The following is a 502583-nucleotide window of genomic DNA, read 5'->3' on the forward strand; positions in this document are numbered from 1 at the left end:
CCAATGATACTCCCTTGTCGCCATGAGAGTATGAATCGTCATTGCCAAGGGAGCATGAAACATTTTCATCAAGAAAGTATGAATCCTTGTCGTTAAGGGAACATGAATCCTTGTAGTTAAGGGAGCATGAATCCTTGTTGCTAAGGGAACATGAATCCTTGTCGCTAAGGGAACATGAATCCTTGTCGCTAAGGTAGCATGAATCCTTGTAGTTAAGGGAGCATGAATCCTTGTCACCAAGGTAGCATGAATCCTTGTCACCAAGGTAGCATAAATCCTTGTCGTTAAGTGCACATGAATCCTTGTCACCAAAGATGTGAAAATGTGAACAGAAATAAAATTGTGACAGATGCAGTCTGCAACTTCACCACTAGATGACACTAAATCTGACACACTGTTGATCATATAATATTATAATAATTAGTGTGATTCTTCACTGGATTAAATTGGTCATTTTCCTTTCATGTCTTTTCGTTTTATGTTTTTTCATTCATCTTGTCATGCCTAATGTTTATAATTTAATATCAATAAGAAAAACATGTAACCACTTTTTTTTTACATAATTTCTACAACCTCAATTCCAATGAAGTTGGGACATTGTGTAAAACGTAAATAAAAACAGAATACAATGATTTGCAAATCCTCTTCAACCAGTATTCAATTGAATACACCACAAAGACAAGATATGTAATGTTCAAACTGATAGACTTTTTTGTTTTTGTGCAAATATTTTCCTCATTTTGAAATGGATGCCTGCAACACATTTCAAAAAAGTTGGGACAGGCAACAAAAGACTGGGAAAGTTGATGAATGCTCAAAGACCACCTAATTGGAAACAAGTGAGTGTCATGATTGGGTATAAAAGGAGCATCCCCAAAAGGCTCAGCCATTCACAAGCAAAGATGGGGCGAGGATCACCACTTTGTGAACAACTGCATGAAAAAATAGTCTAACAGTTTAAAAACAATGTTTCTCAACGTTCAATTGCAAGGAATTCCATCATCTACAGTCCATAATATAATCAGAAGATTCAGCGAATCTGGAGAACTTTAATGCCCGTGACTTTTGATCCCTCAGGTGGCACTGCATTAAAAACCAAAATCATTGTGTAAAGGATCTTACTGCGTGGGCTCAGGAACACTTCAGAAAACCATTGGCAGTTAACACAGTTCGTCGCTACATCTACAAGTGCAAGTTAAAACTCTACCATGTAAAGTGTAAGCCATGCATCAGCAACATCCAGAAACACCACCGCCTTCTCTAGGCCCGAGCTCATTCGAAATGGACAGATGCAAAGTGGAAAAGACTGCTGTGGTCTGATGAGTCCACGTTTGAAATTGCTTTTGGAAATCATGGACGTCGTGTCCTCTGGACAAAAGAGGAAAACAGCCATCCAGCCATTTTAAACGTTCAGCAATTTCTAAGAAATTTAGTTTGCATTTAATCAGGTATTTATTTATTTGCTTCCTTTTTAAATTCAATTAGGCAAATTTGTAGCACATGAATGGAAAATAAAGACACATTGTGTGCAGTAAGTCATGCCTGGGAGCAGCACATACTGGTGCTGTGCTTCTCTGCATCTACAATACCACGGAACTACTTGGGTCCTGGATGGCAACCACCCAGGATCTCTCAGAATTAGGCATCTATCTATCAGAAGCCTCTGAAAAGACCAAGTCCAAAAACATAGTTATCACCTTAGGTTACCGGTCAGCATCTGCATCTCACAACCATACAGAGCACATCTGTATGGTATGATTATTCCAGTTACACTGACATAGAAAAACAAAAACAAAAAATTATTTCAAATGATCTAAGGACTGGGCTAGGCTGAGATAGACTCCAGCCCCCGCTGTGACCCTTGATGGGAAAAATAATAGAAAATTAATTCATTAATAAATAAGAACATTAATGAATAAGTAAAAATTCAATTAATTATCAGCAAATGAATGAACATAAAAACATTGAACACTTGTTGCCTCATATGTTTCAGATGAATAAAATTTCACAGATAAATGACATAAAAGTGGTGTATTATGTTAAAGAGAGTGTTGTCATTACGCATTACATTAAGTACTTTCTGTGTTAGGAAATGTTGGATTTCCATTAAAATAGCAATGCTAATCACTGTTTTTACAAAGGCACAATGACAGTCTGAGAGACAAGTCGGTCTGTGAATAGCCTGTCACAAACGTCAACACAAATATTTGAACAGTGAACCCAAGTCAACATATCTTAAAAGTGACAAAATTTATAGTTTGTTTTTGTTGTCATTTTTATGGCATTTGAACAAAATACAGTCCTGAAGAAGATAATTAAGGTTCCCTGCTATACTGTACTTTACAAGCTTTTACATTATTTAAATGCCAACATTACAGCAGTGCCCCAGAAAAGTAACTGAAAAATCAAACCGTTCACTCACAAGAATGGCAATGAAAATGTGGAAATAAAAAAAGTCTACCGTAATCAAATGCGGTGTTTGAAAATAATTTGAAAATACGGTCAAGATTATTTTTTGACTTTCAATTTTATATTTTTAATGAGTCGTTATATCAATTTTGACACAAACATAATATTTGCATTTGGTTTAATTACATTATTTAAGTGTTATAATTTATTTCAGGATAAAAAAAACAGTTGATCTTATTCTTACAAATGAGTATTACAATGTATGGCAGAAGATCAACAATATACATTTTTTTTGTACATTTTCTTTGGTTTGTTTAGCAATTATACTACTAATTTCAACATCACCCCCACTTAAGCCAGAATCTGTCTAAATTGGCCTACTCAGCTAAATCAAATAGCTGTTATCCCTGGATGAGGTGGGTATCTAAAGACATTTGTATTACATTTGCTACAAAAGGAAAAGGGAGAGTTGCCTCCTGGTGGGATACGGTGGCTTAGTTAAATGAAGCTTGCTACTTTGCTGAGTTTATTCATTATCCTAAAGCACAATGTCAGTCATTCATTAACAAATTAACAAAATGTGACAGCAAAAGATAAAAAATAAATAAATCTGTTTATCTTGTTTGTAATTTTGTCATAAATTTGTGCTCCTGTTATGAAAACTTTGCACATTTTGTGACAATATCACAAAGCAATAGATAAATGTATATTTCATGATGCACGACATGCTGTGAGATATGGTAGCAAAACAAATACATGAAATATGTTAGGCACATCTTTTTATTTAGGCTTTCCCCACATTTTAATCATCTTACCTTGTTATGTCTGTAATTAATTGTTGTCTGTCGATGTCATCCCTGTTTAAATTGTTGATTTGTAAGTGTATTTTTTTTTATAATTATTTTTCTTTAATGGACTATGTACAGCAATTTGGTCAGTGTGAGCAGTGTTTAAATGTGCTATACAAGTACATTTTACTTACTTACTAGCAGTGTTGCCACAGTTACTTTGAAAAGTTACTTTATACAGTTACTTCATTAGCACCTTTATGCAGTTACTTTATTACTTACTTTATACAGTTACTTCATTAGCACCTTTATGCAGTTACTTTATTACTTACTTTATACAGTTACTTCATTAGCAGCTTTATGCAGTTACTTTTTAATAGTTACTTTATTAGCAGCTGCTGACAACTTGCAACTAATAAGTAATGTAACTAATAAGTTAACTAGTAATCTAACTTGGTTACTCTTAAGATTGAGTAATCAGCAAAGTAATCCACAAAGTAACCAATACTTACTTTTCTGAGTACTCAGTCTTAAAAATAACCAAGTTAGATTACTAGTTACTTTATTAGTTACATTCAGCAGCTGCTGACAAGTTGTCCACAGCTGCTAATGAAGTAACTGTATAAAGTAACTGTAAAAAGTAACTAATAAAGTAACTTTTCAAAGTAACCGTGGCAACACTGCTTACCAGGCATCAACCAGAAATGGTTAAATACAGAAAAATGACTTTGAAGTCATAATGATGCTTTATTTCTTGAGCTCCCCGCCCCTGTTCCCCCCGCCCCCCAAAATATCCATCTCTGCTATAGTTACCCTGCACACTGATAGCAGGGTACTGTTACCACTGGTGTGCGTGTGTGTGTGTGTGGACACATTTACTTCAAACTTGGTGGGAATTTTATTTGGATAGATATCTAGAGGTGATTAGATTTTGGAGTGGTTTGGTGAAAGGTCAAAGAAAACATGATGAGAAATATGTTTTTTTGTGCATCTCAACAACCAGAAAACCTATATGGATGATCTAAAGCATACATTGATCAGCAAAATAGTTGTTATTGATTGGTATGAATGACTTCATAATGAAGTCATAGAGCATTAACAGCACCATGCAGTTTACATTTGTAGCTTTTTTAATTACTGTTTGTCAAGAAAATGACAACATATGGATATCAATGAAAACCTTATTCCAAAACAAAATGAGGCATGGAAGATACCAGGATCCCAAAATAAAGCCAACAAAAGTAATAAATAGTCTCTGAGCTTCTTTACTTCTCAACAATGTTGCTTCTTTAAGGGCTTCAGTTTTAAAATCCTTCACTGCAATTTGATAGCAGACTAATAGATTATTTAATTGATAAATCTTTGGCCCTATCAACTTTTGTTTAGCAATGGCAACAGGCATGGTCCCCCATGAGAAAATATGCATCAGCTGATGGAGTCATGGTATAAAGAAATGTGAAGCCAAACACATTTTTCCAAATTATTATTTCTAATGTCCGTTTTGTGTAACGTATCCCACTTCTGGATAAGTTGGCTGATTCACAACACAATGTTACCACCACGTAAACAAAGAAGCAGATTGGTCAAAACTACAAGAGGCTTTTAATTAACATCATAAAATATTTTAACAAGGGCACTATAGTTTTAGGGTATCTGTTCGACTAGTATTTACGCAAAACCTCATTCATAGTTTATTTGCAGGGTAATTTTCAGGATTCTCATATTGACCCTAAGAAGCCTATTGCCTTTGGAGTCAAAGGTCAAGGTCACTGGAGTATACTTTGTTAAACCCTATAAAACATCTAATAATGTCTTGGGGACATGGTGACGCCAATAACTACGAGTATTCTTTGCAAAAGTCTTTGGCAGAAAAAAATTGGTGTATGCATTACACATACTGACCCCAAGAAGACAAATGAGTTTGTGAGCACATTAACCTCTATTGTAACTGTGAACCCAAGAACCCCACTGATTTTACAGTGTCTTTCACTTATTGTGCCATTTGTACCTACTAAAAAGGTAAGTTGTCTCACTGTTCTGCACTTTTAAGATATGTATGTTTGCACGAGAGGTTTGTACCAGAAAAGAAACTGAAAAAAATCCAGCCATGTGATCATAAGAATTGCAATCAAAATACAAAAAAAAAAGAAGAAAGAAAAACAAATATGGCAATCAAACATGGTGTGGTTGAAATGTAACTAAACACAATAGGATTTTTTTTTCTTTTTTCCTTTTAATACATATGTTATCTCAATTACTTTTACAACTGTATGCTGTTAATTGTTCACTTTACTTAAGACATTTGACTTAAGAGTAGTTGGTTTCCATTACAGATTTAAGTAATATTTTCAGAATGTCGATATAAAAACAATATCGAATGGCAGTGTTTCCATTTAGTGATGGATTGTCACTGCTGGATTTGGTCCTCTTGTGATAACTGTTAACCCTCTGGGGTCTGAGGGCATTTTTTGGACAGTTCACTCGCCTGGCATAAATGTTTTATTATTGCTGTTAACAGCTCACCTTACATCCCACAATCAAATGTTATGTCTCTTTTTTTCAGGACAACCTGTACTTTCAGAATTTATATGGTATAGTGTTGTTTTACAAGTGTCATAAAGGATTACAATCAGAAATAAGAAAGGAAAAAAATAAAGCGGCAAAATAAATTTCACACACATTATTCAAAATACACAGCAAAGTATAATAAACAACTATTTTTACACTTTATAAAGGTAATTTGGAGTCGTACACAAAAGACTGTACAATATGAATGTTCTAACAATAAACACAAATGCACATTTTGAACAATATATCCAAAATGGTTTATGCGTTTTGTTTGCGAAGACTGATGTACACGTTCATATGTAGACTGCAGGGGTCCCAGAATAATCTTATTATGCAGTTGACCAATCCCAGGTACAGTTCTGTCAGATACCAATCCCATTGTTGTATGGCTGGGGTGCCTGGCTGCCTTTTGTTTCTGTCTTCTGTTCTGTCTTTTGTTTTTCCTTCCAGGTGGCATGCGTTCAGGACTGAGTGGCTGTGTGGCTGAGTTATCAGGACCTCACCCTGATCACCTGAAGCTTGTCATGTGCAGCTCGTCAGGACTCACAGCTGTGGTGCATCTTTATGGATTGGGGCATGGTTGCATTTAAGTCTGGAGTACACAGTGTGTATTTGCCAGAGACTCGACCTTGTGACCAGACGGGTGAGATCGTCGTCTAGAGAGCCATCTCATCATCATGGATGCAGAGACCGTACCAGGTTTGATGCCATGGTCTGTGAAAGAGGAGGGGGTGAGGTCTCACGCTCGTCAGCACACTTCCAAAGGTACTTTAGGTTTTGTGACTAACATGAGTACAGTCAGTAAATGTGGTGTCCCTCACACCTTATTATATTGAGCTGTTATGTTAGTCGTTTAATCAGCTTCCACTGCAGTGGAGAATTGAACTGGGTGTTCCATGCCTGCAGGGTGGGAAGCTGATTGGTGATTAAGCCAGGAAGTGTTTGCTGTTTATGTACATCTTTGAGTGGTCTCTCTGTGTGTGGAGTGGTGGACTCACATGATGGTTTCTTCTTTCACAGACTCGGTTGGTCGCGGCCACCTGGGGGGTGTCGGCGGGGTCCTTGGGTCCGAACTGTTCTGGCTCCGGACCGTTTGTGCTGCTGGGAGCGCACCGTTATTCCACCTCGCAGACCGCGCACTCATTCGTTGTTATTCTGCACATCACTGTTATGTTTATTAAATTCTATTATCCTTTGTACCGTGCTCTGCTTATTTTATACTGGGTCTTACTTCAAACGCTGGTCGGTCCTCCGCCCGCGTCCGACACAACACCCATATGTGGAAATACTGTTATTTGTGCCTTCTATAGAATGTGTATGCACTTTTTTTAAATGGCATCTTTTATTGCTCCTATTTCTTAGATGCCTTTTATTGAATTTGCACAATTTGAACTGTGGTTCCAATAGTGTTGAGGACTGAAGGGTAAATCCTGCTAAATATTAGAATTTCACTTTTGTTTTTTTTGTTTTTTGTTTTTTTATAATCCCCTATTACCTTAATGTTATCTCTTCCTCTGTCCGCATGTCGTGTCTCATGTATTTTAGAATGTCATGTCACTCTTTCTGTACATCGTGTGACTTGTAATTGCGGGGGAAAATGGTTCTGTTGCAGTTTTTCAGAAACATGGAAAAACCACTTCATGAGAGCTTAAAAACTAATTAGAGACTAATAATTTGCACAAATAAAAGGTCAGGGAAGTGTAAAAACTCCCCCATATGGGCGAATTATAGTTCAAAATACACGTTTTCTTTGAGCATATGATGAGTTCATTTTTTTTTAAATGGAGAAAAATGCAGTTGAAAATGAAGATTTAAAGGAAACCATTTTTGGAAATGCACAGACTTTCATCAATAAAATGAAAACAGTATGTTCAAATTCTTTCATATTTTGCACACTGATGGTCCCCTTGACAGCCAAGTTGGCCTCAACTAAAAATTTATGGTTTTGGAGATACTGGGTTTTGCATTTTCATTCACTACTTCAAATTGTGCAATTTGGAAGGTCATCAAAACTTGCCAACAATTGATCCAAATCTAATCCCATATACTATTAGAGTCATGAAGGGCACAATGAAATTTGTGATAATCTGTAATTTAATTAAAGGATTTTATGTTTATACCACACTAAAGTTTTCAGGATAAACTGGCTCTTCTGCTGTTGGGCACACGGACCACATACTCACTGTTAACAATGCAGAAGGACAAAAACCTTTATTTCAAATTGCTTCTGCGCAGTCCAATGTGGTCCAGAGGGCACTTGTTGTACTTTAAGGACTTTGCCACATTCATTTGAGGAGCAGCCCTCTCTCATTATTTAACAGACACACTAACCGATGGGGCCCAACAATACAGAACAGATCCCTTTATGTGCACAAGTGCTCAACATTTCAGCAACCGCTGCACGCCTTCCACCACTCCCTCTTCTTTTCAGATACCTGCACATAAGTAAAAGATGTGGAGGACACAAAAGATATCCTCAGCTTTCCTTTTCGGCCATTCTGTGAAACGGGCTGATTTGAAAGCTTTTATTTGTGCAAAGCCTCTCATTAACTTTGCTCATGCTGCCTCCCTCAGCTGGTCACTACTTAAGGACTGTGTGATGTAAAAAAAAAAAAAAAAGAAGCTACCAATTAGTCCCTCATCAGCTCCAATTAGGGGAGACAAAGCCTGAGTAAAGATAACGCAATGAGAGGGAGAGGTGGAAGGGCGTGTGCACGGCGGTGCATGTGCGGAGAATGAGACTAGGCAACGTAGTTTGCAATCTTTTAAGAACTTGTAGCCATTCAATGCGACCCTGCATGCAGGCACAAGCCCATTCTCCATCCAGGGTCCTCAGCAGGCCCTTTTCTCACAGACGAGTGTTGTTGTTCTGGGAAGACGGGCCCCCCAGGAGTCCCAGAAAGAGAATCATTCAATCCTCTCTCTACCTGTTTGCAGCATATAAAGCTATTCGAGCCGGGCCGATCTCTCATTATTGTCTCCTTCACTCTCAATACTTCCTTAAACTTAGACCCCCAGTAAGAGCAGGGCCCTTGTGGGGGCGGGTGTGTGTGTGTGTGAATGAGGGATGTTAAGGGGTGCCTTTACCCTCATTAGAATTGATTTTACACTGTCTTGCAATTATGACAGCGCAAACAAAGCACTTTCTCCCCATCGTAATCGTCACTGAATGGTAGATTTCTGGGGCGCTTCATTTGCTGCCCAAACGAAAGCATTAATTAATGAATTAAGTAGCTCTAATATTCTCCGTTCTGCCCTCCCTCTGTTTGTTTCCGACAGTTCTGGGTGGCCACCGCTAACAAAATTACCTCATTAATGCCTTTATTCCGGCGACACACTCATTAATTTGCTATTGAACATTTTCTTTGAAAGGGGCCCGAGTTTATGGTTCCCATTCAGTGGTGCATCTGTTTTTTGTGGGGAGTTCTAAATAATGAAGGGGGACGTGCAGGGGGATATAATTAGGAACAAGGGAGCACTTCACTGAATATTTGAAATCCTTTAAGGCTTGCCTTTGCATGTTGGTGATTAATTGCTTCCAGGGGGCGTTGGAGGAATACATTGCCAGGATTTCTTCTTGTTTTTTAAAATGTCTTTTTGCTAACCGTGCTGAAATTAACGGATTTTACTCATCCTGTAATTGAATGTAAATCATGACACTCGCTGTTTCCCTGAAATAACCCTGTAGTGTCTGATGCTGTACGGACGTTCATGCTGGTTATACAGTCGCAAATAGAGCTTTACCTAAACGGCTATTTGCGACCATATAACAGCATGAACGTTATTCCCATTCTAATTCAATTCCATCATTTGCACAGTTTATTTTTCTATAGGTAAATCGGTTGGTGAGACTTATCATCGAGCCTAGGCAGCGTCGCGCCAACACCGGTCAGGGCGCGGAGTAATCCATCAAACGTGAAAATCCATCAGATCCATCAAATGTGAGATGGTAATTCTGTATCAGAATCCACATCAATACTTTCGTATGGTAGCTTAAATTCACCCATTTCAGCGGTGGCGGTACACGACTTTCTCTTGCTCTCAGCTAACAGCGCTAACAGTTAGCAGCGTGCGCAACCGGTGTTCTGTCAAATTGTGCATCTCGTCGCATAAATCGACAGTTCTGCGTCCCGACAATGTTGCACATGCGTGCGCATTTGCACAGAGAACAGGAATGACATTTGACAGGACTGACATAAGAACACCGGTCAGGGCGCGGAGTAATATATCCAGTTATCATATACCTATAAATGATACGCCAATATGATTGGATAAAACACTGAAGACTAAATAGCAATACACCCTTTTCGCGGACGGGTAATATTTTTTATACCACCCGAGTAATCAGCCAATCTGGACAGCGGAGCGGCGCCACGACGAAGAGGCGCGGTCAGAGGAACTGTGAAATACTGGTGAGTCACTATTAATAATTTCTTACGTGTCCAACCTCGTAGGTTGATCGTTAAAATTAAATTCGCTAGTTCTAAAAGCCATCATAATTATTTATAGGAAAACGTTCTATTTTTTTTTTTTACTAAAGTTTGAACTTTGAGTGTTTACACAGGACAAGTGAGGAAATGTTAATGCCTGTTTGAGAAAAGTGTATAAAGTGTGTAGTGAGGGGTTTTACAGCCTTAAAACATCTATAATAATTGTAAAAAATAACGCTGACTACTTCGCGGATTTCGCCTATCGTGGGTTATTTTTAGAACGTAACTCCCGCGATAAACGAGGGACCACTGTATATGATAAAATCGTTATCAAGTTGTTCACCAAGGAATATGGCTTTTTACACCCTTCAGAAAACCATACAACATTTATCATTTATAGGTATATGATAAAATCGTTATCAAGTTGTTCACCAATGAATATGGCTTTTTACACCCTTCAGAAAACCATACAACATTTATCATTTATAGGTATATGATAAAATCGTTATCAAGTTGTTCACCAATGAACACGGCTTTTTACACCCTTCAGAAAACCATACAACATTTATCATTTATAGGTATATGATAAAATCGTTATCAAGTTGTTTTACCAATGAATGTGGATTTTTACACCCTTCAGAAAACCATACAACATTTATCATTTATAGGTATATGATAAAATCGTTATCAAGTTGTTCACCAAATGAACACGGCTTTTTACACCCTTTAGAAAACCATACATTTATCATTTATAGGTATATGATAAAATCGTGATCAAGTTGTTTTACCAATGAATATGGCTTTTTACACCCTTCAGAAAACCATACAACATTTATCATTTATAGGTATATGATAAAATCGTTATCAAGTTGTTTTACCAATGAATATGGCTTTTTACACCCTGAAGAAAACCATACAACATTTATCATTTATAGGTATATGATAAAATCGTTATCAAGTTGTTTTACCAATGAATATGGCTTTTTACACCCTTCAGAAAACCATACAACATTTATCATTTATAGGTATATGATAAAATCGTTATCAAGTTGTTTTACCAATGAATATGGCTTTTTACACCCTTCAGAAAACCATACAACATTTATCATTTATAGGTATATGATAAAATCGTTATCAAGTTGTTTTACCAATGAATATGGCTTTTTACACCCTGAAGAAAACCATACAACATTTATCATTTATAGGTATATGATAAAATCGTTATCAAGTTGTTTTACCAATGAATATGGCTTTTTACACCCTGAAGAAAACCATACACCCTGAGGCCGTTACCTTCTTTATTATACTGTCTGAAATCTCGCACGCTTAACCAATCAGATTCACAGAAAAAAAATGTAATTGGATCAGAATATAAATTACACAACATGTAAACATTGATTTCATTGTTTAATAAAGACTGCAGTGTGTAACACTGATCTAAGTAATTATTGCCATGTAGTGATAAACATCCAATATTAATAAGACTGTTGATACTGTAACTAAACCACGTGACCCTTAATTGGAGTAAGCAGGGATAGAAAATGAATTAATACATTTGTAACTACAGTTAAATCAATATTGAGTTGGACAGATATGCTGTCATATATATATATATATATATATATATATATATATATATATATATATATATATATATATATATATATATATATATATATATATAAACTGTATTTCATTGAGTGTGAATTTACCACCATATACTTTTCAAAGTTTGGTAGATTTGTCTTTACACGTCACACTCTGGGCCAAAAATAAAGTATCTTCAAAAATCTCTCTGAGAAACAATATTAAATTTCAAAATCCAATAACGTGCAGAAAATGAAGAATGGTCTCAGGTTAAACGGGGAATTCATGACAACAGTGTGGAACATTTTTTTTCCTCAATAAAAGCAGTGCAGGTGTGTATTTTTTTCGCAGTGAGACGAGAGTGCCACCTGGTGGACTTACATGGTACTGTAGGTCAACTGACAGACGACAGACACGTGGTTGAGGTGTGCCTAATAAAATGGCACTGAGTGGATGCGGGTGCGCGAGCTGCTGCCAATCAACCGACTGTACCTAATAAAGTGGACAAGGACAGTGCATTAAAAATTATGTTATAACGAAAGGGGGAATTAAGGGCGAGAAAGTTTAAAATAAATAAAAATAAAACTATGACAAAGAAACAATGTAGCTACTGCTGAAGAAAAAAAAATAGAAGAAGAAACTGTGATTAAGAGAAAAAATATGAACACAGGAGATGTTGAAAGTAGTTTTAATAAAAAAAAAAGATCTATACTAAGGGAAAAAAACAAACAGTTAAACTAAGGTGAAACAAAAAAGTTAACCACAAATAAATAAATACATAAATAAATCTGTGAAAAAGTAAAAAAGAAAAAAAAAGTGAACTACAAATACTGAATCAGTCAAGTCGCTCAAAAACAAAACAAAACAGAACTAAAACAAACAAACAAAATATAAAAACAAAAACAAACAAACCAAACCCAACAAAAAGAAAAACATTTTGGTGTTTCAGGCTGAACTCCACATTATTCTGACTTTGTTATTGTGTTTCTGGATATTATTTATTCCTGTGTTCCATCATCTTCTGGCCTCTGGGTTCCTGTTCCTGTTCCTCCTGTTTGGACTGATCACCTGTTATTAATTCTGGATGATCCTTTCACTAGATCAATTATAAAGAACTTTGGATTTAATTATCTCTGGTTTATTCTCTGTGTTGGAGTCACACCTTTGTAATGACCTTTACACTGAAGGTGAACCAAGTAACCAACCAACCAAATTACTAAAAAAAAAGAAAAAAAAAAAAGAAGTGTGAATAAGAAACAAAATGTAAACCACATGCAGTAAATCTAAAAAAAGCACCCAAAATTAAAAAGAAAACCTTTAGAAAAAAAGTGAACCACAGAAGGCAAACTAGCTGTTACACAGAAATGCTAAAAAAGAAAAAAAAGAAAAACAACAACAAAAAACAGCTGTGAATAAAGAAAAAAGTACCACAGATGGTGAATCTAAAAAAATACTCAGTAATAATAATGATAATAATCATAATCAGCTGTGATTAAGGAATAAAAGGGGGATGACAGTGAACCCAAAAAGTTTATAATTTGAAAAGATGCAACTAAGGGACAAAAACCGATCTATCTATCTATCTATCTATGGAAAAAGTGCAAATCACAGAGGGTCAACAAAAACAAGGCGAAAAGAAAAGAAAAGAAAAAAGACCCGGGGCCAAAGCATGATCCTCACTTCAGAGGCCTTGCAGCTGCTGTTCACTGTTATCCAGGTATGACATCATTTGAGGCCTCAGCATTTTGTGTAAAAGTGCAGCGACCACAGACAGATTACTGATGGCGATGGCAAGAAACAGAATACTGACACACTGTAAATGTTACTGCAGCTTTCAGCCACATGATTTCCAGCAATGAAGAAAAGAATGCTTGTTTGAAGTCTGGTAAATCTCTCTCCCCCTCCGTTCCCCAGTATACAGGCACTATCACTTGTGATAAAAAATTCAAAACACATGCAGAATTTAGGCATTTAAAAAAATCCAAAGCTGTTGCAGACTGCTCTTTAAAAAAAACAAAAAACAAAAAAAAAACTCTTATCAGATACTTTGAAATTAGCCATAAACTCCTAATAAATGGGACTCTGTTCAAATACATCTCCTCAGTCTAAAACACTTGGTGTTTGTTTTTGTTCACAACATACTGGTTAAAATTGTGTTCCATTCATCTTAAAGCATAATGGAACCCAATCAGAAACTCATTACAACATCAAATGCATTTCCAGATGTGGTATTTTATAAAAAGTCAAGTCTGGAGTCTGAGTAATGTCTTTGAGAAGTACTCCCTCTGGTGGACAATGAATCAAAGTATAATTGTTGAAGGTCATATGATTAGCGCACAGAGGGAACATCATCAAATTGTACTTATTCTGATTATGCTTTTTGAGATTCAGGAGCATGTTCTGTATGTTTCGACATCATTATGGTGTGACAGCCTCATGTGGTGTCCATCTATGGGTCAAAGTTTCTACGGCCACCAAACAAACCCATGGGGAGAGTTTTACAGCACTTTCTGAGCTGGGTACTGATTCACCGTCATTCACAGCACAGAACATTTTGGGACTCAGTATCTTTTATACACAGACACAGGAGCATCTGGGATTTGAACCCAGACTCTTACATTGAAGAATTACCCGTTACCTGTAATGAGGTTGGGGATGAATTGCACATGGTCTTGCACTACACCCTGTCATCTGTGGAAAGGGCCACACATTTAAAAAACATTGAACAATGCTGCCCTAATTTTGTCGCTCTAAATAATGAAATCCTTAATTTGAACTACATGTTGACATCAGAAGTTTCAATCATTAAAAAAAGCACCTACACTTTTTTTTTAAGGCTTTCAAAAAAATACTTCCGAATGAATTTTACTTTCCTTAAAATTTCTGGTAACCCGCTGACAGTTCCACTACTCTGATCATATTATTTTATTGAATTGTTGTCGTTGTTTGTGTATGAATCATATCACATCACAGTCCTGAATCATGATGACCTCATGTACTTTTTATTGTATTTCAATGCCTATGGCTTTTCTTTTAGTCCTTTTTTATTCTGTACTCTTTATTTTTACTTTTATCGGTTACATATTCAAATAAACCCAGCCAAACCTTTAATAATGTAATGTCTGTATTACTGCATAGATCTGATGACAAGCATAGTGGGAAGTATAGTGTGTGTGTGTGTGTGTGTGTGTGTGTGTGTGTGTGTGTGTGTGTGTGTGTGTGTGTGTAACTCAGCCACATGGGGTGTGCAGCCAGTACATTCTGAGTGCCGGTCCCAAGCCCGGATAAATGAGGAGGGTTGCGTCAGGAAGGGCATCCGGTGTAAAACAAGCCAACCCAACTATGCAGACTCAGAATCGAATTCCCATACTGGATCGGTTGCGGCCCGGGTTAACAATGTCCACCACTGGTGCTATTGTCCAACAGGGTGCCAGTGGAAATTGGGCTACTGCTGGGCGAAGATGATGACGAAGAAGAGGAGGAGAACGTTGCCACGAACAGCGGGAGAAGAAGAAAACTAGAAGGGTGGAAATGAGAGTGGGGACTTTGAATGTTGGTAGTATGACTGGTAAAGGGAGAGAGCTGGCTGATATGATGGAGAGGAGAAAGGTAGACATATTGTGTGTGCAAGAGACCAAGTGGAAGGGAAGTAAGAGCAGGAGCATCGGCGGTGGGTACAAGTTGTTGTACCATGGTGAGGACAGAAAGAGAAATGGTGTTGGGGTCATTTTAAAGGAAGAGTATGTTAAAAGTGTGTTGGAGGTTAAGCGAGTGTCTGACAGGGTGATGAGTGTGAAGTTGGAAATTGAAGGGGTAATGATGAATATCATCAGTGCATATGCCCCACAGGTAGGTTGTGAGATGAAGGAGAAAGAAGATTTCTGGAGTGTGTTAGATGAGGTGGTGGAGAGTGTGTCCAAGCATGAAAGAGTGGTGATAGGAGCAGACTTCAATGGGCATGTTGGTGAAGGGAACAGAGGTGATGAGGAAGTAATGGGTAGATATGGTATCAAGGATAGGAATGGGGAAGGACAGATGGTAGTTGATTTTGCAAAAAGGATGGAAATGGCTGTGGTGAATACCTAAGAAAAGGGAGGAGCACAGGGTAACATATAAGAGTGGAGGAAGGTGCACACAGGTGGACTACATTCTTTATAGGAGATGCAAGCTAAAAGAATCAGAATGTAAGGTGGTAGCAGGAGAGAGTGTCACTAGACAGCATAGGATGGTTGTTTGTAGGATGACTTTAGAGGTAAAGAAGAAGAAGAGAGTGAGAGCTCAACAAAGGATCAGATGGTGGAAGCTGAAGGAGGAAGACTGTTGTGTGAAATTTAGCGAGCAGGTGAGAGAAGCACTAGTTGGAGGGGAAGCAATTTTGGACAATTGGAAGAGTACTGCAGATGTGGTGAGGGAGACAGCTAGGGCAGTACTGGGTATGACATCTGGACAGTGGAAGGAAGACAAGGAGACTTGGTGGTGGAATGAAGAGGTCCAGGAAAGCATAAGGAGAAAGAGGTTGGCGAAAAGGTTTTGGGATAGTCGGAGAGATGAAGAAAGTCGACAGGAGTACAAGGAGATGCGGCGTAAGGCGAGAAGAGAAGTGGCAAAAGCAAAGGAAAAGGTATATTGCGAGCTGTACAAGAAGTTGAATAGTAAGGAAGGAGAAAAGGACTTGTACCGATTGGCCAGACAAAGGGACAGAGCTGGAAAGGATGTGCAGCAGGTTAGGGTGGTAAAAGATGCACATGGTAATGTGCTGACAAGTGAGGAGTGTGTGCTGAGAAGGTGGAGGGAATATTTCGAAGAGTCGATGAATAAAGAAAATGAGTGAGAGAAAGGCTGGATGATGTGGTGAGAGTAAATCAGGAAGTAAAAGAGATTAGCAAGGAAGAAGTGAGGGCTGCTATGAAGAGGATGAAGAGTGGAAAGGCAGTTGGTCCAGATGACATTCCAATGGAGGCATGGAAATGTCTAGGAGAGATGGCAGTAGAGTTTCTAACCAGATTGTTTAATAAAATCTTGGAAAGTGAGAGGATGCCTGAGGAGTGGAGACGAAGTGTGCTGGTTCCTATTTTCAAGAACAAGGGTGATGTGCAGAGCTGCAGTAACTACAGAGGCATAAAGCTGATCAGCCACAGCATGAAGTTATCGGAAAGAGTAGTAGAAGCTAGGCTTAGAAAACAGGTGAAGATCTGTGAGCAGCAATATGGTTTCATGCTGAGAAAGAGCTACAGATGCAATGTTTGCTCTGAGAATACTGTTGGAAAAGTACAGAGAAGGACAGAAAGAGTTACATTGTATGTTTGTGGACTTAGAAAAAGCTTACGATAGGGTGCCAAGAGAAGAGTTGTGGCATTGTATGAGGAAGTCTGGAGTTGCAGAGAAGTATGTTAGGGTAGTACAGGACATGTATAAGAATAGTGTGACAGCGGTGAGATGCGCAGTCGGAATGACAGACTCATTCAAGGTGGAGGTGGGATTACACCAAGGATCAGCTCTGAGTCCTTTCTTGTTTGCAGTGGTGATGGACAGGTTGACAGATGAGATCAGACAGGAGTCCCCATGGACTATGATGTTTGCAGATGATATTGTGATCTGTAGTGAGAGTAGAGAGCAAGTTGAGTCTAGTCTGGAGAAGTGGAGATATGCTTTGGAGAGAAGGGGAATGAAAGTCAGTAGAAACAAGACTGAGTACATGTGTGTGAATGAGAGGGAGCCCAGTGGAATAGTGCAGTTACAAGGAGTAGAAGTGGTGAAAGTAGATGAGTTTAAATATTTGGGATCAACTGTTCAAAGTAATGGAGAGTGTGGTAGAGAGGTGAAGAAGAGAGTGCAGGCAGGGTGGAGTGGGTGGAGAAAGGTGGCAGGAGTGATTTGTGACCGAAGAATATCAGCAAGAGTGAAGGGGAAAGTTTAGAGACAGTGGCACTAACAAAAAGACAGGAGGCAGAGCTGGAGGTGGCAGAGCTGAAGATGTTGAGATTCTCTTTGGGAGTGACGAGAATGGACAAGATTAGGAATGAACATATCAGAGGGACAGCTCAGGTGGGACGGTTTGGAGACAAAGTCAGAGAGGCGAGATTGAAATGGTTTGGACATGTGCAGAGGAGGGACCCAGGGTATATAGGGAGAAGGATGCTGAGGATGGAGCCACCAGGCAGGAGGAGAAGAAGGAGACCAAAGAGGAGGTTCATGGATGTGCTGAGAGAGGACATGCAGGTGGTTTGTGTGACAGAGGAAGATACAGAGGACAGGGTGAGATGGAAACGACTGATCTGCTGTGGCGACCCCTAACGGGAACAGCCGAAAGACAAAGAAGAAGAAGAAGTAGTGTGTGTGTGTGTTTTCAAAGGATTGAATGAATGAAATTAACAAAAAGTTTTATTGTACATCAAATTGTTGCTTAAAAAAATACCAGATTGTGTTTTATTTATTCATTTATTTTTACACACTTTTTACACATACACTTTGCATTGAACATTTACAGACAGGGTGGATTTTCACAAGTGTAAAATGTAGTCATCTTGACATTTTCAGGGATAATCGACTGTTTTTCATTACAGAGAAAATATTTAAAATATATTTTCTATATATTTTATTATTTTTCCTGTTACCACACAAGCGTCACAACTCAAACTGCACAGATGTTTAAATAAATATCCACAGAGGATTGACTGAAACAGAAATATACATCCTTGCAGTGCAGGTCCGGGGCTAACGGTGGGGGCAGTAGCCAGGCAGTTTATTGCTGTCATAACCAGGGGTGCACATAACTGGCACTCACCGTGTGTGTGTGCTAAGAATCATTGATGCACAGCAGACAGCACACAGAGGAAAACACTTTACTACAATCTGTCATTGCTTTCCTCCTATGAAGTGCTTCCCTTGTGCATCATTTATTTGTAGCATGCACGAGCACACCGAGTACCAGTTATGTGCATGTCTGGTCATAACCATACCTTTCCTTGTATTTGCTGTCATTCAAACATCTGCTATCATTACACTGATTTGCCACAGTTAATTTATTAAGCAATCACCAGAAGGTCATCTTTGCGAGTAAGCCTGTGAAAAACTGTCCTCATCAAGCTCCAGTGATGTGGCAACTGTGTTTGGATACAAACTAAAGTCTACACCTTGCAAATCCTTATTAAAAAATAAATTATATATATATATATATATATATATATATATATATATAGGTATTAATTAATGCAGCAGGTAAACACTGCAGTGATGCATCTTACAGTAAATAAAGAACAGGTATAATTTCTTAAAAAACTTATGTTTTGTTAATGATGTATCATTTATTTATTTATTGGAGAATTGTATTGTATTGTCTTGTATTGGAGAACAAGCAATAATGTATTGCCATAAAGTCACAGGAGAAAAACTGATGTTGAATGAAAAATAAACCATATACTTTTTTTTTTCTTTTTTAAGGAAGCAACAACAACAGATGTGCACCAACAGAACAAGACCATATTTTCTGGAGTATGTCATGTTTTATTTACCTACTAGTTACTAGTTTGGCAGGTCCAGTGGGACATGTTTATTATATATATATATATATATATATATATATATACACACACAAAACCACATGTTCCCTATTAATAATAATCATTATAATAAGTTTTTGTAGAGGGCTTTCTCAGGAATTCCAGCAAAAAACAAAATAAACGGCAATCATGAAAGAATAAATGGCAATAATAAAAAGCACATTACAACAATGCACAAAAATCCCAAATTAAAGAGCTGATAGAGCTGACAGGTGTGAGATACTCCAGAAAATACAGTCATTTATTTATTAATTTTTTTTTTGGGGGGGGGGGGGGGGGTCATTGCAGATCATACAAAAATAAACATCTGTCATTGGAAAGCATACAGTATTTTCTGTTTAAAAATTTAAACATTACAATCAACTCTCACACTTTCCAATCAGAAACGTTTCTGAATTTTGCTGGTTTCTTCTTTCGGTTCCTCCCTGTTCGAGTTTGACGTTCTTTGTAGTCCTCACCTGAGCCCATGTCCAAAATGTCCTGGCTGTCTCTCCAGTTGTCGGGGACCACAGAAATGTCCTCACCCGGAGAGTGAAGCGGTCTACCATACACCTTACTTTGCAGGTCAGCGATGTCATTACGTATGTCTGCCATCAGAAGAAGCAGGAAATCAAAGGAGCCGGGATGGCCCTAAAGACCAAGAAACAAGCACATATCACACACATGCATACACAATCAATGAAATATTTTTGTATGATTTGAACAATTATTTGTTAAAGCACAAGGCAACAATTATAAATTCGTTGTCAGAGCTCCTCACACCATGTACCGTGCATCCGGAAAGTATTCACAGCGCTTCATTTTTTTCCACATTTTGTTATGTTGCAGCTTTATTCCAAAATGGATGAAATTATTTTTTCCCTAAAATTCTCCACACAATACCCAATTATGACAATGTGAAAAAAGTTTTATTTATTTTTGCAAATTTATATATATATAATAATATAATTACATAATATTGAAAGGGTTAGAGTAATTTTTACTTCTGAATGTCAAATGCAAGGTCACTTTGATTGCTTATGATTGCTAAACAGAGCCAGATAGGGTCATAGATACTATTAGACATGACTCATAAGTACACTTTCAATATGTGCAGTGCAATGGCAGCATTTGACCTCATGTGACCTTGAAGTTCACAATCTGTGTCTTCCAAGCTGTGGTCAGTTTTAGTGGCTAAATGATGCTAAACTGGCCCGTGCTTGTGATTGGATGGCTAGGAAATTATACAGTAGTGTTCAGAATAATAGTAGTGCTATGTGACTAAAAAGATTAATCCAGGTTTTGAGTATATTTCTTATTGTCACATGGGAAACAAGGTACCAGTAGATTCAGTAGATTCTCACAAATCCAACAAGACCAAGCATTCATGATATGCACACTCTTAAGGCTATGAAATTGGGCTATTAGTAAAAAAAAGTAGAAAAGGGGGTGTTCACAATAATACAACCCCTGGCAAAAATTATGGAATCACCGGCCTTGGAGGATGTTCATTCATGTGTTTAATTTTGTAGAAAAAAAGCAGATCACAGACATGACACAAAACTAAAGTCATTTCAAATGGCAACTTTCTGGCTTTAAGAAACACTATAAGAAATCAGGAAAAAAAAATTGTGGCAGTCAGTAATGGTTAGTTTTTTAGACCAAGCAGAGGGAAAAAAATATGGACTCACTCAATTCTGAGGAAAAAATTATGGAATCACCCTGTAAATTTTCATTCCCAAAACTAACACCTGCATCAAATCAGATCTGCTAGTTAGTCTGCATCTAAAAAGGAGTGATCACACCTTGGAGAGCTGTTGCACCAAGTGGACTGACATGAATCATGGCTCCAACACGAGAGATGTCAATTGAAACAAAGGAGAGGATTATCAAACTCTTAAAAGAGGGTAAATCATCATGCAATGTTGCAAAAGATGAAGGTTGTTAAAGGCAAACATACTGGTAGACCAAGGAAGACATCAAAGCGTCAAGACAGAAAACTTACAGCAATATGTCTCAAAAATCGAAAATGCACAACAAAACAAAAATGAGGAACGAATGGGAGGAAACTGGAGTCAATGTGTGTGACCAAACTGTAAGAAACCGCCTAAAGGAAATGGGATTTACATACAGAAAAGCTAAACAAAAGCCATCATTAACACCTAAACAGAAAAAAACAAGGTTACAATGGGCTAAGGAAAAGCAATCGTGGACTGTGGATGACTGGATGAAAGTCATATTCAGTGATGAATCTCGAATCTGCATTGGGCAAGGTGATGATGCTGGAACTTTTGTTTGGTGCCTTTCCAATGAGATTTATAAAGATGACTGCCTGAAGAGAACATGTAAATTTCCACAGTCATTGATGATATGGGGCTGCATGTCAGGTAAAGGCACTTGGGAGATGGCTGTCATTACATCATCAATAAATGCACAAGTTTACGTTGATATTTTGGACACTTTTCTTATCCCATCAATTGAAAGGATGGGGATGATGAAATCATTTTTCAAGATGATAATGCATCTTGCCATAGAGCAAAAACTGTGAAAACATTCCTTGCAAAACATTCCTTGCAAAAAGACACATAGGGTCAATGCCATGGCCTGCAAATAGTCCGGATCTTAATCCAATTGAAAATCTTTGGTGGAAGTTGAAGAAAATAGTCCATGACAAGGCTCCAACCTGCAAAGCTGATCTGGCAACAGCAATCAGAGAAAGTTGGAGCCAGATCGATGAAGAGTACTGCTTGTCACTCATTAAGTCCATGCCTCAGAGACTGCAAGCTGTTATAAAAGCCAGAGGTGGTGCAACAAAATACTAGTGATGTGTTGGAGCGTTCTTTTGTTTTTCATGATTCCATAATTTTTCCTCAGAATTGAGTGATTCCATATTTCTTTCCCTCTGTTTGGTCTAAAAAAGTAACCGTTACTGACTGCCACAATTTTTTTTCCTGATTTCTTATAGTGTTTCTTAAATCCAGAAAGTTGCCATTTGAATGACTTTTGTGTCATGTCTGTGATCTGCTTTTTTTCTTCAAAATTAAACAACTGAATGAACATCCTCCGAGGCCGGTGATTCCATAATTTTTGCCAGGGGTTGTAGTAGCATCTGCTGTTGATGCTACAAACTCAAAACTATTATGTTCAAACTGCTTTTTTAGCAATCCTGTGAATCACTAAACTAGTATTTAGTTGTATAACCACAGTTTTTCATGATTGCTTCACATCTGCGAGGCATTAATTTTGTTAGTTTGGAACCAAGATTTTGCTGGTTTACTAGTGTGCTTGGGGTCATTGTCTTGTTGAAACACCCATTTCAAGGGCATGTCCTCTTCAGCATAAGGCAACATGACCTCTTCAAGTATTTTCACATATCCAAACTGATCCATGATACCTGGTATGCGATTATATAGGTCCAACACCATAGTAGGAGAAACATGCCCATATCATGATGCTTGCACCACCATGCTTCACTGTCTTCACTGTGAACTGTGGCTTGAATTCAGAGTTTGGGCATCATCTCAAAAACTGTCTGCGACCCTTGGACTCAAAAAGAACAATTTTACTCTCATCAGTCCACAAAATATTCCTCCATTTCTCTTTAGGCCAGTTGATGTGTTCTTTGGCAAATTGTAACCTCTTCTGCGCATGTCTTTTATTTAACAGAGGGACTTTGCGGGGGATTCTTGCAAATAAATTAGCTTCACACAGGCATCTTCTAACTGTCACAGCACTTACAGGTAACTCCAGACTGTCTTTGATCATCCTGGAGCTGATCAATGGGTGAACCTTTGCCATTCTGGTTATTCTTCTATCCATTTTGATGGTTGTTTTCCATTTTCTTCCACTTTTTTGTCCATTTTAAAGCATTGGAGATCATTGTAGATGAACAGCCTATAATTTTTTGCACCTGCGTATAAGTTTTCCCCTCTCCAATCAACTTTTTAATCAAACTACGCTGTTCTTCTGATCAATGTCTTGAACGTCCCATTTTCCTCAGGCTTTCAAAGAGAAAAGGATGTTCAACAGGTGCTAGCTTCATCCTTAAAAACAGGACACCTGATTCACACCTGTTTGTTCCACAAAATTGACAAACTCACTGACTGAATGCCACACTACTGTTATTGTGAACACCCCCTTTTCTACTTTTTTTTTTTACTAATAGCCCAGTTTCATAGCCTTAAGAGTGTGCATACGAGGTCTGTGAGAAAAGAAACGGACCTTTTTATTTTTTTCAAAAACTATATGGCTTTGAATCACGTGCGATTACATCAGCCAAGCTTGAACCCTCGTGCGCATGCGTGAGTTTTTTCACACCTGTCGGTTGCGTCATTCGCCTGTGGGCAGGCTTTGAGTGAGCACTGGTCCACCCCTCCCGTCGGAATTCCTTTGTCTGAAAACTTGCTGAGAGACTGGCGCTTTGCTTTATCAAAAGTTTTTCAGACACCTCTGTTGGAAGCCTTCCAGGACAAGTTTGAACATGCCCAGCTGTTAAACAATTTCTCGGATACTCACTCGACTGAAAGCCATCGAAAGCCGTCTAAATCTTATGAATGGTTATCAACACGGAGGCGTTTTCATATGGCGCGCGCGAATCCATCAGCACGTCTTTCATTACAAAATCTGCTTTAACAGTAGAATGTCCGGATAAACTGCTGATCCCGACCTCTTCTGAAACTTCTCTGTTCTCTCATGATGTCCTGGGTCAACAGAGGCTTAAATTTGGAAATTTTCAGCTCAAAACAGGCTGACGACGGCGGCTCGTGGCGCGGCGTGCCGTCCGGCTCCGTGGGCACTCAATCTCTCATCAGCCCTTAAAATTTTCACCGAAAACCATCTGAATTTCTCGAATGGTGTCCACTCGGATCTGCCTCACAGTTTCTGAAAAAATTTTGATAAAGCAAAGCGCCAGTCTCTCAGCAAGTTTTCAGACAAAGGAATTCCGACTGGAGGGGTGGACCAGTGCTCACTCAAAGCCTGCCCACAGGCGAATGACGCAACCGACAGGCATGAAAAAACTCACGAATGCGCACGAGGGTTCAAGCTTGGCTGATGCAATCGCACGTTATTCAAATCCATATAGTTTTTGAAAAAAATAAAAAGGTCCGTTTCTTTTCTCACAGACCTCGTATCATGAATGCTTTGTCTTGTTGGATTTGTGAGAATCTACTGAATCTACTGGTACCTTGTTTCCCATGTAACAATAAGAAATATACTCAAAACCTGGATTAATCTTTTTAGTCACATAGCACTACTATTATTCTGAACACTACTGTAAATGCATTTTCAAAATATACCATCAGATTTGTCCTTGAATAATCTTGTCGGTCCCAATCGAGGTTGTTTAAAGTTTGATTATTTATAGATAGTCCCATAGTTACTATTACCAGGAAGACTCGAGTTGGAAGTCATATGTGGGCTTTCACAACATACGGTCAGATTTGAGCCTGAATGACCTTGAACGTCAAAATCTAGGTGGCAGACATTGTACTTGATAGAGTGCCCCTATTTCATTTCACCTGTTTTGCATTAAATTAGTATTTCAGTGTTATGATTTTACCACAGCCATTCATCCTAATGCTTTTATCAATACAAAGAGTGAACTGGAAGGTTTCATGTTCACGGTGCTGCTTGAAAACATGCGGTATTGAAGTCATGTTGAACACGACCACATCACGCTCTCAGCTTTCAAAGCCGCCGCAGGAGAACAGACGGGAACCCAGCTGGCCAGTGGACTGTCTATAAGAAGACCGCATCAGCCTCTACGTCTCATCTGGGGACTTTATCTCCATTAGTGTTGTGGGAAATACTGGCTGTATAGCATTAAAAATATGGTTTACTGATGTTTTCCATATCCACGCTTTTTACTCACTGTTATTGCTGTTGTAATAAAATACAAGTGATATAGATCATCAGTCTTACTGGTGGTCCGGCCAGCCCAGGAGCTCCTCTCTCTCCCTGCCAAAACAAAACAAATATTAAGCTTAGATGAATTACAACTGAGAAAATAATAATCATGAGGGGAATTCATAATAATCTCATTGGGGAATCTTTTCACAGGAGCACAAGGACAAGAAAGAAACCAGATCAAGAGGATCATACGTCTAAGTCGATTACAATCATCTTGATTAATCATTTAATCATTTACATCAAGCAAAAATACCAAACGTTTATGACTTCTATGACTTCTATATTATGACTTCTTAAAATATGCATGTTCATATACTGATTTTCTATTTTCTTTTCTTTTTTGTTTTTGGTTTTAATCAATTATTTGTGACAAAACATTAATTTCTAAGTGCCACTTTGGGCTGATTTTCATCTTTCTGACATCTCAGCACCCAAACAACTCTAACTGTTAAAGTAACTTAGATTACCAAGCTACCGTAGCGCAACTTTCTGCACTACAGTAGCGCACGTACACATAATGACCCAACTACTATGGTTGTTAGCCGGCTCCAGGTCACACTGAGGCTGTGAGTGTTTGGGCAGATGGTTTGGATTTGTTACTCAGAGAGACAGATTACCATCACCGTCCAATCTATCCACACAAACATCACAGCTGTACTGACAGAACAACAACGCAGTGCGTCATTAGGGCAGATGTACGTAAGTCGTTCCATACGTGATCCCGAAGCTAAACAAACGCAGTGAAACGAGGTCCAAGAGAAAGGACAAGATCATCCATTTCATCTTTCATATCAACCGTCGGCGTGGCGAGAGTGAGTGGTCGTTATTGAGGAAACAGAACAGATCACATTTCAAAAACAATTAAATAAAACAGCTTCCACTGCGGCAATGAAAGGAACTGCTGTCTCAATGATAAAAACTGATGTAACAATTTGCATAGATTTTAGATGTTATTTCAACTTTCAACTAAGTTGATGCCACAAGACGTCTCTCGTTAAGTTGAAATAACTTTAGTTAAGCTGAAATAACTTTTTTTTAAAAATCGATGCAAATTGTTACATCACTTTTTCTCGTTGAGACAACAGTTAATTTGAGTGTAGCAACAGGATGCAAGGCAGCTTTTCTAAGCAAGTTTATTTTTTCATTTTCATTTTCATTTTTCTTTACCGTGAAACTAGAGTCTTTCCAGACTAATAACACTTTCACGTCAAAGTCTGCTGTATATCAGCTGTCAAAACGTCTTCAACTGGATGCAATCAACACAAACTGATTCTGACATCCGGCTAGATTAGAAAGCTGCTCAACTTCCTGTCAAAAAACCCACAGGTCAAGTGAGGATTACAATCAGAGACACAACGTTGGCTTTTATTTTCTGGCCACTGCCCAAAATAAGGCCATTGCACCTTTAAAACAGCTCATTTTACTTTATTTTCCCCTTTCTTCCTGAAAATAATAACTAGTCTATTGCATTATGACACTGTGTGACTGTAGATCCAAATGTAACAAAGCAAAAAACAACAACAACAACAAAAAATAAAACCACACACAAAAAAACAAAATAACCCTTTACCAACTGATTAAGGAAACACACACACACACACACACACACACACACACACACACACACATATATATATTGAATGCAAACCCTGCAGCTCCCTGAATGGCCCCACAAGGCTGGCACCAAAAGCAAGTCAAACGTATAGAGCCCCATGTTAAAATGTCCAACTTTACAGCAAAATAAATCATATTTACAACTTGGTGCAAAAAAGGTTGAAATTTTTTATGTAAGTCACTTGTTTGGGCCTTTACACATAGTACAAATAAGAACAAATCAGGGCAAATCACGGCGGAACAGCTTGCATGAGTGAACCACGAAAACATCGAGCCAATGGGCAGGCATGCACAATCCCACTGCGACAGTATCGTGCACGCAATGGTGTCGTGCATGAGCGTGCACGAAACCATTGCAGTGGGAACACAGTGTGAGGAGCTAGAGTATGTGTAACCACATCGTGCACCTGAGGTAAAAAAAATAATAAAATACATGCCACCCACGAGATTTGAACCTGCAATTTATAAAAGCTCTGATTGCCAGATGACAACTACCACTGTGCTATAATCACTGTCTCATAACAGGAGAGTGAAATGGCTAAAATCAACAAGAAGATAACCATATTTTTTAAAAAAGAGAAAAAAGTGCCATGATAACTGACCGAACGGCATTTATTACGGCCTGCCCGCATGTCTGGCCTGACATGCGTGTCCTGTCTGACAGATGTGACATTCTGCGTGTCCACGTGAACTGATGGTCTGTTTCAGCTGGGACAGCTTGTCAATGTGCACGCTCTCCAGCCCGTCGCAAAAGCGATATATGTTTTTATGTATTTCCACGTGAGGACAGCAGACACACACACGTGCGTCACGGTGGACAGCAAGGTCCTGTCCGTGTTCTGCAGCTGTGACGTCCAGGACCAGAGGTGTCAACAGCTGTTGGCAGCCAGCCATGCCCCCTGTCCATTCAGCGCACAGACCAAGGTGTCACTCTGTAATCAGATGAGAGGTGCCTCACCTGCAGGGGGAGCAAACCACACGCACGCCATGTGTTGGGGGAGTGGGGGGGAGGGGGACCCATGCACACCTGTTGTGGGAGGAGCCGACACTCTGGCACGGCATAAGTGTACTTGGCAACTTCATAGTCGTGGTGGCACTTAGACAAATTTAACATCCAGCACAAAAGTGAGCGTCTGTTGACTGTTTTTGTGCTAAGTGTGCGAATGGCCACATATTTTGTAAGTGCCATGCGAGCGGTGTTAGATGCTCGTGTGTGTGACCTGGAATTTGGCCGACAACTGCCGCAAGAGGGTTCGATGGGCTCTCATAGCACACATTCTGTCTTTCAGCTGCTGGTGTGTGCAAATAGCTGTAGCAACAGGTGTACGAGGCAGCTATGATTTTACACGCATTGCATACGAGTCCTGCTTCATACGCAATTCGACCACATTCGTACTATGTGTGAAGAGGCCCTTAACCTTTACTTTGCAGACCAAGCACTCAACAGAGACAAAACTATTCCATTTATTAATCTGATTAGCTAACCAATAATTTGCACCACTTCTTACCAAAATTGAAGCAAATGTTTGACCCCTGTACAAACAGAAATGGATCTTTCTACCCATTTTTGCTGTTTTTACCCCATAACATTCAGTCACAGATGGACCAAAGTATACCTTTTTGGAATCTCTGTGATCACAAAAATAATGTGGTATAGTTTTCAATATGATTGGGTCATCTTTTTATTTTGACCCCTGTGCAATTCTTCAATTGACCCCCTACCTGGCTGCCTATTGAAAATTCAAGTGAACACCCTGCCTTTTCAAAAGGGTAATGTCTAAGGTCCATTTTTGCGAAATTCGGTGCTTGCATCACCGTTTGAACTATTCCTCTGTAAATATTCTCTTATCTGCTGCACTGAATGGATCAAACATGGTGGAGGAGGTGAGTGTGAGTCAAGAATGAAGTAGGTCAGTTTTGGATAGAATTGAACAAATGTCAAGGCCACACAGAATCATACATCATGGTATCCCCAAATCACAATGAATTAAAAAAAATGAAATGAGTTTGGTCCCCATTAAGAACTTTTTTCTGCTGATAAACAACATATTTAAAAAAAAAAAAAAAAAAAACTTTTGTTGACTGCAGAATGATGTTTTAACAGACACATCCTGGCTGCTGAAACATGTTTGTGCAGTAATTCCATCCCAACCTTACACGACATCTCTGGTTTCTTTCCTTCTCAAGACGACATCTTCAATGAGTCAAGAATCAATTTCTGCTGCCAAGATCAATGATGTTCAAAGCAACTGCACTCCTGCTGCTGCCTGAGGGCGAATCTGCTTAAACACTGCTAGTGCAAAAGGCTAAAAGGTGTTCGGTGTTGTGCATTTGAAAGAGACGTTTCTTATATAAAAACACAGATGGGACAAAGTAGTGTCTGACCTCACCTTCAAGCCATCTTTTCCCGGAGCTCCAGGAGAGCCCTGTTAAATTGGAAAACAAATTGGGTTTCACATCAGTACATGGTTTGGTTTCATCTTGTCAGTTTCCTTCAAGTTTCCGAATAACATTTCCAAATCAGACTGTAAGACATGAAGGAGCATGTAGTTATCTGTATTCACTGAAAACCTAAAACATGATAAACAGAACTACAAGCATTCATCCAGAAATCTAACAATATATTTTAACAACAAGACTCACTATTATAACTTTTTCCTGACAGTATTCAAATACAGGATTCATAATAATCATCAAAATTTGCTTTTTTTTCTGGAAAAAGTTTGAGTTTTGAGATACATGGATCAAAAAATGCCACAAGATGCCAAAACACATTTTCCCAACATGCTGTTTAAAAGTCAAAGGTTGCCAAAGGAAAGTCAGTGAATTGCACCAAAAGCTCGCTGCCATCTGCACATGTCAGAATCATGGAGAGGAAGACATGCAAGAGACCTTCAATTTGGACTGAAAGTGCCCCCCAACCAAAAACAAAACAAAACAAAAAAAAGATGTAAAATGGAAAAAAGTGACAGACACAAATAACAACTACAGGTACTACAGTTATATCTTACAAACGTTTGCTGGATACCTGCTTGACACAAAAAAATCAAATCTGTTGTGCTCGTTGTAAATACGAAAGTTAACAGTAACAACATTTTATTTAGTTTGTCAAAGTGAGTCAGTGGAGAGACTAATGGTTTTCTTAAATAGTTTTATTAGATGTATTTTTTTTTGAGTTGTAAGTTGTACATTTGGAGCTCCAAGTTTCCAACATACGTATGTAGCATGAACTTTGATCACATGCCAGCTGGTGGCCCCCGAAACGTGAATCTGCTGCAAATCGTGAATTATCCACAAACAGTGAATTGCACAATGTGAATACTGACAAATATCTCGCAAATCGTGAATTTCTTCATGATCTGTCTTACGTTTCGCACATATTCATACACATGTTCACGATTCGTGGTCTTATGTTTTACATTCCACCAAGAACACGTTAGGGGAAATCCACATTTTGTGTCCAATCACAGTGCACCGTCGTCGTTTATAAATCGGCCGATTTTCACCCTCCGTCGAGACTCACAGCTTTCCCTCCCACAGCCCCGCTAACCACCAGGGATGATAATGATGATAATAGTAATGATAATATAAATAATAACAATTATATAGGTGAGCAGGGGTGGTGGCCAAGTGGTCAATGCGCTTGGTTTCAGTTCAGAAGGTTCTGGGTTCAAATCCCACCCCTGCCACATTTCTCCATGTAATGTGGAGTTGCGTCAGGAAGGGCATTCGGTGTAAAACCTGTGCCAATTCAACATGCAGATCCACCTTGGGTTTGCTGTGGCGACCCCGAGTGCAAACAAGGGAGCAGCCGAAGGGACTTACTTTACTACTATATAGGTGTACAGGTAATGTTGTGAGTGTGATTTTTTTTCTATAACATATATTAGCTCTACATGTAACAATCCATAGGCCTTTTTGACTGTAACTATGAATGATCTCCCAGCACATAACGTGGGGACTTTTAAATCGAGGCTAAAACCTATTTGTTTTCCTTGTTTTATCATTAGATTTATTGTGTTATTGTGTGTTTTTGTTCTTGTGCTCTTTTATGTTTTGTCTTTTTATTGTGTTTCCATTCCATTTATTGTGCTTATTCCATTTTTTCTCTGTTTTTTGTATTGTGTTGTGAGTGTGATTTTTTTTTCTATAACATATATTAGCTCTACATGTAACAATCCATAGGCCTTTTGACTGTAATTCTGAAAGATCTCCCGGCACATATAAGGCAGTTGGATAATGTGGAGACTTTTAAATCGAGACTGAAAATCTATTTATTTTCCTTGTTTTATCATTAGTTTTACTGTGTTATTATGTGTTTTTATTCTTGTGCTCTTTTATGTTTTGTCTTTTTATTGTGTTTCCATTCCATTTATTGTGTTTTATTGTGTTTATTCCATTTTTTCTCTGTTTTTTTGTATTGTGTTGTGAGTTGGCACAATAGAGAATATTAAATTTGAATTTTGAGCTAATGATAATGTTCAATTAAAAACCAAATGGACAGTTATATTATTTTAATACACAAGCATATCAATGGTTTGAGGCATTTATATTTATTAATTACGTATTGAGTGTGTCACTTACTAAGTTGTGATATTTATGAGGGAAATGTTTTCTATAAAGTGTACCCAAATGTAAAAATTTAACTATAAACAATAAGGAAATTGAGTTAGTATCAGAGAATAAATTTTTAGGTGTTATAATTGATAATAAACTTAGCTGGAAACCACATATAAATCATGTGAAATCAAAATTGTCAAAAATTATAGCCATTTTGTATAAAGCCAAAGACCTACTGCCGCAAGAAGGGTTACTTACTTTATATCATTCTCTGATGGTACCATATATGACATATTGTGTTGAGTCATGGGGAAACACAAATCAAATACCAATCCAATATTCCTTTTGCAAAAACGAGCCATACGAATCATCTGCAATAAACAATATCGTGAACCAACTCATTCTCTATTTGTGTCTTTAAATTTATAAAAATTCATAGATTTGGTCGATTACATTACAATTCAAACTTTATTTCGAGCGAAAAACCAAGCCTTACCGAGACATGTCCAGAGTCTGTTCCGATTGAGGGAATCCAGATATAGTTTAAGAGGTTGTGCAATTTTTATGAAACCACCAGTAAGAACAAATGTAAAGGGTTTTTGTGTGTCTGTGGTTGGGGTGAGGAAATGGAACAAATGTTCAACAGAGCTTAGAATGAGTAGTACCTTAGTAAGATTTAAGAAACTACTCAAAAAGAACATCATGTCTAAGTATCATAAAGAAGCAAATATAATTTGATTTATATGGAATGTTCAATTTATAAGTGGGACTTATTGTATATTTGAATGTGTGGGTATGTATATGCGTATGTAGATATATAGATAAGGGTAGGTGTATATGTATATGTATATAAGTGACTGTGTATATGTATGTATATATTTATGTTTGTAAAGTATATACGTATGTATATAGGTATATATGGCACAGCCCAAGCAGAGGGTCACCCCCAAAAGCCTGGTCTGCTTGAGGTTTCTTCCTTATAGGGAGTTTTTCCTCACCACAGTTGCCTAGTGCTCGCTCTGGGGGTTGGTAAGGTTAGTCCTTACTGGCGTAAAGTGCCTTGATTCGACTTTCTTGTGATCTGGTACTATATAAATATAATTATAAGTGAATAGTATATTGATGGTTATGTCTGTGTGTCGACATGTAGTAGTGAATTTGTATTTATGTAAATATGACTGATTAGAATTGTTGGACTTGTACTAGCAGGGGTGGGCGCTAATAAGCTTTGCTTCAGCCCACACCCTTTCGGACTCACTAGTTTTGTCTGTGTTTGTGGAATTGTTCATTTTTTTCTATTTGAATATTTTGTGTGCCGAATAAAAAACTTTGTCACTTTGTCACTTGTATTAGCTGTCATAATAACTAACTGACATTCACTGATAATGTTCAGTCAATAAACAGATAAACTAGAATTTTTTCTATTTGACTGTAAAAAAAAAAAAAAAAGAAGATGCACACTCTAGCCTGTTACCCAAGAATATATAGTTAATACACATTAATGCATTTCTGCTAAAATATATGGTCAATTCCTTCAAAGCCCAAGCTGGATTTTTTACAGTGTTCGATTTAACTGCTTAGAAATACTCATTGTATGAACATTTTAGTTGCTTCAAAGCATTACTAATTAGTTTTTAAAGAATATAAAATTCACATTAAACAAATATAATTCACATTTGAACATAAAAAATTATATTTTATTTAAAAAGTGATTATATATATATTTGTTAACAATATTTTTATCGAAGTTTCAATTGCATATAAAACATTATATTAAATGCACAAACATTTTCATTTTTATCCCCTCGAAACAGTCAGTCATTCATTCACACAGGTAAAGAAAGATAATAAAACCAAACAGACATCAAAAATAAAAATAAATAAATACAAGAATAAGACAAAATGGAGCAAAAATAAAATAAACAAAGACTAAATAAAATTAAATCAAAATATAAAAGGCAGGATCATTTTATAACCTATTGTTCAGTCAATGTTTTCTGTTTCATTTGTCAAGAATGACATAAATGATTCTCAAATCCGAGCAAACTCTTCCTGTTTACCTTTAACAATGTAGGTCAATCTCTCCAGTCCAAGACAAGTCATCAACTCCTTTTTCCACATTGCCATTGATGGTGGTTGTACATTTTTCCAATATAGTGCAATTACCTTCCTTGCATGGAGAAGTCCGAACTCAATCATCTTTGATTGCTTTTTTGTTTTGATGAAGTTCTTGGGGAATATTCCAAGTACACAAACTGTTGACGTCAAAGGTATGTTACACTTAACCATCCGTGATAAACATTTAACTACATTATCCCACAACACCAAAATCTTAGAGCATTCCCATAGGCCAACTTTTCGGTAGGTGACATATGTGATATGTCATGAAATGTTACATTTTCGTGACCATATGAGGTGACACGGGGGGGGGGGGGGGGGGCATTGGAGTTATGGTTAGGATTGAACATAGTGGCAAAAATGTGATGCATTTTGTGACGTATCATGAAAAAAGACAAAATGTGAGACTGGGCTGTCAGGACCTATACGGACGTAATCATTTTACCATGGGTTAGTGCTGATTAAACCAGAATTTGAAGAGGCTTTGAAGTAGTTTCCACCAGTCTGTACATAACATACACCTCAAATAAAACAGAAAAACTGAATATTGATACCTGAGAAGCTAGGACAAGCCAAATTTGTTTCTTGATCAGTGAGTTAAATAAATAAATCAATGATTTCTTTAGAATCAACTAATTATTTCATCTAGATGTCACTTTAAAAATTAAATGATATAATCTGTCCCACCAAACTTGATTAAGTGGCAAAAATCATATGCAATAAAAAAAGTAACAATTTGCTTTATCAACCACGTTTTGTAGGTCCAGTTGATATAACTAGATTAGAATCCAGTCAGGATTATATGGATGGAGAGCACTGACCTCACCAACATGTGTGATAAAACAGGGCACACAGCAAACATAAAGACCTGAGAATTAAAGCGCACATAGCCAAATCAAACAATATCTGCAAACACTGTTGAAAACCTCCTGGTTTGGCATCATGCAGCTCGTTTTATGATGAGATGTTAATCTGATTTATCAATAACCAGCCTATCTAAATACAACATCATAAAAAAACTCTAGAAATATGTCCACATCCTGCACATTCAGCACAGTGCATGGTGACAGGCAACGAGACTGGAAAAAAAAAAAAACCCATAGTAAGCCAAAGAAAACAGTCAGAGAGGTTCATTACTTTATCCCTCACTTATCCTTGCCATTATTGTGTTGTCTTATTTGCATAATTTTCACCTCATTGGAATGTGCGTACAATGATTATTGATGGCTTTCTGAAATTTTGCAAGATGTAATTCAAAGGAAACTTGGTCGCATTCCAGCTAATCTGCCTTCACAAAGACCAATCAATCACGGCCCTCCTGTGGCCTCTCACTAGACGGCTTTACTAAATTATCTGGATCATTTTGGCACAAAAGCCCAAACCTCATAAAAAGCTCAAACGTGTCAGACGCCCCCATTTATATTAATGCTTGAAAAGCCTGCGCTGTGAAATATGAGGAATATGAGACATTAAATACTACATAAAATGTTGCATAATGGCATATTTATTATCTGGAGTGAACACAGTCGAGCTGCAGTTTCGACGAGCAAATGATTAACACAGTTGTGGGAAAAAAAGTAAAAATCTATCAACTGACCATGGGTCCTCGAGGGCCACGTTTGATGTGGGACAAGTCAGGTGTGGGTCCAATGGGTCCCATCAAACCTCTGGGTCCAGGAGGGCCAGGCAGTCCCAAAAGTCCCGCGTGTCCTGGAGGGCCTGCTGGTCCTGGATCTCCTAAAACAAACCACAATTATACTGTATGTAAGATGTCGTTTTACCTCCTCCAGGATGTTATATGTTCATTGCCATTTGTCTGTCTGATCTACTGTCAGGCTCTTTGTTACTTGATTAGGAGTCCTTGAATGAGTCTCTAAAAGATCCATCAGTATCTCCATAAAAAACTGCTGCATATTCAGCTTTGAAATGTTGGATCCTGATAGTTACTGATGAGGACCAGTGTCCCCAGAGTATTGACATCTTTCTACATGGTAGTTTTGCAGTTATTCTTTTATATATTAGCTAAAATAGGAATGTTGGCACAGTTGGATGTCTAGGCTAGTTCAGACAGGCACATGTAAAATAGGATTTTTATTTACATGAGATTTATGAAACCTAGTTGGAAATTTCAGGAACTTGGTGGCTCTTGTTGATCTTGCTATGGTGGTTTGGGCCCACTTGTCCTCTTAAAGGGAAGAGTCAAGACAGAATAATCCAAAGTTGTTGAGAGTAGACAGTTTTGTCCTGATGGAACCGATCTTTTTCAAGATGGCAAGTGACAGTGGCTGAGCCAAGCGTCTCTATCACTTCTAGTATCTTTTGATCGTAAGTCAGAGTCCGCTCGATGTGGAGCCACCCGCTGTTGTGGAGGATTTTATTACAAATGCCTGGAAAAATATGGCTTGTTGCGTGGAGAAATGTGCTAACGGATCATCTAAGACGTCTCTGCGGCAATATTCACATTGAGTGAAATTCTTATCTTATGTATTGTTGAATGCTAACAGTGTTAGCACTTTCAGCAGCTGTCTGTAGCCTGATCTGTTGGGTCCCGTTAATGCACGATTACAGAGAAATAAGAAATAAGCGGCTCATAACTTTTAATGTCCACACGAAAGCAAACATTAGGAGAACCACCGCACAGTCCTCAAAAATATGATTTAATAAACACCCGAACTGAGGCTAGCCTGTTAGCTGGTGGTTTGGACACACACACACTGAGCCACTCACACTCCGCCACCTTTATGCATTAATGCATTCATTGTGAACCCTTTTGGTTACTTAGGTTAACTGAGATATCAATTTTAAATGAATAAATGGACTGCATTTATATCACGCTTTTCCATCTGCATCAGATGCTCAAAGCGCTTTACAGTAATGCCTCACATTCAACCCGATGTCAGGGTGCTGCCATACAAAGTACTCACTACACGTCCGGAGTTGTCCTGAAAAAAAATCTCCTTTTTGTACCAAAATAAAAACGTTTTCCATTTATTCAAGTCACAGTACTGACCTGGATCAGTGCTGATCAATGATAAGTGATCAAAAACTAAAAATGTCTGATATCAAAACAGATACTGATGGAGACATTTCATTCTTGAGCACTCGTTTGCTTTTCAATTCACATTCCCAGATAACAAACATCTAGAAACTTTGTTTTTGCTAGTGTTTCTTACAGTGGCAGCGCCAAGGGGGGGCTTGGGGGGGCTTAAGGCCCCCCCAATAATGAGCCAAGCTCCTCTTCAGCCCCCCAATAATTCTGGCAATAATGTGAATAGCGAGTGACATATTTATGGATCTCAACTGCAGTTTTGCGCTGAGAATGTCTCAATATTGTGTAACTGAGCAAAGTGATGAATGTGTGTGTTTGGTGATCCACCAATGCTGAATCACCCTTCACAAACAGAATTTTCAGTTTTGCAAATAAACATTTATTTGTAAAAACCCACACACAAGTGACAAATCAGAAACTTGTTTGTGGATCACAGAGCACGTGTACAAATCAAAGGATATTTGGAAATCACCCTCTGTGCATTTGGAAGTATTAATGAGACAAATTTAACTCCATACTCCAAAAATTTAAGTTTCCTAAATATTTATTACGGCCACTCTTAAAACTTCACTTATCTTTATAATTTTATTACTAGTAAATTTTACAATTGATTTAGATGAGATATACTTATTATCTCACAGGAATATATCACAATTATCTGGGAACTACGTTTTGAGCAGGAATTCATCAGACACGTCGGCCGCAGCCACGCACTAACACAGAATATACAGAAGCTGTATATCGTTGTTCGGCAATCATTCTAAGTGATGTGTGTGTGCATTGATACCACATTTTAGAGGAGCTTGGGTGACTAAAACACATACCTTGGTATTTATAAAGCAATTTACTATATATTGTTCATTTCGATGACTTTTACCACAGCCCCCCCAACAAAAATTTCCTGGTGCTGCCACTGGTTTTTTATTACCTGGAGGGCCAGGAAGGCCTGGAGGACCCGGTACGAACACAGGTGACGTCAAGATTTTCTCATTGGTTTTCTGCTCAGCTACATCAGCGCTGTTGGACAGCAGGGCCATCTTCAACAAGCAGTTATTAAAGAAGAAGAAGAAAACTGGTTGACAAATATTCATACTCAAAGAATGAGGTATCAGTTTCAGATCATGTTTCAGATCATATCTGGTATTCAAAGTGCTGCCTGCACAACCCTAAATTAATTTAACACAAATTCAGTTAACATTCTTTTTATATATATCGTATGGTCTGCACTGGCAAACAGGACAGGAAAATTACACACTTGATGGCTAAACTGAAGCAAATTTATGTTCACCTTTGATATCCTGTGCAAAAGATGAAAGCTGGTCATCCATCTGCAGCAGGTCTACAAGCTGTAAGCCAGACGCAGAGAGGGCCAGTACTGGGTAACCCTTCTGCATTATTCAGCACGACTGTGTAATTCCCTGCTTCCCATGTGAAAGGGGGAACAAAAACGTCTTTGATCTCTATATGACATAATGTAGAGTTGGAACTCTGAGGAATTAGTTCAAATAACTCTGTGCTGAACAGCTTGCAAATGAGAATTGCCAACAAGCACGTGCATGTACATGCATTGTTGTGGGTTGGAGGTGCCCACCTGCTCAGCAATACATAACTATTATGCAACACTACAATTTGTCACTTTGGGCACAGGTGACAAATTGTGTAACAGAAAGAAGGTGCTTGGCTGTGATTATGGATATTATTTTTTCTTAAACTGCAGCAGCATGTGGTGCAGTGCACACTATCGACATCCAGAACACACTGCTGAGCGTCAAACAAATTGTCAGCCAATTTACACACATATGTCAAAGTAATCAAGGAGTTACAGCAAAGGACTGCTTAGCCACGTTATTTTGTCATATTTCTTTTGGCTGCTCCAGTGTTTGCTCGAGGTCACAAAGGTGGATGTGGTGTGCATCCGCATGTTGATTTGGTGCAAGTTTTTGGCGCCAGATGCCCTTCATGCTGCATCTCAAGATATACGTGGAGAATGGGGCACGGAATCTGGGTGAAGCACTTGAACAACTATTAGGGATCAAATACTGAAAAATTAGATTATAATGTACAAAAAATACATTCTTCTGTTTTTTCTCAAATAGATACATAAATAGGTATAAAAAGCTGTGTTTTAGATGGAGATTATCCTACAAACAGACATTTAAAACCAGCAGAACAAAGAAAATTTTTTTTTTATTGTCGTTTCTGTTGGCTTTAACAGGACACTGTCAGAAACTGACACGGTTTCCATGGTGAAGGACAAATACAACAAAATTCACCACCTACTCAGATTTCAGTGGCGAGAAAGCAGATTTCTGATCTTAAATCACTGAGAAACCCAAAGCTTATATTTAATCCAACTGGACATTTTTCCTGAAAATGACAAGAAATTCCTGTTTTGGCAGTTAATCCTAGTGAAATCACTGCTTGCTCTATTTTAGTAACTGATATGTACGGTGAGAGAAATTATTTTGTTGAAGAGATAAACAGAATATTACAAAATCATTGTTGAATATCTTATCTTTGATCTTATGGCAATGCAGGAGGGAATTGGTTTTAGATGTAGAAAACGTACAGTGGTTGGCACATCTACCCTAAATGTTTGCTTCAATCACTACTAAGCTGCTAACGTAAGTGAACTGTGAAAATGCCAAATCGATAAACCGCAACATTTTATTATATGAATTTAGCTTTGGCTTAGTTTTATGGCTAAAACCTTGAAAAACAGACCTAAAGAGTTGAAATTTTAATATGCTGACACTGAGTCCCAAAAAGCTGTGAATAACTTATTAAACAAACAAAATTAAACAGTATCTTACATTCAACATACAATTTATTCACACTATAGAAAGGATTAAACAAATAATATTTTTAAGCAATAAAATTACAAACAGCAAATAAATATATTCAATTCCCTTCATCTGGTTTGGCCTCCAACTCTTCCGTCTCCTTCAGGTGATCCTTGCTAGCTTCACGCGATGTGTCGATTTCGCTTATTGGGTACAATCGCCAATAGCAACAAGCATGAAATGATTTTAGGATTTATGATTACACAAATGTCTTCGAGCAATAAACTTTATTTAAAAAAAAATGCTTGCTGACTTAAAGCAAATTCCTGGACGCTAATTCATCCCCTATTGGTTCACTAAATGGTAATCCGCTAACAAAAAGATAGCTTTGCTAATTAGCTGTTAGCTGAGCTGTGCAGACCACTGGAAATACTTTTTTTTTGCTCTTGCTTGCCTCTACTGGTGGTTGGTTCTCACTGCGGTATTGTATCACTTCCTGTTCCGGAGCACAGCGGTGTTTTTCTGTATCTGTTTAATCTGCGCAGTTAGATTGATCTAGTTACCTAGATAACGATTTGTTTCACAGTGTAATCTTCACGTGCCTTAACTAAAGCACTCCCTCTGCTGAATCACCTCTAAATTATTTACTTTGTGTGTTTTTAGGAATCCGCTAGCTTAGCGCAGCTACTAGCTCTTAGCCGGTTTAGCATGGCGGCTTCTCCTGTCTCTCCCGCACTTTTCTGCTCTGGGTGTGAAATGTTTAGTTATTCCTCGGCCTCCTTTAGCAGTAATGGTACTTGTAATAAGCAGTGGTGTCAAAAGTACACACATTTGTTACTTAAGTAGAAGTACAGATACTGCAGTTTAAAAACACTCTGGTAAAAGTTGAAGTATCAACTTGACCTCTTTACTCAAGTAAAAGTGAAAAAGCATGTGCTCCAAAACCTACTTAAAGTATAAAAGTATAAAGTAACCTTTAAAAAAAAAAAATGTAGATGCCACTATATGAATTGAAAGCTTAATTTAAAAACTGATTCGTTCTACATGTGGCCCAAGACCCCAAACCCAAAATTACCCCCAACACCACCTGCATGAAAATGTTTCAATTCTAGAAGCTGTGAAATGCAATCTGGGACTATTCCAGACAATAAACTGCAGTGAGTGCAGCATCCATTTAGCGAAGAAAAAAAAAATACAACTTTCCTTATTCAAATTCATTTCAGTAGTATTCTGCTCTTACAAGGATGCAGCAGTTTTCTAGTTTGGCAGATAGTTCTGGAGGAAATCACTGAAGAAAGTTAACACATTGAAAATATGTTTTGACCGAAACAAACTGTCATTAAATAAGACAGGGATGAAGTGGAGGTAGTCACTAGGTGTTCACAGGAAACACTTATTTATTTATGTATGTATGTATTTATTTATGTATGTTCATTGCTTTTATATTTTCTGTTGTGTTTCTATTCAGGTTCTTTTTGCCTCTCTCTAAAATTGTATATAATAATCATTAGATTATTAATATATAAACAAAAATAAATTTAAGAAATATTACAATTTGAAAACAAATGCACCCGAACGTGATGCTTAATGCTAACTTTTAACATTGAAAATGCCATAGACATGCTAACGCGTTAGCGTCGCTCCTGTTTTTAAGTTATAAAATACATCTATCAACTGTTTCAGAAGACCATAACAGGTCGGTTTAACATAGAAAAGGTAAATAATACTCACAGACGTATGCTCTTTAGGGTTTTAGCGGGGGGAAATTAAGCGGAAGAAAGAAAGAATAAACGAAGCAATAGGTCGAAGCATTGCTTCAATCTGCGAACCACTGCTTGGATTGGTTCACGGTTCAAAGCAAAGCCGCGCTGCAGAAAAGTTGATTACAGGCGCACATGACATGAAATATATATATATATAAACATTAAACTGAAGCCAAGAGTAACGAGGCTGTTTGTTTGATAAATGTAAGGAATAGAAAGTACAGATACTTGTGTGAAAATGTAATGAGTAGAAGTCAGAAGTAGGCAGAAAAATAAGTAAAGGAGTAAAGTATAGATACCTAAAAAGTGTACTTAAGTACAGTAACGAAGTATTTGTACTTCGTTACTTGACACCTCTGGTAATAAGTGTAGCTTATTCGTAGCTTTGGAGGCCAGGCTGGGCGAATTGGAGACTCGGCTCCGCACCGTGGAAAATTCTACAGCTAGCCAAGCCCCTGTAGTCGGTGCGGACCAAGGTAGCTTAGCCGCCGTTAGTTTCCCTCTGGCAGATCCCGAGCAGCCGGGAAAGCAGGCCGACTGGGTGAATGTGAGGAGGAAGCGTAGTCCTAAACAGAAGCCCCGTGTACACCGCCAACCCGTTCACATTTCTAACCGCGACACACCCGCCGAGGATCAAACGCTGGTTATTGGCGACTCTGTTTTGAGAAATGTGAAGTTAGCGACACCAGCAACCATAGTCAGTTGTCTTCCGGGGGCCAGAGCAGGCGACATTGAAGGAAATTTGAAACTGCTGGCTAAGGCTAAGCGTAAATTTGGTAAGATTGTAATTCACGTCGGCAGTAATGACACCCGGTTACGCCAATCGGAGGTCACTAAAATTAACATTGAATCGGTGTGTAACTTTGCAAAAACAATGTCGGACTCTGTAGTTTTCTCTGGGCCCCTCCCCAATCGGACCGGGAGTGACATGTTTAGCCGCATGTTCTCCCTGAATTGCTGGCTGTCTGAGTGGTATCCAAAAAATGAGGTGGGCTTCATAGATAATTGGCAAAGCTTCTGGGGAAAACCTGGTCTTGTTAGGAGAGACGGCATCCATCCCACTTTGGATGGAGCAGCTCTCATTTCTAGAAATCTGGCCAATTTTCTTAAATCCTCCAAACCGTGACTATCCAGGGTTGGGACCAGGAAGCAGAGTTGTAGTCTTACACACCTCTCTGCAGCTTCTCTCCCCCTGTCATCCCCTCATTACCCCATCCCCGTAGAGACAGTGCCTGCTCCCAGACCACCAATAACCAGCAAAAATCTATTTAAGCATAAAAATTCAAAAAGAAAAAATAATATAGCACCTTCAACTGCACCACAGACTAAAACAGTTAAATGTGGTCTATTAAACATTAGGTCTCTCTCTTCTAAGTCCCTGTTAGTAAATGATATAATAATTGATCAACATATTGATTTATTCTGCCTTACAGAAACCTGGTTACAGCAGGATGAATATGTTAGTTTAAATGAGTCAACACCCCCGGGTCACACTAACTGCCAGAACGCTCGTAGCACGGGCCGAGGCGGAGGATTAGCAGCAATCTTCCATTCCAGCTTATTAATTAATCAAAAACCCAGACAGAGCTTTAATTCATTTGAAAGCTTGACTCTTAGTCTTGTCCATCCAAATTGGAAGTCCCAAAAAACAGTTTTATTTGTTGTTATCTATCGTCCTCCTGGTTGTTACTGTGAGTTTCTCTGTGAATTTTCAGAACTTTTGTCTGACTTAGTGCTTAGCTCAGATAAGATAATTATAGTGGGCGATTTTAACATCCACACAGATGCTGAGAATGACAGCCTCAACACTGCATTTAATCTATTATTAGACTCAATTGGCTTTGCTCAAAATGTAAATGAGTCCACCCACCACTTTAATCATATCTTAGATCTTGTTCTGACTTATGGTATGGAAATTGAAGACTTAATAGTATTCCCTGAAAACTCCCTTCTGTCTGATCATTTCTTAATAACATTTACATTTACTCTGATGGACTACCCAGCAGTGGGGAATAAGTTTCATTACACTAGAAGTCTTTCAGAAAGCGCTGTAACTAGGTTTAAGGATATGATTCCTTCTTTATGTTCTCTAATGCCATATACCAACACAGTGCAGAGTAGCTACCTAAACTCTGTAAGTGAGATAGAGTATCTCGTCAATAGTTTTACATCCTCATTGAAGACAATTTTGGATGCTGTAGCTCCTCTGAAAAAGAGAGCTTTAAATCAGAAGTGCCTGACTCTGTGGTATAACTCACAAACTCGCAGCTTAAAGCAGATAACCCGTAAGTTTGAGAGGAAATCGCGTCTCACTAATTTAGAAGATCTTCACTTAGCCTGGAAAAAGAGTCTGTTGCTCTATAAAAAAAAGCCCTCCGTAAAGCTAGGACATCTTACTACTCATCACTAATTGAAGAAAATAAGAACAACCCCAGGTTTCTTTTCAGCACTGTAGCCAGGCTGACAAAGAGTCAGAGCTCTATTGAGCTGAGTATTCCTTTAACTTTAACTAGTAATGACTTCATGACTTTCTTTGCTAATAAAATTTTAACTATTAGAGAAAAAATTACTCATAACCATCCCAAAGACGTATCGTTATCTTTGGCTGCTTTCAGTGATGCCGGTAATCTTTCTCTCCGATTGTTCTGTCTGAGTTATTTTCATTAGTTACTTCATCCAAACCATCAACATGTCTATTAGACCCCATTCCTACCAGGCTGCTCAAGGAAGCCCTACCATTATTTAATGCTTCGATCTTAAATATGATCAATCTATCTTTATTAGTTGGCTATGTACCACAGGCTTTTAAGGTGGCAGTGATTAAACCATTACTTAAAAAGCCATCACTTGACCCAGCTATCTTAGCTAATTATAGGCCAATCTCCAACCTTCCTTTTCTCTCAAAAATTCTTGAAAGGGTAGTTGTAAAACAGCTAACTGATCATCTGCAGAGGAATGGTCTATTTGAAGAGTTTCAGTCAGGTTTTAGAATTCATCATAGTACAGAAACAGCATTAGTGAAGGTTACAAATGATCTTCTTATGGCCTCAGACAGTGGACTCATCTCTGTGCTTGTTCTGTTAGACCTCAGTGCTGCTTTTGATACTGTTGACCATAAAATTTTATTACAGAGATTAGAGCATGCCATAGGTATTAAAGGCACTGCACTGCGGTGGTTTGAATCATATTTATCTAATAGATTACAATTTGTTCATGTAAATGGGGAATCTTCTTCACAGACTAAGGTTAATTATGGAGTTCCACAAGGTTCTGTGCTAGGACCAATTTTATTCACTTTATACATGCTTCCCTTAGGCAGTATTATTAGACGGCATTGCTTAAATTTTCATTGTTACGCAGATGATACCTAGCTTTATCTATCCAACTGTTTGTTAACGTGTGCAGTCTGTTATTTTGTGAGGTTTACCTTCTGTTTCAGCTGTAAGATGGACGCCTTGATCTGGTAAAAGTCGTCACAGGTGGCTGAACACGTTCCAACATTCATGACATTGTCGGCTGTCTCAAAGAGGTGAACTGCTGGGAGTTGGGGAAAAAAAATGTTTCTGTCACACATATCACCAGAAAATTTTCCTTTGAGAAGACAGCAGTGAAAAGACAAAGCAATGATCATATCTGGTTGGTTTAAATACCATTGTTGTTTTCAGCTTTGATTTTAAGACTTCTGCAGAGTATACCGGCCTAATGTCGGCTCATAAATTGTTCCGCAGAAATGAAGCCTGAGAGGAAGAGGCTCTACAGCCCATCAACTTCTTCATCATGCTTGGAGCACTCAGCAGGCCAGCGTCCTGACACAGCAGGCCATGTGGCAGCACATATGGCTCAATAATTTCAACAGGATAAGGAGCAGCATATTCATGCAGTCTTTTATATGTGAGCAGAAGAACCTTAAAGTCTGCACTAATGTGAGAAGATGCTCGTCCTAACAACAATATATATATATATATATATATATATATATATATATATATATATATATATATATATATATATATATATATATATATACTCAACAAAAATATAAATGCAACACTTTTGGTTTTGCTCCCATTTTGTATGAGATGAACTCAAAGATCTAAAACGTTTTCCACATACACAATATCACCATTTCCCTCAAATATTGTTCACAAACCAGTCGAAATCTGTGATAGTGAGCACTTCTCCTTTGCTGAGATAATCCATCCCACCTCACAGGTGTGCCATATCAAGATGCTGATTAGACACCATGATTAGTGCACAGGTGTGCCTTACACTGCCCACAATAAAAGGCCACTCTGAAAGGTGCAGTTTTGTTTTATTGGGGGGGGGGGGGATACCAGTCAGTATCTGGTGTGACCACCATTTGCCTCATGCAGTGCAACACATCTCCTTCGCATCATCCGTGAAGAGAACACCTCTCCATGCCAAACGCCAGCGAATGTGAGCATTTGCCCACTCAAGTCGGTTACGACGACGAACTGGAGTCAGGTCGAGACCCCGATGAGGACGACGAGCATGCAGATGAGCTTCCCTGAGACGGTTTCTGACAGTTTGTGCAGAAATTCTTTGGTTATGCAAACCGATTGTTTCAGCAGCTGTCCGAGTGGCTGGTCTCAGATGATCTTGGAGGTGAACATGCTGGATGTGGAGGTCCTGGGCTGGTGTGGTTACACGTGGTCTGCGGTTGTGAGGCTGGTTGGATGTACTGCCAAATTCTCTGAAACGACTTTGGAGACGGCTTATGGTAGAGACATGAACATTCAATGCACGAGCAACAGCTCTGGTTGACATTCCTTCTGTCAGCATGCCAATTGCACGCTCCCTCAAATCTTGCGACATCTGTGGCATTGTGCTGTGTGACAAAACTGCACCTTTCAGAGTGGCCTTTTATTGTGGGCAGTCTAAGGCACCTGTGCACTAATCATGGTGTCTAATCAGGATCTTGGTATGGCACACCTGTGAGGTGGGATGGATTATCTCAGCAAAGGAGAAGTGCTCACTATCACAGATTTATACTGGTTTGTGAACAATATTTGAGAGAAATGGTGATATTGTGTATGTGGAAAAAGTTTTAGATCTTTGAGTTCATCTCATACAAAATGGGAGCAAAACCAAAAGTGTTGCGTTTATATTTTTGTTGAGTGTATATATATATATACACATACATACATACATACACACACACATACGAGGTCTGTCTGTAAAGTATCGTATCTTTTTATTTTTTTCAAAAACTATATGGATTTCATTCATGTTTTTACGTCAGACATGCTTGAACCCTCGTGCGCATGCGTGAGTTTTTCCACGCCTGTCGGTGACGTCATTCGCCTGTGAGCACGCCTTGTGGAAGGAGTGGTCCCGCCCCCTCGTCGGATTTTCATTGTCTGGAAATGGCGGAATGAAAAGGACTTTTTTTCCAGAAGCTGTTAGAGACTGGCACCTGGAAACCATTCGAAAAATTTATCTGGCTTTCAGTGAAAATTTTACGGGCTTCACAGAGAATAAGGACTTTAACTACAGGTTTAAGGACCCCTTTAAAGGACGGTCGGTGCGCCGCGCTGCGAGCTGCGACGACGCAGCACAAACCACTGGATCATTTCTAAGCTGATGGCTCTGTGGATACGAGACCGTCGTGTGCTCTTTCTCTGGTTATCACAAGACCTGGACATCAGCCATTTTCCAGCAGATTTCACTTTTAACAAGAGATTTTGTCATGGAAAGCCGCGCGGAGGCTTCGCGCGTCACGACTGATTCGCTGATGAAGCGAGACAAAGGAACACCTCCGTTTCGGCGTGTTAGAGGACAAGTTGGGACAGTATAAAAGAACTTGTGGAGAGCTGGACATGTCCCAACTTGTCCTCTGGCGAAAAGAAACGCCGTGATGAAGCCTCACAGGACATGTTCTGGCATGTCCAGCTCATGCACAATCACAATCGGATATTCACACGACTGGAAAGCAACCGGAATCCATCTGAAATCCACCTTTAAGTCGTCCTATGAGACCAACACCGAGGTGGTTTTGTCCCGCGTAATGAACGGCTCCTTGGCGCGTCCCTCGGCTTCTTTTTCCATGAAAAAAAACCTCCTCTAACGGTGGAATGTGGCGGACAAAGTGCTGATGTCCACATCTTCTGCCTTTTTGTGAAAGTCAGACGAGGTCCCGGATCAACAAAGCTTTCACGTTGGAAATGATCTGGTTGTTTGTACGGGATGTCAGCCTGTCCATCGGCGCTGGGAGCACGCTGCGCTCTCAGCAGTTGTGGGCTGTCCTTAAAGGGGCAGTAATACTCCTTAATCTGTTTAATCCCCATAAAATCATCCCTGAAAGCCATATTAATTTTTCAAACGGTGTCCACCTCGAGGTCTCTTACAGTTTCTGGAAAAAAATTGATGCAGCAAAGATCCAAATCGTTCAGACATTTATTCGCAATAAAAAATAGACGAGAGGGGTGGACCACACCTCACTCAAAGCCTGCTCACAGGCGAATGACGCAACCGACAGGCATGAAAAAAACTCACGCATGCGCACGAGGGTTCAAGCTTGTCTGACGCAATCACACGTGATTCAAATCCATATGGTTTTTGAAAAAAATAAGGTCGGATACTTTTCTAACAGACCTCGTATTTCGTATTGTTACATGGGAAACAAGGTACCAGTAGATTCAGTAGATTCTCACAAATCCAACAAGACCAAGCATTCATGATATGCACACTCTTAAGGCTATGAAATTGGGCTATTAGTAGAAAAAAGTAGAAAACGGGGTGTTCACAATAATAAGAGTGTGGCATTCAGTCAGTGAGTTCGTCAGTTTTGTGGAACAAACAGGTGTGAATCAGGTGTCCCCTATTTAAGGATGAAGCCAGCACCTGTTGAACATGCTTTTCTCTTTGAAAGCCTGAGGAAAATGGGATGTTCAAGACACTGTTCAGCAGAACAGCGTAGTTTGATTAAAGAGTTGATTTTAGAGGGGAAAACTTATACGCAGGTGCAAAAAAATTATAGGCTGTTCATCTACACTGATCTCCAATGCTTTAAAATGGACAAAAAAACAGAGACGTGTGGAAGAAAACGGAAAACAACCATCAAAATGGTTAGAAGAATAACCAGAATGGCAAAGGCTCACCCATTGATCAGCTCCAGGATGATCAAAGACAGTCTGGAGTTACCTGTAAGTGCTGTGACAGTTAGAAGACGCCTGTGTGAAGCTAATTTATGTGCAAGAATCCCCCGCAAAGTCCCTCTGTTAAATAAAAGACATGTGCAGAAGAGGTTACAATTTGCCAAAGAACACATCAACTTGGCTAAAGAGAAATGTAGGAATATTTTGTGGACTGATGAGAGTAAAATTGTTCTTTTTGGGTCCAAGGGCCGCAGACAGTTTGTGAGACGACCCCCAAACTCTGAATTCAAGCCACAGTTCAAAGTGAAGACAGTGTAGCATGGTGGTGCAAGCATCATCATATGGGCATGTTTCTTCTACTATGGTGTTGGGCCTATATATCGCATACCAGGTATCATGGATCAGTTTGGATATGTCAAAATACTTGAAGAGGTCATGTGCCTTATGCTGAAGAGGACATGCCCTTGAAATGGGTGTTTTAACAAGACGATGACCCCAAGCACACTAGTAAATGAGCAAAATCTTGGTTCCAAACCAACAAATTAATGCCTCGCAGATGTGAAGAAATCATGAAGAACTGTGGTTATACAACTAAATACTAGTTTAGTGATTCACAGGATTGCTAAAAAAAAAAGCAGTTTGAACATAATAGTTTTGAGTTTGTAGCGTCAACAGCAGATGCTACTATTATTGTGAACACCCCCTTTTCTACTTTCTTTTACTAATAGACCAATTTCATAGCCTTACGAGTGTGCATATCCTGAATGCTTGGTCTTGTTGGATTTGTGAGAATCTACTGAATCTACTGGTACCTTGTTTCCCATGTAACAATAAGAAATATACTCAAAACCTGGATTAATCTTTTTAGTCACATAGCACTACTATTATTCTGAACACTACTGTACATATACACACACACACACACACACATATACATATATATATATATACATATACATATATATATATATATATACACACACACACACACACACACACACACTTGAACATGGCAAGCCAGAGAATAGTATTTATAGAAAATTTGGTAAAAAAAAAAAAAAATACTTGCAATTTTGAACAGCTTACCATGAACCATAGCTGGAGTTCAGTCAGAAAACTCACATTTAAGCATATTTATTGCAACAGCAGAATATAGTTCGAGTTTGGCATCTAGGGTCTGACCTCATCACTCCCTGCAGATGCTTGCTTGTGATATTGCAGAATGATGATAAGATATACAAATTTCCCCCAGTCAGAGCCCACAGGGGGATGTTTGGGTGGACACAGGGCTGAGCAGCAGCAGTGACATTGATGCAGCAGCGGCAGCCTTTGACAGGCAGAAAGAGAACTGGGAAATTTACTTCTTAAACAGACTGCCCAAATTGGAGGGAGTGTTTAGTGGATATATATATATATAATTACTTCAGACGTATCACTAGAAGCCTAATTCCACGCATTGGTATACTGGGACAAAGGCCGGGTCAGCTCTGGGAACATGATCTGGTCCTGCTCATCCACCACCGGTGGCATGGTGGTGGTTAGCACTCTTGCCTCACAACAAAAAGCTCCTGCAATCGCATCCCGCCTAATTTCTGTGTGGAGTTTGCATGTTCTCTCTGTGTCTGGGTGGGTTTCCTCTGGGCTCTCTGGTTTCCTTCCACAATCAAAAACTCCTTTCCCTGCCCATCACCAAGTCAGCATACCTACAGTGCATCCAGAAAGTATTCACAGCACTTCACCTTTTACACATTTTATTATGTTAAAGCCTTATTCCAAAATGAAGTAAATTCATTTTTCCCCCTCAAAATTCTACTCACAACACCCCATAATGACAACAAAAATAAAAAACTAAGAAATCATACGTACGTAAGTATTCACACCCTTTGCTCAGTATTTTGTTGATGCACCTTTGGCAGCAATTGAAGAGTTCATATGCAAAACCCAGTATCTCCTAAACCATAAATTTTTAGTTGAGACCAACATGTACTTGGCTGTGAAGGGGACCATCAGTGTGCAAAATATGAAAGAATTTGAACAAACTGTTTTCATTTTATTGATGAAAGTCTGTGTATTTCCAAATATGGTTTCCTTTAAATCTCCATTTTCAACTGCATTTTTCTCCATTTAAAGAGAAGAACACTTACTGGGTTTTGCATCTGAACTCTTCAATTACAGCCTCAAAGTCTTCTTGAATATGATGTCACAAGCTTGGTGCACCTATCTTTGGGAAGTTTTGCCCATTCCTCTTTGCAGCACCTCTCAAGCTCCATCAGGTTGGATGGGGCTTATTTTCAGATCTCTCCAGAGATGTTCAATCAGATTCAGGTCTGGGCTCTGGCTGGGCCACTCAAGGACATTCACAGAGTTGCCCTGAAGCCACTCCTTTGATATCTTGGCTGTGTGCTTAAGGTCATTGTTCTGCCGAAAGATGAACCGTCGCCCCAGTCTGAGGTCAAGAGCGTTCTGGAGCAGGTTTTCATCCAGGATGTCTCTGTACATTGCTGCATTCATCTTTCCCTCAATCCTGACTAGTCTCCCAGTTCCTGCTGCTGAAAAACATCTCCCCAGCATGATGTTGCCACCACCATGATTCACTGTAGGGATGGTGCCTGGTTTCCTCCAAACATGACACCTGGCATTCACACCAAAGAGTTCAATCTTTGTCTCATCAGACCAGAGAATTTTGTTTCTCATGGCCTGAGAGTCCTTTAGGCACCTTTTGTCAAACTCCAGGTGGGCTGCCATGTGCCTTTTATGAAGGAATGGCGGCCACTCTACCATACAGGCCTGACTGGTGGATTGCTGCAGAGATGGTTGTTCTTTTGGAAGGTCGTCCTCTCTCCATAGATGAATACTGGAGCTCTGACAGAGTGGCTATGGGATCCAAGGATCTGCATTTTGATTTGGATCTGCTGTGGCAACCCCAAGTAAAAACAAGGCAGCAGCTGAAGGGACTCACTATTAACACCAGAGAATCTCTTTGGATCCTGGAAGGCAACCACCCAGGAAGACATCTGATCCAACCCCACCTGCTGAAAGTAACCATCTATCTGCTACCGCCAGGATAAATGTGGACATCCCCTTGGCCTTCTCCGGCTGCTGGGGTCCTCAACAATGATTCACCTGAATGCCAGATCATGCCCAAAGAAATGCAACACACGATGTTCCCTCACAACCAAAGTGATATTCCTCATGTTAGTCTCATGAGGTAACAAAGGATCTCTTGGCACCAAATGACACAAAGTATTGCTATTCTGCTCCTCCGGTGAGTGCGTGTTGGTCAGCGCTTTGGGGACATAGTCAGCCAAAATGATCTTTATTTAGAAACCTAATAAAATATTAAAGTTTATGGAATAATCTTTCAGCTTTGGAGAAAGAGAGGGAGGAGTAGGTAAAACAGGCTCCCCTGCACATATGCATATATTTCATAGCTGAGAGAAAGTGTCTGGACAGGCTTTTTTTGTTTCCTTCTATAACGTGCTGCAAACCAGCGGGACACGAAGCAGGAGCGTGTCTACAAGTCCCTTCATTTCTCACTCTCCAGTTTCTCCTCCACGGTTTAGTAATGGCAGATAAACTCATGAGAGGAAGCAACAAATCTCCAGCTCCTGACTGCTTCACTGGCAAAGCTTCTGTTGTTTTTTTTAATCTCCAAAACCATTTGTGATGTTGTCTTCATACACACCCAGCAAATCCAGAAAGTCCAGGAGTCACCGGTGGGTGGGTCACTTTAGGGGGTCAGTTATTTGAGAGACAGAACCATTCTGACAAGCGTAAGGAGCTGAAATTTAATGACTACCAGCTGGATCATTCTGCAAACCAAATAATGTGTGGTCGCATCCACATCGCACTCACACGTGAACCTGAAAAAAGAAAACGTCTGAGTAAGAGCGCTATCCTCACCTCTCTCCCCCATGGTGCATGTTTTGCCATCCTTTTCCAGGAAATATCCTTTCTCACACTCACACCTGTAGCTCCCTGCAGAATTGATGCAGATCTGAGAGCAAACGCTTGCATTTTTGTCTGCACATTCGTCAATGTCTTCATTGTTGAAGAGGCAGAAAGAGAAATAGACAAATATTTTAGAAAAAAGCAAAAAGTTTTAACACTAGACAAAAGTAAGTGTAGTCCCTTTTTATTTTTTTTAATCAGTTAAGTTGCGCGTGAAAAAGATCGTCTTTGACATCACTGTTATTTTGTTTCTTAGTATGCAAATCAATGATTCACAGTAGCCAATAATAACAAAATTAGCCTTTTCTGGAAACATTTTAGAATTTTGACCACGTGGTCAGTGCCAACATCATGGAGGTGAAGAAACATAGTAAACCTTCAGCTGTGACTGAAAGTCCAAAAACAAAAAAAAAAACAAAAAGAAAAAAACAAAGGAAATTTAACTCTCAAGTCCCCGAGTGGGCTCATTTATGACCCTGGGCACTATTTTTCTAATTTTAATTGGAAAAATGTTTCCTACCATGAATTTGTCAGTCTATTTGTCCTGCATTTATCGCAAGTATCGGCTGATCCAAATTTATGTGAGGTCACTTATGACCCCGGGAAGATCTATGAGGTTTTTGACATTATACCTTCAGATGGTATTGTAATTTGCCAACTCTAATCATTATATTTTAGTGTTTTGCAGGGAAGCCAACAGACCTAGAATAGCAAGATTTACAGCCGCACAAGTATCAAGACTGATTCTTGATGCTCAGAGTGAGGATGAAAAGGACGATGGACAAATATTTCAGAGAGTGAAATAAATATGACAAACCCTAAAACAATCATAGAACTAAAAAAAGACTACAGAAAACAATAAAAAAAAAAAACTCTCATACTTAGATATAGAGTTGAGCATTATAGATAGTTTAGTACAGCTGTTTTCGACAAATGGGATGATTTTAACTTTCATATTGTAAAATTTCCTTGCATGAGTAGTAACATACCGAGTAAACCTACATACGGTGTTTACACCTCTCAATTAGTCAGAATTGGTCACATCTGTGATAATTACCAAAGTTTTTCCACTAGATAACATAAACTTAATAGTAGATTAGTTAAACAAGGGTTTCTGTATAACAAATTGGTTCTTCAGTTCAAAAGATTTTCTAATAGACATCAAGAAATAATATCTAAGTTTGGGGTTCCCATTAAAAAACATGTAGACGATGGAATTTCTTCTACCTAGGTTAGCTAACCATAACCTAACAAATAGGGTAAACCTTAGATAAAACCTATAACATATTATATCTGAGCCTTTGTTTATAGAGTTATGCTGCTACAATTATAGCTTAGCCTATTAGCTATTAATTATCTAATAGGCTGTCTCACCCTCATTCACCATATATATATATATATATATATGCTAGTTTAATGTTTAACACTTTAAGTGGTTACTGGGATGATCAGCTGTAATTACATGTGTTCCCACACGAGGGCGAAGCTACTGAATACTATGTTAAAAATATAGCAGAAGAAGAAGAAAGAGCAAGATGTGTAACACTAGCAGCTGCAGGTTTGGTGAATAAACGACCGCCGTTTTTCTCTTTTCTGCAAATATATGTACTTATGTCTCCATATACATTTCTACACACTTTCTTGTTCCCCCCTTTTTAATATTATTATATTTAAGTAAATATTGGAGGAGTGGGGTACAATTAGTTATACCTAACAGCTAACGTTAGCTTATCTAGCCGGCCTTAGCAACGTTCATCGTAGCTTACAAAATAGTTGGTTCCTTTGTGTTTGATAACAATCTTCTCCTGTGATGTCTTATCCTTCTTATGTCTTATTACTTATATTATATATTATACCTTTTTCTTGAGCTGCTTGGGTTGGTAGGGAGAGTTCCCATGGGATAAAAAAGCTTTTTAACCTACCATCCCTGGTTCTCAAGACCAGGCACCTAAGTGGCTCTACTCTACTCTTTTCTACTCTCCTATTTTCCTTTTCCTTTTTAGATATACCTTTGTATACTGGCATAGTTCCACCTTAGAACTGGAATATAATATATAAGATATACCTTACTGAATTTTCATTTATATAGAACTATTCCAATATAAAGTCAATGGGGTCATAAATAACCCCACTCAGTCATATTAGTTGCTAAAATAGTTTGGTCGCTTGAGGGTTAAGCAGAAGAAGAAACAAAGTGGTGCACCCAGCTATTAAACAAAGGCCACCAGAGATCCATATCAGCAAGAACCTAATATACAAACTGGACATACTAACATGAAAGTTTTGCTGATCGTCTGCTGGACATGCATTTATTTTTTTTCCCTAGGTGAAAATCAGAAATCCTGAGTTCTCAATGTTCATTAAACACATCCTCAACTTCAAACCTTCATGTTGTCTCGCCTGCAAGATCTTGCAGCACAAACTCTCTACATTATGCCACATTCCACGTTGCGACTGGGAATGACATCACACCTGAGCTAATTGGCAAAATTGGCTGCAATTTTGCAAGATAGAACATAGATAAAAGATACTTTATAATAACTCGATTTCAACACCAACTACATGATATGAATTTTGTGGAAAAATCAAAAGAGACTGCACCATTAACCAGATGATTTGGAATATTTGTTTCCAACTTATTCCATAAAATTCAATACAGAAAAAAAAATTTAAGGCTTTTTCTTTTCTTTCTTTGCTTTTTCTATGCACCTGAAGTGCATAACCTAAATGTCCTTTTTCTAATTATACTGCACATGCACTGCTCTCTCACCTTAACATTATGGACAAAGTGAACCAACAGTGATGTCTCACCTAGACAGTAGGGCTTTTCTCGGTTCCTGTGGCGCTCACGATCATATCGGTAACCAGGGTAACAGGTGCACACCACCCGACCAAAATGATCTGTACACTGTTGCTCACAGGGGGCGCCAGCACATACGTCATAATCTACAGAAATATGCAATGATTTATGAGGAATTTCAACAATGGAAAGGTAAGAACACATGAGCAGAATGTCATATTAGCTCAAATGACTCTCAGTCCAGATTGTCACAGGTTATTAGTCTCTGAATTAGGCTAAAACAAGAGAAAAACATGCAAAGCAGAGACCTTATGGGACATAATGATATGAGTCCAAATGTATTTTTACCTAATAGACATCCACACAGTTAGGCAACATTTACGTACCTTCAGGAATGCACTGGCCCAGCACAAACTTAAAACCCTTGCAGCATTTCTTTCTGCAAAATATCAAATAACCACATAAGACATGCAAATATACAAATCATCCAAAATTCTGCATGATGTTAGATGTGTGCTGTTAAAAAGAAGCTACAGTATTTATTTTCATCAGTGATTTGGTCTGTTTTAGCAATCGCTGCTTTTAATGTGAGAAACATCTCCACATAAGTGTGGCCAGACTCCATGCGCGCACACACACACACAAACACAGGAGTGATTGCAGGTTTCACTGCTGCCTCTGGTTTGTTGTGACATGTTTTAGTTCATGGCAACCTGCTTTTCAGTAACAGATTTGGGGGGTAGGGGGGCCCACTGGTTTTCTTTTTCTTCTTGAAAAGAAATCTTCTGGTCCCTTTTGGTGAAGTTTAGTATTGACCCTCTGGGACGATACTAAACTTCACCGTTAAAAGGGGTTTGTATCCATCATGGTTTTAGTGAACACATACAGGTCATCCAAGGGGTATTTCCAAGCTCCAATCTCCAGTGGTGAAAAATGAAGCAAATATGGAAGTGTCAAAACCTGCAATTCCTTGAAAGGCCACTTGAGGTTCACTCCAAAACAGAATTAACCCCTGTAGGACTCAATGTTGAAATATCCAGCAGAAATGAACAGATTTACAACCTGATGCTTATGGCTGACATCAAGAATTCGTACCAAGGTCGAGAAAAGGCCGTCCCAAAGGACAGCACGGAGGCTCTGATCGTGGCAGCACAAGAACAACCCCTATTACAGCCGACAAGACCTAAGTTGCAAGCTATGCAAATATGACAGCTATCCAAAGACAGTCCAGCACATAGTAGCAGGACAGCGTGTAGTGAGAGATACAATCAATTGTTGGGAAGCATGTACAGAATCAGAGAAGTTTTATTGCCATATGAATGAACAAGTTCACAACATAAGGAAATTGCTGCGGTACTTGGTGTTAACATAAAAAAGGTACGTCAGTGACGCATATGGATTAGCTGTCTCCAAGTGCCGATGGGGGACACTGCTGAAGGTGGCTGAGAAAGACAGGGAAAAGGTCCTGTGGGACTTCAAATTCCAGACAGACAATCAATTGCTAGCCAACCAACCAAACGTAGTGGTGATTGAAAAGGGAAAGAAGACCGCAGTTGTGATCGATGTGGCAATCCCAGCTGACAGCAATATCAGAAAGAAGGAGCACAAGAAAATCAAGGAGGACCAAGGGCTGAAGGACCAACTGGAGCAGATGTGGAAGGTAAAGTCCAAAGTGGTCCCAGTTGTAACAGTTGAACTAGGAGCTATAACCCCCAAATGGAAGAGTGGCTCCAGGAGATTCCAGGCACAACATCAGAGGTTTCTGTCCATAAGAGTACAGTCCAAGGAACAGCTAAGATTCTGTGCAAAACCCTCAAACTCCCAGGGCTCTGGTAGAGGACCTGAACTGATGTTTGTTTATATATATATATATATATATATATATATATATATATATATATGTTTGAGTGCAGCACGTGTGGTGACTGAATCAGCACGTTTTAACTCTGTCATCGATGTTATGTCTCCAGTTGACTTGTCTGGTGTTGTTTCTGTGTGACATTGTCCCTGTGATTAGAAGGGCACTCAGAGGGTTACTAGTCACTGAGTGGATCCGCACTCAAAACTGCACAGAGCTTGGTCAAGTAATCACTGGGGCCAACATCCTGTATGCCAGTGTATTTACTGAATGACTCCTCCCAGGTCTTTTTACTGATTTCTATTAAAGTTGGTATAATGAATTAACTCTGTCCCCACAGTTGTAAAGACTTAATTTTAGCAAATGACGAGGTATTTGATTTTCAACCAAATGTGGTTAGTGAATTCCAGAACTGCCCTGGCATTGTCAGCTAGAGGTCAATTTTTTGTATGATGGTCATGGACAATGGGGTCAAATGTCAGATTTTGGTTTTCCTTTACTGTCTTCATTCCCATGGCCATGGGTAATGTAACTTCAAATCAGAAAAACTTGTAACAGTACTCACAAATAACAAATCAATTTGTGAAAATAACCTGAGTGAGCCAAACAAGAATGAGAATGCAAACAAACTCCCGGAAAACTGCATACATATGTGGGATATTATTTCAGCATCATGCTTTAAAATCATCATTCCATGAAAATTAGGTAAAGAATCATAATAATAAACCAAACTGTACATTCTGTAATCACATAAATAAGTCAAAAACCAAGGTGGTATTTGTTGATAGTGCAGAATAAAAACACAATTAAAGGATAGTTGTAACATTTTCCAAGATAATTTCATTTGAGATAATTTGTCATTTTTAAAAACATTTTATTTCTAAGTCAGTTCAGCAATGTCTGTGATTTTTGGCTATAGTATAAGTAAAAATGAACTGAAGAATGTCCCTTTGCTAACCTTTAATATTGAAAACAAGGAGAAGATGAAGTGGCACCAAGAGCCAAGATGGCAGTGAAATGACCCAGTGACAAGTTAAAACAACAGAGTCTGGGTCATTAAAGGTCAAGGCATTATGTAGATGAAATAAGCCATAGTAAGGCTGACAGAGGTCAACTGATAATAGCCTACATAAAATATTATGCTGTTTAGATTGAATTTATCCATCAATATCCAATTAGAGAGCACTCAAAACTGCACAAATGCCCCAAATTCCTGCAGCCCGTTGTTTATTTATATGAAACAGAGTTGAAGTACAGATGGGAGCGCGGTTTCACCAAAGTACAAAAATAAATTCATAAAAAAAGTGATTAAAATTTTAAAAGCTACAGTATGCAGGGGTGATTAATTTACTACAATAGTTGCAACAGCTGTATGATTTACCTGCAATAATTGGATAAAATGTGTTTTCATAAGCTTAGAATGAGCCCTTCATATCTACATGGGAGTGCGCCCCTCATGGAAGAAGCCATGTTACACTGCCATATTGATACAGTTGCCCAGAAAGGGGCCATATAGTTCTGACCATTTGCATTTTGCAGTGTGCCTTGATTACTGAGGACAAAAGAAGAGGAATCAGTGGTTGTTCCCCGATACACTGTCTAGTGGTTGGTAGTGGAAGCTAACACATTTGCGAATCTTCATTTTTGTGAAATTTAAGACCATACACAGTTTACGACCAGAGAACAGAAAAAAGCATGGATCTCCATCACCAAAGAAACAAAAACAAATCGTGACTGATGATGGCATAACGCAATCTATACCACTAAATCCTATACACTGTACCTTTAATCTAATCTACTAATTCTAATTAATCTAATTTAATCTAATCTAATTTAATCTAATCTGCAACCAAAAACATTAATTCATTTTCTATACCCACTTAATCCAATCAAGGGCCACAGGGGGTTGGAGTCTATCCCAGCAGTCAAAAGGTGTGAGGTGGAGTACACCAGTCTGTTGCAGGGCCACATATAGATGGAGAAACACCTTACACCCCCCAAAAAAGAGCTCACCCAAATTTCTCTTTCTCGGATATCGAGAGTTCCAATGAACTACCACCAAAATGACTTGCATTTTATAGCTGTGATGGAAAGTGCTCAAAGCATTACTTTGTCATTATTAGTTTGGCCAAAGCAGATGGTCACCCCACTGAGTCTGCTCTGCTTAAGATTTCTTCCAATTAAACACACACACACACACACAGTTGAATACTAGGGGAGCTACGACCACTACCTTTGCACCCCCCTCCAGGACCAACCCAAACCAACCGTTTTAGGTTCGTTAGATGACCCCAAAACACATTCAGGATGTTCCCAAAAAATACAAACTGGCCTCAAGCCAGTTATCCAAGATGGCATCCAAGCTGGCTGCCAAAATTTTTATTTTTTTTTTTTTGGGCTATCTTATTATTTAAACAAGTGTCCTTGAAATAATGCATATTGCTGAAAAAACACATTTCGGTGGCCATTTTGGATCTTAAACCCATGAATTAATTTAGTTTAGGTAAAAATGAGTTTGCTGTGACTTGCAATGGTGTTCCCATTGAATCTCTGTGACATTTAAGTTGTTTATATGTTGTTTAAAGGTGTTTTAGTGAAAACCCCTATTTTGGTGGCCATCTTGGATAACTGGCTTGAGGCCAGTTTTTATTTTTGGGAACATCCTGATTGTGTTTTGGGGTCATCTAAGAAACCTAAAAAGTTGGATTGGTTTAGGCCTGGGTGTGTGTGTGCAAAAGTAGTGGTCGTAGCATCCCTAGTAGAAGGACTTTTTCCTTAACACTGTTGAAAATGTCCGGAAATTATTTCACATCTTTATCTTTACTTCATAATGAAATTAATTCAAGATCAGACTAGCATCTTGTGTCGTGGCAGACATATTGTGTTTCTGTTTCTGTTTGAAAAACTGATGGTATTATTTTCTATCTTGATAAAGATAATGACTTCAGAGGTAGGGATAGGATAAAGAAAAAAAATAATAACTCCAGGTGAACTCTTCACAGCTATCAAGGTCCGTGACACAAAATGGCTGGACACAAATGCAAAGCTCAGACACAGATGAGTCACATTTAAAAGGTTTTACTTAGAGGTGTAAAACTCGAGCTTCAGAAAGTAAAAACTCTCCCATGTGTTGCTTCTACCTGTGCACTTAAAACAGGTGATCTCAATAATTAGCTCATCCACCTGCCTGAAGAGCTGAACTAATTACAATCAGCTGGTTTATTAGGAAGATGGAACAAATATGTGGCTGGACTTTTACTTTCTGAAGCCGGCGTTTTACCCCTCTGGTTTTACTAAAGGTACTGACAGGGTTCAGTACACAATAAATCAGCAATGGCACCAGAAATATTAGGTTAAAGCGTGGGCCAGAAAACAGGCAGGCAGTTCAAAAACACAGCAGGGCAATCAAGACAAAAACCCTCAAGAAACGCACTGGAAGCAAAGGCAGTGAGTCACAACAATATGGTGTGGAAAAAGGGAACAAGGTGAGGCTTAAATACAGAGAGGTAATGAGCAGAAGATGAGGAACAGGTGTGAGGGAAAGATCCAGGGTGTGGGTGTGGAAAGACAGAGGGAAACACCCACCAGCAAGCACCAAGTGACAGACAAGAGAAAGCGGTGAAGCAAAAACCCAAGCATAAAAAAAAAATAATAACAGAAAAATATCACACAAGACATTATAATCCCAATCCTGACAACAACATCTGGACTGGGACTAACAAATTCATTCAAGTTTCCTGAGCTCTTCTGCAGGGGTGCCCAGGTTCGGTCCTCGAGATCTACCTTCCTGACACTCTTAGTCAATAAAGGATACCATCCTACATAATACTCTTGAATATGAAAGAAACTACATTTTTGACAGTTATGAATTTTTTAAAATTCGTTCAATGTTAAAGATAGGGATTTTTTCTGATATTCCAAGATTTTTCCTGACTTTACCCTTTGACCTATGACCTTGAAGATTGAATCAGTTCTTGCCTATCAGGATATGAATCTTCAGTAAAAATTTCATGACAATATGTGAAAAATTGTGGGCTCAAGGATGTTAACAAACAGACAAACGGACTGATAAACAGATAAACAAACAGGGATGATAACATAACCTCCTCCAACTTTGTTCCTGTACGTTAAAATAACTGGTTCCTGAATGAAATACAAGCAAACTGTCCCCTTTTTTGAATAACAACAACAATAACAATATTTTATTGATATTATTCATTTATGTTGCATTTTTATTATATTCATCTCTCATTATACCTCATTGTTCAAAGAGCAAAAACAGCTTGAATCCAAATGAAAAATGATCTCCACAGAGCGTAGATTTGAGAGCATGATGTAAAAGCTGGAAAATTCTATTCTGCATGCAAAACAATGCCCTGCTAAGTGATAACGCTCAGATGTTGTGCATGGGGCTTAAAAAAATTGCAATGAATTAATAAATACTAGGTATATCTGTTTTATCTTGCTTCAGATTTTAAATAAATGTGGTTTCAGTCAACAGAATCAGAGTTTGAGCCCTGCATTTTTGAGAAAACTGAGATTATCATGGACATCCTGATTGTTTTGCCACCTGCACTTTTTTTTATTTAACCTCTGTGTTATTTCACATTGGCCTCTGATCCAGGTCGTTTTACAGGCACCCCGTAAATCTGGGATCAGATTAGTCTGACCTCATTTACTAGGAGTCACCCGTAAGCACTCTAATTACCCTCTAAACACAGGACCTCCCCTGAACAAACACAGCGGACTCGCCTGGTCGCCTTTCGTCCTGCAAGAAAACATGCTAACTCAGAGTGACACGTGTATGCTAATGTAGCCGCTCTAATGTGGACCTGTAGAGCATGTGAACATTCACGTAGAGCCTTGTTGTCACCGCATTTTTGAGAGAAAATTATTAAACATGTCAGAAAACACACACACAGCATGCACAGCACGAGTGCATTTGCTTCAGGATCACAGGTTAGCACTGATGCTAACCACTCATGCACTTAATCTGGCTCGGTGCCACTTGTACACATGCTGATAATCGACCACATTAGACTGAAACAGCACATATTCAAACTTTCAACTAAAGTTCACAGAGTCTGGTAGTTCGTGATTCATTTCCTGTTTACTCTCATGCACGGTAGAACATGCAGGGGGCCCGGTTTGAGTCCATGTGTGAATAAAATAACTGCAACAGCATTTATTTGGACCAAACTTGTTGGAATGCTTGCGTGTCATCCAAGGTCAAAGAGATTTCTCTCTCTCTGTGTGTCTGTCTTTCTTTTTTTGTGAAGAAAAAAGTTCACAGGCCAAGATAAAAAAAATTTAAAAAGCCCAATTCCTGTTGTGTCTGTTGATTTGCGGACCTTCATGCTGGTTATATGGTCACAAATTGAGCTTTAAAAAGGAGTTTTAAGGAGTGAAACTGCTATTTGTGACTGTATAACAGCATGAACATCCACAAATCATCAGACACAACAGGATTATCCCCTAATTGGGCTTTTTAATTTTTTTTTATCTTGGCCTGTGAACTTTTTTCTTCACAAAAAAAAGAAAGAGAGACACATAAGAGCATGAACATCCACAAATCATCAGACACAAGGGGGTTATTCCCATTCTAATCCAATTCCGTTGTTTGCACAGTTTATTTTTCTGTAGGTAATTCGGTCGGCGAGGCTTACCGTGAGGCAGCATTGTGCCAACAGCGGTCAGGGCGCGGCGTAATCCATCAAATGTGAAAATCCATCAAATGTGAAATGATAATTCTGTGTCAGAATCCACATCAATACTTTCGTATGGTAGCTTAAATTCACCCATTTGGGTGGCGGCGTCAGTACGCGACTTTCTCTCACTCTCAGCTAACAGCGCCATTATGACATCTGCGTAGCAGTAAGCGCAGCCGGTGTTCTGTTGAATTGTGTGTTGCTTCGCATAAATCGACAGTTCTGCATCCCGACAATATTGCGCATGCGTCCGCATGTACAGTTGCACGGAGGGCTGACCTGTTGACAGGAATTACATCTCATCAGAACACCAGTCAAGGTGCGGAGTAATACATCCAAATGTGAAACGGTTGAATATTTTGCCACTGTTACCCCGATATTATACGGTCTGAAATCTCACACGATTAACCAATCAGATTTGCGGAAAAAATGGAATTGGATTAGAATGCTTAATATATAGCAGATATTTAGAATAGTGACCTGGTATTCTACCTACAGAGTCAGAGTAGCAGGACCGGAAGATTTTACCAGGAGATCTTATTTTTAAACATAATAATTCCATTTTAAATTGCTACTGTTGTTGTGTCCTTCATGTACCCAACAGCCCCCATGCTATCTATAACTTTTAAGATAAGCTCTAACCTTCACTGCTAAGATATGAAGCCATGCACAGAAGTGCTAAATTGTGCAGTTCCTTGAATGGCTGCTTGAGGCTGGTTAGAAAAGTGAACCAACCACCAGAGATGTCCAGGTTTAACTGCCCAACTTTACAACAGAAATACACGTTTACAGCCGGGTACAAAACATGGGTTTGGACTCTATAGCTAGTTTACCTGTTCGTGTCATGACAACCATATGGGAGCTGATTTATTTATTTATTTAAATAAAAACCTTATCAGTTGAAGTTATTTTAAGCTTTAACGTTGTGAATAATTAAAAAGGCAAGGTCGCTTTGACAGCTACTGTGACTGTGAGCCATGTTCAGGGTTCCGCTAGCAGATGCTGCCGCTAGCTGCTATGCACTCGAATGTGATTGTCCTTTCTGAAAATTTTACTCCAAATATCTAAGCTAATATGGCTTGCTGTGTGATTAATTTTACTAACTGACCATCTAAGATGTCTGTGCTCTTTCGCTGTGTGAAATTTTAGTATTATTTAATTTGTATATTAGCACTGTTAGCACAAATTACCAGCTATCAACAACTTGAAGTTATCACCACTGTCACTCTATGGTTACTGCGGTAACAAGCCACTAATAATTTTTAATAATGTACCTAAGTAAGCCATTATGAAAACCGCTACCCATTCCACAAAAAGTATGGGTTAACACACACCCACACTTACTCGCCTGTTAGGTTTAGCTTGTTTTGTAACACCAAGAAGTTTGTTCAGACTTCATTCAGCACGTTCATGGGAAAATAATTTTTTCACTGTTTGGATTCAGCCAAACAAATGCTTACTTAAATAAAGTGGTCAACACGCTGGCTGACTTTCTCTGCTGTTGATGCCAGTCATCTTTTCCCATTTTTCTGCTGGATTGTCTTGTGCAATAACTCTGATGTTTTGCCAGTTGCTGTGCACCCTTGGCAGAATTGACTTGTTTTTGGAGTGGTTGCTCAAGACCTCCTTTAAGCAAACAGTTTGTAGAACACCTGATTGCAGCTTGTTTATTTACTCAGTTTAATTCAAACAGTCGGTCACCCGTAGATTGTTGTGTTTTCAACACAACTGTTGCACTACATTAAAATGGATGGATTTAGTTGGGTTCACCTGCCAGGGCTTGTTAGCACCGTGTTGATTTGTACACATGGGAGGGAGTAAAGTGCTCATTCTTCAGCCACTGACATGAGACACCTGGTTGTCATCATCTGCCGTAGACATGTTCAATTTCAGTTTTCACACCCAAGATTGTAAAAATATGCATATTGGGTTTTTTTTTCCTAGTCTTTACAATGCTTAAGAATTCATAACAATTGATTTCTAATGCAAAATATCACTTTTACAGCCAGTTTTCTTTGGACACGTCAGACAAAAGATTCATTTACATCAATCATTTAGAAATACAAACACTATGGTACTATGTGCACATATGTCTGGAGTAGGAAGTTCTCAAAGACGTGTTAAGAGAAGGATACCTGTGAGGGAAGCCACCAAGACCTCCATGACAACACTGAAGCCTTCCATATTTTATTCTTCTTGACTGAAATACTGCCGTTTGTTTGGGAACCCAAATTGTGAAATCACCGAAGACTCTGATTGCATTATTTGAGAATATGAGTGAAGAACCAGAGTGTTTAGGTTTGTGATTGTCCTGGATAAGATCCAGGCTTTTAAGGACTTCCTGGACTCGGCCGCCAGTTGTGTATCTGTATGTGGTGAAAGTGTTAAAATTGTAGAGCCATTTACTTATCTTGGCCTGACCTTCATGTCTCTGAGTCCTAGGAGTTTGAAATACTGATGGCCATGTCAGATCCTGTGAGGAGCATCAGAGGCTGCTGAAGCCTATAAAGCCAGAAGAGGGCCTGTATGTTGACCTTTAAATTACTTTCAAGCGGTGGGGAAGGATCATATTTCTGGCTGGGTGGCTGCCATCCAGGACCCAGGGTAGTTTTATCATGTGGTGACTGACCAGCTCTAGCTGTAGTAGGTTAGCATGAGCTCCGGGTGTAGGGTTGGGGACCCCTGGTGCACATTATACTTAAATACAAAAAGGGCACATATTCATATTTTTGTGAAGAAATACTGTGTGAGTGACAGAAAAGTTTAGAGTTTAAAGCAGAACCAGCTCTGGTTCTAAATGATTCCCGCTTTGCTCCTGGTATTTCAAGAGCTGGCCTTATGACATCACAAAGACCAACACATACAGTGGGGTAAAAAAGTATTTAGTCCACCCCTGATTGTGCAAGTTCTCCTACTTAGAAAGATGAAAGAGGTCTGTAATTTTCATCATAGGTACACTTCAACTATGAGAGACAAAATGACAAAAAAAAAAAAAAAAAAAAAAAAATCCCAGGAAATCACATTGTAGGATTTTTAAAGCATTTATTTGTAAATTATGGTAGAAAATAAGTATTTGGTCAATAACAAAAGTTCAACTCAATACTTTGTAACATAATCTTTGTTGGCAATGACAGAGGTCAAACATTTCCTGTAAGTCTTCACCAAGTTTGCACACACTGTAGTTGGTATTTTGGCCCATTCCTCCATGCAGATCTCCTCTAGAACAGTGATGTTTTGGGGCTGTCGCTGGGCAACATGGACTTTCAACTCCCTCCACAAATTTTCTATGGAGTTGAGGTCTGGAGACTGGCTCGGCCACTCCAGGACCTTGAAATGCTTTTGACAGAGCCACTCCTTCATTGCCTGAGCGATGTGTTTGGGGTCATTGTCATGCTGGAAGACCCAGCCACGTTGCATCTTCAATGCTCTCACTGATGGAAGGAGGTTTTGGCTTAAAATCTCATGATACATGGCCACGTTCATTCTTCCCTTAACACAGATCAGTCGTCCTGTCGACTTTGCAGAAAAACAGCCCCAAAGCATGATGTTTCCACCCCCATTCTTCACAGTAGATATGGTGTTCTTGGGATGCAACTCAGCATTCTTCTTCCTCCAAACACGATGAGCAAACTTCTGTGGCAAACTTCAGACGGGCCTGGACACATACTGGCTTAAGCAGGCGGACATGCCTGGCACTGCAGGATTTGAGTCCCTCTCTGCGTAGTGTGAGCCTTTGTTACTTTGGTCCCAGCTCTCTGCAGGTCATTCATCGGGTCCCTCCGTGTAGTTCTTGGATTTTTGTTCACTGTTGTCATGATCATTTGACTGTTTGAGGCTGTGGATAGGTGTCTCTTATACAGATAACGAGTTCCAACAGATGCCATTAATACAGGTAACAGGTAGAGGACAGAAGAGCTTCTTAAAGAAGTTAGAGGTCTGTGAGAGTCAGAAATCTTGCTTGTTCGTGGGTGACCAAATATTTATTTTCCACCACAATTTACAAATAAATTCTTTAAAAATCCTACAATGTGATTTCCTGGATTTTTTTTTTTTTTTCAAATTTTGTCTCTCATAGTTGAAGTGTACCTATGATGAAAATTACAGACCTCTCTCATCTTTCTAAGTAGAAAACCTTGCACAATCAGGGGCTGACTAAATACTTTTTGGCCCCACTGTATGCTTCACAATCATAGACCCAAGCTGGAAACCGCTCTTCTGTTGGTTAGTGTTAGCGTAGGTAATAATGGCGCTCTTGGAACACCTTCACAGTTCCTTTCAAACCATTATGGATTCCAAAAGCTTGTATGAAATTAAACAAACCAAATCCACTCCTATCAACACATCTACTTCTGAATGAAAATCTAAAGGGATTTTTTTTTTTTTAAATCCACTTTGGAAGAGAAACTCTACACACACATTTTTTTAAAAAAAATGTAAGCGATTTTCCCCTTCTTCCTGAGTCAGGAATTCTTGATGTCATTTGTGTGTAATCCTGAAAAAAGTCCAAACATAACAAACAAACTGAGTTTTTGTATGAGTTCAGTCAGAACTTCACTGGGTGATTGGAATCCAGTGTTTCACTCATCAGCCACGGAACATGTGCCTCACACAGTATTTTTAAAGCATTTGACTTAATGTGCCAGTGCGCTTTGCAAAATACTTTGTTAGTCACGTGTGTGTGTGTGTGTGTGTGTGTGTGTGTGTGTGTGTGTGTGTGTGTGTGTGTGTGTGTGTGTGTGTGTGTGTGTGTTGTGTGTTGTTAATATGTACATTTATACACAGAAATCTCCACAATTCTAGTCACCTCCATTATTCTATGCTAAGTGTTTACTATGGATTAAGTTATTTACAACCCCAAATCAGAAAAAGTTGGGACAGTATAGAAAATGCATATTAAAAAAAACAAAACGGTGACACATTTATTTTGACTTCTATTTCACTGCAGACAACACGATATTTCATATTTTGTCTGGTCAGCTTTAATGTATTAATATACATCCATTTCTGTTTTTAATGCTTGCAACACATTTTAAAATGCAATTTAGGGCTACTCATAAGATTTAACAAAATTAAAAAAGCCTTAAAAAAGTCATTTATGTTGGCTTAAATGTATCAGATTTGATTAACTTAATTATTGTGAGTGTGCAGTACTCAAATTCATTTAAATAACTGGATAATAGTAAATTGTTCATTTTGATTTAGCAGTACTCAAATAAACTTAAAAAACTAGAATATAGTAACTTGTTTATTTTGAGTTTGCAGTACTGAAATAAATTCTCTTTTTGCTCATTCTGTTGTGTGGGCCGCTGAAGAGGAGGTACTGCTGGCCCACCACCACAAGATGGCGCCCTGCTTGAAGTGCGGGCTTCAAGGACGAGAGGGCGTCGGCTTTGCTGGAGGTGACAGCTGTCATCAATCAACACAAGCTGTCACCCATCACCACCACTACAAAGACCGGACTGCAACTCCACCTCCTTGCCGAGAAATCAACTACCATTCAGGTAATTTCTCTGCTGACTGACACGTTGTGTAACAATCTAATCTCATTTGCAGCCGTTGTCCTGTGGTTGTTCCCTTATCTGGGATTTTGGCGTTTGGTGTGACTGCGACGACTGCGCCTCACACTCCAAACAGATAAGTGGTTAATCAGGAACTGCACGAGTGTGTAATTTGGAGGTGGAGGTTCTCCCTCCTAACTGTGTACAGATCGTGGACCACTGAGTGTGTGAACTCACACTCATCTGGACTGTCTCTGTTCTCTGCCAGCAGTACCGGGTCTGACTGCTGAAGACAGCGGCCACCTGGGGCGCAGGGCTTGGCGGCTCCGGTGTTCTTCAGCTCCGTTGGTGTTGGAAGCTGTGTGGGAATCCGGCTCTTCTCTCTCCAGGCGTCTTCTATCGTCGAGCCTGCCCACACGTCACCTGGTGTATGATTGACAGTCCACCATATTGTTATTGTCTGTACATTGTTGTGCGATTCACAACATTAAATTGTTACATTTTGGCTTATCCATTGTCCGTTCATTAACGTCCCCTGTTGTGGGTCCGTGTCACGCCACTTTCACAACAGGATTTCTTGGCCAGCGTCATGGATCCCGAGGGGCGTCAACCATCGCTTGAACAGCCAATGGGAGAGCGAGGTGCACAGGCAGGAGGCGTGTTGGGTGAGCTGCAGCACATCTTAACCGCCTTTGCCGCTCGGTTGGACTTAGTTACCGAGCAGAGCAGTGTTCTCAATCGCAGGATAGAGGCTCTCACCGCACAGGTGGAGGCGCATGATCAGGGCGCTGCTGCAGCACCTCCTCCTGCTGACTGTGTGCCAGAAACAGACATTCCGCTGGTCGTTCAACGACCCCCCCCACCTTCCCCTGAAGCATACATAAGCCCTCCGGAGCCGTACGGAGGCTGTGTGGAGACGTGCGCGGACTTCTTGATGCAGTGCTTGCTCGTCTTTTCACAGCGTCCCGTCATGTACGCGTCAGACGCCAGCCGGGTGGCTTACGTTATAAACTTGCTTCGAGGAGATGCACGCGCCTGGGCTACGGCGCTTTGGGAGCAGAATTCACGGCTCCTAACGGTTTATACTGAGTTTGTGAGGGAGTTCCGACAGGTGTTCGACCACCCTCATAGAGGCGAGACCGCTTCAAGTGTGCTGCTGTCGATAAGACAGGGGTGTCGGAGCGCAGCAAAGTATGCAGTCGACTTCTGCATCGCGGCAGCGCGAGCCGGCTGGAATGCTGTTGCGCTCCGCGCCGCCTTTGTAAACGGACTGTCTCTGGTCCTCAAGGAGCACCTGGTGGCGAAGGACGAGCCGCGGGATTTAGATGGGCTTATCGACCTGGTTATACGGTTAGACAACCGATTAACAGAACACCGACGGGAGCGAGACGAAGGGCGTGGTCAGGCACAAGCCGTCCCTCTTCCTCCCGGGTCTGAAAGGGAGCCGACTTCCCCACGCTCCACTGCCAGGGCTCTCCACGTGACAACAGCTCCCCCTGCTGACGTTGCTATGGAAACGAGCAGGGCCAAAAAACGATCAGATCAGAGACAAAGGAGGCTGATCCGTGGAGAGTGTTTTCTCTGCAGCTCTACTGAGCACACACAGAGAGAATGCCCCAAACGATCAAAACAGCAGTACTCGTCCTTAGAGACTGGGCTAAGGGTGGGTCACAATACCCACGCGGGGAGACCCCGTAAATCTGCACGAATCCCAGTCACGATCCTGAGCGAGGATTTAACCCTTCACGCCCCAGCACTGGTGGACACGGGGTCGGAGGGAAATCTGCTGGATAGCAGATGGGCAAAGGAGGTTGGGCTCCCTCTAGTGGCCTTACCGTCACCATTGTCAGTGCGGGCACTAGATGGCACCCTTCTTCCACTAATCACACACCAGACTCAGCCAGTGACATTGGTGGTGTCTGGGAATCACAGGGAGGAGATTGTGTTTTATGTAACACCTTCTACCTCCCGAGTGATATTGGGTTTTCCATGGGTGTTAAAACACAATCCCCGGATTGATTGGCCGTCTGGGGTTGTGGTTCAGTGGAGCGAAACCTGCCACCGGGAGTGTTTAGGATCCTCGGTTCCACCCGGTGTGACAGCTAAGGAGGAGGTTTTAGTCCCCCCCAATCTGGCGGTGGTGCCAGCCGAGTACCACGACCTCGCTGACGTCTTCAGCAAGGATCTGGCACTCACGCTGCCCCCGCACCGTCCGTACGATTGTGCCATTGATTTGATACCGGGCGCTGAGTACCCGTCCAGCAGGCTGTACAACCTCTCACGTCCGGAACGCGAATCAATGGAGACCTACATCCGGGACTCGTTAGCTGCCGGGTTGATCTGGAACTCCACCTCCCCGATGGGTGCTGGTTTCTTTTTTGTGGGCAAGAAGGATGGCGGACTCCGTCCATGCATTGATTACAGAGGGCTGAACGAGATCACGGTCCGTAATCGATACCCGTTACCTCTGTTGGATTCAGTGTTCACGCCCCTGCATGGAGCCCAAATTTTCACGAAATTGGATCTTAGGAATGCTTATCACCTGGTTCGGATCCGGGAGGGAGACGAGTGGAAGACGGCATTTAACACCCAGTTAGGTCACTTTCAGTACCTGGTCATGCCGTTCGGCCTCACCAATGCGCCCGCGACGTTCCAAGCATTGGTTAATGACGTCTTGCGGGACTTCCTGCATCGGTTTGTCTTCGTATATCTAGACGATATACTCATTTTTTTCTCCGGATGCTGAGACCCATGTTAAGCATGTACGTCAGGTCCTACAGCGGTTGTTGGAGAACCGGCTGTTTGTGAAGGGCGAGAAGTGTGAGTTCCACCACACTTCTTTGTCCTTCTTGGGGTTCATAATCTCCTCCAACTCCGTCGCCCCTGATCCGGCCAAGGTTGCGGCGGTGAGAGATTGGCCCCAACCAACGAACCGTAGGAAACTACAACAGTTCCTCGGTTTTGCAAATTTCTACCGGAGGTTCATCAAGGGCTACAGTCAGGTAGTTAGCCCCCTGACAGCCCTGACCTCCACAAAAGTCCCCTTCACCTGGTCGGATCGGTGCGAAGCCGCGTTTAGGGAGTTGAAACGCTGGTTCTCAACTGCACCAGTTCTGGTGCAGCCCGATCCCAAGCGCCAGTTTGTTGTTGAAGTGGATGCCTCTGACTCAGGGATAGGAGCCGTGCTATCCCAGAGCGGGGAGTCCGACAAGGTTCTCCATCCATGTGCCTACTTTTCCCGCAGGTTGACCCCAGCTGAACGGAACTATGACGTCGGCAATCGGGAACGTCTTGCGGTGAAGGAGGCTCTTGAAGAGTGGAGACACCTGTTGGAGGGAGCATCGGTACCATTTACAGTTTTCACGGACCATCGGAACCTGGAGTACATCCGGACCACGAAGCGTCTGAACCCCAGGCAAGCCCGCTGGTCGCTGTTCTTCGGGCGTTTTGACTTCCGGATCACCTACCGCCCCGGGACAAAGAACCAACGATTTGATGCCCTGTCCCGGGTGCACGAAGAGGAGGTCAAGACTGAGCTGTCAAACCCCCCTGACACCATCATCCCCGAGTCCACTGTCGTGGCCTCCCTTACCTGGGACGTGGAGAAGACCGTCCGGGAGGCCCTGACACGGAGCCCGGACCCGGGGACCGGTCCGAAGAACAAACTGTACGTCCCACCAGAGGCCAGGGCTGTGGTCCTTGACTTCTGTCACGGTTCCAAGCTCTCCTGTCACCCAGGGGTGCGAAGAACCGTGGCAGTGGTCCGGCAGCGCTTCTGGTGGGCGTCTATGGAAGCCGACGTCCGGGAGTTTGTCCAGGCCTGCACCACCTGCGCCAGGGGCAAAGCTGACCATCATAAGGCCCAAGGCCTCCTCCAGCCTCTGCCAGTGCCTCGTCGCCCCTGGTCTCATATCGGCCTGGACTTTGTCATGGGCCTCCCGCCGTCCCAGGGAAACACCACCATCCTAACGATAGTGGACCGGTTTTCCAAGGCGGCCCACTTCGTGGCCCTCCCGAAGCTCCCGACGGCCCAGGAAACTGCAGACCTCCTGGTCCACCACGTCGTGCGTCTGCATGGGATTCCATCAGACATTGTCTCGGATCATGGTCCTCAGTTCTCCTCCCAGGTCTGGAGGAGTTTCTGTGGGGAACTGGGCGCCACCGTCAGTCTCTCGTCTGGGTACCACCCCCAGACGAACGGGCAGGCAGAGCGGACAAACCAGGAACTGGAGCAGGCCCTCCGTTGTGTGACCTCCGCGCACCCGACGGCCTGGAGTGACCATCTGGCCTGGATCGAGTACGCTCATAACAGCCAAGTCTCGTCTGCCACCGGCCTCTCCCCATTTGAAGTGTGTTTGGGGTACCAGCCCCCATTGTTCCCGCTAGTGGAGGGAGAGGTTGGGGTGCCCTCGGTCCAGGCCCATCTGAGAAGGTGCCGTCGGGTGTGTCGTACCGCCCGCTCTGCCCTGCTCAAAGCCCGGACGAGGGCCAAGAACCATGCAGACCGCCGGCGTGCCCCGGCCCCTGTGTACCAGCCTGGGCAGGAGGTTTGGCTTTCCACAAAGGACATTCCCCTGCAAGTGGAATCCCAAAAGTTGAAGGACAGATACATCGGACCTTTCCCTATCCTCAAGGTCCTCAGTCCAGCCGCAGTGAAGCTGAAGCTGCCAGCTTCACTGCGGATACACCCGGTTTTCCATGTGTCCCACATCAAACCTCACCACGTGTCACCCCTCTGTGCCCCCGGACCGGCGCCGCCTCCTGCCCGGATCATCGACGGGGAGCCGGCTTGGACCGTGCGCCGGCTCCTGGACGTCCGTCGGAAGGGCCGGGGGTTCCACTATTTGGTGGACTGGGAGGGGTATGGACCCGAAGAATGCTCCTGGGTGAAGAGGAGCTTCATCCTGGACCCGGCCCTCCTGGCCGACTTTTACCGGCGGCACCCGGACAAGCCTGGTCGGGCGCCAGGAGGCGCCCGTTGAGGGGGGGGTCCTGTTGTGTGGGCCGCTGAAGAGGAGGTACTGCTGGCCCACCACCACAAGATGGCGCCCTGCTTGAAGTGCGGGCTTCAAGCACGAGGGGGCGTCGGCTTTGCTGGAGGTGACAGCTGTCATCAATCAACACAAGCTGTCACCCATCACCACCACTACAAAGACCGGACTGCAACTCCACCTCCTTGCCGAGAAATCAACTACCATTCAGGTAATTTCTCTGCTGACTGACACGTTGTGTAACAATCTAATCTCATTTGCAGCCGTTGTCCTGTGGTTGTTCCCTTATCTGGGATTTTGGTGTGACTGCGACGACTGCGCCTCACACTCCAAACAGATAAGTGGTTAATCAGGAGCTGCACAAGTGTGTAATTTGGAGGTGGAGGTTCTCCCTCCTAACTGTGTACAGATCGTGGACCACTGAGTGTGTGAACTCACACTCATCTGGACTGTCTCTGTTCTCTGCCAGCAGTACCGGGTCTGACTGCTGAAGACAGCGGCCACCTGGGGCGCAGGGCTTGGCGGCTCCGGTGTTCTTCAGCTCCGTTGGTGTTGGAAGCTGTGTGGGAATCCGGCTCTTCTCTCTCCAGGCGTCTTCTATCGTCGAGCCTGCCCACACGTCACCTGGTGTATGATTGACAGTCCACCATATTGTTATTGTCTGTACATTGTTGTGCGATTCACAACATTAAATTGTTACTTTTTGGCTTATCCATTGTCCGTTCATTAACGCCCCCTGTTGTGGGTCCGTGTCACGCCACTTTCACAACACATTCATCATATTCAAATCAACTTAATTTTCTTGAAGCAACAGCGTAAGCTACAGCTAACCGCTAACTTTTAGTATTGACTCCAGTATGCTGTCAGCTACTGACAAGCCAGTTTTGCTTTTAAGCGCCACTAACACTTCTGAGTAAAAACAAAGGCGATCACAAACCCAACACAAACAACAAGTCAGAGCTTCTGTCTTTGAGCGCTCTGCCCACTGCTGTACGAGTCATTTACTTTCAACATGGAACAGTACTGACGTGTCACAGAAGACATTAATAGCAAATCGGTTTTGACTTATGGTTTTGATTTATAAACCAAACTAATTCCAGACAGTTTATCAACAATGAGTGAAAAACAGTTTGGAGAGAGCACTGGTAGTCCAAACACGGGCTCACCATGGACGTGTACAGGCAGGAATGCTCAAAATAAATGAGGCAGATCTGTGCATGTCTGAAAGAACGCCCCAAAGGACACTGGGTAGGAAAACATTTTTTTTTCTAATTTGGCTTCAATGGAATACATCAAGTAAAGCATGTCTTCCAATCTCAAAGTACTACTTACTTATTTAAAATGAGTGTTCACAACAGGTTGATGAAAACTGAGTTTGGTTAACTTAACACACTTAATTAAGTTGTATGTTAGCATTTACAATGCAGTCAGGACTGCATGCAGTCCTGACTGCATTGTTTTCCCAATTTTAAAAAACAAATGCATGGAGAATTTTGAAATGAAAAATGCAACAATGATGATCCCGTAGTGTTGCACACATATGTGTTTGCAGGAAGAACAGGAAAAAATAGCATCCAAAATCTAACAAGCTCTTCTATTGCCCGGGATGTACCTATGTTGTAAATATGAAATGTAGTGTTTTAAGCTATGTAAGTTCTTTTGGGTTCTTTCTTTTTCACTTGAGGTCACCATAGCAGATCAGATATTGATGTGCATGTTGATTTGACACACGTTTTACTCTGGATGCCTTTCCTAACACAAGTCCACATTACATAGAGAATGGGCAGGGGTGGTCTTACAAGAATGTATACATACCGACAGCTTAAATATCCAAAACTGCAGCTGATAAAAGGTTAGTCCTCATACTGCTCCCCAAAAGTAGTCAGTAATATTTTTCACTCTCTCAGACTCAGACGTAAGCACACATTGTCCTCACCGCTGATTTAGGGGGAGCTTGTACAACCTCCCAGTTCCAACTTTTTTTTTTTTGGTTTACAGTATCGTACACTGTTTAAAAACACAAGTCTGACATGTCAAAATGAGCCTATTTCCATAAGCGCCTGTGGTTGTCATGAAGAAGGAGAAATAAATTTATTGCATATTATGAGACAGTAACATCTGTCAAGGCTGGATCCAAAAAAATACCCCACCAAAAGAGTCAAAGTTTATAGGAACATGTTTTAAAAAGTACACAGAGTATGTCTTCAGAATGCTTGGATACCTTTGTGTTTTCCAAACCTCAAGAATGAAAAAAAAAAGGCCCATTGAAAGGCCATTTATTCTGCTAAAAATACTCCACTCAGGAAAGGAAGAAATCAGACATCAGGGATTTTTGAACGGCATAAATTTCTCCATATTGGCAGACGTTTAGCAGCCTCGTCGCCCCTGGTCTCATATCGGCCTGGACTTTGTCATGGGCCTCCCGCCGTCCCAGGGAAACACCACCATCCTAACGATAGTGGACCGGTTTTCCAAGACGGCCCACTTCGTGGCCCTCCCGAAGCTCCCGACGGCCCAGGAAACTGCAGACCTCCTGGTCCACCACGTCGTGCGTCTGCATGGGATTCCATCAGACATTGTCTCGGATCATGGTCCTCAGTTCTCCTCCCAGGTCTGGAGGAGTTTCTGTGGGGAACTGGGGGCCACCGTCAGTCTCTCGTCTGGGTACCACCCCCAGACGAACGGGCAGGCAGAGCGGACAAACCAGGAACTGGAGCAGGCCCTCCGTTGTGTGACCTCCGCGCACCCGACGGCCTGGAGTGACCATCTGGCCTGGATCGAGTACGCTCATAACAGCCAAGTCTCGTCTGCCACCGGCCTCTCCCCATTTGAAGTGTGTTTGGGGTACCAGCCCCCATTGTTCCCGCTAGTGGAGGGAGAGGTTGGGGTGCCCTCGGTCCAGGCCCATCTGAGAAGGGGCCGTCGGGTGTGTCGTACCGCCCGCTCTGCCCTGCTCAAAGCCCGGACGAGGGCCAAGAACCATGCAGACCGCCGGCGTGCCCCGGCCCCTGTGTACCAGCCTGGGCAGGAGGTTTGGCTTTCCACAAAGGACATTCCCCTGCAAGTGGAATCCCAAAAGTTGAAGGACAGATACATCGGACCTTTCCCTATCCTCAAGGTCCTCAGTCCAGCCGCAGTGAAGCTGAAGCTGCCAGCTTCACTGCGGATACACCCGGTTTTCCATGTGTCCCACATCAAACCTCACCACGTGTCACCCCTCTGTGCCCCCGGACCGGCGCCGCCTCCTGCCCGGATCATCGACGGGGAGCCGGCTTGGACCGTGCGCCGGCTCCTGGACGTCCGTCGGAAGGGCCGGGGGTTCCACTATTTGGTGGACTGGGAGGGGTATGGACCCGAAGAATGCTCCTGGGTGAAGAGGAGCTTCATCCTGGACCCGGCCCTCCTGGCCGACTTTTACCGGCGGCACCCGGACAAGCCTGGTCGGGCGCCAGGAGGCGCCCGTTGAGGGGGGGGTCCTGTTGTGTGGGCCGCTGAAGAGGAGGTACTGCTGGCCCACCACCACAAGATGGCGCCCTGCTTGAAGTGCGGGCTTCAAGCACGAGGGGGCGTCGGCTTTGCTGGAGGTGACAGCTGTCATCAATCAACACAAGCTGTCACCCATCACCACCACTACAAAGACCGGACTGCAACTCCACCTCCTTGCCGAGAAATCAACTACCATTCAGGTAATTTCTCTGCTGACTGACACGTTGTGTAACAATCTAATCTCATTTGCAGCCGTTGTCCTGTGGTTGTTCCCTTATCTGGGATTTTGGTGTGACTGCGACGACTGCGCCTCACACTCCAAACAGATAAGTGGTTAATCAGGAGCTGCACAAGTGTGTAATTTGGAGGTGGAGGTTCTCCCTCCTAACTGTGTACAGATCGTGGACCACTGAGTGTGTGAACTCACACTCATCTGGACTGTCTCTGTTCTCTGCCAGCAGTACCGGGTCTGACTGCTGAAGACAGCGGCCACCTGGGGCGCAGGGCTTGGCGGCTCCGGTGTTCTTCAGCTCCGTTGGTGTTGGAAGCTGTGTGGGAATCCGGCTCTTCTCTCTCCAGGCGTCTTCTATCGTCGAGCCTGCCCACACGTCACCTGGTGTATGATTGACAGTCCACCATATTGTTATTGTCTGTACGTTGTTGTGCGATTCACAACATTAAATTGTTACTTTTTGGCTTATCCATTGTCCGTTCATTAACGCCCCCTGTTGTGGGTCCGTGTCACGCCACTTTCACAACACATTCATCATATTCAAATCAACTTAATTTTCTTGAAGCAACAGCGTAAGCTACAGCTAACCGCTAACTTTTAGTATTGACTCCAGTATGCTGTCAGCTACTGACAAGCCAGTTTTGCTTTTAAGCGCCACTAACACTTCTGAGTAAAAACAAAGGCGATCACAAACCCAACACAAACAACAAGTCAGAGCTTCTGTCTTTGAGCGCTCTGCCCACTGCTGTACGAGTCATTTACTTTCAACATGGAACAGTACTGACGTGTCACAGAAGACATTAATAGCAAATCGGTTTTGACTTATGGTTTTGATTTATAAACCAAACTAATTCCAGACAGTTTATCAACAATGAGTGAAAAACAGTTTGGAGAGAGCACTGGTAGTCCAAACACGGGCTCACCATGGACGTGTACAGGCAGGAATGCTCAAAATAAATGAGGCAGATCTGTGCATGTCTGAAAGAACGCCCCAAAGGACACTGGGTAGGAAAACATTTTTTTTTCTAATTTGGCTTCAATGGAATACATCAAGTAAAGCATGTCTTCCAATCTCAAAGTACTACTTACTTATTTAAAATGAGTGTTCACAACAGGTTGATGAAAACTGAGTTTGGTTAACTTAACACACTTAATTAAGTTGTATGTTAGCATTTACAATGCAGTCAGGACTGCATGCAGTCCTGACTGCATTGTTTTCCCAATTTTAAAAAACAAATGCATGGAGAATTTTGAAATGAAAAATGCAACAATGATGATCCCGTAGTGTTGCACACATATGTGTTTGCAGGAAGAACAGGAAAAAATAGCATCCAAAATCTAACAAGCTCTTCTATTGCCCGGGATGTACCTATGTTGTAAATATGAAATGTAGTGTTTTAAGCTATGTAAGTTCTTTTGGGTTCTTTCTTTTTCACTTGAGGTCACCATAGCAGATCAGATATTGATGTGCATGTTGATTTGACACACGTTTTACTCTGGATGCCTTTCCTAACACAAGTCCACATTACATAGAGAATGGGCAGGGGTGGTCTTACAAGAATGTATACATACCGACAGCTTAAATATCCAAAACTGCAGCTGATAAAAGGTTAGTCCTCATACTGCTCCCCAAAAGTAGTCAGTAATATTTTTCACTCTCTCAGACTCAGACGTAAGCACACATTGTCCTCACCGCTGATTTAGGGGGAGCTTGTACAACCTCCCAGTTCCAACTTTTTTTTTTTTGGTTTACAGTATCGTACACTGTTTAAAAACACAAGTCTGACATGTCAAAATGAGCCTATTTCCATAAGCGCCTGTGGTTGTCATGAAGAAGGAGAAATAAATTTATTGCATATTATGAGACAGTAACATCTGTCAAGGCTGGATCCAAAAAAATACCCCACCAAAAGAGTCAAAGTTTATAGGAACATGTTTTAAAAAGTACACAGAGTATGTCTTCAGAATGCTTGGATACCTTTGTGTTTTCCAAACCTCAAGAATGAAAAAAAAAAGGCCCATTGAAAGGCCATTTATTCTGCTAAAAATACTCCACTCAGGAAAGGAAGAAATCAGACATCAGGGATTTTTGAACGGCATAAATTTCTCCATATTGGCAGACGTTTAGCAGTAACAATCCTCCAAATCTTTTAGATGTGTTGCAGCTCGTGTTGTTTAAAGCTACAGTGTGTAAGATTCACGGGTGTTTATTTGCAGATTCACAACATCTGTTCATTTATGTATAATTATTGTGAACAACAAATGTGTTGTTATAAATTTAGAATGAATCCTTCATATCTACGTGAAAGGGGGCTGCTTCATGGAGACCGCCATGTTGCACCACCATGTTGATACAGTAACCCAAAAGGGACATCTGCCTTTTGCATTTTGCAAGATTTTGCAAGACTAAAAAAAATGAAGAAGAATCAGTGGTTGTTCCCCTATATGCTGTCTACCGGTTGCTAGTGCAGTCTAAGGCCCCTTCACACATAGTGCAAAGTTTGGATGAAGTGCACACATAGTGCGCATGATGCAGGAATCGTGTGCAAACTGTGTAATGTCGTCCCTGCCGCCAACTCCTCGTACACCTGTTGCTACAACTATTTGTGCACACAAGCTCCTGAAAGACAAAGTGTGCGCTGTGCGAACCCATCGCACCCTCTCGCAGCAGGTGCCGGCCATATTCCAGGTGACATACACCAACACCTAACGCCGCTCGCATGGCACTTAGAAAATGTGTGGCCAGTCGCACTCTTGGCATGACAACAGACTGAAGACAATCACTGTCATACTGCTGTGAAATTTGTCTACGTTCCCCATGAGTGTGACTTTGCAAACACACACACTGACACGTGGGTGTGTGCGCTCCACCCGCAGGAGGCGTGGCTTCCGACAGAAGCAGCTGTAGTGAACTGTCATTCTGGACGTTCCAGCTGGACAACACCTACCGTGTTTGGGCAGACATGGACAAACAACTGTCCACTTTGCGGCGTGTGTGTCTGATTGCTGTATTTACGTGGACATTAATAAAAACATACATCACCGTGGTGGCGACAAGCTGCAGCAAGCGAGTGCGCACACGGAGTGGACACTGACAGCCTGCCAGGTTGAAACCGACCATCAAATCAGAACACGCAGTAGGGGATCTGACCGTCACATCACCCATGTGAGCTCTGTTCCACATGATGCGGTGTCTGTGCTGCAACACATTTTTTATTTATTTATTTATTTATACCACATAAGCAGCACAGTGTGGTTCCACACGTACCGGCTGGTTTTTACTTTTTTATTTATACCACATAAGTAGTGCCATGTGCTACACCTGGCACTGTTCCTGCTCGAAAGACACTGGCGCGTGCACGAACTCTTGCACCGGGTTTGTGCATGCCTGCCCATCAGCGGAATGTTTTGTATGCTAATTTAGAACTGTTTCACTCTGTTTCGCTGTTTTCGTCCAAATGCCGTCTAAATTTTGCACTGTGTGAAGGGGCCCTAACACTTTTACCAAGCCTTGTTTTTGTGAAATAGAGAATCATACATATTGCTTATCACAAGAGAATGCAAGCAAGCAGTCGCCAAAGGAGTGAAAACCTGAAGGGAAACAAAATTGTGACCAACAATAGCCTAATGCAATCTGTAACCTCACCACTAGATGACATACTATACACACCCTATAGCTTTAATTACTTGTGCCTCACTTATGATACATTATGTTGCAGTATTCATTCATTCATTCATTCATTCATTCATCTTCTACTGCTTAATCCAGTTATGGGTCGCGGGGGGCTGGAGCCTATCCCAGCAGTCATAGGGCGTGAGGCAGGGTACACCCAGGACAGGATGCCAGTCTGTCACAGGGCCACAAACAGACAAACAAACACAGACCCACCCACACACACACCTATGGACAATTTAAAGCGTCCAATCCACGTATCCCGCATGTCTTTGGATGTGGGAGGAAATTGGAGCACCCGGAGGAAAGCCACGCAAACACGGGGAGAACATGCAAACTCCACACAGAAAGGCCACGGGAATTGAACCCACAACCTTCTCACTGTGAGGCAACAGTGCTAACCACTAAGTCACCGTGCATGTTGCAGTATTATTCCACTTAATTTCAAGTGATTGTTTGTCAATGCCATACAACAAGTAACAAGTTGATCTAAAAAAAGTTTGACTTTTTAAAAAAATAAATTATTAATACTTCTCAGATGAAGTCGTACCATTATAGACAAGAGTTGAAGTACTTAAATCCTAGAGCACGTAGCAGTACTATTTAGAAAGAAAGGCTACATTTCACACACCCACTGAAGGTTCCAACAACAATTCAGTTGTTGAATTCAGCAGATCTGTCGTAAGCAGTAAAAGAAACAAACGTTACTGGCACAAGGCGTGCAGAGCACAAATAAATTGTCTGTAGCGTTTTTGTTACGAGATCACGCCAGATGGGAGATCTGATAGCTTGCTGAAAAATGTGCAAAACCAACTGCTTTGTTAATAGTACCCACAATTATGAAGACAGTAATGGGTAAAGCAATCTGATATTTGATCCTAATGACCGTGACCCAAATGATTGATTTCTGTGTGACCTAACCAAGGCAACTCAGGAATCCACCCAAAGTGTGCCACATTTGGTCCAAATCCAGTTGAAAATCAAATTTTTTGACCATTACCAAAATTCTATAATCATAATTCTGGGGTCAACTGTCATTGACAAACCAAGTTTGATAGAAATCAGCAAAAGGACCTGGGAGGAGTCTGCCAATAAACACACCGGCAGATGCTGGGTAATTCTGGAGCCCATGCCCATATGTTTGCCACTAAGCACAAATCAGAGAGAAAAATTGAAAATGTGACATATGACCCTACTGACATGGACCCCATTGATTGGCCTTTGGTAAATTTGATCTCACCTGGGCAGTTCTAGAACCCACTCACCAAATTTGGTGGACAACGTAGTGAAAAATCTAAATAATGATATTTGATTCCATTAACACTGACCTTTGCCAAAACAAAGGGCTGACTTTCAGTTATCTAGTTTTGTGGAAATCAGGCAGTATTGTGGAGGAGTAGGCAACCAAACAAATGGAAAAAACACTGCTCAAATTAGTATGTTTTAATAAAACAACACAAATATAAAAAGCAGTGCTACAAAGTCTTTAAATGTTTTGTGTAATGGGACAGTGATAGAAATATTACATTTACAAAGATACAAAAACAGACAAAAAGAGCAAACCATTACAATGACAAAACCTAAATGAATTTGAAAATATCTGAAACAATTTTTTTCTATTGAACAATTACTAGTCTTTGGCAAAAAGCCTTGGCCTGTACGCTGTGAGTGAACGAAGAGACAAAGCAACTCAGTTGCACACCCAAGCATAAAAATGTGATGAACGAGTCCATCCCCTCCAGATTTTTAACACAATACCTCAAAAACAGTAAATACTATCATCATGTAATTCTCCAAATTAAAATGGCATATAATGAGGATCAACTGATTAAAATGTGGTTAACATTAATGCAGAAAATCAAAAGAAAAAGCAGGTTTGTTTGGCTAATTTAAGATACAATGTACCCGTAACATTCCCTGGACATGTCTGGGCTTATTCCTGGGAATAATCTTAATGATAATTATGCATGTTTCTCAGTTCATTTCCAAAGCCTAGATCTGGAGGCCACTGCTGCTTGTTTAGAAAGTGAAATTAAAGGTCTGATACATACAAAATATTAATAGCAGCCTGGTGTACATATAAAAACAAACAACCTACAACAACTGAGTGTGTTACACTTTCCTGAACAACACCGTCATTTAGGATGCATGCATTTTTTATAGAAATCAGATAAGCTGCATGGCTCACTGACCCCACTTCTAATTAGATCTGGATCTGGTGGAATTTTATTTTTGTATTTGAGTAAGTGGTGTTGTATAGGCCGGAGGTTCACAAACCAATTAGTGCATGTCATGCTCAACTTTGGTATCATGAAAAATCTGAATAATTATTTTAAATTCATTCAACTGTTAATAAGAGTCTACACCAGACCTGGGCAAACTGCGGCCCGGGGGCCACATGCGGCCCTTTGCATGTCTCTGTTCGGCCCTCATGAGGTCTGTCATTATTATTACATATATTAAAAATGTCAAGCTTGTGTGTTGCAAATCATTAGAGAGGCTTATTTAGGTATATTTAAATATTTACATATTATTACAAGAATTAAAAATTACCCATAAAAGCTATTAAATAGGTAATTGTAAAATTTGTAATGGAGACAGCCGAGTTATCGATGGTGTGGCCCTCGGACATAATTCAGGTTCCCTATGTGGCCCCTTGTAAAAATTAATTGCCCACCCCTGGTCTACACAATAGGAAAAAAAAACTTTACAAAGACCCTGAGCTTTAGTTTCCACCTTCATGAGAGTTACTGCAGCAGTTAAAAGTTAAAGGCATTCTGCATTAGCACTGAACCTGAAATGAAAAATGAAGCTGTTAATTTAGTTTTTTTGCTCCTGTGTTTTCTCAATGAGAATTACATGTTTTTCTTTTCTTTCCTGTAAGAAATCTGTCTGTGTTTCACTTTTAACACTGTTTTGCTGTCTAAATCTTGTCATTTAGAATGTGCACTGCTTTTTCAGTCATGTGTGCACCTCTGTGGTTACTCTACAGCATCCCAGAGGAACAGTGACGTCATTTTTGCCTTTGTGCACCACCATACTAGAGCTGAAACAAAGGAATGAAAATGTGCTTTAATTCAACGTGTTAAACAATATCTCAAAAATGAAGTGAGGAATTTTAACCAAATTTTGTACATTAGTTAAACCCCACCCAAGGACAAACTCATTCGCTGTTCAGATTCAGGGACCAAAGGTCAAGGTCACAGTACAAAGTTTCACGAGTGACCATATTCATGGTCACTCACTCGCCAGTACTAAACTGGCCTGCCTGCAGTCCAGACCTGTCGCCCATTGAAAATGTGTGGCGCATTATGAAGCGCAAAATACGACAACAGAGACCCCGGACTGTTGAACAGCTGAAGTCGTACATCAAGCAAGAATGGGAAAGAATTCCACCTACAAAGCTTTAACAATTAGTGTCCTCAGTTCCCAAATGCTTATTGAGTGTTGTTAGAAGGAAAGGTGATGTAACACAGCGGTAAACATACCACTGTCCCAGCTTTTTTGAAACGTGTTGCAGGCATCCATTTCAAAATGAGCAAATATTTGCACAAAAACAATAAAGTTTATCAGTCTGAACATTAAATATCTTGTCTTTGAGGTGTATTCAATTGAATACAGGTTGAAGAGGATTTGCAAATCATTGTATTCAAATTTTATTTACATTTTACACAATGTCCCAACTTCATTGGAATTGGGGTTGTGGTTAGGGTACAACTCAGGGTGAAACAGCTCATATGAGCGAACCACGTAACACTGCACTGATGGGCAGGCGTGCACGATCCCGGTGCGGCGGTTTGTGCACACAACGGTGTCTTTCAAGCAGGAACACAGTGGGTGTGTTTCATGGGACGAGGTGCACCACATCGCACCGCTGATGTAGAATAAATAAAAAATAAAAACCAGCTGGAAGTGTGGAAGTGTAGAACCACATCGCGCTGCTGCTATGGAAAAAAAATACATACCACCCACAGGATTTGTACCTGCACTTTACTGATTGCCAGCCCAAAACTTTACCACTGAGCTACCATCATTGGCCTATAAATGGTGTGGGAAAATATTTGAAATCATCAAAGAGATGGGCGTATTAAAATAAATAAATAAATAAAACCACACACCATAAAAAACACAGCATTTTATATTGAATCCCTCTAATCAAGTATGATCCGTCTGTTCCTCTGTAGATGACTCATGGTCACAGACATACAGTCATGAAATGACATGGATGAGAAGCATTGCGCTCTTATCATGTCCACATCTGCTGGCGGCGTCCACCCAGCCCCATGCGGGTGTCCTGCTCGACACACGTGTCTTGTGGATGGCGAGCCGCAGGACAGACACCGCATCATGTGGAACAGAGCTCACGTGGGTGACATGACAGTCAGATCGCCTGCTGTGTGTTATGATCTGATGGTCCATTTCAACCTGGTGGCAGCCTGTCAATGTGTGCATCGTGCATGCACTCGCTCACTGCAAATAAATGGTAAATGGACTGCATTTATATAGCGCTTTTCCATCTGCATCAGACGCTCAAAGCGCTTTACAATTATGTGAGGCATAATTGTAAAGCGCTGCCATACAAGGCGCTCACTACACACCGGGAGCAATAGGGGATTAAAGGCCTTGCCCAAGGGCCCTTAGTGATTTTCCAGTCAGGCTGGGATGTGAACCCATGATCTTCTGGACTCAAGCCCAACACCTTAACCACTAGACCATCACCTCCCCCAAGCCTGTCCACTGCAGCCTGTCGCCCCAGTGATATATGTTTTTATTTATGTCCACCGTGAGGACAGCAAGCGGACACACACACGTCACAGTGGGCGGTTGTTAGTCCATGTCTGTCCACACACAGTACGTGTTGTCCAGCCATGATGTCCAGATCCACAGCTCCCCACAGCTAGTCCTGTTGGCAGCCACACCTCCTTTCAGTTTAGCGCACACACCAACTCACTGTGTCTGTTTGCAAAGCCACACTTGTGGGGCACTTAGACAAATTTCACATCCAGCCAGACAGCGATCGTCTGCTGACTGTTGTTGTGTTAATAGCGCTTCCGGCCACACATTTTCTAATTGCCATGCGAGCGGTGTTAGATGTGCATGTGTGTCACCTGGATTTTGACCGATACCTGCCGCGAGAGGGATCGATGGGCTCGTACAGCGCACATTCTGTCTTTCAGCCGCTGGTGTGCGCAAATATTTGTAGCGACAGGTGTACGAGGCGTTGGAGGCAGCTACAATTTTACACATTTTGGATACGATTCCTGCTTCATGCACACTTAATGCGCAATTCAACCAAATTCACACCATGTGTGAAGGATCCCTTACAATTAGGCATGTAGGAAGTCATATGTGCTCTTATAATATACAACTTCTAACTTGACTTTGAGTACCTTGAGCATATTCAAGGTCAGATCCAGGCTGCTGCAATGAAACAAAAGATGCTTTCCCCACTGATACAGCATCCCTATGGCAGCGGGATTTGCACTCTGTGTGTGTGTGCGTGTCTTACATCTATCACTGAGGAATGCTCCTAAACACTAACATGTCCTCCCCTCTTCTCTCCATGATAACTTGCACTGTACTGCATCTTCATCAAAGTTTGTCAAAGATTCTTCCTAAAAGGGAACATCACCCGTTCACTTTAAGTGTTTACAAAACTCTATCCCGTCTAAAATAACTTATAAAAGATATGCTGCTTACGTCCTTTTTAAATGTTCACTCCCCTTACACAGATGAATGCAAGCAATGCCAGAAGCAAGACAATCTCACAGTCTGTACTCTAGAACTCATGACAGGAGTTTAGTCCTGACGCCAGGCTCACATGAAATTAAGGGGTAGGGAGGCGAAGCTTCCAATTTGTAAATAAAACCCTACCAAGAGACATTTTGCCAGAAACACTGCCTTACAGCCTCGTCTACACTGTAAACCCAAACAAGTTAGCAGAACTCAAAAATACTGAGGCAATCAATTGCCATAAAATTTTTGAGTTCATAAACCTAAAAGTCAATTGTTCCCAGAACTAAAACGTTTCAGTTATATGCTACTTGTACCTCATGAATACAATTAAATTAAAGTGTTCATTAAGAAAAGTAAGACCCTTCAGATGCTCTCTTGTTTTTCACTCACCACAGCAGATCTGAGGTGGATCTGCATGTTGAATTGGCACAAGTTTTACACCGGATGCCCTTCCTGACACAACTCCACATTACATGGAGACATGTGGCAGGGGCGGGGTTTGAACTGGGAACCTTCTGCACCAAAACAAAGCATAGTGACCACTTGGGCACCACTCCTACTAAAGTGTTCATTAAGTCAACTCAACTATTTGGTCACACTTTACTTGAAGGTATCGTCATAATAGTGACATGACACTGCCATAACTGTTACATGGCACGGTCATGAATGTGTCATAAATATTATATCAATGTCATAAACATTTATGACTGCTGTCATTAAGTGTCATTCGGTTTTTATAATGACAAATTTACATTTTTTGGCTTGTCTTGATTATAACAACTTGACTTTAATAAAAGTGACATGACCAGAAGATATCTTTGGCCTTTTTGGTCTTCGGCTGTATGGAAACTTGTCAACTTGACATTACACAAACTGAATAACACTTCATGACAGCAGTCATAAACATTTATGACATTGACATAATGTTTATGACACCTTCATGACTGTGTCATGTAACATTTGTGACTGTGTCATGTCTCTATTATGACGATACCTTCAAGTAAAGTGCTAAATATTTTTGTATGTAATTACTGAATTCTTTTAAGTTGTGCTTAAGTTATGCTTTGACATTTTGCTTATTTAATATACGATTAGTTCAAGTCATTCAAAAATTCTGAGCTTAATTTACTCAAAAAGCAAGACCATATTACACAAACTTGAAATATTTAAGTAAATAGAATGTTGTCTTAAAATTTTAAGTTTACACGACTTAATCTTTTTAATTAATTTCAACATTTGGGTTTACAAAGGAACAACTACACTGTAAATGCTAACATACAAATGAATTAAGTATGATAAGTGAACCAAACTCAGTTTTCATCAACTTGTTATGAACACTCATTTTAAATAAGTAAGTAATACTTTGAGACTGGAAGACCTGCTTTACTTGATGTTTCCCATTGAAGACAATTTAGAAAAAAATAATTTTTCATATCCAGTGTCCTTTGGGGCATTCTTTCAGACATGTGCAGATCTGCCTCACTTACTTTGCGCATTCCCGCCCACACACATCCATGGTGAGCCCGTGTTTGGACCAACCTGTTTTTCACTCATTGATGATAAACTGTCTGGAATTAGTTTGGTTTATAAATCAAAACCACAAGTCAAAACTGCTTTGCTTTTAATGTCCTATGTGACACGCCAGTACTGTTCCATGTTGAAAGTAAAGGACTTGTCCTTACAGCAGTGGGCAGAGCGCTCAAAGACAGAAGCTGTGACTCATTGTTTGTGTTGGATTTGTGATCGCCTTTGTTTTTCCTCAGAAGTGTCAGCGGTGCTTAGACGCAAAAATGGCTTGTGTAGCTGACAGTGTACCAGAGTCAATACTAAAAATTAGCGGTTAGCTGTAGCTTCAAGAAAATTAAATTGACCTGAATATGAAGGATGAACAAAACTAAAGAGAATTACGCTGTCATTTGTGTACTGGATGCTCACAGTAAATAAGTTACTGTAATCTAATTTATTTGACTACTGTAAACTTAAAATAAACAAGTTACTATAATCTAAGTTTTTAAGTTTGAGTACTGCAAACTCAAAATGAATAAGTTAATATAATTTATTTAAGTTCATTTGAGTACAGAGAACTAACAAAAAATGAGTTAATCAAATCTAATGTATCTAAGTTAACATAAATTACTTTTTTAAGGCAATGACTTTGCATATTTTTTAAGTAAAGTCAACTTATTATATTTTACAGTGTAAGGCCTTGTCCACACAAAAAATGGATACAGTCTTTATTTTGTCATTTTCAAAAAGTGTTCCGTAAAACAACACCATTTTAAGAAATACCTGCCTACACACAAAACCACTGAAAGCACTGCAGTATATATGCTAGGCCTGTATGTGGTGCTGTAACATTCTTACAGAAAGAAGAAGATGAAGCTGTGGAGCAAACACATACAAAGTCGAACTTCTGCTTCGAGTCACACTGAATTATAAATCAACTAGGCTACAAGAAAATCTTGACTGGGAATGGTGTCATTCCAAATATGTCAATATAATAGAATTGTGTATTGGATGTACATACAAAAACGCAAAGGCAGCGTTTTGTGATTTATCCACTCTGGGACTTGTTTTCAAAAAGTAGTGTTTTCAGGCTCTGAAAATGCCAGCTCAGTGTGGACAAAATGACAATACAAAACCTTTGAAGATACATCTAAACTCGTCTCTGTGTGGATGGGCCCTAAAAAACTCTACATGAACCCATCAGACTTCATTAGACCCACAAAAGGCAAAGATCCAGTGTCGAAATTAAGAATTTAATACACATCTGTGGGTTACATTCTTTTAAAAATGTGAGTTTTAGCAAATACCTCTTCCTCATGTGTGGCATGCTTCTTAAAATTTGACAGGTTCTCATTGAGGCTCCTACAGTCAATGAAAAAGTCTAAGACCAAGCTAACATTGGCGCTAGCTTAACTAGCTAATGATGGTAATTCCAATGAGCGACTAACGTTAATGTTAACAGTAGAATTTGGGTATGAGGCAGCATTGTTGTCTCTTGACGTATCACCTCAGGTGAACTTGCCTTCTTCATCAACCCATGTGTTTTAAAGTGCATTCTGCAAATTATGCATCATGTGTCTCACTTCCAGATCTGCTGCATAATTCACATCACAACCAAACACAGCAGAATGAAAGAAGCTTGTTGGCAGAGGTGGAAAACGCTGGCTTCAATGAGTAACAGTCCGACCACGTATTGCTTCTACCTGCCCCTAAAACAGGTGATTTCACTGATTTTCTGACCGACCTGCCTGAATCAGCTGGTTTAGTGTGTGTCTGGTGTTCTACCTCTGCTGGTTGGTCATGACACCAATAGCATTAGATGTGTATTGAAAAATGAGGATTGCTGGTCCAACTGAATAGGGTGCTTCAATTGACAACACTCAAATAAATTAGGTTGATACAAATGACTAATTTAATTTGGCAAACATAATTCATTTGAGTACTATCCATACATCTGTTCTGTAAACACGCTTATCGTGGTTAAGGGTCATAAGTGCAGAGAGGAGGGGCTGATAGATATATCATATTTAACAGAGTATAAGTTGCTTTTTTTTATAGTTTTTTTGAGAGAACCTGCGACTTATACTCTGGTGTGACTTATACATCGAAGACTCAAACATTTGGGGGTGATGGCTGAGTGGTTAAAGCATTGGGCTTGAGACCAGAGGATCCTCGGTTCAAATCCCAGTTTGACCGCAAAACTACTAAGGGCCCTTGGGCAATGTTCTTAATCCCCTAGTTGCTCCTGATGTGTAGAGAGCGCCTTGCATGGCAGCACCCTCACATCGGGGTGAATATGAGGCATTATTTGTAAAGCACTTTGAGCGTCTGATGCAGATGGAAAAGCGCTATATAAATGCAGTCCATTTACCATTTACACATTTTTTATGTAGTAGTAGTAATAGCAATACTGACTATAGGGCTTTGTCAGGAATCAATGCACTAAACAAAATAAAGCCCAACAATAAACTAACAAATGGCAAGTACACTAAAACAGTGCACACAATTCCAAATTAAAGGGCTGATAATACAGAAAAAAGTGTGACTTTTTCTTTTTATATATTGAGTACTGTGCAGAGTACTCAAACAGAGTGCGGCTCCATCCAGAGGTGAGAGTGGTTATCTTCTTCTGCAAGCATCCCATCATGCAAACCAGCATGGATTCCCAAGAGTTCCTGTATATTTGTACTGTCAATTGTGTAGGTAGCATGGCCCAAGAAGTGGGTCACCCCTTTGAGTCTGGTCTGCTTGAGGTTTCTTCCTCAAATCATCAAAGGGAGTTTTTCCTTACCACTGTTGACTGTGTGTTTGCTCTAGGGGTTGGTAAGGTTAGACCTTACTTGTGTGAAGCACCTTGAGGCAGCTTTGTTGTGATTTTGTGCTATATAAATTAAATAAACTGAATTGAAATTGTGCAAAATTTTTCGGCATCCTAGAGTTATTATAGAAGTAGGGTTTGATGCCTCTCCCCCACCCCCTTTTTTATTGGCATGTCAACATGAATTCAGTTCCAACAAAAGAGAAGATGTGAGATACATTTATTATTCCACAATAATAATGATAATAATAATAATAATAATAATAATAATAGTAATAATAAGAATAAGAATAATAAGAATAATAATTGTAAGTGTACTGGCCAGTAGAATACCACGCAAACACAGTTGCAAATGATCATACAATATTAAAGTGATTGTAAAACACAATTACTCACACTTTAAGCCATGTTATCCTTAAAATAGTTTTGAAGTCCTGTGACTTATACACTGCTGCAACTGATATGCCAAAATAATCACACATAAATAGAACCCAATTATCACATCGATTATTACTGAAGTTGAAATTCATCACACATTTCATATATTTATGAATATTTATCAGGTTTTCATAGTTTGTAATGATTTTATGATGCATCAAACATGCCTAAAACCTTTGCACAATGCTATATATATGGGTGTTACTTTTATGAGATATGGTGAACAGATGTCAAATGCGCACACGCACACACACACACACTTTGTACTTACATTTAAATATAATTTTTCTTTCAATGTAAGGTAATGGTGTGTATGTACTATGTGTATCCAAATGTTTAACAAAACATTTTGCTAAATATTTATATCATTATTTTGTTCAATATTTATATAAATATTTTAGTTGGTGCTACGTTTAGCTAAATAAACCTTTCGGTAAATGTTTAATTATATATTTAACTAAACATAGCAGATACGTAAATGTTTCCCTCAATATTGAACAAAATGATTATCTAAATATTTAATAAAGTTGTTTGCCAAATACATAGATGTACATATAATCAAGATTTTTCTAAACTCAAGTACAGTAGTCAGCAACAATTTTCTCACATTTCAGTTTTGATTATGGAAGTTTACAGTTTTTCAATGAAAATACTATGAAAAAAGCTCACTGAAAACACGGAAACTGGAGCCTTTATGGCTAAATGTGGAAAAAGTGAGTGCTTAATTTCTACATGTGTTACTTTTCCAGCAGCATGCCATAGATTGCTTCATATAATAATGACTTAATTGGACAGAGAATGAAAAATGTGGCAGCTGACCCCCTCTGCGTGCTCAGACCGGGCTCTCAGATTTGTGCGAGCGACACCAAATAGGAAATGTGAAGAATGATGTCTTTGATGAGCCATTATGTTCCCGGTTCAGAGATCTGGGCTGATGATGGATTATGGGACACATTCCTACATGAGCATAAGGTCACTCCGACATGTCTGATAGTTTGTTTAAGCAGAGCTTCAGGGGGTGAAACTTGTTTTCCTGTTATCCGAGTTGACTTATATCACCATGCTGAGGGACCATCTCTTTAAATCATATTCATCATTCGGGATTGTTATGACTTTTAGGAGCAGCATTGTCTCATTCAACATCTACTTTTTTTTTCCCACCGAACAGCTGTTGGGAAATATTTTGGACTTATTCCACACTCTTCACTCAGACAGCTTATTTAGTTTATTGTGATGTATTTTGGTCTTTTAAAATGGAAAACAGCAACAGTTTACCATGTTGATGTTGCTAAAAATAATCCTGAACTGGTTTGTGGTTCAAACCAAATGTTAACATGCTTTTTGGGGAACTTGGTGTTAACTGGGGAGCTGTCCAATTAAAATGACATAAACTGTTTTTTTTTTACCACCATTGTTTTATTTTTCTTTAACCTTCTTTGTTTGTAGCTCTGATTGCATATATATATATATATATATACATACATATATTGATTTTTATTGTTGCCTCTTTAATGGACTTGGTATATTACTGGATGGTGTCCTTGAGTGCTGATAAAGGTGCCTTCAAATAAAATGTTATATATATATATCTATCTATATATATATATATATATATATATATATATATATATGTTTTTGGCGCTATATACATGTGCTCTGATGTCAGTGTTTATCTCCATAGAAACTACCCAAACAATCTTTCATACAAACTGTTTAAAGGGACATTACAGTGTTGTGGTGGAAATTACGGCAATAGTGTGGGACAACTACATTTTGTTTAAAAAAAATCACAACAGTTGTATGACATTGAATACCCCAATTATGTTTTGATTATTTTACTGATATTTTAAAACATTAGAAAAAATGTTTTTTTACCATTCATTTTTATCATTGAAGATCAAAAGTCTGGGTGTGGGACAAGCACAAAATGGCAATATTTGCATATAATGATGCTGAAAAAAGGTGAAAAAGTCATCATAGACTACTAGAACAAATTTCTTAAAACACTTTCATTGTAAAGATAACTATAAAAGTGTGAAATTTCCCCTTTTTTCTGTTTTTCATACAATATGATCAAAGGACATAATAAGTGCCCATAGTCTAAGAATCACCCATACACTGCGACAGTGTTCACATTAAATCATATTTCTTCAATTCTGCTGTTTTGTCCAAATTGTGAACATGTTAATTCTGGGTTTGGGGTCACATGCATACCGAAAATATCCAGATATGAATCTGCTGTCTGGGATGTTAGAGGATGGACAGACTGACTGTCAGGTCTGCAGCAACCTCACAGGCTTTTATGTTGAAATACAGGCTCTTATTGTGGAAGTGCAACATATACTGTACAGGCTTGTTGTTTTTAAAAATGACTGATTTCTCAAAAAATATTGGTCTGATCACCTTGTTGTTTTCACAAACTGAATCCTCATGAAAAAAAAAAATACATAAGTATGCTAAAGGACAAAAGTCACCTTTTTCTGGATTTCAATTGATGCTCTGGATACCAAAACACACAGAGGCCACTTGCCTTTTATTATATGGTATATAAAGATTTCATAGAACATTGGTGGAGTAGAAGGCCTTGGGTTACAGAATAGATTTATTAATATAATAGCTCTCAGTGATTTCCATATTATTTGTACTTTAGAGAAAGAGACAAAAAGGCATTTGCAAAACCGAAAAGTCTGTTAAGTTGTGATTCAGGTTGACAACCTTGTGATATAACTGGGGTCAAAATGCATATAACACTGCCATCAACTGGCACCCGGTTATATCACACGGTTGTCGACCTGATTGTTTTTACTAATCAGTATAAGCGGATGCTCAGTTTACCCATGATTCCTTTGGGCATCTATGTGTTAATGTTCAAATATTCAGAATTAGTGCATTATTTTAAAATTAACAGATATGTGTTATATTTTCACTTTGTACATTTTAAGAGTTGACATTAAGGTAGTTATTCTATCTGGATTAATTTGATTTATAAATCAAAACCATAAGTCAAACCTGCTTTCCTTTTCAAGACATTTACCTCTCGGCTGGACCACTGTATGGTAAGGTAAATGACGCTTCCCTACAGCAGTGAGCAGGGCGCACAAAGACAGAAGTGCTGATTCATTGACTGTGTTTGGGTTTGTGAAGGCCTTTGATTCTATCAGAAGCGTTAGCGGTGTTTAGACTCACAATCGGCTTGTTAGTAGCTGAGAGTGTACTGAAGACAATACTGAAAGTTATCGGTTAGCTGTAGCTTCCAATAAATTTATTGGTGGTTTATCAGTTTAGTGTTATAAAAGATAACTTTTCAGTTAGCTGATTAGTGGTTATCAAAGCTAACTTTTTGGTTAGCTGTGCCCACCACCAGTTACCACCCAACCCTGTAGTCAGGTTGTTTGTGTAATTTCACTGGATTGGAATTTTATGGAAATTAGTTAAACTTTCTGGGGGGGATGCATGTAATATCCAATCAGAAAATGGATGTTTCCATTGTCCCTGAAGCCACCATGGAGGTCATCTTGGATTCATAAAATTGGCATCTGAAAATGGGAGATCTGTAATATCGCGATGTCTTGATGGTCTACAGCCAAGGAATACAGTCCCATTATTACAAAAGTGAGCAAAGTCAAATTTACGGCTTCCAATACATGTGACTTTGCCCACATGTTTTTTTTTTTTAACTAACGTAAGATTGTTGCCATCACAGCTTTCCAGAAACTGGAATAAACCATTTTCTGACTGGTTATTGTATGCACTTTTCAAATTTCCATGAAATTCCAATGAAAGCTCATGCCTGAACATACTGAATCTCACTGCTGGTGATTATTTGCAGAATACATTCTTGACATTTTGCTAAATGCCGAGAAAGAGAATTCTGCATACAATTGCTCAAAGAGCCAAATCCTCTGAATCTAACTGCATAAACATTCACTTTGAATGACACACGTCTCTGACTGAACTAACTGTAGCTTATAGGCTGTGCCAAAATACGTATACCAAAAAGGACCTGAAACATGACAACGAAACAAACCATGAGTGCATTTTTCCTATTGAAAGCTGGGAGACAGAACACACAGGCTCTGATGAGGGATTATTCTAAGGTGCATTAAATGTAATGTGAAAAGCAGATTTTAAAAGAATAGAAAAAGAGAGGAGCAGGTACAGTCAATCCCCACCTCTGTCTGTTTTTTGGAATTGAGTAGCGTCCTACTGTGTTTGAACCGTATGGTAAAATATTATCAGGCAGTTCTACAGTCAATGGAAAAGCTTGACTTGCTTTGACACTTTTCTACGTCTCCTGTCTCACTGTTACATAATATGTAAAAGATGCAAGTAAAATATGACAGTAAATATGTCAGTGAAGGTTCAGTGGAATGACCCGATGCGGGACGTTTACAGGAAGAAGCGACGGCATTTGGATCAGCTCAGGGCATGTGAAGCATCTGAAAATAAAAAAAAAGTTTTTTTTCTGCACTGCTGAGGAGGAGTGTGCACACCAACAAAATGCTAACAAAGCAAACGTTATGCATGCCACACATCAGTTATGTGATTCAGCTGTGTTCTGCTCGTTTCCTTTGCAACATAGGTAAGTACACACAACAAATCAAAGCACTGCAACTATTTCATGGAACCTGTTCTCGCCTCAGAAGAGCTAAAAGCAAAAGGTTATTAATGTGCAACACACTGGATCTGGTTCCTACTTTAGATTTCCAGAAATGACTTATGTGGATGTGAGAAGCAATTGGCCGAAATGTTTTAAAATTCAAATAAATGAAAGCAATTGACTTTAATTTATTGAGTTTATATAGCACCAAATCACAACAAAGCTGCCTCAGGTAGCTTCACACAAGTAAGGTCTAACCGTACCAACCCCTAGAGCAAACACACAGGTGACAGTGGTAACAGTAAACTCCCTCTGATGATTTGAGGAAGAAACCTCAAGCAGACCAGACTCAAAAGGGTGACCCACTGCTTGGGCCATGCTACAAAAAAGTTTACAATACAGAACACAACACAACAACAACTAATGAGAGTTTATGCAGACTTTGGTGCCCATGGGCATGAAGACATTAAGGGCTACAGCAAAACTGACATTTGACCCTCTTGACTTTGACCTTAACCCAAATGTCTCTACAATTCTGAAATCCACTTAAGTGTGTTGCCACATTTGGTCCAAACTGACTTGAAAATCAAAATTCTTGACCCTAATCTGCCAAAATAAATTATATATGTATCAGGGTCACCCTTCATTGGCATACAAAATTTGGTAGAACTGAGCAGAAGAACCTGAGAGGAGTCAGTCAACAAACAGTCAGACAGCTGTGACTTTGACCTCAATGAATGACCTTTGACCAATTTGATTTTGCTGAGAAATTCAGGAACAGACCTCCATATGCGGGTCACCTTTGTTGCAAAACAAAGTGAAAACTTTAATTTTTGACCTTTATCCCCAGTGACCATGACCCCAATGATTGACCTTGGCAAATGTGACCTAGCTAGACAATTCTAGAACAGACCTGCACATACTGTATGTGTCATGTTTGGGCCATATTGCAGTGAAAAAAACTCACTCCAATTGTCTTGACTGCAAAGTTGACCTGGCTTGGACAAATCCAGAACCCACTTCTATATACAATATGTACCAAATTTGGCAGAAATTGAGTGAAAAGCCTAAATTTGAACCTTTATCTCCAATAACCTTGTCCTTGTTATTTCACCTCTGGCAAATTTGACCTTGTGGGGGAATTCTAGAACAGACCCATTTCCCATGTTTGGTGCAAACTGTGCTGGAAATAGATAAATAAATAAATCAAATTTTAACCTGAGACTCCAATGGCCTTGTCCCCATGGCTGTCCATTGGCAAATTTGACCTTGCATGGGCAATTCCAGAACCCACATCCATATTCATACTACAGTGCCCCCCAAAAGTATTGGAACACTTGGTATTTCACACATTTTAAGTTGTTTATGCCATTTCAAATACAAAAAAAGAAAAGAAAAGAAAAGAAAAAAATTCTAAAATGATCTGATTAAATTCAAACTGAAAGCATATCTCTACAACTGGATATAAAATAATAAAAAATATAGCTCAGATGATGGGTTGCATAAGTAATGGAACGCTTTGGTATAATTCCTGTAAATAATCAGTTTAATCACCAGTTTTCAAGTCATGGAATGGCTATGTGACCATTTCCAAGTTACTGAATATGTCTTGGACTTCATTTACATTAGTTATGAAGTGACTGTGCAAGAAGGAGAACAGTGAGGAAAGCCACCAAGATACCCAGACAACCCAGAAGAAGTTACAGGCTTCTGTGGCTGTGATTGGAGAAATTGTGCACAGTGCATGTTTTGCATTTTATATCACCAGTTATACAGCTTCATGATGAAGTGCTGTAGAGGAGGATTTTCTTAAAAAGAACCTGAAAGTTCAGCTACAATTTGACAGAACGTATCTGAGATGCAAGCGTATATGTTTCGCTGAAATTTTTATTTTTTTAATATATTTTTTCTTTTAATTTGAAATGACATAAACAAATTAAAATGTGTGAAATACCATGTATTCCAATACTTTTGGAGGGCACTGTATGTTTGGTTTTAACCCCAATTATTGGCATTTCGTAAATTTAATCTTGCCTGGGCAATTCCAGAGCCCATCTCCATGTTTGTGACAGGTTTGCTGGACATAAAAGTGAAAAATCCAAATTTTGATTTTGATTTGACCTTGCATTTTACAAAAATTAAGTATTTAAGGATGATTTCAGACTCACCTTTCATCCACCTGGTGGGAAAAGAATGTGGGAAGAGCAGTGGAACACACAAACTGATTGACAAACGTTTCTCATATTACAGCATAATGCTTCCAGTTCAGATCCTGATTCAGCTGACATCTCCAGGAGTTCACAAAAGCATGGAAATAGATCAGGTGTCAGGTATAGTTTCTCCATGAGGCTTGAGCGATGAAGCAGGATTATCACATTAGCTTTGTAAGTGCTGAGTAAACCTTCAGAGCTCCTTAAATTCAAAATGCTCACTGAAATAAAAAGGGTCATTCTCAGGGTAGTCATAATCCGGCTTTGAAATCTAATCTCTCATCAGCAGCATAAACTGTGGTTTGGAGGAAAAAACTATTCAAGAAAAAGCATGTAATTGGTGTTCAACTGATCCAAAAATTGTGAATAATGTATGATTAAAAGAACAAGTCCCATCTTATCATTTTAATCAAAGCCTACTTTGTTTTTCCAAGTCAAAAGCAGCCACAATCTTCAGTAAAACTATAGTAAAATATAATATTATAAAAATCTGCTGTTTTCAGCAGTTCTTTCCTCTGAAATACTAGCAATACAGCCAGTTTTCCTTCAAACACACAATATACTGTATTTTCTGGAGTAGTTTTTTACCTCCGCAAAGGAAGTTATGTTTTCGGTCGCGTTTGTCTGTTTGTCAGCAGGATAACTCAAAAAGCTTTGAAAGGATTTTGATGACATTTTGTGGAGTGGTTGGAAATGACAAGAGGAACAAGTGATTAAATTTTAGTGGTGATCCGGATCACGATCCGGATCCAGGAATTTTTTAAAGGATTCTAGTTTCTAAATCCACAAAAACAAGGCAGAAAGGCTTGAAAAAAAATTAGGGTGTAACATAGTCAAATGTTCTATCAAACAACAAAGTTTGGTGATGATCGGATCCGGATTCTGGATCTGGTGATCCAGAATATGCAAAAATATAGGGAAAATAGAAAATGTGTCAGTGTGAGGTGACAAATGAAGCTAGAGATGCACAACTAACACCAAATTGTAGCTGAATCTGTACTGATTCAGTAAGGTGTCATCAGATTTGATGTAGCTGCAAATGTTATGGAGCTACATCCAGAAGAAAATCGCCATTACCGAAAAATCGTTTTTATACAATAACTTTTGAACTAATAAAGACATAAAAGTGATTCCAAGTTCTAGTGGTATGTTTTCATGGTCAAGGATGTCAAATATAAAGGAAAGAAAAGTGTATATATCATAGTTTTGGTTGTAACACTGAATTGTTGAATAGATCACTGTGCCAAGGAGGGAATCTCTTTAGGGTCAGTGACCCTATGGCCTTGTTTAGAGAAGTGTTTCATAAATGTTAAAAAAAAAACAAAAAATCATATATTTGCAGTTTAGTTGAATAATAAATTGAATTTTGTCTCATTTGTTTTTGTCTATAAGCACATGCAATATCAATATCAGTGCTCAGATGACAGTAGCTTCTGGGAAAGGTGCAAGTTGCAATAAACTGTGATGCCAAGCGCTAAGGATACATGCTATCCAGTCACAACACATGAAACTTTTTTTTACTACTGAGCAAACATAATTGTTAGACTTTTTTAGGTTCAATGATTCCACGGCATGTAGATGTTATGGCATCAGTGACCCCATGGCCTTGGCGGAGGTTTGCACTCTCTGAGTGCTTCTAGTTTGTTCTTATTTTTACTAGTGTGGGAGACCGTGTGATTCATATACTGGAAAACCATGTGTCTGTTCTGAATAATAATAACAACAACAACATTTTTTATAGGGAATTCCCAAGAATCAAAGCACTAACCAAACAAAATTCATATAATAAAATAATAAATGGCACTAATAAAAGTATATGACAACAGTGCACAAAAATTCCAAATTATAGCGCTAATAAAAATACAGAAGAAAGGTGCGACTTATACTCAGGAAGATGGCAAATATATGTTTAAATGTTTTAGCGCTTATATGCAAAGGTATGTTGGCTTAAAATGTTAATGTTTAAATAAATGAATCAAATTTGTGACCAATTTCCACTTTAGAAATACAAAATCTCTGTTATACAAATAAACACATAATTTAATCAAATAATTTTACTGTTGAATATTGAGACATACACCTACAATACTGGCCAGAATTATTGATACACCTAAATTAGAAGAACAGAATTATAAATATTTTCAGAAATAAATGTAAATCAATCAATCCTAATTACCATGCACATATGTGCACTAAAAAATCTTACAGTCTGATGACCTCATCAACTCACCATGGGATACTGCGGCATAAGTATCAAGTGTCTACCATGTCTTCTTAATGAGATATGTTCACAAGCATAATCACTTCATCTTCATTATTACACAAAAATGTAATTAACTCATCTCCTACTCACTGGAGACAGATGGTATAAGTATAAAGTGTTTTCCATACGTTGTTAATTACTATATATATATATATATATATATATATATATATATACACACAAGGTCTATTAGAAAAGTATCCGACCTTATTATTTTTTTTCAAAAACCATATGGATTTGAATCACGTGTGATTGCGTCAGACAAGCTTGAACCCTCGTGCGCATGCGTGAGTTTTTCCACGCATGTCGGTTGTGTCATTCGCCTGTGAGCAGGCTTTGAGTGAGGAGTGGTCCAGCCCACTCGGCGGATTTTCATTGTCAGGAAATGACGGAATGATTTGGGCTTTTTTTTCCATCAGAATTTTTTCAGAAACTGTTAGAGACTGGCAGCTGGAAACCATTTGAAAAATTTATCTGGCTTTCGGTGAAAATTTTACAGGCTTCACAGAGAATAAGGACTGTTACTACAGCTTTAAGGACGCTCGGCGCGCCGCACTCCGTGCCGTCATCGAGAGCCACAAACCACCGGATCATTTCTAAACGGATGGCTCTGTGGATCCGAGACCGTCATGTGCACTTTCTCTGGTTATCACAAGAGCTGGACATCAACAATTTTCCAGCAGATTTCACTTTTAACAAGAGATTTTGTCATGGAAAGCCGAGCAGAGGCTTTGCGCGTCACGATGGATTCGCTACTGGAGCGAGACAAAACCACCTCAGTTTTGGTCTCACAGGACGGCTTTGAGATGGCGTTCAGACAGCTGTCGGTGGTTTTTCCATTGAGTGATTATCCGAGAAATTGTGGATGTGCCTGGACATGCCAGAACATGTCCCGTGAGGCTTCATGATGGTGTTGCTTTGCGCCATGCGGCACCGTCGCGACGCGCGGAATTCCTCTGCACGTCTGTCTCAATGTGCCAAAAAAGTGCTGATGTTCACGTCTTTTCACAATTCCTGTGCTAATCAGATGACGTCCCGGATAAAATACAGCGTCCAGTTTGGAAATGAACGGCACATTCCACTGTTACAGGAGTTTTTGTCATGGAAAGAGGAGCGGAGGCTTCATGCGTCACGGCGGTGCCGCATGGCGCACAGCAACGCCGTGATGAAGCCTCACAGGACCTCGTATATATATATATATATATATATATATATATATATATATATATATATATATATATATATATATATATATATATCATGCACAAAAATTATTAACAGCTCGTGAATATTCCTGAATAAATTTTCATTAAAGGTTTGCTGATAATTCACGATTTGAAGCTGATTCACATTTTGGGGGTCAACAGGTTGTGAATTCTTATGTACATGTGATTTCTTAGTTTCTTGTTTTTAATAAATTTGCAACAAAAAAGTTATGTTGTCATTATGGGGTGTTGTGACTAGAATTTTGAGGGGGAAAATTAATTTACTCCATTTTCGAGTAAGGCGGTAACATAACAAAATGTGTAAAAAGTGAAGAGCTGTGAATAATTTCTGGATGCACTGTATGGACTTAACTGTACAAGTTAAAGAGGAAGAAAGCTCCAGAATCCCTATTATGGGCCCACTTCATTTGAAACCAATATCAGACTGTTTCAAAACTGTTTAAGACAGCAACAAAAATGTTTCAAGATGTGCAGTAACTGCAGACACACTGATGCTGTCTGCTAAACACTGTTTGTTTATTTCTTCCTTTTGCCACTCAGTCATGCCTCTTTGACATACATCTCACTCACGCCAAGGGCTACTGTGCTGGCATTTTGGTGTCAGACTGCCTATTTAAAAAAAAATATGCACTGCATTATGACTTATACATAACTCCATATTTATTTAATCAAATTCATATCATCATCTGAATTTTTGGCTCTGTAGTCGGAGTCGAGAGCAGCTGTCAGCTCGCAGCTTGCAGGTAAACTGAACTGACCTCTCATGAAGACATACATCAGTGGAACACTGAGTGAAAACCATTTTTCTTCTTTAAATAAACACCACGGCCACAGCCAATAATCATACACCAACATAATTACGTGTAAGTGCATTTGAGACTGGAAGATGAAACAGGATGTTACAATCTGCTTGAATTACAGCCAGCAGTTTGTCAAGTGATGCCAAGATGAAACGTTCCAAAAATGTACATTTTGAGCACTTCTGAAAAGAGCTTTCACCAGTGTCACATCACTTTTTTTCCCAGAGGGGAAACAAAAGCACGCAGAAATGGACTTTACCGTTATCTATGGTGTAAGTATCATTCGTGTACCGTTTATTGTTAGTTACCTCCACCAACAGAGTTGGGTGAAGGTTGTGTTATCGCCCCTACTTGTTTGTCTGGACGATGTGTAACCACAGCTGCTGGCACTGTGTTCCCTTGTGCACAAACCATCGCACCAGCATCGTGCACGCCTGCCCGTTGGCGCAGTGTTTCATGGTTTGCTCGTACGAGCAATATCGCCGTGAGCTGCCCTGGAGTTGTACGTATTTGCACTATGTGTGAAGGGGCCCTTAACATTGAACAATTTTTCAAAAATCCATAACTCTGTCAAGAAAATATTGAATTTCTTATATTTCTTATTTCTCATATTTGAGAGCATTATGTAGGATGGCATTCTTGATTGACTAACAAAGTTTGATCTGGATCTGATCCATATTACAGATTTTGTTGCCATTTAAATTTAACATTGAAAACCCCCATTGAATGTATATTTTACATTATAGCTTAATTAAATGTGCCTCAAACACTCTCATGTTTGAAGCTGAGGTGCAGACTGACACTCACTATCACCTGACAAAGTTTGATCAGAATCTGATCTGAACTGTGGATTTTGTGGACATTTGTATTTAATATTGAAAAGCCCATTTGATGTACATTTTGCATTATATCTCAATCACAAGTGCCTCAATCACTCTCATTTTTCTGTTATGGATTTACCCATCAAAATTGGATGGGGTCTTCAATTTTATGCCCGTTTGTCTTCCAGTTATCAGTCGGAAACGAAGTGCCAAAAAGCAATGACAAAATGTGCATAGCAGAGATAACCAATGTTCTGTGGACTTTGACCTTGAAAATTTTTCCAAGGTAAAAATTTGTGTAATGGGAAACTAGTGTTGGTGGAGGTTTGCGCTCTATGAGCGCAGTGCTCTAGTTAGATACTGTGTTCCAAAGAAAAATCACTTCATCCTTAATATGAAAATATGCACATACTGAAACTAAAATATAAGCAGCTCATCTACTCCTCACTGGATACCTATAGTATTAGGATCAAATGTCTACCATGTGCTGGTAGAGTTATTGTACGCACAAGATGAATCACTTCATCCTCATTAATTTGCACAAGTTAGCATAAAATACCCCCAAACATCTTGTGTCTATGTTCTATTGTTAATTAGTTACTGTATAGTTGGTGTGTAAGAAAGATCACTAACACATACAGTAGTGTTCAGAATAATAGTAGTGCCATGTGACTAAAAAGATTAATCCAGGTTTTGAGTATATTTCTTATTGTTACATGGGAAACAAGGTACCAGTAGATTCAATAGATTCTCACAAATCCAACAAGACCAAGCATTCATGATATGCACACTCTTAAGGCTATGAAATTGGGCTATTAGTAAAAAAAAAAAAGTAGAAAATTGGGTGTTCACAATAATAGTAGCATCTGCTGTTGATGCTACAAACTCAAAACTATTATGTTCAAACTGCTTTTTTAGCAATCCTGTGAATCACTAAACTAGTATTTAGTTGTATAACCACAGTTTTCCATGATTTCTTCACATCTGCAAGGCATGGAGTCAACCAACTTGTGGCACCTTTCAGCTGTTATTCCACTCCAAGATTCTTTAACAACATTCCACAATTCATTCACATTTCTTGGTTTTGCTTCAGAAACAGCTTTTTTATGTCACCCCACAAGTTCTCAATTGGATTCAGGTCCGGGGATTGGGCAGGCCACTCCAAAACATTAATTTTGTTGGTTTGGAACCAAGATTTTGCTCATTTACTAGTGTGCTTGGTGTCAATGTCTTGTTGAAACACCCACTTCAAGGGCATGTCCTCTTCAGCATAAGGCAACATGACCTCTTCAAGTATTTTGACATATCTAAACTGATCCTTGATACCTGGTATGCGATATATAGGCCCAACACCATAGTAGGAGAAACATGCCCATATCATGGTGCTTGCACCACCATGCTTCACTGTCTTCACTGTGAACTGTGGCTTGAATTCAGAGTTTGGGGGTCGTCTCACAAACTGTCTGCGGCCCTTGGACCCAAAAAGAACAATTTTACTCTCATCAGTCCACAAAATATTCCTCCATTTCTCTTTAGGCCAGTTGATGTGTTCTTTGGCAAATTGCAACCTCTTCTGCACATGTCTTTTATTTAACAGAGGGACTTTGCAGGGGATTCTTGCAAATAAATTAGCTTCACACAGGTGTATTCTAACTGTCACAGCACTTACAGGTAACTCCAGACTGTCTTTGATCATTCTGGAGCTGATCAATGGGTGAGCTTTTGCCATTCTGGTTATTCTTCTATCCATTTTGATGGTTGTTTTCCATTTTCTTCCACACGGCTCTGGTTTTTTTTGTCCATTTTAAAGCATTGGAGATCATTGTAGATGAACAGCCTATAATTTTTGCACCTGCGTATAAGATTTCCCCTCTAAAATCAACTTTTTAATCAAACTACGCTGTTCTTCTGAACAGTGTCTTGAACGTCCCATTTTCCTCAGGCTTTCAAAGAGAAAAGCATGTTCAACAGGTGCTGGCTTCATCCTTAAATAGGGGACACCTGATTCACACCTGTTTGTTCCACAAAATTGACGAACTCACTGACTGAATGCCACACTACTATTATTGTGAACACCCCCTTTTCTACTTTTTTTTTACTAATAGCCCAATTTCATAGCCTTAAGACTGTGCATATCATGAATGCTTGCTCTTGTTGGATTTGTGAGAATCTACTGAATCTGCTGGTACCTTGTTTCCCATGTAACAATAAGAAATATACTCAAAACCTGGATTCATCTTTTTAGTCACATAGCACTACTATTATTCTGAACACTACTGTATGCACCAAATGAACTGAAAGTCTAAGGACCTTTTTCACTCCCCAGTGGGTATCTATAGTCTAAGTATTACATTTCTACCACATATTGTTAATGAGTTATTGTATTGAAAATAAAAATAATTTCATAATTGTGCAGAAGTTGGCACAAAACACCCCTAAATTCTAATCTGATTATACACCGCCCAGGGAGTACCTAGAGTTTAAGTATCAAGTGTGTACCATTTGTTATAGTTACACTGTTTGACAATTAAAATGACTTCATTAATATAGTGCACTAAATAAATCCCAAATCTAATCATCTATCACCTACGGTGTAAGTATCACGTATCTACCATGTGTTACCAATAATTTATGTGCATTAGTCACAAAATTAACAACAGGAAGAATCCATTAGGTTCTGGTGTTGATTGGAAGTCGGATTCAGATTATGGAGTATTTTCTTTTCCACTCTTTCGGATGGTAAGACTGATATTCTCAAATTTCAGTGAGTTTCCGATGTTTAGTTTAAGGGATTGTGCAATATAAGAACCATGCGATCACGTTATTAATCCTAATGCAATGAAGACATTTAAGATGGTCCAGACTTGGCAGATGGATCACACTCTCTCAGCACCTTTCTGGTTCAATTCACTCATTCAGTCTTATTCTGAACAGGATGCCAGCAGAGTTGGTACCTGTAGCACGTTGTCACTTCTCCAGTCGATTTCATGCAGAGGTATTTGGTTGTGGAAATCTTATTTCAGAGCATTCTTCGCTGTGGGAGAAAAGACGATGGAGCAGAGTGAGCATCTCCTTCATCTCATGCAGGGTTTCCTATTTTCTCTGATGTGACGCAGCCCTACCTCCCGTTAACATCCTGATCTTCTCTGTAGGACCACAGCCAGCCTCCTGAGAAACACATGCAGGTCACAGTGAGCAGAAGAGGACTCCTGTGGTGTTTGAGGATCATGGGTGCAGGCTGCCGTCAGGGCTCCAGATGTGGGATGGATGACTGGCTCCAGCAGTGGCGTTGAACTTCACCGTGTACGGTGCTGTGGCTCCAGCTTACCGGGTGCTGCTGTCGATGTGAAATAAATTCCTTTGCACTGTCAGCAGTGCACCACACTTGCCTTCCTCTCCTCTGTCTGCAAATCATCAGCTCCCTTTCTGCAATTCTGTCAAGAAAACCAAAGCAGGGGCGTAACCAGGAAGATGGGGGGTGAGTGGTGGTGGGGGTTGGCTTCAGTGCTTTGTGCTTATTATTACAGCAATTTCCTGCTAAAGACGAAAACATGCACAGCCTTAAAGGACGGTGTCAGGCATTTTGATGTTTGACCCTAAAAAATAAAGGTGTCTTTACCTTTTCTGATCCAAGCAGTTCCCAGTGCCCACTAGATGTCACCATTGTAGTGTTTTGAGCATTTGGAACCCGTGATTAAATTTCTAAAACAATCGGTCCATTTAGTGTTGCAAGAGTTTCAAAACAGCAAATCATTTTGTGAAGCAATTACGTGTGAAGCAGAAATCTTGGGTGCTGAAAAATGATTGTAAAACTTGCAGTTACTTGAAACTAGTGTTGCACGCCGTCATGATTAAGGAGGGCTTCAAGAGCGAATCACTTCCCAGAGAAGCACATGTTAAAATGCCCATCTTCAATGTGGCATAAATGTGTTTACAGCTTGCAACTAAAAGGGTCTTAAAAGGGTCATCCTGATCTTGCCCACACTCCACCTATTTGTCCATTTATGGGTTGGCCAGGAGTTAGGCTTATTGAGGCACTTCCAAGATAGTTACATTTGAGCTTCAGAGCCACCCTTCAGAAAACTGATGGGTGATGTCACAGAGGGTTTGTCCAGTAAATATACAGTCTATAGTTTGTGTCATATCTCATGTTTTAGTCCATGAGCCAGTCATTATTTTTGACCTAATCAGTACCACTTAAGGGATCTAATCTGCACTTAAAATCCAGCCTCAGCTGATAGACATCCCAGGGTAGTAGCTATAGAAAGGCAGGGGTCAATAAAGAGAGAGGTCAGTTTTGACACCGAGGTCAAAATTTTAAAATGCTCCAATCATGTTGAAAAATATGCCACATTATTTGTCTGATCATGAATCCAAAAAGGTATAGTTTGGACTTAGTACGACTAAATGTTCTGGAGTTATGGGGTAAAAACAGCAAAAACTGTGACAACAGCCAGTTTCAGTTTGTACTGGGGTCAAAAGTTAAAGTTGCTCCAGTTTCAGTAAAAAATTATGCAAATTACTGGTTGAAATTAAAGGATTAATAAATAGAATAGATTTGTCTCTGTTGAATGTTTGATCCCCAAAGTGTAGTGATGTCCATTGGATTCTATGATTTGTGTTACATATGTTTTACCCTGTAACGTGATAACTAAGCATGACACATGGTGCAAACTATTCCTTTTTAAAACCCTATTAACTCAACCAATAATTTGCCTCACTTTTTACCAAATTGGAGCAACTTTAACTTTTGACCCCTGTACAAACTGAAATTGACCTTTGGCACCATTTTTGCTGTTTTTGCCTCATAACTCCAGAACATTCAGTCATAGATAGTCCAAACTATACCTTTTTGGAATTGGTGTGATCAGACAAATAATTTGGTATATTTCTCAACATGATTGGACCATTTTTACATTTTGACCACTGTATAATTCTTCATTGACCCCTACCTGGCTATAATTACCATCCTGGGATGGCTGTCATACATTTTTGTGTATTTTTGTTGTGACAGGAGGCTGGATCCTTAGTGATGTTAATCCTCTTAAGTGGTATCGAAAATCTGCTTGGCGCATGGACTATTTGAACATCAACCAGGAAGTGTGTGGAGACAAGTTTGCTGGCAAGTCACAAGTTTTTCAACAATGAAACTGATGAGATGAAACATTGTGAAGCTCATGCACACGCGCTGCTCACCACTTAGTCATTCAAAGCAGATCGTTGATGAGGGGCTTCGGTCTTGCAGAATGAACTAATTTTATTTTTGTCTTGAGTGAAAAGATGATCTTAAAACATCTAAAAAATAGAGCCTAGGTTGAAAAATGTTCCCATAGCCTTTACTTATAGGGAATTTTACTGTAAGGAATCTGAGTTAAGACGGTAAGGAAAGTGCAGCGGACAGGTCTCTCACCCACATGGTGATGCTCCTGTTCCTCACATAACATTCCGGTGGTGAGGGAACGGGTCAGATCCAACTGGGATCAGTTTCGGGTCTCACATGTAGTAGAGTAGGATGAATCAGACGAGCAGTTAATATGAACCCTTCCTCCTCACTCATATCACATGTAACATCACAACACAGGTGACAGACAAAATACATTCCTGAAGAGGTGCTGGAGCAATATCTTCCAAAGAGAGACAGGCACAGAGGAAGGATTGCCAAACTCAAGACTACAACACAGAGAACATGATCAGGGAAGGCGGCAGGAATCCAGGCAAGCTTCAGGAAAAGGACTTCAGTCAGAACAGATGGATTGCTGGATGACATCAAGACAGGTTGCAAAGACAATCTGCACCATCCTAATACCAGAGAAGGCTTTTAAAAAAATTCATCCAGATTGCAGGAAATATGCCAAATGAAGCTTCATGAAACCTGTTTTTTCTGAGTCCACTAGATGGCGAGCTCTTTTCAGAGCAGGTTAAAGTGCTTCATGAAGGTTCATTTGGTCATCACTGGCTGGGGGGAGGCGTGGTGAATTGAGCTGAGTGTTGTGGAGGTCCAGGAAAGGAAGGTTCTACAAAATGTCATAGCTGCCAGTTATTCCTATTACTACCTTACTAGAGATCCTTGCAAAATTCTATTGTATGTGCATTAATGCTAAATGTCCACCAGGTGGCCACATTGCTACATTTCAAGAACTTTGACTACAGGCTGCTGTGGGACACGATGATGACCAACCTATTAGTAGATAATTTAGTGTGATGTTAACATACAAAATGATCATATATTGTCATCATACCAAAGATATTACGATTTGACGTTGAATGGGTGCATCATCAGTTGAAGACAATTTTGAAAGATTATTGACAGCAACAGCATCACACTTGAGTTTATTGTTGATCACCTAGGTTCTTCACACTGTGACTTTCTATGTGTATTACCCAGAGTGTGTATTCAGGACATTGTGTAACCTTTTAAACATTTTACCAAATAATAGTGTGATACTACACAAACTATAATTGCATACTGCATACTGTATGTAGTACACTATATAAAATATAGCGCAAAACCCATTAACATGTAAAAATATAAAAGTAGTTTAAAAGTGAGCAAATAACTAAAAATATAAATACAAACATAAAATGACAGCAATGTATAAAAGCTGAGGAGTGTCTTGTCTTTCTCTGTCTATTATTTATTTGTCTGTAGGAGGCATAGTGGTGGAAGAGCACTCTTACTTCAAGGCAACAGGGTTCTAGGTTCAAGTCCACATAAGCCCCGCATGTTTGTGTGTGGAAATGGGTCATAAGTTCAAAAAGATACATTAATAGTTGCGTTAACTGATTTGATGCAACAAGACAAATAATTATATCTGCCAAAGACAACATTTTTGTGCAGAATTTTGACCTTTATCACTCACTTATGTTGAAATTCATTCGGATCATTCATTTTTAGTCCTGAGTTTTGATCTTGATCACCCATTTTTAATGGTGAAGTGTTTACTGATTGCTGACATTTGGTCCTGCTGGATTTTGATCCTGGTCATTCATCTTCAAAGCTGAGCTCTGAGCCTGATTCCTACTTTGTCCTGATTGTGATAATTCATATTTCTGTTTTTTGTTATTTCAGGCCTCTGTTTCTTTTCCGTTTCTTGTGTTATCTCCTGCTTTGTTTTATTGGTCTGTAGTATGTTCTTGTGAGTGTTTTTCATTCTTCACACTGTCTTGTGTATTTTTACTTATTCCTCGTGCTTTTATTCTGATGCGTGCTGCGTGCACTGGTTTATGGGTTCACGTGTTTCTTGTTTTTTTTCCCTTCTGTATTCTCTTTCTCTGTTCTCTGGCTCCCTCTGGTGTCCTGTTGTTGCACTATCCCCTGTGTAGTCTTCCTCACACATTTGGATTATGTTAATCACTATTCAGTTTTTATTTTTTATTTTATTTATTTATTTATTTATTTGCTTTGCTGTGTCCCCTCTGTTTTCTGGTAAATCCTGGTTCGCTCCCCAGTGGTTTTGCAGCTCTATTCCTATGCTTGTATAAATACACTTTGCTTCCATGCAGGCACTTTTCAATTTGAATGCAGAACTTTAATCTTGATCACTCATCATTTATTGTTTAACTTTAATGCTGATCGCTGACATTTGACCGTGATCACTACCTTTAATGCTGATCCTCATCATTCATGTTTAATGCTGAACTATGGATTTTTGATCCTGATTGATACATTTTAATCCTGATTGCTCATTTTTAATGCAGTGCTTTGATTTTGGTTGTTCAAATTTATAATTAAACTCTTCTGATGTTCACGCATATTGAACTTTGAACATGATCACTTCTCTTTATTGATCCTAATTGCTGACCATTGAATATTAATCCTGTTTTTTCATGTTTGATATTGAAATTTGAGACTAATCACTCAAGATTAATGCTGAGATTTGATCTTGTAATCAGAATCAAAGATCAAATGCAAGATCCATATTTTACTAATTTATTTATTCTTCATTAATCTAAGGTCTGTGTTTCCAACAAATCAGATAAAAGCCATCCTTTCTCCTTTGAAAAACTTCACTGATGTAATGAACATGAGCTTAATCAAGCGCCTGTTTATTTAAAAGAAGTCTCACTGTCAAAATGGTGAAATTGCCATTAAATTTGAAAATTTGCATGCAGTATGTATTCATTTTTACAGCTACATACGTGATAATGGGTTTGATATTTCAAATCAGCAGGCAGACCTCTGACATATAGTGGGGTCAAAATGTTGCAACTACTAAAAGTTAATGTGACAAATACTGTTGCCACCATCTAGTGGTCATTAAAAATGTTTTAGAACATTTGTTCGAAAGAACCTGCAGCAGTCCAGAGCTGTAGTGAGCCAGATATAAATAAGTGAACTCTGCCAGTGTGCAGCGCTGCCTCATGAATAAATAAATCTGGTCAACTAAATAAACTTGACAAGCCAAGTGTTCTCAAATGGAACAATTAACATATTGAAATGTAATCCATTTAGCATTAGTGTGGTTGTTTGTCCTTTGGTTGCCCCCAGCTCTATTGCATGCCCTTCCAAAAACAGCTCCACTCATACATAAAGAAACACATACAGCCCCTTGTGTTTCCAAGTGGTCTCTGAGCCAAGTACTCACAATGACCTAAACTCTGCTTCACTGCTGAGGTCTGACAGGATTAAGTGTACACAAAACAGACTGGCTGCAAATGATGGAAAATCTGTCTGGGTTAGGCATTTCTCAGAAGCTGAGTGTGCAAAAAGGAGATGGGTGAGGGAAGCCACCAAGACGCCCATAACAACTCTGAAGGCATTAATACGTGTATAGGATTCTATGACCAAGGTTGGGTAGGATTACTTTGAAAGGTAATCCAAAAGTAATCCAAATGTATGTACATACATACATGTAATCCACATGTATTCTTTCAAAGTAATCCTACCCAACCTTGTCTATGGCTGTAATCAACCCAGCTCGCAGCAGTTCATGATGGCATTACGAAAAGTAAATTTCTCTACGTTTTGTGATATCGTAACGAAATGTCTCACATTTTTGTGATGAGTGCTCGAAAAAGTGTGAAACTATCTGCGTAACTAGTTGCACAGCTTTACATTGGAATGGAGCAGTACAAAGACAGTTGCCAAAATTTGTTGGAATTGCATGTGTGTGTGTGTATGCATGCATGTGTTTAACTTTATAATTGTTGCATTTAAATGTGAAAATCGACAACACAGAAAAATGTCCAAGCATACTTTCTGTTCAACACCATTCTGGTTCTTCAAGCACTGGCGTGTAGTTCAAATATTTTCCTCTAGGGGGAGCTGTTTTCTTTCACATCTATATGTCACAACTGATAACAGCTGAAAATGTCTGATTATTTACCACCTTTGTCATTTAATTTATTGGATTTTGAGTGGAATGAAGCAACTGGGTTTGTGAATAAGAAACTCAAAGTTGAAGTTCAACGTTGTACTTGGTGAAAACAAACTACAGTGCATTGATCGCTCTACTGATCTGTAGTTTTTATACTGATGAAAGAATTGTTCAGTTTTATCCTTGCAGAAGTTTTTGAATTAGGAAATACAATAAATAAAATATATGATAAGATGTGACGGTCCTGATGTTATTTGACCTTTAATTCTGACCTTTATCATTGACCAGTGAGCTGCAGTGATGGTTTTTCCGAGCTAACCTCTGGTGTTTCGGTTATCTGTTCTGGTATGATTGCCTGTATTGTGGATGGTCTCTTGTGGACACTGTCTTCCGTAGGTAGCTTAGTGTGTGTACTCTGACCTCTGCCTGCTCAATAACTGCTGTCCTTTTCCACTGGAGTTGTTCTCTGCTGTTGGGTCCCAAGCTGTGCTTAAATAATATAATCGCCACAATGGAGACAATTAAAAACTATCAAGATGTTCTTGTAGTGGAGACTGCTAACTTTAATTTAAGAGGTTTAACCAAAATATTTAACTATTTAGGAATTTCACCCATTTGTATACACAGCCCCCATGTTTTGAAGCCCATAACTTTGGACGTGACATGTAAGACTGTTTCTGATGTGCTTCTCAGCTGAGTTGATGCAGCAGTTCTCCCAAGTGCACATGTTGTTTGTGTTATTCCTTGTTCTCTTCTGTAATATTTGTAAGCCTTATGACAACAAAGATTTTTTCTCTATCTCATGTTACTTTGTGATTATTCCTTGAAATGCTTCTTAAGGTTCTTGTCTTCTGAAATCATTTGACTGTTCCTTTATCTGTTTATTTCATTGGAGGGTTATTCCTTTGATCTGTTCTCTCATTGTGCAATCCTCTGAGGTGAGGAAGATTGCCTCATGGTGGATTCCTGGATGGGATGGTGGAATTCTACATCCAGGTCAGTTTAGACACCTGTGCATGGGTTAATGTGGGAATGTCGCTGGATGGTCACACGGTCCTTGACAGATCCTTAGCCAGGTCGGATGCTGGGAAATCCCACACGATCGGGGTTTGAGGACCTACTGCAGCCTTCATCTGCCTTCACGGCCATTGGGTGACATCTGGTTCAAAATTTAATCAGCTTTTCATTAAATCCATTTGCTTTATCAAGTTGAGAGACTTATAAATAAAAAGCATAAATGTCATGCTTTGCTCACCTCAGTGCCTTCCTCATAGTTTAGTCAGGGTGGTCAATGAAAATTGGTAGAAAACATACTAATATTCTCTACCTTTCATTCCGAACAACACGGACCTCTGTGTGACCTCTTGGTCTGAGCGTGCACACTGTTCGCTGGCGCTTGCAGAACGTGACAGTTCTTGGGTTACTAAGGAACACAGTGTGCCGTTACAGCAGAGCCGCCAAGGAGCCTGCAAAGGATATCCCTGTGAAACAGGAGGACCGTGGTGTCACTACAGCTCCTCACTCTGTGAGGTCACTCAGGTGTTATTTACCTGTGTTCAGAATAAGTTATGAGGTTATGTAGAATGTAATGACTACAGTGTTTCCCAGCAAAATAACAGTTTCTTCTCCTCCTCCTCCAGCACCGTGAGCCTGATTCATCAGGTCTATGAAGCACGAATGTGTCGTTGCTGCTTATTACCACAGAGCATGTGACTTCTGGAGGTGCACTTCTACGTCTGCCCACTTGATGGCCCTTTCAACCAAGGGATCTGCCCTACCCTTCCCTTTCGTCATCACTGCCCACAAACATGGATGACCAGCTTTTAGAAATACCAGGGTGCGTCACGACTCTGAGGTGCACATGCTGTGCCGTTTATGTCCCCACCTGTTTTGATGTCTCAGCAGCTTGAGAGGCAGAGAATGATCATCGCCACTGTACAGCCCAAAAGCTGATATAATGGTTTTAGGCTCATACTCAAACTCGCCGTTACGACTGACCTCAGCATATGTGGCGGCAACACTGTCTGCCTCAGAGAGGAAAGGAGTGTTTGACTCGTTTTTGCCTGGTTTTGAAAACTGTTTTTATTGTCTTCCTTTTGTTATTGTCCCTTCGTGAGACATACCAATATTAGTGGTTCAACTAGGACAGTGGTCCTCAACCTAGCCCGACAAGTGGCCCTGAATTGGGCCAGATACTGGCTTCTCTCTCCTAGCCTGTGAATGGTTGGCGGCTGAGACGCTGCCGTCAGCCCATGCGTCAGCCTCACGATGATGTGGCACGAGCGCTGCTCTCCTATTGGTCGTTTAGGGACTGGGAAAAATGGAGGCCAGTATCTGGCCCAATTCATAGCCAGGCCGGTTGTCGGGCAATCCTCAACCCAGTCCTCAAATAATGCCGCCTACCCCTGCAGATTTTCCATCTGTCCAGCTGATTAGTTCATTCAGGTGTGCTCAGCCAATCAGGTACAAACAGACAGCTGAATGAGCTAACACTGGAACAGATGGAAAATCTGCAGGGTAGATGGCACTTGAGGGTCAGTTTTGAGAACAACTGAAGTAGGACAGTTTTTGCCCAGAGGTGGTGTTCTATGGTTGAAGTTGGTTGGTTGGTTGGTTGGTTGGTTGGTTGTGGTTGGTTGGTTGGGCACCCCACCCCCCCCCATTTAATTTGCCCTATTGCAAATGCAAATCCATTTTCAGATTCTCACATTCTCTCTATGGATACAGTCCCTATCATGGCCCTGACTCCTTTTTCCCTAATATTATGTTTGCACTATGATTTCAACTAAGGGAGGTGATGCTGCTCGCATAACGCAAGATGTCTTGACCTTTCTTGTAAATCAGTTTGCCATGCTTGTGTAGTTACAAGTGGATTGTTTCCTTATCAATCAGCTCTATCCGGGAACCAGAAGCTGGTGAAAATGGGAAGACAAAAGTCCAGTGGTCACAAAGGCTGCAGGAGTATAAGGCCTCCCTTAAAAACAGCAACATCTCCTGTTGTAAACAGTGTATGTTTATATTGCCCTGTCCTTTAAACTTTCCAAGAGTCTATCCATAATGCATTTGTGTCATTTTTGAATAATTATATTATTTTGAAACAGCAACTGCTATTCACAGTGATTAGCAGGGTATGCACAGGCATAACTGAGTAAGTGGGTGGGTCCACAGAATTTTGAATCAGTAAGTTTGATGAACTACTGCATATGTTTTGAAATTTTGGATTCTGATAGATACAGGTGAGGGCCAGTGAGCCTCCTATTTTGGGACATGTTTTAAAATGACAATTTGCAGTAATCACTTTGTTTAAACAAAAAAAAAATGTTGGGAGCCGCTCCTGGTTTTGCATTATTTATATATATATATATATATATATATATATATATATAGATTTTTTTTTTTACGTTTATTCATCAATGATTGAGTGAATCTATAAAACGATACCTTCACTGTGCATAGGACGGGTTAGTGCAGCGTGAGCTCCTTTTATTCTGCACGTTTAACTGGCTTACTTCAACAATAAAGAAATGTGAATGACAAAACAAAAGGCCAAGGAGGGAAAAATATGACAAAGCATTGTTTGTAATAAAGGTCAGTGAAGCTGAAAACTGTTTTATAAGGTTGACGTAGTGCACTGACAGTTCTTCCATCAAACAAACCCAGTTTGGCTTTGTTCAAAGAGTAAATGTGAAGTTCAATGAGCGGTAACACCACATTCACTGCCCAGGAGCCAGGTGACATTGACCCAAACCTTTTTGTTTGTTTGTTTGCTTAATGCACTGTCACTCAATGTAGTACTGTAGGAGTGCCACGTGCACAGAACGGCTAGTGGCGTCCGAAAGCACATATAGAGTGCTGTCTCACACATGGAATGGTAATAAGCATATTGCAGGGAGCAAACATGCCGCTGTTAAAAACTCCTCTACATCTTCTCTCCATGCACAGTGCAGCACTGCAGTGCGTCTCTGCACATGCCCAGACAGACTGGCAGAGACACAGCAACTTTCAGCTCTCTAGAAACATTAACACACTGCAGTGGCTTCCTGACCTCAATGGATAAAAAAAAAAAAAATAGGCATACAATGAACTTCAAAATGACACTGAAGGGTCAAATTTGTTGTTATGGAAATAGTGTATTAAGAATCAAACATGCAACTTTTCCTTTATGTCGAGGCCACAATCCTGCAAGACTTTTACACAAACTGTTCTGTGAAGGATGAATGTCGCCAAGAAGAGCATAAGACGATGTGGCGTGCAAGCTGTAATACCGGATATTACTAATTATCATATACCTATAAATGATACGCCAATATGATTGGATAAAACACTAAAGAATAAATAGCAATACACCTTTTCGCGGACGGGTAATATTTTTCATACCACCCGAGTAATCAGCCAATCCGGACAGCGGAGTGGCGCCACGACGAAGAGGCGCGGTCAGAGGAACTGTGAAATACTGGTGAGTTACTATTATAATTTCTTATATGTCCAACCTCGTAGGCTGATCATTAAAATTAAATTCGTTAGTTCTAAAAGCCATCATAATTATTTATAGGAAAACGTTCTAATTTTTACGAAGGTTTGGATTTCGCCTATCGCGGGTTATTTTTAGAACGTAACTCCCGCAATAAATGAGGGACCACTGTATATGATAAAATTGTTATCAAGTTGTTCACCAATGAATATGGCTTTTTACACCCTTCAGAAACCATACAACATTTATCATTTATAGGTATATGATAAAATCATTATCAAGTTGTTTTACCAATGATATGGCTTTTTACACCCTTCACAAAACCATACAACATTTGTATTTATAGGTATATGACAAAATCGTTATCAAGTTGTTTTACCAATGAATATGGCTTTTTACACCCTTCAGAAACCATACATTTATCATTTATAGGTATGATAAAATCGTTATCAAGTTGTTCACCAATGAATATGGCTTTTTACACCCTTCAGAAAACCATACATTTATCATTTATAGGTATATGATAAAATCTTTATCAAGTTGTTCACCAATGAATATGGCTTTTTACACCCTTCAGAAAACCATACATTTATCATTTATAGGTATATGATAAAATCGTTATCAAGTTGTTCACCAATGAATATGGCTTTTTACACCCTTCAGAAAACCATACACATTTATCATTTATAGGTATATGATAAAATCATTATCAAGTGTTTTACCAATGAATATGGCTTTTTACACCCTTCAAAACCATACAACATTTATATTTATAGGTATATGATAAAAGTTATCAAGTTGTTCACCAATGAATATGGCTTTTTACACCCTTCAGAAACCCAACATTATTATTTATAGGTATATGATAAAATCGTTATCAAGTGTTCACCAATGAATATGGCTTTTTACACCCCTTCAGAAACCATACAGTATTATCAATTACTTTTTTTCCCACCGAACAATTTGGGAAATATTTGGACTTATTCCACACTCTTCACTCAGACAGCTTATTTAGTTTATTGTGATGTATTTTGGTCTTTTAAAATGGAAAACAGCAACAGTTACCATGTTGATGTTGCTAAAAATAATCCTGAACTGGTTTGTGGTTCAAACCAAATGTTAACATGCTTTTTGGGGAACTTGGTGTTAAGGGGAGCTGTCCAATTAAAATGACATAAACTGTTTTTTTTTTACCACCATTGTTTTATTTTTCTTTAACCTTCTTTGTTTGTAGCTCTGATTGCATATATATATATATATATATACATACATATATTGATTTTTATTGTTGCCTCTTTAATGGACTTGGTATATTACTGGATGGTGTCCTTGAGTGCTGATAAAGGTGCCTTCAAATAAAATGTTATATATATCTATCTATCTATATATATATATATATATATATATATATATATGTTTTTGGCGCTATATACATGTGCTCTGATGTCAGTGTTTATCTCCATAGAAACTACCCAAACAATCTTTCATACAAACTGTTTAAAGGGACATTACAGTGTTGTGGTGGAAATTACGGCAATAGTGTGGGACAACTACATTTTGTTTAAAAAAAATCACAACAGTTGTATGACATTGAATACCCCAATTATGTTTTGATTATTTTACTGATATTTTAAAACATTAGAAAAAATGTTTTTTTACCATTCATTTTTATCATTGAAGATCAAAAGTCTGGGTGTGGGACAAGCACAAAATGGCAATATTTGCATATAATGATGCTGAAAAAAGGTGAAAAAGTCATCATAGACTACTAGAACAAATTTCTTAAAACACTTTCATTGTAAAGATAACTATAAAAGTGTGAAATTTCCCCTTTTTTCTGTTTTTCATACAATATGATCAAAGGACATAATAAGTGCCCATAGAAGTCACCCATACACTGCGACAGTGTTCACATTAAATCATATTCTTCAATTCTGCTGTTTTGTCCAAATTGTGAACATGTTAATTCTGGGTTTGGGGTCACATGCATACCGAAAATATCCAGATATGAATCTGCTGTCTGGGATGTTAGAGGATGGACAGACTGACTGTCAGGTCTGCAGCAACCTCACAGGCTTTTATGTTGAAATACAGGCTCTTATTGTGGAAGTGCAACATATACTGTACAGGCTTGTTGTTTTTAAAAATGACTGATTTCTCAAAAAATATTGGTCTGATCACCTTGTTGTTTTCACAAACTGAATCCTCATGAAAAAAAAAAATACATAAGTATGCTAAAGGACAAAAGTCACCTTTTTCTGGATTTCAATTGATGCTCTGGATACCAAAACACACAGAGGCCACTTGCCTTTTATTATATGGTATATAAAGATTTCATAGAACATTGGTGGAGTAGAAGGCCTTGGGTTACAGAATAGATTTATTAATATAATAGCTCTCAGTGATTTCCATATTATTTGTACTTTAGAGAAAGAGACAAAAAGGCATTTGCAAAACCGAAAAGTCTGTTAAGTTGTGATTCAGGTTGACAACCTTGTGATATAACTGGGGTCAAAATGCATATAACACTGCCATCAACTGGCACCCGGTTATATCACACGGTTGTCGACCTGATTGTTTTTACTAATCAGTATAAGCGGATGCTCAGTTTACCCATGATTCCTTTGGGCATCTATGTGTTAATGTTCAAATATTCAGAATTAGTGCATTATTTTAAAATTAACAGATATGTGTTATATTTTCACTTTGTACATTTTAAGAGTTGACATTAAGGTAGTTATTCTATCTGGATTAATTTGATTTATAAATCAAAACCATAAGTCAAACCTGCTTTCCTTTTCAAGACATTTACCTCTCGGCTGGACCACTGTATGGTAAGGTAAATGACGCTTCCCTACAGCAGTGAGCAGGGCGCACAAAGACAGAAGTGCTGATTCATTGACTGTGTTTGGGTTTGTGAAGGCCTTTGATTCTATCAGAAGCGTTAGCGGTGTTTAGACTCACAATCGGCTTGTTAGTAGCTGAGAGTGTACTGAAGACAATACTGAAAGTTATCGGTTAGCTGTAGCTTCCAATAAATTTTTTTGGTGGTTTATCAGTTTAGTGTTATAAAAGATAACTTTTCAGTTAGCTGATTAGTGGTTATCAAAGCTAACTTTTTGGTTAGCTGTGCCCACCACCAGTTACCACCCAACCCTGTAGTCAGGTTGTTTGTGTAATTTCACTGGATTGGAATTTTATGGAAATTAGTTAAACTTTCTGGGGGGGATGCATGTAATATCCAATCAGAAAATGGATGTTTCCATTGTCCCTGAAGCCACCATGGAGGTCATCTTGGATTCATAAAATTGGCATCTGAAAATGGGAGATCTGTAATATCGCGATGTCTTGATGGTCTACAGCCAAGGAATACAGTCCCATTATTACAAAAGTGAGCAAAGTCAAATTTACGGCTTCCAATACATGTGACTTTGCCCACATGTTTTTTTTTTTAACTAACGTAAGATTGTTGCCATCACAGCTTTCCAGAAACTGGAATAAACCATTTTCTGACTGGTTATTGTATGCACTTTTCAAATTTCCATGAAATTCCAATGAAAGCTCATGCCTGAACATACTGAATCTCACTGCTGGTGATTATTTGCAGAATACATTCTTGACATTTTGCTAAATGCCGAGAAAGAGAATTCTGCATACAATTGCTCAAAGAGCCAAATCCTCTGAATCTAACTGCATAAACATTCACTTTGAATGACACACGTCTCTGACTGAACTAACTGTAGCTTATAGGCTGTGCCAAAATACGTATACCAAAAAGGACCTGAAACATGACAACGAAACAAACCATGAGTGCATTTTTCCTATTGAAAGCTGGGAGACAGAACACACCGGCTCTGATGAGGGATTATTCAAGGTGCATTAAATGTAATGTGAAAAGCAGATTTTAACAGAATAGAAAAAGAGAGGAGCAGGTACAGTCAATCCCCACCTCTGTCTGTTTTTGGATTGAGTAGCGTCCTCCTGTGTTTGAACCGTATGGTAAAAATATTATCAGGCAGTTCTACAGTCAATGGAAAAGCTTGACTTGCTTTGACACTTTTCTACGTTCTCCTGTCTCACTGTTACTAATAGGTAAAAGATGCAAGTAAAATCTGACAGTAAATATGTCAGGAAGGTTCAGTGGAATGACCCGATGCGGACGTTTTAAGGAAGAAGCGACGGCATTTGGATCAGCTCAGGGCATGTGAAGCATCTGAAAATAAAAAAAAAGTTTTTTTTTCTGCACTGCTGAGGAGGAGTGTGCACACCAACAAAATGCTAACAAAGCAAACGTTATGCATAGCCACACATCAGTTATGTGATTCAGCTGTGTTCTGCTCTTTCCTTTGCAACCTAGTAATTACACACAACAAATCAAAGCACTGCAACTATTTCATGGAACCTGTTCTCGCCTCAGAAGAGCTAAAAGCAAAAGGTTATTAATGTGCAACACACTGGACTGGTTCCTACTTTAGATTCCAGAAATGACTATGTGGATGTGAGAAGCAATTGGCCGAAATGTTTTAAAATTCAATAAATGAAAAGCAATTGACTTTAATTTATTGATTTTATATAGCACCAAATCACAACAAAGCTGCCTCAGGTAGCTTCACACAAGTAAGGTCTAACCGTACCAACCCTAGAGCAAACACACAGGTGACAGTGGTAACAGTAAACTCCCTCTGATGATTTGAGGAAGAACACCTCAAGCAGACCAGACTCAAAAGGGTGACCCCCTGCTTGGGCCATGCTACAAAAAAGTTTACAATACAGAACACAAACACAACAACAACTAATGAGAGTTTATGCAGACTTGTGCCCATGGGCATGAAGACTTAAGGGCTACAGCAAAACTGACATTTGACCCCTCTTTGACTTTGACCTTAACCCAAATGTCTCTACAATTCTGACATCCACTTAAGTGTGTTGCCACATTTGGTCCAAACTGACTTGAAAATCAAAATCTTGACCCTAATCTGCCCAAATAAATTATATATGTATCAGGGTCACCCTTCATTGGCATACAAAATTTGGTAGAACTGAGCAGAAGAACCTGAGAGGAGTCAGTCAACAAACAGTCAGACAGCTGTGACTTTGACCTCAAGAATGACCTTTGACCAATTTGATTTTGCTGAGAAATTCAGGAACAGACCTCCATATGCGGGTCACCTTTGTTGCAAACAAAGTGAAAACTTAATTTTTGACCCTTTATCCCCAGTGACCATGACCCCAATGATTGACCTTGGCAAATGTGACCTAGCTAGACAATTCTAGAACAGACCTGCACATACTGTATGTGTCATGTTTGGGGCCATATTGCAGTGAAAAAAACTCACTCCAATTGTCTTGACTGCAAAGTTGCCCCTGGCTTGGACAAATCCAGAACCCACTTCTATATACAATATGTACCAAATTTGGCAGAAATTGATGTGAAAAGCCTAAATTTGACCTTTATCTCCAATAACCTTGTCCTGTTATTTCACCCTCTGGCAAATTTGACCTTGTGGGGGAATTCTAGAACAGACCCCATTTCCCATGTTTGGTGCAAACTGTGCTGGAAATAGATAAATAAATAAATCAAATTTTAACCTGAGACTCCACATGGCCTTGTCCCCATTGGCTGTCCATTGGCAAAATTTGACCTTGCATGGGCAATTCCAGAACCCACATCACTATTCATACTACAGTGCCCCCCCAAAAGTATTGGAACCCTTGGTATTTCACCATTTTAAGTTGTTTATGCCATTTCAATACAAAAAAAGAAAGAAAAGAAAGAAAAAAATTCTAAAATGATCTGATTAAATTCAAACTGAAAGCATATCTCTACAACTGATATAAAATAATAAAAATTATAGCTCAGATGATGGGTTGCATAAGTAATGGAACGCTTTGGTATAATTCCTGTAATAATCAGTTTAATCACCAGTTTTCAAGTCATGGAATGGCTATGTGACCATTTCCAAGTTACTGAATATGTCTTGGACTTCATTTACATTAGTTATGAAGTGACTGTGCAAGAAGGAGAACAGTGAGGAAAGCCACCAAGATACCCAGACAACCCAGAAGAAGTTACAGGCTTCTGTGGCTGTGATTGGAGAAATTGTGCACAGTGCATGTTTTGCATTTTATATCACCAGTTATACAGCTTCTGATGAAGTGCTGTAGAGGAGATTTTCTGAAAAAGAACCTGAAAGTTCAGCTACAATTTGCAGAACGTACTGAGATGCAGCGTATATTTTCGCTGAAATTTTTATTTTTTTAATATATTTTTTCTTTTAATTTGAAATGACATAAACAAATTAAAATGTGTGAAATACCATGTATTCCATACTTTTGGAGGGCACTGTATGTTTGGTTTAACCCCAATTATTGGCATTTCGTAATTTAACTTGCCTGGGCAATTCCAGAGCCCATCTCCATGTTTGTGACAGGTTTGCTGGACATAAAAGTGAAAAATCCAAATTTTGATTTTGATTTGACCTTGCATTTTACAAAAATTAAGTATTTAAGGATGATTTCAGACTCACCTTTCATCCACCTGGTGGGAAAAGAATGTGGGAAGAGCAGTGGAACACACAAACTGATTGACAACCGTTTCTCATATTACCAGCATAATGCTTCCAGTTCAGATCCTGATTCAGCTGACATCTCCAGGAGTTCACAAAGCATGGAAATAGATCAGGTGTCAGGTATAGTTTCTCCATGAGGCTTGAGCGATGAAGCAGGATTATCACATTAGCTTTGTAAGTGCTGGAGTAAACCTTCAGAGCTCCTTAAATTCAAAATGCTCACTGAAATAAAAAGGGTCATTCTCAGGGTAGTCAATCCGGCTTTGAAATCTAATCTCTCATCAGCAGCATAAACTGTGGTTTGGAGGAAAAAACTATTCAAGAAAAAGCATGTAATTGGTGTTCAACTGATCCAAAAAATTGTGAATAATGTATGATTAAAAAGAACAAGTCCCATCTTATCATTTTAATCAAAGCCTACTTTGTTTTTCCAAGTCAAAGCAGCCACAATCTTCAGTAAACTATAGTAAAAATATAATATTATAAAAATCTGCTGTTTTCAGCAGTTCTTTCCTCTGAAATACTAGCAATACAGCCAGTTTTCCTCAAACACACAACATATACTGTATTTTCTGGAGTAGTTTTTTTACCTCCGCAAAGGAAGTTATGTTTCTCGGTCGCGTTTGTCTGTTTGTCAGCAGGATACTCAAAAGCTTTGAAAGGATTTTGATGAACATTTTGTGGAGTGGTTGGAAATGACAAGAGGAACAAGTGATTAAATTTTAGTGGTGATGCCGGATCACGATCCGGATCCAGGAATTTTTAAAGGATTCTAGTTTCTAATCCACAAAAACAAGGCAGAAAGGCTTGAAAAAAAATTAGGGTGTAACATAGTCAAATGTTCTATCAAACACCAAAGTTTGGTGATGATCGATCCGGATTCTGGATCTGGTGATCCAGAATATGCAAAATATAGGGAAAATAGAAATGTGTCAGTGTGAGGTGACAAATGAAGCTAGAGATGCACAACTAACACAAATGTGTAGCTGAATCTGTACTGATTCAGTAAGTGTCATCAGATTGATGTAGCTGCAAATGTTATGGAGCTACATCCAGAAGAAAATCGCCATTACCGAAAAAATCGTTTTTTATACAATAACTTTTGAACTAATAAAGACATAAAAGTGATTCCAAGTTCTAGTGGTATGTTTTCATGGTCAAGGATGTCAAATATAAAGGAAAGAAAAGTGTATATATCATAGTTTTGGTTGTACACTGAATTGTTGAATAGATCACTGTGCCAAGGAGGGAATCTCTTTAGGGTCAGTGACCCTATGGCCTTGTTTAGAGAAGTGTTTCATAAATGTTAAAAAAAAAACAAAAAATCATATATTTGCAGTTTAGTTGAATAATAAATTGAATTTTGTCTCATTTGTTTTTGTCTATAAGCACATGCAATATCAATATCAGTGCTCAGATGACAGTAGCTTCTGGGAAAGGTGCAAGTTGCAATAAACTGTGATGCCAAGCGCTAAGGATACATTGCTATCCAGTCACAACACATGAAACTTTTTTTACTACTGAGCAAACATACTTGTTAGGACGTTTTTTAGGTTCAATGATTCCACGGCATGTAGATGTTATGCATCAGTGACCCATGGCCTTGGCGGAGGTTTGCACTCTCTGAGTGCTTCTAGTTTGTTCTTATTTTTACTAGTGTGGGAGGACGTGTGCTGATTCATATACTGGAAAACCATGTGTCTGTTCTGAATAATAATAACAACAACACATTTTTTATAGGGAATTCCCAAGAAATCAAAGCACTAACCAAACAAAATTCATATAATAAAATAATAAATTGGCACTAATAAAAGTATATGACAACAGTGCACAAAATTCCAAATTATAGCGCTAATAAAAATACAGAAAGAAAGGTGCGACTTATACTCGGAAGGATGGCAAATATATGTTTAAATGTTTTAGCGCTTATAGGCAAAGGTATGTTGGCTTAAAATGTTAAGGTTTAAATAAATGAATCAAATTTGGACCAATTTCCACTTTAGAAATACAAAATCTCTGTTATACAAATAAACACATAATTTAATCAAATAATTTTACTGTTGAATATTGAGACATACACCTACAATACTGGCCAGAATTATTGATACACCTAAATTAGAAGAACAGAATTATAAATATTTTCAGAAATAAATGTAAATCCATCAATCCTAATTACCATGCACATATGTGCACTAAAAAATCTTACAGTCTGATGACCTCATCAACTCACCATGGGATACTGCGGCATAAGTATCAAGTGTCTACCATGTCTTCTTAATGAGATATGTTCACAAGCATAATCACTTCATCTTCATTATTACACAAAAATGTAATTAACTCATCTCCTACTCACTGGAGACAGATGGTATAAGTATAAAGTGTTTTCCATACGTTGTTAATTACTATATATAATAATTATATATATATATATATATATATACACACAAGGTCTATTAGAAAAGTATCCGACCTTATTATTTTTTTTCAAAAACCATATGGATTTGAATCACGTGTGATTGCGTCAGACAAGCTTGAACCCTCGTGCGCATGCGTGAGTTTTTCCACGCATGTCGGTTGTGTCATTCGCCTGTGAGCAGGCTTTGAGTGAGGAGTGGTCCAGCCCCACTCGGCGGATTTTCATTGTCAGGAAATGACGGAATGATTTGGGCTTTTTTTTCCATCAGAATTTTTTCAGAAAACTGTTAGAGACTGGCAGCTGGAAACCATTTGAAAAAATTTATCTGGCTTTCGGTGAAAATTTTACAGGCTTCACAGAGAATAAGGACTGTTTACTACAGCTTTAAGGACGCTCGGCGCGCCGCACTCCGTGCCGTCATCGAGAGCCACAAACCCACCGGATCATTTCTAAACGGATGGCTCTGTGGATCAGAGGGACCGTCATGTTGCACTTTCTCTGGTTATCACAAGAGCTGGACATCAACAATTTTCCAGCAGATTTCACTTTTAACAAGAGATTTTGTCATGGAAAGCCGAGCAGAGGCTTTGCGCGTCACGATGGATTCGCTACTGGAGCGAGACAAAACCACCTCAGTTTTGGTCTCACAGGACGGCTTTGAGATGGCGTTCAGACAGCTGTCGGTGGTTTTTCCATTGAGTGATTATCCGAGAAATTGTGGATGTGCCTGGACATGCCAGAACATGTCCCGTGAGGCTTCATGATGGTGTTGCTTTGCGCCATGCGGCACACGTCGCGACGCGCGGGAATTCCTCTGCACGTCTGTCTCAATGTGCCAAAAAAGTGCTGATGTTTCACGTCTTTTCACAATTCCTGTGCTAATCAGATGACGTCCCGGATAAATACAGCGTCCAGTTTGGAAATGAACGGCACATTCCACTGTTACAGGAGTTTTTGTCATGGAAAGAGGAGCGGAGGCTTCATGCGTCACGGCGGTGCCGCATGGCGCACAGCAACGCCGTGATGAAGCCTCACAGGACCTCGTATATATATATATATATATATATATATATATATATATATATATATATATATATATATATATATATATATATCATGCACAAAAATTATTAACAGCTCGTGAATATTCCTGATAAATTTTCATAAAGGTTTTGCTGATAATTCACGATTTGAAGCTGATTCACATTTTGGGGGTCAACAGGTTGTGAATTCTTATGTACATGTGATTTCTTAGTTTCTTGTTTTTAATAAATTTGCAACAAAAAAGTTATGTTGTCATTATGGGGTGTTGTGACTAGAATTTTGAGGGGGGAAAATTAATTTACTCCATTTTCGAGTAAGGCGGTAACATAACCAAATGTGTAAAAAGTGAAGAGCTGTGAATAATTTCTGGATGCACTGTATGGACTTAACTGTACAAGTTAAAGAGGAAGAAAGCTCCAGAATCCCTATTATGGGCCCACTTCATTTGAAACCAATATCAGACTGTTTCAAAACTGTTTAAGACAGCAACAAAAATGTTTCAAGATGTGCAGTAACTGCAGACACACTGATGCTGTCTGCCTAAACACTGTTTGTTTATTTCTTCCTTTTGCCACTCAGTCATGCCTCTTTGACATACATCTCACTCACGCCAAGGGCTACTGTGCTGGCATTTTGGTGTCAGACTGCCTATTTAAAAAAAATATGCACTGCATTATGACTTATACATAACTCCATATTTATTTAATCAAATTCATATCATCATCTGAATTTTTGGCTCTGTAGTCGAGTCGAGAGCAGCTGTCAGCTCGCAGCTTGCAGGTAAACTGAACTGACCTCTCATGAAGACATACATCAGTGGAACACTGAGTGAAAAACCATTTTTCTTCTTTAAATAAACACCACGGCCACAGCCAATAATCATACACCAACATAATTACGTGTAAGTGCATTTGAGACTGGAAGATGAAACAGGATGTTACAATCTGCTTGAATTACAGCCAGCAGTTTGTCAAGTGATGCCAAGATGAAACGTTCCAAAAATGTACATTTTGAGCACTTCTGAAAAGAGCTTTCACCAGTGTCACATCACTTTTTTTCCCAGAGGGGAAACAAAAGCACGCAGAAATGGACTTTACCGTTATCTATGGTGTAAGTATCATTCGTGTACCGTTTATTGTTAGTTACCTCCACCAACAGAGTTGGGTGAAGGTTGTGTTATCGCCCCTACTTGTTTGTCTGGACGATGTGTAACCACAGCTGCTGGCACTGTGTTCCCTTGTGCACAAACCATCGCACCAGCATCGTGCACGCCTGCCCGTTGGCGCAGTGTTTCATGGTTTGCTCGTACGAGCAATATCGCCGTGAGCTGCCCTGGAGTTGTACGTATTTGCACTATGTGTGAAGGGCCCTTAACATTGAACAATTTTTCAAAAATCCATAACTCTGTCAAGAAAATATTGAATTTCTTATATTTCTTATTTCTCATATTTGAGAGCATTATGTAGGATGGCATTCTTGATTGACTAACAAGTTGATCTGGATCTGATCCATATTACAGATTTGTTGCCATTTAAATTTAACATTGAAACCCCCATTGAATGTATATTTTACATTATAGCTTAATTAAATGTGCCTCAAACACTCTCATGTTTGAAGCTGAGGTGCAGACTGACACTCACTATCACCTGACAAAGTTTGATCAGAATCTGATCTGAACTGTGGATTTTGTGGACATTTGTATTTAATATTGAAAGCCCATTTGATGTACATTTTTGCATTATATCTCAATCACAAGTGCCTCAATCACTCTCATTTTTCTGTTATGGATTTACCCATCAAAATTGGATGGGGTCTTCAATTTTATGCCCGTTTGTCTTCCAGTTATCAGTCGGAAACGAAGTGCCAAAAAGCAATGACAAAATGTGCATAGCAGAGATACCAATGTTCTGTGGACTTTGACCTTGAAAATTTTCCAAGGTAAAAATTTGTGTAATGGGAAACTAGTGTTGGTGGAGGTTTGCGCTCTATGAGCGCAGTGCTCTAGTTAGATACTGTGTTCCAAAGAAAAATCACTTCATCCTTAATATGAAAATATGCACATACTGAAACTAAAATATAAGCAGCTCATCTACTCCTCACTGGATACCTATAGTATTAGGATCAAATGTCTACCATGTGCTGGTAGAGTTATTGTACGCACAAGATGAATCACTTCATCCTCATTAATTTGCACAAGTTAGCATAAAATACCCCCAAACATCTTGTGTCTATGTTCTATTGTTAATTAGTTACTGTATAGTTGGTGTGTAAGAAAGATCACTAACACATACAGTAGTGTTCAGAATAATAGTAGTGCCATGTGACTAAAAAGATTAATCCAGGTTTTGAGTATATTTCTTATTGTTACATGGGAAACAAGGTACCAGTAGATTCAATAGATTCTCACAAATCCAACAAGACCAAGCATTCATGATATGCACACTCTTAAGGCTATGAAATTGGGCTATTAGTAAAAAAAAAAAAGTAGAAAATTGGGTGTTCACAATAATAGTAGCATCTGCTGTTGATGCTACAAACTCAAAACTATTATGTTCAAACTGCTTTTTTAGCAATCCTGTGAATCACTAAACTAGTATTTAGTTGTATAACCACAGTTTTCCATGATTTCTTCACATCTGCAAGGCATGGAGGTCAACCAACTTGTGGCACCTTTCAGCTGTTATTCCACTCCAAGATTCTTTAACAACATTCCACAATTCATTCACATTTCTTGGTTTTGCTTCAGAAACAGCTTTTTTATGTCACCCCACAAGTTCTCAATTGGTCAGGTCCGGGGATTGGGCAGGCCACTCCAAACATTAATTTTGTTGGTTTGGAACCAAGATTTTGCTCATTTACTAGTGTGCTTGGTGTCAATGTCTTGTTGAAACACCCACTTCAAGGGCATGTCCTCTTCAGCATAAGGCAACATGACCTCTTCAAGTATTTTGACATATCTAAACTGATCCTTGATACCTGGTATGCGATATATAGGCCCAACACCATAGTAGGAGAAACATGCCCATATCATGGTGCTTGCACCACCATGCTTCACTGTCTTCACTGTGAACTGTGGCTTGAATTCAGAGTTTGGGGGTCGTCTCACAAACTGTCTGCGGCCCTTGGACCCAAAAAGAACAATTTTACTCTCATCAGTCCACAAAATATTCCTCCATTTCTCTTTAGGCCAGTTGATGTGTTCTTTGGCAAATTGCAACCTCTTCTGCACATGTCTTTTATTTAACAGAGGGACTTTGCAGGGGATTCTTGCAAATAAATTAGCTTCACACAGGTGTATTCTAACTGTCACAGCACTTACAGGTAACTCCAGACTGTCTTTGATCATTCTGGAGCTGATCAATGGGTGAGCTTTTGCCATTCTGGTTATTCTTCTATCCATTTTGATGGTTGTTTTCCATTTTCTTCCACACGGCTCTGGTTTTTTTGTCCATTTTAAAGCATTGGAGATCATTGTAGATGAACAGCCTATAATTTTTGCACCTGCGTATAAGATTTCCCCTCTAAAATCAACTTTTTAATCAAACTACGCTGTTCTTCTGAACAGTGTCTTGAACGTCCCATTTTCCTCAGGCTTTCAAAGAGAAAAGCATGTTCAACAGGTGCTGGCTTCATCCTTAAATAGGGGACACCTGATTCACACCTGTTTGTTCCACAAAATTGACGAACTCACTGACTGAATGCCACACTACTATTATTGTGAACACCCCCTTTTCTACTTTTTTTTTACTAATAGCCCAATTTCATAGCCTTAAGACTGTGCATATCATGAATGCTTGCTCTTGTTGGATTTGTGAGAATCTACTGAATCTGCTGGTACCTTGTTTCCCATGTAACAATAAGAAATATACTCAAAACCTGGATTCATCTTTTTAGTCACATAGCACTACTATTATTCTGAACACTACTGTATGCACCAAATGAACTGAAAGTCTAAGGACCTTTTTCACTCCCCAGTGGGTATCTATAGTCTAAGTATTACATTTCTACCACATATTGTTAATGAGTTATTGTATTGAAAATAAAAATAATTTCATAATTGTGCAGAAGTTGGCACAAAACACCCCTAAATTCTAATCTGATTATACACCGCCCAGGGAGTACCTAGAGTTTAAGTATCAAGTGTGTACCATTTGTTATAGTTACACTGTTTGACAATTAAAATGACTTCATTAATATAGTGCACTAAATAAATCCCAAATCTAATCATCTATCACCTACGGTGTAAGTATCACGTATCTACCATGTGTTACCAATAATTTATGTGCATTAGTCACAAAATTAACAACAGGAAGAATCCATTAGGTTCTGGTGTTGATTGGAAGTCGGATTCAGATTATGGAGTATTTTCTTTTCCACTCTTTCGGATGGTAAGACTGATATTCTCAAATTTCAGTGAGTTTCCGATGTTTAGTTTAAGGGATTGTGCAATATAAGAACCATGCGATCACGTTATTAATCCTAATGCAATGAAGACATTTAAGATGGTCCAGACTTGGCAGATGGATCACACTCTCTCAGCACCTTTCTGGTTCAATTCACTCATTCAGTCTTATTCTGAACAGGATGCCAGCAGAGTTGGTACCTGTAGCACGTTGTCACTTCTCCAGTCGATTTCATGCAGAGGTATTTGGTTGTGGAAATCTTATTTTCAGAGCATTCTTCGCTGTGGGAGAAAAGACGATGGAGCAGAGTGAGCATCTCCTTCATCTCATGCAGGGTTTCCTATTTTCTCTGATGTGACGCAGCCCTACCTCCCGTTAACATCCTGATCTTCTCTGTAGGACCACAGCCAGCCTCCTGAGAAACACATGCAGGTCACAGTGAGCAGAAGAGGACTCCTGTGGTGTTTGAGGATCATGGGTGCAGGCTGCCGTCAGGGCTCCAGATGTGGGATGGATGACTGGCTCCAGCAGTGGCGTTGAACTTCACCGTGTACGGTGCTGTGGCTCCAGCTTACCGGGTGCTGCTGTCGATGTGAAATAAATTCCTTTGCACTGTCAGCAGTGCACCACACTTGCCTTCCTCTCCTCTGTCTGCAAATCATCAGCTCCCTTTCTGCAATTCTGTCAAGAAAACCAAAGCAGGGGCGTAACCAGGAAGATGGGGGGTGAGTGGTGGTGGGGGTTGGCTTCAGTGCTTTGTGCTTATTATTACAGCAATTTCCTGCTAAAGACGAAAACATGCACAGCCTTAAAGGACGGTGTCAGGCATTTTGATGTTTGACCCTAAAAAATAAAGGTGTCTTTACCTTTTCTGATCCAAGCAGTTCCCAGTGCCCACTAGATGTCACCATTGTAGTGTTTTGAGCATTTGGAACCCGTGATTAAATTTCTAAAACAATCGGTCCATTTAGTGTTGCAAGAGTTTCAAAACAGCAAATCATTTTGTGAAGCAATTACGTGTGAAGCAGAAATCTTGGGTGCTGAAAAATGATTGTAAAACTTGCAGTTACTTGAAACTAGTGTTGCACGCCGTCATGATTAAGGCGGGCTTCAAGAGCGAATCACTTCCCAGAGAAGCACATGTTAAATGCCCATCTTCAATGTGGCATAAATGTGTTTACAGCTTGCAACTAAAAGGGTCTTAAAAGGGTCATCCTGATCTTGCCCACACTCCACCTATTTGTCCATTTATGGGTTGGCCAGGAGTTAGGCTTATTGAGGCACTTCCAAGATAGTTACATTTGAGCTTCAGAGCCACCCTTCAGAAAACTGATGGGTGATGTCACAGAGGGTTTGTCCAGTAAATATACAGTCTATAGTTTGTGTCATATCTCATGTTTTAGTCCATGAGCCAGTCATTATTTTGACCTAATCAGTACCACTTAAGGGATCCAATCTGCACTTAAAATCCAGCCTCAGCTGATAGACATCCCAGGGTAGTAGCTATAGAAAGGCAGGGGTCAATAAAGAGAGAGGTCAGTTTTGACACCGAGGTCAAAATTTTAAAATGCTCCAATCATGTTGAAAAATATGCCACATTATTTGTCTGATCATGAATCCAAAAAGGTATAGTTTGGACTTAGTACGACTAAATGTTCTGGAGTTATGGGGTAAAAACAGCAAAAACTGTGACAACAGCCAGTTTCAGTTTGTACTGGGGTCAAAAGTTAAAGTTGCTCCAGTTTCAGTAAAAATTATGCAAATTACTGGTTGAAATTAAAGGATTAATAAATAGAATAGATTTGTCTCTGTTGAATGTTTGATCCCCAAAGTGTAGTGATGTCCATTGGATTCTATGATTTGTGTTACATATGTTTTACCCTGTAACGTGATAACTAAGCATGACACATGGTGCAAACTATTCCTTTTTAAAACCCTATTAACTCAACCAATAATTTGCCTCACTTTTTACCAAAATTGGAGCAACTTTAACTTTTGACCCCTGTACAAACTGAAATTGACCTTTGGCACCATTTTTGCTGTTTTTGCCTCATAACTCCAGAACATTCAGTCATAGATAGTCCAAACTATACCTTTTTGGAATTGGTGTGATCAGACAAATAATTTGGTATATTTCTCAACATGATTGGACCATTTTTACATTTTGACCACTGTATAATTCTTCATTGACCCCTACCTGGCTATAATTACCATCCTGGGATGGCTGTCATACATTTTTGTGTATTTTTGTTGTGACAGGAGGCTGGATCCTTAGTGATGTTAATCCTCTTAAGTGGTATCGAAAATCTGCTTGGCGCATGGACTATTTGAACATCAACCAGGAAGTGTGTGGAGACAAGTTTGCTGGCAAGTCACAAGTTTTTCAACAATGAAACTGATGAGATGAAACATTGTGAAGCTCATGCACACGCGCTGCTCACCACTTAGTCATTCAAAGCAGATCGTTGATGAGGGGCTTCGGTCTTGCAGAATGAACTAATTTTATTTTTGTCTTGAGTGAAAAGATGATCTTAAAACATCTAAAAATAGAGCCTAGGTTGAAAAATGTTCCCATAGCCTTTACTTATAGGGAATTTTACTGTAAGGAATCTGAGTTAAGACGGTAAGGAAAGTGCAGCGGACAGGTCTCTCACCCACATGGTGATGCTCCTGTTCCTCACATAACATTCCGGTGGTGAGGGAACGGGTCAGATCCAACTGGGATCAGTTTCGGGTCTCACATGTAGTAGAGTAGGATGAATCAGACGAGCAGTTAATATGAACCCTTCCTCCTCACTCATATCACATGTAACATCACAACACAGGTGACAGACAAAATACATTCCTGAAGAGGTGCTGGAGCAATATCTTCCAAAGAGAGACAGGCACAGAGGAAGGATTGCCAAACTCAAGACTACAACACAGAGAACATGATCAGGGAAGGCGGCAGGAATCCAGGCAAGCTTCAGGAAAAGGACTTCAGTCAGAACAGATGGATTGCTGGATGACATCAAGACAGGTTGCAAAGACAATCTGCACCATCCTAATACCAGAGAAGGCTTTTAAAAAAATTCATCCAGATTGCAGGAAATATGCCAAATGAAGCTTCATGAAACCTGTTTTTTCTGAGTCCACTAGATGGCGAGCTCTTTTCAGAGCAGGTTAAAGTGCTTCATGAAGGTTCATTTGGTCATCACTGGCTGGGGGGAGGCGTGGTGAATTGAGCTGAGTGTTGTGGAGGTCCAGGAAAGGAAGGTTCTACAAAATGTCATAGCTGCCAGTTATTCCTATTACTACCTTACTAGAGATCCTTGCAAAATTCTATTGTATGTGCATTAATGCTAAATGTCCACCAGGTGGCCACATTGCTACATTTCAAGAACTTTGACTACAGGCTGCTGTGGGACACGATGATGACCAACCTATTAGTAGATAATTTAGTGTGATGTTAACATACAAAATGATCATATATTGTCATCATACCAAAGATATTACGATTTGACGTTGAATGGGTGCATCATCAGTTGAAGACAATTTTGAAAGATTATTGACAGCAACAGCATCACACTTGAGTTTATTGTTGATCACCTAGGTTCTTCACACTGTGACTTTCTATGTGTATTACCCAGAGTGTGTATTCAGGACATTGTGTAACCTTTTAAACATTTTACCAAATAATAGTGTGATACTACACAAACTATAATTGCATACTGCATACTGTATGTAGTACACTATATAAAATATAGCGCAAAACCCATTAACATGTAAAAATATAAAAGTAGTTTAAAAGTGAGCAAATAACTAAAAATATAAATACAAACATAAAATGACAGCAATGTATAAAAGCTGAGGAGTGTCTTGTCTTTCTCTGTCTATTATTTATTTGTCTGTAGGAGGCATAGTGGTGGAAGAGCACTCTTACTTCAAGGCAACAGGGTTCTAGGTTCAAGTCCACATAAGCCCCGCATGTTTGTGTGTGGAAATGGGTCATAAGTTCAAAAAGATACATTAATAGTTGCGTTAACTGATTTGATGCAACAAGACAAATAATTATATCTGCCAAAGACAACATTTTTGTGCAGAATTTTGACCTTTATCACTCACTTATGTTGAAATTCATTCGGATCATTCATTTTTAGTCCTGAGTTTTGATCTTGATCACCCATTTTTAATGGTGAAGTGTTTACTGATTGCTGACATTTGGTCCTGCTGGATTTTGATCCTGGTCATTCATCTTCAAAGCTGAGCTCTGAGCCTGATTCCTACTTTGTCCTGATTGTGATAATTCATATTTCTGTTTTTTGTTATTTCAGGCCTCTGTTTCTTTTCCGTTTCTTGTGTTATCTCCTGCTTTGTTTTATTGGTCTGTAGTATGTTCTTGTGAGTGTTTTTCATTCTTCACACTGTCTTGTGTATTTTTACTTATTCCTCGTGCTTTTATTCTGATGCGTGCTGCGTGCACTGGTTTATGGGTTCACGTGTTTCTTGTTTTTTTTTCCCTTCTGTATTCTCTTTCTCTGTTCTCTGGCTCCCTCTGGTGTCCTGTTGTTGCACTATCCCCTGTGTAGTCTTCCTCACACATTTTGGATTATGTTAATCACTATTCAGTTTTTTATTTTTTATTTTATTTTATTTATTTATTTATTTGCTTTGCTGTGTCCCCTCTGTTTTCTGGTAAATCCTGGTTCGCTCCCCAGTGGTTTTGCAGCTCTATTCCTATGCTTGTATAAATACACTTTGCTTCCATGCAGGCACTTTTCAATTTGAATGCAGAACTTTAATCTTGATCACTCATCATTTATTGTTTAACTTTAATGCTGATCGCTGACATTTGACCGTGATCACTACCTTTAATGCTGATCCTCATCATTCATGTTTAATGCTGAACTATGGATTTTTGATCCTGATTGATACATTTTAATCCTGATTGCTCATTTTTAATGCAGTGCTTTGATTTTGGTTGTTCAAATTTATAATTAAACTCTTCTGATGTTCATGCATATTGAACTTTGAACATGATCACTTCTCTTTATTGATCCTAATTGCTGACCATTGAATATTAATCCTGTTTTTTCATGTTTGATATTGAAATTTGAGACTAATCACTCAAGATTAATGCTGAGATTTGATCTTGTAATCAGAATCAAAGATCAAATGCAAGATCCATATTTTACTAATTTATTTATTCTTCATTAATCTAAGGTCTGTGTTTCCAACAAATCAGACAAAAGCCATCCTTTCTCCTTTGAAAAACTTCACTGATGTAATGAACATGAGCTTAATCAAGCGCCTGTTTATTTAAAAGAAGTCTCACTGTCAAAATGGTGAAATTGCCATTAAATTTGAAAATTTGCATGCAGTATGTATTCATTTTTACAGCTACATACGTGATAATGGGTTTGATATTTCAAATCAGCAGGCAGACCTCTGACATATAGTGGGGTCAAAATGTTGCAACTACTAAAAGTTAATGTGACAAATAGTTGCCACCATCTAGTGGTCATTAAAAATGTTTTAGAACATTTGTTCGAAAGAACCTGCAGCAGTCCAGAGCTGTAGTGAGCCAGATATAAATAAGTGAACTCTGCCAGTGTGCAGCGCTGCCTCATGAATAAATAAATCTGGTCAACTAAATAAACTTGACAAGCCAAGTGTTCTCAAATGGAACAATTAACATATTGAAATGTAATCCATTTAGCATTAGTGTGGTTGTTTGTCCTTTGGTTGCCCCCAGCTCTATTGCATGCCCTTCCAAAAACAGCTCCACTCATACATAAAGAAACACATACAGCCCCTTGTGTTTCCAAGTGGTCTCTGAGCCAAGTACTCACAATGACCTAAACTCTGCTTCACTGCTGAGGTCTGACAGGATTAAGTGTACACAAAACAGACTGGCTGCAAATGATGGAAAATCTGTCTGGGTTAGGCATTTCTCAGAAGCTGAGTGTGCAAAAAGGAGATGGGTGAGGGAAGCCACCAAGACGCCCATAACAACTCTGAAGGCATTATATACGTGTATAGGATTCTATGACCAAGGTTGGGTAGGATTACTTTGAAGTGTAATCCAAAAGTAATCCAAATGTATGTACATACATACATGTAATCCACATGTATTCTTTCAAAGTAATCCTACCCAACCTTGTCTATGGCTGTAATCAACCCAAGCTCGCAGCAGTTCATGATGGCATTACGAAAAGTAAATTTCTCTACGTTTTGTGATATCGTAACGAAATGTCTCACATTTTTGTGATGAGTGCTCGAAAAAGTGTGAAACTATCTGCGTAACTAGTTGCACAGCTTTACATTGGAATGGAGCAGTACAAAGACAGTTGCCAAAATTTGTTGGAATTGCATGTGTGTGTGTGTATGCATGCATGTGTTTAACTTTATAATTGTTGCATTTAAATGTGAAAATCGACAACACAGAAAAATGTCCAAGCATACTTTCTGTTCAACACCATTCTGGTTCTTCAAGCACTGGCGTGTAGTCAAATATTTTCCTCTAGGGGGAGCTGTTTTCTTTCACATCTATATGTCACACTGATAACAGCTGAAAATGTCTGATTATTTACCACCTTTGTCATTTAATTTATTGGATTTTGAGTGGAATGAAGCAACTGGGTTTGTGAATAAGAAACTCAAAGTTGAAGTTCAACGTTGTACTTGGTGAAAACAAACTACAGTGCATTGATCGCTCTACTGATCTGTAGTTTTTATACTGATGAAAGAATTGTTCAGTTTTATCTTGCAGAAGTTTTTGAATTAGGAAATACAATAAATAAAATATATGATAAGATGTGACGGCCTGATGTTATTTGACCTTTAATTCTGACCTTTATCATTGACCAGTGAGCTGCCAGTGATGGTTTTCCGAGCTAACCTCTGGTGTTTCGGTTATCTGTTCTGGTATGATTGCCTGTATTTGTGGATGGTCTCTTGTGGACACTGTCTTCCCGTAGGTAGCTTAGTGTGTGTACTCTGACCTCTGCCTGCTCAATAAACTGCTGTCCTTTTCCACTGGAGTTGTTCTCTGCTGTTGGGTCCCAAGCTGTGCTTAAATTAATATAATCGCCACAATGGAGACAATTAAAAACTATCAAGATGTTCTTGTAGTGGAGACTGCTAACTTTAATTTAAGAGGTTTAACCAAAATATTTAACTATTTAGGAATTTCACCCATTTGTATACACAGCCCCCATGTTTTGAAGCCCATAACTTTGGACGTGAAATGTAAGACTGTTTCTGATGTGCTTCTCAGCTGTAGTTGATGCAGCAGTTCTCCCAAAGTGCACATGTTGTTTGTGTTATTCCTTTGTTCTCTTCTGTAATATTTGTAGCCTTATGACAACAAAGATTTTTTCTCTTATCTCATGTTACTTTGTGAATTATTCCTTGAAATGCTTCTTTAAGGTTCTTGTCTTCTGAAATCATTTGACATGTTCCTTTATCTGTTTATTTCATTGTGAGGGTTATTCCTTTGATCTGTTCTCTCATTGTGGCAATCCCTCTGAGGTGAGGAAGATTGCCTCATGGTGGATTCCTGGATGGGATGGTGGAATTCTACATCCAGGGTCAGTTTAGACACCTGTGCATGGGTTAATGTGGGAATGTCGCTGGATGGTCACACGGTCCTTGACAGATCCTTAGCCAGGTCGGATTGCTGGGAAATCCCACACGATCGGGGTTTGAGGACCTACTGCAGCCTTCATCTGCCTTCACGGCCATTGGGTGACATCTGGTTCAAAATTTAATCAGCTCTTTCATTAAAATCCATTTGCGTTATCAAGTTGAGAGACTTATAAATAAAAAGCATAAATGTCATGCTTTGCTCACCTCAGTGCCTTCCTCATAGTTTAGTCAGGGGTTCAATGAAAATTGGTAGAAAACATACTAATATTCTTCTACCTTTCATTCCGAACAACACGGACCTCTGTGTGACCTCTTGGTCTGAGCGTGCACACTGTTCGCTGGCGCTTGCAGAACGTGACAGTTCTTGGGTTACTAAGGAACACAGTGTGCCGTTACAGCAGAGCCGCCAAGGAGCCTGCAAAGGATATCCCTGTGAAACAGGAGGACCGTGGTGTCACTTACAGCTCCTCAATCTGTGAGGTCACTCAGGTGTTATTTAACTGTGTTCAGAATAAGTTATGAGGTTATGTAGAATGTAATGACTACAGTGTTTCCCAGCAAAATAACAGTTTCTTCTCCTCCTCCTCCAGCACCGTGAGCCTGATTCATCAGGTCTATTGAAGCACGAATGTGTCGTTGCTGCTTATTACCACAGAGCATGTGACTTCTGGAGGTGCACTTCTACGTCTGCCCACTTGATGGCCCTTTCAACCAAGGGATCTGCCCTACCCTTCCCTTTCGTCATCACTGCCCACAAAATGGATGACAGCTTTTAGAAATACCAGGGTGCGTCACGACTCTGAGGTGCACATGCTGTGCCGTTTATGTCCCACCTGTTTTGATGTCTCAGCAGCTTGAGAGGCAGAGAATGATCATCGCCACTGTACAGCCCAAAAAGCTGATTAATGGTTTTAGGCTCATACTCAAAACTCGCCGTTACGACTGACCTCAGCATATGTGGCGGCAACACTGTCTGCCTCAGAGAGGAAAGGAGTGTTTGACTCGTTTTTGCCTGGTTTTGAAAACTGTTTTTATTGTTCTTCCTTTTGTTATTGTCCCTTCGTGAGACATACCAATATTAGTGGTTCAACTAGGACAGTGGTCCTCAACCTAGCCCGACAAGTGGCCCTGAATTGGGCCAGATACTGGCTTCTCTCTCCTAGCCTGTGAATGGTTGGCGGCTGAGACGCTGCCGTCAGCCCATGCGTCAGCCTCACGATGATGTGGCACGAGCGCTGCTCTCCTATTGGTCGTTTAGGACTGGGAAAAATGGAGGCCAGTATCTGGCCCAATTCATAGCCAGGCCGGTTGTCGGGCAATCCTCAACCCAGTCCTCAAATAATGCCGCCTACCCTGCAGATTTTCCATCTGTCCCAGCTGATTAGTTCATTCAGGTGTGCTCAGCCAATCAGGTACAAACAGACAGCTGAATGAGCTAATCACCTGGAACAGATGGAAAATCTGCAGGGTAGATGGCACTTGAGGGTCAGTTTTGAGAACAACTGAAGTAGGACAGTTTTGCCCAGAGGTGGTTCTATGGTTGAAGTTGGTTGGTTGGTTGGTTGGTTGGTTGGTTGGTTGGTTGGTTGGGCACCCCCCCCCCCCCATTTAATTTGCCCTATTGCAAATGCAAATCCATTTTCAGATTCTCACATTCTCTCTATGGTACAGTCCTATCATGGCCCTGACTCCTTTTTCCCCTAATATTATGTTTGCACTATGATTTCAACTAAGGGAGGTGATGCTGCTCGCATAACGCAAGATGTCTTGACCTTTCTTGTAAATCAGTTTGCCATGCTTGTGTAGTTACAAGTGGATTGTTTCCTTATCAATCAGCTCTATCCGGGAACCAGAAGCTGGTGAAAATGGGAAGACAAAAGTCCAGTGGTCACAAAGGCTGCAGGAGTATAAGGCCTCCTTAAAAACAGCAACATCTCCTGTTGTAAACAGTGTAGTTTTATATTGCCCTGTCTTTAAACTTTCCAAGAGTCTATCCATAATTGCATTTGTGTCATTTTTGAATAATTATATTATTTTGAAACAGCAACTGCTATTCACAGTGATTAGCAGGGTATGCACAGGCATAACTGAGTAAGTGGGTGGGTCCACAGAATTTTGAATCAGTAAGTTTGATGAACTACTGCATATTGTTTTGAAATTTTGGATTCTGATAGATACAGGTGAGGGCCAGTGAGCCTCCTATTTTGGGACATGTTTTAAAATGACAATTTGCAGTAATCACTTTGTTTAAACAAAAAAAAAATGTTGGAGCCGCTCCTGGTTTTGCATTATTTATATATATATATATATATATATATATATATATATATTTTTTTTTTTACGTTTATTCATCAATGATTGAGTGAATCTATAAAAAGATACCTTCACTGTGCATAGGACGGGTTAGTGCAGCGTGAGCTCCTTTTATTCTGCACGTTTAACTGGCTTACTTCAACAATAAAGAAATGTGAATGACAAAAACAAAAGGCCAAGGAGGGAAAAATATGACAAAGCATTGTTTGTAATAAAGGTCAGTGAAGCTGAAAACTGTTTTATAAGGTTGACGTAGTGCACTGACAGTTCTTCCATCAAACAAACCCAGTTTGGCTTTTGTTCAAAGAGTAAATGTGAAGTTCAATGAGCGGTAACACCACATTCACTGCCCAGGAGCCAGGTGACATTGACCCAAACCTTTTTTGTTTGTTTGTTTGCTTAATGCACTGTCAATAATGTAGTACTGTAGGAGTGCACGTGCACAGACAGGCAGTGGCGTCAGAAAGCACATATAGAGTGCTGTCTCACACATGGAATGGTAATAAGAATATTGCAGGGAGCAAACATGCCGCTGTTAAAACTCCTCTACATCTTTCTCTCCATGCACAGTGCAGCACTGCAGTGCGTCTCTGCACATGCCCAGACAGACTGGCAGAGACACAGCAACTTTCAGCTCTCTAGAAACATTAACACACTGCAGTGGCTTCCTGACCTCAATGGATAAAAAAAAAAAAATAGGCATACAATGAACTTCAAAATGACACTGAAGGGTCAAATTTGTTGTTATGGAAATAGTGTATTAAGAATCAAACATGCAACTTTTCCTTTATGTCGAGGCCACAATCCTGCAAGACTTTTACACAAACTGTTCTGTGAAGGATGAATGTCGCCAAGAAGAGCATAAGACGATGTGGCGTGCAAGCTGTAATACCGGATATTACTAATTATCATATACCTATAAATGATACGCCAATATGATTGGATAAAACACTAAAGAATAAATAGCAATACACCTTTTCGCGGACGGGTAATATTTTTCATACCACCCGAGTAATCAGCCAATCCGGACAGCGGAGTGGCGCCACGACGAAGAGGCGCGGTCAGAGGAACTGTGAAATACTGGTGAGTTACTATTATAATTTCTTATATGTCCAACCTCGTAGGCTGATCATTAAAATTAAATTCGTTAGTTCTAAAAGCCATCATAATTATTTATAGGAAAACGTTCTAATTTTTTCTACGAAGGTTTGGATTTCGCCTATCGCGGGTTATTTTTAGAACGTAACTCCCGCAATAAATGAGGGACCACTGTATATGATAAAATTGTTATCAAGTTGTTCACCAATGAATATGGCTTTTTACACCCTTCAGAAAACCATACAACATTTATCATTTATAGGTATATGATAAAATCATTATCAAGTTGTTTTACCAATGAATATGGCTTTTTACACCCTTCACAAAACCATACAACATTTGTTATTTATAGGTATATGACAAAATCGTTATCAAGTTGTTTTACCAATGAATATGGCTTTTTACACCCTTCAGAAAACCATACATTTATCATTTATAGGTATATGATAAAATCGTTATCAAGTTGTTCACCAATGAATATGGCTTTTTACACCCTTCAGAAAACCATACATTTATCATTTATAGGTATATGATAAAATCGTTATCAAGTTGTTCACCAATGAATATGGCTTTTTACACCCTTCAGAAAACCATACATTTATCATTTATAGGTATATGATAAAATCGTTATCAAGTTGTTCACCAATGAATATGGCTTTTTACACCCTTCAGAAAACCATACAACATTTATCATTTATAGGTATATGATAAAATCATTATCAAGTTGTTTTACCAATGAATATGGCTTTTTACACCCTTCACAAAACCATACAACATTTATTATTTATAGGTATATGATAAAATCGTTATCAAGTTGTTCACCAATGAATATGGCTTTTTACACCCTTCAGAAAACCATACATTTATCATTTATAGGTATATGATAAAATCGTTATCAAGTTGTTCACCAATGAATATGGCTTTTTACACCCTTCAGAAAACCATACAGTATTTATCATTTATAGGTATATGATAACATCGTTATCAAGTTGTTCACCAATGAATATGGCGTATTCATTGGTGAACAACTTGATAACTGATAACATTGAGTGAGGCTGAAGGCAAAAAGGAAAAAAAATCCAACTTGGCTATCCACGTTATCCGCCATGAGGACCCCTAGAACAATGGGCGCCACCATTTTGAATAGTTACATGTGCAATGCCCAGTGGTGGACACAGTTCAGCTAATCTGATATCAGATAATTATAGAAGCTAATGTTTTTGCTATCGGATTAGCTTTTCAGATAAGTTTAAAAAACCATCATCAGACCAATTATCTTCCTATAAATTTAGTTCCGATAACTGTCAGTTGGCTAACATTTTCTTTGCTGGTCAAAAACGTTTGTAAACCCTAAAATCAAACTTTAGACCATTTGTTGTGTGTTTAAAGCCACCGGGCAGACTGGCTGCCTGTCGCTTGGTGATGGCGCCATCATTAAGAGCAAAACGTGATTGGCCGGTCGACCCAGGGAGCATTGTGGGTAGTGTAGTTCAGGTTCACTTCGGATGTTACAGTGACTTATCCACTTGACACAAAAACAAAACAGACTAATTTTAACATTATTTCATTTTATTTCTTTGTGGCTGTAATTTAATCATCAAGACTCGGTGTGGGAGAGGAGCTCTCACAGCGCAGCTGTGTGTACAGAGGGAGGGACTTTCCTCACGTTTAGACACTGTTTTGGATTTTTAAAAAGGACGCTTTATGTGGTTTATTTCTTCAGATGAATCCCACTGAAACTAACAGGTAAGAATTAATATTTACTATGTGTATTTTACTCAATCAATGCATTAACAGATGTATTTCAGTTGTTTTTTCAGTTGTCACCTGCACAACTGCCTCGACATGTTTGAGCTCCAGCTCAAGCTACAGCTATGACCTGGAGCTACAGCTCCAGGTCATAAACAAACCACAACACATGTCCACTTTCCACAGCATTGTCACTTTTTCTTTGCATTTTCACTTTTTTGTCATGTAATTTGCCCAAAAACTCAAAGAGCGCTGTCCCCGGATGTACAACCCCAATTCCAATTAAGTTGGGACATTGTGTGAAATGTAAGTAAAAACAGAATCCAATGATTTGCAAATCCTCTTCAACCTATATTCAACTGAATACACCACAAAAACAACATATTTAATGTTCAAACTGATAAACTTTTATTAATTAACTTGCTCACCTGTGGAATGTTCCAAACAGGTGTTCTCTGAACATTCATCAACTTTCCCAGTGTTTTGTTGCCCCTGTCCCAGCTTTTTTGAAAAGTGTTGCAGGCATCCAGTTCAAAATGAGCAAATATTTGCACAAAAACAATAAAGTTTAAGCAAAATTGATTCAGTTCCGACAAAAGAAAAAAAACAAAAAAGATTCAGTTGTGGACCTAAATGATATGGTGAGATGGTGAGGAGCTTCCCTTATTAATGTTGGCGACATAAACATATTATTTACTGTTGTTGTGAATTACATTGATTATTCAATAAATGTATCAATCTCGAGAATACAGAAGTTTCTGTGGTTGATATTCTACTTAGCAATGATATTTTCATGAATACCTTTAATAAACCCACATGTATGCACCACTAAAGCCTATAATAGTTTATCATTAACAAATCGTGTCAATCTATTTAAAGTGGCTTCATACACCCAAGCAACTTTGAACTATGTTGTATCACATACAATCGACCTACTTTGATGTTCAGTCCAAGGCTTTGTCTTAGATATATTACATTGTTAGGCTCTCACATACAGCACGCATAATGCAGAATTTATTGTGTGTATGTGCACTTTACCACTCTTACCAGTCAAAGGTTTGGACACATTCTCCTACTCAGTTGAATGGAAGACGCATGTACTGTAACAGAAAACATGGACTTGTAAGTAAGAAAACATGGATGTGAGAATGAAAATGTAAGAAAATGAAAATATGAATGAGAACATATCTGAGTGTCTAAGAATAAATAATAGCTTGTAAAGCCCCTCACAGTGACCTGTCAATAATTTCTTCATTAACCCAATCGATGGAGGAGGGCAGAGGTTGTGGGATCAGCCTTGTCTGTTTGTGTGCCCCCCCAAAGAAAACCAAAAGCAAAACATGTGATGTCATGACTCAAGAAACTGTGTGAAAGAAAGATTGAAATACTTCACAGGAACACAGATGGTGAAAGGGCGGTGGTGGTTGGTGGTGCTAAGAAATATAAAGCAAGCATCGACCCAGTAAAAGGGGGGGTCTTCCCTCCCCCCAATAATTTCTGCTTGGTGAAACGTGTGATTTGATGTGGAGAAAGGGGAGAAAAAAGCTTGTGAAAGGCTGTGCACAAACTCACCATCATCCAGTTGCTTCTTACTTCTTTGACGTTGAAGCAAGTTGAATTTTTTCTTACGTTTCATGTGTTCAACGAGATAACGAGTTGGTCTCCAGACATGTAGGACCAGGTTCAATTTCCATTCACACCTGTGTCCTTACACAAGACAATCTGCATTGTCTCAGTCCCCCCAGCTGTAAATGGGCACCAGCCTTGGTTATATATAAGCAGGGGTTGCTGGGTAAATTCAAAGATCAAGTCACATAACCCGCGCATTCCCCAGATCACAAACACAAAACGAACTCACAAAAATAATTGAATTAAAAAAAATAAAACCCAAATATGGTCATCGTCTTTATAAAAAGCAGTAAATTTCGGTATTAGAAGTCATAGTTCATCTCTATATTCCATATTTATAAACCGTTAATGGAGCTACGGCTCACCCGTATTGCGTTCACAAACACAAAACAAATGAAGGTAAATAAATAAAATCCCAAACACAGTCATTGTCTTTATAAAATGCAGTAAATCACAGTATTAACAGTCCCAGTTTATCTCTGTATTACATTTATAAACTGTTACAGGAACGGCTTACCTGTGTTGTGTTCGTAAACATGACACAATGAATGCACGAAAAATAAATAAATAAAAAATAAAACCCCAAACACTATCATCTTTATCAAAAGCAGCAAATTGCAGTATTAATAGTCTTAGTTTATCTGTACATTGTATTTATAAACATTAAGGGAGCTAATGGCTCATCTGTATTGCATTCATAAACACAACATCAGTTCCTGTTCATAAACAGGATTTGATTGATATGATTTTAGGGTTTACAAACATTTTTGACCGTTAAACTTTCCCCACGTTACCTGCAAAAAAAAAAAAAAAAATGTTAGGTATACTAAATTTAGTGGAAACTAATTGGTCCACTGACTCCACTGATAGTTTTCAAAGTTAGCTGAGAAGCTAATCTGCTAATGAACAAGTTAGCTTTGCTAATTAGCGGTTAGCAGATTTGCACAACTGTAACCACCACTGAATATAAGTAACCTGCGTTGGCCTGGCACCCTGTCTAGGTCATCTGGAGACCAGCACCAGTTGGTCTCAGAGCCTTTGCTGGACTTGCTTCATCTCCAGCTACGATGCCGTGTTTACCCGTACCATCCATTACACCAGCCCGTTCATACATTCACTTGTGCATCATATAATGTGTACATTGACGGGTTGTCTGATGGCGTGTTGTTTTTTTTTTTGTTTTTTTTTTGTTTTTTGTTTTTCAGTGTGTAAAATTGTATGAGAAGAGTGAACAAGATGCCTGAGCTTAACATCAATAACGCATTAGTGTCACTGAATTTTGTTAAAATGCTACAAAAGCAGTCTCATAGATTTACAGTGGAAACAATCAAAACCTGGACTAAGCAGATTTGTGTGTGTGTGTGTGTGTGTGTGTGTGTGTGTGTGTGTGTGTGTGTGTGTGTGTGTGTGTGTGTGTGTGTGTGTGTGTGCGTGCGTGCGTGCACGCCCCTCACCAAACAAACAAACAAATAAACAAAAAAAAAAAACAAATGGTAGCAATGACTGTAAGATTCTAAACTTGTGCAGCTACAGTACATATGAGCATGCCACATGTCGGGTCAGTGGTTTTGTGGTAACGATGTCCGTGAGATGGCCACATGTCCTCTTTGTAATTATTTCTGTGTGCATGTTGTCTGGGATGTCCACAATCTTTCCATTCCTTGTATCTATCATAAAATCCAGATATTCTGTATGCTCAAGAAGAGTAATGGTCCGTATGCGCTGTCCATTAGAGGTGGGCGGATCGATCCTAATATCGATACCAACGCTGGTATTGATACTGAACGATCCTCTTGTAAAAAGATCGATACTCAAGCTTTTTTTCTTTTCCACACGCACTGACTGCTGCGCATGCAGATTCATCAAAGTCTACTCTGTCTGGAAGAGCAGCGCTGCGCTTTGTCACACAACATGGAGCAGCGCACCCTCCCCCCTCTGGTCTTTTGTTGTTGCGCCGTCACGTGGTTCAGCAGCGCCAGCCAACAGCCATGCAGGTAGGCTCAGAATGGCCTGCCCACTCAGCGCTCTCCTCGAGTCAGCCCTCTACCTCAGGAGATTTTGTTTTAAGTTGTGTTGAGTGATATTTTTTTAAACAACAATGTCGATTGTGATAAAGTATTTTGTTGTCATGTACAATGTTTGGCAAACTTCTATCCTAGGTCTTTTGGATCCTTTGGCTCTGTGAAGCTTAAATATGAAAAAGTATTGGTATCGGTATTGGTATCGATATCGGCGATACTGGGCCTGTATTTACTTGGTATCAGATCAATACCAAAATTCCCGGTATCGCCCACCTCTACTGTCCATTATAGCACAAATACCTGGCCACAGTGAAATGGCAAAGAATTAGAAGTAATAGGAGCAAATGAAAATCCAGAAAATGAATGAACTGTTGATTTGCAGAAAAAAATACTGCTCTTATTTTAGTTATTAAATACATTTCCTTCTTTCTTTGTGATTCTACAGTAATGTGTTTTCTCCTTTCACCAATTCGTTTTCCTCCACTACTGCTCTGCACTCTCTCCCACCTCGCTTTTCTCAATACCAACTGTCTCGTCTCAATGACCCCTGGGTCTGTGGTGATTGTGGTGAGCGCAGGTCTGTTAATATACCTCATCATCATTTAAATTAGTTCTGAAGCATTAGCCAGAATTGGCTCTGGATATTAATGAATTTATGACCTAGTTGTGGTAACACACACCAGCGCACTGACACTTATTGTTTAGTAGTTAAGCTGTTATCATTGTGAGTCACTTCCTTTCACTGTCACTGGATATTTGAATTTGCAGCAGTGAAAGCCAGTTTCGATTTTCCACACCAGCACTTACTGCAAAATTAAATTCTGGTCGTTTGTCATCGGTGGACTCAGTCAAGATGGTTTCGGTTGGTTCACATGACTCCTATAAGAGGTAACAACAGCTACTTTTTGTGACAAAAATACAAAGTTCTTTACAATGAGATAAAAGTGATTTCAAAACTTCAACAATTTAAAATGAAAATGCATCTAAATGTTAAAAGAAAGACAATTTGAAAAACAGTTGAGGTAAAAGTGTATGTGTTAAATATTGAAGACATAATTACAATGCATAAAACAATGAACTGACATAATTGGCAATCCATAGAGCACCCTGGGCTCCCCAAGTTGAGAAACGGGTGTGACATTAATTCAAGCAAACTCAGGTAAGGGACATTTTTAAACATTTACACAGACTCAAATGCTGTGCTACCTGAACACCTCAGCTCTCTCAGTTCAGAAACAGGTTGGACCTGTAAACTCTCCCAGTTAAAAAAAAAAACAAAAAACTTTTCACTCTTATCCAAGACTCTCCCAGTTAACAAACAAGTTGGACGCTTAACTTACACACACACCCAGTTGAAAAAGAAGTTCTGCCTTTACCTCTGGTCCTCTAGTTCAGAAACAGACAGGACCCTTAACTTAGGTTCCTCAGATCATTAAGTCATGTTCTCAATTAAGAAACAGGTGGGAGTTTTAACTTGGGCTCTCCCCCCTGAGAAAGAAGCAGAGACCTTAACTCCACTTCTTGGCCCTGTGGCCAGTATACAAATAATGAACATTTATGAGTTCAATGGTATGAATACAACCCCTGGCAAAAATTATGGAATCACCGACCTCAGAGGATGTTCATTCAGTTGGTTAATTTTGTAGAAAAAAAGCAGATCACAGACATGACACAAAACTAAAGTCATTTCAAATGGCAACTTTATGGCTTTAAGAAACACTATAAGAAATCAAGAAAAAAAATTGTGGCAGTCAGTAACGGTTACTTTTTAGACCAAGCAGAGGGAAAAAATATGGAATCACTCAATTCTGAGGAACAAATTATGGAATCACCCTGTAAATTTTCATCCCCAAAACTAACACCTGCATCAAATCAGATCTGCATCTAAAAAGGAGTGATCACACCTTGGAGAACTGTTGCACCAAGTGGACTGACATGAATCATGACTCCAACACGAGAGATGTTAATTGAAACAAAGGAGAGGATTATCAAACTCTTAAAAGAGGGTAAATCATCATGCAATGTTGCAAAAGATGTTGGTTGTTCACAGTCAGCTGTGTCTAAACTCTGGACCAAATACAAACAACATGGGAAGGTTGTTAAAGGCAAACATACTGGTAGACCAAGGAAGACATCAAAGTGTCAAGACAGAAAACTTAAAGCAATATGTCTCAAAAATCGAAAATGCACAACAAAACAAATGAGGAACGAATGGGAGGAAACTGGAGTCAACGTCTGTGACCGAACTGTAACAAACCGCCTAAAGGAAATGGGATTTACATACAGAAAAGCTAAACAAAAGCCATCATTAACACCTAAACAGAAAAAAACAAGGTTACAATGGGCTAAGGAAAAGCAATCGTGGACTATGGATGACTGGATGAAAGTCATATTCAGTGATGAATCTCGAATCTGCATTGAGCAAGGTGATGATGCTGGAACTTTGGTGCCGTTCCAATGAGATTTATAAAGATGACTGCCTGAAGAGAACATGTAAATTTCCACAGTCATTGATGATATGGGGCTGCATGTCAGGTAAAGGCACTGGGGAGATGGCTGTCATTACATCATCAATAAATGCACAAGTTTACGTTGATATTTTGGACACTTTTCTTATCCCATCAATTGAAAGGATGTTTGGGGATGATGAAATCATTTTTCAAGATGATAATGCATCTTGCCATAGAGCAAAAACTGTGAAAACATTCCTTGCAAAAAGACACATAGGGTCAATGTCATGGCCTGCAAATAGTCCGGATTTTAATCCAATTGAAAATCTTTGGTGGAAGTTGAAGAAAATGGTCCATGACAAGGCTCCAACCTGCAAAGCTGATCTGGCAACAGCAATCAGAGAAAGTTGGAGCCAGATTGATGAACAGTACTGTTTGTCACTCATTAAGTCCATGCCTCAGAGACTGCAAGCTGTTATAAAAGCCAGAGGTGGTGCAACAAAATACTAGTGATGTGTTGGAGCGTTCTTTTGTTTTTCATGATTCCATAATTTTTTCCTCAGAATTGAGTGATTCCATATTTTTTTCCCTCTGCTTGGTCTAAAAAAGTAACCGTTACTGACTGCCACAATTTTTTTTCCTGATTTCTTATAGTGTTTCTTAAAGCCAGAAAGTTGCCATTTGAAATGACTTTAGTTTTGTGTCATGTCTGTGATCTTCTTTTTTCTATAAAATTAAACAACTGAATGAACATCCTCCGAGGCCGGTGATTCCATAATTTTTGCCAGGGGTTGTATTTTAAGAGGTGAGAGATGAAATGTTCCATTCAACGAGGCGAAGCTGGTTTGTTCCAGCTTTCACCGAATTAAATATTTATTCCATTGAAGTAATGTAAAAACATTCATTATTTGTTTTATATAATGGTTAAAAAGATCCTTGTCATTTGATACTGTATTAATTTATAAACAACAGAAAAGGGACTTACATTTTGGTGTTCGTCATTGGTGCCTTGACATCAACAGTCCAACACAAACTTTAAATAGGAGTTCAAAATTGTTCTGTCAACTTGGAAAAACAAATGTAGTCTGTGATACTTCCAAAAAAAAGACTGTGTACTCAGTCCAGAAAAAAATCACATCAGAAATTTGTTCAAGTTTTCATCCTAACAACTCTTCATGCCTCCAGACGTACACCTATGGTGTAGTGGATGTTTTTGTGTGTGTGTGTGTTTGAAGAATTAGCATCATCAATTAGTTCATTCAAATTGACGTCCGTCAGCAAAACAAACACCACATGTTTAGGTAAACACCGCCCCCACAAACAGGCGTGGTTTGCAGCGTGCAATGGTACCAAATTGCACTCTAAATGCAATGCAATACAAATGGGACGAATAATCCATGTCACGTGACGTACAAAGCACCAATCAAATCACAAGGATCCACTCAGCCATTATATAATATGTACTAACCATCATTTGTTAACCAGTGCATTTACAATACATTTAAACTACTAGTTTGGTTTTACTGTGCACCCCACAGTGTTCACATACTTAATCTGCCTGATGAATTATTTACTGATGAACTGGGGACCTTAAGAGGCATTATCACATTATACAGGCACACGGCATAACAAACAGTTATCTAAATGACTTCTTATGAATAAACATTGTGCAATGTGCACATGTTGTCCGCGGATACTGTGAGGTACATGCTGTTTCTCACTCCCATCATTCTGGCAGTCTGCTTACTCAGCACCGCATTAATGAGTCAGCCCAAATGTATGAATTTACTGTTTAACTTTTTGCATAAAATATCAAACTCTACTCTGATTCCAAATCTGGTTCTGAAAGCCTACAGTGCCCAAGCATTTGTTAATAATGAATTAAACAGTAAGTTTTAGGGCGATTTGTGGAGGTGGTTGGTAGCTATATACAGCATCAATATTGATAAGTCTCCTGCACTTCTTGACTGTTTCACTCGCTCAAATCAGACACAAGGCCAGCTCACTTTCTTTCACATTACTGGCAGAGTCTGATTGCATAACACTGATGCGCACAGGTGCTGGTTTATCATTTATTAATGCCTCATTCAGCGGCGTAATTCAGTGCACTCGCGATAGGACAGTAATAATTTAGGCGATATGAAAAATGTGAGCTGGATCCAGAAATGGAGTCCCCTGAATTTCAAACAGGGGTAATGTGCTTTTTTTTCTTGCTACATATTAAAGAGGTTGTTTAAGTATGATAGCAGAATTTATCCAGAAATTCATTTGCAATGCTGCAGCTGCAGTGCTTTAACCATTTTGAAACACTGAATTAATTTGTGAAGCAGTGGGTGTACAGTCAGTGCATTCTGAGTGCTGTGCAGTCCCAAGCATGGATAAATGAGTAGGACTGTATCAGGAAGGGCATCTGGTGTAAACTCTTCCAAACCAAACACGCAGATCACAAAACCAATTTCCATACCAGATCGGCTGAGGCCTGGGTTCATGTCAACCAAGCCCACTTCCTTGGTCTGCTATTGAATGAAGAGGCAGAGATGTGTCCAGGGGTGGCAGGGCAAGAGGAAATTAGGAAGAAAGCGTCGGGATTTTGAATGTTGGAAGTACGACTGATAAAGGGAATGAGTTGGCTGATATGATACAGAGCAGAAAGGTAGATTATATTATAATACCAAGATACCAACTGGAGAGGAAGTAAGGCCAGGAGCACCGGAGATGGGTTCAAAGTACGGAATGTGAGAATGGGAGGAGAAATGGTGTTGGGGTCATTGTAAAAGAAGAGTATGCTAAGAGTATGTCAATGGTTAAGAGAATATCTGACAGGGTGACGAGTGTGATGTTGGAAACTAAAGGGAAGATGATGAATATCATCAGCGCATATGCCCCACAGGTAGGTTGGGAGATGAAGGAGAAAGATTTATGATGAAGTGGTGCTGAAGGATCAAAGAGTGATGATTGGCACAGACTTCAATGGGCATGCTGGGAAAGGGAACAGAGGTGATGAGGAAGTAATAGGTAGACATGGTAAGTAGTATGATTTTGTTTCTCTTCATGTTTATATGCTTTTTTGACTAAAGGAATTCATGGTCCCCTTGTGATACGCAATATGTACAGTAGTGTTCAGAATAATAGTATTGCTATGTAACTAAAAAGATTAATCCAGGTTTTAAGTATATTTCTTATTGTTACATGGGAAACAAGGTACCAGTAGATTCAGTAGATTATCACAAATTCAACAAGACCAAGCATTCATGATATGCACACTCTTAAGGCTATGAAATTTGGCTATTAGTAAAAATAAGTAGAAAAGGGGGTGTTCACAATAATAGTAGCATCTGCTGTTGACACTACAAACTCAAAACTATTATGTTCAAACTGCTTTTTTAGCAATCCTGTGAATCACTAAACTAGTATTTAGTTGTATAACAACAGTTTTTCCATGATTTCTTCTCATCTGTGAGGCATTAATTTTGTTGGTTTGGAACCAAGATTTTGCTCATTTACTAGTGTGCTTGGGGTCATTGTCTTGTTGAAACACCCATTTCAAGGGCATGTCCTCTTCAGCATAAGGCAACATGGCCTCTTCAAGTATTTTGACATGTCCAAACTGATCCATGATACCTGGTATGCGATATATAGGCCCAACACCATAGTAGGAGAAACATGCCCATATCATGATGCTTACACCACCATGATTCACTGTCTTCACTGTGAACTGTGGCTTGAATTCAGAGTTTGGGGGTCGTCTCACAAACTGTCTATGGCCCTTGGACCCAAAAAGAACAATTTTACTCTCATCAGTCCACAAAATATTCCTCCATTTCTCTTTAGGTCAGGTGATGTGTCCTTTGGCAAATTGTAACCTCTTCTGCACATGTCTTTTATTTAACAGAGGGACTTTGCAGGGGAATTAGCTTCACACAGGCGTCTTCTAACTATCACAGCACTTACAGGTAACTCCAGACTGTCTTTGATCATCCTGGAGCTGATCAGTGGGTGAGCTTTTGCCATTCTGGTTATTCTTCTAACCATTTTGATGGTTGTTTTCTGTTTTCTTCCATGCGTCTGTTTTTGTTTTTTTGTTTTGTCCATTTTAAAGCATTGGAGATCATTGTAGATGAACAGCCTATAATTTTTTGCACCTGCGTATATGTTTTCCTCTCTCCAATCAACTTTTTAATCACACTACACTGTTCTTCTGAACAATGTCTTGAACGTCCCATTTTCCTCAGGCTTTCAAAGAGAAAAGCATGTTCAACAGGTGCTGGCTTCATCCTTACATAGGGGACACCTGATTCACACCTGTTTGTTCCAAAAATTGATGAACTCACTGACTGAATGCCACACTACTATTATTGTGAACACCCCCCTTTCTACTTTTTTTTACTAATAGCCCAATTTCATAGCCTTAAGAGTGTGCATATCATGAATGCTTGGTCTTGTTGGATTTGTGAGAATCTGCTGAATCTACTGGTACCTTGTTTCCCATGTAACAATAAGAAATATACTCAAAACCTGGATTAATCTTTTTAGTTACATAGCACTACTATTATTCTGAACACTACTGTATGAGCCTCCATTTCTCAAAAATAAGGGTTCGCAAACTTCTTAGCCTACACTAGCATCCAGTGGACAGTGTATAGTGGAGTAACAACTGATATCTTCTTTTTTTCTAGTAAGTATGTCCCTTTGGGCTACTGTATCAACATGGCTCTCCAACAGGGGGCCTGCTGCTGTGAAGGTCTTATTATAATCTTAGAAGAACACATTGATTCATGGTTGACGGTAAATTATGCACTAATCAACAAATGTTATGATTGCTATATTAATTTCTGCCAATAACCACCTCTAAATCCAACACACTGTAGCTTGAAGATATCCTGTTGTTCCTTTGGAAAGCAACACCAATCACATTGCCAAGTTTGATGTACCAACTGGAAAACACCCAGTCTTCACAAGGGTGTAAACACTAGTTGCTTCACTGGCAATGTATCACTCAGAGTGTTCACATTATTCTGTTTTTCTCCAAATTATTGGCGTTTAACATGGCACGAAGATTCCATGAAAAGACCTCAGACAGCAATTTTGGTGACGAAACGACCCTACCAATGCTAACCCTTTTTCAAGCAAAATGGGCCGCAAGGGGGCTGTGTCGACATCAGTGCAGGAGTACAGAAGATACTGAGTTACTGTGGCCAGTAGTAGTAAGTGCTAATTAGGCCAATACTGGTCTGGTGTTTATGTGGGCCAATGGACCCTGGGTTCCATAGCTGATAATCCTCCTGGATGGGATGCCAGTCCATTGCAGCTAACTTCCCCAGTATCCATTTACAGCTGGGTGCGCTGAGAATATGCAGATGAAATGTCTTATCTTAGGACACAGGCAGCATGATGGGAATCAAACCCAGATCTACATATTGGTAGCCCAGCTCTTCATGCTCTTCTCATCCTGATGTTGATGAGGTGTTGTGGACAGACTCAAAGAGGAGACAGGTTGCACCCTAATTGTATCGTAACAGATAAAACCTTTTGACACAAGAAGACCAGATGTAGACTCAAGTCTCCCATGTGCCTTTTGGCAAATTCTATGTGAAATTTGTTCTTTCTAAGAAGACAGCTTATTAATATATAAATAAAATGAACTGTCACCCTGAGAGTGACTGGTATCTTGCAAAAAGGTGAACAAAAGAGACTACCATGAGGAATGGCCACCATGAAGACGGACTGGCAGGCAAGGCAATATACTATATCCATGCCAAATTTGGAGGCAAAAAGCAAAATTTGCGACGAGCAAACGTTTTTTGTTTTTTTTTTTTGGGGGGGGGGGTGATTTTAGTGTTTGACCTCCCTGTGACCTTGACCTTTGACCTCGACATTGACCCTTTTGTGTGCTGAAAGGTATCTCTGTAAGACTGCTACATGAAAATTCAGTAAGGTATATCTTATATGTTATATTCCAATTCTAAGGTGGAACTATGCCAGTATATAACAGTATATCTAAATATCTAAAAAGGAAGAGTGAAATAGGAGAGTAGAAACGAGTAGAGTAGAGCCACTTAGGTGCCTGGTCTTGAGAACCAGGGATGGTACAAGAGTGATGATGATTTACAGGCTTTGTCACACCCTTAAAAAAATGAAAATTTAGCAATTTTTTGTGATGAGGTCATCAAATGGCATCATATCTTAAACCCTTTGCTATATTCTGGATCCTCTCATCACGCCCTTTACTTTGATGTATTACACGACATGTTTTGCTGTACTCTGACGTTAGACCAAATTTACGTGACCTTTGACTTCAACCTAGACCCTGAAGGTCAAAGTCAATCGCTTATCCCAGGTAATGGCTTATGGGCAAGGCCAATTACTATGACCATGCCAAATTTGGAGGTAAAATGTGAAAAACTGCAACCAGGACATTTGTTTAGTTGAATTTAGATTTTGACTTTGCTGTGACCTTGACTTTGACCTTGACCCTTTTGTGTGCTGAAAGGTACCTTGCTAGGGCTGCTAAATGTGAAGTTCAAAAGTCTGCAGCGAGTTAACGAAACCCTTAAAAAAAAAATCTAAATTTTGCATGTTTTTTGATGTTAAAAGTGAGTTAAAAGTGAAAAATGCAATGATTACAAAAAACAAACCAAAAAAAAAAAAATGAAAAAAACAAAAACAAACATGCATACTGACTAACACATCTTGCAAAACTTTGTTGTGGCAAGATAATAACTCTTTGCTGCATGGTGTCATCAAAAGGCAAGCCAACATATTCCACTTAAGCAATAACCTGAATGGAATCACAGCTGAATATTGATCTTCCATCTTAAGTGGATGTAATGCAGAAAGAAAGTTATGTTAAAAGAAATTTGACAGCACAACCACTCTAGAAATAGTCTTGGGTGGGTCGCTGGCGACATAGCAAGCTGTATAGCACTTGGATTTTTCTGAGTGGCCAACATGTTTGGGCCAATTTGCTTTTGGTCACATCAAATCACACCACTGTTTCCCTCTTGTCAATAAAGCGCTCGATGATGCACCAGAGTCAAACGCAAACACACTGATCCAGAAATAGCTTTCCTCCTATGTCAGAATGACAAAGACAGACTTCCCAGATCAACATCTGAGCAAAGGGCGCATGACTGGAGTGCAGTTTGAAGCAGAAACGAAGTGATAATTGGCGAAACGCTGCTGACGCTCAGAAATGACGCATGCGCAGTGAAGGCAGGAGGGACTGATTTTTAGGGGGAACCGTTCGGTCGGCGACACCGGCAAAAGAAGCAAAATTCACAGTCATCAAGAACACTGGAACAGCTTCAATTTACACTGGTTTGCATTCATCTTAAATACTGTGAAGAAGAAGGCATTTTCCCCACGCCAAAGGGTGGCCTTTTCCAAATATAGTAAGTCTTACACGAATAAAAACAGCTGTAGATGACATGATTTTTTGGAAATCATCCACATTTGGTTAGATCACTGTTCCGGAAAGTACACAGGTTTTGAGAGTTCAACTCTGGGTCATGGAAATTCACCCTTTAAAAAAAAAAAAAAAAAAAAAAGAAAAACAAAACTTAAAAAAAAAAAATCATAATTTTCCACTGGTATGTTTGATTTAATTCAATGTTCCTTAAAAAAAAGAAGAAATTAAGTGCTTTCCTCAAATTTTCATTCTTAATTCCAATTTCTTATCTCGTGTTTTTTTTTAAAGCATACATTTTCCGCATAACATCTGTTTTTGCATACAACATTTGAGTATATCGGGTGCGTTTTTCTAAATGCTATTACCTAGTCCGTGTACATATCCTTCTAAACATTTGTTAAATGTTATCAGTAATACACAACATAATCATCTTCTGGAATTTGCATGTCATCCTAACATGTTTGCTGTTAGCACATCGCTTGTCTTTGGTGGAAATTACACCACAGGAGCTCACCTGGCCTCTTTTGTTATGGAAACTGATTAATTCAATATGATAAATGTACTGTAAAGGAAGATGAAGTGTTCGACCTCAATGCTGGTCTTATCACCACTTCAAGAAATGACTTGACAAATGGTTTCCATGTGAAGCAACATAAATCATGAGGCCATAATAGACTGCATGTGAATGGAAGGAAAAATACAAGACAATAGACTTCTGAATGCGTGAAGTCCTACAGAGCGCCATCTCCACTCATATTTATGATCAACATGCTTTGAAAGGATTCACTCTCACTCACTCACTCGCTTCAATTAAAGATCATGGGGGGTTGGAGCCTATCCCAGCATTGAGGTGGGGTACAACCTGGACAGGATGCCAGTTCACACCCGCACATTTCCAAGTTTCCAATCCACCTAACCTGCATGTCTTTGGATGTGGGAGGAAGCCGGAGCACCCGGAAGGAACCCAGGTAAACACGGGAAGAACATGCAAACTCCACACAGAAAGGCCACAGTTGGGAATCGATCCCATGACCTTCTTGCTGTGTGGCAACAGTACTAACCACTAAGCCACTGTGCTGTCCTTGAAAGGATTCATGCAAAAGCTTAATCTACCTCCGACAATCACATGTGGTTGGGATTTAAATACCAAAACCTTCCCAGGTTTGGGTTATATATGTGGCAAGGGAAGGTGACTACGTGGAAGTAGTGGTACCACCTGAAAGAGATCATTCCAAGCTTTAATCAGATGTGATTCATGTGAGATCTTGCTAGTTATTCATGGTTTTAGAGTATCCCAGAATCATTTGCGTGCTGGGGAGGGAGGCTTGATAATGGCTCAGCTTAATGCTAACTTTAACATTGAAAATGCCATAGACATGCTAACCCATCAGCATCGGCCCCGTTTTAAAGTTATAAAATTCATCTATCAACTGTTCCAGAAGACCATAAGAGGTCGGTTTAACATTAAAAAAGGTAAATATTACTCACAGATATGCTCTTTAGGGTTTTAGTGGGGAAAAATGAAGATAAAGTGAAATAAAACAAAGAACCAATGAAGCAGCAGATCGAAGCACTGCTTCATTGGTTCAAGGTTCAAAGCAAAGCCGCGCTGCAGAAACGGTTGATTATACAGACCCGCTGCAGGATCTGTAATCAATGTAGAGAAATTATCATTTTCCTGACAAACACCCTCAAAAACAATGGCCACTCTGAAGGACTGATAAGGGAATCATTAAGCAAAAAGGCTATTGATGTCGATGGATCGAATCATTTCTTGAGGATACCCGAAAAGAACCGGTTCCCGACACACAACCCTAACAGCAACACGCTTTTTTATCTAGAAAACTCACATTAAAGACTCACGATTATCTTAAACACCTAAATACATATTTTGGTTGAACTCACCTCCATAACGACGCAATGTTGCAAATAAGGATATCGTTTTCACTGGTGTGTACATGTCTGTGGATAAGATGAATCAAAAACAGCTGGACTGATTTCCTTCAAACTTGGTCTAAATATTACTTGGATATATATCTAGAGGTGTTTTGATTTTGGAGTAGTTGGATCAAAGGTCAAGGGAAAAAAAAGGGTATTAAAATTATTGTTTTTGTATGACGACAACCAAATAGCTTAGATGGACCAAACCTTGTGAGTATTACTTGGATAGATATCTAGAGGTGATTAGATTTTGGAGTATACGTAGTTTGGTTAAGGAATACATGGTTGGAAAAAGATCCTTTTTGCATATTTCAACCAAAAAGCCAAGATGAATCAATCAGTTTTAGACAGCTTTTCTCAAAGGTCAAGGAAAACAGGTTTTTTGTTTTTATTCTTTGGGTTGTTTGCTTATAAGTCTTTACATCTCAGCAACTCAGAAGCCTATGGGTGATCTAAAAATTGATGAGCAAAATATTTGTGATTGACACGAAAGACTTCAAAATTAAGTCACACAAAAGTCATCTATAGTCAAAAACACCACTAGGTACCAGAGGTGTCAAGTAACGAAGTACAAATACTTCATTACTGTACTTAAGTACACTTTTTAGGTATCTATACTTTACTCCTTTACTTATTTTTCTGCCTACTTCTGACTTCTACTCATTACATTTTCACACAAGTATCTGTACTTTCTATTCCTTACATTTATAAAACAAACAGCCTCGTTACTCTTGGCTTCAGTTTAATGTTTATATATATATATTTCACGTCATGTGCGCCTGTAATCAACTTTTCTGCAGTGCGGCTTTGCTTTGAACCGTGAACCAATCGAAGCAGTGGTTCGCAGATTGAAGCAATGCTTCGTTTATTCTTTCTTTCTTCCGCTTAATTTCCCCCCGCTAAAACCCTAAAGAGCATACGTCTGTGAGTATTATTTACCTTTTCTATGTTAAACCGACCTGTTATGGTCTTCTGAAACAGTTGATAGATGTATTTTATAACTTAAAAACAGGAGCGACGCTAACGCGTTAGCATGTCTATGGCATTTTCAATGTTAAAAGTTAGCATTAAGCATCACGTTCGGGTGCATTTGTTTTCAAATTGTAATATTTCTTAAATTTATTTTTGTTTATATATTAATAATCTAATGATTATTATATACAATTTTAGAGAAAGAGGCAAAAAGAACCTGAATAGAAACACAACAGAAAATATAAAAGCAATGAACATACATAAATAAATACATACATACATAAATAAATAAGTGTTTCCTGTGAACACCTAGTGACTACCTCCACTTCATCCCTGTCTTATTTAATGACAGTTTGTTTCGGTCAAAACATATTTTCAATGTGTTAACTTTCTTCAGTGATTTCCTCCAGAACTATCTGCCAAACTAGAAAACTGCTGCATCCTTGTAACAGCAGAATACTACTGGAATGAATTTGAATAAGGAAAGTTGTATTTTTTTTTCTTCACTAAATGGATGCTGCACTCACTGCAGTTTATTGTCTGGAATAGTCCCAGATTGCATTTCACAGCTTCTAGAATTGAAACATTTTCATGCAGGTGGTGTTGGGGGTAATTTTGGGTTTGGGGTCTTGGGCCACATGTAGAACGAATCAGTTTTTAAATTAAGCTTTCAATTCATATAGTGGCGTCTACATTTTTTTTTAAAGGTTACTTTATACTTTTATACTTTAAGTAGGTTTTGGAGCACATACTTTTTCACTTTTACTTGAGTAAAGAGGTCAAGTTGATACTTCAACTTTTACCAGAGTGTTTTTAAACTGCAGTATCTGTACTTCTACTTAAGTAACAAATGTGTGTACTTTTGACACCACTGCTAGGTACATATGTACATTGAATTAATGAATGAATGGATTTATTCGGCACACACACAAATCCGAAAGAACAGAAACATACCAATAATATGAATGTTATATAAACAAGCCTGTGAGTCTGAAAGGGTGTGGGCAGAAGCAAAGCTTATCAACACCCACCCCTGCTAGAATGAGTCCAACAATTATAACAGTCATAACTACATATACACAAATTCACAACACAGACATACACTTCAATATTCAATTACATTTCAATTCATGTATAAGTATGTTATGTATACAGCGCCAAATCACAACAAACTTGGCCCAAGTCACTCCATATTAACCCTGCCGACCCCCAGAGCAAGCACTAGGCAACTGTGGTGAGGAAGAACTCCCTCTTAGGAAGAAACCTCAAGCAGACCAGACTCTAGGGGGTGACCCTCTGCTTGGGCCGTGCATATATACCTGTATACGTACATACATACACACACATTATATACATATATACACACACATATACCTATATACATACCCACTAACACATAAATAAATACACAATATATATATATATATATATATATATATATATATATATATATATATACACACATCATACATGCGAACATACATACACAAAATACACACATACAACACCTATACACACATTTATACACATAATACATATACATATATACAATTATGCTACATTCATTTTATTATTTTATTAATTTAATTACCTTAACTTTTTTATTAATTTATCATTATCATTATTATTATTATTTTTTTTTTTTTTCCCCTTCCCCTCCTTCCCCATTTGTCATGTGTGTGGTGCATTAAAAGATGCAAAGTATTTTGTAAACCTGCTGCCAGAGAGGGGTCGCCCCCTGACACAGGTCCACCCTTTGCTGAATGTCCTAGGCTCTGCATTAAAAGAATTATATTTATATTTATGGGATCAATTATATTTTATATTTATATCATAGTATGTAGCGTGTAATGGCATCAGCCTTGTGATGCCTTTCATTTTACCTATTTATTGCCCTCCAAAAGTCTTAAAAGAGACCGCCCAAATGTTGACATGACCTTTGCTTTTGTTATTACAAAACATACAGTCTGACACAGCGTGGCAACATGTCCTAAAGTGTGTCTCGTTCTCAGTCAATCATCCGTTAATGCAACTTCGGGAATCCCGAGTTGCATTAATCACTCAACTTTGGTGATGTGGTTTGACAGACTGCATAACAGCCACATGGTCACTGCGCGCGCCATATGGCTCAACATCAGCATCTCGTTGGCTACTTTAAAGACACATCTGTGCATTTTCATTTGTTCAATGATGTAATAAATCCTCCCGATGAAACAGGAAATGGCAGAATAGCTTCTGTGTGAGCAGGGAGGGGGGATGCATCCGCTTAGATGGAGATGTCAGGAAATGCAGATGGCTTATTTTTGACAATGCTGATGCACCACCGTCCGGCGTCCGCCTCACTGAGCCTCCACTTCTTATTCAAGTAGAGGTCAGCATTTTTACATAACTGAAATGATGCTGCTGAAAGCACAATATCCTTTACAGTCACTTCCCCAGATTGTCTCTTTTGTTTGTTTCGTGAATGTTTTTGACTGGCAGTGCACGCAGGTCCACTACAGACGGTTTGACTGTTGATTCCACCTCACCAACCTGCTTTCATGGAGAAGCTTATGCTTCATGAGCATAGCGTAAACAAGACCTGACTGCCTGTTTGTTCAGCTGTCAGTAGCTGTTTGTGATGTCATAAGGCAGGTTTCTGAATGACATCCTGTGTCACAATGCTAAAGAAAGCCGCAAATGAACAGTTTAGAGCAGTGACACAAACAAAATCGAATTTATTCATTTTTGCAAAAATTTTGCAAAACTAGCTGAATTGATGGATCAGATTTACAACTGACTGTAGGTTTTTTAGTATCTCTTCTTGTTTGTATGCACACACCTCAAACTTATAAAAAGAAGAATGTGTGAAGGTGTGAAGGAAGTGAACACAATAGGCATGTGTGTAAAATATTTCCACACAATACAGGGCTGCTGAGCTGCTTTAGTCTGTTGAGAGTTCAGTTTAGTTCATGGGGAAAAGAAGACACAAAGTCCAATTAAGGCCTAACATGTTGGAATCCAGAGCTTCTATGTTAAAAACAAGATAATCTTTAAATATTGACTACTTAAGAGAACTACAATTGTACAGTTTTTTGCAAATAAGCAGTCTGTTGCTCTTAATGCCAGATTATTGTGGGATTGACTCAGACATCTGGCACAAGGAGCTGAGTAAACTGTCCAATGTTTGCCTGTTCTTGATTCAGCAAGAGTAGAGGGAGACTCAGGATTTGAACAGGGACTGTGTTTTCTTATTTTCTTCTGATTTTGAGCACCCCTTCAGTCAGCACATTTACTGTTTGATTATGGGACAGTCACGTGAGTCACACCGATTGAGGGGCTCCAAGGTTGATGGTGCACCTACTGGGTTGTTAGCGTCGAGATAATCATGCACAAATGTGTAATATTGCAAATGAAAGGTTCATTGTGTTTAATAAAGTCACCCCGTCAGAGGCCTAATGACAACTAAGTACAGTACAGACCTTGAAACCATTGGTGCAGGTTTTTATCTCCACATTCTATAGTGAATGAGTGTCTACGACTCCCAGTGGACAGCATGCCAATCTGATGTAAGTTACTTCCCCAACCAAGACTGGTAACTAATTACAACGACTGAGACGTATCAGATGAAATGCCTTATTCAAGAACGGATAGCATGACTGAGAATCAGATCTACAAATTAGTCACCCAACTTCTCTCCTACTCAGCTACATACTGACCAGAAGTTGCGCAGGATCATTTCTGAGCTAGCTACAGCACATACCAAATAGCTAAGCTAACACAGAGAGACACTGGCTGTATCCCAATTGAGCCCAATGCCCGTTTACTTCATTAGTGGTGTGACTAGGTTGTCCCATTTCAAAGGCTGCTTGTGAAATGGCTGACATTCACAGCCTTCTGTTCCCCACAAATGAAGAATACATCTGGTGGGTCCTTCACAGCTCAAAACAATCCCATGTATAATTGCATGGGTTTTTTTTTCTTCTTCAAAGAAAAAAATGTTGGTAAATTTTAGAAAAAGACATTTTTAGGCTTTGTATGTACAGTTGTAATTGAGTAATATTTATAAATAAGACAATTAAGTTCTTTAAAAAGATTACTAAACTATGAGTTAGGCACACTATGCTAGCTTTGAGTAGCAGCTGTCCAGGTTGCCAGGCAACAAGAGGTAGGGGCACACACACTCAGGAGCGCCACTAGCTTAGCTTATGGCAAGATAAAAATTGGACGCTCTCATTATGGCCGAACAACTCTCCAGTTTCTGAGTATTCTGTGTTAGTACGCGCCCGCGGCTGATGTGCTTGACGAATTCCTGAGCAAAAAGTAGTTCCCAGATCATCTACATTAATTCTAAAATTTACCAGTAATAAATTATAAAGATAATTGAAGTTTTAAGAATGGCCATAATAAATATTTAAGAAAGTTTATGAGCAACTTCACCTGTTATTGCTCAAGCACATTGTAAACATTGACACGATGGAGTTCAGAAAGATACAATTGGAATGGTTTGATTACCATTTGCAGTTGGCAATGAAAGACTTGGGTGTTAACTTCATGTTAAAGTCAGAACAAGAAGCTGCACTGAAAGAGATCTATCTGGGACAAAGAGACACATTTTGTGTGTTGTCACTCCAACGAGAGTAACACTCTGAGCAGAGTGACAAAAGTAGTCCGGCAAGCTCAATCTGTGGGTGCGAGCTATCCCACAGTTCCATAATAGCAGAAATGTTGGTCCAATGAGAGCGGCACTCTGAGCAGGGTGAGGGGCACATACTCTCACGAGCGCTACTAGCTTAGTTTATGGCAAGCTAAAAGTAGACGCTCTCGTTTTGGCCGAACAACTATACAGTTTTTGTGTATTCTGTGTTAGTACGCACCCACAGCTGACGTGCTTGATGAATTCCTGCGCAAAAAGTAGTTCCCAAACAATGCTGTATTTGCGATGACAGGGTAATGGGTAACAAAAACGTAAAGAGTGCATTTGGCACAATAATTTGTATATCTCGTGTGTTTTTACACCTAAATGATTGTAAGTCAATATACTCACACTCATCCAGCAGCATCTTCTCATGTCAGCAAATTCAGAGCTGGGTCAGGCGAAAGGAGCCCGGCGAGTTATCCCACAATCCCAAAATAGCAGAGATGTTGCTCCAACGAGAGCAGCACACTGAGCAGGGTGATGGGGCAGTGAATGACGCAACAGCAAAACATTCCATGGGCTGGACCGTCTCATTCCATAACAGTTTGTTCCGGCCTCCACTGAGTTTGAAGGACTGAGGCCTTAAGAGTTTTGTGGGACACAGCACTTAGAAGGATGCAGACCCTGATTTGGGACACAGCTAGCATTGTGACTGGGTCATATTTGCAAGCTATAATGGTGTTTTCTGCGCAGTTTCTACTTCAATGGAGCAGAATTTTATAAAATTAACTGATATATCATGGTGCGCTAATATGGCAATAAGTGTCATATGCTAATGGGAGGCACTGTAAAGAGTAGGCTGCAATATGTAGTTAGCTACCTGGTATATAGCATGGGCACTACCAATAATAAGAACAGTTACATCAAAGACACGTGTTTGTACCCTCCAGTACTGTCCCCCCGCCCCACTGACTACAAATCATACTGAGCTGTTTTTAGAACAGTTTATTAGGGAACAGTTTTAGTAAATCAGACCATGTGTCATGGCTATATGACCAAGAGTAATTGCTGGTAGTTACGCCTCACTTTACATTTTGGAAAAGTAGATTAGTAGTGGGTAAACAATAAGTGGGTGTTTGAACTGATCGCACGTGATATTCACTTACTGTAGTATATATCATGTTATAGTTAACTGTATGAATATTTATTTTGCCAAAAGGAGCAGTGCAAACCACAATAGCACACAGTCCCATTTGAGTGACTGAACTCTGTAAATCCTGCATTGGAGCAAACCTCTGACCTCTGGAAGGACATGAGCAAGAAGAAAGAGAAATTTCCGGTGGGGTTCAATAAAGTATCACAATATTGCATTACATTGTTTCACACACACACACACACACACACCAGTCTCTGAATATCCCACTTATCAGCATTTTTTGAGTATCACTGATCAGTCACTTTCATACAGGAACCAAGCTGTTTTTTTTTTTTTTTTTACAAGAGTCTATAAAACAAAGGGGGGAAAACAGCTTTTCTTGTTATTTGTCACTGTATTATTATTTCCAACAAGCAGTGCTAATAAACATTTTTTTAAACATACATTTGGGGAGTAGGTCTGCAACATAAGTGCAATATAGCTCATTTTCAATGTGTTTTCTCAGAAAGTAGAAGTAATATAAAGGCCCTAAAGCCCATGCTTATCCCTGATATTGAAGCAGGTCGTGGTTGAGAATGTACGACTTCCTAGATGAGATGCCACTTCATTTTAAGTTACTTCCTAGGCCGAAACCAGTACCCTTTAACAGCTGGGTGTGCAATGACAATGCAACCGATGGTTCTTGTCCACGGACTCAGACGTGTATACAGTAGTGTTCAGAATAATAGTAGTGCTATGTGACTAAAAGATTAATCCAGGTTTTGAGTATATTTGTTATTGTTACATGGGAAACAAGGTACCAGTAGATTCAGTAGATTCTCACAAATCCAACAAGACCAAGCAGTCATGATATGCACACTCTTAAGGCTATGAAATTGGGCTATTAGTACAAAAAAGTAGAAAAGGGGGTGTTCACAATAATAGTAGTGTGGCATTCAGTCAGTGAGTTTGTCAATTTTGTGGAACAAACAGGTGTGAATCAGGTGTCCCCTATTTAAGGATGAACCCAGCACCTGTTGAACATGCTTTTCTCTTTGAAAGCCTGAGGAAAATGGGATGTTCAAGACAATGTTCAGAAGAACAGCATAGTTTGATTAAAAAGTTGATTGGAGAGGGGAAAACGTATACGCAGGTGCAAAAAATTGTAGGCTGTTCATCTACAATGATCTCCAATGCTTTAAAATGGACAAAAAACAGAGACGTGTGGGAGAAAATGGAAAACAACCATCAAAATGGATAGAAGAATAACCAGAATGGCAAAGGCTCACCCATTGATCAGCTCCAGGATGATCAAAGACAGTCTGGAGTTACCTGTAAGTGCTGTGACAGTTAGAAGATGCCTGTGTGAAGCTAATTTATTTGCAAGAATCCCCCGCAAAGTCCCTCTGTTGAATAAAAGATGTGCAGAAGAGGTTACAATTTGCCAAAGAACACATCAACTGGCCTAAAGAGAAATGGAGGAATATTTTGTGGACTGATGAGAGTAAAATTGTTCTTTTTGGGTCCAAGGGCAGCAGACAGTTTGTGAGACGACCCCCAAATTCTGAATTCAAGCCACAGTTCACGGTGAAGACAGTGAAGCATGGTGGTGCAAGCATCATGATATGGGCATGTTTCTCCTACTATGGTGTTGGGCCTATATATCGCATACCAGGTATCATGGGATCAGTTTGGATATGTCAAAATACTTGAAGAGGTCATGTTGCCTTATGCTGAAGAGGACATGCCCTTGAAATGGGTGTTTCAACAGGACAGTGACCTCAAGCACACTAGTCAATGATGGGAACAATCTTGTCCCTGGATTACTGAAGCATATGAACGTGGATGAGAGTCAACTCCCCCTGAATGGATAACTAGCCACATTGCCGTTTACTTCCAATGCCAAGACCAGTACCTTATCTCCCGCTGGTGGATGTGCCACAATATAATTGAAGGATCATTTATCCAAAGATACAGATAAGTAAGTAATATATAAGTCTTTATACCGACCCATGGGATGGTGGTTTATCCCCAGATTTCCATCGTTGTGATGCACTTGATAGTCTACAACTCCACCTAGATGGGAAACCACTCAATCTCAGAGTGCTTCCCCACCCAAGGACCAGTACTATTGTAGAGCTGGGTGGATTGGCAACACCCAGAAAGTAAGGTCCTATACAAGGCCCTGAGGCTGTGTGTTCAACTTTAGATGCTTAGAGCACGAAGTTGGTTGAAAGTTCAGTTCCTTCTGGCTGGGTCGTGATCCCATTAGACGTACTTCCCAAGGGAAAGACCGTATAATTTAAAACTAATGGACTGGCCAAGTTAAGGTAGGATTTTTGTCCAAGGGCACAGACAGGTAAGGAAGGCAAGTTCCTATTCAGGTACTGTTGGCCAGTACTTATTCCACATTCCTGTAGTGTGAAGCACGATTGGGACATCAAATCAATCATCACAGGTTACTTTCCCCAGCCAGGCTGGTACCAAGGTGGATTGGGGACAGTGCAGATGATGCCACTTCCTTGTTTGTGTCTTTGGACACAAACAGGAAGTGTGACTGGGAGTCAAGCCCAAGTCCTCATATTGGTAGCCCAACTAATTCTCCTGCAGAACTACCTGTTCTGGACAGGTTCCAGGAAATATACATCAAACCGAGTGCCTTGTGGATTCATTTTTTGCCCTTGATGTTATGTACTGTTACTCTAAGGCCGTTCACCATCACCCTGTGCGAGTGATAATTTAATAATAGCTACTAGAAGCATTGGCATTAACAAAATGACATTATATCCTTTCGTGATTTATTTGCAAAACAAAAGCTTATGTTGTCTGACAGATGGTTCAGGATTCCACAGCTTAGACTTACCAGGCCGCAGAGGGTCATTTACTCTTCATCCATACGCCGTTTTCTACATATCAGTGTGTTTTGTTAGCCAGTCTGACTCCTGCCTGCTGCAGCTTCCATGTGGTGTGATGACCATATGCCTGACTCTGCTTTGTATGTAACGGTCCCAAATGTTCCGCAGTCTGTTCACATCACTGTCCTGATGATACACCGAATAGAAAACGAGGGGGAATCGTATTATCATTAATACGGTTATGAGAACTACAACAAAAACTCAGTTCATAAGGGATTTGCTTTAATCTGGATGGTTTTAATGACAGGGGGATTATTTACTGTTATGCAGGAGGCTTTAGGTGTCACATGTCCATGGAGGGGATTCAACATCAAAAGGAAACCTCCATTTGCCCTCTAACAGAACAGATTACAATTTTTTTAATAATGACTGATTGACATGAAATGACTGGGGTTTGTCCATCTACACTTTGACTGTGTAGCAAAACACAAACACTCTTGCAAACCAGTATATCTACGTAGATTATACAGTAGTGTTCAGAATAATAGTAGTGCTATGTGACTAAAAGATTAATCCAGGTTTTGAGTATATTTCTTATTGTTACATGGGAAACAAGGTACCAGTAGATTCAGTAGATTCTCACAAATCCAACAAGACCAAGCATTCATGATATGCACACTCTTAAGGATATGAAATTGGGCTATTAGTAAAAAAAAAAAGTAGAAAAGGAGGTGTTCACAATAATAGTAGCATCTGCTGTTGACGCTACAAACTCAAAACTATTATGTTCAAACTGTTTTTTTTTTTTTAGCAATCCTGTGAATCACTAAACTAGTATTTAGTTGTATAACCACATTTTTTAATGATTTCTTCACATCTGCGAGGCATTAATTTTGTTGGTTTGGAACCAAGATTTTGCTCATTTACTAGTGTGCTTGGGGTCATTGTCTTGTTGAAACACCCATTTCAAGGGCATGTCCTCTTCAGCATAAGGCAACATGACCTCCTCAAGTATTTTGACATATCCAAACTGATCCATGATACCTGATATGCGATATATAGACCCAACACCATAGTAGGAGAAACATGCCCATATCATGATGCTTACACCACCATGCTTCACTGTCTTCACTGTGAACTGTGGCTTGAATTCAGAGTTTGGGGGTCATCTCACAAACTGTCTGCAGCCCTTGGACCCAAAAAGAACAATTTTACTCTCATCAGTTCACAAAATATTCCTCCATTTCTCTTTAGGCCAGTTGATGTGTTCTTTGGCAAATTGTAACCTCTTCTGCACATGTCTTTTATTTAACAGAGGGACTTTGCGGGGGATTCTTGCAAATAAATTAGTTTCACACAGGCGTCTTCTAACTGCCACAGCACATACAGGTAACTCCAGACTGCCTTTGATCATCTTGGGGCTGATCAGTGGGTGAGCCTTTGCCATTCTGGTTATTCTTCTATCCATTTTGATGGTTGTTTTCCATTTTCTTCCATGCGTCTCTGTTTTCTTTTCTTCTTTTTTTTGTCCATTTTAAAGCATTGGAGGTCATTGTAGATGAACAGCCTATAATTTTTTTCACCTGCGTATAAGTTTTCCCCTCTCCAATCAACTTTTTAATTAAACTACACTGTTCTTCTGAACAATGTCTTGAATGTCCCATTTCCCTCAGGCTTTTAAAGAGAAAAGCATGTTCAACAGGTGCTGGCTTCATCCTTAAATAGGGGACACCTGATTCACACCTGTTCATTCCACAAAATTGAAGAACTCATTAACTGAATGCTACACTACTATTATTGTGAACACCCCCTTTTCTAATTTTTTTTACTAATAGCCCAATTTCATAGCCTTAAGAGTGTGCATATCATGACTGCTTGGTCTTGTTGGACTACTATTATTCTGAACACTACTGTATATACACACACTATTGAAGATCTCCGGTTTGCAGTGACATATACCATCTTCTATTGGCGTGCCAACCTTGGTTCATACAACACATCCATCTGTACTCACATTTTGGACAGATTGCCCAACATGCTTCCAACATCCTGCCATGGATTAAAGCTGGTTGATTAGCTCAAGGCATTTCTATGTAAGTAAATCTGTGCCATCAGAGTTTGAATTTTTAAAAGGTAGAATTTTTTTTAGCATCAAAATCATAGTTTGAAGTTGAATTTCTAAGGTTGAATTTGTTTCACATCAAAATATTCAGTCTCAAAAACTTCAATCAAAAAAAAAAAAAAATTCAACCTCAAAAAACAAAAGCAGGGAGAAGCAATTGATCCCTGTCTCAATCATCCAACATTCAGCAATTATCACGTAGTCGTCTTCTTCTTTCGATTTGGTCTCTAGTCACATGACCAATGGAACAAACATGATTGGCTGATGTTGGATCATTGAGACAGGGATCAATTGCTTCTCCCTGCTTTTCAATTTTTTGAAGTTGAATTTTTTTTTTAGGTTGAATTTTTTTAAGGCTGAATATTTTAATGCTAAAAAAATTTTCAACCTTAGAAATTCAACTTCAAACTCTGATGGCACAGATTTACTTCCATACATTTCTTACTCTGATATTGCTTATGATGTTAATGAATTGTGGCCAGACCCAGCTTGGCAGCAAGATGCAGCCTGACTTTTATTTATGGCAATTTTCCCTCAAACGCTAAGGCAAAACTGTTAAACATGTATACCTTTACTGGTATTTGAGAAGGTGGTGTCCTATCAGTTAAACCTGTGGTGGATCTCAGATTTTTACAAGTCAGGGGCCAATAAGGGCCACATTTTACACAGTACATTCAGTAAGGTGTGTACATTTCACCAGTCATTCCTTTGTCATTGGCTAAATTTTCAGATTTGAGGAAAAATTGTTGAATATATTTTGCAAATTGTTCCTTATCCAAAGATTTCATGTCACCTTAAAAAGCAGTTTGGTCAAAAGCAAAGTTGTTTCTAAATTTCGAAGGCTGCATTGTGCAAAAAGCCAGCTTTCCAAGACTGCAGTGCAGTCTCAACACACTCGATGGCATGAAGTGGTAGGACACAAATGCAGAATTCAGAAATCAGCGTTACAGAGTTTAATGTCAGTCCAGGCAGGGTTCGGTACACAAAAGGCAGGCCAATAAAAGCAACAGTAGTCAAAGCATGAGCAGAGACAGGATCCAAAGAACAGACAGACAGGTCAATATACAAGTAAGCAAAACAAGACTGGAATACTCAGAAGGCAAACACTTGAAAGGTACAAGGCAAAACAATCTCACAACTGGAAGAGGAAAAGGGAGTGTCTAATATAGGAGGAGTGATAATGAGGAAATGCAGGACAGGTGTGTGAGGAAGATTCAGGAATTCAGGATTCAGGGTGTGGCAAGCCGGAAGAGAGGACAAGAGGGACACGCCCTACACCAAGCACCTGACACCAGACAAGAGAAGTCCCTCTACCAACACCCAAGCACAAAAAAGAACAACAGAGAGAAAATACACAACCACAATACACACTCAATCATGACAAATCTTGGTAGTGGGCCTAACCTGGCGTTTCATCATCATTTTTCAATACTTAGAAATATTACTTATTTATAATTGTACATATGGAACCCAAAATTGTCCTTTTGTTCTTGGTGGTGTTTTCCTTTTTTTAATCTACCAGCAACACCGGGCAGGTTTGTGACTAGAGGATTCTGGGTTTAATTTAATTTATTTAATTTATATAGCGTCAGATCACAACAAAGTTGCCTCAAGGCGCTTCACACAAGTAATGTGTAACCTTACCAACCCCCAGAGAAAGCACACAGGTGACAGTGGTAAGAAAAAACTTCCTCTTATGATTTGAGGAAGAAAACCTCAAGCAGACCAGACTCAAAGGGGCAACCCTCTGCTTGGGCCGTGCTACCGACACAATTGACAAAACAATTTACAAAACAATATACAGGAGAGAAAAAACAGGGACTGTTGACATGAGTTTTCTATTGACAGGAGCTCCACTTATGCTCCATTCACAGCCTTATAGGGAGAAGAAACGATCAACAGTTATGATGAATCTGACTTCAGAAATCGAATCTACGTATCTGAATCGACCTAAGCACAAGTTTTCACATCTTAAATGTAAATAACGGCGGAGAAGTCTCCAGAGAATCGACAGTGATTACAAGAGCAGAGCATGCATTTTCCACTGCAGCTGCAGCGGTCCAACCTTTCAAGATGGCGGGCCCGCGATCCGCTTAGGAGCAGGCTCGACCCGATCTAGTATGTCTGTGGTTGCAGACACACAACAGACAGGAACTAACATGTATGATTTTAGGGTTTACAAATGCTTTTGACTAAAACTTTACTCAATTTACCAGCAAAAAAAAAAATGTTAGCAGACTGAAAGTTAGCAGAACTAAATTTGCGGAAGCTAATTGGTCCGCTGATGGTTTTCAAAGTTAGCTGAAAAGCTAATCTGCTAATGAAAATGTTAGCATCGCTAGTAATGATTAGCAGATTAGCGGAACTGTGCCCACCGCTGGCAAAAAGCCACCTGACTGGACTTTGTGAATTGGAATTTTTCACCATTTTATTTCAGTGGCAGGTTTGTCCAGACATTGCTTGTTGATTACGTCTTCTCCAGTAGCTCTCCACTGTCATCAGTCCAAATTATTTTGCTTGGTCACTGTGTCCATGCGTGTGAGTGTTTGTGTTTACTCAGTATCTGATTAGGTGCTCTGGTATGTTGGTGAAAGAGCTTCCAGGGAGACCAAACGGGAACTGTGAGTCAGGGGCCAATAAGGGCCACATTTTACACAGTACATTCAGTAAGGTGTGTACATTTCACCAGTCATTCCTTTGTCATTGGCTAAATTTTCAGATTTGAGGAAAAATTGTTGAATATATTTTGCAAATTGTTCCTTATCCAAAGATTTCATGTCACCTTAAAAAGCAGTTTGGTCAAAAGCAAAGTTGTTTCTAAATTTCGAAGGCTGCATTGTGCAAAAAAGCCAGCTTTCCAAGACTGCAGTGCAGTCTCAACACACTCGATGGCATGAAGTGGTAGGACACAAATGCAGAATTCAGAAATCAGCGTTACAGAGTTTAATGTCAGTCCAGGCAGGGTTCGGTACACAAAAAGGCAGGCCAATAAAAGCAACAGTAGTCAAAGCATGAGCAGAGACAGGATCCAAAGAACAGACAGACAGGTCAATATACAAGTAAGCAAAACAAGACTGGAATACTCAGAAGGCAAACACTTGAAAGGTACAAGGCAAAACAATCTCACAACTGGAAGAGGAAAAGGGAGTGTCTAATATAGGAGGAGTGATAATGAGGAAATGCAGGACAGGTGTGTGAGGAAGATTCAGGAATTCAGGATTCAGGGTGTGGCAAGCCGGAAGAGAGGACAAGAGGGACACGCCCTACACCAAGCACCTGACACCAGACAAGAGAAGTCCCTCTACCAACACCCAAGCACAAAAAAGAACAACAGAGAGAAAATACACAACCACAATACACACTCAATCATGACAAATCTTGGTAGTGGGCCTAACCTGGCGTTTCATCATCATTTTTCAATACTTAGAAATATTACTTATTTATAATTGTACATATGGAACCCAAATTGTCCTTTTGTTCTTGGTGGTGTTTCCTTTTTTTAATCTACCAGCAACACCGGGCAGGTTTGTGACTAGAGGATTCTGGGTTTAATTTAATTTATTTAATTTATATAGCGTCAGATCACAACAAGTTGCCTCAAGGCGCTTCACACAAGTAATGTGTAACCTTACCAACCCCCAGAGGAAAGCACACAGGTGACAGTGGTAAGAAAAACTTCCTCTTATGATTTGAGGAAGAAACCTCAAGCATGACCAGACTCAAGGGGCAACCCTCTGCTTGGGCCGTGCTACCGACACAATTGACAAAACAATTTACAAAACAAATATACAGGAGAGAAAAAACAGAGGACTGTTGACATGAGTTTTCTATTGACAGGAGCTCCACTTTATTGCTCCATTCACAAGCCTTATAGGGAGAAACGATCAACAGTTATGATGAATCTGACTTCAGAAATCGAATCTACGTATCTGAATCGACCTAAGCACAAGTTTTCACATCTTAAATGTAAATAACGGCGGAGAAGTCTGCCAGAGAATCGACAGTGATTACAAGAGCAGAGCATGCATTTTCCACTGACAGCTGCAGCGGTCCAACCTTTCAAGATGGCGGGCCCGCGATCCGCTTAGGAGCAGGCTCGACCCGATCTAGTATGTCTGTGGTTGCAGACACACAACAGACAGGAACTAACATGTATGATTTTAGGGTTTACAAATGCTTTTGACTAAAACTTTACTCAATTTACCAGCAAAAAAAAAAAAATGTTAGCAGACTGAAAGTTAGCAGAACTAAATTTTGCGGAAGCTAATTGGTCCGCTGATGGTTTTCAAAGTTAGCTGAAAAGCTAATCTGCTAATGAAAATGTTAGCGTCGCTAGTTAATGATTAGCAGATTAGCGGAACTGTGCCCACCGCTGGCAAAAAGCCACCTGACTGGACTTTGTGAATTGGAATTTTTCACCATTTTATTTCAGTGGCAGGTTTGTCCAGACATTGCTTGTTGATTACGTCTTCTCCAGTAGCTCTCCACTGTCATCAGTCCCAAATTATTTTGCTTGGTCACTGTGTCCCATGCGTGTGAGTGTTTGTGTTTACTCAGTATCTGATTAGGTGCTCTGGTATGTTGGTGAAAGAGCTTCCAGGGAGACCAAACGGGAACTGTGATTAGAATGCAAAGGCTGCTCTTCTCTTGCTTTGTCTCTGTCTGTGTCTGCACACCCTGTTTGTCTCCAGATCTCATAAACACATGCACACAACACCAGAGGGCCCTTTCCGGCTTTGATGAAAATATTGCATGAAACAACCTTTGCATAATTAGGATAAATATGTGAAAAGAAAAAACAACCAACAAATTTGTTTCTGACCTCCCCTCCAGAGCTTTTCACCTTGTTCAAATCCTGCATGAAAATACAAAGTTTTCCATCCCATATGAATGAATTAACCATCCTGTTTCGAACCCACATGAAGCAACGGTGGCTTGGATGGTCACTGGACCTCGGATTTGGAAATGAAGGAAACTTACAGACAGGCTCATTTTAGGATCCAAGGAACTTCAACTGCACCTGCTCCTAATTTCCATCATACATGTGATGATAAGATTATTCCCTGCAAGAATCCCACACTGTAAAACAAAATTGTGTTTTCTGTCGGTGCCAAAATAATGCTGCAAGAACACTGTAAACCTCTAGAGAACAACCTGTAAATTTTACAGTAGAAAACAGTTCTAATTTACAAAATTATGTTACTTAAATATTTACATTTTACACCTGCAAATCCCACTGCATGATCATGTTGTTTTTAAACTAATTATTTCTGAAAATGGCATCTTATTGTACATTTAGGGAATAACCCCCTTGTGTCTGATGATTTGTGGACATTAATGCTGGATTTTATGGTTACAAATATCTGTTTTACCGGTGACGCATTAGCAAAGCTGGGAAAACGGATATTTGTATAAAATCCAGCCTTAACGTCCGCAAATCATCAGACACAAGGGGGTTATTCCCATTCTAATCCAATTCCATCATTTGCATTGTTTATTTTTCTGTAATTAATTCAACCTGGATCCATGTTTTAGTGAAACACCGCTTCACCACCGAAGGCTACGTCTAAACCCGCATAACCATGTAGTTACGCAGACCGTAGTTTGAGGGAAATGCTGCTAGATTCCGGTGCTGAGTCATCAAATAATCACAGTTAGTATTGTATTTATCGGTTATCACAGCAGTAATTGCAATATTTATATCGGTCGGCAAAGCTTACCGTAGCAATAACGTCTTCATGCCGAACTGGAAATTCTGTGAGCAGAACCACAGATTTCTCCATCTGGTCATTTGCATTGCGTAATTCTGTATTAGAATCCACATCAATACTTTTGCACAATAGATTAAATTCACCCATTCTGCATGGTCGTTGCTCCACAGTTTCTCTCGCTGTCATCTGACAGCGCCATTATTGACATCTGCATAGCAACGCGGTCCAGATGCGGCATAACACATCAAATGCGAAATTGTTGAATATTTTGCCACCGACAACGCTATATTTTATGGTTGGAAATCTCACAGGATTAAACCAATCAGATTTGCGGAACAAATGTATTTGGATTAGAATGAGTCTTATTCAATAAGATTTTGTTGGGGTTTGCCCATTTTACTTTGAACACCCACAGGAGGTTTGGTGTGGGATCCACATGTTGATTTGGTTTTTCAACAAAACTCCAGTGGCTACAAGTACAGTATCATGCTTAACTGTCATGATGTCATACAAAACACTTCCGAACATGCAATATCTTCAAAATTAAGAGAGCTGCAACAATGATTTCTTGCCAACAATACAATGCCAATACCCAGTATGCAATACTATCTGCTGGATTATATCGAGTGTCATATGATGACATCATCATGATTTATATGCATTACAGATCATCCCTCTAACGCTGCTAGTTTTCGGATTACTGAGAAAATGCGATTTTTTGGATTGTATTATGTCAACATTATGGCATGTGTGATGTTACAGGGCCATCCAAAAGTATTGGGCCCCTTAGTATTTCACAAATTTTAAGTTGTTTGTGCAATTTCAAACACAGAAATTAAATCAGGCTTCTCAAATAAACATTTCTAAAACTGTCTTCCTTAATCTCAAACTCAAAGCAAATCTCTACAACTTGATATAAATAATTAAAAATATAAAACCCAAGATGATGGGTTGCATAAGTAATGGAACGCTTTGGTGTAATACCTGTAAATAATCAGTTTTATTGCCAGTTATCATCAGACAAGTCAGGAGATGGATACATGAACTTTTCCAGTCACTGAATATGTCTTGGACTTTATTTACATCAATTATACAGAAATACAGAGGAGAGGATTTTTGTAAAAAGAAGACCTGAAAGTTAAGCTCCAATTTTCCAGAAGGTACATCTGAGATGCAAGCCTAGATCTGTTGTTTTGTGAAAGAAAATCATTCTCTGCTCCACTTCATCATGAAGCTGTATACAGGACACAAAATGCAAACATGCACTATGCACAATTTCTCCAATCACAGCCATAGATGCCTGTAACGTCTTGTGGGTTGTCTGGGTGTCTTGGTGGCTTTCCTCACGCTTCTCCTTCTTGCACAATCACTCAGTTTTTTACGAACAATCTAGTCCATACAGATTTACCACAGAGTGCCATACTGTATTTCTTCATAATTGATGTAAATAAAGTTAAAGACATATTTAGTGACTTGGAAATGTTCATGTATCCATCCCCTGACTTGTCTGAAGAAAACTGGCAATAAAACTGATAATTACAGGTATTATACCAAAGGGCCCATTACTTATGCCCATCATCTTGGCTTTTATCGTTTAAATTAATTTATATCCAGTTGTAGAGATTTACTTAGAGTTTGATATTAATGAAGATAATTTTAGAAATTTCATATTGAAAAGCCTGATTTACTTTTGGTATTTGAAATGCCATAAACAAACTAAAATATGTGAAAACCAAGGGGCTCAATATGGGCACTGTATGTATGACCGAGCATAGACATCTGTTGATGAACTCATATGCACTTGAAGATCATCCTTTGTTTTGAGGTTATTGTGGAAAAATGTGTGTTTAAAAAAACAAAATATACTTGTGTCATAGTCCAGGACTGGGCTACCTAAGTTCAAAGTACAACTAAAATTCAATAAACCGAATTGAAATTTCATTGAGTCATTCTCAATTCAAATGCTGAATTTTGCCCAGTGTGTTAATAAATGAGTATTTTTGAACTTGTGAATCTGTTGTGATCAACTCAGTCATAATTTCTCTGTCACTGCTGCATAGATGTAGAGATGGCAAGGGGTGAGAACTTTCACATATTTTCATGCTATGATTGATAGTCCACCATGAAAGATAGGCTTGGTCGAGGGATGCCTCTGTCTATTCACCACATCTGTAGGATGGAGGTTTCTGTTCGCTGCATTGCAATGAATGCATGATGCCTCTTCTTCAAAGAGGAGGTGGGAGCGCCGGCTCTGATCTCCTCTCAGTATTCACGTTTGTAGCGGCGAACAAGTCTGTCTACCCTTCACAGGAGTTCTTTCTAAATGTGAGACAGCTGCTCTGCTGCAGAATCACTGGATTGGCATTTGAAATTAGACCGAGTTGCTGTTTTGAAACTCTCTGATGGGAGTTTAAAACACAGCAGTTCCTGCTAAAATATCAAGTATGATATGTACCTGTGACTAAGTAATCTGCTTTTCCCACAATGCAGCCAGTGGGCAAGACGTGTCACTATGTGTGGTCAGTCAGTCAGTCAGTCAGTCAGTCATGCAACCATTTCACAGTGAGCAAGACTACTTGAGTTCTATTGGACTGATTGTCACCAAATGTGGTATATGCATTGGTGACCCAAAGAATCAGAAATATTTTCAATTCAGTTTCAATTTAATTCAATTTATTTAATTTATATAGGGCCAAATCACAAGCTGCCTCAAGGCGCGTCACACAAGTAAGGTCTAACCTTGCCAACCCCTAGAATAAGCACACAGGCGACAGTGGTAAGGAAAAACTCACTCTGATGATTTGAGGAAGAAACCTCAAGCAGACCAGACTCAAAGGGGTTACCCACTGCTTGTACCATGCTACCGACACAAGTAATACAAATACACAGGAATTTTCTGAGTCATGGTGGTGTCCAGGATGGGAGGCTTGCAGAAGAAGACACCCACTCCCACTTCTGGGTGGAGCCGCACCTCAAACAGAGAGAAAAAAAACCCCAGAATCAGGCGGCAGAAAGACGACAAAATTTAGTGACAAATATCAAAAGGTCAAGGTCATTGGAGTGTACATTGTTAAAAAATTTATGAGCACAGTAATTTATTTTTTTAACTGCAGAATTGAAACCAAACTTGGTATGTGTGTTAAGGATATTGGCCCCAAGAAGCCTACCGGAGTTGGGAGCAAAAGGTTAAAGGTCAAGATCACTGGAGCATGCTTTGAGTAAATTTTGTGAGTGTAATAACTTCTCTCCAATTTGCCTGATTTTCACCAAATGTGGTATGTGTGTTTGGCATGGTGGCCCCAAGAGGCCTACTGATGTTAGGGTCAAAAGGTCAAAGGTTAAAATCATTTAACTGCCCTTTGTAAAAGCCTTCTGCAGAAAAGTGGCACTTGTCGATGGTAAGCTTATCAACGTTTGCCAAGGGAATGGTGTTTTTTTTTTTTTTGTGCAGACTATGCACTTCTTTAACATATTCATTGATTTAGTTTACAAAATGTGAGAAGTTCAACAAATGCAAGGCAAATATCTCATCATAATGAGGTCAGGTTTGGGAGCATGTGCTGGTGCTGTATGTCGCCATATCCACCATTCCCCAAAACTGCCTTAGGTGGATGGTTGACTGGATGGCAACCACCCAGGCACATAACCGGTCCATCCCTACCTCACAAAAGTAACCATCTATCTGCCACAGCCAAGTGAAACATGGGCGCCCCCTTGACCTTCTCCAACTGCTGGGGTCCTCAACACTGAGGGATGTCTGAACCCAAAATCCAAAGCCCAAAGGCATTTTATTTAGAATGATGTAAAGTAAATTAAAGGTTAAGTTCAGCTTACCTTACATAAACTACAGAAAATGAAAAGTGAAGGAGAAAAGGATGACATTGATTCAAATGTCTGGATGAAATTTGATCACAGGGTCAAACAGGGTAACACTGAAAGGAATATATCTGTGTTCCCTGACAAATGCTGTGCATTATATAATTAATTATATGAAAAAAGAACATACTGTGGTGCATAACACTATTAAACAGGAGCAAAGTCAAACCACTTACAGCTTCATAACTGTTTTCAAAGACGACACCACAGCTCTGAATACTGGTAGGTAGTATGACTCACATACCATTGTTTGATGTGGACAAGTACAGATTATAAATATGAATGCCTGAATATCATCTTTCCCAATTACAAATACTAAGTCACTGAGTATGTCTCTTAAATTCCAATTACATAATATGCAGTGACTTTAAACAGTTTATTATTGGTAGTACCTGTGTGTTCGTGAAGTTGCTGACACACTTAGATTGATAAAGTATAACATTAATAAGGATGTGGACACCTTGTTTAGTCCATGTCCAGATAAACAACACAATTCAGTGCCTGATGAAAATCTGAACCTTGAACCCAATGACCTTGACCATCACCTAAATGATTGACCATTGCTTGATCTTGCAAGGAAAAAACCCACCTACATGCTCGTTAGATAGTTACATTCCTACTTTAAAATTCAATGAGGCAACCTTGATCCTAATAATCATAAAATAGACCCTTTATGCAGAATGCTTGGGTGGACATTAATCTACATGACCAAGTTTGGTAGAAATTGTCCAAAGCAACTTGGGAGGAGTAGGCTGAAAAACAGACATGGACACATGACCTTAACTGTTATGTGTCGACGCGGGTTGAGGAGCGGACCTGCGTCAGACGGAACCCAGCGCTACAAATAACCAGAAAAGCGGTTCCAAAAACAATATATTTATTTCACCCGCTGTGCATAAAAAGTGTAAAAACCAAAATAGCGTCCTTCTGGTGGAGTGACTGTTGGCACGCTCTCCAGCGCCTGCAAGGATCAAAGCCCGGCGCTCCTGGACCCACTACCACCGCCAAACACCCCCCAGGTGGACACGACAAACTGACTCTCTGTGAAGCAAAGAAGAGGTGAGTAAGTCAGTAGTTACAACAATATCTTTCAAAAGACACACGCTATCAGCAACACATTCAGGTCTGTATCTTTTTTAACTTTATGCAAATGAGCAGCTTCTCACAACAGGTGGAGGATCACTCGTCCGCATGCCACAGCAGTGAGAAGCAAGCTGCACAATTCTCATCACAATTCAAGTATACTGTGTAACAAAACACCAAGTTACTATCAACAATTAGTCAAACAATTAATCACCTTTGATGTGTGCTGACAGCATGTGTCCTCACCCTTCCTTGCTTCACGGGCTCGTTGTGTCAAACCCAGGCGCGGTCCTCAGCGTCTCACAAACGAACATCACAAGGTCGAGTTCCCGGCAGTTCTGCTTGAATCACACATGCCTTAAATGCAGAACGCCATCCAATATCTGCTTCAGCTGAAAGTCTTTAAGGTTGCATGTGAGCACCAGTCACAGGTGCTACACATGATGTTGATGAGGGTGAGGATTCTTCAGCCAGCACCTTCTCCACAGACAAATCAGTTCTCATGCCACCTGAAGAGCAAAGAAAAGAAAAGAACACCAAAACATCCAGCCACACCCCCCAACACACAACACTTAACCTCAAATCCAAAGACTGAATGTTGGCAGATTTGACGTCACCTAGCCAATTCTCAAACATATCAATGTGTGCAAAGTTAAGTGAAAGAAATTAACTAAATTTTGATCTTTGAGGCCACGACCGTAACCTTGTCCAAAAACAAACTTACGGGGTGTTCTGTGGTTAACCTTCAGCAACAGACAAACATTACTCAAATTATGCTGTAGTGTGAATGAATGAATGAATGGTGACTAATTTAGATACATTTTCTGAAGGACATATACCCCTGTTTTCACCTCGAACTCAGGTTTCACCTCTCTGGTCTGTTGGTATACCCATCTCCTTTTTGCACTATCACTGAGATTTGGTGGTTTGCAGCCACCAGAGCCCTGGCATTAGTGATGCCTGATGTTCTGGCAGGAATACCAGCCTTAGGCAACTGCTAAAAGTAGCAGACCCCAGTGAGACAATACAGCAGAGTTTTCTGTCTAGACTCTAGACCATGGCATCACTTGTAATACAAGGTGGGACAAGGTGTAGATTGGAGGAACACACTGTTTGACCTCTCCTGTAAATGGCTCAAAAGTCATTGGACCCCAAATGCTGTGCCACCTCAAAGATTCCTTTAGTAAATGCCTTTTTGTCCAACTCCAGCGCCATTACAGCCCACTTTCTCAGCTCCTGATACAGTACAGAATCATTGACGGATGGATAGATTGATGGATAAATAGATTAGGTTGCTTGCCCAGCCAATGCTGATGCCATTTCTCAGCTGGGTGGGCTGGGATGATGGTGTTGTGTTTAGTCCAAGGCCACAGATGGGGTAGCTTGAAGCGATATGTATGGCTTTCAATAAGCTTTAATGCAAAAATGTTAATTATTGATTTGTAGCAACACATAAGTGTTTACCAAATTCAGGATTTTATATAGTTTCTTGATTCCACTTAAATGTCCATCGTTGGGTTGTCCATCGTTGTCCATTCTTCAATGCAAGATCAAGTACATTTAACATGCAAACATGCCTAAGACATGAATAAGTTCACAGCTCTGTTAAAATACATGCTTGCACAGAACCTGGACAGGCTATAGCCTTCAAATATTTAATTAATAATTTTAAATGGATGCACATTCCTGAACCATCCAGCAGGGAGGCAGCACAGCACATAATGCCTTCCTTTCATACAATTCTGAAATAATGCTCAGGAACATGGATGTTGCAAAGTTTTTGGTATTATGCCCATTTACACAAGTTATGCACAGTTTAATTCCAGTTTTACTTTCCCGTTCTGTTCTTTATTAACTGTAAATTTTAAAAAGGATTATCCCATTACAAGGCAACATACAGTGCATCTGGAAACTATTCACAACACTTCAGTTTTTCCACATTTTGTTATGTTAGAGCTTTATCCCAAAATGGAGTAAATTCATTTTTCCCCTCAAAATTCTACTCAACACCACATAATAACAAGAAAAATGTTTTGTTGAACTTTTTTGCAAATTTGTTAAAAATAAAAAAACTAAGAAATCACATGTACACAAGTATTCACACCCTTTGCTCAATACTTTGATGTTGTTTATCCTGTATTGTCAAGGACATTCTCAGAGTTGTCCTGAAGGACACTCCTTTGATATCTTGGCTGTGTGTTTAGGGTCATTGTCCTGCTGAAAGATGAAACGCCGCCCCAGCATGAGGTCAAGAGCGCTCTGGAGCAGGTTTTCATCCAGGATGTCTCTGTACATTGCTGCATTCAGCTTTCTCTCAATCCTGACTAGTCTCTCAGTTCCTGCCACTGAAAAACATCCCCACAGCATGATGCTGCCACCACCATGCTTCACTGTAGGGACGGGGCCTGGTTTCCTCCAAACATGACGCCTGGCATTCACATCAAAGAGTTCAATCTTTGTTTCATCATTCGAAAGAATTTTGAGAGTCCTTCAGGTGCCTTTTGGCAAACTCCAGGTGGGCTGCCATGTGTCTTTTACTAAGGAGTGGCTTCTGTCTGGCCACTCTATCATACAGGCCTGATTGGTGGATTGCTGCAGAGATGGTTGTCCTTCTGGAAGGTTCTGCTGGAGCTCTGACAGAGTGACCATCGGGTTCTTGGTCACCTCCCTGACTAAGGCCCTTCTCCCCCAATTACTGAGTTTAGATGGGTGGCCAGCTCTAGGAAGAATCCTGGTGAATCCAAGCTTCTTCCATTTATGGGTGACGGAGGCCACTGTGCTCATTGGGGCCTTCAAAGCTGGAGAAATGTTTTTGTACCCTTCTCTAGATTTGCGCCGCGAGCCAGTCCTGTCTCGGAGGTCTACAGACAATTCCTTTGACATCATGCTTGGTTTGTGTTCTGACATGCACTGACAACTGTGGGACCTTATCTGTAGACAGGTGTGTGTCTTTCCAAATCATGTTCAATCAACTGAATTTAGCCCAGGTGGACTCCAATTAAGCTGCAGAAACATCGCAAGGATGATCAGTGGAAACAGGATGCACCTGAGCTCAATTGTGACTTTCATGACAAAGGCTGTGAATACTTATGTACATGTGATTTCTAATTTTTTTAAACAAATTTTTAAAAATCTGAAAAAAAAAAACCTTTTTTCACATTGTCATTATGGGATATTGGGTGTAGAATTTTGAGGAAAAATGAATTTCATCCATTTTTGAAGAAGGCTGTAACATAAAAAATCTTTAAAAAGTGCAGTGCTATGAATACTTTCTGGATGCATTCTATATCATATACCCAATGGGTGCTGACCTTGTTTGCTCTTTACTTTGGAGACGATGCATTCAGTACATCCTTGAGATGTACTGAATGCATCATCGCCAGTGAAGATGGCATTATCATTGCTAATATCTCAAAAATGCGATGTGTCAGAGTGTTTAACTTTAATGTCTCAGCATCTCAAAATTAGTGATCAACAGTGTGTCTGGGAAGGATTTGAAACCTTTGTGTCACTTGGGTGGAAGCATCTTTTGGAGATTTAGCAAAGTATCTATGTCATGTGGTTACCATTGTGCGTGTGTGTGTGTGTGTGTGTGTGTGTGTGTGTGTGTGTGTGTGTGTGTGTGTGTGTGTGTGTGTGTGTGTGTGTGTGTGTGTGTGTGTGTGTATTTGCACAAATAATTATAATATTTAAAGTCAAAATACTTCCAGAAAAATTTGGTAAAGGCTTGCACAGTTATTGGCTACATCATTTCAATCATACTCTGATTATTTATTTCAAGAAGTGACTTATGCCTCCATTATCAAATAAAAATGTCCTGAAAAAACATCACTTTACAAATTTAAAGAGAAAATCGCATTTCATCATCATGAGTTTTTTTTTTTTTTAAATTATGGAATTATTTAAAAATGTAATATTTAAACTTTTAATATTGATCCATTTACTTATTTGACAATTCCTCATTTAATTAATTCAGAGCAATTTGGAGTTCCTTGCCATCCAGCATCATCCATCAAGAGGTTTAATCATTCACTATAAACGGTTGATTGTGCCGTGACTGCTCCCAAACCACACCATGTTTGTAATGCAACTGAGACACATTCATTTCTAAATGACAATATGTCGTTTATTTTCTATATTTTAAAGGTTTATTATTTACAAACAAGATAAACAAAAATAAAACTCAAAGATTTTTGTTGACAAACACTGTTTGTCTGCATATTGTAGTAAGAAAGTTTACATTTCTTTCTTTCGTCTGTATCAAGTAACCACCCAATAGGTCATTTTCTCTAAGCCTTGGATAATATGAATGACAAGAACAATGACCATGTATAAGCGGTGCTGGAACAGCACCAAGTAGCTCGTTTTAGCTTCTCATCCTGTATGCACAACACGTATCGTATGCAAACATGAATCCTGCCACAAGAATTTGGTTAATCCTGTTCCGCGTCGGTACTTTTTGCATCTCGTTTTCGCCCTGTCAAAACAACAAGTGAAAAGAAATATAGAAATACATGTGCTGGTTTGTTGAAAGTCTCTATACTGCTAATATGCAAGCTGAACAGTATCTGTTTGTACACCCCTATAATGCCCATTCCAATATGCTCATTGTGATTGGAATAGTGAAGAAAAACAAAAAGCACATATTTGGGATGCTCTCCCTCCAAAGGCAAGTATCAAAAACAGCACAAACCAACAGTGCTGCGATCCATCTTGACTGTGTACTAGTTCCTATACACTATGGCATATTCATGAATAAGCACTCTTTGTTGTAAATAGAACAACTCCACCTCATTTAGAACCTCATACAGGATCAGGGCAGCACAAACCCTTGGAGCCATTTCTCCCCATATTAGCTCATTCAAACATCTAACCTAGATGAAAGTATCCGTACTGCTTTAAAAAAAAAAATAAATTAATAAATAAATGGAAAAAGTGCAATTTATAATAAAGACAGTGATTGATAATATTTTACTTTGGCCAGTGTCCTTCCACACATCAGTAATCAACCCAAAAAAACAGTGACTAGCTACAAAGAAAAATATAAAGGTGCTCCAAATTTGTACAATGTCTCATTGAGCATGATATTACTATAAGCCTAAAGAATGAACTTTTTAAACTGTACATGAGTTTGCTAAATATTCTCTATAGCCTGAATGAGAATGTAAGAGGAAATAAAAACCTGCCTTCAGATATTCACAATGTAAGTAATGATACCCATTCCATAAACTCAGACGTTTGGCCATCATCACTGCTTAGTTGTTCCTGTCTAAAAACACTGATGTAGGAATATATTCTTAATTAACTCTTGTGTGCAGAAGTGCCCCCGTACGCATCAACATCACACTCACAACAAAGGATGGAACATGGCTATAGTTTAGGCACAAATACTTAAGAATATCCATGTGGAAAGTCAGTGCTTCTGCTTACACACAGATAGGCAGACAGACAATGAACAAATCGTAATCTAACATTACATTTAACGTCAACATTTTGAGACAGTATCTTCTTTTTTTTTTTTTAAGTATTTGTGACAGTGCATGCTTTCATGACATTGCTGGGTGACTGTATTGGTACACTATTGACAGTAGCGACGACTTGGTTTCTTTTTTCAAAGGGCTTAGTCACTTTGAACTGATGGACATTTGAGAGTGAATACAATACTTTGTCACATTTTAATACTTGTGTGAAAGTCCCTAAAACAGATTATTAATGTATGCACATCAATACCGTAATGGGACATTTGGGTGATTGAACATTTCTGTAATAGATCAAACCTTTTCAGTTTTTTTTCTCTCTTGACCAAGTCACGATCACCTGGTTCGACCGCACGTTCCTGTCTGAACATCGGCCCTGCTCAGTTAAAAGTACCTAAGCCCACATAAATGGATTTATAGGAGACAGAAACCTTAATGCAAGTTAAGTTTTTTGTTGTTGTTGTTGTTTTCACCCTCAAACATGAGTGACTGGATACCTGAATTCTTTATCGTGCAACATAAAATTGGTACAAAAAGTCATGACATTCGTTGTGTGCTCGAAATCCTATATAGGCCCCGAGGCCCATTGGATTCCATAGCATGAAGCAGATGATGGGTGGGTAAGTTTAAACCTTACTCTTGTGAAGTGCCTTGGGGTGACGTGTACAGTGATAGTACACTCTATAAACAAATTTGAGTCTACAGCTCCCCCAAATGGGACATCAATCATGGGTTACTTCCCCAACCAAGGATAGTTCCCATTTACAGCTGGGTGGACTGAGTGCAGATGAAGTGCCCTGTCCAAAGACACAAATAAGCAGCGTGACTACGAATCAAACTCAGGTCATATTAGTAGCCCAAATCCTTACTCTATTGAGCTACCTGTCCACCACAACAGCCCCCTTATTTTTTCTATCATGGCGAACAATGCACACATAGTCAAACTGCAGACAAGCAATTTCATATATAAACAGAGGAACTCCAATGCTTCTGATGCAAACTTGAGGGGTAAAAATATTAGCCTGTTGATCAGTGAAATAAAGTTGAGATAAATCCAAAATGGCCACCAAGATGGCTGACATGAAAATATTCCAGAATTAATCCATTCCGATCGGGTGATGGATTTTATTTTCCATTTGGTGTTGTCTCAAGTCTTTTTCAAGATATAGGCAACTATTTCAATGTCCTGAATGAAGGTCATTTGAGGGTTAAGGTCCAAGCAAAAGCTCAGACGCAAAGCCACAAACTACTCTGTGTCCTTTTGGTGGCCACTTCTTTTCCTCAAAAACATTTATTTGGTGGTCCCAATTCAAGGTTATGTAGAAGGTCAAGATCAAAACAAAATGTGAGGTATAAAAACTAAAGATGGCTACCTATCTGTAGTCAAGGGGGAGGAGGTGTGTTAAAGAGATTTTAAGATGGAATGACAGACTGACAGTTGGACCCCAATGACCAACAAGTCAAGTCTTGAAATGTGTATTAATGCTGCTTGTTACAGAATCCACCACAGCACGGAACCACCCCAAGTCCTGCACAGCAACAGCCCAGTCAAACATCAAGTCCAGACCCGGCTCTTGAAAGTGACTGGCAACAACAGCCAGGTGAAATGTAGGTGTCCCTTTGGCCTTCTCTAGTTACTGGAGCTCTCAACACAGAGGCACCTGTGTGCTGGATCATGCACAGAGAAATGCACAATATGACCAAATGTTGTAGCTGATGCTCCCTCACAATGCAAGTAGTCCTCCTCCTGTTGGTCTCCCTGAGCAACCACTCATTTGACACAGTCATTCCAGTGGTACCAAGGCTCTTCCAAAGAGACCTGGCAGCAAAGATATCTACTCATTGCCTTAGGTCACTGGTTAGCACCCAAATCTCACAACCATACAGAAAGACAGGAAGCATCAGGATCCTAAAGACTTGGACCTTTATTCTTCTGCAAATATATCTGCATCTGTCAAGTGACCCCATATCTCCATAAGCTCTTCTTCAGATGCTCTTCAGGTTTTGGAAACTAGCAGCTTTGGAGCATTTACTGACCTCGACTCCGCGAATAATGCTGTGATGCTGATTGCAGCAAGAAGCAGCAAGAACCTGGATTTGATGACTTTCGATGACTTCCTGTACTCAACCATGAAAAGCGTCTGTATATCTGTATGCATTGAAAGTGTTGAACTTGTAGAGACATTCACTCGGGTTGGCCAACATATTGTGTGAAATGTTCAATTGTAGCATAATATAGTCCAAAGTGTATTTTATGAAATTATTATTAGCAGTTTAACAAATTGAACATGGCCATAATTTTCAGAGTGATTCTTATGTGGTCAGATTTCGCGTCACGCCACCCGTTGCATTAAGGTTTATGTCTTGTGAAACATGTGCTTTGTTCACCCCTTTTTTTCACATACAGATGATGCCCGTATTCCTGATAGAAGTAAGACATTGTTATGATAAAGAATGCACTACACAGTATCTGTAAATACTAGATCTACAAAACTATTTACAACACACATATAGGTAATCTTTATGTCACAGTCTATTGCATAATGGTGATAATCTTTAGTTTATAAATATTATAAATATACACAGATTTTTTTTAAGCAACATTATGTAACTTCTCAGCCATTTGAAATTCCAAGTAGAAAATAATATCATCCAGCATCCAACTTTCTCCATACTGCATTCTAGTCTTTAAAAAAAAAAAAAATGGGGAAAAAAGCAGCATTTTTATTATCTATTCCCTTTGGACCCATAAAACTGCCGTAGATGGTATGTGAGCCTCACAGCTCAGGAGATCACTGAGCACAATGTAACACTTTATTACATGGTTTGTGTTGATTGCTGAATAAAGGGTTCCATAAATTGGTATGGAATTCTTTCTATATGCTTTTTTGGGATTATTTTCCAGTGTTGGGAAAAGCTTGAATTAATTATTCCACAGTGGTGCCTAAAGATGCTTAACAGGTGAAGATAATTTCCCTCTTTTTCAATGATTAAAAAAAAATATTGTCAAAAACCAAAATGCATTACAATTAAAAAATAAAAATAAAATAACCCAACAGTTAAAAAAACTTCATACTTTGTATATATATTAATATTTCTCAGAAAGGAAGACTTGTGTTTTATACTACAGCTTTTAAATAGCCAAATATTCCAGTAGTATGTACACATTTACACACACACACACACACACACACACACACACACACACACACACACACACACACACACACACACACACACACTCACACGTGTGTGCACTCACACACATACATACACACCCACACACATACTATATATATTTCTAATATGGCGACAAAAGAAGAAATGTATCTGTAGAATATACATTCTTAAGTTTGGGGAGAAAATGTGCCTAAAATATAATACAACTGCTCGTATGTACAGGAATTCTATGAGGTTATTTCAGAAGAAAACTGGAGAGAAACAAAAAAAAAACCTGCTGAAGTTCCATCACTTTTGTCTCTTTTGTCGTATCTCCATTTAAAAAAATGATTTAAAGCGTACTGAAGTTCAAACAAAAAATAAAGAGATAAAATGTGATCATAAATTTGATGCAAAACGCACTTTTTCTTGTTCAGTCTCTGTACTGCTCAAGACAGAATCTCTTCTAGACCCGGGGGATTCCCTGTGTTGGACTGAGGATGAGGAGGCGGCAGACGGCAAAGCGGACGATGAAGCTGCCACTGCTGCTGCCACGGATGCCGCTGCCGCCGCTGCCGCTGATGAACGCACTGGAGGCAAGGCTCCCGATGACATCTGGCGGAATAAATTCATCCGCTGGGGCACTGTGGTGCGGATACCGCTCTGCAGATTCATTCCCTGGATCACCGCCGCTGCCGCTGTTGGTGGCACGATGGAGGCCAGAGAGTCTCCTGAGGCTGGGTGCGCTCTGGGCCCGAGAGATGCGTCATGCGGCAGGGACGGTTGGGAGGCCGACAAGTGTCGGACGTCTCGACTTAAGCTGCCTGGCTGGAGAGCCTGTGTGCTCTTGTGGATGTCTCCCCGCTGGGGTGAAGGGACCTGCTGCTGTTGAGGTGAATGTTGCTGCTGCTGGTGCTGCTGCGGCGGCGGCTGCTGTGTTGCAGAGGCTGTGGCTGCACTTGACACAGCGTGTTGCTGGGAAAGCTGTTGTGTGGGTAGAGATGGTTGAGCAATGGGTTGCTGAATAAGTGACAGCTGGGAGGCTGTGGGCGAGCTGTACTGGAAGCTCCGACTCCCCATTGGGGTCTGCACAGGGGGGCTGCACATGGCAGCCGTGAAGGAGCAGGGTGACATGATTGCTGCTTGCTGCTGGAGTGGGGTCTGTGAATTGGTTGAGGAGGAATTAAGGTTGCCATGAGAAATACTAGAAGCGGGGTAAACCCCCTGCGCAGCAGCCGCAGCAGCAGCGGCGGCTGCAGCTGGCAGGATGCGGGCGGCGGAGGCATTAGCGATGGCTGAAGCACTGTAGGTCAAAGGTACGGAGGACTGCTGAAGCTGATTGGTTCCAAAGGCGGTAGAGAACGGCGGCTGGGCTGGCGAGTTAATGATGGAATTTCCTGACATTGGTGTTGAGTTCATCCCGGTGACTGACTGCTTGCGGTCCACCATCATCACCATCTCCCTGTCCTGGCGGATAATCTGCTTCAATATCTCGTTCTCCTGTGTGTTGAACACGCCAGCGTTCAGATCCTTCTGAAACTTCTGTAGCAGCAATGAGTTCTTCTTCCCTGTCGGGGGTGGAGTCGGGAGACGTGAGCACACAGAGCCATAGCATGCTTACGTTGTCTTAAACCACAGGGGACACTTCAGATTACAGGACAGTAAATAATAAAGATGCAGTTTGCATGATTTTTATGACGATGATTATTATTTGCCATTTCCGGATTTTTCAAACTCAGTATTGGTTTCAGATTTTCATTCGTTAAAAAAATGATGACAAACAGTCCAGTACTGAAATGAATGCAAAAACAGTCAAGAGCTAAACAGCTACACAGAAAACCACTTCTAGTTGACACTGATAATATGGAGAAGGGTCTGGCAGCATGGAGAAGATCCCTAAGTAAACACTATGTGTGCAGGTTTACCTCAGGAAATGTAAAAAAAAAACTTTTAAAATGACTGATTATGTAGGCAGAGGTCTTACCTTAACTTTCTTCCAGTTTGGCGACACCATTGTCGACTCAGTCTATGCAATCGATTGTCCCAGAGGCTTCCCTCTTCAACAACAGGAACAGGCCTCTCATCGACAATCGACAACAAGTGCACTTTGAGGTTTTTAGCTTGGCCAGTAGGTTTCCATTGTATAGCTGTTTAGCCTTTAGCTGTTTTAGGGCTATAAATCAATGCTTGACTGTCATGGTTTTTGTCCGTAGTGAAAAGTTGAGCCCAAAAACATCTAAACTTAGGACCCAAGTTAGAAAACCCTGGAATTTTGCTTTTTAAGTTCTCGAAGTAGTAGAACAACACACAAGCTGCATCTTTCCAGCTCTACTAGGTTTTGTCATGTTGAGTATGAAATATGGACATTGACTATATTATGGGAAGCATCAGGTTTGACATATGGGAAGGACACAAAAGGAGACAAAGATTACTGAAAGTGTGAAATGACTGTGAAAACTGAAGACGGTGATGTAGACAGTGAAATGCAGCAGAATAATAATGAGTTGTGCCCACATATGGGTGTTTTTTTTAAAGAAAAGACAAAATCTTAATGTATCTATGGTCACGTTCTATTTACATCACCAGGAAAACTCTTCTAGAACACATTACATGGGAACTAATCTTTTTTTTTTCTTTATTTAAAGAAAATAAAAACAGACATACAGAGTAACATCTGCTTTTTCAAGAACTATCTTTGGGGAATAAGGGTGAAGACCAAATCAAATTTTACAAATTTGTAGTGTAACTAAAATATGTACAGTCAAGTCCCTAAGTGGTTGGACAGTGATTAAATTTTGATTCTGTACACCACCACAATGGAGTTGAAATGAATCGGTCAAGATGCGCTTGTAGTATAAACATCCAGTTTGAATTCAAAGGGTTTAACAAAAAATATTGCATTAACCATTTAGGATTTAGGCTGTAAGGATTTGGACATTTCAATTCAAATCACTTTATTTATCCACAAGGGGCAATTTCAAAAAGGCACAATAGCTTGGAAGACTTTTAAATAAATAAATAACATACACACAGTATCTAAAAATAGCTAAAAATAAAGTTTACTGCTGACACAAATCATTAATTTTACGGCCAGTGTTCTTTAGACGAGTCAGGGTATGGACATATGCGCGTTTCCAAGCCAAAGAATATGTTTTGGATTTTATTTACATAATCAATAAATACAAGCAGTGTGATACTGTAGATCTCATAAAATACCTTCAGTGACTTGAAAAAAATGTTCTGACTTGTTTAAAGAAAAGTAGCTGCAAAAGTGGTGATTTGTAGTACTTACAATCCTTATCATTAATTTGTGCAATTAACTCTGGGCTGTGAAAATGGAAGGACTGTGTATAAAAGGGACTTTAATTCTTAAAAAGATTAATGTGATATTTTTGTTAAAGCCCTTGAATTAAAGCTAAAAGTCTACACTACAAGCACAGCTTGATGATTTCATTTCAACTCCACTGTGCTTGTGCAAAAAGGCGAAACGACTAAAACTGTGCTTCTGTCCTACGACATTTGGCCCGAACTGCATGGCTTCTCTCAATGTCAACTTTACTTTCCTCAAGACAGTTTTCAGAATGCTATGATATGAATTAAGCAAATTTGTCTAATGTCAAATTCCACACAAAGCATGTAGCTGGCCTCTTTACTAAGAATGACTGCATCTAAGTCTATTTGAAGGACATATTTCCAGTAACTACGGTCGACCTTTCCATTTGTATTGACAAGCTGTGAAGTGTTCTTCATTGTAAAGAAAACAGAGAGCCGTTATAGAGTACTGTAGTCAATCAGTCATTAAGGTTTGATTGAGGTCTGTCCTTGAGGACAGTAGATTTTCTGCCCTGGTTGATTGCATTTGCTGGACTGCTTTCTTGATTCAAGGCTGCCAAGAAGCCAAGCAGTTAATTATATTCGATTTCATAGCTAAAATACTGCACGCTCATAATGGACTAGTTTTGTTGTTTTTGTTTTTTGTCCACAGCCATTTTTTCACCATCAAATTCTTAATCTGATGTTACTGAGTTTGATCACAGCAGTTACTACTGGGTTGGGTGGTTAAAAACTAACCTAGTTTTTAAAAAAGTTACTTTACTAGTTACTTTTTTAGTTACTTTATACAGTTACTTCATTAACAGCTTTATGCAGTTACTTTATTAGCAGCTGCATGCAACTTGTAACTAATAAGTAACATAGCTAATAAGGCAACTAGTAATTTAACTTGGTTACTCTTAAGATTGAGTCTAATTATTTGTTCTACAAATCTGACTGGTTAATCATGTGAGATTTGAGACCGTAAAATCCAGCATTAACAACCGCAAATCATCAGACGCAACAGGGTTATTCCCCAAGTAACCAGCAAAGTATCAGCAAAGTAACTAATAGTTACTTTTTGAGTACTCTATCTTAAAAATAACCAAGTTATATTAGTAGTTACTTTATTAGTTACATTCAGCAGCTGCCGACAAGTTGTCCGCAGTTGCTAATGAAGTAACTGTATAAAGTAACTGTAAAGTGTAACTGCATAAAGTAACTAATAAAGTAACTTGTCAAAGTAACTGTCCCTTTTGCCTTTCTGTGATGTTCTCTGGCGTATTTCACTAACTTTAACTTCATGCTTATATTTTATTATTTGTGATCTGTCAGGATGTGCAGGAGATAGAAAAATAAGTTAGACGTTAGAAATCACTGCACTCGGTGTTTAGTGTTGCATCGTTACACAACTGATCTAAATCCAAAATTGTAACCATATGTGTCATGAAGTGATAATGAAAGTAAAGAAAAATAATTTTGTGAAAGTATTTCAGCAAGAATTTGAAAAAAAAAAGGAAAAAGAAAAACAAAACAGTAACTTAAAACTTGCACAACTTTGTTGTTGTTATTGTTTTGAAGTACAACATCTTAAAACAGTTTTATTGTTGACCTGGATGCATGAATTTTCAAACATTTTAGGATATGTTCTTATCCACTAAATTTGCTATATCAGCTGATGTTAATCTTGGCAAAAGCTGTTTCGTTAGCAAAAACTCAACCTACAATCTGCTATTGTATGAAAATTTCTTAGTTTGATACACTGTCAGTAGATAGCATTGTTAAGTCCTGTTTGCCTAAACGTATCAGCTGCACCACTACGACAGAAATGTAAATCCAATCGTTGTAGCACATCTTTGAGTCCGCAGCTAGTTAAACTCTGTAATATCATGAAGTCCCAATGATTTGGTTCTATGCATAGATTCACTATATAACATGGAATAAGGAGTTTTCCATTATTTACAAGTCTGTAGTATATACCACAGGGATAGTGTATACTTAAGCATTTCAGACAACTAAACCATGTTTAACCGAGTTTTTTTGAGCTGATCGATGTCTGTCAAAGTGTACTGTCCATTGGTAGAACCTGTAATTGTACAAATCCAAAATCTCAAGAAAAAATTTCCATAGATTTTAAAGAAGGCTTGCAATAATTATGTACTTTACTGACTAACACTCTTATTTTTTTAAATAATTGATTAATTGCAAAGAAAAAAACACATTGTTAAAATTATTTTGATAGCTAAGGTCAACAGTTAGATTAAAGTGAAAATGTAAAAATGTAAAATGTAATTTTTAAAACAGGATTTGCTTGCTTGAGTGAATGGCACTGTTACCTCAGAGTATGTAAATATGTTTGAAATTTATATTTAAACAGAGTTAAATGTTTCGCTTATTTTTCATAAATAAGTTCAATGTTAAATGGAATGACATTTGAAGAAGTATTTTACAAAAATATTCAGTCTAGGCTTGAGTCTTCCATGTGCCGTCTGGTACACTGTAGCTGAAATTTATCTATCTAATTTATTCACTTCACCTTGAAGCTCTGTAAGTGATGATGCACAAGACAAAACATGCACAATGTAAACTTTCTCAAATCGCAACCCTGGAAACCTGTAACTCCTGCAGAGCTGTCATGGGTGTCTTGATGGCATCCCTCACTTGCACAATCACTCAGTTTTGTGAATTTCCTTTCCAGACAGATTTACCATACAGTATCAGCCTATTCATATCATTATCATTATAATATTCATTGTAATAATACAATATAATTATTAATATTAATGACTTATTTGATGCAATATATAAATGAAAACGATTTGAAAATGTTCATGCATTTTAACCTAACTGTGAAAATTTGTATTAACAATAATACTGATCTTTACTTTGTCCAATTATTTGTGGACTACCTTAAATAAATACCTTAAATCGTAATACAATATTTTTGTTGAACCTTTTACTTAAAGCCGAAGGTTGAGAACCCAATTACATCTCTATTGTGTCCTTTCAATTCAACTGCGGTGTACAGAGGCACAATTTGTAAAAATGTTGCCATTGCCAAGATATTTATGAGTCAAGTTGGCCTCACACCATCTATGAGAGGCAAGCTGTCTATAAATCCTGAAATCCTGACAAACTGTGAACATTTTTCATCATTTACATCTATTTGTTTACAAAAAAGTCACTAAAAATAAAAATACACACACATACACACAAAGGTAAACACCAGAAACGTGGAAAGAACAAAATTTAAACAAATTAGTGAGATAATGGTGACAAGCCATTTCAAAATAGCACACCTCCACTCCTGTTCAATTAATTTGTCTTTGCCGAGGCAATTAAATAAACACAATTAAAATTTGTAGACATTACACTGCAATACACCTTGTATTACAGCGTAATGTCTACAAATTTGTCTACAAAAAAGTCTACAAAAATGCTAATTAAACTATATCTAGGGGTTAAAAAGTAAAACAATCAGAAAAAAAAGTGTAGCAATGGGTATACAAAACAAATGTCAATAGGAATGACATCTTGTAAGTAAAGTCAGTTTGATTCTAAAGAATACACAGATTTTGAAAGAAAAAGTTCAGCTCTAATGCATTTGTGTCGTACAGAAACCCTTTTTTCATTTGCACTTGTACTTGTAGTAATTCTACTACTAATATTATTATTAATATGTTTTAGATTAATAATTTGATAACGTGAGATTTTATGTTTTCTTCAGTTTTGAAAGTCTTCACTTAAACTAGAGTGAGTAGACAACCATGTTGTTCTTGTCAAACTTAAAACACTCTGAAGTAATGTTTTCAATTATCCAATGGTATTAGCAGTATAGTACTGCAAATTCTATATAAATTCCTATAAGAATTCTTGGAAATATTTTGACACATTGGAAATGATAAAAAAAAATATTTTTTTTTTCCCAACATGCACTGGGTTAAAAATTAGTTACTATGGATTATTTTCCATGTTACGCATTTTTTATTTTTTTTTATAATCTTAAAGAACAGTCCAGTGTTTGTCCAGCCGCTCATGCAATGCACTCTGGGAGGACTGTGCGGCCCACCTCAGCTTGTCAAAGGCAGACATTTCAGCAGGGACAATTTTTTTATTATTTACATAGAATAATTCAAATCATAATCAAAAGCAAACCTTTTTTGGCGAAAACACACAAAAAATAAATAATGAAATGGGACTTTTGCATGTTACAAAAAATTGTTAGTGCTGTTATATTAGTAAAGTTCTGGACACTTACTAATTGGCAGACATGATTTAATTTGTGAATACACTTTTGTCAAAGGATTCAACAATGAAATAAAAAAATAGTGTTGCATCAGTTGAGCTGAGTATGTCTTTGTAATCCAATTAATTATTCTATGAAAATCAGTTTAAAATAAACATGGCGTGTGACACTGAATGAGATCTTTGTTTCCTTTGATTGTCTTAATTAATAAAAAATTTTAATGTGTCCATTAAAACATCTGCAATGCTACTGTGGGTACTGATGCAGGAATTAAACAGTTAACGTAACCGTCTGCAAAAAGTCAAGATCTTGGATGGTAAATTAGAGACCAGATCCATTTAGCAAGCCTCTAGGTCAGTCTGACCTTGTTCGAATATTGGAATTGGAATAAAGCGTTTACCTTGTGCCTACTCTTCGGCCAGGACACTCTTGAAAACGAGATGTGCTCGTCTCAAGACGGACTCCTGGTCAAATAATTTTTAGATAGATAAAAGATCATGTCACATGTGCAACAGGTTATTGGTTTCAAAGCATGATTACTTTTTCTTTCCTTTTAGAGCAAGACAAGCATTTAACCAAATGCAGCTCAAATATAGAAACGGTACAACCAGCAACGCATCATGACAAAGTATCTTCCCTTGTATGAGACAAAACCCCCTCAATGTGTGAAAAATGGATCACATCCATATCACGTCGACAAGTGCAAGCTAGTGACAAGCTAACACAGCTACTTACACTTATGAAAAGGGCAAATGTACATAATGATTTCAACGGGAATTTATTGTGAAGGGCATGTAGTAGTAGGAGGAGTAGTAGTAGTAGTAGTAGTAGTAATAAACACTTAAAAGCTAGTTTTTCTAAGGTTCAGACTGTGTGTGATATGATGTCTTGGGATTCAGCCCAAAGTTTTTTGGAAGATGGATTTATGTACTCAAAAGATACAAATGGAATACATGGAAGACTTTAAACAATTTTTGAACAGTACCTGACAGATAAAGATTTTATTGAGTAAAAATAATAAAATGCCAAAATTATTTTTTTCTCAGCTAAAGCTTGCAGTGCAACCTGATTAAGCCTCACTGTTTCTGCCGTGTCATGACAGCCAGTCTTATTTATTATGACACTTATGCTACGGTCACATTAGCTACAAATGATGGTGACAACCAGATGTCTTTGTTGCTTGATGGGCTTTGCTGGGGTGTACGGACTACATCTCCATTAGATGTCTTGTAAATCACTTCAAAGGTGTCATCTGGTGACAATAACAGCGTTTTTAGATTTAGAAGTGTTTATGTTTATGCTAACTTTTACTAAATACCTGAGAAAGACATTAGATTTATACAGAAATACAGCTGTTTTAGAGCATATTCCGCCATCTTGGATTATTTTGTTTGAGTGACCAACCACCTGACATTACGTTGTCTATGCATACTGATTGGTAGTCACCATGTCGCATCGCTCAGTTTTTGCTTAAACTAAAACGGAAGTCTATTTTGGCCATGGCTACTTGGTTGGCATAGCAACCGTTGCCTCTTGCCAATGCAAAATCTCTGCTCTCATTAAAATGAACAGCAAGTCTCTGCTTTGCCTCTATTGCTTGTTGTCACTTGTAGCTGATGTGACCGTACCTTTAGGGTGTTGCCCATTGCTTCAGATGAATCCCTATTGCTTTTAATGCGTAATTTGGGCTAGGGGCTAGTCTTGTCACAGGTTGTGCTGTCGATAAGCCTTGTTCAAACATGTATGGCTTGACAGTACAATACATCATTGTTTATAGGGGAACAACAAAATTTAGATGGGGTGGTACCAAGCTCCCCCAACTCCCATATTCCCCCAGTCAGATTTGTTGAAAGTTTATTTTTAGGAGACATGTTGCCTTATTTACCCCTGACATGCAAAATGCTAAATCTAAGGGGTTTGGGATGAATCCCATTGTTTCATACTGTATACAACACCTGTTATGGGTAAAACTGGGCCATTATAGGCTATTCTTATACACTTAAGGCAACCCTTTTAATAAATTTACTTGCATAATTTAGTAACAGATTTTGCAGAAATGGAAGCAACTCTGAGATTGGCTGTTTGACAATGGGCTTTTATATTATTGTGTTAGTATTAAAGTATCAACATGTTTACTGTGAATATTTTGCCTGATGTCAAATTAAATTTTGCCCCAAATACTGAAAAAACCATAGGAACGCAAAACAAATACTAGTGATAGGGAAAATAATGCACAAAAATATAAAACCATGACAAAGATGAACCACAATTATAAATGACACTTGACCATTGATATGACAAAACAAGCACAATATTGCTGTACAAGTTACAGATAAATTTGTATTCAAGTGATATATATATATATATATATATATATATATATATATATATATATATATATATATATATATATATATATATATATATATATATATATATATATATATTATTATTATTATTATTTAGACATAAAGTAAAGCTAATCAGTTAAAATTTTGTCAGCTTTAATGTTAAATGTTATCTCCAGAAACATACTTATTTGTGATTTGCATGTTATTGTACATTTGTGCATTTGCACATCAATCACATGCTTTTGCACAGTCCCATTCCACTACATTATATTTATTTAACAGTGAACATAGTTTTGCCTATTTGACTATTTGGGTGTTTTACTTCTTACAGAAGTATTTTTTCCTTTTCTTTTTTATTGTTGTTTATCCACCAACAACACCAGATCAAATTCCTTGTATGTGAGAATTTACTTGTCAATAAATTCAATTGTGATTCTGATCTGATTCTATTGATAAAAATCAGCAATAAATGACAGCAACAAATAAATTATAGGACTTGCGTGTACCAGCCCTTAATTGATATCACTTATCACATCTTAGGTTTTGTATATTACACATTTGTGAAGTTTTTAAATTGAGATTCCTTAATCTTAGAAAATTGTTCTATTTACCTGTGCAAACATGTGGGGAAAACACTCTGAATGAACACGCTCAATCTCATTTAACAAGTAACTGCTTCATTCAGTCTTCAGAAAGCATCCACAGTACATAAAAAGTTTTTATCCTTCATGAGATGTAACTATAAACTATATGTGCAAGACCATATCCAAAGTGCACAAATTTATTTGTCCTTTATGAGATGTAACTATAAACTATACATTCAAGGCCATATGACTATTTGGAAAACATTGTTTTACATGTGAGTGGTTGTAGAACTGAACAGAACTACTGAGAACTGCAATAATTACAATAGATGACACCATCGGCCTCTTACTAGAAGAAGTGGCTTTGAAATAGCGCCTGCCTCTTAATGATGAAAAATAATCAAACGCATCCATTTGGGATATTTTAAATTGCTCAATGATTGTTATTTCCCATTTCATTATGACACTTTTGGAATTCCAAGCAATTTTCAAGTACATCATTTTTCAACAACTATTACTATGCTGAAAGAAGTATTTTATTTTTAAAAAGGCAATGTACTTTCAAAACATGTCTGTTGAAAATGTGAAGTTCAATTGTCATACATTGCATTTTCTCAATACGTCATACAACATTTAAAAAAAACTGAAAATGCTGTTGAACAAACTATGAACAAATTGTGAAAAAGCTACAACAAATTTATCAACAATTGGTTGAAACTGATTCTTGGCCCGTTTGATATACATGTGCCCCTTTTTAAAACAAACACAACAAATTAGTGTGTTTGACCAATCATCACTCTCTATTTTAACTATAAGTCAGTTGTGGACAAAATCTGCTTTCAGTGTTCCTGTATTATTAAAAATAAGGACACCTTAATGCTGTTGATGACAAAACAACAACTATACATGGTCCTGTGTGTTGATTAATTGGGCCGGACAAAACAGACTCGGTGACATGAGTACCTGAAACAATTTTCTGGAACCGCCCGGCCCTGCTTCGTTCATTTTTACAGGATTGGTGTTTGGTGGATTTTGTAAATTTTGATATGGGGTGGGGTGCTGCTCATACCCAGGAGTGCAGATGAGTGGAAAGAGGGCCAGACACACATGCAAGTGAGGTTAGCTTCAGTCCACTCGCTAGCATCCAGTAGGGGGTCAACACCACCAACCAAGTAGGGGGTGCCCTGACTCCCAGACAGCAGCATGCTCTGCCTTCCATTTAATCCAACCACACAATGCTATTTTGGATCTTTAGAAGGTTTAAAGCTGGTACCATAAATTCAATTAAATGTTGCTTTAAAGACAAAGAACAGAAAGTAGACAAGACAAAGTCTAACATATAGGTCATGCAGTGCAAGATGGCAGATGTAATGCTTCTATGTAGAGAAGAGGCAAACAAATATTGACAGAAGCAAGACACCAAGGCAAGATGGTAAGAAGAAATGCTTTATGGAAAGAGGAGGCAAACAAATTTTGACAAAGACCACACAACAAGGCAAGATGGCAGGCAAAAGATTCAAACATTCTGACAGGAATGAGGATTCAGTAAAGGTCGGCCTTACCGATGCGGTCCAATCGATCAATGGCGACGGTTTCAAAAGCCCGACGCATCATTGGGTACTCTTCTAGAACCTCATTGAAATGGTCAACAGAGAGGGAGAACAGGCGACAGTAGGTGTCTGCACGTACGCTGGCTGTTCGCCTGCCCTTGGTGAGCAGACAGATCTCTGTTGGCCAGACAGAGACAAATTGAAAACAAAATTAAAAATAAAGGAACGGTAGCAGAACTGGATTATACAAAGGGACATAATGGTCAACATCACTGCACTGATTGGCATACAGATTACCACAGATGAACCTTGAGTGGAAAGGCGCCAAAAGTAAAGACTAATGAGCAAGTAAGTAATCAGATGAGATAATCTGACTAATTATCAGATTAGGCAGTCAGATTAGATAATCCATCATCTGTGAGCTAACGTTACAAAAGTATGATGAAGATGTCAATCTTTGAAAAACCCTTTTGAGAAATAAAATAACACTTTGTTAATCTTGAATGAAAGTTTAGGTGAACAGTAGCATCACTGTATAACTCCTCAAATGCAATTCCCTGAAGAAATGCAAAGTTAACCCCAGGAGGCCTGTCGCAAATTATGGCTATCTTACATTAAAGCAATGACATCATCATCGTAGCAAACACCCAAGACATCAATTCATAAAATTCTCCTTTGCAGAGATTCTGCACCACAGAACTGTCAGTCAGATTCAAAACAATGGTGAATACGAATGCACTTGTTTAAGTGTTAAATTATAATTGGCAAACAGCCACATGAAGTCGCTAGTGTTAGCTGCTCTGGCCACTATGTGCTCCATGCTAGCATACTGCATTGGTAATTATAGTGAAAACGTGGCATCTTATTTACGTGGAATCCTGTTTAGCTGTAATATTTTTCTTACTGCAAGTTCTGACATTTATGTACTGTGCTTTTGTTCTATTTTGTAACTATGGCGGACATAGCATATGGCTACCCCACTAATGGTCTGCTTGCAACTGAATGCTGTATAAATACATTGAATTTCCTATCCAAAGTATTATTTGTTAAAAAAATATACTGCAATGATTTACACTAATTTGCATTAAAATAATGCAGATATTAAGCCTTCATGCAACATTGATGTTGGCAACTCATTATAATCTAAATGCAAGTCAACACAAGAAGTTATCTTACAAATTATATTGGTTTCAGAATTTTGAAAAATCTAATGGTTAAAAGACATTCTAGGGTCACTGTGAAGGTATATTCAGTATATGACTAAAGGCCATATTTTTGTGTTAATATGACCTTCAGTCATATTAACACAAAAACAGAGCTTTCTCCTGCTTTCTCTTTATATCAAATGGCAATATTTTTACCATGAAACATTAATAGTTGTGACACAGTGCAAAACCCGTGTCCACTCCACATCGGGTATTTAATGAAGAGGTATCATGATATCAACATGTGCTGTAGCTGTATAGAAATGTGATAGTAAATAGCATCAAGGCTATTCAAACATACTGTATCATTATCATTACTGCATCACGGCACACTGGACTGACAGTGTGATGTGCTATGGGGGAGCTTTCTAATCACCTCCTGCTGGTTCTGCATCTACAAGCACAACTTGGATAGAAGTTGGGTCTTATAATGGAGCTCCTGGTTAGTCGCTGTGGCTCTTAAAAAGTTGTAGAGTTGGGCCATTCCCAGTACAATAGTGTTGTACATTCCACATCTACACAGTGACAAAGGCCCTAATCTTGGCAGTCTAGGGCTTGGTCTGAAATGGAAAGTGCAGGTGCATTTTAGGCATGTCCTACCGCACATTGCTATTTACGTGGCTCAGATTCTCAGCACAAAATATGGCACTGAGCACGAAGGTGTTGTATAAAATATAGAAATTCACCACATGTGCATTGTGGGAATAACAAAATCAACCAGTTACAATGGCATTGACTTTAAAACGCACACAATATGCAAGTGCATTCAGAAGTCAATGGTTTTCTAATTGTGACATACATTAACATGCTCAAAGGCAAAATTACCACAAAATGCTGCAAGTGTTGTTTCTGTTATGAAAGTTGGATTAGCACCTGTGGCGTCCAGTGCTATGTGTGATAATTGTTCACTGATCACTGTGCGTGCAACATACACATAATATACAACTATTTTAGCTGGCCCTTGATAGGGACCTTACATGCAAATTTCTCGATGAACAGAAGCAAAATGTTTGCAGGTTCACAACAAAACCTGTCATCTACAGCACTTTTTAAGGTAAGGTAAAAACTGTTCTCTCTGATTCTATCTGGAAATGTGAAGTAGTGCACTCTGGAATGTTTTGTATGAAAACATGGGTTGTTACACATCTTCACACCTTGTTTCATCTCAAACTACCCTGTGTTCAGACAGCACCAGCTGTGGTTAGCCAAGAAAAGCACAGTAAAACTATGCTACACACCACCTATATTAAAGTTTTGAATTTTCCTATTAATTATCTTTTTTATTCCATTATTAATTTTTATTTTCAATTCAGTTTCACAGTACTATGATGTACTAACATGTATGCCTGTGAGCAGAGTGTACACAATGTGCATGTGATTATCGCATCCTTTGAATAGCACAAACACTGTCCACTGGACTTTAAACCAGATTTTTGCTGGTCTGAGTTGTTATCACTTTCTCCTGCCTCACGATAGCAATCTACCACGACACCTCACATGTAGACCAATACACCCGTGGGCGCACATATCACAGCAAGTCTACTTGTAAATTAAAGGAACTGGGCATTGGATAAGAAAACCATAACTGCATTGTGTAGAAGTGTACACATGCTTACGTTGTTCTGCATGGTCCTTTGCACCAGATGGAAGTAGGTGCTGAAATGTTAAAGGAATTGCATTGTGAACACTGAGGGATGAGACCAGACTGGACGCGTGAGGTTCTCTACATACTGTACGTCCTCGATGAAGCCATCTTCGGTGCATCTTCCAGCTCATGTTGTACCTGCTTTCACTTGTGCCCATAACTACTAAGCAGCTTCTATCATCATTAAATTTTAACATGTTGTGGGTTGACCTTTTGCACAATGTCATGTGCTGTCATGAAAATAAAGCAAAAGGTGTGTGTGATGTGTGTGCAACACTGTCAAACCAAGGGTGCGGAAAAAGGTGCGAGTACTATGGAAAGAAAAAGCTCCTTTTACACAATACCTGTGTTAACACTAACAGAGAAAGAAACTTGTGGTGTAAAGTGGTAACACTAACTAGTTTACATGTAACATAATGTTGAGAGCCAGGATTAATTATATGTTTTAGAACAAGCAACTGATTAACTCGGCTCCCCCCCAGCCCGACACTCTGGCATGCCACATGTGTGTTGCTAGGTTACACCACACTCGTGTGACACTTAAAAACTTTTCACAGACAGCTCGAATTTAATCACCTGCTGTCTACTATCGTGCAGGGAGCGCGAATAGCCCCGCCTCTTCTAAGTTCCTGACGAGCAGTGTTAAATGTTCGTGTGTGGCACCTGGAATTTGGCCGACACCTGCCAAGAGAAGAGTTGAATGGGCACTCGCACGGCATTCGCTGTCTTTCGGCCGCTTGTGTACGCGAATGTTGTGGCGACAGCTGTACGAGGCGTTTGAGGCGGCTCCAATTTTTCACGAGTGGCATGCAATTCCTCCTTCGTGTGCCGGTCGGCTTCAGTCGTATGTGTGAAGGGGCCCTTAGTTTGATGAATCGACTCAGTGGGAAGACAAACACTTTCATCATAACTTCATTAAAAGCATTTTATGTAGTTATAAGTGTGAAATTCTGAGTTCCCAGTTTCCAAATGCAGTATTCTCCTTCAACATTTCACAGAGCACATCCCACCAAACAAATACTTCACCAGCAATATAATTAGCTTTAATTATGTGGTGCAGCACAGAAAAAAATGTACTTTATAATGACTATACCTCAACATAAAGTAAATTTTGCCAATTTTGTCAAAAATCTAATTGGTGTACACCTTTTAAGCATTAGATTTTTATTACTTATTCCATTAATTATTTTATTTATTACTGTTATTTTATCTCTTCCATCTTGGACAATGCTAGAAACCTTTCACCAGCACAGCTAAAGCCTGCCCTGCCAAATAATTAAGACACAGTCCAAGGGTAGGCCTTTGTATTGCCTTTCCTTATGTACTGCAAAATATAATTATAGATGACATCTGGAAGCAATGTTAGCTGCAAGGCCTCTCTGATTGTTTCATGTTTGTAGCATATTTCTGGAGAAAATACGAGCGTACTGCATTTTCAGGGAAATGTATTCATGCTTTAGTTGCAGTAAGCCAATAAGACTTTGGCAAAGACACACAGATGGATCTGCAATGGGCAACCGGCTTTACAGAAATCGACATACAGTTGTTGGACTGTCGGACCCCAGATACACAGGTCCTTGTATTTTCCATGATGCACAGAATATAAGGTGTATAAGCACCATTGTGGTACAAACAATTGGTGCACTTGTGTCCCAAACAGAAGATGCTCAGTTCAAGTACACCTGTGCCACATCAACATGTAGTACATACTGGATCTGCTGGTGCAACCTTGAACAAATACAGGCGCAACCAAAAGAAGCTTTACATAATGACTCCATGCTATCACCTGCCTTGATGCTAAACTGGCAGACAGTTTCGCTCTGTGCAGGGATGTGACCTCAGATGCATTCATGTCCAATGATTCTGCTTTCTCTCAAAACCTAAATATCCTTGCAGTCTTGCAAAAAATGTGTCCCTGCGTAAGCTTACTCGTGTACACAGTGAAGAGAATCCAAACCGTTTCTTACAGGAAATCTAACTTTACATGCTTGTGCCAATACAGCCTATCCTTCCCCTGAAAAAAAGCCCCAATTACAATTATTTGAAGAAACTTTTTTAACTCATCCTGAAGAACTGCATTTTCATGATAACATTAACAAATAACAATGTTGTGACAGTTAAGGAGAGGTATCAGGAAAAATGAGGACTAGTTAAATATTTAACCCTCAAGCGACCAAGCTATCGTTCAGATTTTTCGACGGTTTAAGAATCCTGACAAAGTGACTGCTGCAGGAATGAAGCAGAGCGAAGGTTAAATGATGCCAACAAAAGTCAACGAAAGTCCAGATTTCTTGTTTCGTTAGGGCTTTGTTGCCCTTCATTAATTCCCATGTGATTGGGCCATAAGCGACTAAATATGGGCAGGGTTAGTGTGCAGTTGTAAATCTTGCTATTCTAGGTCTGTATGTTACTAGTTGGCCCGTTTAAATAGCCCTGTGTGCTCCAGTGAGTACATCCAGTGCGCCCTGCGCCATTACACACAGCGATCAGTGAAAGCAGACGGAGCCCTTCTGATGACAATCTCACGTGCTCAAACAAAGAGTGTGTAACTATCAGGATTGCTCCACTAGTTTGCATGTGAATGTTACTGGATAACTCTGTTGCTTTCTCTGTGTAAAGCACTGTTTACCAGATCAATGGACAACAAAACTCAGAGCATTTTGTATATATTGTTCAAAATGTGCATTTGTGTTTATTGATTGAACCTTTTTGTTGTACAGTCTTTCACACAAGACCTCAAATTACCTTATAAAGTGTCAAAACAGTTGTTTATTATAGTTTTGCTGTGTGTTTTGAATAATGTGTGTGGAAAATTATTTTCCGCTTAGTTTTTCTTTCTTATTTTTGATTGTAAACCTTTATTACATTTATAAAACACAATAAAAGCATATATATTCTGAAAGCACAGGTTATCCTGAAAAAAAGAGACATAAAACGTGATTGTGGGATGCAGGGAGAGCTGTTAACAGCAATAATAAAACATCTATGCCAGGCGAGCGAACTGTCCAAAAAATGCCCTCGGACCCCAGAGAGTCGGCCCAGTCCTTGCAAAATTCTATGAGCAAATGCAGAACAAATAGATTGACAAATTAACAGTAGGAAACTTCTTTCCGATTAAATTTAGAAAAATGGTGCACAAAGACATATGTCCAGGGTCATAAATGACCCCACTCGGTGGCTTGAGGGTTAAAGATGTTCCTAAGAAACATTAACAGTTATCTGAACTTGCTTGTATGCTTGTGCAAGTCTACTTCAAGGTGCATGCATGTGTGTACGTGCTAGGCGAAGGTTTGTTAACACCTCACACGATGTGATCTGGCACGTGTCCATAGCCCTGTCACATAGCATCACCGCTGACCCCAGGAGACTTGTGGATAATTTGCCATCACTTCATGTGTCACACAATCCCGTGGCAATCTGCTTCACTCCTACTCCTCCCCTATAGCAGTGACGGAATAACAGAAGTCCCAAATGACTGAGACATACAAGCCCAAAAGGGATTTTCTTCTGTTCTTTGTGAATGTTGCAGTATTACACTGTGTTTGTCCCTTGGCCTTGGAGTGACTTGATTACATAGCCGTGTTTTACCAAAATGTAATCCCATGCACGGATGCCCAGGGGGTGATTACATGATATGACTTTGCATGCAGGTGTTGCATTGGCTATGGTTTGAGGTGCTTTGTGACCTAGTGTCTTCATAGCTGTCCTTGTTATTATTATGCTAATAGTTTCCTGTGGCAGGACTTGGATTCGTTATTCTTCGTGCGTCACAGTTTGGCCTGTTTGTAAGGGAAGTGTGCATCATCTGAGAAAGAGGAGGACAATGAAGTGCCCGGCACAGCCAGCTGCTCCCAACTCAGGGCTCATCTACTAATGCCATACACACAGGTAAAAATACCAGTGAGGCAGAAGAGAAGAGCAGGTGGCATAAAGCACAGCACGTTGGTTTCACCTTGGGAAAGGAGAATCCACTGTTTTTTTTTCATTAAAAGGAAAATATGGAATTGTCTGATTACTGGATGTTATTCTTTTAAAAAAAGCCAATATTTTTTTAAATTAGTCTTGAATAGCTATTCACTTAGTCCAGGCGCTAACTGTGCTTTACTCATGCTGGAAAGAAAAATTACGTAGTGTTGTCGTGGTTGAGCCCACAGCAACACAAATTCATAATTCATTCTGTGATGGCTGCATGAAATTAAAAGTGAAGCGGGGGGGTCTCAGGGTGGTTAAGGTTAGGGTTGGAGGTAGGAGTAGGGTTAGTAATAGTGAGTTAAAAAAAAAAATCACGAAAATTTGAATAATTTCGTCACTGGAGCACGAAAAAAAACCCCCAAAAAAACGTGAGACTGGGCTGAGAATAGATCTTGACTTAGACTCATGTACTAAGTCCCAAAGTTTGAGCTTGACTTCGGCACTTAAGAGTCCACGAGACGGAGTCAAGACCAAAGGTTGGTCTTGACTTGACTTTGGCTTAGTCCAGCAACTAACCGCACTTTTCACATGCCTGAAACATAAAATTAGTGTTGCTGTACATGAATGTGGATGAGTCATGAAGTTGCCGCCTCACAAGAGTCAGTCTTAACTCTGTCTCATCGATTCCTAAGTACCAAATTTTGAGTTTGGGATTTAGAGGTGCATGAGACCAAGTTAAGACCAACTCTTGAGAGGTGGCGAGACCAAGACCAAGATTGGATCTGAAGAGACTCGAGTACTGCAACACTAAATAAAATAATGGATCTAATCCTACCTTTAGCCTAAACTGATTTTGTGTATGTTGGAGAACAAGAATTTCAGTTAAAAACACCCCAAAAAAGCCATGATGATAATGCCTCACATCGGGGTGATGTGAGGCATTATTGTAAAAGCACTTTGAGCGTCTGAAGCAGATGGAAAAGCGCTATATAAATGCAGTCCATTTACCATTTACATGAATGGGCAAAAATGTGAAGTGTGCATTCTGTGTAAATATAAAACAGAAAATGTGCACCAAGACTATTTTTGGCCGATGCTGCATCTAGCACACTTCTGCCCAGCTGATCAGGTAATACTTTCCCATATAAATATTTTTCTCATCAATCTGTTTCACCAGTTTTCCTCCTGCTAACAGTCACTGTACAGGCCCAGAGCCTTCTGGCAGGAACAGGGCCTTATGCAGGTTAATGTCATTTTAACAAATAAACACAGCCTGCAGTCATTCATTCAACTGTTGTTGGTTTATTACTATAACTCTGCACTATGTAGAACTGATAAGACCCCTGTAAAAAATCAATCAATCAATTTGTTTACTTCGCTATTTAGTAAAAATAAATTTAAAAAAATTTAGGCAGGCCTGAATTTAAACTTTTTTTTTTACTTAAATAACAACTTGATAACGATTTATCATATGCCTATAAATGATAAATGTTGTATGGTTTTCTGAAGGGTGTAAAAAGCCATATTCATTGGTAAAACAACTTGATAACGATTTTATCATATACCTATAAATGATAAATGTTGTATGGTTTTCTGAAGGGTGTAAAAAGCCATATTCATTGGTAAAACAACTTGATAACGATTTTATCATATACCTATAAATGATAAATGTTGTATGGTTTTCTGAAGGGTGTAAAAAGCCATATTCATTGGTAAAACAACTTGATAACGATTTTATCATATACCTATAAATGATAAATGTTGTATGGTTTTCTGAAGGGTGTAAAAAAGCCGTGTTCATTGGTGAACAACTTGATAACGATTTTATCATATACAGTGGTCCCTCGTTTATCACGGGAGCTACGTTCTAAAAATAACACGCGATAGGCGAAATCCGCGAAGTAGTCGGCGTTATTTTTTACAATTATTATAGATGTTTTAAGGCTGTAAAACCCCTCACTACACACTTTATACACTTTTCTCAAACAGGCATTAACATTTTCTCACTTTTCTCTCCTGTGTAAACACTCAAAGTTCAAACTTTAGTAGAAAAAAAAATTAGAACGTTTTCCTATAAATAATTATGATGGCTTTTAGAACTAACAAATTTAATTTTAACAATCAACCTACGAGGTTAGACATGTAAGAAATTATTAATAGTGACTCACCAGTATTTCACAGTTCCTCTGACCGCGCCTCTTCGTCGTGGCGCCGCTCCGCTGTCCAGATTGGCTGATTACTCGAGTGGTAATGAAAAATATTACCGTCCGCGAAAAAGGTGTATTGCTATTTATTCTTAGTGTTTTATCCATCATATTGGCGTATCATTTATATGTTATGATAAGATATACAACCGCTTCATGAGAATATGCTGAGCTATGCACCATGTGCTTGCAGTGTGCTCTGTGGAAGTGTATTATCTCAGAAACTACAAGTGTTTGATCGGGATCAGGACTTGGTATCAGTAGATAATATTAAATTACTTGGTTCAGGGGTAAAAAAAAAAAAAAAATGATCGGGACATCTCTCGTTACAAGTGCTGTTTTCCATATCAAAGAGCCATTTGTCAGGGACATATTGGCTAAATGTTGCATTCTGACATCTTAGAATAAAGCCATTATGCAAGTGCTTATTTATTTATTAAAACAAATGTCCTACATTTTCTGTCCAACAGTAAATCATCAGCAAATCTTCACTCCAGCCCTGAAGATAAATTGCTTTGATTGCACTTCGCTGCAAGTGAAACACATCTGTCACATATTTTATGTGCCAAGGCAAAGAGGCTGAGATGCCCACCTCAGTGGCACCTCCTGATTCAACTTTGATCATCGAGTGTCTAACAGTATTAGCATTGTTTGAACAATGATAATACTTTGCTGATTTATTGCATTCCTTTAACTCCTCATGGGACATGAACTGCACACAGATGACACACAAAAGTGAAGGTATTCTTAGAAACAGTCTTCTTCCACGGGCAGGGGTGAAACTTGGTGAGATGAAATATGCAAGAACCTCAAAAATAGGAAATTCTTCTTTTTTTTCTTTTACATAGACACGACAACGGCTGCGCACAGATTTTCGTCAAAGTAAACAACTCTCAATGAAATTGCATTTGACATTTTAAAAATGAATGATGTCTGTGATGCTTTTCGGAGTGAATGGGAGTTTAAGCCGAGAGACAAAAACAAAGACAGAGAGCCTTTGGTGCCAAGTGCACGCCGCACCAACGTGTAGACAGGCGGAAGGCTTTGTGCATGTGTGGGGGTGGGGGAGTGGAACCTCTGTGTGTCCTAAGGGCTGTCTGATCCGTGTTATGTAACCGCAGAAGCTGACAAATGCCCAACACTGGTTAATGAGAATCTTCATCTATAATAAACTTCAACAGCATTAAGTCCGCAGGCTGTCTCCTGTTTCAGTGTATCAACATATGAACACAGTATGGGAGGACTGACGTTTTAGGATGGCATTAATAAGCATTTATGTGAAAACCAAGAAATACAAGTCAACTTAAAGCTACAGTGGTAGAGAGAAGCTTGAATCTTCGACGGCATGGGGTTGCTTGAACGCGAGGCCGTTTCGCTTCAAATCGCAGAAGCTTCCTCAGCTAAAATTCTTGCTCTGGTAGTCTGACTTCTGTCTTGACCCTTATAGAGAAGAACAAACAGAAGCCACAAAAGCTGGAGTTTTAAACTTAACCAGACCTCTCCTACCGAGAGGGTAGCTGTCCCTCCTAATGATGAGACTGATGCCTCTCCTAATGGCTCTCCTGATGAGTCTCCTGATGAAGTGAATGACTCATTACCATGAACAAAAGACTGAAACTGCTTTGACCTGAGTACCCCATTGTAAACAGGAGACAAAGTGTGTCTCAGACCCCCTCCCCAGTTAAGGCTGGGTTTCAACTGTTTCACATACAATGCCTCCTTCACCCCTCTCTCAACCATTTCTTCTCTCTGGCTAAGATTTTAACTTCCTTGTCCTCAAACGAGTGGTTAGTGTCTTTAAGGTGGTATCCTACAGTGGGTAGGATTAGTGACATCTAGTGGTGAGGTTACAGATTGCACAATGCAAGTCACGATTTTGTTTCACTTCACATTTTGGCTTCTTCAGTGATGGGGATTCATGCTGCCTTGCCTTGTCTTGTGATATACAATATGTGGGGAGGTGATGGTTTAGTGGTTAAAGCGTGAGACCAGAGGATCCTTGGTTCAAATCTCAGCCTGACTGGAAATTCACTAAGGGCCCTTGGGCAAGGTCCTTAATAATTCATAATTCATTTATTGTGTAAAAAATGTATACATGAAAGTATATAATGACACATCATAACAATAAAAATGTAATACTAAAAACAAACTATGGCATGGTGCCATTGGTGGTGTTTTTTTTGCATTATAAATGCTGTCATATCTATTTTTAAATGCGTTCACACTTGGCGAGAGTACCACATTGCTAGGTAGACTATTCCAAATTTCTACAACTCTGACACTGAAATTAATCCCCTAGTTGCGCCTGGTGTGTAGTGTGTACCTTGTATGGCAGCACCCTGACATCAGGGTGTATGTGAGGCATTACTGTAAAGCGCTTTGAGCGTCAGATGGAAAAGCGCTATATAAATGCAGTCCATTTACCATGCGTGATTCTCCAATTAACAAAAATAAGGGTTTTCAGACTTGTTAGCATGCACTAGCACCCAGTTGACAGTAACATAGGGAAGCAACCATTGATTCCTCTTCTTTTTTCTTAAGTCATCCATCCATGCTGTAAAATGTAAAAGGCAGAGTATGTTTGTTCCTGTTGGGTTACTGTATCAACATGGAGGTGCAACATGGCAGCCTCTCCATAAGGGGTCCGCTCCCATGTAGATATGAAAAATCTCATTCTAAGCTTATGAAAACACATTGATTCATTGTTGCAGGCAACTAAACACTAATGAAGAGATAGTTATGAATGCTACATTCAATATGTGCCAAGAAACATTCCTCAATCCTTCACACTGTAGCCTTAAATCCATTCCAGTTCCTTACCTCCAAAATAAGATCCGTCAGTCAGCTTCATCTCCTTGTTGAACTTGGTAATGACACTGGCAACACCATGCTGAATGAAGTACATCTTCTTCCCTACTGTGCCTTCTCGGATAATGTAGTCATTGGGTTGAAAGACCTCAAACTTCAGCTTGCTCAGCATCCCCGTAACAAAGTTGGGGTCGGCGTTGGCAAACAGAGGCATGGTGGCAACAAGCTTACGGCAATTAAAGTTGACAATTTCCTGGTGAAAGAAAGCAAAAAGAATGCACTGCTCAAACATTATAAGCAAGGCTTTGAACCATTCAAGGACTAAAAACGAAAAATACAAACAATAATAAAAACGCACACAATTGATAAATTGCTTGGTATAAAAATGTAAATCTTTTTTATTTAACTTGTAAATGTTGGTCTTAGACGTTATCTTTATCATGTTGAGGACAGGCTAACGTAAAGGGCTAGAGAGAAGCTAGCTCTAGTTAGGCTCAACAATGTGCCCAGGAAAGTGTAGCTTATTAACTGTAGCATTAGCAACAGACTATAGAGTCAAATATTGATTACATCAATAGAAATTTTGTGAAGATCTACATATTATGTCACTTGGCCTTACACTGAATGTTATTAGCTGGTATTTCATTTGGTTCTAAAAGACTACATGCACTAATGTTTGTGATGTACTTCCCATTTCAAATAGTACTGCCTGGTTATTTCTGGACTAGCTCTTGTTAACAGTGTATGTGCTATTTTAGCATGAGTATAACAGGAAAATATTTGAAATGGACCATTTTTAAAAAACAGGAGACACAGTACTTTGAGTATTGCTGTGCCCCACTTTCTTCAGCTTCATCCAAACTTTATGGCTAATCAAACACGATCATGTTAGCAGTAGCGTATAGCTTCTCACCCCGGTAAAACAACCTGTCTTAGCATTATCACGTAGCTTCTCCCCCCAGTAAAATAGCCTGTCTTAGCAGTATTGCATAGCTTCTCTTCCATGTAAAATGGGCTCTTTTAGCTGTAGCACGTAGTGTCTCTCCCCAGTCAAACAGCCTGTCTTAGCCGTAGCACGTAGCATCTACCTGGTCAAACAGGCAGCAAGCAGCAGTGTGCCGTTAACAGTGCACATTACACAGCAGATTTTATTTTATTTTTGTTATAATGTTGCAGAAAATTTAGCCCAATGAGACACATAAACACAGTGATGACCAAAAGGTAGAATTTGATGTTAGTTAATATTACCTAGTCAATGAATTGTTGTTTTGTTAAGTTTGTAGTTGTGTATATATAGCATAGGATTTAATTTAAATGGTCTAATTTGCTGGCTGGGGCAAATCTGACGAACATTGATGATGCTCAATTTGGAAACATTTACAGGCACACGGGTGTAGAATGTTATTGTTGGATTGAAAACAACAAAGCAGTATTAAGCAGAATGTGGAAAATATTGTGCAAGTAACCCACTGGTTTGGGAATAAAAACTTTAAGGGTGAACCCAAAATTGGCCACTTTAAAATACAGTTTGAAGCCCTGATTGTAACACTGGTTAGGTAATGGCTGACATCAAATGCTACAAATCTTCCATTTCCACTCCTTTTTTCTGCAAACATAGATGAAGCTCATACATAATGATACTTCCCCCTAATACTGCGAAAGCACTTCCCATCACTGGCGAGAAGAAAACATTTTGGCACATTAGCCAGGTCCCTGATGAGTTACCCTCTGGTGCCAGCAGTAGGCCACCTCTCCGGTCTCATCCCGTCCCCTCAGACCCAGCAGGAGATTAGAAACATGTTTTCTGTTTATACACACATCTCTATTGCTGTGCAGATGGAAAGATGGGATATTTGTTATCTGTGATGCTGGTATGTAGTTGACCTACCCTTGCAGGATAACACTCTTCAAGTCACAACAGGACAGTGTCAGAGCAATAACTAGTCTCCAGGATGCTTCCCTGCACAACGAAATGTTCACGCAACATCAGATCCCGTCACCTAATACTGTTGGGGCTCTGACCTCAGACACGCACCGGGGCTAATTAATTGGATAATAAACAGTTTTCATGCACCAGCCACAAGTTCTCTTGGGGGAACAATCTTTGGCTATGCTTATTAAAACATTTGTCTCATGGCATAGAAAATGGGTGAGAGATATGTTTCTAGGCAAGAAGAAACTGTTTAAATGTACCACAATTTTTCCATCTAGAAATTGGTTTTACATTATTCAGATCCATTTTCAAAACAATTTCAGCTTGCCTGAGACCAGAAATACATGACAATGTGCATTTTGTCATTTTATTTCTGGCAGCGTTTCATTAGTTTGACATAATACATTTGCCATGAGGTAATGTCAGACAATCCTCTCTGTTGGTACATTAACTAAAATCAGAAATTGCTGCCGGGAGGCACTTTTAAAGGCTATGTTTTATTTTTTTTTAAAGAAAAACACTGACAGATGACTCATGGGTAAAGCAGACCCTCCCAACTGTCTGCCTGCAGTCTGACTCAACAGCAGAATAAAGTTAGTCTTCATAGCTTGGTATGTTGGTTGACCTTGAACCTAGTATCTGTAACTCCACTTTTGAGATCAAAAAATGCCTGGGAAGATCTTATGAGTCATAAATCCACTGGACATTTGTGTTTAGTGATCCAATGTCTTTGCAGGAGAATGAAGGTCCAAGTCCTTAGGGGCTTCCTGTCTTACTATATGGTTGTAAGACTTAAATGTTAACCAGTGACCTAAGGTGATGGACTAGATAGCTTTGGAGGATCCTTCAATAGCACTGAAGTGACTTCATCAGGAGACTAAGATGAGGAGTATCACATGCATTGTGAGAGACTGTCAGCTACAAGATTTTTGGCCAAATGGAACATTTGTTTGAGCACAATACAGCATAGTGGTGCCTTAGTGTTGGGGATCCCAGATGTAGCAGTTGTCTGGCTAGGACTAGATGGTTTGTGCATCCAGGATCTGGGGCGGTTCCGTGGTGTGGTGGATGTGGTAACGCCTACCACCAGCATCTGAACTGACTTGGCTTCAATTGACATGAGCAGCATGACACTGAATGATGTATCTAAGTCTGCTATAACATCTGCCACTCCAACAACTGAGCGTACTGAAACTATGAAATGGCACACAGGGTGGCACACACAGCAATAACAGGGTCACACACTTGGTTTTGAACGTCTGTTTGTTCATCCAGTGCGAAGTGTGGATCAGATTTTATTTTTTAGGATTTGAGAGCTAGTTGACAGCTCAAGGACAGCACATAATTAATCATCTGATGTCAGAATGTCCTTGAAAGGAAAATCAATCAATCAATTTTTTTATATAGCGCCAAATCACAACAAACAGTTGCCCCAAGGCGCTTTATATTGTAAGGCAAGGCCATACAATAATTATATAAAACCCCAACGGTCAAAACGACCCCCTGTGAGCAAGCACTTGGCTACAGTGGGAAGGGAAAAACTCCCTTTTAACAGGAAGAAACCTCCAGCAGAACCAGGCTCAGGGAGGGGCAGTCTTCTGCTGGGACTGGTTGGGGCTGAGGGAGAGAACCAGGAAAAAGACTGCTGTGGAGGGGAGCAGAGATCGATCACTAATGATTAAATGCAGAGTGGTGCATACAGAGCAAAAAGAGAAAGAAACAGTGCATCATGGGAACCCCCCAGCAGTCTACGGTCTATAGCAGCATAACTAAGGGATGGTTTAGGGTCACCTGATCCAGCCCTAACTATAAGCTTTAGCAAAAAGGAAAGTTTTAAGCCTAATCTTAAAAGTAGAGAGGGTGTCTGTCTCCCTGATCTGAATTGGGAGCTGGTTCCACAGGAGAGGAGCCTGAAAGCTGAAGGCTCTGCCTCCCATTCTACTCTTACAACCCTAGGAACTACAAGTAAGCCTGCAGTCTGAGAGCGAAGCACTCTATTGGGGTGATATGGTACTACGAGGTCCCTAAGATAAGATGGGACCTGATTATTCAAACCTTATAAGTAAGAAGAAGAATTTTAATTCTATTCTAGAATTAACAGGAAGCCAATGAAGAGAGGCCAATATGGGTGAGATATGCTCTCTCCTTCTAGTCCCCGTCAGTACTCTAGCTGCAGCATTTTGAATTAACTGAAGGCTTTTTAGGGAACTTTTAGGACAACCTGATAATAATGAATTACAATAGTCCAGCCTAGAGGAAATAAATGCATGAATTAGTTTTTCAGCATCACTCTGAGACAAGACCTTTCTGATTTTAGAGATATTGCGTAAATGCAAAAAAGCAGTCCTACATATTTGTTTAATATGTGCTTTGAATGACATATCCTGATCAAAAATGACTCCAAGATTTCTCACAGTATTACTAGAGGTCAGGGTAATGCCATCCAGAGTAAGGATCTGGTTAGACACCATGTTTCTAAGATTTGTGGGGCCAAGTACAATAACTTCAGATTTATCTGAGTTTAAAAGCAGGAAATTAGAGGTCATCCATGTCTTTATGTCTGTAAGACAATCCTGCAGTTTAGCTAATTGGTGTGTGTCCTCTGGCTTCATGGATAGATAAAGCTGGGTATCATCTGCGTAACAATGAAAATTTAAGCAATACCGTCTAATAATACTGCCTAAGGGAAGCATGTATAAAGTGAATAAAATTGGTCCTAGCACAGAACCTTGTGGAACTCCATAATTAACTTTAGTCTGTGAAGAAGATTCCCCATTTACATGAACAAATTGTAATCTATTAGACAAATATGATTCAAACCACCGCAGCGCAGTGCCTTTAATACCTATGGCATGCTCTAATCTCTGTAATAAAATTTATGGTCAACAGTATCAAAAGCAGCACTGAGGTCTAACAGAACAAGCACAGAGATGAGTCCACTGTCCGAGGCCATAAGAAGATCATTTGTAACCTTCACTAATGCTGTTTCTGTACTATGATGAATTCTAAAACCTGACTGAAACTCTTCAAATAGACCATTCCTCTGCAGATGATCAGTTAGCTGTTTTACAACTACCCTTTCAAGAATTTTTGAGAGAAAAGGAAGGTTGGAGATTGGCCTATAATTAGCTAAGATAGCTGGGTCAAGTGATGGCTTTTTAAGTAATGGTTTAATTACTGCCACCTTAAAAGCCTGTGGTACATAGCCAACTAATAAAGATAGATTGATGAAAAGGAGCAAAGCACTGGAGGGTGTGTAGAAGATGCAAAGTCAATCTGAAAATGGTTTGCCCAAGAAAAGATGCCAAGCATTAAACTGAATTAATTGCAACTTTGTTGGTAGAAACTGAGCTGACCTAAACTGCTAAACTCATGTACCTACAGTCACAAGACTCTTGTATTTTTATGTTGGCAAAATTCTTTGACTAGACAACGGCCCAAATCAGACACACCTGGCTTATGGGCTTATATCAGATTTATAATGAATGATGTATGAGACTCAGATGTGTCTTGGTGCTTCACGACTGATTTTTATGCCCCAGGTGTGCATTAATATCTCAATATGTGGCTTTCTAAAAGATTACTCTGCAGCAGATGGAATTCTTGTTGGTTGGTTACATAGAAAGGGTCAGACTGCACTGGTTTTTGTTCTGCATTAATATTGTCTGGCTGCTAAAAGTAGCAGAGCCTGCAATGATCTATTCCTCCATCATCTGCAACAAAGTCTTTGCTCATTGCAATAAGGACGTTCGGTCGGCAAATTTCCAGAGCTAAGCCATAATTTTTCCTGTTTGTAATGGCTACACTTGCTTTCAGTCTAACGTGACTCAAACATAAGGTGGCAGTACTGTAGTAAACTCATTTTCAAAGGTGACTTTGGCGGTTTGATGTAAATTGGCATCAACATCCAACAAAATGGGGGAAGGGTCAGTTGGACTAAAATTGCATGCTAAAACATGGAAGCACCACCAGTTGTGTAGTACTTTGGTGAAAAGGAACATGCACAACCTCATTTTCAAAATGTGGGGCAATGCATGAATTTTGCTGCAAGTAAATACTGTAAGTATGCAGAATTTAATCATCTATCATAAACCCCTTTCAAGCCGTCTATTCAGAGTAGGAATGTTGCACAGTTACTCCACCTTGCCATTTTTTATCAAGGGTACCATTACCGGATGGGAGGGGCACTACTGTTCTGTCTTTAAGCTGGTGTCACCAACCGAACAGTCCCCCTAAAAATCGGTCCCCCCGACGAAGCAGTTCAGAGATTAACACCTCGTTTCTGCTTCAAACTACAGTCCAGTCATCATCTATCTCAGTGACAGATATTTGAAGCTTTTGCACGACAATCATTTCTACATAAATTCAGCATTATTTCATCATAAAAGGCGACGGAAGCGATCAGAGCGCCGCGGCTAAATGAACTGCTTGCTGATCGTCACAGAATTTTGCCACGTTTCTGCTTAAAGCTAACTATAGAATGATTTAAGAGGTTTTCCTTTATCATCTGATGTTTAATAATCCCATTAATCCATTTGATTGCTTTGAGTGAAGAGACTCAATCTCAGATGTGCTGCTGTGGTCTGAAATGGCGCATGTGCAGATGCAAAAGGAGGACCGATTTTTAGGACGGACTGTTCGGTCTGCGACACCGGCAGTGGAGGTAGTTCCGGAGGTGAAACAATGTTTATGTAAAAAGAAGACCTCTCCAAACTTCACGTCAACAGATGACGTATTGTGCAGTGGCTTTTCATATCAAAACCACAAAAACGTCAAATTCACATTTGGGATTTGTTCATTGGTTCAAATGGCATGGTCACCATAAGCAAACTGTACCATGTTCGTCTGAGTCTTTTGTTTGGTCTGTGCCAAAATATGACACACTAATGCAAACAACAGTTCAGTACATAAGTATTTGGACACTAATGCAATTTGTACCTCTGTACATCACCAAAATGCAATAACCACAGTGTGCTAGTCATATACACTTTCAGCTATAATTCAAGGGGTTTGAACAAAAATATTCTATTAATCTTTTAGGAATTACCTCCATGTTTACAGAGGCCACAAATAATTACACAAACTAAATATAAGGATTATTGCTAATAGAAATGATCACCAGTTTTCTTGAGACAAGTTATCTTGGTATTTATTTACATGAATCATTAAGAAATAGAAACAGTATGTTTCTCTTTGGGTTTCTAAGATAAACCCATCTGGAGTTCTCAAAAACTCAATGTTGGTGCAAGAAGGAGACTAGTGAGGGAAGCCACAAAGACTCCCGTGACATCTATAAAGGCACATCTAAAGAAAACTCGCTGTAAAAGTGATGATTTGTATTCACAACAATCCTAATTTGACCAATTACTTATGGGATGAAAATGGCTAATGTGAGTTTTTGTTAAACCCCTTGAATTAAAGCTGAACATTTGCAACACAAGCAAATATTGATTGTTCCATTTCAGTTCTACTGTGGTGGTGTAAATATGCACAACTACAAAACCTGTTCACAGAGGCCATAAATAATTATGTTCACAGGGGCCATAAATAATTACACAAACTAAATATAAGGGCTATTGCTAATAGAAATGATCACCAGTTTTCATGAGACAAGTTATCTTACATGAATTGTTAGGAAATAGAAACAGTATGGCGTCTTAAGATAAACCCATCTGGAGTTCTCAAAAACTCAACGTTGGTGCAAGAAGGAGACTAGTGAGGGAAGCCACCAAGACTCCCGTGACAACTAAAAAGGCACATCTACAGAAAAATGGCTGTAAAAGTGATGATTTGTATTCACAACAATCGTAATTTGACCATTTACTTATGGGATGAAAATGGCTAATGTGATTTTTTTGTTAAACCCCTTGAATTAAAGCTGAACGTCAACAACACAAGCAAATCTTGATTGCTCCATTTCAGTTCTACTGTGGTGGTGTAAAGATACACAACTATAAAACCTGTAAACTACTTATGTACTGGACAGGATGTGAATAAACAAACCACCTTGTGATTGCAATGGACCAAACAACTGGAAAACATTTCATTGTAAGCCCTAGTTTCATTTGTAGTTGTAATGATTGCACAGACAAACATAACGTAATGCTAAAATACCCTCGGCCGTATGAGCATAACAATAGGAAACAGAATGTGACCTCAAGGTTAGCCATCTTTGAATTTGAACTTGTCCAAGGTCTGTGTTCCAAGAATGTTCCGTGTGAATTTGAAGACCCTGGCAGTAATAGGACTGGACTTATGCTGAGCACAGACAGACGGGCGCAAGGCCTTTGCAATACCTGATGGTCATATTTTGGCCTCGTGTAAAAATAGCAAACATAATGGCAAAAATAATAAATAAATAACAAAACAGCCCATTTTTTGTAATAAGGCAAATCCTGTACTTAATAAGGTAAAAACTGTTATGTATCATCTTTATGTGCAAAAATACAGAGCTAATGAAGTTGAAAAGTTGGAGTGAGATCTTAGAAGGGAAAGCAACAAAATTACAAGATCTGAAACTTAAATGGAAGGAAGGAAGGGAGGAAGGAAGGAAGGCAGGAAGGAAGGAAGGAAGGAAGGAAGGCTAATGAATCTACAGTTTGACTTGTTTGCTATATGTTATATGATTATGTTGGCTGTGAAAGGATTACCTGTTCTGAGCAACATTCAAGTCTCTTGGAACCAAAACTGCCTCAATATCTAGGAATTAGTCACCGTATAAATTAATGAGTGCACCATATGGACAAGCACGTTTACAATCCTTTGCCTGGAAGGTAATACCTGATGTCTTTATGGTTTTCTCTGGGAGGAAGAAACTGTTGCAATAACGCTTAACTAACATAATTCTTTCAAATGTGAAATGGCGAGGTAAGCTCCTTTATGTCACCCGCTTTGCTGCGGTGGGACTCAGTTTGTTTTTTATCCATGAGTCCCCTGGGCACAGTTTTCATTGTGCGGCATCACCTCGATGCAGATTTTTAACTTTGTTTGCTGTGCACACCCAGCTAAGCCTGTAGGATTGTGTGTCTAAAGTCATAACTTTATATCCCCGTGAGTGTCTGCATTCACCTCTGCAAGGTGAATTAATGTGCTGTGTGATAGGTGGTCACGATTCCTACGCTTGCTTAATGCTTCATTTCCATCCCCTCGTCTAAGTATGAATAATTATCCAGATAATCAGCTGACACAAGGAGGTCAGCCCGGAGTGAATCTCTGCCGCTCTGATGTCTTTGAACCTTGTAATAGTGTAAATAAAAAAGTAGTAAATCCAGAACTCGGGTCGCGTGTCACAGTAAAAAATAATAGCAGGAAATGTTTCTCTGAACCAGAAATAGAGCATATTTTAATGTCTCCATGGATGTGCAGACTGGGTTCGCCCAGGGTGCTGAGGAGAATCCACTTTGTCGTTTTTTTCCGCTTTCTCTTGTAAAATGAGATGACAGGCTTTAGTATTTCATTTTCAGGTTCTGTGTGTAAAAGGTGCCAAAACAAGGTACTGAATGAAAGGAACAGATTCCAAAATGAAGACCACCGTACAGCACTTGTCATGAAAACCTTTTGAAATATTTTTAGGTGTGTATTTGTTTTTTTTTTTTTGTTTTTTTGTTTTGCAGCCAAAATGAGCTATATGAGAACGGGTGGTGAGACGAGCGGTGGTCGCCACAGCTAATCCAAAAGTTAACCAGTACTGAAAAGTTAACTGTGAAAACGCTAAAACTTTCAGCTCAAGTTACGAATAACTCTGAACTGCTAACTTTTATCTGAATTTAGCTTTGGCTTGTTTTTTATTTGCTTGTTCGTCAAGGTGGTGCCCTTGCTCAATGTGTCAGTTTAGTTTATAGTCTTAGTGTATACAGGAACAAATATGTATGATTTATAGAGTTTACAAACATTTTTGACCAATAAAATTTATTTTATTTTATTTTTATTTTTTAGTATTACCCCCAATATTCGGAAAAAATAATATCCATACAAACAAGAGTAAAACGCAACAATAAAAATATATAGTAAAAACTATAAAACAATTAAAACAATAAGAGTAACAAGCGTGAACTCATCAAAACATGGTTTTACAAAATTATTGTGGAATAAGAGATATCTTAAAGAATCCATGGTGACATTACATTGAAATTCAATGGATAATTTCCTAAAGTATTAAAGACAATCCAATGACTTATGGCCTTACAATATAAATTTATCAAGTAGTGTGTTCTTGATGATCTCACCATTTAGAATACAAGTGTAGTGCCCATATGAAGTTTAGATTTCTCATGGATGGTCGTATGAGGCTGTGCTTGAAGGCGGGATGTACAAAGAGGTGTACTTATTGTTATTACCTCCACCAAGGAGGTTATGTTTTCAGTCGTGTCTGTTTGTTTGTTTTTTGGTTGGTTTGTTAGCAGGATTACTCAAAAAATCCTCAAGGGATTTCAATGAATTTTTTTTTTTTTTACCAGGGGTGTATCTTGGCCTAACTTAGAAGTCATTAAATTTTGGTAATGATCCAGAACACTTTCTGAAACGTTGTACAAATAGTGGGAAATTTGTTGGTGTTATCAAAAAACGGATTTTAGCTAACGGCTTTTTAGTGTTGCCAAGTTAAACTCAGTCGCAAGGGACACTGACAGCATGCCTTTCACAGTAAAAGTATTTGCTGGGATGCTGGCATTAAACGTTTTATTGTGAAATGGCTTGAGTAACATGAACTACCTGATGTTGTTTAACTTTGCTACCAACATCAGCTAGCCACGCCATCTTGGAAGCACGAATGTTACAATGTTATTCAAAATAAAGGTTTCAAAATAAAGGTTTGGAAAATGAATCCCCAAACTTTTCATAATAAAGGATGCACATCATCGTGCCATGTGCAAGCCATATCCAAAAGCTGAGGTCAATCTGATGAACAGTCAGAGACATGCGAGCCACATACACAGACACAACCATGTCTTGCTTTATAGATAGATAATATGAGAGAAATCTAGACTGGATTTGTTGAACTGGAGATTTAATAGACAAAGTTCTATGATAAAAGCTATATGTTTTCTTACTTATAACATAAATGACTGTAGGAATTTGTAGTACATTTAACAAATGTAAATGATGGTGCCTTTTACTTAGGCCTATAACATTTTTAATTATGCTACCTTAGACTTAAAGTTAAGGCCCCCTGACACTTGCACGGCTTTGATGCACGCACTGTTGTGCAGGAGAGTAAACCTGTCATTAACGGGTGTAGACTGAACGTGAGAGGGGCGGTGGCACGTGCAATTGTGCAAAGAGAATTTTGAAATGTTCAAAAAATCTTTCACGCATAAATGTCGTGCAACAAACATGAAGTGGTAGTGAACATAGCACAATCTACCCACCAGCTCCTCAAGTCGAGTAAAGAAGTGAACAGTGCGAGTGGTTGCATCAGCGCACCGCATCAGAGCACAGCTCATCTGAACGATTATAACGAGACATTAAATATATCCATAAACATACTTTTACAGCTGCAAACAAGAAGAAAAGAACATGCAACTGTTTTGCCAAGCTATGACAATATAAGCATGACAAATAATTACCTTTTTAGACGGCGCCAAATGCTTTCTCCACCTCGTTCAGCGCACGCATGTGTGCACTGAATGAGGTGGAGAAAAGCATAAATTGGAGTGATTCAGGAAGCTAACTCAGACAGAAAATGATTAATCCGCTACAAAATAACTATTTTATATATGCAGCATCCAGCGCACAACATGTGGCAGCCAGTGGGACAAAGCACGGCGTCCAGCTGGGAACACAGCGAGTGAGATCGTCATGATAATGTGCGTGCATCAAAGTCGTGCAAGCGTCAGGGGGCTTTAGCGGAACTAAATGTAGTTGAAGCTAATTGGTCTAATAGTTTTCAAAGTTATCAGAAAAGCTAATCCACTATCAAAAAAAACATAGCTTTGCTCATTAGCTGTTAGCTCATTAGCCGAACTGTTTCCATAATTGGAAATGAGCTACTGTGGTGCATCGAGACGAGTTGTTTCACCTCTTTGAGTGGGTCGTTGAGCTCACTGAGAATGTTGTCCTCATCGAAGATTTTGCCTTGGTAGCGATGCTCGTAGTAGTCGTGGATTTTCTGCCGCATGTCTGCAGGAAGCTTGTGGAAGGACATGTATTGCTCCACTTGCTTGTACTGGGGAGACAAAGGAGGTCATTAAATATCAGTTTGAAGACACAGTGGTCAGCACTAACAAGAGTTTATCTATTAATACATAAAACATGAGAAGTTCTAATGCAGTGTTTTCCCAAGTACACCTTGTATATAAAGTAGCGTCCCGTGAAACAGTTTGTCTGCATACGGACTGTGTTTGTACCTCTGTATTGAGGACAAACCGTGCTCTCACATCATCTCGGTGCCATGTCCTGATTCTTTAGGGAGGTGAGAGAAGGAGGCAGGTGGTGAAGGAAAGTAGGAACAAGTACAGGCAGGGAGCTATGTCAGGGCAAGTTACCAGTTTCAATGATCTCATCTAAGCAGGAATTTCTGTCCAAATAGGCAATGAAAGCACAATCTAATGTGAACAACTGAGGTATAACTGATCCTTGAGAGATTTAGCATAATACTGAATTGCCTCTTTTGAGACATGCTTGAAATGTACTGCTACGTAGTCATTTCTGTGCTTTAAAAAAAATGAAAATATTGAGTTTTCATGATGCAAGTGGGTGCATATGTTAAATACTTCAATTAAATGTGACGTGGGATGATCAGGTAACTCGTATAAAAGTGCACATTTATCACTCTGCCAAGTATATGTAAGGGAGTGCCAGTGTTGGTGTCAAGACCACAGAAACCAACAACACCAAGTCATGACCAAGACCAAAGTGCATACAGACCAAGACAACACTCAGAAATTGAGAAGTTAACATCAGGTCAAGACCAGTACATAGGTACATCAATGTAGAAAATGGAACAACCTGTAAATACCCAATATACCCAAGTGGTCACAGGACTAGAGGCAGGGTACACCCTGAATAGGTTGCCAGTCTTTTGCAGGACCATATAGTAATTTTATGTAAAATCTTTATGTATAGGAACACTTGTTGAGTGTTGAGAGAGTCTTTTTTTTTTTTTTTTTTACAGATTTTAGACTGCACTTTAATAAATATGTGAGCTTCAAATGAGGTCTGATCATCTCAGCTATTATATGTTTTCAAAACAACATAAGGTGCCTAATCCGAAGAGGACAAACACTGAATGGCCTAATGGGGGGTCATTTAGTGATATCCTTGTCATTGTGATCTAGACAGCCTTGCAATAAAATCCAGAGATCTCTATGTTTGAGACTGAGACAAGACAGAGTGAAAACTTCTTCAAAAAGTAGCCTCAAGCCCATTCCCAAAGCCAAGCTCAAGTACTACAACACAGTAGTACTGTATCTTACAGAGCCATGTACAGGCTAAACGCTGGAAACATAATCTTTATTGTCATTACCGAAAGAATCATAGCTCTTTAATTCAGGTTCTCAATCCTAACTATTATGTCTTTTATATCACACAATCTCTTGCTTGAAAAAGTAACTTGAAGACATGGTTACACTGCCATTTTATTTTAAATGCACATTTTTTATGGTATGAATATTTTGCAATAAAAGCAACACATAATCACTTAATAATTTCAATTTCAATTTATTTTCATTTATATAGCGCCAAATCACAACAGAGTTGCCTCAAGGCGCATCACACAAGTAAGGTCTAATCTTATTAACCCCCAGAGCAGCAGTGGTAAGGAAAAACTCCCTCTGAGGAAGCAACCTCAAGCAGACCAGACTCAAAGGGATGACCCTCTGTTTGGGCACAGACATAAATTACAGAACAATTCACAAAACGAATATGCAGTTTGAATATGCAATATATAATAATAGTCCCAGTTGTTATTGGGAGTAATAAATGCAAATGCAAAGAGACATCACAAATCACAAATGCAAAATGTGATTTCCTGGTAATTAACTGAATCTCAGCTGGAGTGAGAATTCAATGCACCAAAACCAGAAAGCAATTATTGACCCGCAGAAGAAATGTCAACACAAATGGTGATGCTCATGCATTTTGATCACTTTTCTGTCAGTTTTACCAGCCGGAATGACCCGGGGAAAGGAAATTAAATTCTGCTTTCTCACATTGCCTCAGGCGGTCAGTGCAGAGCAGGAGGTGAGAGCAACTGTCACCCGTGAGGACTGTAGCCCGTGTGGCCGGTGTGACGCAAAGATTGCCCACAGAACGAAATTTGTCATTGAAAAAGAGGAGTTGAAACAGCTTCCTCATTGATTCCCCTCACAGCTGCGGAAAGGTGATAAGGGGTTAGGGCTTTGTTTGTGGGAAATTGATTTATTTTGGGATGGCACTTGATGTTGGAAAGTGTTTGCAGTGGCTCCTTGCAGACATTTTGTCTGGAGTGGCAAAGGCAGTTTGTGATGGACTCACATGAACATGACAGGGCAGCTTTGATATTCCACACTTGATATGGGGAATCACACCTTTGGTCCTGAGCCTGAATTCATAAGCACTAAGACCCCATTTTATCAGCTAGACTGTACATGAAAACTATGTTCTCTAGGATGTTTTACAGTTTGGAGCAGCGCATATGCTGCTCTTCCATTTGTCTCCTTCTGCTTCTATTTCTCTCGAAAAACACTGATATTTTGCCACAAAATTAGTCCAGTTCCGTGCTCGCCATCATCAAGCGTTTCTGTTGATGAAATACAACTGGGGCACATTGTTATCTGTATGAATTCCCCCCATGTAAGCCATGGCAAAACCTAATTAAATATAAAACAAAATACTTTGTGTCCGTATTACATTCTGTCTCCAAGGACGTAATAAAATCATTGGTGTTTATCTATTTGTCTGTCTGTCTGTCTGTCTGTCTGTCTGTCTGTCTGTCTGTTAGCAGAATAACATCAAAACTACTGCATGGATTTTGATTTACTGCGCTGATTTAGATATCAGGCTATGGAAGAATCCATTAAATTTTGGAGCGGATCCGGATTTGGATTCTGGATCAAGTTTCACTTTATATAGGCTTTGAAGTATTACTGTTAGTAGGATTATGTCAAAATTACTGCACGGATTTTGTAGATAAATTGTGACTATTAATATTGTGATTTACTGCTTTTTATGAAGACGATGGCCGTGTTTGTGATTTTATTTATTTATTTTTGTGCACTTGCTTTATGTTTGTGAGCGCAGCTCCGTTAACAGTTTATAAATATTTAATATAGAGATAAACTGTGACTTCTAATACTATGATTTACTGCTTTTGACAAAGATGATGACAGTCTTTGAGGTTTTATTTTTTATTTACTTATTTTATTTATTTATCATGCATTTGTTTTGTGTTTGTGATCCGGGAAATTTACCCAGCAGCCCCTGCAGCGCTTAAACTCTCAACTGGCTTATCAGTAGGCAACATTGTAACCCAATGTGGCCGCGACCGAGTCAATACTAAAAGTTACCGGTAACTTCTGCTAAATTTCTTAGCGGTTTATCGGTTTAGCGTTATAAAAAAAAGGTTAACTTTTCAGTTAGCAGATTAATGGTTACTGACGCTAACTTTTCGGTTAGCTGTGCCCCCCCACTGTTTGAATCTTTTGGACTCTTCCATGCTGGGAAAAGAGGTATTCATTGTTTGCCAGTGGTTACTGAATCTATCTTGTAGTATCTATTAGTTTTTTAAATAACTGTATGGGAAAAATAGCTACATTTTAAGAGATTTTGACATAAATGTTGTTTGATCAAATGCAACATTTTCAGTCAGAGTTTCAATTATTTTAGCCAAGGTGTATGTAAACGTATGTGTACGTCTACGTTCAAGAGGTCGCTCATGTTTGGGTTAAAAGAGATTTGGGTTTCCATTAGCCTTGTGTAGGACTTCAGGTACATTTTGGCTACGTTTTAAAGAATAACTCAGAATTGACACATGATGATCGACACAAAGCTGTTTGCTGGCTTCTTCAGCATCACATTTCTTTGCACCTTCTCCCATTGGTTTTTCTTTGGTCAAATTTTCAGCCTGTTTCCTTCCACCTTTACCATCGTGGCTTTGCTCGCTTTCATCAGCCAGGATGGTGGAGTCGATTTACGGACAACGGCGACTACAGGTTCATGATGAATCGCATCGTTCTTTATTTTCAACCTTCCTCTCACATACATCATCTGCTCTTATCCCGACTTCATTCCTCATGCCCACATCCATCTCCAGCCGCTTCTCCACCTCTGTGCCCCGTGTTTCCGAGCCAGCTGTGGCAGTGATAAATGCCACCGGAGGCTGCGAACCCTGAACCCATCCCCGCTGCTGCTGCTCATATGCACAACCATGCAGCAAACCAGCAGAATCCAGCTACGCACGGCCTCTTCTCTTACTGTGAATGTGGCATTCACAGCCTCAAAAGCTATCACTTCAGTGCCTGCAGGGATATTGAAAGGATAAAGCAGGATGTAGATTAAGCAAATTCACTGGAAAGCAGATGTACGTCACGTACAGAGCAACTTTGAACTGTGAGCACTGTGACATCTACTGTTTGTCCTTGACGCCTCGTTTCCACGTAGCGCATGTGGACATAATTGATGACCAGTTATTCATTTCTACATAAGGTTTTGTTTATTAAATGCACAATTTGCCTCACATACAGTGGAAAAGTTTAAACTTTTGCCCTGAATTTTGGACATACTACTATATATATATATATATATATATATATATATATATATATATATATATATATACAAAAATGCTTTTCATCACGTTAATAAGAGACTGCTGCTTGATACCCTGTATAATAAACACATTCATGAACTAATGATCCAAGATCTGCTGTGGCAACTCTGAGTGAAAACAAGGGCAGCCAAAAGGACATAAAACTCAGTGCAACGGTGGTGGACAAGCGGTTAGTGCACTTGGTGTCCGGGAACCATCTGCACTTCACCCCTACCACATTTCTCCATGCAATGTGGAAGTGCGTCGGGAAGGGCATCCAGTGTAGAATTTGTGCCAAATCAACAAGCAGATCCAAACTGATCTGCTATTAGTCCAGTAAAATTACTCGACCTGCTGATGATTATTGGGAGGAAGAGATTAAATCTGTCAGACAGGATGATGAAATTGAATGAGGAAGGCTCTGCGATGCCACTGAATTTCAGCTTTATTAATTTATATGTTGACAGTTTTGTACAACCGTGCTTGCACTCACGTTTTCATTCCACAAAGACATATTAAGTGAATACAGACTGCAGGCATGATGTTAAGGGCTTTTTTTGTGGTTTTTTCTCCCCCATTAGTTTTGAACGCTGCATAGCGCAGCACTGCAACACTGCACCAAAAACACAGGGGTTTTGCTTTGTCCAGATTGGAGTGACCATGACAGAGGCTGACAAGGTCAGGCCTTCATATTGTAATGAAATGACAACGTTAAATGCTTTTAAATGCAAGGGATAAATTAATAAAGTGGTATTCGAGCATGTCCTGTTCCTGTCGCAGCCAAGGTGACTCTGCTGATGTGTCTTGCTGTGATAAAGATTCTGACACCTACCTTCCACAGGATAGATGATTTGTACTTTGCTTAAGTGCATTCATGCACAAACAGTGCACCTCATGTTTGGATTTGAACCACTACGTTTGTTTCTTTTGATGCTAATTTACTTTCAGTATACTTGAGGTGACAAGCTGTGTTTGTTTTTGAGTTATTTTCTAAAGCAGTAAATGAATCAGATCATCTCTGTTGTGGCCAGGCGCTGAGGTCCATTGGTGCTGGTACTTATCCGCGGTTTCCATCGGGTAAAATGGCTGACAGTCGACCCCTGCATCTGAATACTTTGTACGTACCAACATCGGTTATACCCCGTCACACTAGAGGCCGAATGAAAATTCGACCCACATTCACGAAGTGCCGAGGTGCATTCATGACCGTCGGACAGCTTTCTGAGCACAGTCGCACAGCTGCCCCGAATGTTTTGCTAATGCTCAAAACATTTGGGCGCCATCAAAATGGAAAAATATCGAATAGCAGTCGAAGTGAAAACGGCGTTCATGACATTCTGATTGAGTTCGGGGGGGACGTTCAGCATGTTTCTTCCGCGTCGAACCCTGGCCGAATGTCCAGAATGTGCCTGAAGGCACCATGAGTGCATCTTGAGTGCTGCTGGATTATATTCTGTCGAACCGCAACTGGACCACAAGCAGCGGCCCAGGTACTCTTACAGTCTTCCACCTACATTTGTACTGTGTTCTGAAGCTTGTGCGCACAACATGTGCACAAATCAGTCAGGGCGGGGCGGGGCGCAGTCTGGGTATTCGGACCGCTGTCATCTGGAATTCTTATTCCCTCCCAGATTGTTGGGGTCTGCGTTGTCGCTGTGTTTTGGGTGGTTTAGGTACTGTTCCTCATGTCCTGTGTGAGAATATGCATGCTTATTACACTTGGGTCCTGTTGTGTGTGTGTGTGTGTGTGTGTGTGTGTGTGTGTGTGTGTGTGTGTGTGTGTGTGTGTGTGTGTGTGTGTGTGTGTGTGTGTGTGTGTGTGTGTGTGTGTGTGTGTGTGTGTGCGTGCGTGTGTGTGTGTGTGTGTTTGCACGACCTTTATATATATATGCATGTTATGGGAGTATTAATGTGCATGTTGTGAATGAGTGTGCAAGAATGCATGTGAGCATGCATGGGTCTTCAAAGGGTGTGTGTTTGCACAACTTACGTTTGTCTGGCGTGGACGTGCTTCTTCCTCCCATACCCTGTGTGTGTGTGTATTGAATAAGTTTAGATCGTCGTGCGCGGGGGTACATGGTGCTGTTGTAGTGTTTACCTTTTCCTATAGCTCCTGGTTTAGAGCTGCACCCGAATGTTGTCTTGGTTACACTTGGTATCAGAGTGCAGCATTTTGTCTGCTGCGAGGGTCCCACCTCCTCGCATACTTATGTTTTCTTCTGTTCTTATTTCCTCACGTTCTTGGTATTTCTTGTTGTTTTCATATCTGAATTATTTGAAGTAGTGTTTTCTTCAGATGTTTTCTGCCTATAATGTTTCCTCGTGTGCTCTTACAGGAATGGCACTTTATTCTTAATTTATTCATGACCTGGGTTTATTTTCTATAGTGTTCAGTTGTTTTCTTGTCTTTTGAGACTACTGTGAGCCTGGGTTTATTTTCTGTGTTTCCTCTGTTCCTCACATGCTTTGGTTCTTCCTGATTAATCACACCTGAGTTCAATTAACCCAAATGTATTTAATCACATTTGTTTGCTCTGTCTTTGTGGGCTGTTTGTTTCTGTGAAGCTCAGTTTTGCTTTGACACGTTTGTCAGTCACCTCATCTCCAACGGTTTGTAAGTGTCCTTGCTGTCTCTTTTGGACAGTAGTTTTATGTAATGGACTTTTTGCACTCTGTCTAATTTTGTTTTTGGTCACTCACTTGGATGTTTTTAGTTTTTGTCTTTGAAGACACTTGTTTTTGGTGCTGAAATTTTGGAGTCTCTGTTTGGTACCTCATTTACCTTTTGTGTCTCGGCTACACTGTATTTTGAGGTCCAATTCAGTTCCTGGGGTTTTATACCATAACACAGATGTGGCATGAATTTTGTTTCTTTTTTTTTTCACATTCCACCTGATTTGGGTCGTGCTCATTCGTACTAAGTGTGATGAGGCCTTTAGGGTCCTACTACCCAACCATTACTGTACAAGAACTACAGTATGTGAGTTAGTAGTAGGGGCACAATTTGGACACACGCTGCCGCCGTCTTCTCTTTAATTTGACCTGAATGTTTACAGATGATGCATAGGTGCGTACCCACATACAAGGTCTGTTAGAAAAGTATCCGACCTTTTTATTTTTTTCAAAAACCTGATGGATTTGAATCATGTGTGCTTGCACAAGCCAACCAGAAACTGGGCGACAGTCAGGTGGAAACCATTCGGATTATTCAGACGGCTTTCGGTGACGATCCTCTGGGCATCACACAGATTAAGGAGCGGTACAACCGGTATAAAGACGGCTGCACAACGGTGGAGAGCGAGCCACGCTCCGGGCGGCCATCAACATACTGAAATGACCAGATCATTTCCAAAGTGAACGCTGTGGTGATGTGGGACCGTCATGTGACTATCCGAGAAATTGCGGAAGAGGTGGACATCAGCACTTTTTCGGCACATTCCACTGTGACAGAAGATTTGGCCATGAAAAGAGTTGCAGCGAAATTCGTCGGCACGAAGCTGATGGCGGAACAAAAGCGCCACCATGTTGAAGTCTCACAGGACATGTTGTGGCATGTCCACAATTTCTTGGATAGTCACACGACTAAAAAGCCACCGAAAGCCATCTGAATCTTCCGAATGGTGCAAGAGCTGGGCATGTCAGGGCATGTCCTGTGAGGCTTCATCACGGAGGTGCTTTTGTCCCGCCATCAGCTTCGTGCCGATGAATTTCCACCTGGCTGTCACCCAGTTTCTGACAAAATTTGATGCAGTCGCGCTGCTCCAGTTGTTCCGCCATTTCCTTGCAAAGAAAATCCGACGAGAGATGACACCCATCCTCACACAAAGGCTGCTTACAAGCAAATGACGCAACCGACAGGTGTGAAAAAAATCACGCATGCGCACGAAGGTTCAAGGTTGGCTCATGCAAGCACACGTGATTCAAATCCATCAGGGTTTTGAAAAAAATAAAAAGGTCGGATACTTTTCTAACAGACCTCGTATGCTGTTAAAACTGTTACTTTGCAATGGGAGCCTTTTCTAAATGCTTCCTATATATTTGTACAATTCCATGACCCCTTGTCACCACTGCCACTTTTGTGTAGGCTCCAGCTCCTTCATGGGCTAGCAAAGATACTCCATTTGTGCAGTATGGAGGTAGTAGAGGGTACTGCGTGACTACAACTAAATGGCTACTGAGTATTCTGTACTGCTTTTTGCCTACTACACAGTAGGCTAGACCAACGGAGGTTGACTCCAACATGAAGATGTCTCCATATTGGTAGACCAACTCCTATCACACTGGGATATCTGCTCTGCATAACGTAAAGGTCAGCATCTTATTTTAATCATAGCAGTGCTCTGAAGTGGATCATCTCATACTGTAGATAAAAGTAATCCACAGTGGTATTTACATAAAACTGCGCCGCATAAGCACAAGAAAAAAGTTTGGGAGTTCAACTCAGGCTCTTGCATACAAACACAAAGCACATCAGCCATGTCCATGTGTTCTGGGTATTGACTTGGCCCACCAGCAGGATCACAGATGGTGGCTCGGCTGAAATGCTTGATAATAACCCTTGGTGCAAAAAAAAAAAAAAAAAAAATTGAAATGAGGAAGGAGAATAAAATGTGTTCACTGGCAGCATACAGACAGCGAGGTGGCTGGTTATGCCATGGACCTTTTCAGCCCGTTGGCCTGAAGTGAGCTGCCCGGCAGAGAAAATCCTCTTTGCTACAACCCCTGGCAAAAATTATGGACTCACCGGCCTCGGAGGATGTTCATTCAGTTGTTTAATTTTGTAGAAAAAAGCAGATCACAGACATGACACAAAACTAAAGTCATTTCAAATGGCAACTTTCTGGCTTTAAGAAACACTATAAGAAATCAAGAAAAAAAGATTGTGGCAGTCAGTAACGGTTACTTTTTTAGACCAAGCAGAGGAAAAAAATATGGAATCACTCAATTCTGAGGAAAAAATTATGGAATCACCCTGTAAATTTTCATCCCCAAAACTAACACCTGCATCATATCAGATCTGCTCGTTAGTCTGCATCTAAAAAGGAGTGAACACACCTTGGAGAGCTGTTGCACCAAGTGGACTGACATGAATCATGGCTCCAACACGAGAGATGTCAATTGAAACAAAGGAGAGGATTATCAAACTCTTAAAAGAGAGTAAATCATCACGCAATGTTGCAAAAGATGTTGGTTGTTCAGTCAGCTGTGTCTAAACTCTGGGCTCTGGGAAGGTTGTTAAAGGCAAACATACTGGTAGACCAAGGAAGACAAAGCGTCAAGACAGAAAACTTAAAGCAATATGTCTCAAAAATCGAAAAATGTACAACAAAACAAATGAGGAACGAATGGGAGGAAACTGGAGTCAACGTCTGTGACCGAACTGTAAGAAACCGCCTAAAGGAAATGGGATTTACATACAGAAAAGCTAAACGAAAGCCATCATTAACACCTAAACAGAAAAAAACAAGGTTACAATGGGCTAAGGAAAAGCAATTGTGGACTGTGGATGACTGGATGAAAGTCATATTCAGTGATGAATCTCGAATCTGCATTGGGCAAGGTGATGATGCTGGAACTTTTGTTTGGTGCCTTTCCAATGAGATTTATAAAGATGACTGCCTGAAGAGAACATGTAAATTTCCACAGTCATTGATGATATGGGGCTGCATGTCAGGTAAAGGCACTGGGGAGATGGCTGTCATTACATCATCAATAAATGCACAAGTTTATGTTGATATTTTGGACACTTTTCTTATCCCATCAATTGAAAGGATGTTTGGGGATGATGAAATCATTTTTCAAGATGATAATGCATCTTGCCATAGAGCAAAAACTGCAAAAACATTCCTTGCAAAAAGACACATAGGGTCAATGTCATGGCATAGGGTCAATGTCAATAAGCAGATCTGATTTGATGCAGGTGTTAATTTGGGGGATGAAAATTTACAGGGTGATTCCATAATTTTTTTCCTCAGAATTGAGTGATTCCATATTTTTTTCCTCTGCTTGGTCTAAAAAAGTAACCGTTACTGACTGCCACAATCTTTTTTCTTGATTTCTTATAGTGTTTCTTAAAGCCAGAAAGTTGCCATTTGAAATGACTTTAGTTTTGTGTCATGTCTGTGATCTGCTTTTTTTCTACAAAATTAAACAACTGAATGAACATCCTCTGAGGCCGGTGATTCCATAATTTTTGCCAGGGGTTGTAGTCAACACACCGGATGTTGTGATTTGTGAGAGCACGTTGGTCCACAGGGCCACAGAGAGAATGCCTAATTTATTTATGTCTAGCTCCAATGGGCAGGATTTTATGTTGCAAGAAAGGCCACAACAACAGATAATACTGTAAGATCACCCAAGCGATAAACAGAATTCCGGCTCACTGGCATTGGTATGGTACCCCGCCAGCGGTAAGGTGGTGAAGTGGGGTGAAGAGCTGTTCTCCATCCATGCATCTGTCCATGTGTATTAGTAACCGTTGTTATTTACCTTGTGGCTGCTCCAATTTTTAGCAAAGCCAGCACATGAGATTTTTCAATATACAATTTGCATCGGAGTATAAGTTGCAGGATCTCCCGAAGTAGTAAAAAAAAAGTATGACTTGTACACTGGAAAATATGGTACATAGTAGTTACAGTACCAGACTGTATCTGGATTCCACACTAATCTGATGTTTGTTGCAGCACAGTTTTCTGTGTGAATGTACGAAACCTTGAACTACCCAGCACAACTTTAGAGAGCAACTCTGGTTATGCATAATTGCATAATAACCTTATAGGATGACTGAATTTGGAAACTTAAATACTGGCCAAGACATGCATTTGATTTAAAAACAGAAGGTTCCCGGTTCAAGACTACGCATGTTCATTCTCCAGAGGTGGGATGAAGTCACTGTCAAGTCATTCTCAAGTCATCAATCTGCAAGTCCCAAGTCAAGTCAGAAATAAAACCAATTGTTTGCAAGCTGATTTGAGACTTGACTTGGGACTTGCTGATTCATGACTTGAGAGTGACTTGATGGTGACTTCGTCCCACCTCTGTCATTCTCTGTGTAAGGTGGAGTTCTAGCAGAAAGTGAAACCAGCATAAAACTTGGTCCAAATCAACATGCAGATCCATAGTAGATCCGTCAAATTATGCGGCCTGTCAAATGATGTCTTGATTAATTTTAGGGTTACATTTATATTTTGATGAAGATGGTGGACTAAATTCCTTTCTAAACACTTTTACTGGCATGGTCCAGCATGCAGGTGCCTTAGTGTTGAGGACCCCAGTAACTGGAGAAGGCCAAGTGGATGCCCAAGTTTCATGGCTAATTTCAGGAGGTGGCGATGGCCCGGTTGTCTGCCTGGGTGTTTGCCTTTCAAGACCCAAGGCGGTTTTTTGGTGGCAGCTGCATGTGGTACCAGCGCATCCATCCAGACCTGACCTGAACTAACTGGTGTACAATACTCTACTCTTCATTAAGTTTATAATTTTTTTTTATTTATTTACATAGAAAGGTGACTCGTATTTCATAAGGTGAACTCAAGGTTGGCATGCAAATTCTTGCATGTAAATAATGTCAAAATCATCGTCCGAAATGAAGCCGTAGACACAGATTGGCTCAGTGGGTGTGTCTCACAGCAAGCAGGAGTCCAGTTTTATATGGTGTACAACAGGGGTCACCAAGCTTTTTCCATCGAGACTACCTGCCCTGAATGTTTTCCGTGTTCACCTGCTGCAACCTCAGTCGAGTAGTCAAGTGTCATGTTTCCTCAGTCTTGATTGGCTGAGCACATCTGATTTAGTTAATTAGCAATGGGTGCAGCAGAGACAGTTGGAAAACATGCAGGTCTAAAACAAGTCTTTTATACATCCTGAAGCTGGCAAACAAGCTCATTTCAAGCTGCATGTTACCCTAATGGGCCAAGCAGATTTTCAGTACCACTTAAGGTGACAAAACCACACTTAGAATCCAGCCTCAGTGTATCATGGCCTACACAAAAATGTATGATAACCATCTCAGGGTGGCAGTTATAGCCAGGTAGGGGTCAATGAAGAATTACAAGGAAGTCAAAATGTAAAAAATGCTCCAATCATGTTAAAAACTATACCACATTATTTGTCTGATCAAAACGATTCCAAAAAGTATAGTTTGGACTATCTATGACTGAATGTTCTGAAGTTATGGGGTAAAAACTGCAAGAACGGTGACAGATCGGTCTCAGTTTGTACAGGGGTCAAAAGTTAAAGTTGCTCCAATTTCAGTAAAAAATTATGCAAATTATTGTTTTGTTAATAGGGTTCTAATAAGGAATAGTTTGCACCATGTCATGCTTAGTTATCATATTACATGGTAACATATGTCACATAGAATCCAATCTTGTTTGACCTTTACTTCGGAGACCAAACATTCAACACAGTCAAAACTATTTCATTTATTAATCCTTTTATTTCAACCAATAATTTGGATAATTTTTAACGAAAATGGAGCAACTTTAACTTTTGACCCCTGTACAAACTGAAAACGATCTGTCACCATTTTTGCTGTTTTTACGCCATAACTCCAGAACATTCAATCATAGATAGTCCAAACTATACCTTTTTGGAATTGTTATGATCAGACAAATAATGTGGTATAGTTTTTTTTTTAACATGATTGGGGCTTCTTTTTTTTTTACATTCTGATCTCTGTGTAATTCTTCATTGACCCCTACCTGGCTACAGCTGCCACCCTGGGATGGCTATCATACATTTTTGTGTCAGCCATGATACACTGAGGCTGAATTCTAAGTGTTGTTTCATCACCTTACATGGTACCGATTAGGTCAAAATTGATGACTGGCTCATAGAGTATAATATCAATCATGCATGTGATAAGATTATTCCCTAAAGCAAGCCTGGACATATCCATCAGGTTGCAGTGTTACCAGGTGGAAGACAGGCCTCTGGGTTATTACATAAGTACGTAAAATAAAGTGAGATCAAAGTACACCAATATCTAAAATATTGTGATTATCATGTTAATCCGGAGGAGATTTATTTATGTATTCATTCGCTCGCTGCTTTTTCAGGGTGCGTGCCTTGGCTTTCCCAAAGCCTTGGAATAAAAATTGGAATAACTGCATTTTCCATCTTGAAATTGAGGATTTGTGGGTGTGTCATCAAAGCTCGCTAGGCCGCGCCATGCGATATACAAAAAAAAATAAATAAATAAATAAACAAAAAATTCAATCTCGACTTTAATCTCTGGTATGTGTGTCACTGCTGCGTCCTTACCTTCTCTTGATACTGCCTCCGCGAGGAGTCCAGTGATTGGATTAGGGCAGTGGCGTGGCCCACAAACATGGCGTAGCATGTGGCGCCTACAATCATACTCAGCATGGTGATCCACAGGTCGGACATGCTGACGGGCGCCCGGGCACCGTACCCAATGCACAGCATGTGGCTCATGGCTTTGAAGAGGGCGTAAGAGTACTGCTTACCCCACGAAACATTCTGGAAGGACACACAGAGAGAGAGAGAGAGAGAGAGAGAGAGAGAGAGGAGAGAGAGAGAGAGAGAGAGAGAGAGAGAGAGAGAGAGAGAGAGAGAGGGCGGGAAAGTGGAGAAGGAAGTCATTAAGGGAAAGCAAGGTCTGGAAAAAAAAACTTTCCCTTGATGGATCAATGAATCTGCAGCAAACCCCCACTGACTGATGAACCTTCTCTCCATCTTCCAGCACTCCTTTGTTCTCCTCCCTGCAACCTTACCTGGCCTTATTCAACCCCCCCCCCCCCCCCCCCCCCCATCCGATTTAGCAGTGGGTGAAAAACACTTCACTGCTGTGAGAGAAATGTTGTAATGGGATTCGGCGTGTTGCAGGCAGAGGAAGAGAGATAAAGAGCGGGAGGAGGGAAGCCGGCTGCAGCCCACAAACACGCTCACACATCAGCAGAAGATTCAGTGCTGACAATCATGTAACGTGTCAGCGTGACAGCATGTTTCAAAATTTCGTGAGTCACTCGCGAGCAACTGTGCCGAACAGCTCTTTAGTATGAATGAACAGAACTGATTTGCACTGGGTGAGTAACAATTTTTTTTTTTTTACCATCCGCAGCATGTATTCATGCAAGTCATATCTCATGTTGGGTTCACGAGGTCCCAATTATCCATTTATGTGTACAGCTGGGTTCATTAGAAGCCATTTTTATTGGTGACTTGTCAATAATGAGGTCGTGAAAAGAATCCGATAATTATGTCAGGCAGCAGAGGAGTGGTGCGTTTTACTGCAGGAAAAATGCAAAGCGTTCTGCATTGACATGCAGGAAGCAACAAGTAACCAACCACATGGAAGAATATCTTCAGTGAAATTGCAAATAGAGCACATAGAAGAGCACTCGTGACAGCGAATACTTCTGGAAAATCTCCATTGTTCAATTGCATTGTTAAACTAACTCGGTAATAGTATCTGTAGTCATAGAGACAGTAAGGGCAAGGGCAAGCTGACATTTGACCCCAGTGACAATGACCTTTATCCAAATGATAGACTTCTGGGTGACCGTGCCAGGGCATTGCTAGAATCAATGCAAGTGTGTGCCACATTTGTTCTAAATCAGGTTGAAAATCTAATTCCTTGGAACAACACAACACCCCCTTTTCTACTTTCTTTTACTAATAGCCCAGTTTCATAGCCTTAAGAGTGTGCATATCATGAATGCTTGGTCTTGTTGGATTTGTGAGAATCTATTGAATCTACTGGTACCTTGTTTCCCATGTAACAATAAGAAATATACTCAAAACCTGGATTAATCTTTTAGTCACATAGCACTACTATTATTCTGAACACTACTGTATATAGGGTGCCAACCTTCATCCACACCAGAGGTGTCAAACTGATTACAGAAATGGGCAAAAGGGTGCAGGTTTTCTTTGCAACCATCCGCCCCAAACGGTGATTTCACTAATTAACATCACTTTGAGCAGACGAGATAATCAATTAAATCACCTGGTGGAGCAGGTGGCTGCAAAGAAATCCTGCATCCTCTGGTCCCTTTCTGGAACCAGTCTGATCCCTATGATCTACACCCGTGGCGTCAAAAGTATTCCAGAAATGGTCGAGAGGGTGCAGGTTTTCTTTGGAGAACACTGATTCCAGCAGGTGATTTTACTGAGGAACTCATCCCACCTGCTCAAAGTGATGTTAAGCAGTGAAATCACCTGCTGGAGTCAGTGGTTGCAAAGCAAACCTGCACCCTCTTGGCCCTTTGTGGAATACTTTAGACACCACTGATATACATGTTACATTTGATGGAACTGGCCAAAGGACCCATGAGGAGTAGGTGAACAAACAGACAGATGCTGCTCAAATTCTAATATGATGATGTTCAGCTTCAGTGAGTAAAATTCCTGCCCCACATTTGTTCCATCCACCCACTAAACCAGCTGATGCTAATTAATCCACATCTTCAGACAGGTAGATGAGCTAATCAGTGAAATCACCTGTTTTAGGTGTACAGGTAGACTTTTTACTTTCTGAAGCCCGGATTTTCCACTTCTACTTCCGGGATACATTGGATATTTTCAAAGTTAAAAGCAAATTCACATTCAGTGTACTTTAAACTTTTTTTTAAAGGGGATAGAGAATCAAAATCATCTTTTTCATGTTTTTGGTGTTAGTTCAGAGTCTCCCCGCTGTGGGGAATACACACGAAGTGCCAGCAAGTTTCAGAACCTCTGTTTCAAGTATTTCTCCTTTTTTGAATTGCCGCCAGAAAACAGGGCAATCCATTTTGAGAGAAAAGTTACGTCACTTTTTCACCAGCAGCCCCCCCCCCCCCCCCCACACACACACACACACACACCCACACACCCACCCCCTTTCACACATACCCCTTCGAAATTAATTATTCATAAGGTTGTGCCCACCCATTCCTACCACTGGAAGAGGAGCAATGGCGAGCTACAGGTGTGCCTTCCCAGGCTGTCATAGCGGACTACGATCTTTACATATTCTTCCCACGGAAAGCAATGTACGCGATCAATGGCTTTTATTCATTTTTAACCGCATCCCCAGTACATACAACCGACTATTTCTTTGCTCTGCGCATTTCACGGAGGACTGTTTCACAAACCTTGCACAATTTCGAGCTGGTTTCAGTCGGCATTTAATACTCAGTAGAGCAGGGGTGGGCAATCATGTGCCATAAAGGGCCGAGACACTGCAGGTTTTCCATGCAACCAGTCACCTCAGCAGGTGATTTCATTAATGATCAGGTGTCTTAGCAGGTGATTTCATTGACAACCAGGTGTTTATGTTCAGAGGAGAAGCTCATCAGCAACCCACCTGCTGAGGTGAATGGTTGCATGGAAAACCTGCAGTGTCTCGGCCCTCGATGCCCACCCCTGCAGTAGAGGGTCAGTTCCGACTCTGCGACAAAATCAACCCCAGCAATCAGTACAGCCTGTAAGTATCACATTTTCTTTTGTTTTAAATTTTGTTTTTAAATTTATTTCGGATCACTTTTTTTATTATCATTATTATTTTGTGACTGGACTTTGTCACAGTCAGCCTCTGGCTGACTTCATGTTGGTGGGCGAGGAACAAGATTTATCACTCAACAGCAATGTTGAAACGTGATCTGTTAAATAAGTTAGTGAAGATTACTGTCGTCTCGTTTTCGCTACAACGCGCTCAACTTTTGTTCAGAATCAGCTTCTTATCACTGGTAACGACACGGATTTGCTCTCACTCAAACCCGCAGCTTCACAGTGCTTTAAACCGTCGTCCAGACTTCAATAGCGACACAAGTGCAGCAAAACGAGACGAGTCATTGGATAAATGCTGGGCTTTGTCCCGCCCATCGGAGGCTCTGTGTGTCTGGGGGTCTATGGGGCAGTGGGCTGGCCTCGGCTGGCCCGGACGCCCAGCTTCTGCATGATGATTGGATGATCTGTCTGAGGCTGAATCCATTTTTGATTGACAGCGAAATGAGCGAATCAGCGATCATTTTCATTCTGTTCTGAGTTGAACCGGAGACTTTCCTAATCCTCTTAGCAGCATTTTCAGTGAGAGCAAGGGCAGCCAATCAAACAACAGCAACCGATCAGCGCCAACACCTACGTGCATTTCATAATGAGGTTGCCAAATAAGCTCCGAAACGACGCCGTAAAAGCAAACGAGGCATTCTAAACCCAGCATAGTAACATAGCTGTTTCAGAGAGCCTTTTAGGAAGGTTCTGAGCCATTACAGACGCAACCAATTTTTTTTGGGCTACATATCACATCACAGAACAAGGATTAATGCCCCATTCAACCTCTCTCTATCACCTTTAAAAGAGATTACCATCCAGTGGTCTCAGAAAAACGAATCAGGAAACCTCATTTGGCCATCACTACATTCTGCTTCAAACACACCTGCTCCTGATGCCCATTGAAGCGACAACTTCTGCTGGTGAAAAATGAAGCTAATGTGGAAATGCCAAGGCATGCAGTTCACTAAATGGCCATTTGAGGCAAACTCCAAAAGCAAGTCAATCCCCACAGAACCCCATGCAAAATATCAAACCTTACAGCAAAAATAAACCTGTTGTACAACTAACTACTTTTCCCGTATGAATGCAGAATTGTTATACAACTCATCTGTTTAAGCTCTAAAGATATGAATAATTAGGGCCATGGTCACTTAGCAGTATCTGAGATAATGTGGGCTGCTGTGTGGTTAATTTTATGAATAGACCATCAAAGACGTCTGTGCTTCAGTATTTCCTTGGAGTGAAATTTTAGCATTATTTTATGTTTGCACCATTAGCACCAGTTAGCAGGTACTGATAGCTTGGTGGTGTTAGCTACATTGATAGTACCACAGTTACACCATTTGTGATGGTCATAATTTTAAAACCCGCACCCTACCCTCCCATTGTAAGAACAACCACCCAGTCCACAAAAATATTTGTTGATCAAACACGCAATCCAAACTAGCTTAGCCTATTAGCTGTTCACGTAACTTAACGTTACGTGAACGGAATCAGGCTTCATTCGTCCTGCTCAAGTCACACCAGTCTCCCACTCTTCACCCCGTTACGGGTTAGCCAGGAGTTAGGCGGAGTCAGGCATTGCAAAGGTGTGATATAGTCTATGTTCTGATCATGCACATGATGATAACAGTAGAGGTGGGCAGATTGATCCTGGTATCAATAATATCGATACCAATGCTGGTATTGATATTGAACAATCTGTTATGTGGGCCGCTGAAGAGGAGGGTACTGCTGGCCCACCACCACCAGAGGGCGCCCTGCTTGGAGTGCGGGCTCCAAGCACTAGAGGGCGCCAGACCCAGAAGAAGTGACAGCTGTCATTCATCCTCTGCACCAGCTGTCACTCGTTCATCATCATCATCATCACCATAAAGGCCAGACTGCAACTCCACCTCCTCGCCGAGAAATCACAACTACTGAAGAGGGTAATTTCTCTGCTGACACATACGTTGTGTAATAATCTGAACTTCTGTTGCAGCCGTTTTCCTGGTGGTTTTCCTTGTCCGTGGGATTGGCGTTTGGTGTGACAGCGACGGCTTCGCCTCGCACTCCAAACCAGATAAGTGGTTAACCAGGAGCTGCACGAGTGTGTGATTGGAGGTGGAGGTGCTCCCTCCTATCTGTGTACAGACTGTGGATTACTGAGTGTGCGGACTCACACTCATTCATCTTATCTCTGCTTTCTGCCAGCAGTACCAGGGTCGACAGCCGAAGACAGAGGCCACCTGGGGACTCGGGACTTGGCGGCTCCGTGTTCTTCAGACCGTTGGTGGTGGAAGCCGTGTGGGACGCGGCTTCTCTCTCGTCGGGGGTCTTCTATCTTCGAGCCTGCCCACACGGCACCTGGTGTCAATTGACTTTGCAAATTTCTGTGTATTTAGTTGTGTATTATCACAACATTAAATTGTTACTTTTTGGCTTATTCATTGTCCGTTCATTTGCGCCCCCTGTTGTGGGTCCGTGCTACGACACCTTCCCAACACAATCCTCATGTAAAAAGATCAATACTCAAGCTTTTTTTCTCTCCCGCACACACTGACTGCTGCGCACGCAGATTCATCAAAGTCTGCTCTCTGCCTGTAAGAGCAGCGCTGCGCTGTCACACAACACGGAGCAGCGCACCCTTGTATTGTGGTTTGTCAGCCCTCTACTCAGGAGCTTTTGTTTTAAGTGTGTTGAGTGATATTTTTTAAACAAAATACTGATTATGATATTTTGTTGTCACGTACAATGTTTGGCGAAATTCTATCGTGGGTCTTTTGGATCCTTTGGATCTATGAAGCTTAAATGTGAAAAAGTATTGGTATCGATATCGGCGATACTGGGCCTGTATTTACTTGGTATCGGATCAGTACCAAAATTCCCGGTATCGCCCACCTCCAGATAACAGTATTTCCTTCCACAAGCCCAGACATGCCCTTAAACAATCTGAAGTAGAAATGAGGAACGGAACAGACAGAGTAAGATTACATCTGTGAAACCCAGTAAGTACCAATCTGGAGACAAGTGCAGCCTTGTAGACACAGACAATGTGCTGACTCCTCCAACAGTGTCAGCAGGAAGTGCTGACGCTGGAATACCTGTCATACAGTACCTGAAACAAATAGCTAATGAAAGAAATACGAGCCAACCGGAAAATACAGTTTGTCATTGTCTTTTCTGCGCTTTGACATAGTTCTACATGTAACAGTTCTGTGGCATTGCTGTTGTCTTGCACCGTTCTCCGTCCTGCCCGACTCCACAGCAATTTAACAAAGGAATAAATTCACGGCTCGTCATCTGCTGCGAAAGACTTCACCCATTCTCCATGTTGATTAGTTGTTTCTTCCAGAGGCTGATGAGAGTATTTATGATAATTGCATTTTACAGCTTAAATAACAAATGCAGCGGCTTTATTCACCAAACAGTGCCAACAGTTCTCACACCAATAACAAATGCATTCTGAGAAGAACCAGCAGCTGTTCACGATATTGTCTGGAAAGGTGTGTTCATATGTGGTGTGCAATACAGTTCCACTGAATCACATTTATACACAGCGAGAGCACAACCACTCAAACCATGCACAATAAGGTTCACAAGTATTTGGACAGTGACCGTTTTTGGAATTTTGCTTCTGTACTCACTACCATAGAGATGTCTGGGACCATATGCTGGCGCTGTGCATCACCTAATCAACCAAACCATGGAACTGCCTTGGGTCCCGACTGGCAACCACCCAGGCAGACAACTGGTCCATCATTCACCTCTGGAAATAATCTATCTAGCTACCACAGCCAGGTGTAACATGAGCATCCCATTGGCCTTGTCTAGTGACCGGGGTTCTCAACACTGAGATACCTACATGTCAGGTCAAGAACAGAGAAACACGTCACATGGCTAAAATGTGTAAGCTGAGTAAGTGATACTCCTCATCTTACTGTTCTCTAAGTAACCGCACTTTTGATACAAAGTCATTCTACTGGTACCAAAGAGGCCTGCTACCAAAGACATCCAGTCATTGTCTTAGGCCACTGATTATCATCTAAGTCTCGCAACCATACAGTAAAACAGGAAGCACCAGAACCCTAAAAACTTGGTCCTCATTCTCCTGCACAGATATCGGCATTACTGAACACCTCTGTCCAAGGACCCCACGACTTTGTAAGCTCTTCCAGGAGTCTGTCGATTTCAAGGGTCAAGGCAAGTACACAGAGGCATGAAGGTTACCGCTAAGATAAGGAAATGTCTCTACAAGTTCAACTCAAATGGCCAAGTCCAAGAAATCATCGAAAGACTGGATCTTAAGACTGTTTGAAGACAAGTGCAAATCCAGAAGTTACAGAAGTTGAAAAAAAAACAAGGCTTCTGGAGGATTGGGACTGTTGGTTTACAGAAAAGGAAAGTACATCTTTATTTAAAAAATCATGTGGCTACCACAGGATATGATTCAGATATTCCAAATTTATTTTAAATGTGATTAAAGTGCGTATCACTAGTAAATAAAATGTCAAATGAGCTGATGATTCAGCTCATTTGACATTCAGCTCCAGTTTTTATTTATTTATTTGAGTGTCACTGGGACAGACTGCAGAAGTGAAGCCCGGCACCATGGATTCTATTCTTTTCATTCGGGGACACAGGTGGAGTGACTCAGACAGGTAATAGTCGGTGCCTGACGTTACATCATGATTATGGATCAAAATGGCTGTCAATAAGTTCTGTATTTTTCAGACACACTCTGACTTATTATACTTTTATAAGCTTTGTCAGGACTCGCACAAGTTAAAAAGTTGGTATTCACAGTGCTTCACTTTTTCCACATTTTGTTATATTACAACCTTATTCCAAAATGAAGTAAATTCATTTATCCCTCGTCATTCTACTCACAACACCCCATAATGACAACATAAAAAAAGTTTTTGTTTTGAAATTTTTGCAAATTTATTAAAAATAAAAAAACTAAGAAATCATGAGTACATAAGTATTCACACCCTTTTCTCAATACTTTGTTGATGCACATTTGGCAGCAATTACAGCCTCAAGTCTTCTTGAATATGATGCCACAAGCTTGGTGCACCTATCATTGGGCAGTTTGCCCATTCCTCTTTGCAGCACCTCTCAAGCTCCATCAGGTTGGATGGGGAGTGTCGGGGCACAGCCATTTTCAGATCTCTCCAGAGATGTTCAATCAGATTCAGGTCTGGGCTCTGGCTGGGCCACTCAAGGACATTCTCACAGTTGTCCTGAAGACACTCCTTTGATATCTTGGCTGTCTGATGTCCTGCTGAAAGTTGAACCGTCGCCCACTCTGAGGTCAAGAGCGCTCTGGAGCAGGTTTTCATCCAGGATGCCTCTGTACATTGCTGCATTCATCTTTCCCTCAATCCTGACTAGTCTCCCAGTTCCTGCCACTGAAGAACATCCCACAACATGATGCTGCCCCACCATGCTTCACTGTAGGGATGGTGCCTGGTTTCCTCCAAACATGATGCCTGGCATTCGCACCAAAGAGTTCAATCTTTGTCTCATCAGACCAGAGGATTTTGTTTCTCACAGACTGAGAGTCCTTCAGGTGCCTTTTGGCAAACTCCAGGTGGGCTGCCATGTGCCTTTTACTAAGGAGTGGCTTCCATCTGGCCACTCTACCACACAGGCCTGATTGATGGATTGCTGCAGAGATTGGTTGTCCTTCTGGAAGGTTCTCCTCTCTCCACAGAGGAATGCTGGAGCTCTGACAGAGTTACCACTGGGTTCTTGGTCACCTCCCTGACTAAGGCCCTTCTCCCCCGATCATTCAGTTTAGACGGGCGCCAGCTACAGGAAGAGTCTTGGTGGATTCAAACTTCCATTTACAGATGACTAAGGCCACAGATGACAGGCTACTGTGCTCTGTGCTTCTTCAAAGCAGCAGAAATGTTTCTGTACCCTTCCCCAGGTTTGTGCCTTGAGACAATCCTGGTCACCTCCCTGACTAAGGCCCTGCTCCCCAATTTCTCAGTGTAGACAGGTGGCCAGCTCTAGGAAGAGTCCTGGAGATACAAACGTCTTCCATTTACAGATGATGGAGGCCACTGTGCTCACTGGGACCTTCAAAGCAGCAGAATTGTTTCTGCACCCTTTTTCAGATTTGTGCTTCGAGACAATCCTGTCTCGGAGGTCTACAGATAATTCCTTTGACTTCATGCTTGTTTGTGCTCTGACATGCACTGTCAATGTGAGACCTTATAGTATGTTCCTCTTTCGACATCAATGCCATTATGTATCGAACATGAAGTGGAATTCCTTAACTTTGCCATCATATGCGATAAAGCTGATCTTCTCCCATGCTTTAGCAAGAACATACCAGTCAACATCTTCAAATCTAATTTATTCAAGTTGAGCAAGCCATTCAAATGAGTATGTGCATGTTTAACAATTTAGCCGCATGTCAAGTCATTAGTCATGAATTCCTACGCCCAACAGTCCCCTCGCACAAAATGGCTATGTGACATGGAAGCAGTCAATGATTCACTCACGTCCTTGTGTTTTGAAGTCATATATTTCATGCCACCTTCCTGTGTAAATTCATTTTTGCATTTTCTATAAAATACTTTTGGATATTATTTTGTTGGACAGTATAGCACTGGGGGCAGCATGGTGGCTGACCTATTCTGTGTGGAGTTTACATGTTCTCCCCGTGTTTGCGTGGGTTTCCTCCGGGTGCTCCGTCCTGCTCCCACATCCAACGACATGCAGGTTAGGTGGACTGGACACTTCAAATTGTCCATAGGTTTGCATGTGAATGTGTTTGTTTGTCTATATTTGGCCATGCGACAGACTGGAGTCCTGTCCAGGGTGTACCCCGCCTCGCGCCCTATGACTGCTGGGATAGGCTCCAGCCCCCGTGACCCATAATCGAAGTAAGCAGTTGAACACCTAAAATATAATGATTTCTATTCCAGTTCCACCGTTGAAACCATATTTATTTGATCTGCTAACAAACCAACAAGCTATTAAATATTCCAAGACATTTTTGCCTTAATATGCTACTGTGAATGAACAAAACATCATTCAACAGCATTCATCACTGGTTTTAATCACTCAATTATGTAACACTCTAAAACACAGCAAACTCTTTCTATCCATCAGAAATACTGTATCATTTGGATTTTTCAGTTACATAATTAAAAGCTATTTTCCTGCAAGTGCAAAGGAGCTACAGCAGCTGTTGAATGCATCAGTGCAAAAGTGAACTGGGCTGGAAATTGCTTGAGTAAATCATATTATATGTGCTGTTCTCTTTATCTCACAGGTTTTCATGCTGATTTAATGATCAGAAGGCCCTTTGTGATTTGGCCTAAGGTTTGTGGATGTTGGGCTTCACCTTACTGTGGATCATATTTGACATTTTCACTGGCAGATTCTCTCACCACAATGAAGGATTGGCGTATCCCTTGTGGTGCTATCAGGATTGTATCTCCACTTTTTTGCAGATGATATAATGCTTATGACTTTTCCACGCGTGGGGTCGTTTGTCAGCTGAGTGTTAAAGTAACTGGAGTGAATGTCAATACCTCCAAAACTGAGGTCATGATTTTTTTAAACAAAATGTAGTTGTCCCACACTATTGCCGTAATTTCCACCACAACACTGTAATGTCCCTTTAAACAGTTTGTATGAAAGATTATTTGGGTAGATTCTATGGAGATAAACAGTGACATCAGAGCACATGTATATAGCGCCAAATGACATTTACAAGGCCAATAGTGCCTGTAGTTAAAGAATCACCCATAGATGGCAAAGTGCTATATAACTGCAATCCATTTACCATTACCATTTAAGTCCTGGATGGAATCCATCCAGGCAGGGAACTGCCCATCACCACTTTTTGAAATCTGCAGCCATCTATTTGCTGCATCCAGGTTAAAAACGGGGTGCATCTGTGCCCACAGGGGCACCTGTGTGCTGGATCATCCCCAGACAAACGCATGACACAACGTGGTCAAAATTTTTTAGGTGACATTTCTACACTATGCAAGTAACACTCATCTTTGTCTCTTTGAGTAAGCATACATCTGACAGAAAGTCATTCCAGTGGCACCCAAGGATTGCCCAAAGAAACCTTTTCTTGTTGCTTAATGCTGACAAATTATACTGTATTTGTTATCTTTCCGATGCCTGATTCTGTTTTTTCTCTCTGTTTAAGGTGCAGCTCCATCCAGAGATGGGAGGTGTATTTGTGCGAGCAATCCTCCTGTCCTGTGCACCAACAGCATTTCCTGTATATTCATTTTGTGAATTGTTCTGTAATTTATGTCTGTAGCAAGGCCCAAGCAGCGGGTCACCCCCTTGAGTCTGGTCTGCTTGAGGTTTCTTCCTCAGAGGGAGTTTTTCCATACCACTGTTGCTCTGGGGGTTAGTAAGGTTAGACCTTACTTGTGTGAAGCGCCTTGAGGCAACTCTGTTGTGATTTGGCGCTATATAAATGAAAATAAATTGAAATTGTGTCAAATGTGTCGGTAGCATGGCCCAAGCAGAGGGTCACCCCTCTGAGTCTGGTCTGCTTGAGGTTTCTTCCTCAAATTATCAGAGGGAGTTTTTCCTTACCACTGTCGCCTGTGTGCTTGCTCTGGGGGTTGGTAAGGTTAGACCTTAGTTGTGTGAAGCGCCTTGAGGCAACTTTGTTGTGATTTGGCACTATATGAATGAAAATAAATTGAAAAGGAATTCAAAGAGACCTAATACCACAGACATCTAGCCATCTCCTTAGGTCACTGTTGTGTGTCCAAGTCTCACAACCATACAGGAAGGCAGGAAGCATGTTGATCCTCAGATCTTTTGGTGAAGCAAACATCTTAAATGCCCCCTCTTTTGGAAGAGGAATATTTTTCTGCAATATTTTGAAAGAATCTACTCTTTGGTATTTTATCAAATATAGCCTCAACTGACAAAATGACAAGCATACAGTAAAGAAGAAAAATGACAGTGAGCTACTAAATCACTACTGTGACAACCCTCTCCACATGTGAAATAACTACCTCATACGAGGTCTATTAGAAAAGTATCCAACCTTATTTTTTTCAAAAACCATATGGATTTGAATCACGTGTGATTGCGTCAGACAAGCTTGAACCCTCGTGCGCATGCGTGAGTATTTCCACGCCTGTCGGTTGCGTCATTCGCCTGTGAGCAGGCTTTGAGTGAGGAGTGGTCCAGCCCCCTCGTCGGATTTTCATTGTCAGGAAATGGCGGAATGATTTGGGCTTTTTTTCCATCAGAATTTTTTTCAGAAACTGTTAAGAGACTGGCAGCTGGAAACCATTACAAAAATTTATCTGGCTTTCGGTGAAAATGTTACGGGCTTGGTAGAGAATAAGGAGTGTTACTGTCGCTTTAAGGACGGCCCCCAGCGGCTGTGGGGCGCGTCACTCCTCACTCAAAGCCTGCTCACAGGCGAATGACGCAACCGACAAGCGTGGAAAAACTCACGCATGCGCACGAGGGTTCAAGCTTGTCTGACGCAATCACACGTGATTCAAATCCATATGGTTATTGAAAAAAATAATAAGGTCGGATACTTTTCTAATAGACCTCGTACAGTGAGAGAGCATGTGCCAATCAAAACCAAATCAACAGCAAACCAGATTTTCATATCTCACTAAATGTGTCACATTCTGGTACCAAATGTCAGGCGAAAGGGAGCTCTTCACATTCAGCACCACTGTTGAGTGCAATATTTGGCTTACTGCTTTGCATTTTGAGATTTGTGGTGGAAATATTTCTCCATTTCCAAACTGATTATTCCTGAGAGCAGCAATGACATCTTCTTATTATCAAGCTATGGATAAAAGAGTTTGAGTGATAAATAATGCATCCAAATAATCTATTTCATTGAACCCAAGCTATTGTGTAGAGCAGGCACATCTATTGAATATCAGTTGCACTACCACTATGTAGACTTGGGTTTAGATCCCAGTCATGCTACCTCTCTGTACCTCATCTGTTCCATCCATTCATCTTGTTCCAATCCACCCAGCTGTAAATGGAGACCGGCTTCAGCTGGTGAAGCAACCTGTGATGGACTGGCATCCCCTCCAAGGGGTTCAGAGACTCTCATCCAATTTATGCTACTGTATCAGGGGATAAGCATGAGCACAAATGGGCCTTGAAGTCTATATTGGAATTACTACTGGATTTTCCGGAGTATATGTAACATTTTTTATACTAGTTTGGGAGGCCCTGCTACTTATACACTGGTGTGACTTATATAAAGAAAATTCACAAGTTTGTTATTATTAATAATAGTCATTATACAGATTGTTTATATAGAACTTTCCAGGGAATCAAAACATGAAACAAAATAAACTCCTATAATAAAAGCATAAATGCCAGTAATAAAAAAAATACACCACAACAATGCATAAAAATCCCAAATTAAAAAGCTCATTACACAGAAAAACATGTGATTTATACAATACTCCAATGCGACATATATGTTTTTTTTTCCTCTTCAAGAGGCATTTTTTGACAGGTGTGACTTATACTCCAGAAAATACGGTACTTCTGTTGTATTTCTTCAGGTTATTGATAGCCAAATAATTCACCAACACTTGTGAAAACCTTCAATTTAATTTCAATTAGTTTAGTTCATTTCAACAGGAACTGCACATTTTAATAAACATATGGCATGTAATTGTGCCAGAATTAGCCGGTAGTTATTACCGAAGGCCATCAAATTTGGACATCGGGTACTGTGAAGGCTTTTCGTCCATCCGTCTTCATCCGCATTCATGATATGCAAACCGCCTTGAGTTGTGTGTATGAGATGACGGACAAGCGAGGGGCCGTGGTTCTTGATGCCGCTGTCTTGCCAATTTTCCGGTAGATCAGGGCAGCACATAAGCCAAAAAGTACCAGCCCTGCTACCATAAGACTAATAATGAATAAATCCTCAATGTCCTCAACGGAGAAAGGCGCCAAGCATGCCACATGCCAGGAACTCCAGGAGTCGAGAACATAGCCCCCAGGATACGTTCCATCTGGGCAGGTAGGATCCCCCGGTCCTGACCTTCTTATAGAAAAAATGGTGTCAATAGCGTTCAGAGACCAGCTGATCAATTCCATGGTTAATCCAACAGTAGTCCAATAGATCCAGAATCCAATATAATTTGAGGAATTCACAGTCTGGTGAAGTAGGGACTTGAAGGTCAAAGCAGAGAACAGAGATAAAGGAGAGTGGAGGTGATGTAACCACCCTCATCAGAGTCCCAAGCCGAATTATATACATATTTCTCATATATTATGTAAAAGCTAGCAATAAATAAACACTTATAAAACTGAAAGCGCTGTTTTTGGAACGTTATAACACCTCTGAACTTATTTACAAGACATTTCACTGAGGTTAGCATGGTGACGTCACTTCCTGGCGTAGGTACTTGCTAACAGCTTCGTTTCTGGTTTATTATGTAAAGGTTAGCAAGAAACAAACACTTAAAACTAAAAACGCTGGTTTTATAACCCACTGACACCTCTGGAGTCATTTACAAGTCATTCTGCAGATGTTAGCTTGCACGCTAACTTTTGCTAACTCAAAGCTAACTTCCTAAGGAGTTAAATTTGTCTCATTAATACCTAAATAAGATAAAAAGGTCCCACACACCGTCTTACTTGCTGTAGTAAAAATTTATTCGGGACTGTATCACCAACGTTTCGACACTGTGGCCTTCATCAGGCAAATGAAGACTGAGCTCCAAATAGCCATCTTTTAAAGGGTGGGGCTAGCACCCAAAGGTGCCAGTTAAATGCACAGTGCACCTAAATACAAATATACATAAAAAAAAAGTCAAAATACAGAACAAGTACAGACATAATTATAAAAATAAAAAGAAGAGTGTTTGGATACATAATGATACTGTATATAAGTTACCAGGCTATAGAGTGAAAATGGTGTACAAATATACATACGAGGTCTATTAGAAAAGTATCCAAACTTATTTAAAAAAAAAACATATGGATTTGAATCACGTGTGCTTGCGCGAGCCAACCTTGAACCTTCATGCGCATGCGTGATTTTTTTCACGCCTGTCGGTTGCGTCATTCGCCTGTGGCCAGGCTTTGAGTGAGGAGTGGTCCACCCCCTCGGCGGATTTTCATTGTCAGGGAAATGGCTGAGACACTGCTGCTTTGCTTGATCAAATTTTTTTTAGAAACTGTGAGGCACATCCATGTGGACACCATTCGAGAAATTCAGGTGGTTTTTGGTGAAAATTTTATGGGCTTCAAAGACATTAAGGGATGTTACTGTCGCTTTAAGGACGGCCCACAGCAGCTGTGGGGCGCGCCGCGCTCCAGCTGCCATCGACAGGCTGAACGACCATTTCATTTCTAAACGGATCGCTCTGTGGATCCGTGACCATCGTGTGCACTTTCTCTGGTTATCACAAGAGCTGGACATCACCCATTTTCCTGCAGATTTCACTTTTTAACAAGAGATTTTGTCGTGGAAAGCCGAGAGGACGCTTCGCGCGTCATGATGGATTCGCTGCTGGACCGACACAAAACCACCTCTGTTTTGGTCTCACAGGATGGCTTTGAGATGGCGTTCAGACAGCTGTCGGTGGTTTTTCAGTCGAGTGACTATCCAGGAAATTGTGGACATGCCAGAACATGTTCTGTGACGCTTCATCACGGCGTGTGATTGCCAGAGACTCGACCTTGTGAGCAGACGTGTGAGATCGACGTCAGGAGAACAATCTCACCATTACGGACGCAGAGACCACTCCAGGTTTGACGCCACAGTCTGTGAAGGAGGATTGGGTGAGGTCTCACGCTCTTCAGCACACTTCCTGAGGTAATTTAGTTTTGGTGACTTTCATGAAGTAATGACAGTGGATTTGGTGTCCCTCATACCTTGTTATATTGAGCTGTTACGTTATGCTAATCGCCTAATCAGCTTCTGCTGCAGTGGAGATTTGAACTGAGTTGTTCCGTGCCTGCAGGGTGAGAAGCTGAGTTATAGTAAAGCCAGGAAGTGTTTGCTGATTGTGTGCATCTTTGAGCTGTGTCTCTCTGGGTGGAGAGTGTTGGACTCACCTCATGATTTCTTCCTTCGCAGACTCGGTTTGTTGCGGCCGCCTGGGGGGTGTCGGCGGGGTCCCTGGGTCCGAACTGCTGTGGCTCCGGACCGTTTGCGCTGCTGAGAGCGCGCCGTGTTTCCACCTCTCCAGACCGGACTTTTTGGGTTGTTTATCACTCCACTCACTATTATGTTTATTAAATTCTGTTACCTTTTGAACCGTGCTCTGCTTATTTTATGCTGGGTCCTGTCAAACGCTGGGTCGGTGCTCCAACCGCGTCTGACACATAACATAAATGATGATTTCAATTTGAGTATTTTTCTGTAAATAATGTAATATATTAACTTTGACTTGATGTGATGTGCTATTATTGAATGTTGTTTATATGGAGATATGTATATTTGTACACCATTTTCACTGTATAGCCTGGTAACTTATATACAGTATCATTATGTATCCAAACACTCTTCTTTTTATTTTTATAATTATGTCTGTACTTGTTCTGTATTTTGACTTTTTATGTATATTTGTATTTAGGTGCACTGTGCATTTAACTGGCACCTTTGGGTGCTAGCCCCACCCTTTAAAAGATGGCTATTTGGAGCTCAGTCTTCATTTGCCTGATGAAGGCCACAGTGCCGAAACGTTGGTGATACAGTCCTGAATAAATTTTTTCTACAGCAAGTAAGACGGTGTGCGGGACCTTTTTATCTTATTTACGTTTAGCTGGGCTTGTCCCTTATCTCCTACGCACCCGTTTGAAGAGTCTGATGTGCGACGTTTTCGCTCTCATTAATACCTGCAAATGCACAGAGGGTGATCTACAAATATTTTTTGATTTGCACAACATGAACAATGATGATTTGATTTGAACATGTAGAAATTGTACTGTACGTAAGACAATAGGGTCTTAATTAATTAAACAACTGCAAATTATACAGAACACAATTAATGCTCATTTGGCCGAGGGTATTTTAGCATTGCATTATGTATATATTGTTTCCATCTACAGTCTCTAAAGTACCTGCATTTGGTTGATGTTTTTGTAGGGCAATGGAGGGAGACAAAAAGTTTAATTAATTCATAAACTTAACTGAACCAGGCTGTTTGAATTCTGTGGGATTGGAATGAAATAGATGAAGTGAAGTAGTGGATGGTCCAAAGATTAAAAAAAAAAAAAAAGGCCAGGGACCGTGACTGATAGCTGAAATGTGGCGGTTCTTGGTTAGCTAAGCCCCTGGGTGTCTGTCTGTCTGGGTCTACCGCTCCATGACCCATTAATTATCAGCTGTTTTTTCTACTCCTCCGTGCTTCTATACACAGTTTATCCTCATGCTATACAAAGCTACAGGCCTTCATCTGCTGCTTACCCCAACTAACACATACAGCAGCATTATTTTGTGCAGTGATTAAATAATGCATCCTTAAAAGGGTAACAAGCTAATTTAAGGTCATTCATCAAGATGCTAACTGTCCTATGCCTTGTACTGCACCACTCACGGTATCTGCAAAGTTCATTGGACCTAGTTTTATCACATCTAAGAAAGTCAATCAATCAATCAACTTTTTTCTTGTATAGCGCCAAATCACAACAAACAGTTGCCCCAAGGCGCTCCACATTGCAAGGCAAGGCCATTCAATAATTATGAAACACAGTCTACGTCTAAAGCAACATAACCAAGGGATGGTCCAGGGTCACCCGATCCAGCCCTAACTATAAGCCTTAGCGAAAAGGAAAGTTTTAAGCCTAATCTTAAAAGTAGAGAGGGTATCTGTCTCCCTGATCTGAATTGGGAGCTGGTTCCACAGGAGAGGAGCCTGAAAGCTGAAGGCTCTGCCTCCCATTCTACTCTTACAAACCCTAGGAACTACAAGTAAGCCCGCAGTCTGAGAGCGAAGCGCTCTAATGGGGTAATATGGTACATGAGGTCCCTAAGATAAGATGGGACCTGATTATTCAAAACCTTATAAGTAAGAAGAAGAATTTTAAATTCTATTCTAGCATTAACAGGAAGCCAATGAAGGGAGGCCAACACGGGTGAGATATGCTCTCTCCTGCTAGTCCCCGTCAGTACTCTAGCTGCAGCATTCTGAACCAACTGAAGGCTTTTTAGGGAACTTTTAGGACAACCTGATAATAATGAATTACAATAGTCCAGCCTAGAGGAAACAAATGCATGAATTAGTTTTTCAGCATCACTCTGAGACAAGACCTTTCTGATTTTAGAGATATTGCGTAAATGCAAAAAGGCAGTCCTACATATTTGTTTAATATGCGCTTTGAATGACATATCCTGATCAAAAATAACTCCAAGATTTCTCACAGTATTACTAGAGATCAGGGAAATGCCATCCAGAGTAACGATCTGGTTAGACACCATGCTTCTAAGATTTGTGGGGCCAAGTACAATAACTTCAGTTTTATCTGAGTTTAAAAGCAGGAAATTAGAGGTCATCCATGTCTTTATGTCTGTAAGACAATCCTGCAGTTTAGCTAATTGGTGCGTATCCTCTGGCTTCATGGATAGATAAAGCTGGGTATCATCTGCGTAACAATGAAAATTTAAGCAATACCGTCTAATAATACTGCCCAAGGGAAGCATGTATAAAGTGAATAAAATTGGTCCTAGCACAGAACCTTGTGGAACTCCATAATTAACTTTAGTCTGTGAAGAAGATTCCCCATTTACATGAACAAACTGTAATCTATTAGACAAATATGATTCAAACCACCGCAGCGCAATGCCTTTAATACCTATGACATGCTCTAATCTCTGTAATAAAATTTTATGGTCAACAGTATCAAAAGCAGCACTGAGGTCCAACAGAACAAGCACAGAGATAAGTCCACTGTCCAAAGCCATAAGAAGATCATTTGTAACCTTCACTAATGCTGTTTCTGTACTATGATGAATTCTAAAACCTGACTGAAACTCTTCAAATAGACCATTCCTCTGCAGGTGATCAGTTAGCTGTTTTACAACTACCCTCTCAAGAATCTTTGAGAGAAAAGGAAGGTTGGAGATTGGCCTATAATTAGCTAAGCTAGCTGGGTCAAGTGATGGCTTTTTAAGTAATGGTTTAATTACTGTCACCTTAAAGGCCTGTGGTACATAACCAACTAACAAAGATAGATTGATCATATTTAAGATTGAAGCATTAAATAATGGTAGACTTCCTTGAGCAGTCTGCAGGAATGGGTCTAATAAGCATGTTGATGGTTTGGATGAAGTAACTAATGAAAATAACTCAGACAGAACAATCGGAGAGAAAGAGTCTAACCAAATACCGGCATCACTGAAAGCAGCCAAAGATAACGATACATCTTTGGGATGGTTATGAGTAATTTTTTCTCTAATAGTCAAAATTTTGTTAGCAAAGAAAGTCATGAAGTCATTACTAGTTAAAGTTAATGGAATACTCAGCTCAATAGAGCTCTGACTCTTTGTCAGCCTGGCTACAGTGCTGAAAAGAAACCTGGGTTGTTTCTTATTTTCTTCAATTAGTGATGAGTAGAAAGATGTCCTAGCTTCACGAAGGGCTTTCTTATAGAGCAACAAACTCTTTTTCCAGGCTAAGTGAAGATCTTCTAAATTAGTGAGACGCCATTCCTCTCCAACTTACGGGTTATCTGCTTTAAGCTACGAGTTTGTGAGTTATACCACGGAGTCAGACACTTCTGATTTAAAGCTCTCTTTTTCAGAGGAGCTACAGCATCCAAAGTTGTCTTCAATGAGGATGTAAAACTATTGACAAGATACTCTAACTCCCTTACAGAGTTTAGGTAGCTACTCTGCTCTGTGTTGGTATATGACATTAGAGAACATAAGAAGGAATCATATCCTTAAACCTAGTTACAGCGCTTTCTGAAAGACTTCTAGTGTAATGAAACTTATTCCCCACTGCAGGGTAGTCCATCAGGGTAAATGTAAATGTTATTAAAAAATGATCAGACAAAAGGGAGTTTTCAGGGAATACTGTTAAGTCTTCTATTTCCATACCATAAGTCAGAACAAGATCTAAAATATGATTAAAGTGGTGGGTGGACTCATTTACTTTTTGAGCAAGCCAATAGAGTCTAATAATAGATTAAATGCAGTGTTGAGGCTGTCATTTCAGCATCTGTGTGGATGTTAAAATCGCCCACTATAATTATCTTATCTGAGCTAAGCACTAAGTCAGACAAAAGGTCTGAAAATTCACAGAGAAACTCACCGTAACGACCAGGTGGACGATAGATAATAACAAATAAAACTGGTTTTTGGGACTTCCAATTTGGATGGACAAGACTAAGAGACAAACTTTCAAATGAATTAAAGCTCTGTCTGGGTTTTTCATTAATTAACAAGCTGGAATGGAAGATTGCTGCTAATCCCTCGCCCCGGCCCGTGCTACGAGCATTCTGACAGTTAGTGTGACTCGGGGGTGTTGACTCATTTAAACTAACATATTCATCTGCTGTAACCAAGTTTCTGTTAGGCAGAATAAATCATACGTTGATCAATTATATATCATTTACCAACAGGGACTTAGAAGAAAGAGACCTAATGTTTAATAGACCACATTTAACTGTTTTAGTCTGTGGTGCAATGGAAGGTGCTATATTATTTTTCTTTTTGAATTTTTATGCTTAATAGATTTTTGCTAGTTATTGGTGGTCTGGGAGCAGGCACCGTCTCTACGGGGATGGGGGTAATAGGGGGATGGCAGGGGAGAGAAGCTGCAGAGAGGTGTATAAGACCACAGCTCTGCCTCCTGGTCCCAACGCTAGACAGTCACAGTTTGGAGGATCCCAAAAAATTGGCCAGATTTCTAGAAATGAGAGCTGCTCCCTCTAAAGTGAGATGGATGCCGTCTCTCCTAACAAGACCAGGTTTTCCCCAGAAGCTTTGCCAATTATCAATGAAGCCCACCTCATTTTTTGGACACCACTCAGACAGCCAGCAATTCAAGGAGAACATGCGGCTAAACATGTCACTCCCGGTCTGATTGGGGAGGGGCCCAGAGAAAAAGTATGCAGAACAACAACTATATCATAATTAATTATATCATAGCTATTGTGAACTTCAAGCTATGATTGACCAGTCTTGTATAAAGTACCTCAAAGTGATACTTGAGTGAAAGTACAAGTATCTTAGCATAAAATTACTTTGGTAAAAGTTACAGTCTCCTTTAAAAATATTACTTGGAATAAAAGTCTTAAAGTATCTGAAAATTACTGTACTTAAGTATCAAAAGTAAATTTCTCATGTAAAATATACTTTAAGTAAAACTACTGAGTAAAAGTAAAATCCAAAATGAGTGGAAGAGTGAAATTGCGACATGAAAAGAAAGCCAGTGTGGTGTCTGGAGAAACCAGGAGGGGACCTCAGCCCCTATAAAAGGCTGGATCCGCCTCTGGCAGAGTAGTGTTAGTGGCGGGATGAGTGAAGAGACAGGTGCCGTTCTTTTTCCGAGAAGACCCACAACACTTTTCTGTTAAACACAACTGCCAGGCTCTTGTTAAACACAACAGTCATTTATAGCTACACAGTTGTGCCAAATTTAAGGGAAAAAATATGCAAGCGTCATCACCACCAACCACTGCAAAGCAAACAAATGCAGCACTGTATGTAACGCATCTCAGTTTCAAATAAAATAAATGAAACAAAACAGCCACGCTCGCCAGTTTTGTTCATACTAAAATGTGTGTTAAATGTGTGTTAATTCTAGCAGCAGCCAATCCGTGTATGTGTGCACGTCGGCGGGTGCGCATTTGGAGTCCAAAGTGCAGATGGCCTCCTTTTCACCCTCCAGTCTCCTCTTCCTCAGCGGGGGCGCAGATTTAACTTAGTTTTTTTTTTTTTTGTCTTTCAAACTTGTTTTATGTCAAACACGGCACTTGCTGCTGGCGTGAAAGAAGGACCCCTCTGCTGTGGCTGAAGAGGACGTCTCTTCCCAGTACGGCGCACCGCTGCATTCATCTCTGCAAACAGGCATTGCCCAATCAAACTGCTTCTACTTTTGTATTGTAGTAATGAGTAACAAAGATGTTTAAGGGAAATGTATCAGAGTAAAAGTATACATTTTAATGAGGAAATGTAGTGGAGTGAAAGATAAAGTCGCCAATATGTAAATAAATAAGTACAGATACGTCAATTTTCGTTACATTACAGCACTGTGATTGACACAAGTCCCACACAGGACAATGAGTAGTCCAACACCACAAAGACATCAGCCACTGTTGCCACTTCATAGAAGAGAACTGAAATGTTTCACACAATCTCCATTCATTTCTGCCATCACATCAGAATGATCTTGTAGTGGTGTTCATCCAGGAATAAAAGTGCCATCAGTAGTAGCTTTACCCATTTAGCTTTCACTGCACACTGCTGCAGCATAACAGTAAAGGGTGGAGCTGTGATCATTCATTGTTTTGGTTTGTGTAGAAAGTGGTCAAACGTGCAGTAGATGGCCACATCCGCAAAACCTCACTCATGCCTTTGGAAAAGTATGACAGGAAATTTTACTGGTTTTATAACTGTGCCCTTTACAACTGAGGTACACTGTAAACCAATCTGAGCCTATCAGCTTTTAGCAGATTCTGCTGAAATACAAGACCTTTGCGATCATTTTCATCTAACTGTCACATCTGTGTGAGGTCACTTGCTTGCTGTATTCCAGACTCCAACAATTCCAAACTAACGACTTGAAAAAGCCCTATATATATATATATATATATATATATATATATATATATATATATATATATATATATATAACAGCACCTGGAGCTGGAACTATGGCAGGGAAACTTGTATTTAGAGTTCAGTCATGGCAGCACCTGCAGAATCATATAATGACCCAATAGCAATATACTGTATTTTCCTATTTGACATTATGAGGACTGCAAATTCAGTAATATAGTTATGTGTAAAGATCAAAATATTCCACTGATATTGCTGGGCTATTTGTTTGCTGCATTTAACCCTCTGGGGTCCGAGGGCATTTTTTGGACAGTTCACTCACCTGGCATAAATGTTTTATTATTGCTGTAAACAGGTCTCCCTGCATCCCACAATCAAATTTTATGTCTCTTTTTTCAGGACAACCTGTACTTTCAAATATATATATATATATATATATATATATATATATATATATATATAATATATATATATATATATATATATATATATATATATATATATGCTATAGTTGTGTTTTTAGAAGTGTAATAAGGTTTACAATCAGAAATAAGAAAGGAAAAAGTAAAGTGGAAATAATTTTCCACACCATTTATTCAAACACACAGCAACTATAATAAGCACTGTTTTGACACTTTATAAAGGTAATTTGGACTGTTGTGTGAAGGATTGTACAACAAAAAGGTTCAAACAATAAACACAAATGCACAGTTTTGAACAATATATACTAAATGGTCTATGCATTTTGTTTGTCGCATCATCTGAAAGCAATTTCTGTCTCCTGTTACACAAAGGCCACATCACAGACTTCTACTATGAAGTTGACTGTGTGTTGTTCTCCTCCTGCTCTGAAAGCAGCTTTCACACTTCAAGGCTCATTCAGTTTGAGGAGCAGCCCCTCCCCCCTCGCTCCAGTGATATGGTAAACAGTGCTTTACGCTGGAGTGAGAGAGCTTGCCACAGGTTTATCCAGTAACATTCACAGGAAAACTAGTCGAGCAACCCTGATACTCACACACTGTTTGAGCACGTGAGATTGTATGAGAGGCTCTCCATCTGCTCCGTCTGCTCACTTTCACTGTGCGTAATGGTGTAGGGTGCATTGGAGCAGCCAGGGGGCTATTCAAACGGGCCAACTAGTAACACATCACTCCTAAAACAATCTTTGGTGTGTCACGTGAGGTGAATCTGCCCTATGATTGGATTTTGGAAAACCATGTGATGGTGAACCAATTCTGATTGGACACTCACATTGCTCAGATCATCACACAGCTTCTATGAGGAGTACAAAGATGGTGGATGGTGGCTCGAAAGTCCGCAGAGTTAACTTTCAGCAAAAAAAAAAGTATGTTTCTATCTCGTATCATTAAAAGTTATTTATAATTTAGTAAAGCTTGGTCTCAGCTGTCGTATACGACGGCGTCGGCCCCAGAGGGTTAACAGAGCCTTTAGCAAAATTAGTTACAGTTTCTATGTAGGTCACGATGTCATGAAACATCACCGTGATGCCACAGATAGATCAGCAGATGGTACTGTGTTTGCTGATTCTCGCTCTCTTAGTTTCGAAGTATTGTGAAATATGACTTTCAGACTATTCATTGAACTTGATTGACCTTGACTTTTGACCAATGTCAATATCAGTGAATTTGGCCAAGCAGTTCCTGAGATATCTGTGCAGACACATACTTTTTCTTCCTGTTTGGACCATTTACTATCAACTCTAGAGATCGAGGGACATATCATGCTCGAAGTCAGTCGAGTCATCTTGTTTCCCCATTCTGATATCTAATTTCAACTTCAGAAGATCATCTTGTCCATGTCCAAGAGGATTTGTCTGAGTTTGTTTTCAGGATCATCGGACTGCATATTTGCTCATTAGAACTAAAGTGCTGGCTGCAGATTTATATATGTATAGATCGATTGATCAATCTGGTGTTGCAATTTGTTCCTTTGTCCCTAATTTTTACCCTGTTTGCTTTGTGAAGCTCTGCAAAGTGTTTTGCGATAAAAATCGAATGTCACCAGAAACCTTATAGAGCTTTGAGACATATCTGTAATTTTCTTTCCATATACTACACAGAAACTGGACCACAGTTTCATCTTGCCACATACGTACAAAGAATTAAAGCAACTAAGCTCTAATTTTGCAGCAAACACCCAACCAGTATTCACACTTTTATTCACAAACCTTAGGCATCTGTAGTGCAAATAATCCTGCCAACACTGGCCAGCAAATTCACTTTTAATATGACTTGAATTTTGTGCTGATTTTTGCACAAGGAAAAGACAGTTTTATCTAATTTATTCAGAGCAAAAAGGAGGTGTTCATCACTAAGCTGAATGGTCACATGTAATTATGAATCCAGAGTGCCGCTGATCAAAGAGAAAAAAAAATGTCAGTATAGTAGCTGTTTTCCTGTGCTGCTTCTACAAAACAACAAGCAAGATACTGATGTTTATTTGTGAAATTATGCCACTGCTAATTCATTTTAGTGAGAACAGATGGCTAACGTCTATTTCGATGAGTAGTGCGGGTTATTTGGTGTTGGACTCACTCGGGCAACTGGGCGCTTGTTGCCTCAAAGTGAAGATAAGAGAGAAACAGAGTTTTGATGTTGAGGAAAGCTGACATTTGCACCTCCAGTCTGATGCTTGTGAACAGTCTGTGTGCATGTGGAGTGCAGAAATGTTTGTCCGCGAGGGGAGATGAGAAGGCAGAGGTCCCGGGGTGAACCTTTACAATCGCCATTACCCAGCAGGCCTGTACACACCAATACTGCACCACTCATGGAGGAGCCACGACAGTCCATTTGATCCCAAAGCAAGGAAGCAGAGGGAGGTTAGGAGGGTGGACTAGGAGGATGTAATTCTCCTAACCTCCCTCTGGGGAAATGTGCTGAAGGTTACACAGAATGTCCACCTGCTTTGAGTAATGGCAAGAAGGTCTGTGGTTCAAAGCCCACCCATTCCCTATTCTCCTTGTACATAGTGCAGCAGATAACAGAATATTTACAGGAATCCTTCAAATGGTGATACAAGCACCAAATTTGGCAAGAGTACACCTTAGATATTACTCTTTTGAAAAAAACAACGGTCCACTTGAATTTTCAATAGGCAGCCACGTCGGGGTCAATTGAAGAATTACATAGGGGTCAAAATATTAAAATGCTCCAGTCATATTGAAACTTATACCACATTATTTGTCTGATTGTAAATATTCCAAAAAAGTATAGTTTGGATTATCTATGGATGAATTCTATAGAGTTATGGGGCAAAAACAACAAGAATGGTGACAAAGTTCAGTCTGTACAGGAATCAAAAGTTAGAGCTGCTCCAATTTTGTTCAAAGTTGATGCAAATTATTGGTTGAGTTCAAAAAGGAATAGTTTGCGCCATGTATAATGCTTAGTTATCACGTTATGGGGTAACATATGTCACATGTCATAGAATTCAATGGACATCAACATTATTTGACCTTTACTTTAGAGACCAAGCATTCAACACAGTCAAAACTATTCCATTTATTAATCCAAGTAGCTCAATCAACAATTTGCACCATTTTTACTAAAATTGGAGCAACTTTAACTTTTGACCCCTGTACAAACTGAAATTGACCTTTGTCACCATTCTTAAGGTTTTTACCCCATAACTCCATAACATTCAGTCATAGATAGCCCAAACTATACCTTTTTGGAATCTTTATGATCAGACAAATAATGTGGTATAGTTTTCAATATGATTGGAGCAGTTTTATATTTTAACCCCTGTATAATTCTTCAATTGACCCCTACGTGGGCCCCTATTGAAAATTCAAGTGGCCCATCAGTTTTTTCAAAAGAACAATGTCTAAGGAGAATTTGTGCTGGAGTTGGTGCTTGTATCACCATGTGAAGTATTGTTTCAGTTATTTGCTGCACTAACGTGTAGTTGCTTCAGGAAGGGTATCAGATGTGAATACCTGTGCTAAATATAAGGATCCATACCAGCTCCTCTGTGATGACCCCATGTATATAATCAGTTTGTGGAAATTGTTCTTTCCTCAGTGAGGTGTTATCACTGCCATTTTTGACCACGTGGCGAAGAATAAAAATTATATAAACCCTTTTTAGACATAGCTACAACTTGTTCAAGTGGAATACAATCAATACCCCTCTTGGGCCTGAATTGAACATAACTCTCAAGAGAAATTTTACGAGCTCTTGTTGAGCTCAATGACATTCATTGTATCACAGAACCTTTCTGAATGGTTCAACTGGGACTACCACAACATCTTGCTGTCGAACGTCTTCAATGTTGTGTTCTTAGACTGTTCACATTGTCCCAGTACCTGATTCATTAAAAAACGATAACTCTCAAGGCCCTGTCTTGATGTTCTATGCCACACAGCACACAGCTCAAGTCCATTTTTGGCATGTCCAAATAATTTTTTAGTATTTACACAAGAGTGTAATTGGTGACCAAGTCATTAGTGCACTTTGTTTCAGTGCAGAAGGTTCTTGGTTCAAACCCACCAATGGCACATTTCTCCGTGTAATGTGGAGTTGCATCAGGAAGGGCATCCTGCATAAAACTTGTGCCAAATCAGCTGTGGTGACCCCTAGTGAAAACAAGAGAGCAGCTGAAGGGAGTTACTTTTTTTTTTTACAGAGTGTAATGTGAGCACCAGCACAGGTTGCAAAGGTGTTGGGTTTATCCTATAAATTATTCATGGGGTTATTCTGGGCATAACATGAAATAAACCAGTTAGAGGCCCATCTTTAAGAGTTGGAGGAACACAGTGCTGTTTCAAATGCGAGCTCAAGTGAGACATTTTCATTGAATTTAATGGATCTATGCAAACACATCAGCACACGCCAGCAGACAAAGTTCACCAAAGCTCCCTGAGGTGAAGCATCAAAACAGCAAAGTAAAGTTTTGTATTTTCCTATGATTGTTTCCTTTTATTGCATTGAAAGGTTGTTTTCCATGCAGCTTTGTTGTGTACAGAAGTGGGGGGTATGTGCATCATTAACCCTCTGGGGCCGACGCCGTTGTATACGCCGGCTAAGACCAAGCTTTACTAAATTATAAATAACTTGTGAATGATATGAGATAGAAACTTACTTTTTTTTTTTACTGAAAAGTTAACTCCGCGGACTTTCGAGCCAGCCATCGGCCATCTTTGTACTCCTCATAGAAGCTGTGTGATGATGTACGCAATGTGAGTGTCCAATTGGAATTGGTTCACCGTCACATGGTTTTCCAAAATCCAATCACAGGTCAGATTTACCTCACGTGAAAAGCCAAAGATCATTTTCAGGAGTGATGTGTTACTAGTGGGCCCGTTTGAATAGCCCCCTGGGTGCTCCAATGAGTACATACTATTAGTACATACTCAGTGTGCCCTGCGCCATTACGCACAGCGATCAGTGAAAGCAGGAGCACACGGAGAGCTTCTCATGTGCTCAAACAAACAGTGTATAACTATCAGGATTGCTCCACTAGTTTGCATGTGAATGTTACTGGATAACTCTGTTGCTTTCTCGGTGTAAAGCACTGTTTACCATATCAATGGACAACAAAATGCATAGACCATTTTGTATATATTGTTCAAAATGTGCATTTGTGTTTATTGTTTGAAACTTTTTGTTGTACAGTCTTTCACACAAGACCTCAAATTACCATTATAAATTGTCAAAACAGTTGTTTATTATAGTTTGCTGTGTGTTTTGAATAAATGTGTGTGGAAAATTATTTTTTGCTTTATTTTTTCCTTGCCTATATTTGATTGTAAACCTTTATTACACTTATAAAAACAACAAAAACATATAAATTCTGAAAGCAAAAAAGAGACATAAAACTTGATTGTGGGATGCAGAGAGTGCTGTTAACAGCAATAATAAAACATTTATGCCAGACGAGTGAACTGTCCCAAAATGCCCTCGGACTCCAGAGGGTTAACCCACTTATGTACGTTGCATATGACTATTGCAGTATTTAAACACCACACATACATTGCACTCCAATTTAGACCACATTTTTGCTCTTATATGATGCAGTTGGCACAATACTGATGCACCATAACTCAACTCATTTTAGAATGACACACACTCACCGATGAATGCAAGTAGACTTGTGATTGAAAGGATGTGAACATTGGGTGTGAAAACCACAATTGAATTGGATGGAAACTATAGAGTTGCGTTGCATTGTGTAATGTTTTTTGCTGGGTGGTAGACAGGGTAATCAGTGTTGGTACAGCAAAAAGGTAAAGTATAAAATCAGTAAATTACTGACTTTTTTTTATATTCAGGACTGAAATGTAACTGGAACCCTGACAGCTGCTGTCTATTCTCCTGCTACACTTGGTGAAACTCTTGAACACATTTTCCATATTTTACACACCAGCTCCCCCACAACTGTTTTTATTGCTACATTTAATCTTCTGAAAATACACCTATAAATATCTATAAATATAACCTGCCACAGCAGTGCAGTGTTCACTAACACTGTTGGTGTGTTCATTTGCTGAATGCCAAAAAATAACAAACAAAAGAGAAGAGTGTGTAATACTTACAACCATACCATTTAGGGACACCCAGCAGTCAGGGGGGAAGTCTTGTAAGAGAGGTACCAGATACTGGAGGCAGCCATCCCAGTGACACAGAAGCAGCATCATCCCTATCAAATTAAATATTCTTACCACAGCACTAGCCAGGTCATAGGTCATATGGAAAATCTGCCAAAGACAAAGATGGATAGATGCAAGACAGAGAGATGGAGACAACATCATTAGACATCTTCAGTACAGTTGTTGTAATGTTAAGTCATTTGCATAATCTGAAAACATTTTCCAGAAATTACCAGATTTCCAGGTTTGGAGCATCCTGCCACTTTTGCCAAACATGTTGTAATTTATTGTAATCATGTTTAACACTAATGTTAGTGTTAGTCAAGAGCGATGTGTCGATTCTTGTATAAATACAGTAGCTGCCTGCTCCTAGCCCAGAAATCCAGTGATTTCCAGAAAACTTTCATCTCAGTTTCACTGCTAAAGTTTAGTTATGTCAAAGGGGTTTTTAATTCAAATACTATAAAATTAACGTTAACGTGTAATGCATTTGTGAATCCACAGAAAGTCCTTCAGTTCAACATTAAAGCACCGTTCTGATTTTCACAAATGTGTGTTCTGGAAGGTGAGGGTTTAGAATAACCAAATGGTGGATTGTGGCCCCCTGCTGGGCCATGAAGGCACTGCATGTGGGCCAGCAGAAGTTATTAAATTAATAAATAAAATATATATATATCTATATCGTGGGAATGGTTGCCTTAGAGAATCCTGGAGAGTGCCCATAATGAACTTGAATATTACATAATTTCTCTTGTCATCGCAATCCTCGTTAATTACTTGCATCGCCATGGACCCATAACGATGGTATACATGCTGTAACATCACTGGGTGGGCTACAGGCATCCTACAGTTTTTATTGCATGTTTTAACAGCTTTGCGTGTTACATCATCAAACTGTTTGCAGCCGATCTGCTCTGTGTCAGCCTGATTCCGTCAGATCTCAGAAGCTAAGCAGTACGGGACCTGGTTAGTACTTGGATGGGAGACCTCTTTGGAACACCAGCAGCTGTGTGTGTTTCTCCAGGTTGCACTGGAGTTGCGTCAGGAAGTGCATCCAATGTAAAACTTGTACCAAATACAAATGCGGTTCGGGCTGTATCCGCTGTGGCGACCCGGAACAAAAACCGGGAGCAGCCACATGGACAACAACAACAACAACATCATCAAACTGTTTAGTCGATCACATTCATGAGCAGCAACAATCTGTCCACACCGTTATTATTTTCCAGAATGTATGTCCATGAAAGTAAGAATGTAGCTTTAAACTGTTAAAAACACAGACGTGAAAATGAAAGCATAGCAATAAAAACAGTCACAGCCATTAATAAGCAACAAATAATGAAATAGAATCAGAAACATTAAGACAAGACTATGTTAATACAACCAGTCAAAACCTGTGGAAGAGTAATGACAAATTTACAAGTACATACCTAATATATATATATATATATATATATTCAATATTATACAGCATCATCACAAATACCTCACTTAATGTACCAGTAATTAATACATTATCAGTTTGGATTTAAACAAGTCAACCAAGTCAGGGCAGTTCCACTAAAACAAAACATTAAATAAAAGAGCATAATAACAAAAAAAAAACAAAAAAAAAAAAAACAGCATACTGCTGACCTTATATTCACCTTTGGGAGTAAACCAGCACAGGGGAAGGTTGGTAACCATTAAAGATCTTTTGTGTAAATAAAATCTTAGAAATCTGCTCTCAAATGTGAATATGAATTTTTTATTTTGCGATCACTTTTTTTTTTAACATTTATGTATTATACCCAGTACTCTCTTCCAGATGTGCCCTGCTCATTTCTCGAAGCTTCCGAGTCCAACCAGTCTCATCTGTTGCTGCAGTGCTTTTTCATTTTGTCCACTTACATAAATGTTGACAACCAACCCTCATGTCAGAACCATTTTTAGAAAACACATCTGAAAAAAATAAAATAAAATGATGTATCGTTCTCTTCAACTACGTATGCAGTCATGAATAATACGTCATTGTTACATATGTGTCATGAGTATTGTGGGATCTTATATATATTGTGTGTGTATTTTAAAAATCTGAGCAGTTGTCTCAGCAGCATAGAAGTTTTTGAACCAAAAATAATAATAATTCCTTAATATGCATGGAATGTTGAGAGTGTATATTGTGGCGATAGATTTGATACGATATATTTGCCATTTCTTTTTATGGTGATGTACAAAATCCCCTGAGAACACATTTATCAACATTAAATGGTCAAGATATTCCAAAATTTCCAGCTGTCATGGACCACACAAGATATCTCAGTATAAAGGTCATAATTTGTACAAAGGTTCACCACAGACTTTCAGTGTTGTTCTGGTTTTAAGTTCTTGGTGCCACTTGGATGTGATGTGTATGGCCCCTCCTCCAGCCTTATCCCTGCCTCCTTCTGGACATACGTTTACATCCACCTTGGCCAAATTCTTGAAACGCATCTCTCTCACACACACACACACACCTCCAACGTCTTCCTCATTTCCTTAGATGCTATTACTGAGGATGTGTTTGACATTTACAAGAAATGTTTGTTCATTCTTGAAGGATATTTTGGTCTCCTTCTTCAATAATATTAAGACTGCATGGTCCAAAGTTTGTTTTATGTTGTATCGTACACTGTACAGTTACTCATGGTGCCATGAAAGATGGCTCCAAGGGAAGAACCCAAGTTGTGGAATTCCAAAATCGCCCTCTGGAAACCTTGATTTAAATCTTCAGATTTCAGAGCAGGTAGCTCACTGGACTATGAGCTGGACTACCAAAATGTAGACTTGGGTTCAATTCTCCATGAAGCTACCTGTTTGTATCCTTGGACAAGACACTTCATCTGCATGATCCCAGTCCATCCATCTATAAATGGGCAATATCTTTGGCTGAGGAAGTAAATCTGGGGTTATGTACCAGAACCAATGGGCCTTGGGGGTTACATAGACCTTACTTCTTAAACACAATATTTCAGTTTATTTATATAGTGCCAAATCACAACATAGGTTGCCTGTAAGTGTATCACAACAGTAAAATAAGGTATGAGCTCTTCAACTATGGGCCCTTAAATACAACCAAGGGTTCCCCAATTAACGCTGATTTATGCTACTTAGTCATTCTGAAGCATTTGTATACAATATAATCAGTTTCTGGAATCTTTTGGAATATTCCATCCCATTTAAAGAGGCATTCAAAACACAAACTGCGTAAAGGAAATAAAGGTTCTTCAAAGAATCCGAGGCACTTGTATAAATACTGAACATTTGAGGTAGTGCAGTTTTTGGGATATTGGTCATTAAATGTATTTAAATGCAACAGGCTGAGGCAGTGTCACTGCTCGGGTGGTCATTTAATCAGTGCGAGGAGCTTCACAATGAAAAGTCATCACTCGGGTGACTAAGTGTACCTGTAACAAGAAGCAGATTCATTTACATTCAGAGCTGGGCCACAAGAATCAACTGCGGCTAATTCAGACTTGCTGGTGAGCGTAAGGAAGATACTGCTTTTTTACAGGTTAGTAATTTCATAATTGTCCTCACACATCCTCGCACCTTAATCCACTGTCTAAAAATAGTTAAATATGGGCAAAGATAATCACCAGTTGCCTGGTTTTGCATAATAAAGCTGTCCTATTAGTGGGACTGTTAAAAAAAAAAAGATTCTGATTTCCAACTATAATTACCGCTTTTAGAAGGCAATGTTTTTCCTTTCAGTGTTAGGCATAATGACATTTTAATTGGCCTGTACAGTATGGTGCCCATCAAGTGGCAGATTAAAACACAAATTTACACAAAGTAAGAAACATATCCTTTTGGAATTTGTAATACAAAGCTGTGCAAATGTTTTTAACAAAAAACTGAAAAGTGGCCAAATAGGTAATATTCACAAATAAATACAATGTGCAACCACTTTCACCCTTAAAATGCATCATTTTGGTTATGTTGCCCCTAACAATTTACAAGAAATTTGAGTTTAATGTTATATTTTTTCATACATTTTAATTTTAAGTCATCCTTAGCAATTGTCTTTGTGTTGTCATTACCCTAGCGGTACAACTACAAAGATTTTTTTTTTTTTTTTTAATGAGGTTTGCAACAATTGTTGATTCATTTTGATTATTTTCTTATTACATTTGATACGAGTTGGAATAGGACATGGTTGGATGGTTCAAAGTTGAATTTATGTTTGTGGTTTGTCCAGTGATGAAGAATAAAATGCCAGATAGAACATTTTTTAACAAAATTCAATTCTTGTGTGTCAAAAATGTTTGCACAGCACAGTAGTTTCAATACTTGTTGAAGAACCAAGGTGATGTACAAAAGTAAAATACTTGATATGTTAAATGTGGATACCCTGATTGCAGCAGTTGAGAAGCTGAGTGTTTGGGTTTGTGTTTGTTCTCAATCAAGACTAAGACTAAGGCTTTGAATGACTTCAAGGACTTGGTCACCAGAAGTGTACCTGTATGTAGTGAAAGTGTTGAACTTGTAGAGACATGCACCTATTTCAGCAGTGATCTTTATGTCTTTGGGTCCTGTGCTTTTGAGACTGAGTGACACCTTGGAAGAGCTTCTGGAGTCATGAGATCCAGGAACAGAGGTGTTGGTGATGTAGATATTTTTGCAGGACAACAAAGGTCCAAGTCTTTAGTGTCCTGGTGCTTCCTGTTTTACTGTATGGTTGTGAGACTTGGACACTAACCAGTGACCTAAAGGCTCTAGATATCTTTGCAGCTTGGTCTTGTCAAAAGATCCTTGGGTATCACTGGAATGATTTTGTGTCAAAGGAATGGTTACTTCACTTGCATTGTAAGGGAGGGTCAGCTGTAACAATTTGGCCATACAGTAGAACCTTAAGGACTTGAACCTTTCTTCTACTTCAAAACGTTTTGAAAAACAATCCTATCTACAGTCTCATTACCTCATGAACTATCCCCAGGTGTTTCTGAATCTCAAAGACCAAGGACGCAGAAACAGGAATGTCACTACTCAGAAGTTCAACAAGTTCACTGCACACAAATACAATTATGATGAAGTCCAAGAAGCCAATGAAAGCCAAGATCTTAGTTTTGATCTAGGGCAATCTTATACCTCAACTCCACATTCGATCAGCTTCTTGAGTACTGCCAGTGATTCCACAAAGATCAAAAGCTAGCTATGATGTCCAGCAAGTTGTTGGGCTTCCCACAAGCTTCCAAGATGTCAGAGAAAGAAACACTTAGCGAGCATCAACATAGGCTGTAAGGATGCACTGCACTAATGTGCTGATATGTATTCATTTTTTGGCATACGTATGAAAACTTTGCCAGTTTGTGTCCATCCACATGGCCTTTCTGACTGTGCTGTAAACTTTGCATACAAAGGACAGGATACATGTAGGTAGAAGAGAGAAGAGACAAGAGGCTAAACTGAAGCTCAGATCCCTCTACGGTTGAACTGGACCACAGGGAGATACAGAGCGCAGCCCTGAAAAGCTAAATTTAGCCACTAGCTTACAGGATGACTCTCAATGCACCTGCCACCTCTCTCCCTGCCCACATCTTTAATCTTAATTTAGCAGAAGTTCTCCCTCTGGTTTCAAGATCATTGCTGTTTTATAGACAAAAGACTGGAGAGAGACAACAAGAGTATGGGGGCATAGAAAAGCTAGAACATGCAACGTCTATTCCAAGACAGGAAAGCAGGATCACAGCAAAGTTTGTGATCTGCACCTGATCCCACTCCAAACTGAGTTATACCTGTCATAGTCTATATCACTCTATTGGAACAAATGTAGTTCCAAGCAGAGTAAATTTTACTCCGACAAATGTACTGTGATGTAACAGAGGGTTGTGTGACTTCTAAAATGGATTCATTCAGCATAGGGAGCATTGTTGTATGTCTTATTGAAGGCTGACAAAAGGGTTTACAAATTCCCTGAGATCATTTCACTTTGCTGGGAAACTTCCATGACCTTTGGGTCAGGCTGAGTCACTGGGAACAGACAGATACACTTGCAGAAATTATCCCAGTGGACTCTGACTTTCGGGCCTAGGACGTAACCAGACACCAGACACAGTCTGTGAATGTTCATCTAATTATGTTTGTTTCTTCCAAATTTAATTTTACTTTTGCAACTCGTTATAGTCATGGTGGGTCACTTTCATATTTATAATCAGTGGTGGTAAGTAACTAACTACATTTACTCAAGTACTATGCTACCAGTTTGATGCACTTGTACTTTACTTGAATATTTGTATTTTCTGCCACTGTTACTCCAGTAAAAGTAAGCTTATTAGTTACTTTGTAGTTTCATAATAACTATACAAATATATCAACAAGGCTTAAGTGGCCCACAGGATGAAATTCACAAGTTACCCAGCAGTATGTCAAGTCATGAATATATATATATATATATATATATATATATACGAGGTCTGTCAATAAAGCAACGGTCCGTTTTATTTTTTTCAAAAACTATATGGATTTCATTCATATGTTTTTACGTCAGACATGCTTGAACCCTCGTGCGCATGCGTGAGTTTTTCCACGCCTGTCGGTGACGTCATTCGCCTGTGAGCACTCCTTGTGGGAGGAGTCGTCCAGCCCCTCGTCGGAATTCCTTTGTCTGAGAAGTTGCTGAGAGACTGGCGCTTTGTTTGATCAAAATTTTTTCTAAACCTGTGAAACACATCGAAGTGGACACGGTTCGAAAAATTAAGCTGGTTTTCAGTGAAAATTTTAACGGCTGATGAGAGATTTTGAGGTGATACTGTCGCTTTAAGGACTTCCCACAGAGCGAGACGTCGCTCAGCGCTCTCAGCCGCCGTCGTCAGCCTGTTCAAGCTGAAAACGTCCACATTTCAGGCTCTGTTGATCCAGGACGTCGTGAGAGAACAGAGAAGTTTCAGAAGAAGTCTGTTTCAGCATTTTATCCGGATATTCCACTGTTAAAGGAGATTTTTTTAATGAAAGACGTGCGGACGGGTCCGCGCGTCGGGACGCAGCCGACGCGGTGCGGCGGCACAGGAAAAACACCTCCGTGTTGATAACCATTTGTAAAATCCAGGCGGCTTTTGATGGCTTTCAGTGGAGTGAGTATATGAGAAATTGTTTAACAGCAGAACATGTTCCAACTTGTCCTTAAGGCTTCCAACAGAGGTGTTTTTCCTGTGGTGGAGCGTTGCGTCGGCTGCGAGCCGACTCTGCAATCCGCCCGCACGTCTTTCATTAAAAAAATCTCCTTTAACAGTGGAATATCCGGATAAAATGCTGAAACCGACTTCTTCTGAAACTTCTCTGTTCTCTCACGACGTCCTGGATCAATAGAGCCTGAAATGTGGAGGTTTTCAGCTTGAACAGGCTGACGACGGCGGCTGAGAGCGCTGAGCGACGTCTTGCACCGTGGGAAGTCCTTAAAGCGACAGAATCACCTCAAAATCTCTCATCAGCCGTTAAAATTTTCACTGAAAACTAGCTTAATTTTTCGAACCATGTCCACTTTGATGTGTCTCACAGGTTTAGAAAAAATTTTGATCAAACAAAGCGCCAGTCTCTCAGCAACTTCTCAGACAAAGGAATTCCAACGAGGGGCTGGACGACTCCTCCCACAAGGAGTGCTCACAGGCGAATGACGTCACCGACAGGCGTGGAAAAACTCACGCATGCGCACGAGGGTTCAAGCATGTCTGACGTAAAAACATATGAATGAAATCCATATAGTTTTTGAAAAAAATAAAAAGGACCGTTACTTTATTGACAGCCCTCGTATATATATATATATATATATATATATATATATATATATATATATATAGCTCCACAGTTCCAAGCTGCAACAATAAATGCATGCACACATTAAATGTATCAGTAGTTAATATCCAGTAATATTGTTCTGAAATTATCTATTCTTCACAATGGCTCCATTTAGTTTTGCACCTGATGTCTGTTCTGATCTTTTACGTAAAGGTGTACCCCTCTTTTTTTTTCACAAAATTGATCAAATGTACATGTGTTGAAATCTAAGAATTACTGCAGGGCTTGACATAGCCATTTGCCCGTTGGCCCGGCACCGATTTGACCCACTTTCGGGCCTCTACGGGCCAGTACAATTTATCAAATTGGCCCGCTCGGGCCACTGCAAAAATAAGCAAAATTCTATTTATTTTACCATATCTTGCAGCAGTAAAGTGGAATTTCTTCACATCTCCGTGTCATCAAACTTCACCAAGTCCACCATGTTTGTTTTGGTCTGGCAACATGCTCCATGCTCCCGCAGAATCTCGCACACATTGAAATGTATGTTATCGCTGCGTGGAGCGTGCATTCGGCCGTTTCCGTCATCTATCTTCAGCAATGTTCGTTACCATCTTTAAATGCACGGGAAGCTGCAGGAAACGAAGACGAACAAGACGCAAATCTAACAGAACGCTTTGAAATTCAAATTGAAATATGTTTAAACTACAACCACCCAAACCTGGACAACAACCAGGAAAGAGTTTTGCTAAAGGAATTGGTCCGAAGAGGAAGCTTAGTGATGATGAGTTAAGGGTGAGAGACAGGCTAAATGAAAGAAACTTCATGGTCCATAGACTATGTTTTTTTCTGGATTGGTTTATATTATATAGGCAGGATTTTAGGGTGGAATATCATGAACTCTCGCGTGCAAAACCATGGTCCTTTGCTCCTACACTGTGGGCCACTAACTTCTAAATTCTACTGGCCCACAGGGCCAGTAGAATTATCCCAGTTTGTGTCCATCCACATGGCCTTTCTGACTGTGCTGTAACCATTGCGGTTACAGCACAATTTGCCCCAAATTGGTTTATGTCAAGCCCTGTACTGTATTTTCTGGTGTATAAGTCACACCTGTTAAAAAAGGCCTCTTGAAGAAGATAAACCCATATACAAGTTTCACCGGGAGTTTTGTGCATTGTTGAAGTGTACTTCTTACTTTCAGGATTTATTTTGTTATTATTAGAGTCTGTTTAGTGATTTGATTCCTGTGAAACTCCTATAGAAATAGTTACTGTAATAATTATTATTATGAATAACAAACTCATGATTTTTCTGTATATAAGTCACACCTGAGTATATAATAATTATTATGAATAACAAACTCATGATTTTTCTGGTATATAAGTCACACCTGAGTATATAATAATTATTATGAATAACAAACTCATGATTTTTCTGTATATAAGTCACACCTGAGTATATAATAATTATTATGAATAACAAACTCGTGATTTTTCTGTATATAAGTCACACCTGAGTATAAGTCACAGGGCATCTCAAAATAGTAAAGACAAAACCAAAATCAATACTCAGGAAAATATGGAAAATAATGCTTTTTTTTCTATTGGGGGCGAGGGGGGTCCATGACAAATATAATGACTTTGCTCTGTTTTGGAAGAAGGACGCACGTACTTGCATGTACAAACTTCAAAGTTCATGTTACATTTGATGGAAACTGGGAACACCTTAGTCTCCCCACTGACTGTTTGAATTGACAACCTGTCTTGCAGATATCTAGCAAACATTTTGTGTTAAGTTTGTCTATATTTTATTTGGAGTTCTTCCCAATGGGCTTATATAGATATGCTGTGTCCATTTATGTTTCCGCTGTATGCTGTGGGGGGAGCCGCAGCTAAATGAGCTGTTAGCTGATGCATTCAGTGCGCATCGGACATTTCAAAGTGCCACGGAATTTCGCCTCATTTTTGCTTAAAACTGCCCTGTTTCGGGGGGCTTCTACACTTCAGCAACTACTGAAAGTCTCCTGTATTTCTACTGCTACATGACGCTAACACTAACGTATGTAGTGTAGCAATGCTATGCAATCCTTGAATGGTATGTTATTCATTCATTCATTTTCTGCTCTTTATCCTGGGCAGCTCTCCCATACTTCCTTATCCTTGGCCAAGTCCTCTCACTCTTCCTTGAAGGTACTCCCAGAAATACAATCCCTCCACCCTCCAGTTCTTGACTGCACCTTGAAGTCCTGCCCATGAACATCATGAACAGTGACTAGGGGCCACCCTGGTGGACTCCAACACCCACCAAGAACAGCCCTGATGTGATGCAAAGAATGCAGGTACAGCTCCTACTTTGGTCATATAGAGACCGGATCGCACTTTGCAACCTCAAGGGACCCGGTTGTACACTTTTTCCAAGTCCACAAACTACATGTAGACCAGTTGATCAAACTCCCAAGGCCTTTCTTATATCCTTATGAGGGTAAAAAGTCTCTTCTCTAGTATCCTGGCATCAGCTTTCCCAGGGAGGCTGAGAAGTGTGATTCCTCTGTAATCAAAACCCACTCTCTGGTCCCCTTTTTTAAAGATGGGGATCACTACTCCAGTTTGCCCATCCAGATGTGCTGTCCCCTACGTCCATGCAGCATTGTATGGGCATGTCAGTCATGACCCAACAACATCCAGAAACTTCAGCATCTCAGGACGAATCTCACCCGATTCCAGCAACTTGCCACTGAGGAGGTTTTTTTTTCATTACCTCAGAGACGTCTGCTAGGGAGACGGCAACTGCCTCTTCAAAGGAGGGCATATGTCAGAAGGCTTGATGAAATCCTCTCCACGCTTGCTGAGCAGAGTCTGAGCTAAGAACGTCCTCTCTTTCGTGAGTCACCTGTCAGTTTGCCAGAAACACTTTGAGGCTGACCGAAAGTCAGTCTCCATGGCCTCGCCGAACTCCTCCCACACCTGACTTTTTGCCTCAGCCTCTGCAGACCTTCTGGGCTGCAGCATGGTAGGAAGCAGAATGGCATGCTAAGAACCTCATTTTCCCCAGTGTCTTATGGCATCTTGTTGCTGTAATTTAACCCACGTGGGTTAAAATCTTAAATTGTTACCAGAAAAGGCTAATTTTGATCACATTTGTGATATAAGACTGTGAATATTTTAAGAAAATTTGCATTTAATCATCAAGAACAAATATGTGATTTATCTCACAGTTTCAGAAAAGGAATGAGAAAGCCATGAAAGCATGAAAATGATCTACTTCTGATATAAAAAAAAAAACATATTTCACTTGTCTGCACCACTCAAAATGTATGTCATACATATGTAATGTGGCAAAAAAAATGAGTGATGGAAGCTCATAAAAAAGAACTAATGTATTTGTATAGCTTCTCTGTGTGTGATCCAAAAACAGTACACGCATTTGAAGCTATTTCTTATGCTAATTAAGAAGTTAATCTGTCAACCCCCAGAGAATCACAAAACAAAATGGGATAAGGAGCAGTGGGTTTAGAGAGACTTTACGTTTATGTGTGCAAAGCTGGGCAGGGCCCTATCTTGACGAACGCAAAAATTAGCAGTGCATTGGGTGCAAATCAAAATGCACATTGCTATTTAAGTCGTGAGAAATACCAGCAGAAAGCCCAACAATGGGGTTGGATGTTGTATTCATTCAGCAGACATGCTGTTGGCTGAAAGTAATATCAACCCATCACAGTGATACCTGACCGTCTCTTAAAACCATAGTGCACCAGGGGTACAGCAATGTGGTATCAACTGTGCATAACTGAAAAAATTTCAGAGCTGAAAATGGACAGCAAGGCACCAAAGCTCCCTGAGGTGAAGCACTGCGGCAGCAAGATGTTTGGGGGGTTTTCTATTCATATTTATCCTTTTTTTAAAGGAAGGACAGAAGGAAAGAAGGAAGGAAGGGGAGAGAAAGAAAGAGAAGGAGATTTTAAAAAGTTGCTGTTTTCTGGTTATGCAGGAATAACATTTAGTGTCCTGGCACAGCTTCAGACTGAATGAGGTGTGGTGTTCTTCACTTGTCTTGTCATATAATACCCCGAGATAGGCTTCACAATCCTTAATTCAGAATTGTATTTTTGGATATTATTCATAATTATATTCAACACAACTTGTGTGGAAAGGCACTTGCTAGCTGATGCCATCTGTTCTCATGCCAAAACCACTAAACTAATCAACACTTTCATACAAAATTGTTGTGCTAGCAAAAACACGCATTGTGATTGGCCATTAGGGTCTGTGCCAAAAAGGAGAGGCTGTCTGGTAACCGGAAAATGCTTTGGAAATGGCTGCATATTGAAGGGGAACATAAATCAGCACAATACTGATTTAGAATGCAAACACTGTCGTGGGCGAAAAGACTAATTAATGTAATGACACGGGGCAAGCTAAAAACACTCAATAAAACTACTTCTTGGCACCACTGAAAGGGCTAATTAAAGATATCCTGCAGCACAGAGGGTGTCCCCGTGGACGTAAATGCACACGTTTGTTTGACTTGCATGCTAACAGCATATAGGTTGGTTCCGAAAAACGCCTTCTGTTGATTAGAGGTGGGCGGATTGATCCTAATATCAATAATATCAATACCAACGCTGGTATTGATATTGAACGATCCTCATGTAAAAAGGTCGATACTCAAGCTTTTTCTCTCCCGCACGCACTGACTGGTGCGCACGCAGATTCAACAAAGTCTACCCTCAGTCTGTAAGAGCAGCGCTGCCCTGTGTCACACAACACAGAGCAGCGCACCCTTGTATTGTGGTTTGTCAGCCCTCTACCTCAGGAGATTTTGTTTTAAGTTGTGTTGAGTGATATTTTTTAAACAAAAATGTTGATTGTGATAAAGTATTATGTTGTCACGTACAATGTTTGGCAAAATTCTATCCTAGGTCTTTTGGATCCTTTGGATCTATGAAGCTTAAATATGAAAAAGTATCGGTATCGATATCGTGATACTGGGCCTGTATTTACTTGGTACTGGATCAATACCAAAATTCCCGGTATCGCCCACCTCTAGAGTGCTTGACTATAAGCTCTGTGGCAAAACTGGCAGAGTGTATTTAGTGCTTATCTTACAGCATCTACCCTCATACTGAACATAACCCCAAGTTATTCTGTTTTGGAATTATTTTCACCCCAAATGGACATTATTACTTCTGATTATAGCTTGGTAATTATTGGTTGGTTATGAAGCTTAAATATGAAAAAGTATCGGTATCGGTATTGATATCGGTGATACTGGGCCTGTATTTACTTGGTATCGGATCAATACTAAAATTCCTGGTATCGCCCACCTCTATTGTTAATCTGAATTTCTGTGGTGACATAACTATGAAATAAAGTGTACAAATGATTAGACATTTCAAACCATTTGCTTCTTCTTTAGAGGAATGTTTGTGTTTGACTGCATTTGCAGGTTTTATAGCTTGCGAGCTAGCTAGCTAGCTAGGCAATTGCACAATCATAACAAATATGACAGAAACTGCCATTTTTTATTTCACTGCCACAACAAAGCATGTGAATATGATGTACTCAGAATTATTTACTATATTTACTTGTTCCTACTTGTTACTATATTTATTTACTATATGCTTAAATGTGACTCCAAGTAGTCCGCTAATACAGTCGAACCAAACGGGTAAGTTGTGAAGCGAAAGCAGCACAAGGTCGCGTGCTGCTTTGTGTTCAGACGGCACCACGCCGTCTGATGTTTGGCCCCTCCTGCATCCATTCAACAGTACTGCGTGATCATGTAATTTAGCTGAGAAACTAAAGTGGAGAAAACTGTATGTATACTGTTCACGTATATGAACGCTGTTATAATGCACTGCGGAAAAAACTCTGATTACGACAGATCAGATAGGGTTAGGATTTAGAGGCTAGGCTAGGTTTGGTTTTGGGGGAGCTTCCCACTAGTCCTAGGGTCCACTAGTCCTAATATTAAGGAAAGCATGTTGAAGTTGTTTTACATTTATGGTAGGCTATACGTATGTTGCACTAAAGTCAATTAAGTAATGTTGCAAAAGTGTGACAGTTAAAAAAAAAACCATTTAATTATGGTGAATTACCATTTGTTGATTTTCAATTCAACAGATTTATAGACAACAGTATAATTAAAGGTGATTAATGGTGTATGTCAACAGAATCATATGTTTTATTTGTGTAAACTGAACAAAAATGGAACTGGTTTGTTAGCTACTTGAAAGCATTACATTCATTTGTGAACTTTAAAATCAGTTTGGGGTTGTAATATACACCATCGAATAATATAAAGAGGTTAGGAGCAGTGGACCCTCCCCAGGTTTGGGTGAGATTAGATTAGGGTTTGGTTGGAGGGCTGGATTTACATGGGGTGAGTGTTGGGTTACAGTTAGGAAAGGGTTAGATTGAATGAAAACTGTTTATTTTTTCGAACATTTGATACAACAACAATTACAAGATAGATCAGTAAAGACAACAACAAAAAAGTTCCTACTGTGTACCCAACATGTCCGAAAAGGGGTAGGGTGAAGCATCAGCTTATTTATCCCTACCCCTTCTTCCCCACAACCAGTAATACCCTTTGCCACATATACACATAGATTCCTACACACCTAAACCGATATCAATATATATATATTATATATATATATATATATATATATATATATATGTATACTCAACAAAAATATAAACGCAACACTTTTGGTTTTGCTCCCATTTTGTATGAGATGAACTCAAAGATCTAAAACTTTTTCCACATACACAATATCACCATTTCCCTCAAATATTGTTCACAAACCAGTCTAAATCTGTGATAGTGAGCACTTCTCCTTTGCTGAGATAATCCATCCCACCTCACAGGTGTGCCGTACCAAAATGCTGATTAGACACCATGATTAGTGCACAGGTGTGCCTTAGACTGCCCACAATAAAAGGCCACTCTGAAAGGTGCAGTTTTGTTTTATTGGGGGGGGGGGATACCAGTCAGTATCTGGTGTGACCACCATTTGCCTCATGCAGTGCAACACATCTCCTTCGCATCATCCGTGAAGAGAACACCTCGCCAACGTGCCAAACGGCAGCGAATGTGAGCATTTGCCCACTCAAATCGGTTACGACGACGAACTGAAGTCAGGTTGAGACCCCGATGAGGACGACGAGCATGCAGATGAGCTTCCCTGAGACGGTTTCTGACAGTTTGTGCAGAAATTCTTTGGTTATGCAAACCGATTGTTCCAGCAGCTGTCCGAGTGGCTGGTCTCAGACGATCTTGGAGGTGAACATGCTGGATGTGGAGGTCCTGGGCTGGTGTGGTTACACGTGGTCTGCGGTTGTGAGGCTGGTTGGATGTAGTGCCAAATTCTCTGAAACGCCTTTGGAGACGGCTTATGGTAGAGAAATGAACATTCAATACATGAGCAACAGCTCTGGTTGACATTCCTGCTGTCAGCATGCCAATTGCACGCTCCCTCAAATCTTGCGACATCTGTGGCATTGTGCTGTGTGATAAAACTGCACCTTTCAGAGTGGCCTTTTATTGTGGGCAGTCAAAGGCACACTTGTGCACTAATCATGGTGTCTAATCAGCATCTTGATATGGCACACCTGTGAGGTGGGATGGATTATCTCAGCAAAGGAGAAGTGCTCACTATCACAGATTTAGACTGGTTTGTGAACAATATTTGAGAGAAATGGTGATATTGTATATGTGGAAAAAGTTTTAGATCTTTGAGTTCATCTCATACAAAATGGGAGCAAAACCAAAAGTGTTGCGTTTATATTTTTGTTGAGTCATATACATATATACACATATATACACACATATATACACAAACATAAATATACACCTACACATACCTACTTACATACAAAATACTATATATTTACAAGCCGAAGCAAAAAACAAAAACACCCTAACCCTCATTACCCTTCCTCCTCCCTATACCTAGAAAAAAACATATTTTTGTACCGCTGTTTGAACTGGTTCATGCTTGGACATTGCTTGAGCCCCACTCCCAATCTGTTCCACATCCTCACCCCACAGACAGAAATACAGAAACCTTTTAATGTTGTTCGTGCCCACTGATGCTTTAAATTAAATTTCCCCCTCAGACTGTAATCCCCTGATCTGTTAAAAAAACATATTTTTAATATTTGCTGGAAGTAAATGGTTTATTGCTTTATACACAATTTGTACTGTTTGAAAATGAACCAAGTCTGTGAATTTTAAGAATTTGGTGTTGTGTGGGCCGCTGAAGAGGAGGTACTGCTGGCCCACCACCACAAGATGGCGCCCTGCTTGAAGTGCGGGCTTCAAGCACGAGAGGGCGTCGGCTTTGCTGGAGGTGACAGCTGTCATTAATCAACACAAGCTGTCACCCATCACCACCACTACAAAGACCGGACTGCAACTCCACCTCCTCGCCGAGAAATCAACTACCATTCAGGTAATTTCTCTGCTGACTGACACTTTGTGTGTAATAACCTGAACTTCTGTTGCAGCCGTTTCCTGGAGTGTGTCCTTATCTGAGGGATTGGCGTTTGGTGTGACAGCGACGGCTTCGCCTCACACCCCAACCCAGATAAGTGGTTGACCAAGAGCTGCACGAGTGTGTGTGATTGGAGGTGGAGGTTTTCCCTCCTTTACTTAATACAGACTGTGGGATTACTGAGTGTGCGAACTCACACTCATCTGGACTGTCTCTGTTCTCTGCCAGCAGTACCGGGTCTGACTGCTGAAGACAGCGGCCACCTGGGGCGCAGGGCTTGGCGGCTCCGGTGTTCTTCAGCTCCGTTGGTGTTGGAAGCTGTGTGGGGATCCAGCTCTTCTCTCTCCAAGCGTCTTCTATCGTCGAGCCTGCCCACACGTCACCTGGTGTATGATTGACAGTCCACCATATTGTTATTGTCTGTACGTTGTTATGCGATTCACAACATTAAATTGTTACTTTTTGGCTTATCCATTGTCCGTTCATTAACGCCCCCTGTTGTGGGTCCGTGTCACGACACTTTCACAACAGGATTTCTCGGCCAGCGTCATGGATCCCGAGGGGCGTCAACCATCGCTTGAACAGCCAATGGGAGAGCGAGGTGCACAGGCAGGAGGCGTGGTGGGTGAGCTGCAACACATCTTAACCGCCTTTGCCGCTCGGTTGGACTTAGTTACCGAGCAGAGCAGTGTTCTCAATCACAGGATAGAAGCTCTCACCGCCCAGGTGGAAGCGCATGATCAGGGCGCTGCTGCAGCACCTCCTCCTGCTGACCGTGTGCCAGAAACAGACATTCCGCTGGTTGTTCAGCGACCCCCCCCCCCCACCTTCCCCTGAAGCATACATAAGCCCTCCGGAGCCGTACGGAGGCTGTGTGGAGACGTGCGCGGACTTCTTGATGCAGTGCTCGCTCGTCTTTTCACAGCATCCCGTCATGTACGCGTCAGACGCCAGCCGGGTGGCTTACGTTATAAACTTGCTTCGAGGAGATGCACGCGCCTGGGCTACGGCGCTTTGGGAGCAGAATTCACGGCTCCTAACGGTTTATACTGAGTTTGTGAGGGAGTTCCAACAGGTGTTCGACCACCCTCATAGAGGCGAGACCGCTTCAAGTGTGCTGCTGTCGATAAGACAGGGGTGTCGGAGCGCAGCAAAGTATGCAGTCGACTTCCGCATCGCGGCAGCGCGAGCCGGCTGGAATGCTGTTGCGCTCCGCACCGCCTTTGTAAACGGACTGTCTCTGGTCCTCAAGGAGCACCTGGTGGCGAAGGACGAGCCGCGGGATTTAGATGGGCTTATCGACCTGGTTATACGGTTAGACAATTGATTAACAGAACACCGACGGGAGCGAGACGAAGGGCGTGGTCAGGCACAAGCCGTCCCTCTTCCTCCCGGGTCTGAACGGGAGCCGACTTCCCCACGCTCCACTGCCTGGGCTCTCCACGTGACAACAGCTCCCCCTGCTGAAGTTGCTATGGAAACGAGCAGGGCCAAAAAACGATCAGATCAGAGACAAAGGAGGCTGATCCGTGGAGAGTGTTTTCTCTGTAGCTCAACTGAGCACACACAGAGAGAATGCCCCAAACGATCAAAACAGCAGCACTCGTCCTTAGAGACTGGGCTAAGGGTGGGTCACAATACCCACGCGGGGAGACCCCGTAAATCTGCACGAATCCCAGTCACAATCCTGAGTGAGGATTTAACCCATCACGCCCCAGCACTGGTGGACACGGGGTCGGAGGGAAATCTGCTGGATAGCAGATGGGCAAAGGAGGTTGGGCTCCCTCTAGTGGCCTTACCGTCACCATTGTCGGTGCGGGCACTAGATGGCACCCTTCTTCCACTAATCACACACCAGACTCAGCCAGTGACATTGGTGGTGTCTGGGAATCACAGGGAGGAGATTGTGTTTTATGTAACACCTTCTACCTCCCGAGTGATATTGGGTTTTCCATGGGTGTTAAAACACAATCCCCGGATTGATTGTCCGTCTGGGGTTGTGGTTCAGTGGAGCGAAACCTGCCACCGGGAGTGTTTAGGATCCTCGGTTCCACCCGGTGTGACAGCTAAGGAGGAGGTTTTAGTCCCCCCCCAATCTGGCGGCGGTGCCAGCCGAGTACCATGACCTTGCTGACGTCTTCAGCAAGGATCTGGCACTCACGCTGCCCCCGCACCGTCCGTACGATTGTGCCATTGATTTGATACCGGGCGCTGAGTACCCGTCCAGCAGGCTGTACAACCTCTCACGTCCGGAACGCGAATCAATGGAGACCTACATCCGGGACTCGTTAGCTGCCGGGTTGATCCGGAACTCCACCTCCCCGATGGGTGCTGGTTTCTTTTTTGTGGGCAAGAAGGACGGCGGACTCCGTCCATGCATTGATTACAGAGGGCTGAACGAGATCACGGTTCGTAACCGATACCCGTTACCTCTGTTGGATTCAGTGTTCACGCCCCTGCATGGAGCCCAAATTTTCACGAAATTGGATCTTAGGAATGCTTATCACCTGGTTCGGATCCGGGAGGGAGACGAGTGGAAGACGGCATTAACACCCCGTTAGGTCACCTTGAGTACCTGGTCATGCCGTTCGGCCTCACCAATGCGCCCGCGACGTTCCAAGCATTGGTTAATGACGTCTTGCGGGACTTCCTGCATCGGTTTGTCTTCGTATATCTAGACGATATACTCATTTTTTCTCCGGATCCTGAGACCCATGTTAAGCATGTACGTCAGGTCCTACAGCGGTTGTTGGAGAACCGGCTGTTTGTGAAGGGCGAGAAGTGTGAGTTCCACCGCTCTTCTTTGTCCTTCTTGGGGTTCATCATCTCCTCCAACTCCATCGCCCCTGATCCGGCCAAGGTTGCGGCGGTGAGAGATTGGCCCCAACCAACGAACCGTAGGAAACTACAACAGTTCTTCGGTTTTGCAAATTTCTACCGGAGGTTCATCAAGGGTTACAGTCAGGTAGTTAGCCCCCTGACAGCCCTGACCTCCACAAAAGTCCCCTTCACCTGGTCGGATCGGTGCGAAGCCGCGTTTAGGGAGTTGAAACGCCGGTTCTCAACTGCACCAGTTCTGGTGCAGCCCGATCCCAAGCGCCAGTTTATTGTTGAAGTGGATGCCTCTGACTCAGGGATAGGAGCCGTGCTATCCCAGAGCGGGGAGTCCGACAAGGTTCTCCATCCATGTGCCTACTTTTCCCGCAGGTTGACCCCAGCTGAACGGAACTATGACGTCGGCAATCGGGAACTTCTTGCAGTGAAGGAGGCTCTTGAAGAGTGGAGACACCTGTTGGAGGGAGCGTCGGTACCATTTACAGTTTTCACGGACCATCGGAACCTGGAGTACATCCGGACCGCGAAGCGTCTGAACCCCAGGCAAGCCCACTGGTCGCTGTTCTTCGGGCGTTTTGACTTCCGGATCACCTACCGCCCCGGGACAAAGAACCAACGATCTGATGCCCTGTCCCGGGTGCACGAAGAGGAGGTCAAGACCGAGCTGTCAGACCCCCCTGACACCATCATCCCCGAGTCCACTGTCGTGGCCGCCCTTACCTGGGACGTGGAGAAGACCGTCCGGGAGGCCCTGACACGGAGCCCGGACCCGGGGACCGGTCCGAAGAACAAACTGTACGTCCCACCAGAGGCCAGGGCTGCGGTCCTTGACTTCTGTCACGGTTCCAAGCTCTCCTGTCACCCAGGGGTGCGAAGAACCGTGGCAGTGGTCTGGCAGCGCTTCTGGTGGGCGTCTATGGAAGCCGACGTCCGGGAGTATGTCCAGGCCTGCACCACCTGCGCCAGGGGCAAAGCTGACCATCACAAGGCCCAAGGCCTCCTCCAGCCTCTGCCAGTGCCTCGTCGCCCCTGGTCTCATATCGGCCTGGACTTTGTCACGGGCCTCCCGCCATCCCAGGGAAACACCACCATCCTAACGATAGTGGACCGGTTTTCCAAGGCGGCCCACTTCGTGGCCCTCCCGAAGCTCCCGACGGCCCAGGAGACTGCAGACCTCCTGGTCCACCACGTCGTGCGTCTGCATGGGATTCCATCAGACATTGTCTCGGATCGTGGTCCTCAGTTCTCCTCCCAGGTCTGGCGGAGTTTCTGTAGGGAACTGGGGGCCACCGTCAGTCTCTCGTCTGGGTACCACCCCCAGACGAACGGGCAGGCAGAGCGGACAAACCAGGAACTGGAGCAGGCCCTCCGTTGCGTGACCTCGGCGCACCCGATGGCCTGGAGTGACCATCTGGCCTGGATCGAGTACGCTCATAATAGCCAAGTCTCGTCTGCCACCGGCCTCTCCCCATTTGAAGTGTGTTTGGGGTACCAGCCCCCATTGTTCCCGCTAGTGGAGGGAGAGGTCGGGGTGCCCTCGGTCCAGGCCCATCTGAGAAGGTGCCGTCGGGTGTGGCGTACCGCCCGCTCTGCCCTGCTCAAAGCCCGGACGAGGGCCAAGAACCATGCAGACCGCCGGCGTGCCCCGGCCCCTGCGTACCAGCCTGGGCAGGAGGTTTGGCTTTCTACAAAGGACATTCCCCTGCAAGTGGAATCCCAAAAGTTGAAGGACAGATACATCGGACCTTTCCCTATCCTCAAGGTCCTCAGTCCAGCCGCAGTGAAGCTGGCAGCTTCAGCTTCACTGCGGATCCACCCGGTTTTCCATGTGTCCCACATCAAACCTCACCACGTGTCACCCCTCTGTGCCCCCGGACCGGCGCCGCCTCCTGCCCGGATCATCGACGGGGAGCCGGCTTGGACCGTGCGCCGGCTCCTGGACGTCCGTCGGAAGGGCCGGGGGTTCCAGTATTTGGTGGACTGGGAGGGGTATGGACCCGAAGAACGCTCCTGGGTGAAGAGGAGCTTCATCCTGGACCCGGCCTTCCTGGCCGACTTCTACCGGCGGCATCCGGACAAGCCTGGTCGGGCGCCAGGAGGCGCCCGTTGAGGGGGGGGTCCTGTTGTGTGGGCCGCTGAAGAGGAGGTACTGCTGGCCCACCACCACAAGATGGCGCCCTGCTTGAAGTGCGGGCTTCAAGCACGAGAGGGCGTCGGCTTTGCTGGAGGTGACAGCTGTCATTAATCAACACAAGCTGTCACCCATCACCACCGCTACAAAGACCGGACTGCAACTCCACCTCCTCGCCGAGAAATCAACTACCATTCAGGTAATTTCTCTGCTGACTGACACTTTGTGTGTAATAACCTGAACTTCTGTTGCAGCCGTTTTCCTGGAGTGTGTCCTTATCTGAGGGATTGGCGTTTGGTGTGACAGCGACGGCTTCGCCTCACACCCCAACCCAGATAAGTGGTTGACCAGGAGCTGCACGAGTGTGTGTGATTGGAGGTGGAGGTTTTCCCTCCTTTACTTAATACAGACTGTGGGATTACTGAGTGTGCGAACTCACACTCATCTGGACTGTCTCTGTTCTCTGCCAGCAGTACCGGGTCTGACTGCTGAAGACAGCGGCCACCTGGGGCGCAGGGCTTGGCGGCTCCGGTGTTCTTCAGCTCCGTTGGTGTTGGAAGCTGTGTGGGGATCCAGCTCTTCTCTCTCCAGGCGTCTTCTATCGTCGAGCCTGCCCACACGTCACCTGGTGTATGATTGACAGTCCACCATATTGTTATTGTCTGTACGTTGTTGTGCGATTCACAACATTAAATTGTTACTTTTTGGCTTATCCATTGTCCGTTCATTAACGCCCCCTGTTGTGGGTCCGTGTCACGACACTTTCACAACATTTGGATTGTAAAAATAGTGGATTTGTATGATCTCTATAGCCAGTATTATGAATAATTCTTATAGCTCTTTTCTGCATTACTGATAGTGATTGTGTTGTACCTTTATAAGTATTACCCCATACCTCTGCAGAGTACTGTAAATATGGTAAAACCAGTGAGCAGTAAAGAATGCGGAGTGAGTTGTGGTCCAGAATATGTTTCGCTTTGTTTAGAACTGAAATGCTTCTTGACAGTTTACTTTGTATATGTTTTATATGAGTCTTCCAGTTTATCTTATCATCTATTATCACCCCCAGAAATTTATTTTCATGTACCCTTTCAATATCTACCCCCTCGACTTGTAACTGAACCTGTATGTCTGTATTACAATAGCCAAATAACATGTATTTTGTTTTACTTAAGTTTAATGATAATTTGTTTCTGTCAAACCATATTTTCAATTTTCCCATTTCTATACTGATCCTCCTCAGTAACTCCTGCAAATCCCCCCCTGAACAAAAAATGCTTGTGTCATCTGCAAATAATACTAATTTTAATATTTTGGAAACATTGACAATATCATTTATATAAATTAGAAACAGTTTTGGACCCAATACTGACCCCTGTGGGACGCCACAAGCATTGTCCAAGCATGATGATGTATATTCCCCCAACTTCACAAACTGTTTTCTGTTACTTAAGTAGCTTCTCACCCAGTGCAACACCAACCCCCTAATCCCATACTGTTCAGGTTTATTGATTAATATGTCATGATTGATTGTATCAAAAGCCTTTTTAAGGTCTATAAATATTCCAACTGAATGTAATTTGTGGTCTATGGCGTTTGTAATCTCTTCAACTGATTCTATTAATGCAAGTGATGTTGAACTATGTGCTCTGAATCCATATTGACTATCAGTAAGTAATTTATGTTCATTTATGAATTTGTCTAATCTATTATTGAATAACTTTTCTAATAATTTGGAAAATTGTGGAAGCAAAGAAACAGGTCTATAATTTATGAAGTGGTGTCTATCCCCAGTCTTATACAGCGGCACAACCTTAGCTATTTTCATTTGATTGGGAAATTTACCGGTTTGAAATGATAAGTTACAGATGTATGTTAATGGTTCTACAATCCATTCAATGACCTGTTTTACCACCACCATATCAATTTCATTTAAATCGGTAGATGTTTTATATTTACAATTATTCACAATGTCTATAATTTCATTTCCATCCACTGCTGTGAGGAACATTGAACAGGGATTTCTTTCTATGAGATTATTATCCCAATCCTCAGGTTGGGAATCAGGAATTTTTTCTGCCAAGCTTGGTCCAATATTTACAAAAAAATTATTAAAACCGTTGACTACCTCATCCTTATTTTCCTTCTTGACATTATTATCAATGAAATACTGAGGGTAACTCTGTTTTTTATTACCATTTTTGATAATGCTACTTAATATATCCCATATTCCTTTAATATTGTTTTTGTTATTATATAATATGTTACTATAATATTCCTTCCTACATACCCGTATAATATTAGTTAATCTATTTTTGTATTTCTTATATCTATTTTCTGCCTCTTTAGTCTTTAGTTTTATGAATTCTCTATACAGTGTATTTTTCTTATTACATGCATTTCATAACCCTTTCGTCATCCATGGTCGAGCTTGGATTTTTTGTTTTCTGTAGTCTTGTTTAATTGGACAATTTTTATCATATAATGATGTAAATATTTGTAAAAAAGTTTCATATGCACTATCAACATCACTTTCACTGTATACCTTTTCCCAGTTTTGCTCCTGTAAATCCTTCTTTAGTGTGTTCATGTTTTCCTCTGTCCGCACTCGCCTGTATTTTATTTTCTCCTCTGGCTGATTCCGCCGATGGTTTCTATTATAAACGATGAAAACTGGTAGATGATCACTAATGTCATTGATTAATAATCCACTCACAGTGTTATTCTCAATATCATTGCTGAATATATTATCAATTAAGGTAGCACTATGGGATGTAATTCTGCTTGGCCAGGTGATTTTTGGATATAAACTCATACTGTACATTATACTGATAAATTCATCTCTTATTTTATGCTTATTTGGATTGAGCAGATCAATATTTAAGTCACCACAAATGAACACAGTTTTTTGCTTAGTTTTTGAGAACATTTTTCCCATACAGTCAGTGAATGTTTCAATACAAGATCCTGGTGCTCTATATATACAGCTGACTAATACATTTTTGCTTTTTTCTTCACATATTTCAATAGTTATATATTCTAATAAGTTATCAATCACAGTTGTCATATTGTCTACTATTTTATAATCCATGTTTTTATCCACATACACAGCCACTCCTCCTCCACTCTTATTCTTTCTGTTTACACAATTAAATTCATATCCATCCAGTTCAAAATCCATTCCTTTATCTTCATTGATCCATGTTTCTGATATAGCAATTATGTTAAATATTTTTTTAAACTGACTTAAATATTCTTTAATGTTGTTAAAGTTTGCATATAGACTTCTGCTGTTGAAATGGATTATTGATAATTTGTTATCCGTTCTAATGATCCGATTAAACTGTTCATCTGTATAATAGCAACAACTGTCATTGATATTTGAGAAGAAATTATTGTCCGGGTCTATATCGTGCTCCAAGTCCAGTACATTGTGGTCTGTGTATTTAAATGTTCTCAGTTCTACTTTTCCATGATCAGCAATCCTTTGAGTTATATCCTTCTTGTCTCCAGATGTAGATGATGTAGTAGATGAATAGGTTCCTCTGGTCTGTGTCATGGTGTTGTGATGTGTTTGTGTCCTCATACCTTATTGGTCATATTTGTCCAGATCCTCGATGTTCCTGATTACCATAACCTTCGCTTGTTCTGGTGTTCCATTCAATTTGATAAATGTTTTGCAGTTGGATGTCCATGTCTGTTGAATTTTTCCCTGCTTTTTTAAGAAACGAGCTTTCCTGGCGATGTCTGCGTTTCTTTTGGTCAGATGTTCATTGATGAATACGTTTGTTCCTTTGAGTTTCCGTCCCTGTTTTAACAATGCCATTTTATGTTTTCTGTTGACAAACCTCATTATAACTGCTCACTTGTCTCCATCCTCTCTCCTGGGCAGGGGGTGGCACGCTTCAATGTTATTACAGTCCATTTGAATACCTTTAGATTGCAGGAAGTCAGCCACCTGTTGTTCCACTGAGCTGGCCTCCTGCTCGTTGGCCTCCCCTCCACTGTCTTCTGACACCGCCCGTGCGTAGGATCGAGGTTTAATATGAATTCCTGTAATAATAACGTCGTTCATCCTTGTGTACTGTTCCAACTCCGCAACACGGTTCTCCAGGTACACCAGACGCCGGTCTTTCTCGGCATTCTGGATCCGGAGAGCCTTCACTTCTTCCACCAGCTCCATAATGGATTTCTGCTGCATTTTAACCACAGAGATTTCCTCAGACAGAAAGTCCAGGGACTTCTTAATATCGTCTCCCTCCTCCGCTGTCAGTGCCTTCTTCGGACCCATGGTCAGATAACTCCGCGCTGGCACCTTGGGCCTCGGGCCTCGGTAAAGCCGCGCCGGTGGAACTGCGCTGACGCCTCGGGCTTCAGGTGGAGCCGCGCCGGTGGATGTGCGCTGACGCCTCGGGCCTCGGTAAAGCTGCGCCGGTGGAACTGTGCTGACGCCTCGGGCTTCAGGTGGAGATTAGAAATTAAGGTTAGGTTAGTAGTCAGACAGTGAGGATTAATTGTTGAGTCAGCACTCGGTAATGCAGAATATCTGCACGTTTTACAGAAGAAAAATCCATCAAGTTGACACCTCGACTGTGCCGAAGTTTGAACTGGGTGCACAGACGAAAAGACGATGGAGGAGAATTCAAGCCACACACTTTAAACATGCAGTTACAGTGTTCTTTATACGTCTTCAAATTGAACATGAGTGACCTCTGTTTGAGGTTAGTGAGGATTAGCAAGGGACTAATTTGAGGGGATTAAATCCCCCACTGGCTATTGCATTGAAGGATGACAAAACTGCTTCCAGGAAAATCTGGAATTGCTTAACATGGTCTCGTAAATCTTCTGTTGGACATCTCATGGTTTTGTTTAATCACAAATATAGTTTGAATTCAAGTTCTTCTAAAAATAAAATCACATCATATCATGTTGTGATGTGTTCCATATTTAATATTGTCAACTAAAACTGCGGGGTGAAAAAAATCTGTTCTAAACCTGTATATCCCGTTGATGGAAATTTCACTTTTTATTTGTGAGATACTGACAAGCCAAAATGAGGCAGGTGGTAGGGGGTTAAATATCTTTCATCCATAAAAAAAAAATCCATTGCCATTCTGTTTCTACAAAGAAAAGCAACTTAATGGGAGTAATTACAAATAACGTGTCTGTAGTGTACTATATATGATCATGATGTATGTAGACTTCAGTATTACGTAAACAAATGAGCATACTAAGGAGTATACTATGGAGTTTATTATTTCAGCATTTGAGGCAGAAAATTGTAGACTATGGAAATTAGTCTGTCAATCTGTCTGTAAGACAGATCCTTATTTGACAAGGCAATGTGAAAAAAACTGAAATATTTATTCTGTGATTTCACAAACTAATGTAGTTTTTGTGAAAATGTAGTAAAGTCTTTTAATGCATTTTTTAACCCAAAGCAATATATGTCTGTAATCAGGCTTCACCTTACCCCCCGCCCCTACCAAATTGCTGATTTTATGTAGGCAGAAACAGGCATTAATCTTAATATAACAAAGAACTCTTTAAAGAGGAGCTTATTATTTCTTTGTTTCAAATACTTATGCCTCAGGTGCTCAACAAAGCATAATATACACACAGGAGCTCTCTCAACTACTAATTAAATAAAAAACACACACAAATTGGAAAGCAAATAAAAACTTCAGTTTGACTTTTTCCCAAAGGGGTATTCCTAGGCTTTGGAAAAGTCTTGGCATGTACCCTGTACAATGCAATAAGTGAATGAATGAATGATGAGAGTCAGCTGAACCGTGAGGTGGACCTCACCCATGCATATGAATCTGTAGCATGGAATACTTTCTAAGGTATCTGTCTCTGCGCTGTGATGCAGCTGGAGTGAGCTTTCTTTATCTGTTATAAGGTTGGAGGGTGTGTGATTAGTGTTTCCAATGTGTTTTTGTATTAAAGCATGGTTTGTTACTATACATCAGAAAAATACTGGACAGACCCTCTGTGACATCCCCCAAAGGTTTTCTGAAGAGTGGGTTTAAAGGTCAAGTGTGAGTGACTCTAGCTGTTGCCATCTTGACAGTGCATGACTCGACCTAACTCCTGGCCAAATCATGAATAAGACAGAGGTAAAAGTGTGGACAAAACTGGCAGTCCTTGGGCGTGGGATCAATATAAACAGAAACATGCATGCCTATCTCAAAGTTAGAAAGCTATAGGCAGTTATAGCTTTTATTTCCTCATTTTTATTTATTTATTTTTATTCAATTCAGTTTCATGTCTGATTATGGGTGTCAGTCCATATGGGCATTTTCCCCTGTCCACTGCCAAAAGAACAGCGCATCAAACCCTCTACGAACTCCCTGAACACTGGTTGACCCAAACACCAGGCACACACCTTGCCCTCCCAACCCCCCAGGCCTGGTACCAACAGGAGGCCTTGGTTTCCCTGATCCAGTCAAGGTGACTCCATCCCTAGTTGCATCAGTCATAAAGTGTCAGAGATCACCCTTTGTCTGTCTCCTCATCTGGGACCAATTTGCGAAGGAGCTACCAGGAACTAATACTCCAGACAACACAGCTCCCAGGATCACTGAAGCAGACAAACCTCCTCTACCACGATAAGGTGACGATCTGGTGCCATCACCCTAGCGGACATCACAGAGGTAGTCATAAAAACTCCTAAGTGGCAAGCTGCCGGGGGGAGGACAAGATTCATGCTGAGTAGTTAAAGTCTCTGGATGTTGTTGGGCTGTCATGGCTGACACGCTTAAGCAACATTGCATGGAAGTCTGGGACAGTACCTATGGATTAGAAAACTGGGGTGGTGGTCCACATTTTTAAAAAAGTGGAACAGACAGTGTGTTCCAATTATAGGGGACTCACACTTCTCAGCTTCTCTGTGAAAGTCTGTGCCAGGGTAGTAGAGAGGAGACTTAGACCGTTAGTCGAACAACATAGCAATGCAGGTTCCATCCTGGTCATGGAACGGTGGACCAGTTCTTTACCCTCGCAAGGATATTGGAGGCGTCTCGGCACCCCTGTGTTTTGTGGACTTGGAAAAAGCATATGGCTGGGTCCCTCGGGGGAGGTGGGGGAGCTGTGGGAGTATGGTGTACCAGATTCACAGCAATGTGGAATCCCGTCTCTGTATGACCAAAATAGGAGCTGTGTCCGCATTCTCGGCATTACATCAGACCTGTTTCCGGTGGAAGTTGGACTCCACCAGGCTATTTCTTGTCACCAATCCTATTTGTGATGTTTATGGACTGGACTTCAAGGCGCAGTCAGGGATTGGAGGGTGTCCAGTTTGGTGACCTCAGAGTTACATCTCTGCTTTTTGCAGATGATCATCACCTCCGATGCGCACTGAGCAGGTTTGAAGCTGAGGATAGGGAAGTGTGGGATGAGCTGCTTGCGCTGCTGCCACCGCGACCCAGACCTGGATAAGTGGCTGAAAATGAATAAATGGATCCTACTATGGGGTACTGCACTCTGTGCACAGAGCGTACATTTGTAATGAACCCACTCACATGAGGTGCGTCCGAGTGCTGCGCTGTTAACATACCACAAAGGAACTATACTCAGTGTGTGAAACACACTTTTAGGTTTCTTGTAATGCATGACAGTACACACTAACTTTGTACATGGACGCATCTAAATTTTAGACAAGCACCCCCATAGTCGTGCAGATGAGTGTGAAGATGACAACTGCATCAGGTGGACACCAGCAGCTAAAAAGGAGTTTGTTAACAATGGAACAAGCCCTAAGGACGTTTTGTCACACATTCATGTTTATGTGTGGCAAGTGACTTTGCACATGTCCTACTAATGTACAAAGCAGGTGACACTTCTGGAGCCTATCCCGAGAGGCAGGGTACACCTTGAACAGGACGCAGTGCCACATGCAAACAGACAAACTCATTCACATTTTCACTCACACCTATGGTCAATTTAAAGTTTCCAAGTCATCAAACCTGGACGTTTTTGGAAGTAGGAGGAAAGCGGAGCACCCACAGGGAACCACACAAACATGGGGATAACGTCCAAAGTCCACACAGAAAGGACCAGGTAGGAAGCAATCCCAGGATATTCTTGCTGTGAGGCAACAGTGCTAACCACAGACCCACTGTGCCACCCAGATAAGACTAGCAAATCAACAATGAAGCCACACAAAGATCCTCTAGTCTGATATTTTTCATTTGTTCCCAGATTACCATAAGTGAGAGTGTGGAGCAGGTGCTGAGAGTCAGTCAGCGCTTGAAATAACCATTTCAGCAAAATTCAGCAAGGGACACATCCAGGTCTGACCGAGGTCAGGAGGAGAGTTCTGATCTTTACCTATGTTGATCCTTTAAAGCTATGGTCATACCAACATGCACTAATATTTGATGGCACGATTGACCCGTTCCGACCGCTGTCCATGGTCCTGAATGCAGCCAAACAAAAAGAAAAAAACATTCTCCCACAACTCTTCTCGGTTGCTCCAAAGCATGCCCACACGCACATATGTGCATCTGCACTGGTGGAGGTAAATATGCTGTTTGTTTGTGAAAAGTTATAGGTGAAATGGCAAAGTCAAGAAAAATCTTGGAAAAATCCCTACCTTTAATACTGAACAAATGTTCATAAAATCATAACTCTGCCAGAAAAGATCAAATTTCTTTCATATTTCAGAGCATTATGTAGGATGGTATCCTTTATCGACTGACAACGTTCCATCCATATCGGATTCAGATTATAGATTTTGTGGCCATTTAAATATAACATTTAAAACCCCATTTAATGTATATTTTACATTATATCTTAATCAAACGTTCCCCAGTCACTCTCATATTTGAAAGTGAGGTGCAGACTGACACTATCACCTGACATTTGAATTTAATATTGAAAAGCCCATTTGGTGTACATTTTACATTATATCTCATCAAAAGTGTCTCAATCACTCTAATTTGTGACAATGAGATTCAAACTGGGACTCTCAATGAATAGACTTTGAGTTTGAGCCATATCTAATAGTAATGACATGGATTTATAGAGCACCTTTTTATTGCTAAGATACCCAAAGTGCTTCCAAGTTGCATTATTATTCATTCACTCGCACATTCACACATTGGTGGTGGTAAGCTAATGGTGTAGCCACAACTGCCTTGGGGCAGACTGACGGAAGCATAGCTGCCATTCTGCACCTACGGCCCCGCCAACCACCACCTCATTCATACACATTCATAAATAATGTTTTTGATTGTGGGAGGAACCCATAGTGCCCGGAGGAAACCCACGCAAAAGAGAGAGAACATGCAACCTCCACATAGAAAGGGCGGGAAGCAATCCCACAAACTTCTTGCTGTGAGACAACAGTGCTAACCACTAAGCCACCATGCTGAATGCTGAAGAGGCTATATGCATCTGATCCATATTGCACATTTAGCGGATATTTTAACACTGAAAAGCCCTTTTGAGCAATATGTTGTATTATATTTTAGCTTGTGAAAAACCACTTCTAACAGGATTTTGACCTTGAATTTTTTTCAAAGGTAAAAGTGGAATGAGCAACTAGTGTTGGTGGAGGTTTGCACTCTACAAGCGAGGTGCACCACATTGGCATGAGAGCTGTTTTTTACATGTTGACACAAGAATACTTGCAGAACGAATGAAAAAACCCAGCTCCAGACACAGGTATTGATTAGGATTTTCTTATTGCAATTTCTAAAATAGCGCTGGGATGCAACAAATTGATTACAGTTGCTGAGCTGATAGCAGGATCACTCCTGCCAGAAGCTGGGAGAGATCATGGCAAATGGCATTACTGATCATAAGGTCATAACAGTGGCATTCATACTACAAGTTGTTGCAAGATGATGCAAGACTGATTGTGCGATAACCCAAGACTAAATGGTAAATGGACTGACTGCATTTATTTCCATCTGCATCAGACCCTCAAAGCACTTTACACATCAATGCTTCACATTCACCCCGATGCCAGTCTGCTGCCATGCAAGGCGCCCACTACACACCGGGAGCAACTAGGGGATTAAGGACCTTGCCCAAGGGCCATCAGTGATTTTGTGGCCAGGCTGGGATTTGATCCGAGGATCCTCTGTTCTCAAGCCCAACACTTTAACCACTAGACCATCACCTCCCCAAGACTGCTGCAACAATCTTCTTGTGAGGTCCTGCAACCTGAAATTTTACAATTCAGTTTCAGCTGGATTTTGATCATGCTCCAAAACCAGCTACAACTATTTTTTCATCCAATAATCAGCCAAGACCTCTGCACTCAGCCCCTACACTTTTCCTACAATTGCTCCGGAGAGTCCTCTAATTTTAAGTCCTGGGCACATTGTAACCTGGGTACAATTTTTGTGTGATCGGCCCTTGAGATCGACTGTAGAAATGCATCACCACATCAGTCTGAACGTGAAACGAATGACCTCAGCAAATCCGCCCTTGCAACAAAAGATCACATCAAACAGTGTATAAAATTTAATTGCAGGATTTAAGCATGGTATTAAAAAATATGAAATTGTAGTCCTGTCAAAGAAAGGATAACACCGTTTTGAAATTTCCTACGCTTCTATTAATCGGTACGTTCCTTTAATTCGATAAGTCACCCCTTGCTAATGTGTGTCAATCATACGTTGAAATTGATGCTCCTCTTGCCCATCGAGCTGTGGGAACGCCGTGCTTTAGCTCTTCATGTTTTTCATCATTTGTCTCTCCATCAGCAGTAACGCTCTTGTTTTTCGACTGAGCACATGACACTCTATCACCAGCCTCGCGCTGTTGCCCGCTGTCTCACCCGCTCTGCATCTATTTTGGTTGTGTGAGCGTGATAACCTCAACACTTCACTTTCTGTCTTAATCTGTTCTCTACCATTCAAAAGTGGAAAAATCTGTGGCAGCAGCTCGTAAAACCCCAGGGGTCATGTTTACTGCATTATCTGCAGGAGATTAACTCGTACACTAGAGGAGAAAATAAGGATACGTCTGCAGTGGCTGGAGGGGTGAAACGTTCTGCTCTGCATTGTCTGTCAGTATGTCATTGTGACACACTGTGATACAGTTAATTTATACACATTCCATCTTTAAATGCTTCTAAAAGTCTGTTGTATGTGTGTTCACCGGGGATGGTAAGTGTATTTATGGTTCAGGAAGAGGCTGAATGTTCTATTGATTTGTACCTGTAACCTGAGCACGACTTACAAAATAACAACACCGGCTCAGCTGTAAGGAAACATGTAGACATGGCTGATGTTGCCAAATGCAAGCAGTACACTTAGTAATTCTGACAGCCCCCCGAAAGTACTGTTGATCAATATGAAGTCATCAATACTTTGAGGAAAGTCAGGTGAGGTCTGAGAACACCAGATCACCAGATCCACCACACTATGGAACCAAATTAAGTCCTGGATGGAAATCCAGGACTTCTTGAAAGGGTAGTTGTAAAACAGCTAACTGATCATCTGCAGAGGAATGGTCTATTTGAAGAGTTTCAGTCAGGTTTTAGAATTCATCATAGTACAGAAACAGCATTAGTGAAGGTTACAAATGATCTTCTTATGGCCTCGGACAGTGGACTCATCTCTGTGCTTGTTCTGTTAGACCTCAGTGCTGCTTTTGATACTGTTGACCATAAAATTTTATTACAGAGATTAGAGCATGCCATAGGTATTAAAGGCACTGCGCTGCGGTGGTTTGAATCATATTTGTCTAATAGATTACAATTTGTTCATGTAAATGGGGAATCTTCTTCACAGACTAAAGTTAATTATGGAGTTCCACAAGGTTCTGTGCTAGGACCAATTTTATTCACTTTATATATGCTTCCCTTAGGCAGTATTATTAGACGGTATTGCTTAAATTTTCATTGTTACGCAGATGATACCCAGCTTTATCTATCCATGAAGCCAGAGGACACACACCAATTAGCTAAACTGCAGGATTGTCTTACAGACATAAAGACATGGATGACCTCTAATTTCCTGCTTTTAAACTCAGATAAAACTGAAGTTATTGTTCTTGGCCCCACAAATCTTAGAAACATGGTGTCTAACCAGATCCTTACTCTGGATGGCATTACCCTGACCTCTAGTAATACTGTGAGAAATCTTGGAGTCATTTTTGATCAGGATATGTCATTCAAAGCGCATATTAAACAAATATGTAGGACTGCTTTTTTGCATTTACGCAATATCTCTAAAATCAGAAAGGTCTTGTCTCAGAGTGATGCTGAAAAACTAATTCATGCATTTATTTCCTCTAGGCTGGACTATTGTAATTCATTATTATCAGGTTGTCCTAAAAGTTCCCTAAAAAGCCTTCAGTTAATTCAAAATGCTGCAGCTAGAGTGCTGACGGGGACTAGAAGGAGAGAGCATATCTCACCCATATTGGCCTCTCTTCATTGGCTTCCTGTTAATTCTAGAATAGAATTTAAAATTCTTCTTCTTACTTATAAGGTTTTGAATAATCAGGTCCCATCTTATCTTAGGGACCTCGTAGTACCATATCACCCCAATAGAGCGCTTCGCTCTCAGACTGCAGGCTTACTTGTAGTTCCTAGGGTTTGTAAGAGTAGAATGGGAGGCAGAGCCTTCAGCTTTCAGGCTCCTCTCCTGTGGAACCAGCTCCCAATTCAGATCAGGGAGACAGACACCCTCTCTACTTTTAAGATTAGGCTTAAAACTTTCCTTTTGCTAAAGCTTATAGTTAGGGCTGGATCAGGTGACCCTGAACCATCCCTTAGTTATGCTGCTATAGACGTAGACTGCTGGGGGGTTCCCATGATGCACTGTTTCTTTCTCTTTTTGCTCTGTATGCACCACTCTGCATTTAATCATTAGTGATCGATCTCTGCTCCCCTCCACAGCATGTCTTTTTCCTGGTTCTCTCCCTCAGCCCCAACCAGTCCCAGCAGAAGACTGCCCCTCCCTGAGCCTGGTTCTGCTGGAGGTTTCTTCCTGTTAAAAGGGAGTTTTTCCTTCCCACTGTAGCCAAGTGCTTGCTCACAGGGGGTCGTTTTGACCGTTGGGGTTTTACATCATTATTGTATGGCCTTGCCTTACAATATAAAGCGCCTTGGGGCAACTGTTTGTTGTGATTTGGCGCTATATAAAAAAAAAAAATTGATTGAATTGATTGAATTGATTGAAATCACCTAGGCAGACAACACTTATATGTAACAATGTACGACCTGGAGCCAGGTCAAACGTGGGTGTCCCCTTGGCCTTCCACAGCTGCTGGGGTCTTCAACACTAAGGTACCTGTGTGCTACATGGCCAAAATGTTGTTGCTGACAATCCCTCGCAATGCCAAGTGGTACTCCCATCTCAGTCTCCCTAAATAACCACTTCCAGAGGTACCCAAGGATCTTCCAAAGGGATCTCGCAGTCCAAAGGGATCTCACAGTAAAGACATCCATTTGTCACCTTAGGTCACTGGTTAGCATCCAAATCTCCCAACCACACTAACACAGAAAGCACCAGGACCCTAAAGACTTGGGCATTTGTTCTTCTGAAAAGGTATCTATATCCCCAAACACCTCTGTCCACAGTTGTGACTCCACAAGCTCTTCTCAGAAGTCTCTTAATCTCAAATTACCAAGAACTAGAGACATGAACGCAACGTCAGAGGTAAGTGACATGTTCACTTCAAACAGATACACATCTGATAGCCGAATCCAGAAAGTCCCAGATCTTATGCTGCATTTACACATAATGACGACCAGTCACGAATGTCACGAAGTATACATTCTTGGCCGCTGATCATGAATGTGATGATTTGAGGCAGCGGCGTCAGGTCTCCTCAGGAACTGCTGCAACCTGTTACCACGCGTTACGATTAAAAGCATGTGTTGCTGGTGAATTATCAGGAACCATTACGCACGGTCAAGAATGATGTTACGCACAATGCGCGTAACAGTACATCGTTACATTCTGTCACGTTGTGAATGAGGCGAATTGTCTCCACACACACACATATTCATCCATCAGCTGCTGAACAATTCAGCTCGCTCCAGTTTGCTCCTCAAAATCCACAGCAGAAGAACTTTGTGACCGCATTCTTATTTGGACTCTGTTCCATGGAGTGACGCAGAGAGGAGGAGGAGATGGAAAGAGCCAGAAGTGTGGCACCACGCGTCTCTCATCTCACTCATTTTCCCAAACATCAGGCACAGCAGCAGGTGGAACACCTGCAGGAGCACTCTGATGGGCATAGGAATGAGACTTTTAGCCGACTTGACGTCACTGTCCTTCAGCATACTGCAGCAATGAAACTGAATGTGGTGCAGCAGGGTTTAATTGTGCACACATCAGAGAAGAACGCTGTCACACTCTATTAAGGATCACCATGAATCAAGACAGATTTACACGCTCAGTTGCGACCTCCACAACATGAGGCAAAATGAGGGTGATGCGTGACATTCGTGGAAGAGTTTTTTGACAGCCAAAAACATGCTCCACGAAAATCACGAATATCACACACCAACATGCACTATTAAGAATCCTATTCAAATGCGTTAAGCCACGTTAAGAATGTCAGGAATGCGCCAAGAATGACGCAAATATGACATTCGTAACATGTCCTGCCTATGTGTAAACGCAGCATTAGTCTTTACCCAGGACAACTGCAACAAGAATCCAATGATCCAGCAAACAGATCTAGTAGCACAGACAGCCAGTCATTGCCTTAGCGTGCTTGTTCCTGTCCACGTCTCATAACCACAGAGTAAGACAGGAAGCACCTGGACCCTAAAGCTCAGAGCTTCATTTTCCTGCAAAGGTATCACATCACAAAACAACTACAATGGGCAACACAACGTGATGCCCATTGTAGTTGTATCTTGATCTCAAATGGCAATGACCCAGAGAACCCAAGGAAGCTACTTCAAAGTAAATATAGAATGCCTGTGTACAGTACATTGTTTAAAGCAGGACAATATCTCTGCACTTGACATTTCAGCTTGACAGTTTAATATCAGCCCAGGGAGGAAATGGGTGTCTCGGAAAAGGGATCCCTCCTCTGCTCCTTTATTGCACTGCCTGAGTTCCGAGAAGTCTTACCTCACCACTGAAGATGTTTTCTTAGTTTCTCATTATCTCATTGTAAAGTCCTCTGGGCCAGTTCCTGTGATTTGACGCTACACATAAACTTCACTTGGTGTGACTTGACTACATATATGATGGAGCACTGGCTGGAGGAGAGAAGAACAAAAGCATTGCTGATGATAAAAATAAATCCCATGTCCATCAATTGCTGTCAATTCTTGACATAAACACCTCCAATCTCAAATCAGAAAATGTTGGAATGGGATGGAAAATGCTAATTTTTTTTTTAGTGCTTTTTATATTGACTTTGAGTTCTATTCCATTACAAATCAGCACAAACTCAAGATACAAGGGGTGACTGAAAATTGAGCCTGGCAAAATAGAATCCACAACTGAATTAATGTAATGCTTTATTTTTCAACACTATCCCCATATTTGTCGTCACACGTATCCTGGAGAACCACACCCTACTTTTTCCGGGTCAGGCTCAAAATATTCAGTCATCGTATTTCATGATTTGTTTGGTCAACTTCATTTCTTTAAAAAAATATACATCCATTCTCGTAATTGAGGCCTGAAACACATTCCAACAAACATCAGGACGGGGAAAATTTAGCACTAGTAATGAGGTAAAATGAAGAAAAAGCAATGTTATTTCATACAGTTGATGTCAACAGGTGACTGTAATCATAATTTTGCACCAAAAAATCCACAAAATGCTGAGTCTGAGGTGCATGACACGGGAGTGGATTTTCACTCCCGTCCCATCCCGCTCCCAGAAAAAAAATCCCATCCTGTCCCAATCCTGGACTGGAGTAAAAAAAATAAATTCCATCCCGTCCCACTCCTGTAAAGATGACTCCCAATCCCATCCCGCTCCCACTCAAAATCAGTCCCACTCCCATCCCACTCCCGTATGTCTCGCGCCGTGATGATCAATCAGGGACTGAATATGTAGTGACGTGGAGATATCTGGAGTTTGACTGAAGATGTGAACATGTCCTGTATCTGGTAGCAGCCTGTGAGCAGGACTTATGTCTCTTTTGTCCTTTATTTCACAATTATGACAGTTTTTGGAGCAAGCAGCAGCACCACAGCAAGCAGCAGAGTTTCTTTCTCTTTTTATTTTATGTGCGCACGCAAGCGAATTATCTGTGGAGAATATTTTATTAATTAACTACACAGATGTATAATAAAGCAAATGGTGACTGGTTTCTAAACACAATTATGACAGAGTTTTTTGGGAAAGAGCGAGGAGCAGCCCTGCAGCAAACAGTGGAGTTTCTTTTTTTCTTTTCTTTTTACGTGCGTGCGCGAGCGAATCGTCTGTGGAGAATATTTTATTAATTAACTACACAGATGTATAATAAAACAAATGGTGACTGGTTTCTAAACACAATTATGACAGAGTTTTTTGGTGGAAGAGCGAGCTGCAGCAAGCAGCGGAGTTTCTTTTTTTTTATTATTGTTTACATGTGCACGCGTGAACGGGACAGTTGGTCCTCAAGTTGGGTCCTGCAGAGGCGGAAGGACCGCTGAAAGCAGCCGTCATCCAGACTCAGCTCCTGCAGCAAATAATGATACTCTCTGTATTGGGAGCTTTCCACAACAACTCGCTCCGTGTGATCAAGGTCCGTCATGTTAACTTGACTGACAACCGGAGCCGGCGAGCGGAATGGAAGCTCCTCCTATTTGATGACACACCGGGGCGAATTTTCGCAGCAAAAGCAGAGCGACACACCGGGCGAAGAAGGCGCGTCCATCGCCACGCGACCCCCGCGAATTTGTAGCGTCTGATCGCGCCCGGTGTGATCGCGTTTTGGTTGTTTTAAATAGATGAAAATCATCATCTATTTTTGGCATTTCCACTCCTGCCCGCTCCTGTTCATTTTTATTTCCGTCCCATCCCAATCACGGGACTGATAAAATTTTGACTCCCATCCCGCGGGAATCCCACAGGAATCGCGTGACCCACGGGAATTCCCGAAAAATGTCATCCTCTAGTCTGAGGTGCAAAGATGGGAGGGGGATCAACAAATGTGTAAGAAAATGATTGACATGTTTAAAAATAGCGTTCTTCAAAGAAAGACAGGAAAGAATTTGCATATTCCTCCCTCTACAGTGCATAATTAAATGAGTCAGTAAAGCAGAAAAGTGCACTGAGGTTTACTGCAACATATGCTGCCTTCAAGACAACATCTTTTCGGGGAACATTTGACAAGGAATGCACTTTTCAACAAGACATTGCAAAACCACATTCTGCACACACTGAAAAGGCACGGCTGCAGAAGCAGAAGTTGCGGGTACCAGACTCGCATGCCTGCAGGTCTGACCTGTCCCCAGTAGAGTGGGGGGGAGGCGGGATTGCATTTTCCCATACCATCATACGCTTTTTCTGATTTTGAGTTGTACATGAAAAGTAATTAAAGTAGAATAAATCTCTCATCCGTCTGTAACCACACAAAGATAAATGATGAGATGACTTTTGGAATTACCTCTGAAGGCTGATTCATGCTTCTCACTGGTGCCTGTAAACTTCTTTGGAACCCTAAACAGTACGTAAATGCACTATGATTCTGAAGCAGCTTTCCATCAGACACTTAAAGGACTTCTCAGTGATGCATCATCATCTCTCACCCTCTTTTTCACAACGTGTACACACACACACACACACAGGGTGTAATTCGGACTTCGCTGTCTTGCTCACAGACTGACTTTGGAGCAGCCATGAGTGAAACCTCACTCACTCACTCATCTTCAACGACTTATTGGGGATCGGGTCACGGGGGCAACAGCTCCAGCAGGGGGACCCCAGACTTCCCACATTGACCACGTCTGACTGGGCATCCCAAGGCGTTCCCAGGCCAGTGTGGAGATATAATATCGCCACCTAGTCCTGGGTCTTCACCAGGGTCTCTTCCCAGATGGATGTGCCTGGAACACCTCCCTAGGGAGGCGCCCAGGGGGCATCCTTGCCAGATGCCTGAAGCACCTCAGCTGCCTCCTTTCAACGCAAAGGAGCAGTGGCTCTACTCCGAGTTCCCACTAGTTTCTCACCCTATCTCTAAGAGAGACACCAGCCACCCTGCTAAGGAAGCCCATTTTGGCCGCTTGTACCTGCAATGTAGTTCTTTCGGTCATGACCTAACCCTCATGACCATAGGTGAGAGTAGGAACAAAGATTGAGTAGATTGACAGCTTCGCCTTTTGGCTCAGCTCCCTCTTCGTCACAACAGTACGGTAGAGTGAATGTAACACCGCCGCCCCTACTGCACCGATTCTCCGGCCAATCTCACACTCCATTGTCCCATCTTTTGTGAACAAGACCCCGACGTACTTGAACTCCTTCACTGAGTGGAAACTTTCATTCAAAAAACATCACACAAGGTCTTCGTACGCAGACAATTGATTCACGGGTAAATAAAGGCACCAGAGATCCACTGAAGTTCCCCTGTGCAGGTCTCCAAAATGTAAACCGAAAAAAAAAACATCACTGTTCATCTTGTCCAACTTTAAATTACGCTTCACTGTTCCACAGCCTGAAAGGTCATTGATTTGTGCAGCAAAGTACAAAATGAAGTGATGTTTGTCTGAACATCCCACAGTTACAAGAAATCACATTCCTATACTATGAAAACATCTTACAATGCCGTCAGTAAAACAGCCAGCCGTCTTAAAACAGCCAGGTAGAAGTAGAACGAAGAATTACATAGGAGTTAAAATTGTTGAAACATGCACCACAATACTTCCTAAACTAGAAGCACTCAAAGAGTGCAAACCTCCGCCAAGGCCATGGTTCACTGACGCCATAACATCTACACGACGTGGAATCATTGAACCTAAAAAAGTTTAACAATGATGTTTGCTCAGTAGTAAAAAAAGTTTCATCTGCTGTGACTGGATAGCATGTATCCTTAGCGCTTGGCATCACAGTTTATTGCAACTTGCACCTTTCCCAGAAGCTACTGTCATCTGAGCAGTGATATTGATATTGCATGTGCTTATAGACAAAAACAAATGAGACAAAATTCAATTTATTATTCAACTAAACTGCAAATATATGAATTTTTTAACATTTATGAAACACTTCTCTAAATAAATAATAAATTCTGAAATAGAACTATTTTAAGTGTTGCATGTGCTACATAATGAAGTGCACCTTCTATACGAGGTCTATTAGAAAAGTACGAGGTCTGTTAGAAAAGTATCCGACCTTATTATTTTTTTCAAAAACCATATGGATTTGAATCACGTGTGATTGCGTCAGCCAAGCTTGAACCTTCGTGCGCATGCGTGAGTTTTTTCACGCCTGTCGGTTGCGTCATTCGCCTGTGAGCAGGCTTTGAGTGAGGAGTGGTCCACCCCTCTTGTCGTTTTTTTCATTGTTTAGGAATGGCTCAGAGACTGCCGCTTTGCTTGATCAAAGTTTTTCAGAAACTGTGAGGGACATCAAAATGGACACCATTTGAGAAATTTAGATGGTTGTTGGTGAAAGTTTTATGGGCTTCTAAGAGATTACAGAGTGTTACTGTCGCTTTAAGGACGACCCAGAGCGACTGGTGGTGTGCCGCGCTCTGAAGCCGCCATCGACAGGCTGAGCGACCATTTCATTTCTAAACGGATGGCTGTATGGATCCGTGACCATCGTGTGCAATTTCTCTGGTTATCACAAGAGCTGGACATCAGCCATTTTCCGGCAGATTTCACTTTTAACAAGAGATTTTGTCATAGAAAGCCGAGCAGAGGCTTCGCGCGTCACGATGGATTCGCTACTGGAACGAGACAAAACCACCTCCGTTTGGTCTCACAGGACGGCTTTGAGATGGTGTTCAGACAGCTGTCGGTGGTTTTCTATCTAGTGATTATCCGAGAAATTGTGGATGTGCCTGGACATGCCAAACATGTCCTGTGAGGCTTCATCACGGCGTTGCTTTGCGCCATGCGGCAACCGCCGCGACGTGCGAAGCTCGGCTTTCTATGACAAATCTCTTGTTAAAAGTGAAATCTGCCGGAAAAATGGCTGATGTCCAGCTCTTGTGATACCAGAGAAATTGCACACGATGGTCACGGATCCATACAGCCATCCGTTAGAAATAAATACAACCAACCTATGATACATACACTTTCCTTATATTTGACATCCTTGACCATGAAAACATACCACTAGAACTTGGAATCACTTTTATGTCTTTATTAGTTCAAATGTTATTGTATAAAAACAATTTTTTGGTAATGGCGGTTTTCCTCTGGATCTAGCTCCATACATTTGAAACAAATCTGATGACACCTTACTGAATCAGTACAGATTCAGCTACAATTTGATGTTAGTTGTGCATCTCTAGCTTCATTTGTCACCTCACACTGACACATTTTCTATTTTCCCTATATTTTTGCACATTCTGGATCACCAGATCCGGAATCCGGATCCGATCATCACCAAACTTTGTTGTTTGATAGAACATTTGACTATGTACACCATCATTTTTTTCAAAGCCTTTCTGCCTTGTTTTTGTGGCGTTTTAAACTAGAATGTCAAAATTCCCCCTATCCCGCAATGGTGAAGAATCCTTTAAAAAAATTCCTGGATCTGGATCGTGATCTGGATCACCACTAAAATTTAATCACTTGTTCCTCTTGTCATTTCCAACCACTCCACAAAATTTCATCAAAATCCGTTCAAAACGTTTTGAGTTATCCTGCTGACAAAGAGACAAACAGACAAACAAACAAACTCGACCGAAAACATAACCCTCCTTGGCGGAGGTAATAAAAGGATTTTAAAAATGTGCAGGTTGGACCATCTATGTGGTAAAATTTGAAAAAGTAGTAGCAGTCTCTGCAAGGCCAACATTTTTGCCGCATACAGATACACTTCTAATGGTTGAGTCCAGGAAGTCATCAAAAGTCTGGATGTTAGTCTCGATTCAGGACCATCACAAACCCAGACAGATCCTCACTCAGCTTCTCAAATACTGCAGTCAGAGACTCCCTTAATTTTGCTAAGATGACAGTATCATCCGTGAATTCAAGGTTACTTATCCTACCCAACAATCAGACAATGTAAACCTTGAATAATATAGGAGCCAAATAAAAACTGATGCAAATTACTGGTTAGCAAGTCAGATTTTTTCAACAGTAATAATCCTACTTGTGCGGTAATAAAAGTAAATTGTATCAGACTTCAGTGGACCCTGACCTTTATTGTCCGTTTCATTGGCTGTTCTAAAGAATTACAGGAGACACAGCTATTGCAAATACTAGATGTTATACAAGATATCTGCAATTTTTAGACAAATATCCATTTCCTGCAGGAGGTTTGTGATGCTTTAGTCACAACCTCCTGCAGGAAATGGATATTTGTCTAAAAATTGCAAATATCTTGTATAACATCTAACATTTGCAATTTATAAACAGGAAGTTGTGATGCTTCATTACAACAGTTACTGCACATTCAACCAATACCCATGAATTCTGCAAAAGTGACAACTCACCTTCCTGTAAGCTTATTAAAAAAAAAAAAAAAAATCATAGCGGTCTCCTGCTGAACGTGTGGAGCCATACGTCACCACACTTAGTTCCTTTTTTAGTGTGTGAAGAAGCACAGACTTGTGACATGATGTTCTCACATTTACCACCAAAAATGACTGCAAAATGTGTTCTGCACAAAAACCGAGGAAATCATTTTGCAACTGATTGACACACACTTCTCTGGAGAATGGCTCAAACGCGTGCACAATGGGCAAGATGAATAAATCGCCACTGCAGAGGCTGCTGGTCACGCCGAGTCCCATGACATATGCACGATTAGTGGAAAGGTTAGCACAAATCACAAAGTGAGGGTGCAATGCTTGTCTGAGAGAGGAAAAAGAGACATTATAAAAACATGTCAAGTTTCCTTGCAATTTTAATGTATCAGGCAAAATTATTAGCAATAATGGCAAGTATGTAATTTTCACTTGTTTCTGCAACTTCATTGTTAACTGGAGCACCACCTCACCAACACTAGTTTCCAATTCCACCAATTTTTACCTTGGAGAACATTTTCCAGATCAGAGTCCTGTTAGAAGTGGCTTTTCATAAGAATAAAATATAATACAAAATGTAGATCAAAAGGGTTTTTTAATGTTAAAATCAAATATCCACTAAATCCGCAATAAGGATAAGATGCAGATGAAACTTCACTTCACTGAGAGTGGTGGTTTGCACCATCAATGTCATTTGTGACAATGAGGTGAAAACTGGATTGAGGCACTTTGATTGTGATATAATGCAAAATGTACATCAAATGGCTTTTCACTATTGAATTTAAGTGGCCACAAAAACCATAATCTGGATCAGATCTGAATCAAACTTTGTCAGGTGATAGTGAGTGCCAGTCTACACCTCACTTTCAAATATGAGAGTGATTGAGGCACGTTTGATTAAGACATAATGCTAAAAAATACTAAAATCAGGTTTCAATGTTAAATTTAAATGGCCACAAAATCCATAATCCGGGTCAGATCCAGATCAAACTTTGTCAGGTGATAGTGAGTGCCAGTCTGCACCTCCTTTCAAATATGAGAGTGATTGAGGCATGTTTGATTAAGATATAATGCTAAATATACATAAAATCAGGTTTCAATGTTAAATTTAAATGGCCACAAAATCTGTAATCTGGATTAAGATCTGGATCAAACATTGTCAGTCGATAAAGTATACCATCCATCATGTTATAGAGATTTTTACCATTTTTCCAAGATTTTTCCTGACTTGACCCTTCACCTAGATATTTAATCAGTTCTTGTGTATCAGGACTGAATCTATGAAAAATTGTGGGCTCCAGGCCTGTTCACAAACAAACAAACAAGGCGAAGACATAACCTGCTCCAACTCATGAAATGTAGTATTGTCGATCGCCACGCCCCCCCCACACACACAGTCAAATTTCCTTCATGTAATGACGCTGGATGTAACTACAGTTCTAAGATTACACACATACAGCAGCCCTTTCACAGGAGCAGCAGCTCAGCTCTGTGACATATGTCAAAGAAGTCTAACAAGCTTTTTCTTGCCTTTTTTTTTTCCAAATATAGTTTGCAGTAAAAGGGAGAATAAAACCAATGTGACCCTCCTTTAAATGCAGCTGAAGCTGTTCGTTGATGGACATTATCATTTCTGAGAGTTCTGCAGGGTACAGTGTCATTCACAACTGCAGCAGTGATAGGAATCACTGCAGAGAATCCCGCTGTGGGTCATCCGGGCACTCCCTTGATGTCTCTGTGTCCTTGTCAGAAGACCCACAGTGAGGAATTAGAGGGGGCAGAGGCGATGGTGCAGAATCTTTCACTGCCAGTGACTCATCACCTAATTCAGCCTTTAATCTATTTGAGCCAATGACACCTACTGCACAGCATTGCAGATAACATTTATAACAATGTAAAAAAAAAAAAAACAATTAAGAAGTATAGAGTGGACTTATGATATATGGGTAGAAAGAATATTTAAATGTGATTTTAAAGTTAAAGGGGTCTTATTATGAAACTCTGTTCTCATGGTTACACTCACATACTGGAGTTTCGTGTCAAAACATCACCACATTTCCACAATACTACAACTGTACGTGTGAAATTCTCCTGCTATAATGAAGGGAAAAAACAGACACCAAAAAGGCTCATTTTAGACTTCTGTGACATATGCTACGGAAGTCCAAATCTGGACTCCTGTTTGCTCATGAGCCACTCCCACTGAGCTGCCCTGGCCTCTGTGCGACATTCATCCACAGTCTCTCAGTGTAAACAAAGATGCTCCATCACTGAATCAAGGTAGGAAGGGCAAGGCGTCACAAGTCACAATTCCTGTGCATTTTATGCAATGTCACATAAGTATCATACATGGCAATGAAATAACTAAAAAAAGAGACAATTCACCAACTGAGAAACTAGACAGACATAGAGGTGGAGAAAGAAATAGTTTATTTTGTGGTTTCAGTTTGGGCATCAAGAACAACCTTACATGCAACCGTTTTGTACAAATTAAATTTTATATTATACGAGGTCTGTGAGAAAACTATCCAACCTTTTTTATTTTTTTCAAAAACTATAGGGATTTGAATCATGTGCGCTTGCATCAGACAAGCTTGAAACCTTCGTGCGCATGCATGAGTTTTTTTCACGCCTGTCGTTTGCGTCATTCGCCTGTGAGCAGGCTTTGAGTGAGCACACGGTCCACCCCCCTCGTCGGATTTTATTGTCAGTGAAATGGCTGAGAGGCTGCCGCTTTGCTCCATGAATTTTTTCAGAAACTGTTAGAGACAGCCAGTTGGAAACCATTCGAAAGATTCAGATGGATTTCGGTGAAGATTCTGTCGGCGTCACACGGATTAAGGAGTGTTAAATCCTTTTCAAAGACGGCCCACAGCGGCGGAGGGCACGCAGCGCACCGAACGGCCATCGACATGCTGGAACGACCAGATCATTTCTAAACGCAACGCTGTGTTGATCCGGGACATCGTGTGACTACACAGACAATGGCAAGAGAGCTGGAAATAGCACTTTTGCAGCACATTTCACTGTTACAGGGATTTTGTAAATGAAAGACGTGCGGAGGATTTCACATGTCGGCACGGAGCCGCTCATGGCACGCAACAAAAAAAAAAAAAAAACACCTCCGTGTTGGAAACCATTCAGAAGATTCAGACGGGCTTTGATGGCTTTTCAGTCGAATGAGTATCCGAGAAATTGTTTACAGCTGGGCATGTTTCAACTTGTCCTATGAGACTTCCAACACGGAGGTGTTTTTGTCCAGTGGCTGTGAGTGGCTGCGTCCCGACGCGCGAATCCGTCCGCACATCTTCATTACAAAATCTCCTTTACAGTGGAATGTGCCGATAAAGTGCTGATCCCGACCTCTTCTGAAACTTCTTGCTAGTCACATGACGTCCTGCATCAACAGAGCCTTAAATCTGGAAGTGATCTGCTCGTTCCAGCCTGTCGATGGCTGCTCGGGGTGCAGTGCACCCTCCGCCGCCGTGGGCCGTTTTTAATCCAGTTTTAATAGTCCTCAATCCATGCTGATCCGACAGAATCTTCACCGAAATCCATCTGGATCCATCAGGAGCAAAATGTGACAAACAGAATATAAAAGTAAGAACCAACCAAAATAAAAAGATGACTGGATAGTACGATGCTGTTTTACAAATGAGATGGAATCCGGGAAGAGAATGGCAAGTGTTTGAGGCGGGTGTTGCACTAAGAAAGCAGTCTGGGAAGATTAGTGCCCATGTGAGAGCAGGAGGGATTTGAGTGGATTGCACAGGGTGACCTGCTGTGCTCACGTCACATCAGCAAGACGGCCTCGTCTGACAAGTCTGCAGTGAGGACACGCCCACCATCATTCAAACATCTTCCTGTAATTTTGTTTTTTGTATGGAATGAGAACGGGACATAATGGGAATTAAAAGAAGAAGCTATTACTCTACAACTAGTCTATAAAATTGTTCACAAACTGGCAACTCCCTACCAGCTAACCTAAATAAACCTTACGTACCGCCCGGGCTTTGCGTTCTCAGGGTGCGGGATTCCTTTGTGTCCCCAGGATGAATAAGAAGTCTGCGGGTCATAGAGCTTCTCTTATCGTGCCCCTGTTCTGTGGAATGGTCTCCCTGCATCAATAAAACAGTCAGATTCTGTGGAGACTTTCAAATCCAGACTTAAGAACGCACTTATTTTCCCTTTCGTATGGCTAGCATACTGGCATAGTATAGTTCAACACTTTTTACTCTTTTAATTCATTTTATTAGTAAATGGAGCGTGCCGCAGCCTCAACTTTACCTAAATTCTGGGTCCTTTTAGTGAAGCTTAGGGCTAGTGGCCGGCGATCGCCTTAGTATTTCCTGTTTTCTTGTTGTTTATGCTGACAAATTATACAGTATTTCTTGTCTTTCTGATGCCTGATTCTGCTTTTTCTCTCTGTTTAAGGTGCAGCTCCATCCAGAGATGGGTGTGGTATTTGTGGAGACCCTCCTGTCCTGTGCACCAACAGCATTTCCTGTATATTTGTTTTGTGAATTGTTCTGTAATTTGTGTCTGTAGCATGGCCCAAGCTGAGGGTCACCCCTTTGAGTGTGGTCTGCTTGAGGTTTCTTCCTCAGAGGGAGTTTTTCCTTACCACTGATGCTCTCGGGGTTAGTAAGGTTAGACCTAAATTGTGTGAAGCACCTTGAGGCAACTCTGTTGTGATTTGGCGCTATATAAATGAAAATAAATTGAAAAAAAAAAAGAAGTAAGACCTATACAGGTCTTGGTGCTTATCCACGGATTCCATAGTATGAAGCAGATGAGAGTCCCTGACTCCCAGTCTGGCACAGGTTACTTCCCCAGCCAAAGCTGGTACCCATTTACAGCTACATGGACTGAGTCAATGCAGTTCAAACAGACTGGTACTGTGACTGGGAGTTGAACCCGAGTCTACACACTGGTAGTCCAACTTCTTATCCCACTGAGCTACCTGCTCTACAGCAGGTAACCAAGCAATTGAATAGTGTGACGTTATAATTGCTGTTTCATACAGTGTGACCCAGGAATAAGCAACGGCACATTATCACAGTCCCATCCAAAGACCTGTGGCACCGCAACTGCAACTAATTTGTTGCATAATCCAGTCTGTGGCCTTGCATGGCCACACATAATGATAAGTTTCTGTAGCGTCATTATACTTCATGGCGGTAATGATTATCCTCTAAGATTATATCAATGATGCTTTTGGATTTGCATAAAATTCAACAGCTGAGACCTGCTGTCGCCAAGACAGATGAGTGTTGGGCGTTCCCTTCAGCAAATCCATCCAACAGAACATTAACTCTTCAGAAGTGAAAAAGGAAAAGCAATTTATGCTTCATGAGTTACTGATTCATTTGCATGAAACATTACTGCAGAACAGCTAGTGTTAGCCCCCTAAATGTGATAAACCAAAGTGAAGGCTGATACTTGTATTGAGAGTCCACAGTAGTTAAGAGTCCTGGACATCTGGACCTTTCCATCACTCCCTGCTTTACCTTCAGCTGATTATCTGAGGTAAAGGCCTTGACAAAATTTGAATTAACCTGATCCAGATTATGAGTGAGGGTATATGGGAATCTGTAGTGTTGAGGGGGGTCCAAAACCCTACTAAAATCTTTGTCGCGATCAACTTTAGATCTTCTCTGGTTGAACAATGATGACAAACATACTGAAATATACAGAGGGTTATATTTTAAATTATACATTTTTCAGGTCAGGTTTGGGAGCATCTGCTGATGCGCCGTTGGTGCCTCATGAAAACACCACAGAACCTCCTTGGGTCCTGGATAAAAGATAGGCAGACAACCGGTCCATTCCCATCCTGAATGCAGTCAGGATCAAATTGGATGCCCCCTTGGTCTTTTTCAGTCACCGGACTCTCCAATACTGATGCACGTGTGCAAATCTGTTTATATCTACATGTGTCTACGAGAAAGTTTTTGGACTTTGGAAAATTTTAGAAGCGTGTGACCATGAAGACTGGAGAGGAAGCGAGGGCTGGGTGACCACAGCAGACAGCTCTATTTGTGATCTCAACGGGAGAGAGATATCTATGTGACTACTTATGGACAACTACTCAAGAAACACAATGTGACGAAGGCGTCAGATGTTAATGACCGTCATGCCCGCTCGTAGAACTTGGGTGTGTTGAAGCATACGAAGTTGTATGAAGCCAGCTGAGTCGGACAGCGGGTGATCTTCTACGTGGTCGCTGTTCCCACTCCAGGCAGTGGGGACAGCAAGGTATAGAGATATATATCCATCCATTCCTATACCCACTTACTCTAATCAGGATTACATGTGGGCTGGAGCCTATCCTAGCAGTCTTGGGCCTGAGGTGCGGTACACCTGGACAGGATGCTGGTCTATCACAGGTGTAAGGTATATGTATTATTTACTTTGTCCAGTAGGGTTTGCACTCTTTGGATGTGTTTTTGAAGATGACTTTATGAACACTATGCAAGTTACATGGCAACCAGACAGACGGACGGCTGACTGTAGGCCTCGGCAAAATAGGGCAGGTAGTACGCCCCTATGGGGGTTCGTAAGTGACTGTATGTGAATTACTTACTAGCTCTTAAATTGTGGAACTGTATAGGTTTTAGGTCGTCCCATAGGCTGATGGCCAGTTGATGCTGGAGTCCCACACGGCAAAGTGGTGCCCATATCCTGCCCTTTGACCACCTCTAAAGAGAGTCAGGTCCCTGTTCCCATTCAGTTGAAAGCAGGACCTTTCCAGTCACTCTTCTGAATGGGACTTGAACCAGTGGCTTTCCACATCATAGCTGAAAGCTCTAACCAGTCAAAGCACCCCTCTGTGAGACTGTGTAAACAACACACCTTGACTTTTTTCATTTCCACTTCATTGTGTTGGTGTAAACAGGCAAAAATCACAAAAATGGTGTCACTGTCCAAATACTTATACCTGACTGTAAGTGGGTTTTTTTTCCTCAGAGATGCCCCGTGCCTGTTCCGCTCTTTGACACCCACCCCCAAAAACAACCAAGCATAATGTAATCTCTGCAGTTATCATTGCAGCCCCCTCCCTGATTTCATATGTGCACCAACACGCTGAAGGAAACATCACAGGGGAAAGCCCCCCAGGGGGACAGATAGAAGATCAAAGCTGCGTTTACTTGGCAGTTTTCTTGCTCAGACCTCGAGAAAAACAAATGGTCCTAATCATCTAATTCTGCTAAAAATAAGCAGCAGATGTTGGAAGGGGAAAATAGCAGATGTTGATGTCGATGGACTACTGCGGTGCCGCTGAAATGGAAAACGGCAGAGTTGAGGCGGCACAGCACGAATGACAATGGCATACAGTAATTTATTTAAAGAAAAATGGCTTGATTTCTACATTGGTAAACGTGTGTATGATTAAAACATAATGCAGTAGAAGGAAAACAATTCCCTGTGTGTCTGAGTGTCTCCGTCTTTCTGTCTTTGTGGACACATCTGTTTGAATCCTGTAGCAAATGAAGGGTTAATATTTAACACAATGGTCCAAATTGACTTACAAAAGCAGAACTTTTGATGATTCCAACTAAACACCTGTATCTTATTTAAATATATATTGTAACATGTCCACAACTGCATGAAATATGACTTCACAGCAACAGAGCTCCAATAACACTTCAGTACCATCACTCGATCGATTTGTGTTACACTGAGGGCGGTCTCAAGGCTGCAGATCTCTTACGTTTCTCTCTCTTAACTTATTTAAATACGTATGAAGCCACTGTAGCTGAAATCATCAGTTCATAGAAAACATTCCTTTCTCCTCTTTTTAAAGCTACAGTGTGTAGTGTTTAGTGTCATCTAGTGGTGAGGCTGCCATGGGACTTGTGGGGGTGTGCAAAGCAGACTTCACAGCACCATTTACACAAGAAAATAATGGTTTTGAGAATAATAAACAATTCTTAATAAATATTTTATTATGCTATAGCTAATAATGGAATCTGGTCATAGTTGCAACTTTTTTCAAACATCTATTGATTTCTTGATGCTGATAATAGCAGGAGGTGGTAATGATAGAAAATATATTTTTTTTTTTCAAATATGCTTACATCCACTTCAGAGATTGTGCATTGTGTAATTTGGGAGATATTTCATATAGGAAGTGGGTGTCTACCATGACAAAAAAACACCACCCCATGCAAAAAAGAAAACTGCAATATATATACTGTAATTTTAACATTTTTTGAAATGTTAGAATGTAATTGTTTTGACTTCATGATTAGTTTTGATGAACCCTGCATTGAACACAACATTCAAGTTTATGATACTATATAATGCTCCTGACTTGGCAGTACTTGTATTAGAGAAGTCACAAAAGCTACATACACTCAACAAAAATAAACGCAACACTTTTGGTTTTGCTCCCATTTTGTATGAGATGAACTCAAAATCTAAAACTTTTTCCACATACACAATATCACCATTTCCCTCAAATATTGTTCACAAACCAGTCTAAATCTGTGATAGTGAGCACTTCTCCTTTGCTGAGATAATCCATCCCACCTCACAGGTGTGCCATATCAAGATGCTGATTAGACACCATGATTAGTGCACAGGTGTGCCTTAGACTGCCCACAATAAAAGGCCACCCTGAAAGGTGCAGTTTTATCACACAGCACAATGCCACAGATGTCGCAAGATTTGAGGGAGCGTGCAATTGGCATGCTGACAGCAGAAATGTCAACCTGAGCTGTTGCTCGTGTATTGAATGTTCATTTCTCTACCATAAGCCGTCTCCAAAGGCGTTTCAGAGAATTTGGCAGTACATCCAACCAGCCTCACAACCGCAGACCACGTGTAACCACACCAGCCCAGGACCTCCACATCGACCATGTTCACCTCCAAGATCGTCTGAGACCAGCCACTCGGACAGCTGCTGAAACAATCGGTTTGCATAACCAAAGAATTTCTGCACAAACTGTCAGAAACCGTCTCAGGGTCTCGACCTGACTCCAGTTCGTCGTCGTAACCGACTTGAGTGGGCAAATGCTCACATTCGCTGGCGTTTGGCACGTTGGAGAGGTGTTCTCTTCACGGATGAATCACGGTTCACACTGTTCAGGGCAGATGGCAGACAGCGTGTGGGGAGCGGTTTTCTGATGTCAATGTTGTGGATCGAGTGGCCCATGGTGGTGGTGGGGTTATGGTATGGGCAGGCGTCTGTTATGGACGAAGAACAGAGGTGCATTTTATTGATGGCATTTTGAATGCACAGAGATACCGTGACGAGATCCTGAGGCCCATTGTTGTGCCATACATCCAAGAACATCACCTCATGTTGCAGTAGGATAATGCACGGCCCCATGTTGCAAGGATCTGTACACAATTCTTGGAAGCTGAAAATGTCCCAGTTCTTGCATGGCCGGCATACTCACCGGGCATGTCACCCATTGAGCATGTTTGGGATGCTCTGGACCGGCGTATACGACAGCGTGTACCAGTTCCTGCCAATATCCAGCAACTTCGCACAGCCATTGAAGAGGAGTGGACCAACATTTCACAGGCCACAATTGACAACCTGATCAACTCTATGCAAAGGAGATGTGTTGCACTGCATGAGGCAAATGGTGGTCACACCAGATACTGACTGGTATCCCCCCCAATAAAACAAAACTGCACCTTTCAGAGTGGCCTTTTATTGTGGGCAGTCTAAGGCACACCAGTGCACTAATCATGGTGTCTAATCAGCATCTTGGTATGGCACACCTGTGAGGTGGGATGGATTATCTCAGCAAAGGAGAAGTGTTCAGTAACACAGATTTAGACTGGTTTGTGAACAATATTTGAGGGAAATGGTGATATTGTGTATGCTGAAAAAGTTTTAGATCTTTGAGTTCATCTCATACAAAATGGGAGCAAAACCAAAAGTGTTGCGTTTATATTTTTGTTGAGTGTATATTATTACAGTGATCATGCAATTACACATGTAATTTCAAGTCACAGCATGGCAAGTTGTAGTAAATCAAGTGTCATCGCCAAGCCAAAAACAAGATCTCAGGCTAAAAAATTTGATAAAACCTTTGACAATGGTTTATGTTTTAAAGTTTTTGAAGAGCATGGCCTCCTCCTAAGTTCTGTTATTCACACAGTGTGACTGAAATAAAACCTTTGACAATGGTTTATGTTTTTTAAAGTTTTTGAAGAGCGTGGCCTCCTCCTGAGTTCTGTTATTCACATAGTGTGACTGAAATAAAACCTTTGACAATGGTTTATGTTTTTAAAGTTTTTGAAGAGCATGGCCCCTCCTAAGTTCTGTTATTCACACAGTGTTACTGAAATAAAACCTTTGTGAAAGAATTGTTTTTATAAAGTTTTTGAAGAGCATGGTCTCCTCCTAAGTTCTGTTATTCACACAGTGTGACAAATAAAACCTTTGACAATGGTTTACGTTTTTAAAGTTTTTGAAGAGCATGGCCTCCTCCTAAGTTCTGTTATTCACACAGTGTGACAAATAAAACCTTTGACAATGGTTTATGTTTTTAAAGTTTTTGAAGAGCATGGCCTCCTCCTAAGTTCTGTTATTCACATAGTGTGACTGAAATAAAACCTTTGACAATGGTTTATGTTTTTAAAGTTTTTGAAGAGCATGGCCTCCTCCTAAGTTCTGTTATTCACACAGTGTGACTGAAATAAAATCTTTGACAATGGTTTATGTTTTTAAAGTTTTTGAAGAGCATGGCCTCCTCCTAAGTTCTGTTATTCACACAGTGTTACTGAAATAAAACCTTTGTGAAAGAATTGTTTTTATAAAGTTTTGAAGAGCACGGACAAACTTTACACATAGCGGAATAGCCAGGGGGTTATTTTCAAGATATAGGATTCATTTTGATGCCAAACTGCTGGTATTAACATTGTGAATCATTTCCCAAGTGGATGTATTGAAATTCTGACTTGTGATTTTACCACCTCCTGCTACTGATAATACAATATATGTCTATGCCCTGTCACAGAGTAAGTGGTTTAAATGAAATATAGTAAATTTTGTGCCATTCAAATATTGTGTGTAGCCTTTCTGGATGTGTTCTTTTTGGCTTAGCGGGACACCCAGCGACGGCATCCTCGACCCAAACCTCTTCCCACGGCCATGAAATTGGATGACGCCCTCATAAGTCACGATTTTCTTTTACTTCATGTTTTCGCTTCTTTACTAACACGAGTTGATGCTCACTTGCCTTCTCTTGTGAAAAGCAACATGTACAAGGGGTGACTGAGAAGTTTTGAGCCTGACCCAGAAAAAGTGGGACGTGGTTCTTCATCTTTTGCATCCCCCCGCAAAAAACAACATTTCTCAACATTGCACCCAGTGATGGAGATGGAGAAACCACACCCTACTTTTTCTGGGTCAGGCTCAAAACTTGTCATTCGGCCTTCATATGATCCTGTCTTTCACAAAAACTGGTTTCTCAAGCTTGTTAGCCTCCACTAATGACCAGCCTATAGGAGAGCGACCTCTGATTACACTTCTTTGTCTTTGGGCTTCTGGCTGTGCTGCAAAATGTACAAGGCAGAGTAATTATGTCCCATTTGTGCTACTGACTACATTTACATGTAGCCAATAACCCTTTTATAACCCTTTCATAAGCGGAATAATAGCAATAACCCGGTTGCGCATGTAAACACCCGCAAAAACCCGAATATGCTCATATTCCGGTTTTTAAAAACCCGAATATGACCCCTGGGTTACTCCTTTTCTAACCTGAATATCAGGTTATATAACGCGCATCGGGATATCCCCATAGAAAGGAACATTATTTTGTGTTCTGCGCATGTCCTATCCGCAAGGAATCTTGGTCTTTTGAGTACAGCAACTACTTGTATGCGGCGCGCGCAACTGACCGGAAACCACAAAAGCAGAGGTAAACAAGCATGGGGAAATCCAGACGTGGCAGCACAGCACCACACTTTTGGAGCGAGGAGGAAACCGAGTACTTCATTAGTATCGTGAAAGACATGAATATAATATCTTTTATTGACGGTAGAAAGTACAGAGATAGCGACATTTACAAGAAGGTGGCTGAAAAGTTACGCAAAGCAGGATTTGCATGAACGCCAGACCAAATCAAGCACTGGTGTAAGACGTGCGTCACTGTTTGATGGGGATATTCCAAATGATGCCAATGACCATGTATACAGGAGTAACTCTGTCTGCTTAAGCATGTAAACAGGTTATTCCTAATAATTCAGAAACCGGAATATTGACCTTATCCCGAATATTAACGGCATGTAAACGTAGCCACTGTATCAACATGGCGGTGCAACATGGCGGCCTCCATAAGGGGGCCCTCTCCCATATAGCTATGAAGAGTTCATTATAAAATCATGACAACACATTGATTCATTGTTGCAGGTAATTAAACCTTTATGAATGGGAGGTTATTAATGATATACTGCATTTATGCTAATAAACACCCCTAAATCATAAACGCTGTAGCTTTATAGAGCTCACATTTGAACTGTGTCCTATTTTTCCTGTTTTGATCTTTATTCTGTATTTTATTTCATGGATTCTGGGGTGATTCCTGTTGCCTGTGTTTTTTGTTCATTTAAACATGATGCTATTCCTTTTTAATTAGTGTTTTAATGCCTTTTGCTATACTCCTCTCTTCAGTGCTCTTAATGTGTTATATAAAGCACTTTGAATTGCCCCTTTGCCTAAAATGTGTTTCATAAATAAACTTGCCTTTGCTGTAATATAATTGGGGATTTGACTTGGCGAGGAGACATTATTCGTCTCTTTAATAAGCCTGAATTTATCACACTGTGTTCCCCCGTCTAGACGCCGGCTGATTTCACAAGACGAGCAGGAACAAAATGGAGCAAAGTGTTCAAAGCTTTGCTTTTCTCACTCCTTTAACACGATGCTCACAATTAAGGTTCAACAATTCCGTGTTACTGCACTTAACAAGACCAACTAAAAACTGGAGATTACCGAGTGACTTGGCGAGGGGGAGATGGGTTAACACACAGAAGATGAAGAGGAAAAACGTTTTCTTTCAGGCAGTGGATTCTGGGATTTTCCGCTCTTTGGGCATATAGTGAGTTTCTCTCATTCGGGTGAGTTTCTACACAATCCAAGGTACATTATGTTCATCATCACAGAGACTTGTCTTAAACACAGAGAACACAGAGGGGTAATGGGAAAGGTCTGTACTTTGTGTTTGTCTGCGAGACTTTTAATGAAAGTCATTATGAAGGGAAAGTCAGTACACAGAGAAATGTCAACCTCCACCAAAAAGATTTAAGCTAAAATAACCACATCTTCTAAAACTAGGGATGGGACAACTTGTCTTAATAGTAGACTACGACTATTTGACTTTTTTCTTCTACCGGATTAGTTGGTTAATTAAGATAACATGATTTTCCTACATTTTAAGGGTAAATCTTCTTCTTTCAGCTGCTCCCATTAGGGGTCGCCACAGCACATTAATCGTTTCCATCTCACCCTGTCCCCTGTATCTTTCTCTGTCACACCAACCACCTGCATGTCCTCCATCAGCACATCCATGAACATCCTCTTTGGCCTCCCTCTTCTCCTCCTGCCTGGTGGCTCCATCCTCATCATCCTTCTCCCTATACTCTGGGTCCCTCCTCTGCACATGTCCAAATCATCTCACTTTGTCTCCAAACCGCCCGACCTGAGCTGTCCCTCTGATATGTTCATTCCTAATCCTGTCCGTTCTCATCACTCCCAAAGAGAATTGTAGCATCTTCAGCTCTGCCACCTCCAGCTCTGCTTCCTGTTTTTTTTGTTAGTGTCACTGTCTCTAAGCTGCACAACATAGCTGGTCTCACTGCTGTCTTGTAGACTTTCCCCTTCATTCTTGCAGATATTCGGTCACAAATCACTCCTGTCACCTTTCTCCACCTCTGCACTCTCTTCTTCACCTTTCTACCACACTCTCCATTACTTTGGACACTTTACTCCAAATACATATTTAAACTCATCTGCTTTCACCACTTCTACTTGTAAAGAGGAATGCACCGATACCAGTACCAGTACTTACATTATCTCATCGATACCGAGTACCGATACGATACTTAATGATACCATTACAGTTTTATGAGACTTTGAACACATTTTTTTCATCAGTTGCTCCTTACTTTTTGACTGTAACTGCTACAATATCATTAGCTTTGTTTATTTACAAATATTTCACTTAAATCATGTTACTTTACTTTTTGACTACAACAAATTATCCTTTGACATTAACTGTGTGTTCCTTAACATGACACTGCCAGACATCTTAATTAAATGTAACCTGTGGACTTCAGCACAACGCCATTCTGTTTCTACAAAGAAAAGCAACTTAATGGGAGTAATTACAAATAATGTCTGTAGTGTACTATATGATCATGATGTATGTAGACTTCAGTATTACGTAAACAAATGAGCATACTAAGGAGTATACTATGGAGTTTATTATTTCAGCATTTGAGGCAGAAAATTGTAGACTATGGAAATTAGTCTGTCAATCTGTCTGTAAGACAGATCCTTATTTGACAAGGCAATGTGAAAAAAACTGAAATATTTATTCTGTGATTTCACAAACTATGTAGTTTTTGTGAAAATGTAGTAAAGTCTTTTAATGCATTTTTTAACCCAAAGCAATATATGTCTGTAATCAGGCTTCACCTTACCCCCCGCCCCTACCAAATTGCTGATTTTATGTAGGCAGAAACAGGCATTAATCTTAATATAACAAAGAACTCTTTAAAGAGGAGCTTATTATTTCTTTGTTTCAAATACTTATGCCTCAGGTGCTCAACAAAGCATAATATACACACAGGAGCTCTCTCAACTACTAATTAAATAAAAAACACACACACAAATTGGAAAGCAAATAAAACTTCAGTTTGACTTTTTCCCAAAGGGGTATTCCTAGGCTTTGGAAAAGTCTTGGCATGTACCCTGTACAATGCAATAAGTGAATGAATGAATGATGAGAGTCAGCTGAACCGTGAGGTGGACCACCCATGCATATGAATCTGTAGCATGGAATACTTTCTAAGGTATCTGTCTCTGCGCTGTGATGCAGCTGGAGTGAGCTTTCTTTATCTGTTATAAGGTTGGAGGGTGTGTGATTAGTGTTTCCAATGTGTTTTTGTATTAAAGCATGGTTTGTTACTATACATCAGAAAAATACTGGACAGACCCTCTGTGACATCCCCCAAAGGTTTTCTGAAGAGTGGGTTTAAAGGTCAAGTGTGAGTGACTCTAGCTGTTGCCATCTTGACAGTGCATGACTCGACCTAACTCCTGGCCAAATCATGAATAAGACAGAGGTAAAAGTGTGGACAAAACTGGCAGTCCTTGGGCGTGGGATCAATATAAACAGAAACATGCATGCCTATCTCAAAGTTAGAAAGCTATAGGCAGTTATAGCTTTTATTTCCTCATTTTTATTTATTTATTTTTATTCAATTCAGTTTCATGTCTGATTATGGTGTCAGTCCATATGGGCATTTTCCCCTGTCCACTGCCAAAAAGAACAGCGCATCAAACCCTCTACGAACTACCTGAACACTGGTTGACCCAAACACCAGGCACACACCTTGCCCTCCCAACCCCCCAGGCCTGGTACCAACAGGAGGCCTTGGTTTCCCTGATCCAGTCAAGGTGACTCCATCCCTAGTTGCATCAGTCATAAAGTGTCAGAGATCACCCTTTGTCTGTCTCCTCATCTGGGACCAATTTGCGAAGGAGCTACCAGGAACTAATACCCAGACAACACAGCTCCAGGATCACTGAAGCAGACAAACCTCCTCTACCACGAATAAGGTGACGATCTGGTGCCATCACCCTAGCGGACATCACAGAGGTAGTCATAAAAAACTCCTAAGTGGCAAGCTGCCGGGGGAGGACAAGATTCATGCTGAGTAGTTAAAGTCTCTGGATGTTGTTGGGCTGTCATGGCTGACACGCTTAAGCAACATTGCATGGAAGTCTGGGACAGTACCTATGGATTAGAAAACTGGGGTGGTGGTCCACATTTTTAAAAAGTGGAACAGACAGTGTGTTCCAATTATAGGGGACTCACACTTCTCAGCTTCTCTGTGAAAGTCGTGCCAGGGTAGTAGAGAGGAGACTTAGACCGTTAGTCCGAACAACATAGCATGGCAGGTTCCATCCTGGTCATGGAACGGTGGAACCAGTTCTTTACCCTCGCAAGGATATTGGAGGCGTCTCGGCACCCCTGTGTTTTGTGGACTTGGAAAAGCATATGCTGGGGTCCCTCGGGGGAGGTGGGGAGCTGTGGGAGTATGGTGTACCAGATTCACAGCAATGTGGAATCCCGTCTCGTATGACCAAAATAGGAGCTGTGTCCGCATTCTCGGCATTACATCAGACCTGTTTCCGGTGGAAGTTGGACTCCACCAGGCTATTTCTTGTCACCAATCCTACTTGTGATGTTTATGGACTGGACTTCAAGGCGCAGTCAGGGATTGGAGGGTGTCCAGTTTGGTGACCTCAGAGTTACATCTCTGCTTTTTGCAGATGATCATCACCTCCGATGCGCACTGAGCAGGTTTGAAGCTGAGGATAGGGAAGTGTGGGATGAGCTGCTTGCGCTGCTGCCACCAGCGACCCAGACCTGGATAAGTGGCTGAAAAGGAATAAATGGATCCTACTATGGGGTACTGCACTCTGTGCACAGAGCGTACATTTGTAATGAAACCCACTCACATGAGGTGCGTCCGAGTGCTGCGCTGTTAACATACCACAAAGGAACTATACTCAGTGTGTGAAACACACTTTTAGGTTTCTTGTAATGCATGACAGTACACACTAACTTTGTACATGGACGCATCTAAATTTTAGGACAAGCACCCCCATAGTCGTGCAGATGAGTGTGAAGATGACAACTGCATCAGGTGGACACCAGCAGCTAAAAAGGAGTTTGTTAACAATGGAACAGCCCTAAGGACGTTTTTGTCACACATTCATGTTTATGTGTGGCAAGTGACTTTGCACATGTCCTACTAATGTACAAAGCAGGTGACACTTCTGGAGCCTATCCCGAGAGGCAGGGTACACCTTGACAGGACGCAGTGCCACATGCAAACAGACAAACTCATTCACATTTTCACTCACACCTATGGTCAATTTAAAGTTTCCAAGTCATCAAACCTGGACGTTTTGGAAGTAGGAGGAAAGCGGAGCACCCACAGGGAACCACACAAACATGGGGATAACGTCCAAAGTCCACACAGAAAGGACCAGGTAGGAGCATCCCAGGATATTCTTGCTGTGAGGCAACAGTGCTAACCACAGACCCACTGTGCCACCCAGATAAGACTAGCAAATCACAATGAAGCCACACAAAGATCCTCTAGTCTGATATTTTTCATTTGTTCCCAGATTACCATAAGTGAGAGTGTGGAGCAGGTGCTGAGAGTCAGTCGAGCGCTTGAAATAACCATTTCAGCAAATTCAGCAAGGGACACATCCAGGTCTGACCGAGGTCAGGAGGAGAGTTCTGATCTTTACCTATGTGATCCTTTAAAGCTATGGTCATACCAACATGCACTAATATTTGATGGCACGATTGACCCGTTCCGACCGCTGTCCATGGTCCTGAATGCAGCCAAACAAAAAGAAAAAAACATTCTCCACAACTCTTCTCGGTTGCTCCAAAGCATGCCCACACGCCACATATGTCATCTGCACTGGTGGAGGTAAATATGCTGTTTGTTTGTGAAAGTTATAGGTGAAATGGCAAAGTCAAGAAAAATCTTGGAAAAATCCCTACCTTAATACTGAACAAATGTTCATAAAATCATAACTCTGGGCCAGAAAAGATCAAATTTCTTTCATATTTCAGAGCATTATGTAGGATGGTATCTTTATCGACTGACAACGTTCCATCCATATCGGATTCAGATTATAGATTTTGTGCCATTTAAATATAACATTTAAAACCCCATTTAATGTATATTTTACATTATATCTTAATCAAACGTTCCCCAGTCACTCTCATATTTGAAAGTGAGGTGCAGACTGACACTATCACCTGACATTTGAATTTAATATTGAAAAGCCCATTTGGTGTACATTTTACATTAATCTCTCAAAAGTGTCTCAATCACTCTAATTTGGTGACAATGAGATTCAAACTGGGACTCTCAAATGAAGAGACTTTGAGTTTGAGCCATATCTAATAGTAATGACATGGATTTATAGAGCACCTTTTTATTGCTAAGATACCCAAAGTGCTTCCAAGTTGCATTATTATTCATTCACTCGCACATTCACACATTGGTGGTGGTAAGCTACTGGTGTAGCCACAACTGCCTTGGGGCAGACTGACGGAAGCATAGCTGCCATTCTGCACCTACGGCCCCGCCAACCACCACCTCATTCATACACATTCATAAATAATGTTTTTGATTGTGGGAGGAACCCATAGTGCCCGGAGGAAACCCACGCAAAAGAGAGAGAACATGCAACCTCCACATAGAAAGGGCGGGAAGCAATCCCACAAACTTCTTGCTGTGAGACAACAGTGCTAACCACTAAGCCACCATGCTGAATGCTGAAGAGGCTATATGCATCTGATCCATATTGCACATTTAGCGGATATTTTAACACTGAAAAGCCCTTTGAGCAATATGTTGTATTATATTTTAGCTTGTGAAAAACCACTTCTAACAGGATTTTGACCTTGAATTTTTTTCAAAGGTAAAAGTGGAATGAGCAACTAGTGTTGGTGGAGGTTTGCACTCTACAAGCGAGGTGCACCACATTGGCATGAGAGCTGTTTTTTACATGTTAACACAAGAATACTTGCAGAACGAATGAAAAAACCCAGCTCCAGACACAGGTATTGATTAGGATTTTCTTATTGCAATTTCTAAAATAGCGCTGGGATGCAACAAATTGATTACAGTTGCTGAGCTGATAGCAGGATCACTCCTGCCAGAAGCTGGGAGAGATCATGGCAAATGGCATTACTGATCATAAGGTCATAACAGTGGCATTCATACTACAAGTTGTTGCAAGATGATGCAAGACTGATTGTGCGATAACCCAAGACTAAATGGTAAATGGACTGACTGCATTTATTTCCATCTGCATCAGACCCTCAAAGCACTTTACACATCAATGCTTCACATTCACCCCGATGCCAGTCTGCTGCCATGCAAGGCGCCCACTACACACCGGGAGCAACTAGGGGATTAAGGACCTTGCCCAAGGGCCATCAGTGATTTTGTGGCCAGGCTGGGATTTGATCCGAGGATCCTCTGTTCTCAAGCCCAACACTTTAACCACTAGACCATCACCTCCCCAAGACTGCTGCAACAATCTTCTTGTGAGGTCCTGCAACCTGAAATTTTACAATTCAGTTTCAGATGGATTTGATCATGCTCCAAAACCAGCTACAACTATTTTTTCATCCAATAATCAGCCAAGACCTCTGCACTCAGCCCCTACACTTTTCCTACAATTGCTCCGGAGAGTCCTCTAATTTTAAGTCCTGGGCACATTGTAACCTGGGTACAATTTTTGTGTGATCGGCCCTTGAGATCGACTGTAGAAATGCATCACCACATCAGTCTGAACGTGAAACGAATGACCTCAGCAAATCCGCCCTTGCAACAAAAGATCACATCAAACAGTGTATAAAATTTAATTGCAGGATTTAAGCATGGTATTAAAAAATATGAAATTGTAGTCCTGTCAAAGAAAGGATAACACCGTTTTGAAATTTCCTACGCTTCTATTAATCGGTACGTTCCTTTAATTCGATAAGTCACCCCTTGCTAATGTGTGTCAATCATACGTTGAAATTGATGCTCCTCTTGCCCATCGAGCTGTGGGAACGCCGTGCTTTAGCTCTTCATGTTTTTCATCATTTGTCTCTCCATCAGCAGTAACGCTCTTGTTTTTCGACTGAGCACATGACACTCTATCACCAGCCTCGCGCTGTTGCCCGCTGTCTCACCCGCTCTGCATCTATTTTGGTTGTGTGAGCGTGATAACCTCAACACTTCACTTTCTGTCTTAATCTGTTCTCTACCATTCAAAAGTGGAAAAATCTGTGGCAGCAGCTCGTAAAACCCCAGGGGTCATGTTTACTGCATTATCTGCAGGAGATTAACTCGTACACTAGAGGAGAAAATAAGGATACGTCTGCAGTGGCTGGAGGGGTGAAACGTTCTGCTCTGCATTGTCTGTCAGTATGTCATTGTGACACACTGTGATACAGTTAATTTATACACATTCCATCTTTAAATGCTTCTAAAAGTCTGTTGTATGTGTGTTCACCGGGGATGGTAAGTGTATTTATGGTTCAGGAAGAGGCTGAATGTTCTATTGATTTGTACCTGTAACCTGAGCACGACTTACAAAATAACAACACCGGCTCAGCTGTAAGGAAACATGTAGACATGGCTGATGTTGCCAAATGCAAGCAGTACACTTAGTAATTCTGACAGCCCCCCGAAAGTACTGTTGATCAATATGAAGTCATCAATACTTTGAGGAAAGTCAGGTGAGGTCTGAGAACACCAGATCACCAGATCCACCACACTATGGAACCAAATTAAGTCCTGGATGGAAATCCAGGACTTCTTGAAAGGGTAGTTGTAAAACAGCTAACTGATCATCTGCAGAGGAATGGTCTATTTGAAGAGTTTCAGTCAGGTTTTAGAATTCATCATAGTACAGAAACAGCATTAGTGAAGGTTACAAATGATCTTCTTATGGCCTCGGACAGTGGACTCATCTCTGTGCTTGTTCTGTTAGACCTCAGTGCTGCTTTTGATACTGTTGACCATAAAATTTTATTACAGAGATTAGAGCATGCCATAGGTATTAAAGGCACTGCGCTGCGGTGGTTTGAATCATATTTGTCTAATAGATTACAATTTGTTCATGTAAATGGGGAATCTTCTTCACAGACTAAAGTTAATTATGGAGTTCCACAAGGTTCTGTGCTAGGACCAATTTTATTCACTTTATATATGCTTCCCTTAGGCAGTATTATTAGACGGTATTGCTTAAATTTTCATTGTTACGCAGATGATACCCAGCTTTATCTATCCATGAAGCCAGAGGACACACACCAATTAGCTAAACTGCAGGATTGTCTTACAGACATAAAGACATGGATGACCTCTAATTTCCTGCTTTTAAACTCAGATAAAACTGAAGTTATTGTTCTTGGCCCCACAAATCTTAGAAACATGGTGTCTAACCAGATCCTTACTCTGGATGGCATTACCCTGACCTCTAGTAATACTGTGAGAAATCTTGGAGTCATTTTTGATCAGGATATGTCATTCAAAGCGCATATTAAACAAATATGTAGGACTGCTTTTTTGCATTTACGCAATATCTCTAAAATCAGAAAGGTCTTGTCTCAGAGTGATGCTGAAAAACTAATTCATGCATTTATTTCCTCTAGGCTGGACTATTGTAATTCATTATTATCAGGTTGTCCTAAAAGTTCCCTAAAAAGCCTTCAGTTAATTCAAAATGCTGCAGCTAGAGTGCTGACGGGGACTAGAAGGAGAGAGCATATCTCACCCATATTGGCCTCTCTTCATTGGCTTCCTGTTAATTCTAGAATAGAATTTAAAATTCTTCTTCTTACTTATAAGGTTTTGAATAATCAGGTCCCATCTTATCTTAGGGACCTCGTAGTACCATATCACCCCAATAGAGCGCTTCGCTCTCAGACTGCAGGCTTACTTGTAGTTCCTAGGGTTTGTAAGAGTAGAATGGGAGGCAGAGCCTTCAGCTTTCAGGCTCCTCTCCTGTGGAACCAGCTCCCAATTCAGATCAGGGAGACAGACACCCTCTCTACTTTTAAGATTAGGCTTAAAACTTTCCTTTTTGCTAAAGCTTATAGTTAGGGCTGGATCAGGTGACCCTGAACCATCCCTTAGTTATGCTGCTATAGACGTAGACTGCTGGGGGGTTCCCATGATGCACTGTTTCTTTCTCTTTTTGCTCTGTATGCACCACTCTGCATTTAATCATTAGTGATCGATCTCTGCTCCCCTCCACAGCATGTCTTTTTCCTGGTTCTCTCCCTCAGCCCCAACCAGTCCCAGCAGAAGACTGCCCCTCCCTGAGCCTGGTTCTGCTGGAGGTTTCTTCCTGTTAAAAGGGAGTTTTTCCTTCCCACTGTAGCCAAGTGCTTGCTCACAGGGGGTCGTTTTGACCGTTGGGGTTTTACATCATTATTGTATGGCCTTGCCTTACAATATAAAGCGCCTTGGGGCAACTGTTTGTTGTGATTTGGCGCTATATAAAAAAAAAAATTGATTGAATTGATTGAATTGATTGAAATCACCTAGGCAGACAACACTTATATGTAACAATGTACGACCTGGAGCCAGGTCAAACGTGGGTGTCCCCTTGGCCTTCCACAGCTGCTGGGGTCTTCAACACTAAGGTACCTGTGTGCTACATGGCCAAAATGTTGTTGCTGACAATCCCTCGCAATGCCAAGTGGTACTCCCATCTCAGTCTCCCTAAATAACCACTTCCAGAGGTACCCAAGGATCTTCCAAAGGGATCTCGCAGTCCAAAGGGATCTCACAGTAAAGACATCCATTTGTCACCTTAGGTCACTGGTTAGCATCCAAATCTCCCAACCACACTAACACAGAAAGCACCAGGACCCTAAAGACTTGGGCATTTGTTCTTCTGAAAAGGTATCTATATCCCCAAACACCTCTGTCCACAGTTGTGACTCCACAAGCTCTTCTCAGAAGTCTCTTAATCTCAAATTACCAAGAACTAGAGACATGAACGCAACGTCAGAGGTAAGTGACATGTTCACTTCAAACAGATACACATCTGATAGCCGAATCCAGAAAGTCCCAGATCTTATGCTGCATTTACACATAATGACGACCAGTCACGAATGCCACGAAGTATACATTCTTGGCCGCTGATCATGAATGTGATGATTTGAGGCAGCGGCGTCAGGTCTCCTCAGGAACTGCTGCAACCTGTTACCACGCGTTACGATTAAAAGCATGTGTTGCTGGTGAATTATCAGGAACCATTACGCACGGTCAAGAATGATGTTACGCACAATGCGCGTAACAGTACATCGTTACATTCTGTCACGTTGTGAATGAGGCGAATTGTCTCCACACACACACATATTCATCCATCAGCTGCTGAACAATTCAGCTCGCTCCAGTTTGCTCCTCAAAATCCACAGCAGAAGAACTTTGTGACCGCATTCTTATTTGGACTCTGTTCCATGGAGTGACGCAGAGAGGAGGAGGAGATGGAAAGAGCCAGAAGTGTGGCACCACGCGTCTCTCATCTCACTCATTTTCCCAAACATCAGGCACAGCAGCAGGTGGAACACCTGCAGGAGCACTCTGATGGGCATAGGAATGAGACTTTTAGCCGACTTGACGTCACTGTCCTTCAGCATACTGCAGCAATGAAACTGAATGTGGTGCAGCAGGGTTTAATTGTGCACACATCAGAGAAGAACGCTGTCACACTCTATTAAGGATCACCATGAATCAAGACAGATTTACACGCTCAGTTGCGACCTCCACAACATGAGGCAAAATGAGGGTGATGCGTGACATTCGTGGAAGAGTTTTTGACAGCCAAAAACATGCTCCACGAAAATCACGAATATCACACACCAACATGCACTATTAAGAATCCTATTCAAATGCGTTAAGCCACGTTAAGAATGTCAGGAATGCGCCAAGAATGACGCAAATATGACATTCGTAACATGTCCTGCCTATGTGTAAACGCAGCATTAGTCTTTACCCAGGACAACTGCAACAAGAATCCAATGATCCAGCAAACAGATCTAGTAGCACAGACAGCCAGTCATTGCCTTAGCGTGCTTGTTCCTGTCCACGTCTCATAACCACAGAGTAAGACAGGAAGCACCTGGACCCTAAAAGCTCAGAGCTTCATTTTCCTGCAAAGGTATCACATCACAAAACAACTACAATGGGCAACACAACGTGATGCCCATTGTAGTTGTATCTTGATCTCAAATGGCAATGACCCAGAGAACCCAAGGAAGCTACTTCAAGTAAATATAGAATGCCTGTGTACAGTACATTGTTTAAAGCAGGACAATATCTCTGCACTTGACATTTCAGCTTGACAGTTTAATATCAGCCCAGGGAGGAAATGGGTGTCTCGGAAAAGGGATCCCTCCTCTGCTCCTTTATTGCACTGCCTGAGTTCCGAGAAGTCTTACCTCACCACTGAAGATGTTTTCTTAGTTTCTCATTATCTCATTGTAAAGTCCTCTGGGCCAGTTCCTGTGATTTGACGCTACACATAAACTTCACTTGGTGTGACTTGACTACATATATGATGGAGCACTGGCTGGAGGAGAGAAGAACAAAAGCATTGCTGATGATAAAAATAAATCCCATGTCCATCAATTGCTGTCAATTCTTGACATAAACACCTCCAATCTCAAATCAGAAAATGTTGGAATGGGATGGAAAATGCTAATTTTTTTTTTAGTGCTTTTTATATTGACTTTGAGTTCTATTCCATTACAAATCAGCACAAACTCAAGATACAAGGGGTGACTGAAAATTGAGCCTGGCAAAATAGAATCCACAACTGAATTAATGTAATGCTTTATTTTTCAACACTATCCCCATATTTGTCGTCACACGTATCCTGGAGAACCACACCCTACTTTTTCCGGGTCAGGCTCAAAATATTCAGTCATCGTATTTCATGATTTGTTTGGTCAACTTCATTTCTTTAAAAAAATATACATCCATTCTCGTAATTGAGGCCTGAAACACATTCCAACAAACATCAGGACGGGGAAAATTTAGCACTAGTAATGAGGTAAAATGAAGAAAAAGCAATGTTATTTCATACAGTTGATGTCAACAGGTGACTGTAATCATAATTTTGCACCAAAAATCCACAAATGCTGAGTCTGAGGTGCATGACACGGGAGTGGATTTTCACTCCCGTCCCATCCCGCTCCCAGAAAAAAAATCCCATCCTGTCCCAATCCTGGACTGGAGTAAAAAAAATAAATTCCATCCCGTCCCACTCCTGTAAAGATGACTCCCAATCCCATCCCGCTCCCACTCAAAATCAGTCCCACTCCCATCCCACTCCCGTATGTCTCGCGCCGTGATGATCAATCAGGGACTGAATATGTAGTGACGTGGAGATATCTGGAGTTTGACTGAAGATGTGAACATGTCCTGTATCTGGTAGCAGCCTGTGAGCAGGACTTATGTCTCTTTTGTCCTTTATTTCACAATTATGACAGTTTTGGAGCAAGCAGCAGCACCACAGCAAGCAGCAGAGTTTCTTTCTCTTTTTATTTTATGTGCGCACGCAAGCGAATTATCTGTGGAGAATATTTTATTAATTAACTACACAGATGTATAATAAAGCAAATGGTGACTGGTTTCTAAACACAATTATGACAGAGTTTTTTGGGAAAGAGCGAGGAGCAGCCCTGCAGCAAACAGTGGAGTTTCTTTTTTTCTTTTCTTTTTACGTGCGTGCGCGAGCGAATCGTCTGTGGAGAATATTTTATTAATTAACTACACAGATGTATAATAAAACAAATGGTGACTGGTTTCTAAACACAATTATGACAGAGTTTTTTGGTGGAAGAGCGAGCTGCAGCAAGCAGCGGAGTTTCTTTTTTTTATTATTGTTTACATGTGCACGCGTGAACGGGACAGTTGGTCCTCAAGTTGGGTCCTGCAGAGGCGGAAGGACCGCTGAAAGCAGCCGTCATCCAGACTCAGCTCCTGCAGCAAATAATGATACTCTCTGTATTGGGAGCTTTCCACAACAACTCGCTCCGTGTGATCAAGGTCCGTCATGTTAACTTGACTGACAACCGGAGCCGGCGAGCGGAATGGAAGCTCCTCCTATTTGATGACACACCGGGGCGAATTTTCGCAGCAAAAGCAGAGCGACACACCGGGCGAAGAAGGCGCGTCCATCGCCACGCGACCCCCGCGAATTTGTAGCGTCTGATCGCGCCCGGTGTGATCGCGTTTTGGTTGTTTTAAATAGATGAAAATCATCATCTATTTTTGGCATTTCCACTCCTGCCCGCTCCTGTTCATTTTTATTTCCGTCCCATCCCAATCACGGGACTGATAAAATTTTGACTCCCATCCCGCGGGAATCCCACAGGAATCGCGTGACCCACGGGAATTCCCGAAAAATGTCATCCTCTAGTCTGAGGTGCAAAGATGGGAGGGGGATCAACAAATGTGTAAGAAAATGATTGACATGTTTAAAAATAGCGTTCTTCAAAGAAAGACAGGAAAGAATTTGCATATTCCTCCCTCTACAGTGCATAATTAAATGAGTCAGTAAAGCAGAAAAGTGCACTGAGGTTTTACTGCAACATATGCTGCCTTCAAGACAACATCTTTTCGGGGAACATTTGACAAGGAATGCACTTTTCAACAAGACATTGCAAAACCACATTCTGCACACACTGAAAAGGCACGGCTGCAGAAGCAGAAGTTGCGGGTACCAGACTCGCATGCCTGCAGGTCTGACCTGTCCCCAGTAGAGTGGGGGGGAGGCGGGATTGCATTTTCCCATACCATCATACGCTTTTTCTGATTTTGAGTTGTACATGAAAAGTAATTAAAGTAGAATAAATCTCTCATCCGTCTGTAACCACACAAAGATAAATGATGAGATGACTTTTGGAATTACCTCTGAAGGCTGATTCATGCTTCTCACTGGTGCCTGTAAACTTCTTTGGAACCCTAAACAGTACGTAAATGCACTATGATTCTGAAGCAGCTTTCCATCAGACACTTAAAGGACTTCTCAGTGATGCATCATCATCTCTCACCCTCTTTTTCACAAACGTGTACACACACACACACACACAGGGTGTAATTCGGACTTCGCTGTCTTGCTCACAGACTGACTTTGGAGCAGCCATGAGTGAAACCTCACTCACTCACTCATCTTCAACGACTTATTGGGGATCGGGTCACGGGGGCAACAGCTCCAGCAGGGGGACCCCAGACTTCCCACATTGACCACGTCTGACTGGGCATCCCAAGGCGTTCCCAGGCCAGTGTGGAGATATAATATCGCCACCTAGTCCTGGGTCTTCACCAGGGTCTCTTCCCAGATGGATGTGCCTGGAACACCTCCCTAGGGAGGCGCCCAGGGGGCATCCTTGCCAGATGCCTGAAGCACCTCAGCTGCCTCCTTTCAACGCAAAGGAGCAGTGGCTCTACTCCGAGTTCCCCACTAGTTTCTCACCCTATCTCTAAGAGAGACACCAGCCACCCTGCTAAGGAAGCCCATTTTGGCCGCTTGTACCTGCAATGTAGTTCTTTCGGTCATGACCTAACCCTCATGACCATAGGTGAGAGTAGGAACAAAGATTGAGTAGATTGACAGCTTCGCCTTTTGGCTCAGCTCCCTCTTCGTCACAACAGTACGGTAGAGTGAATGTAACACCGCCGCCCCTACTGCACCGATTCTCCGGCCAATCTCACACTCCATTGTCCCATCTTTTGTGAACAAGACCCCGACGTACTTGAACTCCTTCACTGAGTGGAAACTTTCATTCAAAAAACATCACACAAGGTCTTCGTACGCAGACAATTGATTCACGGGTAAATAAAGGCACCAGAGATCCACTGAAGTTCCCCTGTGCAGGTCTCCAAAATGTAAACCGAAAAAAAAACATCACTGTTCATCTTGTCCAACTTTAAATTACGCTTCACTGTTCCACAGCCTGAAAGGTCATTGATTTGTGCAGCAAAGTACAAAATGAAGTGATGTTTGTCTGAACATCCCACAGTTACAAGAAATCACATTCCTATACTATGAAAACATCTTACAATGCCGTCAGTAAAACAGCCAGCCGTCTTAAAACAGCCAGGTAGAAGTAGAACGAAGAATTACATAGGAGTTAAAATTGTTGAAACATGCACCACAATACTTTCCTAAACTAGAAGCACTCAAAGAGTGCAAACCTCCGCCAAGGCCATGGTTCACTGACGCCATAACATCTACACGACGTGGAATCATTGAACCTAAAAAAGTTTAACAATGATGTTTGCTCAGTAGTAAAAAAAAGTTTCATCTGCTGTGACTGGATAGCATGTATCCTTAGCGCTTGGCATCACAGTTTATTGCAACTTGCACCTTTCCCAGAAGCTACTGTCATCTGAGCAGTGATATTGATATTGCATGTGCTTATAGACAAAAACAAATGAGACAAAATTCAATTTATTATTCAACTAAACTGCAAATATATGAATTTTTTAACATTTATGAAACACTTCTCTAAATAAATAATAAATTCTGAAATAGAACTATTTTTAAGTGTTGCATGTGCTACATAATGAAGTGCACCTTCTATACGAGGTCTATTAGAAAAGTACGAGGTCTGTTAGAAAAGTATCCGACCTTATTATTTTTTTCAAAAACCATATGGATTTGAATCACGTGTGATTGCGTCAGCCAAGCTTGAACCTTCGTGCGCATGCGTGAGTTTTTTCACGCCTGTCGGTTGCGTCATTCGCCTGTGAGCAGGCTTTGAGTGAGGAGTGGTCCACCCCTCTTGTCGTTTTTTTCATTGTTTAGGAATGGCTCAGAGACTGCCGCTTTGCTTGATCAAAGTTTTTTCAGAAACTGTGAGGGACATCAAAATGGACACCATTTGAGAAATTTAGATGGTTGTTGGTGAAAGTTTTATGGGCTTCTAAGAGATTACAGAGTGTTACTGTCGCTTTAAGGACGACCCAGAGCGACTGGTGGTGTGCCGCGCTCTGAAGCCGCCATCGACAGGCTGAGCGACCATTTCATTTCTAAACGGATGGCTGTATGGATCCGTGACCATCGTGTGCAATTTCTCTGGTTATCACAAGAGCTGGACATCAGCCATTTTCCGGCAGATTTCACTTTTAACAAGAGATTTTGTCATAGAAAGCCGAGCAGAGGCTTCGCGCGTCACGATGGATTCGCTACTGGAACGAGACAAAACCACCTCCGTTTTGGTCTCACAGGACGGCTTTGAGATGGTGTTCAGACAGCTGTCGGTGGTTTTTCTATCTAGTGATTATCCGAGAAATTGTGGATGTGCCTGGACATGCCAGAACATGTCCTGTGAGGCTTCATCACGGCGTTGCTTTGCGCCATGCGGCACCGCCGCGACGTGCGAAGCTCGGCTTTCTATGACAAAATCTCTTGTTAAAAGTGAAATCTGCCGGAAAATGGCTGATGTCCAGCTCTTGTGATAACCAGAGAAATTGCACACGATGGTCACGGATCCATACAGCCATCCGTTTAGAAATGAAATACAACCAAACCTATGATACATACACTTTCCTTTATATTTGACATCCTTGACCATGAAAACATACCACTAGAACTTGGAATCACTTTTATGTCTTTATTAGTTCAAATGTTATTGTATAAAAACAATTTTTTGGTAATGGCGGTTTTCCTCTGGATCTAGCTCCATAACATTTGAAACAAATCTGATGACACCTTACTGAATCAGTACAGATTCAGCTACAATTTGATGTTAGTTGTGCATCTCTAGCTTCATTTGTCACCTCACACTGACACATTTTCTATTTTCCCTATATTTTTGCACATTCTGGATCACCAGATCCGGAATCCGGATCCGATCATCACCAAACTTTGTTGTTTGATAGAACATTTGACTATGTTACACCATCATTTTTTTCAAGCCTTTCTGCCTTGTTTTTGTGGCGTTTTAAACTAGAATGTCAAAATTCCCCCTATCCCGCAATGGTGAAGAATCCTTTAAAAAATTCCTGGATCTGGATCGTGATCTGGATCACCACTAAAATTTAATCACTTGTTCCTCTTGTCATTTCCAACCACTCCACAAAATTTCATCAAAATCCGTTCAAAACGTTTTGAGTTATCCTGCTGACAAAGAGACAAACAGACAAACAAACAAACTCGACCGAAAACATAACCTCCTTGGCGGAGGTAATAAAAGGATTTTAAAAATGTGCAGGTTGGACCATCTATGGGTAAAATTTTAAAAAGTAGTAGCAGTCTCTGCAAGGCCAACATTTTTGCCGCATACAGATACACTTCTAATGGTTGAGTCCAGGAAGTCATCAAAAGTCTGGATGTTAGTCTCGATTCAGGACCATCACAAACCCAGACAGATTCCTCACTCAGCTTCTCAAATACTGCAGTCAGAGAATCCCTTAATTTTGCTAAGATGACAGTATCATCCGTGAATTCAAGGTTACTTATCCTACCCAACAATCAGACAATGTAAACCTTGAATAATATAGGAGCCAAATAAAAACTGATGCAAATTACTGGTTAAGCAAGTCAGATTTTTTTCAACAGTAATAATCCTACTTGTGCGGTAATAAAAGTAAATTGTATCAGACTTCAGTGGACCCTGACCTTTATTGTCCGTTTCATTGGCTGTTCTAAAGAATTACAGGAGACACAGCTATTGCAAATACTAGATGTTATACAAGATATCTGCAATTTATAGACAAATATCCAGTCCCTGCAGGAGGTTGTGATGCTTTAGTCACAACCTCCTGCAGGAAATGGATATTTGTCTAAAAATTGCAAATATCTTGTATAACATCTAACATTTGCAATTTATAAACAGGAAGTTGTGATGCTTCAATTACAACAGTTACTGCACATTCAACCAATACCCATGAATTCTGCAAAAGTGACAACTCACCTTCCTGTAAGCTTATTAAAAAAAAAAAAAAAAATCATAGCGGTCTCCTGCTGAACGTGTGGAGCCATACGTCACCACACTTAGTTCCTTTTTTTAGTGTGTGAAGAAGCACAGACTTGTGACATGATGTTCTCACATTTACCACCAAAAATGACTGCAAAATGTGTTCTGCACAAAAACCGAGGGAAATCATTTTGCACTGATTGACACACACTTCTCTGGAGAATGGCTCAAACGCGTGCACAATGGGCAAGATGAATAAATCGCCACTGCAGAGGCTGCTGGTCACGCCGAGTCCCATGACATATGCACGATTAGTGGAAAGGTTAGCACAAATCACAAAGTGAGGGTGCAATGCTTGTCTGAGAGAGGAAAAAGAGACATTATAAAAACATGTCAAGTTTCCTTGCAATTTTAATGTATCAGGCAAAATTATTAGCAATAATGGCAAGTATTTAATTTTCACTTGTTTCTGCAACTTCATTGTTAACTGGAGCACCACCTCACCAACACTAGTTTCCAATTCCACCAATTTTTACCTTGGAGAACATTTTCCAGATCAGAGTCCTGTTAGAAGTGGCTTTTCATAAGATAAAATATAATACAAAATGTAGATCAAAAGGGTTTTTTAATGTTAAAATCAAATATCCACTAAATCCGCAATAAGGATAAGATGCAGATGAAACTTCACTTCACTGAGAGTGGTGGTTTGCACCTCAATGTCATTTGTGACAATGAGGTGAAAACTGGATTGAGGCACTTTTGATTGTGATATAATGCAAAATGTACATCAAATGGGCTTTTCACTATTGAATTTAAGTGGCCACAAAAACCATAATCTGGATCAGATCTGAATCAAACTTTGTCAGGTGATAGTGAGTGCCAGTCTACACCTCACTTTCAAATATGAGAGTGATTGAGGCACGTTTGATTAAGACATAATGCTAAAAATACATAAAATCAGGTTTTCAATGTTAAATTTAAATGGCCACAAAATCCATAATCCGGGTCAGATCCAGATCAAACTTTGTCAGGTGATAGTGAGTGCCAGTCTGCACCTCACTTTCAAATATGAGAGTGATTGAGGCATGTTTGATTAAGATATAATGCTAAATATACATAAAATCAGGTTTTCAATGTTAAATTTAAATGGCCACAAAATCTGTAATCTGGATTAGATCTGGATCAAACATTGTCAGTCGATAAAGTATACCATCCATCATGTTATAGAGATTTTTACCATTTTTCCAAGATTTTTCCTGACTTTGACCCTTCACCTAGAATATTTAATCAGTTCTTGTGTATCAGGACATGAATCTATGAAAAATTGTGGGCTCCAGGCTGTTCACAAACAAACAAACAAGGCGAAGACATAACCTGCTCCAACTTCATGAAATGTAGTATTGTCGATCGCCCACGCCCCCCCACACACACAGTCAAATTTCCTTCATGTAATGACGCTGGATGTAACTACAGTTCTACGATTACACACATACAGCAGCCCTTTCACAGGAGCAGCAGCTCAGCTCTGTGACATATGTCACAGAAGTCTAACAAGCTTTTTCTTGCTTTTTTTTTTCCCAAATATAGTTGGCAGTAAAAGGGAGATAAAAACCAATGTGACCCTCCTTTAAATGCAGCTGAAGCTTGTTCGTTGATGGACATTATCATTTCTGAGAGTTCTGCAGGGTACAGTGTCATTCACAACTGCAGCAGTGAATAGGAATCACTGCAGAGAATCCCGCTGTGGGTCATCGGCACTCCCTTGATGTCTCTGTGTCCTTGTCAGAAGACCCACAGTGAGGAATTAGAGGGGGCAGAGGCGATGGTGCAGAAATCTTTCACTGCCAGTGACTCATCACCATAATTCAGCCTTTAATCTATTTGAGCCAATGACACCTGACTGCACAGCATTTGCAGAATAACATTTATAACAAATGTACAAAAAAAAAAAACAAATTAAGAAGTATAGATTGACTTATGATATATGGGTAGAAAGAATATTTTAAATGTGATTTTAAAGTTAAAGGGGTCTTATTATGAAACTCTGTCTCATGGTTACACTCACATACTGGAGTTTCGTGTCAAAACATCACCACATTTCCACAATACTACAACTGTACGTGTTGAAATTCTCCTGCTATAATGAAGGGAAAAAACAGACACCAAAAAGGCTCATTTTAGACTTCTGTGACATATGCTACGGAAGTCCAAATCTGGACTCCTGTTTGCTCATGAGCCACTCCCACTGAGCTGCCCTGGCCTCTGTGCGACATTCATCCACAGTCTCTCAGTGTAAACAAAGATGCTCCATCACTGAATCAAGGTAGAGGAAGGGCAAGGCGTCACAAGTCACAATTCCTGTGCATTTTATGCAATGCACATAAGTTATCATACATGGCAATGAAATAAACTAAAAAAAGAGACAATTTCACCAACTGAGAAACTAAGACAGACATAGAGGTGGAGAAAAGAAATATGTTTATTTTGTGGTTTCAGTTTGGGCATCAAGAACAACCTTACATGCAACCGTTTTGTACAAATTAAATTTTATATATATACGAGGTCTGTGAGAAAACTATCCAACCTTTTTATTTTTTTCAAAAACTATATGGATTTGAATCATGTGCGCTTGCATCAGACAAGCTTGAACCTTCGTGCGCATGCATGAGTTTTTTCACGCCTGTCGTTTGCGTCATTCGCCTGTGAGCAGGCTTTGAGTGAGCACCGGTCCACCCCCCTCGTCGGATTTTTATTGTCAGTGAAATGGCTGAGAGGCTGCCGCTTTGCTCCATGAATTTTTTTTCAGAAACTGTTAGAGACAGCCAGTTGGAAACCATTCGAAAGATTCAGATGGATTTCGGTGAAGATTCTGTCGGCGTCACACGGATTAAGGAGTGTTAAATCCTTTTCAAAGACGGCCCACAGCGGCGGAGGGCACGCAGCGCACCGAACGGCCATCGACATGCTGGAACGACCAGATCATTTCTAAACTGAACGCTGTGTTGATCCGGGACATCGTGTGACTACCACAGAAATGGCAAGAGAGCTGGAAATAGCACTTTTGCAGCACATTTCACTGTTACAGGAGATTTTGTAATGAAAGACGTGCGGAGGATTTCACATGTCGGCACGGAGCCGCTCATGGCACGCAACAAAAAAAAAAAAAAACACCTCCGTGTTGGAAACCATTCAGAAGATTCAGACGGCTTTTGATGGCTTTTCAGTCGAATGAGTATCCGAGAAATTGTTTAACAGCTGGGCATGTTTCAACTTGTCCTATGAGACTTCCAACACGGAGGTGTTTTTTGTCCAGTGGCTGTGAGTGGCTGCGTCCCGACGCGCGAATCCGTCCGCACATCTTTCATTACAAAATCTCCTTTAACAGTGGAATGTGCCGATAAAGTGCTGATCCCGACCTCTTCTGAAACTTCTCTGCTAGTCACATGACGTCCTGCATCAACAGAGCCTTAAATCTGGAAGTGATCTGCTCGTTCCAGCCTGTCGATGGCTGCTCGGGGTGCAGTGCACCCTCCGCCGCCGTGGGCCGTTTTTAATCCAGTTTTAATAGTCCTCAATCCATGTGATACCGACAGAATCTTCACCGAAATCCATCTGGATCCATCAGGAGCAAAATGTGACAAACAGAATATAAAAGTAAGAACCAACCAAAATAAAAAGATGACTGGATAGTACGATGCTGTTTTACAAATGAGATGGAATCCGGGAAGAGAAATGGCAAGTGTTTGAGGCGGGTGTTGCACTAAGAAAGCAGTCGGGGAAGATTAGTGCCCATGTGAGAGCAGGAGGGATTTGAGTGGATTGCACAGGGTGACCTGCTGTGCTCACGTCAACATCAGCAAGACGGCCTCGTCTGACAAGTCTGCAGTGAGGACACGCCCACCATCATTCAAACATCTTCCTGTAATTTTGTTTTTTGTATGGAATGAGAACGGGACATAATGGGAATTAAAAGAAGAAGCTATTACTCTACAACTAGTCTATAAAATTGTTCACAAACTGGCAACTCCCTACCAGCTAACCTAAATAAACCTTACGTACCGGCCCGGGCTTTGCGTTCTCAGGGTGCGGGATTCCTTTGTGTCCCCAGGATGAATAAGAAGTCTGCGGGTCATAGAGCTTTCTCTTATCGTGCCCCTGTTCTGTGGAATGGTCTCCCTGCATCAATAAAACAGTCAGATTCTGTGGAGACTTTCAAATCCAGACTTAAGACGCACTTATTTTCCCTTTCGTATGGCTAGCATACTGGCATAGTATAGTTCAACACTTTTTACTCTTTTAATTCATTTTATTAGTAAATGGAGCGTGCCGCAGCCTCAACTTTACCTAAATTCTGGGTCTTTTAGTGAAGCTTAGGGCTAGTGGCCGGCGATCGCCTTAGTATTTCCTGTTTTTCTTGTTGTTTAATGCTGACAAATTATACAGTATTTCTTGTCTTTCTGATGCCTGATTCTGCTTTTTCTCTCTGTTTAAGGTGCAGCTCCATCCAGAGATGGGTGTGGTATTTGTGGAGACCCTCCTGTCCTGTGCACCAACAGCATTTCCTGTATATTTGTTTTGTGAATTGTTCTGTAATTTGTGTCTGTAGCATGGCCCAAGCTGAGGGTCACCCCTTTGAGTGTGGTCTGCTTGAGGTTTCTTCCTCAGAGGGAGTTTTTCCTTACCACTGATGCTCTCGGGGTTAGTAAGGTTAGACCTAAATTGTGTGAAGCACCTTGAGGCAACTCTGTTGTGATTTGGCGCTATATAAATGAAAATAAATTGAAAAAAAAAAAGAAGTAAGACCTATACAGGTCTTGGTGCTTATCCACGGATTCCATAGTATGAAGCAGATGAGAGTCCCTGACTCCCAGTCTGGCACAGGTTACTTCCCCAGCCAAAGCTGGTACCCATTTACAGCTACATGGACTGAGTCAATGCAGTTCAAACAGACTGGTACTGTGACTGGGAGTTGAACCCGAGTCTACACACTGGTAGTCCAACTTCTTATCCCACTGAGCTACCTGCTCTACAGCAGGTAACCAAGCAATTGAATAGTGTGACGTTATAATTGCTGTTTCATACAGTGTGACCCAGGAATAAGCAACGGCACATTATCACAGTCCCATCCAAAGACCTGTGGCACCGCAACTGCAACTAATTTGTTGCATAATCCAGTCTGTGGCCTTGCATGGCCACACATAATGATAAGTTTCTGTAGCGTCATTATACTTCATGGCGGTAATGATTATCCTCTAAGATTATATCAATGATGCTTTTGGATTTGCATAAAATTCAACAGCTGAGACCTGCTGTCGCCAAGACAGATGAGTGTTGGGCGTTCCCTTCAGCAAATCCATCCAACAGAACATTAACTCTTCAGAAGTGAAAAAGGAAAAGCAATTTATGCTTCATGAGTTACTGATTCATTTGCATGAAACATTACTGCAGAACAGCTAGTGTTAGCCCCCTAAATGTGATAAACCAAAGTGAAGGCTGATACTTGTATTGAGAGTCCACAGTAGTTAAGAGTCCTGGACATCTGGACCTTTCCATCACTCCCTGCTTTACCTTCAGCTGATTATCTGAGGTAAAGGCCTTGACAAAATTTGAATTAACCTGATCCAGATTATGAGTGAGGGTATATGGGAATCTGTAGTGTTGAGGGGGGTCCAAAACCCTACTAAAATCTTTGTCGCGATCAACTTTAGATCTTCTCTGGTTGAACAATGATGACAAACATACTGAAATATACAGAGGGTTATATTTTAAATTATACATTTTTCAGGTCAGGTTTGGGAGCATCTGCTGATGCGCCGTTGGTGCCTCATGAAAACACCACAGAACCTCCTTGGGTCCTGGATAAAAGATAGGCAGACAACCGGTCCATTCCCATCCTGAATGCAGTCAGGATCAAATTGGATGCCCCCTTGGTCTTTTTCAGTCACCGGACTCTCCAATACTGATGCACGTGTGCAAATCTGTTTTATATCTACATGTGTCTACGAGAAAGTTTTTGGACTTTGGAAAATTTTAGAAGCGTGTGACCATGAAGACTTGGAGAGGAAGCGAGGGCTGGGTGACCACAGCAGACAGCTCTATTTGTGATCTCAACGGGAGAGCATATCTATGCTGACCTACTTATGGACAACTAAAACAATCAAGAAACACAAATGTGACGAAGGCAGTCAGATGTTTAATGACCGTCATGCCCAGCTCGTAGAACTTGGGAGTGTTGAAGCATACGAAGTTGTATGAAGCCCAAAGCTGAGTCGGACAGCAGGGTGATATTCTACGTGGTCGCTGTTCCCACTCCAGGAAGTGGGGACAGCAAGGTATAGAAGATATATATCCATCCATTTCCTATACCCACTTACTCTAATCAAGGATTACATGTGGGCTGGAGCCTATCCTAGCAGTCTTAGGGCCTGAGGTGCGGTACACCCTGGACAGGATGCTGGTCTATCACAGGTTGTAAGGTATATATGTATTATTTACTTTGTCCAGTAGGGTTTGCACTCTTTGGATGTGTTTTTGAAGATGACTTTATGAACACTATGCAAGTTACATGGCAACCAGACAGACGGACGGCTGACTGTAGGCCTCGGCAAAATAGGGCAGGTAGTACGCCCCTATGGGGGTTCGTAAGTGACTGTATGTGAATTACTTACTAGCTCTTAAATTGTGGAACTGTATAGGTTTTAGGTCGTCCCATAGGCTGATGGCCAGTTGATGCTGGAGTCCCACACGGCAAAGTGGTGCCCATATCCTGCCCTTTGACCACCTCTAAAGAGAGTCAGGTCCCTGTTCCCATTCAGTTGAAAGCAGGACCTTTCCAGTCACTCTTCTGAATGGGACTTGAACCAGTGGCTTTCCACATCATAGCTGAAAGCTCTAACCAGTCAAAGCACCCCTCTGTGAGACTGTGTAAACAACACACCTTGACTTTTTTCATTTCCACTTCATTGTGTTGGTGTAAACAGGCAAAAATCACAAAAATGGTGTCACTGTCCAAATACTTATATACCTGACTGTAAGTGGGTTTTTTTTCCTCAGAGATGCCCCGTGCCTGTTCCGCTCTTTGACACCCACCCCCAAAAACAACCAAGCATAATGTAATCTCTGCAGTTATCATTGCAGCCCCCTCCCTGATTTCATATGTGCACCAACACGCTGAAGGAAACATCACAGGGGAAAGCCCCCCAGGGGGACAGATAGAAGATCAAAGCTGCGTTTACTTGGCAGTTTTCTTGCTCAGACCTCGAGAAAAACAAAATGGTCCTAATCATCTAATTCTGCTAAAAATAAGCAGCAGATGTTGGAAGGGGAAAATAGCAGATGTTGATGTCGATGGACTACTGCGGTGCCGCTGAAATGGAAAACGGCAGAGTTGAGGCGGCACAGCACGAATGACAATGGCATACAGTAATTTATTTAAAGAAAAATGGCTTGATTTCTACATTGGTAAACGTGTGTATGATTAAAACATAATGCAGTAGAAGGAAAACAATTCCCTGTGTGTCTGAGTGTCTCCGTCTTTCTGTCTTTGTGGACACATCTGTTTGAATCCTGTAGCAAATGAAGGGTTAATATTTAACACAATGGTCCAAATTGACTTACAAAAGCAGAACTTTTGATGATTCCAACTAAACACCTGTATCTTATTTAAATATATATATTGTAACATGTCCACAACTGCATGAAATATGACTTCACAGCAACAGAGCTCCAATAACACTTCAGTACCATCACTCGATCGATTTGTGTTACACTGAGGGCGGTCTCAAGGCTGCAGATCTCTTACGTTTCTCTCTCTTAACTTATTTAAATACGTATGAAGCCACTGTAGCTGAAATCATCAGTTCATAGAAAACATTCCTTTCTCCTCTTTTTAAAGCTACAGTGTGTAGTGTTTAGTGTCATCTAGTGGTGAGGCTGCCATGGGACTTGTGGGGGTGTGCAAAGCAGACTTCACAGCACCATTTACACAAGAAAATAATGGTTTTGAGAATAATAAACAATTCTTAATAAATATTTTATTATGCTATAGCTAATAATGGAATCTGGTCATAGTTGCAACTTTTTTCAAACATCTATTGATTTCTTGATGCTGATAATAGCAGGAGGTGGTAATGATAGAAAATATATATTTTTTTTTTCAAATATGCTTACATCCACTTCAGAGATTGTGCATTGTGTAATTTGGGAGATATTTCATATAGGAAGTGGGTGTCTACCATGACAAAAAAAACACCACCCCATGCAAAAAAGAAAACTGCAATATATATACTGTAATTTTAACATTTTTTGAAATGTTAGAATGTAATTGTTTTGACTTCATGATTAGTTTTGATGAACCCTGCATTGAACACAACATTCAAGTTTATGATACTATATAATGCTCCTGACTTGGCAGTACTTGTATTAGAGAAGTCACAAAAGCTACATACACTCAACAAAAATATAAACGCAACACTTTTGGTTTTGCTCCCATTTTGTATGAGATGAACTCAAACATCTAAAACTTTTTCCACATACACAATATCACCATTTCCCTCAAATATTGTTCACAAACCAGTCTAAATCTGTGATAGTGAGCACTTCTCCTTTGCTGAGATAATCCATCCCACCTCACAGGTGTGCCATATCAAGATGCTGATTAGACACCATGATTAGTGCACAGGTGTGCCTTAGACTGCCCACAATAAAAGGCCACCCTGAAAGGTGCAGTTTTATCACACAGCACAATGCCACAGATGTCGCAAGATTTGAGGGAGCGTGCAATTGGCATGCTGACAGCAGAAATGTCAACCTGAGCTGTTGCTCGTGTATTGAATGTTCATTTCTCTACCATAAGCCGTCTCCAAAGGCGTTTCAGAGAATTTGGCAGTACATCCAACCAGCCTCACAACCGCAGACCACGTGTAACCACACCAGCCCAGGACCTCCACATCGACCATGTTCACCTCCAAGATCGTCTGAGACCAGCCACTCGGACAGCTGCTGAAACAATCGGTTTGCATAACCAAAGAATTTCTGCACAAACTGTCAGAAACCGTCTCAGGGTCTCGACCTGACTCCAGTTCGTCGTCGTAACCGACTTGAGTGGGCAAATGCTCACATTCGCTGGCGTTTGGCACGTTGGAGAGGTGTTCTCTTCACGGATGAATCACGGTTCACACTGTTCAGGGCAGATGGCAGACAGCGTGTGGGTGAGCGGTTTTCTGATGTCAATGTTGTGGATCGAGTGGCCCATGGTGGTGGTGGGGTTATGGTATGGGCAGGCGTCTGTTATGGACGAAGAACAGAGGTGCATTTTATTGATGGCATTTTGAATGCACAGAGATACCGTGACGAGATCCTGAGGCCCATTGTTGTGCCATACATCCAAGAACATCACCTCATGTTGCAGTAGGATAATGCACGGCCCCATGTTGCAAGGATCTGTACACAATTCTTGGAAGCTGAAAATGTCCCAGTTCTTGCATGGCCGGCATACTCACCGGGCATGTCACCCATTGAGCATGTTTGGGATGCTCTGGACCGGCGTATACGACAGCGTGTACCAGTTCCTGCCAATATCCAGCAACTTCGCACAGCCATTGAAGAGGAGTGGACCAACATTTCACAGGCCACAATTGACAACCTGATCAACTCTATGCAAAGGAGATGTGTTGCACTGCATGAGGCAAATGGTGGTCACACCAGATACTGACTGGTATCCCCCCCAATAAAACAAAACTGCACCTTTCAGAGTGGCCTTTTATTGTGGGCAGTCTAAGGCACACCAGTGCACTAATCATGGTGTCTAATCAGCATCTTGGTATGGCACACCTGTGAGGTGGGATGGATTATCTCAGCAAAGGAGAAGTGTTCAGTAACACAGATTTAGACTGGTTTGTGAACAATATTTGAGGGAAATGGTGATATTGTGTATGCTGAAAAAGTTTTAGATCTTTGAGTTCATCTCATACAAAATGGGAGCAAAACCAAAAGTGTTGCGTTTATATTTTTGTTGAGTGTATATTATTACAGTGATCATGCAATTACACATGTAATTTCAAGTCACAGCATGGCAAGTTGTAGTAAATCAAGTGTCATCGCCAAGCCAAAAACAAGATCTCAGGCTAAAAAATTTGATAAAACCTTTGACAATGGTTTATGTTTTAAAGTTTTTGAAGAGCATGGCCTCCTCCTAAGTTCTGTTATTCACACAGTGTGACTGAAATAAAACCTTTGACAATGGTTTATGTTTTTTAAAGTTTTTGAAGAGCGTGGCCTCCTCCTGAGTTCTGTTATTCACATAGTGTGACTGAAATAAAACCTTTGACAATGGTTTATGTTTTTAAAGTTTTTGAAGAGCATGGCCTCCTCCTAAGTTCTGTTATTCACACAGTGTTACTGAAATAAAACCTTTGTGAAAGAATTGTTTTTATAAAGTTTTTGAAGAGCATGGTCTCCTCCTAAGTTCTGTTATTCACACAGTGTGACAAATAAAACCTTTGACAATGGTTTACGTTTTTAAAGTTTTTGAAGAGCATGGCCTCCTCCTAAGTTCTGTTATTCACACAGTGTGACAAATAAAACCTTTGACAATGGTTTATGTTTTTAAAGTTTTTGAAGAGCATGGCCTCCTCCTAAGTTCTGTTATTCACATAGTGTGACTGAAATAAAACCTTTGACAATGGTTTATGTTTTTAAAGTTTTTGAAGAGCATGGCCTCCTCCTAAGTTCTGTTATTCACACAGTGTGACTGAAATAAAATCTTTGACAATGGTTTATGTTTTTAAAGTTTTTGAAGAGCATGGCCTCCTCCTAAGTTCTGTTATTCACACAGTGTTACTGAAATAAAACCTTTGTGAAAGAATTGTTTTTATAAAGTTTTTGAAGAGCACGGACAAACTTTACACATAGCGGAATAGCCAGGGGGTTATTTTCAAGATATAGGATTCATTTTGATGCCAAACTGCTGGTATTAACATTGTGAATCATTTCCCAAGTGGATGTATTGAAATTCTGACTTGTGATTTTACCACCTCCTGCTACTGATAATACAATATATGTCTATGCCCTGTCACAGAGTAAGTGGTTTAAATGAAATATAGTAAATTTTGTGCCATTCAAATATTGTGTGTAGCCTTTCTGGATGTGTTCTTTTTGGCTTAGCGGGACACCCAGCGACGGCATCCTCGACCCAAATCCTCTTCCCACGGCCATGAAATTGGATGACGCCCTCATAAGTCACGATTTTCTTTTACTTCATGTTTTCGCTTCTTTACTAACACGAGTTGATGCTCACTTGCCTTCTCTTGTGAAAAGCAACATGTACAAGGGGTGACTGAGAAGTTTTGAGCCTGACCCAGAAAAAGTGGGACGTGGTTCTTCATCTTTTGCATCCCCCCGCAAAAAACAACATTTCTCAACATTGCACCCAGTGATGGAGATGGAGAAACCACACCCTACTTTTTCTGGGTCAGGCTCAAAACTTGTCATTCGGCCTTCATATGATCCTGTCTTTCACAAAAATCTGGTTTCTCAAGCTTGTTAGCCTCCACTAATGACCAGCCTATAGGAGAGCGACCTCTGATTACACTTCTTTTGTCTTTGGGCTTCTGGCTGTGCTGCAAAATGTACAAGGCAGAGTAATTATGTCCCATTTGTGCTACTGACTACATTTACATGTAGCCAATAACCCTTTTATAACCCTTTCATAAGCGGAATAATAGCAATAACCCGGTTGCGCATGTAAACACCCGCAAAAACCCGAATATGCTCATATTCCGGTTTTTAAAAACCCGAATATGACCCCTGGGTTACTCCTTTTCTAACCTGAATATCAGGTTATATAAACGCGCATCGGGATATCCCCATAGAAAGGAACATTATTTTGTGTTCTGCGCATGTCCTATCCGCAAGGAATCTTGGTCTTTTGAGTACAGCAACTACTTGTATGCGGCGCGCGCAACTGACCGGAAACCACAAAAGCAGAGGTAAACAAGCATGGGGAAATCCAGACGTGGCAGCACAGCACCACACTTTTGGAGCGAGGAGGAAACCGAGTACTTCATTAGTATCGTGAAAGACATGAATATAATATCTTTTATTGACGGTAGAAAGTACAGAGATAGCGACATTTACAAGAAGGTGGCTGAAAAGTTACGCAAAGCAGGATTTGCATGAACGCCAGACCAAATCAAGCACTGGTGTAAGACGTGCGTCACTGTTTGATGGGGATATTCCAAATGATGCCAATGACCATGTATACAGGAGTAACTCTGTCTGCTTAAGCATGTAAACAGGTTATTCCTAATAATTCAGAAACCGGAATATTGACCTTATCCCGAATATTAACGGCATGTAAACGTAGCCACTGTATCAACATGGCGGTGCAACATGGCGGCCTCCATAAGGGGGCCCTCTCCCATATAGCTATGAAGAGTTCATTATAAAATCATGACAACACATTGATTCATTGTTGCAGGTAATTAAACCTTTATGAATGGGAGGTTATTAATGATATACTGCATTTATGCTAATAAACACCCCTAAATCATAAACGCTGTAGCTTTATAGAGCTCACATTTTGAACTGTGTCCTATTTTTCCTGTTTTGATCTTTATTCTGTATTTTATTTCATGGATTCTGGGGTGATTCCTGTTGCCTGTGTTTTTTGTTCATTTAAACATGATGCTATTCCTTTTTAATTAGTGTTTTAATGCCTTTTGCTATACTCCCTCTTCAGTGCTCTTAATGTGTTATATAAAGCACTTTGAATTGCCCCTTTGCCTAAAATGTGTTTCATAAATAAACTTGCCTTTGCTGTAATATAATTGGGGATTTGACTTGGCGAGGAGACATTATTCGTCTCTTTAATAAGCCTGAATTTATCACACTGTGTTCCCCCGTCTAGACGCCGGCTGATTTCACAAGACGAGCAGGAACAAAATGGAGCAAAGTGTTCAAAGCTTTGCTTTTCTCACTCCTTTAACACGACGCTCACAATTAAGGTTCAACAATTCCGTGTTACTGCACTTAACAAGACCAACTAAAAACTGGAGATTACCGAGTGACTTGGCGAGGGGGAGATGGGTTAACACCACAGAAGATGAAGAGGAAAAACGTTTTCTTTCAGGCAGTGGATTCTGGGATTTTCCGCTCTTTGGGCATATAGTGAGTTTCTCTCATTCGGGTGAGTTTCTACACAATCCAAGGTACATTATGTTCATCATCACAGAGACTTGTCTTAAACACAGAGAACACAGAGGGGTAATGGGAAAGGTCTGTACTTTGTGTTTGTCTGCGAGACTTTTAATGAAAGTCATTATGAAGGGAAAGTCAGTACACAGAGAAATGTCAACCTCCACCAAAAAGATTTAAGCTAAAATAACCACATCTTCTAAAACTAGGGATGGGACAACTTGTCTTAATAGTAGACTACGACTATTTGACTTTTTTCTTCTACCGGATTAGTTGGTTAATTAAGATAACATGATTTTCCTACATTTTAAGGGTAAATCTTCTTCTTTCAGCTGCTCCCATTAGGGGTCGCCACAGCACATTAATCGTTTCCATCTCACCCTGTCCCCTGTATCTTTCTCTGTCACACCAACCACCTGCATGTCCTCCATCAGCACATCCATGAACATCCTCTTTGGCCTCCCTCTTCTCCTCCTGCCTGGTGGCTCCATCCTCATCATCCTTCTCCCTATATACTCTGGGTCCCTCCTCTGCACATGTCCAAATCATCTCACTTTGTCTCCAAACCGCCCGACCTGAGCTGTCCCTCTGATATGTTCATTCCTAATCCTGTCCGTTCTCATCACTCCCAAAGAGAATTGTAGCATCTTCAGCTCTGCCACCTCCAGCTCTGCTTCCTGTTTTTTTTGTTAGTGTCACTGTCTCTAAGCTGCACAACATAGCTGGTCTCACTGCTGTCTTGTAGACTTTCCCCTTCATTCTTGCAGATATTCTTCGGTCACAAATCACTCCTGTCACCTTTCTCCACCCTCTCTGCACTCTCTTCTTCACCTTTCTACCACACTCTCCATTACTTTGGACACTTTACTCCAAATACATATTTAAACTCATCTGCTTTCACCACTTCTACTTGTAAAGAGGAATGCACCGATACCAGTACCAGTACTTACATTTAAGTACTCATCGATACCGAGTACCGATACGAATACTTAATGATACCATTACAGTTTTATGAAGACTTTGAACACATTTTTTTTCATCAGTTGCTCCTTACTTTTTGACTGTAACTGCTACCAATATCATTAGCTTTGTTTTTATTTACAAATATTTCACTTAAATCATGTTACTTTACTTTTTGACTACAACAAATTATCCTTTGACATTAACTGTGTGTTCCTTAACATGACACTGCCAGACATCTTAATTAAATGTAACCTGTGGACTTCAGCACAACAAAATATACAACACCAATAACTGACAATCACTAACTTTATTTATGTCCGTGAGCACCAGTGTTGCCACAGTTACTTTGAAAAAGTAATCCAATTACTGATTACTCCTTGAAAAAGTTACTTATTTTTAAAAGTAACTTAGATTACTAGTTACTTTATTAGTTACTTTCAGCAGCTGCTGATAACACCCCCCCCCCCCCCCCCCCACTGCCACTTCAACATGAAAATGATAACCAGTTTTGCCAATACTCACTTTATAGTCACCCTTTCTTGACTTCAATGAACATAAATACTTGTTTTATAAAAATAAGATAGCCAACTTCCTTGACCTCATATTTAAATGTTGACAGCACTGTAACAGTAAAATGTAAAATTTAGAATCTACATTGTTTATAAATGTAACTATTAAATTCTTTCCAACATTTTTCTAACATTTAAATTCTTTCTCAACATTTTAATTGTTAAAATTATTATTATTATATTATTAGTATTAGTATAAATTGTCTTCAAAAGTGGACCTTTAACCTAAGGGTGTAGATACTGGTATTGGCATCGGTGTATCCCTACTTGTAAACACACTATTCCACTGGGCTCCCTCTCATTCACACACATGTACTCAGTCTTGCTCCTACTAACTTTCATTCCCCCTGCTTTCTGGAGTATATCTGAACCTTTCCAAGCTAGACTCAAGCTGCTCTCTACTCTCACTACAGATCACAATGTCATCTGTACACATCATAGTCAATTCTTCCTGTCTGATCTCATCCATCAACCTGTCCATCACCATTGCGAGCAACAAAGGAATCAGAGCTGATCCTTGGTGTAATCCCACCTCTAATCTGAATAAGTCTGTCATTCCTAATGTGTATCTCACCGCTGTCACACTTTCCTTGTACATGTCCTGCACTACCCTCACATACTTCTCTGCCACTCCAGACTTCCTCATTCAATACCACAACTCTTCTCTTGGCACCCTGTCATAAGTTTTCTCTAAAGCCACAAACACACAATGTAATTCCTCCTGGTCTTCTCCATACTTCTCCATCAGTATTTTCAGAGCAAACATTACATCTGCAGTGCACTTTCTTGGCATGAAACCATATTGGTGCTCACAGATCTTCACCTGTTTTCTACACGTAGCTTCTACTCACTGCTTAATTTGTAAAGTGGGAGGTCCCGGAGTGCAGAGGATGGGTGGCTCCAGTGCAGAAAAAAAAAGAAGGGCGGGGGGGGGGCTTCCCAACAACGCTGTGCACCACACCGAAAATAAACTGGGCATGTATTGTAGGCCTAATTACACTAGTCACACCAAATCCGGATAGAGTACAAATTCCTGTTTAATGATGTACAGTGGTCCCTCGTTTATCGCGGGAGTTACGTTTTAAAAATAACCCGTGATAAACGAAATCCGCGAAGTAGTCAGTGCTATTTTTTACACTTATTATAGATGTTTTAAGGCTGTAAAACTCCTCACTACACACTTTTCTCAAACAGGCATTAACATTTTCTCACTTTTCTCTCTTGTGTAAACACTCTTTTTTCTTCTGTGCAAGAAGATTATAAACAGACACACGCAGAACACAATGTGCGGCTCTCCCTTCGCTCACTGCCTCCGGGGGTACGGATGCTGGACCCGCAAAGAATCCAAGTCCTCTCTCGGTGGCCACGGAGCTCTGTGGCTACGGTCAACATCCGGATCAAAACAGCGAGCGTAGCCTCTGGACCTGTTACCAGATTTGGCGCAATTCTGCACAGGAGACAGGGGGGCGGTGTGAGTGGCAGTGAGAGCAATCGCGGTGATTTTTTTAATATAAATAGCTGGCGGAGCCAACGTCAGAGGTTTCAGAGCACACGTCCGAGGTTCCGGAGCACGCTCCGGCTTGCTCCCCCTCAAATTAAGCCCTGCTTCTACTACTCTTTCCCATAGTTTCATGCTGTGGCTGATCAACTTTATGCCTCTGTAGTTACTGCAGTTCTGCACATCACTCTTGTTCTTAAAAATAAGAACCAGCTCACTTCGTCTCCACTATTCAGGCATCCTCTCACATTCCAAGGTTTTATTAAACAATATGTTTAGAAACTCCACTGTCATCTCTCCTAGATATTTCCATGCCTCCACTGGAATGTCACCTATGCCAGCTGCCTTTCCACTCCTCATCCTCTTCATAGCTGCCCTCACTTCATCCTTACTAATCCCTTGCACTTCCTGATTTGCTCTCTCCACATTATCCAGTCTTTTCTCTCTGTCATTTTCTTCATTCATCAGTTCCTCAAAATATTCCCTCCACCTTCTCAACACACTGTTCTCACTTGTCAGCGCATTACCATCTGCATCTTTTACCATCATAATCTGCAGAAAATTATTTCCAGCTCTGTCCCTTTGTCTAGTCAATCGGTACAAGTCCTTTTCTCCTTCCTTACTATTGAACTTCTTGTACAGCTCACTATATGCCTTTTCCTTAGCTTTTGCCTTTCCTTAGCTTTTATTTTTAAGGGTAAATTATGAAAAGAAAACAATATTTTAAAAAGCACATTTTAGTAGTGTATTTTGTTCAGTGCTGTTGCCAAGGACAGGTCAATTCTGGACCCATGCACAGTTCAGCTAACAGATAATTTCTTAGCAGATTCACTTTTCAGTTAACTTTAAAAGCTATTAGCAGACCAATTAGCTTGTACTACATTTAGTTTTACCAACTTTACATCAGCGAACATTTTTTTTAAGACAAAGTCTAACAGTCAAAAACATTTGTAAATCCTAAAATCGTACGTTTGTTCCTGTTGGAGGTTGTACACTAATCCTATAAGCAAAATTGGCACATCACACAAATGCAACAAGCATCACAAATGCATTAATAAGATTGTTGGAATTATTTTCCATATGTATTTTTATTTCTTCATATTTCTTAATATTTGTAATTAATGTCATACTTTGAAAGAGAGCAGATAACTTTATTTTTCTGGATGTACTTTGATAGCCTAGCCATCTAACCAAACATCAACTCTAACATTCTACTTATTTTTAATTTGCAATGTCTAATTCAGTCATTTCTGTAAATAGTGGCCTAATAATGAGTGAAAATATCAGCTCAGCACACCCTAAGTTACACTCCTACCTGAATATAACAATCGGGTAACAATAAAATAATCCCATTTAGGTCACTTCAACTAGGAATGTAAATGTAGCATAACACTCAGATAAATAAAGTCCACAACCATGGCAACCAAGACATTAAGAAAAGCATATTGAGAAATAACACCCACTGACATGTGGATGTTGCTTTTGAACAAGTCATTCAGCAGTGACACGAGTGAGTCATAGCCGTGACAGTATAAGATTCTTCAGACAGTGAAAAGATTCCCCTCCCACGAATGTCAAATGTGTTAAATAGCACATTCTCTCTCTCACACGCGCGCGAGCACACACACACACCAGTTTTAATCTCCCTGAGGATGGAAATCAATCATTATTAAATGGTTCTTTTGGTCTGACAGATTCCTGGAAATTACCTGATTTGGAGTGTACTGCTATTTCCAGCAAAACAACAACAAAACATTAATCATGGTTAGCATTAGCATATGCAGTCACTGCAATTGGTGTTAGCTCTAACAACAATCATGCTAACCATACTTAACGGTTAGCATCAAATGCAGTATGCTGACTCAATAATTGTCTGGTGATGATGTGTCTCCCGTCGAATTGATGGATGAGTAGGCAACAGACTAATGGTTATGAGTCCTCGTGTGAGAATAGAAGCCAATTCTTGAGGCGTAAGGTTTCCTGCAGATACTGCATGGGAAGATGTCTCCGGAAGGTGAACCGTGCTTGCACTGTTCTCGCATGTTCTTGATAGTCAACATTCTATTGTGATCGAAAGCTTGTCTCCAGTGTGGGCGATCAAGGGCATGTACTTCCCACGTAGCAATGTCAATGTCACAGGCTTTTAGATTCGTCTTTAATTTGTCTTTGAACCATTTACACGGTTTGGCATGTCTGGTATAAATAGTGAAATGAACCAAATCTGGAAATCAGATCATTTCCAGAAAACTTTGATCACTGATTAATCAATGCCATTCTTTATTTTAAATGGTCTTCATAAGTCTATAAAGGTCAGTTCAAGAAAATATACAGAACAGCAGTTAAGCAAGACTTCTATCAAACTTTGAAAAAAAAGGATGTCCAGTTTGCCATCATATATTTATACTATCATGGTAAAATCAAAAAATAACAATGCTAAAATGCCCTGTGTTGTTTAATTAATTATTAAGAACCTATTGTCTTACGTTCAATTTTTACATGTTCAGTAAAGCCCCTCAATCAATCAATCAAAAACAATATTTACATTTTAATGGCTTCTGCATGAGGGCTTGCATGTGTGTGTACATGAGCTTTTGATAGCAGCAGAAGTTGTGCAAATCAAGGAATATTTGTAGATCTGTGCATTTGCAGGTGTTAATGAGACCAAATTTAACTCTATAGGAAGTTAGCTTTGAGTTAGCGAACGTTAGCATGTACACTAATGTCTGCAATTTTGCTCCAGAGGTGTTATTATGTTCCAAAAACAGCATTTTCAGATTTAGAAGTGTTTGTTTCTCACTAGCTTTTACATAAATAGTTTTGCCGCTAGCTAAACCAGCCTAACATCAGCAAAATGTCTTGTAAATCACTTCAGAGGCGTATTAGGTTCCAAAAACAGTGTTTTCGGATTTAGAAATGTGTGTTTCTCACTAGCTTTTACATAATAAATGACAAATAGGTTATATTAACACACAAAGGAAACAGTTTTGCCACTAGCTAAACCAGCCTAACATCAGCAAAATGTCTTGTAAATCACTTCACAGGTGTTATTAGGTTCCAAAAACAGTGTTTTGGATTTAGAAGTGTGTGTTTCTCGCTAACCTTCACATAATAAATGACAAATAGGTTATATGAACATACAAATGAAACAGAGATTTACAGCTAGCTAAACCAGCCTAACATCAGCAAAATGTCTTGTAAATCACTTCAGAGGCGTTATTAGGTTTCAAAAACAGTGTTTTCGGATTTAGAGAATGAATGAACTTTTAGAGCATTGGCTCATCATATAAATGTAATAATTTATGTTTGTAGAGAAGTGAAAAACAGTGACGCAATTGTCGTGGTTACTGGAAAATAAGATTGTTAGCCGGAAGAAACAGAATTGTGTCTCAAGTTACATCAAGTTAATAGTTTACCTGTTTTATTTCCATTTACAATCTTTGACATAGACCAAAAAAATACATATATTTTCTCAGTCTCATCTAAGGTCGATCAATAATGGTAACTAAGGGCCTATGGAACACTGCTTTGCCACTATAAACAATCAAAGATTAACTAACCATGATTGTGACCTTCAAGGTCACTCAAGGTCATATGCAATGGTATAGTTTGCAAGCCCACATATAACCTCCTACTCATCTGTAAGAGTCACTATGGCTGTGCCTGGCACAGTTTACTCACCATAAACAATCAAAGCTTAAGTGACCTTGATTGTGACCTTCAAGGTCACTAAAAGTCTAATACAATGGTATATTTTTTGCAACCATATATATGACTTTCTATTCATGTCTAATCATGTAACCATGGGTGTATTTTTACCAGTGGTGGGCACAGTTCATCAAACATTTTAGTCCGTCTGTTGTGTGGTTGTGGCAGACTGGCTGTCACTAGCTGATGACATCATCATTAAGTGTAAAACGTAATTGGCCAGTTGACGCAGGGAGCATTGTGGGTAGTGTAGTTCAGGTTGACTTTGGACATTACAGTGATTGTTACAGTCTGCTCGACACAGGAACAAAACAGACTAATTTTAACCTTTTATTTTATTTCTCTGTGGCTGACGGGATAATTTAATCATCAAGACTCGGTGACAGAGAGGAGATCTCACGGCGCAGCCGTGTTACAGAGGGACTTTTCTTAGACACCATTTTTGATAATCAGGACACTTTATGTGGAATATTTTCTTCAGAATGTAATGAATCCCACTGAAACTAACAGGTAAGAATTTATATTTACTACCTGTACAAGGTCTGTTAGAAAAGTATCCGACCTTTTTATTATTTTCAAAAACCATATGGATTTGAATCATGTGTGATTGCATCAGCCAAGCTTGAACCTTCGTGTGCATGCGTGAGTTTTTTCACGCCTGCCGGTTGCGTCATTCGCTTGTGAGCAGGCTTTGTGTGAGCAGTGGTCCACCCCTCTCGTCGGATTTTTATTGAGAATAAATGTCTGAACGATTTGGAGCTTTGCTGCATCAAATTTTTCCAGAAACTGTGAGAGACCTCCAGGTGGTAACCATTCGGAAAATTCAAATGGCTTTGAGGGACGATTTTATGGGGATTACACAGATTAAGGAGTGCTCCAGCCGGTTTAAAGACCGCCCACAACATCTGAGAGCGCGCCACGCTCCTAGTGCCGATCGACAGGCTGAAACAACCAGATCATTTCCAACGTGAAGGCTTTGTTGATCCGGGATGCCGTCTGACTTACATAAAAATGGCAGGGACGTGGACATCAGTACTTTTTCGGCACATTCCACTGTTACAGGAGTTTTTTTCATGGAAAGAAAAGAGGACGGATGCGCCACCGTGCCGTTCATGGCGCGGGACAAAACCACCTCCATGTTGGTCTCACAGGACGGCATTCAGAAGGCTTTCAGACGGCTGTCGGTGGGTTTTCAGTCGTGTGACTAACCGAGAAATTGCGGATGAGCCTGGACATGCCAGAACATGTCCTGTGAGGCTTCATCACAGCGTTGCTTTGCACCATGCGGCACCACCGCGACACGCGGAATTCCTCCGCTCCTCTTTCCATGACCAAAACACCTGTAACAGTGGAATGTGCCGTTCATTTCCACACTGGACACTGTGTTTTATCTGGGACGTCCTCTGACTAGCACAGGAATTGCGGAAGACGTGGACATCAGCACTTTTTCGGCACATTGAGACAGACGTGCGGAGGAATTCCGCGCGTCGCGGTGGAGCCGCATGGCGCAAAGCAACGCCGTGATGAAGCCTCACAGGACATGTTCTGGCATGTCCAGCTTATCCACAATTTCTCGGTTAGTCATGCGACTGAAAACCCACCGACAGCCGTTTGAAAGCCTTCTGAAAGCAGTCCTGTGAGACCAACATGGAGGTGGTTTTGTGCCGCGCCATGAACGGCTCCGTGGCGCATCCCTCCGCTTCTCTTTCCATGAAAAAAACTCCTGTAACAGTGGAATGTGCCGAAAAAGTACTGATGTCCACGTCTCCTGCCATTTTTGTGTAAGTCAGATGACGTCCCGGATCAACAAAGCCTTCACGTTGAAAATTATCTGGTTGTTTCAGCCTGTCGATCGGCGCTCGGAGTGCGCCGCGCTCTCAGACGCTGTGGGCGGTCTTTAAACCGGCTGGAACACTCCTTAATCTGTGTAATCCCCATAAAATCATCCCTGAAAGCCATCTGAATTTTACGAATGGTGTCCACCTTGAGGTCTCTCACAGTTTCTGGAAAAATTTGATGCAGCAAAGCTCCAAATCGTTCAGACATTTATTCTCAATAAAAATCCGACGAGAGGGGTGGACCACTGCTCACACAAAGCCTGCTCACAGGCGAATGACGCAACCGACAGGCGTGAAAAAACTCACGCATGCGCACGAAGGTTCAAGCTTGGCTGATGCAATCACATGTGATTCAAATCCATATGGTTTTTGAAAAAAATAAAAAGGTTGGCTACTTTTCTAACAGACCTCGTATTTTACTCTGCCAATCAATGCATTAATGGACGTATTTCAGTTGTTTAAGCCGCAGGGTTTAAAGCATGTGAAAAAAGCAGCGGCTTTTAGTTCGTAAATGATGGTGTATATAATACAGAGAAACGTCTAATACTGTGTTTTACTGCTTTTGAAAGATGATGACAGTGTTTGGGGTTTTAATTTTTTATTCATTCATTTTCCGTGCATTCTTCCTGTGTTTTTGATACTTGAATTTACCCAGCAGCCCCTGCAACGCTTAAAGTGAAACTGGTTTATCAGAAGCCGACAGTGAAATCTGATGTGGCCACGTCCGAATCAATACTAAAAGTTATCAGTTATCTGTAATAAAGATACACTTTTTTAGCAGGCTATTAGTTTAGCTTCGTAAAAGATAACTTTTCAGTTATCGGATTAATGGTTTATCGAAGCTAACTTTTTGGTTAGCTGTGCCCACCACTTATTTTTACTCACTATAAATGATCAAAGTTTGAGCAACCTTGATTGTGACCCTCAAGGTCAATCAAGGTCGAATGCAAAAGCATAATTTGCATGTCCATGACTTCCAATTAATATCTAAAGTAACCATTGGTCTGTCACCTCTGATTCATGAAATACAAGGCGGAAGAAAGCTTTCCCTCTATTTGCGTTTGGCCAAACAAAAAAAGTTACCTTGCTCTGTGACCTTGATCTTTGATCCCTGAACCTGAAATGCTAATGCCTTCTTCCTTCTGTGAGAATTACCAAATGTAGAGAATCTGGTATAAACAATAAGCCCACAGACAGTATTTTTTTTCACATTCACGTGCTTCCGATGACACACTGCACTTGTAGGCTCCTCCCACTTTTTTGCAAGCTAACACGTTCGTCTCCAGGGACAGACTCAAAAAGTTTGGCTGTCTCTGTCCTCGCCACTGTCTTTTTTTTCTGTATTTTGTGCCGTCTGTCTTTTGTGTGCTTGCAAAGTCTCCTCCACAAAGTTCTCCTTGTTGATAAACTAAATATAAACAACCAGATGCGCAGAAATAAATTTGTTCTTTGTGTAACAGCAACTCAACAATATGGGTTAGCTCACACCTGCTCCAAAAGATGAAGCGTGTTCTGTGCTCAGAGAGTCACAACAACCAATTCAGAGCACCTAGAGCCAGGGTTTTGTTGACACTGTGTCGTACCAGTCCAAATTAAGGGATTATTTTGCTTTAGTGATTTAAAAAGAGAAGATCCGAATGATTTCTTCTACATAAGTTGTTCATCTGTTAGCGGTATTACTCTAAAAGTTATGCATCTGTTTTGATACAATTTGCCAGAATTGTTAGCTGTCATCTGAGGAAGACAGTAGAGAAGCTTGACTCTTCGACTGGACTGGGTTGCTTGGCGTGAGGACGTTTCGCTTCAAATTGCAGAAGCTTCCTCAGCTAAAATTAGTAGTAGTCTGACTACTGTCTTGACCCTTGTAGAGAAGAACAAACAGAAGCCACAAAAGCTGGAGTTTTAAACCTAACCAGACCCCTCCTACCAAGAGGCAGACTGCTATTGGCTAGTGACTAAACAATAGCTTTAATTAGCACTTATTGTGCTCTAGTTAGCACCCTCCTAATGACAGGGTAGCTGTCCCTCCTAACGATGTGACTGACGCCTCTCCTGATGGCTCTCCTGACGAGTCTGCTGATGACGTGAATGACTCATTACCATGATCAAAAAACTGAAACTGCTTTGACCTGAGTACCCCATTGTAAACAGGGGACCCCCCGGTTAAGGCTGGGTTTCAACTGGAGGGGGTCTGAGATTGTTATCTGTTCATTTAGGGAATAACCCTGTTGTGTCTGATGATTTCCGGACGTTAATGCTGGAATTTACAATCGCAAATTGAGTTTTACCGACGACGCGAGGATTTACAAGTTTCCTGTCTGACCTGGGAATGTTCGTGTGTGAAATCTGTTCGTGTATGGTTTTTACCATGTCTTTACCACACACAGTATGGCCAAATCTGTTAGATCTATGTTTTTGTTGTTTTTTATCTCCGTGTGTGTGGTCTCTCAGGTATTGGAAACCTACAGACAATTTTAAAACCTTGCCATGTGAACCATGCATAATGTGTCGCAATTTCCAGAACTGCACAACAACAATTTTGCACGGTGTCCAAGAGAGCCACAACTATTCTAAATTAAGACAACATTAACTAATGCAGAAAACAGTTAAATTAAATAAATAAAATACAAAAACGTATGCATCAATACACCAGGTAGTTACATCAAAAAATGTCTTGCAACTTGAGAATTGTATTTGGAATGTATGTTCCATACTTTTGGGACCCTTTTTTTTTCTATTTGCAAGTATTTCTTGACGCAACTACCTGCTGTTGAATTGATGCAGGTGTTTTCTGTATTTGTGTTTTCTGCATTTGCAGGGTTGTCTTATTTTGGAAGTGTTGTAGTCACTTTAGGCTGCCATAATTTTGCCACCTGTTGAGTAAGCAAAAATAAAATAAAATAAAATAAATCTGCAGGGAAAAAGACAGCTTTTTTCAAATGCAGGTGTTTAAAAAAAGTATGAAGCAGAAAATAAGTGCAGCTAATGTAACGTAGTTAATAGTAGCAATATTTAGCATGGAAGCAAAGCAGAAGACACATTAAGAGCATAGACAGTACAGCGTTAGGGTACCTGATGTCGGTTTCAAGTATGTTTTCAGTATTGGGTGTGTGTGTGTGTGTGTAATTGAGAGAGTGGCGGCATGACGAGTCAACAAAAAAATCAGTCACGTGACTCCTGGGTCACGGTGTGTAGTGAGCACCTTGTATGGCAGCACCCTGACATCGGGGTGAATGTGAGGCATAATTATAAAGCGCTTTGAGCGTGTGATGCAGATGGAAAAGTGCTATATAAATGCAGTCCATTTCAGAAACAATAAAAGCACTGCACGGACCAAATTGTAAAGCAGTGCAATGCCCAGCACGTGTCATAACCTGCATTATCTAAATAGTAATACCGCTAGCACTCCTGTGTAAATATGAGGTGTGGTCATGTGCAGAGCTGGTGCATTCATATCATCCATCACCAGAAACCGTTTGCACTGAGCCCTCAGAGCTCTAAGGGAGGTTTTATTGAGAAATCCTCCTTTTAAGGTACATTCTTTTAGTATAATATCCATGTGTTGCATATCAAAATGTTCAGAACAATCTCAGGTTTCTGAATCAAGACATATATTTGTCCAGAATACTGTGTAAAAACATGATCTATTAATAGAAATTCGATGAAAAGTTCACCAGGACACAGGAGAGCATCATGAGGGCTCTAAGGGTTAAACCAGCAAATACCAGATTTAATGTCTAGGGCTGTCGAGCACTGTACAAAGAGTGCAACAGTCAGACATGCCTTACTCAAACAGCTTCACAAATCACGTGCACTCTGCCTGCACAGCAACGGGGTGTTACTAATGCGACAACGTATTATGGTCACTATACTCATCAAAATATCAGATCTACTTCAAAGGACATGAATACAGCTGGTAATAATAGTGAGGAGTAAGGCCACTTTTCTATGCTCGTATTTTAACAAAAACATCAAAGCTTTAAAGTTTAATTGCATGAATACAAATGCAACATAAGACTTTACATGCAGTAGATTATGCTTCAAGATGCTAGGAACCAGTGGTTTTTCTGTTTATATCAAGCTGCATCCTCTAGTTTATGTCACTACAAACGCAACTCGAGCCTTTGTTTCTGAGCAGCGATTTGGCAAGAGGCTGCGGTACTGGGAATTCTCCAGAGTGGTTTAAAAACATGACCCCCCCCATTCCATAGGCTTATATATATTCTGTTAAATAGAACAGCAGATGGATGAGAAGGTAGCTCCAGCTGCAGACTAGTGAGTATCCACAGGTGCTAGTGGTCAGGAATAACAGCCAGGACTGACTACAAGGTCACCTGGATAATTAGCTGTATCTGCGAGCGTATGTAATAATAACAGAAATGGAAGCAGAGTTAGAAATTAATATGTGTAGGGGGCAAACATGCCCTTGAAATTAGTGAAATTAAAGAGGAAAGGCCAACAAATACCCTGATAACTGTTCTCATTATTTCATTGTGTTTTGAAATATTCAGCTATTAAGTATGAATCCCCCTAGAGACACGATAGGTGAGTTGCAGGAACTTATGTCTCTGGGATTTTTTTCTAATTTCCTGCTTTTTAAACAAGAATTAATGAGATGTTTATGCACAAGCATACAGCCTGAAGCAGGATAACCTAACAACACACTGTCACTGGAGGGAGAGGCTGACCGCACAGACAATGAATGGATTAATTAGTCTCCCAACTCCTTATCTCATGAGCTAAGATGCAGAAGCTGGGGAAAATACACCCTTCTGTAGGTGCTAGAAATTTAATTTCTCTAGCGTGTTCTGGCGCACGTTGCAGGCGCACCACCGCAAGTGAATGGTAAGTGCAGGTTTTCTGTGTATGAAACTGCAGTGAAAAGCTTTCCAACATCACCACAGTATCAGCATACAAAGTCTTTACTTTAAGCTATCATGTGGTCACTAAAATAAGGAATGTTAAAGGGGTCATATTGTACAAAATCAGTTTTTAATCTAACGTCACCAATTAAATATGGTCGGGACTAAACACTTTTTTATTGTCTGTATTGTCTGTGAGGAAACTATGTTGGTATAAGCAAAATTTGGGCCTGAAACGACTCATTTTAGACTTCTGTGACATATGTCACGGTACCACATATTTTAGCAGAAAACAGCTAATTACTTAGTAACCTGAGTAAGACTATTTTTCAGGCTGCATTTGTGGGTGTGTTTGGCTACAAACCTTTCCATTTGTTTTGAAGACACCTGCTGACCTGTTAGCTTACTATAGAAGTGCATAAATGACCTCTTTAACATAAGCATACTGGGCTGCCTAGTCATCTGTTCAACCACTTGCAATAAATTGTAATATGTGCTAACAATAGTTTTATCAAATAATATTTTTCTGGCCATCTTACGTTTTATGTAAAAATTACCACAGATTCACTATAATGCATGACAGGATCCCTTGATTAGCAACAAGCAATTTGACACACTTCTCACTCACTCATCTTCAACCGCTTATCCAAGATCAGGTTGCGGGGGACTGGAGCCTATCCCAGCAGTCATTTTGTGTTATGCTCATTATACATGTTAAAAGAATCCAATATGGCCCAAACAGTTGGTTCCCTTGTCCTAAGCTGTATTTATCAGAACCCAAAATTTCAGAGCTGATTATGCCTTTGTTTTTATGGAGTTAATATTTTGTGTGTTCTGTCCCCATCCTTGTCTTATGTCCTGTCTGTTAGTTGTGTTGTGTTTTCCTTTATTTCACACTTTAGCCTTTCTTAAGTTCCACTTTAGTTTTCAGCCATTGTTCCTTGGTTTTCTTCTCAGTCAGTTTTTGGTTTCCCTTTAGTTTGGTAATTCTTTATGGTTTGTTTCAGGTGCTACTCACCCCAGGGTTCTTTGATGTTTCACTATGTCTCACTGTCAGTCCCTGTATGTTTTAGGTGTGGTGCTGACACCTGGTGTTCCTCACAGCTGGTTCTCATAAGAATCATCTCATTTGTCTTCTCGTTACATGTCACTGTTTAAGTTTGTCACTGTTGTGCTTTCACTTTGCTGGGTTATTCCAGTTTGTCTGATCCTGATCTTTTGGATTGTTCTCCAGTGTTGCACGCACATTACCAGCTACTGTCAGGGTAAAATAAACTCCTTACTCCTTACCCCTGCTCATGTCTGTCTGCATTTTTGGATTCAATCCCTCTATAATAATAACAGTTAATTGCAGAAATTTTGCGAATCTACTCATTGGATCACGGACCGTCATGGTTTTATTTTTTTTTTTGAACGGAGTTCCGTTAGCTGTGTCATTAAACTATGAACAATTATCCACCCAGCGCACACAGTACCACAAGTGTGATTGTTGCTTTCCATCCGATGCAGTTGTCATTTTGGGCATGTTGGTTTAAAAATGAAGTGCTGTCAAATGCACAGCCGGCGTGTTGATATTTTGCATCACAAGAAAGCGTTTATGCATTACCTCATCAAAAGCCTGATGTGAAATGTAGCACTGTGTTGATCTTTATTTTATAGCTGCAACACTCAGGCACACCTTACACAAGTGGGTCGGCAATATGCATACACCTTGTTTACCTGTACATGTACATACCTCTACTCTATTCTACTCTTCTATTCTACTTTCCTTTTTTTTTAGATATACCTTAGTATACACTAGTAGAGTTCTACCTTAGAATTGGAATGTATTATAGAAGACATACCTGACTGAATTTTCATGTCATCGCCACTCACCTACAAAGTGTGGTATTATTGTGATGCCGTATTATGGCCAGTCCAGGAAAACAGAAAAAAATGCACATATTTTATGACCTCTGCATGAGAGACCACTGCCTCTCTTGCACACACACACAAATTACAGTATGAACCCACTTGATAAACAATATGACTGTGCCACTATGTTAAAAAAAAAAAAGTTACATCACATCTTCGCATGTTAGTGCTGTATGACTTTTGTGATGACTTTTGTGATGTGTCAGTGCAAAGTGAAGCAATGTTTCATGGTGGGGAAAAAAAACACAGTCCCCACCACCCCACTCCCCCCAATTTCAGACAAACACAGCTGTTATATCTGCACACCAGCATTATGTCCTAAACATTATGAAAGTGGCAACAACCATTAAAAAATAAATGTGGAAAAATACAAGATGTCACCTTATCACCTTACTGCTTCACCTCAGGGAGCTTTGGTGGCTGCTGTCCATTGTTGCTCTCTGACAGATTTGTGCTAATCCAGTAACTCATCAGACATCCTTTCACTCGTGCCCCCTTCCTCAATGCCACAGCACTGTGCGGCTGGCAGTCTGCATGTCTTTGGAAGTGGAAGGAAGCTGGAGTACCCGGAGGTAACCCACGCAAATGAGGGGAGAACATGAAAATGCCCAGAAAGACCAGGTGGGAAGCGATTCCAGGACCTTCTTCACTGTGCGGCTGCCTATGACTAATGAACAAAGTAAATACTACCCCTTTGCTGCCATCACCTGCCTTAGTACCCATTTTATGTTCAGGCAGTCTACCCTTAACCCTAACAATACCCCTAATACTACTTGATCATGATACCTTCCTGAATATCTGCTACATTTCATGAGGGTGTCACAATCTAATAGATTACATCACTTTACATGATGCCATCACACACTGCAGAGAGACTGTATTGCTTATGCACCCTCTCAATAGCATATACAAGTAGAACCTGCTCAAATCATTAGCACCACTCGTTCTGCACCCATCATCAACATACGGCTCTAAGGCTATAGACTATTGTAGGCGGTGAGAAAAAAAAATTAAAAACTGAAGCCCAGACTGAACTGCCCAGTCTGTACCATGTTCAAGCTGTGCGTTGATGAGATAGCAGATCTCTTTATTCCACAGATGGAGGGCAAGAAATGGTGACAAAATGAAGGAGGGGTAGGGAGAACATGACAGATGAAGAAATGACGGGTGTACAGGCTGGAAGATGACATATTGGAGAAACATGAATAAATGACTCCATCCCGAGTCTGCTGTAACCACGTTTCACTGTCTGATTGCCATTATTCGGGCAGGCGTCGCATTCCTCCATTAAGGTACTAATCCTACATCTTACACTTAATATGTTACGACAGCTCGGAGTTTGCTACCAGGCGCCTTTTCTTTCCTCTCACGTCTCCCGTGAATGTCACTGATTTGCCCCCCACCCCAACTTCAGCATTACTTTAATGTGTATTCATAAACCATTAATATGCATTTCCAATGTTGGTGTGTTTTAAGCATATTGACTTGAAGAGGAAGAGAGCAATGAGAGTTAGAGGATGAGGAGGAGGAAGCAGACAGTGTTTGATGAGAAGAAACACAAATGCAGACACAGGAGAGGGCGTGAGCGTTAGAGTACATTAGAGGTGGGCGGATCGATCCTAATAGCGATACCAATGCTGGTATTGATATTGAACAATCCTTGTGTAAAAAGATCAATAATCTTTTTTCTCTCCCGCACGCACTGACTGCTGCGCATGCAGATTCATCAAAATCTACTCTCTGTCTGTAAGAGCAGCGCTGCGCTGTCACACAACACATAGCAGCACACCCTTGTATTGTGGTTTGTCAGCCCTCTACTTCAGGAGATTTTATTTTAAGTTGTGTTGAGTGAGATTTTTTAAACAAAAATGTTGATTGTGATAATAAAGTATTTTGTTGTCACGTATAATGTTTGGCAAAATTCTATCGTAGGTCTTTTGGATCCTTTGGATCTATGAAGCTTAAATATGAAAAAGTATCGGTATCGATATCGGTGATACTGGGCCTGTATTTACTTGGTACTGGATCAATACCAAAATTCCCGGTATCGCCCACCTCTAGAGTGCTTGACTATAAGCTCTGTGGTAAACTGGCAGAGTGTATTTAGTGCTTATCTTACGGCATCTACCCTCATACTGAACATAACCCCAAGTTGTTCTGTTTTGGAATTATTTTCACCCCAAATGGACATTATTACTTCTGATTATAGCTTGGTAATTATTGGTTTTGTATATGCACGGTGACATTATTGTCTTGCTGTTGGGAAAATCATCCATTTCGAGCACAGACAAAAACAAAACCACTTTCTTAATATTTTCTGTTTTCCTCTTGAATCTGCTGGTGTACTGGCAAACATGCATACATACCTCCTCCCACTGATGTATGTATCTGATGAGTCGAGACAGTCTTAACAGACGCAGGAGGCTGAGGATCTTGGTGAAGCGGACGATACGAAGGGCACGGGCTGTCTTATATACCTCCGAGTCAAAACCTTTCTCTACTATTAAAAAGATATAATCCACTGGAATGGACGAGAGGAAGTCCACAACAAACCAGCTCTTCAGGTAATTCATCTTGATGACCTTTGGGTCGAGGATGATCTCGGAGCTCTCCTCGTTGACGATCCCCGTCCTGAAGTTCATGACCAAGTCCACCAGGAAGATGGTGTCCGAGGCCACATTGAAGACCAGCCAGGTTGTGGTAGTCTGCTCTGAGAAGAAGGTTATTCCCACAGGAATGATGATTAGATTCCCCATCATCATGATGAGCATTATCAAGTCCCAGTAGAACCTGCAGGGCAACACACACCAATCAGGGTAAAGACATTACACGCCAAAATCTGAGCAATTATTACAGTCTAACGTATTTATTGCAATTCAGATGTATTTGAGATTTTTTTCCAAACTGTCACATTTGGATGTTTAGTGATTTTCTTTGTTAATGCTGTCAGATCCTGGGACAAGTGTTTTCACTTTCTTGTGCTATCTGTGTATTTTAATGTGTAATATATGTACATTGTACATTATTTTACTAAATAAACTTAATCAATTAATCAAGTTTCAACCTTAGTGTGTACAGTTTTGTTCCGTCTATACTGAATGATCAAAGCAGATGGCCACCCCACTGAATCTGGTCTGCTTGAGGTCTCTTTCTATGAAAAGGGGTTTTGCCTTGATATTGTCACCAGTGTGCTCATATGAGGAAGGTCTAGATCTTCGTCTTTTTGTGTAGCGCTTTGAGCAACCTCCTATTATACAGCACTCTATAAACTAATTTAATTGAAAATACAAGTTTCTGTAGACTGTAAAAAAATACAGTGTGGAAAAACTGAAGTGATACTATAGTAACTGCCACAAACACCACAACTGAACCAAGAACCCCAAAATTCTTTTTGCATCTATTGAACTCTATTAGTCCCTAAAAAATTATTGGAAACATCTAGTTTGGTCTTTGGCATGCAGCCTTTTGCTGATGATGAAATAATTTAATATTCTAGTAGCGTGGCATCACAAGGAGTTAGTGCATTTTCTTCCCACACAGAAGGTCCCTTTTTCAAGGCCAACTGTACTCCATTCTCCAAGTACATCTGGAGCTGTCTTGGGAAGGCCATCTGGTGTAAATCTTGTGCCAAATTAACATGAGGATTCATACCAAATCTGCTGTGATGACCTCGAGCAAAATGACAGCAGCCCCAAGAAATGATGCTGGGAATAATTTAAAATCAACACTATACAACTGTTTGGTTGCTATTAAAGCTGGTTGACCATCACATATGGATTAATATAATACAAAAATGTAGTGCTTCAAGATCTTTTACAGAAAATATCCACAAACTGATGTCCCAGGATTGATCATTTAAGGAATAGCAAATTAATATGATTGTTTTAAAGTTCTTGATCATTGTATAAATATGATTTCTAGAGGCATTAATAAGTTTTGTTTTTTTCTTCTTTTTTTAATAAAACTGTGTAATGAGAGCAGCAATCCCAAGTATTTTCTCTCTGCTGACCGTTTTGAGCAACAATGCAAAAAGATATCTAAATATAAAAGCCACATCAGGCACAACAGCCCCAGGAAAGAGCATTCCAACAGATATGACAACCATCTACGCCTGTGTTGTCGGAAAAATCATATCTTCGTCTTTTGACAGTGCATGCCAGAGCTTGACAATAATTCAGTGGTGCCTATTTATGCAGTGCTAGAACGTCTGTATGCCCGCAGGGCCTTGCTAGAATGGGACGAGTCATTCTCTCCAGTTGTTAGTGCCTTTTGATGAACAAAGCCCAAAGGTGACTTCTTTTACCAAAGGCCGAGCGACCATGAATGGAAATAGATACTTTCAGGAATCCTACCTCAGGCTAAAAACTTTCCTCTGACACTGTCCCTGATGCCCAGCTGCCTTTTATTGGTTTACAAAATACAATATAATGCAATGCTGAAATATCCTCAGCCGTATGAGCATGTAATCAATGAAAGAGTGTGCAGAAAGAATGTCACCTTTTGACCCCTTAGAATAGCTCAAGGTTAGTCAACTTTGAACTTGTCCAAGGTCTGTGTCCCAAGAATGTTCCCTGTCAATTTGAAGACCCTGGCAATAATAGGAATGGGGTTACGCTGAGCACAGACAGACAGACGGGCACTAAGTCTTCACAATACCCAATAACTGTCTGGCAGACTGACACCAGTAATGAATATGTTTGAATAAATTAAGTGGAGGGCTTGGCATTAAAAAAAAAGAAAAGCCTAAACTAAACCATACCTACTTTTCGGGGGTTCCAAAGATGACTCCAAAACACAATCACAAAAATCCCAAAAATAAAATATGACGCAATGCTAAAATACCCTCAGCCATATGGGCATTGTCTTCGTTATAATTTGCACTTGTTTGTTGGTATCCCAGTGCAAGGTAATTAATATATTACATATATATATATAGATATATATAATATGAATTATACATTTGTTGTTATTTACATTCATTATTAAGATCCTATTGTCTTACTTACAATTTGTACATGTTCAATAAAGTCCCTCTATCAATCAATCAGTCAATCATAATATTTATATTTGAGCTTTTGACAAGAGTGGAAGTTAGTGGAGGTTAGATAGAAAACAAGCTTAAATCCAATTTGCGTCCTTCAAATTCAGATAAAAACTTGTCCAGCTTTGACTCAGTCTTAACTCTTAGGAGCTTTATGCACTTTGTGTTATCTGACCTTGTTTCTGTTGTTTTAGCAGCAACATGTACGACAACAGCAGTGGGAATAAAAACTGTAGTTAGTGCTTCTTAAACCAAACACAACACCCTGAAACTGAGAAGAACTTTACACACTACACATTGCACCGCAGCAATCGCAAGATACTTACAGGAAATGAGTTCCTTCCTGTAAATCCAACAAACGCAGCTCACATCCTAAATGATGAACGTTTGGAAAACAGGCACTTTCTGCTCTTATCAACGTTTTAGTCTATTGATGCATCTGAAGCCCACATGAAAAGATAATGTGCGTTCAGCATGTGTGTGCACGTCATACGCCTTTTATATTTAATAAATGTTTAAATAAGAAGCGTCTGTGAAGATATCTGCTGTGATTCATCTTTTGGCTGACTTTGTAACACAATATAGTGAAAAGAATTATTCATATCTGAGGGGAGCAAAGATAAATTACTATAGAAGGTTTGTGGCTGTAAGAACAATACGAATTGTGATAGGAAAAACTAAGGAAGAAAATCTCAACAGCAATGCAAAAAAAGCATACAAATATTCTACTTTGATTAAACCTGTACGGTAGCGTATTGCATTCACTGGATAAAAAAAATTTTTGACCACTGATCTCGTAATTACGATATCCTGATCTCATAATTATGAGAAAATATCTCATAATTACGAGATCTTTTCTCGTAATTCTTGCATTCACTGGATAAAAAAAATTTTTGACCACTGATCTCGTAATTATGAGATCCTGATCTCGTAATTATGAGAAAAGATCAGGTAGCTAAATAGTTTATACTTCCGTACTTCCAGTCCCTCAGCACAGACGTGAGCTGAGCTCAGCCGATGATAACACACTATAATCAAACACAAAGTGTGGATTTTCCCCCTGAAGTGCTCCCGGATGAATGTCCAGGGAGGAGCACGGGGCGACTTCCAGCTTTCACTCACACAGACCCACTGACCACTGAGGGACACAGCGGGGCTCACTCCCACCCGGGCACATGCCAGTCTGTGTGCCCGAGCTGTGCCTCGCCTCGCTGGAGGAGTTTCATTCATCCAGCAACAGTTTAGTGGGAAATCCACACTTTGTGTGCGCCGTGGTGTGGATCACAATGCAGTGTCGGAGGTTACAAATTGGCCTATTTTCGATTATGACTCGGGCATTCTCATGCTTGGACTGGAAGTACAGAAGCAATTACACACACACACACACACACACACACAGAAAATAAATAAATAAAAACAATAGTTTGATCTCATAATTACGGCGACGTGGAGCATAATTTTTTGTTATAACGTGATAATTTCTCGTTATAACGTGTAACATGATAATTTCATATGATGAAATAATGTGATAAGTATCACGTTATAACATGATAAATATCACGTTATAACATGAAACTTCTCACGTAATTGCATGATACTGAGCCAAATATATATTAGGGCTTGGCAGCTCAGAGCTTCCGTATGTAAGAAAGAGAGCGACATCCAGCACGTCAGACTGGGCTTTCTGCCGGAACAATCCCAAGGACTTGAGATGCCTGCAGTGTTGACATACTAATATTAATATCATCCTCATTTTTAAGAAATATCAGTATTTCCCAGTGTCTCAGACCGAGAAGGTGGTAACAGCAGATTAATTGCGACAGCGCCATCATGCCCGCTGATCATTGAGGAAGCGCGCATACGGGGAAGCTGGAGAGACTTGATCTCGTAAGTACGAGATCTTTTCTCGTACTTATGAGATCAGGAGGCACCTGATCTCGTAATTACGAGATCTTATCTCGAAATTACGACATCAGTGGTCTATTTTTTTTTTATCCAGTGAATGCAATACGCTTCCGTAAACCTGAAATAAAAGCATTTTGGATTATTCTTATTATTGAAAAACTGAAAAATTATCTTGTATCTATTATTTTTTAAAATAACTTTATAGTGAAATGAAGTACACATTATCACTGACTTAAAAGTGTACAGTCTTTTTTTTAAAGATTTAAATCGGAAATGGAATTTTCTTTGGCACCACTATCAGTTTGTTTATTAGCCTTTAAATAGGGAATTTATAACACAATATTACCGATATGATCAAAATTCACGTTGTCTAGAAAAAATAAATAAATAAATAGTTCCCCTGAAGGAGAAAGTTTCAAAAGAACAGATTTACGGCAGCAACACAGGCTAAGATCAGTCTTCAAAGTGATACTTGAGTGAAAGTGCAAATATTTTACAATAAAATAACTTTGATAAAAGTTAGTCTCCTTTAACGTATCTGACATTTACTGTACTTGGGTATCAAAAGTAAATTTCTCATATAAAATGTATTTTAAGTAAAAGTAAAATCCAAACTGAGTGGAGAGTGAAGCAGTGACACGAAAAGAAAGCCAGTGTGGTGTCTGGAGAAACCAGGAGGGGGGCCTCAGCACCTATAAAAGGCTGGATCTGCCTCTGGCGGAACAGTTGGTGTTGGTGACTGGATGAGTGAGTAACAGGTGGATGGAAATAGCTGTTTAAAAAAAAAAAAGTTGCACTTTTTCGCTGAAGACCCCCACACACTGTTAAACATAACAGCCAGGCTCTTGTGAAACAGAACAGTCATTTATAGCTGAACAGCTGTGCCAAATTGAAGGAAAAGTAAAAAAAAAAAGAATGCATGTATCACCACCACCAACCACTGCAAAGCAACCAAACGCAGTGTTCTTTGCGCTTTCGAATCCAAAACATGGCGCCGCTTTTACACAGCACTTGTTCGTGAACATTTCAAATAAAATAACTGAAACGAAACAGCCACGCCAGTCAGTTTTGTCGGTACTCCGATCGTGCACTGGACTGTAGCGGGAGCCGATCCATGTGTATGTGTGTGTGCGTGCATCAGCGTGTGCACATTTGGAGTCCAAAGCACAGATGGTTTTCACCCTCCACAGTCTCTTCCTCAGCGGGGGTGCAGCTTTAACCTGTCACCTTTTATATTTTTTTGTCTTTTAAACATATTTTATGTCAAACACGACACTTGATGCTGCAGGGGTGAAAGGCGCTGCGCTGCGCTCAGGCCGGAGAGGACTGTATCTGGGAGATGTAATGGTCTAGTGGTTAAGCATTAAGCTTGAGACCAGAGGATCCTCGGTTCAAATCCCAGTCTGACCGGAAAATCACTAAGGGCTCTTGGACAAAGTCCTTAATCCCCTAGTTGCTCCCAGTGTGTAGTGGGTGATTTGCATGGCAGCACCCTGGCATCGGGGTGAATGTGAGGCATTATTGTAAAGCGCTTTGAGCGTCTGATGCAGATGGAAAAACGCTATATAAATGCAGTCCATTTACCATTTATCTGCTGCACTGTACTTACTTTCACCTCTGCATACAGGCATTGCCCAATCAAATTTCTTCTACTTTATTGTAGTAAGAAAGATGTTTAAGAGAAATGTATTGGAGTTAAAGTATACATTTTACTGAGGAAATGTAGTGGAGTAAAAGTGAAAGTCACCAGAACTGTAAAAACTTAATTAAAGTACAGATATGTCAAAAATTCTACTTAAGAACGGTAATGAAGTATTTCTACTTTGTTACATTACAACATGGCTATGATAGTGATGTCATATACCACATGGGGGTTTTCCCCAACTTGTGCGAGGGATGCTGGGCAGCACATAGCGACAGCTAATCAGAGTAGAGAGGAACAGTGATGTCTGCTGGCTGCTCGCTCAAATAAAACAATCCAACATGGCAGAAAATGCACTGAAACAGCTTTTTTCTGTGTTAATATAGTATGTTTCTCATATATTTTGTAAAGGTTAGTGAGAAATAAACACTTCTAAATCTGAAAATGCTGTTTTTGTAAACAGATCCCACCTTAGAAATGATTTCCAACAAAAATGAATGGGATGCCCCATGTATATGCATCACACGATGCCAAAGGTAACTTTGGGTCATTTCAAAACCTCATGCATGGGCATGTGCAGTAACTCCTGCAGACAGCATTAAAAAGAAAAAATAAGTCACAGAATTCCCCAGAGGTTCCTCATTAAAATGAGCTGTAATTTTGTAACACATTTCAAAAATAAACCAACATTATAATGCTTGGATTTCAGTAGGAACTAAATTTTATCCGTTTTGTTAAATCTGAAAGGCCGTACATCTTCAATTGTTTGCACTTTTCCCTCCTCCACATATTCCAATTTATCAGTTTAAAATGTTTGAACCAGGCTGTATTAGATTAGACAGAACTTTGATCCCTTGGGACGACTCCCTCAGGGAAATTGAGGTTCCAGCAGCATTGTATAGCAGCACACAGGGTAAGAAGCACACAGTATCAAAAGTTAAAGTAAAAAAGTTAAACAGTTTGCAATATAAATACACAATATAATACCAGACATACTGATCAATACTGGTTTACTGGCAACTACTGTTCCTCTCATTCCTGACCTCTGTCTTCCTGTTACTTCTCCTCCCTGAGTGAACATATGTAACATGTAAACATGCATGGAACAGCACGTCCCCCGACTTCAGTTGGTTTGGATATGTGACACTGATAATATATCGTCTCAGACACCCAGTTTTAATAACAGGACACCAGAGAGCTATGCTCAACTTGGGAAAAAAAACATTACAAACTCTCATGAAATGAAATCACAGATTATACAGCTTAAATGGCTGGATACCAAATACACTGATTTCTTCCAAGTTTAGTAAACTAGTGCACGTTTCCTTTTGCCTTTGACAAATCGTGCCAGTCATCTCTCTAACAATGCTTCATGCGGCCACGTCTCTATCGCTGTGTTAGACTTCTGCACAAATGAATACACACAGTTCTCCAGCTCCAGCTCCAAGACAAACTGCAACCAGCTCAGTTTCCAAACGTCTGACGCAGTGCAGCTCCAGCAGCCTGTATCGTCCTCTCTTACTCTGTCTGTAAACTGCACTTGTTTCACTCACGATCATCCACATCCATCAGCTCAATTATGGAGCTTCCTGTTGTTGTTGGAGTTGCAGGATAACCGCTGTCGTTTGTCTGCACAGCAGGTAGAACCACACACACACACACACAGTATGATCACGAGGCTTCCCATTCTATCATCCCAGGATTAATAACTACCATGTAACACACAAAGTAACACTTAACAAGAAGTTTGACTGTAATTACTTAGCTCTGTATAATATTTTTTCTTTATATACTGAAGTGTGTGATATAACTGTGTATTTCATTTAATAAGTCCACCCAACAACAAGTTAAACTGCTTCAAATTAATGAAATATCCAGACATTTACTGAAAACATGGATTTTGATGGCAGAAGATGAACCTCACAATAAGAGCAAGTATGGAAAGTTATATCAACTTACAGTGGTCTCCCATTGCCTGTTGTCTACACTTTTGGCACAAAAAAACTGGATAGCCAATAAGGGCAGATAACAGGAGCAATTGGTTGTAAAAGTAGCATTGTAGAACATAGTGAGTAACAGGGAAGTTTCAAACATGTTTAAAAAAATATCTGACTTTAGAATAAATTGTGGTCTATATAATGTCAATAAATTCATTTAATTTCTGCAGATCCTAAAGGTGGACAAGCAGGTACAATATGTAGTTATTGGGGCCGTTCCCTGAGTTGAAGCCTTCTTCTGATCCTCCTCCACAACATGAAACCCATGAAAAGGATGTTGCACTCTTCCACAGAAGACAGTTTTTAGATGTTAACAAAGACACTTTGCCTATTTGGAAAAGTGTGAGAGAAACACAGAAGCAGCGATTTGCTTGTAATGGGAATCGTGCATACTCGTGTATGTGTGTTCAGCGGTATTCGATTAGACTTGTACAGTTGTGCTCAAATGTTTACATACCCTGGCAGAATTTTTGCTTTTTGGCCATTTTTAAGAGAATATGAATGACAACACAAAAACTTTTTTTTCACTCATGGTTAGCGGTTGGGTGAAGCCATTTATTGTCAAACAACTGTGTTTCCTCTTTTTAAATCAAAATGACAAGAGAACTACCCAAATGACCCTGATCCAGAGTTTACATACCCCTGTTCTTAATACTGTGTATTGTCTCCTTTAACATCAACGACAGCTTGGAGTCTTTTGTGGTAGTTGTGAACGAGGCTCTCTGATGGTAAAGCTGCCACTGAAATGTTTCAGACTTTATTTACATTAATTACAAAGAAATACAAACAATATGGCACTCTATGGTAAATTTGCATGGACTAGACAGTTCTCAAAAACTGAGTGACTGTGCAAGGAGGAGAAGAGTGAGGAAAGCCACCAAGACACCCAGACAACCCAGGAGACGTTATGGGCTTATGCGGCTGTGATTGGAGAAATTATGCACAGTGCAAGCTTAGAGTGCCATATTATTTGTATTTCTTTGTAATTGATGTAAATAAAGTCCGAAACATTTCAGTGGCAGCTTTACCATCAGAGAGCCTCGTTCACAACTACCACAAAAGACTCCAAGCTGTCGTTGATGTTAAAGGGGGCAACACACAGTATTAAGAACAAATGTATGTAAACTTTGGATCAGGGTCATTTGAGTAGTTCTCTTGTCATTTTGATTTTAAAAAAGGAAACATAGTTGTCTGACAATAAATGGCTTCACCCAACCACTAACCATGAGTGAAAAAAAAGTTTTTGTGTTGTCATTCATATTCTCTTAAAAATGGCCAAAAAAAGCAAAAATTCTGCGAGGGTATGTAAACTTTTGAGCACAACTGTATGTAAGTGGATATAAAATAGAATGCAATACAATTTTAGCAGACTAAATTAAAAAATCTAGACTGATATACCTCCCTTTTGAAATTGGGTTGGAATTTGGTGTCAAAAACCATAAATGGGAGATTGCCCTTATTGTACAAGCCACTCATTAGTATGACAAAGGTGGAAAAAAGTGAACTTCCCATTTACTACTTAAGAAGACACACCCGTGCACTCTAAAAAAATTAACTGCTGTCTCAACGAGAAAAAGTGATGTAACAAGTTGCATAGATTTTTTTAAGTTATTTTATCCATCCATCCATCCATTTTCTTCCGCTTTATCCGGAGTCGGGTCGCAGGGTCAGCAGCTCAAGCAAAGCCGCACAGACCTCCCGATCCACACACACCTCCCCCAGCTGCTCCAGGGGAACCCCAAGGCGTTCCCAAGCCAGCCAAGAGATGTAGTCCTTCCAGCGTGCCCTGGGTCCTCCCCGGGGCCTCCTCCCAATGGGATGTGCCCGAAACACCTCTCCAGCGAGGCGTCCAGGGGGCATCCGGAAAAGATGCCCGAGCCACCTCAACTGACTCCTTTTGACGTGGAGGAGCAGTGACCGAGCTCCTGACCCTATCTCTAAGGGAGCGCCCAGCCACCCTGCAGAGGAAACTCATCTCGGCCGCTTGTACTCGCAATCTCATTCTTTCGGTCATGAGCCAAATCTCATGACCATAGGTGAGGATCGGAACATAGATCGATCAGTAAATTGAGAGCTTTGCCCCCCTACTCAGCTCTCTCTTCACCATGATGGTCCGATACAGCGACCGCATCACTGTAGATGCTGCACCGATCCGTCTATCGATCTCACGCTCCATCCGTCCCTCACTCGTGAACAAGACCCCAAGATACTTAAACTCCTCCACTTGAGGCAAGGACACTCCACCGACCTGAAGAGGGCCACGCACCTTTTTCCGGTCAAGAACCATGGCTTCGGATTTGGAGGTGCTGATTTTCATCCCGGACGCTTCACACTCGGCTGCAAACCGCCCCAGTGCACACTGAAGGTCCTGATTTGACGAAGCCAACAGAACCACATTGTCCGCAAACAGCAGAGACGAGATTCTGTGGTTCCCAAACCAGACCCCCTCTACACCCTGGCTGCGCCTAGAAATTCTGTCCATAAAAATAATGAACAAAACTGATGACAAAGGACAGCCCTGGCGGAGGCCAACGTGCACTGGAAACAGGTTTGACTTAATACCGGCAATGCGAACCAAGCTCCTGCTGCGGTCGTACAGGGACAGGATAGCCCTTAGCAAAGGACCCCGGACCCCATACTCCCAGAGCACTCCCCACAGGGTGCCCCGAGGGACACGGTCGAACGCCTTCTCCAGATCCACAAAACACATGTGGACTGGTTGGGCGAACTCCCATGAACCCTCGAGCACCCGATGGAGTGTGTAGAGCTGGTCCAGTGTGCCACGACCAGGACGAAAACCACACTGCTCCTCTTGAATCCGAGGTTCGACCATCGGTCGAATTCTCCTCTCCAGTACTCTGGAATAGACCTTACCGGGGAGGCTGAGGAGTGTCAATCAATCAATCAATTTTATTTATATAGCGCCAAATCACAACAAACAGTTGCCCCAAGGCGCTTTATATTGTAAGGCAAGGCCATACAATAATTACGTAAAAACCCCAACGGTCAAAACGACCCCCTGTGAGCAAGCACTTGGCGACAGTGGGAAGGAAAAACTCCCTTTTAACAGGAAGAAACCTCCAGCAGAACCAGGGTCAGGGAGGGGCAGTCTTCTGCTGGGACTGGTTGGGGCTGAGGGAGAGAACCAGGAAAAAGACATGCTGTGGAGGGGAGCAGAGATCAATCACTAATGATTAAATGCAGAGTGGTGCATACAGAGCAAAAAGAGAAAGAAACACTCAGTGCATCATGGGAACGCCCCCAGCAGTCTAAGTCTATAGCAGCATAACTAAGGGATGGTTCAGGGTCACCTGATCCAGCCCTAACTATAAGCTTTAGCAAAAAGGAAAGTTTTAAGCCTACTCTTAAAAGTAGAGAGGGTGTCTGTCTCCCTGATCTGAATTGGGAGCTGGTTCCACAGGAGAGGAGCCTGAAAGCTGGAGGCTCTGCCTCCCATTCTACTCTTACAAACCCTAGGAACTACAAGTAAGCCTGCAGTCTGAGAGCGAAGCGCTCTATTGGGGTGATATGGTACTATGAGGTCCCTAAGATAAGATGGGACCTGATTATTCAAAACCTTATAAGTAAGAAGAAGAATTTTAATTTCTATTCTAGAATTAACAGGAAGCCAATGAAGAGAGACCAATATGGGTGAGATATGCTCTCTCCTTCTAGTCCCCGTTAGTACTCTAGCTGCAGCATTTTGAATTAACTGAAGGCTTTTCAGGGAACTTTTAGGACAACCTGATAATAATGAATTACAATAGTCCAGCCTAGAGGAAATAAATGCATGAATTAATTTTTCAGCATCACTCTGAGACAAGACCTTTCTAATTTTAGAGATATTGCGTAAATGCAAAAAAGCAGTCCTACATATTTGTTTAATATGCGCTTTGAATGACATATGCTGATCAAAAATGACTCCAAGATTTCTCACAGTATTACTAGAGGTCAGGGTAATGCCATCCAGAGTAAGGATCTGGTCAGACACCATGTTTCTAAGATTTGTGGGTACAATAACTTCAGTTTTATCTTTAAAAGCAGGAAATTAGAGGTCATCCATGTCTTTATGTCTGTAAGACAATCCTGCAGTTTAGCTAATTGGTGTGTGTCCTCTGGCTTCATGGATAGATAAAGCTGGGTATCATCTGCGTAACAATGAAAATTTAAGCAATGCTGTCTAATAATACTGCCTAAGGGAAGCATGTATAAAGTGAATAAAATTGGTCCTAGCACAGAACCTTGTGGAAGTCCATAATTAACCTTAGTCTGTGAAGAAGATTCCCCATTTACATGAACAAATTGTAATTGTAATTGTATTCTCACCCATATTGGCCTCTCTTCATTGGCTTCCTGTCAATTCTAGAATAGAATTTAAAATTCTTCTTCTTACTTATAAGGTTTTGAATAATCAGGTCCCATCTTATCTTAGGGACCTCGTAGTACCATATCACCCCAATAGAGCGCTTCGCTCTCAGACTGCAGGCTTACTTGTAGTTCCTAGGGTTTGTAAGAGTAGAATGGGAGGCAGAGCCTTCAGCTTTCAGGCTCCTCTCCTGTGGAACCAGCTCCCAATTCAGATCAGGGAGACAGACACCCTCTCTACTTTTAAGATTAGGCTTAAAACTTTCCTTTTTGCTAAAGCTTATAGTTAGGGCTGGATCAGGTGACCCTGAACCATCCCTTAGTTATGCTGCTATAGACTTAGACTGCTGGGGGGTTCCCCTGATGCACTGTTTCTTTCTCTTTTTGCTCTGTATGCACCACTCTGCATTTAATCATTAGTGATTGATCTCTGCTCCCCTCCACAGCATGTCTTTTTCCTGGTTCTCTCCCTCAGCCCCAACCAGTCCCAGCAGAAGACTGCCCCTCCCTGAGCCTGGTTCTGCTGGAGGTTTCTTCCTGTTAAAGGGAGTTTTTCCTTCCCACTATAGCCAAGTGCTTGCTCACAGGGGGTCGTTTTGACTGTTGGGGTTTTACATAATTATTGTATGGCCTTGCCTTACAATATAAAGCGCCTTGGGGCAACTGTTTGTTGTGATTTGGCGCTATATAAAAAAAATTGACTGATTGATTGATTAATCTATTAGATAAATATGATTCAAACCACCGCAGCGCAGTGCCTTTAATACCTATGGTCCACTATAGTCCTATAGTCCACTGTCTGAGGCCATAAGAAGATCATTTGTAACCTTCACTAATGCTGTTTCTGTACTATGATGAAATTTCTAAAACCTGACTGAAACTCTTCAAATAGACCATTCCTCTGCAGATGATCAGTTAGCTGTTTTACAACTACCCTTTCAAGACTTTTTGAGAGAAAAGGAAGGTTGGAGATTGGCCTATAATTAGCTAAGATAGCTGGGTCAAGTGATGGCTTTTTAAGTAATGGTTTAATTACTGCCACCTTAAAAGCCTGTGGTACATAGCCAACTAATAAAGATAGATTGATCATATTTAAGATCGAAGCATTAATTAATGGTAGGGCTTCCTTGAGCATGCCTGGTAGGAATGGGGTCTAATAGACATGTTGATGGTTTGGATGAAGTAACTAATGAAAATAACTCAGACAGAACAATCTGAGAGAAAGAGTCTAACCAAATACCGGCATCACTGAAAGCAGCCAAAGATAACGATACGTCTTTGGGATGGTTATGAGTAATTTTTTCTCTAATAGTTAAAATTTTGTTAGCAAAGAAGTCATGAAGTCATTACTAGTTAAAGTTAAAGGAATACTCGGCTCAATAGAGCTCTGACTCTTTGTCAGCCTGGCTACAGTGCTGAAAAGAAACCTGGGGTTGTTCTTATTTTCTCAATTAGTGATGAGTAGTAAGATGTCCTAGCTTACGGAGGGCTTTTTTTTATAGAGCAACAGACTCTTTTTCCAGGCTAAGTGAAGATCTTCTAAATTAGTGAGACGCCATTTCCTCTCCAACGTACGGGTTATCTGCTTTAAGCTGCGAGTTTGTGAGTTATACCACGGAGTCAGGCACTTCTGATTTAAAGCTCTCTTTTTCAGAGGAGAGCTACAGCATCCAAAGTTGTCTTCAATGAGGATGTAAAACTATTGACGACGATACTCTATCTCACTTACAGAGTTTAGCTAGCTACGTCTGCACTGTGTTGGTATATGGCATTAGAGAACATAAAGAAGGAATCATATCCTTAAACCTAGTTACCAGCACTTTCTGAAAGACTTCTAGTGTAATTGAAACTTATTCCCACTGCTGGGTAGTCCATCAGAGTAAATGTAAATGTTATTAGAAATGATCAGGACAGAAGGAGTTTTCAGGGCAATACTGTTAAGTCTTCAATTTCCATACCATAAGTCAGAACAAGATCTAAGATATGATTTAAAGTGGTGGGTGGACTCATTTACATTTTTGAGCCAAAGCCAATTGAGTCTAATAATAGATTAAATGCAGTGTTGAGGCTTGTCATTCTCAGCATCTGTGTGGATGTTAAAATCGCCCACTATAATTATCTTATCTGAGCTAAGCACTAAGTCAGACAAAAGGTCTGAAAATTCACAGAGAAACTCACAGTAACGACCAGGTGGACGATAGATAATAACAAATAAAACTGTTTTTTGGGACTTCCAATTTGGATGGACAAGACTAAGAGTCAAGCTTTCAAATTAATTAAAGCTCTGTCTGGGTTTTTGATAATTAATAAGCTGGAATGGAAGATTGCTGCTAATCCTCCGCCTCGGCCCGTGCTACCGAGCATTCTGGCAGTTAGTGTGACTCGGGGGTGTTGACTCATTTAAACTAACATATTCATCCTGCTGTAACCAGGTTTCTGTAGAGGCAGAATAAATCAATATGTTGATACAATTATTAGTATCATTACTAACAGGGACTTAGAAGAGAGAGACCTAATGTTTAATAGACCCATTTAACTGTTTTAGAGTCATGTGGTGCAGTTGAATATTATTTTTTCTTTTGGAATTTTATCGCTTAAATAGAGTGTTTTTTGCTGGTTATTGGTGGTCTGGGACAGGCACCGTCTCTACGGGGATTGGGTAATGAGGGGATGGCAGGGGAGAGAAGCTGCAGAGAGGTGTGTAAGACTACAACTCTGCTTCCTGGTCCCATCCCTGGATAGTCACGGTTTGGAGGATTTAACAAAATTGGCCAGATTTCTAGAAATGAGAGCTGCTCCATCCAAAGTGGGATGGATGCCGTCTCTCCTAACAAGACCAGGTTTTCCCCAAGCTTTGCCAATTATCTATGAAGCCCACCTCATTTTTTGGACACCACTCAGACAGCCAGGAATTCAAGGAGAACATGCAGCTAAACATGTCACTCCCGGTCCGATTGGGAGGGGCCCAGAGAAAACTACAGAGTCCGACATTGTTTTTGCAAAGTTACACAACGATTCAATGTTAATTTTAGTGACCTCCGATTGGCGTAACCGGGTGTCATTACTGCCGACGTGAATACAATCTTACCAAATTTACGCTAGCCTTAGCCAGCAGTTTCAAATTTCCTTCAATGTCGCCTGCTCTGGCCCCGGAAGACAATTGACTATGGTTGCTGGTGTCGCTAACTTCACATTTCTCAAAACAGAGTCGCCAATAACCAGAGTTTGATCCTCGGCGGGTGTGTCGCCGAGGTGGGGAAAAACGGTTAGAAATGTGAACGGGTTGGCGGTGTACACGGGGCTTCTGTTTAGGACCTCCTCACAGTCACCCAGTCGGCCTGCTTTCCCGACTGCTCGGGATCTGCCAGAGGGAAACTAACGGCAGCTAAGCTACCTTGGTCCGCACCGACTACAGGGGCCTGGCTAGCTGTAGAATTTTCCACGTGCGGAGCCAAGTCTCCAATTCGCCCAGCCTGGTCTCCAAAGCTACGAATAAGCTACATTATTACAAGTACCATTACTGCTAAAGGAGGCCGAGGAATAACTAAACATTTCACCCAGAGCAGAAAAGTGCAGGAGAGACAGGAGAAGCCGCCATGCTAAACCGGCTAAGAGCTAGTAGCTGCGCTAAGCTAGCGGATTCCTAAAAACACACAAAGTGAATAATGTGTAAATAATTTAGAGGTGATTCAGCAGAGGGAGTGCTTTAGTTAAGGCACGTGAAGATTACACTGTGAAACAAATCGTTATCTAGTTAACTAGATCAATCTAACTGCGCAGATTAAACAGCTAACAGATACAGCAAAACACCGCTGTGCTCCAGAACAGGAAGTGATACAATACCGCAGTGAGAGCCACCACCAGTAGAGGCAAGCTGAGTGTGATCCCCTATAGTTGCAACACACCCTCCGGTCCCCTTCTTAAACAGAGGGACCACCACCCCGGTCTGCCAATCCAGAGGCACTGTCCCCGATCGCCACCAATGTTACAGAGGCGTGTCAGCCAAGACAGTCCCACAACATCCAGAGACTTAAGGTACTCAGGACGGATTTCATCCACCCCAGGAGCCTTGCCACCAAGGAGCTTTCTAACCACGTCGGTGACTTCAGCCTGGGTAATGGATGAGTCTGCCTCTGAGTCCCCAGTCTCTGCTTCCTCTTCGGAAGACTAGACGATGGGATTGAGGAGATCCTCAAAGTACTCCTTCCACCGCCCGACAACATCCCCAGTCAGGGTCAACAGCTCCCCACCCGCACCGTAAACAGTGCTGGTGGAGAGCTGCTTCTGCCTCCTGAGGCATGGACGGTTTGCCAGAATCTCTTTGAGGCCGACCGATAGTCCTCCATGGCCCTCCCCGAACTCCTCCAGACCCGAATTTTTGCTTCTGCGACCGCACGGGCTGCGGCATGCTTGGCCTGCCGGTACCTGTCAGCTGCCTCTGGGTCCCATCTACCAACAAAGATAAGTAGGACTCCTTCTTCAGCTTGACAGCATCCCTTACTTCCGGTGTCCACCACGGGTTTGGGGATTGCCGCTGTGACAGGCACCAGAGACCTTGTGACCACAGCTACGAGCGGTCGCATCGACAATGGAGGTGGAGAACATGGTCCACTCGGACTCCATGTCTCCATCCTCCCCCGGGATCTGGGAGAAGCTCTCCCGACGTGGGAGTTGAAGACCTCGCTGACAGAGGGTTCCGCCAGTCGTTCCCAGCAGACCCTCACGATACGTTTGGGCCTGCCAGGTCTGACCGGCTTCCTCCCCTCCCAGCAGATCCAACTCACCACCAGGTGGTGACAGGTCGACAGCTCTGCCCCTCTCTTCACTCGAGTGTCCGAGACACGTGGCCGAAGGTCAGATGATACGACTACAAAGGATCATCGACCTCTGGCTCATGGTGTCCTGGTTCCACGTGCACTTATGGACACCCTTGTGCTCGAACAGGTGTTCGTGATGGACAAACTGTGACTAGCACAGAAGTCCAACAACTGAACACCACTCGGGTTCAGATCGGGGAGGCCATGCTTCCCGATCACCCCCTCCAGGTCTCACTGTCGCCGCCCACGTGAGCGTTGAAATCCCCCAGGAGAACAATGGAGTTCCCAGTCGGAGCGCTATCTAGTACCCCTCCCAGGGACTCCAAGAAGGTCGGGTACTCTGCACTGCTGCTCGGCCCATAGGCCGAGACAACGGTGAGAGACATGTCCCCGACCCGAAGGCGTAGGGACGTGACCCTCTCGTTCACCGGAGTGAACTCCAACACATGGCAACTGAGCTGGGGGCAATAAGCAATGCGACTCCAGCTCTCCGCCTCTCCCCGTGGGCAACACCAGAAAAATGAAGCGTCCAGCCCCTCTCCAGAGTTGGGTACCAGAGCCCAAACTGTGCGTGGAGGTGAGCCCGACTATCTCTAGGCGGTATCTCTCAACCTCCTGAACAAGCTCAGGCTCCTTCCCCCCCCAGCGAGGTGACATTCCACGTCCCAACAGCCAGGGCTGTGAGCATGGACCGGGCCGCCGGGTCACCCGCCCTCGACCGCCACCCAGTCCTCTCTGCACTCGACCCCATGGCCCCCTCTGCAGGTGGTGAACCCACAGGAGTACTTATTTCAACTTAACTAAAATTATTGAAACTTAACTAGAGAAGTCTTGTGGCATGAATTCAGTTGACAGGTGAAATAACTGAGTTGAAGTAACTTAAAATTTTTCTCGTCAAGACAGCAGTTCCTTTTTTTAGAGTATGGGCCAAAGATCCCTCAATAGAAATTGAACCTTGGCCTTTGATTACCCCTCCCTGGCAAAATCATGTCTGGCCCATATGAAGAATTAATTCCTATACTTATATGTATACCCACATTGTGGGTAGAGATCATGAGTTTTGGATCAAAGTTTCAAATGTTTTGTGATTTTCAATGTAATATTTACTCATGTAGAAATTTAATTTTAAAAAATGTCAACACAGTGATCCCAAAGGGAAAGTACCTGTGGGTAATTGGCAATATGTTGATTTCCCTCAAAAGCCCCTAGGGGTAGGGTAAACCCCAAATCTAGAGCTATGGAGCTCAGAAAGAAAACCATACTGGGGGAAAAAATAGAGTAAGACAGGTCTGATACATTTTTAAAACGTTGGTGGGCCTTAAAGTCCCTCTGCTGCAGTCTGATCATGAAAATTCAGTAAGGTATATCTTCTATATTATATTCCAATTCTAAGGTGGAACTATGTTAGTATACTAAGGTATATTTAAATATCTTAGAAGGAAGAGTAAAAGAAGAGTAGAGTAGAGCCACTTAGGTGCCTGGTCTTCAGAACCAGGGATGGTAGGTTGAAAAGTTTATTTATCCCATGGGAACACTCCCTACCCACCCAAGCAGCTCAAGAAAAAGGTATATATAATAATAAATAATAAGACATAAGAAAGATAAGACATCATATATATAACATATTTAAATATTAAGGGTAATAAACAACATATACAATAAATATGGTACTAATATATACAGGAGTAGGTATTAAATTATATAATACAGGAGAAGATTGTAGTATAGGTAATTTAGTATGTAGACTAGTAGTAAAATTTAATTATAGTTAGTGGGCTAAGCTATAAATCTGGTATTTTATTATAGAAACAGAAGCTATGATGTAATGTGTATTGATATCTATCTACAGTAACTGTTAGCATACTATAGGAAAATAAAAAGCATAATCTATATGCTATCAAATGGAAACCTAAGAACCTAGGTACTATATGTTGATATCTTTAAAATAACACAAACTGATGAATCATTAAAAATCGACACCATGTAAAATAAAAATGTAAATAATGAAAATAAGCTAGTTATAGTTAGAAGAGCTAAAATAGCCGTTAATAAACCAACCGTACCTAGCTAGCTAAATCATAGCATCATCATATTAGGATATCCAGTTGAGATTTGTTGAGATTCAAATACTACTCAAGTTAACGTGCACAAGAAACTGTGACTGACACACAGGCACACACACACACACATATGGTGTGTGTGTGTGTGTGTGTGTGTGGCATACTGGCAGAAGAAAGAGCATCTTAAAAAAAATTCTGCAAAGTCAGGGTCCATAACAGTAAAAGTCAAAGTTCTAAAACAGAGGTAAAGATAGTAAAATACATGACCACACCAGGCTTACATCTGTTTGACTTGTTGAAACAAATTAACATAACAAATACAGAGTAGACTGATGCATTTTATCCATGCCATAATTTATATATATAAAAATGTCAAAAATTGCAAGAAAAGTCCCTGCATCTAATTTACAAAACAGCAATTAACCACAAAATAAATTATATTTGCCATAAAAACTGGATGCACATTCATAACAACATGATATTTTAATTAGATTTTGTAATGGCTAAACTGTACTTGTGTCTTAGTCAGACACCCTCGTTAAAACAGACTGTGGAAGAAAGTCTTTTACTCCGTGACAAAAGACTCTCCACGTGCATGAAGCCATGCATGAAAACGGTTCATAATGAAAATTGCCAACCTGCCATTAAACTTTTAACAGCTACCAAGTGTAAAGAATAAGTTGGATATTGAGTTTCACGCGCTCCCACAAGGCAACTATAATATCCACATGAACAGTGGTGTCACTCGTGGGGTGCAGTTATGTGGGGCATTTTATATATTTAAAAAACTGACAGTGTTAGAAAGTGATCAAATTTAATCATGCGATGACTGAAAATGCTAAACAAGCGAAAAGAGCAACCAGAAGAACTATGGGGCGCCATAGTTGATTGTCCATCTCCATCTCACCCTGTCCTCTGCCACATTCATAAAGCTCCTTTTTGTCCTTGCTCTTCTCCCCCTGCTTGGCCACTCCATCCTCAGCATCCTTCTCCCTATGTACCCTGCATCTCTCCTCTGCACATGTCCAAACCAGGACATGCCTCTCATTACCAGCACCTCTGACATGGTTATTCCTAATCTTGTCCATCCTCCCAAGGAAAATAGCATTTGTGTTGACTATCTGCAAGCCATGCAACATACAGTCAGGCCCATAAGTCACTGGACAGTAGCATCATTTTTATAATTTAGCCTCTGTGTACCACCTCAATGGAATTTAATAAAATAATGAACATGTGCTTGCAGCATAGATTGCATGAACCATTTAGAAATTCTATCCATTTGTGTGCACTCTATAAAAGGAACTGCTGTCTCATTGAGAAAAATGTATGTAACAATTTGCATGGATTTTTTTTAAAGTTATTTCAACTTTTATTTCAACTTTCAACTGAGTTAATGCCACAAGATTTTTCTAGTTAAGTTGAAATAACTAGTTGAGTTGAAATAACTTAAGAAAATCTATGGAAATAGTTACATCACTTTTTCTTGTTGAGACAGCGGTTCATTTTTTAGAGTGTACAGTTAGGGCCAGACGCTTACATACCCTCATCATGGGCATGAATGTCATGGTAATTTGGGGCATTTAATGATGTCGTTGAACTGCTCTTTTGCCAGAGTGGAAAGATTGTATAGCATACATCATGAATTACTTTTTTCTTTTTTTTTTTAAATTGGATGCACAAGTTTGAATTTTGCATCTGCTCTAATCCACACAGGGTTAAAATTATACATACCAGCTCAAATATACATACACTCTCGCTAATGTTGGTTAAAATGTCCCTTAGCAAGCTATCTTGACCAGATGTGGTTGTGGATTAAAAAAATTTTTGACCACTGATCTCGTAATTACGATATCCTGATCTCATAATTATGAGAAAATATCTCATAATTACGAGATCTTTTCTCGTAATTCTTGCATTCACTGGATAAAAAAATTTTTGACCACTGATCTCGTAATTATGAGATCCTGATCTCGTAATTATGAGAAAAGATCAGGTAGCTAAATAGTTTATACTTCCGTACTTCCAGTCCCTCAGCACAGACGTGAGCTGAGCTCAGCCGATGATAACACACTATAATCAAACACAAAGTGTGGATTTTCCCCCTGAAGTGCTCCCGGATGAATGTCCAGGGAGGAGCACGGGGCGACTTCCAGCTTTCACTCACACAGACCCACGACCACTGAGGGACACAGCGGGGCTCACTCCCACCCGGGCACATGCCAGTCTGTGTGCCCGAGCTGTGCCTCGCCTCGCTGGAGGAGTTTCATTCATCCAGCAACAGTTTAGTGGGAAATCCACACTTTGTGTGCGCCGTGGTGTGGATCACAATGCAGTGTCGGAGGTTACAAATTGGCCTATTTTCGATTATGACTCGGGCATTCTCATGCTTGGACTGGAAGTACAGAAGCAATTACACACACACACACACACACACACAGAAAATAAATAAATAAAAACAATAGTTTGATCTCATAATTACGGCGACGTGGAGCATAATTTTTGTTATAACGTGATAATTTCTCGTTATAACGTGTAACATGATAATTTCATATGATGAAATAATGTGATAAGTATCACGTTATAACATGATAAATATCACGTTATAACATGAAATCTCACGTAATTGCATGATACTGAGCCAAATATATTAGGGCTTGGCAGCTCAGAGCTTCCGTATGTAAGAAAGAGAGCGATCCAGCACGTCAGACTGGGCTTTCTGCCGGAACAATCCCAAGGACTTGAGATGCCTGCAGTGTTGACATACTAATATTAATATCATCCTCATTTTTAAGAAATATCAGTATTTCCCAGTGTCTCAGACCGAGAAGGTGGTAACAGCAGATTAATTGCGACAGCGCCATCATGCCCGCTGATCATTGAGGAAGCGCGCATACGGGGAAGCTGGAGAGACTGATCTCGTAAGTACGAGATCTTTTCTCGTACTTATGAGATCAGGAGGCACCTGATCTCGTAATTACGAGATCTTATCTCGAAATTACGACATCAGTGGTCTATTTTTTTTTTATCCAGTGAATGCAATACGCTTCCGTAAACCTGAAATAAAAGCATTTTGGATTATTCTTTATTATTGAAAAACTGAAAAATTATCTTGTATCTATTATTTTTTAAAATAACTTTATAGTGAAATGAAGTACACATTATCACTGACTTAAAAGTGTACAGTCTTTTTTTTAAAGATTTAAATCGGAAATGGAATTTTCTTTGGCACCACTATCAGTTTGTTTATTAGCCTTTAAATAGGGAATTTATAACACAATATTACCGATATGATCAAAATTCACGTTGTCTAGAAAAAATAAATAAATAAATAGTTCCCCTGAAGGAGAAAGTTTCAAAAGAACAGATTTACGGCAGCAACACAGGCTAAGATCAGTCTTCAAAGTGATACTTGAGTGAAAGTGCAAATATTTTACAATAAAATAACTTTGATAAAAGTTAGTCTCCTTTAACGTATCTGACATTTACTGTACTTGGGTATCAAAAGTAAATTTCTCATATAAAATGTATTTTAAGTAAAAGTAAAATCCAAACTGAGTGGAGAGTGAAGCAGTGACACGAAAAGAAAGCCAGTGTGGTGTCTGGAGAAACCAGGAGGGGGGCCTCAGCACCTATAAAAGGCTGGATCTGCCTCTGGCGGAACAGTTGGTGTTGGTGACTGGATGAGTGAGTAACAGGTGGATGGAAATAGCTGTTTAAAAAAAAAAAAGTTGCACTTTTTCGCTGAAGACCCCCACACACTGTTAAACATAACAGCCAGGCTCTTGTGAAACAGAACAGTCATTTATAGCTGAACAGCTGTGCCAAATTGAAGGAAAAGTAAAAAAAAAAGAATGCATGTATCACCACCACCAACCACTGCAAAGCAACCAAACGCAGTGTTCTTTGCGCTTTCGAATCCAAAACATGGCGCCGCTTTTACACAGCACTTGTTCGTGAACATTTCAAATAAAATAACTGAAACGAAACAGCCACGCCAGTCAGTTTTGTCGGTACTCCGATCGTGCACTGGACTGTAGCGGGAGCCGATCCATGTGTATGTGTGTGTGCGTGCATCAGCGTGTGCACATTTGGAGTCCAAAGCACAGATGGTTTTCACCCTCCACAGTCTCTTCCTCAGCGGGGGTGCAGCTTTAACCTGTCACCTTTTATATTTTTTTGTCTTTTAAACATATTTTATGTCAAACACGACACTTGATGCTGCAGGGGTGAAAGGCGCTGCGCTGCGCTCAGGCCGGAGAGGACTGTATCTGGGAGATGTAATGGTCTAGTGGTTAAGCATTAAGCTTGAGACCAGAGGATCCTCGGTTCAAATCCCAGTCTGACCGGAAAATCACTAAGGGCTCTTGGACAAAGTCCTTAATCCCCTAGTTGCTCCCAGTGTGTAGTGGGTGATTTGCATGGCAGCACCCTGGCATCGGGGTGAATGTGAGGCATTATTGTAAAGCGCTTTGAGCGTCTGATGCAGATGGAAAAACGCTATATAAATGCAGTCCATTTACCATTTATCTGCTGCACTGTACTTACTTTCACCTCTGCATACAGGCATTGCCCAATCAAATTTCTTCTACTTTATTGTAGTAAGAAAGATGTTTAAGAGCAATGTATTGGAGTTAAAGTATACATTTTACTGTATGAAAGGTAGTGGAGTAAAAGTGGAAACGTCACCAGAACTGTAAAAACTTAATTAAAGTACAGATATGTCAAAAATTCTACTTAAGAACGGTAATGAAGTATTTCTACTTTGTTACATTACAACTGGCTATGATAGTGATGTCATATACCACATGGGGTTTTCCCCAACTTGTGCGAGGGATGCTGGGCAGCACATAGCGACAGCTAATCAGAGTTAGAGAGGAACAGTGATGTCTGCTGGCTGCTCGCTCAAATAAAAACAATCCACATGGCAGAAAATGCACTGAAACAGCTTTTATCTGTGTTAATATAGTATGTGTCTCATATATTTTGTAAAGGTTAGTGAGAAATAAACACTTCTAAATCTGAAAATGCTGTTTTGTAAACAGATCCCACCTTAGAAATGATTTCCAACAAAAATGAATGGATGCCCCATGTATATGCATCACACGATGCCAAAGGTAACTTGGGTCATTTCAAAAACCTCATGCATGGGCATGTGCAGTAACTCCTGCAGACAGCATTAAAAAGAAAAAAATAAGTCACAGAATTCCCCAGAGGTTCCTCATTAAAATGAGCTGTAATTTGTAACACATTTCAAAAATAAACCAACATTATAATGCTTGGATTTCAGTAGGAACTAAATTTTTATCCGTTTTGTTAAATCTGAAAGGCCGTACATCTTCAATTGTTTGCACTTTTCCCTCCTCCACATATTCCAATTTATCAGTTTAAAATGTTTGAACCAGGCTGTATTAGATTAGACAGAACTTTGATCCCTTGGGACGACTCCCTCAGGGAAATTGAGGTTCCAGCAGCATTGTATAGCAGCACACAGGGTAAGAAGCACACAGTATCAAAAGTTAAAGTAAAAAAGTTAACAGTTTGCAATATAAATACACAATAGAATACCAGACATACTGAGCGAATACTGTTTACTGGCAACTACTGTTCCTCTTCATTCCTGACCTCTGTCTTCCTGTTACTTCTCCTCCCTGAGTGAACATATGTAACATGTAAACATGCATGGAACAGCACGTCCCCCGACTTCAGTTGTTTGGATATGTGACACTGATAAATATCGTCTCAGACACCCGTTTTAATAACAGGACACCAGAGAGCTATGCTCAACTTGGGAAAAAAAACATTACAAACTCTCATGAAATGAAATCACAGATTATACAGCTTAAATGCTGGATACCAAATACACTGATTTCTTCCAAGTTTAGTAAACTAGTGCACGGTTCCTTTTGCCTTTGACAAATCGTGCCAGTCATCCTCTAACAATGCTTCATGCGGCCACGTCTCTATCGCTGTGTTAGACTTCTGCACAAATGAATACACACAGTTCTCCAGCTCCAGCTCCAAGACAAACTGCAACCAGCTCAGTTTCCAAACGTCTGACGCAGTGCAGCTCCAGCAGCCTGTATCGGCCTCTCTTACTCTGTCTGTAAACTGCACTTGTTTCACTCACGATCATCCACATCCATCAGCTCAATTATGGAGCTTCCTGTTGTTGTTGGAGTTGCAGGATAACCGCTGTCGTTTGTCTGCACAGCAGGTAGAACCACACACACACACACACAGGTATGATCACGAGGCTTCCCATTCTATCATCCCAGGATTAATAACTACCATGTAACACACAAAGTAACACTTAACAAGAAGTTTGACTGTAATTACTTAGCTCTGTATAATATTTTTTCTTTATATACTGAAGTGTGTGATATAACTGTGTATTTCATTTAATAAGTCCACCCAACAACAAGTTAAACTGCTTCAAATTAATGAAATATCCAGACATTTACTGAAACATGGATTTTGATGGCAGAAGATGAACCTCACAATAAGAGCAAGTATGGAAAGTTATATCAACTTACAGTGGTCTCCCATTGCCTGTTGTCTACAACTTTTGGCACAAAAAAACTGGATAGCCAATAAGGGCAGATAACAGGAGCAATTGTGTTGTAAAAGTAGCATTGTAGAACATAGTGAGTAACAGGGAAGTTTCAAACATGTTTAAAAAAAATATCTGACTTTAGAATAAATTGTGGTCTATATAATGTCAATAAATTCATTTAATTTCTGCAGATCCTAAAGGTGGACAAGCAGGTACAATATGTAGTTATTGGGGGCCGTTCCCTGAGTTGAAGCCTTCTTCTGATCCTCCTCCACAACATGAAACCCATGAAAAGGATGTTGCACTCTTCCACAGAAGACAGTTTTTAGATGTTAACAAAGACACTTTGCCTATTTGGAAAAGTGGGAGAGAAACACAGAAGCAGCGATTTGCTTGTAATGGGAATCGTGCATACTCGTGTATGTGTGTTCAGCGGTATTCGATTAGACTTGTACAGTTGTGCTCAAATGTTTACATACCCTGGCAGAATTTTTGCTTTTTGGCCATTTTTAAGAGAATATGAATGACAACACAAAAACTTTTTTTTCACTCATGGTTAGCGGTTGGGTGAAGCCATTTATTGTCAAACAACTGTGTTTCCTCTTTTTAAATCAAAATGACAAGAGAACTACCCAAATGACCCTGATCCAGAGTTTACATACCCCTGTTCTTAATACTGTGTATTGTCTCCTTTAACATCAACGACAGCTTGGAGTCTTTTGTGGTAGTTGTGAACGAGGCTCTCTGATGGTAAAGCTGCCACTGAAATGTTTCAGACTTTATTTACATTAATTACAAGAAATACAAACAATATGGCACTCTATGGTAAATTTGCATGGACTAGACAGTTCTCAAAAACTGAGTGACTGTGCAAGGAGGAGAAGAGTGAGGAAAGCCACCAAGACACCCAGACAACCCAGGAGACGTTATGGGCTTATGCGGCTGTGATTGGAAGAAATTATGCACAGTGCAAGCTTTAGAGTGCCATATTATTGTATTTCTTTGTAATTGATGTAAATAAAGTCCGAAACATTTCAGTGGCAGCTTTACCATCAGAGAGCCTCGTTCACAACTACCACAAAAGACTCCAAGCTGTCGTTGATGTTAAAGGGTGGCAACACACAGTATTAAGAACAAATGTATGTAAACTTTGGATCAGGGTCATTGAGTAGTTCTCTTGTCATTTTGATTTTAAAAAAAGGAACATAGTTGTCTGACAATAAATGGCTTCACCCAACCACTAACCATGAGTGAAAAAAAAGTTTTGTGTTGTCATTCATATTCTCTTAAAAATGGCCAAAAAAAGCAAAAATTCTGCGAGGGTATGTAAACTTTTGAGCACAACTGTATTAAGTGGATATAAAATAGAATGCAATACAATTTTAGGCAGACTAAATTAAAAAAATCTAGACTGATATACCTCCCTTTTGAAATTGGGTTTGGAATTTGGTGTCAAAAACCATAAATGGGAGATTGCCCTTATTGTACAAGCCACTCATTAGTATGACAAAGGTGGAAAAAAGTGACTTCCCATTTACTACTTAAGAAGACACACCCGTGCACTCTAAAAAAATTAACTGCTGTCTCAACGAGAAAAAGTGATGTAACAAGTTGCATAGATTTTTTTAAGTTATTTTATCCATCCATCCATCCATTTTCTTCCGCTTTATCCGGAGTCGGGTCGCAGGGTCAGCAGCTCAAGCAAAGCCGCACAGACCTCCCGATCCACACACACCTCCCCCAGCTGCTCCAGGGGAACCCAAGGCGTTCCCAAGCCAGCCAAGAGATGTAGTCCTTCCAGCGTGCCCTGGGTCCTCCCCTGGGCCTCCTCCCAATGGGAATGTGCCCGAAACACCTCTCCAGCGAGGCGTCCAGGGGGCATCCGGAAAAGATGCCCGAGCCACCTCAACTGACTCCTTTTGACGTGGAGGAGCAGTGACCGAGCTCCTGACCCTATCTCTAAGGGAGCGCCCAGCCACCCTCAGAGGAAACTCATCTCGGCCGCTTGTACTCGCAATCTCATTCTTTCGGTCATGAGCCAAATCTCATGACCATAGGTGAGGATCGGAACATAGATCGATCAGTAAATTGAGAGCTTTGCCCCCTACTCAGCTCTCTCTTCACCATGATGTCCGATACAGCGACCGCATCACTGTAGATGCTGCACCGATCCGTCTATCGATCTCACGCTCCATCCGTCCCTCACTCGTGAACAAGACCCCAAGATACTTAAACTCCTCCACTTGAGGCAAGGACACTCCACCGACCTGAAGAGGGCCACGCACCTTTTTTCCGGTCAAGAACCATGGCTTCGGATTTGGAGGTGCTGATTTTCATCCCGGACGCTTCACACCTCGGCTGCAAACCGCCCCAGTGCACACTGAAGGTCCTGATTTGACGAAGCCAACAGAACCACATTGTCCGCAAACAGCAGAGACGAGATTCTGTGGTTCCCAAACCAGACCCCCTCTACACCCTGGCTGCGCCTAGAAATTCTGTCCATAAAAATAATGAACAAAACTGATGACAAAGGACAGCCCTGGCGGAGGCCAACGTGCACTGGAAACAGGTTTGACTTAATACCGGCAATGCGAACCAAGCTCCTGCTGCGGTCGTACAGGGACAGGATAGCCCTTAGCAAAGGACCCCGGACCCCATACTCCCAGAGCACTCCCCACAGGGTGCCCCGAGGGACACGGTCGAACGCCTTCTCCAGATCCACAAAACACATGTGGACTGGTTGGGCGAACTCCCATGAACCCTCGAGCACCCGATGGAGTGTGTAGAGCTGGTCCAGTGTGCCACGACCAGGACGAAAACCACACTGCTCCTCTTGAATCCGAGGTTCGACCATCGGTCGAATTCTCCTCTCCAGTACTCTGGAATAGACCTTACCGGGGAGGCTGAGGAGTGTCAATCAATCAATCAATTTTATTTATATAGCGCCAAATCACAACAAACAGTTGCCCCAAGGCGCTTTATATTGTAAGGCAAGGCCATACAATAATTACGTAAAAACCCCAACGGTCAAAACGACCCCCTGTGAGCAAGCACTTGGCGACAGTGGGAAGGAAAAACTCCCTTTTAACAGGAAGAAACCTCCAGCAGAACCAGGGTCAGGGAGGGGCAGTCTTCTGCTGGGACTGGTTGGGGCTGAGGGAGAGAACCAGGAAAAAGACATGCTGTGGAGGGGAGCAGAGATCAATCACTAATGATTAAATGCAGAGTGGTGCATACAGAGCAAAAAGAGAAAGAAACACTCAGTGCATCATGGGAACGCCCCCAGCAGTCTAAGTCTATAGCAGCATAACTAAGGGATGGTTCAGGGTCACCTGATCCAGCCCTAACTATAAGCTTTAGCAAAAAGGAAAGTTTAAGCCTACTCTTAAAAGTAGAGAGGGTGTCTGTCTCCCTGATCTGAATTGGGAGCTGGTTCCACAGGAGAGGAGCCTGAAAGCTGGAGGCTCTGCCTCCCATTCTACTCTTACAAACCCTAGGAACTACAAGTAAGCCTGCAGTCTGAGAGCGAAGCGCTCTATTGGGGTGATATGGTACTATGAGGTCCCTAAGATAAGATGGGACCTGATTATTCAAAACCTTATAAGTAAGAAGAAGAATTTTAATTTCTATTCTAGAATTAACAGGAAGCCAATGAAGAGAGACCAATATGGGTGAGATATGCTCTCTCCTTCTAGTCCCCGTTAGTACTCTAGCTGCAGCATTTTGAATTAACTGAAGGCTTTTCAGGGAACTTTTAGGACAACCTGATAATAATGAATTACAATAGTCCAGCCTAGAGGAAATAAATGCATGAATTAATTTTTCAGCATCACTCTGAGACAAGACCTTTCTAATTTTAGAGATATTGCGTAAATGCAAAAAAGCAGTCCTACATATTTGTTTAATATGCGCTTTGAATGACATATGCTGATCAAAAATGACTCCAAGATTTCTCACAGTATTACTAGAGGTCAGGGTAATGCCATCCAGAGTAAGGATCTGGTCAGACACCATGTTTCTAAGATTTGTGGGTACAATAACTTCAGTTTTATCTTTAAAAGCAGGAAATTAGAGGTCATCCATGTCTTTATGTCTGTAAGACAATCCTGCAGTTTAGCTAATTGGTGTGTGTCCTCTGGCTTCATGGATAGATAAAGCTGGGTATCATCTGCGTAACAATGAAAATTTAAGCAATGCTGTCTAATAATACTGCCTAAGGGAAGCATGTATAAAGTGAATAAAATTGGTCCTAGCACAGAACCTTGTGGAAGTCCATAATTAACCTTAGTCTGTGAAGAAGATTCCCCATTTACATGAACAAATTGTAATTGTAATTGTATTCTCACCCATATTGGCCTCTCTTCATTGGCTTCCTGTCAATTCTAGAATAGAATTTAAAATTCTTCTTCTTACTTATAAGGTTTTGAATAATCAGGTCCCATCTTATCTTAGGGACCTCGTAGTACCATATCACCCCAATAGAGCGCTTCGCTCTCAGACTGCAGGCTTACTTGTAGTTCCTAGGGTTTGTAAGAGTAGAATGGGAGGCAGAGCCTTCAGCTTTCAGGCTCCTCTCCTGTGGAACCAGCTCCCAATTCAGATCAGGGAGACAGACACCCTCTCTACTTTTAAGATTAGGCTTAAAACTTTCCTTTTTGCTAAAGCTTATAGTTAGGGCTGGATCAGGTGACCCTGAACCATCCCTTAGTTATGCTGCTATAGACTTAGACTGCTGGGGGGTTCCCATGATGCACTGTTTCTTTCTCTTTTTGCTCTGTATGCACCACTCTGCATTTAATCATTAGTGATTGATCTCTGCTCCCCTCCACAGCATGTCTTTTTCCTGGTTCTCTCCCTCAGCCCCAACCAGTCCCAGCAGAAGACTGCCCCTCCCTGAGCCTGGTTCTGCTGGAGGTTTCTTCCTGTTAAAAGGGAGTTTTTCCTTCCCACTATAGCCAAGTGCTTGCTCACAGGGGGTCGTTTTGACTGTTGGGGTTTTACATAATTATTGTATGGCCTTGCCTTACAATATAAAGCGCCTTGGGGCAACTGTTTGTTGTGATTTGGCGCTATATAAAAAAAAATTGACTGATTGATTGATTAATCTATTAGATAAATATGATTCAAACCACCGCAGCGCAGTGCCTTTAATACCTATGGTCCACTATAGTCCTATAGTCCACTGTCTGAGGCCATAAGAAGATCATTTGTAACCTTCACTAATGCTGTTTCTGTACTATGATGAAATTTCTAAAACCTGACTGAAACTCTTCAAATAGACCATTCCTCTGCAGATGATCAGTTAGCTGTTTTACAACTACCCTTTCAAGACTTTTTGAGAGAAAAGGAAGGTTGGAGATTGGCCTATAATTAGCTAAGATAGCTGGGTCAAGTGATGGCTTTTTAAGTAATGGTTTAATTACTGCCACCTTAAAAGCCTGTGGTACATAGCCAACTAATAAAGATAGATTGATCATATTTAAGATCGAAGCATTAATTAATGGTAGGGCTTCCTTGAGCAGCCTGGTAGGAATGGGGTCTAATAGACATGTTGATGGTTTGGATGAAGTAACTAATGAAAATAACTCAGACAGAACAATCTGAGAGAAAGAGTCTAACCAAATACCGGCATCACTGAAAGCAGCCAAAGATAACGATACGTCTTTGGGATGGTTATGAGTAATTTTTTCTCTAATAGTTAAAATTTTGTTAGCAAAGAAAGTCATGAAGTCATTACTAGTTAAAGTTAAAGGAATACTCGGCTCAATAGAGCTCTGACTCTTTGTCAGCCTGGCTACAGTGCTGAAAAGAAACCTGGGGTTGTTCTTATTTTCTTCAATTAGTGATGAGTAGTAAGATGTCCTAGCTTTACGGAGGGCTTTTTTTTATAGAGCAACAGACTCTTTTTCCAGGCTAAGTGAAGATCTTCTAAATTAGTGAGACGCCATTTCCTCTCCAACGTACGGGTTATCTGCTTTAAGCTGCGAGTTTGTGAGTTATACCACGGAGTCAGGCACTTCTGATTTAAAGCTCTCTTTTTCAGAGGAGCTACAGCATCCAAAGTTGTCTTCAATGAGGATGTAAAACTATTGACGAGATACTCTATCTCACTTACAGAGTTTAGCTAGCTACTCTGCACTGTGTTGGTATATGGCATTAGAGAACATAAAGAAGGAATCATATCCTTAAACCTAGTTACAGCACTTTCTGAAAGACTTCTAGTGTAATGAAACTTATTCCCCACTGCTGGGTAGTCCATCAGAGTAAATGTAAATGTTATTAAGAAATGATCAGACAGAAGGGAGTTTTCAGGGAATACTGTTAAGTCTTCAATTTCCATACCATAAGTCAGAACAAGATCTAAGATATGATTAAAGTGGTGGGTGGACTCATTTACATTTTGAGCAAAGCCAATTGAGTCTAATAATAGATTAAATGCAGTGTTGAGGCTGTCATTCTCAGCATCTGTGTGGATGTTAAAATCGCCCACTATAATTATCTTATCTGAGCTAAGCACTAAGTCAGACAAAAGGTCTGAAAATTCACAGAGAAACTCACAGTAACGACCAGGTGGACGATAGATAATAACAAATAAAACTGTTTTTTGGGACTTCCAATTTGGATGGACAAGACTAAGAGTCAAGCTTTCAAATTAATTAAAGCTCTGTCTGGGTTTTTGATTAATTAATAAGCTGGAATGGAAGATTGCTGCTAATCCTCCGCCTCGGCCCGTGCTACGAGCATTCTGGCAGTTAGTGTGACTCGGGGGTGTTGACTCATTTAAACTAACATATTCATCCTGCTGTAACCAGGTTTCTGTAAGGCAGAATAAATCAATATGTTGATCAATTATTATATCATTTACTAACAGGGACTTAGAAGAGAGAGACCTAATGTTTAATAGACCACATTTAACTGTTTTAGTCTGTGGTGCAGTTGAATATTATTTTTTCTTTTTGAATTTTTATGCTTAAATAGATTTTTGCTGGTTATTGGTGGTCTGGGAGCAGGCACCGTCTCTACGGGGATGGGGTAATGAGGGGATGGCAGGGGGAGAGAAGCTGCAGAGAGGTGTGTAAGACTACAACTCTGCTTCCTGGTCCCATCCCTGGATAGTCACGGTTTGGAGGATTTAACAAAATTGGCCAGATTTCTAGAAATGAGAGCTGCTCCATCCAAAGTGGGATGGATGCCGTCTCTCCTAACAAGACCAGGTTTTCCCCAGAAGCTTTGCCAATTATCTATGAAGCCCACCTCATTTTTTGGACACCACTCAGACAGCCAGGAATTCAAGGAGAACATGCAGCTAAACATGTCACTCCCGGTCCGATTGGGGAGGGGCCCAGAGAAAACTACAGAGTCCGACATTGTTTTTGCAAAGTTACACACCGATTCAATGTTAATTTTAGTGACCTCCGATTGGCGTAACCGGGTGTCATTACTGCCGACGTGAATTACAATCTTACCAAATTTACGCTTAGCCTTAGCCAGCAGTTTCAAATTTCCTTCAATGTCGCCTGCTCTGGCCCCGGAAGACAATTGACTATGGTTGCTGGTGTCGCTAACTTCACATTTCTCAAAACAGAGTCGCCAATAACCAGAGTTTGATCCTCGGCGGGTGTGTCGCCGAGTGGGGAAAAACGGTTAGAAATGTGAACGGGTTGGCGGTGTACACGGGGCTTCTGTTTAGGACCTCCTCACAGTCACCCAGTCGGCCTGCTTTCCCGACTGCTCGGGATCTGCCAGAGGGAAACTAACGGCAGCTAAGCTACCTTGGTCCGCACCGACTACAGGGGCCTGGCTAGCTGTAGAATTTTCCACGGTGCGGAGCCAAGTCTCCAATTCGCCCAGCCTGGTCTCCAAAGCTACGAATAAGCTACACTTATTACAAGTACCATTACTGCTAAAGGAGGCCGAGGAATAACTAAACATTTCACACCCAGAGCAGAAAAGTGCAGGAGAGACAGGAGAAGCCGCCATGCTAAACCGGCTAAGAGCTAGTAGCTGCGCTAAGCTAGCGGATTCCTAAAAACACACAAAGTGAATAATGTGTAAATAATTTAGAGGTGATTCAGCAGAGGGAGTGCTTTAGTTAAGGCACGTGAAGATTACACTGTGAAACAAATCGTTATCTAGTTAACTAGATCAATCTAACTGCGCAGATTAAACAGCTAACAGATACAGCAAAACACCGCTGTGCTCCAGAACAGGAAGTGATACAATACCGCAGTGAGAGCCAACCACCAGTAGAGGCAAGCTGAGTGTGATCCCCCTATAGTTGCAACACACCCTCCGGTCCCCTTCTTAAACAGAGGGACCACCACCCCGGTCTGCCAATCCAGAGGCACTGTCCCCGATCGCCACGCAATGTTACAGAGGCGTGTCAGCCAAGACAGTCCCACAACATCCAGAGACTTAAGGTACTCAGGACGGATTTCATCCACCCCAGGAGCCTTGCCACCAAGGAGCTTTCTAACCACGTCGGTGACTTCAGCCTGGGTAATGGATGAGTCTGCCTCTGAGTCCCCAGTCTCTGCTTCCTCTTCGGAAGACTAGACGATGGGATTGAGGAGATCCTCAAAGTACTCCTTCCACCGCCCGACAACATCCCCAGTCAGGGTCAACAGCTCCCCACCCGCACCGTAAACAGTGCTGGTGGAGAGCTGCTTCTGCCTCCTGAGGCATCGGACGGTTTGCCAGAATCTCTTTGAGGCCGACCGATAGTCCTCCATGGCCTCCCCGAACTCCTCCCAGACCCGAATTTTTGCTTCTGCGACCGCACGGGCTGCGGCATGCTTGGCCTGCCGGTACCTGTCAGCTGCCTCTGGGGTCCCATCTACCAACAAAGATAAGTAGGACTCCTTCTTCAGCTTGACAGCATCCCTTACTTCCGGTGTCCACCACCGGGTTTGGGGATTGCCGCTGTGACAGGCACCAGAGACCTTGTGACCACAGCTACGAGCGGTCGCATCGACAATGGAGGTGGAGAACATGGTCCACTCGGACTCCATGTCTCCATCCTCCCCCGGGATCTGGGAGAAGCTCTCCCGGACGTGGGAGTTGAAGACCTCGCTGACAGAGGGTTCCGCCAGTCGTTCCCAGCAGACCCTCACGATACGTTTGGGCCTGCCAGGTCTGACCGGCTTCCTCCCCTCCCAGCAGATCCAACTCACCACCAGGTGGTGACAGGTCGACAGCTCTGCCCCTCTCTTCACTCGAGTGTCCGAGACACGTGGCCGAAGGTCAGATGATACGACTACAAAGTTGATCATCGACCTCTGGCTCATGGTGTCCTGGTTCCACGTGCACTTATGGACACCCTTGTGCTCGAACATGGTGTTCGTGATGGACAAACTGTGACTAGCACAGAAGTCCAACAACTGAACACCACTCGGGTTCAGATCGGGGAGGCCATGCTTCCCGATCACCCCCCTCCAGGTCTCACTGTCGCCGCCCACGTGAGCGTTGAAATCCCCCAGGAGAACAATGGAGTTCCCAGTCGGAGCGCTATCTAGTACCCCTCCCAGGGACTCCAAGAAGGTCGGGTACTCTGCACTGCTGCTCGGCCCATAGGCCGAGACAACGGTGAGAGACATGTCCCCGACCCGAAGGCGTAGGGACGTGACCCTCTCGTTCACCGGAGTGAACTCCAACACATGGCAACTGAGCTGGGGAGCAATAAGCAATGCGACTCCAGCTCTCCGCCTCTCCCCGTGGGCAACACCAGAAAAATGAAGCGTCCAGCCCCTCTCCAGGAGTTGGGTACCAGAGCCCAAACTGTGCGTGGAGGTGAGCCCGACTATCTCTAGGCGGTATCTCTCAACCTCCTGAACAAGCTCAGGCTCCTTCCCCCCCAGCGAGGTGACATTCCACGTCCCAACAGCCAGGGGCTGTGAGCATGGACCGGGCCGCCGGGTCACCCGCCCTCGACCGCCACCCAGTCCTCTCTGCACTCGACCCCCATGGCCCCCTCTGCAGGTGGTGAACCCACAGGAGTACTTATTTCAACTTAACTAAAATTATTGAAACTTAACTAGAGAAGTCTTGTGGCATGAATTCAGTTGACAGGTGAAATAACTGAGTTGAAGTAACTTAAAATTTTTCTCGTCAAGACAGCAGTTCCTTTTTTTAGAGTATGGGCCAAAGATCCCTCAATAGAAATTTGAACCTTGGCCTTTGATTACCCCTCCCTGGCAAAATCATGTCTGGCCCATATGAAGAATTAATTCCTATACTTATATTGTATACCCACATTGTGGGTAGAGATCATGAGTTTTGGATCAAAGTTTCAAATGTTTTGTGATTTTCAATGTAATATTTACTCATGTAGAAATTTAATTTTAAAAAATGTCAACACAGTGATCCCAAAGGGAAAGTACCTGTGGGTAATTGGCAATATGTTGATTTCCCTCAAAAGCCCCTAGGGGTAGGGTAAACCCCAAATCTAGAGCTATGGAGCTCAGAAAGAAAACCATACTGGGGGAAAAAATAGAGTAAGACAGGTCTGATACATTTTTAAAACGTTGGTGGGCCTTAAAGTCCCTCTGCTGCAGTCTGATCATGAAAATTCAGTAAGGTATATCTTCTATATTATATTCCAATTCTAAGGTGGAACTATGTTAGTATACTAAGGTATATTTAAATATCTTAGAAGGAAGAGTAAAATAGAAGAGTAGAGTAGAGCCACTTAGGTGCCTGGTCTTCAGAACCAGGGATGGTAGGTTGAAAAGTTTATTTATCCCATGGGAACACTCCCTACCCACCCAAGCAGCTCAAGAAAAAGGTATATATAATAATAAATAATAAGACATAAGAAAGATAAGACATCATATATATAACATATTTAAATATTAAGGGTAATAAACAACATATACAATAAATATGGTACTATATAATATACAGGAGTAGGTATTAAATTATATAATACAGGAGAAGATTGTAGTATAGGTAATTTAGTATGTAGACTAGTAGTAAAATTTAATTATAGTTAGTGGGCTAAGCTATAAATCTGGTATTTTATTATAGAAACAGAAGCTATGATGTAATGTGTATTGATATCTATCTACAGTAACTGTTAGCATACTATAGGAAAATAAAAAGCATAATCTATATGCTATCAAATGGAAACCTAAGAACCTAGGTACTATATGTTGATATCTTTAAAATAACACAAACTGATGAATCATTAAAAATCGACACCATGTAAAATAAAAATGTAAATAATGAAAATAAGCTAGTTATAGTTAGAAGAGCTAAAATAGCCGTTAATAAACCAACCGTACCTAGCTAGCTAAATCATAGCATCATCATATTAGGATATCCAGTTGAGATTTGTTGAGATTCAAATACTACTCAAGTTAACGTGCACAAGAAACTGTGACTGACACACAGGCACACACACACACACATATGGTGTGTGTGTGTGTGTGTGTGTGTGTGGCATACTGGCAGAAGAAAGAGCATCTTAAAAAAAATTCTGCAAAGTCAGGGTCCATAACAGTAAAAGTCAAAGTTCTAAAACAGAGGTAAAGATAGTAAAATACATGACCACACCAGGCTTACATCTGTTTGACTTGTTGAAACAAATTAACATAACAAATACAGAGTAGACTGATGCATTTTATCCATGCCATAATTTATATATATAAAAATGTCAAAAATTGCAAGAAAAGTCCCTGCATCTAATTTACAAAACAGCAATTAACCACAAAATAAATTATATTTGCCATAAAAACTGGATGCACATTCATAACAACATGATATTTTAATTAGATTTTGTAATGGCTAAACTGTACTTGTGTCTTAGTCAGACACCCTCGTTAAAACAGACTGTGGAAGAAAGTCTTTTACTCCGTGACAAAAGACTCTCCACGTGCATGAAGCCATGCATGAAAAACGGTTCATAATGAAAATTGCCAACCTGCCATTAAACTTTTAACAGCTACCAAGTGTAAAGAATAAGTTGGATATTGAGTTTCACGCGCTCCCACAAGGCAACTATAATATCCACATGAACAGTGGTGTCACTCGTGGGGTGCAGTTATGTGGGGCATTTTATATATTTAAAAAACTGACAGTGTTAGAAAGTGATCAAATTTAATCATGCGATGACTGAAAATGCTAAACAAGCGAAAAGAGCAACCAGAAGAACTATGGGGCGCCATAGTTGATTGTCCATCTCCATCTCACCCTGTCCTCTGCCACATTCATAAAGCTCCTTTTTGTCCTTGCTCTTCTCCCCCTGCTTGGCCACTCCATCCTCAGCATCCTTCTCCCTATGTACCCTGCATCTCTCCTCTGCACATGTCCAAACCAGGACATGCCTCTCATTACCAGCACCTCTGACATGGTTATTCCTAATCTTGTCCATCCTCCCAAGGAAAATAGCATTTGTGTTTGACTATCTGCAAGCCATGCAACATACAGTCAGGCCCATAAGTCACTGGACAGTAGCATCATTTTTATAATTTAGCCTCTGTGTACCACCTCAATGGAATTATAATAAAATAATGAACATGTGCTTGCAGCATAGATTGCATGAACCATTTAGAAATTCTATCCATTTGTGTGCACTCTATAAAAGGAACTGCTGTCTCATTGAGAAAAATGTATGTAACAATTTGCATGGATTTTTTTTAAAGTTATTTCAACTTAGTTATTTCAACTTTCAACTGAGTTAATGCCACAAGATTTTTCTAGTTAAGTTGAAATAACTAGTTGAGTTGAAATAACTTAAGAAAATCTATGGAAATAGTTACATCACTTTTTCTTGTTGAGACAGCGGTTCATTTTTTAGAGTGTACAGTTAGGGCCAGACGCTTACATACCCTCATCATGGGCATGAATGTCATGGTAATTTGGGGCATTTAATGATGTCGTTGAACTGCTCTTTTGCCAGAGTGGAAAGATTGTATAGCATACATCATGAATTACTTTTTTTTCTTTTTTTTTTAAATTGGATGCACAAGTTTGAATTTTGCATCTGCTCTAATCCACACAGGGTTAAAATTATACATACCAGCTCAAATATATACATACACTCTCGCTAATGTTTGGTTAAAATGTCCCTTAGCAAGCTATCTTGACCAGATGTGGTTGGTAGCCCATCAACAAGCTTTTGGCATAATCCTGGTTGGATGTTTGACTACTCTTCTCGGCAGAATTGGTGGAGAACATTTAAGTTGGTTGTTTTCCTGGTATGGATCCAGTTTTTACACGTAGTCCACAAATTTTCAATGGGGTTAAAGTTGGGGCTTTGGGAAAGCCATTCAAAAAGCTTGATGTTAGCCTGCTTTATCCAACCCACAACCAGTTTTGGGATCATTGCCCGGTTGGAACACTCAATTATGGCCAAGGTTCAACTATCTAGCTGTCGATTTGAGGTGACGTTGAAGAATTTGGAGGTAGCGCTCCTGCTTCATCAGTTGACACTTTGGGTCTTCTTCCAGTCCTTGGCAAAGTGGTGACACATCCGATGAACTTGTACTCATGTACAACTACTTGAACTAATGATCTTGGAATCTGTAGTTGTTTATAAATGGCTCCAAGAGACCTTCTCAACTCTACAGTTCTCGTTCTTTAGATCTTCCCTGAGTTGCTTGGACCAAAATTACCATGACCTTCATGGCTTGATGAGTGTATGTAAACATCTGACCAAACTGTATATAGTCCCTCCATTTTTAGAAACCATAAGAAACTGGAAAAACTAAATATACAAATTTAATTTGTGGTAATTTAATTAGCGGACACAGGACCAAGTGGTTAGTACATTTGGTTTCAGTTCAGAAGGTTTGCGGTTTAAACCCCACTCCATGTAATGTGGAGTTACATCAGGAAGGCCATCCAGTGCAAAACTTGAGGCAATTCAACATGCAGCTCCATCTCAGATTTGCTTTGGTCACCCCGAGTGCAAACAAGGGAGCAGCTGAATGGACTTGCAATTTTCTTTAGACAAGAGTTGGCAGTTGTTAAAACCTGAGTGACGGCGCAAGAAGGAGACAAGTGAAGGAAGCCAACAAGACACCAGAAAACTCTAACAGAGTTCTAGGCTTCTGTGGCTGTTATTGGCAACTGTGCATTTTTTAATCTGTTGCCCCACTGGTTACAGCTTCATGGTGCAGTGGCACAGTGAAGGATTTGCATACAACAAAACCAATCAAATCTATGCTTGAGTGTCCTGAGTGCCTTCTGGCAAACTATCGCTAAAGGCCCCTTCAAGTGCAAATATGTACAACTCCAGAGCGACACACGTCGGAGCAGCTGGCATGTCCACACCATGAAACATTGCAGCTGCACGTTGTGGTTACATATCGCGCAGCTGAAAAAAAAAAAAAACATGTCACTCACAGGATTCAAACCCGTCTCTTCCAAAAGCTCTGATTACAGCCAGAAACTTTACCAAGTAAGCTACCATTGCTATCGTGTAAAAGGTGCTGAACACTGCCTCATATCAGGAAGCACATGGATGTATTTAAAAAAAAAATAAAAACAACGCACCATATAAAAACATCACATTGTATTAAATCCCTCTCATCAAGCAGGCAATACAAATATGATCCGTCTCTGTAGATGACCCATGGTCACTGACGTACAGTCATGAAATCACATGAATGAGAAGCAGTTCGCTTATCTCATTCATGTCCACATCTGCTGGCGTATGTCCTGACAGCGCGCCGCAGGATACTGCGTCATGTGGAACAAAGCCCACATGGGTGATGTGACAGTAAGATCGCCTGATGCGTGTTATGATCTGACGGTCCGTTTCAACCTGAGGGCAGCCTGGGGGTGAGCGCGTGCTCGCTTGCTGCAACCCGTCGCCACAGTGATATGTTTTTATTTTTGTCCACTTGATGACAGCAAACAGACACACACGTGTCAGTGCCGTCCATGTTCGTCCAAACACAGTGCTGTCCAGCTGGGATGTCCAGAATGACAGATCTTCATGGCTGCTTCTGTCATAGCCACACCTCCTGTCAGTACAGCGCACACACCAAAGCCACACAAATTTCACTGTGACTATGACAGTGGTTGTCTACAGTCTGTTGTCATTCAGTTGCTCTAAATGAGAAGAAAGCATACATGACCACCTCTAGTTTGAAATTCGCTGAACTTTTCCAAAAGATATTGCATCATCATTGCAGTGCCTTTCCAAGCAACCAATCAGATGGAGCACATCTTCTCACTCCATGAGGGTGAAGCAGTAAAGGGTGAAGTATTTGAGGTCTGTCTCAACAGTCACCTGATATGCCACCAAAAAAAACCTATTTAAAAAAAACCCTAATCTCTGACAGCAGATTGGACCGACACCAGGTTCCGGCCAATGACAAGTGCTTTTTAACACAGTGCATAATAAGCTAGTTGGTCGTTTTGTGAATTGTTTTGTAATTTGTGTCGGTAGCATGGCCCAAGCAGAGGGTCACCCCTTTGAGTCTGGTCTGCTTGAGGTTTCTTCCTCAGAGGGAGTTTTTTTCTTACCGTTGTCGCCTGTATGCTTGCGCTGGGGGTTGGTAAATTTAGACCTTAGGGCCCTGTCCCACTGGCGTTTAGGAGGATTTGCGCATGAAATGAGGAAACAAAAGCTGAGCGTCCACAACAAAGGTGGGCGGAAACGACAAATGTCCCGGGGTGGATCAGCGAATACATGAGGAAGAAAAGCGGATATAACAGGGAACAGAAGTGAAGGAGACCGCGGAGGCGCCTCCATGAGGGGCACAGCGGCCGTGATGCACTTGCTTCCTCCATGCCCACTCTGTCTGCATGCGCGACATACCATTTGCGACCTTGATGTGGCCGTGCTGGGCACGCGTCATATCTGTTTTGCACGCTGTCCCGGTCCGCTGCCAAGCCGCGCCAACCCGTCGGTTGCAGATATCAGCGGATGACAGGGGATATGCGGCGCGTTGGTTGTGTATGTCCTGCGTATGTCTTCAGTATGTGTTCAGGCAGTGAGTGATGCGGATCTCATCCGCAGCAGGATTTTTGAGCCGCTCAAAACGTTTGTTGTTTGTGTTTGTTTGTGAAATAGAGGATCATACATGCAGCTTATCATAAGATAAGGCAAGGGAGCATGAATTACCGTCACCAAATGAGCAAAAACATGATGACAAATAAAATCATGACTGGTGAGAGCGTAATACAATCTGCAATCTCACCACCAGATGATACTAAATCCTACAAACTGTAACTTTAAGCGGGGAAAAGGTCCTACACAATGTGGCTTTAAGGAAATCCTTCACTGTGCCAGACTAGCATGAAGCTGTATACTCATCCCTCTCTTCACCTCCAACACAATGTTAACATATCCATCCTTCACGATTACCTCAAACCCCTGAACAACAGTTTGAAGCCTCCTCTGATGGTGCCTGGTCTTATCAATCAATCAATCAACTTTTTTCTTATATAGCGCCAAATCACAACAAACAGTTGCCCCAAGGCGCTCCATATTGCAAGGCAAGGCCATACAATAACCATGAAAAACCCCAACGGTCAAAACGACCCCCTATGAGCAAGCACTTGGCCACAGTGGGAAGGAAAAACTCCCTTTTAACAGGAAGAAACCTCCAGCAGAACCAGGCTCAGGGAGGGGCAGTCTTCTGCTGAGACTGGTTGGGGCTGAGGGAAAGAACCAGGAAAAAGACATGCCGAGAAGGGGGGCAGAGATCAATCAGCCAATGAAGAGAGGCCAACACGGGTGAGATATGCTCTCTCCTGCTAGTCCCCGTCAGTACTCTAGCTGCAGCATTCTGAACCAACTGAAGTCTTTTTAGGGAACTTTTAGGACAACCTGATAATAATGAATTACAATAGTCCAGCCTAGAGGAAATAAATGCATGAATTAGTTTTTCAGCATCACTCTGAGACAAGACCTTTCTGATTTTAGAGATATTGCGTAAATGAAAAAAGGCAGTCCTACATATTTGTTTAATATGCGCTTTGAATGACATATCCTGATCAAAAATAACTCCAAGATTTCTCACAGTATTACCAGAGATCAGGGAAATGCCATCCAGAGTAAGGATCTGGTTAGACACCATGCTTCTAAGATTTGTGGGGCCAAGTACAATAACTTCAGTTTTATCTGAGTTTAAAAGCAGGAAATTAGAGGTCATCCATGTCTTTATGTCTGTAAGACAATCCTGCAGTTTAGCTAATTGGTGTGTATCCTCTGGCTTCATGGATAGATAAAGCTGGGTATCATCTGCGTAACAATGAAAATTTAAGCAATACCGTCTAATAATACTGCCCAAGGGAAGCATGTATAAAGTGAATAAAATTGGTCCTAGCACAGAACCTTGTGGAACTCCATAATTAACTTTAGTCTGTGAAGAAGATTCCCCATTTACATGAACAAACTGTAACCTATTAGACAAATATGATTCAAACCACCGCAGCGCAGTGCCTTTAATACCTATGACATGCTCTAATCTCTGTAATAAAATTTTATGGTCAACAGTATCAAAAGCAGCACTGAGGTCCAACAGAACAAGCACAGAGATAAGTCCACTGTCCGAAGCCATAAGAAGATCATTTGTAACCTTCACTAATGCTGTTTCTGTACTATGATGAATTCTAAAACCTGACTGAAACTCTTCAAATAGACCATTCCTCTGCAGGTGATCAGTTAGCTGTTTTACAACTACCCTCTCAAGAATCTTTGAGAGAAAAGGAAGGTTGGAGATTGGCCTATAATTAGCTAAGATAGCTGGGTCAAGTGATGGCTTTTTAAGTAATGGTTTAATTACTGCCACCTTAAAGGCCTGTGGTACATAACCAACTAACAAAGATAGATTGATCATATTTAAGATTGAAGCATTAAATAATGGTAGGACTTCCTTGAGCAGCCTGGCAGGAATGGGGTCTAATAAGCATGTTGATGGTTTGGATGAAGTAACTAATGAAAATAACTCAGACAGAACAATCGGAGAGAAAGAGTCTAACCAAATACCGGCATCACTGAAAGCAGCCAAAGATAACGATACATCTTTGGGATGGTTATGAGTAATTTTTCTCTAATAGTCAAAATTTTGTTAGCAAAGAAAGTCATGAAGTCATCACTAGTTAAAGTTAATGGAATACTCAGCTCAATAGAACTCTGACTCTTTGTCAGCCTGGCTACAGTGCTGAAAAGAAACCTGGGGTTGTTCTTATTTTCTTCAATTAGTGATGAGTAGAAAGATGTCCTAGCTTCACGGAGGGCTTTCTTATAGAGCAACAAACTCTTTTTCCAGGCTAAGTGAAGATCTTCTAAATTAGTGAGACGCCATTTCCTCTCCAACTTACGGGTTATCTGCTTTAAGCTACGAGTTTGTGAGTTATACCACGGAGTCAGACACTTCTGATTTAAAGCTCTCTTTTTCAGAGGAGCTACAGCATCCAAAGTTGTCTTCAATGACGAGATACTCTAGCTCCCTTACAGAGTTTAGGTAGCTACTCTGCTCTGTATTGGTATATGACATTAGAGAACATAAAGAAGGAATCATATCCTTAAACCTAGTTACAGCGCTTTCTGAAAGACTTCTAGTGTAATGAAACTTATTCCCCACTGCAGGGTAGTCCAACAGGGTAAATATAAATGTTATTAAAAATGATCAGACAGAAGGGAGTTTTCAGGGAATACTGTTAAGTCTTCTATTTCCATACCATAAGTCAGAACAAGATCTAAGATATGATTAAAGTGGTGGGTGGACTCATTTACTTTTTGAGCAAAGCCGATAGAGTCTAATAATAGATTAAATGCAGTGTTGAGGCTGTCATTCTCAGCATCTGTGTGGATGTTAAAATCGCCCACTATAATTATCTTATCTGAGCTAAGCACTAAGTCAGACAAAAGGTCTGAAAATTCACAGAGAAACTCACAGTAACGACCAGGAGGACGATAGATAATAACAAATAAAACTGGTTTTTGGGACTTCCAATTTAGATGGACAAGACTAAGAGACAAGCTTTCAAATGAATTAAAGCTCTGTCTAGGTTTTTGATTAATTAATAAGCTGGAATGGAAGATTGCTGCTAATCCTCCGCCCCGGCCCGTGCTATGAGCATTCTGACAGTTAGTGTGACTCGGGGGTGTTGACTCATTTAAACTAACATATTCATCCTGCTGTAACCAAGTTTCTGTTAGGCAGAATAAATCAATACGTTGATCAATTATTATATCATTTACCAACAGGGACTTAGAAGAAAGAGACCTAATGTTTAATAGACCACATTTAACTGTTTTAGTCTGTGGTGCAATTGAAGGTGCTATATTATTTTTTCTTTTTGAATTTTTATGCTTAAATAGATTTTTGCTAGTTATTGGTGGTCTGGGAGCAGGCACCGTCTCTACGGGGATGGGGTAATAAGGGGATGGCAGGGGGAGAGAAGCTGCAGAGAGGTGTATAAGACCACAGCTCTGCCTCCTGGTCCCAACGCTGGACAGTCACAGTTTGGAGGATCCAAAAAAATTGGCCACATTTCTAGAAATGAGAGCTGCTCCCTCTAAAGTGGGATGGATGCCGTCTCTCCTAACAAGACCAGGTTTTCCCCAGAAGCTTTGCCAATTATCAATGAAGCCCACCTCATTTTTTGGACACCACTCAGACAGCCAGCAATTCAAGGAGAACATGCGGCTAAACATGTCACTCCCGGTCTGATTGGGGAGGGGCCCAGAGAAAACAACAGAGTCCGACATTGTTTTTGCAAAGTTACACACCGATTTAATGTTAATTTTAGTGACCTCCGATTGGCGTAACCGAGTGTCATTACTGCCGACGTGAATTACAATCTTACCAAATTTACGCTTAGCCTTAGCCAGCAATTTCAAATGTCCTTCGATGTCGCCTGCTCTGGCCCCCGGAAGACAATTGACAATGGTTGCTGGTGTCGCTAACTTCACATTTCTCAAAACAGAGTCGCCAATAACCAGAGTTTGATCCTCGGCGGGTGTGTCGTCGAGTGGGGAAAAATGGTTAGAGATGTGAACGGGTTGACGGTGTACACGGGGCTTCTGTTTAGGGCTACGCTTCCTCCTCACAGTCACCCAGTCAGCCTGCTTTCCCGACTGCACAGGATCTGCCAGGGGGGAACTAACGGCGGCTAAGCTACCTTGGTCCGCACCGACTACAGGGGCCTGGCTAGCTGTAGAATTTTCCACGGTGCGGAGCCGAGCCTCCACTTCGCCCAGCCTGGCCTCCAAAGCTATGAATAAGCTGCACTTCTCTTACTTCTCTTCTACTCGGCCCCTTGTATGCAGTTTACTTTTCTCCTCATCACACCAGCATGCTCTCTCCCTTAACCAGCCATATGTAGTGTATGTACGTAATTCGTACATTAGCACAGTTTGCACCCTGCTGGACAACAGCCTGCTGCTGTTAACCCCGCCCTCGACTAATCTGGTATCAAAATTTGATGTGCGGTCTGCATGTTTACTTTGGGGAAAATGCCATTCCCAATGCAACCCTCATTTATCCAGATTTGGGACTGGCACTTAGTGAGGACTGACATGTGCACAGCTAACCAAAAAGTTTGCGTCGATAACAGCTAATCAGCGAACTGAAAAATTAACTTTTATAATGCTAAACTGATAAACCACTAAACAATTTAACAAAAAGGTACAGCTAACCGATACCTGATAACTTTCAGTATTGTCTCCTGTACACTCAGCTACTGACAGGCTGGTTTTGAGTTTAAACACCCCCAATGCTTCTGATTGGAATCACAGATGATCACAAACCTAACACAACCAACGAGCCAGCGCTTCAGTTTTTGTGCGCCCTGCCCACTGCTGTAAGGAAGAGTTATTTCCATTCACAGAATACAGTGGTTCAGCTGAGGCTGAAGTCCTCAAAAGAAAGCAGGTTTAACTTATGGTTTTGATTTATGAACCAAATTAATCCAGATAGTTTTACATTAATGTCAAGTCATTTGTACAAAGTGAAAATATAACAAACATCTTTTAATTTTAAAATAATACACTAAATCTGAACTTTTAAACATTAACACACACAGATGCCAAACTGCATTATGGGTAAACGGAGCCTCAATTTCAATTCAATTTATTCACTTTATATAGCGCCAAATCACAACAGCATCAGCTCAGGGTGCTTCACACAAAACAATTCAGAAAACAAAATAAAATTTATTAAAAGATCAAAAAGCATAGTAAAAGAGTAAAAAAGTAAAAAGCATAGTTACATAATATGCCAGTATGTAATAAGCCATCCAGTAGATGGGTCAAAATGCATAGAACACTGCCATCTACTTGATGGTAGTGTGAATGATGCCCAGTTATATCATATGGTTGTTGCTGCCTGAATTACAACTTCAGACTTTTCAGTTTTGCAAATGCTTTTTTTAACAAATGAAAAAAAATGACATATTTTACAAATACACATTTATTTGGAAAGTTATGTGCCCTTTTTTAACATATAATGAATCAACAAATCTGTTATCACAGGCTCAGTTTACCCATGCAATTTGGCATCTGTGTGTGTTAATGTTCAAAAGTTCAGAATTAGTGCATTATTTTAAAATGAAAATATATGTGTTATATCTTCACTTTGTACAAATGACAGCTGACATTAATGTAGATAAACTATCCGGATTAATTTGGTTTATAAATCAAAACCATAAGTCAAACCTGCTTTCCTTTTGAGGACTTTGGCCTCATGGCTGGACCACTGTATGCTGTCAAAGGATGTGACTTTTGGTTTTTTGGGAGGGTTTGTAGCAGCCTGGCGGCCAGGCCCCTTCTGCTGGGGTAGAGTTGAGCTCATCTCCTCTCAGCTGCCTCACTGCTGCAAAATACATAGCAGACAGGAGCCAACAGGGTTTACTGTTACTAACTATGTAAATAAACATTAGTGGTCTAAAAGTTATCAGAACTAAATTTATTGGAAGCTAATTGGTCCACTGATGGTTTTTGAAGTTGCAATAATAATTAACGGAACTGTGCCCACCACTGGTGTGCACCCCCAGTGGTATAAAAAAATGCAAATCATACTGTTAAGATAAGCATTGGAAACAAACTGGGACCTGCAGAATTAAAAAGCATCCTTGCAGCTCCATTGTTTTTTGGCCACTGTACAAATCTTGAAAGCCTGAGGTGTAACTTCATGACCACTTTCTAATCATGCAGTGAGCTTGCTGTCATGGATGAATTCCTTCTTCCTGTGAGAGAGAGAACAAGGAGTTCCTCGGAAAACTGCCCTTTGGAAAATGTCATGATGAAGGAACCTTTTAGCAAGCTGAGTTAGTCAAACATTTTCTAACCCTGCAGAAAGAACAGTGCAGTGCAGATCCCCACGGATGACACAGTGTGCCTCCGACTTCCAATGTGCTGCAACACACTCACGCATCGAGGTTCATTATTCTACCTCACAGATCTTTTCCCACATTTCTGAACCTCTCTCCTGCGCACACACACACACATGGGTGATTCTTAGACTACGGGCACTTATTATGTCCTTTGATCATATTGTATGAAAAACAGAAAAAAGGGCAAATTTCACACTTTTATAGTTATCTTTACAATGAAAGTGTGTTAAGAAATTTGTTCTAGTAGTCTATGATGACTTTTTCACGTTTTTTCAGCATCATTATATGCAAATATTGCCATTTTGTGCTTGTCCCACACCCAGACTTTTGATCTTCAATGATAAAAATGAATGGTAAAGAAAAGTTTTTTCTAAAGTTTTAAAATATCTCTGAATAAAATATCAGTAAAATAATCAAAACATAATTGGGGTATTCAATGTCATACAACTGTTGTGATTTTTTTTAAACAAAACGTATATAGCGCCAAATCACAACAAACAGTTGCCCCAAGGCGCTTTATATTGTAAGGCAATGGTGTGGTGGAAATTACATTTACAAGGCCAATAGTGCCCGTAGTTAAAGAATCACCCACACACGTTCCCTCCTCTCACGAAATCAGTCCAAGAGAATTACACGTACGATTCAGGTGATGCATGAATGAAAACATTAAACTGGTGCAGCACTCACTGGAGTGTGCATGTTCACTAGTAAGGAACCATCTGCAGAACAGATCGTGACCTCTATATACGAGTTAATAAAATAATAAAAAAATAAAATATGTTTGTGAACATTCAGTCATGTGACACACTGTGCTGTGCAAAGGTTTTAGACACACTCAACTATATATATATATATATTCTGTCATGAGACAAACAAAAGCACAACTTTCTCATTTTAAATGTCTGTTAAACCAGGATGTGTGCGTCTTTGAACTGACTGGTCACTTTTTGGAAGGGGTCAATCTCTTTATGTAATTGTTTTCCGGGCCGGCTGATCTGATTGACTGCAGTGTTGTGCTGCTAATCCTCGCCTGCCATCGCTGAACATCAGCATATGCCCGTGTGGGTGTGGGTGTGCACACAATATCTGCATTACCATTATTCTTACACATAATTACATGGCAAGAGCAGAAAGATCTTCCACAAGCAAGACACATAAAGACCTGGTGGGTGTTTCAGAGATACAATTCCTGCTGTGCTGCATCTAATTATTTCACCAACATCATTGTATATTATCAGCACCATCATGGGCGGCTCCAGAAGAGTAGTCGGGGATGAGTGCCACCCCTGCCGTTTGATTATTCACCCTGAAATCTGTCCTTCAAGAACGACACCAGCTCCACAGAACGTTTGTTGTATAACCTATATGACATGCCGATCTTTACACATTATTGTGCAGAAGATCAGTGTCTCCTGAAACAGCACTAGTGCCCCGCCTACGTTTTCATTCTTTTCATGTGGGTAAATCATACAGTGGTGCCACTGTGTGACATTGCACATAAAGGCGTAAAACAGAGATGATCCCGATTCTACAAGCCTATCAAAACTCAAATCACCTTTTCATTTATCAAGATGACATTTGTTCTCACATTTGTTTCCAGGAAACAAAATCAACTATAGTTGGGTCCATAGGTTTTTGGATATTGGCACAATTTTTGTAATTGGGCCTCTGGAGACCACCACAGTGCAGCTGAAATGAAACAATAAATGTGTGTGTGGACTTTATCTTATATTCAAGGGGATGAAGAAAAATATTGCATTATCCATTTAGGAATTACACACTCTACAAAAGGAACGGCTGTCTTAATTTATGTAACAATTTGCATAGATTTATTAAATATGGCCATCGAGTATTGCGAAGGCTTTGCGTCCATACGTCTGTCTGTCTGTGCTCAGCATAAGTCCAGTCCTATGACTGCCAAAGTCTTCAAATTCACAGGGAACATTCTTAGGACAGAGACCTTGGGCAAGTTCAGAAATGGCTAACCATGACCTATTTTAAGAGGCTAAAAAGTCACATTTTGTTTCAATCTGTTACATTTTGTTTTTGAATGGCGGAGGTGACAGCCAATCAGAGTAGAGCTGCACCATGATGTCAGTGGCTAGTCTCTCCAAAATAGCTTTGTTTTGTATGTTTATATACATGTTTCTCATATATTGTGTTAAAGCTAGCAAGAAATAAACACTTTTGAAAGTGAAAATGCTATTTTTGAAACCTAATAACACCTCTGAACAATTTACAAGACATTTTGCGGACGTTAGCTTAGTGACTTTACAAGCTGATAGCTAGCTGCAAAGCTCTGTTTCATTTGTGTGTTAATATAACCTCTGTGTCATATATTATGTAAAAGCTAGTGAGAAATAAACACTTCTAAAACTGAAAATGCCATTTTTGGAACCTAGTAACACCTCTGAACTCATTCACAAGACATTTCGTGGATGTTAGCATAGTGACATTACAGGCTGGTAGCTAGCTGCAAAACTCTTTTGTTTGTGTATTAATGTATTCTCTGTCATACATTATGTAAAAGCTAGTAAGAAATTAAAACTGAAAAAGCTGTTTTTGTGACCTCATAACACCTCTGGAGTCATTTACAAGACATTTTGCGTAGTTAGCGTGCACGTTAGTTTCCACATACTCAAAGCTAACTCTCTATGGGGGTTAAATTTGTCTCATTGATACCAACAAATGCACAAAGGGTGATCTACAAATATTCCTTGATGTGCACAACTTCCACTCTTGTCAAAAGCTCAAAAGCGCTGTAACTAGGTTTAAGGATATGATTCCTTCTTTATGTTCTCTAATGCCATATACCAACACAGTGCAGAGTAGCTACCTAAACTCTGTAAGTGAGATAGAGTATCTCATCAATAGTTTTACATCCTCATTGAAGACAACTTTGGATGCTGTAGCTCCTCTAAAAAAGAGAGCTTTAAATCAGAAGTGCCTGACTCCGTGGTATAACTCACAAACTCGTAGCTTAAAGCAGATAACCCGTACGTTGGAGAGGAAATGGCGTCTCACTAATTTAGAAGATCTTCACTTAGCCTGGAAAAAGAGTCTGTTGCTCTATAAAAAAAGCCCTCCGTAAAGCTAGGACATCTTTCTACTCATCACTAATTGAAGAAAATAAGAACAACCCCAGGTTTCTTTTCAGCACTGTAGCCAGGCTGACAAAGAGTCAGAGCTCTATTGAGCTGAGTATTCCGTTAACTTTAACTAGTAATGACTTCATGACTTTCTTTGCTAACAAAATTTTAACTATTAGAGAAAAAATTACTCATAACCATCCCAAAGACGTATCGTTATCTTTGGCTGCTTTCAGTGATGCCGGTATTTGGTTAGACTCTTTCTCTCAGATTGTTCTGTCTGAGTTATTTTCATTAGTTACTTCATCCAAACCATCAACATGTTTATTAGACCACATTCCTACCAGGCTGCTCAAGGAAGCCCTACCATTATTTAATGCTTCGATCTTAAATATGATCAATCTATCTTTGTTAGTTGGCTATGTACCACAGGCTTTTAAGGTGGCAGTAATTAAACCATTACTTAAAAAGCCATCACTTGACCCAGCTATCTTAGCTAATTATAGGCCAATCTCCAACCTTCCTTTTCTCTCAAAAAGTCTTGAAAGGGTAGTTATAAAACAGCTAACTGATCATCTGCAGAGGAATGGTCTATTTGAAGAGTTTCAGTCAGGTTTTAGAATTCATCATAGTACAGAAACAGCATTAGTGAAGGTTACAAATGATCTTATTATGGCCTCGGACAGTGGACTCATCTCTGTGCTTGTTCTGTTAGACCTCAGTGCTGCTTTTGATACTGTTGACCATAAAATTTTATTACAGAGATTAGAGCATGCCATAGGTATTAAAGGCACTGCGCTGCGGTGGTTTGAATCATATTTGTCTAATAGATTACAATTTGTTCATGTAAATGGGGAATCTTCTTCACAGACTAAAGTTAATTATGGAGTTCCACAAGGTTCTGTGCTAGGACCAATTTTATTCACTTTATACATGCTTCCCTTAGGCAGTATTATTAGACGGTATTGCTTAAATTTTCATTGTTACGCAGATGATACCCAGCTTTATCTATCCATGAAGCCACAGGACACACACCAATTAGCTAAACTGCAGGATTGTCTTACAGACATAAAGACATGGATGACCTCTAATTTCCTGCTTTTAACCTCAGATAAAATTGAAGTTATTGTACTTGGCCCCACAAATCTTAGAAACATGGTGTCTAACCAGATCCTTACTCTGGATGGCATTACCCTGACCTCTAGTAATACTGTGAGAAATCTTGGAGTCATTTTTGATCAGGATATGTCATTCAAAGCGCATATTAAACAAATATGTAGGACTGCTTTTTTGCATTTACGCAATATCTCTAAAATCAGAAAGGTCTTGTCTCAGAGTGATGCTGAAAAACTAATTCATGCATTTATTTCCTCTAGGCTGGACTATTGTAATTCATTATTATCAGGTTGTCCTAAACGTTCCCTAAAAAGCCTTCAGTTAATTCAAAATGCTGCAGCTAGAGTACTAACGGGGACTAGAAGGAGAGAGCATATCTCACCCATATTGGCCTCTCTTCATTGGCTTCCTGTTAATTCTAGAATAGAATTTAAAATTCTTCTTCTTACTTATAAGGTTTTGAATAATCAGGTCCCATCTTATCTTAGGGACCTCGTAGTACCATATTACCCCAATAGAGCGCTTCGCTCTCAGACTGCAGGCTTACTTGTAGTTCCTAGGGTTTGTAAGAGTAGAATGGGAGGCAGAGCCTTCGTCTTTCAGGCTCCTCTCCTGTGGAACCAGCTCCCAATTCAGATCAGGGAGACAGACACCCTCTCTACTTTTAAGATTAGGCTTAAAACTTTCCTTTTTGCTAAAGCTTATAGTTAGGGCTGGATCAGGTGACCCTGAACCATCCCTTAGTTATGCTGCTATAGACGTAGACTGCTGGGGGGTTCCCATGATGCACTGTTTCTTTCTCTTTTTGCTCTGTATGCACCACTCTGCATTTAATCATTAGTGATCGATCTCTGCTCCCCTCCACAGCATGTCTTTTTCCTGGTTCTCTCCGTCAGCCCCAACCAGTCCCAGCAGAAGACTGCCCCTCCCTGAGCCTGGTTCTGCTGGAGGTTTCTTCCTGTTAAAAGGGAGTTTTTCCTTCCCACTGTAGCCAAGTGCTTGCTCACAGGGGGTCGTTTTGACCGTTGGGGTTTTACATAATTATTGTATGGCCTTGCCTTACAATATAAAGCGCCTTGGGGCAACTGTTTGTTGTGATTTGGCGCTATATAAAAAAATTGATTGATTGATTGATGTACAACCCCATTTCTAATGAAGTTGGGACGTTGTGTAAAATGTAAATAAAAACAGAATACAATTATTTGCAAATCCTCTTCAACCTATATTTAATTGAATACACCACAAAGACAAGATATTTAATGTTCAAACTGATCAACTTTATTGTTTTTGTGCAAATATTTGCTCATTTTGAAATGGATGCCTGCAACATGTTTCAAAAAAGCTGGGACAGTGGTATGTTTGCCACTGTGTTACATCACCTTTCCTTCTAACAACACTCAATAAGCATGTGGGAACTGAGGACACTAATTGTTGAAGCTTTGTAGGTGGAATTCTTTCCCATTCTTGCTTGATGTACGACTTCAGTTGTTCAACAGTCTGGGGTCTCCGTTGTCATATTTTGCGCTTCATAATGTGCTACACATTTTCAATGGGCGAAAGGTCTGGACTGCAGGCAGGCCAGTCTAGTACCCGCACTCTTTTACTACGAAGCCACACTGTTGTAACACGTGCAGAATGTGGCTTGGCATTGTCTTGATCAAATAAGCAGGGACGTCCCTGAAAAAGACGTTGCTTGGGTGGCAACATGTGTTGCTCCAAAACCTGGATTTACCTTTCAGCAATGATGGTGCCATCACAGATGTGTAAGTTGCCCATGCCATGGGCACTAACACACCCCCATACCATCACAGATGCTGACTTTTGAACTTTGCGTTGGTAGCAATCTGGATGGTCTTTTTCCTCTTTTGTCCGGATGACACAACGTCCATGATTTCCAAAAAAATGTGAAAAATGAAATGTGGACTCGGACCACAGCACACTTTTCCACTTTGCCTCTGTCCATTTCAAATGAGTTCGGACCCAGAGAAGGTGGCAGCGTTTCTGGATGTTGTTGATGTATGGCTTTCGCTTTGTAGAGGTTTAACTTGCACTTGTAGATGTAGCGATGAACTGTGTTAACTGACAATGGTTTTCCGAAGTGTTCCTGACCCATGCGGTAAGATCCTTTACACAATGATGTCAGTTTTTAATGCAGTGTCGCCTGTGGGATTGAAGGTCACAGGCATTCAATGTTGGTTTTCGGCCTTGCTGCTTACTTGTAGAAAGTTCTCCAGATTCTCTGAATCTTCTGATTATATTATGGACTGTAGATGATGGAATCCCTAAATTCCTTGCAACTGAACATTGTTCTTAAACTGTTGGATTATGTTTTCATGCATTTGTTCACAAAGTGGTGATCCTCGCCCCATCTTTTCTTGTGAATGTCTGAGCCTTTTGGGGATGCTCCTTTTATACCCAATCACCTGTTTCCAATTAACCTGTTCACCTGTGGAATGTTCCAAACAGGTGTTATTTGAACATTCATCCACTTTCCCAGTCTTTTGTTGCCACTGTCCCAGCTTTTTTGAAATGTGTTGCAGGCATCCATTTCAAAATGACCAAATAGTTGCACAAAAACAATAAAGTTTATCAGTTTGAACATTAAATATCTTGTCTTTGTGGTGTATTCAATTAAATATAGGTTGAAGAGGATTTACAAATCATTGTCTTCTGTTTTTATTTGCATTTCACACAACGTCCCAACTTCATAGGTATTGGGGTTGTACACGCACACGCAAGGCCTCATGCAGATGCCGTTAAAACATAAATATTGTTTTTGATTGATTGATTGATAGAGGGGCTTTATTGAACATGTACAAATTGTACGTAAGATAATAGGATCTTAATAATTAAACAACTGCAAATTATAAAGAACACAATGCTCATACGGCCGAGGGTATTGTAGCATTGCGTTATGTTTTTAAGTTATTTCAACTTAGCCATTACTGAGTTAATGCCAGAAGACTTCTCTCTTTAAGCTGAAACAACTTTTAAAAAAAAATCTATGCAAATGGTTACATCAATTTTTCTAGCTGAGACAGCGGTTCTTTTTTAGAGTGTATGTGAGGCAGTGTGTGGCTTAGTGGTTAGCAGTGGTGACTCACAGCGAAAAACTCCTGGGTTCAATTCCAACCTAATCCTTTCTGGGTGGAGTTTACATGTTCTCCCCATATTTGCATGGGCTTCTTCCCACTTCCAAAAACATGCAGGTGGGATGAACTGGAAACTTTAAACTGACATTAGGTGTGAACGTATTTGTCTCAATGTGGCCCTGCGATAGAGTGGTGGCCTGTCCTGGGTGTACCCACAGAGGTTAATAATGAGTTCTTCTTATACTGACCTTTGTGGGTGAACCCCACCTCTCACCCAGTGCCTGACCCCTGTGATCTTTAATAGGAGTAAGTGGGTTCAGAAAGTAGATAGAATTAAAGCCATTTTTATACATAATGCCTCCATTTTCAGGGCACCTAAATAAATGGACAAACAACATTTAATGATTATTTTTAATAGAGAAAATCACTTTTAAAGCCAGCTTTCTTTGGACAAGTCAGGGGATGGATATGCAACTGTTTCAAAGTTACTGAATATATCTTGGTTGTTTCAGTACCGTTGTATGTGTGTACAGATGCAAAATTACAAAAATTGTGTCACTGTCCAAACACTTACGGACCTGACTGTGACACTTGTCAGGTTTGACAATTCTGCTTTTATTGATATTATTGTTTTAATAACACAAATCGATTTGTTTTGGTGCTATTCTCTATAACATTGCTGAAACTTGGTCAGTAAGAAATCATTGCTTTGGGGAGAGAGAGTGATCGGAATGGAATATCTATTTTATTCAACATTTATGTTTTTTGTTGTTTAATGAAAGAATCCATTATTGTTCAATCCAGAAATAAACAAACCCAAACATATACTTTGTTTTTAAATTGCCATTAGAAATGTTTGCATGCATTTCTGCTTATGACAAAACTAAATGTTTATAATTCGGTTTGTATGTGATACAGTTTGAATAAATTACCCCAAACTTCCAATTAATTCCCTTTAATTCTCATTGAAAGTTTCCAGTGTGGAACATTTTTATTTATTTATTTATTTATTTTTACTTTCACTTTTGATACTGTGTGCTTCTTACCCCGTGTGCTGCTATACAATGCTGCTAGAACCTCAATTTCCCTGAGGGAGTCTTCCCAAGGGAGCAATAAAGTTCTATCTAATCTAATCTACTGCAAATTGCTCCCAAAATAATTCTGATCTTAACTTCCCATTGAAAGTTTCTGGAAATTTTATAAAAATGTTTGTGTTCCTTTGTCATTCAGCTAAATGCTTCATCTCTGCCACAGACGGCTCAGTGGGTGTTTGTCTGGGACAAGCAGGAGTTCAAATATGGGCTTTCATGACATAAATGTATCATTCAAGTTGTTTCAATCTATACTTTTATGAAGAACAGGGGAGTTTTTACATCCATGGACATCGAGGTGTGGGAGTTTGAGGATGACTAACGTGAAACCCCAAACACATTAACAGCAAAATGTGAATTAGAGCTGATTTCATAGAATGTGACCCTAATTCACAGCATCCTGCATCAGGTAGCCTCTTTGTCTGTCAAACACTGAAAATTTCTCATGCTGACATTAAAGAAATAAGTACACCTGACATACACTGAAACTTCCTGACTCTGCAATTCAAACCTAGGTCTACATATCGGTAGCCCAGTTCCTATTCCACATAGCTACTTATTCTGTTATCAGGATTGAAAAGTGGGCCTTATTTGCAAACATTACATATTCAGCATTTTGGAGTAATTTTCCCAGTATTGCATGTCCACATAGCTTTAAATGGACCATAGGTGTGAATGCAAGTGTGAATGTGTTTGTCTATATGTGGCCTTGCGACAGACTGGCGTCCAGTCCAGGGTGTACCCCACTTCCCGCCCTATGACTGCTGGGTTAGGTTCCAGTCCCCAGTGACCCTTGACTGGAATACATAGGTGCAGAAAATTAATCTATGCACAGTATGTATGTATGGCCACATTTTCATATCACTGTCTGTGTATTTTTGTTGTGACATTACCAAAATCGTGGAAAATATTCTCTTGTGATGTTAATGAAAGGCATCGGAGGGCTGATGGAAACCGTGTGCACCCTGAACCAACATGACTTCCTTGTGATTTTGTTATAACACCACTTATACCAATCAATCAAATATTCTGCTGATCAGACCATCTCTCTAGACTTATTGGTTGCTGAAATATAGCAGAATATGTTTTTCAAACCATGTTTTGTTGACCTTGACCTTAGCCCACCCCTCTCCAAAAGTTAATCATCTTGAATTTGCCCAAGTAATACACACACATCTTCAACCACTTATCCAAGATCAGGTCATGGGGGGTTGGAGCCTGTCCCCGCAGTCATAGGGCATGAGGCAGGCTACACCGTGGACAGGACGCCAGTCTGTCGCAGGGTCACATATATAGACAGACAAACACATACACACACACAATGTAAAGTTTCTAATACACCTAACCTACATGTCTTTGGATGTGGAAGGAAGTCGGAGCACCCAGAGGAAACCCACGCAAACATGGGGAGAACATGCAAACTACACACAGAAAGGCCACAGGTGGGAATCGATCCCAAGACCTTCTCACTGTGAGGCAACGTTGCTAACCACTAAGGCACCCATACCATTCTGCTCAAGTAATATTCCCACCAAATTTGGTGAAAATCTGTCCAGCTGTTTTTAAGTTATTTTGCTCAGAAAGGATAATATTCTGCTTCCATGCTTCACTGCTGCATCAGGTAAAAATGTGCATTCAAATTTATTGGAACTACTACTTTTTATGTTTTCTATCTCAAACATTGGTGGATTTCATTCAAATTCTAGAGTCACCCTTTGGAAAAAGGTTTTGGAAGTTCTGTTACGTGCTAATGAAACAATGAGATAGGTGGACACCTGAACGCTTATGTGCGCTATAGTGACCATCACCAAACATTTGCGCCTTCCCTCATCCACCACACTGATGAAACCCGGGTGGCGCCCCTGAGTAACCAGGACTAAACGCTGGAACCTTGAGCGAGGGCATGATGTGAGCTGCAGGCCGAGATCAGCACCACGGACAGCGCGGCGCTCCACGCGCTCAGGGAACACCAGCGTGGCCCGTGTGCCTGCGTCACCTGCACCAAACACCCGAGTGGCACGCTGGTGGCGCACACAGGGTCGGACGAGCAGCTTTTCATCGGCTGAGTGACGAACCGTCAACACGCAGCTCCGCCTGCACCTGTGTACAAAAAAAGCTTTAACCAAATCACAGCGGGGAGAGTTTGTGTGAAGTCCGTGCGCGGCTCGCTTTGACTAAAGCACATGCACATACTCGTGCACGCGTTGTGAGAGTGTAGGTCGAGCCTGTTAACATCATAAATAAACGTCGACGGTCACTGATTGGATGATAATGAAGCAATGATGATTGTGCAGAAACGCATTCCGTCACATTTCCATCAAACCAAATCACTTCCACACGAATCCCGCCGGTACCGGGTCCGAATGATTCCAAACGCAGTTTTGCACCCATGATTGCACACGCGGTCGTTTTAACAGTGACATTCCTCTCTGCGCGTTTTTTCCCTCACTGCATTGTGCGGCTTTGTGCGCAAACGGCCCGCCGTCTCTCAATCCACACATACCCCCCCGCCTGCAATGCAAATGTTTTACAAACGTGATGGTGCAATGACATTGTGTGCGTTACGTTCAGGTACACGGCGTGAATTAATGTCGCAATACACCGGATTGCGCGCCGCGCCGCCGCCGTGCGCTATAGGATCTTGACATTCACCATCCTTTTCCCAAGGACGTTTCATCGGTGCACCTTTTTTTTTTTTAAAGCGCTGTGCGCGTGCCCTCCGTGCTGCATTGAAACTGACAGAACACCAAGCAGCTCCGTGATAAGAAACGCACGGAGGTATAGACTGCGTTTCAGGCCAGTGTTGGTGTGGAAGTGTGCAGACCTGAGAGGGACGGGAGGGGTTTGGTAAAACTGGGAGGTGTGGGAAAGGGGGGGGGGGGGGGGGGGGGTGGATGGATGGTGGGAAGCAGGTGTCTTTTCCAACCCTTACCTAAAATCGCTATATGGATGAATGATCCAGTATCCGGCCGTTTGCACCCTCTCCTGCTCTTTCTCCACGGCTTTCTGACTGCCGAACATACGCAAGGAGAACTTATTGACTCCAGGCTGCATCATGGCCCCAAACTGCCTCTGCATAAACCCGTATTGCCTGGACGCCCCTTCCAAGTCGTCAAAACCGACCATGGCCTCTTCCCGCTCCCCCTTGAAGCTCACGGAGTTGCCATGGTCCTTCATGTTCTGGCTTCCCGTGCTGTTTTTCTGTATGGAGTCTTGCCTCTGAAAAACATTATTCCCATCCGCCTTCTCCTCTTTGGCGCTGGAGAACGAATTGGATTTGTCTTCCATGGTGTTTTCCAGGTTTCCTTTAGAGCCGAACGTTCCGTCTCCTGCTCGGGCGAGCTGCGCGTAAAACTGGAGAGGACGCGCCGTGAGCTCTCCTGTGTCTGTTGATGTCCTTCAAAGTGTTCCAGCTCCCCCTCTCTTTTTTTCCCCCTTTTGCCTTCAGCGTGACTGCTGCAAACTGAGACACAGCGCCCGACGACCCGGTGGATCAGGTTTCTTGGGTTACCGCCATCTACCGACCGGCCCGGCTCCTGTAGCGTCCACAGCTCCTCTCCCTCCTCACAGCACTGCGGTTTACTGGCACATGCTCCTGCACCTTATTTACATAATATGATAATGACGATCGCTCCCTCCCGCCTCCCTTCTCCTCCTCTTCTCATCACTTTCACGCGCAGCAAAGTTAATTCAGATCATTTCTTGAAAATCGGATCATTCCCGGTGCGTTCTCGTTTTGGCACCGCGTTTCTTTCCCACTGAGGAGCAAGAACGTGTGGTGTCGGCGTGATTCGACTTTTCACGAGAGAAAAGCAGCGGAACATCTTGTGGATATCACACCTTTAACTGTGTTGGAGATATGATCCAACATTTAGAGTTGGATCATAGTGACACCATAAAGATGAGTCACATTAAAGGGGTTCTATGCTGCAAAATTACCTTTGGGGTAATTTTTACTTTAATTGAGGTTTGATGTTAATCTTCAAATCCCACAATTCCTTCACTGTGGTGGCTGAAAATATACCCGCTGTAAACTAAATGCAGCTCATTTTAGACTTCTGTGACATAAGTCGCAAGCATATGGTGGCTGAGAGAGGACACTACCAATTTAAGGCAACATTTGCAAATGTGAAAAAAATCTTTTGTACATGTTCATCATAAAGTCACTTACATCCAGTCAACTAGAAATATTTTAGTGATCAATATGAGGTTTTGATTAAATTTCCATGGGCAGTGGTGATATTATGGTGTTTTGAGGCAATGTTTTCACTTTACCTTGACAAATCAATTCCAAAAGTTAATCTGGGGACACTAACCCAAATTATATTCTCACCAAGTTTAATGAAAATACATCCAGCCATTTTTTAGTTAATTTGTGCACATACACACACACACACACAGTATTTTACCGTTAGATGATGTGTGTAAAAATACATTATATTGCTGTTTTTCTTTTACAGCATTTTACAGTTTACTGATGCGTTTAAAAATACCTTATTTTGCTGTTGTTTTTTGTTGTTGTTTTTTTACTTTTACAGTATCTTACAGTTGAATGATTTGTTTTGATGCACTACTACTAGTTTATATTTTTAACATACATTTTAATACATCTTTTTTCAGCCTAAATTAATAAGGGTTATGCAGGTTATACACATAGGAGTCGCTGCACAATATATGATTAAAGGCATTTTTGTTAAGAGAAAGTCTACATTAGATGTAAGTGGTTGTCAGTCTTCCCCAAAATCTGTCTAAAACTGTACAAGCATAAATCAAAACATAAAATGTTTATTGTGAGTGAAGAATGGAGCAAAATCACTATTTTCAATAATTAAATAACGTGAGAGAGGAAAAAATGCTTCTTACTGCACTGTACATTTTATTTTAATATAAAGAGAACAACTGCATTTTAAAATAGTGCTAACAAAAACATAATGACATTCCCTCTCAAAGTGCCTTTGGCTTTTTTCTTAAAATGGTGCGATTAAAGTACAAGGCAGTTTGGCACTGAAATGACTTGACCAACTCTGTCACCTTTTTTTGACCAATATTGTAATTATTTAAAAATATGAAAAATTGTTTAGAAAATTAAAGCAGATGACCCGATGAGAACAGTTCAATAGAAAAAAAAAACTGCAAAATTTGCTGTTATGCAACTGTAGCCTTTTTAAAGTCATGTGGTAAACTTACTAACCTTGCTTTGTGGAGTGTCCACACTTGCAGTTTACCTGCTTCATAGAATTATAGCAAAACTTTCAAAATGAAATACATTGCCCAACTGTAAGACATCAAGACGAAAGACTCATTCTAAGAAATAAAATGTAGAATTTAATTGATAAAGTTAAGGTAACTTTTTCCACATAACTTTGTCAATTAACTGCAAAGCAGTATTGGGATTTAAGTAATAATGTTTCATTTGATTAATTAATTTCAACTACAATATTGTTTTGCACTTAATTGACAATGTTATGTGGAAAAGTTACCTTAATTTTATCAATTAAATTCAACGTTTTATACCTAAGAGTGTATGTGTCATTTCTTAGAGTGCTACATTTATATAGCACTTTCCCATCTGCAACAGATGCTCAAAGTGCTTTACAGTAATGCATTACATTCACCCCGATGTCAGGCTGCTGCCATGCAAGGCGCTCACTACAAACCATGAGCAACTAGGGAATTAAGGACCTTAGTGATTTTCTGGTCAGGCTGGGATTTGAACAGAGGATCCTCTGGTCTCAAGCCCAATGCTTAACCGCTAGACCATCACCTCCCCTTAAGGCATATCAGTTGTACAAATAAAAAATAATGCAATGCTACCTTTGGCCGTATGAGCATTGCCGGTGGGCAGGCTTCATTTAAGGGGAGGACAGCAGTAGGTTTAAGCCAGGTTTCACATAACCCAATCATATCTAAATGGTGATCCATAATTAAATCAATCAACAGTGATTCTGAGGACAGTGACCTTATGTTAATGAGACCCAGACTAAGGACCTCAGTGGGTTTGACAGTTAGACTGTTTGGATTTAGGGGTGGTTCCAGAGTAGCATAAAAAATGCCTAGAAGTAGCAGAACGAATGACAGAAAAATACAAGGTGCAAAAATAAGATGTCATGACTAAAAGAATGACTAAGAATAAAAAAACAAATACCAGAATGAGAGATTGGATGAGGAGTTCAGACTCTTTGCCGAGAGTGAGAATAAGATGAGCAGGGGTTGATACTGAGAGGAAGAAAGAATTAAAGGAATTACGTGCACAGGTTTGAATTCATTTTGGATTTTCTTTAATTCACACAGGGACAAAATTATACATACATGCTCAAATATATACATACACCCCCACTAATATTTGATTAAATTCCCCTTAGCAAGCTGCACCTCCACCAGACACTTTCTGGCATAATTTTGGCTGGATATTTACCCACTCATCTTGGCAGAACTGGTACAGTTCCCATAAATGGGCTGGTTTCCTGGCACTGACCCATTTTTTAAGCATAGCCTACAAATTTTTAGTGGGGTTGAGGTTGGAGCTTTGAGAAGGCCATTCCAGATTCCTGCTTTATCAACCCAGAACTAGTTTTGATGTTTGTTAGGAGTCATTGTTGTAACTGTCACTGTTGGAACGCTCATTTGTGGCCAAGTTCCATCCCTCTACTAGCAAGGTGTACCTAATAAAGTGGCTTAGTGTATACATATGGATACACACACAAACAGATTTGTTTGTATTTCTGTGTGCGTGTGTGTGTGTGTGTGTGTGTGCATGTGTGTGTGCGCAAACTGCTTACATTTGCAAGAAGTATTAATCCTGTGATGGTTTCTGAATAGTGAGCCATCACGAGCTGGATGACAGAAAATGATAGCTCGACATCTTCAACCAGAGAGAGAACATCATTACTATGATCAGACGGGCCGGGAAACATCTGGTGCATTTGTAACATCAAAGAAATGTGCCAAAATCATCTTAAATACAAACAGCCTGATTCAAATGATGCAAAAAACTCACAACGCTCAATAGTCCATCTAATATACCTGCAGTTTCTGCTCTGTTGCTTTCACTGCACTGTCAACATGTCATCCAGGAGATCGATGCCAATTAATACAGCTTTGAGAAAAACAACCACTTACTCACCCACTCTTCTTAAATCGTTTGGGTCGAGGGGTCAACAGCTCCAGCAGGGGACCCCAGACTTCCCTTTCCCAAGACACATTAACCCCCTCTGACTGGGAGATCCCGAGGCGTTCCCAGGCCAGTGTGGAGATATAATCTCTCCACCTTGTCCTGAGTCTTCTCCAGGGTCTCCTCCCAGATGGATGTGCCTGGAACACCCCTCTAGGGAGGTGTCCAGGGTGCATCCTTACCAGATGCCCGAACCATCTCAGCTGGCTCCTTTCAATGCGAAGGAGCAGTGTGAGGTGCAACACCTTGAGGTGCAACACCTGTATGAACTTGTCCTCCTTCTCGTCCTCTTCGCCCACCACCTCTCACGTGTACTTGCCCTCATCTGCCTCTCAGATAGTCGCCTTCCATCTTTGTATCAACCTTCAACTCACCTGTGTCCTCTGAACTGGCTTCTATTGGCTTCATCACATCATTAGCAACAAGTGTGTACAATTTTGATGACATCAGTGCTGTCATTACAATTTCAATTTATTTCATTTATATAGCGCCAAATCACAACAGAGTTGCCTCAAGGCACTTCACACAAGTAAGGTCTAACCTTACTAACCCCCAGAGCAGCAGTGGTAAGGAAAAACTCCCTGAGGAAGAAACCTCAAGCAGACCAGACTCAAAGGGGTGACCCTCTGCTTGGGCCATGCTACAGACACAAATTACAAAACAATTCACAAAAGGAATTTACAGGAAATGCTGTTGGTGCACAGGACAAGAGGGTCTCCAGCACAAAAACCACACCCATCTCTGGATGGAGCTGCACCTTAAACAGAGAGAAAAAACAGAATCAGGCATCAGAAAGACAAGAAATACAGTATAATTTGTCAGCATTAAACAACAAGAAAAACAGAGAAATACTAAGGTGATTGCCGGCCACTAGCCCTAAGCTTCACTAAAAGACCCAGAATTTAGGTAAAGTTGAGGCCGCGGCATGCTCCAATTACTAATAAAATGAATTAAAAGAGTAAAAAGCGTAAAACTATACTATGCCAGTATGCTCACCATACGAAAGGGAAAGTAAGTGCGTCTTAAGTCTGGATTTGACTGTTTTATTGACGCAGGGAGATCATTCCACAGAACAGGGGAACAATAAGAGAAAGCTCTATGACCCGCAGACTTCTTATTCACCCTAGGGACACAAAGTAGTCCTGCACCCTGAGAACACAAAGCCCGGGCCGGTACGTAAGGTTTAATTAGGTCAGCTAGGTCCATGAACAATTTTATAGACTAGTAGCAGAACCTTAAAATCTGATCTCACAGGGACAAAGACTACATTAGATCTGCACATTGTGTCTAACTAGATGAAAAATGCTTAAGGTTTTGCCAAAAGAGTTGCTTGATTCAGGAAATGAGTTCAGGCCACTGGGAATTTGGTTCAGGGAATGAAGTTTAGTGTTTTAGAAATTCAGAAAAAAATTGTAAATACCTCAGTGGCTACAGTATATTTTAGGCTAGATAAATAAATACTCACCTTTAATGGTGCATTCAGATGTTAATGCTTGAAGAAGTCATTCCACATATTATTAGCAGAATCCCTTTTCATCAGCTGCTGCAGGTGGAACATGGAGAACACACCACGACATGCTGCACACATTTTCTACGCATTTTAATGTGCCATCTGTATAATCCTATGTGCACATTATATTTCCAAATGTGAGCCAAGTGTGACCAAACAGTCATAATTAAATTGTTTGGTTACGGCAGCCTGGTGCACAGGACTCCAGCCCTGGATAAATTAAGGTGATTACTGACAAAGACTGAACCATTAAAGTGACAGGGAGCTCTGAAAAACCAAGCCGGAAAAATGCTGTGATGAAAAGCAAGAATGAAGTGCCGGGAGAAGAAACAGAGAGGGAGCAGAGTCCTCGTAATGACGCGTGAGAGCCAGACGAGATTTGAAGGCAAGTGGAACAGTGGATGAAGAAGGAAGAAGGGCTGTCCCGACTTGTGATGGTGTCTCACTCTTCATTGTACAACATGATCCAAATCTTCAGCTGCTCGTGGTAAATCTACCTGTGGGCATGCAGATGGAGTCACACCTTTCAAACAGGAAGAGGAAATCCATTGCTGACACTTTCACTGTTGCACAAACACAAAAGGTTACAGTGGCGGCTCTAGAGGGGGGCTGTGAAGGTTGCACACCTCCCCCCAAACAAACAAACAAAAAAAATCAACTCACTGACCAAAAGCATGATAAAATATGGGAAAGATGATTGATGAACAGTGTTTCATGAAAAATAAGAAGATTTCCAGAGTTTAAAATAAAAATAATATATTTAAAACTGAGTGGAGAGTCGGTGTTTAGCTTCTCTGACTGCCTTAGAATACAAGGAAAAATGCTATCAATTTGGGGTTTTTTGTTTGTTTGTTTTTGTGGGGTTGGGGGGGGGTCCCCCACCTGAAGGTAGAGCCACCCCTTGTCCTGATATGTTTTATCCCATAATGATTATCTGATGATGAGAATTCACATTATCACACCTGGATTTCTCCCCAATCCTCAGATTTCTTTGCTCCAAGTATACAACCATTAATCTGATTTATTTCAGTCTTTTACAATTGTGCATGTGTCAAAGCAAACAGCATTCAGATTTCCAGACATACAGTGGGATGGACTGTTGTCTTTGTAGCGTCCTTCATCAGATCAAAGTTCAGTGAGTTTGTTGTGTGTCCAAACAAAGTGTCTTAGCAGCCCTGTGTGTTGTTTCAGTGTTCTAAAGAACAAATTTCTCATCAACCTGTGCAGTTTATTGACATATTTATTGAAGTTGAGCAGAGTTTGCTCAAAGAATGAAATATTTCCTCAGTTTTTGTACGTGCACCTCCTTGTGGGGCGGGGCGGGGGGGGTCAGAGGGAGGGAGAGAGTGCTCTTTTTGTCTATACAGTCTGTGGTTTTTCTTCAGGAGCTGCTCTTTCTCCTTTCTCCACTTCCAAAGAAATCCACTTTATGAACTCAAATAATGTAAACTCATTTTTTTTCAATTATGGGATTACTGAAGTGCGTGTAAATGTGTCAGATCAGATTATTACAGTTATCTGATTATTATGGTCATCTCAGCTAATCATGGGTGAGAACATGGGACCATTTAGTGATGGTGGCCCATCACGGAGAAAATTTAAGGAAAATTCTTGTCAGTCATCCTCAACATTTTGCTGCATTATTTGTCAGAAAACATTCATAAATAAGCCTTTAAAATTTAAAAAAGCTAATTCACTCCTGATGACATGGGCTAGTTATAGTGGAGCAGCTTAAATTTTCATAATAAATTGTGCATTTTGTGATAAAAGCATCAAATTTGGCACACATATTCTAAATTAGCTAATGTTTATTTTCAGCTATAGGGCCATCCTGAAGCTGACCTCTAATAAGCTACAGGGGTCAACAAAGAATTACACAGGGGTCAAAATTTTAAAATGCTCCAATCATGTTGAAAATTGTACCACATAACATGATCTGATCATAACAATTCCAAAAAGGTATAGTTTGGACTATCTATGACTGAATGTTCTGAAGTTATGGGGTAAAAACAGCAAAAATGGTGACGAAGGTCAATTTCAGTTTGTACAGGGGTCAAAACTTAAAGTTGCTCTAATTTTAGTAAAAAAAAAAATGATGCCAATTATTGGTTGAGTTAAAAGCATTTTAAAAAGGAATAGTTTGCACCGTCATCCTGAGTTATCATGTTATGGGGTAACATATGACACGTCATAGAATCCAATGGACGTGGAACTTGTTTGACCTTTACTTTAGAGACCAAACATTCAACACAGTCAAAACTATTCCATTTTTTTAATCCTTTTATTTCAACCAATAATTTGCATGACTTTTTGCCAAAATTGGAGCAACTTTAACTTTTGAGCCCTGTTCAAACTGAAACTGACCTTGTCACCATTTTTGCTGTTTTTACCCCATAACTTCAGAACATTCAGTCATAGATAGTCCAAACTATACCTTTTTGGAATTGTTATGATCAGAGAAATAATGTGGTATAGTTTTCAACATGATTGGAGCATTTTAAAATTTTGACCCCTGTGTAAATCTTTGTTGATGACCCTATAGCTGAAAATAAACAGTGAATTTAGAATATGTGTGCCAAATTTGATGCTTTTATCACAAAATGCACAATTATTTTGCTATGCCGCCCTACTATTACAGCACCGCAGGGTTTGTGCTTTTCTACTGAAACTATTGGAAATATGCACGCTTCTTGTGTACTCAGCTTTCATAGAATCATTATTTGTTGTCTTCCATTGTACAATAGTTCCACTTTGCAAGACCTAATCCAGAGGTGCTTGGGTAATTTCAGTTTGATGTCATTAGCAGTAGCAGTAGTCGTCGCACATGCATTAATCATAATTCTAATGTGTTTGTAAAACCTGAACAAATGTTGCAAGCAATAAACTATACATAAGTATACAAAATATAAAATTTGGAAAGGAAATTTCGTATCACTGCAAAAAATACATACATATGGTGTTATTGTATATCACATCCCGACCTTGTAAGTATTTATGAGTCAGGGAAAGTGTGTGTATTAAGAGAATTTACGACCAGTGTAAGACTTGTAATTCCACATTGACACTAATCAAGCCTAACTGGTGTGTTACTGGACACAAAAGACAATGGATAGCTGCACATGCACAGCTGCCTGCAGGTTTCATTTTTGACATTTTGAATAAAGCCTAAAAACAAGCTTTGGTTCCAGTGTGTGAAAAACGTGCTGTGTAACTTAGATAAATGTTGAAGCATTCAGAGCCAGCTTACATTGGATGTGCATGTGAAAAAAATTATATAATAGACATAATTCTAAGAAGCACAGTGTCAAAGAGCCCCATGTCATATTGCACATACATGCACGCATGCACATGTGCGCACATAATTTTTAGTGTTGCACAAACTGTCGCCAAAGAGAACATTAGCTCAGATATTTTGCATGTTTGGATTATAAATTATTATGCAATGATCCAAATGTTATAATTGAAACAGACATCCCTTGATTTTGTTTTTCTCGTCTTGTCTCCCTCAGTTGGGTTTATGTTGGCTTGGATTAGTTGGCATGCCGTGCACAACGCTTGTGTAACTTCAGTTACACTGTGGACGGGGCAGGGAGGGGTACAGAGAGAACAAAAAAAAAAAAAAACTGTATAAGATTTATGGCTTAAAGTACTACAGATATTGAATAAAGTGCAAATCCCAGATGGCCAGTTCATGTGTCAGTGGACAAATACAGCAAAAATAAATGTAACTACTGAAGATCTGCATCACAGAACATCAGCCAGCAGCAAAATGCCCACATGTTGTACAGACAACTTTCATTTAGGTTTGCCCAAATCTCATGGTGGAATAATGTTTCATTATGCATTTGAAGCAGGGATCAGAATAATGAATTAATGTTTCAGTGAGATAACAAAACTACTGTAGTTTGGATTTTACCTCCTTTACATTTGCTTGTTCATCACTCTTATTGGATTTTGTTGACAATAAGATTTAAAAGCCATTTACTGATTAAACAAAACTAATAGACATTCTAGTGTACCTTTATTAATGTTAAATGTCCACCAGATGGATCTGAATAATTAATGTAAATAACAATAAATGTATAATTTTATATATATATATATATATATATATATATATATATATATATATATATATATATATATATATATATATATATATATATATATATATATATATATATATATATATATATACATACACACACACACACACACACACACACACACACATTGCACTGGGATAACCCTAAACCAATTAAACTGCAAAGAAGGTACAGTATTTTAAGACTGTGTATAATTTACATGCATACATTCAAATATATGTTGCACAAAATTGTAGCTGATTTAGTCATGAATGTTATATGTACTGAATCAAGGTACTTGCTGGAGTGCATACTTCGTCAAACCCCAAACACATCCTTTCATGCACAGTTTTCAGTTATCTTTTTAAATTTTATGACATCCACCCTAAAACGTTATGGTTTGTACTCACAATCTTTTTGTAGCATATCCTGTTTGAATATTTAGACACCCACCCACCCACCCCCCAAAAAAACACTATAACAAAAAAGTCTAAAAATATAATGGTAACGGTTTCCCCAATTTCTCTGAAAATGAGTTCTAAAATTTTAATCATACTATTTTACAAAGAATCTTTAAATAACCCAGGTGTGCCAGTTTATCCAAGTCCCCCAAAATGTGACAGTAAATAACAGGCTGTTTTCCATTGTTGATTTACAGATGTCGTGGTTCTCCCACTTTACATACATTAAAGCTGTATGGCCTGTCAAAAGAAAATTTGGTTTCTATTGAAATCCAAGCATTATAATTCCGGTTAATTTTTTTAAACCTGTTGCAAACTTACAGCTCATTTTAATCAGAATCAGAAGACGTTTGTTGCCATTGCCAGTGAACAGGATTCACAGACTAGGAATTTGCTTCGGTACAATGGTGCAACATTAAGAAGAGATAAAATGCTAGGATAAAATATAACATATGTGTCAAAATAAGATAAAATATAAGATAAAAAAAAAGAAATATGAAAGGCTGTGTGCAACAGAAAAACAGAGAAACAGAAAAAACAGTGCAGTGGGAGGAGTGCAATTAAAAACCAAAGTACATTGTCTAAAGTGACCCTGTTGTGAAAGTGTAGTGACACGAACCCACAACAGGGGGCGGTAATGAACGGACAATGGATAAAGCCAAAAGTAACAATTTAATGTTGTGAATTGCACAACGGAATACAGACAATTGCAGTTGAGGAGTACAGTTAATCATACACAAGGTGACGTGTGGGCAGGCTCGAGGATAGAAGACGTCTGTCCAGAGAAGAGCCGGATCCCACACGGCTTCCACTGCCAACGGATCCGAAGAACACCGGAGCCGCCAAGTCCTGGGTCCCAGGTGGCCACCGTCTCCAGCTGTCAGACCTGGTACTGCTGGCAGAAACAGAAACAGTTAATGGTGGGTGCGTGGATACACACCCAGTAATCTCTCCATACTCAGTTCCTCCGGGAGGGAGGACATCCACCTCCAGAAACAGAATCACCCGTGCAGCTCCTGTCAGTCACTTCCCTGGAAGGAGTGAGAGGCGAAGACGTCGCACTCACACTATCCGCCAATCCAGTTTCAGACTGTAGCCACAGGAAACGGCTGCACACAGAACAATGTTTTAGTTTCAAAAATAACCGCAGAGAAGGTTACCTAAGTGGTAGCTGATTTCTCGGCGGGGAGGTGGAGTTGCAGTCCGGTCTTTATGGTGGTGGTGATGTGGATGAGTGACAGCTGGTGCTGATGACGAGTGACAGCTGTCACTTCCGGTTGCTATGACGCCCTCTCGTGCTTGAAGCCCGCACTTCAAGCAGGGCGCCATCTGGTGGTGGTGGGCCAGCAGTACCTCCTCTTCAGCGGCCCACACAACAGGACCCCCCCCCTCAACGGGCGCCTCCTGGCGCCCGACCAGGCTTGTCCAGGTGCCGCCGGTAGAAGTCGGCCAAGAGGGCCAGGTCCAGGATGAAGCTCCTCTTCACCCAGGAGCGTTCTTCGGGTCCATACCCCTCCCAGTCCACCAAATACTGGAACCCCTGGCCCTTCCAACGGACGTCCAGGAGCCGGCGTACAGTCCAAGCCAGCTCCCCGTCGATGATCCGGGCAGGAGGCGGCACCGGTCCGGGTGTACAGAGGGGTGAAATGTGGTGAGGTTTGATGCGTGACACATGAAAAACCGGGTGGATCCGCAGCGAAGTTGGCAGCTTCAGCTTCACTGCGGCTGGACTGAGGATTTTGAGTATGGTGAAAGGTCCAATGTATCTGTCCTTTAACTTCTGGGATTCCACTTGCAGGGGAATGTCTTTTGTGGAAAGCCAAACCTCCTGCCCAGGCTGATACGTAGGGGCTGGGGCACGCCGGTGGTCAGCATGGTTCTTGGCCCTCGTCCGGGCTTTGAACAGGGCAGAGCGGGCGATACGCCACACCCAACGGCACCTTCTCAGAAGGGCCTGGACCGAGGGCACCCCGACCTCTCCCTCCACCAGCGGGAACAATGGGGGCTGGTACCCCAAACACACCTCAAACGGGGAGAGGCCGGTAGCAGACGATACTTGGCTATTATGAGCGTACTCGATCCAGGCCAGATGGTTACTCCAGGCCGTCGGGTGCGCGGAGGTCACGCAGTGGAGGGCCTGCTCCAATTCCTGGTTCGCCCGCTCTGCCTGTCCGTTTGTCTGAGGATGGTACCCGGACGAGAGACTCACGGTGGCCCCCAGTTCCCTGCAGAAACTCCTCCAGACCTGAGAGGAGAACTGAGGACCACGGTCTGAGACAATATCCGATGGAATCCCATGCAGACGCACGACCTTGGGCCTTGTGGTGGTCGGCTTTGCCACTGGCACCGGTGGTGCAGGCCTGGACATACTCCCGGACGTCGGCTTCCATAGACGCCCACCAGAAGCGCTGCCGGACCACTGCCATGGTCCTTCGCACCCCTGGATGACAGGAGAGCTTGGAACCATGACAGAAGTCTAGGACCGCAGCCCTGGCCTCTGGTGGGACGTACAACTTGTCCTTCGGACCTGTCCCCGGGTCCGGGCTCTGTGTCAGGGCCTCCTGAACGGTCTTCTCCATGTCCCAGGTGAGGGTGGCCACGACAGTGGACTCGAGGATGATGGTTTCCGTCAGGTCTGACAGCTCGGTCTTGACCTCCTCTTCGTGCACCCGGGACAGGGCGTCAGATCGTTGGTTCTTCGTCCCAGGGCGGTAGGTGATCCGAAAGTCAAAACGCCCGAAGAACAGTGACCAGCGGGCTTGCCTGGGGTTCAGACGCCTGGCGGTCCGAATGTACTCCAGGTTCCGATGGTCCGTGAAAACCGTAAATGGTACCGATGCTCCCTCCAACAGGTGTCTCCTTCACCGCAAGAAGTTCCCGATTGCCGACGTCATAGTTCCTTTCAGCCGGGGTCAACCTGAGGGAAAAGTAGGCACATGGATGGAGAACCTTGTCGGACTCCCCACTCTGGGATAGCATGGCTCCTATCCCTGAGTCAGAGGCGTCCACTTCAACTATAAACTGGCGATTGGGATCGGGCTGCACCAGAACTGGTGCAGTCGAGAACCAGCGTTTCAACTCCCTAAACGCGGCTTCGCACCAATCCAACTAGGTGAAGGGGACTTTTGTGGAGGTCAGGGCTGTCAGGGGGCTAACTACCTGACTGTAGCCCTTGATGAACCTCTGGTAGAAATTTGCAAAACCAAGGAACTGTTGCAGTTTCCTACGGTTTCTCTCACCGCTGCAACCTTGGCCGGATCAGAGGCGGTGGAGTTGGAGGAGATTATGAACCCCAGGAAGGACAAAGAAGTGCGGTGGAACTCGCACTTCTCGCCCTTCACAAACAGCCGGTTCTCCAACAACCGCTGCAGGACCTGACGTACATGCTTGAAATTTTAACGCGTCGCGACGTCCCACTTCGTGGGCAGTCCTTAAAGCGACAGCAACAGTCCATAATCTCTCATCAGCCATTAAAATTTTCACAGAAAACCAGCTGAATTTCTCGAATGGTGTCCACTTCGATGTGCCTCACAGTTTTTGAAAAAATTTTGATCAAGCAAAGCGTCAGTCTCTCAGGAAGTTCTCAGACAAAGAGATTCCGACGGGAGGGGTGGATCACTCCTCACTCAAAGCCAGCCCACAGGCGAATGACGTAACTGACAGGCGTGAAAAAACTCTTGCATGCCCACGAGGGTTCAAGCTTGTCTGATGTAATCGCACGTGATTCAAATCCATATAGTTTTTGAAAAAAATAAAAAGGTCCGATACTTTTCTAACAGACCTCGTAGTACTAGAATGAATTTTCCCTTGATGTTACACTTTCTAGTTAAATCCATAACTCTGCTGATTTATCACAATCTGATTCAAAATATCATGATAAATAATAGAGGTAGAACACAAACAATACAGCTAGCACGACTCGATACACTCAACAAAAATATAAACGCAACACTTTTGGTTTTGCTCCCATTTTGTATGAGATGAACTCAAAGATCTAAAACTTTTTCCACATACACAATATCACCATTTCCCTCAAATATTGTTCACAAACCAGTCTAAATCTGTGATAGTGAGCACTTCTCCTTTGCTGAGATAATCCATCCCACCTCACAGGTGTGCCATATCAAGATGCTGATTAGACACCATGATTAGTGCACAGGGTGGCCTTAGACTGCCCACAATAAAAGGCCACTCTGAAAGGTGCAGTTTTATCACACAGCACAATGCCACAGATGTCGCAAGATTTGAGGGAGCGTGCAATTGGCATGCTGACAGCAGGAATGTCAACCAGAGCTGTTGCTCGTGTATTGAATGTTCATTTCTCTACCATAAGCCGTCTCCAAAGGCGTTTCAGAGAATTTGGCAGTACATCCAACCAGCCTCACAACCGCAGACCACGTGTAACCACACCAGCCCAGGACCTCCACATCCAGCATGTTCACCTCCAAGATCGTCTGAGACCAGCCCCTCGGACAGCTGCTGAAACAATCGGTTTGCATAACCAAAGAATTTCTGCACAAACTGTCAGAAACCATCTCAGGGAAGCTCATCTGCATGCTCGTCGTCCTCATCGGGGTCTCGACCTGACTCCAGTTCGTCGTCGTAACCGACTTGAGTGGGCAAATGCTCACATTCGCTGGCGTTTGGCACGTTGGAGAGGTGTTCTCTTCACGAATGAATCCTGGTTCACACTGTCCAGGGCAGATGGCAGACAGCGTGTGTGGCGTCGTGTGGGTGAGCGGTTTTCTGATGTCAGTGTTGTGGATCGAGTGGCCCATGGTGGCGGTAGGGTTATGGTATGGGCAGGCGTCTGTTATGGACGAAGAACACAGGTGCATTTTATTGATGGCATTTTGAATGCACAGAGATACCGTGACGAGATCCTGAGGCCCATTGTTGTGCCATACATCCAAGAACATCACCTCATGTTGCAGCAGGATAATGCACGGCCCCATGTTGCAAGGATCTGTACACAATTCATGGAAGCTGAAAATGTCCCAGTTCTTGCATGGCCGGCATAATCACCGGACATGTCACCCATTGAGCATGTTTGGGATGCTCTGGACCGGCGTATACGACAGCGTGTACCAGTTCCTGCCAATATCCAGCAACTTCGCACAGCCATTGAAGAGGAGTGGACCAACATTCCACAGGCCACAATTGACAACCTAATCAACTCTATGCGAAGGAGATGTGTTGCACTGCATGAGGCAAATGGTGGTCACACCAGATACTGACTGGTATCCCCCCCAATAAAACAAAACTGCACCTTTCAGAGTGGCCTTTTATTGTGGGCAGTCTAAGGCACACCTGTGCACTAATCATGGTGTCTAATCAGCATCTTGATATGGCACACCTGTGAGGTGGGATGGATTATCTCAGCAAAGGAGAAGTGCTCACTATCACAGATTTAAACTGGTTTGTGAACAATATTTGAGGGAAATGGTGATATTGTGTATGTGGAAAAAGTTTTAGATCTTTGAGTTCATCTCATACAAAATGGGAGCAAAACCAAAAGTGTTGCGTTTATATTTTTGTTGAGTATACGTCCCTGTTACCAATTATGCAGAAAATGAATTTAACATTTAACACTAATGAAATAAATTGTTCTGATGTATAAAGTGTAAACCATATTTCCTGCTTCCTTCATAAAAAAATGTATTTGTGATTCCTTGGATGGTGTCTTGCTGGAAGAACGTTGTGTTTCTAAGATTACATGCAGTCATCTGTGCTTACAGTCAATGCCTCATCTGGACAGAAAACATTATATGCTCCAGCACCGCTGGCCGCGGCTAATAGCATCAGCCACATGCAACGCTGTAGCGTTGGGTTACGCTGGCCTCTTTGGCCCCATTTCATTTTCTGCAAGTCAGTTTATCTCACAGAGATGTTTCTACTCACTTTTCCTCCTTTATAGTCCCATTGACACAAATGACAGAACAAGCTCAATAACAGACACAAATTAAAAGTACAAATCTTCCACCTCCTGGGCCAGGCAGGACTACTAATTCGCTTGTCCTCTTTGGACTCCTCCCATGACTGACTACTTTAATTAAAGCATGACTGGGGCTGGGAAGATGGTAGAGCTGTAATAGGATTGTGAGCTTTGGTCCTTGTCCAGCTGTGACTATCAGGGTATCACGGACCTCAGGGACCAGCACAAAGCATTGGCAAGGAACCATCTGAGGTTCGAATTAATCAGCAAAGTCTCCAGCACAAACAAATGAGGCCGATCGGAGGTTTAGCAAAGAAAATGTTCCAGAATGATGGCAGTGGGTTTGCACACTTTAAAATGAGTAACCTAATTACTGCAACTGTTATGTCCAGATAAATTACTGATTCATGCAGTTATGAGTAATGTAACAGTTGTTGGGATAATTCAATGCTAAATACATTAGAGATTCAGTTATATATATATAAATAAATAGTGCATTTTACAGTATATGAAAAAATCTAAATCAAACAAAGAGTTGTGGGATTGGACATAATGATCAGTAGACAGAATTGTTCTTTCAATAACTAAAAACTGTCTGAACAGGTTTTCACCAAAATTGGTAAGAATATTACTTAGGTTAGTGTCTCCAGATCATTAACTTTTGGAATAGAGTGGTCAAAGGTCAAGCAACGTATAGCCCAAAAAAAAAACATTTTGTTGTGTGTTGGGGGGGTGTGGCTGGACATTTTGGTGTTCTTTTCTTTTCTTTGCTCTCCAGGTGGTATGCAAACTGATTTATTGTCTGTGGAGAAGGTGCTGGCAGAAGAGTCCTTCACCCTCATCAACATGATGTGCAGCACCTGTGGATGGTGCTCATGTGCAACCTTAAAGACTTTCAGCTGAAGCAGATAATGAGATGGCGTTCTGCATTTAAGTCATGTGTGATTCAAGCAGAATTGCCGGGAACTCGACCTTGTGATGTTCGTTTGTGAGACGCTGAGGACCGCGCCTGGGTTTGACACATCGTGCCTGTGAAGGAAGACGGGTGAGGAACACATGCTGTCAGCACACATCAGAGGTGATTTGATTGTCTGAATAATTGTTAACAGTAATTTGGTATTTTGTTACGCAGTATATGTGAATATTGATGAGAGTTGTGCAGCTTGCTTCTCACTGCCGTGGCGTGCGGACTGATGATCCTCTACCTGTTGTGAGAGGCTGCTCATTTACATAAAGCTTAAATTCAGACCTGAATGTGTTGCTGATAGTGTGTGCCTTTGAAGGATATTAGTTGTAGCTGCTGACTTACCTCACCTTTTCTATCCTTCACAGAGTCGGTTTGTCGTGTCCACCTGGGGGGTGTTTGGCGGTGAACGTGGGTCCAGAAGCGCTGGGCTTCGATCCTTTTGGGCGCTGGAGAGCGCGCCGTCCTTCACTCCGCCAGACAGACGCATGTTTCGTTTGTACACTTTGTTATGCACCAAAGGGGGAAAATAAATTGTTTTGTTATTGGAACCGCTTTCTGGTTGTTTTAGCGCTGGGTTCCGTCAGACGCAGGTCCGCTCCTCAACCCGCGTCGACACATAACAACATTTATCATGATTGTTCTGAGTTTACCGTTTTGTGTTTGCATCTTCTCCTATGCCTCCCTTCCCCTGGATGGCTGTGTGTCTTGTGAGTCTTAGGCTGGGCATGGCTGACCTGTTTGCCACTCACACCTGCAATCAATCATCTACTCCAGTGCAGTTTAAAAGACTGGCTCATTCATCCACTCCATACCAGTTCATTGACTTACCTCCTGTAATCCACTTGGCTCTAGTTCTTAGCTCTTTGAACATTCTGCTTGTGTGAACTTTTTTGAGATTGGATTTAACTCTGTTTCCAGTGTTTTCTCAGATGGCCACGTCCAGCCTCTCCACCTGTTATGCCAATGATGAGCCTTCAGACCCACTGGTCTTCAAGGACAATTTTGCTCACCTCCACCACCACCTCGCTTGGAACCAACACTGGACCACCCTGAACAAGCTCATAATGATAAGTAATATTTAGGAATGAATGGTAAAAGTGACCTGAAGTCATACACCTGCATGCTTAAAAAAAACCTTACTTCACTATGCGTGGTGCCTTGATTTTCACTTTATATATTGCTGATGAAAAATATTCCTAATTCACAGCTAAATTGTTATGTTGCAACCTTATTCCAAAATGGATGAAATCCATTTTTTTTCCTCAAAATTCTACACACAGTACCCTATAATGGCAATGTGGAAAAAGTTATGTTGAGATTTTTGCAATTTAGTAAAAAAAAAAACACTAAGGAGTCACATGTACATAAGTATTCACAGCCTTTGTTATGAAGTTAAAAAATTGAGCTCAGGTGCATCCTGTTTCCACTGATCATCCTTAAGATGTTTCTATAGCTTCACTGGAGTCCACCTGGGTAAATTCAGTTGACTGACATGATTTGGAAGGCACACACCTGTCTACATATAAGGTCTCACAGTTGACAGCATGTCAGAGCACAAACCAAGCATGAAGTCAAAGGAATTGTCTGTAGACCTCCGAGACAGATTTGTCTCAAGGCACAAATCTGGGGAAGGGTACAGAAACATTTCTTCTGCTTTGAAGGTCCTATTGAGCAAAGTGGCCTCCATCATCCATACATGGAAGAAGTTCGGATCCACCAAGACTCTTCCTAGAGATGGTCAACAGTCTAAACTGAGCAATCAGGGAAGAAGGGCCTTAGTCAGGGAGGTGACCAAGAACCCGATGGTCACTGTCAGAGCTCCAGTATTCCTCTGTGGAGAGAGGAGAACCTTCCAGAAGGACAACCATCTCTGCAGCAATCCACTAATCAGTCCTGTAACGTAGAGTGGTCAGATGGAAGCCACTCCTTAGTTAAAGGCACACGGCAGCCCACCTGGAGTTTGGCAAAAGGCACCTGAAGGACTCTCAGACCATGAGAAAGAAAATTCTCTGGTCTGATGAGACAAAGATTGAACTCTTTGGTGTGAATGCCAGGAGTCATGTTTGGAGTAAACCAGGCACCATCCCTACAGTGAAGCATGGTGGTGGCAGCATCATGCTGTGGGGATGTTTATTAGCAGCAGGAACTGAGAGACTAGTCAGGATTGAGGGAAAGATAAATGCAGCAATGTACAGAGACATCCTGGATGAAAACCTGCTCCAGAGCGCTCTTGACCTCAGACTGGGGTGATGATTCATCTTTCAGCAGCACAGTGACCCTAAGCACACAGCCAAGATATCAAAGGAGTGGCTTCAGGACAACTCTGTGAATGTCCTTGAGTGGCCCAGCCAGAGTCCAGACCTGAATGCAATTGAACATCTCTGGAGAGATCTGAAAATGGCTGTGCACCGACGCACCCCATCCAACCTGATGGATCTTGGGAGGTGCTACAAAGAGGAATGAACAAAACCGCCCAAAGATAGGTGTGCCAAGCTTGTGGCATCATATTCAAGAAGACCTGAGGCTGTAACTGCTGTCAAAGATGCATCAACAAAGTATTGAGCAAAGGGTGTGAATACTTATGTATATGTGATTCTCTAGTTTTTATTTTTAATAAATGTACAGAAATTAAAAAAAACTTTTCATGTTGTCATTATGGGGTGTTGTGTGTAGAATTTTGAGGGAAAAAATGAATTTACTCCATTTTGGAATAAGGCTGTAACAAAAAATCTGGAAAAAGTGAAGCGCTGTGAATACATTCCGGATGCACCATATGTAAAGCCTTTGTATATCAGCATGGTGATATCACATTTAGATCCAAACAGCCGTTTAACATTGTGCCAGATAATAATTAGAACCATATGCGGCAGTACCGCTTGGGTATTGCTGTCGGTCTTGTGTATACAAAAATCAGCCTAGTGTGTCATGTAGACGGTTGCAAGCCAGAACCCAAACGTGTTTGAGTTCATGGTGATATTTATTGCACAGTACTAACAGTTTCACAGACAAGATGAGACAAAGACAAGAGCTAAGTACTACCACTTGGAGAAAAGCTTTTCCAAGACATCTGTGTGTGAACAGGATTATTTTTGATATGATCTGGGCCAAATCTAGTGGAATGTTTAAGGGTCAGCCAAAGAAAGTGATTTGATTGAGAGAAAAATCATTAATAAGTCAAGGTCAGAGCTTTCACTCAATGGTATTTAGATTGGTTATATATTTCAAGGCACTGATTAAAGATACACCTACTGTTACTGTTACTAATGTATTGTTTTTAAGATGTGTGCAAAAAATGTAGGAAAGCATTTAATTTATTTGCTCTAGAAGAGAATCTGCACCAAGAAACAGGTTGCTCACTGAATATGATGTCTGATATCTGCAGTGGGGTGATCTCAGTCCTGCAGGTGTCTGTGCACACTCTCACTGCAGAGTGCAGCGTCATCATGTCCAAATCCAGTGCACACAAACAAGCTCACGTTTTTGCTGAATCACTTCTTGCTGCTGCCTTTACTTTAATACTACACCTGACAGCTGTTACGTGATTTTTGTTCTTCTGGTTTAAACCATTCTTTTTGTTTTCACCACCACATATGTCAGGTTTGTGTATATTCAACAATGAGTGTGCAAATAATGAACAGTGACATCCAGGCTGCTTCTCTGAGCCGGTCACCCCACTGTACTCATTTAATTTTATCATCTATCCAAACATCCATCTGTCCATCCAAACATCCATCTGCCCATCCTTCATCTGTCATCTACCCTTCAATCCAACTCTCCATCCATCATTCAAATTAATCCATCAGTCTGTCCATCCATCTGTCTCCAGCATCCATTCTTCTATGCCTTCATCTGACATCTGTTCATCCAAACATCCATCTGTCCATCCTTCATCTGTTGCCCATGTCTGTCATCCACCTTTCAGTCCAACTCTCCATCCATCATTCAAATTAATCCATCGGTTAGTCCATCCATCCATCCATCCATCCATCTGTGTTCATCCACCCATATGTGTCCATCATTCATCCTTCTATGCCTTCATCTGACATTTGTCGATCCAAACATCCGTCTGTTCATCCTTCTTCTGCCATCCATGTCTGTCATCCACCCTACATTTTTAAATTTTGACCCCTTTTTTTGACAGTTTCCAGACCAAGACTGTGACCAGCTCTGAGGTGGAGGCTGTGGATTCCTACGACAACCCACACCAACCACTTGTACAGGAAGGGACAGAGCAGGCTGTGCTTTCTGAGGAGGCTGCGGTCATGTAACATCTGCAAGAAACTCTTGTGGATGTTCTACCAGTCTGTGGTAGCCAGCATCCTCTTTTACACCATGGTGAGCTGGGGGGAGCAGTATATCGAAGAAGGACACATCCAGGCTGGACAAACTGATCAGGCGGGCTGCCTCTGTGATTGGCATGAAGTTGGACTCTCTGGTGACGGTGGCAGAGAACACTGGACAAACTGCTGAACATTATGGACGATGCCAGTCACCCTCTGCACACCGTCATCAACAACCAGAGGAGCCTCTTCAGTCACCAGACTGCTCCTTCCCAAGTGCAGGACCGACAGACTGAAAAACTCCTTTGTCCCTCAGACCATCAGACTGTACAACTCTTCACTCAGTAACAGGAAGACAGAGGACAGGAAGGAGTGGAACAGTAGTAGCCAGTAAATCAGTAGCAGTCAGTATGTCTGGTATTTATATTTCCAAGTTGTTTTTTTTTTTAACTTTCACTTTTAATACTCTGTGTGCTGCTATACAATGCTGCTAGAACCTCAATTTCCCTGAGGGAGTCTTCCCAAGGGATCAGTAAAGTTCTGTCTAATCTAATTAGTTAATTAAGACAATATGTGCCAAATTTCATGGTTTTATCACAAAAATGCACAATTATTTTGCCTATCTGCTGCACTGCTCTAAATGTTTCTGTTTTAATGAGCAGTTGAACAGGAGTACCTAATGAAGTGGCTAGTGAGTGTATGTATATGATTTGCTCTCCAATCAATAGTTCTACAGCTCATTATAGGTGAGTTGCAGCTTTCAGCATCAATGCTCACTCGTTCCTTCGGGCCAAGGAGGGTTAACCTATTGAGTCCGCTTGTGTATTCAGATTATTGGAATGCCATTTACGATGACGACAGGAATTCCCAGAAGCAAAGCGCTGAGGGGAAGTCAATGAGGTCTGTTGATCCACAGCTGCAGTGCATTGAGTGATTTCCTTCCACTGTACTGCACAGGGTTTTTTTTGGTGTTTTGTTTTTCAGAGAGCATGCTTTTCCATTAAGCAGAATAACTGTTAATTGTTACTAAATATTGCTTATTTAAGAGGTTCCGCTTCAACTAGTTCTAATAATGACACATAATTCCCACCTGTAGGTTACTGCAGTAGCTAAAATAAATAGGATTATCTATCTATCTATGTTTGGTCAGTTAAAGTGTCAGAGTTGCAGACACCTTTGCTCTGGGAACACATATGTATGCCTAGACAGTGAATCAGGTGTTGATGCACTACTGACAGCCTTTCACTGCCTAATTCCAGATTTGTGGCATACACAGTGTCCACTTGGTAAGCATCGTAATCCCAAAGGATTGGCAAGTATTTTTAGTAATGGCTTTACTGACGTCTGTTGATCCCTTGATGGGTGGCATCTTTCAGAACAGTCATGGAGAGAACCGTCGCAGCAGAGGTGATTGTTTACCGGTGTGTGTGTGTGCAGATGTTGTCTTTAGCCGATCAATCACAATCTTCATTTGCAGCCGGTTGGGGCAGCAGAGCACAAGTTACAGCTCACGTGTTGTAATTCGGCTGTGTTGTGTTGCCATGACAACCACCAACTTATTTGCATATCAATAAGGTCAAGGTATCAAGGTGTCTTTATTGTCCCCAATGGGGCCATTTATTATGCATCCAGCAGATAGAACACATTCATACGTACATAAACTTAAACATAAGGTCGGTGTTCAGGTGAGCGCTAAAGGTGGGCGATTCTGGGAATTTTGGTATTGATCCGATACCAAGTAAATACAGGCCCAGTATCGCCGATATCGATACAGATACTTTTTCATATTTAAGCTTCATAGATCCAAAGGATCCAAAAGACGTAGGATAGAATTTCGCCAAACATTGTACGTGACACCAAAATAATTTATTATCACAATCAACATTTTTTTTGAAAAAATATCACTCAGCACAACGTAAAACAAAATCTCCTGAGGTAGAGGGCTGCTTCATAAAATACAAGGGCGCACTGCTCTGTGTTGTGTGACACAGCGCAGCACTGCTCTTACAGACAGAGTAGACTTTGATGAATCTGCGTGCGCAGCAGTCAGTGCATGCGGAAGAGAAAAAAAGCTTGAGTATCGATCTTTGTACATGAGGATCGTTCAATATCAATACCAGCGTTGGTATCGATATTAGGATTGATCCACCCACCTCTAGTGAGCGCCGCTCCAGTTGGGTATATTTCATTTTTCCCGTAGCGCTGCCGCCCGGCGCTCACCATTCTGCAGCAAATAAAAAGTGAGCTGTAAGTTCAGCTGATGCCCCACTGAACGGATATTTTGGATGTGACAAAAGAAAGCGTGAAATGCACCATTTGAATATGTCAGAACCCCGACGGTCCCAGTTGGATATTTTTGTTTTTAATAAAACACTCACTCACACATGAAAAACATGATAAATATAGCACAATTTCACCTTTTCAGCTGAATTTGTTTTTTATATTTCTTTACACCAGCCTTCATTTCTCCTGCCAGATTTGTCTTCAAAGTGCTCCAGTGAATGCATCAATCATTGTCAGGATTTTTGTCTTCCCCTGACCCAGAATTGAGATGAAATCAGCAGAACATATTTCATTTCTGTCATTTGAGAGGAAACCTGAACCCAAACTCAATACTTCCTCTGGTCTCACATGAACAGCAGAAATGGCATAATTATTAGAGGTGTTTTTTTATGATTTAATAAAGAGTTTATACTCAGAACATGTCATAGAATGTTGAGCTTTTTTCGTTTGGTTGATTAAGAAATTACAGGGTTCACATTGTGCTGAAAATATTTTCATCGACCTTTTACTAGTGCAGCAGATAACTGAAACAATCATGCAAATGGTGATAAAAGCATCAAATTCGGCAGAAATACTCCTTAGACACTCGTCTTTTGAAAAAAACGATTGGGCCACTTGACTTTTCAATCGGTGGTCAGGTAGGGGTCAATTGAAGAATTACACAGTGGTCAAAATTAAAAGATGCTTCAATCATATTGAAAAATATTCCACATTATTTGCCTGATCATAAAGATTCCAAAAGGTATAGTTTGGACTATCTGTGACTGAATTCTATGGAGTTACGGGACTAAAACAGCAAGAATGGTGACAAAGGTCAGTTTCATTTTGTACAGGGGTCAAAAGGTAAAGTTGCTCCAATTTTGGTAAAAAGTGATGCAAATTACTGGTTGAGCTAATAGGATTAATAAATGGAATAGTTTTGAGAGTGTTGAATGCTTGGTCTCCAAAGTAAAGGTCAAACAAGGTCTACGTCTATTGGATTCTATGACATGTGACATATGTTACCCCGTAACGTGATAAGTAAAGGTGACACATGGTCCAAACTATTCCTTTTTAAAACCGTGTTGACTCAGCTAGTAATTTGCATAACTTTTTACCAAAATTGGAGCAACTTTAACTTTTGACCCCTGTACAAACCGACACTGACCTTGGTCACCATTTTTGCTGTTTTTATCCCATAACTCCATAGAATTCAGTTACAGACCATCCAAACCATACCTTTTTGGAATCTTTATGATCAGGCAAGTAATGTGGCATAGGTTTCAATATGATTGGAGGCTCTTTAATTTTGACACCTCTGTAATTCTTCAATTGACCCCCACCTGAACGCCAACTGAAAATTCAAGTGGCCAATCGTTTTTTTCAAAAAAGAGGATTGTCTGAGGAGTATTTCTGCCGAATTTGATGCTTTTATCACCATTTGCAGGATTCCGCTCTAAATATTCTCTTATCTGCTACACTATACAGTTGGATGTTGTCTGGGTTTGACACTGAACATCCCTAAAGTCCCACATTTCTATGAGTGTTTCCTCTGTACCAATAATGAACACGTTTGATTTTCAATCAATTTGGACTGCGCATCCAAAATGGTTATATTTAGGATAAATTTGAATTTGAGCATGATCTGTTTTACCAGATCCTCTATGGACCCACCACAGTTTTGCTAAAGATGGTATTGATTGTTGTAATTTATTATCTCCCAGTAGCTGTAGGCTTATTTGTTTTTGTTTTGTTGTGGGGTTTTCTGGGGGGAGCAGTTTACATAAACGTAAACTATATAGAGCTTACTTCATTGCAGAGGTGGCAGCTCAGTGGACAGGAGTTGAGCTACCAATACGCAGACCTGGGTTTGATTCCCAGTCACACTACCTGACTGTGTCCCTGGACAAGACATTTCATCTGTATTGTCCAAGTCCACCCAGCTGTAATTGTGTACTAGCTTTAGCTAGAGAACTAACCAGAGTTTGACTGATATCCTTTCCTGAGGAGACATGTGTGGTTCGGTACACAAAAAAGCAGTCAACAATCAGTAACAATAACCAAAGCAAAAACTCAAAGGATGGGCTGGATCGAAGGCACAAGACACAACGATCTGGCAGGGTAGGAAGAGGAAAGAGAGACTTAAATATAGGGAGTAATGAGCCGGTAATGAGGGACAGGAGTGAAGGAAAGATTCAGAGCAGGGCGTGGAAAGCAGAAGGAACCACCTACCACCAAGCACCCAGATGACAGACAAGAAATGCAGTAACTAAAAATCCCAAGCAGAAAAATAACAGAGAAAACATTATACCAAACATCAATCATACAAATCTAGACAACAGAAATACCAATCCTGACATGTGGTAGCGTGGTTAGGTCAGCAATGCAGTATCAGAACACAGAATACATGCTTCAGTGAATATTTCCTATTTTATCATCCAAAATAATCAAGACAACCCTAAGGCAGATAATTACTAGAGTACACAATACCAGCAGAGGGTGCTCAGTGTACCAGCGAACCTTTTTGTTTTTGATGATTCAGACTTTTAGTTCAGTTCCTATAAGTTCCAGCAAAGATACTCATCTTGTGTCTCTCTAAAAACTGTCTTGTATACTACATTTGAAAATGCTGCTGAGGGTACTAATCTATATATATATGGCAATGTATGTATGTGGCACGATTTGGGGTGAACTGCCACAGTAATAAAGCAACTGACACCAAACCTGGTATGGTGACTGGGGGCACCAAGGGGGAGGTCCCTGGGCCCTTAAGTTGAAAGGAGAAGCTGGCACATACAGCTCTATACTTCAACTGCAACACAGTGCCCCCTGTTGATTACCGTACCCAAACTACAGAAGCCTCAGATGGACAATAGAACCCAATCTCACAACATCTCCCCCCTTTTGAGAGTTAACCATAGCAAGATCCCAAACATCTGCTATATTATTCAAGTGTCTTAGATTGTCCATTTCTCTGTGTAATGTACAGTAATTTACTCTTCAACATCCCTTTCAGCAGACAAACTTTTTTTTCCCAGCATGACCAGACATAAATGTTTTCTGCACAACTTCTTTTGTTTTCACAGTCTCTTTTTTTCTTTTCAGGTCACAACAAACCATATATAGAACGGTGCTGGACATCACAGGGGTAGACTGCAGGTAGGATTATTCTGCCCTTTTTAAAACTCTTCAATCTCTGAATCTAAGAGGCAGCTTGATTTCATGGCCCCTGGAAGTTGTTCTCATAGGAGCGGATGATGGGAGGGGAGACCCTGAAGAAGGGCCTGCTGGAGACTGGCTCATCAGTGGTTCAGATGGAGCAGCCACAACTCTAGCTGGGGAACTGCATTCCTGCTGTGGCACTATAGGCTGGCACTCTGCTGTTCTGCTGAAGTTTCAGTCCCAGGAACAGCCTGAAGGTGACACCTGTTGCAAATTGGCCATCTCCACGAGGTAGGATCTCGTCTCCCTGGACTTGCTGATGACTTTGGCTTTTGTCCTCCCTTTTTCTCCATCAAGCTTCACTATAACATGCTGACCAGAGTGAAGTTTGGGGAGGGCGCGTGCTGAATGCCTGCGGTCGTAGAAGAATCTGTAACTATTTGTTGCTGTGGTGTCCTTGAGGTAGACTTGATCTGGGTCGACTGGGCGTGGCAGTAATGTCTTTTCCAGGACTGGAACAGTAGTGCAGATTTGTTGGCCAGTCATGAGTAGTGCTGGACTGGCACCTGTTGCTGTTATTGGTGTGGAGCGATAACTCATAAGGGCTAAGCAGGGGTCAGGCTGTTTGAAGATTTACTTGGCAGTCTAAACGGCCCTTTCTGCAGCTCCATTTGTTCGTGGGTAATGGGGGCTGGAGGTTATGTGAGTGAAACATACCTCTGTTTGAACTCTTGGAACTATAAACTGTGTCCCGTTGTCACTGACCAGTTCTAATGGAATATCATCTCACAAACGTGTTTGAGCTTGTTGATAACCTGCTTGCTGGTAATGGTAGTGAGGGAAGCAATCTCAGTGTCTCTAGAAAAATAGTCAACAATAACAAGATAAGTCTCACCATCTACCTAAAACAGGTCAACCGCAATTCTCTGCCAAGGGCCACACTGGCAGGGGAGTTGTCACTTGTGATTCACACCTCTGTGTAGGCTTGTGCTCTCTACAAAAGTCACATGACTTCACTTTGGTTGTGATCTGTGCTCCAATATTTGACCACCACATCATCAACCAAGCTCTCTCCCGACACTTGGTGAGGCCTTGTGACCTTTGTGCAGTTGGTCCAGAACACCAGCTCAGAGTGCTGTCAGAACTACCATGCGGTCATGATATAGAACCATGTAAAAGTTTGGGCACCCCTGATGATTTCCATGATTTTCCTTTATAAATCATTGGTTGTTGGATCAGCAATTTCAGTTAAATATATCATACAGCAGACAAACACAGTGATATTGGAGAAGTGAAATGAAGTTTATAGGATTTACAGAAAGTGTGCAATGATTCATTAAACAAAATTAGTCAGGTGCATAAATTTGGGCACCCCAACAGGAAAAAAAAAAAAAAAAAAAATCAATAAAATGACAAGGGTGCCCAAATTTATGCACCTGCCTATTTTTGTTTAAATAATTATTGAACACTGTGTAAAAAGTAGAAACTTCATTTTACTTCTCAAATATCAGTGTGTTCGTCTGCTATATGATATATTTAACTGAAATTTCTGATCCAGACAACCAATGATTTATAAAGGATAATCATGAAAATTATCAGGGGTGCCCAAACTTTTGCATACAACTGTAGGTCGCTTCTGGCTGCATGGTATCCACGCAGTGGTGAGCTCACCACCATATGGCGAGGCCACCCATTTCTGATAATATGATCACTTTTTGAAGTTCAGCATCCTTCTGTGTGATTCTGCAGATTCTCTTGAGCTTGGGTGACTTAATTGGTTTGCTTGATATTATAGTATTCACATATGCCTTTACCTGTGTTTATGTCTCAGACACGTAACTGTCTTTCAAAGGATGTCTGGAGAGCGTGACAGCGACTACCAGCTGCTTGCCAAGAACATTCAGCAGTGACACTGAATCGCATTCGGCGGATAAGCAGTCTCTGACATCTTTGCGGTGTTTTGTCAAGATCATAGGAGTTGATCAATGGCACCAGCGGCTTGTGGTCAGTTTGTAAACGGATGTGGCCCATACCTTGGATGTAGCGTGCAAAATGTTCACAGGCCCAGACAGATGCCAGACACTCCTTCTCTATTTGCAAATACCTCTTCTCTGCATCTGTGAGCGTGCGTGAGCAAAAGGCAACAGGCCGCAACTCTCCATCATGGTCTTGCAACAGGGCCACACTGAGGCCATAACTGCTGGCATTGGCACTGACCACTGTTGGTTTGTGGGCATCGTAGTAACAAAGGGCTGGCACAGCCATTAGCATTACTTTGCCTTGTTGAGTGCTTGCCCCTGAGGCTCACCCCAAAGCGATGCAGCCTCTTTCTTAAGCAGATTAGTCAGTGGATGTAGCACTGTGGACAGGCCTGGCAGGAATTTCCCAACATATTTCACTAAACCAGGCACCTGCTGAAGTTGCTCCACATTTGAGGGACTGGGCATCTTAGTGATGGCCTCTACTTTGCTCTCATCGGGCTTCACACCATCTGCACTAATGATGTATCCAAATAACTTTAGTTCAGTCTTTCCGAAGTGGCATTTGGCCCAGTTGAGCTTGAGCCCAGATGCTTTGACCACCCGCAACACCGCATCCAGACAGCAGTCATGCTCCTCTTTAGAAGACTCGTAAACCAGGATATCGTCCATCACAATAGTCCCTTCTAGGCCTTTGGGCAGGTTACTCATCAGCCACTGGAAAATCTCAGGATCTGATGTAATCCCAAACGGCAGACATTTGCAGCAAAACCAGCCCATTGGGGTAATGAATGTGGTCAGCTTCTGGCAGCTGGGGTCCAACAGAATTTGCCAGGCATCCAGAGTGGCGAAAACTTTAGGCGTTATATCATCCAGTGTGGGCAAAATGTAATGTTCACACTATACTCCCTTATTCAACCATTTTAGATCCACACACACACACACACTCTGACCTCCTTGTTGCGTTTAGGAGCGGGCACCACTGGGGCACACCAGTGTCAGCTCTGTAACTTCCTCAACAATCCCAAGGCTTAGCATGTGCTTTAGCTCTTTCTCCACTTTTGGAGGGAGTGGAAAGGGGACTCTGCATGGCGTATTGACACTGTATGGAACTGCTTCCTCAATCAGCTCAATCTTGATAGGCTCACAGTTCAGTAGTCCTATTTCCCCAAACACATCGCTTGTTAAGTCACTACTGATGGCGCTGACTCGTGCTACCAGTCCCATGTGCTTTGCCACTGCCTTGCCTAGCAAGTTACTTACATAATGTCATTTAATAACTGTAATCCAGTACTGGTATTTCTGACCTTTGTATGTAGTGGTGGTGAGGAACTTGCCCACACATCTGACTTTCCCCCCTGGGCTGTATACTGTTGGCCTGGACTTGTTCAGTTTTGGTTTTTGTAGTAGTTCACTGAAAGTCACTTCTGTCATAACAGTAGTATCTGCACCAGTGTTAAGTTTAAAATCCATTGGGCTTCCATTCACTAGTAGTTACACATCCCAGTCCGTATGTGAGTCTGACTCCTCGATGTCTGGCCTTGATTTCGTTGTTGCTCTCAGGAACAGTTCTCCAATGAAAAACCTCATCTAAGTCCATAACAGTCTCTGCTCTGACTTCTTTTAGCATTTTTGTTTTACACACAGCCTCGAAATGTCCCATTTTATTGCACTTTCTGCATCTTTTATTTCAGGCTGGACAGTTTTCCTTTTTGTCATGCACCCCGTTGCATCTCTGACAGTTCTGTTTATTCTCACTGTATTTCTGTCCGTGTGCCTGCTGCTCCTCCTTGTGCTGTTGTACCGTGTCTGTCTCACATCGTTCACTGCAGTTTCCACACGCTCTGCACTTTGCTGTTTCACCTGCTCACTTTGACGTGCAAACTGGACGGCTCTCTCCAGAGTCAGATCCGCCTCTAGCTGGAGTTTTTGGGAAACCTCTTTGTCCATTATTCTGATGACGATCCAGAACTGCTCGTCCTTCCCCGCGCCAAACTCGCAGTGCTGTGCGAGCTCATACAGGCTCTGCCCAAAAGACTCAACTGTCTCACCGGCCCTTTGGCTCCGCTTGTGAAAACAAGCGCGGTCATGGATAACGTTTCTTTTTGGGACAAAGTGCAATGCATCACTAGATTAAACTCATACTCTGGATGTAGCCTGTCCTCTGTTGCACCAGGAAATACAAACAACCCATAAATAGGTTCAGCGTCTCTCCCCACGGAGTACAGGAGCAAGTTCACCTGCACTTCACCGCTCCCTCTGTCAAGTTTTGATGCAACTCTGAACTGGGAGAATCTCTGCCACCATGTTGGCCACTCGGCAGGCTGCGTGAAGTCATACGACTCTGGAGGCCCAAACTTTGCCATTGTCCTCTCAAAGTAGGTGTGCAGTCCTTAATTCTGACACCTCGTCATGTTATGAATGAAGACACAAGTAGTTCACGTAACAAGCCGCACGCTAACTGAACCAATCTGACACATACAGCTCTATACTTCAAAACTGCAACACAGTGCCCCCTGGTGGTCACTGTACTCAAACTACTGAAGCCTCGGACGGACAATAGAAACCAATATCACAACGGTTATGTTGTGACCATGAGTGAAAAGTGCCTTGCATTTGATCTCTTCTGCCACTGTCTGTGTTGTTGTGTGTGAAAAGTAAATGCAAAAAAAGACACTTTTTTTGCAACAGCTGGCAGAAGACAGAAGCTCTTGCTTGTTGTTTGTTTTGGCTTTGTGATCTCCTTTGAATTTACTCAGAAGCCCTCACGGTGCTTAAACTCAAAACTGGCTTATCAGTAGCCGACAGTGTACTGAGTCAGTACTAAAAGTTAGTGGCTAGCTGTAACATCTGCTAATATTTTTTTATTGGTTGAGCGATATAAAAGGTAACTTTTCAGTTAGCGGATTAGCGGTTATCGAAGTTAACTTTTCGGTTAGCTGTGCCCACCACTGTTGAATTTGAACGCTTTCATGCTGACGGAGCAATAAGTGACAGTGGTTCTGTGATGTGCATTGCACCATAGTGGCAACTTCAGACCTGAAATACTCTGCAAAGAAGATTCTAGATATCAAAAATAGCACATGGGTCGCACACGGTACCATAATTTTACTATGATTTTAATGTATTTTATGTTTGCAAACCTTATGGGGGGTGTACAGGTGGTTAGGATTGTTCAGCTGAGTAAAATTTAAGATTGTCAGGACGAGTGGTGGTTTGACACAGGAACCAGTAGGAGACCAATGCAGACTCTCAGGCATGGTAGGTTTAGATTAATATAAGGCTTTATCTGTTAAACAGGCATTGGGTTCGGTACACAGGAAGTCAGACATACAGGTAGAGGTAGCAGACATGGTGTAGGCTGAGATGCTGTCTATAAACCAGGCAGAGTTTGTTCACACGGCATCGAGGAATCAAGCAGGCAAAACAAAGGCAGAGTCAAGAAACAGACTGAGTTCAGGGTAATGGCAAGGCAGAGGTCGAAGTACAAAGCAATGTCAAAAAACACTGAAGAGCAAACAGGACGTGAACAAGAGGCGAGAAAGTGAACTAAGTCAACAATCGGGCAGTGAGCTGTGGAACAGTGAGGGTTTAAATAAGGAGCAGACAGATTAGGGTGTGATGAGGGGCAGGTGTGTGGAAGTCTCTGGAAGGGGGCGTGATCAGGGAAGACAAAGATTGTGTTTTCCTTCCTCACGATCTTGCACTGTGCACAGAGTGGAGTGATGAAAGAGACAAAGATACATGAGCAGGTGCAAGAGTGGAGTGAATGAAAACACAGAGCAGAAAGAGTCACAGTGAAAGACAAAGACACAAGAGCAATCAAATAAGACGAGGCAAAAACTGAGAACAGAGATAAATCAGAAACCGAGGACAGAATACAATACATCTATGACCAGGAACGAACAAAGCATCAACATATGAATTGAAAAGTGAATCATCAGAATAAAAACAAAACTAGAATGGAAACTAATCATGGCAGAAAGAAGAAATAAAAGATAACCAGGTGGCAAATCAAACTATACGCAAACAGAGACAACATGATAACAGAAAACAAAACCCAATACTAAAGCACAACAGATATCGCAAATAACAACATAAACAAGTGATAAACTAATGATAAACAATGAAAACACAGACTGACTGAACAAAACAAGAACGGAACAGAACCATGGCTAAAGAATAAAATGTAACAAAGAAACAAAGTGGCAAAACAAACAAAATCAAACATGATAAGTAAAATTGAGAAACCACAGAAGAAAGAAAGCCGAGAACTAAGACCTAAACTCTGAGCCGAGGCCAACCAAGTACACTCAACAAAAATATAAACGCAACACTTTTGGTTTTGCTCCCATTTTGTATGAGATGAACTCAAAGATCTAAAACTTTTTCCACATACACAATATCACCATTTCCCTCAAATATTGTTCACAAACCAGTCTAAATCTGTGATACTGAGCACTTCTCCTTTGCTGAGATCATCCATCCCACCTCACAGGTGTGCCATATCAAGATGCTGATTAGACATCATGATTAGTGCACAGATGTGCCTTAGACTGCCCACAATAAAAGGCCACTCTGAAAGGTGCAGTTTTGTTTTATTGGGGGAGGATACCAGTCAGTATCTGGTGTGACCACCATTTGCCTCATGCAGTGCAACACATCTCCTTCGCATAGAGTTGAAGAGAACACCTCTCCAACGTGCCAAACGCCAGCGAATGTGAGCATTTGCCCACTCAAGTCGGTTACGACGACAAACTGGAGTCAGGTCGAGACCCCGATGAGGACGACAAGCATGCAGATGAGCTTCCCTGAGACGGTTTCTGACAGTTTGTGCAGAAATTCTTTGGTTATGCAAACCGATTGTTTCAGCAGCTGTCCGAGTGGCTGGTCTCAGACGAACTTGGAGTGGAAGATGCTGGATGTGGAGGTCCTGGGCTGGTGTGGTTACACGTGGTCTGCGGTTATGAGGCTGGTTGGATGTACTGCCAAATTCTCTGAAACGCCTTTGGAGACGGCTTATGGTAGAGACATGAACATTCAATACACGAGCAACAGCTCTGGTTGACATTCCTGCTGTTAGCATGCCAATTGCACGCTCCCTCAAATCTTGCGACATCTGTGGCATTGTGGTGTGTGATAAAACTGCACCTTTCAGAGTGGCCTTTTATTGTGGGCAGTCTAAGGCACACCTGTGAACTAATCATGGTGTCTAATCAGCATCTTGATATGGCACACCTGTGAGGTGGGATGGATTATCTCAGCAAAGGAGAAGTGCTCACTATCACAGATTTAAACTGGTTTATGAACAATATTTGAGGGAAATGGTGATATTGTGTATGTGGAAAAAGTTTTAGATCTTTGAGTTCATCTCATACAAAATGGGAGCAAAACCAAAAGTGTTGCGTTTATATTTTTGTTGAGTATTCCCACTAAAATGGACCATGTCCATATTTTTAAGTGGTAATTCAGCATAAAATCCATCTTTGTACAATAACACCAATCTCAACTAACAATCACCCCCCAACCCCCCCAATCCTAGTACCATAATCAAAGTGTTACAAGGGCAGCAAAATTAACAGAGAAACCTACATGGTTTTTTTAAGTCTATTGATTTCGACACTAATACCCTGGGAATGAACAACACCCTGACCTCAGACGCTCATCTGCCTCAAAGACAATCAACCGCAAGCATGGGGGCTGCATCTGCAAGCACATCAGGCTGCCCCCCCCTTCCCAAAAAAAGGAAAATCTTGCTGCGGGCATCATTCATTGCTGCAACTACTCGTATAGCTCAGTTTGTTTGAGTTCCACTTCACCTGATCTGCATCCCCTTACCAAAAAAATAGTACTGATAAGTATATAAAAAGTAAACTGGAAGTATACTTGAAACATACTTGCATGTACTACTTTTTGGTAAGGGTCAGCTTGTTAGAAAGACTTGCAGTAAGGTTCCAGTAAATGATAGAGCCATTCACAAAGCCAATCACATGCTGACAAACAGACACACACTTAGCTTTTTGTTGCGTCGAATCAGTCTGTAATAATAACAAACACGACAGGCTCAGTTTGACTCGTGTGATATTTGATTTTTTTCTGGACGGAGAATACGTAGTTTTTAAAACGGACCCTTTCAGAAATGCTGCTTTCGTGCCGTGGGAGGTCTTGAGTAAGACAATAGCTGTGCCACAGATGTTTAGATGTGGCAGGAATCTAAATGTTAATTATTGATTAAAAAAAAAAAGTCAAATCGCCTGAATGTTGAAAGCCAGAGATTTCAGGGGCGGTGGGGAAAATCCCGCAATAATCCGCGGTGATCTGAAGTGCTCCAGCTCACAGACAGTGCAGACCATAGCCAATGGTGTGCGTTTGTGTGTGTGGGACGGAACGAGAGGAGGGAATTACTTTAGATGAAGTCAGAATGTTTTAGGGTAAGAGGATATGGCCTGTTCCCTGTCCAAGGCTGTGGAATTGAAGTGAAAGGAGACATGTAACAGCACTGATACGTAAGCTGTGACGACACCACTTGAGCTTGCCCCTTTTGGCCGTACCTCTCAGTCCAGTTTTACACAAGTCACCATCCACCCCTCCCACCATGTTCCCATTTACCCTACCCCTGATTAGTTCCTTGTCATGTCGTTGCAGTTGGGTTTGCTGGTCTTTAAGTCAGCTCAGCAAAGTTCAAGTGATTCCAGCCCTTCCATCAGAAGGCCCAGTAGTCAGACAGCCCAGCAGTGAGAAGATCCTATTTTCAAAATTCTATTTAGTTATTTATATGAAGCATGGTTGCCAAAATCTGTCCACCTAATTTCTGTAAAATATCACAGCTGCCCACTTGGGTAACCATTTCAATTCATTTTTATTCTATTTATATAGCTCCAAATCACAACAAAGTTGCCTCAATGCGCTTCACACAAGTAAGGTCTAACCTTACCAACCCCTAGAGCAAACACACAGGTGACAGTGATAAGGAAAAACTCCCTCTGATGATATTGAGGAAGAAACCTCAAGCAGACCAGACTCAGAGGAGGGGGGGGGGGGCCCGCTGCTTAGGTCATTGTAACAGTTACAAGGTTTTTACAAGTTTTACAAAGGTGAAGAAACAGGAAACAGAAAAATGAAAATAGCATCAAAAACAAAGTGCATTGTTGAGGGGAGCATGCAGTCATTGGCACCACAGCAGGCAAGGTGGTCTATCCATTCTGTATGTTTTAGCTATACAGTTGTTGGTCAGTATACAGGCCACAGTTGTAGACTTGATTTCATAGAAAAAAAAATGGACTATTCTGGCTATCATAATCAAACATAGCAAAGACATTTCCTTCCAAAGCTGACCACATATATTCACTAGATTAGAAATATTGCACACATTTTGTGAAAAGGCTAGAGGTTCACCAAGAAGGCAATGTGTTGATATTTGACTCATGAGCCCTTAAAAAGTCTTCTGTCATGAAACAAAAATGAGGAAACCCTATTTTTGGACATTCTGCACCCATCTGAAAAATCAATAAGGGCATGTAAATTGCTACAGGATGGTTGTTGACACAAAATTAAAATTGTTCCACTATCCTGAAAACGAGGTAAATTTCTTCATGAACTTCTGACTACAGGACCTTCTGACTACTGGACGTTCTGACGAAGTTAGGTCCATTTGTTCATGAATTTCTGACTGCAGGACCTTCTGAATACAGGACCTTCTGACTACTGGCCTTTCTGATGACGTTAGGGCCATTTCTTCATGAATTTCTGACTACAGGACCTTCTGACTACTGGGCATTCTGATGAAATTAGGTCCATTTGTTCATGAATTTCTGACTACTGGGTCTTCTGAATACAGGTCCTTCTGATAATAGGGAAGACCCCGGTTCAAGCTTCCAAACCTTGTGCTCTGTTGGACCCTCTTTTGTCTCAACTCTTAATGGCATATCTTGAACAAGGTGCTGGAGGCATTCCTTAGAGATTTTAATCCACATTGACATGACATCTGCACACAGTTTTCAAACCCATTTACTGCTACCAGCCTCAATGTATAATATAAGGCAGGACAGATCCACGCATTCATACGGGCCATCAGTGTGATGAAATACAAGAAGTCATTACCTAGCAGATGCACTATAAACTAATACCAGTAAAATACAGCTTATGTGCTGTCATATAATCACAAGTGGGTTGTATCGGCTCCTTCAAGCTGTTGTCATTCACGAGACATGAATCGTAGATTGTGCTGATCATGGTGAAGACTTGAAAAGAAACACTGAGTGAGATTACCTCAGCTCTACACTCAGGTGAAAACTTGGCAAACCATTATAGCTTTTAGCTTTCATGCAAACTTGTACTTGAACTTCCAGTCTACCTGTAACCCAGTGGTGCTCTACTGAAGCCATATGACCCTGACTTCACTGCATTTTTTCCTAGTTTAATTAGCCTAAGATCCTCAGAAAAAAAAAAAACACAAAACAATGCAATTCCATAGAAGGTAATGGACGCCAACTTGCAAATTCGGTTGGCAGCCTTTCAAGACGTGGTGCTACAAGGTGAGGTGACACCAAAACAGAAATGATGTTGAGCCTGATGGCCCCGATGTTTATGAAATATTCTGACCCGGCCATCTGAATATCGTAGCAGAAACTGAGACTCATCAGACCAGGAAGTCTATGAAAGCCTGGATCTTAGTCTTGTTCCAGGACAATCACAAACCCGTTCACTCATATTCCTTACTCAGCATCTCAAGTGTTGCAAACAGAGTCATTGATTCTACAAAGATCACAGCATTGTCCATGAAATCAAGGTCAGTAAACCTTTTCCTCACCAACAAAGGCACCTAACCCACTGGTTTCCACAATCCTACCTAACAGCCAGTTCATACGAGCACTGGACAGTGTAGGAGCCTCAACAATTTTAACAGTTTTAGGCTGGGTGGCAAAAAAATATATAGATATATAAAATAAATTCAGTCTTGGGTTTCTTTTTGAAATATATTCACTGACTTGGAAATGTACGACGGAGTTTTAGAGTCACACTGAATTTCTTTTTTTTTTTTTTTTGGACTTCCAGAATAAAGTCGCAATATTACGAGAAAAAAGTTGTAATATTACAAGAATAAAGTCGTAACATTACGAGAAAAAAAGTTGTAACATTATGAGTATAAAGTCGTAATTTTACAAGAAAAAAGTCATAACATTACAAGAAAAAAAGTCTAAATATTATATTATGACTCATAATATTATGACTTTATTCTCGTAAACTTACTAATTTATTCTCGTAATATTATGACTTTATTCTCATAGTCTTAAAATTACGACTTTATTCTCAAACTCAAAAAAAAAAAAAATTCTATGTGGCCCTAAAACACCATCGTAGAAATGTTCATTGTTCATCTCCTGACGTGTCTAAAAAAAAAAAAAGAAAAAGAAGTTGCCTGTTAAAAGTGGTAATTTGCTTTCAAATTAATCCCTGGATTTAATTTGAACAATTACTTATGATAATACAAACAGCTGTTATTCTTAAATGGTTTATGATTTTTGAGAAACCCCTTAAATTAGAGAATGAGTGAGCACATCTCGATTGTTTCATTTGAAGTGCATCCTGTTGGCCTACAGAGGCAAAACTCTTAAAATGGTGGCACTGCCAGCCTACTTACAGCCCTGCCTATCAGACTCCTGTTAAACATCGATCTGCCCCTCTGCCCCTAATGATGATCCCAATGCAATGACCAGGTGTATGATTTACTCTTAAACATGATCTGCTGCTGACGTACTGCATTGGTTTGGATTGCTGCAGAATTCTAAACAGACTCAATATTTAATGTTTTCTCTGTCTGCCAGGATCACAACCTTAGATAAGAACCTCTTGACCATAGCCTCCTTTTTAATGTTTAATCGAGCAGTGAGAATCAAGTTTTAAAAGGGAGCTTTGTCCATGTGAGGCACCAGCATTGACAAGTTCCTTTTAAGACATAAGCAGAGTCTTTTTCTACACCTCACTTAAGAAAAACAGTGATGGGACTGTCATCAGAACACTGTTTGATCCCCTTGACGAGCACAAATGCAAAATTAGTGGAAATTTGTATGTGTTGTATACGTGAACGTGTTTTCGTCTGCAGCCCGGCACCGAAACACTCAAAGACCAGTAAAGGTCTGTGATGAAGCTTTAGATCCAGGTTTGAGTCCTTTGAGCTCAGCCTGATGAATAATTGAGAAGCTCACAGTGGCAAGGTGCCCCGGTTCGATCTCCAGCTAATGAATTTGTCAGTAATGACACAATTAGCTCATCAGGCTTGTCATCAGAACACCCAGCATTTAACCAACAACACTTCCACGTGACTCTAGAAGCTCCAAATGTTCACTTGTGGTGTCAAAGCTCCTTTTTGGTCACTTGTGAGTCATTTGTTATTTCCCAGAGGACACGCTGGGGAGCGAGTATTTGAGTGGCAGAGTGGGCACATAAAGGCTATAAAGTCATGAAGTCATTTGTGGTGAAAATCTTTGAATTTTAAATGAGTCCATCTTTATAACTGTTACACATCACAGACAGGGAAAATGAGTGGAGAATAACATCATCCCACTCAAAAGCACAAAGAGCAATAGAAGACAAAAGAAGGTGGAGAACTGTGGTCAACCTGTGAATTGAAAACAACACAGGACAATGATGACTAAATATGCAGAATAACCTTATTTTCCAGCTCCCTGAAAATGAAAAACTAATTACTGTGGCACGCTGTAGAAAATATTTGCCCTTTAAAAAACCAATGTTACTGTGACTGGTAAAATAACAGAAGCAGCAGGTCCTGTCATGCATGTGTGCCAGGTTCAGGGTATCTATATTATAAGAAGCAAGCAGCCTGTGTGTGTGTGTGTGTGCGCGCGCACGCACCTGCATGCATGTGTATGGCTTCGATCACACCGAAACTGGGGACAGCTAATATTTGCCGCTTGGTAAGCTTATGTATTTTGGGTCAAGGATAAACGCTGCGAAAATTTAAAGTTGATAGGACAAATATTTTTAAGAAATTAGCAATTTTAGCTAACCAGTAATCAATGGACGTTGTGCTGCAATGCACCATGGGAGTTCAGGGTTTTGAGGTTTTAAATGTTATGATTGTGGTTTATGTTAGTTTAACAGTGTTGTTAGTGTTATTGATTTATTGTGTTCTTGTAGTTCAATTGGTTTAATCAGTTTAGTTGTCTCATGTTGCTTTGACCATGAGTGACTTAAATTTCATGTTTCTGGTACCATGAGTGAAATGCGTCGTGCGTTTGATGTCTTCTGCCACCATCTCTGTGTCTAAAATTAGAAGCACCTGCTTGCAGCAGAATGTGGAAAAGACAAAAAGCTCTGCGTGCATGTATGTATTGTATTTATATGACTCCAAGATACCTGAAATTCTCAGCTTGGGGCAATAACTGTTGTGAAAGTGTAGGAACACGGACCCACAACAGGGGGCGCAATGAACGGACAATGGAGAGAGTAAATAACAAGATTTACTACAGAAACCAGCACGAGTAATACAACAAACACAATTTGGGGTCGAATCCGTTGGTGTCGTGTGGGCAGGCTCGAAGGTAGGAGACGTCTGTCTCAGTCGAACCGGAACCACCCAGATCTCCTCTGCCACCGAACCCTGGAAATACTGGAACCACCAAGTCCCGAATTCCCAGGTGGCCACTGCCTCCGCTCGTCGGATCCGGTACTGCTGGCAGGAGAGAGCAACAACACACAGGAGTGGATAAACGCACCCCGTAACAGAGAGGGGAGAAGCCGCCTCCACCTCTTGGCAAGAATAGCAGGAAGGTGAGTACTTATCCCAAAATGAGGTGTTTAGTAGTCACCAGTCCTGAAAACAAGGTTTTAGTTGATAATGCAATGTGTATCTGCAGAGAATACTACCTTGGTCTTAGGCGATATCTCGGCACTGAGGTGGAGACGCCGTCCTCCTGATATACCTTGGTGCTGAGTAGAACAGCTGTGTCTGGTGATGGGTGACAGCTGTCACCCAGGCTACTCCCATGATGCGGCAGCGCCCTCTGGTGCCTGGAGCCCGCACTCCAGGCAGGGCGCCCTCTGGTGGTGGTGGGCCAGCAGTACCTCCACTTCAGCGGCCCACACAACAGGACCCCCCCCTCAACGGGCGCCTCCTGGCGCACGACCGGGCTTGTCCGGGTGGCGTCGGTAGAAGTCGGCCAGGAGGGCCGGGTCCAGGATGAAGCCCTTCCTCACCCAGGAGCGCTCCTCGGGGCCGTACCCCTCCCAGTCCACCAGATACTGAAAACCCCGGCCCATCCGACGGACGTCAAGGAGCCGGCGGACAGTCCAAGCCGGTGCTCCGTCGATGATCCGGGCAGGAGGCGGCGCCGGACCCGGGGTGCAGAGGGGTGAGGTGTGAAGAGGCTTGATCCGGGAAACATGGAAGACTGGATGGATCCGCAGTGAGGCCGGAAGCTGGAGCCTCACTGCGGCGGGGTTGATGACCTTGAGGATCTTATAAGGTCCGATGTACCGGTCTTGCAGTTTGGGCGAATCAACCTGTAGGGGAACGTCCTTCGTGGACAACCAGACCTCCTGCCCAGGACGATACTTGGGGGCCGGGGCTCGCCGCCGGTCTGCATGTCTCTTCGCCCTCGTCCGGGCCTGCAACAAGGCAGAGCGAGCGGCCCGCCACACCCGACGGCACTTCCGTAGGTGGGCCTGGACCGAGGGCACACCGACCTCTCCCTCTACCACCGGAAACAAGGGGGGCTGATACCCCAAGCACACCTCAAACGGGGAGAGGCCGGTGGCTGATGACACTTGGCTGTTGTGGGCGTACTCGATCCAGGCCAGGTGGGTACTCCAGGCCGTCGGGTGCGCGGCTGTCACACAGCGAAGTGTCTGCTCCAGTTCTTGATTCGCCCGCTCTGCCTGCCCGTTGGTCTGGGGGTGGTACCCAGACGAGAGGCTGACCGTGGCCCCCAGTTCCCGGCAGAAGCTCCTCCAGACATGTGAGGTGAACTGGGGACCGCGATCGGAGACGATGTCTGATGGTATGCCATGCAGACGGACGACGTGGTGGACCAGGAGGTCCGCTGTCTCCTGGGCCGTAGGGAGCTTCGGGAGGGCCACGAAGTGGGCCGCCTTGGAGAAACGGTCCACTATCGTGAAGACGACGGTGTTTCCCTGGGACGGCGGGAGACCCGTGACGAAGTCCAGGCCGATGTGGGACCAGGGGCGATGAGGCACGGGCAATGGCTGTAGCTGCCCTGAGGTCTTCCTATGATCGGCCTTGCCCCTGGCGCAGGTGGTACAGGCCTGGACGTAGTCCCGGACGTCGGTCTCCAGGGATGCCCACCAGAAGCGTTGCCGGACGACTGCCACGGTCCTTCGCACCCCTGGGTGACAGGAGAGCTTAGAACCGTGACAGAAGTCCAGGACTGCAGCTCTAGCCTCTGGTGGGACGTATAGTCTGTTTTTTGGTCCGTTTCCGGGGTCCGGGTCTCGGGTCAGGGCCTCCCGGACGGTCTTCTCTACGTCCCAGGTGAGGGCGGCCACGATAGCGGACTCCGGGATGATGGGATCCGGGGGATCCGACGGTTCCGTTTTGACCTCATCTTCGTGCACCCGGGACAATGCATCCGATCTCTGATTCTTGGTCCCGGGACGGTAGGTAATCCGGAAGTCAAAACGGCCAAAGAACAGTGACCAGCGGGCTTGCCTGGGGTTCAGACGCTTGGCGGTTCTGATGTACTCCAGGTTCCGATGGTCAGTGAAAACCGTGAATGGCACGGCTGTTCCCTCCAACAGATGTCTCCACTCTTCGAGGGCCTCTTTCACAGCAAGGAGTTCCCGATTGCCGACGTCATAATTCCGTTCAGCGGGGGTCAACCTGCGAGAAAAATAGGCACACGGGTGAAGGACCTTATCGGTCTTCCCGCTCTGGGAGAGCACCGCTCCTATCCCTGAGTCCGAGGCATCCACTTCAACCACTAACTGGCGGCTAGGATCGGGCTGCACCAGAACTGGTGCAGACGAGAAGCGCCGTTTCAACTCCTTGAACGCGGCCTCGCACCGGTCCGACCAGGTGAAGGGAACTTTTGGAGAGGTCAGGGCTGTCAGGGGGCTAACTACCTGACTGTAGCCCTTAATGAACCTCCTATAAAAATTAGCAAAACCGAGGAACTGTTGCAGCTTCCTACAGCTTGTAGGTTGGGGCCAATCTCTCACCGCCGCAACCTTGGCCGGGTCCGGGGCGACGGAGTTAGAGGAGATGATAAACCCCAGGAAGGACAAAGAGGTGCGGTGGAACTCACACTTCTCGCCCTTCACAAACAGGCGGTTCTCCAACAACCGCTGCAGGACCTGACGGACATGCCGGACATGAGTCTCAGGATCCGGGGAAAAGATGAGTATATCGTCCAGATACACGAAGACGAACCGGTGCAGGAAGTCCCGCAGGACATCGTTTACCAATGCTTGGAAGGTCGCGGGAGCGTTAGTGAGACCGAACGGCATGACCAGGTACTCAAAATGGCCCAACGGGGTGTTAAATGCCGTCTTCCATTCGTCTCCCTTCCGGATCCGAACCAAATGATAGGCATTCCTAAGATCAAGTTTGGTGAAGATATTGGCTCCATGCAAGGGGGTGAACACCGAATCCAACAGGGGCAACGGGTATCGATTGCGAACCGTGATTTCGTTCAACCCCCTATAATCAATGCATGGACGAAGCCCGCCATCCTTTTTACCCACAAAAAAGAAACCAGCACCCATCGGAGAGGTGGAACTCCGGATCAACCCGGCAGCTAATGAGTCCCGGATGTAGGTCTCCATTGATTCACGCTCCGGCCGTGAGAGGTTGTACAGCCTACTGGACGGAAACTCACTGCCTGGAACCAAATCAATGGCACAATCGTATGGGCGGTGAGGAGGAAGCGTGAGAGCCAGATCCTTGCTGAACACATCAGCGAGGTCACGGTACTCCGCTGGCACCGCCTTCAGATTGGGCGGGACTCGGACCTCCTCCTTAGCTTGGGAGCCGGGAGGAACCGAGGAACCTAGACACTCCCGATGGCAGGTTTCGCTCCACTGAACCACCACCCCGGACGGCCAATCAATCCGGGGATTGTGCTTTAGCATCCATGGAAACCCTAAAACCACACGGGAGGTGGCCTGAGTCACGAAGAACTCGATCACCTCCCGGTGGTTACCTGACACCACCAGAGTTACTGGAGGTGTCTTATGTGTGATTGGTGGGAGTAGGGAGCCATCTAGCGCCCGAACCTGCACAGGCGAGGTAAGAGCCACCAGAGGGAGCCCTATCTCCCTGGCCCATCTACTGTCAAGCAGATTCCCCTCAGAGCCCGTGTCCACCAGTGCTGGGGCCTTCAGGGTTGAATCCTCATAAAGGATCGTGACTGGGAGTCGTGTAGCAATGTGGGTGTGTCCCACGTGAATGTTTTGGCCCACCCCTGGCCCAGTCTCTAGGGGCGGGCGTTGGAGTTTAACCGCTCGGGGCAGTCGTTTGCCATGTGCTCACTCGAGCCACAAACATAACAAGCTCCGTGGGCCCGCCTCCTTTGTGCTCCAGGTGCCCTAAATGTTGCCCTGCTCGTGTCCATAGCTTCGTCAGCAGGGGGAGCCATAGGCGCACGGAGCGCAGGAACAGAGGAGCGTGGGGAGGGCGGAGCTCGATCGGACCCGGAAGGGAGAGGGACGACGCGTGCTTGGCCACGCCCTTCGCCTCGTTCCCGACGGCGTTCTTCTAACCGGTTGTCGAGTCGTATGACTAGATCGATGAGCCCATCTAAATCCCGCGGTTCGTCCTTAGCCACCAGGTGCTCTTTTAGGACCAGAGACAGTCCGTTTACAAAGGCAGCGCGGAGGGCAGTGCTATTCCAGCCGGATCTCGCCGCCGCGATGCGGAAGGCGACTGCATAGGCAGCTGCGCTCCGACGTCCCTGTCGTATGGACAGTAGTGCGGTTGAAGCGGACTCTCCTCTGTTGGGATGATCGAACACCGTTCTGAGCTCCCGTACAAACCCATCGTATGAATGAAGAAGCCGTGAGCTCTGCTCCCAGAGCGCTGTAGCCCAAGCGCGTGCCTCCCCGCGAAGCAGATTTATCACATAAGCTACTTTGCTAGCATCAGTCGCGTACATCACGGGACGCTGAGCGAAGACGAGCGAACACTGCATAAGAAAGTCCGCGCACGTCTCCACACAGCCTCCGTACGGTTCTGGAGGGCTTATGTATGCTTCTGGGGACGGAGGGAGGGACCGTTGAACGACCAGTGGAACGTTACTTTCGCACGCAGGGTCCTCGGGAGGGAGAGCCGCAGCGGCGCCCGAAGGGCGCGCCTCCACTTGTGCGGCGAGAGCCTCCACCCTGCGGTTTAGGAGAACGTGCTGCTCGGTCATTAAGTCGATCCGAGAGGTGAAAGCGGTGAGGATCCGCTGCAACTCACCGATTACCCCTCCCGAAGCCTCCGCCGCGCCTTGGTCTTCCATTGGCCGTTCAACAGCCGGTTGACGCCCCTCGGGATCCATGACGCTGGCCGAGATATCCTGTTGTGAAAGTGTAGGAACACGGACCCACAACAGGGGGCGCAATGAACGGACAATGGAGAGAGTAAATAACAAGATTTACTACAGAAACCAGCACGAGTAATACAACAAACACAATTTGGGGTCGAATCCGTTGGTGTCGTGTGGGCAGGCTCGAAGGTAGGAGACGTCTGTCTCAGTCGAACCGGAACCACCCAGATCTCCTCTGCCACCGAACCCTGGAAATACTGGAACCGCCAAGTCCCGAATTCCCAGGTGGCCACTGCCTCCGCTCGTCGGATCCGGTACTGCTGGCAGGAGAGAGCAACAACACACAGGAGTGGATAAACGCACCCCGTAACAGAGAGGGGAGAAGCCGCCTCCACCTCTTGGCAAGAATAGCAGGAAGGTGAGTACTTATCCCAAAATGAGGTGTTTAGTAGTCACCAGTCCTGAAAACAAGGTTTTAGTTGATAATGCAATGTGTATCTGCAGAGAATACTACCTTGGTCTTAGGCGATATCTCGGCACTGAGGTGGAGACGCCGTCCTCCTGATATACCTTGGTGCTGAGTAGAACAGCTGTGTCTGGTGATGGGTGACAGCTGTCACCCAGGCTACTCCCATGATGCGGCAGCGCCCTCTGGTGCCTGGAGCCCGCACTCCAGGCAGGGCGCCCTCTGGTGGTGGTGGGCCAGCAGTACCTCCTCTTCAGCGGCCCACACAACAGTAACTCTCCCTTGGCCAGGAGGGGAAATCCACTCTTCAGATTCGGAGGTGCTAATCCTTATTCAAGTCACTGACAGCTGGTGGCCTCAGATTGCCCCAAGAAAAGGAATTTAAGTCTCCAGTAGTCTTGTTCACAAAAAAAAGAGGGGCATCCATGTGTGGATCAGTGGCCTCTCAGCATTTTCAGACTGTCATGGTGAAGCAGGAGATGAAACTCTCAATTTAACAGTTGAGGTATTTTCCAATCCTAATCTATGGTCTGGAACTTTGGTTTGCCAGTGACATGATGACATCACAGACATCTTATGTAGCGTGACTCAATACAGGGTGAGGAATATTGACTCAAAGTTGAACTGATTCAGTAAGAAGTAAACCAACTGAAGCAGTTTTCATGAGTAGTTTCTAATCCTGCTCCTTGAGACCCAGAGTACTGCACATTTCCAATTTACTCAGATCAGCTCAGTCAGGTGCATTCATCCAGTCAACAGGTGGATGAACAATGGAACACACCTGATTTGAACCATTAAGTGCAGATACTGCAGGAGGAAATGGAAACAATGCACCACTTGGAGTTCAGAGGCCCAAGACTGGCAACCAGTGGTTTAGGCAAGTGATTAAAATGTTGCCTGGACACCTCCCTCTGGGGGGCTTCTGGGCACATCCCACTGGGAGGAGACCTGGCAGTAGAACCAGAACACAATGGAGAGATTATATCGCTCAATTGTCCTGGGAATGCCTTGAGATGTCTTTCAGAGCAGCGTCGGCTCGCAGCCGCTGCGACGCTCCGCCACAGGAAAAACACCTCCGTTGGAAGCCTTAAGGACAAGTTGGAACATGTCCAGCTGTTAAACAATTTCTCATATACGCACTCCACTGAAAGCCATCAAAAGCCGCCTGGATTTTACAAATGGTTATCAACATGGAGGTGTTTTTCCTGTGCCGCCGCACCGCGCCAGCCGCGTCTTTCATTAAAAAAATCTCCTTTAACAGTGGAATATCCGGATAAAATGCTGAAACCGACTTCTTCTGAAACTTCTCTGTTCTCTCACGACGTCCTGGATCAATAGAGCCTGAAATGTGGAGGTTTTCAGCTTGAAACAGGCTGACGACGGCGCCTGAGAGCGCTGCGCGACGTCTCGCACCGTGGGAAGTCCTTAAAGCGACAGTATCACCTCAAAATCTCTCATCAGCCGTTAAAATGTTCACCGAAAACCAGCTTAATTTTTTTAACCGTGTCCACTTCGATATGCCTCACAGGTTTAGAAAAAATTTTGATCAAACAAAGCGCCAGTCTCTCAGCAACTTCTCAGACAAAGGAATTCCGACAAGGGGCTGGACGACTCCTCCCACAAGGAGTGCTCACAGGCGAATGACGTCACCGACAGGCGTGGAAAAACTCACGCATGCGCACGAGCGTTCAAGCATGTCTGACGTAAAAACATATGAATGAAATCCATATAGTTTTTGAAAAAAATAAAAAGGACCTATACTTTATTGACAGCCCTCATATTTATATATATATATATATATATATATATATATATATATATATATATATATATATATATATATATATATATATATATATATATATATATATATGCATTGAATCATTCAAGAGCCTTCTGAAACAATCATCAAATGTGCACTCATGTTTCGCAGCCACTCGTCACTGTCTGCATACTGGGATGTGTTTACAGGTTCACCCAGAGCACCTGACACTTTGTGTGTCACAGTAGAACAGCACCCACAATCCTCACACCGAAGGGAGAAGGTTTGATCACAGACACCCAAAGTGCAATCAAGGGACAAGACACCTGAGTTGTCCTCAATCTGTGGGGCTTTGTGTTTAACAAATATGCACTTTACTGTAATTGTCATTCATAGCTACACTAATCACTTTGACCAAAGAAGTTTATTTTTCTACTATCACTCTTATCTCAACATGATTATCTGGAAATTAATGAAACCATTTATGTGAACCTTTGTACTACTATAGGCTACTGCAGGAAGAAGAACCTCGTGCAAGCCCAAGAGCTAATTCTAACATTACAAACTAAAATATAATGCAATGCTAAAATACCCTCGGCCATATGAGCATAAAAATAGGAAAGAGAATGTGACCTTTTGACCTCTTAAAATAGGTCAAGGTAAGCCATCTTTGAACTTGTCCAAAGTCGGTGTCCCAAGAATGTTCCCTGTGAATTTGAAGACTCTGGTAGTAATAGTACTGCACGTATGCTTAGCACAGACAGATGGATGGACAAATGGACGCAAAGCCTTCACAATACCCAATGGTCATATTTTGGTTATTGGATAATAATATAAACGTCATTATTCCTGTAGGTTTGCAGTATGCTGCTGTGTTCACATTCATGTATTGCAAGCTATCATCATGATCTCCAGCGCTCCAGGTCACGCTGGTCCAGTTTGGTTTTCTTTTCTTCACAAATGAAAAAAGAAAGAAAACAAAAAGTTCATATACTCTTTTGTCGTGAGATTTTTTTCACTAGCTTTGCTACCAGGTGTCATGTACAGACAGCTATTAGGCATTTCTCCTGCACTGCAAAGACGCCGCGAACATTCCCAAAAGTTGCAGTGCTGACTCGCTACAAGTTGCCCCATTCGGTGATGGCAACACAGCCTATTTGGTGGTATGAGGTCATGTGATGAGTCCGCCCTCTACTTTATTTATCCGGCTCTGAGTGCATTTTGCTATGACCTTCCGGCTAGCGTGGGAACGGATCTGACATTCTAAACGGTCGTCTCATATTCATCTCTTGATGTCAAAACCAAATGTATTCAGTGTAGTGACTAACAAAATGATTGGCCTCGTCTTTCCAATACTTTAGGACAGGATTCCACTCCTGCATGCATTAATGCTCCAAACATCAGTGTGAATGCTGCGCTGCCCCTTTGACCCTGAAACAAATAGTTTAAGCACTTAATACGAGATGCTGTGTGAGCGCAGTGCATGAGTCTGCGATGCATGCAGCGAGGAATGTATTCAGAGCACTTATGCAGGATCTGCTCACTGTCCCAAGAATTGCATGCACACTTTTACATTTGGTGTGACTCACTGCAATGCAGTATTTTAACTGCTGATTCCGAACACAACCTTTGGTACTCGAGGTTTTCATCAGTGAAAATGTCATATTTACATTTTTTGTTGAAGCTTTTTTTCTTTTTTGCAGTTTTGTTCCAGTTTTCCTTCCTGTATGATTTGTTTAATATTCTAAGGTTAACACATCATTATTATGGTCATTACTCCAGCTCATGTACTATGTTCCACTAAATTCACCTCAGAGGACTGAACATAAGTAAGGTCTAGAACCCTACCTGGCCCATGAACAAGCACTTTGACGACAGCAGTAAGGCAAAACTCCCACAGTGGTTTTTGATTGCAGGAAGAAACCTCAAGCAGACCAGACCAAACATCACAGTAAATGAACAGAATGGCATATTTTCCCCAAATTTCCATACTTTACATAAAACATTTTTTTCTACCCAGACATGTATGGGTTCATTAGATTGAGCAATTAAAGGGCTTCAAAACAAGCCTACTTTTATTAAAATCTGTTAACAAATAGCGACAATAGAGAGAGAAAAGCAGCTCAGTTTGTCATAATTTCCCCAAATTTCTGCATTTTACATAAAAGTTGTTTTTTTTTTCACCCACACATGCATAGGTTCATTGGATAGAGCTTTGGAATGGCTTTAAAACAAGCCTAGATTTATTAAAATCTGTTAAGAAATAGAGACGCTAGTGCAAAAAGGTCAGTTTATTATTGATGATCGGCACATCTCCACCCTTAGTTCCCTTAATGGCGCCTTCCTGTCCTGAGCAACACTAATAGATTGAGGCGCGCACGTCCATTCCAGTCTACATTTCCATGGTGCCTCCACTGTGACCAACCAGATAATGTGCTTCAAAAATCCATACTTACAATTACTATGGGCAAACATTAGCATGAAAACTTGCTAACATCACACAACACAATGCTAAGGGTATAGTTCAGTGGGGCAAACACCATGCATGTAAACTCACTAACAGGCCAACATCTGCATGAAAACTAACTAGCATCACATAACACAATGCTAAGAGGCAGACACCAAGCATTAAACTCGCTAACAGGCTAACATTCACATGAAAACTCTCTAGCATCACACAACACAATGCTAAGGGGCAGAAACCAAGCATGAAAACTCACTAACGGGCTAACATTTGTATAAAAGCTTGCTAGCATCACATAACACAATGCTAACGGGCAGAAACCAAGCATGAAAACTCACTAACAGGCTAACATTTGTATAAACGCTCGCTAGCATCACATAACACAATGCTAAGGGGCAGAAACCAAGCATGAAAACTCACTAACAGGCTAACATTTGTATAAACGCTCGCTAGCATCACATAACACAATGCTAAGGGGCAGAAACCAAGCATGAAAACTCACTAACAGGCTAACATTTGTATAAACGCTCGCTAGCATCACATAACACAATGCTAAGGGGCAGAAACCAAGCATGAAAACTCACTAACAGGCTAACATTTGTATAAACGCTCGCTAGCATCACATAACACAATGCTAAGGGGCAGAAACCAAGCATGAAAACTCACTAACAGGCTAACATTTGTATAAACGCTCACTAGCATCACATAACACAATGCTAAGGGGCACACATTAAGCATGAAAACTTGCTAATGGGCTAATATTCACATGAAAATTCACTAGCGTCACTTAATGCAATGCTAACAAGATAACATTAGCATGAGCAGCCTCCATTATAAGCAACTTGATTTAAATTGCACTTTAAAAAAAAAAAAATCTTACTGTACCTCTTCAGGTAATTTTACATGTTGCCTGAGGGGGAAAAAAAGACAATTTGTGTGGTTTTTCAGTTATTCACCAGACAAACTACTAACTAACATAGACATACAGATTTGAACATTAAAGAATTATGGAATGATTAGTGCCAATTTCAAAAATAAAATAAATAAAAAAAAATTTTAAAATCAGTGAACTATTATTATTATTATTTATAACAAGGAACAGATCTGTCCCAGAGAAACAGGCTGTCAGTCACCAAGAACAGTCACCAAGTCGGGACATTGCCCAAAGCCCATTCTGAAACAGCAAGACACCTTAATTCTTGAGGCTGTAATTGCTGCCAAAGGTGCATCAACAGTGTTGAGGAAAGGGTGTGAATACTTATGTACACGTGATTTCTTAGTTAATGTTTATATATAGAAATTTCAACAAAGCCTTTTCATGTTGTCATTATGGGGTGTTGTGAGTAGAATATTGAGAGGAAAAATTAATTTCATCCATTTTAGAATAAAGCTGTAACATAACAAAATGTGGAAAAAGTGAAGCGCTGTGAATACATCCAGAAATGCACCGTATGCGTGGTATAATCATGCTTCCCCAGAAAAAGAACACAGCTCAAGAAAATCATGAAAAGCCAATATTGTCATTATACACATATCCATATGCAAATGTCCTCCAATATGTAGGTCTGTGGTATACTAATGCATACATTTGTGCAGGTGCTTATTTATTTGTTTATTATGATGCAAGGCCTACTTTTTGGTATTTTAAGCTTGCAGGAAAGCTGAACTAGGTCCCGCAGTAACACATGCCTCTGTTTCTCCTGTGTAATCATCTCTTTATCCTTACCGAACAGTATGCACACATGTAGTTGTATTTGGAAATCTCATTTTGTGAGGATTTATGGACTTGTGTTGTCCCAGAATATATGACTCTGCATGCCATTAAGCCAATATCAAATAATATTCTTTTGTGAGATGCTTCAAAATAATTCTGCAATAATTCCAATAAACCAGCAGTAATTTATCATATTACAGCTATTCATTCACATTACAACCTAATTCTTGTGTTTGTAAATGTTTTTACATCTTTCAGCTATTCGCATAAGATTGTAAAAAAAAAATATATATGTAAATAAATAGACAAAACAGTTCAGCCTAAACCAGCTTGTACATTTATAGGTCTCCTTTTTTGACTAATAACCATGTGTCAAGCTCATCACACAAAAACATGACCAGATGGCAGAGACCAGATGTTTACGATTACTGAGAATACAGAATGATTCCCAATTTAAGCATCGTTAATGGGAAAGAGAGAGGAAAAAAGGACACAAGGGAGGTGAGTGGAAGAAATTCCTGTTTCTGGCTCAGAATGCACAAACAGGAATGCCCTTCACAGGGTGGGGAGGGCAGGCATTGATGTAATCACTGATGCCTTATAAGAAAGATGGACTGGTCTTACAAGGTCCCCTTCACCATATGTCGTTGTGTAATAGTCCAATGAAAATGAACATGCTCCCTTTTGCCGCCTGCTTCCAAATTCAGGAGCGCGTTAGCCGGCTTTGTGCTGAAAAAAGCTGTACATGTCATATGGATGAAAACCAAGGATTTAAACCAGAATGAAAATAAAAAGAAGAAACAACTGATATATTACTGGAGGAAAAAAAGGAAACCAGGAAAAGAATTTATATATTTTTTCATGATTTATTTCTAATGATAAGCATTCCTATTATTTTAGAATATTTTCAAAAAATTGGCATCAACTTCACTTCTTGTCTTCCTCTGCATGTCTGAATAGTGGAGAGAAATATGCGAATCTCCCAATTTCCAACCAAAGGCAATTAATATGGTGCTATATACCTTATAAATGTGTCTTAAACATCAGCTTAATGATTGACAGACTAAACTACAAAGAAATAGTTAGTTACAGTTAGGCTAAACTGTGTTCTTAGATAGTCTAGGTTGTGAAGTGCAGATGTAAAAATTATGCTATACCTTATAAATTTTGGTCTTAAAGGACATGTCATACGTTATTTAACATGCTGGTTAGCAACACAACATCAAAGTATTCATGATGATAAGTCTATCCTTGCACATGTGGTAATAATTAGTGGTTGCTAATGTAGTTTATTGTTAATTATCCCTCTCGCTCAGCAAATTAGCAAGTGCATTTCCGGAAAACATCTTACTCTGCATTTCTTGGCGTGTGACGCACATTTTAGGAAAAGCAGAAGCATCACGATGGCTGACAAACAGTGAAACAAATGCTGCTATGTCCGATAACAAAGCTTCTGAGCTTTCATTCGAAAGTGAAGGCTTGGATTTACAGAGGCTGTACAGAGAGGAGAAGACGCACTTCACCCTGAAACTCTTAATTTTTTCAGTCTGTCGGATTTTGGATACTAATGTATGCTGACTCTGCTGCCTGTGTCGCAGGCTGCCATTTTAACGCCACCATGAATGTGCATGTAGAACATCTCAATGATGCCATTTTTACAGGCTACCTCAACATGCAGATTATTTCTTACATTGGAAAAAGTCAGATTACATTATTTTCAGGAGATAATGGACTTTCTATCTAACGTGCCAGAATTGTGAGAGAACGTTGTGAGGAGCTGGCAGTCAGGACCTCTTTGGTGGAGTGAACATGGACATCATTCTCCGGCTTGCGATGACGTGCCATCCATGTGTGACGACGTCTTTGATGGAGTGGACCTGGACATTATTCTCCGGCTGGTGAGCGTGCGTGATCCATGCGTGATGGTGTTGGGACCTCTTTGATGGTGTGGACATGGACATTACTCTCCAGCTGAAGATCAAACATGATCCATGTGTGACGACGTCTTTGATGGTGTGGACCTTACATATTTAATCTTGAAATTCATTTTACAAGTGCCCTGTTCAGTTTTTTTTCCTTTTGTATTTTGTTCTCCTCAGTGGAGCTGGTAGGCTTTGTTAATTTTATTTTACTTTTAGAGACTCTGTCGGCTTTTGGATCTTGATGTGTGCGGAGTCTGCCGTCTACCAGAGCAGCAAGCTGTTTTAACCTCTCTGCAGCTCCCACCATGAACGTGCATGTGGAACTTTCCGTTGTTTTTCAGGCTGTCTGATCACACAGATGTATTTCTTAGATTTTTCACAGTTATATCAATGACAACACTTATAAGCATGCAGAAAGCTGAGCCTCTAGCAGAGATTGTTTTTAACAGGCTGGATTCATGATGGATGTGTCCGCGCAGTAAGTCTTCTCACAATAAAGAGCAGCTGCTGCTTTAATCACAACTGCATCAAAATTAACAGTTACCACTTAAAAACAAGTCATCATAACACGACATCACACTTATATAAATATTGCAATTAATCTGCAGTTCTGTTCTTAACGTCAGCAGCTACATTCCATGCAAGGGTGATTCTTTAACTACAGGCACTATTGGCCTTGTAAATGTAATTTCCACCACACTATTGCCTTACAATATAAAGCGCCTTGGGGCAACTGTTTGTTGTGATTTGGCGCTATATACATGTGCTCTGATGTTACTGTTTATCTCCATAGAAACTACCCACACAATCTTTCATACAAACTTTTTAAAGGGACATTATTGTTGTGGTGGAAATTACGGCAATAGTGTGGGACAACTACATTTCGTTTAAAAAAATCACAACAGTTATATGACATTGAATACCCCAATTATGTTTTGATTATTTTACTGATATTTTATTCAGAGATATTTTAAAACATTAGAAAAAACGTTTGTTTACTAATCATTTTTATCATTGAAGATCATAAGTCTGGGTGTGGGACAAGCACAAAACGGCAATATTTGAATATAATGATGCTGAAAAAAGGTGAAAAAGTCATCATAGACTACTAGGACAAATTTCTTAAAACACTTTCATTGTAAAGATAACTATAAAAGTGTGAATTTTCCCCTTTTTTCTTTTTTTCATAAAATATGATCAAGGGACATAAAAGTGCCCGTAGTCTAAGAATCACCCTCAGGTGTGTGCTGGGATGTTTTCTTCAAACCTACATAGACGCTGTTGGAAACACTCAGAAAAACAAGTACTTTGTTTATGGCATGCTCCGTAGCCGTTTGTTGCAAATTCCATATACTTTGAGACTTGTGGCAGAAGTGCACAAAGTAATCCTGGTCACTAACAGCCTTCATCTAAGTTGTTATGATTTCGTTTGTTGGTGACATGTCCCTTAAACATGAACTTCATCAATGTTGGACGGACAAGTTACATGTAAAGAGAAATATTGTCGGAAATAGTTAGCGAGCTCCAGTTAGGCTAAATAATGTGCCTGCCAAAGCCTAGCTTGGTAATTGCAAAATTACCAATTGAGTGCAAAGTAAATTATAGCTTTTTTCAGTAGGGAGAAGGTGAAAATTATACTATGTACTTTATAAATACTGGATTTAAACATCAACTTCATCCATGTTTGATGGACAGGCTAACATATAAAGAGTAGCAGTGCTGGAAATGGTTAGCTAGCTCCAGTTAGGCTAAACAACGTGCCGAGCATAGCCTTTTTAATGGCGGCTTTAGCGATAGATTAGAGAGTAAAATATGAACTTTATCAATACGATCTTTCAGGGACCCATAAAGCAAAGTACAATTGGAATAGTTCTGGTCTCATTGACAGCTATATTAACTGGACTTAAGTTAACAATAAAACTAATATTGTTTTAATATAAAATTTAAGTGTTTAAAGACCAGTACTTCCAAAAAAAAAAAAAAAAAAAGAATTAAAGAAATGTCACAAGTACATTTTTGAATGTCAACAAACTTTGAGAGTGAAGTCTGAATTTAATATAGTTCAACTTGACTCAGCAGGTAGCCGCCACTTAACTTGTCTTTGCCATGCTGATTACTGCACACGGTAAAAAAAAAAAAAAAAAATCAGAACACCTGTGTTGCTTTGGAAAGCTTTTAGAGACCGATTGGATATCCTTGTAATGTAACATATTAAATGAGTGGTAGAGAAATAATAAGAATGCTGCCATTTAACTGTTGCCTTTTCAGACAAACAGTCATACAGTGCCACCAGTTCTCTGTAGGTACTGCCACACAGTTTCTACAGTACCTGCAAAGATCTGGTGGACTAAAGGTTAGAGGAAAGCCACTATGTGACTGGAAGGTTATAGGTTCAATCCCCTCAATTTGCCCAAGTTTCTCTTGGCAGCACCAGTACAAATGGACTCCATTTATATAGCGCTTTTCCAACTGCATCAGATGCTCAAAGTGCTTTACAATTATGCCTCACATTCACACAAATACACACACACACACCGATGTCAAGGTGCTGCCATGCAAGGTGCTCACTACACACCGGGAGCAACTTGGGATTAAGGACCTTGCCCAAAGGCCCTTAGTGATTTTGAAAGATGAGAGACAAGGCAAGAGAGTGAAGTGACAAGTGGGCAAGGAGATGACAAAGAAAACGGGGCGTGGCCAACAGGAATAAGGAAGTACTGGTGAAGGGCAAGAGAGTGTGACAGTGACACAAATGAAACTGGGCGTGAAACATGAGAACAAAGATGAGGAGAGACAGACGAGGGAGTGCAGTGACATCGCCAGAAACCAGAAACTAACAATACTATGCTACGCTTGAACACATTTCAAGGCATGTCAGACTTAAAGCTTGTCCCCTGCGTCTTCCTGTCACCTGTCTCGGACTTGTCACAAACAGCCCAAATGCATGTTGGCAGGCAGGTGAAGACATCCGTATCACATGGCTGACTGAAACCGTAGCAGAGTTTTAAGTGTCTCAGAGGTACACAGGTCACACGCGGCCTGACCTGTCCTCTAATGTGATGTGAGGGTGTCGGCCAGGAAACAAACAAGCCCTTAGCCAGCACAGGCACACATCACATCACCGTGTTACCTCAGCGGTTCACTGACCCATGCCCAAGTGGCCCTGTTTTCACAGCGGCCCTCATCCATTCACTGTCTGGGTAAAATGAGCTCCTGTGATTTTGGAGCAGGTGGAGCCTCTGGATTCCTCTTTTGCCTCACTGAGACTATGTAGGTCACAACCTCCTTTGACAAATTAAACATTCAACACGGAGAGACCTCCTTCACACTGAGGCCATTTAACAGCATATGCAACTTGAATAATAAAAGTGCTTGGGCAAAACAACACACCTGCAATTAAATCAAAATTATAACATCAAGTTTTAATCGTACAGCACAAACCTCCACAAACACTAATTTCCACAAATTTTTACCTTGGCGGGAAAAAAATTCCAGGTGAAAGTCCTGTTAGAAGTGGCTTTTCATAAGCTAAAATACAATACAAAATATAGATCAAAAAGGGCTTTTCAGTGTTAAAAAATGTATCTGCTAAATCCTCAAAACGGATCAAATTGAGATATAATGCATAATGTACACCAAATGGGTTTTCCAGTATTAATTAAAATGTCCACAAAATCCACAATCCAGATCAAACTTTGTCAGGTGATACTGAGTGCCTTTCTGCACCTCACTTTCAAATATGAGTGTGACTGGGGCACGTTTGATTAAGATATCGTGTAAAATGTACATTTAATGGGGGTTTTCAATGTTAAATTTGAATGGCCACAAAATCTGTAATTTAGATCAGATCCAGATCAAACTTTGTCAGGTGATAGTGAGTGCCAGTCTGCACCTCACTTTCAAGTATGAGTGTGATTGGGGCATGTTTGATTAAGATACAATGTAAAATGTGCATTTAATGGGTGTTTTCAATGTTAAATTTAAATGGACACAATATCTGTAATTTAGATCAGATCCGAATGAAACTGTCGGTCAATAAAGGATACCATCCTATACAAGTCTCTCAAATATGAAATAAATTTGATATTTTCTGACAGAGTTATGAATTTTTGAACATTCATTCAGTGGTAAAGATAGGGGGGTTTTCCAACTTTGAAGATTTTTAACGACTTTGACCTTGAAAATGGAATCAGTTTTTGCCTATCAGGATATGAAATCCTTTGTAAAAATTTCATGATATATGAAAAATTGTGGGTTACAGGCTGTTCACAATCATACCTCCTCCTAACTTCGCTACGTTCTCCTCCCCCTAGCGACGCGGCTGCGTCTACTTTTAGGGCTGAGCACTGAAGGTGCGGAGGACCCCATTGTGCTCTGTTTCTTATTCTTATTATATTATTGTTGTTGTTGATGATGTTGCTGTTGCTCTTGTTTTAACACCGTTTTCACATTATTAACTGTTGTGATTTAAAATATATTCCCTAAATCCACACAAATCCAATGCACCCTCATGTGGTGGCTGAGGGGTGGCTCAGAGTAATCTGGTGGTGGCTGTAGCCACCCCCAGCCACCACATGGGGCGCCACTGCCCTCACAGAGGCCGCCATGTTGATACAGAAAAGAAGCATAGGACTTAATCCACGTTTGGCCTTTTGCAGCACGACCAGAAGACTCAAGAAAAAAGAAACGGAATTAGTGGTTGCTCCCTGAAATGCTGTCTATTGGCTGCTAATGCAGGCTATCAAGTTTAGGAACCCTTATTTTTGTGAAATGGAGGCTCATACAGTAGTGTTCAGAATAATAGTAGTGCTATGTGACTAAAAAGATTAATCCAGGTTTTGAGTATATTTCTTATTGTTACATGGGAAACAAGGTACCAGTAGATTCTCACAAATCCAACAAGACCAAGCATTCATGATATGCACACTCTTAAGGCTATGATATTGGGCTATTAGTAAAAAAAAAAAAGTAGAAAAGGGGGTGTTCACAGTAATAGTAGTGTGGCATTCAGTCAGTGAGTTGGTCAGTTTTGTGGAACAAACAGGTGTGAATCAGGTGTCCCCTATTTAAGGATGAAGCCAGCACCTGTTGAACATGCGTTTCTCTTTGGAAGCCTGAGGAAAATGGGACGTTCAAGACATTGTTCAGAAGAACAGCGTAGTTTGATTAAAAGTTGATTGGAGAGGGGAAAACTTATACGCAGGTGCAAAAAATTATAGGCTATTCATCTACAATGATCTCCAATGCTTTAAAATGGACAAAAAAAAACAGAGACACATGGAAGAAAACGGAAAACAACCATCAAAATGGATAGAAGAATAACCAGAATGGCAAAGGCTCACCCATTGATCAGCTCCAGGATGATCAAAGACAGTCTGGAGTTACCTGTAAGTGCTGTGACAGTTAGAAGATGCCTGTGTGAAGCTAATTTATTTGCAAGAATCCCCCGCAAGTCCCTCTGTTAAATAAAAGACGTGCAGAAGAGGTTACAATTTGCCAAAGAACACATCAACTGGCCTAAAGAGAAATGGAGGAATATTTTGTGGACTGATGAGAGTAAAATTGTTCTTTTTGGGTCCAAGGGCCACAGACAGTTTGTGAGACGACCCCCAAACTCTGAATTCAAGCCACAGTTCAAAGTGAAGACAGTGAAGCATGGTGGTGCAAGCATCGTGATATGGGCATGTTTCTCCTACTATGGTGTTGGGCCTATATATCGCATACCAGGTATCATGGATCAGTTTGGATATGTCAAAATACTTGAAGAGGTCATGTTGCCTTATGCTGAAGAGGACATGCCCTTGAAATGGGTGTTTCAACAAGACAATGACCCCAAGCACACTAGTAAACGAGCAAAATCTTGGTTCCAAACCAACAAAATTAATGCCTCGCAGATGTGAAGAAATCATGAAAAACTGTGGTTATACAACTAAATACTAGTTTAGTGATTCACAGGATTGCTAAAAAAGTAAGTTTTGAGTTTGTAGCGTTAACAGCAGATGCTACTATTTTTACTAATAGCCCAATTTCATAGCCTTAAGAGTGTGCATATCATGAATACTTGGTCTTGTTGGATTTGTGAGAATCTACTGGTATCTTGTTTCCCATGTAACAATAAGAAATATACTCAAAACCTGGATTAATCTTTTTAGTCACATAGCACTACTATTATTCTGAACACTACTGCACGTTGCTTATCAGAAGACAACCCAGTGGAGCATGAACCCCCGTCACCAGAAACAAAAACATGAAGGAAACAAAACTGCGACCTGCAATGACATAATTACATCCGCCAAGGATGTAATAAAATCATCTGCCTTTATTTATTTATTTGTCTGTTAGCAGGATGCCTCAAGATTATAGCACAGATTTTGAGGAAATTTTCACCACAGATAGATATTAGGCCATGGAAGACTCCATTAAATTTGGGAAGTGATCGGGATCAAGATCATTTCTTAAATTTTCACCATTTCAAGGATAATCTCAAATCTGCTTGATGGATTTTGGCTAAATTTAAATCACATGTGGCTAAAGGAAGATCCTTTTAGTGTTGGATGTTGGGAGTGATCCAGATCAATATGCAGGTTCTTCAGCAGAAACATAAACATCACGATGTTAAAACCAAGATCAGGAAGACACTGTTTTGTTTCAGCTTGGGAACTAAATATCAGATTGCAACTTCTCGATCAGTCAGATCATTCTGGATCAGTATGCAGTTATTGCATTGTGTTATGGAATATGGATCCAGGTCACAATGTGAATCACATATCTTCTGAGTCCCCATCAACCCTTGTTAGACATTAGAAATCTCCCATTGCTCTTGTTTTAAATGGCAACACAAATTTCCACAAATATATTGTAATTTCTCCCAGCTTTTTGTGCAATTTATTCTCCCTTTCCAAGAACCAAACCATTATCTTCCTAATTTTGAGTTTATTAAAGGTCACGTTAGAAACCAGGCCTGGGACCCTCACAGACAGGGTCCATCATGTGAAAGGCCCAGAAAATGGGATATACAGCACTTTCTATACAATGTGGGTGTTTACAGTGGGTGTGGTTTAGTCCCACATTTCTACTGTTGCTGGCTCTCACCAACAGGGGGAGTTCTCCCTGTGTCTGACACTTGCACATAAGATGGAAGTGAAACTTAACTCTTATATTTACACTTCAACCAGGTTTCAAAATGTCCAAACAGAGACAATTACAGGAACGCCCAGTTGCAGCAGATAGATGGTTACCTTTGAGAGCTGATGACAGACCGGTTGTCCAACTGTGTATTTGTCATCCAGGACCCGAGGTGGTTTGTAGTGTGGTGTGCGCTGTGACACATAGGACCAGTAGTTGTGAGACAAAAGCATTTAAACACTAACTACTAATCGGTTTAACTTGCAAATGTGACTAAGGCAGCACTCATAGTACCTCTGAATGCTGCTCTGCTGACATTGTGCTGAGGCATGTCTCCATGAATAAGAGAATATACCCTTGTGTTTGTGTGCGTGCGTGCATGTTTGCACCTGGGTAGCCTAGTTAGAGTTGTTGCTTTTTTAAAGTTTCATTACTAATGCAAAAATAGGCCCAGCTGCACAGATCTGGCTGTGTCCAGAGAACTTCATCCTCAGAGACGTGCTGTGAATTCTTGGGCTGATTTGACCACATACAGTGTGTCATCCATTTATACCAATCAAAGTGGACCGCTGAGATAACCATGGTGACAGAGGTTAGCGCCACTGTCAGTGATATGCATCATCAGCCGCGCAGCAAGGGGACATGCACTGGTGATGATGATGATCTCTGCTAAATGCTTGCTTGCGTTCTGCAGCCACACATCAAAATGCAATAACCAGAATACCCTCCTGTGGCAACAGGACATAGTACATATGTTGTAATGAAGAAACTAAAAGCTGGCGTGAGTGAAATACTATCTCATATGTAATGTATAATTAAAGATCTTGACTTTTATTTAAAAATTTAATAATGTTTAAATGACATCATGAACTATCACCCAAATAATGGTCTTGTAACCCGAGGTTCGGCTCTGGGTGCACAGTTGATGGGTAATATTCACTGACAGATTCACCAGGTTTCCATGCCAGTTAATTTCCTACTGCAGACACTGAAGGACCTTACCAACCCTTAGAGCAAGCACACAGGCAACAGTGGTAAGAAAAAACTCCCTCTGATGATTTGAGGAAGAAACCTCAAGCAGACCAAACTCAAAGGGGTGACCCTTTGCTTGGGCCACGCTACCGACACAATTGACGATCTCCACATCAGTCCCACCAATGCAGATTGGATAAAGGTGGCTAAATTGGAGAGGAGGGTGGGGTGGTGTATCAAATTTATATTTAATTATGTAAATATTTGGAATCCTAATTCAATTAAAGCCTCCAAAATAAATTAATCAATCACAATGCTGGACTGGAAATTAAATTTTGGATGCAATTTGGTGATTCACATCTACAATGCCTTATTTAGAGGCAACAGCGGAGCTATAGTTGAACTCTGTATTCAATCCTGAACTCTCATTCTCAGTCTGAGCATGACAGAAATTAAGATTAGAATTACTGAATTAATGCACAAACTGTTGACATAAATTAATGGCTGTGGTGGCCACAGACGTAGGCTTTGGAAATTAAAGAATCTGACAAACTAATTTTAACTATGTGCCAGTTGAAAACACCACAAATATTGAGAACAGAGGTGTCTAAATTCTTTCACAATCCCACATCACCCCACAGGATTCTGAGAATTGCGACCATGTTTTTGGTGTGTGAGAATATAACGTCCATTAAACATTAAAAAAAAAAAAAAAAGCATTTTATTTCTCTGATGTAGCACATTTCTGAGCAAAAACACTCTCTCCCAAACCACATTCACTGTGTAACTTATTCAGTCGTGTCACTTGCCCTTTTTCTGTTGCTTGTAAATTCATGCAAAATCATTTATGCCAAGTTGTGCGGAGGAGTGATCTTGTTGAATTTTAGAACGTAACTACTGTTAAATGCTCACAGAATCCATTTGCTTCACTGAATAACACATTCTTGTGCAGCAGCTGTCTCTGATTGATGAGCACAGCTGTAACTACTCTGTCATCAATCCAGCATCCAATAACCATTCAGTAGGTAGCAGACACCTTTATGTGATATTACATAGTCAAATTAAAGTTGATTATTTTTCACTGACTACCATGAGAAACAAAATTCTCTGTCCTGATGACACAAAGATTGAACTCTTTGGTGTGAATGTCACGAGTCATGTTTGGAGGAAACCAGGCACCATCCCTACGGTGAAGCATGGTGGTGGCAGCATCATGCTGTGGGGATGTTTTTCAGCAGCAGGAACTGGGAGACTAGTCAGGATTGAGGGAAAGATGAATGCAGCAATGTATAGAGACATCCTGGATGAAAACCTGTTCCAGAGTGCTCTTGACCTCAGACTGGGGCGATGGTTCATCATTCAGCAGGACAACGACCCTAAGCACACAGCCAAGATATCAAAAGAGTGGTTTCAGGGCAACTCTGTGAATGTGCTTGAGTGGTCCAGCCAGATCCCAGACTTGAATCTGATTGAACATCTCTGGAGAGATCTGAAAATGGCTGTGCACGGACACACCCCATGCAACCTGACGGAACTTGAGAGGTGCTGCAAAGGGGAATGGATAAACCTGACCAAAGATAGGTGCACCAAGCTTGTGGTGTCATATTCAAGAAGACTTGAGGCTGTAATTGCTGACTAAGGTGCATCAACAAAGTATTGAGCAAAGGGTGTGAATACTTATGTACATGCGATTTCTTACATTTTTAAGAAATTTCCACAAATTTCAATAAAACTTTTTCATGTTGTCATTATGTGAGTAGAAAAAAATTATTTACTCCATTTTGGAATAAGGCTGCAACATAAAATGTGGAAAAAGCACTGTGAATACTTTCTGGATGCACTTTTAACTCAAATACGTATGAGAAGGTGTTGATGAAATGTGGTGAGCAGATGGATGACGGCCAAGAAAATTTGGGATTTTACTTTGAATTTGATACGGAACATACTTTCTGGAACATATGTGGCCTTGGTGGATGGCGCGCTCTCTTATGCCTTCTAGTTCATTTATCTGTTCACGCACTGCATTTTAGAAAGCACATTCCTGGGATATTCCAAGGTCTAGGACCATTTCCAAACCCTATGGGCATTTTTAAAGCCTAGGAAAAAGTATATGTAAAGGTGAAGGGCAGATAATAGTCCCTTCCAGGTCAACAGTTAATTTCTTGCTGCAGAGGTTTAAAATCAGACTATCAGCAATCAACCGTCTACATCCATGTGTGAGTGAATCTAAGGTGCATGACAGTAATGTAGGTTTATACAAATATGAAACTAAAAAGACAGCCCGGTTTATCCCACTGGGAACTGTACCAGTTATCTGTTGACTTTCAGTCAGTAATTCAGGTTTCTTACACGTGCATCACAGCGGGAAGGACAAATTCCCAGCATATTTTTTCCCCCAACTCGGCTTTTCCAAATTCGTATACTGTACTTGTTAAGTTGATAGATGGATGTTGCTATTTTTACCTGGCGAGTGTTCTGGTGAAAACTCCTCCCTCTCTTTCAGCTGCAAGCCTGCTGACTGCAGGTTGAATTCTACCTTAGTGGCCATGCTGCACAGAGCCAAACAGATGGATAATGAGGTCACGGCAGACTTAACTCTCACTTGCACAGACAAATTACAGACTCACCAGCTGTGCTAAGTCAGGACAACAGGAGACGGGTGGGAATGGAATTAACATGTCTTTTGGAAGAAAAAAAAATGTTTTGACTGTTTTTGGCTTTTAATCCAGTGGTATGATGATAATAATCCATGTCTAAAGTGAACATTTTTATAGTATGTAGTATAAATACGAAATTATTCTCTCACCATACAGCTTGTATTTTTTTAAAGACTGATTGACATAAATGAAGTCCGGGACATACGTATTTAGTGACTTGGAAATGGTCATAACTTATTGTAACATTATCAAAGTGTGCCAATAACAATTTTTATTTCACTATATGAAAGCATGTTGTTGTGGTTTAATAACTTAGGATGTTTTGTTCAGTGTTTCAATTATACAATATTGGCTCAACTGTATTTATTGCTGAACATATTTTAAAATATGTATTCAAAATTGAAGCATACCAATAAATAACTATCTGAAACTGTCAAACTGAAACTGCCCCCATAAAAACAGCTTCTCAGTTTCAGGTACAGATTTCAAATTCATTTCAAGGAATTCACACCAAAATCATTGTACACTCTTTATTTTACAATACTCCTGCCAACATGAGGCAGCTCTTAAATTATTACATACATTCAAACAAACAGGCACAGGAGCTGTTTCACTGTAGCATTTTTTTTGTATGTTTTTTTTTTTTACTTAAAATTTTTAAAAATGTTTATTCTATATCCCTGTCATTTTGATTTAGGGTAAGCACTGTAATTATTACTGGCAGGGCCAAATAAATGGACAATGATTTTTAACATTATTAATTAATTAATTAATTATTATATCATTCATTCAAATTAAGAGTGAAAAAATATATATTTTGCTGTCTATTACAATACAAGCAGCACCTAGGCTTTGGAAATCAACAAAACTAACAAGTTCACTTCAAGGTGCATGCATGTACCTTCAAAACCACACATAGGGAGAGAGAGAGAGAGAGGAGAGAGAGAGAGAGAGGAGAGAGAGAGAGAGAGAGCGAGAGAGAGGAGAGAGAGAGAGAGAGGAGAGAGAGAGAGAGAGAGAGAGAGAGAGAGAGAGAGAGAGAGAGAGAGAGAGAGAGAGAGAGATGAGAGAGAGAGAGAGAGAGAGAGAGAGAGAGAGAGAGAGAGATTGCTTCGGTTACATTCCTGTAAAATCCTTTCCGCAGTGTTGAATGGTTGTGCGATGCTGTTGAGTTTTGGAACGTAACTGCTGTGGAACAATATGAAAGTATCATTTTACTTCTCTGAGTTACACTGAAAATTACATCTGCTCCTAATGCATCATCAGTTCAGCTTCCAATAATGACCCAGCAGGTGGCAGACATGTCTATAGGATATTACACAGGCAAAACAAGGTTGCTTTTATTCATGGATCTGGTGCCTCTACATTCACCAAAATTTCCATGTCCTCATCGCACACACTTTTAATTAAAAGATGATAGCATTTATTGTTTCTGCGTGACTAACCAGGAGAGGATGGACTCATTTTCCATATTTTCCAGGTAGATTTTGCTTGTTTGTTGGTTTTGTTTTTGTCAGTTATTTCTTACTAGTGTGGGCGGATCTATGACTTATGTTTCAAACATTAAGGATATGATTGTCCATGATATGTTTGGTATGATATGTTTTCAGTACAGTGGAAACAAGAAACACAATATTAAAGATATTATTTAGTATAATGGGAAATGAATCTCTATCACTGGTTGGTTGGGTTATTTATTTGTAAAAATCAACACACAAGTTAATGTAACGTGTGTTGGTTTTTACAAATAAATGTGTATTTGTAAATATGCAATCTTTTTTCATTTGTAAATGTAAGGCATTTGCAAAACTGAAAATTCTGTTTGTGAAGTGTGATTCAGCGCAACGAATACCGACCAAAGATCCCACGTTGGTCGCTATCCACACTCCCATCCAGTCGATGGCAGTGTTCTATGCATTTTGACAGGGGGGAGTGATTGAGAAGAGACTCATTTCCCATAATGCCTTTTGGCGCATTTATCTGTTAATGCTCAAACCTTCAGAATCAATACATTACTTTAAAAGATATGTGCGATATTTTCACTTTGTAAAAATTAGAGTTGCCATTAATGTCGATAAACTGTCTGGAATTAGTTTTGTTTATAAATGAAACCATGAGTGAAAAGTGCTTTGCTTTTCATGTCTCCTGTCACACGTCTGTGTCGTTGCACATGGAAAGTAAGGGGGCCCTGCCCCGCCCCCTTCTGCTGGGGGCGGACTGAGCTCCTCAATGCGGCCTGTTTGCAAATATGCAACAAACAGGAACTAACGTATGATTTTAAGGTTTACAAATGTTTTTGACCGTTAAGCTTTACTATGCCAGCAAAAAATGTTGGCAGGCTGAAATTTAGCAGAACTAAATTTAGCAGAAGCTAATTGGTCCACTGATGTTTTTCAAAGTTAGCTGAAAAGCTAATTCATTAACAAAAAGGTTAGCTTTGCTAATTAGCAGTTAGCAGAACAGTGCCCACCACTGTCCTTTACAAATGATATGTTTTCCCCTCTCTCTGTTCATGATGCATTTTTTGACAGATGCAACTTATACTCTGGTGCGACTTATGTATCTCTTCATTCACTGCACTGGACATAATACATGCCAAGGCGATTCCAAAGCCTAGGAATATTAGTGTTGAAAGCAAATAATGCATTTAAGTTAATACTAAAGGCTTTAAAACTTTGAAGATTACATTCACGTCAGGTGAATAGTTCCTTATTGTTAAAGAAATAAAATTGCACAATTACGAGCATTTTCTGTGTCTTCAGGTAAACTCAAATCAAGTAATTATGTCTTCTTTTTTGCCCGTGTTTTCCTCTGTCCCTCCTGATCATGAAGCTGTGACTGGTGAAGCAAAGAGTTAAAATATGTATTATGTAACATGCACAGTCTCTCCAATCACAGCGACTAAACCTTGAAACTCCTACAAGCTGTCACGTGAGTCTTGGTAGCTTCTCTCACTAGTCTGTGCATAGTCATTCAGATTTTAAGGAGGGCCTGCTCGAGGCAGGTTTAGCTTTATTGCACTATACTCCTGTTTCTTAATGATTCATTGAACTGAAGTCAATACTGGTTTACATCTGTTGACTTAACAACATGTGCTTTTCCACTGCAGGAACAAAGCAATGAGTGCACTGCTGAGTAGCTTCAAGCGATTAGTAAAACTATCAACATATTTAAGAACATCCTCACTTGAAGTAGGTAACGTTAACAACCATTATGTAATGGCTTCCTTCCACTTCCAAACACGTGCAGATTTGGTGAACTGGTGACTAAAAACTGACTATCGGTGTGAGTGACAATGCGAATGAGTTTGTCTCTCTGTGTCCACCCTGCAACAGACAGGTGGCCTGTCCAAGGTGCAGCCCGTCTCTCGTCCAATGACTGCTGGGATAGGCTCCGGCCCTTGCACCCCCGTGACCTTTAACAGGAATAAGGTTTAAGAAATAGATGGATGATAATACTTTACATTTGTAAACTGAATCTAAAAAGTAACTAGAAAATAAAAATCTCAGAGTGTATTGGACTAAGAAGTAACATACAGGGTGGTCCAAAAAAAAAAATGCCCTATTTTCTTTTTGATCTCATTTTTTACTCAGATGAGATATTTTGAAAATTCTTTCACCAAACATTAGCAGAATGATGGGAGATTATATCCTTCAAATCTGACAGAAATTTAAACATTTTTGGTGGTCTCGCCTTAATAGTTGATATGTTCTATCCAGGCTCCTCTTTGACGAATAACTGCAGCAACACAAACGTTGAAATTTTCGATGACTCGTCCAATCATGTCAACATAATAAGGGAAATCAGGCACATACCAGCTGACATGATTGGACGAGTCATCGAAAATTTCAACATTTGTGTTGCTGCAGTTATCTGGCTAAAAGCATAAAAATTCCTACTAAAACATTAACAGGGCAATGATGCTATGCCCTCCTCATCAGTAAATGTAGGCTGGATCTTATTTTTTTTTTTTTCTGAATAGCATTATACCCTGTCTTCTTTGACACATTTCATACTACATATCCAAAATACATAAATTAAGGTTGGAGCAACGAATGAAAATCATTAGTCGACTAGTCGGGTGCCATTAGTCATCGACTAGTCGGCGACTAATTACATAAAAGATATATGCACATAATCGCAAATACAAAAAACAGCATTAGCATAAAGACAATACCTGTATTCATTTACTAGGCAGAGACGAGCCGTTTGAGCTGACTAATTCACCTGCCAAGCTTCACACATGTGGTGGCAGCTCCAGCAGGTCTATTCTTTGAAGGGTTAAATGAACTTAATAAATGGCTTTCGACTAGTTGACTAGTCAGCTCGTTGTAGTCGACTATTACGACTAGTCGTCCTATCCCTAAAATAAATTTTTCCAGGAGCATACCCACGGATCCCCCTAGAGGATCCAATATCTACCCGACACCGTCTCACAAACTCCTGA

General features: G+C 40.9%; 2 protein-coding genes across 6 annotated transcripts; both read right to left on the reverse strand.

Annotated features, from left to right (window-relative positions):
• Positions 1-19700: 19700 nt before the first annotated feature.
• Positions 19701-131806, reverse strand: ccbe1 (collagen and calcium binding EGF domains 1). Of its 4 annotated transcripts, none has more exons than XM_034192741.1 (11): positions 131440-131806; positions 131271-131351; positions 55373-55425; positions 54998-55132; positions 52139-52276; positions 44545-44651; positions 37500-37608; positions 35120-35259; positions 29235-29270; positions 25243-25278; positions 19701-19971 (listed from the first exon to the last, which is right to left on the reverse strand). In XM_034192741.1, the coding sequence occupies exons 1-11, from the start codon at positions 131544-131546 to the stop codon at positions 19708-19710; spliced, it is 1206 nt and encodes a 401-aa protein (XP_034048632.1). In that variant the 5' UTR covers positions 131547-131806; the 3' UTR covers positions 19701-19707. The 4 variants fall into 4 exon arrangements, with proteins under 4 accessions (XP_034048632.1, XP_034048631.1, XP_034048633.1 ...); XM_034192740.1 differs by having other exon boundaries at positions 44545-44654; XM_034192743.1 differs by having other exon boundaries at positions 19847-19971; positions 25193-25278; positions 44545-44654.
• A 58589-nt stretch (positions 131807-190395) lies between these two features.
• LOC117528991 (potassium/sodium hyperpolarization-activated cyclic nucleotide-gated channel 1) lies at positions 190396-434382 on the reverse strand. 2 transcript variants are annotated; one of them, XM_034191675.1, is made up of 9 exons: positions 433670-434382; positions 374040-374463; positions 269563-269724; positions 240050-240268; positions 226082-226228; positions 214146-214386; positions 202372-202536; positions 198275-198338; positions 191655-191884 (listed from the first exon to the last, which is right to left on the reverse strand). In XM_034191675.1, exons 1-9 carry the CDS (start codon positions 434023-434025, stop codon positions 191698-191700), a joined length of 1965 nt encoding a protein of 654 aa, XP_034047566.1. In that variant the 5' UTR covers positions 434026-434382; the 3' UTR covers positions 191655-191697. The 2 variants fall into 2 exon arrangements, with proteins under 2 accessions (XP_034047565.1, XP_034047566.1); XM_034191674.1 differs by lacking the exon at positions 198275-198338 and having other exon boundaries at positions 190396-191884; positions 433670-434025.
• Positions 434383-502583: the final 68201 nt, after the last annotated feature.

This window comes from Thalassophryne amazonica, chromosome 17 (genome assembly GCF_902500255.1).
Source record: "Thalassophryne amazonica chromosome 17, fThaAma1.1, whole genome shotgun sequence".
Lineage (NCBI taxonomy): Eukaryota > Metazoa > Chordata > Actinopteri > Batrachoidiformes > Batrachoididae > Thalassophryne > Thalassophryne amazonica.

Bases quoted from the DNA above. Each gene is read 5' to 3' on its own strand.
- ccbe1 (XM_034192740.1), bottom strand. From the start codon at position 131,546: ATGATCCTCAAACACCACAGGAGTCCTCTTCTGCTCACTGTGACCTGC. The intron at 55,426-131,270 runs GTACCAACTCTG...GATATTTTGCAG, and splicing joins GAAGTGACAACGTGCTACAG to AAAGAAATGCTGCAAGGGTT. The intron at 44,655-52,138 runs GTGAGGATAGCG...CCCAACTCCCAG, and splicing joins ATGCACCATGGGGGAGAGAG to CAGTTCACCTCTTTGAGACA.
- LOC117528991 (XM_034191674.1), bottom strand. From the start codon at position 434,025: ATGGAAGACAAATCCAATTCGTTCTCCAGCGCCAAAGAGGAGAAGGCG. The intron at 269,725-374,039 runs GTATGTATGCAT...TGTCTTTGGCAG, and splicing joins ACATACATCAGTGGGAGGAG to ATTTTCCATATGACCTATGA. The intron at 226,229-240,049 runs GTAAGGACGCAG...TTGTCTCCCCAG, and splicing joins GGAGGCAGTATCAAGAGAAG to TACAAGCAAGTGGAGCAATA.